This window comes from Gorilla gorilla, chromosome 1 (assembly GCF_029281585.2).
Source record: "Gorilla gorilla gorilla isolate KB3781 chromosome 1, NHGRI_mGorGor1-v2.1_pri, whole genome shotgun sequence".
NCBI classification, from domain to species: Eukaryota; Metazoa; Chordata; class Mammalia; order Primates; family Hominidae; genus Gorilla; species Gorilla gorilla.
The window spans coordinates 37,705,356-38,222,298 of record NC_073224.2 but is presented as its reverse complement, the minus strand read 5'-3'; the positions used below and the strand labels follow the sequence as shown (position 1 = coordinate 38,222,298).

The following is a 516,943-nucleotide window of genomic DNA, read 5'->3' as shown; positions in this document are numbered from 1 at the left end:
AAAAAAAAATAAATAAAATAAACAAAAAACACAAAACAAATAGGCTGGTTATTTTATGAATATCCCTTTCTTTTAGTACCTTATCTAATATAGCTAACAACAACCAACTCATAATTCTGAGCTTTCTACCTTGAAATCTCCTTTCCCAAACCCAGAATTTCATTAGGTACATTTTTTATGGTTTTACCATATGAACTGCATAACATAGATTGCCACATCAGCAGTATCCTGAAGCCAAAGCCACATATTTTAGGTTTTATTATGATGTCAGCTTACTCTTAGGGACTTATGTTTGTAGCAATCAGCTTTTGCTGCAGCAACTAACAATCCTCAAATTCCAATGGATTACAACAACAAACATTTCTCTCTTCCTTGTGTAGCATGAGGGCTGCAGGTTGGTTGTGGTTCCCCTTGGTGTCGTCGGGCTCAGCTGGGCTTGACCAGGGTAGGCTGGGCTCATTTTGGCAGCCATTTGGGATGTGGTCCATGCAAGGAAGGTCTTTGTCAGAGAAGTCCAATCTCGACCTGTGTTCTTTTTGGGCACTCACATCACTAGTTAAGAAGAACTTATACAAATGGATGCATGTATCGTCTCATACTGCCTCTCAGGCTAAAGGCGCAGCTAGTATTTGGGTATGATGTTCTTATAACAGAGAACAGACCCTCAATGGAAGCAGAGCCAAACCACACTAAATACATGGAAATATTTTGCTTAGACGTGGCATAAACTCTATTGGCCAAAGCAGGTCATACAGCCAAGCCCAAAGTCAATGCAGAAGGGAAGGATACTCCACCCATAGAGAAGCTTAGCGAGGGTGTAACCACAGAACCAGTTCCAACTGATTCAACTTTGTCAATAACAGAATAAGTTGTTTTTCAGTTGCAATGAACTCCTAGGCTGCAAGTCACATAACCTGAACATATGCACATGAACAAGGCATGCCTGATTAGTGACCCTGGAGGTGGCTGGAACAAAAAAGTTAACCACATAGAGAACCTAAGTACCTGGACTCCAGAGCACAGACCAAATTAAGGAGCAAGGGGAGCACTGTTTTGTTGCAGTCTGAACTTAAGAGCCAAGGGCCAGGCACTACCTCTCTGCAAAACCCAAACAAATCATGGCTTTTTGCATTTTCCTTTCTTCCTCATAGTTAATCCCTCCCTATAAAACCTTCCACAAGACCCCCGCTTGGGGAGACACATTTCAACATTGCCTCTTGTCTCCTTGCCAGTCAACCTTGCAATAAAGCTTTTTTTCCCCCAAGGCTGGTACCATAGTATTAGCTTCTATGTACATTAGACAGTAAACCCATTGCTCAGTGAAAAGGACTGAGAAAATAAGTAATTGTGAATAAATCATACAACCACTTTTAGGAACCTGGTATGAGGATATGGACAGCTGCATTGCTTGCATTAGGAAAAAAACTAGAAACAATCTAAATGTCCATCATAGGGAAATGAATAAATAAAATCTGGTAGAGTCATTCAATGATCTATTATAGAGCAGTTAAAAAGGAATGGACTGTATGTATATCTATCATTCTATGTCATGGATAGATCTCAAAAACATAATGTTGGCTAAAGAAATTAAGTTGCTAATTTAGCTGGTTACTGCAACATTTCAGTGACCTATAAATGGATAGGGAGTGGAGAGAGAGAGGGAGAGAAAGATTAGACCAAGTTCTCAATGTATTTTTAAAAAGACACAACAATGCAGCTGATATGCAGAGGTCCCACACAACAGAAGCAAAGGAAACCTGTCTTGATAACACTCCCCTGGGTCCCCAGAGTCCCTAACAGGTGTCTAGCTGTTTGTGCTGCAGCTCATGGAAGGAAGGTCTTACTAGGTCAGAGAAGCCTATCTCCAGCTATGTCTTTTCTTTCTTTCTTTTTCTTTCTTTTTTTTTTTTTTTGAGACGGAGTCTTACTCTGTTGCCCAGGCTGGAGTGCAGTGGTGCCATCTCGGCTCACTGCAAGCTCCGCTTCCCGGGTTCACGCCATTCTTCTGCTGCAGGCTCCCGAGTAGCTGGACTACAGGTGACCGCCACCACGCCTGGCTAATTTTTTGTATTTTTAGTAAAGACAGGATTTCACCATGTTTGCTAGGATGGTCTCGATCTCCTGACCTCGTGATCCGCCCGCCTCGGCCTCCCAAAGTGCTGGGATTACAGGTGTGAGCCACTGTACCTGGTGTTTTTTTTTTTTTTTTTTTTTTCAAACAGAGGGTTTACATCACTGGTTAAGAAGAACCTATACAAATGAATGCATTTCCACTGAAGGAAATTCTGGACTCTTCTGGTTCTTGAACCTAATTTAGCATTGACCAGGCCATATCCACATTCAGGGACAAGCAGAGCCAATCAACAAGCATCCTTGAACTGTGTGTCTCTCCTTTTCTTTGCAAGAAAGCTGAAGGACCATTTTTGCAGATATGCTTTGATAGCTGAGGTCCCCTGCACTATGTGATTAAGTATTCATTGTGTGGAAAGAATAGCAAGTTGAAGGAAAATAAGATCTATAGAATGGAACTAGAAGGAGTAAGTCATTAGCTGGGTCTTAAAAGATGACTCAGGTTTTAAAAGGCAAAAAAAAGCACTTTGGGGGGCCGAGGCAGGCAGATCATGAGGTCAGGAGATTGAGACCATCCTGGCTAACACAGTGAAACCCCGCCTACTAAAAATACAAAAAATTAGCTGGGTGTGGTGGTGGGTGCCTGTAGTCCCAGCTACTCGGGAGGCTGAGGCAGGAGAATGGCGTGAACCCGGGCGGCGGAGCTTACAGTGAGCCGAGATCATGCCACTGCACCACTGCACTCCAGCCTGGGCGACAAAGTGAGACTCTGTCTCAAAACAAAACAAAACAAAACCTTAATTATGGAATTACAGATGAAAGGGAACTGTTTGAGACATGCCTAATGAGTCATGCAACCCTTAAATCAAATTGCATTAAAAGTTGTGTCCAAGTAAGGGTTAATTTGGTTAAATGAGAATGACAGTAACTGCTCAGGCACTGTTCTGTGAGGGATGATATTGTAGTTATAAATGTCATGAGGGCCCACCTAATTCACTTATCTCCTAAGAATATCTGGACATTGTTCTCAAAGGCAACAAAAGTATGAATTGTGAAGAAATCAAAATTACTCTTTGGAAATGAGCCATACGCAGTTCTAAGAGTTAGTACAATATATTTGGCTAATGGACTGATGAAACCCTTAAAAAAGAGGCTAGAGCGGTGTTTCTCACCCATCTGGAGTCTCCTAGTTTGTTAACCAGCTCTCCAATCAGGGTCTTCTGTCTAGATCTCCATTTGGCTTCCAGGCTGATCCGCTGTGCTAACTTGTCTGTGACTTTTCCATGTCCTCTCCTTAAACAGATATTCTACTTCAGCTACTGAGTGTTCAGCAACTGCATTGCCATTGTCCTTGCTATTTTTATTTCTGTCCCAAATTGCTATTGAAAAAGTGACATGCTTGCACTGCAGGAGTTGTGAATTAAATTCCCATATCCTCTGAGCCACCGCAGCGATAGAAAAGGGTTTGAAGTTTTCTGCCACACAAAGTGAGATGTTGAATATATTCTGGTCTGAGTGTTACCTAGAAGACTCTCCCATGGTTAAAACTCTTTTCTTTCATGGTGATGTTGTAGTCTAGCAGAAGAATATGTTTAAAAGCAGGGAGAAAAAATACTAAATTTAAGTTCTGGCTCACGTCTATTAACAGTGTGACCATAAGAACCTCATTAACCTTTTTGATATTCCAGTTCATTAATCTAAAAATGGAGAGGATAATGTCCACCTCAAAGCCATAAGGATTAAATGAGGTAATACATCAAAGTGTCAAGTGTCCAGCTTCAAGAAGGCAAAGTTATTCCTCCCTCTTCTTCTCACTGCACCTGTCCTCACAGCAAAGGAACCACCCCCCATCCCCAGTGCAGCAGTCAGTAGGCTAACCAACAGGGACTTTACTAATTTAATTCCTCTTTGTTAGTATAAGTGTGATGGTTAATCCTGAGTGTCAACTTGATTGGATAGAAGGATGCAAAGTATTGTTCCTGGGTGCTGTGAGGGTGCTGCCAAAGGAGATTAACATTTGAGTCAGTGGGCTGGGAGAGGCAGACCCACCCTCCATCTGGGTGGGTACCATCTAATCAGCTGCCAGCACGGCCAGAATAAAAGCAGGCAAAATAATCTGGAAAGACTAGATTGGTTTAGTCTTCTGGCCTATATCTTTCTCCCATGCTGGATGCTTCCTGCCCTCAAACATCAGACTCCGAGTTCTTCAGCTTCAGGACTTAGACTGGCTTCTTTTCTCCTCAGCTTGCAGATAGCCTATTGTGGGACCACACCTTGTGATCATGTGAGTCAACACTCCTTAATAAATTCTGCTTTATATATACATCTATCCTATTACTTCTGTCCCTCTAGAGAACCCTAATATAATAAGATAAATTCATGCGGGGTGAAATGACAAAAAGAAACACAATTAAGAAGGAAAAAACCAACTTCATCTTAAATTCAATAGTACTTTCCACTCTGGGTTTGACTAATTTGTAACCACCCAGACCCCACCAAATCAATCACCATCATGGCAGGTGACCACAGCCTAAGCGGGAGATTGGCATGGGTCCCTTCATCAGGATAGAGTTTATCTTCCCACCCACATCCGCTACACACACCCACTGCACATTTACATAGCCCTTTCATGAGCTCTTAGGAGGAAAGCAAGTATCTCCTTCTGCAGTTACTCATGTACTATTGTCTGGGCACAGGGCATGTTAATAACATGCCCTACAAATTATTCATCAAACCCCCAACAAGTGTGGTCTTTGTCTTCCAAGAAATATTTTGTGGAACTAACACCTGTTATGCTAAAGAGCCTTCATTCTCAATGGTAAATATGAAAATAAACTTGCTGTTTTAATTGATTAGGGTGGGCATGTAGAGGGGAAGGAAATCAGTGATGAGGGTGGTGGATGTGAGACGATAGGGTGAGAAAAGAGTCGTGGGTAGTTTGCAGCTTACCTTGCCTCTCCTTCCGTTTCATCCTTCAGACTCAAGACATTATAGGAAATATCATTCAAAACTGGAATTTCCAGGGATGTTTACAACCTACTACAGTTCCTTGACAATTAGAAGGGCAGTTTTCTCCTGAGCGATGAAGATAAATTCAAATGAGGAAATAGTTTTAGAAACATGAACTCCACTTCCCTCCACCCCCAAGAAAATGAGCACATACTTTTCAGTAGTGATTTTGACAATGTTATTTATTACTCTACAGTTGAAGAAAATGAAGCATATGGTGTGCAAACACCTTTCAGGTCCATGGATGTGGATACAAGAAGTTTTTTGTGAAAAACATCTCAGTTCTATACTTAAATGCCTGCAAAACAGCTGCTGCCACTGTACAATATGCAATTCTTGGTGGCATTTGGTAGCTTGAAAAAAAAAGTTGGTACTGGATGTACTACTGATGTCATAGGAATAATTATACTACCAAACAGTTGCTGAAATCTATTTTTAACATAAATCTCAATAATAGATAAAAATGAAAGATTTTGTAAACCTGTTACAGAGAGAGAAAAAAAAAGACTCAGGTTTAAAGAATTAAAGTAAGCCAGGAAGATTCTCTACTAAAATTGTTTTCTTGAAGGTCACTAATGTCTACTCTCCAAATCCTGTCACCCATTATTGGTCCTCACCTTCCTTCTCTTCACCTCTCTCTTTCTTGTAACTCTTCTCCTCCTTTTCTTCTAAAATGTGCACTCTCCTGGTTCTCCTCCTTATTTCTCTGAGTGTGTTCCTATCTTTCTCCCATCTCTTGCCTTTGAACAAGTTGAGAGAAGTGGTTACAAAAGTGAGGTTGGAGCCAACACACTTGGGTTTCAATCTCAGTCTGATCACTCTTTGAGTAACCTGGGGAAATAATATCTGTAAATCTCAATGTTCTCATCTATCTAGTCAAGATTATAAGTGCTCACACCTGTAATCTCAGCACTTTGGGAAGCCGAGGTGGGCAGATCATGAGGTTAGAAGTTCAAGACCAGCCTGGCCAACATAGTGAAACCCCATCTCTACTAAAAATACAAAAAATTAGCCAAGCATGGTGGCAGACACCTGTAATCCCAGCCACTCGGGAGGCTGAGGCAGGAGAATCGCTTGAACCTAGGAGGCGGAGGTTGCAGTGAGCCGAGATTGTGCCATTGCACTCCAGCCTGGGCAACAGTGCGAGATTCTGTCTCAAAAAATAAATAAATAAATAAATACGTGTACTACTATAAGGAAAGCTCCCCTCAGGACCACTCTTTGCATAACTTCAGAGGCCATCATTGCATTCTAGGATAATGCTCCCTATCTCCAGAGTTTGAATAATGCAGCAAGAGCCCTGCCTTCCTCACAAGTGTAAGGTCTGTGAAAGCAGACACTGTTTTGTTCAGCAAGTGCCTAGAACACTACTTGGAAAACAGTAAATACCCCCCAAAATATGTACAGAATGGCAGCTCTATCATCATTAGATACTCAGCTTCATCTTTCTGCTCCACCATCCTGAGTAACGTTTCTATCCTCACAGTTACATCATGGTCCAAGATGGCTGCTGGTGCACCAGCCATAACATCCATACTCTAAGCTTTTTATAAAAGAGGAAGAGCACAAAAGTGTACTTCCCTGCTAATCCCTCTTTAATGAGCCCTCCCACAAAACCCTTTCACTTATGACTGTTTGTCCTGAACTTAGATATGTGGCCACACCTAGCAATAAGGCACTGGTTTTTGGCCAGGCACATTGATGCCCCATATAAAATGAGGATTTTGTACTGAAGGGCAGAATGTACACTGGGTTGGTGACTTACAGTCTCCCTTTTGGTACAGCTCAAAGACCTCTCCAGACTCTCTCTTATGATGGCCATCCCCCAGGCTCAGCACTAAGGAGGGCACTTCTCTGTGAATCAGCTTTTCACATTTTTGGAGCAACAAATGTCTAAAAGCTTTTGTTTTGGTTTGGTTTTGGCTCTGGTGATTGTTTTCCTATGGCTTTTACCAATTTGTACTTGTTCTGTTCCATGAAACCATACTGAAAAAAAATCTACATTTTTCCTTCAGTGTGACAGTGGATTTTTTTATTGGGCAATTGAATAACAGCCCTTCAAATATTTTAAGACAGCTGTTTGGTGATAGTGAAGTTCTGCCTTTTTCAAGCTAAATTTCTCCAGCTCTTTAAATCTTTCCCCATAAAACCCTGCAACATTCTTTTTGCACTCCCCAGAATGTTGATCAGGTTGTCACTGGGTCCAGATCTGACCCAGCCAGTGGAGAACTTGGGGGAACTAACTCTGTCTCTCTTATTTCCATCACCAGAGGCTGAGTTAGCTTTTTTGTCAACCACATAATATTATTGGTTCATATGGAACTTGGGTCTACTAAACTTTCAGATATTTTTCATAAGAATTGCTATTAAGATAAGTTCTTGTATTAGTCCATTTTCATGCTGCTTTGAAGACATAACTGAGACTGAATAATTTATAAAGAAAAGAAGTTTAATTGACTCACAGTCGTGCTTGGCTAGGGAGGCCTCAGGAAACTTACAGTCATGGCGGAAGACAAAACAGGCACATCTCACATGGTAGCAGACAAGAGAAGTGAGAGCCAAGTGAAGGGGGAAGCCCCTTATAAAACCATCAGATCCTGTGAGAACTCACTCACTATCATGAGAATAATATGGGTGAATTGCCCCCATGATTCAATTATCTCCACCTGGTCCCATTCTTGACACGTAGGGATTATTACAATTCAAGGTAAGATTTGGGTGGGCACACAGAGCCAAATCATATCACCCTTTTTGTACTTTATAATGTTTTTAACCCAAATTAATTTACATTTGATCTTGTGATATTTTCTCTTTAATGTATGGGCCCAGCATTTTAAAAAGATCTTATTGAGCTCTTTTAGTATTTTGACTTGGTCCTCCAGGGGTTTCTCCATTCACACTGTCCTAGCTTCATATCCCCTACAGGTCTGAGCAGCTTGCCTTCCAAATCTTTATCCAAGCTGAATCACTTAGCAGAGCACTGTGATGGACAAAGCCCGTGGTAGGCTGTAAGAAACTGCCTCTCCAGTTAAAACTAACCCACTTTCATCTGAGGCAGATTCCTTCAGAGTCATGTACTAAGGCTTGGTTGAATTTCACAACATAACATAGACTGGGGAAGAAATGGACTTTACTAGAAAATGAAGCAAACGTACAAAATGAGAGTTAACAAGGGAAGGCAGGGCTCCCTCTCTCCCACTATCCTCATGAGAGGTGGGTGGTGCCAGGGCATTACAGCTGACTTCACCATGGAGGTTGTTCCAGGGGAGGGACCTGGCCCCCAGCTGCTTTCTATTCTTTTGGGGCAAGTCTGAGAACAAACTTATTGGGCACTGGGCAGTCTGGATTTGGGTGCCAGCTGTTCTCAGGAGCTTCCTGGGGAAAGCAAGATGCCAGTGCCTGGAGACCCTAAGGCCCATGGGATGTTGCAGTCCCATCTGCTCCAGGGAGGATGCCATGGGGACACCCTACTAGAGAAAGGGATGCCCCAAATCCCAGCTGGCTTGTTGTTCAAACAACTTAGGGTAAGTTCCCAGGATCATTTTTGCTTAATTCTGTCCTTGCGTCACACCTATTAATTAAAGATTATTTGGGTTTAGTCTTTCCTTCAGCTACAAATTTGCCTGAGAAAATGGACACCCAATGCTAATTATTCACCTTTTTTTTTTTTTTGGAGACGGAATCTTTCTCTGTCGCCCAGGCTGGAGTGCAGTGGTGCAATCTCAGCTCACTGCAACCTCCGCCTCCTGGGTTCAAGTGATTCTCCTGCCTCAGCCTTCCAAGTAGCTGGGACTATAGGTGCCTGCCACCACGCCCAGCTAACTTTTTGTATTTTTAGTAGAGACAGGGTTTCACCATGTTAGCCATGATGGTCTTGATCTCCTGACCTCGTGATCCGCCCGCCTTGGCCTCCCAAAGTGCCAATTATCCACTTTGTCTACAAAGAAATCAGTAAAGCCTTGGTAAATAAATAGCCTACATCAAAAAATGACAGCACAAGTTATACATATACACATTTCATCTACCTTTCCCCAGAATGTAAACTCTTTGAACAGAGAGACTGTGCATTATTCTGTAACCCATAGGGCTTAACCCTCTGCCCTATACAGTAATAGCAGCCACATTTATTCACTGACTAGGTTAGGCACTGTACTCGTGTTAGCCACCATTCTGGGTCTCTGACATGCATTATTTCATCAAATCCTTGCAACTCTTCAAGGGTAACCCGTGGATAATACCCATTGCATAGGTGATGAAACCGAGGGCACATAAGTACACAGGAAGTAATGGGACTGGATTTGAGCTGAGCTCTATATGCCCCAAAGCCCTTCTTCTGTTGTATTAATTGTCTGATTACAGTGCAGATTAACAATAAATATCAATGAATAATCAAGTCTACTTCATCTTTGTGTTTCCAGGCAGGATTATGCAACAATCCCTGAGACATGAAGATTTATGTTATTATAATAGAGGCATGTCAACATAGTCCTCCCAGGATAAAAGCCAACTCCTAAACTTACAGCAAAGCTAACAATGATGGGATAAATACACCTGTTACCAGTTTACTAAATAAGTTGGACTCTGAGGCTACATTAACCCTTAAACCCACCCCTCCTGAAGAATTCATTATCCCTACCACTCCACCCTTGGATAGAACCTTGGATTTGTATCATAGCTTTTCTAATTACTCTTTAGTAATAACAGTTCCTCTGACTACTTACAGTTAATAAAATGTAATCTAATAAAATTAGATTTCCAGCGATTATTATCAAAACCCTAGACTCCCATTCAATCTAAATTTTCCCTCCTGCTCCAGCGTGGACCTCCCTCGTGGGTTAGACTCCTCTTTTTCTCACTCTCTACCTCCCTGGGGGCCTTTCCAGCATGGTTCAGGGGTTTGGAGGGGAGGCATGGGACAGAAAAGGCCTTCTGGGTGTGGCTGAGAGCTTTGATGTGTTTCGGAGAATGCTCTTCCTGGGGACCCCCTTCCCTGGTGTAGTTGGTCCTCCAGCTGACCATGTACAAGCTTCTCATCCCCCACCCCAACCCAGCCACTGCTTCCAACAGTGTCCCCAGCTTCTTTCTGCTGTAGACGCCTGAGCCTGGCAGAAAGGCTTTTGGGGGCAGAGTTCTTTCAGTTCTTTTCAGGCTGATCCCTCAAATGCCAGAGAGCCCATGTCAATGTCTCCAGGTGAGTTTTCTCTTGGTGGTTTCTTTCTCTTAAGCTGACAGAGAAGGAAAAGGCCCTCCCTCCTCAGCCCCCATGGGTGGGGCAGCAGGTGGTGCACTGCATCCTGGCAGCCCTCTCCTGGCCTCTTGAACCCCTTGATGAAACCTTTGCCTTTTCTTACATATGTGCCAGGTGGCTGATGGGACAGGGGTCAAAGCTGGTTTCATAATTTTTGCATTTATAGTGCAGCACCTGTTGTTCTTGGCCCCCAGTGCTTTTGCTAAAGCCTTAAGAGGATACAAAAAGTTGTGTTTAACATCCTGTTTCACAAACATGACACAAAAGAGACCTTTATAAAAATAAGCAACTCAAAGGAAGGGGAAAATGAAGTGATCCATGAGAGGAAAGAAAAGGCATTCATAATGCTGTTTATTGGGCTATACTTTGTGTCAGGCTGTACACTAGGTTCCATGCTCAGACCACATCACTTAATCCTCACATCAACCTGCATCCTCCTGCAGTTTTACAGATGAGAAAAATGAAGTTAACACTTTTCTTAAGAACACAAGGTGACTTTCTGAGTCCAAAACCCATGCACTTAACGGAAGTTGAGAGGGAGGGTAACAGCTCTATAAAAGCCATTAAGAAGAGAGCCTTAGACCCATAGAGAAGGGCATGGGCCACACTGCTTTTGAGAGTGTGATTTGGAACCCTACTGATATGTTGCTGATTCTGTAACAGACCAACTTGGCATCTTAGAAAACTGTCACATCAAGTCTAAACTCTTCTGCCCAGTTATACCATTCTTGTCATTCCCAACTAACCAACATGGCCCCTCCACTGTCACCCAAACAGTTGCTTTTTTGGCCAAGAATGCCAAACTCCCCTTCTTCTCAATGCAGAGCTTTAGTGCATGACTTACCTCCAACCAGGAAAGTTCACAATGCTTCTTTGGCAATCTATGTTTGCTATTTTATTTCAAGACCCAACTCAGAACTCACATCTTGAGTTGGTTTTACCTGATTCGTCCCATTCTCAGCAATCATTCATTCATATCTGTCCCACTTTTCCTAAGGACCAGGAATGCAGATGGGAAAAGGGGACTTACGGCCTTGCAATTTTCTTTTACTACCACTAGATGGGGACCTTATAAGATGAAATGCTGACTCAGTTGTCCAAGAAAAATCAGGAAGCATAAATCAGGCTGACGCTTGGTTTCTAAACCAGTCAAGTAAGGCAGCAGGCAGTAACATACGTACATATATACATATGTACATATGTACATATATATATTCAGAACTGAATAATTGAGTAGGGGAAATGCAACTTTGCAAGAAGCTGGGACTGCCTAGATTAGGTTTGTATTATATGATCTCATGTTCAGGATCCTAGCATGATTACTATATGTAGCATATGATTACTGAATCATATACTACATCATTTTCCTCATGAAGAAACCAAGACCCAAAGATGTGAAGCGATTTATCAAAGGGTAAAAACTAAAATATTAATGTCATCTTGAAACTGTTCTATTCCATTTCACGATATCTATGGTGTATTGCAGGTAGCTGTAGGTAACAGTAGGCTGGAATTTGAATTTTTGGATTCATTTGAATCTCCCACATCTCTGCAATGTTCCTAGGAACAGCCATATCAGCAGCCATGACAACCGATTTTGAGCCCTTACTATGTGTTAAGCATCATTTTAGGTGACACATTACATAACTAAATTCACGTAGTCCTCAGAAAAGGACTGTATTATCATCATTTCTATTTTTAGATGAGAAAACAGAGGCTCAGAGATGTTAACAGGCATGGAGCTGGCAAGTGAAAGCACAAGGATTCAAACCCAGATGCAGTGGAGACCAAGGTGTGCTACTGTTGACTAGCCCCACTGTCTGTCCGTACCATGCTGGACAACCAGGGCACTCCAGAAAGCCTTCTTCATGGGCTTCTGGGCTCCCAGGGATGAGCTGGGGGTGGGTTGCCTTTTGTGCCCCTCACTGAATTGAGAGAACCCCCCTCTGCTCCTTTGCCTTCGGTGCCCTAGGCTGGACCCTTTCCTGTTTAAGCAACAGAGCAGTGGGAGCGGCCCTGTTGGGCGAGCCTCTCGAGCACAGTCTGCATTCAGTCATTTGTCATGGAAACAGTGTGGGAACGGAACAGGTGATGAGCCCTTCCATCAAAGGTGTATTCAGTACCTACTGTGGCCTCCAGATGCAGAAAGTCAAAGTAGTGCCTGCCTTCGGATCCCCCAGCCCCGTGGAGGAAACATAGAACACCTCATGGCAGTGAGCTGAGAGGACTCAGGAGGAGTGAGGGGCTGAAAGGCCAGGGCAGGGACGGGCTGAGCTGCTGCTTAGAGGGTGTCCCCGTGTCGCTACTGCCCTCCTAGCTCCTCTCCACTCCTTTGCTTTGGTCCCCAGCTAAGGGCCAGAGTGCACTTCTATCAACTTAGAATATAACAATAATCATTAAACACCATGTGGTGGCCTGAGAAGGAGTCTCAAAGTGTCTTGACCTGCCTTTTTTCCCGGGCTTGCCGAGCATGGATCCACATCACCAGCAGAGGGCACTATGCCAGAGCTGGCTCTGTTGAGGGCATCAGAAGAAAGTCCTCCAAGCTGGCACCTTGTGTTTATGCCCATTATAAAACACTGGACTTTAAGGCTCTTGTCCATAGCTCGCTTTGGGACAGTTAAACTAACAGTGCTTTACAGAGTTAGGCTGGCCTACCTCGGGAAGCACAGTCCCCACCCCCTTGTTTATTGGCAGCTGTCACTGACCAGCATAGGTCAGTACCGAGCACTGTGAGCAAGTTACCTTTTCTCATGCTCTCAGCCACCCTGGAGCAGGTGGGTCTGACTGTGGACACCTTGGAACGACTCCCATTCCAAGCCTGCACTGGATGGGCAGTGCTTAGGGCCTCACTTCTGTAACTACTGAAGGCTCAAACATTCCTTTTGGTCACCAACCCTTGTAGTGTGGTCGGGAAGAGAGATGCTGCGACCATCCCAGAGGAGCGGCCAAGGTCTGAGCTCTGAGACGCACTCCATGTCTCTACGCGCCGCTCCTCCAACAGCCACCTCAGGAGAGCATATCTTGGCAGGACAACCACAGTGACCTCTACCCTTGGTGCTAGGACCCAAGAGCTTCCCTTGCAGGAGCTGACATTACACAGCATGAGGATGGTGCTTTCAGCCAACTTCTCAGCACACACTCCTCCAAACACTGGGCTGCATGCTGGGGTGCAGAGGTGAAATGGCCTAGTCCCCATTCTGGAGCTCAGTCTGAGGAAGAAAAGGGTGACAACTCAATGAATTGAACATTTATTTGTGTGAATATTTGCTCACCAATCTAAAAACCACAAACACTGACTATTTATTGTGCTCTGCCCCAGATTTGCTCTCAGCTTAATGCAGTGTCTGCATGTAGATACCTCTCAATACATGGTCCCTGAACAAATAAATATCAAAACAAGGCAAAGGAGGTAGCACCCTCTGCTTATGTTCATACCACAGATTCATAACCAAAGAAAATGTGTTTTCTCTACCTTTAAGGCACTCGGGGCATTTAGAAGCAGAGTGTGAGGGTGTCTGTGTGTGGTCTGATGGTCCGATGATGATGAAAGCTCCTGGCTCATTTCTCTTCACACCAATGGGATGCCTGTGGTTAGGGGGGCATCTTCCCCACTGGGAAAACCTACTACCCTCATGGCCAGATTATTGTTTCCAGTTCACCAAAGTGATCCAAATACAATATGGAAACTCTGTGTGTGCGTTTGAGCTTCAATGATACAGTAGGCAAAGACCCTTGCTACCTGGGCCCTATCTCAACCGTGTGTGTGGGTGCAATAACATGGTGACCCCTCAGTCGTCAGATACAGATTTCAAAAAGGCAGCCATCAGGTAAGATCTGCAGGTAAATGCTTCAGAGGAGAGCACCTTCAATCTAGCACCAGACGATAAGTGTAAAGATGGTATCATTCATTTTGGAAAATGACCATGTCAACAAGGAAGATGCTTTTTTTTTTTTTTTTTTTTTTTTTTTTTTGAGACGGAGTCTTGCTCTGTCACCCAGGCTGGAGTGTAGTGGCGCGATCTCGGCTCAATGTAACCTCTGCCTGCCTGGTTCAAATGATTCTCCTGCCTCAGCCTCCTGAGTAGCTGGGATTACAGGTGCGCACCACCACGCCCGCTAATTTTTGTATTTTTAGCAGAGACGGGGCTTCACCATGTTGGTCAGGCTGGTCTCGAACTCCTGACCTCATGATCTGCCCACTTTTTAATTATGATCTCTGACTCATTCTCCCATTCTCTTCTCTTTTAAAAATTTTTTAAATTGACAAGTAAAAATTGTATGTATTTATGGTGTACAACTGTTACCAGAAAGGAGTCCTAATCCGGATCCCGAGAGAGGGTTCTTGGATCTCGTGAAAGAAGGAATTTGAGGTGAATCCGTAAAGTGAAAGCAAGTTTATTAACAAAGTAAAGGAATAAAGAATGGCTACTCCATAGGCAGAGCAGCACCAAGGGCTGCTGGTTGGCCATTTTTATGGTTGTTTCTTGATTATATGCTGAACAAGAGGTGGATTATTCATAAGTTTTCCAGGAAAACGGTGGGCAATTCCCAGAATTCAGGGTTCCTCCTCTTTTTAGACCATATAGGGTAACTTCCTGACGTTGCCATTGCACTTGTAAACTGTCATGGTGCCAGTGGGTGTGTCTTTTAGCATGCTAATGCATTATAATTAGTGTATAATGAGCGGTGAGGGCGACCAGACGGTCACTTTTGTCACCGTCTTGATTTTGGTGGGTTTTGGCTGGTTTCTTCACCACAAACTGTTTTATCAGCAAGGTCTTTATGACCTGTATCTTGTGCTGACCTCCTATCTTCTTCCATGACATAGAATGCCTAACCACCTGTAAATGCAGCCCAGTAGGTCTCAGCCTTATTTTACCCCGCCCCTATTCAAGATGGAATAGCTCTGATTCAAAGCCTCTGACACAACATGATGTTCTGATATATGTATACAATGTGGAGTGGCTAAATCAAGAATTTAACATATGTATCACCTCACATACTTATTTTTTGTGGTGAGAACACTTGAAATCTACTCTCTTAGCAATTTTCAAGTATATATTATTATTGAGACAGGATCTCCCTCTGTAGCCCAGGCTGGAGTGCAGTGGCATGACCACAACTCACTGCAGCCTCAATCTCACCAAGCTCAGCTGATCCTGTTACCTCAGCCTCTTGGGTAGCTAGGTCTACAAGTGCATACTACCATGCCCGGCTAATTTTTGTATTTTTTTGTAGAGACAGGGTTTCACCATGTTGCTCAGGCTGGTCTTGAACTCCTAGGCTCAAGCGATCCTCTTGGCTCAGCCTCCTAAATCCCAAAGTGCTGGGATTACAGGCATGAGCCACCACATCTGACCCAATATATTATTCTTAACTGTGGTCACCATGACATATGATTGATCTTTTGAACTTACTCCCCCTAACTGAAACTTTGTACCTTTTGATCCGTTATCTCCCCTTTCTCTATCCCTGCCAATCCCTGCTTCATCCCCTAGTAATCAACATTCTACTCTCTGCTTCTATGAGTTCAACTTTTTTAGATTCCACATAAAAATGAGATCATGTAGTATTTGTCTTTCTGTGCCTCGTTTATTTCACTTAACACGATGTCCTTCGGGTTCAACTATGTTGTCATAACTGACAAGATGTCCTTCTTTTTTAAGACTGAATTTTCTTTACCCATTCATCTGTTGATGGACACTTAGGTAGATCCCATATCTTGGCTATTGTGAATAGTGCTGCAATAAACATGAGAGTGCAAATGTCTCTTTGACATACTGACTTCATTTTCTTTGGATATATATACCCAGCAGTGGGACTGCTGGATCACAGGGTACTTCTATTTTTAGCTTTTGGGGGAAACTCCATACTGTTTTCCATAACAGCTGTACTAATTTACACACTCTTGTTTTTGAAACCCCATTTGCAAGACAATTAAGCAGATTGTGACAAAACCCTACATGTGCAAAGGTCTCACCTAAGATAAAAGTCTCTGTGCTAGTTCTCCCTCTGAAACCATCTTCAGAACTAGAACCATGGCATTAAGCAACATTATCATAACGTGACATCTGTGTGAAGGTTAAAGGAAATTCCACTCTCACGTAAAATTAATTATGCCATCTAATCAGTCACTGGGCACCATTTAAGGGTCTTGCATGACACTCAATTCAGATATGAAGAAAGGACCAACTCATATTTTGAAAACTCAGCCACACTGAAGCATGAATGAGCCTGGACGAATGCTTTCTCCAGTTTCCTGGCCCCTAGGCCCCCAGCTGTCCAACCCGCACAAAGAGGAGGCCCATCAACATCATCCCAGGTGAGCACTCAAGGAGAAAACTGATTACAATGTGTGCTGAAAGACACTGAGGAATGCTATACAGAGAAAGATGCAACCATGGTCACATGATCCTTAAAAATTTGGCACCATCATGAGAACTACATAAAAAATTAAGTTTTGTGGCCAGGCATGGTGGCTCATGCCTGCAATCCCAGCACTTTGGGAGGATGAGGTGGGCAGATCACCTGAGGTCAGAAGTTTGAGACCAGCCTAACCAACATGGAGAAACTGTCTCTACTAAAAATACAAAATTAGCCAGGTGTGGTGGCACATGCCTGTAATCCCAGCTACTTGGGAGGCTGAGGCAGGAGAATCACTTGAACCCAGGAGGCAGAGGTTGCAGTGAGCTGAGATTGTGCCATTGCACTCCAACCTAGGCAACAAGAGCAAAAACTCTGTCTCAAAAAAAAAAATTAAGTTTTGTAATAACAAATTCTGTTGGTAAAATAATTATGTATGTGGTTATCCAAATACTAATTATCAATTAATGATTAATTAGCAACTGAATGCTATAGATAAAAAGTCCTTAGATGTTAGCAAACAGAGTCACTATAAATCGGACTAGCTGGCTTGGCCTCACAGCCCTCAAGGGTGCACAGGCTTGGGAACTGAATAGCATCACATCCTTTATCCTATATATTAACAAAAAACTCAAACTCTGCAAAATATTTGAAGAGGCTTATTGTGAGCCAATATGAGTGACCACAGCCTGTGTTACAGCCTCAAGAGGTCCTGAGAAAATGTGCCTGAGGCAGTCAGGTTACAGTTTGGTTTTATACATTTTAGGGAGACAAAAGTTACAGGCAAAGACATAAATCAATATATGTAAGAGATACAATGGTTTACAAGAAAGGCAGGACATCTCAAAGGTGGTGGGTAAGCAGGGGTTTGGGGGAGGAAGTAGATAGGTCATTGGTGGATTCAAAGATTTTCTGATTGGCAATTGTTTGAAAAAGTTAAGCTTTGTCTAAAGACTTAAGAAATCGGTAGCAAGGAATATTTGAGCTAAGATAACAGGGTGGTGGAAGCCAAGGCCCTTGTTGTGTAGATGAAGTCTCTTAGCTAGCAGCCCTCAGACAGCATGTGATGCTATACTAGAGTCAGGTTGGAATTTGGTATCTTATTGACACAAAGAGCCTGTTTTGTCAGTCTTCTGTCTCTATTTTAATGTTAATGCTAGTCATTTGTGCCTAAACTCCAAGAGGGAGAGGCATGTCCAACTTCCCTTCCATCAGTGACCTGGAATTTAGTGTTTCAGATTTCTCTGGGGTATCTTGGGCAGGAGGGGGAGGGTCTATTCCGGTGGTTGGGGGAGCTTAGGATTTTATTTTTGGTTTGTGATATTTATTCACAAAGACTGATTTTTTTGATACTTGGAGTATGACACCCTGACACATCTGGTACTGCTTGCATTGTGACCGTGGCCAATTTCCAAGGAGAGAACAGCTAAGCTCCATCTGACAATAATTTATTTACTGGATTCATTAGTGGCCCCAGCAATTTCAGCAGGGCTGTCCTGAACTAAGCATCACACAGGGCTCTGGCCAGTTGAGCCTTTACTCTGCTGGCTGTCCCCTAAGGGCCTGGCTCCTACTGCAGTGTCTCAGCCAGGGATCTTCTGCCAAAGAACACCCAGAGCTATTCCAAGTCTCTCCAAGACAGTCCTGGGCAGCAAGTATGTGGGCTGGCATGGGGGCTACAGAGATGACTGACATAGCCTTGGTAGCCTGGAGGGGCATATAATGTCAGGCCTCTGAGCTCAAGCTAAGCCATCATATCCTCTGTGACCTGCATGTATACATCCAGATGGCCTGAAGTAACTGAAGAATCACAAAAGAAGTGAAAATGGCCTGTTCCTGCCTTAACTGATGACATTAACTTGTGAAATTCCTTCTCCTGGCTCATCCTGGCTCAAAAGCTCCCCCGCTGAGCACCTTGTGACCCCCACTCCTGCCAGCCAGAGAACAACCCCCTTTGACTGTAATTTTCCTTTACCTACCCAAATCCTATAAAACAGTCCCACACCTATCTCCCTTCACTGACTCTCTTTTCGGACTCAGCCCACCTGCACCCAGGTAAAATAAATGGCCTTGCTGCTCACACAAAGCCTGTTTGGTGGTCTCTTCACACGGACACAAGTGAAATTTGGTGCCCTGACTCGGATCAGGGGACCTCCCTTGGGAGATCAATCCCCTGTCCTCCTGCCCTTTGCTCCGTGAGAAAGATCCATCTACAACCTCGGGTCCTCAGACCAACCAGCCCAAGGAACATCTCACCAATTTTAAATCGGGTAAGCGGCCTCTTCTTACTCTCTTCTCTAACCTCTCTCACTATCCCTCAACCTCTTTCTCCTTTCAATCTTGGCGCCATCTTTCAATCTCTGCCTTCTCTTAATTTCAGTTCCTTTCCTTTTCTGGTAGAGACAGGAGACGCATTTTATCCATGAACCCAAAACTCCGGCACCACTCATGGACTCAGGAAGACAGTCTTCCCTTGGTGTTTAATCACGCAGGGATGCCTGCCTGATTATTCACCCACATTTCAGAGGTGTCTGACCACATGGGGATGCCTGCCTTGGTCCTTCACCCTTAGCAGCAAGCACCTCTTTTCTGGGGGGCAAGCACCCCCCAACCCCTTCTCTCTGTGTCTCTACCCTCTCTTTTCTGCCTTGGTCCTTCACCCTTAGTGGCAAGCACCACTTTTCTGGAGGGCAAGCACCCCCCTACTCCTTCTCTCCATGTCTCTACCCCTTTTCCACTTTCCTGGGGGGCAAGCACCCCCACCCCTTCTTTCCATGTCTCTAGCCTCTCTTTTCTCTGGGCTTGCCTCCTTCACTATGGACAACCTTCCACCCTCCGTTCCTCCCTCTTCTCCCTTAGCCTGTGTTCTCAAAAACTTAAAACCTCTTCAACTCACACCTGACCTAAAACCTAAATGCCTTATTTTCTTCTGCAACACTACTTGGCCCCAATACAAACTTGACAATGTCTCTAAATGGCCAGAAAATGGCACTTTCAATTTTTCCATCCTACAAGATCTAGATAATTCTTGTCATAAAATGGGCAAACGGTCTGAGGTGCCTGATGTCCAGGCATTCTTTTACACATTGGTCCCTCCCTAGTCTCTGTTCCCAATGCAACTCATCACAAATCTTCCTTCTTTCCCTCCGCCTGTCCCCTCAGTCCCAATCCCAAGTGTTGCTGAGTCTTTCCAATCTTCCTTTTTTTTTTTTTTTTTTTTTTTACAGACCCATCTGACCTCTCCCCTCCTCCCCAGGCTGCTCCTCACCAGGCCGAGCCAGGTTCCAATTCTTCCTCAGCCTCCGCTTCTCCACCCTATGATCCTTTTATCAACTCCCCTCCTCACACCTGGTCCCACTTACAGTTTCATTCCATGGCTAGCCCTCCCCAACCTGCCCAGCAATTTCCTCTTAAAAAGGTGGCTGGAGCTGAAGGCATAGTCAAGGTTAATGCTCCTTTTTCTTTACCTGACCTCTCCCAAATCAGTTAGCATTTAGGCTCTTTTTCATCAAATATGAAAAACCCAGCCCAGTTCTTGGCCCGTTTAGCAGCAACCCTTAGACTCTTTACAGCCCTAGACTCGGAAGGGTCAGAAGTCCATCTCATTCTAAATATGCATTTTATCACCCAGTCAGCTCCTGACATTAAATAAAACTCCAAAAATTAAATAAATTCCAGCCCTCAAACCCCACAACAGGACTTAATTAACCTCACTTTCAAGGTGTACAATAATACAGTAGAGGCAGCCAAGTAGCAATGTATTTCTGAGTTGCAATTCCTTACCTCCACTGTGAGACAAACCCCAGCCACATCTCTAGCACACAGGAACTCCAAACGCCTGAACCGCAGCTTCCAGGGGTTCCTCCAGAACCTCCTCCCCCAGGAGCTTGCTTCAAGTGCCAGAAATCTGGCCACTGGGCCAAGGAATGCCCGCAGCCTGGGATTCCTCCTAAGCTGTGTCCCATCTGTATGGGACCCCACTGGATATCAGACTCTCCAACTTGCCCAGCAGCCACTCCCAGAGCCCCTGGAACTCTGGCCCAAGGCTCTCTGACTGACTCCTTCCCAGATCTGCTTGGCTTAGCGGCTGAAGACTGATGCAGCCCAGTCACCTCGGAAGCCCCCTGGACCATCACGGACGCCGAGCTTTGGGTAACTCTTACAGTGGAAGGTAAGTCCATCCCCTTCTTAATCAATACGGAGGCTACACACTCCACATTACCTTTTCAAGGGCCTGTTTCCCTTGTCTCCATAACTGTTGTGGGTATTGACAACCAGGCTTCTAAACCTCTTAAAACTCCCCAACTCTGGTGCCAACTTGGATAACATTCTTTAATGCACTGCTTTTTAGTTATCCCCACCTGCCCAGCTCCCTTATTAGGTCTAGGCATTTTAACTAAATTATCTGCTTCCCTGACTATTCCTGGGCTACAGCCACACCTCATTGCCGCCTTTTCCCCCAGTTCAAAGCTTCCTTCACATCCTCCCCTTGTATCTCCCCACCTTAAACCACAAGTATAGGACACCTCTACTCCCTCTTTGGCGACCAATCATGCACCCCTTACCATCCCATTAAAACCTAATCACCCTTACCCCACTCAATGCCAATATCCCATCCCACAGCCCGCTTTAAAAGGATTAAAGCCTGTTATCACTCGCCTGCTACAGCATGGGCTTCTAAAACCTGTATACTCTCCATACAATTCCCCTATTTTACATGTCCAAAAACCAGACAAGTCTTACAAGTTAGTTCAGGATCTGCGCCTTATCAATCAAATTGTTTTGCCTATCCACCACGTGGTGCCAAACCTGTGTACTCTCCTATCCTCAGTACCTCCCTCCACAACCCATTATTCTGTTCTGGATCTCAAACATGCTTTCTTTACTATTGCTTTGCACCCTTCATCCCAGCCTCTCTTTGCTTTCACTTGGACTGACCCTGACACCCATTAGGCTCAGCAAATTACCTGGGCTGTACTGCCACAAGGCTTCACAGACAGGCTCAGTCAAGCCCAAATTTCTTCCTCATCTGTTACCTATCTTGGCATAATTCTCATAAAAACACACGTGCTCTCCCTGCTGATCATGTCTGACTAATCTCCCAAACCCCAATCCCTTCTACAAAACAACAACTCCTTTCCTTCCTAGGCATGGTTAGTGCAGTCAGAATTCTTACACGAGAGCCAGGACTGTGCCCTGTAGCCTTTTTATCCAAACAACTTGACCTTACTGTTTTAGCCTAGTCCTCATGTCTGTGCGTGGCAGCTGCCACTGCCTTAATACTTTTAGAGGCCCTCAAAATCACAAACTATGTTCAACTCACTCTCTAAAGTTCTCATAACTTCCAAAATCTATTTTCTTCCTCCCACATGATGCATATACTTTCTGCTCCCCAGCTCCTTCAGCTATACTTACTCATTGTTGAATCTCCCACAGTTACCATTGTTCCTGGCCCAGACTTCAATCCAGCCTCCCACATTATTCCTGATAGCACACCTGACCCCCATGACTGTATCTCTCTGATCCACCTGACATTCGCTCCATTTCCCCATATTTCCTTCTTTCCTGTTCACTATTGGTTTATTGATAAACCCTGAACACTATTGGTTTATTGATGGCAGCTCCACCAGGCCTAATCGCCACTTACCAGCAAAGGCAGGCTATGCTGTAGTATCTTCCATACCTATCATTGAGGCTACCTTTCGGCCCCCCTCCACTACCTCTCAAAAAGCCAAACTCATTGCCTTAACTCAAGCCCTTGCTCTTACAAAAGGACTATGCATCAATATTTATACTGACTCTAAATATGCCTTCCATATCCTGCACTACCATGCTGTTATATGGGCAGAAAGAAATTTCCACACTATGCAAGGGTCCTCCATCATTAATGCCTCTTTAATAAAAACTCTTCTCAAAGCTGCTTTACTTCCAAAGGAAGCTGGAGTCACTCACTGCAAGGGCCATCAAAAGTCATCAGATTCCATCACTCAGGACAATGCTTATGCTGATAAGGTAGCTAAAAAAGCAGCTAGCTTTCCAACTTCTATCCCTCATGGCAGTTTTTCTCCTTCTCATCTGGCCACTCCCACCTGCTCTCCCACTGAAACTTCCACCTATCAATCTCTTCCTACACAAGGAAAATGGTTCTTGGACCAAGGAAAATATCTCCTTCCAGCCTCACAGGCCCATTCTATTCTGTCATCATTTCATAACCTCTTCCATGGAGGTTACAAGCTGCTAGTCCACCTCTTAGAACCTCTCATTTCCTTTCAATCATGGAAATCTAACCTTAAGGAAATCACTTCTCAGTGTTCCATCTGCTATTCTACTACTCCTCAGGGATTGTTCAGGCCCCCCCACTTCCCTACACATCAAGCTCGGGGATTTGCCCCCACCCAGGACTGGCAAATTGACTTTACTCACATGCCTCAGTCAGGAAACTAAAATACCTCTTGGTCTGAGTAGGCACTTTCACTGGGTGGGTAGAGGCCTTTCCCACAGGGTCTGAGAAGGCCACTGCAGTCATTTCTTCCCTTCTGTCAGACATAATTCCTCAGTTGGACTTCCCACCTCTATACAGTCTGATAACAGACCAGCCTTTATTAGTCAAATCACTCAAGCAGTTTTTCAGGCTGTTGGTATTCAGTGAAACCTTTATATCCCTTACCATCCTCAATCTTCAGGAAAGGTAGAACAGACTAATGGTCTTTAAAAAACACACCTCATCAAGCTCAGCCACCAACTTAAAAAGGACCGGACAATACTTTTACCACTTGCCCTTATCAGAATTCAGGCCTGTCCTCAGAATACTACAGGGTACAGCCCATTTGAGCTCCTGTATAGATGCTCCTTTTTATTAAGCCCCAGTCTCATTCCAGACACCAGACCAACTTGGACTGCACCCCAAAAAACTTGTCATCCCTACTATCTTCTGTCTGGTCATACTCCTATTCACCGTTCTCAACTACTCATACAAGCCGTGCTCTTGTTTACACTGCCAGTTTACACTGTTTCTCCAAGCCATCACAGCTGATATCTCCTGGTACTATCCCCAAACTGCCACTCTTAACTCCCTCTTAAAGTAAATAAATAATCTTTGTTGGCAGGGCTATGCTGAACCTCCTTGGGCACTCTCTAATTGGATGTCCTGGGTCCTCCCAATTCTTAGTCCTTTAATACCTGTTTTTCTCCTCTTATTCTGTTTAGTTTTTCAATTCATACAAAACCGTATCCAGGCCATCACCAATAATTCTATATGACAAATGTTTCTTCTAACAACCCCACAGTATCACCCCTTACCACAAAATCTTCCTTCAGCTTAATCTCTCCCACTCTAGGTCCCCACACTGCCCCTAATCCCACTCGAAGCAGCCCTGAGAAACATCGCCCATTATCTCTCCAGATCACCCCGAAAAATTTTCACCACCCCAACACTTCAACACTATTTTGTTTTATTTTTCTTATTAATATAAGAAGACAGGAATGTCAGGCCTCTGAGCCCAGGCTAAGCCAACATATCCTCTGTGACCTGAATGTATACATCCAGATGGCCTGAAGTAGCTAAGAATCACAAAAGAAGTGAAAATGGTCTGCTCCTGCCTTAACTGATGACATTACCTTGTGAAATTCCTTCTCCTGGCTCATCCTGGCTCAATAGCTCCCCCGCTGAGCACCTTGTGACCCCCCCTCCCCTGCCAGCCAGAGAACAACCCCCTTTGACTGTAATCTTCCTTTACCTACCCAAATCCTATAAAACAGCCCCGCCCCTATCTACCTTCGCTCTCTTCTGATTCAGCCCACCTGCACCCAGGTGAAATAAACAGCCTTGTTGCTCACACAAAGCCTGTTTAGTGGTCTCTTCACACGGACGTGAGCGGAAAACATAAGTCTTTATATAAATTCAGTTTAATGTGCTGAGTACTGCAGTAGAGGCAAACAAAGGGAGCTAAGGGAACAGGGAGGGAGTTAGAAAAGGCTTCCCAGGAGACCTGGTAGAGGAAATACACTTTGAAAAGGTATCCAAGCCAAGGGAAAAAGCTGATGAGAAGGGCATTGGGAGAAGAGAGAACCCAATAAACCAAGACAAGGAAGCCAGAAACCTTGGGACAGTGCAGTGGCAACTGGTGCTGGCTCTCAGTTTTTGTTTTTTGAAGGGCTCATTTACTAGTACACTATATGCAAGGAACCAAAGCAATTTCTTAATTTTAGAGGTAACAAGACTCTTGGTTAGAAGTGACAGAAGGTTATACTGAGGATACTAGGCTTTTTTTTTTTTTTTTTTTTTCTGAGATGGAGTCTCGCTTCGTCGCCCAGGCTGGAGTGCAGTGGCACAATCTCAGCTCACTGCAAGCTCTGCCTCCCGGGTTCACACCATTCTCCTGCCTCAGCCTCCCGAGTAGCTGGGACTACAGGTGCCCACCACCACACCGGACTAATTTTTTTGTATTTTTATTAGAGATGGGGTTTCTCTGTGTTAGTCAAGATGGTCTCGATCTCCTGACCTCGTGATCCGCCTGCCTCAGCCTCCCAAAGTACTGGGATTACAGGCGTGAGCCACTGCGCCCAGCCAGCATACTGGGCTTTCTTGTGGACTCCAAGGAAGTCACAGGCCTTCAGAAAGGGATATAATGAAGAACTTGAACACTGTCAGGCCCTTTCGACCTTCAGCTCGGCTTTCTTCTGATATCTCTCTTTCTCTCTTTCCTTTCTAACCTCTCTTTCTCCTAATGATGTCTCTGTTCCAGACATCAGGACACATGGCTGCCAAAGTTCTTAAAGTTTTAACACAATAGCTTTAACTTCTGAAAAAGACTTATTTCTCCTTCTCTATTCTAGTTCCAAAACGTCCTGGAGAAGCATTGTAATTCGCTCACTTCAGCTGAGTTCTGACTTCTGGACCAACCAACTGTAGTAGGGGAGGTGTGACGTGGAGAAGGTACTGTAATTGGTCCCTATTTGGTCAAGTGCCCATCCCAGAACCAACCAACTGTGGCCAAAGGTTACACAGACACCACAGCTCGAATGGTAACCATGTGGATGTGTGGGGGGTAGCAATTCCCAGAAGAAAGGAGGTCCTGGCAACAGGTTCCAAGATGGAGGAGAGTGGCGAAAGGCAAGCCTTCAAGGTAGGGAGGCTTGTGTGGCAGAGTTGGGCTTTGCCCAGTGGATGACTTAGCATACAAGGTGGGGGCACAGGGGGAGTCAGGTCATGATCACAGGTTGCCATGGTCTTGTGTGGAGGTTAAGTATGTGACAGGTTAGACTTGTGGCAGGGAGAGCAATTAGAAGGTAATTGCTCTCATCCACATGAGAACTTTTTATTTAATCTTACCTTATACTTACAATGTTGTGTTCCTTTTTTTTTTTTTTTTTTTTTGGCTTCATCCTATTACTATTCATGCGTTTCTTCCCCTGGTTAACTTGCAAGTGCTTGCTGTATTAGTCAGGGTCCTCCAGAGACAGAACCAATAGCATATATAGACAGAACTTGAGTGGGGATTTATTAGGGGATTTGGCTCACGTGATTATGTAAGTGGAGAAGTTCTACAACAGGCTGTCTGCAAGCTGGAGAGCTTGGGATGTTCGTGTCGTGGCTCAGCCTAAGTCTGAAAGCCTGAGAACTAGGGAAGCCAATGATGTAATTCTCAGTCCAAGGCCAGAGGCCTGAGAACCCGGTCCAGGGCACTACTGGTGTTAAGTCCTAGAATCCAAAGCCCAGAGAGCCTAGAGTGCTCATGTCCAAGCTCCAGGAGAGAGAGAGTTAGGCGTGGAGGGAGTTGCCTTTTCTCTGCCTTTTTGGTTCTATTGGGATGCCCAGCTGATTGGATGATGCTTGCTCACATTGAGGGAGGACTTCCCCACTCAGTCCACTGTCTCTCACGCCAATCTCCCTTGGAAACCCTGAAAGACACACCCAGAAGGAATGCTTTGCCAGTGCTCTAGGTGTTTTTTTTCTTTTTATTTTTTTGAGACAGAGTCTCGCTCTGTCACCCAGGCTGGAGTGCAGTGGCGGGATCTCAGCTCACTACAAGCTCCGCCTCCCGGGTTCACGCCATTCTCCTGCCTCAGCCTCCCGAGTAGCTGGGACTACAGGTACCTGCCACCACCCCCAGCTAATTTTTTTTTTTTTTTTTTGTATTTTTAGTAGAGACGGGGTTTCACCATGTTAGCCAGGATGGTCTTGATCTCCTGACCTCGTGATCCGCCCACCTTGGCCTCCCAAAGTGCTGGGATTACAGGCGTGAGCCACCGTGCCCGGCCGCTAGCACTCTAGGTGTTTCTTAATCCAGTCCTTGAGTTCTAAGCTAAACTTAACCATCATACTTATTATTCTAGCAGTTGACTTCCTTCACCCAAAGTTCATAAACAAACTCTTCTCTTTTGTATATCAAACAAGATGCAAACTATCTCGGCACAGTAAGGCCTTTTAATCCCCCATGGTTACCTCCCTGGATGAGACCTCTAAAATGTCTTTCCTTGCTAACTTGTCCCTTAGACTTTCAGAATGCTCTACTCCAGAGGTTTATTGTAATGGTTTTGTATACCTCATTTTAATAAAGAAGCAGCATAGAGAAGTGTGAAGAATATGAAATAGAGAGAGAATGCATTGAAACAGGCAGGACTGGAAAATCAGGAGAGAGGCAGAGGAGCAGCTGTGAGGGCCATGGGGCTTAGAACTCAAGGATGGGCCAGGGAGGAAAGAGGAGATCGGGCTTAAGTGAACAGGAGACTCCAGAGCAGAGCAGTGAGAGAGGAAAAGGGAGAGGACAGGAGAGGAAAGACCAGAATTGCATTTTAATTATTTTTAGTTGTTTACCTTTACTTCTTGGTGGGACTATGTTTGTACCAAGATCGATCCATCCTGGGTCCCAGATGAACATATGTTATAATTTGCTAAGTCTCTTTGTGAAAGACACCACTTAAAGGTCCACCCAGTGAAGTCTTCTGGTTTTTAATTGGAATATAGATACAGAAAAGGACACTGAAGCGAACAGTTCCAATGAATTTTCACAAACTGAATACACTTGACTAACCAGCACCCGAATCCAGAAACAAAATGTTATCTGCATGTAGGAAGCCCCTGTTGTGCTCTTTTGGTCACTGCTGACCTGCAAGGATAAGCACAACCCTTGCTTCTAACAGGAGAGATTCGGTTCGGTTCACCCGTTTTTGTTTTCCATGTCTATCGACAGACTCCCATGGTGGATTCTCTTTGGGGCCCAGCTCCTTCAGTTCAACATTGTGTATGTGACATTCACCCATATTGTAGCAAGAAGTTGTAGATAATTTGTTCTTACTGGAACATAACATTCCATTGGATGAATATGCTAGAATTTATCTATTCTTCTCTTGATGAATATTTGGGTCATTTCCAGTTTCGAGTTACTGTGAATAGTGCTGCTATGACACATCCAGTTAGCTGTTAATATGAAAACTAGTGTTCTACGTTTCTTATTTCCTAAACTATTAATTTATCTGGCATCAAGGAATAGGTCAAAGTTTTTTTTTTTGTTTCTTTTTTTGTTTGTTTGTTTGTTTTTGAGACAGAGTCTCACACTGTCGCCCCAGGCTGGAATGCAATGGCACAATCTTGGCTCACTGCAACCTCCGCCTCCCAGATTCATGCAATTCTCCTGCCTCAGCCTCCTGAGTAGCTGGGATTACAGGTGCACACCACCACACCCGGCTAATTTTTTGTATTTTTAGTAGAGACGGGTTTTCACTATGTTGGTCAGACTGGTCTTGAACTCCTGACCTTGTGATCTGCCCACCTTGGCCTCCCAAAGTGGTGGGATTACAGGTGTGAGCCACCACACCTGGCCTAGGTCAAAGTTTTTTAACCAGGCCTGAATTTAGCCAATCTAATCTTAAACACAAAGGGCTGGGCCAGACACGGTGGCTCATGCCTGTAATCTCAGCACTTTGGGAGGCCAAGGCAGGCAGATCACGAGGTCAAGAGATCATGACCATCCTGGCCGGCGTGGTGAAACCCGTCTCTACTAGAAATACAGAAATTGGCTGGGTGTAGTGGCATGCACCTCTAGTCCCAGTTATTCAGAGGCTGAGGCAGGAGAATCACTTGAACCCAGGAGGGGAGGTTGCAGTGAGCTGAGATCATGCCACTGCACTCCAGCCTGGGTGACGGAGCTAGACTTTGTCTCAAAAAAAAAAAAAAAGCACTCACACACAGAGGGCTGTGATGGGCTATGGAGAGAGTGAGAGAGAAAGGAACAATAATAATAAAACCCGAATTAAATTTTTTCTTAGTCCAAATGGAACTCAAGGGCAAGGTAGGATCACAAAACTATAGTGTACCTTCATCTCCCGGAACACTCTGCTTCCATAAGCTGGTCCTCTTCTCTCACACCTAGCTTCACGTAGTAATAATAGAATGATATAATGTTTCATTTCATCCATCATTAATATGCCATGGCCACACTTCCCTCAATGTCTGCCCGTATTACCATTTTTGATAGAAGACAAATCTGAAATTTAATTATTCATTTTGCTGAGAGAGATACTGTTGGGTTTTAAATTGCTTCTCTCTCTCACCCCTTTTATTCTTTATATCTCCATATGCATTTGCCTTTGAGATTGGAATCGAGCCTCTTCATTATGCAAGAACAAAATAAAAATGATCTCTAAATAAGGCAATGCACAGTGGGTCCTCAGAGTTTGTAGTCAGAAACACGCACACACTGAGTTTTCCGCTGTAAGAATTTTCTACCTTATTAGAGTTGACATTTAGCCCGTCATCTAAATTGTAGAAAATGACTCTTCTAAAATACACTGGCAGAGCCCTGATGACCTTGCCATCACATGAATTATTTTAACTTTGGAGTCTAATGAAAGATGTAGTAACAAATGTTGCATTCCCATCTCCTGGCTTTACCCAATAAGAATATTTTCAGTTTCCTACATGAAACAAAAGGAGAGGGGTGGGGAAACAGGGGGAGAAGAGCTGGATAGGAGCAGGCCTCACATAGGTCGGTAATTGAATCATGACAGTGGTGTCTTGTAGATTTCACAGGTGCACTTAGGAAGCAGGTGGAAACATTTGTTGTTTGCAGGAAATACTGTCAGCCTGGCAACTGACTATAAACACTGTGTTTAGGATGAGAATTTGGGAGGAAAGTTCTGCCAATGAGCTTAAGCAATTTCTCTATATCGTTGATTGGTTCTTCCTTTGGAAAGGAAAATGTTTGATTTGAATAGTTTTGTATTTTAAAGTAGCTTTGAGCCCAAAGACATGGATGCCAGTCCTGTCTTTGCCATGTATGAGCTCTGTGACGCTGGGCAAGTCACAATGATAAGTCTCACTGATGAGTCTCAAATAAGGTAATCAATGTGAAAGTGCTCTCTGTAAATGGTAGAATGTTGCAATTATTAGTGCTTGTTACAGCCCTGCTCCCTGCTGATGAGATAAACTGGAGACAAGGCGTTTCCCTTATGAAAATGAGTCTGACAGAAATCATGGGCCAGCTAATAATAGAAATATTTGCACTCTATCCTTCTGTTAATTTTTCTATTCTGCCTGTGGATTCAGAACCTATGTGGAAGGGATAGGTGAGCCATCTGGACACTAGAAGCAGTGTTGGGTTTGTCCCCACCTTGGTCATGGTTTTCTTGCTCTATAACTAGAGTGTGTACGTGGGTGTGTTGTCCAGGGGCACAGGAGGAGGAAGGAGGGAGGCCTGAGCTTCCAAATTATCAATAGACAGTGTTTTACTCTAAAGATAAATTGGAAGAGAAAGAAAAGTGAAGTTAATGTCTTTTCTCATAGTAGGCTATGATCCTCTGGGGGGCATACCTTCCATGCTGTCTCAGCAGGGAAGGCCACTGCAGTAGAATTTGAAGGAAGACTCCCTACCCCCTGCCACCAGCTCTAAAAGATCCTGCAGTCATTAAGTACCCAAAGTTCCAACCTCAGGCCTTTTTGATCAAATGGAACCCAATGGGATGAGGACTTGTAACATGCAGATAAGATAGGTAGGTAGGCATCAAATGATTTTTCCTGCATCATGGATGGCCTTAGGTAGCATAACAGGCCTGAGGATCGGGATGGGGGTGGTGCAAATGGAGAGAACAGAAAAGGTGTCAGGTTTGCAGAAAGCCAGCCCAGCACAGGGTTCTAGGGATAAAAGATCCAGTCTCTGTCCTCGAGGGAGTCAGTCTAGTGATGGCCCAAAACCATAAGAGATAATAATGGAAGGCTGAAAGTGGAAAGATATGGAAACCCATAAATCACAAGCTCAATATTCTCATTTCATAGGTAAGCAAACTGAGGCACAGAGGGAAAGTGAGTTGTCCAAGATCCCAGGCTGGTGACAAAGTCACATTGAAGATCCAGGCCTCCCACCTTAGAGACAATTCCTCCTTTCATCAACCTCCTTCCCAGCACTCCTGCTTCTCCCCTCTCCCCAGGAGGCTGAGACTTATTTAGCATCTGGAATGTCCCAGGACTGGGCCAAGTGTCTACATGGATATTCTGCATTTAATCCTCCAAATATATGTCATGGATAAGGCATTATTACTTATAATTTTATAATCTCCTCACATTCAATGTGAGGAGATCACTTTCAATTTACTCCCTTGTAAAATTATAATAATTTATAGGCAGATAATAATTTATAAAGAGGAGGTCACATCTATCCTTCCCTCCTTCCATAATTATAGAACTATGGCCAGGCATAGAAAGCTAGACTACATTTTCCAGCATCCCCTGCAGCTAGGCACATAACTAAATTTTCTCCTGCAGAATAGAGGTGATGGATGCCACTTCCTGAGCAGAGCTTTTAAGAGAGGGTGCATCCTCAACCCTCTGTTTCTTCTTCCACTGACTAGATGCATGTAATGTAAGACCCTTAGGGAGAGTAGAGACCCAAGAGAAAAGAAACCAGTTCCCTGAGTCACAGCATGGAAGAAAACCTCCAGCCTATCCAAACAGCTGCTTAGACTGTTAACTGAGCACAATGTAAGCCTCTATAGTTTTTCAGTCATTATGTAATGGCATCTATTTGTACAGTGCTTAGTTATCCTATTATAATGAGATGTAACCTAGAATGGTTAAGTAACATACACAAAACCATACAGAAATGTGGTGTCCTGATCATGATTATTACTAAGGTCTAAGTCTAAAATCTAAACTCTTAATCCATTAGTCTCCAAAGTGGGACACAAGATAACTCAACATTGAGGAAGACATTGTTAACTAAAAAATTCTATTCATATTTGTATCTTTATTTTGTGTATATTTTTAAATGTACATACCATATCAGTAGAGTTGTATATGAATATAATTTACAAATAAAATACATATATTGGTGGTATGTGTTTGAAATCTTTTTACTGATGGGGTAAACTATCTAAACTTGCCTAAGCTGTCCTGGCAGTGAAATGGAGGTGAGCACGAAGTGATGGTTTTGTCCCACCATTTGTCACCTATTACATTCATATTTCACACCAGAGGAGCCTTTGTGGATGTCATGTTTTCATTGATTACTGATTAATCTTTCCCATCAAGTCTCTATCCTTTGCAATTTAGACAGAGAACAGAAAAAAACTTCTTTTGCTTTTCCTACTTTGTTTATCCTCCCTGGAGCCTTTAGGTAATGTTCTTTTCAAGATCTATGACTAGGTCCTCTTGAAAAATGGATATTTGTCACCAGGTGCCTCTATCCTCTCAGGCATTTGTGACCCTTGCAGCCCTGCATTCTCTTTTGCTCATGCACATGCTTCGGTTAGGAGGTTTCACCTGAAGCCACAAGTATGCCTTTCTCGCCAGACTATAGGTTTCTTGTGGCCTGGAATGCTACATATCCTCTCTGTAACTATTCTAAGTTTCTCACCTGCTGCCGGGCCTCTTTATGATCAAGAATTTCAGCCTAGCACATACCACTTACTGGCACCCTTTCAGCATGCTCTTCCTCTTAGGCATTAAAGGACTTTTCCAGTTCCTATTTCTATATAACAAATTACCCCAAAACTCAGCTTCTTAAAATACCAACATTTATTTTGCTCATGAATCTGCAATTTTGGCAGGGCTGGGTGGAGAAGGCTTGCCTCTGTTCCACTTGGCTTCAGCTGGGATGATTTGAGGCTGGGAACTGGAATCGGCTGCAGGCTAACTTACTCATGTGTCTGGTGGTTGAGGCTGGCTGTCAATTTGTCTAATGCTGTTGGCTAAAACTACCACCCGTGGCTTCCCCGTGCAGCCTTGGCTTCTTCACAACATGGTGGCTGGGTCTCAAAGGTGAGTGTCATGAGAGAGAGAGAGAGAGAGAGAGAGAGAGCCAAATGGAAGTCATAAAACCTTTTAGGACCTAGCTTTAGAAGTCCCACAGTGTCGCATCCACTACATTCTACTGATTGAGGCAATTGCAATGTTCCCCTAGCCCCAGTTTCAAGAAGAGGAAAAATAGATTCCATCTCTTCATGGGGGACTGGCAATTTCTGGGAGCACATGTGGAAGCAGAAATATTGCTGTTCAATTTAGGGAAAATACTGTCAGCCATAGGGATTCTTGTGATGATGTTGTATGCTCTCCTGATCAAGATATTTTACTTATTTACATTTTATATTATCATAAGGGTACTTAGGTCAACCTCAAATTGCAAACTTCAAATGTCCTGCTCTTTGACTTACATGTTCAAAATTAAAACAAAAATTATCAATAATTTATAGGAAAACCAACACACATTTATATGCTTTCTTAAAAAAACAGTTTGTCAGGAATAAAATAAGATTCTTATTTTTTATGCCAGCACAGAGCATGATCTTACACTGATGCTTGTTCTGACATTGTAGGTGACATGATTTTTCAAGAGCTTTCAAAACAAATTTTTCTCTTGCTGTCTGCACACAAATTTCCATCTGTTCATGCTTGACATGGGCAGTGCTCCAATTCTCTTCAAGGTCATTTGCAGCAAACTTTTGTTATATCACAGTAAACACTTGATAAAACTACTTGCAGAATTACTAATCGAATGCATGTCAGTGCACTTCAACCAACGGTGCTCTTGGATCTGTCTAAAGCTTCCCACTGAGAATGAAGCAGTGATTCAGCATAGTCCATGGCTATGTTTGTAAAAATGAAAACTTTGGAAAGCAAGGAAACCTAAACTAATTAACCTACAAGACATACTCAAGATTGGCCAACCCCAGTGAATTTGCCTCAAAAGTAAAGCCAAAGTTCTGCTGTGTGCTTCAAAGGCACACCATGAAATTGGAAGTGGGCTGTTTATCTCATGCAGATATACTCTGGCTTGCTAACTCATCTTATTGAACACACCTGCTCATTAATCTTCCTGAAATAGATCCTGTTCCCAATTTCTACTGTCTCCATCCTGCTAGAGGCCTTATTATCTCATGCCTCATGCAATCACCTGACTGGGCTTTCGGTGTCCCCTCTCCAGTCCATGCTCTGACAGGGATGGTTCCCGGTTCAAGAGTCTTCAGTAGCTACAAATTAAAACTTACATTCATTCATCCAGCAGTAGAGGCCCTTGACATCTGGCCCCAAACTGTGTTCCAACTTCATCTCCTGTTGTTTCTTTTCATGCACACTCCTCCAAAATGAACCACTGAGATCTCCTAACAGAGCCCACTTAAAAAAAATCATTATACCTTGGTTCCTGATGTTCTCTCAGCCTAGAAGCACTATTCTCTTGACCTGTTCAAATCCTACCTATAAAATGCTTCCAGGCAGCCTTCCCAAATCCCTGCAGCTGAAGGATCCCTCCCTTCCCTCTCCCTCCCTCCTGTGAAATCTTTATCATCTGTACCTGTCTAGTTACTCACAATTAGCTTTTCTACCTTGTGTTATAGTAATTTAAGAACAGGTATTAATTTTCTTATTAGACTAGGAGTTTCTTCCAGATAGAGTATATGTCTGTGTTTCAGCTTTGAAATTGCCAAAGCATCCAGCAAAGCATTTGACACGAGGCTTCAATTCAACATTTACCACTCCAAACTCATCTGCTTCCCCTCCAAATCTGTCCCTTCTTCTGACTTCTCTATTTTGCTAATGATGCCGTCTGTTTTCAACACTGATAGTACCACTTCCCCCACCAAATCAAACCCCTTTCCGTTGATTTTTATTTTGTAAGCCCCACGCATCTGTTTTTCATTGCATTCCCCTCGACTGCTATTTCCATACTCTACTTTCTTATGACCTGAGCATTTTTAATAACCTAATAAGGTGTTCTGGCCTTCTCTCTACCCTCAAATTTATCTGATTAAAAAGCCACCAGCTTAGTGTTCCAACAGTACTGTTCCACGTGCATACCTCTCTTTCTCAGCTTTAGGCGATTCCCGATTGCCTGCCACATAAGTCCCAAGACCTTAATCTGGCATTTAAGAGTCTTCCCTAGTCTCGCCCTGAACTTTCTAGGTTTATCTCCCAGTTTTCCTACACCAGACCCTTTCCCCTAACAAACTGAAGACTCCTTCACCACTTAACCTCATTCCCATCACTTGGGCTGTTGCAGTCTGGATTCCACCCTTGCCTCTTAGAATCCTAACCATCCTAGATCCTGGGCCAAATTCCACGTCCTTCATGAGACCTTCTCAGATCCTCTCATCTAAAAGTTCTGTCTGGATATACCAGATTGCCCCATTCTGGTGATTCTTATCACATTACATCTCTCAGAGCCCATCTTCGCCTTTGTTCAGGTCTTATACAAAAACTTATAAAAGTTTTTGTAGGGATTACCCTGCAAGCCAGCCCTGTACACCTTGTATGACAATCTGTGACTAACAAGTTAAACTTTTACAAGTAGAATTATTAAAATAGGTCATTTTAATATGGAATTTCTAAATATTTTAGATCCATATTCTTAAATCTTATTTCACTCAACACAGCATATTTGCTAGATTAGCCATCCTGTGGTTAGCAGATCCTGAACATTTCTTTGGGCATCTACCATTTGGGGGAACTCCTGCCAACTTCCAAGTACAGACATGTGCATCTTTCTGCCTGAAGGCTTCCTCTGTGGCCCAAGAGACCTGGGGAAGGAGCGGTCCACTTCCCTGGAGCAGCTCTCAATCAACAACCAACAGGAGCTGGTGTATACATACCCCAAGTCCCTCACCCCTTAGGTGGGATAATCTGAGGAATATGTCTTACGTAATTATCCAATGTTCTCTTGCAATTAAGTTCCAGGCACCCACAAAGGTAGCTGGTCTGATAATGTACTATCTCTGGGCTGTCTTCTCTTCCCTGCGCCATCACCCACTCTTTCCTCCTGGTGCCTCCTGCCCCTCTTAAATAAACCATTTGCCTTGGAGTCCTTGTCTCTGGGTCTACTTCTGAGGTAACCCAAACCAGGACACCATGTAACAGAGCTAACAGCTACCTTATGAGAAAGCTAATGCACTTCCCATCAGATTTCTGTGAGGGCATTATATTCAGAGTTCTGGCTTAATGTGAAGTTGGTTCCTTCTCTCTTCTCCTCCTCCCTGTAGACAACTATAATGAGTGTCCATTTCAGATTGAGTGGTTTTCATTTCTGGCCTCCTCTGGTACTACGATGTATCTATCACTCACATTTAGGCACGTAATCCAGGCAAATAGGATTTTTCATGCCCACCCCTCAGATCTGTCTTCCATTCTGTGGACAGAGAGACCTTTATAAAACTCCCCTGCTTCAGCTCTTTCCCCTGCAGGGTTCAGCCCAAGCTCCTCACATGGCATTCAAGGCCCTTTCATATCTATCCAACAGTCATGCCTGCCTTTCTGGACTCATCCCCTGTTTCTCTTCCACCATCCCTGGGCCCTACTTGTGGCCAACCTTGTGGGGCACATGGTTGCTTTCCCTCCCTTCCACACTTTTATGCAGTTTTCTTCTCCTGGGAGGTCCTTCTCCCATTGCCTTACTCTCTTATGAGGCAAACACCTCATCTGAAGATGATGAGCTCAGTTGTCTGTTCTGGGAAGCTTTTACTATAGACAATCCTTGACTAACGATGGTTTGACTTGCAATTTTTCAATTATATGATGGTGCAAAAGCAATACACATTTGGTAGAAACCATACTTCCAGTGCCCATATAATCATTCTGTTTTTCACTTTCAGTATAGTATTCAATAAATTACACTAGATATTCAATGCTTTATTATAAAACAGGCTTTGTTTTAGATGATTTTGCCCATCTATATGCTAATAAAAGTGTTCTGATCACATCTAAGGTAGGCTAGGCTAAACTATGATGTTCAGTAGGCTAGGTATACTAAATACATGTTTTACTTATAGTATTTTTAACTTATAATGGGTTATCAGACTGTAAGTCAAGAAATGTAAGCTCCATCATAAGTCGAGGAGCATTTGTAGTTTCTCTAGGGCAGAGACATGAGCTCCTTTGTGAATATAATTCTGTCACAGCAGGGCTATAATTATTTATCTTTCATATCTTGTTTATGACACTATAGACCTTTGAGGTTTGCAATCTAGAAAAGACCATTTCCCACCAGAGAAAGTATGCACTGCAGCAGTTAAGATCTTGTATGACTTCCGAGCTAGATTGGTTGTGTGCAAGTCCCAGCTCTAACACTAAGCAACTACGTAACCTGGGACAAGTTACTTAAAGTTTTCTGTTTCCTCTTCTGAAAAACTTGTATAGTAGTGCCTAACTTAAGGGTTGTAGTGAGATTTAAGTGGGTAGGAGATACAACACAATTAAACAGTGTCTGGCACCCAAAAATCACTTAATAAATTTTAAATATTATTAGAAGTAGAAAAGTTAGTAGTATTAATATTAGTATTATTTATCTTTATATGCCAGAGCAGAGATTTTCTACTGGGGAGCATGCATTTGTGAAGCTTTTGAAAAATAGAACTTCCTAGGACTCACCACAAACCTATTAAATAAGAATGTCTTAGGACACATGTATTAGTCCATTCTCAGCCACTATGAAGAAATACCCAAGACTGGGTAATTTATAAAGAAAAGAGGTTTAATTGATTCACAGTTGTGCAGGACTATGGAGCCCTCAGGAAACTTACAATCATGGCGGCATGCACCTCTTCACAGGGCAGCAGAAGAGAGAATGAGTGCCAAGCTAAGGGGGAAGCCCCTTATAAAACCATCAGATCTGTGAGAACTCACTCACTGTCAAGAGAACAGTGTGGGGGAAACTGCCCCCATCATTCAGTTATCTCCACCTGGTCCCATCATTCCTTAATATGGGGGTTATTACAATTCAAGGTAAGATTTGAGTGGGGACACAGAGCCAAACCATATCAACACCGATTAGAGGAAACCAAGAAGACATTATAATTTAATGCATTATAAGTTCTTAGACCAAAAAAAAAAAAAAAAAAAAGAGGACATTTATGGGCTAACTTGCAAAAATTTAAATAAAGCCTATATATTAATAGTATTATGTCAATGTTAATCTCCCCATTTCAATAAATGTGCAATAAACAGAATAAACAGAATTAAAAACAAAAACCATATGATCATCTCGATAGATGCAGAAAAAGCATTTGATAAAATCCAGCAATGCTTTGTGATAAAAGCCTTCAACAAAATAGGCATAGAAGGAACTTATCTCAAAGTAATAACAGCCATCTATGACAAACCCACAGCCAACATAATACTGAATGGGGAAAAGTTAAAAGCATTCCCCCTGATAACTGGAATAAGACAAGGATGCCCACTTTCACCACTTCTATTCAACATAGTACCAAAAGTCCTAGCCAGAGCAATCAGGCAAGAGAAAGAAATAAAGGGCATCCAAGTTGGAAAAGAGCAAGTCAAACTTTGCTGTTTGCCAATGATATGATCATACACCTAGAAAGCTCTAAACACTCATCCAAAAGTCTTCCAGATGTGATAAGTGAATTCAGTAAAGTCTCAAGTTACAAAATCAATGCACACAAATAGTTGCACAGCTATACATCAACAATGACCAAGCTGAGAATCAAATCAAGAACTTCATCCCTTTTATGATAGCTGCATAAATAAATAAATAAATAAATAAATAAATAAATAAATAAAATACCTAGGAATATACTAACCAAGGAGGTGAAAGTTATCTACAAGGAAAACTACAAACCACTGCTGAAAGAAATCATAGATGACACAAACAAATGGAAAAACAAACATATCATGCTCATGGATAGGAAGAACAAATATTGTGAAACTGACCATACTGCCCAAAGCAATCTACAGATATAATGCAATTCCCATAAAAATACCATCATCATTTTTCACAGTACTAGAAAAAACAATCTGAAAAGTCATATGGACCAAAAAGAACCTGCATAGCCAAAGCAATACTAAGCAAAAAGAACAAATCTGGAGGCATCCCATTATCTGACTTCAAACTGTACAATGAGGCTATAATTACTAAAACAGCACAGTACTGGTATCAAAATAGGCACTTAGACCAATGGAACAGAATAGAGAACCCAGAAATAAAGCCAAATGCAGCCAACTGATCTTCAACAAAGCATACAAAAACACAAATTGGGGAACAGACCCTCTATTCAATAAATAGTGCTGGGAAAACTGGCAGGACACATGTAGAAGAATGAAACTGGATCCACCTCTCTCACTTATACAAAAATCAACTCAACATAGATCAAAGACTTAAATCTGAGCCTTGTAAACATAAAAATTCTAGAAGATAATGTCAGAAAAACTTCCGGACACCCGGCTTCGGCAAGGAATTCATGACGAAGACCCCAAAAGCAAATGCAACAAAACCAAAAGTAAATAAATGGGACCTAATTAAACTAAAAAGCTTCTGCACAGCAAAAGAAATAATCAGCAGAGTAAATAGACAATCCAGAGATTGGGAGAAAATATTCACAAACTATGTATCCAACAAAGGACTAGTATCCAGAATCTATAAGGAACTCAGACAAGTCAGCAAGAAAAAACAAATAATCCCATCAAAAAGTGGGCAAAGGACATGAATAGACATTTCTCAAAAGAAGATACACAAACAGCCAACAAACATATGAAAAAATGCTCAACATCACCAATCATCAGGGAAATGCAAATTAAAACCACAATGAAATACTACCTTGCTCCTGCAAGAAAGGCCATAATTAAAAAGTCAAAAAATATATGTTGTTGTGGATACGGTAAAAGGGGAACATTTTTACACTGCTGCTGGGAATGTAAATTAGTACAACCAGTATGGAAAATAGCGTGGAGATTCCTTAAAGAACTAAAGGTAGATCTACCATTCAATCCAGCAATCCCACTACTGGGTATCTACCCAAAGGAAAAGAGTCATTATATGAAAAAGACACATGCACATGCATGTTTATAGCAGGACAATTCACAGTTGCAAGGATATGGAACCAACCAAAGTGCCCATTGAGCCAAATGAGTGGATAAAGAAAATGTATGTATACACTATGGAATACTACTCAGCCATAAAAAGGAATGAAATAATGTCTTTTGCAGCAACTTGGATGGAACCAGAGGTCATTATTCTCAGTAACTCAGGAATGAAAAACCAAATACCATATGTTCTCATGTATAAGTGGGAGCTAAGCTATGAGGATGCAAAAACATAGAGTGATGTCATGGACTGTGGCAACTTGGTTGGGGGAGGTTGGGAAAGAGATGATGGATAAAAGACAATATATTGGATCCAGTGCACACTGCTCCAGTGAAAAGTGCACCAAACTCTCAGAATTCACTACTAAAGAACTCATCCATGTAACCAAAAACCACTCATACCCCCAAATCTATTGAAATAAAAAATATATATAAGTGTGCAATGGGATCTTATTTGGGGAAAGCTGAGTGAGCAATATGCAGAAACTCTATATGTTATGTTTGCAATCTTTTTAAAGTCTAAAATTAATTTAAAATAAGAAGTTTTTAAAATCTTCTAAGGTTGAGCATGTGTATTATCAAAGGCTCCACTGGTGAGTGATGTCGATATGCACCCTTAACTACTGCCCAGAGCACTGCTAGGTACCTGCTTCAGTCAGGTGGGTTAAATGACTCATTCAAGGTGCCTTGGATGATCATTTAATGCTGTGTGTTCCCTTGGTGAGCTCTCCAATAAAACTATGAGCACCCAATAGACAGGGCCATTTAATTTTTTTGTTGCCCTCACAAGGCCTAGTATAATACACTATAGATTTAGACAATAGACAGCACTTGTTTAATTGAGTTTAATCAGCACTTTCATGCATTCCTAAGAGAGTTTTTAGATTTCTTAGGAATACTCTCCTCTATCCCATGTAAAGATATAAGTTTCTTTAAATTCATTATTGTACCTCAGAATACAGATGAATAGTTTTGAACTTATCTCTTTCCAAACTTACATGTCTTACCTGGAGAGAGTTTAGAAGAAAACAGAAAAGTAGAGTTTTCAATTTAGCCATTCTGTTAAGTCCTGCAAGTCATTGTAATCATAATTTAATAAGGAAAAGCCCTTTTAGAAAAACTACTCCTTTAATATCCTAGGAGGCAAGAAAATCCTGAAATCAACACCACCTATCAATCAGAGAGGCTAAGTCAAAAGCCCTAGGTGAACAACATATAATAAAGGCACACGGACAAAGCATCCCTAAGAAGTGATTTGCCCCCTAAAAGAAAGCTCTGTGGTACTGAAGGAGAAATAGCGATTTCAACAGTGTCATATTTCGACAATGTCATTCAAAGTATGTTAGATAGGGGCCAGGCGCAGTGGCTCACACCTGTTATCCCAGCACTTTGGAAGGCTGAGGTGGGCAGATCACTTGAGGCCAGGAGATCGATACCAGCCTGGCCTACATGGCAAAACCCTATCTCTACTAAAAATATAAAAATTATCCAGTCATGGTGGTGCATGCCTGTAATCCCAGCTACTCAGGAGGCTGAGGGACAAGAATCACTTGAACCTGGGAGGCGGAGGCTGGGTGAGTGAAATCGCACCACTGCACTCCAGCCTGGGCAACAGAGTGAGACTCTGTATCAAAAAAAAAAAAGTACATTAGATAGGAATAAGTGATACAGATTTTATCCTAAAAATATAATAGTGGCTCAAATTATTATTTAGTTAGCAACTGTGGATCAGGGTCAAAACTAAAGCAGCTCACTCACTGACCTTGCTGCATTCAACCACACACCTGGTTCATCTGTATCAGGGGAGCTGTGTTTCAAATGGAAGACCTTTCATGGGCCTTCCCTCCTGACCAAGACTTCAACCTCTTTCTAGGTTTCCATTTAATGCTCTGCTCCTCCTTGGCACTTTTAGTAAGGGAGTCAGTGTCTACTTTTGCTCATGCCTGTTCCAGGAATCCTACTCGTGTGGCCAGAGATTGATGTGGAATGAACTAGGGCCTATTATTTTTGGCTTGAAGGAGTAGAATAAATGTTGTGGGAAGTCAGGGACCCTGAACACAGGGACCAGCTGAAGCCATGGTGGAAGAATATAAATTGTGAAGATTTCATGAACATTTATTAGTTCCCCAAATCAATACTTTTATAATTTCTCATGCCTGTCTTTACTGCAATCTCTGAACATAAATTGTGAAGATTTTGTGGACACTTATCACTTCCCCAATCAATACTCTTGTGATTTCCTATGCGTGTCTTTACTTTAATCTCTTAATCCTGTCATCTTCGTAAGCTGAGGATGAATGTCACCTCAGGATCCTGTGATGATTGTGTTAACTGCACAAATTGTTTAAACAATATGAAATCTGGGCACCTTGAAAAAAGAACAGGATAACAGTGATGTTCAGGGAACAAGGGAGATAATCATTAGGTCTGGCTGCCTGAGAGCCGGGCAGAACAGAGCCATATTTCTCTTCTTTCAAAAGCAAATAGGAGAAATATTGCTGAATTCTTTTTCTCAGCAAGGAACATCCCTGAGAAAGAGAATGTGTTCCCAATGGGAGGTCTCTAAAATGGCCGCTTTGGGAACGTCTGTCTTTTATGGGTGTAGATAAGGGATGAAATAAGCCCTGGTCTCCAGTAGCACTCCTAGGCTTATTAGGACGAGGAAATTCCCGCCTAATAAATTTTGGTGAGACCGGTTGTCTGCTCTCAAACCCTGTCTCCTGATAAGATGTTATCAATGACAATGTGTGCCTGAAACTTCATTAGCAATTTTAATTTCGCCCCAGTCCTGTGATCTCACCCTGCCTCCGTTTGCCTTGTGATATTTTATTACCTTGTGAAGTATGTGATCTCTGTGACCCACACCCTATTCGTACACTCCCTGCCCTTTTGAAAATCACTAATAAAAACTTGCTGGTTTTGCAGCTTATGGGGCATCACAGAACCTACCAACATGTGATGTCTGCCCCGGAAACCCAGCTTTATTTCTCTCTTTTGTACTCTTTCCCTTTATTTCTCAGACTGGCCGACACTTAGGGAAAATAGAAAAGTACCCACGTTGAAATATCAAGGGCTGAATTTCCCCCAGTAACTAAAGAATTCCTTGCTTGGCTTTCTTTTGGAATTAGGAGCTACAGAAGGAAAGTAATAAACTGCCTCCATCTGCGTAGTTTTTAAACATTACTGAGTGTCTTGTATAGAACCCCACGCCTGGATTCTGAGAAGCCAGATGAGCAATACGGTCCTAAAGCAGGCTGAGCCAAGTCCCTTGAGATCAGGCCACCAGGAGATAACTAGCCACAAACCACCTGCTGGCGCCTCCATCCTTGGCTCTCAGTGTAACATTACAACCATGCACCTAACAGGTGTTTCCAAAGCTCTCTCCAGCCCTGTGTTTACAAGCTCACTTATTTGTGCAGTAGTTTTGAATGCTTTGGGATACTTTTCACTTAAGGAAAAAAGCAACAAAACCTAATTGCCCGTGATGGAAAATAACCCACTTCACAGACACAGAAATGTGCTAAAAGGCAAGTTGTGTTTCTTTCTTGTATCTAAGGAAACGGTCCCACTGAGGCCCAAGACTTGACAGTGGAAGTCTTGCCAATTTAAAGTCTAATGAAGATTGTGAATTATTGACTGGTAAGATTGATTTTTATGGCTCATGTATGAGACTGTTAAAATTGTAAATTCATGTTTAGGGGTTTAATCCAGAAACATCATTGAAATGCCAAGAGACTGTGGTCCCATTATCTGGCCATTACACACCTGCCACATCCATGGAAGTTTCAAAACGTGTCTGCAAGTTCTTTGGCCATCTTGTCATGAAGCTGTGGAGTCTATGTGCCCTTCCCTTGAGTCTGGGTAGAACCTGTGTCTGCCTCGACAAATAGAATGTAGCAGAGTGATGCTGTCATCTCCAATGCTAGCTCAGGAAAGGCCCTGCAGCTTCAGCTGATCTTCTGAGACATTGCTCTGGGAATCTTCAGTCCAATTGGCATGTGAGAAGGTTCAACTACCCCGAAGCCACCATGTGGGGAGACCAGAGAGACAGAGATCCTGAGGAGCCCCAGACACATGAATGCAGACACCACCATCTGTCTGCAAAATCTGCATAGCTGAGCCCAGTCAAACCCCAGACACATGAACAAAAATAAATATTAATTATTATTTTAAACCACTGTTCTGTGGTGGTCTGTTAAGCAGATAACCAGAGCACCAACTCTCTCAAAAGGTGTTTGGTTGATGTAAAATATTGCAAGGGCTGAATCATAATGCTATCTCTAGTGCTACCACTGCTTCTACCCCCAAGTAAATAGAATTATATTGGCTGCCATTTGTTGCATGCTTTCTAAGGAGGCAGACCCTGGTCTGAGCACTTTCTATACATTATCAGCCTGCATCCTCACAATGCTCCTATGTGGTAGATAATATTATCATCCCCATCTTACAAGTAAGATAACATAATTGAGGTTGCAAGACATTAAATAACTTTTCCATTGTTGTTATCTGCAGATGCTCATGGAAGGCCTCCTTGTGCTCCACCTTGGGTTAGGAACTGAAAACAATGAGGCTATGGAGACGTGTCCTCAGTCTCTTGGAACTTGCCAGCTAACCAGGCAGGCAGATATTCACTGAATTTTACATTAACGCTGTGATAAGAACAAAAAGAGGCACATGGTACTGCGAGGGCATATACCAGAGAGATGGTTTGGAAATCAAGGAAAGCTTCCCCAAGAGGGAGTGCTGCGCTAAGAGGATAAAGGCTTGTGGGGAGAAGGCACAAGAGCGCACTCAAGGAGCTGAAGGAAAGTCTGGGGGAGAGGGCACCCAGGATGAGATGGCCAGGGAGAAAGAGGCAGGGGCCAGATACGCAGAGCCTGGTAGGTCACTTTAAAGGTTTGAGTCTTTATCTTAAGGCCCCAGGAAGTGATTGAAGAGTTTTAGGCACTGAAAGGACACAATTAGAATGGTACTTTTGAGAAGATAATTTTGGTCTGTGAGGGCAGTACACGCATTCAGGGAGAAAAAATCAACTTTCTATTTCCCCTGCCATGGAACCACCTGTCTCCACCCCCTTCCACCCCCACAACTATGGTAAACTAGGCTGCTAGGAAGAAGTTCTGATTATGTGCCATTTCCTTCCTTCTGGCTATATCCAACCCCTTCCACAAGGTACAAAAGGCAAAGGAATACAATAAGCTGGTTAGGCATTTGGGTTTTGAGAGGTTAAGCTCCATGTATTCTGAAGTGGAGCTCATACAGAAATGCTAAGATGGTGCTTCCCTTTACTGCCTATTTCTCATGCCAATGACTTTCTGTCTCTCTAGGCACAAGTAGAGCTTCCTGCACTCAACGATGGACAACTGAAGGCCTGTGCTAGCACTCTGTTTGGTACTTAGGAGAGGTAGGTGCCTCGCTGTGCTTGTAAACTCCTTAGGGAGACAACTGGGACATGTATGCAATGCCCAGCTAAATGAGGATCCTGGCTTAGTCTGCACTGTGCCTGCACCTGGGGTCCAGACCTTTCTGGGCATATCTGTGGAGTATAGAGTGGGGGAATCTGTAGGCATCTATTTGCCTGAGTGATCTAGCAAGGGAGGAAGAAGCTTGTGTGGCCCATGATTGTGGACAGGGCTTGGAAAAGAGAAAGGGATGGAAAGAGGCTGGGTCTCATGGACTCCACAGTCATGGAGAGTTGCTGCATGGAGAAGCTGAGGGTGCAGTTTCAGGGGGCGTCTGTACAATACAGGAGAACACACACTGACCAGAACGTGGAAAGGACATGTCCTTTCTGCTTGGGACTTGGGTAACCAGCCCAGGGAAGACTGCAGGGAAGCAGAGATGCTGCTCTTCATGGGCAGTGTGTCCTCCCTGAGGGTGGGTCCTTCCTGGAGTGGCAGCTGTGAGCCTCATGGGCTAACAACGGGTGCATGACATGACTTTTGAGGGTTCTCATGAGAGAACCCCTAGGAACCTCAAGGAACCACTGGCAAGATTTTATATTAGAGCTGAGGATCCTTCCTTGTGCTGCTTGGTACACAAATCAGGAGAATGTTATTATTCCTGTTAATTTCCTTCATGGGGGATGAGGTCTGGGGAATATTGGGCTACTTAGGGAACAGCTGAGAGTTTAACAATGTTTTTCTGACTACATGTACAAAAGACAGAAAACACAAGAACCCTCCCAGTTCCCCTAATGGGGGAGAAGACTACAGCAGTGGCAACACACTCGTCCTTTGTTTTAGGCAGAGTTCTCCAGAGAAACAGAACCAATAGGATGTGTGTGCATATATATAGAAAGACAGAAAGAGACTTATTATAAAAAATTGGCTCACACAATTGTGGAGGTTGCAAGTCCAAAATCTGATGGAGGAGTCTGGCAGACTGGAGACTCAGGAAGGAGTTGCAGTTTGAGTTATAGGCAGTCTGCTATAGAACCAGGAAGAGCTAATGTCATAGATGAAACCCGAAGGCTGTCTGCTAGAGAGTTTCCTCTTGCTCAGGGGAGGTGTTTTGTTCCATTTAAGCTTTCAACTGATTAAGGAGGCCCACCAACATTAGGGAAGGCAATCCTCTTTACTTAAAGTCTGTTAATTTTAATGTTAATCTCATCCAAAAACATCCTCACGGAAACTTATAATGTTTGTTCAAAATAATGTTTGAATTGGCCCAGGCAATTACACATAAATTAATCATCACATCCCTGTTCTCAAGAATCCCAAGTCACCCATCACCCCAAGAGGCTCAGCTGATGAAAGCTTACCTGATAGCACCTGCACGTGGTGTCCGATGGGCAGGAGAGTGCAAGGGAAGGGAGCTGGATGGGGGCCCTCAGCTAACGGAATTCAAGGACAAACTTTACATGCAATGTAGGGATTCAATATTGGGGGAAATTTAAAGACACACTGTTAGTTCTGCATATTCATACTGTTTCAAAGCAATGCAAATCACAAGTACTGAGTGGAAGAGCATTTGGTTTCAATTTTTGAATAAATTACCATGACTTAGTCCATCCTTCCAGGGAGTCATATCTAAATAAAAATCATGGATATGAAAACGAAGGCAACCACTCCTAACCTCAATTTCAAGGGTTGGAATGAAATACATTTTGTCCTTCTTTGAGTTCAGACACTTGCCAGTTTCCAGGAACTCCAAATGGCTACTGAGGTGACTCTGGTAATGAGACCATTCTGTAGAAGGATCTTGGGGAAGGGCTTTTCTCTAGGAGAAAATTGAGTGTGTCACCCAAGAGAGCAGCTGAGGTTGGAATGAGAGGAAAGGGGGAATGCCACTTGTGGACAGGCTACTCAGGAAGTCCATCTTGACATCCCTTGAGATATCAAAGACCATAGTCTCCCAGGCAAGGAGCCAGAGAGTCATGGGGGAAAGACAGCCTCTCAGGAGCAGAGGGGTGGGCCTGTAGTTGGAGCCTGAGTCCTGGTCTTGGTTCTTCTATTAACTATTAATGTGACTCTGAGCAATTGCTACACGGGATTCTCTGGATTTCTGCTCCACGATTTTTTAAATGAGAAGATCACAAATTTGAGTGCTGTTATCACCATGCAGAGGCAGCGAAACATGGTGAAGTGGCACTGAGCACCAGGCTGATCTGTATACCCGCCCACTGCTTAGCCTTCCACATCTTGCCTTCCCATTAATATTAACAACTTGGTAATACACATGAAGCACAAAGCTGTTCCTGCCACAGAGTAAGGAGCCCAGTAGATTTTAAGTGCATAAACATAAAACTCAACTGGGGGAAACTTATTAAATGTGCATGTTCCCTGGCTCACCTCACAGACTCTAAGCAGGCAGACCCTGGAATCTGCATTTTTAACAGACGGCCTGTTGTGGGAACTCACCTCGTGATTGTATGAGTCAATATTCCTTAATAAACTCCCCTTTATATATATATATAAAGCTTTCCTTAATGCAATTTTGAAGTGAATAATCCAGAGAACAGTTTGAGAAATAATGAAATAGAATCAGTGATTTTCAAACTTTTCTCAGGATGATCTCAATAAGAAACCAATTTTATATCATGATCCAATGATCCAATATATAAAAGATATTCACATATACACAATCAAAACAGATATATTAAAAGCAATATACAAGGCTCGTCTTATATGAAGCATTCAATTTATTTTGTACTTTATTGTGGTAAAAAACACATAACATTAGCTGTGCCATCTTAACCATTTTAAGTGTATAGTTCAGTGGTGTTAGGTATATCCACATTGTTGTGTAACAGATCTCCAGAGCTTTTTCATCTTGCAAAACTGAAACTCTATACCTGTTAAACACTAACTTCTCCTCCTCTCCCCACAGCCCTTGGAAACCACCTGCTCTTGTTTGAATGTGTTCCCTCCAAAATTCAGATGTTGAAACTTAATGGCCAATGTGATAGTATTAAGAGGTGGGGCCTTTAAAGGGTGATTAGACCATAAAAGCTCCTCCCTCATGAGTGAGATTAAGGCCCCTATAAAGGAAGCTTCTTGCAGCATTCAGGCATCTTGCCCTTCTGCCTCCCACCAAGTGAAGACAGAGCATCCCTCCCGTCTGGATGACACAGAGCAAGGTACCGTCTTGGAAGCAGAGAGCAGCCCTCACAAGACACCAAACCTGCCAGTGCCTTGATCTTAGACTTCCCAGCCCCCAGAACCGTGAGTAATAAATTTCTGTTGTTTAAGCCACCAGTCTATGGTATTCTGTTATAGCAGCCTGAATTGACTAAGACAACACCATTCTAGTTTCTGTTTCTGAGTTTGACTACTTTAGATAATTCATGAGTAAAATCATATAGTATTCGTCCTTGAGACTGGCTTATTTCATTTAGCATAATATCCTCAAGATTCATCCATGTTGTAACATGTGACAGGGTTTTCTTTTTTAAGGCTGCATAATATTTCATTGTATGTATTTATGTACCACATTTTATTTATCCATTCATCTGTTGACGGGTATTTGGGTTGCTCTACATGTTGGTTATTGTGAATAATGCCATGATGAACATTGCCATGCAGAAATCTCTTTGGTGTCCTCCTTTGAGTTCTTTTGAATATATGCCCAGAAGTGGAATTGCTGGATCAATTGGTAGTTCCAGTTTTAGTTTTCCAAAAAAAAAAACCCATATTGTTTTCCATAATGGCTGCACCATTTCACATTCCCAGCAGTGCACAAGGGTTCTAATTTCTTCACATCCTTGTTAACACTTGCTATTTTCTGTTCTTTCGATAGTGGCCATTCTTATGGGTAAGAAGTAGTATCTCACTGTGGTTTTGATTTGCACATTCCTAATAATTAGTGATACTGAGCATCTTTGCATGTACTTATTGGCCATTCAGATACTTTCTTTAAAGAACTATCTATTCAAATCCTTTGCCCATTTCTTAATCAGCTTGTTTGGTTTTTGTTGAGTTGAAGTTCCCTATATATTCTAGATATCAGATATATGATGCGCAGTTATTCTCTCCCATTCCATAGGTTGCCTTGTCACTGTTTCTTTTGATGTGCAGGAGTTTTTAAGCTTGATATAGTCCTATTTGTGTATTTTTGTTCTGTGGTCTGTGCTTTTGGTGTCATATCCAAGAAATTGCCAAATCCAATGCCCTGAAGATTTCCCCTATGTCTTCTCCTAGAAGTTTAATAGTTTTGGGCCTTAGATTTAGGTTTTTAATCCATTTTGAGTTAATTTGTGTATATGATATAAAGTAAGGATCCAACTTCATTCTTTTGTATGTGGATATTCAGTTTTCCCAGTACCATTTGTTGAAGGGACTGTCTTTTTCCAATTGTGTAGTTTTGCTACTCTTGTCAAAAATCATTTGACCTATATGCAAGGGTTTATTTCTGGATTCTCTATTCTGTTTCATTCATCTATATCTATCTTAATACCACTACCACATCATCTTAATTATTTTTGCTTTGTACTGTGTTTTAAAGCCAGAGAATGTGAAGCCTCAAACTTTGTTCTTTTTCAAAATTGTTTTGACTATTCAGGGTCCCTTGATGTTCCATACAAATTTTAGGATTTTATTCTCTAAAAAATGTTATTAGAGTGATTATTTAAAAGTCAAGAAACATCAGATGCTGGTGAGGCTGTGGAGAAAACAGGAATGCTTTTACACTGTTGGGGGGAATGTAAATTAGGTCAGCCATTGTGGAAGACAGTGTGGTGATTCCTCAAAGGCCTAGAACCAGAAATACCATTTGACCTAGCAATCCCATTACTGGGTATATACCCAAAGGAATATAAATCATTCTATTATAAAGATACATGTACATGTATGTTCACTGCAGCACTATTCACAATAGCAAAGACATGGAGTCAACCCAAATGCCCATCAATGATAGTCTGGATAACAAAAATGTGGTACATATACACCATGGAATACTATGCAGCCATAAAAGGAATGAGATTATGTCCTTTGCAGGGACATGGATGAAGCTGGAAGCCATTATTCTCAGCAAACTAACTCAAGAACAGAAAACCAAACACTGCATGTTCTTGCTTATAAGTAGGAGCTGAACAATGAGAACACATGGACACAGGGAGGGGAACAACACACACTGGGACCTGTCGGTAGGGGTGGGGGGAGGGAGAGCATCAGGATAAATAGCTAATGTATGCAGGGCTTAATACTTAGGTGATGGGTTGATAGGTACAGCAAACCACCATGGCACACGTTTACCTATGTAACAAACCTGCCCATCCTGCACATGTATCCCAGAACTTAAAACAAAATAATTTTTAATGCCATTAGAATTTTATAGGGGTTGCATTGAATCTGTAGATTGCTTTTGCATAGTAGGGACATTTTAACATTATTAAGTCTTCCAATCCATTAGCACAGCATGTCTTTCCATTTAGTTGTATCTTCTTTGATTTCTTCTAGCAATGTTTTATAGTTTTCAGCGTCTTAGTCTGTTTGAGATGTTATAACAAAACCCCATAAACTGGGTAGCTTATAAATAACAGAAACCTATTTCTCACAGTTCTGGAGGCCAGAAAGCCCAGGATCAAGGTGCTAGTAGATATGGTATCTGGGGGAGGGGCAGCTTTCTCATTTGCTGTGTCCTCACATGGTGGAAGAGAAAACAAGCTCCCTCAGTCCTCTTTTACAAGGGCACAGATCGCATTTCTGAGGGCTCCACCATGATGACCTAATCACCTCCCTGAAGGCCCACCTCCTAATATCATCACATTGATAATTAGGTTTTGACAAATGAATTTGGGGGTGGGAAGGGAACAAACATTCAGAACATAGCACAGTGTTATTTTGTATTGTTTTTATTCCATTTTACTTCACTTCTTAAAATGCTGTCTTTGACCCACTAGTTGCTTTTGCAAACCACAAATTGAAAAAAATGTAGAAACAAATGATTTCTACTTTCTTCTCAACAATTTGTAATAAAATCAGTGAGCCATCTTGACACAGGATTGCTACAAACCCTCTGTATTTGAACTTGAAATACATAGTGAATAACTCCCTCAATTAGGTTTTGTTTCTGCCGTGTGATATTTGATTTGACCTTGAGGAACAAATGGCCCCTCACATTGAACAAAGCCAAACAGACAAGCTTCAACAAAGCTCAGAGCAGTTGATATCTGTAGAGAGAAACAGCCTCATGTACTTAGGAAGGAAAATCTTGACAAATAAGCTCTGAGCAGGGGCAGAGGCTCTGAACAGCATTGATAGTGGTGATGCCCAGATGCTGAGAAGACGGGGAATCTACCCTACAGTGTGGAGTATAGATCCTCCCTCCTCCATGGGAGGCCATGAAGGAGGGATGTGTGTGCTCTGGGGCACCTCATCCTGGGCCCTGGAATCTTAATGAAAGTAAATGCACTCACCCTGTTCTTGAAGTGAGTGGCTTTTTTTGTACCAGGAAAGGATCCAGGTTTATATCTGTTTTGATGAAGGGCAAAGCCAACCTGGAACAGAATGCCAGGGCAGAGTCAGGGTTGCAGGACAGGGATGCTGCTGCAACCTGTTGGTTACTTTTTTTTCCCTTTTTTGGAGAGAGCCTTGCTCTGTCACCCAGGCTGGAGTGCAGTGGTGCGATCTCCACTCACCGCAACCTTTACCACCCAAGTTCAAGCGATTCTCCTGCCTCAGCCTCTTGAGTAGCTGGGATTACACGTGTGCACCACTATGCCCAGCTAATTTTTGTATTTTTAGTAGAGACAGGATTTCACCACGTTGGCCAGGCTGGTTTTGAATGCCTGACCTCAAGTGATCTGCCTGTCTCAGCCTCCCAAAGTGCTGGGATTACAAGCATGAGCCACCGCACCTGGTTGGGTTATTTTCTATTTCTCAGTTAACCTGAATAAACTCCCATTTTACAGGTAGAAAGTCAGGCCACCTTATAATTTAGAAGCTAAATTTGGAGAGAACAGAGACATTCAAATCTTCCTGATGTGTTGGGACGAACAGCCCAGGGTGGAAAAAGAGCCATCTACTGCGGTGCAAGGGAGCCAAGGGCCCAGCCTGGGCCTCTCCTGCCTGCTTTTTGTTCCTCTTTCATCAAGGCTGAGTTTCCCTGGGTGAGAGGAGCTGTGTGAGGCATCAGAACTGACCCCCCTGCTTCATGCAAGGTTGGGTTTTGTATCTCCTGACCAGGAAGACATCACACTTCTTTCAAGGAGCACATGTGACAATGGCGGCTCACTCTTGCCTCCATGTGAAGTCACAGAAAGTTTTTCTCCGGCTACCATGTGTCTGAAAAATCACCATCCTGTCATTCAGGTTGACCCAGGAGAAACCCACAAGATGGATTGCTGGAGTCCCTGTGTAGGCCGGACCAAGCCAGCTACCACATCCTCCCTAGTCAGGCATGAGGGCAAGAGGGCAAATAGATGGACCCCCCTCCAGGCTTGTGTCTCATTTCAGGTTCGCTTTCTCACACAAACACACTGAAATCAAAGAGGCAGCAGTCAACCAAAGGACATGGAAGGCGATGGCATCAAACCACGTGAAGTCACATTTATAATTACCTCTCCCTCTCCACCACCCAGCAGTGCTAATTGAAACCTGAAAACGTCCCCCTGTATATACCTGATGTGGTTATTTTGGTTCTTTGCAGCAAATAATTACTTATTCTTCAGGCTACATTTTCTGTTGTCAAGTCCTGTTGTGTTCAGGACTGCATGTTTCAGTAACAAACTGTTGGAGTAAATGCAAGTGACTTGAAAAAAAATAAATAATTCTTCTATTTATAATCTAAAATGAATCCAGTGGAGTGTTCTCACATTCCACTTGTCACAGGTACAACAGAAGGCAATAACAACTTCAGCACAGATAGCTTCAGGCAGCCAAAGACAGGGGATGGGGAGAGGAAAGAATGGGGAGAGAGAGGGAGAGATAGACTGACCCCTGTGCCCAGGCTGTGGCAAGCACACAGGAGGGAGGAAAAGAGCTAAACTTCACCTGCTGTGTAGAAGAGCACTCAGGACTTGGCCCACTTTACTTCATTTTATCTTCTGAACAATTATATGAGGGAAATTGTATTAGTCCATTTCCACGCTGCTGAATAAAGACATACCCGAGACTGGGTATGTCTTTAGTCATGAAAAAGATGTTTAATAATCTCATAGTTCCACGTGGCTGGGGAGGCCTCACAATCATAGTGGGAGGCAAGGAGGAACAAGTCGTGTCTTACATGGATGGCAGCAGGCAAAGGGAGAGGACTTGTGCAGGGAAACTCTTTATAAAACCATCAGATCTCGTGAGACTTAATTCACTGTCATGAGAACAGCAGAGGAAAGACCCACCCCCATGATACAATTACCTCCCACTTGGTCCCTCCCACGACACTTGGGAATTGTGGGAGCTACAATTCAAAATGAGATTTGGGTGAGAACACAGCCAAACCATATCATTATTATTATCTGTTTACAGATTAAAAATCTTCCAAAAGCTAATAGCAAGTAAGAGTAACTGGATGTACATTTCAATATATGGTCAATATATACTCAAAACACATGCTGGGGCCACACTGCCACCAGGGTAACCTGTTCTACCCTCCCACATGCACTCCTGGCCTGGGGCCTGAGGCTGCTGGCAACACCATAGGGGATGGGAATGAAGAGTTCTGCCAGGGGAGGGGAAGTTTCCTCTCCTCTTTGGCTCTCCTGGTCCCTGTGTGGCTCTGATGGACACTGTCCTCAGATTCCTGTTTTTAAAGACCCAAGAGGTAGTGACCCTCACTGGTTAAGGCCAAAGAACACTGCACGCAGAACGGGGAACTTTCTAGTCCCCACTCTGCCACTGCAGGGCCACGCTATGACTTTCAGAGACTCTAGGCACTTCTGTGCCTTTGCAATTCTCTTCCTCCATTCAAAAGTATTAATGATTATATTTTACAACTGTGTTAGTATAGAGATGAATATAATCCAGGCTGAATTCATTATCACATATTCATTATGATTGGAATTATATTCTTTTCTTCCTTTTGATTTTAAAAGAAATGAAAATAAAAACGTTTTCACAGACCTCTGTCACGGGTCTTAGTCACTGCACCTACTGTTCCTAATATGGAGGAGTTGATCCTGTGTCACAAAGTAGCTGGGTGACCTTGAGCAAGTCAGATGACCTTTACAAGTTCCCATCCTCTTATCTGCAAAGTTGGCTTGCCTGTTCCACAGAGAGTGGTACTGATCATGGAAGGGAACTGCACTGCTCAGAATTCAGCCAAGCAGAGCCTAGTGCTTACGGCCTCACCTGGGAGACAGCGAATGGAAATAGGCCAGCTCTCTGGGGTGGGACAGAAGCCAGCAAGGTACTTCTTGTTCCAAAAGGGGCTCAGCCTGGCCAAGCTGGTGTGCACAGACACACGACATAGTCACGGTCACCAGGAGCCAGTGGACTGCAGGGTCTCTATAGTTACACCAAGCACAGCTGTGGGTATCTGGTACAGTTTAGATGCTTCTGGCCCAGAGAATCTCATAATATAGTTCTTGATCAAAACTTCAACACCCAGACTCATTTCTCCCTGACTCATTTCAACTGGTACTTGTTTCTCTGGTTTCTGATCCTTTTTACCTTCCAGTTTGGCCACCCGCTTTTTCACCTCTCCCAACTCTCAACCCTCCTCCTTTAGGTCCTGTTTATGTTTTGCACTTCACACTCTCGGCCAGGTGCTTTGTCAAGCCAGTGAACCCTGCCACTGCCACTCCTGGACTCACTCAAAGTCAAGGGGTGCCCACAGGCAGCTCTGGTGGAGCATAGCCTTGGAGGGCTGGACCAGACAGTGAGGGCTCCACAGAAGGTGACACTCAAGGGTAGACAGCAGGCAGGCTAGGAGTTCTGGCAGCGAGCAGCGGGTTCTAGGTGGCAGAGCAGCAACCACCTAAATGCCCATATGGTGGAGAATTGTTGAATGAGCAGAAGTGCAATGGAGTAGCCTGCAGCTGTACAAACTGAAGTGAAGCACTTCCCAGGACACCGTGCTAAGTGAGAAAAGCAAAGCACAAAAAAGTATCCATAGTACGCTGTCTTTTGTGTAAGAAAGCAGGGACTGGAAATTATACGTGATCTGCTAATTTGGCAAAAGAGAATCACAGGGAGGATAACCAGAAAAAAATGAGATTGGTTACCTGCTGGAGAGAGGAAAGGGTGGGAGGATTGGAATGGGATAGAAAAGATTGGGGGGGAGGGGGTAAACACGTTTCTCAGTATTTTTTATAGTTCTTTTAGTTAATTTAATTAATTAATTTTGGAGACAGGGTCTCACTCTGTTGTCCAGACTGGAGTGCAGTGGCACAATCTCAGCTCACTGCAAACTCCGCCTCCCAGGATTCAAGCAATTTTCATGCTTCAGCCTCCTGAGTAGCTGGGATGACAAGAGCATGCCACCACATCCGGCTAATTTTTGTATTTTTAGTAGAGATGAGATTTTGCCATGTTGGCCCAGCTGGTCTCAAACTCCTGGCCAAAAGTGCCTGGCCATCTGCCTTGGCCTCCCAAAGTGCTGGGATGACAGGTGTGAGCCACCACACCTGGCCTAGTTCTGACTTTTAGAATATTTTGTATACTCAAAAAAAATAAGCAAAATCATCAAGGACTGGGGCAAGGTGGGGGAATTCAAAATGTAATACAAACAGAAACAAATGACCCCAGCTATATTCCAAATGAGTAAAATAACTACACTTAGAAACGGAATCTGAGGGTACAGAACAAATATAAGGAACACATTTTGAAGCACTGTAATGTACTCAAGTTAGATTTGTTTTCAGAGTGGTATACATTACCAATTCCAAAACTTCCCTAAGTGTATTGTAAGACTGAGCAAATAATTAAATATAGTGCAGATAATGAGAGAACCAGCTTTCTCATGTTGGCAAAGAGTTACAAATAAATAAAGTGAGGAAGCTAGAATGAACCCTATGGTTTTGGATGGGGAATTAGGGAGATATCAGTATGACCTTAGGCTCACAGTGCTCATTCTCTCTCTCTCACCCCAAACACAGACACACATGCACAAATGTAGAAATGAATATGTGTGTGTACATTGATAAATACATATAAACATAGAAATATTTTTCTAGCTCTGATTGCTTAGGGGGCCTAGAAACAATGACACCAAGGAAAGGGAAAACCAATTGGCATACCTAGTGCCTAGAACTTGATTTTTCTTCTTTTTCTTTTCTTTTTTTTTTTGAGACAGTCTTGCTCTGTTGGTGGCGTGATCTCAGCTCACTGCAACCTCCGCCTCCTGGGTTCAAGCAGTTCTCATGCCTCAGCCTCCCCAGTAGCTGAGATTAAAGGTGTGGGCCACAATGCCCAACTAATTTTTGTATTTTTAGTAGAGACAGGGTTTTACTGTGTTGGCCAGGCTGGTCTCAAACTCCTGGCCTCAAGTGATCCACCTGTGTCAGCCTTCCAAAATGCTGGGATTATAGGCATGAGCCACTGCACCCTAGCCTAGAACTTGATTTCTTAAGACCATTTTCCATTCAGAAGAACCAGGGCTTCTTTGAGAAATGGCTAATTCCAGGGGTGGGGCATTGAAAATACAAAATAAGCCTGGAACATCTTGTGATGTCAGAAGCTAAGGAAAGCTTAAAACAGGATGAGGGCTTGTCAAAACAACAGGGGAGGAGCTTGAAGAGGTTCCCACTGGCCCAATATGGGGCATTTTGAACACCACCACCACGAACACAACAATGGACTATATCCAATAAAACAAAAGAATTCATTAATCTACACTGATATAAGTGTGTAAATAGATAGAGAGAAGGATCAGCTCTTGCAGAAATAATAGAATTAGAAAATCATCGTTGGAAGCCGCCACAGTAATAATTGCTTCAGGCTAGACTCATTCATAAATAAGTGTAGTGGGAGAAAGCATGAGAAACAGGATTTTAATAGTTTCAAAGTATTTACCCCTAAACTACTTATTAATTGGAAAGGGAAAAACATTAACTTACAATTTAGAAATCTGGCTGACAGCACCTTAATCATATGGTCAAAGTCAACATCACTTATAATCAAAATAATTGACAGGCTATGACTCCTGATATGCACTGAGAAAAACAAAGCATCACTTCTTTGGTATTCTTGCCAAAAGTGCATAACCTGAATCTAAGCCTAAAGAAACATCAGACAAATCCAACCTGAAGGCTATGTTGTAGATAACTATTGGCCAGTACTGTTTCAAAATTTCAAGGTCAGGAAGGACAAAGAAAGACCAAGGAGTTCTTCTGTATTAAGACTAAGAAGACAAGACAAGTCAATCCAGCATGTGATCAGGGACCAAGGAAAGGATGTTAGTAGGACAGATGGCAAACCTTAAGGTCTTCCATTAGAATTGTGACAATGTTAATTCTGTGATTTTGATAATTGCACTGTGGTTAGGTGAGAGAATGTCCATGTTTTTAGGGAAGTACTGACTTCTATACACTCAAGTATATAGAGGTCAATGCTTACTCTCAAACATCTTAGAAAAATAATTGTGTGTGTGTGTTTCTGTGGACAGAGAACAAATGATTGAGCAATTGTGGTAAAATATCAATTTGGGAGAAATCCAAGTGAAGGGTATATGGGAATTCTTTGTGCTGTGTTTTTTAAGCCTGAAATTATTTCAAAATAAAGTTAAAAAATATAATACAGATGCTAGTGGCTCACATTACCAAAAAAATGCATCTTTTTAAGGTATTTCAATTCAAATTGATTAGAATGTAACTTTTAAACTGACAACAGCACATAAAATGGTTTTAAAGCTGAGGTGTAATGTAGTTCCTCCCCAACACTTATCATTTGATATATTTTTAATAAAAAAACCATAACATGTTCCTGTCAAGAAATCAAAGAAACAAACTCATTGCTGAAAGGGATGCAGAAGAACAATTAGTCCAACTTCTCATTTTAACGAGGAAACAGAAGTTCAAAGAAGGAAAGTCCTTTGCCCAAGATCATAACAGAACTGAAAGATCACTGTCATCATCCTAATTTAACAGTGAAAGAAGCAGACCCATAGATGCTGACCCAAGCCCATGCAGAAGAAATGCATGCTAGAGACTAGAACCCAACTGACAGCCGGATCCCCTAAGTGAAAATGGAGAACCAGCTCAGCCGCTGAGATCTCTGCCCTGGGGCCTGTGGCATGACCTGTGCTTTACTACAATGATGCAAAATTAGCTACTTAAGCCACTAAATCTGGGTTCTGAGCCTGTCCTACCCCTAAATCTCATGGACTAGCTGCCAGCTAGGCCCACACACCACATTTCTCTGTTAATTTACAGGTGTACTCATATCAGTTAGCTATTGCTACATAACAAACTAGCCCCAGATTTAGTGGCTTAAGTGATTAATTTTTCACAATTCTGTGAATTGACTGGGTGGTTCTTCTGCCAGTCTTGCCTGGACTCACTCAGGCTGCCGCATAAAGCCAATGGGATGGCATGGGTCTGGGCTGAATTGGGTGGCTGCACCATGTGGTCTTTAATTCCAGTCCTCTTCACAGTTTGACAATTTCAGAATGGCAACATTACAAGTGAATAAGAACAGAAACTGCAAAGCCTCTCAAGGCTAAGGCTTGTACATTATAGTATGCCACATCTGACACACTCTATTGGTCAAAACAAGTTACGAAGTCAAACCAGGCTCAAAGGAATAGAGAAATAAGACTCCCCCTTTGGATGGGGATTGTTGCAAAGAATGTGTAGCCATATTTAACGTAATGAGCTTTGTAGGTTGTCACTAGAGATGCTAACGAAATAGAAGTCATACATTGGATTCCCATGTCATTCAGAGAGCACACCGTTTCCTGATGGAAGGTCAGCAGCCATCTCCCCACGGCAAGTCTCTCACTCCCCAAAACCATCTTCCTAGCAGTGAATAGCTGGATGTGAAGAATCCCATGACTGCCTCCAGACCAGCATCAGTGTGGCCACCTGAGACCAAGCTCCTTAGCCCCAACTCACCTACAATGGATGGCAGTGGTTGGCTTGGGGTATGTGTGGCTCTCCTGCGGGTCCGTCTTCTTCACATGTATCCTCCCACAAAACAGAGTAGAACCCCTTTGGGCCCCTCAGTAGTTCATCCCCTGGAGAAGAGCTTTAAATACATAGAACTCCTACATGTGTGGGGCTGGGTGGGATTTGATTAAGAAAGGCAAAGATGAAGTCAGTTTTCCAGGCTCACAGGCAGGGCTGGAGAAGCATCTGAGGCAGGAAGAAGCAATTCCCAAGGGTGGGACAGGTACTGGTGTGGAGGTGGGAGTTTAGTTCATTAGGAGAGAGTGTGAGGCAAGCAGAGTAGCACAGGGCAGGAGGATACAAGGACGTCGAAAGCAGATATATCCAGAGTGGCATTATACATAGAGCATTATTCTGGGAAAAAGTACAAGCTGATTATACCCACTTTGTGTCACCAAAAATAAAATTGTTCACTGTACTCTCTTTGCATCTCCCTTACCTCTGTCACCCTCCAAGAGTTCCTGGAAGGGGTTGTTATCCTCCCTTTATTGATGAAGAAATTGGACCTCAAAATGGTTTCCGTGACTTGCCAAGGATCACAGAGTTCACGAAGTAGAGAAATCAGAGCTTAAACCCATTGTTGTTTTGTTCTCTTTTCAGTGTGGCTCAATTTTTCCACTTTCTTTAAGATGTGAAACTTCAGTCAACCTCTTTGTGCCAGATTCCCTCCATCTTGAAAACAATTTCTGCCGCCTCCTACCTTCTCTGCTACAGGATGACTAATGTCCGTGCAGAACTGCAGGACTTCTGAAAGAACCACATGCTTTTGGGGCCAGAGGAAGCCAACCACCTGGCCGTGTGTTCCCCTTCTTTCATCTCCTACTGCTAAGGGCCTTGGCCCCTGAAGGGCAGCAACAAGAGCACCAGCTAACTTTCTTGAAAATTCACTCTGCCAGAAGCCCTGCTGAGAGCTCTACACACCTTCGTCTATTTAATCATCCCAAAGACACTGTTGGGAGGTATAGTTACCAGCCCCATTTAGCAGGTTGGGAGACTCCGAGATTGTCACCTGCCAAAGGCCACAGACCTAGAAAGTGTTAGAACTGGGACAAACCCACATCAGAATGATTCCAAAGCCCTTACTCTTAGCAGTAAGACCTCGATGTCTCCCTGGCATTGTTAGGAGTCCTCAAATCCATTGTCTATGGACTGAGTACAAAATACATACATATTCTATAGAGAATAATACCATATAAATTCATCATTAATATATTCCTTGGAGCTTTCTTATTATATTCTCAGTCAATTGTGTACAAAAATTGCATCAACTCAAAAATGCTGGCATTCTCTGTCCTCCAGTCATTATCCCTGTGTCCTCTGTGTACAGTACTGATTAGCTTGTCTGGTGCCATTACTCATCTCCCAGTGTTTGTGTCACTTCTTCAACAAGGTAAACTCCTAGTAAGTGGGACTACAGAAAATAGGGTTTCTTTTGAGTCCTGCCTGGTCCTACTCCAAGGTCTTACACTTGATAGATACAGATTTAGCTAACTGGTTGATTACAACAACCTCTGTAATACTCCTCCTCATATTGGCCCACAGAATGATACATCTCAAGTCTCCTGCCCTATATCCCACTGGAGATGCCCTAATGTGGCCTGCATGCTTCCAACAGCCCGGACTGTAATGAAACAGCTACCATGTATTGAGCACGTTCTGTTCACCAGGCTCTATACTCGGTGCAGGGGATACTGTTGTGAAAAAAACAAAGCGCAGAGCTCAGCTATTGTATTAATGCAATGTGGGATGGCATTTCATTAACATAACCACCTAGAGGAGGGTATCATCTTCTCCCTTTTACTGATGGAAAAGTTGTAGAGGAGCAGAACTTGAACTAGGGTTTATCTCAATATGTTTTGATTTGTGGGTCACTACCCATTGTTGGATTAATGGGTGCTAAATGTATTTAGTGGGTCATAACTAACATTTATTTTAATGGATTGGTTTGGGATGGAAGGACCAGAGTACATAGCATGTAATAAAAGTATTATTTGCTGAAACTTTTGTTTCATTTACATACACAGACATATAGAGAGTCGCAATATATTTCTTACTGTGAGTCATGTCAGAAAACATATGAAAGCCACTGGTTTGTTCAAATCCCAATCTGTTCTTCTATTTTCTATACTGTCTCCTCAAAAAAATAAATTTCCCAAATTATTTCAAGATTCTTTGGAAATTTCCTTGAACATGTTTGGCCCTGATTCTGCTTTAGAATATGCTGCCAGGCTCAGGCAGTGTGGCTATGCCCCATGCTCCCTCCCACTGGAAAGCATCATTTCGTAGGCTGCTGAAGAGCTCTTTCCCATGTTGGCAATTGCAGGCAGCTCCCCCTCGCCCAACTACTGTCTCAGTTGGTTTTACCAGCCTAAAGAGATGCACAGTTGAGTTCCATGGCAACCACCAAGATAGGCTGGAGATCACTTAATTTTTGATATCGCTTAATAATAATAAAAGGGCAGCAAATGGCACAAGAAAAAGGACAGGTAATGACACCTAATCTCTTGAGGGCCAGAACCATGGTGATATACTCACTATGTTTCCCTCAAGCTTTTTAGCATGGAGCCACTAAGACAGGAGACTGAAGATACAAAATGACGTCTGAAGGGTTGTATTAGTCTGTTTTGTGTTGCTATAAAGGAACACTTCAGGTTGGGTAATTTATAAAGAAAAAAAGTTAATTTGGCTCATGGTTCTGTAGGCTGTATAAGCATGCACCAACATCTGCTTCTGGTCAGGACCTTTTACTCATGGTGGAAGGTGAAGAGGCAGCAGGTGTGTCACATGGCAAGGGAGGGGGCAAGTAGCAGGGGAAGTCCCAGTTTCTTTTTAACAATGAGATCTTGCACGAACATATTATCATGGGAAGGGCAACAAGGCATTCATGAGGGTCTGACCCCATGACTCAAACACCTCCCACCAGGAACTACCTCCAACACTGGGGATCACATTTCAACATGAGATTTGGAGAGGATAACAATCCAACCTATATCAAGTGTCCAAGGCTTTATGTGGCCCTTTCATCTGAAACTACACTCCTCATCTTGTATTTGTGATCCACCTCTGAGGAACACTAGACATTCAGCAGCTCCTCCCATGGCTGTAGGAGATGATGGGACAAAGAAGCAGTGGGTGGTTGTATGGAAACAGCACTACACTCCCAGTGAGCAGACTGGGTCTAGTCCCACCTCTCTCTCAATACACATGGACTTGAGCAAGTCATTTGGTTTCTGTAAGCACCAGTTTCTTCTTCTCAAAATGGGAACAAAAAGGATTTACCTTATTTATGGAATGATGAAGATGAGTTAAGATCATACAAGAAAGCTTTTTATAAATATAAGGCACATTTCCTTATCTTTATATAAGGAAATAAAGAATACATAAAATAAGTAAAAAATAATAAAACATAAATAAATAAATGTGCCTTATAAATATAAGGTACATTTCCAAATTGAGATAGTAGTAGTAGTAAGAAGAAGAATACTAGCAGCAATAGCAGTAGAAAAAATAGTAGCAATAGTAATAGCCAATGCTTCCTACAATCTCAAAGTTCTATTGCACTCAGGAACTTGGTAAAGCACACTTATAATTACAGTATGTTCCTAATGACAAGAGACAAAATACAATACAAAATATCCTAAACTATGCACAGTAAAATCTGTTAGAAGGAAATATATCTAAATGTCAGTAGTGATTGATTTAGGATAATGGGATGGTGGCTTTTCTTCCTATTCCCCCGTTTTTCAAATTTTGTATGATGAACATATAACTATTTTCAAATAAAATAAGTAGTTATTAAAGTTAGTAGATAAAAGACAACATTAATTTTAAAATAAGGAAAGAAGATAAGTGATTTTTGACAGAAATGAGTTGAAAAGTTCTTGGGAGGAGCCAGAGATTCCAGGAGTGTCTATTTGCACTCCCATTGCCCAAAAGGAGGCAATATGAATAACTGAGTCACTAGAAAGTTATTGTTATAATAAAAATGGCATTCATCAAAGTTTACCAGAACATCACTATAATGTTCTCCTTCTTAGCTATGTAACTTGAGAAGGTTTTTAACCATTCTGAGGCTCCATTTCCTCAGTTGTAAAATGGCAGGAAGATTAAATGAGAAAGGGTGCAGGAAAGCCCCCACTTGCTCCCCTTTGTCTTCCAGCAAGGATTTTGTCATGTCTTTTTACTGTAACTCCTTGTTTCATTAGGGACTCTTTTACTTGCAAATGGCATAACCAAATCCACCCCCAACCTCTCAAAAAAAAGAATCAAATGGTACTGGAAAGGCACAGGAGCAACTCACAGACGGCAAAACAGGGGCAGAGTCAGACTTCAGGGCATCGCGTGGCACCTGAACCAAGAGCTGGCAAGCTGTCTCAACTCAGAGAGCAGCTCTCACCATCTGTCTCCGGGGCCACACGTCCTTATGTCTTCACTCTGTGACATCCGTTCTGCCTTTCTCCCCGGCAGATGGGCAGTGTCGTGTCTGCTTTCCCCCATCACAATAGCTCACAGCCCATGTCTACTCTCCTCAGTTCCAGCCTCTCAGAAACTGACAGGAAATTGCTCACTCTCAAGTCTTTTTTTTTTCTTTCTTTTTTTTATTATTATACTTTAAGTTTTAGGGTACATGTGCACAATGTGCAGGTTAGTTACATATGTATACATGTACCATGCTGGTGTGCTGCACCCATTAACTCGTCATTTAGCATTAGGTATATCTCCTAATGCTATCCCTCACCCCTCCCCACATCAGTCCCCAGAGTGTGATGTTCCCCTTCCTGTGTCCATGTGTTCTCATTGTTCAATTCCCATCTATGAGTGAGAATATGCGGTGTTTGGTTTTTTGTCCTTGCAATAGTTTACTGAGAATGATGATTTCCAATTTCATCCATGTCCCTACAAAGGACATGAACTCATCATTTTTTATGGCTGCATAGTATTCCATGGTGTATATGTGCCACATTTTCTTAATCCAGTCTATCATTGTTGGACATTTGGGTTGGTTCCAAGTCTTTGCTATCGTGAATAGTGCCGCAATAAACATACGTCTGCATGTGTCTTTATAGCAGCATGATTTATAGTCCTTTGGGTATATACCCAGTAATGGGATGGCTGGGTCAAATGGTATTTCTAGTTCTAGATCCTTGAGGAATCGCCACACTGATTTCCACAATGGTTGAACTAGTTTACAGTCCCACCAACAGTGTAAAAGTGTTCCTATTTCTCCACATCCTCTCCAGCACCTATTGTTTCCTGACTTTTTAATGATTGCCATTCTAACTGGTGTGAGATGGTATCTCATTGTGGTTTTGATTTGCATTTCTCTGATGGCCAGTGATGGTGAGCATTTTTTCATGTGTCTTTTGGCTGCATAAATGTCTTCTTTTGAGAAGTGTCTGTTCATATCCTTTGCCCACTTTTTGATGGGGTTGTTTGTTTTTTCTTGTAAATTTGTTTGAGTTCATTGTAAATTCTGGATATTAGCCCTCAAGTCTTAATGCACAAGAGGCAGCGGCTAATTGGCCATTGTGGTCAGGTGTTCATCCCAGGTCCAAGCAACTGTCTTTTGTTCTACCTTTTGGAGAATTGGGCCCTCTCAGAAAAATGCACATATGTGCAATTTTCACATCTACTTTTAAGGGGTTCATAGAGCCTCTAAAGCATAAACATAAGCCATGAACCCCAGATGAAGCATCCCTGGTCAAGAGAGTTTTATTGTTACAATGCACCTCCTCTACCTCTCCCATATGTGACAGATGCAGGAAAGTGAGTCATGAATATAATTTGCACAAAGTAAACGTTCAAATTGCAGAGGGACTTCTTACAACCCGATCATAAAAGAAGGCTCCTTGGATACAGACACAGCAACAGCAATTCTATATTGCCTCTAATTTCTAATTGACAATGCCAACCACGTGTCTTTACAAACCATTCCCATACACCCCTTTAGCACTGTGCCCACCTGAAGCACCAGCCAATAACATTGCCATGTGATTGTTTAGCTGTATCACTCGCTTCTGCCTCTGCATTTATACACACCCACACTATCCTCTTCAGATGCATAAGAATTCTAATCCCCCTTCCTTTCGTATTTTCTACCTAGATGCTGTGAGATAGGAAATCCGGGATGAACAACTTCCTGTTTCATGTGACCCTCTCACCACACCACTGCTAGTTGTATGCTTTGGTCAGGATTCTGAATAGCAAAAATACACAAACAAAACAGAAATATAAAAATCAGTTATAGGGCAGGTGCGGCGGCTCATGCCTGTAATCCCAGCACTTTGGGAGGCCCAGGCGGGCGGATCACGAAGTCAGGAGATCGAGACCGTCCTGGCTAACACAGTGAAACCCCGTCTCTACTAAAAATACAAAAAATTAGCTGGGCGTGGTGGCAGGTGCCTGTAGTCCCAGCTACTCGGGAGGCTGAGGCAGGAGAATGGTGTGAACCCAGGAAGTGGAGCTTGCAGTGAGCCGAAATCACACCACTGCACTCCAGCCTGGGCTACAGAGCAAGACTCTGCCTCAAAAAAAAAAAAAAATCAGTTATAAAGTATTAGCTTATATAACTGAAAAGTCCAAAGTTAGGTATAACTGCATACAGGGGCTCAAAAAAGTCATTCAGACCATGCCCGTCTCTCTCTTCTCAGCTCTCAGTTGGCTTCATCTTAGTCAGGACCTGTCCAGAGTGACCCCCGGCCAGCTCTGGGTTTAGTCTCCTTTTAGTTAGCATCTCCAGTAGAAGGAGAATAGTTCCAACAAAGCCTCAAAACTGAATCTCAGTGGAGAAACTTGAGTCATGTGCACAACACTGAGGCAATCAATGTGGCTATGGAGGTGGAAGACGCTCATTGGCCAGGCTGAAGTCACATGGTTGCCCCTGGAACTAGTCCACCTCCAACTATCTGCTTACCAGGAAATCTGCCCCACCAAAACTATATGGGGTGAACAGTGTTTCTTCAAAGAAAATTAGAGTTATTGTCAGAAGAAGGAATGAAAAATAGGCACAAAAAAAGCACAAAAATCCATTACCTTATTTAATTCCCATTTTCTTTTTTCTCAATTCTCTCTTTGGAATCTTGATTTTATAGCATCTTCCCACAACTCAGAGCAAAGACAGCTATATTAAAGTTCAGCACTGGGCCAGGTCCAGTGGCTCACACCTCTAATCCCAGCACTTTGGCAGGCCAAGGAGGGCAGATCATTTGAGGTCAGGAGTTCAAGACCAGCCTGGCCAACATGGTGTCTCTTCCAATAATACAAAATACAGCCTGTCTCTACTAAAAATACAGCCTGTCTCTACTAAAAATACAAAAATTAGCCAGGCATGGTGGCATGCACCTGTAATTCTAGCTACTCAGGAGGCTGAGGCAGGAGAATCACTTGAACCCAGGTGGCAGAGGTTGCAGTGAGCCGAGATTGTGTCTTTGTACTCCACCCTGCCTGGGTGACACAGTGAGACTCCGTCTCAAAAAATAAGTAAATAAAAAAAGTTCAGCATCAATCCCAAGGATCTCTCCATTGTAATAGTAGCTTTCTTTGGAGTCAAGTAGGACATAACATGTGGTCCACACAACTCTCCTGTGTCCAGAGGGATGAATGAAGAAATGGGAGTATAACAGTGTTCTCCATAGCTCACACCCCAGATAAGAACACAGTTTTTTTTTTTTTAAAGTCTTGGACCATTACTACTGGTTTTATAATCTCTATGTATGTGCCTAGGCTTCACAGATCGTGACTCAGGAAGCAGGGCCATATGTTCATAATTAAAGATAATTAGAAGGAATATAGACATGACTTAGACTTTTTTTCAATAATCCCACAAAAGGGAATCTGATCAAGCATATAGTGTTCCCAGTTTTTTCTCATTGTACAATAACCAATATAAGTTGGGCTATATCACATTTCTTCTCTAAAAGCTTAAGAGGGAGTGATTGAATTTGTTTTATGTCCTATTTAATACTAACACTTGCCTTGCCTACTTCACAGTAGGCTCCAAAAAGCAAATGAGATAGTGTGTGTGAATGTACTTTGAAAATTATAAAGTGCAATTAGAAAGCAAGCTATTATTAAATAACAAGGAAAGTCATTTATTAAATCATTCAATAATTATTTACTAAGTGCTGTTTTTCAAGTATTATAGCATTTACTAGGGCTATAAAAATGAATAAGATGGTCTCAGAGGTAGCACACTTCTAGCAGAAAGCAGACACATGAACAGTGACAGCACAGTGAGATTAGAGGTGGGTACAGATATTGCAGCAGCTCCCAAGTCACCTTATGAGGATTCTCCAGAAAAGAGGCCATTTGAGAGGAGGTGGGGCAGGAGGTCTGAATAGAACCCTCCATCAATTGCCCTGTCCACAGGAACACCAAATTTGATGACTGTCTGCACAAAGAAGTACCTTCATAAGACCCCAAAATAAGGTGAGTGATCACAGTACCTGGTTTTAACTTCATATCACTGAAAGATGCACTGAAGAGGGTAGGAAAGACAGTCTTGAATTGCCAACACCACCCCTCCCTTACCCCTCAGGCAGTGGCAATATGACATGGAGGGAGAATTTGTGCAGTTGGCGAAGGGATAGCATGGCAACTGTGGGTCTTTGCATTGGAACTCAGTGCTGCCGACACTGGACAGAACTCCGCTGATGCCAATGGAGGGAGCATTTGGATTCTGCCCTAGCCAGAGGGGAATCAACCATTCCAGCAGTCAGAATTTGAGTTTTGCCAAGCCTCACTCCCACGGGCTAAAGTGCTCTGAGGTTCTAAACAAACTTGAAAGGCAGTCTAGGTGACAAGGACTGCAACTCTTAGGCAAATCCTAGTACTGTACTGGGCTTGAAGACAGTAGACGTGGGGGGCATAAAACCTAGTGAGACACCAGCTGGAGTGGCTAAGGGAGTGCTGGTACCAACTTCCCCTAACCCCAGGCAGTGCAGCTTGCAGCTCTGAAAGGGACTCCTCCTTCCACTCAAGAGGAGAGGGAAGAGTAAAGAGGACTTTGTCTTGCAACTTGAATACCAGCTCAGCCACAGTAGGATAGGGCACCAAGCAGAGTCATGAGGCCCCCATTCCAGGCCCTAGCTCCCAGACAACATTTCTTGACACAACCTTGGCCAAAGGGAATCTACTGCCTTGAAAGGAAGGACCCATTTCTGACAGGATATATCACCTCCTGATTAAATAGCACTTGGGCCCTGAATAATCAGCAGTGGTACCCAGGTAGTACTTGCCATGGGCCTTGGGTGAGACAGACATGCTGGCTTCAGGTGTGACCCAGCATATTCACAGCTGTGGTGGCTAAGAGGAGAAACTCCTTCTGCTTAAGAAAAGCAGAGGGAACAGTAAAGGGGACTTTGTCTTGCAGCTTAGGTACCAACTTGGCCACAGTGGGGAAGTGCACCTAGCAGGATCTTGGGGTCCCCGATTTCAGGCCTTGGCCAATGGCATCTCTGGACCTAACATGGGCCAGAGGGGAGTCCACTGCCCTGAAAGGTGAGTCCCAGGCCTGGCAGCATTTGCCACAAGCTGACAAAGAGCCCTTGAGACTTAAGTGAACATTGATGGTACTCTTGCAGTATTCCCCATGGGCCTGTGGTGGTGGTGGACATGGGGAGAGACTCCTCTGCCTAAGGAAAGGGCAGAGAAGGGTGGGAAGAATTTTCCTTGTGGTTTTGGTGCCAGCTCAGCTGCAGTGGTATAGAGCACCAGGTAGATTCCTAAGTTTTCTAATGCCCCACCCTGGCTCCAGGTAGCATCTCTGGACCTGCCCAGGGCATGGAGGAACTTGTGGTCCTTAACAGGAGGACACAACTTGGCTGGCTTCACCACCTGCTGCTTAAGGAGCCCTAGGGCCTTGAGCAAACATAGATAGTAGCCAGACAGTCGTTACAGCAGGCCTTGGACAAGACCCAGCGCTTTGCTGGCGTCAAGTCATCCAGCGCAGTCCCAGTGATGGTGGCCACAGAGGTGCTTGTGTCACCCTTCTTTCCGAACTCCAGGCAGCTCAGCATAGAAAGAGAGAGAGATCCATTTGTTTGGGAAAATGTAAGGGAAGAAAACAATTCTCTGCCTGGTAATCCAGATAATTCTTCATTTTGTGTGTGTGTGTGTGTGTGTGTGTGTGATGAAATCTCACTCTGTAGCCCAGGCTGGAGTACAGTGCAATGATCTTGTCTCACCGCAACCTCCACCTCCCAGGTTCAAACAATTATCTTGCCTTGGCCTCCCAAGTAGCTAGGATTACAGGTTCGTGCCACTGCACCCAGCTAATTTTTTGTATTTTTAGTAGAGACGGGGTTTCACCATATTGGCCAGGCTGGTCTTGAACTCCCAACCCCAGGTGACCCGCCCCCCTCGGCCTCCCAAAGTACTGGGATTACATGTGTGAGCCACCACACCCAGACTTCTTCCTGATCTTATCCAAGACCACCAAGGCAGTGCCTCTGAGTCTGCAAGAACGACAGTGTAACTGGGCTTGGAGTTCCCCTTAATGCAGATATGGCTGCACTAACCAAAAACATAGATCACAACACCCAAATCCCTTTGAATACTTGGAAAGCCTTCCCAAGAAGGACAGGTACAAACAAGCCCTACTTATTATAGTCTGCAAAGTGCATAATAAATGCACTGATATTTATTATAGTCTGCAAAGACTATAATAAATACCTAACTCTTCAATGCCCAGACACCAACAAACATCCATAAGCATCAAAACCATCCAGGAAAACAAGACCTCACCGAACAAACTAAATAAGGTAGCAGGGACCCATCCCAGAGAAGCAGAGATATGTGACCTTTCAGACAGAAAATTCAAAATCATTTTTTGAGGAAACTCAAAGAAAATTAAGGTAACATAGAAAGGGAATTCAGAACCCTATCAGATAAATTTAACAAAGAAATTGATGTACAAAGAATCAAGCAGAAATTCTGGAGTTGAGAGAACATTTGAAATAGGCCTCTAAGAATGCATGTCATCCTGCCAGCTGGAGCAAGGCAAGAAAGGTGCCCTGGACCAAAGACACAGTGAGAGCAAAGACAGAGAAAGTGGAAAAGCCCATCCAGACAGATTAGTCCCAGTTTGCTGGTGGTTTGAGGGCTTATCTCTACTTATATCCATCAGTCTCAATTTCCTGGTCTTTATTGGATTTGTTGTCATTTTAAATAATACCATGGCTAAATATTCTTTGTCATCCAACATTTGCTGTCATCCATGTTTCATTCTTTTTTCCTTCCTTTGCTTTTAAAAACTTGCCTTCCTCTTTCCTCAGATAGTATCTATGACATTTTGTCTAGTTGGCCTTAGGGAAAGACTCAACATTTCTAACTGGCTACAGAACTAAAAAGTATTTTTTCCAAAAACTATTGTCTTTGTGTTTGGGACTTTATTATTAACAACCAAAGGCAGCTAGAACTTTCCTGACTGTGCTTTTTTAATAAAATAAATTTCATGCAGATACTTTCCTCCAAGAACAAGATTCCACACAAGCAGGTATATTAGTTATTTTCCCCTAAATAGATGGAAATTCACAGTGTTCATCACTGAACATGGTTTCTAAGTTGCACAATCTCAGCCATCAGCAGGGCTCCATGGTTTCATTCTAACTATGTTGTTCCAGAGGAAATTCTCTGTGCTTCTTCCCAATGCAGATGTGAATTCTCTGCCTCTGTCTCTTCAATCCACAAAACTGGCTTCTCTTCAATCCACAAAACTGGCTGGCCTAGCCCTTGCTCGACTGTGAGAGTCCAGAATAAAAATTTGTTTGGATTCCTATTGTCTTTTATGACCAATTTGTCAATTCCAGGTAAGAAAGTCCCTTCTACTCTTTAAAAAAAAAAATCAAATTTTGATCTATGTGGATAGCATGGACCATAAAACATCTTCACTGCAGTCATGGAGCCAAGCTATATTATTTTTATTAACTAGACAAATGTAGCCAACAGTGCTGGTCAGACCAGGTGATGTTGGGGTCACATCTCTGGCATATTGAAGGAGGGAAGTATTCAGATTCTCATTCTGCACCATGTTTATTCTACTGGGGGAGGAAAAGTGAATGAATGAAAATTGAGAGTTTCAATCAGGAAACAGAAACATTGTCAAGCTACAATTTGGAGATAAACTAATCTATCCCCTTTACAACAATCCACACTCAATTAGAAGAGAGGCAAATCACTAAAGGCCATTAAATTGCTAGGCCTTTATTTAATCAGTTACTAGTGAATTACTAGTGAAGAAGAAAAAAAAACATAGAAAGTGTCCTCTTACCTCCATTACTCATCACTCTCAATGTAATTTCATCAATTTCAACACCTAGTGCCCACTGCTTCTAATGACATTTTAATGACTCTTTGTTCAGACTGTTTTGTTTGAAATAGTGGGAGTCAATCAAGATTTGGGCAGTAAAGAGGTGAGATTCTACTCAGGCTCAGGAAGAATTGAGAAACTGGGCATCCCTCAGCAGTGCCCAACCCAGCAAAGCATTCAGGCATCCTTGGGGTCCTCTTATCAATTAACTCATTAGTACTGTTTGCCCTGACATTTCATATGGAAAATGAAGACATCCTAACTTGATACTTGCTTCTGGGGAGACAAGAAGAATCAGGGGGCTGGTGATGACAACAGAAAGGTAGGATCTAGAGCATGTCTTAGATACAACATGTTCAAAGCGAGATGAAGGGCCCAATAGCAACCTTTAAGGGACTGCAGTCTTCATCACACATTGATGGTTTTCACTAACTCATGCACTCTTTCTTCAAGTAGTTATTGAGTAGTTATTAGAAGATGTTCTATGTCAAGATAGGGGAATGATCCAAGAAATAGGAGACATTGATTGCCTCCAGGGGATAGGTGATCCAGTACAAGAGGCAAAGGGAATATCCCAATTGGTAATGAAGAATTCTAGGATGAGGCTATGCAGCTGAACAAGACATCAACCAATTCAAATTGGAGAAGGTAAGAAGGGGGTAGGACTTCTTGAAGAAGATAAAATTGATAGGATACCTAATGTGCTTTGAATATATTAGGAGATTTATACAACTAGGAGAGAGTTTGGGGCCAAGTTAGTGATCAATACCTTTAAAACTATGCAAAGCAAGATAATTATTGACCCTAAAAAAAAAAAAAACCAAAAAGTTATGCCACAAAGGAAATGTAAATGGCTCAGCTATGAATAGGACATACGTGGTCATAATAATGTAAACCCTGCATATTGAACAGATTAAAATTACCATCTAACTATATTGGGAAGTTGTGGAGAAGGGAAGTAAGCTTGAGGAGGGGGTGGCACAAGTTTAAATTCTCATCTCCCATAGAAGGAAGTCAAGATGTTGCAATACAAGCATGGCATTTAGAGAAATGGAGCTAAACCTCCATTGCCAGAAAAAAAAAAAAAAATCAGTTAGGGGAGCTGAAAAGGTTGTTTTGGACTGTGGGGAATGAAGGAAGGGAATAATGGAGGAAGCGGGGTTTTACAGCAAGCCATATGGAACTATGACTTCCTGAACTTTGCATATACATAGCATGGATAATAAAATGTTAAACAAAATAAAAGCAGCCTCATGAGCCTCAGTGTTCTTTTAATCACAAGTCAGGTTGCTAGATAAAATACAGAAACCCCAGTTAAATTTGAATTTCAGATAAACATCAAATAATTTTTGGTATCAATTATGTCCTAAGTATTACATAGGATAAACTTATAATAAAATGTCATTTATTGCCTATCTGAAATTCAAATTTAACTGCTGTCTTGTATCTTTATTTGCTAAATCTGGCAAACCTAATCATGAGAATACTATATCACTAGATATCTTGTTCACTGTTCTACAGAGGCCACTTTGTAAAGAGCCGTAGAATAAATTCCTTTAAGGTCTCAGATCCAGAAAGAGTAATGTTATCTTCTGAGCAGCTAATGCACTTTTTTTTTTTTTTTGAAGTGGAGTCTTGCTCTGTTGCCCAGGCTGGAGGGCAGTGGCATGATCTCTGCTCACTGCAACCTCCACCTCCCAGGTTCAAGCCATTCTCCTGCTTCACCCTTCTGAGTAGCTGGGATTACAGGCGTCAGCCACCACGCCCAGCTAATTTTTGTATTTTTAGTAGAGATAGGGCTTCACTGTGTTGGCCAGGCTGGTCTCAAACTCCTGACCTCAAGTGACCCACCTGCCTTAGCCTCCCAAAGTGCTGGGATTACAGGTGTGAGCCACCGTGCCCGGCCAACTAATGCACTTTTTTTTTCCTTATGAACACTAGGAACCATGTAGAGGAATCAACCTGGACAAGAGAATTTTTATCAAAAAGTTGTTACTCTGATGAAGTCTACCTATTGGTTTGAATCTGATAGAGTCACCACTCTATCAGATGGTTGTACTGACTGGCTATAGACAATGAGGAAAATGGCTACATAAACCAAACAGACAAATTCTGTTATCAAACTTAAAAAAAAAAAAAAGGAAGCAAAAAAACAAAAACTCTCTTGTTTTCCCAGTCAATCCTTTTTCAATGGTTTCAGAGAAGAATTCAGGGCTGGCTGGACTAGAGACCTCTTCAGCTATCTTACTGAGCAGTTGGGTCTCTGCTCCTGGTGGTCCCAGGACCCACCCCTTGGGCCTCAGAAGCCAACATCTTTCAGACAGCATGGAAACGTATCTGGAAATAAAACCTTCCCTTCCCTTTTTGACACAATGAATATTAGTCAGGAAACCCTGGCTGACCACTCATTAGAATGCCAGATTTTACTCTTTCTCCCTGTAGAAAGAGTGTCTGTCATCAGGGAGGTGATGTCCTCAACTGCTGCAGAAGGGGAATAAATTATCCCTTTCTTGACATCCCCTGTTAGCTTGTTAGTATCACTAACAACTGCTCAAAAGCAGCAGAGCAAGAGAGGTGGAAATCTAAAGTGGGGGAAAAAAGTTGCCACTTTCAAGCTTACATTGGGCAGAGTCTTATTTAGAGCAATTAGCCAGCATCAGTTTTGCTCAAAAATCCCCTATATGGACTCCTATATGGCAATGCAGAATGAAGCCTGCCACTACCACAACACTCACAGACATGCAGTTCTTCTGCTGTGGCTGCACTGAATTGTCAACAGCATCAGGAAGTTTGTTGCCTGCCTCATGAGTTTTTGAGATGCCCCTTAGGATGCTGGAAGGTATAATGTAGGGATGAAGGGCTCTCTCTGGTGTCAGAGGCACCCAAGGCTTAAAATCTGACTATATCACTTATTCACTTGGAGCAAGTAGCTTCATTAAGCCTTTGTTTTCTCAACTGTAAAATGGGTATGGTGAGTTTGTCTTCTCCCCAGTATTATTATGAGAACTAAATAGAAAATGCTGAGTGATGCTTGGCGTAAAGGCTCATTGGATGTTTTTATTAACCTGAAAACTCAAACCTTTGAGCTGTGCAACCCTCTTCCTCCAGTCGCTTCATCATATTACCTTCTTAGCCCCATTGAGGGCAGCTAAGTGACCAATCCTTGCACTCTGGGCCAGAGAAAACAGGTGGACCAATGTCTGCCACAGAGGCAGTGTGAGTTCCAGATCTCAGGCCAGCTGGGTTGGCAGCTAGTGTCCTAGTGAGAAGAACCAGTGGTATAATTACCAACGGGGTTGCCAGTCAGTGCACCAGAGTAACACCTGTTGTCTGAATGCACCTGGCAGTGCACAGGTAAGACTTTCCTTTCTGAATCAGTAATTTGCTCATATGATACAGGTGAAACCAACAGGTAGAGATAGGCTTATCCTCAGGTCCCTGTAGTTGCCTGGCCCATACCTCTCATAGTCTCACCATAACATGATCACCTCAAACATGATCACCGCAGTAACATGATCACCTCAAACCTGTTTCCCTGTGGGTTGGACATTACATTTTGTTGCAAAAACTACAATTTGCCTACTCTACTATCCATTAACCCTTGTGCCTTAGTGATAGCATCCCTAATTTTCAGCTATGCAAATGAATGCCCAAAAACCAATTTCCCATTTTCCCTTGCCAGGTGGCTCAGTGCTGGCCAATTAGATGAAATCAGAAGTGCCAGGTGGCAAGTTCCAGGAAAATTCTTTACAGCTGGGTGCAGTGGTTCAATCCCAGCACTCTGGGAGGCTGAGGTGCAAGGATCACTTGAGGCCAGAAGTTCCAGACCAGCCTGGCAACAAAGCAAGACCACACACCTCCCTTGCCATGTCTACAAAAAAAAAAAAAAAAGATTTTTTTTTTTTAATTGACCAGGACTGCAGTCACAGCTACTTGGGAGGCTGAGGTAGGAGGATTTCTCAAGCCAAAGAGGTCGAGGTTGCAGTAAGCCATAATTACACCACTCACCACTGCACTCTAGCCTGAGTGTATTAGTCTGTTTTCATACTGCTATAAAGAACTGCCCAAGACTTGGTAATTCATAAAGAAAAGAGGTTTAGTTGACTCACACTTCGGCATGGCTAGGGAGGCCTCAGGAAACGCACAATCATAGTGGAAGGCGAAGAGGAAAGAAGGCACCTTCTTCGCAAGTCAGCTGGAAGGAGAAGTGCTCAGTGAAGGGGGAAGAGCCCCTTATAAAACCATCAGATCTCGTGAGAACTCACTATTGTGAGAACAGCATGGAAGAAACAACTGCCCCCATGATTCAATTACCTCCACCTGGTCTCTCCCTTGACATGTGGGGATTACAATCCAAGATGAGATTTGGGTGGGGACACAAAGCCTAACCATATCACTGTGTGACAGAGCAAGACCCTTTCTCAATAAAATAAAATAAAAATAAATATAGCTAACATATGCCCTTTGCCACTTTCTTTCTCTCGTTATTGTGGACTACAATGTGGACATGATGGTTGGATCTTAGGCCTTCTTGGGGTAGAAGTCACATTCTAATGGAAGAATAGTTGAATAAAAGGAGCCTGGGAGCCCGGGTTTTTGAGGCCGTGAATGGTCACAGTAGCCCTGGACTATCCCCCCAAACTTCTTTTATGAGAGAGAAAACTACACTATCTTGTTTAAGCCAGTTTTGCTTACCTGTTTATTTTCATCATACACATTTGAACCTAATCCTAACAGATACATCTTCTAACTCAGAAAGAATTATTACAGCCACCAAACACCACTAGAGAAGACTATCTGTATGGTTGGAGGACCAAACATTTTTATTCTGGATAATTGGGGGGAAAACATCTCTGTTTTTGCCACTTCAGAACATGAGATAAAATTTCTCTTGGTTCCACACCCCTTTTTTTTTCTATTTTATTTTTGAAAGGCTTGTATCTGCCTGGAGATAAACATTGTGATTTTGTTTTAATCCTTGTAATTGCCTCCACATGGAAGACTTCTCATAAGTTTGGATTTAAAGGCATTTCTAAACCTTTTCTCTCTGTGCTCTCCACTGATGGAATAGCATCCTGTAGAATGTCAACTTCTCTGCAGCTTCATCATCTCAGCAATCTACAACCAATCACAGAGTGCACAATGTTCACACAGCCGAGAAGTCTGCTTGTCTCAGTCATTCGAAGGCTTTGCTCAGTTTATTTTGGCTGGTTTTCACAGCTGTCATCTGCTAAAGCCAGTCCACAACAACTAAGTTAGCACAGTTATCTCACCTGTGTTATTGGTCCATGTCTTACATCTCAAATCCCCAAGAAATCCACGCAAGCCCATAGGAAATGAAACTTATCACATTTATGCTTCTCTATCTCCTTATGTTCAAAGTTTATAGGGATGGTGTGTTAGTCTGTTCTCACACTGCTATAAAGAGCTGCCAGAGACTGGGTAGTTTATAAAGAAAAGAGGTTTAATTGACTCACAGTTCCACATGGCTGGGGAGGCCTCAGGAAAGTTACAATCAGGGCAGAAGGGGAAGCAGACACATCTTACATGGTGGCAGGCGAGAGAGAAAGTGTGAGCCTGTGAGGGAGGAACTGTCAAAAACTTATAAAACCATCAGATCTTGAGAGAACTCATTCACTATCATGAGAACAGCATGGGGGAAACCACAATTACCTCGCACCAGGTCCCTCCCTTGACAAGTGGGGATTATAATTCAAGATGAGATTTGGATGGGGCCAGAGCCAAACCATATCAGACGGTGTCTTGGGAAGCCTGTTTGCTTCATGTCTCAAAAACAGGTCTACACTTTGGTCTCAGGATGAGTCACATTTGGAGCTGCAGGAGGAGGGGAGTGGTGACTACCAGTGTTTTTCAAGCTCCCCGATGACAAGAACCACCTATTACACCCCAAATTCCCTGAATCAGACTCTCCTGCAGAGGAACCTGGGAAGCTGTGCCTGCCACAATGGTCAGAGCAGTTAGGGCATTGCTAGACCTCTGTGAGCAAAGCTAAAACAGCTTAGGCAAGGAAGCTTGGGAGAGTGGCTTTGGGGTTAAACATATCTGACTACCTGTTGACTCAGGTGAGTAATTTAATCAATTTAATGTCTTAGAGCCTCAATTTCTTCCTCTCTAAAATGGGGATAACAAATCCAAACTTTCAGGCTGGGTGAAGTCTGGAAATAATAGCTGTGTAAAATACCTGGTGCATACCTTCCATGAGGTCAGCCAATGGTAGCTATCAGTACTGTAATCATGACAATGATGTTTATTAGGCCAAAGGGGTCTTAATTTGTATTCGGAATGAAGAGACTTGGATTTCACACAAGATATTGCATTTCCTTTAACTTCAACACTATTGGGAGCTGGCTTGGCAAAAAAAGAGCCCTGAGGTGGCAGAGGCCTTTCCTATCTCACAGAGTCAGGGTGGAGGGCATGGAAGTTTCACGACAGCCAAGTCCAAGAGGCCAGACTTTTTAGCCACATTAGTATCTAAGGTATTTGTTCACTTTCATCTGTGAAGTGCTTTTCAAGCATTAGGCTGGTAATTTCTCTGTGGGGGATAATTTGGGGTACGACCTTGCTCAGGCAGAAATCCTATATTTATTTTGGGTCTCTGGGATCTTAAACCTGGTCCACAAATTGAGAAGGAAGTTGTTTGTCCTAAATCATCTTAAATGCTCTGTTTGGGCTTTTCTGATACCAGGACACTAGTGCTTCTACAGACCTGGTCCCAAACCCTTCTTGACCGTGACCTCTTCCTCTCCAGGTTCACAATGAGGCCCTGAGTTGGAAATCCAGGCTTAGTAGGTTAAAGAACTCCCAGGGAGCTAGGCAGGTCTGATTTCTCATTCCTCCTTAGAATAACATGAAGATTCCAAATGGAGGTAAACATTATTCCCTCAGCCTCTCCCAGTTTTCTTGCTGGCACAGATCCAAACAATTGACAGTATGAGTGTTTAATAGCAAAGAGATGACCACGAGGACACCAGCTGAGTATAAAGCCCTCCATTGCATGCGCAAAGTACAACAAAGAACCAGGAGTAGGATGGGGAGGGGTGTGAGTAATATAAGTTGAGAATCTTCAAAATTCTAGACCCCGATGAATATTGTCTTTACAATTTTTACAACTGCCCTATGAAATGAGCATTATGCTGCCCATTTCACAGATGAGAAAACAGGGGTATAGCTCTCAATTAGGAAAGTTGCTCAAGGTCACACAAGCAGCACATGGAGAAAATAGCTTGCATATGTGTAACTGTTTAATCCCAAACCCATGCCCTTGACTCTCTACCATGCTGCTTTTAACGGTAGAAAAGGGAAGAAGACAGTTAAGAAATCCATAGACGAAAGTTAAAATAAAATTTGTAAAAAGCATTTCTGTACTTGGTTTAGATTTTATCTGATTTCTCTTGAAGTAAACAGTGGGACCTCACCTCAGGTTTATAGGCCAGATATGAAGGACCTTTAAACCTTGAGCCAGCGGTACATTGTTTGAGTTGTCCAACTTGTAGAACAAGGCTAACCTATTCCTTCTTGTAAGGCCTCATTTGGCCTCTAAAGCAGAAGTAGGCAAACTTTTCCTTAAAGGGCTGGAGAGTAAATATTTTAGGCTTTGTGGTCCATAAGGTCTCTGTGGCAAATCGACTCAAAGGAATGAGCTGGCTATGTTGCAGAAAAACTTTATTTACATCAATTGCCAGTAGTTTGCCAACCCCTTCTCTAGAGGAATAAGATTCTTTCCTACTTGTTTTCCAAGTTCTTCTCTAGAGCATCAAAATGTACATGTATTGATTGTGAATATATAATCATGTGAGCCAGATATTAGCTAAAGTACTGTGCCCTCTGAGATTAAAATGAAACCACATGTAGAGGCAAGCTGCATGCTTCTCAATCTCTCCAGGGGGAATGAAGTCACCCTTTCTGCTAAAGTGGTTTAGTTTATGAATCATCTTGCCTTCCTCTATTTTCCATCCCTACCCCACACCACATCATGCCAGACATAGATTCTAGCCCCCTCTTCCTCAATGCATGCATACAAAACACACACAACACAAGCACACACACACAGTTGATCATACACAAAGTCGTGTGCAACAGACTTTCCCCAGAAGGAAATGGATGTTGGATTGACACTGAAACAATTCAAACTACTTAACTTTAAATATGTTATCCTCCTTCTCAAAATTCCTTTGGCCACTTTCTCCTTAAGTTCTAGTCTCCTGCCATATGGCTTGGCCTACTGTCTTCCAGCAACTTTTCCCACTCTCTTAGGCAGAGCAATCGAGCCCTTATCTCAACCCATCCCCACACCTCCCTTTGCACGGCTCTGCTCTGAGATGCACCATCTTCCCTTTCTCACCCTCCCACCAGCCTCTGCAAGAGGAATGGGACAGCCTAGAAATATGTTACCATCATCTTGAAACCACCCTCCCCTTTAAACTCAAAAGCTGCTTTATAGTTTTAGTTTTAAATAGCATTTCTTTCTCCATGACGTAAATTAAAAATCTATCTGTTAAGATATTTTTGGGTTTGAGCAGCACAAGTAAACTCTAACATAAACAGGAAGAGGGAGTTATCCAAAGTATTATATAAAAAGGAAAAGCTAACAAATGGTTTCAGAAATACAGAAATGATGGCGACAGCACGGACAGCAGTGGGAGTTTGTGGTCTCTGTTTCTCTGAGGTATTGCCGTTGTATGTGGCACCAATGGGCTTTAGCCCTGTGTGTCTCTGTTCCAGATTAGATTCCAGAGAAAGTGACATTCTCTGCTTAGGCTAAATGCCAATTGCTGTGGTCAGGACCCTGGAATACTGACATTGTCAGCCTCATCAGAACTACATGGATTTGTGGAGGCAGTTTCCCTAAATAAGGGATGCTGTGCCTCCTCAAAAAGAAAAAAACAACAGTTAAAAACAAACAAAAACAAAAACAGACGTCCACTCTACTGTGTTTCCAACCAAAGGCTTCTCAGTGAAAAAGGACAGAATTCCTGGTTAAAATGCTCTAAACATGTGTAGATCATGTTTAGAGGCAAATATAAGGAGATTAAAGTTTTACCATGTGATGCCTCTCACTTTCCTAGTACTGGCTAAGGCAGTAAATGTTTTCAAAGGTATAGATATAATTGGTACCTGGCCCCCTCCTCCCCCAAAGTCTTGCTCTTTGACTTAGAGACTCTCATTTATTTATAATTGCTCTGCAAACTGTGAAACCAGCCCAATTTTCCAGCCAGCCAGAAGGCCATAGAACTGAAGCTTGAGAAACTTACTTTTGTACAATGAAACGCACATGCTGCCTGCTGACCACTTCCTCTTCCTTACCCCTCCCTAATTCCTGTTTTCCCACATGTGATTCCAATGAGACAGCAGAACCCTCATTTGACCACCCGCTGCCTGCTGACCAACTCCTCTTCCTTGCCCCTTCTGTTTTCCTTCCCAGGTAAATCAACCCACAATTTTAGATGGGAGGACAGATAGACTTGAGGCTTGTCTCCATCTCTTCAGTTGACATCACCCGAATAAAGCCTCCCTGGCAATAATCATCGTCTCAGTGATTAACTTTCTATGCAGCAAGCAACAGGACCTAGACTAAACCCTGGGCATTCGATAACAACTGGATAGACATTCATTATCATGTGCATTTCACAGACGCAGACACTGTGACTTCACTCCGTGATGTGTCACCAGCACACCTTATTTGTGTTGGAGGTGGGCTGTGAAATCAGTGTTTGCATCTTCAAGCCCACACTCTGATGGGATTGCTACAAGAGATCTATTCATTGTATAGGTCACCTGAGTATCCCGGACCTCATCTGTCCTAATGCACACGGCCCTTAGCCCACCCACCTGCACAGAAACAAGCCCTTTGAGAGCTCCCTTGGTTCTCTCTGGACCTCCCTGGGAGAGTGTCTCGCGTGTAATCAGAAACAAGTCTGCCCATGTCCCCTCCTCCGGTTTCTTCATCAAACCTCCCGACCCCTCCACTGCTGGTGGCCTCCAGGAAGATATGAAGACACTCTCCCTCCAAGACTCAGGTCTCTTTCCCTGCTGAACCCAGAGTCCTCAGGGTACCAGAGGTACCATGGCCATAGCCAAGTGGGCTCGGGGAGCAGAGTAGAGGGACAGTCCCCTCTCCAGCTATGGGTGATACTATGTTTCTTAGCCTCAAATTGATGCAGATGGTTCCTAGACACTGACAAAGTCTGTCAGCAACACTTATCTTTCAGCTGCTGGCCCTAACCTCCTCCTGCTCACTACTTCCCAATTCAGAGTCCTTGCAGGGGTTGCCTGATTGCCCAGGCCTTGGTCACTTGCCACACTCAGGCTGCAGGAGGGCTGGGAGAGCTGTTGTCTGGACTTCTCTTGAGGTCACAAAAGTGATCTCGGCTCACACAGTGGAAGTCCCAAATATACAAAGAAGATTCAGGAGTTGGGTGGTCAAAAAAAAAGCAATGGCAAATGCCCACCAGGATGCCATGTGGCCCACCCATTATCACTCTCCCCCCAGCTCTTTCGCTGGATCCTCTCTTTTTAGCAAAAACAAGCAAACAAATAAATACTAAGCTTCTTTTTGCATATGAAGTTGTGCAATTCAATACTTGAAGGCAGGTAGAATTCACCATACTAAACGGCTCAAAGTTCCAGTTTTAGTTATACCAGGAAATGCTGCCATTTTGAGGACACAGGAAACTCAGTGCTAATTCATTAATGATTGCAGCAAGAGGTATGGAAGGGGGCAGGGAATTAGGGGCAGAGGATGAGAAACTCAGAGTAAACACTTTCTGCAGTTGGGTTCCAAGTACTTGTAAAAGAGAGAGTTCATGTTTTAAAGTCAATAGACTCAAGGTTCAAGTTTTGGTTTCACTACTATGTGATCTTATACAAGTTTTACTTGATATGTCTGAGCCTCTGTTTCTTCATTTGCAAAATAATAACAAAGAATATTCCTGAAAGTTTTAAGTAACATAATGCATGTAAAGTGGCTGGAAAATTGCTGCTTAACAAATATTCCCCTTTCTCTTCCCTCTGGGAAAATAAGATAAATAAGATTCCTATTTGTACAATAAGGAATATTTCTGTATATTTCTGTATACTTTTACATATTTATAACTGCTTTATGAAAGTATTTTTGATATTGCTGTGAAAAAAAACTGTAATTGCTTTTAATAAGAATTTGATAAAAAATGTAATACAATTATTTTATTTTAAATGGAAATTATGGATTAAAAGTTATCAAAGAGTATTCTACAGTAGCAAATTAAGTAAATTGTAATCTATGATTTCTGGGCTTATAGGAAAGAAGGTAAATTAGCTTTTGTAGGGTGCTGTACTAATGTGTGCACGCCATTGTGCTGGGCACTTTATAGTTAATCTTTACAACAAACTCATAAGAAAGTCATTTTACAGGTGTAGAAACTGAGGCTAAGAAATGTTAAGTCATTTCCCCAACATCACATAGTAGAAGTTCATCTACATATGAGGCCCATACAAAAGCTAATTCCATAGCTCACTTGGATCATGATACCAAGCAAAAACACGGTAGGTATGTCCCATGGTCAGGTAGGCACTGAGCAGCAGAACAATGGGAACTGATAGGCTGCCTGATCACAGCTCCATAGTCTCTGCCAGTAAGGACACAATGAGCCCACGTAGATGGAGTTAGATACTTCACAGCAATGGTAGAAGCTTCCTGTTTGTATCAGTTCTCTTTACGCCCCAGATCTCACAAGGGTGATGCAAAGGTTGGCACAGGTGAATACCATGCATGGAGTGCAGGGGCGCGTCACAGCTGGGGAATCCCGAGCTTAGGAACCCCCCCTGCGTTACAATGGGGCTTCTGGAAAACTGCCCATCCTCCCCTCCAGGGAGAGATGTTATCTTACTACCCTGCAATGTAAACAAATCTTTCTCAAGAAGAGGAGAGAGGTCTTTATCCTTATTATCCTAGACCATCTCCAGGGAGGGGGACATTCTCACTATCTTTAACATTCTGGAAAGTAAATAAATCTGAGGAAAGTTGGTGTTGATGCCTAGATGTGAAGAAATGTGAGAGATTCATAGAGACTTGCCTCCCATTCCAAAAAAGTAATAGGATATTAATAGACCACCCTTTTTTTCTGTTTTTTCTTCCTTTGTTAAACAAATATCTACTCTTTTATTCGCTCCAAGTCAATTCACATATATATGATTAAGTGACCCCTCTGTGTGTAGGTAGACGTGCTGGTTGCGGTGCATAAAGCCGTAAGTTAGGCAAATGCAGTCCTTACCTTGGTGGAGCTAACATTGTGATTTTAGCTCAAGATAGTCTGCAGCTGTCTTTCTCAGCGGCCTGCAATGGGGCTGACTCCAGACAATCCAGTTGTTTCTGTGCATCCTCTAAAAGCCGGAATGGAGAATTTAACAATTCACAAAATCTCCTCAGGGAGTCGCTTAACTATTAAAGGAGCCTATACTTAGGCTGTGAACCCAAAAGTATCTGAGACAGGTCTCAATCAATTTAGAAAGTTTATTTTGCCAAGGTTAAGGACACACCCATGACACAGACTCAGGAGGTCCGGACGACGTGTACCCAAGGTGGTTGGGGCACAGATTGCTTTTGTACATTTTAGGGAGACATAATACATCAACCAATACATGAGAGATTTACATTGGTTTGATCTGGAAGGGTGACACAACTCGAGGAGGGGAACTTCCAGATCGTTGGTAGATTTAAACATTTTCTGATTGGCAATGGGTTGAAACAGTTATTAGCAGTAGAAAGTTACCATCAGTAGAAAGGAACATCTGGAGTTGTGGAGACCAAGGTTTTATCATGCAGATAAAGCCTCCAAGTAGCAGGCTTCAGAGACAATAGATTGTAAATGTTTCTTAACAGACTTAAGGTCTGTATTGATGTTAATGTTTCATAGGAATGATGAGCCATGTTCAATCTCCTCTTCATCCAGCCTGAACTACTTTTTCAGATTAATTCTGGAATGCCCTTGGCCCAGAGGAAGGGTCCATTCAGATGGTAATACGGTTTGACTCTGAGCCCTATCCAAATCTCAGATTGAATTGTAATCCCCAGTGTTGGGAGTGGGGCCTGGTGGGAGGTGATTGGATCATGTGGGTGGTTTCTAGTGGCTTAGCACCATCCCCCTAGTGCTGTTTTGTGATGGAGTTCTCATGAAATCTGGTTGTTTAAAAGTGTGTGGCACCTCCCCCACCCTCTCTCTCCTGCTCCTGCCATGTAAGACATGCTTGCTTCCCCTTCATCTTCCACTATGATTGTAAGTTTCTTGAGGCCACCCCAGAAGCAGAGGCCTGTACATCTCTCAGAGCCGTGAACCAATTAAACGTCTTTTCTTTAGAAATTACCCAGTCTCAGGTAGTTCTTTACGGCAGCTCAAGAATGGACTAATGCAGATGGTTAGGAGGCCTTCCAATTTTATTGTTGATTACAAATCTCATCAATAAGTCATGGTATTGAAAGTTAAATCCTCAGGAGGCTCCACCACACATTCATGAAGTCCAATGAGTGAGTTGACGGTGTTATTGTTAATGCTGAGGATATCCAGGTGCAGAAAGGACTGAAAAGACAAGGAGATGGACAATGGTTTTCTCCTTAGAGTATAAATCATCTTAGAAACGAATATTCTTCCATTTCAAAGATAATTACTATCTTTGTTTCTTTGTTAGATAATAGCTTTTTGGTGCATGTGAAAATAATGTATCTTACTGTAAGAAGAATTTTTGAAAGCATGTGAAAAATATAAAGAAATTAATAATCTCTCATCCTGATGCCACCTAGACAGAACTATTGTTAACTTTCTGGGGTATTCCTTCTGGTCAACTCATATTCACATAGGCACACATCTATGGTGATTTTGTGTGTTTTTCTTTCATTTAGTTGGAGTCCTATTGTATATGGAATTTAGTTTACTGCATTTCCCATTTAACATATAAAATAATATAAAAACCAATTTAATGGCTACACACTGGTTCATCAAATACATGAACATTAATTTATTTAACCAATGCTTCCCCCAGCAATGTTGGCCCTTATCTTGTGTTTTGCTTTCTGCTATGATAAACAGCTTGATTAACAGCACCTTTTTTTATACCTTTTCCCCTACGCCTCTCTGTTTATTTCACTGGGATTGATTGATAGCAGTGAAATTATTAAATTAAAGGATGTAGGCCAGGTGCGGTGGCTCACGCCTGTAATCCCAGCACTTTGCGAGGCTGAGGCAGGCGGATCACAAGGTCAGGAGATGGAGACCATCCTGGCTAACACGGTAAAACCCCGTCTCTACTAAAAACACAAAAAATTAGCCAGGCATGGTAGCGGTCACCTGTAGTACCAGCTACTTGGGAGGCTGAGGCAGGAGAATGGCGTGAACCCAGGAGGCGGAGCTTGCAGTGAGCTGAGATCGCACCACTGCACTCCAGCCTGGGCGAGCGAGACTCCCTCTCAAAAAAAAAAACAAAAAAAGGATGTAGGGGCTGGGCACAATGGATCACACCTATGATCTTAACACTTTAGGAAGATCTCTTGAGTCCAGGTGTTCAAGACCAGCCTGGGCAACACAGTGAGACCCCATCTCTACAATAACTATAAATAGATAAATTAAAATTTAAAAATTAAAGGGTAAAAATATATATTGCTGAGCTGCCCTCTGGAAATTCTGTACTATTTTACATTCTCCCCTAGGCTATGTAGGGGTGGAGGATGATAGAGAGAGGGGTGGGAAGAAGGTGAGAAAAAGGAAGCAGGGAAAAGACAGAATTGCAATGCAGACAGCACTATTGAGTTACTCTTTATGAATCCTGGAAGCTTGTCCCTCCCCAAGTACACTTGAAAGATGCCAATCAATTTTCCTGAATTTGGTTCCTAGAAAATAAGCTCCTACTGACCAGTGCTTCTGATCCTTCCGAATTCCCCAGGAATTCAAATTCCCATCTGAATTCTCAGAGATTCTAATGATGTATGAAGTCACTTACAAGTCTTCAGTTTTAAAACTTAAGAGGTTTTTTTCTCCCTTTTCAGAACATTTCAGATGGTGAGAGGTGTCATATTGAGCCTCAGTGATACTGCTCAAGACTGACTCTTTAAATAATATCCAGATTACAAAAGCAATTTTTTTCAGTGTCTTTGTTTTTCCTTCTCTAAATGTATATATTTTTATTTCAAAAATACGCCATACTCAGTCTTTAAGCTGGAAATGCAGAAAATACTATTAGAAATAAACCATCCATAGTCTTCACAAACACAGTCATTGTTAACATTTTATTATGTTTCCTTCAGGCTTTTATATATACATATGTATATATTACAACATTGTAAACATACTACAAATGCAGTTTCTTACTCAGCTTTTTCCCACTAAACGGCCATAAGCATTTTCCCGTGATATTACATAACCCTCATAAACATTCATTTTTATGGCTGGATGATATTCCAGTGAGAAGATGAATCTTAATTTATGTGGCTGTTCCCCTTAGGAAAACATTTAGGATATTTCCTACTATAAATAATTCATGTCAATTCTTTTTGCATAAAGCTAATTTCATAGTTACCTTTGTTCTAAAATAGAGTTTTAGATACAAAATAGTCATATAGCTAATGATAATGATCACTTTTTGAGCATTTACTATAGGAATTTTACTTGCATTACCCCTACTCACAACTTTTCAAAGTAAATAATTATATCCCCATCTTGTAGATGAGGAAACTGAGACTCAGATATTAATTTGCTTTAAGATGCAAAGCTAAGCAATAATTAAACCCAGATCTTTATTGTTCCAAGAGCCCTTCCCTTTGGTCCAGATGATACAGGTACTTTACTGTATCAGAGGATGTAAATATTTTTTAAGGATCTTGACACACATTGTGTTCTAGTATTTTTGCCATCTTTTCCTCCATTTGGAGATTTTTAATTTGGGGCATTTGTTTATGTCTGTGTGCAGGATTGTTGGACCTAGAAAAGTTTTTAAAGTTTATATTGTCAAATGTCAGTATTTTCCCTCTATTCTAAGCTTGGAGGGTTGGTGAATATCCACTACTTTTTTTCTATAGTTTGAGTTTGTTAATATTTAACTTTTTATTCCATGAGGAATTCAGTCTACCATGTGAAGGTATGGAATTTAGTATGTGGAATGAGAATAAACTAATTTATCTCTTGATTTTCTAACCATAGAACCTAAATCCATTTATTACAGATATTCTCTTTCCCATTGACAAATATTAGATTCTTATATGTAGTAGAATATGTTTCTTTGCTTTCTTCTATGTATCCACTCACCCAGTTAGTAAACATTTATTCAGTGCCTACACATGCCAGACAGTGGTCTAAGTGTCTCGATATAGTGGAGGATGATAGCAGACTTATTAAACAAATAATTAAATCAATAATTACTTAATTATAGTATTTCTAACAGCTTTGAAGAAAATATATGAAGAATGCCACGGTGGCTCATAGCAAGAGTACCTGATTTACTCTTGCACAAATATCACACTTTCAATTTCTGAAGTTTTCTGAATTTTAATATCTAATAATTTAATATTCCCTTCCTAACCCATTGCTGTTCTTGCCTGCTTATTCTGTCAGGTGAAAGTAGGAATGATTTTTTTCAACTTACGAAAATATCACATTGCACTACTGAATTAAATACATATTAAATACAGCAATTAAATTGTAAAGAATTGACATATCTCACATATTCCAAAATTCTACCCGTTTTCTTTTATAATTCTCAATAACATTTTGTAATTTTATAGTTCTCTCCAAATACATCATTCAATTTTATCATTAAGGTTGCTTGTAGGCATTTTGTACTTTTTCTGCTATTATAATCAGGATCCCAGTTTTTATTATATTTTATAACTTGTTTTTAATACTGTAGAAGCAAGCTATTGATTTTATGTATTTGTTACACAATCAGCCACCTTACTGAGCTCGTTAATTCTCATATTTTTTTCTCAGTTTTACTCCTTTGGATTTTCAATAGATGCATTTCTACCTTCAATTAATAATAGCTTCTTCTCCTCCTTAACAATATTTAGGCCTCTTTCTTTTTTATTCTATTTATATCAAATTGGCCAGAACACCCAAAAAAAAACAGTGGTGGTTATGAACATCCTTATTTTGTGCCTAGTTCTTCATTATTTCTCTGTTTCATATGATGCTGGCTGATGATAAAATGTTATCCTTTTTAATTAGTTGAAGAAAGTAGCCATCTATTCTTAATTTTTAAGAGGTTTTATGAGTAACAGATGTTCAATTTTATTATATCCATTTTGATGTCTTTTCTTAATGATCTCTTATGTAAGATAATTATTTCTTCAGATTATTAGCTACTGCATCAGTCACAATTGGTTGAGATATTTGGTGATTTTCTTTCTAAATAATGCTGCAACATTCTTGAGTACCATGGCAGCACCCTGGAGCCTTGGAAGAGGCTTGGGCCTAGACTCAGCCCACATTGAAAGTGCAGAAACAGCCCTGTGAATTCAAGTAGAAGATGCCCAAGGCTCCTGAAGAAGAGATCCAAGGCCCCACAGGGCATAAATATTCTATAATTTGAAGGTGGGGGGGATCTCTATTCCTCTAAGAGAATAATGAATTGATTTGATAATGGTAGGAGTGTTTCAGTGTTGTTGAGTGTAAGAAAATTTTGGACATGTCTTGCTCCTGGGATGCTGTGGGTGCCAGAGCTTTCCATGCATACCTGGACCTTTGTATAGTTTGGTCTGGTAAGCTTGGTTGAAGGACATCGCCAAACAAAATTTGAGATGTGAAATAAACCTTGGCCGTAAGTTTTGGGTCTGGTATTTAGTCAACTTGGAGTAGAGCTTATTTGAAATAATTTCCTGATCACCTTCAGAGTCTTCTAACAGCTACATCCAAGAGCCTTGATTTGCTGAGTTGCTCATCTCATTGGCCATTGATTCAATGAACATGTATTGAGCACCACTTATGTGTCCGGTACTGGGCTGGGGTGTTGCAAAATGCAAGCTTTATTATTATATGGGCATGGTGAGTTTGTTATGATTTGGGATCAGGAGTTGACTGCCACTGAAAAGATAGTATGTCACCCACAGTTCCCCAGAGGAGGGTGCATGCCATGCCACACAGGGCCACATGGGGAAGCACCAGGGTCAGTCAGCAGGCAGAGAGAGGGAGGAAGTGTGGAAGGGCCTTTACTATGGTGTCTGTAGGAAGGAAAAGGAAGGGCAGGATAAGTGGACTTAGGGTTGGTTAGTGTGAATAAGTCTGGCAGGCTGTGAGGTTTAGGAGCGGTCCGGAGTTGCCTGGGACCTGGTCCTGGGATGGTTAGGACAGGGGAATACCAGCCCAGAGTGTGACAGCCCTGTGAGCGTCTGATAAAGGTGGTGGTTGGAGAATATGGGCTTGGGGTTGGTTAGCGGTCAGATGAGGAGTACACTTGCAGACCCATCCTTTTCTATCTCTAAGAACTAGTTAGCCCTGGGAGTAAACATCTCCTTGGGATCAGCAAAGCCATTGATATCAAAACATCAGAAAATACAGAAGATTAAAATGTATGATTAATACATAGAGCTTTCAATGAGAAAGGTGATACTGCAAGCCATGAGAAGGGTCAGAGGAAGAGTTTCATGAAAATACTGGGAAAAAATTTCCTGCTATTCCATTGATATCTCTTAACCGGGGCATCAACAGTCCAGGCTATTAAGAAGTCCTTGAATCAACAGAAGAAAAAAATATAGGGAGAAAAGTTGACTAACCTCAGGAGAAGTGAGGCTTTTGCTCCCCTGATTTTACTCTTCCCTGAAATGGGTCAAAACCAGAGACAACTTCAAGGACAGAGCTGAGGGGCTGTGGCTGGAGGAGGAGTCTCTAGTGGAAGCAGGTGAACAGGGCTGGATGGGACAGGCACTCTCTTGACAAATGGCCCTTCTTCAAGTGGCTTCGGGACCCCTCCAGCCCTTCTTTCCCATGCAGCTTGGGGTGGGAATGGTGCTGGAAATCTACTGCTCAGGATGACTTCTTCACCTCCCCAGGATGTACGGAGAGGTCAGCTCAGTCCCATTCTCTCCCAGGTTTACGAAAATTGTTATTTCTCTGAGCCCATCAGTTGATCACAGAGGCCAGTCTCTGCTCAGCATTATATTCTAGGAAACATGGTTCAGCAAACACAAGTGTCTGCTAACAAAGGATGAGACCCAGACACCCAAACATTTTGTTCAAAATAAGAAACCTACAAAGTCTTAGGTTTTACCTATCTTTATGTCCATTCGTGTGGAAGAAGAAAGTATCAATGAAAACTTACAACACGGACACCATTCAGAAAACTGAGATATCGACTTAAACATTATTCCCTTACCAGGACAACTAATTATTAAGTAAGACAACCATTAAGAATTGCAAAAACATTTTTTATAAGTCTTTTATTTTTAAAGGTACCACCCGCAATGAATTTTATGATGCAGAATAGTTTCAGGAAAATGGAGAAATTTTCATCTTGCTGAGGTTGTTTTCATCAGCAGTTGAAAGGTTGCACAGTTTCAAGGCTAAGCAATGTAATTTCATTTTTTAGCACCTAAGAAAACAGAACAGACTGACAATCTGAGGACTTACAATTTGGAAAAGAGAAGGGTAGCACAGGAGGTTAACAAATGAGTTACAGGGCATAAGATGTTTTTCATCTATATACTTACAAGCAATTCCAATGTTTACCGATGTTCTCAAAGAATATCACAGAAGATACAGTTCCAATCCATGACAACGTGGCTTAAAACCCTCTTTTCCTTTCTTTCCTTTCAATCTTGCTCACAGACCTTGTGGATCAAAGAGTCTCTCTCCATTTCATTTCCAGCTTGCTGCCAACACTTCTCCAGTAAACCATGCAGGTGGCTCTCAACTTCTTTGGTGCCCCAGCCCCCACTCTTGGAACTACTTTTTTCTCTCACTAGATATTTGCCTCCTCTTTGATGGAAATGTTCTGGCCTCTCCCAGTAGATGTTCCTGCCCAGGCATTGAGCTAACAAATTCAAAGTTTCCCTTGGAAAGAAAGGGAGGAGGGAGGTTCAAGGATTCTCTTTCTTTCACAGTCAGGAGGATAGGAACGATGCTGAAAATCGCATAATTCAATAATTTGTTTCTTGATCATTCTTTTCGTCGAAGTGACAATATCTTAAAGGCCAACCTTTGGGGGTAGGTCTAGAAAAATGGCCCACAAAACCCACTGGGCATGGTTTTAGTCCGGATCACTGGTCTTTGGGTATGATGAGGGGTGGGGCTGGAAGGGGGAAAAAGAAAGTGCTCAGTCTCTTAGGGGCACTTTTTCAAATTCTACTGCCTCTTTACAGAAACTCAAAGTCTCCTCTCCACTGAGACTCACATTGACTTCTCGTTCTCTCAAACCCAATCGAATACCTTGTTTGTTGGTAAATCTCATTGACTTCACTTCAGATCATGTCCAAAATCCAACCACTTCCTGGCACTTTCTCTGCCACCACTCCCATCCAAGCCGCTGCCAACTCCCACTTGGGTTATTGCAGTAGCCAACCTGTGTTAGTAGCCTATTTCCACTGCAACAAACTCCTCAAACTGAGCAACTTAAAGCAACACAGATTTATGTTCTCACAGTTCTGGAGGTCAGAAGTCTGAAGTGGATCTCACTGGGCTAAAATCAAGGTGTCAGCAGGACTGCTTTCCATCTGGAAACTCCGGGCAGAAGTCATCTTCTTGCCTTATTGAGCTTCTATAGATGCCTTGCATTGTATGGCTCATGGTCCCTTCCATCTCAAAGCCAACAATGGCTGGGCGAGTCTTTCCCACACTGCATCACCCTGCCTCCCTCTCTCCTGCCTTCCTCTCACTTATAAGGACCGTTGTGACTTCCTTATGCACCTGGATAATCCAAGATTGTCTCCCCACCTCACGGTCAGCTGATTAGCAACCATAGTTCCATCTGTAACTTTAATTGCCCCTTCTCATGTAAAATAACATATTCACAGGTTCTGAGGATTTGGATGTGGACATCTTTGTGGGCCGTTACTCTGCTCACCACACCTCTTAACTCACTTCCAGTTTCTTGCCTCCCTTAAATCACTTCTTCACACAGCAGCCAAAGTAGTCCGCTTAACCACATATCACATCACCTCACTGTGCTCAAGACCTTGTGAGGGCTCCCACTTTGTAGTCCCAACAGCCTTCAACACCACTAAGGTCCTTCTTATGAGCTCTATGAATGTATTTGCTGAATTTGAATACTCCTATCATTCCTGGCATCCACCCCACTGCATTACAGGAAATAAGATTGCATTCTATTTGCTAATGTTTTATTGAGAATGTCTTCGTCTATATTCAGAAGTGAAGCTGGTTGTTTGCTTTCTGTGTTGTCTTTTGTTTTGCTTTGTAGAACAGATTGGGGGCTTTGCGTCTTCTATAAATTAAATTAGCATGGAAGTCTTTGTTTCTTAAAAGCTTGAAAAAATTCCATGCCTTAAAACATTTTTTAAAACTTCACTGAGCCTTAAATTGACTAAGCATAACAAACAATAGGTAACAATGTGAAGAAGTCTCCCAAGATTTTTAAAAACGCATGTTATTAGTTGCCATCCATTCTCCAGAATCTTTTCTGTTCGATTCCATTCACTTACTCTAACCCAAATTGAATACAAAAATTTTGACTAAGGTACTCCCTTCTAACCCATTCCCAGTCCTACCTTAGAATCTAACTCCTGAGGTGCTCACACTACTGGGGTTTCAAATTAGCTTGCTGTCCAGATGTCTGACCCTATTAACCAGAGGGCTGGCCCAGTGCACAGGTGGCCTGTCATGCTGGTTAGACTGAATGAATGAGCTGAAGAAAAGATCTGTGATCTTTTTCTAGGACTCTAGATTAATTAGGAGACCCATTGTAGGGGAATTCCATCCCTGGATCCCCCTACATGTAGTCTCTGATGTGATAGAATAAAATGAAAATAGAATCAGCTATGATTGTTTCCATACATGTTAAGACTGGTAGTCCCCAGCCAGAAAAAAGTTATTTCTACTTTAGTCTAACAGAGGAATCAAATGTTGCCCCATAGCACAATTTTTAAAATTTTAATTAAAACCTACTAACTTGAAATTTATGTACAGTCATTCTCCTTAATGTCACCTTAGCCAATTTTATAAACTATCTCTACTTGAAAGCCCTTCAGATATCACTCTCAGAAACAGCCCAAATCCATTACAAGGGTGAGTCACATGTCAAATATGTAAACACAAAATTAGAGTGGAGACTGGACATTCACTCTGTGTCTTAGGACAAGGCTTTGCTGCCCTGAGAGTTGATGGGAGCAACTCCGGAACTTTGACTACCAAATAATCTGAGGGTCTTTGCCTATCAGCTAAACCACACAATTGCTATCAATATCGGGCTTTCTTCATGTTTCAGACGTCCCAAGATGAAGAGTGATGTAGTTATAGATGTCACTTCTATGCATGCTGTCAGTGTTTACTGCAGAGGGTAGTGGATCCCTAATAGAGGGTGAAGGGAATTATTCCCGTCCACCTTGCAACCAGCCCTGTGTTCAGCACAGCAGCCTCAGCGGTGTATCCACTACACAAGAAGACAGGAAGTCAACAGCATGCTCCCAGCTGGTGGGAGTAGCATGAACATTCACAGCAATTTCCAGTGGCAAATGACTGTCCTGTTACATAGCTTCATATTTTCCTCTCTCTTTTAACTTCTCAAGTCAATCAGAGAAGTACTACATATTATAAAGTGAGGGGACCGACTAAACGACACACAAGACACTCCATTATATTACAGCGGCAATCTGTGTATTACATAACCCTTGGCCTCAGGTGACTTACAGTAAAGTTGGGCAAACAAGAAAACAGAACGGGAAGTTATCCGTGTAACTATTTAGCATACCATATGCCTGGCACATGGTATGGATTCAAATAGCTTTAGCTATCAGTATTATTATGATTGTTATTGGGAATATAAGATTACTGTCAGAAACATGAGAACAATGTTGAGAAACACACCAGTATCCTCACTGTTTGCATTGTCACCATCCATCTTCCTTTCAGCCCTTGTAGGGGCAAAGGAGGCATGGCAACTGAGCCAGTGCTGGAGGGTTGCTCCAGGGACAGCAGCTTGGGATAAGAATCCATTCTTTTTTTTTTTTTTTTTTTTTGAGACGGAGTTTCCCTCTTGTTGCCCAGGCTGGAGTGCAATGGTGTGATCTCTGCTCACCGCAACCTCCGCCTCCTGGGTTCAAGTGATTCTCCTGTCTCAGCCTCCCAAGTAGCTGGGATTAGAGGCACGCACCACCACGCCCAGCTAATTTTGTATTTTTCACAGAGACTGAGTTTCTCCATGTTGTTCAGGCTGGTCTCAATCTCCCGACCTCAGGTGATCTGCCCACCTTGGCCTCCCAAAATGCTGGGATTACAGGCATGAGTCACAGCGCCCGGCCAAGAATCCATTCTTAGCCATCCAGGAGCAGAGTCAGAGGGGAAAGAACAAGCCAACACCTGAAGAAGTGCTGAGAGAGTCTAAGCCAGGGAAGCCAAGCCAAAAGCCAAATGCTGCTGGTCAGCGGGAAAGGATGCCATGGGTCAGGAGCCAGGTAGAACCCAGAGGAGAAAAGAAGCCAATTTGGAGCAACTCAGGGAGGATCCAAAGTGGTGCTGGAACCGTAGCCATAGTTCACCTTTGCAGGCCACTGGGCATGGCCACGTTTAACCATCAGAAAGCTGACGGGCCAGGGTCCATATACAATACTATAGGACAGTGGTTCTCAAAGAGAGTTCCTTAGGTCCAACAGCATCACCACAACCCTGGAACTTGTTAGAAATGCAGATCCTCAGGCCCGCCCTAAACCTACTAAATATCAACGTCTAAGGGTGAGCCCAGCCTCTGCAATAAGGAACTGCAGTCATGTAAACTCTATAAGTCAGCATTTCTCTACTTTAGCTATATAAAAACCATCTGGGCAGATTAACAGATACCCATGCTCGCAACCTACCCTACATCAATCCAATCAAAATCTTTGAGGAGTGGAGCTGTGGGGGCATTTGGCTTTTTTTTTTTTTTGTCTCTGGGTGATTCTAATGGTGGAAACCACTAGCTCTAAACATCTTCCTAAGGAGAAATCCCTTTATAATTTAAGGTATTACTAGGGCATCATTGTTACCCATGCTGGACACAGTGGAAAGACCGTATGTTCCAAATTTATCAGCCCTTTTCTTCAGGTTTCATGTAGCTTTAAATGAGACAGCTTATTGGAAGGACTTTTAACAACATTGTCTGATTGTAGTCAGCAAGGTTTTCTCTTCGCGCTGCTGAACGGATTATTCTTCGAGTGTCAAAGAGTAGAAACTATAATCCTTTGAAGTGACTAAGGACAAGCTTTCCAGAAACCTGGGATCAACACAACCCAAATGAAGGCAACTGTGTGTGTCGTCTCTGGATAGCTGGTAAAGAACAAGTGCTTCTTCAACTGAGATGAAAATTAATTCAGAGGTCAATACAGGTTCATTGTGTTCATTGTGATGGAAGATCCACTCACTAATTTCATTTGGGGATTAAATCTTTATTGTCTACTCTGCATTTCCATCTGTTTTCACAGTTTCTTTGCTTCTGTACTGAATTTCAATCAGCAGAGGAAAGGACATTGTTATGCCCTCTCTGTTTCTTCATTTTTCTCTCTTGCATCCTTGTTCAATTCCTCCTGCTCTTCCCCTCCTCCTTCCCCCAGCTCCACTGGGTCTGAAATGCCCTGTCTATTTGATGTGAATTACACATCCTTGAGACTGGGACTTGCTTGTATTAAGACCACTTGCAGCTACCTCCAGCCATAATTGCAATTATAATTGGATGCAATTATTTGCTAAGTGTGCTTACAAATTTACCAGAGAGGCTAGATTAATTGTGGTTCATAATATTGTAAAGCCTCCCATCATGTTAAGATGCCACTTAATTCCTTCATTCTTCTAAACTAATTAATCCACCAGCAACATGCACTTAATAGTCTCTGAATAATTACCAAGCTGGTCCAGTCTTTGCTAAGGTCAGCCCAAGCGGGCAGTCTTGTGGGGTCCTTCAGGCCTACAGTGCATGTAGAGCTGCCTTCTCTAGTGTCTTCCTCTGACTGCCTCATTGTCAGCAGGTGAACCAAGCCCCTCTCCTCAAAATAACGTTTCTGGAAGTTTCTCTATTCTTTTTTTAATGATAAGAGACATGGTAGCAGAAATAACTTCTGCTCCTGCAAAATCACCCTTTTAATGCCTAAACTCAACTTCTCCATCAGCTGCAGGGGTGATGGAAGGAGGGGCTGGAGGCAGGGAACTGTCATGCAGGTTGCATTAAATCCCATTCTGTGTGCAATTAGACAGCCGTGTACAGATTTCTGGAAAGGCCACCTGCCCCTTCCTTGCACAGCCTGCTTTAGCTCTGCAGATTACTCTGCTTCCGCAGCTCTCCTCCCACCAGCACCCTCTTGCCTCCCCCGGCCTTGCACTTCACAGCCGTTGCCAGCCAGCATCCCCGCACTGTAAGAAAAGCATGCATTTTGGTTCACAAAACAGCTTTCCATCTCATTTTTACCTGGGAACAAGTCGGTGACTTGATATCATAGGAGGTGTCTTCTCCATTTTACGAATAGCAGAAATGAGGCTCTGGGAGTTGTAGTGACTTGCCCCAGGCAGAACCCAGACTCAAGCTTCCTGACTGCACACACGCAGGCACTTGGTGGACCACTCAGCCTCTTGGGGCACTTGAAAGTCTTCTGGGAAAACCTCCTGAGATCTGGTGCACCCTGACCCACCAGCCCCATTGTTGAAAATTCCAGATTAGAGATCTTTCATTTGGTTGGGGCGCTGGGTCTGAGTTAAAATGCACTGCCCTTGGAAGAGGTGGCACGTTAGGCTTCCATTGGATACTGAGAATATATTGATTAGCCTCCATGCTCAGAATGCCCCTCACAAAGTGGAGATGGGGGGCCTAGGAAAAGAAGTCAGTTTTCTTGAGGATCAGGAAAGGAAAGGTGGAGTGGGGCAGGAAACCCCAGAACTGGGGCATTGAGAACACCATGGCATCTGGGATGGGTGAATGACATGAAAGTGATCAGAGAAGGAGAGGCAGGCAACATCAACTCCAGACCTCATTAACTACCTATTCCATAGACTGTACAGGCGCCACCTGACTTGAAATTCCCTCTGCTTAGGTCTAAAAGGCCAGGGACACAACCCGCTGCCAAAGAGGGGCAGGTGAGACGATCAAGCAGGAGCCCCCAGTTTGTCTTGCCCTCAGATCCTGCCTCTGCTTTTGCATAACACTGACTGCACGGTGGGGAAGCTGACACCTTTCCCCATGCATTGACCTAACACAGCCGAAACCTTCCATCTGTGTGGTCAAGGCGAGGAGTGAAGTCACAAGCAATCTCATTGTCATTAAGCTCATGCAGAAGAACTTGGAATCCCAGAAGATTAGAATCCAGTCTTAGTGTCTACATCCTACTATGTCTTATTCCCCCTATTCAAGCATTAACTTGCTTGGAGAAAAGACTGTTTCTCTTTTCATCCTTTTCTTACCACCTCCCTACCCAGCACAGATTCCCCTCAAAGCTAACAAAGTCTGCCTTATGTGCTTAGAAAATAAAACTAAAAAAAAAGCTTAGTTAAATATATGAAAGAAATGAACACATTGAAGCTGTCTTCCCTAACTCTACACTTTGGTAGTGTCTTATGGAGAGTGGGAACACAGTCTTAGTCCTCTCTGCATCGTAAGTACTGGCTCGATGCCTGACGCGCAATACATGCTTGTTGAACATCCACTGGATGCTGCTGCTCCATTGTCCCTTCTTTGGTCTTCATGGTTTCTCAGGCTGTCTGTGGATGTTTCTTGTTCTTCTGGGGCTAAGGCTCATGCTTTCCACAATGAGGAGGCTGACACCCCCGTGCTACTGTGCACCTGCTTACTGCCAGCATGATCTCATGTGTCTCTGCTTCTACTTCTTCCCATATCACATCTGTTCTTACAGCTCCCCACGTCTAACCTTCTTCCCTTAGACATATTCTCCAAGTAGCTCCTCCTTGACCTTCTCCCATGTGCTGTATCCCCTTCACCAGCCCAGCCCGCCTACTAACTCCTTCGCTGACCACTCAGGTCCCACTAAAGTGGCGGCTCCGTTTTCTAAATTCTTAGTGTGTTTCCAGTCTGAGCCACATGGTTTAGCCCTCTGCCAACGGTGTGCTGCATTATCTTTGGTGGTCTGTGCTCCATAAGCAAGTTGAGCCTGCCTATCCTCACACTGTGCTCCTCCAACCCATCTGCCCCTCCTTCCAGCAGTGGAAACAGAAAAGATGCCCAATTATTGGGTAGCATTTATTCATTTTCATGCCCTGGGCTTACACATGAGAAGAAAGTATAGTATCATGAAGTATTTCTCAAAGGATGGAAGTCATGTCACTTAAATCATATTATCCTGGCAGAGGGGTAAAGAGGAACCTGTTAAAAATTCAGATTCCTGGAGAAATAGGAATGCTTTTACACTGTTGGTGGGAATGTAAATTAGGCCAACCATTGTGGAAGACAGTGTGGTGATTCCTCAAAGACCTAGAACCAGAAATACCATTTGACCCAGCAATCCCATTACTGGGTATATACCCAAAGGAATATAAATCATTCTATTATAAAGATGCATGCATTCATATGTTCACTGCAGCACTGTTCATGATAGCAAAGACATGGAATCAACCCAAATGCCCACCAATGATAGACTGGATAATGAAAATGTGGTACATATACACCATGGAATACTATGCAGCCATAAAAAGGAACAAGATCATGTCCTTTGCAGGGACATGAATGAAGCTGGAAGCCATTATCCTCAGCAAACTAACACAGGAACAGAAAACCAAACACTGCATGTTCTCACTTATAAGTGGGAGCTGAACAATGAGAACACATGGACACAGGCAGGGAAACAACACACACTGGGGCCTGTCATGGGGGGTGCAGGGAAAGGGAGAGCATCAAGATAAATAACTAATTCATGCAGGACTTAATACCTAGGTGATAGGTTGATAGGTGCAACAAACTACCATGGCACATGTTTACCTATGTAACAAACCTGCACATCCTGCACATGTATTCCAGAACTTAACATTAAATTAAATTGAATTTTTAAAAAAATTCAGATTTCTGGGCCTTGCCTCAAGCCTATCAGAATCTTTGAAAGTGGGTCCAGGATCTGAGTTGTCACAAACTACCCCAGATGATTCCTAAGCAAACTGGCCAAAGAGCTACTAAATTAGTGGTTCGGAGCCTGGGTTAACCATTGTTGACCCAGGCCTGGGGGCCTGACTGGGGGCTTGAATGGGTTAGACTCTCAGCCAATTTATTTACTTCCCTGTACTTTACTTAATCATCAATAAACTGGAGGCAAAAATAGCCCCCACCTCAAAGGACTGTTGTGAAGATAAGAAAAATACTGAGCAGGGAGCTTGGCAAAGAGTTAAGTGCTCAATAAACAACACTTTGGAGCTTTTGAAGAAAGAAAATTCTTCACAATTCTTGCTGTTTCCTTCCAAGTGGAGGGAGCCCCATTAGCACAACACTGTCAGCATCTCTCTACCACTGCACTCACTCTGCCACAGGGAAAGTCATGTGATACCTCATCGATTAACTTGGGAAGAGCAAATTGGAAATGCTTGGCTCAGTTGCTCCCTTTTCCTCTTAAGAATAAAGCTGTCAGCTGGCACAGTGGCTTATGCCTGTAATCCCAGCACTTTGAGAGGCCAAGGCAGGAGGATTACCTGAGGTCGGGAGATCGAGACCAGCTTGACCAACGTGGAGAAACCCCGTCTCTACTAAAAATACAAAATTAGCTGAGCATGGTGGCACACGCCTGTAATCCCAGCTACTGAGGAGGCTGAGGCAGGAGAATCGCTTGAACCCGGGAGGTGGAGGCTGCAGTGAGCTGAGATTGTGCCATTGCACTCCAGCCTGGGCAACAAGAGCAAAATTCCGTCTCAAAAAAAAAAAAAAAAGGAACTGTCCCCAAAGAGTACACATCCTCCATTGTTCTTCCAGGAGCGAACTCTATCCTTGTATGAGAACGAAGTCAGGGGTAATGGAGGAGGAGGAAGCTGATGTAACTCTGATCCACCCTGCTTCACTTTTCCCAGGCCCAGCTGGGCTGTGATTGGGTGAGTTACCAAACCTAATTCCAGGATTCAGTAGTAGGAAACTATAGTGGCATGGCCCCATTTACTATCACTGCTTGTAACCCGCTGGGGACTTTGTGCTTCCTATCCCTTCTATTCTGGGCTTTTCAGGTTTAGAGGTCCAGGTTCCAGAGGGGGAACCTTCCTACCAAAGGATGTAGCACATGCTGCCAGGACACTTGGGGCCTGTGCCAAGGAACCTCACAAGAAGTGGAGTTACCATCTTGGCAGAGGAAATTGGCCCTGACCAGCAGGAGGAAAGACAGCTGCTGTGCCCAGTAGGGACACAAAGAAATCTCACACCCAGATGATCCACTGTGCACCTCCTGGCACTTCCTCTGACCAGTTTTGATGATCAATGGGCAAGTTCATCAACCAGAGCCTGAGGAAGGCATAATGTCCAGGGACTGGAGTCATTAGAGATGAGGGTCTAGGTCACACCAACTGGCAAGAAGTGTGACTCAACCAGCAGAGGTGTTTCCTGAGGATGAGAGAGACAATGAATATCAGTTGCGATGGAAGCTGTAGTTTGTCCCACTAATCTTTATTTTACCCTGCCAGGGAACAAGGCTGTGGGAATGCTGGAGATGCTGCTTCCAGAAATGTATGAAATATAGGTCCATGCAGTGAATGCTGTCATGAGCCTCCAAGATCCATCTTGGGGACTGAAGGTCTTCTCTCCCTGCATGGTGAGTGCTGCTGGCTGACAGCCCTCAGCGAATAGCCCTCTTTGGGAATTGCCTTTGACCAAAGATTGCTGCCTCCCCAGGTCACACCTCCTTTTCAGAAGCATCCTGAACCCAATGACCAGCCCATATAGAAGTATAAAGATTCAAGAGAACAATTGTACAACATGGTGACTTTCATTAATAACAATCTATTGGAGTCTTGAAAATCGCTAAGAGAGTAGATTTTAAGTGTTCTTACCACAAGAAATGGTAAGTACGTGAGGTAATGCGTATGTTAAATAGCTCGATTTAGCCCCTCCACAATGTATACATATTTCAAAATATCATGTTGTACACAAGAAATGTATACAATTTTTATTTGTGAATGAAAAAAGTAATAAATACAACTGTGAGTGCTGCAAATAAAGAAGACGATATAACTAATTTAGGAGGGTGTCAGAGAGTCATCTTCCAAAGTAAAATATGAACAGATACTATTTCAAACTAAAATATTCACATATAGCAGTATTAGCATTTTTTTTAGTTAATAATTTTTTTAAAGCCAGAAGGGTTGTAAGTCATTGCCTCATAGTAGCTGGCAATTGGTGCAGTGGTCATAGCCAGGATCTGTTGTTTGTAGTAACCCTAGGATAACAATTGAGAGTTTTTCATCATGGTAACTTCAGTAAAAATGAAGACTAGATTAAAACAACAAAAAAAAAGTATAAATACCCAACATGCTCCACAGAATCGGTTGAGACCTTTGATAAGACTGCAGCACTGCTTGACTTTTCCCTCTGCCAATCCTGCTTCCATTCCTTCCCCTCCTGTTGGTATAGATCCCAAAAGGACTCCCAATAAACCTCTGCAAGCCAACCTTCATCTTGGATTTTGTTTCCTACTCCCCTGAAACAGAAATTCATTTTGCTCCTGCAGTAAACTACATTCTCCAATCTAGCACTTATTTATAACTAGATGAGATTTGGCCTAAAGCTTCCTTACTCTCTGCCTTATTTCTGATTCAGAATATGGACAGGGAATGCGGGCACTATTTATCGGACTGCTTCAAAATCCCAATGGCCATTCTCATTAGGAAATCCAGGAAAGATCAGTGCATAGAGGCAGGCAGGGTACAATAGTGTCATTACCACGTGGGTCATCATTTAGGGTACAGGAGCCCTGCCAACGGGCTGAGATCCAGGGAAGCCAGGGATGGACATGACCATGGCAAGAGGGAATTTAATTTCAAGCTTTATTCTCTATAGAAGCAGCCTCACTGCAGAACACCTTTCAGCCAAGGATCAGACCAAGAGTCATTTGACAATAATAAGAAACCAGGTCTCTAAATGCACCTGATAACCTCACCATCCTGGCCAATCCCTAGCAGTGAGGTCCAGTGAGAAGAACACTGGGCTTTGTCCCAACAAGAGTGACCAATATTTGATTGCCAATTTCACTATCACTATCTGCATGAACCTGAGCAAGCTTAACCTAACTTCGCTGAGCCTACTTTCCTCATCTGTAAAATAGAATAAGAAGAACCTTGCAGAGTTGGTGGGAGGATTCAGTAAGATAATGTATGTAAAGCTCCTAGCACACAGCCTGGCTTTCAGCAACTCACAGCATTAGTATTTTTCACATAAAGAGTTTTTAAGCTTCTCAACGTGATGAGTTATGACTGGTTGCTCCTAGCCAATTCATTTACCTCCCACTGTGCCATTTCTAAATAGGGAGACTATTTACACTTGGGCAGAACAAGACGTAGGTTTTTGAGCAGCTATATAGGGCAGGGAGCCATCTAATGAGCATGGCTTATTTTTATCCACCACTTTTGCATCTTAGACATGGCTATTTGGATACAGGTCAGCCCTTCCAGTAAAATATTGTTCCTGCTCACCTGCAATGGGTGATTTATATAACTCCACTTGGCCTCAAAGGACAGAAAAGCAATCAACTCCAAGTGGAGAGAGGTGTTACGGCACAACTTAAGGCTGTATGAGAATGAAAGACCAGAAGGTCAGGACTGGGAACTGACAGAGATAGTGACATGGGCAGGACCAGGATCTTCACTGGGACAGTGCCACCCCAGAAATGAGGTCTTCTTGGTTCAGTTGCAATTTGCGAGTCACTGGCCAATACCCTAGAGTCCACTGCAGGAAAGCAATACCAGTGATTCAGGGAAATCTTTTACCCCAACAGGGGGAAATACTGGAAGAAAATGTCAAAGAAATTAGATAAATCAATGCCCAAGGCTGCCATCAGGAAAAACCCACACCCCTGCCCAGCCCTTTGGTATCACATCCTTCAGGCTTCTGTTGGCAACAGAATCTTTGGCTGAAGGAGCCACTGTCTGACCAGTCTGTCCCCACATCCCTGGACTCCAGCTTTGGAAAAATGAGGAAATGGGCCTGGCCAAGGGGAGCAAGGTAAGCAAGGGAGCATCCCAAGGAGCCCAGACTCCCAGCCCCCACTGAGCTGGCCACTTGCTCAGGCTGCAGGATCCTAGGATGAGACCTGACTGGCAGCCAGGAGCACAAGTCCACCCAAGCCATCCAGGGAGTGACCCTGCCAGTTCCCCCGTCTGTTTTCCTCCCACGCACACTACCACCAAGCATATACCTGGACAAATCCAGGGGAATTTTGATTCTGTGTCCCCCAACTTTCTTTCTCCTCATTCTTTTCCTGTCTTTCCACCTTCCACCATGACCCACGTGGTAGTGACACCATTTGTGCAGAAACTGCTTTGAGGAAAAAAAAAGCCTGGAGCAGATTTATCCTCTGAAATTGTGTTCTCCTGGATGGCTTCCTGGTTAATGCTCATGGGATTACAAAATGGAAGGCTTTGTCTTGTGTCAATAGCATTCTAACAACAACAGAGGATAAAGGAGGGGCTTAGGGGCTCCAGAGGGATCTGGTGACCCTGACTCTTCTGAAATTACAGCCCTGGCTGCCCACACAGGAGACTGAGCTCCTGCCCAGCAGCCATCACATGGTGAAACCATCCCTATAAACTTTATAAAGTTAATCATGGAAGAAGAGGGGGAGAGAAATGAAAATAAATCCAGCTTGCAGCACACTCAGCATTCATCATGAGGCCAGCCTGCTCTCTAGCCCACTTCCTCAGAGCTGTTTGATGCCTACTGCCTCAGAATCACATGGAGCCTAGATTAGAGTTCCCCATAACTGCTCTGTAGATAACAACTTGAACATTATGAAATGTTAATTTTTCTATTTGAGATATTCTTTCAGGTCCTGCACACCATGTGACACTACTGACATCAGCTGGTCTGAAGGACCCCATGAGAAACTGACTTCCCAAAGAATGCAGTTTCTACATCCTAATAATTTCATCCTCCTTACCCCAACCAATCCACAACCCCAGTTTTCCAGCCCCTTGCCCTCCACAATTATCTTGTACACCTCAGCTCAAAACTCCTCCAGAAGATGAATGTGATGGTCTACTCCCATCTCCTTTCTTGGCTGCCTTGCAATCATTAAACTCTTTCTCTGCTGCAAACACTGCTGTCTCAGTGTATTGGTATATTACTGCACAGGGAGCACATGAACCTGTTGGTCCTATAACAATGGGACTCTTAGACAAACATATAACAACAATAACATTGCCATCAACTGAGCACTTCTTGTGAAGCTAAGAGCTTCACGTACATTATTTGATTCATCACAATATCACCAAAAAAGTTGGTATTATCATCTTCCTATAAGATCAGAAAACTGAGACTTGGAGAGGACAAGTAGCTCACCTAAGTCACATAGCTAATAACTGGCAGAGCCAAGATTCAGCCTCAGTTCCAGCTGACTTCAGAGCCCAAGCTCTTCACTACTCTTAACTCTGGGTAGCTGCAGATGCTCCATGATGGGCCAAGTGCATATTTCAGCTCAGGCCCCCTTCCTCCAGAATACTCTCCCTAATCCCAAGCCTTCTCACCCCTGAGCTGGTTTAGGAGGCCCTCCCATCTGCTCCCCTAGGGCCAGGACAAATCTTAGTCACAGCTGCATTGTTTCATTTGTTTATGTGCATGCTCCCCTCAGAGGAAACAAGTTCTTGTATGGTTTTTGGAAGCAGGGACTATGTCTTACTTGGCTTTACATCCTTGTCCCCTGTGTAGGATCTGACACATAGTCATGCCGAGTCTTAAAACTTTAGGCTTTCCCAGAGACTAGACTGTTTTAGACAATCCAGTTAAGTTTTATCGCTGGCATGTAATCTGGGGTGCTTGGTTTGGCTCAAACCACTGAAAATTTTTCAAACCAAAGGCCTGCACCGGCCGAGTTCCTTCTCCTGCATCCTGTCTGGGAACTTGAAGTCTAAGCATGGAGGATGTAGCTGTGAGTTTCCTGAAGTGAGCACTCAGGTCCCAAATCACTCTCTCATCTCCTCTGACAGCCTAAGCTTGGTTCCTTTCAATTATATGCATGAAAAATATCATTTAAACTAGTAAACTCTCATCCCCAGTGTAATCTTAAATTGTTCAAAATCACAGTAATGATCCTTTAAATAGAATCATAGCTTTGCCTCTCTTTGCCACCATGTCCTTGCCTTTAAAAATGAGAATCAACAGCCAGGCACGGTGGCTCATGCCTGTAATCCCAGCACTTTGGGAGGCCGAAGCAGGAGGATCACTTGAGGTCAGGAGTTCAAGACCAGCATGGCCAACATGGTGAAACCTTGTCTCTACCAAAAAAAAAAAAAAAATTTAGGCGGGCATGGCGGTGCACGCCTGTAGTCCTAGCTACTCAGGAGGCTGAGGCATGAGAATTGCTTGAACCCAGGAGGCAGAGGTTGCAGTGAGCCGAGATTGCGCCACTGCACTCCAGCCTGGGCAACAGAGTGAGACTCTGCCTTGGGGCAAAAAAAAAAAAAAAAATGAGAATCAACATGATCACCAACAGAGACTATTTTTAGGATTGTTGATAGTTTCTAATAAAATTAGCTAAATATAATTGTTATTGGTTATTAATTTGATTGCTGAAGCCAACTATAAATAGAGGGTATCTCTTGGACATCAAAGTAAAATCCAGAATCTCTAAAACTCATTTCAGCTGACAGGTTAACCCAGGCCCATGGCACAGTTCAAAACTTGGGCTCTGGAGCCAGACTCACTGGCTGATTCCCAGCTTGCTGGCCTTGTGATCTCTTCCCTGACCTGAGTTTCTTCACCTGCAAATACAGGGAAAATATTGGCACTTTACCTATAGGATTATTGTGAGAGTTTAGTAAAATAATTCAAATGAAGTACTCAGCATGTTGCCAAGCATTTAGAAACGCTTAAGTGTAATTAAAATTACTCAATTAAAATAAAATCAGGCCGGGCGCAGTGGCTCACTCCTGTAATCCCAGCACTTTGGGAGGCCAAGGTGGATAGATCACTTGAGGTCAGGAGTTCGAGACCAGCCTGGCCAACATGGTGAAACCCCATCTCAACTGAAAATATGAAAATTAGCCAGACATGGTCTCAGGTGCTTATAATCCCAGCTACCTCTGAGGCTGAGGCAGGAGAAACGTTTGAACCCTAGGAGGCGGAGGTTGCAGTGAGCTGAGATCGCACCACTGCGCTCCAGCCCGGATGACAGAGTGAGGCTCTGTCTAAAAATAAGTAAGTAAATAAATAAAATTTTAAAAATTTAAAAACTTATTTCTGTTTAAGATGAAATTAAAACTATTCCAAAGAAATTTGGTCCCTTAAAAAGTAAGTTCAGTCAGCAGAAAGTCAGTCTTGTTAACTGTCAGAAACTGTGCCTGACAAGTCTCGCAGGAGCCACGAGATTCGTGACTAAGTTCACTCGTGTGAGAATGAGAAAGATGGAGTCTGCGGATCTGCTCATTTTGTCAGCGGCTGTTTTCCTGCCCTGGGGTAATTGGGCACAAGAATAGATTCATTTTCGGCCGGGTGTGTGGCTCACACCTGTAATCCCAGCACTTTGGGAGGCCAAGGTGGGCGGATCACAAGGTCAGGAGATCGAGACCATACTGGCCAACATGGGGAAACCCCATCTCTACTAAAAATACGAAAATTAGCCGGGTGTGGTGGTGCGTGCCTGTAATCCCAGGTACTCGGGAGGCGGAGGCAGGAGAATCCCTTGAACCAGGGAGTTGGAGGCTGCAGTGAGCTGAGATCACGCCACAGCACTCTAGCCTGGTGACAGAGCGAGATTCTGTCTCAAAACAAACAAACAATAAAAGAATAGATTCATTTTCTGCAGTGTCATCTTCCTTGTGCCCAACACCCCTGGCATCAGACTTTGCTCACTATTCCAGTTTTATTCTCTTGGTGCCCTCCAGAGTGGGCTGCAAGGCACAGTGGTTCCAGCTATGACCAGGAATCTGTCCTGATCCATCGGATCATGTGCTCTTGGGCAAATTCCCTCTCAGTTCAATTTGGGACTACCCTCTTCCATCTGGAGAGGTCACAATTCCCTTATTTGGGCAGTGCTAGAGGGGACCACACCTGAGCCAGGGCCAGAAGGAGCAGCAGAACTGAGAAGGTAAGTATACGAGAGGTGTTCTTGGTCCCTGGTTTGCCCAGGACCATCCCAGTTTTAGCACTGAAAGTCCTGGGCAAACTGGGATGGTTGGCCACCCTAGGAAAATCCTAAAGGTCCCCTCGTAGGTGGATTGTGCCAAGGTGTCAGGTCATGTCAAAAGGTTGGGGGTAAGCCCAACAGTGCTAACCCCAAACTTTCTGACTGTTTTATAATGGCCCTTTTGATTTATTCAAATGCCTTCAGAGAAAACAGCACAATTCACCAGCCTCTCACTGTATAAGAGCTTTGATGTAATTAAGAATCATTTTTATTTCATCTTCCTGTGTTCTCCAGATTGAATAATACCAGTCTCTTCCAGCTGTGCTGTCATGCCATATTCCCTGGTTACTCTCCTCTGACCCCACCCCATCCTGGCCCCTGGCCCCTCAGTTAGAACCAGAGAAAGACCAAAGGCTCCAGGGAATTGTCCCAAACTCTGGGTGGAATTCTCATCTTTGGAGTCCAGTCGGGAGTGTGGGCTGCAGGGTCAGGGCTCACAAGGTTCTAACCTGGCCTAGTCTGAACTTGAGTGTTCATCACAAGCACCCAGTTTCGCTCTGGACTTTCGGAGGGGAATGGGAAGGGGAGATGTACACAGGAAAATGTCTGACTCAGGGTGAAACCAAGTCAGAGTGGTGGGACATTCTCCAGAGTGTCCCTTTTCTTACTTATGACCCCATCTCTCTCTCCTGGCTCTTTGAAGCAGCCCCCTATGAGAACAGCAGCATGGTCTGCATGTTATCAGAACCCCACTGCAGTGACACCTCCACCAAGAAGTCTCCCCAGCTCTCCTAGCTTTCTCATCAGCCTCCTCTAAAAATTCCTGGTGCTCCCAGAGATTGTACCATAAAAATTTGCACTTAATGACTACTTTGTTTCATTCCTCAATTGGTTCATGTTGATTCTCTTTTCCCAATGGTATTTCAAGATATTTTTGGAACAAGAAGCTTGTCTCACTTAACTTACTCACTTTTTTTTTTCCTAAACCTTCACAGCACCTATCAGGGTGTCAGGGAGCTAAAAAGTACTCAGTAAATACTATCAAAAGATGGTGAATGAATTCTGAACACACCATCCCCCAGCACGACACCTTGCACACTAAAGCTCAACACGTGTTTGTTGAATGAATGAATGAATGAATGAATGAATGAATGAATGAATAAACACTCCTGTCTCCTACTTATCCACATTCCTGATATTCGCCACCCTGGTTTTCGGAAAAACAAAAAAATATATATATATAAAGACGGAATGAGACAAAAATATGATAGAGTTGGATGAAGTGCTTGGTATTTAAGTGTTTTTTTACTTCTTATGGGGATATCCTGGCTTCTTATCTGCTCTATTGGTGGGGGAGCTAGAGGTATATTTGAAAAACACACCCACCATAGACCCATCCTCTAGAATTTTTGCTTGTATCTCATTTCAAAAACCCCGTGCTTCTTCAGTAGCTGTAAAGCAAGCCACAGGATGGCAAAAAATTAACATGAAAAAAAGCATACATTTAAGCTGCTGATATTCTGAGAGAAAATCTTTCAGAGTACTTTTAATGCTTTTAGCTGCTATCTACACACTCTGCAAGCAGATTTCTATTTACTAATGGCGGCAATTAAGGCAAGGTCTTAGGCTTAACAAAGTGATTTTTTACTGTAGCAGATATGCTAATCAACTTTCCTGCCATGCTCAATTTTTTCATCTAGCTTAGTATTTGTGCCCACAGCCTCAGAACTGGGAAGCCTCTGCTATGACATGCATCTTTCTGGCCACATATGGAAACCTGAGTGGCAATGGCCAGTGAGATTCTACGTAAAGAAACTTGAAATGAATGGCACAGAATTTTAGCACTGTAACCTTTCACATATCACTTATTCTCAGTTTCCTCATTTGCAAAATAGGCATATGATTTTGGAATTAAATGTAATCACTTCAGCAATGTAGTTAACATACTGCATAGACAAACCACTGCTCAAGAAATGTTAGCCATTGCAAAAATAAAAATTGTAAAATACATTAGTGAGGCCGGGCACAATGGCTCATGCCTCCTGAGTAGCTGGGACTACAGGCATTTGCCACCATGCCTGAGGTGGGAGGATTACTCGAGCCCAGGAGATTGAGGCTACAGTGAGTCAAGATTGCAACACTGCACTGGGTGACGGAGTGAGACCCTGTCTCAAAAAAAAATTATAGTAAAACACACTGTTATTATCGTTGGTGCTAATGCTGAACTGAAAAGCATATGAAGTTGGATCCTGAAGTGGTCATATTAAGCTATGAGCACTAGGAGAAGAAAAGGAACTAAAAAGAAGCAGGGATGGAAGAGACCACAAGTTCCTGTCTTCCCAGTCCACCTATAAAACTGATTTTGGGCTCCCAGATGTTCATAAAATTGACTCTGATGCCCATAAGTAAATGCCTTGTGGTAGCCAGCATCCAAGACGGCCCTTGATCCTCACCTCCTAGCTACCATGCCCATGTGCAGTGTCCTCCCAAGCTAGGTCATAAAACACATTGACTTCTCCCTCTCTCTCTAATCACTCTGGTAGAAGCCATGTACCATGTTGTGAAAAGGGGCCAACATTATGAGGAACTGAGGCCTCCTGCTAACAGCCCTATGAGGGAGCCCTTCAGAAGCAAATCCTCCACCCTGATCAAGGCTTCAGATGGCTGCAGTCCTGGCCAACATCTGGACTCCAACCTCAAGAAGGCTCCTGAGCCAGAACCACCAGCAACGCATCTCCCAGTTTCCTGGTCCTCAGAAACTATGAGATAATGAATGCTTGTTGTTTTATGCAACAAGATTTTGTAGTAATTTATTACACAGAAGTAGATAACTGATACATGCTCTTTTGTTTAAACAGAATTGAGTGCATTTCTGTACCTTGCTGTCTATGTTTTCAGGCCAAGATACTTACTTTAAAAACATTAGTTTAATAAGAAATGCGAACGGAACTATAATTGTTAAAGTTTTTCATTTTCATTTTCTTTTTCTGAGAAAAAGAAAAGTTTTTCATTTTCTTTTTCTGAGATATACAGAAGCTGACACTAGTCTCAAAGCTTACTGCTTATTCACCTGCCTGTCAACCACCTATTTTCCTTCACATTCACTCATCTATCCATGCTATGTCTTAAGACTGGGGTTTTAAGATAGAAGTACATGGATAAATAATATACGGTACTGGGGGCAAGAAATTTTCTTTTCTAGAAATCCTTTTGGGGAAAAGTTTTCCAGAAAATGGTTTTTTGACCAACTGACTTGGGGTAAAAGTTGAGCCTCCAGGGCATGATTTACTTTGGTATAAGATTGTAGGATATAGACCTGGTGTGGTGGCTAATGCCTCGGATCACGAGGTCAGGAGTTCGAGACCAGCCTGACCAACATGGTGAAAACCCGTCTCTACTAAAAATACAAAAGTTAGCCAGGTGTGGTGGTGCATGCGTGTAATCCCAGCTACTCAGGAGGCTGAGGCAGGAGAATTTCTCAAACCTGGGATGCAGAAGTTGCAGTGAGCTGAGATTGTGCCACTGCACTCCAGCCTGGGCAACAGAGCGAGACTCTGTCTCAGAAAAAAAAAAGAGTATAGGATATACGGAGGGAGGGAGTTTGGAAGTCACATTTATTTGTGCATCTGAAGAAGAAACACAAGAATGAGATAAAGGGAGAAGGGGTGAAGAGCAAAGGCTCTATGATACGACTCTTCCCTTTGCCCCTCCCTATCATCTTGAGTAAAATTATTAAATTCACAAAATAGTTGAGACACAATTGGAGAGGTGGAAACTAGTGAAGGCGCAAGCCTTTGTGTCCTTGCTGATGTACTGGAATAAAGACTGCCAGGAAGCCCTAAAGCACAGAGGCAGAGAGCAGGAAAAGGAGTAAGCCTCAGGGACACAGAGAAACCATAAGGAGGACTTTGAAGTTTCACAGAGCTATGATAGTGAGGATTTGAAGTTTGGTTAAACCTCTAAGGGCCCTGAGGTCCCAGTGGGCATATGGATGGATGAATGGATGGATGGAGACAGAGGCAGAGAAATGGACAGGTGTGAACTCCTGGAGGACTGAGAGAAGAAGCCTCATCTTAGCCATCTTTATGCATTTTATGTTGTACATGGCAGAGGTTTTATAAACTTGTATGGCATAAATGAATGAATGAGTGGATAAATAATATACGAATGAATAAACAGATGAAAAACTTGCAGGTACTAATTATCTAATATATGCACTCTATCCAATACCCGTATAGTCAACTTGAAACTTAAACTTACATAAACTGTGTTTTTTTCATACGGTTACACATATTTCAGGTTGCAGAAGATATTCTATCTGCTTAAGTATCCTTACCATAAAGCAATACTTTATTGCTTACAAAAGCCCATCTTTCCTCTGGTTCATCAGACAAATATTTATGTTGTCTTCACTTTCTGCTAGGGGAGCAACGGAGAGGGGAGAGATTGCAGAATGAATGTAACCAACTAAGGCATCAATATGTCTCCAGCCTGAGCAAAGTGGGAGCTACTACAAATGAGCTTGCTAGTACAATAAATGTATTCCGATTCCCTTTCTAAGGCTGCTCCAAGATTCTGGAAGTGAACATGCCATTCTTCTCTGCATATCTGAACTGCTCTTGTCATCAGTAAAATGTGAGAGTCTTCTATGTATGACGTTCTAAATCAGCCACAAAGACTCTGCCATCTCCACACACATCAGCTCTGCTGGTCTGCACTGAAGAAATTCAGGTCTGCTGGCTGCTTCAGATTAACTGAATTTAACTGTCTTTTTTCCTAATCGAGGATTTCAATAAAAAGGAGATCATTCCAATACCAGCTGTCAGTCCTAGTGCAGTCCTGGTAATTATCACCTTGTCAGACTTTGAAATCCTCCTTCATTCTATGCCAGAGTTCTGAGTTCATCTGAATTTATGAATTATTTGCAGAAATAACAAAACCTATCAGATTACCTTTCAACTTCATTCAAAATGAAATTAACTGGCAAGAAGACATAATGGCTTATGGGAAGACTTTCATACCCTTAAAATAGCAAACTGATTTCCTCTCTCTTTTACCAACTCTGCCTTTCCCTCACAGTTCTCTCCAATTAGCCTGCTACTTCTTTTTTCCTCTCACTGGAGGCTTAAAAGAGCAGGAAACTGGAAGGGCCAAATCATTTTTCAAAGTGCATGCCGGTGTGTGTGTGTGTGTGTGTGTGTGTGTGTGTGTGTGTGGTGTGTGTATAAATGCTGCTCATTCTGAAATGGTTTCAACATCTTCCTACTCAATCCCCACCGCCCATCCCCCAACACCAACTACTGCTGGTGAGGTTCTGGAAAGCAATCTTTGAACATGAAAATTAAACAAAAAGGACATTAGGAACAGAATTATTCTTTTTCCTTTTCTTTCCTTTTTCTCCTTTCATCACCTAGAAGGTGATTTATAAGTGTACAGCTCCAGCTCAAAACTCTTTCCTCAGACCCTTCCATTCTACAATCTTCTAAACATCTTATCTCAATGACCAACTGACATTTAAACTCAACATATCCATGGTGGGGACAGCTACATGCTCACCAAAACCCACCTAGACTACATTTCCCAATCTGCTGTGTGGGATGAAGGTTGTACCAACTTCTGACCCAAAATTTGGTTTGGACGTTGAGAACCGACTAATGCCACACATGCACCAAGAGAGGATGAACAGACTCATCACTCACATAATGAGGCTTTCAGGGAGAGCACGGCAGGCTCCCAAGCATGTCCAAAAATGGCTTGAGAGAGCAAGGAGGGGTGACTGGCTCTGGCTTTTGCTGTTGCTAGGGGTTGGGTCCAAGGTGAGGGTTCCCAATGTAGGCCAGGTTTTGAACTTCCTTGGTGTCAAGGGAGGGAGCATAAAACTTTCCTATTGGTTTGCTCACATGGGAGACAGAAGGAAGAGGGGGAGCTATGGGGCTTGAAAGGTGTCAGTAGTCAAACATCAAAAACAGAGTAAGGCTCTTTAGTATGCTATAGCTAGAATTCTCCTATTCAGCTTCAAAACCTAACACATTATCTTTCCCCTAAACAACTTCCCTTTCTCAAGGAATAGCCCTACCACCTACCACATACAAAGCCAGAAACGTACCCTTTTCACCAAGCCCCAAAATTTCCATTTTCTCATAGCATTTCTCAAAAACCTCCTCCTTGCCACCCTTTTCTTTCTCGGATGAGAAAACCACTGGAGGGGTCAAGGGCTCAGTCCCTGAAGTCCTTCTACCCAGGTTTGAATTCTAGATCCACACCTACCTCCTTGCTAGTTTGTAATCTTGGACATGTACTGAATCTTTCTGTACTTCAGTTTCTTCATTTGTAAAATGGAAATAGTTATAATACTTGCCTCCTCAGATTTGTCATCAGGATAGAATGAGTTAAAATTTACAAAATGCTTAAACTAATGCTTGTCACACAGTAAGTGCTACACAAATGTTTGCAATTTTTCTCTCACCTGGGTTTCTGCAGTAATTTCTAACCATCTCCCAATGATTTTTGTTTTCTCCAATTCATTCTCCACTTGAAAGCTAGAACAGACTTTCTAAAGCCAAATCCGACCATGTTTCTCATCTTATTTTAAAGCTCCAATCAAATTTGGACATTCCAACCCTCCCTTACATTGACTCTGACCTCTTCGCTTTCTCTACTGGAAAGGGCACAACAGAACTGCATTATTGGCCAAAGACACAGCCAATCCCAGCCAAAGGAGCCATCAAGAAATGTCCGAAGACAACTGCTAATAACAGTAACACACATGAGTTAAGAAGTAAAAATGAAATAGCATTCCTGAATCCAATGATATTTCTGGTAGAAATAATCAAAATAAAATAAATTTGACAATGTTTAAAGTAGCCCATGATGAAATGTGTGACAGATGAATGTACTGAAGAACTGCTTCTGACTGATAACAATGGAAACTGCACAATTTGATATGGAGAGAGAATGGAATTAGTAAAACGCTCAAATAAGAGTTCCAGCGGCTAAAACATCCCATAATAAAACGTGTTCATGACTAGGCATTGATAAAAGAATGTGGTGTTGCAAAATTTAACTTTGGGGATTTGAATTTGGTAAATTGGTGGTTTCATAGAAAACTCACAATGGCAGAAGCTATAACTTTCAAAAACTAATAAATTTAATCTTTGTCGTAAAATTTACACAGAAAATAATCGATCCCAGGGAAATAATTTTAGAAAAATGAAAATGGAAAAATTTGGAAATAGTTTATTAATTCTATATTAAAAATTATCCAAGGAATTAAACTGGCCCAACGGAGTTCACTCTAGCAATATCTTTCTCAGTGAAAAGCTATCAAGATTGCTAAGGTTCTCATTTTAAAATTTGTATTTTTAGACACAGAGTAAAAAATTGACTTGGGGGGTTCAAAACTGTAATGTCAAAGATGCCTTGTACTCCAACTAGACAACAACCTTTACAGAGGTCTAGGACCCTCTAACAAGCCAAGGACAGCTTCTGAAAAAAAAAAAACAAAAAAAAAAACCAAAACAAGAGCTGGGCAGCAATTTCTTTCCCTCTTGTCCCAAAGCCAATTTCTAAAGCACTTTCATCCAATATTCTTAGATACAGCCATATTTTAAGCATACTCTTAAAGCAGAAGAAAAGTCAACTCCTTCTGTGACTATAATAGTAACAACCCCTCATATCGGTATTGCATTTTCTATACTGCAAATTGATTTCATGTAAATAAGCTTATTTAGTATTCACATCATCCTCACAAAATTATGCATTAGTGCTCCCATACTGTAGTTGAGTAAACTGGGACTCAGAAAGGTTGAGAAATTTGACTAACATCACCCAACTGACAAGAAGTAGAGTCAGAATTCCAGTTTAGGTCCTTCTCATTCCAAGACCAGAGCTCATTCCATGAGGTAAGAGTTCACTGATCACCTGATTAACATCACAGCCCCAGTTGGAACTCCAGGCTCAGGAAGGCAGCAGATTATGAACCCCAGAGTTCCCAATCATTCCCAAATAGCCTTGGACCCTTGAGTCAACTGTATACCCCTGGGATCACCCATCATTCAGCACCACCACTCCCATTCCCAGGCTTCTGGCCTCTTCCAGGTACAGGAGGAGGAGGGCACGTAGTGCCTTGACTGAGCCCAGGCCAGATGACATTACCCAACCAGCTCAATCCTGCCTTCTCCCCTGCTTCCCTTGGGACCAGGCCGACCAACCCTCAGAAATGTTGTATATGAAAAAAGGGAAACCTTGTAGAGGTGATTAGTTTAAAGTCATTCTTGCTGTCCTTATGCTCTGCTCTCATCCCCTCCCTCCCCTTTCACAGCCCTAGCTTGGAGAACTTCCAAGGGTTTGTGGGCAGAACAAGAGCCTCTGAGCCATTTCTGCCAGAAACATTGGACAAGAGCTGAGCCAATGAAGGACTTCAGACCACCTCTTAGACACCCGGGGCACTGTGGGCGGGTTTCCTGTGTGTCACTCCCCAACTGCTGCTCCCCTGGCCATAAGCCAGACTCTCTCATGCCAATAAACGACATGCAAACGCCTGGCCTTTTTGTTTGTTTGGGTTTTTGTTTTCGTTTTTGTTTTTGGTTAATGTTTTCTAAATTGTTACATGTACAAAAAGTGATGGAGTTTAACAATAATCACTCTGCGACTCCGGAGAGCCAGTTGTCCTTGTTCCTTTAGGCCTAGGAGTCATATGTTTTAGTGATTCAGAGAAGAAAGAGAAGAATTCAGAAGAAGAAACCACTCCACCTTAGTCTGGAGTGATCTCTGCAGTGGTAAAGGACAATCTGCTGATGCCCTTCGCATGCCCTTTCCTGTTTTACTGCTACTGAACCCGACAGGATATTGCCAGGACACAGCCTGCATGGGCCTGCCACGTTGCCTTAACATTCCTCCTGGGATACTGATTCCTATTTACTATGAGGTTATCTCTGCCTTCTGCTGGTTCTAATCATCGAAAATTCAATTTAATTCAACATATATTTACTGTGGGCCTAGTAAGGACAAAGCCAGCTCTGAAGCTATCTAAATAAATACCTATCCTCAAAGGGCTTATAATTAATGGTATCCTGAATTCAGCCCTTTCTATTTTTTCTGCATTTCAATTATGTGGTTTGTCATTGTGTTTTGCTCAATTTGGGGCAAGTCCTATTTCTTTACAGTACTTCTGATAGTTGGTTCCATATTTGGAACCATTCCATCCCATGGTACACACTCATCCCTCAGTCTTCCATCAAACCCAGAAAGCTCTGCCTCATGCCTCTCTCTGCTGAGTCTCCACTGCTGCCTTTCACAGAAAAGTGCTTTGCAAACAGTGCCCCTCCTGGTGCTTCTGACCAAAGGTCCCGCTGAGACAGATTTGAAAAGGACTGCTTGTGTTTAGCCCAGCAGCTCCACACACATTTGACCACAGAACGGTCCTTTCGCCTAACACTTCTCCAGAACCCTCATTGGGAAGCAACTGCTTCAACCAACACCATCTGAAGAGCAAGGGGTGGGGTGGGGGTGCTGTTTTCACCCAAGTCCCGGTTTTTACCCTCTTGGAGCCTTCATGTCTTTGAAGACAGTCTTTTAGACTTCTCTCCCCAGTCCTGTGAAATTGACTCTGGATGCCCTGCTATGGCCAGGCTCAGATTTCTCAATGTCCCTCCTAAAGCACATGGTTGCCTTCACCCCTTCTATATTTTGCTGCTGACTTTTTTGAGCCCAATCTTAAGACCTTTCATGTATGCCTATTGTATTTCCTCTAGTGAGTCTGAGCTTATGATATTTTTTTTAAAATCTCTTCCCGTCCTGATTGAATCCTTTTCAGTTTTGTGTTAGCCCAGAATTGATCAATTGCTTTCATCTGAAAGTCACTGATAATAAGCAGTGAAGAGGACAGCGTCAACTGCAAAGCCCCAAGGTACTCATTCAGGATGGCCTTCCACCTCCCGTGAACCAGCGCTGTTGGGTTACCACTACTTAGCTCCCTAGAAAGTATCATTATCCAACTGGGGCTGAACGTCTGCACCTGGCATGGGCTGGGCTTCCTCAAACTGTGAAGCTGAAACCTATGTTGGGGTTTCCCAGTAATGCAGACCTGCGGGGCGTGTGTCTCAAATGTAAAATGTGATCTGGCCTCATTTTCTTATTTTCACCTAGAAGTGGTTATGCTAGAGCTGCCGTTGGGTCCTTATGACTAATTTTTCCACTGGTACCTGTAACACCATTAGATATGCGCTACATCTCAGGGCATAGGTGTTTTGAATGCAAGCATAAAATATTACTGAAGAACATAGAACTGCTGATTTTAAAGACTGGTCCACTATGGTGCAGGGTTCCTAACCATCCTTTGGGGATCTGGCTCATCTGCTGGGCATCTCCATTTCACTGACAGGGCTTATAGAGGCTGGGAACTGACCTCGACATCACACTTATTTTCAACTTAGCTCTGGGAAAATAAGAATAGCATCGCAAGATGTCCTAGGAAGCCACTTACAAAACTTCCCCCAAAGCCTCTTGTGCTGCCCTGCTGTTTTGATTGCAGCAATCAAAACAGACTGTCCCAGGCATGGGGGCCTGATTGATGGGTTTCATTATAATTTGATGTGGGGACTGGTATTTAGTGGGGCTCTCATTTTCCCTACTTCCTCTGCTCTAGAAGATCAGAAATATAAAACCGCCAGAAAGGTGATGTTGTTTTTCTGATGTGTCAAGCATTTTTGAAAAGGACAAGGTTTACTGCTCAGACTCCTGTTTGATGTTTGAACAGAAACACTGTGGTGGCATTTAAGTCTCTCTGCTGGCTGTCAGGCAGGCAAACTCTGGGACATAAAACCACCTTTTCACACTGTTGCTTCTTTAAGCCAAAAGGTATGTATCTGCCCCTTGAGGTACTCTGGGGTCCAGTGAGGAGACTGGCCTGCCTAGAGGAGGCCGTGTATGTAGAGGAATTGCCTTAAGAATGGTGAGGGAGGGGGACATCCACAGAGAGTAAATACTCTCACCATGGCCAATTTCAAGCAATCAATGGGTCATCACTGAATGCAAAGCTGGGAAGAGATACACAGCAGCATACCGTCACATAGCATTTCTGCCACAGATACAATAGACATACCCTCAAGTAAAATGTAGTAAAATAATCGGGAAGTGGTGAGTTTGACTAGGTATTACCTTTGTTTTTAAAATTATTTAATTGTAAGTTTACATAACTTCAGTTTTAATAATGGCTCTGTTTAACAACTATTTAGTAAAATCCCTAAAAAACTAAACAGTTGGCTCTCATAAGCCTGTACAAGTCACTTTTAGCACCCCACTGGCTGGGAAGAAGTGTGGGCATCATGTGGTAGCTAAGAGGTCAAGTTCATAGCACCCTTGGCGTATCCAAAACTATCTAGGCAGAATTTAACAGGGGCAGAAATGACCACAGAGTGGGTGGGTGGGAGCAAAGCCTGGAAAATGCTATTTTGTTGTGGCTGTTTTGACCCTGTTTCTATTTCTATTCCTGGATCATGGGCAGCAACTGAAACCCAATCCGACGTGTGGGCACTGAGGTCTCCCTCTGCAAATGCAGCTGTGTGAAATGCTTCCATCATGTGCCGCTCCCCACAAGGAAAGCCTGCTCCCTGCTAAACTGGACAGAGCTAAAACTTGGCCGGGCATGGTGGCTCATGCCTGTAATCCCAGCACTTTTGGAGGCTGAGGCGGGTGGATCACCTGAGGTCAGGAGATCAAGACCAGCCTGGCCAACATGGTGAAACCCCATCTCTACTAAACATACAAAAATTAGCTGGACATGGGGGCGGGCACCTGTAATCCCAGCTACTCAGGAGGCTGAGGCAGGAGAATCACTTGAAACCAGGAGGCGGAGGTTGCAGTGAGCTGAGATCGTGCCCCTGCACTCCAGCCTGGGCAACAGAGTGAGACTCGGTCTAAAAAAAAAAAAAAAAAAAAAAAAAAAGCTATAATTTGCCCCCACCTTTCCCTAGAATGTGTGGTTGTGTCCTGAAGGCTTACTCCTTTGGTCAGCTCCTCCTCTCCTTTGCCTGGGATGAGCCAAGTCACAGGGCATGTCCCAGGATGCCCCCTCAAACGCCCACAGTGAGTAGTGCCTTCTGCCTGAGCCTCAGGAACAGAGGCAGCCCCAACATGTCCAGCTTGGGCCGGCAGCTCCGAGGCCTGGAGAAGGCTCTGCCCAAACAGTCATTTGCCAGAGCACAGATGAAAACAGAACAGCCCAAGTCCAGGAAGAGAAAGGGTTATGGAAATGGATCTGTGTAACGACACAGCGTGAGTGCAATTAATTGTTGTCAAAGCATTTTGCTGGCTGCATTCATCTCTTATGTAGGAGAACAAAACTGTCATAACGATGACAACTTTATTCAACATTGGTGCAATTACCAAACCTAAAAATAGGATGCAAAAGGAGGATTTTCTTGAGAGGGCTGAGCTCTGCTACCCATGTTGCATGCCTGGAACAGTCCACCCCGAAGATGGAGAGGGGAAAGGAGGGAGCTAAGATTCATTGACTGTTGTCATGTGTTACCAGAAGAAGCATTTTACCCGTTTTTATCTACATAATCCTCCCTTCCCCTCTTTGAAGGGAAGTGCCGTCGGGTGGAGCACTGAGGACCGAGATTTGTTGAGCACCAATTTTGAGACAGGCTCAACAAGCATTCTGTACATAATTTACTTAAATTATCACAAGAATACTGAAAGGGAGGTATTATTAGCCTCATTTTACAGATAAGAAAGTTGAGTCTCTAAAGGTTAAGAAGTTTGCACAAGATCCTGTAGCCAAAATCCTTCCGATTATAAAGTCATTCACATAGAATTGCTTGCTGTGAAACATGTGAGCTCAGCAGAGCCACACTGCTGTCCCATCGTCATCCCCTTTTCTCTTCTATCTCACATCCCACTGTCCTCCTGGACTCCATCACCCCTTCAGGAATGAGAAAATGGTCAAAGCCTTGGCGTCAAAAGGACTTGGGTGGAAGTCTAGGCTCCATGACTTATTAGCAATTGTGACCTTGGCTCAATTGCTAGACCTCTATAAGCTTTAATATTTTCAACTATGCATTGAAGGCAGCAATTATTCCCATTCCATAATATTGATGTGGGGATTAAATGAGACTACATATGTCAAGTGCTTTGCAGAGCATCCAGCACATGGCAAGTACTCGACGGCAGCGGTTATCATTATTAGCAGAGAACATGACACTGAAAAGAGGGGTCGGGTCCCAGCCTGACCTCCATTCAGGATACTATAGACAGGAATGGGGCCTCGGGAGCGCGGCAGCATCCAGGAATCTTCACTCCTGTTCCACGTGGCCAGTTGGCTTCATGGTCCTCCCAAAGGGAGGGACCTTGCCCTGGAACGGGCACAGGGCAGAGTAAGGATGTGATACAGTTTGGATGTTTGTCCCCTCCAAATCTCATATTGAAATGTGGTTGCCAATGTTGGAGGTGGGGCCTGGTAGGAGGCGACTGGATCGTGGGGGCAGATCCCTCATGAATGGCTTAACGCCACCCCCTTGGGGATGAGTGCACTCTCGCTCAGTTCACATGAGATCTGGTTGTTTAAGCATCTGAAACCTCTCCCTTCTCTCTTGCTCTTCACCATGTGACACGCCTGCTATCCCTTTGTCCTCCACCATGATTAGAAGCTTCCTGGGGCCCTCAGCAGAGGCAGGAGCCATGCTCGTACAGCCTGCAGAACTGTGAGCCAAGTAAATCTCTTTTCTTCATAAATGACCTAGGCTCGGGTATTCCTTTATAGCAGCACAACAATGGATTGGCCCAGATGGCAGGGAAGACTCGCTCTCTACAGTGAGTGTGCTGACCACACGCAGGGTACTGTTCTAAGTTATTTGCAGGTATGAACTCATCTAATCTTTATAGAAAGACAGTGTGGTAGGTGCCATTATTCTTCCACCTTAGCAAAGCGAAAAGTGAGCTTTAAGTGACTCTTCCAGGTTCCCCTCTGACCCTTTGGGCACAGCCACACCAGGCCTATAGCTCTACCTCTCTAAAGAATGGGAACCAGTTCACCAACACCATCTTCAGGAGATGACTCTGCCCCACTGGGAAGCTCTCTCCTTGATGCATGCTTGGAAAGGTGAGCTTTTTGTCTCTCAAGGAAAATAATTCACTTTGTATTTTGGAAAACAGAGGAGTTTCTCCTGCTTTTCCTCTCTTCTTCCCTTTGGTCACTTCTGTGGGATACACAATAAGAGACTGGGCAATAAGAACAAAATTATGTGAGAAGAGGCAGACTCGGGTTTAAATCCCAGCTACAGCTAGACATACCCGTTGCTAGCTGTGGCTCTCTGCAAGTGACTCCTCTTCTCAGTTTCCTCATCTATAAAAGAGAGATCATATCCACCTTGTGGTACTGTCATGAGGATCAGGGAAAAGCATATGAAGCATCTAGATCACTGCCAGGTGCCTTGGTTTATAACTGTCATTATTTGGCCACTTCTTCATAGCATCAAGCCCTTGTTCTGCGCTACTTCACCTAGGGAAGACTCACCTTCCCTGAGGCTCCCTAGTTCTCTCATGGGTGACGTGGGGACGAGAACAGCTAACCTGCTGTGCATGATCACTGTGAGGGGTGGGTGAGGTCACCGTGTGAGCATTTAACACAGTGCCTGGCGCACAGCACGTGCCCCATCAACTGTGCCCTTTACTCTTATCTTTATCATCATGATTAGGTTCTCCCAGGAACTGAAAATTCACTGAAACTCCCAACAGATCACGAGAATTATTTCCCAATCACAACTTGTGGGAGGGAAATATCTGGATGTTTCTCTTTCATAAACATAAGAGCTGTCAGGCCAGTGGCAGTGGCTTAGCCTATAATCCCAGCACTTCGGGAGGTGAAGGTGAGCAGATTGCTTGAGTCCAAGAGTTTGAGACCAGCCTGGGCAACATGGCAAAACCCAATCTCTACAAAAAATACAAAAATTAGCCAGGCATGGTGGTATGCACCTGTAGTCTACTCGGGAGGCTGAGGTGGGAGCAACACCTGAGCCCAGGAGGGTCAAAGCTGCAGAGAGCCATGACTGCACTACTGCACTCCAGCCTGGGCAACAGAGTGAGACCCTGCCTCAAAAAAAAAAAAAAGACATTTCTACTTCCATTTTAATGGTCTTTGTGTACTTGTGTCTCCTATTATGAGCCACTTCAAATCTTTCTGAAAGGAGACAGAGTATAGAAACAAAACAGCTCCATGGTGAGAAGTAACATGGACCATTCACCTTCTACATCCAGTTGCATTTGCAGGACGGCTGTGCGGTTAGATTAGCGTCTGCAGCCTGCCATCCAAGGCTTGCCTCTCTGGATGAGGGTCACTAGTCTTCTCAGGAATGAAGCCAAAGCCAGGCCCAAGCAGCCGAAAGGTAACTCTATCCCTAACAACAGTTACCTGGTCAGTAAAAAGGGCATTGGCCAAGAGGAAGCCTTCTCCCAAAATCATCACCTCAAATTCTCCAGTTTTATACCATAAACCTCAGAGTAAAAGTCTGCATTTTGTTTTCCACAGAATTTTTAGCAGCATGATGCCTTTTTGAAAATTTGCCTTTTCTTCCTATCAGTTTTCCAACCATATGTAGACAAATTCAGCTGTAATGGTTGAAATGAGAGAGCCAGTTAAGTGAGACACTCAAGTTGTCGCTGCATTTTAATAAACATAGCACACAATGTGTTGCTACACAAACACCATTCATAAACCTGAGTCACAGGTTTCAGATGGGAGCTGGGGACGTGTATAAATAGCCTGTGTATGTTAAACAGTAGAAAAGAAAAGAAGTTTGGGGAATAAGGTCAAAATCATTGTGCCCAATTTAAACATCATAAAAATCTCAGCCTTGTCATTATTTACAACCCCCAGCGTAACTCCCACCCAAAAGAGAATGCCAAACGGAAAATTCTAAATAAGATGATGTCCTCATGTCGACCTAAACAGTACAAATGATGCAGCATCATAAAACGAAGTTATAATTATGTTGTCTCACTTCCTGGCTGCCGGATGCCCACGGTACAGAGCAGCCACTCCACAGGATTTTCTGAGCTCTGAGCTGTCTGGGGTTTTTGTAAGAACATAGCTTTGACTAGCATTGACCAATTGATTTGCATTTAATGACTCTGTGATGGTTTGAGGTGGCAAAAGAAGAATACAACTTGTGTGGTGGAGAACTAACACCTCGATCATGTTGCAAACGTTTCAAAAATGCATTTTTCCTATATTCACCCCTCCTCAGCTGAAAATAGCCCAGCAGGCTCAAGGCTGGTTGCAGCTGAAGACAAATCCCACACACCCTCCAGCCCCTCCCATTTGAGAAAAAGGGCATGGCCATGGCTTGGAAGAAAGGCAACAAGAGTCTTGGGCAGCCAAGACATTCTCGAGGCTTTCAACAGGTCCCTGCAGACTTGGCCTTGACTCTGGGTCATTCTGTTCCTTAGCAAGCACCTTGCGGCCTTCCAGCCTCCGCTCCCAGGAACTCATTTGAACTTGCAAGGTGCTGTTCAATGAAGTGGATTCAGGAAGCAGCAATTCTCTCTCAGGAGAGGTCTAGTGTTTCGTCACCTACTCCCCCACACCACTGATGCTCAGAAGGGCTCTAGGACCCCATGTGTGGAATTCGAATGCCAAAGATTGACAAACAGGGTGACACAGACACGCAGGGTTAATTCGGCTCCCAGCTGCTGCATGATCCCAGCTCCCATTCAGTCTGACTGCCTGCCGGGTCTATTTCTCACGTATCCTCATTCTGGTCCCTCCTCCAGTCACCAGCAGAAATGCACCTCTTCGTCTCAGGCCTCTCCCATCTCAGTCTCTGATGATGTGCATGGTCTTTGCGTTAAGAGCTCACTAAAGTGTAGATCATGCTGAATGCAAAAAAAAAAAAAAAAAAAAAAAAAGGAGAGGAAGGTGTTAGTAGAAGCCCACAGAGGACTCAGGCTGCCCCTCAGGAGAGGGACCTTCCAGAGGCCAGACCCCTTGGCTTCTCCCTCATTCCTGTCACTACAGCATCTCGCCAACTCCACTACTGTGCCCCTTCTACTTCCCACAACACTGGAATAAAAATTTTTGGGGAAAGCATATTGTATCCCTTGGATAAAAGATGTGAAAGCTCTAAGTACCTATTATCATTCTCATCAGGATGATGACTATGGTTGCTTCCTTTTTGTGCAATTGCAGGGCAGGTCTGGGGGTGGAGGTGGGGGTGCAGTGGATTCTTTATGCCACCAGCTGCCATGTGCTTGCATGATGGCTGTGTCCAGGGGCTCCCAGATGATGCTGGATAATACGTTAGTGCTGGGGGAAAGATCATCATCGCTACTGCAAAGGCCAGCGTGGAAACATAAGCCCTCTGGGCACCAGAACTCAATGAATTCTTGATTGGGTAACTCCCTGGCCCTCCTATTTTTAATGGACTCCAGGAATTAAACATGCATTAAAAGTGTGTGACCTAAAGTATTGCCCCACTACTACTAAGAGTGGGGTGAAGGGGACATGTATCCCTGTGCTCTTAGTAAGGGCTTCAGGGTAATTTTGCAAGGCTGAGGAATGATCTGCACCAAAATATACCTCTTTGTCTATTTCACAGAAAAAGAAACCAACTATCTTTTCACATTATAGTGAGAAAAAAAGATTCATCTAAGAAGTAAAACCAAAGGAAAGAAATGAAAAGGTTTGACTTCTAACCCTTTGCAGCTGTGGATGCCCAATGAGCTCCTCTGAGTAGCTGAAGTTCCATCTTCAGGAACCTCACACACCTCATGTACACAGAGAACCACTGGTCAGACCTGGAGCAAGAGGGACTTACTCTACTTGCGGAAGCTGAGGGCCAGATGAGGAGTGACAGCAGGGGGAGAAGCCACATTCTAACTCCAAAGCCAGTGCTTTTTGCGTAACAGTACTAAGCCTCAAGTGGATACCTTTGTTTACTCACTTTCATTCATTATGCCAGACACTATTCTCAGTGCTGGGGAAAACGGTGAGTGTGCAGCCCCAATTCCTGCCTTGAGGAAGCATACAGCTAAGCTGTAACAACAAACCACGAGGGTTCAGTGAGTGCCAGGCACGGGCCAGGACACTGCAGACGCAGAGGTGAATGAAACCGACGTGGTCTCCAGTGTCAAGGAACAAGTAAACCATAAATAACATAGATGGAGAGAAATAAACCTGAGGAGGAACAGGCATGATCCAGGATAACCACGCAGGAGGGTGGTCCTACTACTTCAGGTTTGAAAAAAAATCTTTCTACAGAGCAGACACTGTTCACACTGGGCTCACTAGCTAGTATTAGTATCTGCATTAGCTAGTCCCCTTCTAGCACAACCCTCAAATATCACCTGGTCCACAAGGCAACCTGAGAAGTGGGGTGATGGGTGCCATGCGGTTCAAACAGGACAGAAGAAAGAGCACAGGCTCTGAAGCCAGATGTTGCTAACTATTAGCAGGGACCTGAGACACATTTCTTAACCTCTCCAAAGTCCTCAGGAGCCCCTCAGGAAGCTCAAACTATAAACTATCAACCCCGTCTTCCCCGCTGTTGTGTGGGTCTCTAGCCCTGAGCTCAGTTCAGACATGGCTCTGCATACACGAGTCCCCTTCCCTCCCTCCCACGGTGGCCTGCGCTGACGCTGCTGTGCTCTCCACCAGCTCCGGATCTGAGGGGCTGGCAGCTCCTAAGGCAGGAGAAACAGAGTCTTTTAAGCAGCCCCAAAGAGCACCAAGGGGCCAGATTCAACAAAGAATGTGGGTGCCCGTGGCGGCCACCCAGGGTCCCAGTGAGGCTGCAGGAACTGTTTCCAATTTTGTTTTAGAAACAAAGTGATTACCACATGTATCATGAAGGCAGGGCCAAGCTGAAGTAATGAATTAGAGGACAAACAATCAAACAGACTGTCTGGAACACACTCGGTTACAGAACAATCACACCCATCTAACCGAGAGGAGCTGCCAAGACCTCCCTACCCCACCCCCTCCCACCCCCGCAGCGGAGCACGCACAGCCGCTTCCCTCCCTGTGAACTCATATGGCTTCTTCCCCGCGACGCCTCGGCTCCAGCAGTTACTGCAACAAAACTGAAATGCGGGAAAGTCTCGCCTCTGTCTTCATCCACACTGAGGTGGATCCCAGGCTAAAGGGACAGGAGCTAATGAAAACAATGGTCTCATTCTGTTGGCTTAGAGGAGAGACAGTGCTGTCTCTGGGGACAGGCCACTCAGCCCATGACTCTGCAGAAGGGGAAGCCTGTGGCTCCACAAAGAAAGCAGGGTTGAGCACACTGCAGGGAAGAAACCTAACCTCCAAGGTGTCAAGTCCCTAAGCCCACGATGGCTTTGTCCACATTCTGTAGGTCTCCCAAGACAGAAACCCATCTGACAAGCCTTTGGTTGTTAAATGGTTCAGACTTGGAGTCAGAAGGACTTAGGTGAACCCACTGGGCACCGTAGAAATCTCCGGAGGCTTCAAAGACCGTCAGGCTCCCTGCAGGCTGGAGCAGTAAACATCTCAGAGCACCCCACAGAGTCTGCGGACACTGGGGGTGTAAAGGGGAGGGAAGGCAGAACCAAGTAGAATGCTCCAGAGCCACCAAGGTGTGCATCAAGATTGTCCAGAGAGCTTGTTTAAAACGCAGAGCCCAGCCCTGGAAAGTTTGAATAGGTAGCTATAAGACCAGGAATCTGCATTTTTAAAAAGCACACCTTCCTCCCTTCCTTACCCCACACTTTGATAAAGACTTTTCTAGAGGTTTTCTAAGATAGCCAGCAGTTAAGAGCTACTGGGCACGGTGGCTCACGCCTGTAATCCCGGCACTTTGGGAGGCTGAGGCAGGTAGATCACATGAGCCCAGGAGTTCAAGACCAGCCTGAGCAACATGGCAAAACCCTGTCTCTACAGAAAAATACAAAAATTAGCCGAGCATGGTGGTACATGCCTATAATTCCAGCTACTCAGGAGGCTAAGGCAGGAGGATCCCTTGAGCCTGGAGTTCAAGGCTGCAGCAAGCTATGATCCTGCTATTGTAGTCCAGCCTGGGAGACAGAGTGATACCCTCAAAAAAAGAAAAAGGAAAAAGGAGTTCAGTCTTTGAAATCGGACTCAAGATGTACTACTTACAGCTGTCACACTATTAGCTGGAATTCAGGAAAATTATCTAACTTCTCAGATTCAGTTCATTTTTCATATGTGAGTGAGGATAGTATTTATCTTATGAATTGAGCAATAGGTACAAAGCTCTGAGCACAAAGCCTGGCTCATTTTTATATGTCAGAACTTTGGGAGGCTGAGGCAGAAGGGTCACTTGGGCCTAAGAGTTCGAGACCTGCCTGGGCAACACAGTGAAACCCCATCTCTACAAAAAATTTTAAAATTAAAAAAAAAAAAATTAGCCAGGCATGGTGACACACACCTGCAGTCCCAGCTACTCAGCTTAAGGTGGGAGAATCGCTTGAGCCAAGTTCAAGGCTGCAGTGAGCAGTGATGGCACCACTGCACTCCAGCCTGGGCAAAACAGTGAGACCCCATCTTTAAATAAAAATTAAAAAATAAATAAAAATTAAAAAATGCTGGACAAATGTAGCCACATTCTGGCCTGCCACAGCCCAATCCAAACCTAGGGGTGGCGTGCAGTCCAACATCCTGACCCCTCCTCCTCTTCACCTGGCTGCTGTCAACCATGCCCTTTTGGAGACATCACCGGGAGGTTTGGAGATCACCATGGCCCTGCCACAGGTAATGATGGAATCGCAAGTGACAGGTGAGAGTCCCCAGAGATGAGCCAAAGAGGAGCAGGAAGGAGGAGGAGACATTTGCGGAAAAGGCACTCTCTGGGTGTCAAACCACAAGACAGTCTGTTTATAGCTATCTGCTTAGTTAGGATGTTCTGAGCAGAGAGGTGAAAAGAGGGGAGACTCCTGAAACGGGACTGCAAAGTCAGCAGGTTTTTCTTAATTGGAACGGTGTTATGTAATATTGGGAAAATTGTAAATGAAGCATTTAGCGACCCAAAATGCCACTTTATGAACCGTGACAGCCACTGTGGGGCTGGGGCGGGGAGTTTGGGGCCTCTGTTATGGTTCCCAAGAATCCTTGCAAACAGGCCACAGGGCAAGGGACAGTGAGGATGAGCCTGAGCCCCTGTGGCCACAGGCAACCTGCTGGGCTGAGCTGCAGAGTTGTGAGAGGCAGGAAGCCCTATAGGGAAGAAGGAGTAGCCAACTGCACTTCACCAGTTATCTCCAAAGGGATGTTGAGAGGGTGTTTTCACTGCGTGGCCCTAAGGATGTGCCGATCAGCAGGCAAGGCCTCCTGCAGGATCTCCTGCCCCCTTACTTGTTTATACAGAAGCCCTTGCTCCTGAGCCAGAGTCAGACAGCTGGGACCACACCTGAATGGCCATGACTCCCACTCTCGCACGCCATCTCCCAAAGGCCGCCTCCCAGAGGCCAGCCTGAAATTCTCTTCCTTTTGCTGCAGGAGTCAAAACCACCAGGAGGGGCAGATACTCACCAGTAAAGGTAGTAGAAGAAGGAGAGGAGATAGAAGGCCAGCTTACACCAGGCCTCCTTCTGACAGTAACTCAAAGTGTCGGCATTCATGACCGCCGGTGGGTCGTAGGCTAGTTCTGAGCTATCTGCTGGACAGTGGAAATACCTGCAGGGAGAGAGAACATCACTGTCTCTGAGGTCCTGGTACTTCTGGCATCACCTGGGCAAGCCCTTCCGATGCAGGGCTTCTGTCGAGCAATCCCTGCCAAGCAATTGCCTGCCTTCTGCCCAAATCACAGTTGAAGCACCGCTGAAGAGTGGCTCAGCCACTATCTTCCAGCAGGTAGTAAATCCCCAAATACTCCAATCCACTGACATCATGGCAATTTCACCCATATACAAAGCTGCTCCAACAGAAGGGGAAATGTGTCACCTGGCGTTGCCTAGGAGTCTGAGGAAGAGCCGCCTCTCAGGACAAGTGCAGGCAGAGGTAAAGGGCTATACCACCACTGCTGGGATGCCACCATACCTCCATTCTACCCTAAAACTACTTTACACAGACCCTTATTGAAAATCCTGAATACTTCGGGACATCCTATTCTCACTTGAGCGTAGAGCAGTTTACAGGTGCTTTCCTTCTTGACAGTGGGACCTAGAACTCAAAAAGAACATCAGCCATCTGTCGGGAGAGAGCGGGCCCCGGACGGCAGCTGGGTGAGTGAAAGAACGTAGGTGGGAAAGAGGAGGAGGGGGAGCAGCTAATGCGAACTGTGTGTACTTCAAAATACTACGTTCCCAAGGCTCACCTGGCCACAGCCCCTGAGGAGGGGAGCCGTCAGGCTTGGTGAGACCTGGGGCAGGAGTCTGAGCCTCCTGAGTCCCTTGGGAAGTGGTCGCTGCCCCCAGGACACTGCCCCCAGGGACCTGGCCACAGCCTCCTGCCGAGCCCAAGAACAAATTACAGCTGGAATCTCTCAGTGAGTTCCTTTTTCAGCCATTCTGGTAAAGCCACCCAGAGGCCAGGAGTGCAAATAAATGGCTTCCCTGGGCTCTGGGACAGACAGTGGTTCTCAATGGTGGTAAAGGGCCCAGGGAGAGGGCTCCGACCGGGAGATTAATCACACTGGCTTTGAAGAACATCCTGCAATGTAGCAACTCGCAGATCCGGAATCTCAGCTACCTCCTCCTTCCCCTTCAGAGAATTGCACTGACGTTATCTGTCACTGACACTGTGCTGAAAAGAAATCACAAGCCAGTTTCGATGACAACTGCCAGCTCACAGCCCTCCAGGCCACTCATCTCTCCTCTTCCTGGGAGCCGATCTCAAAAGCTATTTGCTGTCACTGTGGTTTTATTCCCAGGTGACCTCATTAAGTGGAGGCAGAAGGGCAGGGTGGCCATGTGGCTCCGTGGAAAGAGCAAAGGCCCTGCCAGTCACCGGTCACCACATTGACTTTCCTTGGGTCAGTCATTAACCCATCTGAGCCTCAACTTTCTCATCAGTGAAATGGGGATGGAATTGCCCACTGCAAAGGGCTGTTGTGACCATTACGTGAGGCGATGTATGCAAATAACCTGGGAAGAACAGGTACTGAGTCAACAGCAGACAGTTCTATTTCCTTTAAGCAAACTAAGAGCCAGAGCAGGAGGGGACTTTCTCTTATGTGAAATGTCACTGGTCTGGACCTGTTGGGAAGGAGGGGGAGTAAAAAGGGGGATAAAGGGTGTACAAGGGCTCTGATTTTTAAAGGACTCCTCCCCTCCTCATTCTTTTTTTTCTTTCATGTTCTGAGAACTTACTAATTGCCAGGAACTAGACTAGATCCTGTCAGGGATTCAAAAAAAAGGTAAGACAAAGTCCCTATTGGCAAGGAGATTACAGCCCCTCCCTTCCTCCATAGAGATCAACTTTCCAAGTCTACGGACACTGGCTGCCTCTCCTTTTCCTCCCTTTTAGACAAGCGCTAGCCCCACGAAGCAGTGCCCTGATCGATGTTTTGTCCATTAATCACATTTCTGATACCCTGCCTTGACAGCCCCCTACTTGAAGGACCTTGGGACGAACTCCTTTTCTGGGGGAGAAGAGCCAGCCCCTGGGGCAGTGTGTCAGGTGGCAGGGACTCAGACTGGAATTCGTACAGAGGTGGGGCGTAACCTCAGCCCTGCCACGTCCGAGCTGAGCAACACAGGTTAAGTTGACTTAACCTTTGTGAGTCTCTGTGTCCCCATGTATCAAACACAGAAAATGAAACCCAGCTCACTTGGTTGTTGTGAATCCTGGATCTTCTATTTGACTTCTCTCTAATTCAGATGAGAGCAGATTGCCTTTACTTAAAGTGAGGCTTCTTGATGTAACCGAATCTTTTTCCTTCGTCCCTAAATCTGAGATTTCTTCTATCCTGCTGGCCCTGGTCAATGGCACCATCGACCTCCCGGCCACCCAGCCTAGACGCTTTCTCTCCCTCACCTGCACCCAATTATGGGCCAAGGCTTATCCAGTTCACCTCCACAGGTTCTCTTGTTCTCTCACCATTCTGACTCCCACCACCTGGGTCAAGGCTCTCTCACCTCTCTACCTGGAGTTCCCACCATAACCCCCTCGTTGGATTTCATCCTCAGTATTTCACCCTCTAACCCATCCTTTACACTGCTTCCCAGGCCACCTTCCTAAAAATCAGATCAGGTAATGCCACTGTCTTCTTCTAAAGCTTCTGATCATTTTTCATTACCTAGAGAATAAATTAATTCCACCTTCCCCATCAAATCATTTCAGGCCCTCCATACCATACTCTGAGCTGCCTGCCAACCCTGTCTCTTCTTATTTCCCTCCAAGAACCCTACATCCAACCTCACTGAGCAACTACTGTTTCCCAAACACAACAAGTGCTCTCTTAACTCTGGGCCTTTGCACATGCTGGGCCCTCGCCCTGGAATGTGCTTTTCCAATGTCACTCTTGAGTCTAATTTAAGTGCTTCTTTCTCTATGCTCCTACGAGTATTCCTCATATATCTGTTAAGAACATATTTCCCTCCACCACTAGGATGTACATTCCTTAAGGGTAAAGGTTTTGCTTTACACTAAACGTGAAATCCCTCACAATGCCTGGCGTGTAGTATGTATCCCGTACGTTTTCTAAATGAAGGAGTGCATGTCTTAGGTGTGGCTAAATTCAAGCCAGATTTTATGGTACAATAAAAATGATAAAACACTTTAGGGTCCAATGCTCTGGCAGCAAAGGGTCAAGGGCAGGCAACTTATCTGCACAAATACTTCTCTACTATTTAGATATTCCCCCACCTCTGCCTCCTGTGTCCATATGGTGACTCTATTTTACAAAAAGCCAAAAATCACACGATCTGACACATGGTCTTAGCAGGGAATAGAATCTATGAAATTATAACTGTCCCAGAAAATCCAGCCCATCTGGTAGGTGCTTTTTTTTTTTATTAAGATATAATTTACATACCATAAAAGTCACCCTTTTAAAGTGTACGACTGTACAATTCAGTGGTTTTTAGTATATTCATAGAGTTGTGCAACCATCATGACTATCTAATTTCAGAACATTTTCATCACCCTAAAAAGAAAACCTTTGACCCATTAGCAGTCATTCCCTATTCTCATTCCCTCCCAGCCCCTGGCGGCCATGAATTTACTTTCTGTCTATAGATTTGCCTATCCTGGACATTTCCTATAAATAGAATCATGAAATATGTGGCCTTTTGTGTCTGGCTTTTTTCACTGATACTTTCTTTAGGGCTTCATGTTGTAGCATGTATCAGTACTTCATTTCTTTTTATTGACAAATAATATTCCATTGTATGGATATACCATATTTTGTTTCTCCATTTATCAGCTGATGGGCATTTGGGTTGGTTCCACTCTTTGGCTGTTGTGAATGCAACTATAGATGCTTTTAACACTGACCTACAAGGGATGGGGTTGTGGTTAATGAAACCAACAAAAAGGGCCTTTCCTTATTGGACCTGCTGCCTAAGAGCAGTTTGGGAACAGGCTTTAAAGAGAGAGACCCAGAAAGGAAGGGATGATTGGAAGGCACTAGAAGCTGTCTATTTGGGTGACATCATCACTGGAGAGCAGGCTGCCCTGGCAGAAAAGACAAAGGATAGACCAGTCCCAGTCTGACTTACCTCCAGAAGTGATAGAAAAGTAGAGGGACATTCAGCCCCAGCGTGAGCCACTCTTGCGCACACAGGAACATAATGCAGAAGAGGCTATGGATGGAGTATTCTGGCAGCACCAGCTGAAGAGGGAGCAGAGACACAGCCCTGAGTTAGAGGAGGAAAACGCCACTCCTGCTTCTATGGCAGCTGACTTCTGCCTGGACACTGCCTCTCACAGGCGGTTGACACAAAGGCCCTCCCTGCAGCAACATAGAGCCACTGCCCCAACACAGGTCCATTTCTGGTAAGTTCTTCTTTTTATGGCACTCCTCTTTTTACTATACCCAAACCCAAATGACACAAGCCCTCAGTGCACTACTTACTATTAATAGAATACCACGCTTCCTCCTAGGGGTCACCCATGGATGGCCACTGGGAAGACTGGAAGAGCTGGTCCAGCCCATGTGTCATCTGACCCAAGGCAGGACCACTAGGAGAAATACTGCAAGGGTTTCTAATGAATCCATAACTGCCCTGCTCTTGTTTTTCTGGCCCCTGTGTATCCTCCTATAGTAACTCACAAACCTAAAGTGAATATGTACATTTATCACAAATATAGGAGGGTCAGGAAAAAATGGCCAGCCTCAGAAGGCAGTGGCATTTTGCCTGATGGTGGATGGAGCAAGAGGAACGCAAGAAAAACAATTAGCAATGATGAAGAGGGATGGTGTAGCCTCTGGGGGAAGAGGGAAGAAACTGATCCTGACCAAGAAAGGCCTGATGGTGGGAAGTGTGACCAGCAGGAAGACTAAGCTCTCCCACCTCCAATCCAGCCACACAGGTATAAATGGGTAAAAGGAGCTTAAAATCATTGAAAAGCTGCTCCCAAGGGTACTTTCATTTTATCAGAAATCAAAGTTGTAAGCTAAAGGGTAACTGTAAGGAAGAAATTTGGCACCTAGACCAGCAGTAGGGAAGGCTACAGATATAAATGCACCATTTTACCCAGTTATATAGGGAGATATAGATACATATTACTAAATATATTTATTTATATAATATATAAATATACTTTGTATTGTTTAGGCTATCTTGAATACTTTGTTCTTCCCATCAAAATCTTTTGAAACATCCTTCAAGGCCCATCTCAAATGCCACTTACCGTTTTTTTTTTTTTTTTTTTTTTGGAGACATAGTCTTACTCTGTCACCCAGGCTGGAGTACAGTGGCGTGATCTTGGCTCACTCTAACCTCTGCCTCCTGGGTTCAAGCAATTCTCCTGCCTCAGCCTCCCAAGTAGCTGGCATTACAGGCGCCTGCTACCACGCCCAGCTAATTTTCATATTTTTCAGTAGAAAGGGGGTTTCACCATGTTGGCTAGATTGGTCTTGAATTCCTGACCTGAGGTGATCTGCCCACCTCGGCCTCCCAAAGTGCTGGGATTACAGGTACGAGCCACCATCCCCAGCTTCAAATGACACTTTCTATTGGGAGCTCTGCCCACTGTCCCTTGTTCCTCCAACCTCCCCTGTACCTCTGGGCCCCAAAGCATGTTTTCTGACCCCCTCCCAGGGGTACTTTCCATAATCTATCCATTGTGGAGTCATCATCCTCTTCCCACCTTCCAATACAGATAGATTCCTCTGTCCAGCATTCTGCAAGCCATTTTAGCCAACGTCTATTCTTTTCTCATTTCCATTTGCAAAGCGCCTTTGTACAATGCATGGCAGTTAGGAGAGACTTAACAAATACATGGTAAAGTGCATTGAACTGACCAAGTGCATATGTTTACAACATGGCCTGCTGGCATTAGATATGCAGCCTGTGGTTACAAACTAAGATTTCTTTGGGTGGAGAACAAACTCCCTCAAACCATCCCATTTGGGTATGGACCATGACTTTGGTCTCTCAATTTAGTTAGATGAGCTAACTACCCCAGATGGCAGACACAGAGGGAGAAACACATACGCACACATTAAAAATAAAGACATGCACAGCACACGTGTAAGACATTTTGTAACTATGGGGCACCTTCTTTATTCTCAAAGTCCAGTGTAGATGAATTGCATTAACCCTCACCTTAGACTTCTCAGGCAGTCACCTGAGGAATCAGAGCAAAGGAGCCATCATTCCAGAGGTGGTGACCCTTGGTGGGTGAAGCGGGTACCACCAGCCCCTGTGAATCTCAACCACCTGGCAGGAGGGGGCACACCATGGCCCTGTTGTATCTCCTTATAGGACCTCAGAGCTGTGATAACCAATCCTATCTACCCCCAGCCAAGGCATCACCCTACCCCCTCCCATTCAAAGAGAAAGCCCACTTTCTCAGAGCTGGGTGCGCCAGCCCCGGGAGGCAGTGGCTGTGAGTTCTGCTATGCACATCTCTACATTTTCTAATCATCAGTTTCAGCCACTTAAGCTGAGGCAATTAACATGTTTAGAGACAGCCACCGTGGGCCTGAATCATCCATTATTTCTCCATCTCCATCTCCAATTCCAATGACAAATCTCTGACTGATTACAGTTTGGATTTCAGGTCCCACTCTTAATCACCACTGCTTCTTCTCTCTTTGGGGCTTGATTTATTGTGGAGGCTGCAACCTTCCAAGCAGGGAGGATTCATCACTGTCTCCATGTAGAGGAAAACTGCTTAATGCAGGCCAGCTAGTCGCGGAGGTCTCCAGCCTTTTGGAGGTTGGGAAAAAAGCTGAAGAATTTATTCTGCCATTTCAGGTGGCTTCTCTAGATGACCTCTTACTGCCTAGAACACTGAACAGGATCCTTACAAGTAGAAGAGGCTCCTCCAATTAATCCAGAGACTTTTAGGAGTGACAGTGACCTTTTGATACACACACTGATCCTTGCCTACTTCCCCAGCTGCTTCTTGTCACAATGATGTGGAAGAGGTAAGGAACCTCCTCCTTCTAGACCAAATGGAAATCAGCCAGGCCATTTGCATGAGGCCTGCACCATAGCCATTATGGCTGCCTCCACTCACACCCAGCACTCAGCCTTCTGGAAGGTGGTAAGGTCTCATTTTCCAGCTCTCAGGGGTTGGGGCTGCTGATGGGCTGTGGGCAGAAGTGATGTGGAGAGAAGGCCAGACCACTTAACGGCTGATACAAAATTCTCCAGAGTCTCTTTTCCTTTTCCTCTGACAAAGCAAAAAGCATTTAGGATGGTGGGTACTCCATCATCCTGAAGCCACAAGTAAGGAAAGAGGCCCCCAGGCAACTCATGATAGACTAGAGTGTGAGCAGTAAAGAAACTTGTGTTGTTTTAAGCTGCCAAGAGTTGAGTGATGTTGTTGTTGTTGTTGTTTTGCCATAGCATGATTTAACCTATCTCATATGATACCGTCAGCAAGCCCCAGACTGAGTAATCAATGGGAAAAGCAAAGTTGTGCTCTTCACTGTTTATCCTCCCCCAACCATCCACTCAGCCCTTCCTTAACAAGCCATCGAGGCCGGCAGGACACAGCTCCCTGTCACTGGACATGCTCAGGCAGGGGCTGAATAGCCACCAGGCAGGCATAATGCTCATTCATTTGTGTGGGCAGTCAGACCAGGCGTTCCCTCCCAACTCTGAGAGTGTCTGTTATATAAAGACCACCCCTAAAGCTTCCAAGCAAAATACAGAGATGCTGATGCAAGTGCTCACCACAGCCCCATGACCCTGAGTCATCCCTTAGCTTTGGAAAACACTTTTTTTTTTAATAAGAGAAGCTGTTGAATGGTGCCAATCTCATTCTTTCAACAAATGGAGAAACTGTTTCATGCAAGCCACAGCCTATTGAATTGCCATGTATTATTACCCTGCTTTCTAGAGTCATAAATCCTAAATCTCAATATAAGTATTGTGGGATTACTGAAAGACTGCAATTCATTCCAACCAGGGGGAATCATGGAAGGTTTGTGATCAAAGGGAAGTTGGAAAGGGCGAGTAAAACCTAATCACGTAGGGGAACCGGAGGTCGGCATCCTAGAAGTGGAACAGTGAAAGCAAAAGCATAGAGAGATGGAAGTCACTGGTCTGGGGTGGCTCCTTAAGGCCACCTCAAAGGGCCCCTATTAAAGGACATTAATGATAACTGGTAAGGACTGTGTAAACGCTAACTGTATTCCACCTGTCCTGACTTCCTACCCAGACGCTAATAGTCAATTTTCATTTGCTGGCAAACATTTCCACCTGGATATCCCACAACCACTTTGTGCTGAAATTCACATTCCTATCAGTACCTGCAAACTTTATCTCCTAAATTTCCAACTTCTACTAACCATACCATCTCTGACTCCTTCTTCTCATCAGTCTCCATGTAAGTCTGTTTCCAAATCTTGCTTCTTCACAGCCACTTGCATTTGTTCCTTCCTTTTTATTTATCCTGCCCCTGGACCTCCTCTCCAGGCTGGTGCAAGAACCTTCTAGCAGGTTTCCATCCCTGTACACATGTGCCCTCCACCCAACAGAGCAGTATATGCCATGCTCAGCTCAGCTGTAAGCCGTTGTCCACAATCTTGTTTTTCCAGGAATTTTACTTGTCTGCATTCTAAATATTTTATTTCTAGTTATGTATCCTCTCATTCATTCATGTATCCATTTGTTTGCTGTTTTATCCCATCAATGACCTGCAGCTGATTGGTACCCTTTATAGATTATGAAAACAATAGAATCGTGTGCCAAGTCCTGTCTTATTTTTACTACTGTGGTGGAGAGGGGCATCAGGGGTTGTGGGAGAGATTCTTCTTACCCCTAAAGGAAAAGAAGTAGAAAGGGGATGCTTGGAGTTGAAGCAAGGGAATAATGCTCCTGGTGGAGAAAAGGGATTCCTTAAGACCAGGGGAAGGGAGAAGATGAGGGAGATGGAGAGGCAGCAAGTGCCCCTGTTGTTGGAGATCTGTCTGCTCCTGGCTCTCATCATGCATTCCAAGGGCATAGGATTTCTGAGGGGCTGGTGTCAGCATGCCTGGGACCAAACACTTTAAAAGTCACAGCTATGGAAGCCACAGGGAAGCTCCTGGCACTGAGTTTATCTTGAAGACAGTAGAAGCTGTGAGACTCAGAGTCTCTACCCATCTCTGAATGCCCCTGTCGACTCAGACAAGCTTTACAGCTGTAATCCCATAAATCTCAATATATTAGCCCAGTGTCTCAAAGCATTATATAAATTCCTACAGTTACATAATACTCAACTGTGTGCTATTTAGAAAAGCAGCTACCCATGCTGAGTCTTATTTTACCCATCTGTAAAATGCCATACCTACCAGCCAGGGACACAGGATGTACTATGAACGACAGTGCTCTCAAAAGTGAAGAAGCCTCCAGCAAAAGAAGACACCACTATTGTTATCATGTTGTGATCATTATTATCATTATTATTTTTTCTGAGATAGAGTCTTGCTCTGTCACCCAAGCTGGAGTACAGTAGCACGATCTTGGCTCACTGCAACCTCCACTTCCCAGGTTCAAGTGATTCTCCTGCCTCAGCCTCCCAAGTAGCTGGTACTGCAGGCATGTGCCACCATGCCCGGCTAATTTTTGTATTTTTAGTAGAGATGGGGGTTTCACTATGTTGACCAGGCTGATCTTGAACTCCTGACCTCGTGATCCACCCGCTTTGGCCTCCCAAAGTGCTGGGATTACAGGCATGAGCCACCATGCCTGGCCGGTCATTATTATTTTTAATAATCATATACTAGATGATGACCATTCTCAGGTAGATAACTTGTTGCTCTTACCGTGAAAGTCAATGAAATGACCCAGAACCAGAGTTGGTTTCCTGATTTTTCGATTCAGTCTCCTGACTCCCTCTGATTGAACCAAGCTCCAGCTTCCTCAAGTGGGAAGAGAAACCAAGGGCTGTTTCAACAGCCTGCCTCTCAAATCATAAAAAACCTCAATCCTTGCCTGTTTTCAACAGCAATAATCCAGTTCTGTATGTCTGCCCTAAGGTTTATTTGCCCCAGGAGCCAATGAGTGTGGAGAAAAAGATAATATATCTTTTATTTGATTCCTCAGCCCATACTAAACTGGCCCTAAAACAGAGGATCCCTCTGGGATGCCCCAGATGAAGTCAGTATTCCCAGCATGGAGATCATTCTCCATTTGTTCCCAAATGAATAATCATGCACGTGAGCATCTCCAAGCAACGTCAGGAAACTACATTCTGGGCCCCTTTGCTCTCAGGAGGCCACATGCTCTTTAATCACTCTGGATGAAGGTCGTCTTTGGAAAGCCTGCACCAGCCTGGGCATCCAGGAGGGCTGCCCAGCCCCATAGGCCTTGCTGTGTCAGGGACTAGCACCCAACCTCAAATGGCACGATACAGTAGGAACACTCCGCCAGCTGGGACTTGGGTTGGGTCGACTTGAGTGGTCCCTATTTGTTGGTGCTGGCATATTAAATGTTTTGACCTCCTGGAATTTGCATCAAAGTTTATTAAATAGTTTTAAGCCATAAGACAAAGGCTCTGCTACATAAGCAACTTAACACAGGATCACCTAGTCTAGAATTATAATCTTGTTTAAAATTTTTTTTAATTTTTTGTTAAGAGATGGGTTCTATGTTTCCCAGGCTAGTCTTCAACTCCTGGGCTTAAGTGACCCTCCTACCTCAGCCTCCCAAACTGTGGGGATTAGAGGCGTGAACCATCATGTCTGGTCCTAGAATAATTTAAAAAGTCACCATAAAATTAATATGATACCTACTGATTTTATGTACACCAGGAACTGTGGATGTGACTCAGAACCCTTTGCTGTTAGGAGCTCTCCTAAATGCCTGGACCAAGTATTGCTTTGATCTTGGCCTTCCATGGCCAGAATTGGACCCTCATGGCTGACCACTGGGGCCTGGGCCACTATTCAAGGGAAACCAGTAGCAGATTATTTTCCCCATAGGCCTGCACCAGGAACACGAAGGAAAATAAGCTAGAGAAAGCAAGAGACAGTTGTCTGCCTGAGTGACCCAGGACCTGAAGACAGAAGAATTTTCCTCCTGGCCTGGGGAGGCCCAGTGGTCAGTGATGGCATGAAAGGCAGAGGAGTGACGGGCTGCTTCCAGCCCCAGAGGGGCTTTCTCTCCAGGCCTCCCACTTTTCCATCCCATGGGGCCTCTGGTTTCTCCCTATGTTTTCTTCACTTACCCTCCCTGAGCACATTTAATCCACACTGTGGATGTTCCTGTTGCTTCTTGGCACCCACTTGCACTCATTTCCACCTCTGCGCTGAGAGAAGGCAGCACAGGGAGGAAAAGGCACAGAGAAAGAAGGGGGGTCAAAACCAGCACCCCTGCTGCCCATTGCTCCTGATCACCCAGGGTGTGATGGCCCAGAGGCCCCTGTTGGGACTTAGCTGTGCCTGACACATCAGCAACCAGCCACACATGCTCCAGACACTGCCTTCGTGGACTGCTCCGGGCTCTGCTCTTGCCCTGCCCAGCACCCTGGGAGCTGCCTGACCCTTCCTGTCCTCACTGCTTGTTGGGGACCAGCTTCCAGCCTGACACTGACCAGCTCAGGCACCTCTAGCCCCACTGTCATTTCCCTTGGGGCCCTCACCGCCAGCTGTACCCTGTGCAGGGGATGCAGCCCAACCATCCTGCATAAATTACAGATCCCAGCCAGTCGACTGGGGAAATTCTCCTGCTTTGATCCAAGAGGAAAAGCACGTATGCACAACACCATGAGGAAGAAGGCTTCTTCCATCGGAATTCACGGGTCTCAGCTTGTTTCTGGAGGAGAAGGAACCAAGGCAGGAGGTGACTGACTGGGCCTGGTGCCCTGCTCTACAGCCTGGCTGTTCCCACCCTGCCTCCCACCCATTTCTTTAAGCTTCCTCATCTTTTAGCAGTGGTTCTCAAACTTCATGGTACTTTAGAATCCCCTGGAGCTTTTGCTAAAACCCAGATTGCTGACTGCACTCCCCCCAAGTTTCAGACGCAGTAGATCTGAGTGGGGCCTAAGAGTCCCCCTTTCTAACAAGGTCCCACGTAAGCCACTGAGAACCCTGCTCAGTGTGGTCCCTGTGCCAGCATCCAGTTTCTCCTGGGATCTTGTTAGAAATGCAGAATTTTGGCCCCATCCCAGAGCTACTGAATCAAAGCCTGCAGTGTAACAAAATCCCCAGTGACTTACACGCACATTAAAGTTTGAGAAGTGGCTGCCCAGCACTGATTCCCAAAATAGAGTCCCCCAGCCACCTGCATCCAAATTGCCTAGGGCACTTGTTACAAATGCAGATTTCCAGGTTCCACTCTAGACTCTTTAGATTCTCTGGGTCAAGAATCTGCATTTTTCAGAGCATTCCAGGTGATTTTGTTAAACACTTGAGCTGAGATTCACAGACCCAAGGTATGAAGAGCGTACAAGGGTCACCGGGCCATAACACCTGGAATATGCCCAATCCCATCTGAAGAGCACACAAGGCAGATGCTTCTTTTTAAAAACCCCTGGTGTGAGGCCTCCTCCCACCCAACCCTCCCAGAGGCTGTGGGTCTTCTCCCACATCATGAGGGTCCTGTGCACACACAGCCCTGCTCACTAACTACTGCTTCAGGGGCTCAAGTCTGGGCAACCGGCATTTGCAGTCAAAGGCAGTTGTCTCTGGCTCCTGGCTTTCCCACGCACCACCCCGTGGGAGAGCACCCCTGAGGCTCCCTGGGGTCCTGCAGCCCTGCAGCTGGTGGTCTCTAGTCTTGGAGGGTTGGCTTTGGCATATTCCTGGGATGGAGGTGAGCTCTCCAGCATCCTTCCACCTCCGGAATCCCCCCTCCAGTTCTGGCCGGATTCTTTCCACCCTCCACAGGCCACCTCTTCATTCAGCTTCACAAGCCCCTTCCACAAGACAAGCTCCTTCCACCTGTCTCTGGCCCTCCTGGTGTCTCAATGGACACTTTATAGATCTGTAAGGGGACAGCTTCCTTTTAGGACCAAACCTTTGGATTCCAGCCTTGCTCTGCCCACTCCTCCCAGCCTTCCTTTTATAATTGTTTTCATACAGCATCAAGACACACTTGAATTTCAAAAGCCTCTGCCAGTTTCTTCATACGCTCGTTAAATTACTGAACTACCTAAGATTTCACTCAGGGAGGGGATGAGAATAAAAGCGCTCTCTCAAATAATACCACATATTTTAAGGGACAAAATTCTCCTACAACTTGCTGGCAATTCAGAGCTTCTTAACACTTGTAGCTTCCCACTCCTTTTCTTCTTTACTTTGAGCCAGAGATGAAGGGAGTAGAAATCATGCCCAGACTATAGGGAGTGATCAGGCAAAGACTCAGATGGTTTGAGAGGAGAGGCACTCACCTCTCCTCTCAGAATAAGGAGGGCAGTGGGGTTAAGGGTTCAACAAGCCTCGTTCTGGTGCTGGAGAGCCCCATTTTCACACTCATTCAGCAAATATTTATTAGAAGCACTTACTAGGTGGTGAATGCAAAGCCATCCAGCTGGGGAGACTCAATGTAAATGACCAGGTGTAGCACAGGCTCTATGAACAACAAACACGGAAGCCAGAGGACAAACTGAGGCAGCACAGGAGCACTCGACGCAGGAGGAAAGGAGAGAAGAAACCATTGTTCTGAGTGAGGAAATGAAGGAGGGCCCCTTGGAGGTGACGGCCTCTCAAGTGGAGATTTAAAGGATGAGTTATACTAGGGAAGGCAGAACGTGGTGGCCAAAGTTGCTCCCAAGGGACACTCAGAGCCATCCTTTCATTCAGAGGCTTGAGACAATCACTTTTTCCTTTATGTCCTGGGAAGAAAATCTCCATTCCATCACGTGGGCTATCCCTTATACATCTTCCAGGGAAACGACATGGCGACTGGAAATCCTTTCTGGCAGTCTCTTTTTAAACGTGGGAGACTTCCAGGGAATAGTCACAGTGATTTTACCTGACAAGGAAGAGCATGGTGACAGGAAGGGGAACTAGGGCAGAAACAGGTCATCTTCTGCCTTTAGTTACTCAGCACGGGGCAGATGATAATGAGCCTCGACATCAGCCCCACCTGCCTAGAGCTCCATGGGAATTTAGCACAGCTGAGAGCTCCGCCCTCCTCTCCAACCTGTCCCACCCACGGTGCCCACCCAGCCCAGAGCAAAGGGAAGGAAGCCCAACTCTGCTTAGAGAAGAGGGTTCTAAGTCCCCAGGGCCACACCTCCCCACTTCCACTGCCTGCTACAGCCGCATTTCCCAGGTGAGGCTCTGCTGCCAGGTCTCTTATGTAACAAGAACCTGATGTTTCCAGAGGAGGGAGTTGACCTCATGCACCACTATGCTCCTTAACAGAGTGAACCTGGTGTAAGCCTGAGTCTTCAGCAGCACCATTAACTTCTAAAGAACCTTTTCCAAGGAAAAAAAAAAAAAAGATGACTTCCTACTTAACACTTATTAAGTGGTGTTAATTACCTGTTACACTCAGCAGGTTGGAAAAATTTTGCCCTAACAAACAAAAGAGGGTGAATTGAATGAGAATGGGAAGTTCTGGCATTCGCAAAAGAAACACAAGCTGTCATCATCATCATCATCAATTAATATTTATTGAGTGCACATACAGGGGAATGGGCAATTTGCTGAACGTCCTGATCCAGAGCCCTAACTGAAAGAACAAGACGAATGGACACAGCCCTCCCTCCCCGTGGCCCAGGCAGAGGGGGTTGTCTGAATTCGAGCACATGCATATGTGTTTGTCCAAAGTCTGGCAACAATTCCTATCAGCTGGACTGTGCCAAGCTTTACCACAAGTCTGATTTAGCAAATTAATATTTTGAAGAAAAGACAAAATAATATTGTAACTTGCTTCCAGCAAGGGATTGAGTGCCAGTGTCTTAGTGAAAATAGTAGTAGATTAAGGAACAAGAAACTTGGGCTGTAGCTTGGACTATTAAGAAACTACAGAAACTTCGGTAAACCATTTAACCTCAATAGGCTCAGTTTGTTCATCTACAAAATGAAAATGATAATAATAATAGTATCTAATTCATAGGACTGTTATGAGTATTAAATGAGTTAATATCTGTGAAGCTCTTAAAATAGTTTCTGGCACAGAGTAACACTTTAGACATAATAACTATTACCTGTAAGAAGAGACATTTGACCTTACAATCTCTACAGTCCTTCTCAGTTCAAATACTCCACATAGTTTTAAAAAGCAGCAATTAAACTCCCTTGAAAATTAAACCAATAGATCTTCCTTTTCACTCTCTAGTACTTGCAAATTTTAAAAATCCTCTTCCTCCAATAATTTTTATCCCCAGAAACACCATGTGTTCTGGGGAGTCTGACCATTTTGTGTGTCAGCAATTACCACTCCTAAGTAATAAAAGCTCCCCATGCTCCTGAAGAAGGATTTTTCTCACCTCTCAAGTCAGTGCTGTGCAGGTGTAGGTGTCTGTGCCATTGGTTTGTCTGTGTGTGTCTTTGTGGGTCTCTCTCCATAAAATTGTTCCATCAGCACAGGGGCCGGCACATAGTAGGTGCTCAGCAAACTCTGCATTTATTCACTTAACAGATACGCATGAAGAGCCTACTATGAGGTGTCAAACACCGCGGCAGGCATTGGAGGTGCCAGGATGAGTTCAATGAGCCTGGTGACAATGTTCCAGGCACCCCCAGGCTGATGGGAGAGACCGACAGCTGAACACTGGACCATGCTGCAGCCAGCACTCACACACTGGTGAGTAGGCAAAGGGGTCAAAAGCCACAGCCTATGAGCTACAGGTAGTGGGGAAACCAGAGGCAGACACGCGACCTGGCAGGCACACATGGAGAGGGATCCCGCTGCAGAATGGTGGAAACACCTGGGGCCATCTCTGAGTCTTGAGAATCACTATGACAAACTGCCACGAGTCCCAGGAAAACCCTCTGCTCCCACATCAAAGAACAGGCTTCACACAGGAGGAAGGAACTGCCCCTTTCTCCTGAAGTGTCACCTCTTCCTCCTCCTCTCATCCCCCGTCCCTGCCTCCTCCCACCAGAGCCACCCGTCTCCTCCTAACTGGTCCCCTCACTTTCACTCCACCCTAAGCTATTTTTCACCAGTAGGCAAAGTGATCTTTTTGAAACATAAATTAGATCATGTCACTTTTTGGCTTAACCCTCCAATGTCTTCCCACTCCTCCTAGAACGAAATCCAAACTCCTTACGATGGTCTCTAAGGCCCCACATGATCTGGCCTCTGTGCCCCTGGGCCCTACAACCCACCACTCACTCCCCTGCTCACTCCACTCCAGCCACACTTGATCCTTCGTTGTTCCTCAAACCCAGCATGTCTGTTCCTACCTCAGAGGCTTAGCGCATGCTGTAGGCCCTGACTGGGGAGCTCCTCCTCAGATATTCGCATGGCAGTGCCTTCATCATTCAAGAACCTACTCAAGGTCACCTCCTCAGATGAGCCCTCCCTGCCGATCCAGTATCGTCTCTCTCCTTATTTACCTTAATTTTTCCATGGCTCTCAGCATCATTATCTGAAAATGTACCTATTGTGCACTTGTTTACTTGCTTATTGTCTATTTCCCACACTTGAATGTTCCATAGGGCAGCTTGTCTTTTTCATGACTTTACCCCCAATTCCTAGAACAGTGGCTGGCACACGGTGCAATTTTGTTGTTGTTGAGTGAGAAAACAAATTGGTCCTTTGGTCGTTCCCCACACAAGGTTTCTGAATATGAAAAACCATAACAGCCATCCCAGTAACTAAGAAATGGTGTTGACTCGACACTAATTTAGCAGGCCCCAGGTTCAGTAGGTCTGGCCTCAGTGTATCTCTCTGTTGTACATCCACAGACTGAAGCTCTAGCACTGGCTGGTCCCTTACAGGTGAGTACAGTTGGTCACAAAGGGTGTGGACAAAGAAGAATCCATGGAAATTCAAACTCAACTCAACTCTCCAAGCTTTGAGCACCCAATGCCCTGGATTAAATATGGCAGGAGGCCCAGCAAAGACCTTACAATAGATCGGGAGAGATAAACCGAAAACCTAAGTGACTATATAATCCAAGGCTGAATATAGGGAGAAGCAAAATAGAAGGATAAGCATAATAGGGTCAAAGGAGGAGGGAGGCAGATCAGCCAACACTGGCCCTTGCTGGGATACACACTGCTATGGACTGAATGTTTGTGTCCTCCCCTAAATTCATATATTGAAGTCCTAATCCCCATTGTGATGGCATTAGGAGGTGGTGTCTTTGGGAGGTAATTGGGTCATCAGAGTGGAGCCCTCATGAATGGGATTAGTGCCCTCATAAGGAAAGACACTAAGGAGCAAGCTTCTCTTCTCTGCCATGTGAGGATACAGTGAGAAGGTGGCCATCTGCAGATCAGGAAGAGGGCCCTCATCAGAACCCAGTCATGCTGGCACCCTGATCTTGAGGTTTTAACCTCCAGAACTGTGAGAATAAATTTCTGTTAAGCCACCAATCTATGGTCTTTTCATTGCAGCAGCCCAAGCATGCGTGTGCATGCACACACCCAGACACACACACCAAATGCCTCACTGGAGCTTCCTCCTACTGCTCCCCACTGTCGTGGTGCAAGGGGTGAAGGAAGAGCTGCAGGAAAAGGCTGGCCAGTGTTATGAGAAGGGAAGGAAAGGTCACCTGTCCCTAGGTATTGCAAAGAACCCTCTGCAGCTCCTGATGTCCCCACTCCAGAACCCTATCAGGGCTCCCCTTTCTCCAGTGGCAGAAGTGGGTGTTCTGAAGGGGCCTGATGAGGAGCTTTACGGCATCACTGCCAGGAGACAGCACTTCCCGTCCTTTCTTATTTCCATTTCTCATTACACCCACTCCCTAGGTGACCACAGCAATAGCAGAGAAGGGCAAGAGAGGGAGGGGAAGGCAGACTCTACTTGGGAACTTTCCTCCTCACCCCACACTTCCCTCTTCTCCATCACAGTGCCTCCCAGTTCCCTCCTGGGTGCCTCAAAATTCCCTAAGTTATCAGCCTGCTTTCCAAACCCCCATGGTCCCCATACTGTACCCCATTCCTTCCCCAAATTTCCATTCCTGCTGCTAATCCCAAGAATCTTGTCCTCCATGCATCTCCCTCAGCCCCCAAAACCCCCATTCTTGGAGCAAGTGACACAGCAAGTAACAGATAATTTCTGTGATTCCCAAGCAAAATGCAGGACATGTGTTTATTCACTCATTCAGCATTTATTATATACTGGGTCCTATGTGGTAGTGGTGGTGGGGTATACAGAAGTAAGACACCATCCTTGCCTGCGTGAAGTTATAGGCTTATAGGCTAGTGTAGAAAACACATGTTTTTATGAAGGAGAATGTTGATGTTATGCATGAAGAAACATATGGTCAGAGTTTGGAGTCTGGGATTCTAGGAAGACTGCCCTGAAGAATAATAATCAAAGCTGAAGTAGAAGAGTAATCCTTTGGCCCTACCTTTCTTTGTAGTGTTCCAGGCAAGAGATGGTGATGGTCAGGACAGGTAGTTAGGGGCAGAATGTGATGGAGTCATATTGATGGATTTGAAAAATACTTAGGAGGTACCATCTACAGAACTTAGTAATTGATTGGATGAGAGGGTGAGTATGAGCATAACTCTGAGAAATCTTGAACATTAGTGTGAATGATTTACTGGAATGAGCAGCAGCATTGGGAGGAGAAATATTTTTAGGGGTGAAAGAAAAGAACTCAGCACGGGCCACTGTGTGAAGTGTGCTGTAGTTAGGTTTGACCTCTCCAAATCTCATGTTGAACTTTGATCCTCAATGTGGTGGTACTGGGAAGTGGGGCCTAATGGGAGGCGTTTGGGTCATGGGAGCGGATCCCGCATGAATGGCTTGATGCTGTCTTTGCAGGAATGAGTGAATTCTCCACTCTATTAGTTCCCATGAGAGCTGGTTATTATGAAGAGCCTGGCACCTCCCCAACCCCCTCATTTCCTCTCCTGCCGTGTGATCTCTGCACACACCTGCTTCCATTTGCCTTCTGCCACGAGTGGAAGCAGCCTGAGGCTTTCACCAGGTGCCCAACCTTTCGGCCAGATGAACCATGAGCCAAATAAACCTTTTTTCTTTATAAATTGTCCAACTTCAGGTATTCCTTGATAGTAACACAAAACAGACTAAGACAAAGTCCCTGTAGAACATCCAAGGCAGTTGGATGTTGAGGACTGGTTCTCAGAAGAGGAATTTGAAGGTTCTGGAAACATCAATGGTAAATGAAACCCTGGGCTGGTGGGAGAGTGGAGAATGAGACAAGATGGAGGACACAGTCCTTGCGGTCACCAACCTTCAAGGAATGAGTAGCGAAAGCAGCACAGAAAAAGGAGGCTGAAGACCAGCAAAGACACAGGACAGGGGAAAACCAGAGGGTGCGGAGTCAGGAAAGCCAGGAGGACTGAACGTTTAAAGATGGAGACATGGCTGCCAGACACACTGCTAAGGAAGATGAATATCACGCAGAATGAAAAATGCCCCCTGGATTTGGTGACGCTGAGTCACTGCCACTTCACACACCATTTAGAAAAGTGTGGCCGTGGAAAGCAGGCAGGAAGAGGGCAGGAACTAGGGAGACGCGTGTGAACAAGGGGTTTTTTGTTGGTTGGTTGTTTTCAAGAAGGCATTATTAGATGAGCACAATTTTATGTGGAGAGAGGACAGCTGCAGAAATATTGATCCTGTTCCTTACTACGTAAGGTGAAATCTGGATTAGTCTGAAGACTGAACATTAGGTTTTCATTTGAAATGATCAACCTACAGGTAAAGTTCTGGAAAGCAAACAACCATTTATAAGCTGGGGACAGTCCGTGCTTCTCCTGGAGCCCCAACAGCTCTCTGGGATGTGGCTGTCATGGGTCCTAGCGTAGGTGTTCAATAATGACTTAATCAACTGGTGGATGAATGGAGTGACCCTGAGGTCTGATTAATCACTTCTCCCTGGAATTTCAATCATGGGCAGCTCATTCCATCCATCCACACTCAACAGACATTATTCAGGGCCTAACAGTACCAGAGCCCTGAGCCTGGCAGAATTTATATCACCTCAAACCACGGCACAGGGAATGTGTGCAAGGCACACAATGGGACATGTCCTCTGTACACACTGGGAAGTGTAAAGGAAGCTGCTCCCAACACTCCATGACAAGCGAGGCTCCATGTGCATATTTGCTCCCTTGAAGAGAGCAAAGGAAACAGCCAGCACACATCTCGTCTCTGCTCCCACTACTGGCGACTCCCCATTATCTTTCATATTTTCCCTTGGTGGCACCTGAGAAGTTGGTCCCAACAAGCTGATTCTCAGTGAGTTTAAGGAGTGGTGGGGGTGGGGTCTTACAAAGTAATATGTTTTTGTGACACTGTTCTGAAACAAAACTTGGAAAAATAGGAGCTAACAGTGTCATCTTGTCTGGGACCTTCCAGCTAAAGGCTGCTTTAATTTCAGGGAGCGCAGGCCTTGTAGAGGCTGCTTAAAAGATAGCCAACATTAATGCTATACACCAATTAAAAGTTGCAGTGAGGCCGGGCACAGTGGCTCACGCCTGTAATCCCAGCACTTTGGGAAGCCAAGTGGGGTGGATCACTTGAGCCCAGGAGTTCAAAACCAGCCTGGACAACATGGTGAAATCCCATCTCTACAAAAAATACAAAAGTGAGCCGGGTGTGGTGGTGCATGCCTGTAGTCCCAGCTACTCGGGAGGCTGAGGTGGGAGGATCACTTGTGCCCAAAAGGTTGAGGCTGCAGTGTGCTGTGATTATGACACTGCATTCCAGCCTAAGTGGCAGAATGAGACCTTGTCTCAAAAAATAAAAATTTAAATTTAAGTTTTAAAAAAGCTGCATTGAAACCAGAGGAGCAAAACTCAGTGAGGCTAAAGTATTAATACTAAAATAAACAGATTTCATCTTGGTAGAAAAGAGCTTATGCTTTTCTCTTTTCTTCCAATAAACTGGGCTATATGTATATAAGCTGCTTGGTAATAATAGTGGCTAATGTTTATTCAGCCCCAACCACTGTGGTGTTTTATTACATTATCACATGTATTCCTTGCAACAACCTATGAAGTAGGTGCTTTTATAATCCCTACTTTACAGGTAGGAAAGTGAAGCTCAGAGAACTCAGAGTAACTTTCCTGAAGTCATATTGCCTTTTAGTGACTCAAACAGGACTGCAGCCCTGACCTCTGGTACCAACAGCACATGTGGACTTACAGAAATAAACCCCTGAACCTGCACACATCATGTGCACACTGAATCATCAAAGCAAGGTGAGAGCTGAGGTGTCAATAACAATACCTGGAACTGTGCAAAGACTTCGCCATGATAATCAAAATCACATACACATCTCAGCAGATAAATGTTTTTTCTCTGGTTGGCTTTTCAGTAAAACTAAGACACTTTCTGGAAGCTACAGGTGCATTGATTGTGATTTCAATAAACTATCGGACTGCAGCGGGTCTCCTGGGCAGTGTGTGTTTGATACCTGGTTGACCAGCTGCTGAAGATTCAGAGCTCAATAACAGTACAGTCAAGAAAGGAACATTCAACAACAAGGATGTTAAGTATGCTTGGCTTTTTTGAAAGGATTTTAGGAGATTGAGCTCATTAATTGAGATTATTTAATGTTAACCTTTTTGTCAGGGCACTACTGAAAAATGGTGTGGCGGCCAGAAAATCTGAGAAGTTTGGCAACTTAGGATAATGCTCTCTGGAGTTTTTAAGGTGGTTGCCAGAGCAACCTCAGGGACTAGATCCTGGAAGAGCTGAAACATTCTATTTTAAAAACACCCAGTTGATCATCAGAGAGCCAGAATGAAACAACCAAATAATAAGGCAGATATTGGAAATTCTTAAAATGATGAGCGTCTTCCCAAACTGGAAATAATTTAATTGATGAGGAATATTTTAAACCCTGGAAGCAAAGAGATTTCAAAGTGAGTCCCCAGGGGTCTGATTATCACCTGCATCTTGCACAAAATATTGATACTAGGCACTCTTCTTTCGCTTGAATTTCCTCCTCTCAACTCCTGGCTACATTACAAGTTCCTGCTACCCTTCAAGTCTCACCTCTTCAAAGGAGTCTCTCATGCATGTATTCATTCATTCATTGAATAAATACTTGTTGAGTAATTTATCCTATTACTGAGAGCCAGATATCCTGCCAGGTGATCCAAATGCAATCCTGCTTTTAGGAAGAGTACAATCCAGAAGGAGAGATCAAAAAGATACGTAAATACCCACAACACACAGCAGGACAAGACCTTCAGCTTGTAGGGTCCCAAGAGTCACTGGCTCCCAAAACTGTTGCACATCAGAATCCCTTCGTAGATATTAATAAAAATGCAAATTCCCAAGTTCTACTTCAGAATTTCCAGAGGGTGGGGCCCAGGGATTTGTATTTTAAATGCTGTGCATATGCAACCAGGTTTGGGAACAACTGCTAAAGGTGAGAGAAGAACCTATTCCCAGCTGAAATGGTCATTAACAATGTCGTGAAAGTGAGTGGACTTTAGACAAGCCTTTATCATCTAGGGAAGATATGGCACCTGAATGGAGGGGAGGTTCCTGGCTGGCCCGGGCTTGAAGCTAGTGAGAACCAGGGCAATAGCCTGGGGAAAGGGCCTTTGGGGACAGCCATGAAGGTCAGGCTAAGGAGTTGGGACCTGATGCAGCAGGCAGTGAGGAACCATCAAAGGCCCCTAAGCACGAGAGTGGCATGCACAGCAGTGTTAGCAGAAATAATTATTGGAGTTGTGATAAATGGATTGGCAAAAGTTGGCAACAGGCTTTAGAGAAGCCAACAAAACTTCCTGGTTCTTTTTTTTTTTTTTTTTTTTTTGAGACAGGGTCTGGCTCTGTCACCCAAGCTGGAGTGCAGTGGCATGATCAAGGCTCACTGCAGCCTTGATCTCCCGTGCTCAAGCAATCCTCCCACCTCAGCCTCCTGAGTAGGTGGGACTACAGGCGGGTACCATCATACCTGGCTAATTTTTGTATTTTTTGTAGAGGCAGGGTTTTGCCATGTTGCCCAGGCTGGTCTCAAACTACTAGATGAAAGCAATCCACCCACCTCAGCCTCCCAAAGTGCTGAGATTACAGATGTGAGCCACTGTGCCCACCCTCTGGTTCTTAAAAGTAAAATGATTAGAGCTAGGCATGGTGGCTCACGCCTATAATCCTAGGTACTCAGGAGGCTGAAGTGGGAGGATCACTTGAGCCCAGTAGCTCAAGACTGCAGTAAGCTAAAATCACATGACTACACTCCAGCTTGGGCGACAGAGCAAAAACCCTGTCTCCAAAAAAAAAAAAAAAAAGAGAGAGAGAGAAAGATTAAAAACTTAAGTTGGTTGCAGTAGGAATGAAAAGGAAGAGATGAAGAAACATTATTTAAATATGTTAAATACCATTTTGTTTCCGAAAGATAGTAGATGGCTCACAAATGTGTTATTAATTAATTATGACATATTCATCTCTGTACAGCTATATTTAGTAATACCTAGGATCATGTTTAATTTATTTGTGTGTGAAAACATTTTTCTCTGGGTTTGTTTCATTTTCTGCTTCAGAGGAGATGCAATTTTAAAGACACTCATCTATGGAGTGCCCCAAATGCACTAGGACTGCACAGGCTGTGTGGGGAACTCAAGGTTGAAAAAGATATATCCTCGGCCCTCAGGAAGACTACAGCCAGGTAAGGGAGATAAAACATGTACACAAGATATCATTATGCAGGAAGAAGATGCTTTTAAAAATCCAGTAAAATAGAGAGGGCAGAGATCATTTCTTTAGTGGAATAGAAAAGGCTTCATAGAAAAGATGACACTTGAGTTGAAATGTAAAGATAACATTTTAGCCAACAGAGAGGAACATTCCAAGTGATAAAGTGGTGTCAGTAATGGCATGAGGATCTCAAATCACAGGGCAGTAACTGTAACTTATGCACCTCTCTTCCCAGCACTTGGCACCCTCCTTGGCACATAGCAAATACTTGATAAATGCTGGCTGAGAAAATGGGTGTTTGAAAAAAAGCAGATTGCAATAAGGTTAAAAGATATGTTAGGGGAAGTCACAGAGTACCTTAGGAGCCATGCCAAGTCCTTTAGTGGTCACTTATTCTCCAAAACTGGGATCCAGAGATTTCTGGGTATGGAAATTACATATGATCAAGGTTTGCTTAGATCATTCCAACAATGTGATGGGTGAATGGAGGAGGAGGCCTAAGGACTTGAACGAAGACCAAGAAAAACAAAAAGCAAACAAACTAGGAAGCCTCTGTAATAGTCCAGGCAAAGAAATGAGAGTCTGAGCTCTTTGAGCAGTGGCCTGGAGGAGGAGGGCTGTAATTCACGAAGCACTTGGGAAATAGAATCCACAGAAAGACAAGAGATGTGGTGTAAATCCCAAGTAACATGGAAGACAGTGTCTCAATTAACTAAAATGGGTGAACGAACATGCTGTAAAGCAATTCAGCAATACCCCTTATCTTTAGTCTCACTTTCTACTATTTAAATTACCTGTGATCAACCACATCTGAAAATAAGTAAGTACAGTACAATAAGACATTTTGAGAGAGACCGTATTTATATAACTTTTATCACAGTATGTTGTTACAATTTTTCTATTTTATTAGTTATTAATAATAAAGATAAATTAATAAAATTAATCACTTACTATACCTAATTTATAAGTAAAACTTTATCATAGATATGTATGGATAGGAAAAACATAGGATATACCACAGCTTGGTACTATCTGCAGCTTCAGGAATCTCCACCAGAGATCTCAGAACATATGCCCCATGGATAAGGGGGTACTACTGTAATGAGTAGATGGCAGGTTGAAGGAAGAGAGAACCCTGAACCCTTCTCTTCCTCTTTCTGTATTCCTGCTTCAACCCATAAAATAGGAATTTCCACCAACTTTTCCACATCTTGGGGAAGTATTAGGGAGGAAGCCTGTGGCCTGGCTTCTCTTGCTCCTGGACTTGCCTGCCCTTAAACTGCAGGCATCCTCTTTCTCTACTCCTGCAAGCATGTGGTAGGTTTATGTGGTCAGGTCCAGAGACTGCCTCCTTGGCAACACAAGCCTGGAGCCAGCCCACCCCTCTTCAATACTCTCTCTCTCCTACACTTGAAGGTGCTGGAGTCCTGCCATGCCCTTCCATGCAGCTGGCTGGACACCACATGGTTCTTCGGCTCTCATCTAGACTCTTATGTCTGTTCTCAATTGATTCAAAACTCAGAGAGGTGGGTAAGTGTGATTCATAAGCACTCCTAACCCCAAGACTGAGTTTGAGGTACAATGAGTAAAACCAGGTAAAGATGCCCAAGATGGTTAGAAGCACATTCCTGGAATTCAACAGAGAGAGAGAGCTGGAGAAGATGCATAGATTTGGAGCCGCTAGAAGATGAACGACGATAGATGCTTCAGCATTGGAGGAGATGAGCCCTGGGGAGGGCCCACACTTAGGGGAGGGCCCACACTTAGGAGCACAAGTGGCTCACACTCAAAACCATGTGGTGCTAGACAGACGCGCGTGGTGGTCACGGAAGTGATCTGAGGGCAGACACCCCATCTAAAGGGTTAATCAGCTACCCACTCCAGCTGATTGTTGTCCTGAAGCATACGAATCCACTATTTCCAGGTCCTGTGTTCTGTTTTGTTTTGTTTTTTTCAAAAGCAGCTTGAAACCCAGATTTTTGTGTGGGGTTTTCAGGTTCCTAAAATATTAAATGAGTCAAATGAAAACAAATTTGCAGGACATCTCTGATCCACAGGCTGCCAACAGCAACTCTTAGTACAGAGCAAGAGGAAAACAAGGGCAAAAGGCGCATGAACACCTGTATTTGGGGTGTGAGAAAGGAGGAGAGAAAAAGGAGAGACATGAGTGTGCACAAGACAGGAGGAAAACTGAGATGGTCTCATGCCAGGAAGCCAAAGAGGAGCAGGAGACTAGTCATGTCATACTACAGAGAGGTCAAAGGGGAACAGGACAAACAAGTCAGTCTATTGGGTTTGGCAATTGGGACGTCATTGGTGACCTTCAATCAGCAGTTTCAATAGAAGAAGAGGCATATCTGCCGGACTGCAAGGGATTCTGAGATGCGTAGGAGTCAGGAAGCGCAGGCGGGGAGCGCAAGGGACTCTTTCCAGAATTGGGCAACATATGAAAAAAGAAATGTGTGGGTTGGTAGTGTGAAGGGTTACTAAGGCCAATGCAATTTTTTAGAACAAGGAAGACGAAATGTGTTTTAAGACAGGGGAAAAAAGGAGCTGGATAACAATGAGAGAGAGAAGGTACTCAAAAGAGGGAGCTGGTCTGGATATGCTCCAGAGTGAGTCAGAGGGGGACTGAATCATGAGGCAGCATTAAAATGGGGCCCTGAGAGGAGAGGGGCCCTGAGATGGGAGAGGAGGATTGGAGAGGTGAGGACAGGAAGTGGAGGGGGAAATAGGGAACTCAGCATCAACAACCTCCACTTACTCAAGAGCATCCATGGCTGAGAGAGAAGGGGTTGAGGGATGGCAGGATTGCTGGGGAACTTAAGGAAGGTAGAGAAAACCAGAGCTGCCCATGGAGGCAGCGTGACCAGAGACAGGGAGCAGGATGGGGTGAGTCAGAGTTGCATGGCAGGAGGACCCTGCAACAGTGAGATGGTGGGAATTCTAGTGGACAGAGAGGGTTTCAGCAGCACCAGGGGCACACCCAGAGGAGTGAAACTGATGAGGTGGGAAAGGTATGTCAATAACAACAAGATAACAATGAGGGCAGGATGTTGATTTCTTTGGTGCCATCTAAAAAGGCCACACAAGGTGGATGCCCAGTAAGTGCTGAAAAGCGGGTACAGCCTGCCAGCTCTGAACTTGACAGCCGGGGTTCTCGGCCATGTTGCTCAAAATAATGTGCATACAAGGATCTTGTTAAAATGCAGATTATGATCCCACAGATCTGGGTGGGGCATGAGATTCTGCCTTTATAACAAGCTCCCAGGCGATGCCAAAGCTGCTGGTTCACTATGCTATTCAAGTCATGGACCACTTGAATAGCAATATTCTCGGACCGTCCCAGGACCCACATTGCTCATTGGCCAAGCCCACAATGGAGCAGAGAGAGAAAAAAAGCTGCTTCTGTGAACTTTGTGGTTAACTCTCAATCATCCACACCAACTGAGGGCGGGGCGGGGCGGGGCGGGGCTGGGGGTGTCTCTCCATGCTGTTTCAAAGCAGTACAGAATTCCTTATTTGAGGTTGAGGGTGGTTGAAGTGTGTTTTGGGCTTGTTGCTTTTCATCCAATAGATTTGCTCTCCTGATTACATTGTGCTTAAACTTTGATTAAAATGAACTTTTCTTTCCTGTGGTCAGAAAGGAAAGGCAGCAGTGGCTGACACTTGTAATCCCAGCACTTTGGGAGGCTGAGGTGGGCAGATCACTTGAGGTCAGGAGTTCGAGATCAGCCTGGACAACATGGTGAAACCCCATGTCTACTAAAAATACAAAAATTAGCCGGGTGCGGTGGCACACACCTGTGGTCCCAGCTACTCAGGAGGCTGAGATGGGAGGATTGCTTGAACTCGCGAGGTAGAGGTTGCAGTGAGCAAAGATCATGCCACTGCACTCCAGACTGGGTGACAGAGCAAGACTCTGTCTCAAAAAAAAAAAAAAAAAAAAAAGGAAAGGAAAGGAGAGGCAGCCAATTAGAGGTTGGATTTTTAAAGTACATAATAATATGAAAAATTATCCACATGTGAATAATGAAAAGTCAATAGGATTTGGACATATGAAATCAATAAACAGTCTAATGAAATAAAGGTGAATGGTATCATAGGGGAAAAACCCTGGTTTCAGGGAAACAGGAGACAGGCTTAGTCCTGACTAACTCTACCACTTTGTGGCATTAAGGCAGGTCTCTCTCTCTGCACTTTTGTTTACCTTCAATGAAAGAGCGAGGCCAGAATTCACTAAGAGCCTTTCTAGCTTTTCCGTTAAAGAGACATACATGCAAACCTCCCAAATGCTGAAGGAGCTGAGACACCAAAGAAGGGGGCAGACAAATCCAGTTTGTTGGTATTGGGTCATTGATTGAGGGAATGTACAGACAAAAGTGTGGTCTTGGGCAGCCACAAGACAGGTAGATCTCCGCACTGTTACTCCTCAGACCCAAGGCTTATAGACCACAGGGAGAGGGTACACGTGCTCTAGCAAGACAATCAAAGGCGGCCCTCCGGAACAGGCAAGGATGCTATGTGCGTCATTGCCTGTAATTTGTCTGATGACATCAAGGTTGACATGTTCTTACTGTGGAGACAGTAAGTAAAGTGGGAATCAAGAGCCACTCCTGGGACTAGGGCTAATCAGAAGTGAACACGGCGGATCAGCATCCAAGATGAAGTCACTTTTGTCCCCACCCTAGCCCTGATATTCTATTATTGCAACCTGGAGAACTGTGAAGGTAGAATTCTCAGAACTGAACACACCTCTTTTGCTTTCATTCACCAAACATTTACTGGACACCTACAATGTGCGGGCACTGGTGTTGGACTCATAACAGACTCAGTCCCTGTCCTCTGGCAGCTCCTGGTCTAGCTGCGGAAAGAAAAATGCAGTGCTGCCTAGTAAGTGCTAGGGTAGTCATCAGCCTGGGGTGCTAGGGGAGCCCCCAGAAGCCCACAGACTCCAACTGAGGAAGGAAGCAAAAGGCTTCCCCGAAGTGATGATGTGAGCTGAGTCTTCAAGAATGGGTAGGTTCAGCTCAAAAAAAAAAAAAAAAAAGAAAAAAAAAAGAAAAGAAAGAGAGAAAAGAAAAGAAAAAGAGAAAGAGAAAAAAAAGTGAAGGAAGAAGGAAGCTGAAGGGCAGGTGAATGGTGCTTAATTCAGTGTGGCTGGAGCAGGGTACTGTGGCAGCCTGGGAGAGACATCCCTCTCTGCAGAACATTCACAACAACCCCTCACTGCTGCTGCTACAGAGAGAACAGACACCACCATGTCCCCTCCCTTCACGGTCCTCTGTGATGTTGCTCAAGCAATTCCTATCACAGGCTCAATACCTTGAACATCCAGCACAAAAATCACAGAATGGGAGCAGGGGATCCCAGGAGGGAGGGGGAAAAGAAGAGGTGAAGGTGCTGAGCCACCAGAAAAGGTATTGATCAGAGTGGCTTGTGACTCTGCATAACTAAAACTAAACACCACTGTGGAAAGGGGCCAGGGCTGTGCATGGAAGGCACATGCGGCTCTCCCCAAGAATGAAGGGGGCTCCAGGGCAGCGCCCGGCTTCCTGTTCATTTGCCCACATATTTATATGGGGAAAGCAAAGCATGCAGCCTTTGATTGCAGTGCTTCCTAATCCTGCTGCTCATTAGAAATACATGGGGAACTTTTAAAAACTACCTGCATTCGGCACTCTTCAGAAGAGGTCAGTGTCACGAAAAAAGTGGAGAATGGTTCTAGATTAAAGGAAACTATGGAAAACACAACAACTAGATGCAATGTGTGATTTATTTTTATTTTTATTTTTTTGAGAGGGAGTCTCGCTCTTGTCCAGGCTGGAGTGCAGTGGTGTGATCTTGGCTCACTGCAACCTTCGTCTCCCAGGTTCAAGCAATTCTCCTGTCTTGGCCTCCTGAGTAGCTGGGACTACAGCCTACTGTAGTCTGCCACCATGCCCAGCTAATTTTTGTATTTTTTACTAGAGACGGGTTTCATCACATTGGTCAGGCTGGTCTTGAACACTTGACCTCAGGTGATCCACCCACCTCAGTCTCCCAAAGTGCTGGGATTACAGGCATGAGCCACTGTGCCTGGTGCAATGTGTGATTTTTGATTGGATCCTGAATTTAAAAAGCAACAACAACAACTATAAAGAACACTATAGGGAAACTAGGGGAAATGTGACTATGACTAGGTGACAATATTATAGCCATGTTCTTTGGTGTGACAATGGTATTGTGGTTATGTTGGAGGATGTATTTGGGGATGCAGATCCATGATGTATACAATTAAATGGTCCAGCAAAAAAAAAGTATGTGCTGTACATACACAGGGGATGGGGAAGAGCTGAGAAGGCAAATATGGCAAACTGAATAAGCGGCGGATCTTGGTGAAGGCTACGTAGGTGTTCATTGTGCTGCTCTTCCAACATCCCCTTATATTTGACATTTTTCAAAATAAAATGTTAAATGAGACTCAGGGGATGGCGCCCTGCCTCTGGATCCCTGGGTTTTAAAAGCTCCCCGGGGGATTCGAATGTGCGTAATCCTGCATCATATCATCTGCTGCTGACTTTAGCTTTTGCAGAAAGCCCCTGCTGGCTTTCAGAGCTGTTAGGACCCTGCGGGGCCACACTGCCCTGGAGAGAGCCTTCTCATTGTTCCCGTGCCGCTGCTTCTAGGAGAGAAGGGGCTGTGTCTCCACTCCTCTTTGATGACCTGAGACTCATGGAGGTCCTGCTCTGTAGGTGATGCAGCCTGCTCACACCAGGCAGGACACACACCATCCTTCCACCTGCCACCCTGCACCTTACTACCTGCAGTGTGCACTGGTGTGGTCCATGCCCCTACCTCCTAAACACTGGTGTGACCCACGCACCTACCTCCTCACTACCTGCAGTGTGCACTGATGTGACCCATGCCCCTACCTCCTGAACAGCAGTTCATGTTCTCACTCCACCAAAGGCGCACCTCTGAGAGAGGTATTACAGAATCCAATCCAATGAAACTCTGGCCTCATTCATCGCATGATTGGTGCACCGTTGCTCCCTTTGAGTTGGAATACGTCGTAGGCTGAGGTGGGAGGCCTGCAGAGCAGCAGCGACTCAGGTGTGCTGCAGGGAGAATATGCAGGTGCTCATCTTGTTCTGCCTAAATACCTGCTGCGTGCTGAATGAGCTGGCAGTGGGTGATGGGGCTAACAGAGTCAACAGAATCCTGCAGAACCAGGAAATGTTCACATGTATAAAAATACTAGGAATATTCTTGCCTCATGAAAAAAGATGAACTTCTATCTTTTAGGAAACAAATTGCTTTGGAAACTCTATTCTTAGCTCAAGAACTGGGTAGGGAGGCTTGAAAGAGGCAACCAGGCAGGTAAAGGCAGCAATGCTAATAGGAAAGCAGTAGCTCCCCATCAGCACAGCCAGGCTGATGAAACTCAGCACCCTAACCATGATAACTAACATTGCAAAATGCTCCCTAGGGCACTGATTTTTCCAACTTAGCTGCACAGTGGAGTCACTTGGGGAGTTTTGTAAAATACTGATGCTGAGTCTCACCCCAGAGATTATGACTTAATTGGTTTGGGATGAATTCTGGGCATCAGGATTTTTAAAAATTTCCCCCAGGTGATTCTAATGTGCGGCAAAGTTTGAGCCCCTCTGCTAAGCAGGCTTCATGTTCATTAACACATTCAAGCTGCCCATCGTGGCTCAGCTGGTCTGGTGGTCACGTCTACCTTGGCCAGCCCTCTGCCCTCATGAGTGCAGGCCCATGTGGGATGCACAGACACTAGGTCACTGGCTCCTCAAAATCTGGCCCCTCCAACAGGTAGAAAAAAGGTTTTGACCAGCCAGGTCAGATGGACCTTGAGAGGTCAGAAGTGTTTCCTGCTCTGGAAAAAAACAGGGCAATGGTTTGCCCCTGCCTGCACACTGGAGCTATCTTGGCAGCATTTATAAAATGCTGAGGCCCTAACCTCACCTCCTGAGTTTCCAATTCAATGATGAGGTTCGGACATGGAAATTAAAAGCTAGCCCTTACAACCAATGTGTTTCTGCAGGCCCAGGACAGTAAAGGTAGAGGATGCAATCTCAGCGAAGTCTCCCCCGACCAGCAAGGACAGGGCCCGAGGAGTGGGGAAGAAATGAGGGGGAAGGGAAGAGAGGGGAAAGAGAAGTTAGGATCTTGGTGTCTGCAAGGTCTCTAGTAGAAGTCTCCACCTTGGCAGGCCATCAGAATCCTCTGAGAGCTTTTGAAAACACCACTGTCTGTGCCCCCTTGACCAATCAGGTGAGACTCTCTGGGGGTGGGGTCCTGCATCTGGATCCTTGGGTTTTAAACGTCCCCCCGTGGGTTGAAATGTGCTGCTGAGATTGAGAAAGCTGGTCTCTGAGAAGAAGTTCCTGACTGCTCAATTCTGCATCTACCTTGGGCTGCGCCTGGGGCTGAGGACAGAAGGCCGCCTCTGCGACAGGCCAGCCTGCACCCTGGAGCATCCAGTCATGGAGACGCTGGTATGGGGAAACAGACACTCTCTTATACTGCTGGTGGGAATACATCTGCTTTGACCTTTCTGAGAAAGTAATCTGACACTTTTAAGAAAAGTATAAATTTATATACCCTTTTGCCTGACGATCCCACTCCTAGGATATAAGCCCACAAAGGTATTTACTGCAGGGTTGGGGCCAAAACAAACATAACTGAAAACATACATAAGGTCTATAAATATGAAAATGACTAAATAAATTGCGTGTACTATGGAATATTATGAAAGCTTGTGTAATTATTTTTAAGAGAAACCTATAGCTATTGACCTACAAGGGTATCGGTGATGTAATGGTATGTGGGGAAAAAACTCGTTATAGGAAAACAACTTTTCCATTATTAGGAAAGAGAAACAAAAAAAACTGAGCTGGAGTGTATATCTGTGCATACATGTATTTGTCTATCTAAATGTGCGTGGAGATACAGCATGATGGGAGGATACAAAAACCCAGCTTTTATGTCAGAGAGTTAGGAAGGACAAGGGTGGGGCAGCTTATTAATATTTTCTTCATATCAACTTTGCATCATTTTACTAGTGAAAATATGAACATATTATTTTTATAATTGAAACAATTAATAACGAAAAATGAAATAGCATGCTCCAAGGAAAGACTGCCTGCATTCAAACCCCGGCTTTGCATGTACTAGCTTATGTTACTTAACTTCTCTGTCCCTCAATTTCCTCCTCAGTGTAAAGGGGACCATAATGATGTCTACATCCCACGGCTGTCGCGAGTGAGATCATCCAACCAAGCACTTTGTACAATGTCTGGCATATTATACCACATATAATACCTTAATAAATGTTGTTATAGAAAAAAACACTTAAGCCTCTGTTGCGAGCTGAATGTTCATCTCCCCACAAAATTCACATGTTGAAACGCTACCCCCTAATGTGATGGTGTTAGGAAGTGGGGTCTCTGGGAGTTGATTAGGATTAGATGACAACATGAGGGTGGAGCCCTCGTGAATGGGATTAGTGTCCTGATAAAGGGTGCAGAGAGAGCTTGCCCCTCCACCATGTAAGGCTGCAGCAAGAAGACAGCTGTCCATGAACCAGGAAGTGGCCCTCTACAGATGCTGAATTGTCTGGCACCTTAATCTTGGACTTCCCAGCCTCCAGAGCTGTGAGAGATACATTTGTGTTGTTAAGCCACTGAGTCTAGGGTATTTTGTTATAGCAGCACAAAGATAGCCACTGAGAACCAATCTTCCATGTCTAGCTAACCTCGCCTCCTCCAGCAAAAAAAAAAAAAAAGAACCCGAGCCCCCCTTCCACTCTCCGCATAGCAGTGTGACACCCCCTAGTGGCCTCTCCAGAAGCTTATGCATGCCATGGCTTCCGGGCAGCCAGCATAGCACCATGGGTGGTCAGGGCCCTTCATCACTTCCTTCAGCCCCAGCATGGGTCAATGCTGTCCTGCTCTCAAGTGACAACTTCTGGGCAATGAAGTACCTGGGATCTCCTGGGAAGGGACATCCCATAAACAAAAATAATTACAATAATTACATGACTTTGGCCCTACTCAGCAATTGGCACCTCTGCAGAAGTTCACATGGCAGATGTGGATTTTGTCCTGACTCTGTGCCTGCTGGGGAGACAGGCACTGGAGCTAATAAGAATGACAAATGACCCATGCCCTGTCCAACATGTGTTGAGCCAACCATCTAGGTCCAGGGGACGGGCTCTGCATTCTGCTCCCTGCAAGAGGTGTGGTAGCATGGAGAGGCGGGACCCAGTCCCTTCTGTTTGGGCCCTTTCTCCAGGAGAATCATGGGAGAAAGTCTTCACAGACTTTACTGAGGATAACTTTGCTTTTGATCTTGAAAAACACAATAAAACTCAATAAAAGAGGATCCAAGTCTTGCCCTTTCTTTCTCTAAAGCACATCTGGGATAATGAGAAAGTGCTAGGAAAATTAAAACCCAGAAATTCACTATTCACTCTATTTGCCATTCACCAAAGAACAGAATTCAAGGGCAGGTAAATCATTTTTCCTAGCCAATGGGATGTTGTTTCCATGAAAACTCTTCTCTGGTGCAGAGATCCTGTTGCAGACTGAAACATGTCCTCCCAAATTTTATATGTGGAAGCCCTAACCCCCAGTACCTCAGAACGGGACAGTAAGTATTTGGAGACAGAGTCTTCAAAGAGGCAATTAGGTTAAATGTGGTCACTAGGGTAGGCCCTATTATGCCAAAACCCTATTAACCTCAGTAGGGAGGGTACCAGATTCAAGAGTCTGAAGAAGAGACCCAGAGCTAGCAAACAAGACGTGGGGTTTTATTAGGGGCCTCCATACGGGGGAGAGAGTCCAGTGGTGGCAAGCTGGACAGGAGAACTGCCTTATATACAGAAATGGTCCAGCGATGATGGGCTGGACAAAATATCCGCCTTCTTACAGTGCAGTGGCAGTGGGCTGGACAACACATCCACCTTCCTACAGTCCAGTAGGTGGTGGGCCAGACAAGATAACCACAGGGCCCAGTGGCAGCAGGGTAGGCAGGAAAACCACAACCTCCTGCAAACATCATGCAGCTTATAAGACATTTTCACTTAACACTCTCCCCTAATGACCCCCACATGGCAACCTTCATTCAACCCAACGCTCAGGGCCTCAATCCCCTGTGCAGTGCATGTCCCTGACAAGTGGGACAGGTAGGGGGTGAGGTGCTCAGATTTTTATCATAGATAAGGTATGAATCTCCAGGTTGACCACACACAGGTTCCCCAGCTTGGAACACACATTCGGATGCATCTGCCATATAGGGCCATTCTAAAGGTATGCTTAAATTATTGCTGTCAGATGGATTTACCCTATAGACCCTAACCTGGTATGACTAGTGTCCTTAAAGAAGAGGAAATCAGGACACGGACACACAGAGGAATGATCACGTGGAGACAGTGAGAAGGTGGCCATCCACAAGCCAAGCGGAGAACCCTCAGAAGGAACCAACCCTGCCGACACCTTGATCTAGTACTTCTAGCCTCCAGACCTGTGAGAAGATGAATGCCTGTGGCTAAAGCCACCCAGCTGCTGTGTTATGGCACCCCTGGCTGACATCCAGCTGCCGAAGGGCCAGGAGAAGGGGCTACAGTGTCCTCTGAAGGTTCTTTCTCTCAAGACATCAGTTTCAACAGTCTCTTGAGGTTGAAACAATGCCTTTGGTCAAAACTTCTTAGCCCATTTTTGACTTGGAGGGTGAGAATCAGTGGAGAAGAGATGGTAGTCAGACTAGAGAAGAGAACAGGGCCCATCTGCATGAGGCTAACGGTGGATCCTGGGAATGGATATGCCCGGGAATGTCCAGGGATGGTGCCAAGCTTGCTCTGAGAAACTCAAAGATGTGGAAGTATTCTGGGAAAAGTAGGGAAACGTGTCTTTAATCCCTAGAGCATGGAACATAAGGACTATCAGAAAGGGCGGGGATTTGGGTGTGAATCCAGACCCTGCACTTACTAAGTGACCTCATAGCCCTCCGAGTCTCAGCTCCCCATCTCCACATCACAGCAGTGTGGTAAGAACAAGTGAAACACTTGTAAAGCACGTAGCACATGTAAAGCATGTAGCAGTCACCATGGAGTTTGTTCCACTCATTCATTCATTCATTCATTCCATCAGCAAAGCATTACTGGCTATGTGCTGCACTGGCTGTAGGCACAGTTCCGCAAGTGAACAAGATTCACAATTAGTGCCCTTACTCATCTTCTAGTCTGCTAAGGAAAGCATGCTTTTTACAAATTATTATACCTTCTGAATTCCGCCTATACCTACCTTCCTTTTAAAGCCCAGAATATGTGTGCTTGAAATACATTATCAATAACTCAGAACAACCCAACATTGGCAATTGGTACCACCACTGTCAAAAAACGTGAAGTACCCAATGGCATGTATTAAAGTCTAGCTCATACAGAGACTTCTACAGTTTCTCTCAGAAGACATATAGTTTGTCATTTATCAGTACACCCTACCTAAGTGGTTCCTTTATTTGGTTCCCACCAGGACACCAGTGGCACTGGTGCTACCTTATGCTGGTGCGCTGAGTGGTAACAGCAGTGATGTCACCACTAAAAGGCCACAATAGCAGAGCTGTTCTTGCTGCGTGTTCCCCGCCTACCTCCTTGCGCTATAATCGGTGATCATTGTCCTCCAGAATCTCATCATTGCTTTGACCATTTGGCTGATACAGAAAGGAAACAGGATGGCTTTTCTGTCCCTTTATAATAATGGCACTTTGCATTTGTATAGCACATTTAACTTATTCAGTGCATTTTTCTTGTCTACTGCCGGGTCTTATCCTAATGAAACAAAACTCCATGAGTTGTGTAATTGTCTGTGCCACAGAGACAGCTTAGAAATCAGAGCCAGTGAAACTCAGTTCTGGAGGAGGACCAATGCCCCAAATTGCTTAAGGAATAACAAGTCCCATAGAAGTTACAAATGGAGCCAGCATGATAACTCGGCAATGCAGCTTTTCCGTGGGGAGAAGATATGTCTGGAGCATGCGAATTAATTCAGCACAAGCTGGGAGCTCAGAGGAATTCTCTCTTATTGTCCCCACCTAGATACAGGCTGGCATGGTTTTACCTTTAGAGAGGGGCAGTAGGAGTTGGAAAGAGTGAGAGGCAGAGACTGGATAATGCTACCAAGAATAAGAGGTTATTAGGGTTTGTAAGATTGGCCCATTTTGTGGCCCAGAAACAGGACCCAGAAATGTTTCCTGCTTCTTCAGCAATTTGGAAAAGGGCAAGAATGAGTGCCTGGAAGGGTGAGCATTCTGGGGGTTGAAAAACAGAATCTTTACTTCTCATCACATTCTGGAAAATGAAGCATCTGGAAGCAGAGTTCCCACCATGAAAAGCACATGGCTCATGGATGACTTGCAATGAGTCATCCCACTGGGCTGACCATCTCCCTGGAATTTAGCAAGTAACTCCTTCAGTCCACTTGGACACCTGTTGGCAAATTATTGCTTTTACTCTGCTACCATTTTGAAAATTATGGCTCTCTAAATCATACCCTGGAGAACAGAGAAAATGAAAATGCCTCCCCACCTGCACTATTCTCCCACTCAGTGATCCTCAGCTTGGCTACACATTAGAATCATCTGGAGAGCTGTTAAAAACACAAGTGCCAAGCTGCACTTCAGAAATTCCGGGGGGTGGGACAAAGGCAACAGGATTTTTTAACCTCCGCAAGCAATTTCAGCGTACAGCCAAGGTTGAAAACTAGCGCTCTAACTATGCCCACTACAATGCTCCCCCACTGGGCACTGAGGGTGCTCTGATGTGACAAGCACGTCACACCTGTCATGGCCTTTCTCTGGTCTTCTCCACATGCCTTTATCCCATGCTCAGCAGTGGGAATTCCTGCTCACGCATTATGAAAATCATAGCCCATGGTATTTGTGGTTGCCAGTCTCATGTTGACTAATCTTTGCAGCTAGCTAACATGCATCTGACACTATGCTAAGCAATGTAGCAGTTGCAGAAACCAGAAGGACAGTATCCTTGTCTTCAAGAATACAACTGTGTAAAATACATGTACAGGCAACTATCATATAAGGTGCTAGGTGATCAGCGCTTTGAGGGACTCTCAGGCAGGAATGCAGAGAAAAAGCAAGATTTCTTTTAGCTGTACTGAGCATGTCTTCACAACTGACACACCACATACACACACACACACACACACACACACACACACACAAATTTATCCCCTTCAGCACATAACAACCAACTATGTACATGGTAGGTGCTAAATGAATTCCAGTTGAAAGAATGAATAAATTCAGATTGGTACCTATTGGGTTGTTCCATCAAAGCCAACAGCCAGCACTTCTCAGCTCCCCACGATCCATACAATGCCCAGCCTCCTCCAGGTCCCATTTAATATCATTCAACCTGTGACACCTCGTCTTGCTCCTCTCCCACCTCACATTCCTGCCCTTAGTTTTCCAGAGTGCACATCAGCGGCTGTGTGCCCTGCACAGGCTGCGCTGCTGACCGACTTCCTCCATGAGACAGAGATCTGCAGCTGTCCTCCTATGTCCTCACTCCCATTTCTCTGGAATAAAGTCCCTGATGTTGAGCTGAGCACACAGCCCCATAGAATCAAGACTAGATTCTGCCATTTGCCTAAGATCTGGCCAAACAGTTAAAGAGAAGTGGTGTGCGTGACTTCTGGGTCACTTCCTTTAAAGAAATGGCCCTTTTCCTCTTGCCTCCTCCATCCTGCTACTTGAAAGGAGGTCATGATGTGACGTCCTCATGGTCCACATGGACAAGGAAATTCCCTGAAAATGACAGAGCTCCAAAGATGGGAGGAGCCTGGGTCTCTAGACAGCTTTGTGAGGCCGAGTCCCACCCACCCCATTCCAGCCTAGACAGGCCTCCCAAGGCAGAGTGAGCCCCATCATGTTTCAGTCACGGTTATAGTGGGTCTCTGTTACTCACAGACCCAAACCCATATCCCAATACGCTTTCCTGCCTCTCACACATCCTACGATCCCAGAGTTCCTTGTTACATTAATGAGAAGAGAAGGATATTATGAAAACCCAAATTGTTTCTGTCAGAACAATCAATGATTTGGTGACTTCTCATAGCAAAACTCCCAAGAGTCCATAAATCTTTATTGCTGAGAAGGTCAGGCTGTGACAATCTGCTCTGCCTCTGCCGATGAATGCAGTAAGGGGACCAGCCTACCTTCATCTGGTCCAGACTACAGGGGAGCCTGAGCGATCATCATTCTTTTCGCTGGCCCCGCAGAGATTGGCCCCTAGGGCAGTGGTAAGAAGCTCTGTAAAGTTATGGAAAGTAACGGACTCCTATGAATGTGAGGAATTGGAAGCAGCAAGGGTTGAGGACTGTGAACATGGACTCTGGGACCAGACCTATGAGCTGGGTGACCTTGAACAAGGTACTGACCATCTGGTGAGCAGATAATTTCACCCAACTCACAGGGTTGCTGTGAAGGCTCGGTTCACAGCAGTTCCAGGCCTCTCTGTAAACCTGCTGAACCTGAACTTACCAGAATTGAGGGGACTGCATTAGTTAGGGCTCTCCAGGAAAACAGAACCAACAGGGGTGTGTGTGTGTGTGTGTGTGTGTGTGTGTGTGTGTGTTTAGAAAGAGAGAGATTTTAAGGAATAGGCTCATGCAACTGTAGAGATTTGGTAAGTTCAAAATCTGCAGAGTGGGCTGGCAGGCCAGAGACCCACAGAAGAGTCAAGTTGTGGTTGAAGTCTGAAAGCCGACTGCTGGCCAAATCCACTCTTGCTCAGGAGAGCTCAGTCCTTCTGCTCCAGTAAGGCCTTCAACTGATTGAGTGAGGCCCACCCACAGAAGGGAAGATAATGTGCTTTACTCAAAGTCCAATTTATTTTTTAAATTTTATTTCAATAGTTTTTGGGGAGCAGGTGGTGTTTGGTTACATGGATAAGTTCTTTAGTGGTGATTTCTGAGATTTTGGTGCACCCATCACCTAAGCAGTGTACACTGTACCCCATGTGTAGTCTTTTATCCCTCACCCCCTCCCACCCTTCCCCCTAAATCCCCAAAGCCCATTATATCATTTTTATGCCTTTGCATCCTCATAGCTTAGCTCCCACTTATAAGTGAGAATATATGATATTTGGATTTCCATTCCTGAGTTTCTTCACTTAGAATAATGGCCTCCAGTTCCATCCAAGTTGCTGCAAAGGCCTTTATTTCATTATTTCATTCCATTTCATGGCTAAGTAGTATTCCATGGTGTATACATGCCACATTTTCTTTCCACTCGTTGGCTGATGGGCATTTAGGTTGGTTCCATAATTTTGCAATTACAAATTATACTACTATAAACATGTGTGTGCATGTGTCTTTTTCATATAATGAAAGTCCGATTTAAATGTTAACCTCATCCAAAAAATACACCCTCACAGAAACAACCAGAACAATGTTTGATCACATATCTGGGCACCGTGACCTAGCCAAGGTGACAGATAAAATTAACTATCCTGGGTGGATAGGAATCTACCTTTCGGAGTCGTATGTTCAATCATCAATCCAGATTCAACGTGAGGCACAGCCAGGTTTAGGGACCCTCTCAATGATACAACCTAAAGTCCCTGACAGTTTTAGGGTTTCTTCTCCTGCTGCCATGAGGGCTGCTGGACTTCTTTACTTTTTGAAACTGGTTGTGACGGCCCCACATTCATCTCAAAACCAACCTTCTGTTGTGTCTCAGGTGAGGAAGGTGTTCTCTCCACACACAGCCAGGACATAGCAAGTTGTGGAAATGCTCCCCAAGTCCAGGGCTCAGCTCATCCTGGGCTGGCTGCAAAGGAGCTGGCAGCTGGCAACATCTGTCTGCTGTCAACTTCTCTGGGTGGAAGCTCTTGTCCCTCTCCTCTCCTCCTCCACAGATCCAGTTCTCCAGACCCTGGGGAGCCATCCTGGCACTGCTTAGGAATCACCAGAACATCTACCAAACACTCAAGTCACCAAATATTTCCCAGAGTGTTTCTCTACCATGGCCCCCCATGGGGCATTTTCAAAATACAGATGACTAGACCCTCGCAAGAACTACTGGAGCAGATCTTCTGGAAGTGATTCTTAAGCAGATATATGTTGAAACATCTCCAGAGGTGGTCTTGATATGCAAAAAAATTAGAAACCACCAGTTCCACTAATGACGAATACTGGAGACCAGCAGACTCTAACATTTGCTACTTCCTGATACGATCCTAGCATAGGAATTTTCACAATCAAGGCAGCAAGGTCTGACTGAAGAATATCCACACCCTTTGCCCCTAACTTTGTAGTCCCCCCATGCTGACCAAAGCTTGAAAAGGTGCTTGCGCATTTCCACTTCTTCTCTTGCTTCTCTATTACACCAGGAGAACAAGCCTCAGGTGGTCGCTGGAGGATGCGATGTGTCTGAGGCTGACTGAGATGAGCTAATGGCCTGCTGCCCACCAGATACAAGAATGAGCTCCGGCCAAGACCAGAAGAACATCCTCCCTGCCCAAGTGCAGCCAAGGTCAACAGAACTGACCACATGACCCATGGACTCATGAGAAATAAATGATGGTTGCTGTAAGCTGGTTTGATACCTTATTATCAGGGCAATAGAGAACTAACAAGGATAGGGTCAACCAGCTACCCAGATCCCCAGTGAAAAGCCAGTGCCCATGTGTTAGGGATTTGTTTGTAAAGTCCTTCAGTTCGCCTGCATGGGCCCTAGGGAAGGAGTGAAGTGAGGACAAGTCCCCTCCAACTTCTGGTTCAGCAACCTCATGACAGCACCACAGTTTACGCATCAAGGAAAATGTTCCCTCTTTCCCTCTGACTAACAAGGAGTTTGCCACGGAAAGCGTCTGAAAATAAATTATACATGAGACATGGTTTCTGAACTAGTTACAACTTTTGTTCCAGGATATTTTTACCTCTCTTCAAATATTCCCTCCAGGGGTGAACTACCCTACCAAGAAGTTAAATGAAATTAGAAAAAGAGCCTTAAAAGAATCCACTCGGACTCATCAACAGTGAGCCAAGCATCTTACAGCCTCCCTGAGGCCCTATGTGGTTTCGGTATCCGTAGCTTCCCTTTAAAACAGCTGAGCCATGTTACTGCAGCGGTGGTCCTTAAGGAGCATGTTTTGAAAAGCAGCAGCAATCTCCCTTATAATGTGGTGATCAGAAATGTGGACTCTGGTCACATGGGCTTGCCTTCAAATCCCAGCTCTACCACTTAAGAAATAGGAGACTCTCGGATATATACTTAACCTCTCTAAGCCTCAATTTCCTTTTCTGTTAAGTGTGGCTTTTAATAATGACTACTTCACAGGGTTGTTGTGAGATTAAAGGAGTTAATACTTTTAAAGGCATACAGTAGTCAGCATCACTATTTCCATGCTTTAGAAATCCTCCCAAGAAACAGAGAGTTCTGATCTAGAAAACTTCGGCGTCAAGGATGGTCTCTCTAAGGCACTCCACACAACTGCCTTTGAGTTTACGTATCCCTTTTCACTGTATCATGTCCCTCAATTAAAATATGCCATTCCCTCCAGAGCCCTGTAGGAAGAACCATATTAACAGCTAAAAAGAACTGAAATCAAGTCAATCCCTTGTGGCGAGGAGTGCCAGTAATTAGAGAAAAAAGGCACCACCTTCTCCATTCCTCCCAGTTGTTTTTAGAGACTGGGTCTTACACTGTCCCAGGATGCAGTGCAGTGGCATGACCTTGGCTCACCGCAGCCTGAACCTCCTGGACTCAAGTGATCCTCCCACCTCACCCTCCCTCCTGAGTAGCTGGGACTACAGACGTGCACCACCGTGCCTGGCTAATTTTATTTTACTAACTTTTTGTAGATATGGGGGTCGCACTATGTTACCCACACTGATCTCAACCTCCTGGGCTCAAGCAATCCTCCTGCCTCCCAAAGTGCTGGGATTACAGGCACAAGCCACTGCGCCCTGCCCTTTCCAGTTGTTAGCACATGACAAATACTGTGCACCAAAGCAACATGGATCTTTCTCTAAGTTCTGGTTTATAAATGTACTTAGTAGCCCCCACTTAGGTCAAAGAAATTTGGACAAAGCTTGAAACCATCTATTTGTAAATTTGTAGAGTCAAAGAATGGCTGGACTCTGGCAAAGAATAAGATCACTTTAAGAAAAAAGTTTTCCCCTTTTAGAAGTGCCACATGCTTATGGTATCAATGAGATACCAGGAGCTAAGATACTCTGCCCAATGAGAGAATGAAAATAATCCATCCACTGCAGCTTTTTACATCTACGCATGTCAGGAATGTTGCCATAAGAATGTTATGTAACAAACCATTCCAAAATACAGTGCCTTAAAACAATAACCATTTATACTTGCTCCTACATCTAAAGGATGGTTGGCAGTCACTGGCTCTAGCAGGCTTGGCCTTGAGATACAGGTGGGCTCAGGTAGGTTCCCCATGCCTCTCATCCTCCTTGAACCAGTGCATTGGTCTTGCCAATGACAGAATTTCAGAAAGGAACACAGGAATATCCAATGACTCTCACAGCCTTGACACACACTCCCGCGCCTGCCCACTTTGCAGTGGGCAAGTCCTGTCACCTGGCAGAGCCAAGTATCAGTGGGGAGAGGAAATATACTCTGCTTATAGGAGGAGGAACTGCAAAATCATAGTGCAAAGGTCACGGAGACCAGGCTGAGTTGCTTCAGGGGCCTGTGACCTGTGCAGCTGCACAAGGCCCTGAGCTGGGAAGGGCCCCATCTTTGGTTGAATGTTTGGCATCAGTTTCTGACACGGAGCCTCACATTGACATTTTTCACCAGGCCTTGCCAATTATGTAGACAGTCCTGGAGAGAGGGGAGGGTAAGGAAGCATTAATAATAATGCAATCTCCTCATTTAACAAGACTGACTTTTCACTGCGAAAGTGTCATATACACTTCCCATCTCTTCCAACCCCTGCTTTCAGAACCACATCATGGAATTTGTGCAGTGGGTTCAGGCTGCTACTGGCAGCCTCACTTCACATCATAACTCCTCCGTAAGACAGAGCTGTGGCTCTGGGAAGCTTTAACAAGAAACAGACACAGGTGCCCATTAGTGGGAGCACCGGAGGTCATATCACCACTGCATTTCCGGTACTATACCTGGAGCACCTGCCCCTTCCCACCAGGCTCTCCAATGAACTCAACGGCCCACTCACCCTCAAACCCTACCCACACACCCTTCTCCTCCATGTGGTGATGAGAATGCCCAATGAAGAATGAAAATAATCCACCCACTACAGCTTTTTATATTCACAAATGTCAGGGAAAACCTGCAGTGGGACTGGACAAATCCTTGGGGAAACTGGGACATGAATTGGAGAATCACAGAATTGTCAAGCCAGAAGGGACATCCCAAACTATGCAACTAAATGTCCCCAACATTGGGCAGCCTCAGTCTAACTCAAAATCATCTCAGACATGAACTTGTCTAATGTGATCTAAGGGGCCGGGTGCCTGTAATCACGCTTGTAATCCCAGCACTTTGGGAGGCTGAGGAGACTGGATCACCTGAGGTCAGGGGTTCGAGACCAGCCTGGCCAACATGGCATAACCTCATCTCTACTAAAAATACAAAAATTAGCCAGGCATGGTGGTGCATGCCTGTAGTCCCAGGTACTCAGGAGGCTGAGGCAGGAGAATCACTTGAACCTGGGAGGCAGAGGTTGCAGTGAGCCGAGATCATGCCACGGCACTTTAGCCGGGACAACAAAGTGAGACTCTGTCTCAAAAAATAAAAATGAAAATAACTAACTTGGTCTAAGGGATGTGAACATTTCACAACCAGTCCCAAAGTTTGATGACTACCACTGATGAAGCACATTTCTCCTTATTCTCATACCAATCATTTGGGCTCACATTTAAGTTAATTTCCTCGAACCACTCGCTAAACTTGCAGATGCAACAGGAGTCAGCCTCCTCCCCACGAGAACCCTTTATATGCCCAAAAGCAGCAGTCACACCAACCTCTGCCTTCCAGGATGCTTCCTGCTCCCAAACCTGCACTTTGTAGGGGCCCCACAGAGCTTATGATGTGCTCTGGTGGGGAGAGCTGTTCAAGAGGCAAGTGGCTCTTGCCACAAAAAAATGAATCATGAGCACAAGTCAACACAAGAATCCTGCAGTTCAGACAATTACCCAAAGAACACATTTTCTGATAATTACAGAGCTAAAAACGGATCCAGTTTGAAAATCCCTTCCTTTCTCCCAAGAAAGCTGAGGAGGTGGTTTAACAACAATCAGCTGCTGAGATGCATCACATTCTAGGGTGTTTAGGAGGCTCGTTCCAAGAAATTCTTGGAAGGTGCAGTTCCCAGAAGATGGTGCTGCTAACTAGACCCATTAACCCTCCCCGCCATCCCCAACATGTGCTCACAGCTTGGGAATCCGAACTCAGAAGCCCATTCAAAACGAGAGAGACAGGAGGGAGGAGGCCCAGGCCGGCCCGCCGCGTGATGCTGCTCAAACACTAAACGGCACTAACCTAAGAAAATGGGAGGGGATGCTAAGAGGGGGTGCAACCAGCCGAGGATTATCTCGGCTGGCCAAGTGTGTGCTTAGCGATGTCATAAACGGTTTTAGGTAGAACCTAAGGGTCAGGATGATAATAATAACATTTAATATGCATTGCACACTTATGAGCCAGATGTACCATATTACCTCACTTAATTCTCACACACCTCTATGAGCACGGTCCTGTTATTTTTACCCCTAGTTTACAGTCACATGGAGGCACACACTGTGGGTTACATGGATAATAAGGGCAGAGGCAGGATCGGAAGCAGTAGATGTTTGCACACTTCACCAAAACCTTCCAAATATAAAAGTCCCAGAAGTGGCTGAGAGCAGATATTAGGATGGTTGAAATACAGACTACAAGGGGGCAGAGGGTATAAGCATTATGGAAGAAAATCGGACAGAAGAAACTGTAGGTTTCTGTGTCAATAATGAATACAATATTGAGTTAAATTCAATTTTTAAATACAAATCTTTCTTTTTTTTTTTGAGACAGATCTTTGCTGTTGTTGCCCAGGCTGGAGTGCAACGGCGCGATCTCGGCTCACTGCAACCTCCACCTCCTGGGTTCAAGCAATTCTCCTGCCTTAGCCTCCCAAGTAGCTGGGATTACAGGCGCCCACCACCACGCCCGACTAATTTGTGGGGGTTTCACCATGTTGGCCAGGCTGGTCACCGACCTCAGGTGATCTGCCCACCTCGGCCTCCCAAAGTGCTGGGATTACAGGTGTGAGCCACCGCGCCTGGCCTATATAAGGAGTAAATGTAGTAAAATATGTAAATTTTGTAGTATGTCACAGACAGTACTGAAATGAAGAAATGGAAAGATTATTGACTAAGCCAGTGTTCCCAAGAAGAAGGATTTAGATGACAGAAGTCCCAGAAAGTTGGCACTCATTCACTCACTTACTTAGTAAATACTCACTGAGCACCTTCAGTGGGCTATGCGTTCCTCTACATTCTACGTCACAGCCCATGACGGTGAATGAAACAAAACTGCTGACCATCCAGAACTGGCATTCTAGTGAGAGGAGACAGACCTGCATGCCCAGGACCTAAATGCCTTTGGGAGAACAGTGTTACCAACTTAAGCTAAATAACATGTGAGCTACAGCCAGACCTCAAGGGCCGGACAGACAGAAGCACCTATAATTTGAAATTACATTCAGAAAGAAATTATGTTGAAATCACCCCCATAAAGTTAAGAAAACAAAATTGTTTGACTTTTAACAAAAGCATAAGCTTTAAACAGAAGCATAACTAAGCATCAACCAGCTTGCCCTATAGCCCATCGCCTTACAGCCGCTACTGCTTAGTCCCATCGCCTCTGTCACAAGGTCCTAACATCTGTAAGTAACATCCTTAACATTAAAAACCTCAAGTTTCCCATTTGAGATATTTTCTAGATCCTGATTCCATCAGGCCCACTGACACCAGCCAGTCTGCAGACTCCCTCCAAGGAACAGACTTAGTACAAGAATGAAGTTTCTACATCCTTATGATTTCATCTCCCATGTCCTAACCAATCTGCAACCCCCAGTTCTTCAGCCAAAATTCCCTCTAAAATCCCAGGCCAAAACTTCTCAAGGAGGTGGATTTGAGATTCCCTCGTGCCTTGTTTGGCTGCCATACAATTATTAAGCTCTTTCTCTGCTGCAACTCCCACCGTCTCAGTGTATTGGTCTGTTACTGTGCAAGGGTGCAAAGCTGGTGGTCCTGGTACGAAGCTGGTGGTCCTGTAACAATGATGACATCACTGAAAACAATCTCAGGTATCCAGGACACACAGAAGAACTAACAACCAATTGTTAAAAGTAGATGTGCTTAGGGCAAGAGGACTGGAGGAGGAGGGAGATTCCACAAAGAAAGCAAGCAAGCTGGGCTGGGCATGGTGGCTCATCCTTGTAATTCCAGCATTTTGAGAGGCCAAGGTGGGAGGATCACTTGAAGCCAGGAGTTTGAGACCAGCCTGGACAACAAAGCAAGAACCCATCTCTACAAAAAATAAAAAAGTCGGCCAGGCATGGTGGTGCATGCCTGCAGCTCCAGCTACTCAGGAGGCTAAGGTGGGAAAATCACTTGAGCCCAAGGAGTTCAAGGCTGCAGTGAGTTATGATTGCACCCCTGCACTCCAGCCTAGGTGGCAGAGAAGACCCTATCTCAAATAAATAAATAAAGTTGTAGGTACATGGCTTATTTCTGCCTTGAGTTAGTGAAGAGGTGCTGGCCACTCCAGTGCTGCTCCCCGTGGGAGCTAGAAAACTGTCAGGCTGCAGAAGGTGTGATCATGCAGCCACAACACCTAAAGTCTTGAAGTCACTGTCTCATGTCCTCTGATGTCTACCTTTTCTCCCCGGTATTCTCCATGACCATGAGTAGCGACTGCATTTGACCTCCCAGAAGCTGCAGCAGAGGCAGTGGCATGGGAAAAAGGAGCATGTACAAATGAAAGGGGCAAAAGGCAGGAAGAGGTAGAGTACAGTGTTCCTTAGAGTAAAATGCCTCAGTTTATTGTTTATAGAAACTTATGCAAACAATATGCAAATTTGCAAAAAGTAATGCTAATTCTTGCATAGTGTGCTTACTTTCATACCCTTAGCTCTGGGATGCAAGTCTGTGGGCCACAGGACCTTGGCCATTGCCTGCTGCCTGGCCGGAGTCACTGGTCAAGCAGCATAAAAGAATAAGCAAGGATAAAAGGTGATGGATATGGAACATTGTTCTGCCAGAGAATACAGGATGGTATATCCAGGATGGGAGAAAAAAGGGCAACTTGGAGTCTGAAAGGCAAAACTTTGGTTTTGTCTTGATCCATTCGATGTCACTTAGGCATCAAGTCTTAAAGAACAAACCCAGAGCCTATAGAAGTACTGGCTGGACATCCCATTACTGGGCATATACCCAAAGGATTATAAATCATGCTGCTATAAAGACACATGCACACGTATGTTTATTGCGGCACTATTCACAATAGCAAAGACTTGGAACCAATGCAAATGCCCATAAATGATAGACTGGATTAAGAAAATGTGGCACATATACACCATGGAATACTGTGCAGCCATAAAAAAGGATGAATTCATGTCCTTTGTAGGGACATGGATGAAGCTGGAAATCATCATTCTCAGCAAACCATCGCAAGGACAGAAAACCAAACACTGCATGTTCTCACTCATAGGTGGGAACTGAACAATGAGAACACTTAGTCACAGGAAGGGGAACATCACACACCGGGGCCTGTCGTGGGGTGGGGGGAGGGGGGAGGGATAGCATTAGGAGATATACCTAATGTAAATGACGAGTCAATGGGTGCAGCACACCAACATGGCACATGTATACATATGTAACAAACCTGCACGTTGTGTACATGTACCCTAGAACTTAAAGTATTAAAAAAAAAAGTAGTACTGGCTGGAGCAGGTTATGGGTCTCCAAGACATTATCTGGAAAAATAATTTATAAATTTGTGAATTCATATTATGTTATTTTCCTAATCATTCTTTATTCCTTGGATCACAAATATTTTCATACATAGGCTTTATCCAAGCATATTTCCCTGCTGTGTCATACAAGATATGGGATTCTAACACACTGGCTCTCTTAGAAGATATTAAAAGACAAGTAATTAGCTAGAAAAATAACCGGCTGCTTGATTAAGCTCTCTCTCAATGAAAGGTATCATTACTGAAATACAGAAAAAACTTTAAAAGCTTGCAAAGTATTTTCCCCTTCTATCAATGTTGGCATAACATTTTATTTCTGTCCTATTCATGTAAGGCTCAAAAACTCCTTTTGGGCTGACAGGTGGCTTTCATATGGCCTGTAGTTCATCCACTCTGTACAGAGGTTAGGGATGTCCTTTGGTTATTTTACCAGCAAGTTGCCGTTCTCCATATTTTGCTGCAAAAAGCACATACATTTTTGGGAAAGAGACACAGGGGCCCCCAGCTATGGCACAGAGCTATGCTAAATACCAAGTTTGAACTGTGTGTGCCCACATGCGCTTCCTGAATGAGTCTGGGGAAGCTGTAACGTACTACCCATCCATTCAGAGCAACTCTCTGAATGACGTGACTCTGCCTTTAGTAACACTGCCTCATCCCACCCATCCAGCACTCCCAGTGATGCTGACAATCAAATTGCAAAGCTGCGTGACAGGCTGCAACCTCAAAGGAAACCCAGCATCTAGTTAAAAACTTCCCAAGGTCGGTGGGGAGTGTTCCTGAGCCCAGCCCCAGACAGAACAAAGGCTCTGTGGCAATAGCAGCTGGAAATGCCATCCATCATCATGCAAAGATAAAGAGCTTATAACTCCAACCAGAGGGTACTTGCAAATATCCAGTGCTGTCCTGACACTTTGATTGATGGCCACCTCCTTTAATTAGCTCCTCTTGTCTCTGGAGGTTTCCAAAGAACTGATCACTTGCTCCCACCTCCCCCTTTCCCTGCCACCATTTGCCTCCCTGGTGGACAGGACTGGAGCAGGCACTGAGTCTCACCAGCCTCTTTCACTGTGTGCCCACCCACCACCATGCGATCCTCCATCCTCGGCATGAAGCTGCCACACTGACCTTTCGCAGAAGGAAGCAGATGCGCTCGATGTTCCTCAGCCGTTCCCTCTATCAGGATGCACAAGAAAGAAACGAGAGGGGAGGTTAGGGGTTCTGCTAAAACAGCATGAGAAGGCCCCACAATCAGCCCCAATAGTGGAGGCAGAAGCCACCAGAGAGCCCTCCTGGGCACATGGCCAGCATGCTCCCACCCAGTGGCTTTTTCTAACAGAGTTTCTGACTTTCTTCCCTGTACCTTGTCATGGTCATTTGCTCTTAGCAGAACTCTCCCAGCAAACAGCACGGGCTCACCTGCCCTCTCAGTCCAGCATGGATTTCTGTTCTTTTTTCTACAGTCAAAGTCTCTCTCAGCCTCCAGGTACATATAACGTGGTCAAACTGCTGAATGGTACCTCGTGTTCATGGAGCATCCTAAAGCCTGCAGCCGGCCCTCCCAGGAGGCCTTCCCACTTAGTTCTCGAAGAGCATATGTGCCCTCATTAGTATCTAAGGTAGACAAGTTCTCTGCCTGCTGGTTTTATTTTTCTAAAGTGAGTCTACTTGGAGGAAGTAATCTCCCTACTAAATTAGACAACAATGATGCCCCCAGGCTAAGGCTTTTTAAGAAGTTTGAGTCTATCAAGGCCTGGCTCACTGCCAAGGGAAGATGAGATGATGGCCCGTGGCTGGGCAGGTGATGATGCCCGCATCGTGCACTAAATGCCGTTGCCTCCCTTTTCCTTCAGTGACTTTAACGATTTCCAAAGCCACACTGAACACAGCTGTGGCATCTCCCGGTGCTTCATTACTGAGGCAATTTGGTTGCTGTAGATGGAATGGTAATGAGATTCCTCATGGCTCTGGAAAGGACAGGTGGCTGGGACACTTCATTTGCCTAATTAAATCATAAATATAGTGATTCCTGTGCATCCTGTAAGCCCAGAGGAAGAAGCCCACATCAGGACAAATTAGTGTCCACATGGCTGGAAAGACACACTGCATCCTCCTCACGTGTGCACACGCAAACACACATACTTATGTGCACACACGCACGAAAGGGACTGCTACAAGACACGCACTAGCTCCTTCTCCAGCAAGCCAGAGCCCCTGAAGGACAACATCTACCATTACTTTAAAGTAATACTGAATGCCCAGCTGGTAAAAGGAAGGAAAAACATGAGAAACGCGGAGTAAAACCGAGTATTCCTCCTCCTTTCCATCCCAGAGGGTCCAACAATATTGAGAGCTTCAGGGCATCTTAAATCCAAATGGGCCTCATGCCCTCATTGAGAGACGCATCATATGGATCAGCAATTATTTGTGACACACAAGTCCTTCCAGGGCTGGAGTCACCAATCAGTGAAGTAGCTTTTTTAAGCCACCTGAGTCTGAAATGCTGCTTTGGGGGCTCTATAGAGGTCTAAGAGCTCGCAGAAGAGTTAAATGAGGCATCTGAAGCATTTAACTTCCTGCCAGGGAGTAACAGCATAAGAACTGGGAAAATGTGTCTAGCAGTCTTCCATTTAGGGTTTTTATTTGTTTTTGTTTTTGTTTTTGTTTTTGTTTTTAATCTGAGACAAGAGTCTTTTCCCCATGGGGCACCTAGAGTCTTTATTCTGTCCATGAGCTTCATAGGGCCCAGGCTCCTTAATTAATCAGTTTACTAATTAGAAGTATGCCTCTAATAACAGGAGTAAAAAAAAGTGAATCGAGATTTAACTTCTATGCTACCACTTCAATATTCACCCATTGTTTAATCGACAAATAGCCATGGAGCACCTACTATGTGCAAATTCTATTCCTGCACTGGCCTTTCACAGAAGCTCCCGGAGAGCATATACTAGTCCTGATTTTCTTTATTCTGTCTAAATTTCCTTATTCTTTGCCATGGTGAGATGGAAAGGGTTCCACAAAAATATTTCGTGGTTTCACCAATCACCTGCAACCCAGCATGGAATTTGCATGATAGAATTGAGCAGTAGGACAAATTCCTTCCCTAGCATTTGCCCTGGAATCAGACAAGAAAGCTCTGGGTGTTCTAAGTGAGCTGCCTATTAATTTGAGCCCAAACAATTAGAAGGAAGGAAAGTAGGTTCTTGTCTTCCCTGGCATTCCTAAATGAAGGTGTCTCTCAGACTAGAGCCGTTCACTGCACCTGGTAGATATTGACAGGCCAGGCGTGTAATGTTGGTGCCAAACACAAAAACATCCAGAAAGACATGAGACCCAGAGTGAAATCTTTCAGGCCTGACAGATCCAAATTATCCCAGGTGCATGGTAAGGCTGGCAGATGGAAACAAAATGGATTTTAATAGTTATAAGTTCATGAAATACAGCAAGTTTTCAAGTGGATCTTGCAGGTTCTTTAAACTTGCACTAAAATTTGCTTTGAAAGAGTTCGTCTCTATTTCATGGAATCAAAAAATATGACGCCAAAGCGGGCCTCAGATATTATAAAATCAGGTCTCTTAAAGAGGCAACACAGGGTAGATGGCAGGATGAGAGACTTTGGAGACAGGCAAGCCTGGGTTCAAGTCCTAGCTGCAGCACTCATGAGCTATAAATCCTCGTACAAACCAGTCCATTTTGTGGTTTATAAATGGGGTTAATGATGCTTGTCTCATAGCATTATTGTAAGGATTACAGATTATGTATATAAAGTTCCTAGCACATAATAAAAACTCAAAAAAATGACAACTCCAGTAATAACTCTATAGAAAGGGACACTGAATCCTGGTTCTTCCATATGGTCTTTTGGTACCTGCCTAAAAGCATATCCTTCTTCATAGGGCCTGCAGCTAAGGAGAAGAGACCCCTTTGTCCCTGCTGAATGACACCATAAACATTCCAAGCTAAGACGGTATCATGCTAGCAGAGCCTGTTGTTCTCTCTACAACTTCTGGCTGAAAAGGTCAACAAAGCTACTCAAAGAGGCAAAAAGTTGCCTTAGCGCTGGAAACCATGGCCTGGAAGGAACTTCAACTAAACACAGAACCAGTGAATTCGGATTGAGAAACACACTTGAATGAACTGTGTGTGCACCACCCTTTGAACTCAGAAGTGTAGGTAGGAAGTTTGGAAAAGGCTCTGTCCACATACAGGGTTGGTCTCTGGCTCCGGGACATGGACTACACTGACCAGGGAAACAAACAGCCAAAACACCTGTCCCCACCCAGCATCCATTCAGAAGCTCCCAGTCGGAGACACAGCCAGGGCACAGGGGAAGGGCAGCATGTAGGGCCTGCCAAGCCAGACAAGCAGGAAGATGCCAGGCGCCATGCATGCTGGGGCAGGTGACCTTTCACGACCCGAACCCAGACCAGGACAATCAGACTGCACCAAATCCTCCAGGCAGAGGTTAGCTGATCTCAGGCCCACAGAACCACCTGAGATGAATGCTTTCTGGGTGATGGACGGCGCCAGGGACTTTGTGCATTAACCCACCCTCCACGTCTCCACTTGGTGCCCAGGTGGAGAGTGCAGCACGGACATCCACTCATGGTGCTCACGTGCCTGCAAACATGCTGGCCAACATGGAGCCTCTTTCCTTGTTTAAGGATGAGTAACCAAAACACACGAGCACCAGGCTTTGAGGACTCAAGGGCCACAGCACAGTAGACTATTCCCCTGGGTTACTGGGACAGTCACATCTGATTTGCAACATATCTCAAGACCTCAGCACACTTCAAGAATGAGAAGGCTCCTCCACAACCTTGAGCCAGGTAGAGAGGCACAGTGAGGGCGAGCATGTTCTTTACGCATTCAAATCATTCACATTCTCGCCCTCCTTCCCACGCCCTGGGTAGCCTGGGGTGACAGCACCTTCCCCTCACCAGTACCCGCTACTTACCGCATGAACAGGGTTGCATTGGTCTATGGGACTCTTAAAATCCGTCCTTAACTCATCAAAGGCAATTATCTGAAACAGAATACAGATATTTGAGGTGTTAGTGCACACACGAGTCAACACACCATGTCCAAAGCTTCTGTGGATTTGCTTCCAAATAACACAAGAGAAAGGAAGAGGCTGTAGATGGCATGAGATTGGCCAGCAGCTGGTCACTGTCGAAGCTGGCAATAAGCACATGGGGTTGATTATATTCTTCTGTCTACTGTGTACGCTTAAAATTGTCCCCAGTAAGTTTTTTTAAGTATCTGTGCTCTACAAAGATGTAAAGAAAGTCTACTGTGCTGAGGGCAGGTTGGGATTTAGATAAAAGCACAAAAATTTTAAAACTTCAAACCACTACTTTTAGCCCCTTTCCTTCCAGGAAGAGCTATTTATTTTTTATTTGTGTGTATTTGGGCAGAAAAGGCGATTGGAAGTGAAACAGACAGAAGTCAGGTGAGAAGGAAAAGAGAAAAACAAGGCAGTAGAGCTGACAGTAATAGAAATAACCAAATGTCTAGATGTCCACAAGCCTGGGCGGTCAGCTCCTGGGCAGTCAGCACTTCAAAGCACAGTCCTTTGGACTTCAGTCCTACAGTTCATTTTGGATGAAGACTCAGAACTCCCCAGAAAACAACAGTTTCCCAATATCCCTGGAGGAAAGAATGCTGGAGAGGACCTTTTCCAGTCACAGAATGAGGCATGGCCCTCCACAGAAGGACCTAACTGACAGGTGAAGGTTCACAAGCCCACATCCTCACCACAGCTACCTTGTCTGCTACAGAAGGAATAAATAATAGAACAAGGTGGGATTTGGCCAGGGGAGTGTCCTTTCTTAGGGTGTGGAAGCCTTCGGTGCTCCCAGTAAAGTCTCTCCTTTTGAAAATAAACAGACATGACCGCCTGTAATCCCAGCACTTTCAGAGGCCGAGGCGGTTGGATCACCTGAAATCAGGAATTATAGACCAGCCTGGCCAACATGGTGAAATCCCGTCTCTACTAAAAATACAAAAATTAGCTGGGTGTAGTGGCATGCACCTGCAATCTCAGCTATCTGGGAGGCTGAGGCAGGAGAAAAAAAGGAAAATAAAATAAACAGACATAACCGACTCCCCAGGAAGGCACATCCCAGGGGTCCCTGAACATTTGGTAGAATTGCTGAAGCAAGGAAGCCAGCTTCCCACCCCCAAATGTCCCCAATCCAGCAACATGGGGCTGAGAGTAAGCATTAAGTGAGAGAAAACAACTTCCCTCTACAAAGCAAGTAGAATTTTAAAGCAGTCATATGTCATCCTGATTTCAATCCTCCTACAGAATTTGAAGAAAATTCCAGTATAACTTGTATTAAACCAACGCATTTCTATATCATCCCTTGCCAGATAATTATCCAGCCTGTACTTAAACGCTTCAGTAACAAGAAACTCACCACTTACTGAAGATGCTCATTCCACTTCTGGCTACCTCTAATTAATCATTGCTTTCCTTATTAAACTAATATATGACTCCCTGAAGCTTCCACCCACAGCCTAAGCCAGGGTCAGCAAACTACAGCCTGAAGGCAAAATCCAGCCTGCTACCCATTTTTGTTCAACCTGTGAGCTAAGAATGTTTTGGTTTGTTTTTTAGTTTTTGTTTTTGTTTTTGTTTTGAGACAGAGTCTCACTCTGTCAGCCAGGCTGGAATGCAGTGGTGAGATCTTGGCTCACTGCAACCTCCATCTCCCGGGCTCAAGCAATTCTCCTGCCTCAGCTTCTCGAGTAGCTAGGATCACAGGCGTGTGCCACCATGTACAAAAAAAAATACAAATACAAAAAAAAATTTTTTATATTTTTAGTGGAGATGGGGTTTCATGTTTTTAACATTTTTTTAAAATAATTGAAATAAACCAAAAAGGAGAATATTTTGTGGCATGTGAAGCTTATATTAAAATTCAAATTTCAGTATCCATAAAGGTTTATTGGAATATAGTAGCATTCATTCTTTTATTGATACTGCTTTTGCACAACGGCAGGGTTGAGTAGTAGTTATAGGCTGTAAGGCTCACAAAACCCAAAATATTTACTATTTTGCCTTTTATAGAAAAAAATCTGCTGACCCCAGCCTATTCTTTCATTTGCCCTCTAGAGCTATCCTCTCCACTACGGTAGCCTCTAGCCACATGCAGCTATTAAAGCTTAAACTTTTAATTAATTAAAATTAAATTAAAAATTCAGTTCATAGACACATTTAAGTTGTTCAACAACCTTATCTATCTAGTAGCTATTACACAGCACAGATATAAAACATCCCCATCACCACAGAAAGTGCTATCAGACAGCACTGCATTAGAGGCACATAGCATGGGTCAAATCACTCCTCCACAAAGAACCCCTTTAAGTACTGTCAGCTCCAGGGACCCCAGCAAATCCTTCCTCTTCAAGCTAAATCTCTCCAACCATTGTTTACATAAACTGGTGCTAAGCTGCCTCATCATCCTGATTGTCCACCACGGATGTTTCAGGTTGTAAATGTCCATTCTAAAGTGTGACTGTCAGTAGTAAACACTAGATTCAAGGTGAGGGTGGCTGGCACAGACAGTAGAGATGTCGCTCACCTCGTCTGTTCTATAGTCTATGCTTCTTTTAATCCAATCTGATTGCATTAGCTTTTTTGTGGCCATATCGCATTCCCGGCTTTATACTGAATTCGAATTAACTAAAAGCCCTAGGTCTTTTCATGTGCTTCAGTTAAACTCAGTCCACCTCATTCTGCACAAGCATTGTTGGATTTGGAGGCCTAAGAGCAGGAACTAATATTTATCCTGGTTAATTCCTCCCTATTCAATATGGGCTACTGGTCCAATCTTTTGAGACATGACCTATCTCCCAACTATTATATAAATCCTAATAAACACAGTATCGTCAATACCCACATCCACATTTACCCTGACATAAATGTAGACCAAGCAGGACCAAGGCCAGAGCTCTGAGCTCACCATTCCTAGCTCCTGTAAGGCTGACATCGGTTTTCCTGGCACCTATTATCTATCCAGTTATAAAGACGGTTTACTATATTTTGATCCAGTCACTGAAAGCAAGTATCTGGACAGCTGCAGAACTCCACAACTGTTAGTGCTCCACATATAGGCCCCCCACAAAGAGACTGGGCACCTATGGAGGAAAGGGAGCCAAGCCCCCACATTGTGGACAATCCCCAACCCCAGTCCTGCTCTAGGGCCTGTGTCTCTGTCTGAGTGCAGGGAGGTGGGTCTAGACTGAATAGAGCAAAAGTAGCTGGAGCTTGAAGCAGCAGAGAGGAGCCAAAGGGGATATGGGGCTGTTCAGCCAGGCTGAGAGCCAGCGACCCCTACCTGGGCCCACCTCAGCGCCTCACCTAGAGGATGGTGCAGAGGAAGGAGGCCTGAAGTGTGGCTTATGCCTTTGAGCTCCAGGAGATAAGAGGTCCTTCATGGGTGCTTTCTGATGATGTGATGCCAGTGCACCCATGAGGACAAAGGCTTTCAGCGTCCCTACACCCAGTGGCTACTCGCTAATGTATCCATCCATTCACCTAACATTCAGCCAGCATCCTTTATACACAGGCAATGGGCTAACCACTGGAGACACAAAAATCAACAAGATCGGTGCCTGTCCTCACCAACTTCCTAGTCTAGAGGGGAAGACCCCCATGTAGACAGGCCACTGTGCTACAGTGTGATGAGGGATATCAAGATGATTGTAGTAACAGCTCTCATGTATTGCCTGCTCACCATGTCAGCTGCCGGGCTACATGCTGCATTATCATTTAATCCTCTGACCACCCAAAGGATTAAATGGAACCAATAATAGTACCTACCTCACTATTACTGGTCCCATTTCAGAAAAGAAGAAACTGAGGCCCAAAGTAGTTAAGTTACTTGCCCACGATTACTCTTTGGTGCCAGGATCCAAACCAAGGCCTGCCTAACACTAAAACCTGAGTGTTACCATTACGTTATTCTGCCTCCAAGTACATACAGAGAAAAGTAAATAAGGAGTCGGAAGACATTCAGAAGAATGAACAGCTGTCCCCATGGAAACAAAGCAAAGCTTCCCCGAGGACACAGGGGTTAGGCTACCCCCCACTTAGCACTAATTCATAAATAGATTCCCAGTCTCAGCCTCCTGACCCGTCTGAGGATAGAAGCCACGGGCCCCACAGTGTAGTATCATCCTTTGCATGTGGCAGACTTCTATCTAGAGCTAAGCCTTAGCATCAGCAATGGACCGCGAGTGTGATAAACACAATGATGTAAGGATGGGCAGATGAATGGCCAGCATAGTTTAATTCAGCTGAATGCACAGACCAGCCTCTGTGTGTGTCCTACAATGCTCCATTGCACCTTTCAGCCCTGCAACTGACAGTACAGGTTTAACTGCTGAACTTTAGGTGAACTTTAACTGCTAAACAAACGATAAGATCATTTCATATCTCACCCGTTTTGAAAATCATTTTTACATTTAATGCAGTAAAACTCACTCTTTTTAGTGAAAAGTTCTGTGAATTTTGACAAATGCAGTCATGTGATCACCTCCAAAATCAAGACACAGAACAGTTCTATCACCCCAAAATTCCCTCCTACAACACACCCCCCGCCATGTCTCACCCCATCCCCTGCCCAGCAACCACTAATCTGTTCTCCATCCCTCTAGTTTTGCCTTCTACAGAAAGTCACATAAATGGAATCATGCAGTATGTAGGCTTCTGAGCCTGCTTTCTTTTATAAGCATATGTAAATACACGATGTGTTTAAGTTTAAGCCACACTGTTGCCTATATCAATGGTCTGTTCCTTTTTACTGCCAAGTAGTATTCCATTGTACAAATGAACTACGGTTTATTTATCTACCTGTTAAAGGATATTTGGGTTGTTTCCAGATTTTGACAATTATGAATAAAGCTGCTATAAACATCTACACAAGGCCTTTTATCTAAACATAAGTTTTCAATTTCCTTGGAGAAATAGGAGGGGGACTGCTGGTCCATGTGGTAAGTGTAGATTTAATTTATAAGAAACTGACAAAACTGTTTTCCAAAGTGGCTGCACTATTTTGCATTCCCACAAGCAACATGAGTGTTCCCATGACTCCACACCCTAGCCAGAACTAAGTCCTGTCAGTTTAGTTTTGGGGGTTTTTTTGCCTAGTTTTGGTTTTTTAGTCATTTCAGTAGGTGTGTCGAGGTATCATTACAGCTGTAATTTGCATTCCTCCAGTGACTAACGATGCTGAGCACTTTTCATGGGCTTAGCTGTCATCTGTACATCTTTTTTGACGAAATGTGTGTCCAAATCATTTTCTCTTTTAAAACAAAATTAGCTGGTTTTTTGTTACTGATGATCTTTGAGAGTTCTTTACAAATTTTGGATACAAGTCCCTTGTCAAATATGTAATTTGCAAATATTGTCTTCTATGCTGTGGCTTGTCATTTCACTTTTGACAGTATGCTTCTCAGAGCAAAAATTTTTCATTTTAACTAGTTTATCCCATTTATCAGTTTTTCTTTTATGGATCATATTTTGGTATTCAACCTATGAACTCTCTTGAATCTAAGAACTTCTAAGATCACAGAGGTTTTCACTTACATATTTTTCTAAAACTTGAGTTTTCTCTTTAGGAAGGTTTAAACTACAAATTCAATTTATTTAATAGATTTAGGACTATTCCAGTTATCTATTTCCTATGACATGAGCTTTGGCAGTTTGTGATTTCAAGGAATTGGCCCATTTCATCGAAGTTGTCAAATCTGCAGATTTATATTCGGAGCCACCCCTATTTTTGTATTTCACCCTCCCTCATCAGGCATCTCCCCTGCTTTTTTTTCTCACCAGACTTTTGAGATGGAGGTTTAAGTGATCACAGAAAATGTAAGAAAAGTTGGCAGCAAAGCAGTGGAAACAAAGCAAGAGCTATTGTTCTTCCCCAAGCTGCATAACTGAGGTCCTTGAAAGCCAGATTGCCTCTACGCTGCCTGGGGCCCGGCCCTGCCTGAAAAAGTGGGGCAAGGGTGAGGCTCTGGGGTAGAAAATTGGAGGTCTTGCAGGAGATGCAGCACCAGAGGGAGAGAGAAGGATCAAGTTATATCAGTAAGATAATGCAATATACATGGGCAAACATCAGAACTTAGTGGATGGAGTACTAGCCTGGATGGAGGCTTCAGGAGAGGCAGAGCCAGAGGAAGCCACGGAGAAGTCCAGAAAGGAGGGCAGCTACAAACAGAGAACACGCTAGAAGTGAAGCTGTTTCTATGAACACTGAACCCTATCCCTACCACCACTAGGTTTAGGCAAGTTCAGCCCAAAAGGTGCTGCCCCAACCCTCTAGCCTATTGCCCCTCCCTGTTCCCCCAACCACAGGACCATGAAGCAACTATCCATGGAAGCTCACTGTGCGGAGCCTCACCAAGAACTACAGCAAGGTCAGTCCTGCTGGGGCCTGCCCTAAGTCTAGACTGCCTGGATTCCATCCAGCCTCAACACCAGCAGGGAAGCAGGGTGGACCCACCTCAAGAGGTGGGAAACTATAGAAACACTCTATAAAACATCTCATGCTTCTGTCTTTGGGTCCACAGAATTTATAATTAGGAGATTAAAAGTTATCTCACTTGTCTGAAATCATTATTTTGCTAAAAATAACCATGCTGTACTATGGCAAAAAAAAAAAAAAAAAAAAAAAAAAAAAACCTTCCTGGAAGATGAAGAAACGATTGAAATGTCAATGTGCATTAGCTAATGAGTCCCCAGGGCTGCCCCATCAGAGAGCTTAGCATTAGGAGAGGCTGGTTTTCTCTGGGACTTTCTCTTCCCTGCATTTGCTCCTCTTATTTCTGAAGGCTCTTAAATGGTTGAGACCTCACTACCTTGCATGTGTACTGCACTATCTTATTGACATAACTTGATCTGCATAAGGACTCTTGTGAACTGGATCGGAATCTCCCCCTAGCATACAGTTCAGGAGACCAAGACCCAGTCACAGTGTTTGAATGATGTACTTTACCTTGCATGATGAATGAGGGACAACCCACACTGGACCCAGGTCTCTGAGTCTTTGACAGGTTAGTGTTCCATCCAGCACGCTGTGCTGCCCCCTCTGTGACTTGAACGGGTAAAAAGAAAATGTTGGGTTACTGAAGAGGCCAAAAAAAAATACTGACTAGATACCCACGATGTACCTGGCACCATTTTTGGTTCTCTAGGACAGGAGTGAGAAAGAAGAGAAGGTCCCTGTCATCACAGAAGTTATAATCAAGGGTAAGGGCAGAAGAGATAATTAACAGATAAGAAAAGCATCAGAAAATGGCAGACTGTGTGAAGAAAATAAAACAGCTGATAGGAAGAAACAGAACTGGGAGTAGAGAGGGAAGTGATTGAGGAAGGCTCTCTGACGAGGTATCTTTTAAGCTGAGAGGACTGAATGTCCAGGAGCCAGACATGGAAAGGTCTGGGAAGAAATTTCCGGAAACAGAAATTATGCTGCAGATGCCAGAAGCAGGAAATAAGCTTGGCAGGTGTGAGGCATGGAAAGGCCTGCACAGGGGAAGCCAGAGAGTGAGACAGACAGCAGGGGGAGGGGAGGTCGAGGCTCAGGGCTGGCCAGGATCCCAACTGTGCAGGATTAATCCAACTGCAGCTCCCCAAAATAGACGGTGTGGCATGAAGCCATTTAGCCCATCTATTCCATTGGTGATGCGGCCCTTATGCGACTTGCAGGACTGTGTTTGCTGCTTGTGGTCTCTCACTCTAACAAAAGGAGTTGCATGGACATGACCGAGGGGGCCACTGCTGATACAGGTTGATCAGTGTGAAACCAGTGTCAGTTGTGCAGACTGAGGAACAGGTGCTGGGCTGACAGTTTTCAAGCCCGTTCTGAGCAGTAGCAAATTCACCCAAATGAAAACTCAATGTTCAGGGGCAATATTTAAAGAGATCATGAATCCTAGCAAGTCATACCCAGGGACTCAGAGGACAGATTTGGGTTAACCCCTCTCAGAGAGCATTTGGGCATTGGGAAAAGCTGCGCAGTTTTCTAATGAGTGGGCACATGCCCCAAACCTCCTAGAAACTCTGACTACAGGTCCAATTTTGAATAGGGACAGCTCCCTCACCCAGTTCTGTGCTCATACTCCTATTTGCATTAGGGCCACTTTGAACGGACCTTTCTCTCTTGATTTCTCCATGTTGTGTGTTGAATAGTGACCCCCAAAATTCACATCTACCTGGAACCTCAGAATGTGACCTTATTTAGAAATAGCGTCTTTGCAGGTGTAATTAGAAAAGATGGGGTCATCTTTGTGAGATAGAAAAAAAGCCACACAGTGAAGGCCATGTGAAGACAGAGGCTGCAATTGGAGGGACACAGCTATCAGCCGAGGAACATCAAGGGCTGCCAGGAGCCACCATTAGCTGGGAAGAGGCGAGGAAGGATTCTTCCTTAGAGCATTTGGAGGGAACATGGCCCATCTGTCTTCAGACTTCTAGCCTTCAGAACTTTGAGAGAATAAATTCCTATTGTTTTAAGCCACCCACCTGGTGGTAATTTGTTAAGGCTGCCCTAAGGAACAAATACACTCCATTTGCAAAATACCTGAAACTACTGCTGCTGTCATCTAAGATCTGGAAGGAATGGCTTTTGGTGCTACCTGAGAATGTTAGCATGAAAGATGCAAACAAGAGCATTTCTGACCCAAAATATACACCTCCCCAGGGAAGCAGGCTTTTATACTCACCCCAAACCTTCCTGTAAGTCGCCCAAACCCACGCTCAGAATACAATTCTAATTTAGAGAGAATTCTGCTTTTTACTTCCTCTGTCTTGTCCCCAAAAGAGCAATGTCTTCAAACCACAGCCCAAGTTTTAGGGACCCTTTCTAAGGTCCTGTTAAAGCACAAAGAGCTCCACTGGAGAGGAAAAAAATGAGAGATAAGAGTGATTTTATTGGTTATAACATACATCTTATATCTAGTCCTAGTTTTATGCCTGAAACTAGTACAGCCTTGAGTCCTAAAGTCTCTCTGTACACTGATTCTAAACTGCTACATGCAAGTGTTTGCTTAGTCATCTCTGAGCCTCCAAGAAGCAAGTGGCACTGGCTCCAAACTCAAAAGCCTCTTGGGGACTCTACATGGGTACCACCCACCTGTTCAAGTCCTTGCTCAGCTCCCATCACCAAGTGGTCTAGAAAAAGACTCAGGGTCTCTCAACCCACTCCCTTTTCTAAAAAGTGCAATGCCAGACGTCATGGAGTAGTTGAAGCTTTCCAAAGTGTTTTCACATGTTTTATTTGATTTTGTGTTCATTGTATATAATATCCCAAATGATGTGACACCCACTTTGCAAATGAAGAATCAAGAAGAATGAGAGGTCGTTAGCAATGTCCAGGGCTACCTGGTTGAAGAGGGCAGTGCTGGGGCCAGTCCTCACCTTCCCCATTTCTATTCCTTGTGCTTCCTCCATTGGGCCATGCAGTCTCACCCTCTTCTGTAAGGGGGAGTGAGGAACCTTTATTAATGCATCCATCCACACAGGGTGCCATGCAGGGCAGGACACAGCAGGCTTAGCACCAGAGTCCTGCCTTTTAAGGGCTCCCAATCAAATGAATGGTCTGCTTATGCCCATATGACCAAGAGTCTAGGAGAGGAAGTTGAACTTCCAACCAGCACAGAGCCTCTGGTTGGAGAGGCTCAGAGTCTTGCCCTAACTCCACCCCATTTCATCTCTGTATTGGTCAGGGTTCCCTAGAGAAACAGAACCAACAGTATGTGTGTAGATATATGCACAGAAAAAGATCTGTTTTAAGGAATTGGCTTATGCAATGAGGGAGGCTGAGAAGTCCCAATTCTGCAGAGTCAGCCAGCAGGCTGGAAACCTAGGAAGGAGCCAGTGCCGTGGTTCAAGTCCAAAGGCCGTCTGCTGACAGAATTCCCTCTTGCTCGGAGGAAGTTGGTCTTTTGTTCTATCTGGACCTTCAGCTGATTGGATGAGGCCCACCTATGTTAGGGAGGGCAATCTGCTTTACCAATTTAAATATTAATCTCATCCAAAAACACCCTCACAGAAACATCCAGAATAACGTTTGGCCACATATCTAGACATCATAGCCAAGTCACATTGACATGCAAAGTTAACCACCACAAACCCCCAATACTAGGGACTGTCACAGGCTCCAGGCTGGGCCCTGGCCAGTGGGGCTTGGTGGGAAAATGGCAGAGTGATGACCAATGGGTCCTTTTCACGTGTGAGAAGCCATCATGAGTCATGGCATTCCACATCTTGGCACACACTCAGTAATTGGCTTTCTGTGCAGCAAGCAACAGGACTAGACCAAACCCCTGGCATTTCAGTAACAGATTTTGGTTCCTTGACCAGAAGGCCCTGTTCATGGCTCTGCAGCCATGGGCCAGGAGAGTTTCAGAAGCCCTCCTAAGCAGCTGCCTGGCTCTTTTTTGGCTGGAGGTGAATTTTGGTCTCTCTCTTTGACTCTGTCACTGTGGGCCCTACTGCATTTCTGATTTCCTATGAAGAACAGCCTTTGAAATTTGACATCTGCATCTGGATAAGTGAGTGTCTTTTGTGGGTACCAGACGAGGGGAATGGCTCAATTTTGGGAATTCCAAAGAAATTTCCATTTGCAGGTTGAACAAGTGTAACCAACAGAGAGGCAAGCCCTCCAACTATTTGTTTGGACACTCTTGGGGCTTGTTAGTGATTGTTTGTGTGTATACACATCTGTGTCTGGACAAGTATGTTTTGTGGGTCCAAACAGTGACAACTGCTCCTCTCAATTTTGGGAATTCTGAAGAAATTTCCATTTGCAGGTTGAACAAGCCCAACCAAGAGAGGAAAGCACCCCGACTATTTCAGTTTGGACACTCTTGGGGCATGGTGGCTACTGCTGCAGTTGGATTGTGTATTGGTGATTGTGCGTACGTCGACATAGCTGTGGGAGGTCGAGGTTCAATCCCACAGCGCGGCCTGCTTGGATGCATTCTTTAGGTTGGTATGAATGTAGTTGTGGGCCAAGAGAGCAAGGGAAAGTCTACGGCCATACCCATACCACCCCGAACGGCCTGATCTCATCTCATCTTGGAAGGTCTTTGAATCACAGGACTGTCTTACAATTGGATTCATTTTACTGTTAAATGGGAAACTGGGTCAGAGTTCCTTGTATCCAGGCTTGTATGCTGCTCATCTAAAAAGTGTCAGGACTGATTAGTATTAAGTTGGTGCAAAAGTAATTGCGGTTTTTGCCATTGCTTTCAGATGGCAAAAACCACAATTATTTTTGCGCCAACCTCATACATGATGTTCTTCTGTGGTGCTGTCTGGCCCTAGTGTTCTTTGGAGTCTGGGGCGGTTTGGCCTTCAAAAATCAAACTGCCTTGGAAACTGCTTAACCCAAAATTTTGGTTCACAGGCTTCACTGGATTACCTACCAGGGCAAAATTTAGCCACATGAACATGTCCATAAACTGGTGAGTTTGCACTACTATCTCATGGCTAGAATTCCAAGGTAAAAGCTATTGGGTCTTTGTTTATATGTGTACATATGTGTCTGGATATCATGTGTTATATTTACATGGTACCAAATTGGCTTATAAATAAAAAGGAACCCATAAATTAAGTAAATAAGTCCAAGCCTTTTTCAAGTTCATGTGACTTAAGTAAATCCTAAACAAGCGGGCTTTAAAATTATTGGTAAGATTAAAATAAAAATGTTTTCAGCATTGTCAACATATTTTTTCTGGGTTTTATATTTGTCTCTGTTAGATATTTTAAAGTGTCAGAGTTTGGCACAGAAGGTTATAAAACTATAAACCCAGCCAAAACAAAATGATCTTTGTGTGATTTTTTTTATAAGTAAGACTAATATCATTAGTTTAATAGAGCTGAATCTTCTGAGTTATTGGTGAAAATACCCATATATTTAAGGTTCTTGAGTGAGCACTTAATATGCACAGGTTATAAAAATAATTAACAAGGAAATAATGACTAGCTCTGTCTAATATCTCAGCTCTCATACGTAATCTAGACTGCTAAAAATGAGTGAAATGTAAATGGTATAATTGCTATAAGTGAACTTTGTATGTAATTTAAAATCTTGAAATTATTTTGCTCACTAGATGTCTGAGTCATTTCCAATTAAGAAAGGGTTATAATATAGGCAAAACATGTTTTTGTAAAAAAATTATGGAATGTTCTTACCTATAAAATGCTAACATCTGATAGACAGTTCAGAATTACTTGCTTCCTAGATCGTCACTCAAATTTAAGGTTACTAAGAATAGGAATTCTAGCAAATATATAATTTTGGGCCACAATCACCAACACAGCCATGCTGCCACCCCACCTCCCCTGCTTCCCACCAGTTGCCCACATCCTCCAACCTGTTCCAACAATCTGATAAAATGTGGTGGATTACTATGAAGTTCTAGGCATGCAGACATGCCTTACCGGAGGATATTAAAATGACATATCAGAAACTGGCACTGAAGTGGCACCGAGATAAAAATCCTGAGAATAAAGCAGCAGAGAGAAAATTCAAACAAGTAGCCGAGACATGTGAGGTGCTGTCAGATGCTAGAAAATAAGACAGCTTAATTTATATTAAACCAGAAGGAGGATTAAATGGTAGAGGACGTGGCAGAAGTCATTTTGACAATCATTTGAGTTTGTCATCACATTTCATAACGTAGATGATGTCTTCAGGGAATTTTTTGGTGGAAGAGACCCACTTCCATTTAACTACTTTGAAAATCTATTTGAGGACATCTTTGGGAATCAAAGGGGTCCCCGAGGGAGCAGAAGCTGAGGGATGGGTTGTTTTTCTCAGCATTCAGTAGATTTCTATACCTTGGAAGTGGATTTTCTTCTTTTGAGACAGGATTTACTTCATTCTGGTCACTAGGTCACAGGGGACTCATTCTCTTCCACATCATTTGGTGGTAGTGGGATGGGCAACTTCAAATGTGTATCAACTTCTACTGAAATGGTTAATGGCAAAAAAAAATTACTAAAAAAAGAAGGATTGTCAAGAATGGTCAAGAAAGAGCAGAAGTTGAAGAAGAGGGCCAGTTAAAGTCCTTAACGATACTTGGTGAGGAGCAGCAGCTGCGCTTGGATAACCAGGAATTCAATGCACACACTTAACAGAAATGTTAAACTATAACAAGCACCATCTGAGGATTAACAAAAACAGTTTTTGAAGATATCCAGTGAACTCGACTTTCAGTATAATTGTACCTAAAGTATTTATAAACAGCTTCTCAGAGCTCCTATTTGTCATAGACTTTTGAGTTTATTGTTGGGACCACAAAATAGGACTTTTTGTTTTAAAAATTGATGTAAATCTCTGTATGCACTTTGATTTTATTTAAACATACTCCAAGGTGAGCCTTGACTCTTCAGTGGTAGGACAAGATTGTACACTAACACCAGCATGGATCTGCTTTTCCATCACGTCTGGAAATGTGAGCCAAGCAGTGTCAGCCTGTTATGACGTTAATATTGCCAGGACAAGCCTTCTATAGAAACAATTTCATTTTTTTTCAGTGTTTAGTAGTGAAAGATATTAATGCGTTAATGGTAATATACTTCTGGCTTAATATAAATTAAGGATGTTTTCTACTTGTGCATAAATGCTGGCAATTTAGTAGGTCTTGACAATTGTTTAAACATGCAACGTTAAGCTTGGGTTTTAAAAAAGTAAAGCTGGTAAGCTGGATCTTTGTCATTTGCTTTAAAACAAAGAAACGCAAATGTGTTCAGTGCATTCTTTCCTGAAAAAAAAATTGTATATAAAATGTGCCAAAGAAGATGTGTTCTTATTGAGAAAAATAATAATTTTTTTTAATTCAGAAGTTATCTGATACGGTTTGGCTGTGTCCCCAACCAAATCTCATCTTGAATTATGCTCCCATAATTCCCATGTGTTGTGGGAGGGACCCAGTGGGAGATCATTGAATTATGGGGGTGATTTCCACCACACTGTTCTCATGGTAGTAAGTCTCATGAGATCTGACCTCTCTCTGCCTGCTGTCATCTATGTAAGATGTGACTGACTCCTTGTCTTCCACCGTGATTGTAAGGCTTCCCCAGCCACGTGGAACTGTAAGTCCAAATAAAACTCTTTCTTTTGTAAATTGCCTGGTCTCAGGTATGTCTTTATCAGCAGCATGAAAATGGACTAATACATTATCTAAAGGTTAAATTATGGACTTGGAAAGGTTATTTATGAAACAAGGTAGAAAGGAACCAGTGGTAGGGGAGAGAGATGTGAAAAAGTTAAGATTGGTCTCCTGTGTTAGAAAAAATTTCCCTTAAAATATCGATTTGCTCTTAATAAAATCACAACAGGTTTTGATTTTGATACTATACTGTTTCTTTTTGAAAACTTCTCATATTCATGTCTCAGAATGTGTCCTGCTGCTTTCAGCATTTTTCTCCCCATGAAAAGGCCTGAGATGCTAACTCTCTCTTTCAACCTTTTTGCTAGCTCTTTTAACTTTTTTTCCTCCAGTTCTAACTACTGCAGTGGCCTGATGCTGAAATGTTTATCTGTAAGGTCTAGAAAAGCGATGTTTTCTTCCAGTATAACTTGATTCCGCACTCTTGGCTTTTCTTGATTATGTCTAAATTGTTCCATGTAACTGGCAAACTTCTCATGCTGTTCCCCTGCTCAAAGTACTAGTTTCCCGGTCTCTTCTTTCCTTTATAAGGTTCACTCATGACCCTGGACACACTCTTCCTGTATCTGATTAATTCAAGTACTCTTTTCCCATCAGGTTTGGCTTTTAGGTTATCTAAATGAGCTTCCCATAAGGAGAAGCAATCACACTGCAAATCATCTTTGCCTTTTGGTAACTGGCCTAAGAAGCAGATTTACATTTTACTAAGAGAATTTCTATCTCATCATTATTAAGTTTTTGATTAATTAGGAAAACCAAAATTTAAAAGAATTAAGGTTTTTACATCCGTGTAACTTTCTGTATTGCTTTTAAAGTCCTTGTGCTATTAAGTTACGGGGCATTGACTCCCGGGTCTGAAAAAGGCACCTACTCCTGCTACATCCTAAACACTGACACCAGTCAGTCTCGTCTTCAGACCCAGGAGAGGGTGACAAAACAAACTGCTTTCATGAGACACAGGGCCAGAAATTAAAACTATTCAATCCCTCCTGGCCCAGGGACTATAGCAGAAGAGGTGGGCATGTGAGATTGCAAGGCCAATTTTGAGGAGTAAAATTAGTTCAGTCTTTCTAAAAACTAAACATTAATATCAAAAGCACACTGACGCAAGGCCAGCATCTGGGCCTCTGTGTCAGAATAACAAGATTTTCTTGAAGCATTGATCTGCTCTGATAGAAAATTATAAAAGGTTATGAAAGGTTTATGTAAATGTCAAATTGATTAAAATTAGATAAAATTGTTTATAAGGTTTTTATTGAACTTAGCTTTAACATTAATAATACACTATACAGAGGTAAATTCGATTTTCTCTTTTGAACAAAATGTGTAATATTAATAAGAGATAATAGGAGATTTCTGTTTACCTTTTGAGTTAGCTGCAGGAAAAAAAAAGAGGGGAGAGAGAGACAAGTTTAGTTGGCCCCATGCTGTCTTTGCTGTCTTATTAACTGGGAAAGTGGATTTCCTATCAAAAAGTAAAGGTCGGGATTTGTTGGTTTTTTTTTAATATTTGAATTATCATTCTGGCTAAATGAATAACTATTCCATAGTGACTGTGACCCTATTTTGTGAAATCAGGTGTATTAAACCTTTGATATTTGACAAATTTTCCAAAAGCAAAATTTCAAGTTTTAAATTCAGTCTTTCTGGCCAGGCACAGGGGCTCTCGCCTGTAATTCCAGCACTTTGGGAGGCAGAGGCAGGCTGATTGCTTGAGCCCAGTTCAAGACCAGCTGGGCAACATGGCAAAACCTCACCTCTACAAAAAAAAAATATAAAAATTAGCTGGGCATGGTGACACACACCTGTAGTCCCAGCTACTTGAGAGGCTAAGGTTGTAGGACTGCTTGAGCCAGGGAGGTTGAGGTTGCAGTGAGCCATGATTGTGCCACTGCACACCAGCCTGGGCAACAGGGCAAGACCTGATCTCAAAAATAAACAAATAAATAAATACATTCAGTCTTTTTGACCACAAACTAATTTTTTAGCTATTAGGGTCCCTTGAATTCCAAGAGAGACATATTAGGCTTATCTGGTATGTTAAAATTATATACAAAGCATTGTCATATAGTAAATGTTTAACTTTCTTTGGGTTATATTGATATAAACGTGTTATTAATGTATATTCAAAAATCATGCGAAATTCCTAAATTTCTGATCTTAGTATATGTTATCAGTAATAATTATGATTATGTTAAATTGTTGCATGCCACAGAAATAACCAATCTTCCTTGTCAATTGTGTCTTCAACCCTGACTGTCTTAAGACTTTTGTCATCCACAATTGTTTTACTTTGATTCTTCTCAAAAAGCAGTTTATAATCAGCTACAGTCAAAAACTTGCTTCTTTAGGGGCGTTCATGAAAAGGACTCTTAAATGCAGATTTCTGACAACTTTGGAGATTGTGCCACTGGATTAGAGAGGAAACGTCCAGGACTCTCGTTGGAGGGCTGATGTGTTCATGAGGATTGCTGGCCCAATATCAAGCAGAACAGGACTAATTGCATGGACTGAACTAGTAGAGGACTGAAATAATTTTTTATTATGTCTTTTATTTGAAATATTGCCAATTGTTTTTGTTTTTGTTTTCAAAGTCAAGAACACTTTTTCTTTTGGGCTATTTATAGCCTTTAACAATTGAGTAAAATAAACCCTTAACAATAAAATGTGAAGCATATTTTTCTCTCTCTCTCTCTCTCTCTCTCTCTCTCTCTCTCCCCTATTTCTCCAGAATTTGAAAACTATTTGTGGTGTTCTTACTTTATGGCTTAATATATGCTTTGTATGCAAACCATAGGGGACTGGCTTTATGATGACAAGCATATTAACCTTATTTTTTGGCTTCAGGGTTTTGGCTCTTATGTTGATTTAAGGGTTAAGGACTGTGTGCTCACCTCCATTCCTGTCTGGCCTAGAATGTTTAATTGGCTATAAGAGTTGGCTATAGGTATCCTACTGAAGGACAGGATGGACCCAGGGCAGGTAGCCATACCACCCTGGCAATGATATGGGACAAAATAAAAGCTTGGCCATCAGTGTTGCCTCTGGCATATCAAGACCGAAAGAGACCAGAATGAAAACAAAGTCCTAAGCCTCCCATCAACTGAATGGATCCACTTGTAGCCAAGGGGACTCCAGTTGCCAAGAGACAAATCTTGTCTAGGAAAAGGTCTTGCCTCTTGCCCTGCTGAAGATACAAGTAGCTCCCAGAAGTGGGTTGGCTCTTAGCCCCTTCGAAATGTATGGAAGACCATTTCTCCAACTCCTAACTCTAGATCACATACAAAATAATTAAGAAATATATTAACTACTGTCTCTGAGCTTGCTTCCAACAAGCTCCAGTTCCCTACAGATGTGCCTCTCCACTCTTTGAAACAGGAGGATCCAGTCTGGTTGAAGACCTGGAAATCCCAACAGGCTGAAGACCAGCCACAAGCACAATAAGTCAGCCCTTTTGAAATGCTGCTGACCACCCACTCATCTGTCAAGTTAGCCAGCAGAGATTGGGTAAAACCAGTCAGTCCCTCTGGGATCCCTCTGGAGTAAAGAGTCATGGTCTTGTGAACACCGCCCCCCAACCACCGCCCCCCCGCCGCCCACCGCCCTTATACCCAGCCAAAGATCCTAGATAAGAAATCATAAAGGGAACATGCACTTTTCCGGTCATTGTTCTCCCCTAGACCCTAGCTTTTCGCGTGTGGGATGTAATGAATCAGGAAGACGTTTTTGGTAGGCTTAGGATTGTCCTCTTGGATTCCCCAGTGGATTCACTCCATATTCCGGTATTTTAAAATTTGGTTTATCGATGCTGTTAATCACTTTAGTTCAATGTGGCCTCAAATGTTGTTCAAAAAGCAAAATAAAAGTACACAGATCATGGTTTTCCAGTGCGCCAGATGCCAACCAGGTACTTTGAGTATTTCCCATTATAAGTGGAATGCTTTCATTCCTTCTCATTATCCCACAACGACCTTCCTCAGCACGAAGCATCCAGGATTGATGGTCAGATTCCCCATGATTGAGGAACTGATCAATAGAAAGGGGAGGGACTGAAACTGCCCCAACTGTTCAACAGAACTGATGCTTCTGGTTTTTTTAATAAACATGGAAATTGACACTCCCGGGTCTTAACATGTGAAATTTACATTTGTCTCATCTGAGTTCCTTCCTCAGGAAACTGACCATCGGACAAGAAGCTGAAACTCACACAATCACCACATCCAGTGAGACGCCAGTCCCACAACCTTCATGTTTGCTTCCATACTGCCCCTCCCTAATTCCTGCTTTCCCATGCATAGTTACACTCCTTCCCCATTATACAAACCTCCAATTTTAGTCCGTCGAGAGAGATGGGTTTGGGACTGATCTCTCATCTTTCTGACTGATGTCACCCTAATAAAAAGGCTTCTTCCCTGGCAATACTTGTTATCCCAGTAATTGGCTTTCCATGCAGTGAGCAACGGATCCCTGGGTGTTTTGCTAACACTAGGTGTCTGGAAAGTTGGAGAACAAACAAGTGGAAGTGAGGTTCTCCAGGAAAGGCCTAGTGTTCCATGTTGCTCATTAGGAGTGGCTCCCTATAGCTTGAAGGCCCACTACACTGACAGTGACGTCGACGATGACTTGTGAAAACCGAGGAGTCTAACTAGGATTCTCCCTCCTGCTTGCATGTCCATTTTCCTTCAGCCCAAAAGTTAACTGTGCTCAAAAGCCTCCATTTACCCTTCCAGATCCCTCTTCACCCTCCTCCACCCTGCCCACGGCCCTGGCAGGCTCTGAAGAATGCACCATCTGGCCTTCCTTGCCCTCTTGCTTCCCATTATATTAGGCCAACAGGAGGCATCAACTGAAGACACAAGGATCTTATTAGGGTACTTACTGCCCAGTTCCCTTCCTGCTACTGTGGCTTCACAGTGTCTCTACCTCTCCACATGAGGCCCTAGCTCCTTCAGAAGACAGCCCCACCCACTATAGCTCCCATGAAGTTCTAGTAACAGCCTCCTCCCCTTACCCCTTCACACCCAGGGGTGGTAACAGCTTCATGGGTTGCTAGATCCTGGTGCCACATCATCCCTGTCGGTTTCTTAACCCTATACCTCCTCTGTAAATAGTCCCTTCATTAAACTTTCCTCAATTACCCCCTTTGCATGTGCGATCTGTTTTCTAATGGGACCCTAAAAGATACACGCGCCAAAGAGAGACCTGAAGGTTAGGTCAAGTTGCATTTCCTAAATACTCTGGATATATTCCAGCATGTAAAGGGACGGCCGATCAAAGTTTTCAACATTCTACACCATAGGGATTGGAATTAGTTTGGCCTAGAAAAGTTTCAAAGCAGGTACTACTTGTTACTAGTTATTAAGCAGAGGTATTTTTTATTAAAAATCTTGGTAATGCTCCTGTAGACTATCTGGCTTTGGGCAATACAGCTTCTTAATGAATTCTCCAGAGTGAATTATTTGCAAAGTGTGTCCCTAAGTAACTAAAGGAAGTGACCTGCTGTATGGAGTTATTGTGTATAGCCAATTAAATCCTGCAAGGCATTTGCTGATTCAGTTTTTAGAAATAGGCATCAACAGTGGCTAAAATCAGTGTCTACTGAGGTCACACCTAGTTTATGACCAAAGAAAGGAAGAAAAAGCTGTATATCAGCATATAGAATATCTTCTTTATTAAACAAACAAAACCCAACTCTACAGCAAGGAGGCATGCATCTGGGCTATTCAAAAGCAACTTAAAATCTTTTTTTCGTTGTTGTTGAGATGGAGTCTTGCTCTGTTGCCTAGGCTGGAGTGCAGTGGTGTGACCTTGGCTCACTGCAACCTCCACCCCCAGGTTCAAGTGATCCTCCTGCCTCAGCCTCCCAAGTAGCTGGGATTACAGGTGTGCGCCACCACAACTGGCTCATTTTTGTATTTTTAGTAGAGACAGGGGTTTCGTCACATTGGGCAGGCTGGTCTCGAACTCCTGACCTCAGGTGATCCGCCCGCCTTGGCCTCCCAAAGTGTTGGGATTACAGACATGAGCCACCGCATCCAGCCAAATCTTTTTTTTTTTTTTTTTTTTTGAGATAGGGTCTCACTCTGTTGTCCAGGCTAGAGCACAGTGGCACAATCACAGCTCACTGCAACCTCGACCTCTCAGGCTCATGTGATCCTCTCGCCTCAGCCTCCCAAGTAGCTGGGTGTGGTAGTGCCTGCCTGCAGTCCCAGCTAATTTTTTCATTTTTTAATAGAGACAGGGTTTCACCATATTGCCCAGGCTGGTCTCAAACTCCTGGCTCAAGCAGTCAGCCTGCCTCGGCCTACCGAGGTGCTGGGATTACAGGTGTGTGCCACTATGCCCGGCCTCAAACTCTTTACAGGAAGAGAGGCTAAGGCCCAGCTGCCTTCCTTTGTTCAAAACAGATATAGGCCACACTGACTCTTGAGGTAGTATTAAAAAGAAACAGTAACTGAGAATTTACATTGAGTTTGTACAGCTTCACCAGTTCACAGAGTGAATACTAAAGAGAGACTGCAAAGTCTTGTATTTTCCTTAATAGATTTCTTCACAGGAGAAGTATGTAAAAAGTGATCCATAAAAATACAGAAATGCCCAAAACCCCATTGCTCCTCATCTAAAACACCAGACTGAGAAACACAGATTCCAAAATTCAAGGAAGAAAAACATAAAATTTAGATGAAATGTCTAATAAACTACAGTCACTTTTTTTTTTTTTTTTGAGATGGAATTTCACTCTTGTTGCCCAGGCTGGAGTGCAATGGCACGATCTTGGCTCACTGCAACCTCTGCCTCCTGGGTTCAAGTGATTCTCCTACCTCAGCCTCCCAAGTAGCTGGGATTATAGGCGTGTGCCACCACGCCAGGCTAATTTTGTATTTTTAGTAGAGATGGGGTTTCACCATGTTGGTCAGGCTGGTCTCAAACTCCTGACCTCAAGTGATCCGCCTGCCTCAGCCTCCCAAAGTGCTGGGATTACAGGCATGAGCCACTACAGTCTTTTAATGATGAGGTCCTCCCAGTTTGAAAAATGAGAGCCAAAAAATGGTTGACAAGGAAGATGTAGAATAATTAATAATTTATTTTAGTTGTCAAACCTAGGCTAGTGACTCACCAGGGCTGGCACAAAATGTGCCCCCTTCCTCCAGCTGGCCTTCCGGTGGCCTTCCTCCAGCTGGGAATTTCCAGTGAGTTGTGCTCCTGCAGTGTTCCCAATACCTTCACCCTCTGAACACCTGTGCAGCTAGAGCTGCTGAGACCCTCACATGTGGGCTTAGGCAGAGAGAAGAAGCCCACGTGTGCTGCGCCAACCCTCACCAGGGACAGAAACCCATTAGCAGCCTCAGCTCCACCAATTCGTGCAACCTGGATTTAGTTTTGCTTCCATGGGCTTGGTTTCTGGAAGTCCAGAAATGAGCCCTGGGCATCTGTGGAGCCCCCTTGCTGTCCTTCCTGCTCTTTCTACGTTGATGTGGTGTGTGCAGCCAGGCTACATCCCCAGCCACCCACCCAGTAGAGGACTGGCTCGCCATACCTGGAACACCCGTCAGGGGCCCGACGCTCCACTTAGCTCTTGCCTACCCCTCTCCTAGGGGGCCTTAAGTCCCTTCTTCTTCCCTCACTTCCTTTCTTCCTACACTAATCAACTGGCTAGAGTCCAGCTGACGGCAAGCTGACTCACTGCTTGGAACGGACACTTCTGCCAACCAAACTTTCAATAGCACTTCCCTACCGCTAGGTCTGAGTCCTGCCTGCTCAACTCATCAAACCTGTTAGCTCTTGTGCACAGACCACTCCATAGCCTGTTTGGAATGCAGCCAGGTTATACTCCCCCACCTTATGTCCAGTCCCAGTCCAGGAATGTTAAAGTTACCCCAGTCCGCCATATAGATCTGCTTGCTCCCATCTGGTCATGCCTCTGGCCAGAGGCAGCACACAGGAAAGAAGGGTCTGGGTGAAGTCACAAGGCCCATTACCTGTCATCCCTCAAAACCCAGAAATCCCAGGTCGAAATCCCAGGCCAATATTCCTGCTTTGCAAGAATATCCAACAGGTCAATAATGTTATGAAAGTTTCTCACCCTCACTGGTTGGCTAAGGAGTGCGACAAGGGTGACAAGGAGGTATCATTTTACACCTAATGGATTGAAAAAAATTTTGTGATAAGTTACTGTTGAGGAAGCAGGGAAAAAGGAGCCCCCACCCATGGCTGGTGAAAATGTGAACTGATAAAGCCTTTGGAAAGCAATCTAATAATATCTATTATTAATGAAAATACACATATCCTTCACTTAGCAATTCCCTGAGGATTTATCCCATTGAAATAGACACCACTAGGTAAGAATATATGCCCAGGTACTGTCTGAGATCACAAAAAACTAGTAACACATAAAGTCCAATCAATAAAAGCATGATTGAATAAACAGTGACACATCTAAATCTGGAATATTATGCAGTTCTGAGTTAGACCTTTACCGATTACTCAGAGGGACTCCATGAGCCATTATTCAGTGAGAAAAGCAAGATGCAGAGATGCAAAACCAAAACCAAGACACACTCTAAAAAGCATTAGTGTTTACGTAAGATGACATGAACACGAAGAAACAAATGAAGGATATACACCAGGCTGCTAACACCAGCAACCCTGAGGATGGAGGGGACAGTGGCTGGAGGAAAGGGTTAAGCAATGACAGCAACAAAAACTACAACTTTTTTAAAGTGATGGTAAAGAAAACCAGAATGTGTGACGTAATCCCTTATCAATTATGTAAAATTATGTGTGTGCCCGTAAAAAGACACATGAAACTACAGTCACCAGAACGCTAACAGAGGTGACCACTACGTAGTTTCCTTATTCCTGCACTGCACAAGTGATGTTTTTTCCCATAATCAGGAAAATACTTCCCATACTATTTTACCATTGTTTTCTTTTTTATTTCCCTGCTTTTCTAACTCTATGGTCACTACAAACTCACTACTTCCCACTAAATTAACTACATCATAGAAACAGCCGCCCACTGCACTGGGCTCGATGTTCACTGGGGCTCGGGTGTGTGTGTGTGTGCGTGTGTGTGTGTGTGTGTGTGTGTGTGTCCGTGTCCCTCTTTCTGTTTCTCACTTTCACTTCAGCCCACCATCTACTGGAAAACTGAGCCTCCCCATGTGAACAACCACACAGAAAACTGAGGACTTGCTCCAAAAGACCCCATCAAGCCAGTGTCTACACTGAACACCTGGCCTCTGTACTTACCTCATTTTCCCTTGCCCAGGGAATCCAGATCTTTACCTCGTGAGGATCTTTGCCTGAATTCCAGCAGCAACAACAGGGGGCTCCACCAGAGAGCCAAGGAGTCTTCTCCCCTGTCATCCTCTCAGGAGCTGGGTTCTGATGAATCTTTCCTGACTTTTACTCCCAAAAAGAGAGTTTATAAAGCCTCTAAATCCTTGAGCACATAGAAAGCCATTTATGAACAGCATGCCAATTTGCTAAAACAACTTTTGTTGTTGCGGGTGTTTAAATTGGAGCAGTCCTTCCCTCCACTGCCCACCCCTCCACCCCCACCAAGTTTTGCCAACACAACAGCCCCAAAGTCCCAGAGCCAAGAACAGAACTAAACACAAGGTCAGCCAGGTCAGGGGCTGCTATCCTGTGTGAGGGAACAGAGCCAGGCACTTGGCTCTGGTGTTCATTTGCACATTATTTTACATAAATTTGCATGTTGGCCTCCAGAAGCCTTACTCCAAGTATTAATATTTAAAATCAAATTGGTTAGTTTGTGCAACCTCCAGGAAGTATGTACTCAGCCTCCCTGCTTGATCGAGTCCAGAGAAACTTGTATCCCGTGGAAAAATGCTACTTAGGCAGAGAGCGCCCTGGCCCCATACTCCTCAGTCTTCACAGTGGAGGTTCCATCCTTAGCCTGGAATAGGTTATCCAGTCTCCCAAGCCACCCCTGAAGATGCTCCCCAGCCTCAAAAGCTAGTTAAGAGTGTGGTCACTAGTTAAGAGAATTAGTCACTTTTAGGACACTTAGGTGGTGTATAATGCAGAACTTCAGCTCTTGCACTTGACACACAACACTTCGTGCCTGAGGAAGAGCATTTTTGTAGATAATTGTGCATAACACCTACCATCCTCGAAAGCAGAAACCACAGCTTGCTATTTCTAAGTTCCTGCTATTTCAAAGACCTCTAAGATTTCTGCCACTTCAGAGACCTCTAAGATTCTGTTAAGAACAACAATTTAGTGCAGTTGTCTTTCTGCCTGGCTGTTTAAGCTTGCACACATTCTCCTCGATTTGGATTTACAACAGAGAGATTGATTATACAAGCAGTGAAGAGCAAGCTAGATGCAAAGCAATAAAGCCATTCTCACAGGTGTAAATACTGCCCAGGCAGACCCTGCATTTGGTGGACCGGGCTGGAAAATGGATCATTTTGCAATTTACAGAGGAGGAACCGCTGGGATTTCTTTCCTTGGGCAAAGTTTTCCCCAAGTTTCTAACTATCCAAACGAAGCCAAGTAGATTTCAAAAACCACTGTAGAGAGCCCTACTTGGGGGTTAGAGTTAAATATGGAATTCATAATTCATCCAATAAATTAAACTGAGCACCTATTGTGTAACAGGCTCTGTGCTGGAAATTAGGTATACATTATAGTATTAGTTCCTACTGCTGCTATAATAAATTACCACAAATTTAGTAATTTAAAGCAACACAGTTTATTATCCTACAGTTCTAGAGGTCAGAAGTCCAAAATGGGTCTTGGAGGGCTAAAATCAAGGTGTCAGCAGGGCTTACTTCCTTCTGGAAGCCCTAGGGCAGAAGCCATTTCCTTGCCTTTTCCAGCTCTCGGAGACCACCGGCATTTCCTGACCTCTGCTTCCGATGTCACATCTCTTCCTCTGTCTCTCCTGCCTCCCTCTGCCACCTGTAAAGACCTCTGTGATTACAATGGCTATACCCAGATAATCCAGGATAATCTCCCCATCTCGAGACCCTTGACTTAATCACCTTATATGGCAGAAGGGACTTTCCAGATGTAACAGTCTCAGGTTCCAAGGATTAGGACATGAACATCTTTGGGGGTCCCTCAGTCTGCCTAGTGCCACTGGTGAGCCCCATAAATAAGGAAGGAGCCATCACTGATGGGCTGGCTGAAGAAGCCAGGGATTCAGAAAGGAAGAAATTCTAGGAACAAAGGGTGGTAGATTCTTCACAACTCAGGATAAATCATACCTTCTGGGTCTTCCATTTCCCTCTCTGCTAAGGGGGATTTTGTAGTGGTAGTTGGAGCTCATGCTTGTAGCAGGGCTGAGAACCTCCTTTTGCTCTTGTCCTACCAGGAAGGAATAGTTACTAATCTGACTGCAGACTAGATCTTGCTTACTGATGGGCAGGGTCACTGTGCACCAAGATATTCATAAGGCCTTACAGGTTGTTCCTTATGTCTACACCATCTTCAGAAGCATCATGGGGGGAAGTAATTGGGCCAAGGCAAAATCGGTATTCCAATATCCTTCTCTAACCTCGCCTCAATACGCAAACTCCCCAAGCCCAAACAGTGTACTTTGCTCCTAAATGACTCTGAAGAATGAAGAATGCCTATTACAGTACCTGGTACGAAACAGACATTTAATGTATGAGTAAATGAGCAGAAAATATTCTCCCTTTGTGCTCTTTTCTTTGGTAAACTCATCCCTTCCCACAGGTCTCATTACCATTTTCTTTTTTTTTTTTTCCTGAGACAGAGTCTGGCTCTGTCACCCAGGCTGGAGTGCAGTGGCATGACCTCGGCTCACTGCAACCTCTGCCTCCTGGGTTTGAGCGATTCTCCTGCCTCAGCCTCCCTAGTAGCTGGGATTACAGGTACCCGCCACCACACCCAGCTAATTTTTGTATTTTAATAGAGACAGGGTTTCACCATGTTGGCCAGGCTGGTCTCAAACTCCTGACCTCAGGTGATCCACCCGCCTCGGGGTCTTGGTAAGAATCCCAAAGTGTTGGGATTACAGGTGTGAGCCACTGCGCCCAGCCGCCCACTACCATTTCTAGCCTGCTTCACTCCCTCCTGGACATGGCTGGTTCTTCACTCTCTCCCCAGCTCCAGATCCAGTTTCCATCCCAGGTTCCTCTAGAACCTCAACATGCCTGAAACAGAATTCATCAGTATATGTCTCCAAAAATTCCTGCCCGTTCCCGTAACCAGTACCCTAAGATAGAACGGTTCCAAAGCCTGGCTGAGTTTTAACTCTGTTCTTACCGACCTGCCACTATCTGTCCAGCCGCCTGGCCCACTCAGCCCCTGTGCCTGCAGGCTCCTTACACCAGGGCCCCTGTGCCTGCAGGCTCCTTATGCTGATCTGGGAACCACAGCTGCTGTCCTTCCCTCCCCTCTGCCCTGCTGGCTCCAAGCCCACCTTCTCTTCCCCCTGTGCCACCCAGCCACACATCCTTGGCTCTATCCCAGCCTCTGTCCTCTCCAGAAGTGGGGTTAACACACATTCTCCCAAGTTTCCAGGCTTCACTTTCTCCACAGGGCCCTAACCCAATTCACTGCTTTGGTTCTCATCATGAACATTTGGTCTCAGGTAATAATTTCCCGCCACAGCCTTGGCCACACAGAACCCAGTCCCTGGCAGTAAGTGATGTCCCAGCTTCTGCCCATCCCCAGTCTCCACCCCGACACCCAGGCCCAGGCAGGGGGGTGGTCAGACACTCCTGTTCCACCTCCATGGACAAGCAAGCCAGACTACTTCAGGGTTTTCCACAAGACACCCTCACTATTTGGTCTGAAGAATAAACTTTTTATCGGAGGAATTGAAGCCCCCTTCAATTATCAAGCCCAGAGAGGCACTGAAATGTGACTGTAGGACAGGCACAGTGGCTCACGCCTATAATTACGGCACTTTGGGATGCCGAAGCAAGCGGATCACTTGAGGCCAGGAGTTCAAGACCAGCCTGGCCAACATGGTAAAACCCCGTCTCTACTAAAAATACAGAAGTGAGCTGGGTGTGGCGGCGGGTGCCTGTAACCCCAGCCACTCAGGAGGCTGAAGCAGGAGAATCGCTTGGACCCAGGAGGTGGAGGTTGCAGTGAGCCGAGATTGCACCACTGCGCCCTGGCTTGCATGACAGAGCAAGACTCTGTCTCAAAAAAATAAAAATAAAAAAGTGACAGGGCCATGTGTGACAGCAGTCATGTCTCATTCCCCTCTTGAGCTAAATCATTTCCTCTTGAGGCCATATGCTATATGGGCTCTAGGCTAACTGACACCAGATTGTCATAAAATGTCACACACTGGACACCAGCACTCATACTCTATAGTTCACCAGTGTAGGGCCAATCACTAACAAATGTTATTTCTGTCAACCGGTGAGAACTCCTGTCAAACAACTTTGTATCGGCTCAGCCTTGTCCCCTTTTGCCTTTAAAAACCTGCTTGTAATAGACTGGACATGGTGGCTCATGCCTGTAATCCCAGTACTTTAGGATGCCGAAGCAGGAGGGTTGCTTGAGTCCAGGAATTGGAGACCAGCTTGGGTAACAGAGCAAGACCCTGTCTCTACAAAAAATACAAAAATTAGCTGGGCGTGGAGGCACACCTCTGTAGTCCCAGCTACTCGGGAGGTTAAGGTAGGAGGATTGCTAAAGCCCAGGAGGTCGAGGCTGCAGTGAGCCACGACTGTGCCACTGCACTCCAGCCTGGAAGACAGAGTGAGACACTGTCTCAAAACAAAAACAAAAACAAACAAACAACATGCTTGTAACAAAGGCCAAAGGGAGCACTCCCCAAGGCAACTTGGAATTGTGTCCCGGGCAGCTGTCCTCAACCTTGGCTCAGATAAACTGTCTGTATTAACGTTGCCTCAGTTCTTTCTTTAGGTTGGCAGAACTAATCCCTCTGTCTTTCTCTTCATCTGTCAAAATGCTGTTAGGCCCATATAACTGCCACCTCTCTGTGATGTCTCCAATCAAACGTGACCTTGAATTGAACCTCCACTGAAAACCTCTGCTGTCTTACGTTAGAGTTACTATCTTAGACCGTGAGACCGAGGACTGGGCCTTTATCTAACTCTTTATAACGCATATAATTATGTGCTTGCTGTGACTGATCAATGGGTGCTCAATAAATATGAATATAATTAAACACAACTGGATTCCCTAAAGGGCTACCCAGCACAATGCCCAAAATAGCCTGCATACTGCCAAGGGGAAGAGATGATCTGATCTATAAATTAAACAGGGGCCATGCTTCTCCACTGCATCTCCCCACTGCTTCCTGCCCTTTGGCCATTTGGTCCTTATTAATTCCCTTGGAGCGAGATGGCCAGAGAAAGAAAATGTACTGCAACATAAATTCCTCCATGTTGTGGGGTGGGGAATGGCAGTAGGGAGTGGTGGAAATGACTGGAGCTTGGATGTGCTTTTCTTTAGGTTTCTAGGCTCCAACAGATGTGAATATCCGCTGGCCACAGTGAGTGCTGCACCTGCTGCCATAGCACAGCCTTCCGGGCTGAGCCTGCTCCACATGTTACCCTGAATTGGAACAGGGCCTAAACCTCATCACCCACCATATTTTAGAAATAAGCACATCAGGAGCACAGAGGGAGCGTCACCATGTGATGGGGAGCTGCGCAGCCCTGCCTTCAGAGGGCTGGAAACGCTCGGCACCACTGGCTCAGCATCTTCCACAGCACACTCTGTAACACGCGTGCAATCCAGTATAACGCTGAACAGAGGCGCAGGGGAAAGGAGGCCAAGCCAGGTCTCTCTCGTGCTTCTTTGGGGATTGCCCTTCGAGAGGTGAGTGTACCGCCTCTTGGGGGCTGAGTCTCCTCTGCAGCACCAAGTAATGGCCAGACACCAAACAGGGCAAGACCCAAGAAAGTAACATAGGAGAGAGGGGGCAGAGCAGGGCAGTGGGGAGGTGGTGGGAGGAGAGAGAGAGAACTGATCAAACACGGTAGGGAGAGGCATAAGGTAAGCATACAGTTTTTCCTTGGTAGAGACCTCACTCCCTCTTGTGTATTTCTGCATCTTTAAAACTGAAATAAAAGATGCCCAGCACTCAAAGAGAAGGCCAGCAGAGATTCACACTGTTCGCCGCTCCCAGTGGTGAGGCAGCCTCTATTGCCTCCCATAACCATGCTCACCCAGGGTGTGAAATGCTTCCACAGTCCTTAGTTGGCCACACAGAGATCTCAGCCACTACCTGCATGGGGTCTGTTAGCAGTACAGAAGCCACTGTCCTTCTCCAGTGCCCCCAGCTCAGTGGAGGTGCATGCACTTGGCTGCTTACGCTTAAGCAAGTTTCCAGCACTGGCATTTGCCTGAGCCTCTCTGGGTATCTCAGAAGACCTTTGAACTTGGAGGCGTCTTCAGCACCAACACTGTGCAAAACCTCAGCCCTCTAGTGGCAACGGTTGAGCATTACAGCTTGGTGGAAGAAAAAAATTGTTTGGCATACAGCAGTCAGGTATCTGTGGGATAAAGGACAGTCATCTGCTTGCGGCAGCCAGGAGAAATTTAAGAACGGATGAAAACAAAGCTAAAGGTATAAGGGTCATAGGGATGCTTTTTTTCTCCCTTGATTTGTAGAATTTGTTTAATTCAACAAATACATCCTGCTGCATGCCAGGCAGAATATTAGAGCCAGACATCGCCTTGGACATCACCTGGTCCAACCCCACACTCCCCGATATCCCGTAATCTAGCTCCATAGCTGCCACCTTGGATGGGGAATCATCCACTAGAGATCTACAAAAAATACAAAAATTAGCTGGGCGTGGAGGCACACCCCTGTAGTCCCAGCTATTTGGGAGGTTAAGGTAGGAGGATTGCTAAAGCCCAGGAGGTCGAGGCTGCAGGGAGCCATGACTGTGCCACTGCACTCTAGCCTGGAAGACAGAGTGAGACACTGTCTCAAAACAAAAACAAAAACAAACAACATGCTTGTAACAAAGGCCGAAGGGAGCACTCCCCAAGGCATTCAACACATTCGGTCACCAAGCATGCGTTGAATGTGCAGGCCCTGCTGAGGTGCTGGAGCAATGGCAATGAACAAGCCACACTCGGGCCCTGACTTCATGAAGCTTTCAGTCTAAGAGGTCCCCAAGGTCGCTTGGCCTCTACTACAATTCTAATACCCCACTAGATCCACCAGGGTTGCTGCCAACCCCCAACTTCCAGTCTCAGAAACGCCAGGATGGCCTCAACTGGTCTGAGCCACAGCAGTGAGACAGCCAGGTAGGAAGGGGTCCCCAGAGAAACTCCAGCCAACCTGCGAACTGGGAGGAATGCACCCTGGGGTGGAGCCTCAGAAGTTCCTGTCATTTGCAGCAGGAAGGAGTCCGGCCCTTCCTCTTCCTGGGTAGAACCTGGGATTTCATCCATGAGGCGGGAAGCCTATACTAGAAGGGCTCTCGTTCTGCTGAGTCCCTGTTCCCCACTTTTTTTCCTTTTTGCCCAATAAATCCCATTATTCTCACCCTTCAAACTGTCTGTGAGTGTAATCTTTTGTGGCTGTGTGACGAGGATCCCATCTTTAGCTGAACTAAGGAAAAGTCCCACAACGGAAGGGAGGCTGCCCGGCCTCCACGAAGGCAGGCTCTCTCCTCACACACCAGACCCACCACGTCAGGCCTTGCCTTTATGACCCAGTCACTGTCCCGCCAGGGTCTCTCCAGCCAAGCCGACTGGGCTGCGGGGCCAAAGCAGGCCAGTGTGGTTACACTAACACCTCGCTGCATTTTCCCTAGTTTCCTTAAATCTAGATGAGCCTCATGTAGATGTGACTGGAACCGATGTCCAAAAGATGCTGCAAATAAAATGCACTGTAGACACAGAAACCACCGTACTGGAGTGTAATTTCTCATTCTACATTTGTTTTATCTAGTCGACTACCATCTCCTTCAGAGCAGGCCTTGTTTTGTTTTTCCCCCTATTCCCAGGGCCCAGGATCCTTGGCAGGTATTTGATAGTTGTGAAATAAGCAGGTGCATTTGAGGACAGGAATACAAAGTGAATACCAAAGTGCATACACTCCAAACACACGCCTCGACCATCAACAAGGCCACAGAAGGGCCGCAGATGTGTCCACATTGCCAGATCTTAGCTGGTTGACACAGGCAGAAATGGAGGACCCTTTAGGAATCTCAGAGGAGAACCACACCTTGGCCTGCATGTTCAGATACAATGCGCTCTCCTTTAGAGCTCTCTCCAGAGAGTTTACAGCTCAGAGCACCAACAGTTCAGTGTCCCAACTGTTCCCCCTGCCTAGCTCTCTCGCATCTTACTTCATAAGGCCATGCTTTCGATGCAGAGATGCAAGACCCAGATATGTTTGGGTTTTCTTTCATAACAGCCTCTCTGATATATGTGCAGTTCTAAGACAATGAGAAATCAGAAACGCAAAGCATTCTCTTAAATAAAATAAAATAAAATCTCTACCTACAGAGCACAGAGAGCTTGAGTCACCCAGAATATACAGCAGAAAGGTAGAGGAGCACAGTGGTAAGGAGCCATGCTCTGGGGTGAGACTGCCTGGAATCAGTCCGGGCTCAGCCATTTACTACCTGTGCCTCCGCTTCCCAATCTGAAAAACAGACACCATCATAGTAGCTATAGCCAGGTACAGCGGCTCACACCGACAATCCCAGCACTTTGAGAGGCCAAGGCAGGTGGACTGTTAGAGGCCAGGAGTTCGAGAACAGCCTGGGTAACATAGGGAGATTCCTGTCTTTACGAAAAATAAAAAATTAGCTAGATATGGTGGCATATGCCTGTAGTCCCAGCTTTCAGGAGGCTGAGGCAGAAGAATCACTTGAGCCCAGGGCTTTGAGGCTGCAGTGAGCCATAATCGCACCACTGTACTCCAGCCTGGGAGACAGAGCAAGACCCTACCCTCAAGGAAAAAAAAACAGTATCTGCATAATAGAACACTGGGAAAATTAAATGAGTTGTTACAGTAAGAACAGTGCCTGATACAGCAAATATTCAATCAATATCAGCTGTTACTATGGTGGTACCCACCATCCTTCACATCCTTGAACAAAATAGCAAATAAGTAAAATACCATGTAACAAATCTTGTTATGTCCAACCTGAGCATAACCAGCCCTCCCAAACCAGAATCCTAAGGGCAGGAATTACAGTCTGAATTTTGGAGATGTTTTCTGGTGATTCACATGCACATGCTGAAGTGTGCAAACTTCTGTTCAAGGAATACCCTGAATGCATGAGGAACAAACCAATGGTTTTCACTAGTTTCACAAATACAACTCGAGTTTCCAAGGTGGGGGCCTGGGAGCATCAGGAAAATTTTTGACATGGTTGCAAGCCATTATCCCGGTCCTAGATCCTATGACACAGATGCTAAGGAATCAGAACATGACAAAGAAAAAAGGAAGTGTGTTGTGGGTAGAGGCCGCATCCTCTGAGAGTTGGCCGATCTTCCTTTGAGAAGTGCACCAGTGCCCAAAACAGACCCTGGAGTCCAGCTAGAGCTGCCTAGGCAGAGGCCACACCTGCAGCATTTGTGCTCTTAGCAACGTCGTCCACTCAGACACCAGGATGTTGATTTGTCCCAGGGCTGGAAGTTCCTGGCTTTCTTCAGGGTCTGGGCTGGGCTGGTGACTGGAATGGGAAGCAATAGCTGGAAGGTACAAACCAGACCCCGATTCTCCAGAAGAAGAGTTCTCTGGAGATGACCCCAGGGCATTGCACCTGGGTGCCTGGGATGAAGAGGGCATCCGTGAATAAAAGTGGGGAATCCAAAGAGTCCAGGTGGGGAAGGATGGAGGGGAGGGTTCCCAGCCCAGTCATACATGTCAAGCTTAGGCACTGTTCCCCGGGAATTGACTGGTGGGCAAGGAGGAGCATTCCCTCAGAAGGGAAACTTCTCTTCCCCTCCCCGGCAGGTGGGGCTAAACCTCTTGCTGTACAGCAGGTGCTGCAGCTCAGGGCAGCAGCAGGGTAGTGCCGATGTATGCCGAGGAGGCTTAGCCCAGGCATCTCCCCTGGGTCCCTCTGCTACCATGCCGAAGACTCCAATCACAGCGTCTTCACATCCTAATTATACTGAAAATGAACCTCAGAGCCCCTGAGGAATTGCACTTGCCTGATCACAGAAGCAAATATAGCACATGCAAAGTAAAAGAATACCGTATAATCTTTGCTGAATGTCAACTCTTTCCCAGAAACATATCACCTCCACACTTGCTCACGATCAAGTGCTCCTTCTTCCCTCACCTTTAGATCTGCTGCTCAGAACACAACAAGCAGCTGGCTTGCAGCCTGCCCCAAACAGCCCCTGCCCCTTAACGACCACTCAGCCATGTCTCAGGGGTGACACACACAAGGGGAATCTTGGCAGATGGTGGCAGAGATCCCTTGTTATCTCCCAAACATCTCATCTCTGGGTTTGGCTCTGCCATGACCCCCCACCAATTCACAACACAGCAGCCAGAGAGCCGGTGAAGGGCTTTTCACTTCACTTGCTCCTCCAGCCCCTGCCCGCACAGACACTGGGCACAGACACTAATGAGCAGAGAATAGCTAGAAGAGAAAGTGGTGATGCTGAGGAGTAAATAAATTATTCAGATCACAGAAAAGGAGAGACACAAAAAGGTCTGAGAGTCTGCTAAGCTCTGAATCACCCAAGATCGCATGTGCCTTCTCCAAACTTGACACCAACCTCCTTTGCAAAGAAAGGGCTTTTCTAAGCATCTTGCTTCAAATTGCCTCTCAGGGCAACTGTTGTTGAAGGGCTGGGAGCAGTGAGGAATGAAGAGGGAGTCACAGCGTCTCTACAGCACAAGAGCTGAAAGGGGCTGTTCTGTTACCTGCCCAGCCACCCAGATGAGAAAAGTGCCGCTCAGAGAGGTGGCGGAGGCTGGTGAAAGAGCATACACTCACTGTCACAGAGCAGAGTGTCCTGTCATGTTTGCACACACACACACATGAATAGCGAGAGGAAATGGAAAGGTGTTACTGAACTGGAATCCACTCACCCAGCACAGTAAAACCTCACATCCACACCGAGGTTTTGCAGTGGGAGAAAGGAGGGCATTTATTTGCAAGGCACCAAGCAAGGAAAACTGGGCAACTCACGCTCAAGACCTGGCCTTATCTACAGTTTACAGGCAAGAGTTTTTAAAGGCAGGGGTACATGTCAGCAAAACAGAAGTTACAGGCAAAATCATAACTCAATACATGGAGGTGATACATCGTTACAGCCTCAAAAGGTGGGATATCTTGGAGTCTTATGGGTCATCAGTGGATTTAAAGGTTCTCTGATCTGCAGTCGGGTTAAGGAAGCCAGGCTTTGTCTATAATCTTGGGGTCAGCAGAAAGGGTATAATCTTGGCGGTCAGCAGAAAGGAATGTTAAGCTCTGGCCTGTGGCATGACTTCCCTCCAGGCCCTCAGGAAGAAATTTAGAACAAAGAATGACAGACAGAGTTCAGTCCTCAGTTCCCCCTTATCTGAGGTCTACCTGCCAGCGATGGCATTTTCCATTTTCCATCTGGTAGGGGTCCAGGTTTCTGAAAAACAACTCAGGGACATATGTTAAGATGTTATCTTTAGTTTCTACAGGGAACCAAACATGTTCTGGCTCTAATTTCCTTGGCTATTGTTTTAAGCTATTATCACCTTCTTGCTTATCACGCTGTTCCTTTAGTTTTCAAGGCTAGCTAGGTACTTGGAATTTTCCTTGAAGGAACTCAAGACTTTCCATTATTTTCAAGCTTGCGAGGGTGGGGCCCGCAGGCCCTTAAGAGGGCTCACAAGACAGACACCAGGTCTTTCTCCTTTTCAGCCAATCTCCTTCAAGGCCTGAAGTACGAGGGGGACATGAGGACCCCATCCAGGTCTGAATCACATCATCATCAGGTAATGGGGCTTCTTGTATTTGAAAATCCACTTGAAGAGAATGCTAGGCAGTGTCTGCCAATTTCCTATGGAAGAGAGAGCTCAAAGGTCAATAGTATGTACTGAGCCTCCCATGACCCTGGGGTCCTTGCTGGGAGGGGAGAAGGCTACTCGGGAATTTACCTTCCTATCGGGGAAAGAGAATTTGCAGACCAAACAACCATAAGAATACATTTCCTGAGCAAAACAGTAAGGCTCACTTTCCACAGCAAGAGATACATATCACCTTAAGGATGTACAGGAGACTCCAGTCAAAAGGGAAACTGGCAGGTAAGAAGCAAATCATGAGAAACTTCCTGGAGGAGGAAGGAAATTGGAAATATGGATTGGTAAAAAGTAGAACTGCAAATAAAATAAATAATGGCATGTTACAGGTACAGAGGTGACACCAAGTATAAAGTATTGACAAGGTGATGAACTTCATTTAATGCGAGGTCCTAGAGCAGGATCATGAGAAGATAAGACGGAGTATCATGGAATGTTGGAGAGATCCCGTGGCCAGTGCTTCCTGAAGCTTCCTAATGCTACCTGCATGTTCTAATCACTTGGGAGCTAAAAATTCAGAGTCCTGAACCCACGTAAGCCTTCCTGAGAGATAATATCTAGGGATGTGCCAGCTATGGGAAACACTAACCCTGCCACCCCTCCTTTTACAGAGCAGGAAACTGGGGCCCAGAATGTTACGGCACCGCTGGTAAAGTCAGGAAAGGCAAGCCAGAGAAGAGTTCTAGAGCCCAAATTCAGAAGCTCAGGTCTCACATGGCATGGGGAAGAATGAACTACAAGAGAATCCACCTGTCAGGATGCAAATCCTGGTGGGAGGGACTCGGGGGTATCCACAGAGCCTTCCGGAGGCCCCTGAAAAAGGCTGATCCTGGAGGCAGGCGCTGGGCCAAAACCCTGTCAACATCCTTGTCCCTTGGGAATCTCCCCATGGTGTTCAACTCTTCACCTGAATCCTCTGCTGACACTGCCCGGCCTCTCCCTGGGTGCGCAGGCTGTAAAGCCATCCAAGGGCCGGGTCAGCCACCAAGGAACCTGGAGCGGAAGGTGCAGGCTAGCCCTGCCCAGTCTCTAGGATGTTGGCACCTGCTCACAGGCACAGCCGCAAGGCGTTCTTCCATCTCGCTGCATGAGCCTTTTCTTTCTTTTATTGTTAGGGCAGGAAATATTTCAGTTACACTCAAAAGCAGGCTTTCTATATTGGAGACATTATAAACAGGAAATGCCCATTTGCTTCATTTTACTTTTCTTATTCATCAATTTTAAAAGCATTGAAGCCACAGCAAATCTGTCTTCCACAAGGCAAGGGTCACAGGTGCCACTGGCAGAGAGGGAGTGCCAGACAGGGGGACTGGGGGTGTGGGGTGCAGACAGATGATGTTGACTGGCCAAGGGATCACTGAGAGGATAGAAAGGGCCTCAAGAGGCCACCCAAGAAGACAGCACCACAGAGCTCTGCCTCCGCCCAGCTGAGCGGCTGGTGACATTCATAACATGCTAACTATGTGAGCAACAAGACCGCAACTGGCCACTTGGTAATAAGCCAGCCATTACCTTGTTCATGATCCGTTCCTGTGAGACTGTACTGAGCCAGACAACACTATGACAAAGGGAGAAAGAGTGTGGTTTTGTTGGTGGTTAACAAAGATCTTCTGAAGGCAAGTCAAGGGGCCAGTGCTAAACAGCTCCTGAAAATACACGATCTTCATCTTGCTATGCTGAGGCAGGAGAGGGTGACCCCGCCAACTCAGAACATCAGGAGGCTGAAGCAACTGTTTTGCCCCTTGTTTGACAGTTAGAGAATGCAACCCAGAGACAGGAGAACTAACTTGTGGGGTGGGGGGGGAGGGGGGTGGGTTGGAGACTGGCATCCAGGTGCAGCACATTGCCTGTCTCACAACTCTGAATTAGGGCTGCATGTGTGTGCGGAGACCTCGCAGATGGAAATATCTGCTCACAAGTAAAGAATGCATCTCTCGCTGGGCGTGGTGGTTCATGCCTGTAATCCCAGCACTTTGGGAGGCTGAGGTGGGTGGATCAGGAGGTCAGGAGTTCAAGACCAGCCTGGCCAACATAGTGAAACCCCGTCTCTACTAAAAATACAAAAAAAATTAGCCAGGCGTGGTAGCACGCACCTGTAATCCCAGCTAGTCGGGAGGCTGAGGCAGGAGAATCGCTTGAACCTGGGAGGCAGAGGTTGCAGTGAGCCAAGATCACGCCACTGCACTCCAGCCCAGGTGACCATGCGAGACTCCGTCTCAAAAAAAAAAAAAAAAAAAGAATGCATCTCTCAAAAACAGATAGATGATAGACAGATAATAGATTAGATACTGTAGATAGATAGATGACAGATAAATAAAAATCTTAAAGCAACCTTCTAATTCACATCTTCCTCAGGGCTAAGCAATATCTTAAATATGGAGATTGGCTGAATATTATATGTGTACCTCTTTTTTTAATTCAATCAACGTCTTTCTCCTTCAGCCCATCCAGAAAACAACCAATGCCACAAAATCCCATTAAGAGTTGTGGAGGAAGTAGGAATACTAAGTACACACAGCTGTAAAGATCAAGTAACTACACCAAACTTTACTTGACTCCTTTAACAACTTTGCCACATCAAACTTTATTTGGCTCCTTAAAGGAACTCATTTTAACAGAGGTGCCGGCACACAGCATAGCTCAAAAAGATCAAGTTTTTGTTCTTTATTGATGTTGCTATAAAGCACACTAGCTTGTCTGATGTAAGCTCCTGGGACTGGACACTGGTCTGGTAATTAGGAAGCAGAATTCCCCTCTGGGCTTCATCCTGAATAGGCCGTGATCTCAACCAAGTCACTTTACCTCTCTGGGTTAAAGTATCCTCATTTCCAAATGAGATGACAGAACCAGGTGATCTTAGGTCCCTATAGGTGTCAGGATTCCAGGACTATGTGATTACATGACTCTATCCTCTTTCATCAATGTAGTCAAATTAAAAGAAAACAAATATGCAAATGGTAAACCGAACTCACCCAACCCAACCCCATTACCAGAAGGATAGTGCCATCAGCTAAGACCTGGTGCACCAACACAGAGCAACCAACGCTTCTAAAAACGGGGTGCCACAGCTGCTCCTGGTTAAGCCCTTGACCCCAGACGTTTTACTGTCTTGGGTTTTGGCTTGTTGCATTGTTGATTTTTGTTTTCTTAAACGACACATTCCACTTGGTATTTTGATATAAAAAAGAGGGTTCACGCAGTAATCCCAGTGCTTTGGGAGGCCAAGGCAGGAGGATCACTTGAAGCCAGGAGTTCAAGAGCAACCTGGGCAATGGGGTGAGACCCCCCCCCATTTCTAGAAAGAAAAAGAAATTAGCCAGGTGTGGTGGCACGCACCTGTAATCCCAGCCACTCAGGAGGCTGAGGCAGGAGGAATGCTTGAGCCCAGTTGAGCCCAGGAGTTCAAGGTGACAGTGAGCTATGATTACACCACTGCTCTCTAGCCCAGGCAACAAAGCGAGACCCTGTCTCTATCAAAGGAAGGAAGGGAGGAAAAAGTGAAGAAATATATGGACTAAGCTAAGAAGTAGGTCTCAGAAACAACCAAACTTTTGCATGCTGTGGGCTGACTGCTCATGTCCAAGGCCAAGGCCGGCTCGGCTGTGCTGTGAGGTCTGAGTCAGCATCCCTGTCCTAGCACAGCCCCCGGCACTTTATTTTCCTCCCTGTTGCTCAGCAGGACTCACTTCTTGAAAATGCTTGCTGTTCCTACAGTCATTTCTCTGTTGATTTTAATAATCTTGCCACACCAAACTTTATTTGGCTTCTTTAAGAAACTCATTTTAACAGAGGTGCCAGCACACAGCATAGCTTTGAGCCATAATATCACCTCTCCCCTTGATAGGGTTTGGCTGTGTGTCCCCACCCAAATCTCATCTCGAATAGTAATCCCCACGTGTTGTGGGAGGGGCCTGGTGGGAGGTGACTGGATCATGGGCACAGATTCCCCCATGCTGTTCTCACGATAGTGAGTGAGATCTCACAAGATCTGATGGTTTAAAAGTGTTTAGGGCAGTTCCCCCCCACCCCCGCCATTCTCTGTCCTACCACCATGTAAGATGTCCCTTGCTTCCCCTTACCTTCTGCCATGATTATAAGTTTCCTGAGGCCTCTCCAGCCATGCAGAACTGTGAGTCAATTAAACCTGTTCTTTATAAATTACCCAGTCTCAGGTAGTTCTTTATAGCAGTGTGAAAATGAACTAACACACCCCTTGTGAGACAACGGATGCTGCCTCCCATTTATGGAGCAAAACAACTTATACTCCGAACAGTGCTGGAAACTGCCAACTTTGCTAATTATGAGCTAGCAGCTCCTGGTGGGGATGCAGCGGGGCATATTAAGTGATGCAGGTAGGGCCGAGGCTTGGTGTGAATCGGGGACGTGAAATTGAACACCTCTGCTCAACACAGACTAGATGCAGGGTAACTGGGCAGGGGGGCATTTCTTAGGAAGAGGAGTGAGTTGTGAGGCAGGGGCTTATGCTCCATGGGGGACAGTAAGAAGAAAAGGAAAGGAAGAGCTAGGTTTCACTTTACCATTTATCCTCTAGAATTTGGGCCTGCACTGACTGGGAGACATCAAGCTAGCAAAAAACCTTTTTTTTTCTTCTTCTTTTGAGACAGAGTCTCAATCTGTTGCCCAGGCTGGAGTGCTGTGGCACAATCTCGGCTCACTGCAACCTCCATCCACCTCCCAGTTTCAAGCAATTCTCCTGCCTCAGCCTCCTGAGTAGCTGAGACTACAGGCGCGTGCCACCATGCCCAGCTAATTTTTGTATTTTTAGTAGAGATGGGGTTTCACTACGTTGGCCAGGCTGGTCTCGAACACCTGACCTCATGATCCACCCGCCTCAGCCTCCCAAAGTGCGTGAGCCACCACGCCCGGCCTCTTTTTTCTTATTCTTAATTCACACAACTGCTGTTCCTTCCAAGTGAGCACATGCTCTGCTAAAGTCCTGCAAAGCCCTCATCCAAGCAGATTCTGTGAAAGCTGCAGGCTCAGAAGGACAAACACGTGCCACGGAAGCATGCTGCACTGCCTCCACGGCCAGGGGATGTTTTCATGAGAAGTGGAGATTTTCCTAAGGGGTGGTGGGTAGTCATCCCCTTGCAGGCAAAAATGTTCAGGGCCACAAGTCCAGTAAATCCATCCTCCCCACCAGACCACAGCTGCTCCTCATCAAGCTGAGAAGGAAGAGAAATAAGATGTTTTTCTGCAGCTCACATGGATAACACATCAAAGAGTCTGTGGCACCAAGAAGTTAATCTTGACTTTAGAGAAAATCTTGCTTTCCCTGAATACAGGCGAGGTGACAAGCTAAAAAATTAAACCAAAGAGCCGAAGCAGTGATTATCTGGCATTTTTTGGTCACCCACATTTATGCCACACTTCCACACCAGTCTGATTTCCTCTGGAGAATTCTCCCACTGAGTGCAGTCCTGGTGGGGGGATAATCCAGGGGCCCGCCCTTCCACTGGAGAGATTAAAAGGATGCCTGGAGACCCTGCCATACTTCTAGTTCCCACTGTGTACAGCCAACGGGCAGCACTCACCCAAGCTCAGCCTTAGACGTTCAGAGTGATTCAAGGACAGAGATCGAAATCTGGCTATTCTATTGTTTCAAGCCTTGTTTTCTGGACTTTCCATCCATTTTATGAGTACTCCAATTCCCTTCCCATAAATTCCTTTTTTGGTTACGATGACCAGAAGTGATTTCTAAGAATCTTAACTGCCAGGCCTGGTGGCTCATGCCTGTAAGCCCAGCACTTTGGTAGGCCGAGGCGGGCGGATCACTTGAGCCCAGGAATTCAAGATCAGCCTGGGCAATGTGGCAAAACCCCATCTCTACAAAAAATACAAAACTTTGCTGGGCGTGGTGGTGGGTGCCTGTGGTCCCAGCTACTTGGCGGGCTGAGATGGGAGAATCGCTTGAACCTGGGAGGCAGAAGTTGCAGTGAACAGAGATCGCGCCACTGCATTCCAGCCTGGTGGACAGAGCAAGAACGTGTCTCAAAAAAAAGAAAAAAAAATCTTAACTGATACATTCCTTACTGGGAAACCTGACACCTCATACCCAGGAAGCCTATCAAGAGACAAACCACAACAGGAGAAAGACAAAAGAATAAGGGGCAGGAAGCAAGCAATAGAGGACCACAGCATTTGGGGACTGGTAGGATCTTAGATGTCACTTTGTTGAGCTCCTTCATTTCACCCACAAGGAAACAAAAGGTCCAGGGGGATGCAGGGAGGTTTGCTAAGACAGAGAGGTTTGCTAAGGAGTGCCCCTCAGCAGCACCACCAGCCCCATTCGCTGCCAGCCCCTTTCTAGGGCATGACTTTTGGTACTAAAACTGCCAACCAATAAGAGGAAAGGATGTCAAAACTGAACACATTTTCCTCCAGTCAGCACATATGCTTGGCTGGCCTCGGCTCAATTCTCTTATCACTCTCCGGAACCTGTAAGAAAAATTATTCCAGGATAAGTCATGATCTCATAATGACCAAGTGGCTTGAAATCCCACAGCATCTGGGCCAGTTCCCAGCTCCAGATGATTTCACATGATCTGGGAGACCACCTCTCCTCACCACCCCACCCTGCTCTCACATATTGCGTCCCAGTGGCTCTTCCAAATCCCTTCCCAGACCTGCCCCCTACCCAATCCTCTTGTGACATGACCACTGCAATTAGAACCCCATTGGACAAGGACTTTCAAGCTACACCCAAAGGCGTGCTGATGACATAAGACAATAACAATGAGATTCTGCTAGATATGGGATTCACTGTAGCAGAATGTGGCCTGAACCATCTCCCAATGACCACAGAGAAAGGAAGCAGGATAACCTAGGTGTCTGTTCAGTGTAGAATTTAGAAGCTATTGACACAATGTGTTCTCTTCCACCCTGGTCTGCCTATACCTGCTCTAAAGGCTTCCAGTTTGCAGTAGCCATAGGGAGACACAGAAGCCCGGATATGTAGCTCCTCATCCACATCCACATGCACATGTGTTCAAACGGGACCTCTCTCCCTGCGCCCCATTCGAGAGTGGGTTATCTCAGACTTATGGACAACGCAGGGCAGTGCCCTCGCAATGTGTCTCCCCTTATTTCCTGGCCCTGGACCTCCCAAGTCCTATCTCCTACTCTTTGCATGCCGGGGAACTACCTAATCATTTGGCTATTTCCATAGCCACAACTCTGGAATGCAGTTACTAATTCCTTTTTCTTAAAAACGTTCACAGAACACAGTTAAATTTTTTTTAATCCAAGATACAAATGTCTCTATTATATAGGGGACCATCTGGGCTGCTACAGCTAGCTGGCTATGTTGCTATCAACTCTTTTTTTAGAGTTCATGAATCAGTTGCCAATAAGAAAAAAAAGAAGTAGTTAGTGCCAAGACTCTGCTTTCCTCCCCTGCATTTTTCCCCAGCAGGAGAGATACATCCCGGAGTCAAAATGGACCATGCGAACACAAAACCAGAAAATATACCTAAGACTGATGCTCTGGAAATGTCAGCCCACGGTTCGAGACGCTGTGGAGGTGGGAGGTGGTGTCAGCTTACTTCCCAGGCACAGGGCCCACCAGCTAAGCTAAGTAATATTGTGTAGCCTCCACAGATCTAAGATGTATGCACAAGAAAACGAATAAAAGGAGGGCAAAAGAGAAAGAAGGAGAAAGAAGGGAAGATGAACAAGAGGGAAAAAGAAATGAGAGAAAAGAAAGAATGAATACCCAAGGGCTGGGAAATCCCTAATGCCAGGGACTCACCAACAACCACAGACTTCTGAACCAGCCAGACTGCCCAGAGAAGCCACTGATTAGTGGTGGGAGCTGAGTTCAAATTGGAAACCAAAACCTTGAAAGAATATGAATGGGAAAGCTGATGAATGGAGAGGAACGCTAGGTGGATTCATGGTGGCATGGCCTGCCATTCCTCCCTTGCTAGGATGAAAGGGATCCAGTGAAAAGGGAATCAGTGGGTCATTCTGTCATCCCCATGTCCTGAGCATGCACCTTTGGTTTTGTTGTTGTTGTTGTTTGAGGTGGAGTCTCACTCTGTCACCTAGGATAGAGTGCAGTGACACAATCTCAGCTCACTGCAACCAACCTCCATCTCCTGGGTTCAAGTGATTCTCCTGCCTCAGCCTCCCGAGTAGCTGGGATGACAGGCACGCGCCACCACGCCCGGCTAATTTTTGTATTTTTAGTGCAGACGGGGCCTCACCATATTGGCCAGGCTGGTCTCAATCTCTTGACCTCATGATCCGCCCGCCTCAGCCTCCCAAAGCGCTGGGATTCGGTTTTTAGAGACACTGCAAAGGATCAGAAATTACAGCTCCATTCTGGCCAGACAGCATACCCCAAAGGCAGAAACCACCCACCTCACTTACCTGAAGGCAGTTTCAGGTGTTAATTACACTCACAAGCACCCACAAAAACAGAGTTGGGAGCCCTTGGCCAGAAGCCTCTGGATGGTAAGAAGCAAATGATGGTTGAATAAATGTGTGATTAATTGTTCCCACTAAGGCATTCAGCCCAAAGATGGGCCCATAAGCATTCTCCACCTCCCACCCTTACCCCAGGAGGAAGAAGAAAAGCAAATTCTATCCTCCACAAAATATATGGCCAGGTAAGTGTGGGATGTGCATTGCCATGGAATTTTTTGTTGTGGTGGTAATTGTGTACATGTGTGAGAGAGAAACTACCTTTTTACAAATCTGGTTGTTTTTTAAATCACATTTGTGACTCAAGGCAGCTGAAAAACATTAAAAAATAAATCATCCCCCAAATTGTCTCCCAGTGAGCTAACAACCTACTTCATTTCCATGCCCCCAACAACCCCCAGCTTAGGGGCAAATATGGAAGTGTAAGACTTCAGCTCCTCTGCAGCACAGGTAAGGCCTCCTGGTCCACACTCTCTTCTCCTCGACCATGGATGTGCTAACCCTTTGCACTGATCTGAGAGCAGAAATGCAAATAAGGTTTTAATGAACAATAACAAAATTCTTGGCAAGATGCCCTTTGTGCTTAATGGCAGGTACATTCCTCAGTTCTCGCAAAGCCAAAAACATTCACAGCCTTAAAATCATGGGAAACACTGCTACTCTCTTCCTGGTGAAATCCTCTGGAAGAAACAACTGTAATCATGAGGCAAACTCCCTGGCAAAGCCCAAGAGTTGTCTTCAATAAAATATCTGTTTAAGGACCATTTATAACTTCTCACAACTAGACCTTAATGCAAAAACTTGAATAAAGATTTTATAACTATTTTGTTCACTTATAAGACATGAAGTTTCTAAGAAATGTAGTAAAACAGACCAGATACTTAAGCAAATGCATGAAGTGGGTCCTGCTGTTGCTCCAGCCGAGAGAGGACAGCAGAGAGACAGCAACCATCAGGGGCCAGAGGGTCAAGAAAGAGCAGAGAGTCTGAGCAGCAAAGACTGAGGACCAAGAGTTTCTGCCTGTAATATCACGGGAGCCACAAAAAATTAAACATTAAACACTTGATCCAGCAATTCCACCTCTGAATACATACACAAGAGAACTAGAGGCAGGGACTCAAGCCCTGGATACTCGTACACCCACATTCACAGCAGCATTATCCACTGTAGCCAAAAGGTGGAAGCAACCCAGTGTTCGTCAACAAAGGGGTGAACAAAATGCAATCTATCCATACAATGGAACTGTCGACAGAAAGAGTCAAACTCTGTAAAATATTTGAAGAGATTTATTCTGAGCCAAATATGAGTGCCATGGCCCATGACACAGCCCTCAGGAGATCCTGAGAACATGCGCCCAAGGTGGTCAGGGTGCAACTTCGTTTTACATATTTTAGGGAGACATGAGGTTATCAATCAAATACATTTAAGATATACACTGCAGCCGGGCATGGTGGCACACGCCTGTAATCCCAGCACTTTGGGAGGCTGAGGTGGGCAGATCATGGGTTCAGGAGTTCAAGACCACCCTGGCCAACATGGTGAAACCCCGTCTCTATTAAAAATACAAAAAAATTAGCCAGGCATGGTGGCATGTACCTGTAATCCCAGCTACTCAGGAGGCTGAGGCATGAGAATTGCTTGAACCCGGGAGGCAGAGGTTGCAGTGAGCCGAGATCACGCCACTGCACTCCAGCCTGGGTGACAGAGCAAGATTCTGTCTCGGTGGGGGGGAAAAGAAAAAAAACAGATATACATTGCTTCAGTCCAGAAAGGCAGGACAACTCAAAGTGGGGGTGGCAGGTGGTTGGGGGGAGTTCCAGGTCCTGGGTAGATTTAAATTTTTTCTGATTGACAGGTAGCAGGCTTCAGAGAGAACAGACTGTAAATATTGCTTATCAGACTTAAGGTCTGTGTTGATGTTAAATGCTAGTTGGTGTTTCCTGAATTCCAAAAGGGAGGAGGGCATAATGACACATGTCCCACCTCCCTTCCCCTCGTGGCCTAAACCAGCCTTATAGGTTAACTTTCGAGTGCCCTGGCCAGGGACGGAGCCCATTCAGACGGTTGGGCAGGGGGTCTTTGAGTTTTATTTTTGGTTTACAGACTATTACTCAACCTTAAAAAGGAGAGAAACGCTGACACAGGCTACAATATGATGAACCTGGAAGACATTATGCTGAGTAAAAAAAGCCAATCACAGCAGGACAAATACTGTATGATTCCACTTATATGTGGTGTCTAGAAGTAGATCAGTTTAGAGGGACAAGGTAGAATGGTGGTGGCCAGGGGCTTGGGGAAGAGAGAATGGGGAGCTACTGTTTAATGGGCACAGAGTTTCTGTTTGGGAAGGGGAAAAAGTTCTGGAGATGGATGGTGGTGATGGTTATACAACAATGTGAATGTACTTAGTGCCACTAAGCTGTACACTTAAAAACGGTTTAAAAGAAGTAAATGTCATATATGTATTTTACAACAAATTTTTTTAAGTTAAGGGAGCCAGACTGAGCCCCAAGTAGAAACTGCAGGGTAGGGTGAGATCCCTTTTGCTCTCAGGTAGCCGGCGAATACAGAGACAGTTGAGCGAAGCGTAGAAGCAGGATAGAACTAGAGAAAATGGATAACTTGACAGGGTGGGCTAAGTCTAGATCGGGGCTAGACTATTAAACAACAGAATCTGAACAGAAATACCCAGTCTGATTCAAACTCAGTTAGTGCCTATACATATTCCAGAGGCAGAGGTAAAAGAGACAGCCCCTGTCCTCCATTTGCTGACCAGCAACAGGGCCTGTATCAATCCTTCGGCTGCAGTAATCTAATCTTTCTTTCAAGACAATGGCCTCTGAGACTCAGGTGGTGATGAAAGGTTCTGTTCTCAGAGCCCGTGTCCCAAGCAGGAGTGCCAAGGCCCATGGTGGCAGTGGCAGAAAGCAGGCAGCCCCTGGAGAGAGAAGCCATTCCCTCTGACAATAGCACCCCGGGCCCCTGAGCCTCATTATCAGACTGACTCGTGGGTCCGAGATGGCACCGCATTGACTCCCCTTCCAGAGTCACAGAGCAGACTGCAGGAGCGGGCCTCAGTCCCCACGGGTCTGCTAGTGTACACAGGACACACTGCACACTGCCAGACATACCATCCTGGCCAGACGTGGCTCCTGCAGCCAGCCACCACTGTCCCCAAAGTCACAGGCTCCCTCTTTTCTTCAAAAGAATGAGACCCACAGGCCAGGTGCAGTGGCTCACGCCTGTAATCCCAGCACTTTGGGAGACCAAGGCGGGAGGATCATGAGGTCAGAAGTTCGAGACCAGCCTGAACAACATGGTGAAACCCCGTCTCTACTAAAAATACAAAAATTAGCCGGGTGTGGTGGCACGTGCCTGTAATCCCAGCTATTCAGGAGGCTGAGGCAGGAGAATTGCTTGAACCCGGGGGCAGAGGTTGCAGTGAGCCAAGATCGCACCACTGCACTCCAGCCTGGGTGACAAAGCCAGACCTTGTCTCAAAAAAAAAAAAAAAAGAATGAGACCCACAAGCTTCTGGGTTCATAAGCCAGAATGAGGCTACCAAAGAGGTGACTTTTTTCTGCTTTCATGGTCAGTCTGAGAGCCACCATCAGTCATGCGCTCAACACGTGTCCACCATGTCCTCCTAAGTCCCGTGAACACATATATTGGACACCAAGGGCCCTGTTCTCCACCCACCCCTGCTTCACTTAGAAAGTCCAGGCACAGGCACACAGAAGTGTGTAAGAACACAGGTTTGTACCTGGAGAAGAACAAACAACCCACACAAGTTTGCCAGGTTGTAGGAGCCTGTGGTAGGTTGGAGTGAGCAGAGTTGCTGATGATGAGACCCAGGCTCGTCAGTGACAGCACATAGAAAACTTAAATCCAAGAGGCAAGAAGGCTCTGCTTGCAGAAAGAATAAATAGACATATCTACGGTGCAATAAAGTCTACGTGTGGGGTTGGGGCTGTGAGATGGGGAGTTGTGGGAGACCGGCTGGAGAGGTAGGTCAATGCTACGTTGTAATAGGCTTCCAACCCCAAATTGAGCGGTTTGGACGTTATCCTACAGGCAGTTTATGTCGATCCCATGAGACCTCAAGATTAGTCTTCAATCCCCATGCCCTAGAGCAGGGATCATCTTAACCAAGATTCTCAAGTCTTTTAATGCCTAGGACACTGTGCACACAGAAATGGTGGTGGCCCCATTACAGTCTATCAGCCTAATCTTTAGATATATTTTTTAGTTTTTTGTTTGGGCTTTATTTTAGCATATGCAAGAATGTCCCTATTTACTTCTCTTTCTATGCCAAATTAAAAATATTTGCGAGTCTGATCATTATGCCCTGGATTTGTATTCAGAAACCAGTTCAGGATCTAGCTGTGCATTTAGAGTTTTCAGTGACCAGTTTGTGGGAGTTAAGCAGATTCCAAGTGTCACTAAGAAATGCAGGCAACCCTCAGCTAACCCTGTTAAGATGCAGACACTCCGGCTATGAATGATCCCAAACAGCAACCACTTCCAACCCTGCAGATCTGAGTTGGTTACTCATGCAAATGACCTCACTATTTGTAGCAGAGCTCATTTAATGCTTCTTCTCTAGATTAAAACAGTTCAGCTTACTTTTCTAAAGACCCTCCAGGTCCTAGAAGAAGAAGCAACTCAGAAGCAATGTGAATGGCAAGGATTTCAGCCTGGAATTTAATATCTGCCTTATCTAACCCACAAGGGGACTATCTTCACCTAGTTGTCAAAGGATGGAAGAAAGGTGTATTTCACAATCTATGATTTAAAAAAAAATGGGTACCACAAGATAGCAGTGGGATCACTATCTTGAAGCACAAAATCAACATATGTGATGTTGGAGAGACTAGCGTGCAGCCCCCTGCATCAGCCTCGACATCATCCTCTGCTTTTGGGCATACACATGGGTTGCTGGGCTACAGTCACCATCTGACAGCCCTTTCCTGTCACAGCTCGTCTTCTTTGGTGTCTGTTGTTCACAGCCTCTCCCCAGCAGTGCCCTCCTCCACACCTTCAACCACCCTGATCTATCCCATCCACCATCTCCCCTCCTCTTAATTCTGGATTGAAGCTCAGTTAGCCTCCCTTACACAGAGAGAGCCACCAAGTCTAAGATTCCATGGGCCTCCAGCAGAGCCCAAAAATGTGCTTTTTTTCTTTTTTCTTTCTTTTGAGACGGAGTCTCGCTCTGTCGCCCAGGCTGGAGTGCAGTGGCGCCATCTCAGCTCACTGCCAGCTCTGCCTCCTGGGTTCACACCATTCTCCTGCCTCAGCATCCCGAGTAGCTGGGACTACAGGTGCCCACCACCATGCCTGGCTAATTTTTTTTTTATTTTATTTTTAGGAGAGATGGGGTTTCACCATGTTAGCCAGGATGATCTCCATCTCCTGACCTCATGATCCGCCCGCCTCAGCCTCCCAAAGTGCTGGGATTACAGGTGTGAGCCACCACGCCCGGACAAAAATGTGCATTTTTAGTAAGCATCCAGATGATTGTCATAACCAGGTAAGTCTGGGAAAGTATTCATTGAGGAGGAGTCTATCAAGCTTAAGCTGGCTGTAATAAATTATCCAGATCCTTATTTATCAGCAATCACTGAGTTCCCACCATACTGCCCCATGCTGGACACTGAGGCCACAAGTGAGGGCAACAGTTTCTGCCCTCCAGAAGCTTATAGTCCAAGCACAGAGACAAATACAACAGTGGGACTCAGACCTGGGGACAGGTGCAGAGGACAAGTGGACTCAGATCGCCAGGGAGAATGGGGCTTCCTAGAGGACAAAGGCTGCAGCAGAGCCAGTCGGGTGAAGAATGAAGTGGGGAACAGCATTCCAGGGAGACAGAACAGCCCATTTGGGAATTGCAAGAAGGTGAGGATATCTGGAACACAGAAAATGCAGAATGTGGCTAAACAGTTAACCGGGACCTGGTCCTCCCAGCCCTCTAAACTTCGAAAGCGAGAGAAACCAGAAAAAGCTTTAGTCTGGGAACAACATGAAAGGATCCTTTCAGGTATTAGATCACTCTTGGTAGCCATGAGTGGGGTGGATTAGTCCAGGGGAGATGATAACCAAGGAGGCCAGCTTGGAAGGGACCACGATGCTCTGAGAAACAGCAAATGGGGGCCTGAACCAAGGCAGGGATGGGAAGCATGGAAGGGAGGGGACAGACATGGCTGGTGACTACAGAAGGAGCAGATGGGGTAGAGAGGGTCTCTGGGTGAAGACTAAACCCACTGGGGCTGTGAGGAGTGAGGAGGGCATGAAGACAAGCTCGGCTGGGATCCAACTGCAGGGCATGGGGCAGGTGGCCCCATGGACACACAGGTCAGTGTCAGGGGACAGGTCTGGGAGGCCAGCGAACTACTAACATGGAGAGGAAGGTACAGAAAGAAGAACCCACGGGGGAGATGGAGGAGAAACAGGGCCCCAGAAAAACAACATTTGAAAGCAGTTGCAAAGAAGACGCGGACAGCAGTCTCAAAGCCACGGAGAGGCCAAGATAAGCACTAAATGGTGCCCAGAGATTGCCACAGGAGACCACTGATGTCCTCATCAAGTGCTGAGCTGAGAAGGGGTGGGGGCACAAGCCAGGTGGCCAGAAAGGAAACGAGTGTCTTTGGAAAAGAGATAAGATACACAAATAGCAAAATGCTGACACTTGCCAATTCTGAGTGGTGGATGCAGAGGGCTTTGTTTTATTAGTCTCCGTGGTTTCTGAGTGTCTGATGTAAGAATCCAAAGAGGTGACGGCAGGCAGGATGTGGTGAGACAAAACCACTCTGCAAGGGAAGAGAGGTTGAGCAGCATTTAGAGGGCCTGGGGACCAAAGGCTTGTCTGCAGCTCAGAGGCACCACAGCCTTTGAATCTGCCAGGGGGTGGGGACAGGTGGACCTGCGAAGGGCAGTAGCTGAAGACACAGACAGGTGGGGAAAAGTGATGGAGCAATGTCCACAGATAACTAGGAGGGGAGGAAGTGGCCTCAGATGAGGGAGAGACTCTGCTGCTTCTGAATCTGAGAAGGAAAGATAAATCATTAATCAGAAGTCTGGGGAGGGGCAGGATCCTGAGGCATCCCTGTCTGATCATCTCTATCTTCTCCAGGAGCTGGAATTAAAGTCATCTGCTCAGAGGCGATCAGGGGTGGGGGACGGTTTTGGGAGCTTCAGGGGGCTCTGAGAAAATGACAACAACCTAGAACAGTGTTGTGGAAGTTGAAGGAACTGACTCACATCCAGCTGATGAGTTAGAAGGCAATACTGAGGCCAGCTAAGGTCAAACCGTGCATCTGCCTGGGACACAGCAGCTCCCGGGTACCTGGGGTGAAAGAAGAGAGGGAAGAGAGTGCACTGATTCCTGGGAGACTGAGGCATCCACTACAGGAGTGACAGGAAACAGAGGATGCAGCAGTGGAGAGCAGCAGCAGGAGCTAAGTGGTGGATGATGAGGAGTAATGACACAGAGGAGGAAGTAAATCCTAGAGGAGCGATGCATTGAGAGAAGAAGGAAAAGCCACAGTCAAAGGAGGGCCAAGAGCCCCTGGGGCAGCAGAGTGCAGGAGTAGAGAACAGGGAGCTCACTGCAGAGGCATGTCCAGGGCAGGTCAGGGGGCTCAGGGACCACAAAGATGGAAGTGGTCACTAGACGGGAGGTCAGATAACCAACAGCACCCAGCACCTTGCAGGACAGCAAGGACAGGACAGTGACCAGGAGCCAAGTCCTCAGTGGTGCCCAGTGGAGGGGCCCATGGGAGTGAGTCAGATGATGGTGGCAAGGGCACCATCCAGATAGCACAGCTACTGAAGAATGAGGCCCCAGAGGAACCTGTTTGCAGACTTACTGGGAGAGAGGTCCACAGCAGAAAACAAGTCCAGAGGGCAAAGCGCAGAGCCATGTGGATATACAGAAGGGAAAAGCACCAGGTAGCCAGAGGGGCTAGAGTGAGGCAAGGGCCCGGGCACAGCTTCAGGGCCAGTATAGGCGAGAGCTCCAATTGCCTGGCAAGAGCCTCACAACATTCACTGCCTTTAATGTTTGTTCAGTAACTCAAAAGTCAAAGACAAGTTACTTTAGTGTCTCTAATATCCAACCCCAGTGAGGCCTTGAAACCTCACCAAACAGTTGGGATTGGGGCTGGTTCCTGATTGTTTTAGGTGACCTGTGAATTCTGCACACTTCTCTCCTCTCCTCTCTAACATGACTGCAGTGGAAATACAATGATGACGTAAGCTTTCTTTTTCAGGGGGAGTTATTGCAATGCAAACAAGGATAAAGCGGCAAGCAATGCAAACAATGATAAGGTCCCATGCATCAATCCAGACATTACATTTTCCAGAAGGTGTTCTCTCCAGGGATAGCCAGTGCTTCTCCCCAATCTGCTCCTCTGAAAGAGAACCAGCTCCACTATCATCAAGAAGGGCCCTATACCCCATGGCAATGGCCAGTCTTCTTTGCAATAATTAGCTTCCAAAATTTCAAAGTGCCAAGGCATGGGGGAAAATGCATATTGTCCAAACTACCCAGAAAGTAGTCCTTAAGAAGCAGCCAGAAGCCAAATCAGAAACGAGTTACCATTAGTCTGTTCTCCCACTGCTAATAAGACATACTCGAGACTGGGTAATTTACAAAGAAAAGAAGTTTAATGGACTCACAGTTCAGCATGGCTGTGAGGAGGCCTCACAATCATGGCAGAAGGTGAAGGAGGAGCAAAGGCATGTCTTACATGGCGGCAAGCAAGAGAGCATGTGCAGGAGAACTGCCCTTTATAAAACCATCAGATCTCATGAGACTTATTCACTATCATGAGAACAGCTCCAAAAAAAACCCATCCCCCATGATTCAATTACCTCCCACCAGATCCTTCCCACAACACGTGGAGATTATGAGAGCTACAATTCAAGATGAGATTTGGGTGTGAACATCGCCAAAACATATCGCTATGTCAACTGGAAATGCGTCAAGCCAGAAGGAAACAAGAATTTGTCCTACGAGTATTTATACCAAACACTCTCTATGTGTCAGGCACTGTTCTGGGCTCTGGAGAAACAATGGTAAAGTAGAAAACGTCCCTGCTCTCTTGGAGCTTCCTTCCACTTCAGCTGTGGGGCAATGGACAGTGACGGAGGGAGGAGATAAAAGGGGGATGGAGCAGGCTGGAGCTGCAGACATCCCACCTGAAAGTGAGATGCCAGACGGACAGGGGCATCACAAGTAGAACAGAAAGTGGAGACCAAGTAAGACCTGGCAGTGAGTGCAGTACCCTCATCTGAGTAGGCCAAGGCAGGGTCATAAAAAAACAGGCTATTTATTGTCAACCCCAAGCATCCTACCATTTCACATAAACCCATTTTTGTTTCCAGGTGGGTACTGTGAGAAACTGAGATGTTTACTAGATTTCCAGAGGCTGAGCCTGTGACAAGGTGGAACTGGCAAAACGCTCCACCATGAAGACATCTTCTCTAACAAAACTGCCTCTCGGCACATATGTATGTCATCCCTGTCCAGGGCCATTTAAACCCTCAAACAGCAAATGCTGCTGTGAATCCAAAGAAATTTCAAGGTGAGATGGTGCATCAGATCTTTCTAGGGAATTTTACTGGGAATTAATTTTATTTGTAAATTGTCAAAACTCACAGTGACTCCAAATATAAAAACTTCAAAAGCTAAAAACCTGAAATTCAGTACTGAATCTTTGATCTTTTCAAAGAATAGCTTCATCTGTGTTTATATAAATGAGACACGTTGCAAACAGGCTTAACAGAGCCGGAGCAGAGAAGGCTCTTGTGAGTAAACACCATTCATTTTATACTGGCTGGAAATACACATCACTTCACATCAAAAACCCTTTAGAACACTTTTTTTTCCTTCTAAACGTCCACATGCAATTTTTTTTCTTAGAAATGGGGTCTCACTATGTTGCCTAGGCTGGTCTCAAACTCCTAGGCTCAAGTGATCCTCCTGCCTCAACCTCCCAAAGTGCTGGGATTATGAGCATGAGCCACTGAGCCCAGCCATATGCAATTTTTTAAAATACACAAGAGATAATCTTTTCTGGATAAGATTACTGATGATTTTATTTAATTACAAATCATTGTATTTTCAAAATTTTGGACAAGGAACCTGTATCATTTTATAAGCAGAAGTCTAATTTAAATAAATAGAATTTTCCTCTTTTAAAAAAGGATATATAGCATGTCTTGAGTCTGGTTGCTGTTGCTATTGCAACCCCAATCAGAAATTCCAACTACAAAATTTCATTTATACAGAGAAAGGTAATCCTTTGGATATAAATTATTATCTAAGTTATGAATCCAAAAATAGTGACTACAGTTAGAGAAAGGGCTTAGACTTAAGAGTCTCTCAGACCTAGCTCAAGTCCATGCATACCAGCTCCAATACATATCAGCTGTGCAACCTTAGGCAACCTTGTAATCTCTCTGATCCAGTTTCCTCATCTGGGAAATGTCCGTTATGAGGACTAAAGGGCTGCCTGGGCAGTAAGAGGCCAGGTGCCTGAGGGTATGCAAAGCCACAGAAAAAACCTAGTTTTCTTCTGCTTCTTCCAAATGTGATAAATGTACTCAGAGATAGTAGCTGATATAAAATAAATGGGTAACTTGAAATATTTTCAACTGTAAACAAATGCAGATAAATTTTCAAAGTAAAAAACAAGACTTGAAAGAAAGGCTGGCCACATCCATCCTTGCTCCCAGACATCCAGTGGGAAAAAACGGGAGGAAAACGATTGGACTGAGAGATCCTCTGTAAAGTACTTAAAACTTGTCCTACAGCAGACACCCAATACATAGTAGCTACCATCATTACCCCTAAGTAGGTACATACAATTCAATAAGAAAAGCATGCCGTCTTCATATCTTACAGCCTAGGCATGGCAGTGCGGCAGGCATTTTAACTGCTATATGTTGTTAAGCGCCCAATTCATTTTTTGGGGTACTGATATATATCACACAATCAATATGCCTTGTCCGATCAAGAAGTACATAAGTAACATAAGAAGCTGGAAAGAAGGCAAACAGTCTAACATAAAACCAAATCTCCTCAATTTTGGTTGAAATAATTACTACCATGTAACTAACACCCAGACATACAAACCGTGCCCTGAAATCAGGGTGTCTCTGGTTTCCCAGTTCAATGTTCAGGAACCAAATCAGTGTGATGGGGTTTGGGTTGTTTGATTTGGAGAGAGGGAAAGGGATAGAGAAGGAAAAGACTAGGAAAGGAGGGACTGAGACTATGAAATTATTACCGTAATTTGAAATCAAAACGCACAAATTCTTTTCATTATTAGAAACAAGAATCTTGCTACTTCCACGAGGAATCTGGATAAAACCTGAGTTGGGATTTGACTGCATTTCAGCCACCCCTCGATAAGGGGGTGAGCACTGAGAAGCTGGAGGACAGAGCCAGTGCTGGATGAGGGAACACCTGATTTTCATTCAAATGTCAACCAGCTGCACAAACCACTCAATTAAGCTGTTCTTGAATTATTAATCATCTTCCCCTGAATGAGAGAAAATGATTCTTTCTGGTTACTTGCTCTGCTTCAGGGACCAATTCAGAGAACTCCAAGCCAGACTCGAGTTTGAGGGAGCTCTCTGGTACCTGACACCCTCTGGCCAAGGCAAAAACAGAAAACAGCAAATGAAGTATTGCAGAAGAAAAGGGAGTAGTTGGCCTTCTAGAATCCAAGTAACTCCCCATATCCAAAGAAGCTGAGAAAGTTCCTTTAAAGCACATTAGCAGAGGTTTGCTGCACTGCTTGAGCATGATCTAATCTGTATTCCTTTCTATTCTAAATCAGGTAAGTTTCCTTTTCCCTTAAGAACTGTCAACAACTTCAAGCCTCAATTTTCTACCATAGATTAGACCCAGCCTTGCAGAGCAGAGAAGGGAGGGTTTAAAATCCCATTACTTCTAAATAGCGGAATTGTTTTAATCATCCCCCAAATATCTATGTTTGGATTCCCTGTCACCCCCAGATTCCTAAGTCTACTGATGCACGGATTTACACAATCTGAGAAATGGGGGAAAGCTTAGCGATTATCCAGGTCAATTTTCTCACTTTAGAGATGTGGAAGGAAGCCAGCAAGGGTCTTTCCTAAGGTTACATGATCGGAAGCCACCTTCCTCCCCGAGTTTCCCCTCTCCTCTCTGTCAGAGCCCTGTAGCAGGAGCTGCTCTAGCTGCTTAGTTCTATTTTAAGACAAACTCTCACTCTGCAAACCACTTATAGAAAACAAGGGCATCTCACCCACCCTGCAATTTTCTCCACGTCTTCATTTTGGGTCATCCCCACTGTATGAGTCTGTGATGCTCACCAAAACCATGCCTCCAGGAATTCGTCTCAGGGTCCTTCTCTGTCACCTAGACGCTGGGCAGGGCAAGGCTGTTAAAGGTGGGAAATTATGCACTGGGGTGCTCCTTCTAAACATTTGGCCTTGGCCATTCTTCCCACCAGCCCTCTGAGGGTGAGGATAGGGGGCTTAAACAACCTCAGAGAAGGAAGCCTTGAGAGTTGCATGCACTCGCTAAATGTTGCACAGTCTTTGAGAGGACCGGCGTACGCACTCCTGCGCTCTCTCTCAGTACTTCTCTTCCCCTATTCAGAAGCTTGCGCTCCTCTATTTCCACCCACACCTAAAGAACTGGGATCCACGGCTGCCCTCCACCTGGCGTAGCCCCGGGAAGGGTGACAGGAAGGTTGTGCGGGCTGGGGACGCTGGGGGCCTAGCGGAGGTTCGCCACCTGCAGGGGGTCTTCAGGAGTCGGACTTCAGACGCCAAGAGGGCAGATGGAGGACACCGTCGTCGCTCTCCACGTCTCTCTTCGTGACTTTCCTCCATGGCCTTAATGATGCCTGCGCTTCCCAGTCTCCCTCGCCTCCTTGCTCTTCTCCTCCTCGCCTTTCCCCCACCGCCTTCCACTTCGACCCCCATCGCCTGGTCTCCTTCCTCTCCGTGGGCTCGGCTTCTCCCTACCTCTTACAAGGCGCTCCCGTCGTGTTTCCACTTTGTCTCCAATTATGTCTAAATGCAACCCACCACAGATGCTGACATTTTAAATGTTTAGTTATTATAGCTACTTAACTAATTGCCGGGACCGACGGCGGCGCTTCTCCTTCGCCTCCAGCCGGCAGGAGAGGAGGGGGCGGGAGAGGAAAGGGTTAGTTGTGGTTGTAGCCGCCACTCCCCGGCGCCCGGGACCCGGGACGCCCAGTCGGGCCCTGCAGAGGGTGTCCTACCTGGGCACCAGCGGCCCCTCGCCTCCAGCCAGGGCACCGAAGGCGCGCCCGGCGGGATGCAGCGAACTGCCTCCTGCCCCAGGACAGTGGAGCGGCAGAAGGTCCAACCTTCCGGTCCGCCCACGCCCGCAAGGTGGAAAAAGTGGGGTGAAATCGGGGAAATTTAGCTAAATTGGGGCGAAAGAAGAGAGACCAAAGCGTGTTACTCACGTGCCAGATGGCGAAGAAGATGAGCGCAGCGCACAGCACCAGAGACAGCATGTAGCAGAACGCAGCGAAAGTGAAGGCCATGGCCGGCGGACCCCAATCCCGCCACACACGCCAAGAAGCCCCTAGGAGCCCGATGCCTCCCTAGAGGACCGCACTCCCTCAAAGGAGCCGCGTCTGCACGCTCCTCTCCAGGCTAGTGCCCAGGAGGGCGCACAGCTAGCGGAGCGACTCGAGGGTCAGCGAATAAGCGCTGGATTCCCGCAGGCTCCGGCGACGCCAGACCCGGCCCTCCGGCGAAGACAGGAAAACGTGTGTCGAGAGTCGCTGGCGGGAACCGTCCGCAAATCGAAGAAGAAACCAAATCAGCAGCGAACACCTGCAAATTAGTGCCAAGCTGTGAGCCCCTCGAGACCAACACGACAAACGATGCGACGACTCCACGGAGGACCGAGGGAGGAGGTCCCGTTCGCCCCAGGAAGAGCTCTCTGCTTTTCTCCACTAAACCGCTGAGGAGAGACGAGCGCTCCGCTCCGGGGCGCAAACGGATAGTGTCCAGCGAGGTGCCCGAGCGGCCTCCGAGCTCCTCCCAAATCCCAGAGCCGGCAGCGCTCTTTCCCGAGAGAAGGAGTCTTTAGGTAGCCGGGAGGAGGTAGGTCCCGTTGGTCCTGCGCCCCAGACGCGGCTTCCAGCGCAGCCGTGCGCTCCGAGGCGCGCCCGTCCCCAACCGTGACTCCGGCCAGCCGGCCTCCGCAACCCAAGTGTCCCGGAAACCGGGGGTCGGACCGGGGCGAGCACTGGCTCCACCCAACGGGCCAACTCCAGCCCGGGTGGGTGCAGCAGTTGGTTGCAGGCCAAACGCTGTAGCTCGCTCCACCTGCTGCTGCCGCTGCCGCCGCCGCCGCCTTTGCCACTGCGAGAATTGTAGCGGTGCGACCCGGGATTCCCTCCTCTCGGCGCCCCACCCTCGACTCCTGTTCCGCTGAGCGCGCCCTCCCCGGCGGGCGGAGACTGCAGCGCCGGCGGCTGAGGAAAGGTGGGTGGCGAAGCGCCGCCGGGCGCTTGGTGGCCGCTGCCGCCGCCACTGCAGCTGTGCACGCCCGCCTCTCGGAGGAAACTTGAAGCCAGCAGTACAGGCAGGGCTGGAGGCCGAGCGGAGGTGGGGCGGGACCGGTTGGAGCAGGGACTCTTTAAACACGTGCGTCTGGAGGAGGTGGGAAGCTGCGGAAGGGTATGGTATGTGCCTCGCGCCTAAACGCGGCAGCCGCCCCTCCCGGTTCTTGCAGTTTCGCCTATCGGAGTGGGAAGTGTGGGGACTTGGGGCGTTGCCTAGTGTTGGTTGGGGATACAGTGCAAGCCTTGGATCCCAAAGCTGCTTGGATGGATTTTACCAAACTGTAGCATACTCAAGTGCATAGGGCTGCGTTTACTGCTCTGCTCCCAGACCCTGCAAAATTCTCCATTAACGTCCTTCCATTGCATCCTCTACCCTCCCCAGCCATCCGACCTTGGGACTAGGGAAACGTGGACTTGGTGGGCTATTCTGCGCTGAAGAGGCAGCAACGAGGGCTCGGTGGTATTGGTGTTGGTCCTAGTGGAATTGTCAAGAGGATGCTTTTGGAGGTAGACCGTTTTCTAGCTGCAAGTTACCTAACCTCTTTAATCCTTAGTTTCCTTATCAGAAAAACTTAAATAAGAGTAGAGTCAAGCCATTTCAAAGGATTAAAAGGGAACATAAGTAAAAAACCTAGCACTTGGTATACATTCAATAAGTGGTAGGGATTATTAATTGCACCCTTTCCCCCAGTGGCCCAGCATCTTGGAAGTTCACCATGCTTGCTTTGCAAGAGATTCCTGACGCTGCAGTGAAAGAGGTCCAGTCATTCCAGATAGAACTTCAGTTTCAGACAAGTCATCAAATCCAGAAAGCAAGGAAAAATACCCTGAAAGACGACTGGCAAATCTCGGTGAAAGAGTAGACGCACCTCATGGATTGGAGTGAATCTTAGAGCACCTGGTACCTTGCACAGGGTGGGAACTAGATAAATAACTATTGCTTGATTCTGACTCTGGTGTGCTAGTTTTCCTGTTCACAGATGTGATTCCGATGCCTTGAGAGCTGGAAGGTATGAATTCCAGCAAGATAGAGATACAGCTTTCTAGTGACAGAACTGGAATCCTGTCTGCGGACTCCTAATCCTGGGCTCTTTCTACTATGCCCCAACATTCCTGCAGCTATTTGGCCACATCTTTTATTTATTTATTTATTTATTTATTTATTTATTTATTTATTTATTTGACAGAGTCTCACTTTGTCGCCAGGCTGGAGTGCAGTGGCGTGATCTCGGCTCACTGCAACCTCCGCCTCCCTGGTTCAAGTGATTCTCCTGCCTTAGCCTCCCGAGTAGCTGGGACTACAGGCGCGCACCACCACGCCCGGCTAATCTTTGTATTTTTAGTAAAGACAGGGTTTCACCATGTTAGCCAAGATGGTCTCAATCTCTTGACCTCGTGATCTACCCACCTCGGCCTCCCAAAGTGCTGGGATTACAGGCGTGAGCCACCGCTCCAGGCCCTTCAATTTATTTTATTTTATTTTTTTGAAGACAGTCTTGCTGTGTTGCCCAGGCTGGAGTGCAGTGGTGCTATCATAGCTCACTGCAGCCTCAAACTCCTTGCTAGGACTACAGGCATGCACCACCACACCCAGATAATTTTTGTTTTGTTTTGTTTGCAGACATAGGTCTCAATATATGGCAAGGCTGGTCCCAAACTCCTGGCCTCAAGCAGTCTTCCAGCCTTGGCCTCCCAAAGCGCTGGGATTATAGGTGTGCACCACAGTGCCTGGCCTCATATCTCCCTCCAGTTTAGAAACTAGATGCCTTTCAGTGAGAAGTGGAGAAACTAGAGCAAATCCAGAGGCTGATGACCAGAGCAATGAACCGATCTACATTTTATTGCCTCTGGGTCAGGACTAGCTACATACTTTGGAGGGCCAAGTGCAAAATGAAAATGTGGGACTTTGTATTAGGCCGTTCTTGCATTGCTGTAAAGAAATACCTGGCCAGGCATGGTGGTTTATGCCTGTAATCCCAGTACTTGGGGAGGTCGAGGTGGGCAGATCACCTGAGCTTAGGTATTTGAGACCAGCCTGGACAACATGGCAGAAACCCCATCTCTACAAAAAATACAAAAATTAGCCGGGTGTGGTGGCATGCACCTGTAGTCCCAGCTTCTTGCAGGGCTAAGGTGAGAGTGTTGCTTGAGCCCAGGAGGTCAAGGGTGCAGTGAGCTGTGTTCATACCACTGCACTCCAGCCTAGGCAATAGAGCCAGACCCTGTCTCAAAAAAAAAAAAAAAAAAAAAAACCTGACGCTGGGTACTTTATAAAGAAAACAGGTTCAATTGGCTCACTGTTCTGCAGGCTGTACAAGCATGGCACCAGCATTTGCTGGGCTTCGGGGGAGGACTCAGGGTTGCTTTTATTCATGGTAGAAGGTGAAGCAGGAGCAGGCATGTCACATGGCAAAAGCAAGAGCAAGAGAGGGTTGTGGAGAAGTGCCACACGTGTAAATAACCAGATCTTGCAAGAACACTCTCTTTATTGCGAGGACAGCACCAAGCCATGAGGGATCCACCCCCATGACCCAGACACCTCCCACCAGGCCCCACCTCCAACACTGGGGATGACATTTCAACATGAGATTTGGGCAGGGACAAATAACCCAAACTATATCAAGCTTCTTGATTAAAAATTAATAATTTCAAGACAGCAACAGCAGAACATTAAGCCAAGCAGGAGGCCCTTCTGAGCACAAGACCGTGGACAGCTGTAGAAGTTGAATGCCTATGAATCTAGCCCTGCTCTGGGTTATACCCTATGTTGCTTTCTCTTTTACATAAGTATTTCTTCCAGTATAAATTGTCATTAAAGAAAATTTGGAGGTCAGGCACTGTGGCTCATGCCTGTAATCTCAGCACTTTGGGAGGCTGAGGCGGGTGGATCACTTGAGGTCAGGAGTTCGCGATCATCTTGGGCAACATAATTAAGACCCGGTCTCTACAAAAATGAAAATAAAATTAGCCAGGCATGGTGGTGCGCACCTGTAGTCTCAGCAACTCAGGAGGCTGAGGCCAAAGGATTGCTTGAGCCCAAGAGGTCAAGGCACAGTGAGCTGTGATCATGCCACTGCACCCCACCTCAGGTGACAAAGTGAGATCCTGTCTCAAAAATATAAAATAATTTGGAAAATATAAAAATGAAAAAGATAAACACCACAGTTTGCTGCTCTCAGATACCACCAACACAATCCTGGTGTATTTCCTTCTAGCTGTTTTTTTGCTTTTTATTTTATATAGATCATTTCTTTTCATTGTAGTAATTGTACTGTATAAAATTTCGTGACACCAAAATTCTGAGTCCCTTTGGGACCTCTCTGATCTTTTGTTTCTGCTGGTTCTTGTTTACGGAGTCCTCGCTTCTTATCCATCTAGTAGATTTTTACTGTGCCAAACTTGTTTTGAAAAGTTTTCTTACAGTCATTTGAGGCCTAAAATTATGTTATCTTTCTCCAGGGAGGATTTTCAACTTCTTTTGCCAGGTGTCTAGGGGAACCTAGTGCTCCAGGATTACCTTAATCCAAATTCAGCATTTGAGATTTTCCAGGATGACCAAGATAACTGTGGTCTGTGTGAGGGCTGCTTTATTTCTGGTTCAGCCTTACTCACATGGAGCTGTCCTTCTGGATCCCAAGTCAAAACACAGGGTTTATCAAGTCCCAACCCTTGATGGTCCTTGGACTCTGACTTTTGCCCCTAGCGCCACAGAGTACCAAAGGCATAGCTCAGTCTCCTCCTCAAGATTAAGAAATGCCCCTAGAAAAAAAAAAAACTGGCCCCAAGAGCTAAACCAACCCCTCTAGATTCTGAATCACTCTCAGCGTTTGACCCCAGTAATTCCGTACTCTCTTATTAGGTCTTTGATGCTTTCAAGAAGATGTTACTGTATTTCATTCAGCTTTATAAGTTGTGCTCAGTGGGAGAACTGGTCTGAATTCACTAGCACAACATCACCAGAACCAAGAGTCTCTACATCAAAATAAAATTTCAAATTTAAAAATGGAATCCATTATCCTACCACTGTGACTTTCAAGTCTCCATCCAGCCACTGTTTTTCTTGCCATTTACCTGGTCCTGCTTTGCCTTGTTTTATTAGTTACAGAACAATATCTCGGCAAAGGTTACTGCAAAACTTCAGAAAATAAGAACCCCAGGCAGTTACTGCTCGTTCTTTCAAAATATTTTAGTGTCCATAGTTCTGGGCGCTGTCAGGGATCCACAAGGTTTCTAGTCTAATTGGTGAGGCGGTAATTCCTTCACAAGGCAGTGTTTAAAAAAATCAAAAAGTACTAGTGACACAGTAGAGGAAGGCAAGGGAGAAGGCGATTGGGAATGGATGTTGAGTGGAGTGACCAACCTACATTGTTTTCTCTACTGTAGACATTGAAAAGCCAATTACTTGATTTTTCTCCCCACCCACCATGCAGCCAGGAGAGGCCATATGACACAGTTTGAACTCTTTAGATAATATTTCTTTTTGCCTGAAATGCAGACCTGATGCCTGGAGGTACAGCAGCCATCTTGTGACCATAAGGAGGAAACCAATGCATTAAGAAGGGAAGAGCTAAGAAGATACAGAGTGCAGGGACCACTGACAACATGATCAAGCCACTCTACCAGGCCTTAACTTCCTATTCCCTGACTTCTTATTGAAAGAGACAATAAAACTTCTCATTTGTTTTAACCCATAGAAGTAAGGCATTCTGTTACTTATGGGTGAACACAATTCTTAACTGATGCCATGGTTTAACGGGAGTAGGGATCCTGGTATGACAGGAAATTGAGATAATCAGTTTATGGCTAGTGTAGCAGCTCCAAGACACGATTAATGTCCCAAGCTCTTTTGCCCTCCTGACTTGCTAGCCTCAGTATGTGGATTTTGTTCTCCCAGTCTGAAGGCATAACTTTTGGGGAAGAGTAAAAGAAGCCCTCTCCAGAGATCTGCTACATCTCATTGGCCAGAACTCTAACATTTGGCCGCCACTACCTAGTTGCAAGTGAATCTGAGAAGGTGAGTGTTTTTTCATTTCAGCCTTTATGAAATAGAAAGGCAAAGGAAGGGGGGTTTGAGCAGCCTTTGAACAGCCAGTTCACGTTTTTGCTATACTGCTCTAGTCAGGTTTTCTATTACCAGCAGCCTAATACAATTTCCAGGTGCCCCAAGTTGTGCTGACAACTTGGTGTATAAGAGAGACAGTGCTTTGGGGTTAGTATGATCAGGGAAAGTTCACAGACAAAGTGGCAACCTAAGGCAAATTACATCACACTTTTTCTCTGCTTGTAAGTAAGTCTGAATGTTCCATGTTTTCCTGACCTATTCTTAACCGATTCCTGCTCCTCCTGAGTTGTTATACATAAATTAGTTTTGGTTTTCTGCCTTCTTCTAATATATAGCAATACCTCTGTTTATTGAAGGTGAAGGCAAATACAGTTTGCATTAGTCTGTTTTCACACTGCTATAAAGATACTACCTGAGACTGGGTAATTTATAAAGGAAAGAGGTTTCATTGACTCACAGTTCAGCATGGCTGGGGAGGCCTCAGGAAACTTACAATCACAGCAGAAGGCAACGGGGAAGCAAGGCACATCTTACATGGCAGCAGGAGAGAGAAAGAGAGAGAGAGTGAAAGGGAATTGCCAAACACTTTTAAACCATCAGATCTTGTGAGAACTCACTATCAGGAGAATAGCAGGGAGAAACCACCCCCGTGATCCAGTCATCTCCTACCAGATTCCTCCCTCGACACATGGAAATTACAATTCAAGATGAGATCTGGGTGGGAACACAGAACCAAACCATATCACAGATGCTCCTTATGATAGGGTTACATCCCAATAAACCCTTTGTAAATTGAAAATAGTGTACATCAAAATGCATTTAATACATCGAACCTATCACACATTATAACTTAGCCTAACCTACCTTAAATGTGCTTAGAATACTTACATTAGCCTACAGTTGGGCAAAATCATCTAACACAAAGCCTATTTTATAATAAAGTATTGAATATCTCATGTCATTTATTAAATGCTGTACCAAAAGTGAAAAAACAGAATGGTTTTATGGGTACTTGAAATGTAATATCTATTGAATGTGTATCGCTTTGGCACTATTGTGAAGTTGAAAAATCTTAAGATGAACAGTCATAAGTCGGGGACTGTCTGTAAAGTGTACCCACACAACTGAAGACTTGGTTTATCATGAAGCTTTTTCCAACCTTATCTCCTATCTGCTCTCCCCTTACATTCCTGTCTCCACCCTACCCTCAAGCATCCATCAGAGAAATGGTCAAAGCGTAAAGGGGAATGCCTTTGGATTCATGGGAAGCTCAGTTAAGTGGGCTGTGAGCCTCCTCCTGCCCCATCACTCATCCTGTTCTGCCCACAGGAAAATCTGACCATATGTTTCATTTAACACAAAATTCGAGAGTATCTCCTAAACAGTATTTTCCCCCATAAATGAACTCTGTAAACTTTTCAGTGCCATAAATAACTGGTATGATATATCAAGTTACTCTCTTGCTTCCCAGCCAAGCCCTGTTGAAATCCCAGAAAGCTTTCCCCATCCTCCAGCTTAAATCCAGCTCACCAAGTTCTCACTCCCACCTCTCAACACCCCCATCCAAACACTCCCTCCAGTCCCCACCACAAAGATACTCTGCCCTGGCTAAGCAACCACCCCTAATACTGTTTCTCTCTTGGTGGGGTTTGGATGTTTGGAATGTCCTGAGAATTGGGGTTCTTTGAGTGTTTATTATAAAATTTTAAAAGATGTAGAAGAATAGAGAGTTTAGTGAACATTCATCTACCTATCTGGATTCAGCAACTGTTAGCATTTTTGTGCTTTGAGTTGTTTCAAAATTGTATTTTACAGCTGGTTTGTTCAAACCAGGATCTAAAGATTTTCTCACCCCTCAGTGTTACAGTAGCTAGGCAGGCAGAGATGAGCAGGGCAGGAGAGGACCTCCCTCCAACAACAGGCATGCCAGGCAACCATCAGGTCATGGTCAGGTGATTGTTAACTGTCTCTCTAAAATAATAATTGGTTGTGGCCCCGTGCCAGAGAGAGGCAGTCTCCCAACAGATAGAAACACCTGAAACTGGTAATCAGCAGCTTCCCAATAAGATTTCAGGAGCTGGGCGAGTGGGCTCAAACATGTGCACTAAGAGGCAAAATGGCAGAGTTTAAAGGGTATATGAACACTGGGTAAAGGAAGAATTCCTCAAGTGAGCATGTGTACAACTTCAGTAAACACACTGTGCATGTGGCCCCTCCCAACTGCTGGCAGGCCACTGTGCATGTGGACAGCCCACCCCAAGGGAAGCATCAGGGTAAGGGAGGAGACCACCCCTCATATTGTCTTATGCCCAATTTCTGCCTCCAAAGAAAGAAGAAGTAAAAACTAAAAGGCAGAAATGAAATTCACAGGCAGACAGCCCGGCGCCACGCCCTGGGCCTGGTTAAAGATCGACCCCTGACCTAACCAGTTATGTTAGCTATAGATTCCAGATATTGTATGGAAGAGCACTGTAAAAATCCCTGTCCTGTTCTGTTCCGTTCTGATTACCAGTGCATGCATCCCCCAGTCACGCACCCCCTGCTTGCTCAATCAATTACGACCCTCTCACGTGGACCCCCTTAGAGTTGTAAGCCCTTAAAAGGGACAGGAATTGCTCACTTGGGGAGCTCGGTTTTTGAGACGTGAGTCTTGCCGACGCTCCCGGCCGAATAAAGCCCTTCCTTCTTTAACTTGGTGTCTGAGAGGTTTTGTCTGCGGCTAGTCCTGCTACAAGGGGAGAAGGGATGCAACTCCCAAGAAATATGCCCTCATATAAAACCCCAAGTCAAAGGTCAAACTGTGCCCTTGACTGGCTCAAGTCGTTAGCTTGGCCCTCTTTCAAATGTACTTTATTTCCTTTTGTTTCTGCTCTAAAGCTTTTTAATAAACGTTCTCTCCTGCTCTGAAGCCTGCCTCAGTATCTCCTTCTGCCTTGTGCCCCTTGGTTGAATTATTTCTTCTTAAGACGCAAGAATTGAGGTTGCTGCAGACCCATACTTTGGTGCCGCCTGACTTGGATACATTCCCTAACTGCTAACACCAGGACATGTTAACCCTTTTCTTGCATGTAATCTATTGCACAATAACTTTTTAAAAATTCTGAGTGCTGTAAAAGGAAAATAAAATCTCAGGACCAGAAACTCACTAAGCTGAAGGGCTCAGTGGGAACTGGGTCACACAAAGGGTGAAGGGCAAGCTGGGAACTGGGTCACACACACCAACTTCCCATTTTCTTCCTGAATAGATAGCTACATACCTCCCTCACCTTTTGCTCAGGAGGAAACTCCTTGTAGGCCCCGAGACTTTTACCCTAAAGCAGTTCTGTTGAATTTCACCCTGACAATGCAAATTAACCACTTACTTTTACAGGTAAGGGACCATGAAGAGACCTAAAAGTCATCCCTTCACTCACCTGAGACAAATGCATATCTGATTGCTTCCTATACTCTGTGATTATTTCATCTTATGTAAAAATGCAGATTCCAACTGAGGACCAGAGGAATGCATAATTGACTCTTTCCCCACCACTCCTTTCAAATGAAAAATGTGGATTCAGTAAAGCTAATCAAAAGACTCAAAGGAATGCAACCGCTTGCCTCTTTTATCTGCCCTCCCTTTTTTCTTCTTCTTCTTTCCCCTGCTGCCTGCTCTTTTCCCTTTAAATATTGAAGCTCCCAGACCCTCTGGGAAAGGCAAGGACCACAGATGTTGCAGTGGTTATGTGTCCCTTTTTCCTGGGTGTGTCCTTAACCTTGGCAAAATCAACTTCTAAAAACAATTGAGACTTGCCTCCCACCATCTTCTTTTATTTACAGCGCTTACCATTGGAAAGGTCCAAGGGCCAGTCCAGCTGTGTGGAAGCACAGGGACTTAATTCACTGCCAACCAATGTCTGTTGCTCTGCATGCCCCTGTATACCTAAGATGGCACTGTCTGGCTTAGGACTCTGTTTACTTAACTTGCTTAGCACACATTCACATGTGTGGGAAGCTATGAACTGCAGATTTATGTGTGCTGGCTAAATCACCTTTTTCTTTAAAATAACTTAAATCTAACTTTGAGCCCCCTTCCTGCTTGACTGGCAGGAAATTCAGTATCAGCCTTCACTGGGGCTCCCCACAAAGTTGGGAAAAGCTTCTGGGAGGCTTTCATAGCACCAAAGCACCTGGCAGCACCTCCCTCCACCATTGGTCCTGGGGCCACACTGGTTCCTCCTGAGACATCCCAGTGTAACTGCCCAACAGGTTCCTCCTGCCCCCTGCACAAACAAAATCAACTCACCAAGACCATGGCAATATGGATAGGAGGAAGGGAAATACTGGGTAGAAGATGGCGGTCCCCGGCAAGGGCCACACCCTCAAGCCAGGACCTGTAGCCCAAAGTGAAAACATGCACTTTTGTTTTCCCGCCTGAATGTTGCCTTTTCCAAAACCACCCTGGCCCACCCTCCCTGCATCCTGTATTTATAAAAACTCCAGGCTCCACTGGCGGAGGTGCAGCAGAGAAGGAGAGAAGAGAAGTGACTGAACGTCAAGAGGAGAAGATGCAGCTGGACATTGGAGACTATGGTTGGAGAGGAGTTCGACTGGGAACAGCCAAACTCCAGAGGAAGACCATCTTCCCACTCCATCCCCTTTCCAGCTCCCCATCCCACTAAGAGCCACTTCCACCACTCAGTAAAATCCTCCACATTCGCCACCCTTCAGTTCATTCACACAACCTGATTCTTCCTGGATGCCAGACAAGAACTCAGGTACCAAGAGGGCAGGTACAAATGCTGTCACCCTGACCCTCCACTGAGCTGTTAAACACTTAAGCCATTCACGGATGGCAAAACTAAAAGAGCACACTGTAACACATGCTCTCTGGGGATCTGGGGGGTCGCAAGTACCCACCCCCAGACACTGCCACGAGACCACACAGTGTTTACTCCTGCCGGCACCCAGAAGCACTCATCCCGGCCCCGGCACCCACTCACCTACGTGTTCCCCTTCCCGAGAGGCGTTGAGAGCTGTGAGCTGAGTAAACGAGTCACCCCCTTTGTGAGTCCCACAGAGTGGTCAAGGGAACTATCCTGTCTCATTGGCATTGCAGTAGAGAAAGCGTTTAATTGACACAAGGCTGGCCAGCCGCAGAGGAGACAGAGGTATTACTCAAATCAATCTCCCTGAAGGCTTGGAGGTTAGGGGTTTTTCAAAGACAGTTTGGTGGGCAGGGGGCTACGGTAAGGAAAATGCTGATTAGTAGGGGAGGCGATCATAGGGATGTGGAAAACAGTCCTCATGCACTGAGTCCCCTTCTGGGTGGGGGCCGCAGGACAGGTTGAGTCACGGGTCCGGGTGGGGCCATCTGGTTGTCAAAAATGCAAAAACCTGAAAAGAAATCTCAAAAGGCCATCTTAGGTTCTGTAGTAGTGCTGTTATCTGCAAGATTAATTGGGGAAGTTGCAAATCTTATGACCTCTGGAATAATGGCTGGGAATTATGTAGAATTCAGGCCTCTCTCATCCTCCTAACTTGGTGGCCTTTCATTGGTTTTACAAGGACAGTTTAGTTTTGGGGAAGGGCTATTATTTAAAGTATAAACTACATTTCTCCCAAAGTTAGCTTGGCCCACCCCAGGAATGAGCAAAGACAGCCAGCCTGTGGGGCTAGAAGCAAGATGGAGTCAGACATGTCAGATTTCTCTTACTGTCATACTTTTGCAAAGGCAGTTTTGATAGCAACAGGAGGCAGCCAAATGCCGAGGCAGATAGGGGTGGGTCCCTGGTGAAACCCCACCTCCAAGCCAAAGACAATTTAAAGCCTGAAAGCCAAGCTACAAGTTAAATTCTCAGACAGGATTGAGAACTTGTCTTCCTGTTTGCTGTACTTTCCTCTGATTGATCCCCACCCTTCACCTATTTTACATATACCTACCCTTTCCTAATTGGTTTTCTACACTGTCATGCCCACCTTTGAGTGGTGTCTTTGCTTTAGCCTTTTTTGCCAACTCACAAGCCAGTCACACACATTCCCCATTCTGAACCCATAAAAGGCCCTGGACCCAACCACACAGGGAACTTTCCTGCTTTCAGGTAGCAGGACCAACCCCATGTCCCCTCTCCTCTGAAAGCCATTTTCATCACTCAGTAAAACTCTTCTCTGCCCTCCTCACTGTTCAATGTCCAGTGTATCCTCATTCTTCCTGGGCACAGTACGGGAGCTCAGGAACCACCAAACGTGGGTATAAGCTATAACACAGGCGAGCTGGGGCATGCCAGCATGGCCAAGTGACGCCTGGGCCAGGTGTCACCGGCAAGGGTCCCTGGCTTGCAAAGTGACCGAGAAGAAAATTCCTACATCAGTTTCACCAGCTGGACTGGTCCTTGTTCCTTTCACCTCTGGCCTTTGCTCTCCTCTAGCTAAACAGTCTGGGAGCCCCATCCCTGGCTCCAGCCTCCCTGATGCCACATAAACACATCTCTGAGGACTTGTCTCTTCCACAAGTCACTGGCACAAAGCGGCGTAGGGGTCCCCTCTTCTTCAGAGGCTCCACCTCAGCCTCTGTCCAGTCCACAGGAAGCTGCTTCTCACTTCCCTCTGACTGTTGGCAAAGGCATTCTCTCTCCTCTCCCACCCCTCCCCGTCAGAGACAGAATCTCTTCAAAAAGCTAAACCTTTCGCCAAACCAGAAAGAATATTTGTTTTTAAAGCTCTGCTTTCCACGTTAAAATTTATTCAGCCAATATTCATTAATATAACTGCAGCGATTCCTATACTATTGAAAGATTTCTGTTCTGATTGGCAAATCATATAACAGCTATTGCAGTAATCAGTAGAATTTATTAATAAATTCAAAATTAAACTCATTAATTCAGGCTAATTGTCATAGGATGTCACAAGGACCACTGACAAATGGGCCTCCCGTGTGCTTATTAATCACAAAGCACTGTGTATATACATCACATTTTTATCACTCTACTGAAATCATGTGTTTGCCACTGGTTCTACATAGTTGTTACTTTATTTGTATTGTCTGTGCATTGTAATTCTTGTGTAAGTTGCAAAGGCAGCGTTTCAATATTTATACATTTAAGAATTTATGAATAAAATATTAAAAATGAACTCTTAGAATAAAGAGACAACCAACTGTGGATACACGTATTAATGTTCCATTAAAGATCATACACCTCAATCTTCTGATTGTACAGAGTACAAATAGTGATAGTAAGAAGGAACCACAGCCTAGAGTATCATCCAAACCACCTCAGACATCCTTTACACCGTGCAAGCGTCAGTACAAAATAACACAATGCTTTTTATTTCTTCAATACAAAATAATTTTATTATTTTAACAAAAATACAAGTGTCTCTTGCACGCTGACAAAAACCATAAAAAAAATGTGTCTCACCAGTGCTACTGATGTAAATATTAGATGCAAATGGCACTCAGAGTTCATTGTTAAAAGCTTTGTGGGAGACCAACATATGCCACCCCAAAATAGGGATTGCCGAGCTGAAGGTGATCAAGAAGAAGCAGATCCAGGTAAAGCTCTCTGCCCTCCCTCTATTTGCCTAAAAGCAGGACAAAGATCTACAAAGACAAAAGGTATCCTGGCCCATCTTCTACCAGGAAGAACAAAGGTTAATCACTGAAGATAGCATTGAACCTGTGAAAGAGAACTAAAATTTTGGGTCCCCAGTTTACTATGCCAAAGGGAAAAATTAAGCAGAAGCTGACTGAGTCATGCAAGAAACTGCCTTTCCTTGTTCCTAAGCAGATAAACTGCAGATAAAAGGCCAGGTATCTCCACAGGAGCTAGTCTATGTTCATCCCATGTAAAGTGTTGATTTACTGAATGCAAGACAAATACATAATGGACTATTCCTCTGCCTGCCTCCTTCTTTTCTTTTGCAACATGTGGATTCAGTAATGGGATTACACCCTCCCTCTTTCCTGTCCAGCCTGCTTTTCCCCTTTAAATACTGAAGCCCTCAAAATCATCTTTGGAAAAAAGCATAGCTCACAGATTGTTTCTGTGGTTTTGTGTTGCTTTTTTTCCCCACAGACATGTCCTTAACCTTGGCTAAATAAACTCTAAATTTATTGAGACCTGTCTCAGATACTTTTTGGTTTGTAGACCTTTACGGGCCCAAGATGGTACCCAAGGAAGCTACATTAACAAGCTTTACTAACCAGCCTTTATCTGCCATTAATTTGCCTTTCCCGAAGTTGCCACCTCTAGAGATTCAAAGTCCTTTTCCTTTTTCTTGTTACTTCTCTAAAAATATACTGGTTTTTGTTGAAGACTCTATAAAGCCACCTCTTTGAGAACTATTCATTCCCTCAGTGTCTCCCATGTACATATGGAATATACATGTTAATACACTTCTATTTGGTTTTCTCTTATAAATCTGTCTTTTGTTACAGGGGTCACTTCCAAGTAAGGACTGATGAGGGTTGAAGGAAAAATTATTCTTCTTCCCAGACAACTTACATATTCTTCAGAATGGCAATCATGTTCTATCAAAGCTCACAGTTTAATTTTTAAAACTGTAAATATCATGACAAAAACAATCAAAAGATCAATTTCAGAAAACAATGCATTTGAAAGAAAAAATGTAAATTGGACAAAATATTGATAAAACAATTTAAAATATTATAGAAGTAACCTTTGAAATGTTGCTATACAGCATGTACTTAAACATAAGCATTTTCAAACATGAAATATTCAATAGCCATTAAAAAATAATATCCATGCAAGCACACATTGCATTTTAGATTTATGGTCCCACTTGTTGGAAAACATTACTGAAATGAGAAAGCAACTTACTTAAGATGTTATAAATCAAGACAGTAAAATGTCATTCATTTTCTGTGAAATGGTTTCACACAAAAGCATTTAATAATGTATTTTAAATGAGACATTTAAAACTTTGTTGATCTTATGAAGGTGGAAGGAATAATATCCAAAATAATATACAAACTATATTGTCAATGTTGGAAAAGAATGGTACCAGCAAGAAATATTTCATGGAAGCATATTGTTCAGATAGTGCTAGTGCTTGTATGCTACACAGAAAGTTTGGCATTTCAGCCAAAGTTTTAGAAACATTTCTGCATATTTTTAATTTGGCACTAAGTCACTGTATTCAATCACCACTGGATGATACAATGAAAGACGTTAATCCAATAAATCACTTTAATTGTTTCTTCATAAGCATTCTATTCACTACTATATTATTTTGCTCACACTGCCATTACAAAGCTCAACAGACTGGGTGGCTTAAACAACAGAAATGTATTTTCTCATGGTTCTAGAGGCTGGAAATCCACTATCTAGGTACTGTGAAATTAAGTCTTTCATGAGGGCTCTCATCCTAGTGTTACAGTAGGTAGTCAGGCGGACATGACCCCCCTACACTAGGAATGTCCGATGACCATCAGGTGATGGTCGGGCAGTTGTCACACTCTCTCTCTAAAATAATAACCGGTCACAGCCAGCGCCAGGGAAAGCCAGTCTCCCAATAGATAGAAAAGACCTGAAACTGGTGCAATCAACAGCTTCCCGATAAGATCTCAGGAGCTGGGTGAATGGGCTCAAGCATGTGCACTAAGAGGCAAAATGGCGGCATTCACTAGTATACAGTGTTCCTCCCTCTGGGAACTCTGGAGTGGTAAGGGAAAAACACCTCTAGTAAGCATGTGTACAACTCCAGTAAACACACTCTGCATGCAGCACCTTCCAAGTGCTGGCAGGCCACTGAGCATGCGGACAGCCCAACCCAACGGAAGCCTCAGGGGAGAAGGGACGCAACCCCCCAGAAGCATGCCAGCGTATAGAACCCCAAGTCAAAGGTCAAACAGCGCACTTGAATCTCTCAAGTTGTCCGCTTGGGCCTCTTCCAAGTGTACTTTACTTTCATTCCTGTCCTAAAACTTTCTTAATAAATTTTCACTCCTGCTCTAAAACTTGCCTCCATCTCTCACTCTGCTTTATGCCTCTCAGTCAAATTATCTCTTCTGAGGAGGCAAGAATTGAAGTTGCTGCAGACCTGTTTGGATTCGCTGCCTGTAACACTAGCAGGTGGACGGCCACCTTCCCTCTGTGCCTTCACATAACCTTTCTTCTGTGCACACACGGGGAGAAAGAGAGATCTCTGGTATATTTTCTTATAAGGACAGGAGTTCTATCAGATTAAGGTTGCACCCTTATGACCCCGTTTAACCTTTATTACCTCGTTATAGGGACTTTCTCCAAATACAGTTACAGCGGTGGTTGGGTATTCAACATATGAATTTTGGGAGAACACAGTTCAGCCCATAAAAACTTCCATAAATGGGGCTGGGCACAGAGGGGCAGGTGCCTGTAGTCCCAGCTATTCAGGAAGCTGAGGTGGGGGGATCGCTTGAGGCCAGGAGTTCCAGGCTGCAGTGCACTATGATTGTGCCTGTGAATAGCCACTGCACTGCACTCCAGCCTGGACGACAGAGCGAGACCCCATCTCTTTTAAAAAATACCACAGATGGCCGGGCACGATGGCTCACACCTGTAATCCCAGCACTTTGGGAGGCCAAGGCAGGCAGGTCACCTGAGGTTGGGAGTTGGAGACCAGCCTGATCAACAAGGAGAAACACCGTCTCTACTAAAAATACAAAAAAATTAGCCAGGCATGGTGGTGCATGCCTATAATCACAGCTACTCAGGAGGCTGAGGCAGGAGAATCACTTAAACCTGGGAGGTGGAGGTTGCGGTGAGCCGAGATCACGCCATTGCATTCCAGCCTGGGCAACAAGAGTGAAACTATGTCTCAAAAAAAAAAAAAAACCGTAGATGAGAAAAGCAGAGAACTAAATAACATATCTGATAATCTTGGAATTGAAATTAAAAATTGAGAGAGTAGCATTTTCAAACATGAAATATTCAATAGGCATTAAGAAATAATACCTATATAAGCATACATTGCATTCTAGATTTATGGACCCACTTGTTGGAAAACATTACTAAAATGAGAAAGTAACTTATTTGAGAAGTTATGAACCAATGCAGTAAAATGTCATTCATTAATTTTCTATGAAGCCCCAATAGAAAACCTGTAATGCTGTAATGCAAAGAGAGTTTAGAAATTTTATATTCATTTTAACATAACTTGCGAAATGGGAGTAAACATTTGGAAAATTAAACCATATTTTAGAGAATTAGCCTTAGTAAACAATATTCCAATAGTGATATCTATACTTTCTCTGTCTTTACAAGAAATGTTTCTGTTAAATCAATCATTTAATTCAACAATCAATAAAAGTTATTAAGCATATAAGGATAAATTTTAAAACTATAGAAGCAAAGATATGTAATATGTCACTTGAAACAAAGCAATTATAAATTCTAAGAAAATTATTAGAATATCTAATAAATTATGTAAAATGATTGTGATCAAATAAATTATGAACTTATTTATATAAATCTATATAATATAAATATAATTTAAATGACAAATTATTAAATTGTCCAGTAAATTATATAAAAGGCATAATGAGTTTTTAAGTTGTTTCTATTTATTAAATGCTTCAACTTTGCCAAAAGCTGTTAGCAAACCTCCATGGATTGAAGGTAATAAAAAATTAATAAAAGCTAATTCATTAAATATGATATTCCATAAGGAACAAGAGGCCCATCCAGCCTCTAGCTGTCCCAGTCTTGCTTCCAAGATGCCACATATTTGTGGAAGGCCATCTTGGCTCAGTAAGCCTGCCAACTGATTACAAACCCATAGGTAAGTGCAGCTAACACCACTTGGAGCAGAGACAAGTGCCCAGCTGAGCCCATTTCATATTGCAGAATTATAAGCAAATAAAGGGTGGTGGTTTTTTTAAACAACTAAAATTGGAGCAACTAAAATAATTTTTGCAGTTATCTATTGCTGCATGGTAACCAATAAAATAATAATGTCTATATTAAGCATACATTGCAGTCCAGATTTATGGTCCCACTTGTTAATAATAAATATTATTATGCAGCAATAGATAACTGCAAAAGTTCTTTATTCCCCAAGTGACCTTTTATCTGATACCTGTATTGTTTATACAGGTACACCTAGGAGATACTGTGAGATTGGTTGCAGACCACCACAATAAAGTGGAGTCACATGAATTTTTTGGTTTCCCAGGGCATATGTTTATACTATACTGTGGTCCATTCAATGTGCAATAGTATTCAGTCTAAAATAATAATGTACAAACCTTAATTTGAAAATACTTTATTGCTAAAAAATGCTAACAGTCATCTGAGCCTTCAGCAAGTCTTAATCTTTTTGCTGGTGGAGGGTCTTGCCTCCATGTTGATGGCTGCTGACTGATCAACGTGGTGGTTGCTGAAGGTTGGGGTGGCTGTGTCAATTTCCTAGAATAAGACAACAATGAAGTTTGCCACCTCAGTTGACTCTTCCTTTCGTGAAAGATCTCTCTGTAGCATGCAATGCTGTTTGATAGCATTTTGCCTATAGTAGAACTTCTTTTAAAATTGGAGTCAATTCTTTCATACCCTGCCACTACTTTATTAACCAAGTTTATGTAATATTGTAAATCTTTTGTTGTCAGTTCAACGATATTCATAGCATCTTCACCAGGAGTAGATTTCATCTCAAGAAACCACTTTCTTTGCTCTTCCATAAGAAGCAACTCCTCAAACATGCACATTTGATCATGAGATTGCAGCAATTGTCTCCCATCTTCAGGCTCCGCTTCTGATTCTAGTTCTCTTGCTATTTCCACCACATCTGCAGTCAATTCCTCCACTGAAGTCTTGAACCCCTCAAAGTCATCCATGAGGGATGCAATCAACTTCTTCCAAATTTCTGTTAATGTGGATATTTCGGCCTCCTCACATGAATTACACATGTTCTTAATGGCATGTTAGAATGGTGAATCCTTTCCAGGAAGTTTCTGCATGGCAAAAACAAACTATTTTTCCTTCTGCTCTCACAACACAATGTTGGGGGTGGGGGTTTCCCACACACCAAGCTAGCAATCAGTTCTGCCGTGGACTCTCACTGGGTGTCCTTCAATTCAATTCTGACACTGTGTACCTGGATATAGCATCAGATCCCACAGGTTGAGGGCTCAGTCCCCGCCCCCTACTTCTGATGCCAATTACCAACCCCAGGTCATTTTACCTGTGTTTCTGACTGACCAGCTAAAAATCAGGGCTCCTATGACTCCCTTCCTTGGGGTAGATTAATTTGCTAGAGCAGCTCACAGAACTCATGGAAACTCTTATTTATATTTACCAGTTTATTATAAAGGATATGACAAATGATACAGATGAAGAGATGAACAGGGAAGGTATGGGGGAAGCGATGGGGAGCTTCCATGCCCTCCATGGACACTTCACCCTCTAGGACCCTCCACAAGTCTGTTTGGAAGATGAGCTGTCTGGAAGCTTTCTGTACCCTCCAACCCCATACTCTTGGGCCTTTTATAAATACTTCTTTGGGTAGGCATGACTGAAGCATGGACAACCATGTAGAAATGTGATTGGACCAAAAGAGGATGATTTCATATTAATAGACTGAGCAGGGAAACCTAGCGAGGCCTGTCTGTTAAGATTCTTCTTGGTCTCTCTGAGCAACATTCCTTCCTCCAGGGTCTGGGACCCCTTCTGAAATGGAGGTCTCATAATCCACAGTCAGACAAGGTAGATCAGATAATTTCTTTATGGCCAGCTCCAAGACAGAAAGGTCGGGGAGATCCCTCCTTTGAAGTAAAAAAGGAGCAGGTGAAAGGAGAGCAGAAGGTCAGTTAGAGATTCTGTTTTGTTTGGTTTGGTTTGGTTTTTGTTTTGTTTGTTTGTTTTTGAGACAGAGCTTCACTCTTTTTCCCCAGGTTGGAGTGCAATGGTGCGATCTCGGCTCACTGCAACCTGCACCTCTCGGGTTCAAGAAATTCTCCTGCCTCAGCATCCGAAGTAGCTGGGATTACAGGCATGCACAACCACGCCCGGCTAATTTTGTATTTTTAGTAGAGACGGGGTTTCACCATGTTGGCCAGGCTGATCTTGAACTCCTGACCTCAGGTGTTCCACCTGCCTTGGTCTCCCAAAGTGCTGGGATTACAGGTGTGAGCCACCACACCCGGCCAAGATTCTGTTTTTTGATGCCTGCTTCTGTGGCCTAAAGTGCCCCAACATTATAACAAAAGACTGTCTCTCACCTTTATCACTCTGAGCTGTTCCAAAGCTGCTTTGGGAATGGACAAAAGCCCAAATACTTTAATAAAATATATTCTTCTTGTTTTAGTCATTTGGGAAATAACAAGGGTTCTGGGAGTTATGAGCCAGGAACCATAGACAAAAACATATACAAAATAGTTTTCAATTTACATTGCCCAGATCCATCAGAGAAATCACTATCTATGGCAGCCATTACCTTATAAAATGTATGTAATACATAATAAGACTGGAAAGCTGAAAATACTCCTCAATCCATGGACTACAGAATGGAGTTGTGCAAGCAGGCATGAAAACAATATTCATATCCTTGTACATCTCCATCAGAACTCTTGGATAACTAAGTACATTGTCAATAAGCAGTAATATTTTGAAAGGAATCTTTTTTCCTGAGCAGTAGGTCTCAACAGTGGGCTTAACATACTCACTAAACCATGCTATGAACAAATGTCTGTCACACAGGCTTTGTTGTTCCACTTAGAGAGCACAGGCAGAGTATATTTAGCATAATTATAAAGGGTTCTAGGATTTTTTGGAATGGTAAATGAGCATTGGCTTCAACTTAAAGTCAACAATTGCATTAGCCCCTAATGAGAGAGTGAGCTTGACTTTGAAGCCAGGCATTGACTTCTCCTCTCTAACTATGAAAGATGCCTAGATGGCATCTCCCAAGAGAAGACTGTTTCATCTACATTGAAAATCTGTTGTTTAGTGTAGCCACCTTTATCAATGATCTTAGCTAGACCTTCTGGGTAACTTGCTGCAGCTTCTCCATCAGCACTTGCGGCTTCACCTTGCATGTGTATGTTATGAAGATGGCATCTTTCCTTAAACCTTGTAAACCAGCCGCTGCTAGCTTCAAACTTTTCTATTGCAGCTTCCTCACCTCTCTCAGCCCTCATAGAATTGAAGAGAGTTAGGGCCTTGCTCTGGGTTAGGCTTTGGCTTAAGGGAATGTGGTGGCTGGTTTGATCTTCCATCTAATATTCTCCACATCAGCAATAAGGTTGTTTCGCTTTCTTATCATTTGTGTGTTCACTGGAGTAGTGCTTTCATTTTCCTTCAAGAACTTCACCTTTGCATTCACAACTTGGCTAACTGACAAGAGGCCTAGCTTTTGGCCCATCTCGACTTTTGATATGCCTTCCTCACTAAGCTAAATCATTTCCAGCTTTTGATTTAACATGGGGGACATGCAACTCTTCTTTCACTTGACCACTCAGGGGCTATTGTAGGGTTATTAATTTGCCTAAATTGAATATTATTGTGTTTCAGGGAAAAGAAAGGTCCAAGGAGAAGGAGACAGATAGGGGAATGGCTAGTTGATGGAGCAGTGAGAACACACACAACATTTATTGATCAACTTTGCCATCTTAGGCCTAAAACGATTATGATAGTGACATCAAAGATCGCTGATCGCAGACTGGGCATGGTGGCTCATACCTGTAATCCCAGCACCCTGGGAGGCTGAGGTGGGAGGATCACTTGAGCCCATGAGTTTGAGACCAGCCTGGGTGACATAGTGAGACTCTGACTCTACAAAAATTTTAAAATTAGCCAGGTATGGTGGTGCACAACTGTAGTCCCAGCTAATTGCAAGGTTGAGGTAGGAGGATCATTTGAGTCCAGGAGTTCAAGGCTGCAGTGAGCTGTGATCACTTCCCTGCACTCCAGCCTGACAACAGGGCAAATTTGAAATATTGTGAGAATTACCAAAATGTGACACAGAGACATGAGGCAAGCACATGATGTTGGAGAAATGGTGCTGACAGACTTGCTCAACACAAGGTTGTCATGAACCTTCAATTTGTAAAAAATACAATATCTGCAAGGCACAATAAAGCAAAGTGCAGTAAAACAATGTGTGCTTATATTTTTATTTTCAGTATATTTTGATGTTTATCTTATAACTCTTTCTGGATAGAGAGAGACTGCCCCTGCAGGGGCTGGCCTATCTAGTCACATCTCTTCTATGGGACCTGTACACTACAAGAAGCAATATTCCTCTGCCTTAGTCTTCCCAGAGCCAGGTACCAGGCAACTAGAGACCATCCCTACAGAGCCCAAAGCCTGCCATTTATAATGCAAATTGGCCAATCCAAAACTGTTTACGCTGCTCCGCCTGACCCTTCCTGTGCAAACCCCAGTAAAGGCCGTGGCCTAGATTTTCCCTCGCTCTGGCCCTTTCTGCCTCCTGACCTACACTGGTGCTTTCCCTTGTGGCCCTGTGTGCCACACCTCCTGCTTCCAGGACCTGTGAGTGTAATAAACTTCCTTTTCCAGAGCCTGCCCCATGTGGCTGCACTGGACCAACCATCACATAAAATAACATAGAACAGTACCCACTATAGACAGAACTCGTGGCTTCTGGAAAGGGGATGTGTATAGTGAAGCTCTTATAGCTTAGATAAGATCTGCTCCAAATCCTAAACCTCCATTTGCTCCAGTTCCCACACCTGCTCCAGCCCCTTCCAGACAAGCCGGGGTGCAAGGGCTCTGGAGACTGGGTCAGCGTGCAGTGTCCAGGCCACCTGGGCCAGGCTTGGGCTCTAGGGGTCACTTGTCCTCAGGCTGTGGAGCACTTTTCTGTTTTGTTTTATTGTGGCAAAATAAATATAACATAAAATTTACCTTTTTAAATGTTCAGTTCTGTGGCATTAATTACACTTACATTGTTGTGCAACCATCACCACTATCCATCTCCAGAACTTTTTCAACTTCTCAAACTAAAACTCTGTACCCATTAAACAATAATTCCTATTTCCCCCTTCTCCCAGCCGTTGGTAACCTGGTTAGCAGGGGCAGTGCCTACCTTTCACTTGTTTACTTTAGAGCACTTATTACTCGGCAGGCACAATAAACTGAAGACAATCCCTGCCTATAAGGAGCTTGAAATCTAACAGAGATGCACAGAAGCCATCTATTATCTTGATAAGAACAGCAACAGAGGGGAGCAAATGTCTATGGATGCACCCAGCACAAGGCTCTGGATAGAGTGTGTGTTCAATGGAAGTACTTTTTTCCTAAATTTGCTCACATCCTGTAATGACATTGTTTCATTTTTATTTTTAAAATTTTTAAAATTGACAATAATTTTACCTATTTGTGGGGTCCATATGATGTTTTGATACATATAATGTACAGTGATCAGATCAGGTAATTAGTATAAACATTATCTCAAATATTTATCATTTATTTGTGTTAAGAACATTCAATGTCAACAGAGGTATTTTTCGCTGAATTGAATCAGATGACAAGCTAGTTGGGAAGCTTTGAGCTTCCCACTTTCAAGCTGTGTGACTTTAGGCAAGCCACTTAATTTCTCTTTGCCCCGCAGATGTGTAGTAGTTATGACCTGAAAAACAGGTATGGACCAGCTTGGCCTGTGCGGACCAGATGCAGCAAATCAGCAAGCCATGTTTTTGCCTAAGAAGTAACAGAGTGGATAGCTGGGCATGGTGCCACATACCTGTGGTACCAGCTATTTGGGAGGCTGAGTTGGAGGATAGCTTGAGCCTGGGAGATGGAGGTTGCAGTGAGCTGAGATCATGCCACTGTGCTCCAGCCTGGGAAACAGAGTGAGACCCTGTCTCAAAAAAAAAAAAAAAAAGTTAAAAAAAAAAGAAGAGGAAGTAACATAGCCAACCTGGGGATGAGAACTGGAGAGAACCTCTAGCCACAGAACTGACCATTTCAGAGAGTCCTCAGGCCAGGGAGACAGAGTAATGGGATGTAGCTTCCTGCTTGCATTTCCTGCTCATCTAAATGTCATCTTCCCACCAATGAAAATTAAGTGATTTTCCTATTATTAGCACCACTAAACAGGCACTGTAAACAGATCACAATGAGCCTTTGTTAGAAACTCCCCATTTAGCTCTGGGCCCCGGCTCCTTCCACACCTGGAGATGTATCATCTATTTTCACAGTACTGCTTAAGAAGCAGGTGTCTGTCAGGGGAATCGTCCTACTCAGAACCTGTGGAGCTTGAGTAGGGGAGCTTCCTGGTGCATGCCAAATGCCCACATCCTCCCAACTTCAGCTGTCAAAACTAGATCCCCAGTTCTGCCCTCTGCCCTTCTAAAGCATAGGTAGTCAATAGACAGGGCTGGGCATGATAACTCTGTGATGCCATTTTTTTCTGATTTGCTAATTCCAGTAGGAAAGTTAAAGTCCTGAGCTTTCCCGTCAGATGTGAAATATATTCCTGCTCTTCCATCAGCCACGAGCGGGTGTGCCATTTTTCATTACTGTTTCAGGCATCCTGCTGAAAATCTGAGGCTACTAAGTTTAACCCTACAGCTAACAAGTCCACAACTCACAAGACTGATGTCAAATCTAATATTACAGTCTGAATATTACTGCCGTGATTTCCCTTCCTTTTTCTACCTCTTAGGCACTGACTTCAATATGTCCTGAGAGTGCCCTCTCTGCTCACTGAGTTCTGCTCTCTTGTCTTTTACTCCTCTGAGCTCGACCAGAATCTCAGCTTTTAAAAGCTGTGAGGTGCTTAATTATTCCATTTTTCTCAGTTCATGTAAAGGACGCCTGAAACAGTTATAAAGATCTGTCTGTGCACATATATGTATGCACACACACACACACACACACATACCATACACACACACATATATACACACACACATACACACATACAGACACATGGAATGAAGAAGCTTTCACAATGGGACAAAAAAAAAAGTCCTGCCTGTGTCATCTGAATGAGCATCAGATGTCATTATGACCCAACCACAACAACAGCCACTCTTTATGTTCCACAAAAGCGGTTTATAATTAGTGGCTATTAATAATCTATGTTGATTGCTTCCTGGTATCAGACCTTATGCAAGCACTTGCCTTGCACTCTTTTTTAATTCTCACACTCTGCAACGTGGGTATTATCATCCCTATTTTACCAATGAGAAAATGATAGGCAGATCAGGCACCAAGGTCATATAGTAAATAGCAGAGTCAGCTAGCAGTCATGCCCAAATCCATCTGACTCTAAAGCTTGAGTTCTAAACCTCCCTCCCTGTACCCCAGAGGTGGAGGCCTAGGGATGCTGGCTTCCTGGAGAGAGGTAAAAGGAACCTGACAGCTTAAGCCTCTGAGAATAAAAATGGGCTGTTTTACGGCATAGTATCTGAAACCTATAAAACCACAAGTCCTCCAGTTGGAACCATTCTCCAACTTTTTTGTCTTGGTGTTCAGGGAAGGAGCAGTTGCCAAGATAGCTGGGCCTGATCAGTCTGTGGTCTCTCTTTATCATGTAAATGGGCCTCCAAGAAACTCATCTCTTCAGTAAGACCAAGCTCTTCTCAGCTGCCAATTGTAAGACCCAGAGGTACATAGAGAAGTTGAGTAACTTTGCCAAGGACACACAGCTAGTAAACAGTGGGGTTAGGATTCAAACCCAGGGAGTCCCACTGAAGAGCTGGTTCTCAAACGTTGCACTTCACAAAGGAGCCAGTGCAGAATATAAATGACTTCCCAGTACTGAGAGAACAGTGGCTGGAATAGAGGAGAAACTTTACAGAGGACCTAACCATTCAACCACAGCTAGAAGAACAGGTAGAATTCAGATATGTGAAGCAGTGCAGGGTGTCAATGTGCATGTTGTTTTCATTGATCACTGAACAGACCTGCTTAGCTAGAGTGAATAATAAGTGAAACTGGAAATATAATTAGAAAGGTAAGATCAGGTAGCCTTGAATGCTAACCTGGATTAAATAAAAACAAGTTCAAGAGAAGCTTAGATCTACCTTTTCCAATTGCCTCCCACATTATGTTTCTATATATGTAACTTTAGGGGTGGGAGCTGTTTCTGAGGCAAGAACCCTATAAGTCTTACAGGAAAAAGGAATGTACAAATGAAGCCCCAGAAGTCCGACCGGGCTCTGGACACAGAGGCCAGAAATATAACCAGGATCTATCTCTTGGGTGGGTTGGGGGGGCAGGGCGGTGGGGAAGAAGGGCCAAAAGCACAAAGGCATTAGCTATGATTTGAATGTGTCCCCCAAAAAGCACGTTAGGAACTTAATCCCAAATGCAATAGTGTTGGAAGATGAGACCTAAGGGGGGGTGTTTAGGTGACGAGGGCTCCACCCTCATGAATAGATTAATGCCAATTATAAAAAGGGCTTGAGACTGCAAGTTTGGTCAGTTGCTTTCTCTTGACCTTCCACCTTCTGCCATGTGATGATACAGCAAGAAGACCCTCACCAGATGCTGGTGCTATGCTCTGGAACTTCCCAGCCCCAGAACTGTGAGATAATAAACTTCTGTTCTTTATAAATTACCCAGTCTCAGGTATTCTGATATAGCAGCACAAACAAACTAAGATAACGTGGAAAAAGGAGACTGTTTGGCACACATACACATCCATGCTCAGGTTAAGCTGGACAGCAGTTACACAAAAAAGGGAGGAAGTTATAGAGGCAAAACAACCCAAAGGAACCAATAAGCCAAAAATCTCTCATACAGCCATATAGTGGAATTTGGGCTTTAATCATTCATTCACTTATTCAACAAACATTTATTCATGGTCTACTTTATGCCAAGTACAGCACTGGCATTTAAAAGTGGATATCAGCTGGTGTGATGGCTCACGCCTGTAATCCTACCACTTTGGGAGGCCGAGGTGGGTGGATCATGAGGTCAGGAGTTTGAGACCAGCCTGGCCAACATAGTGAAACCCCGTATCTACTAAAATTACAAAAATTAGCCAGGCCTGGTGGCTCATGCCTGTAATCCCATCTACAGGGGAGGCTGAGGCAGGAGAATCACTTGAACCCCAGAGGCAGAGGTTGCAGTGAGCTGAGATTGTGCCACTGCACTCCAGCCTGGGTGACAGAGCGAGACTCCATCTCAAAAAAAAAAAAAAAAAAAGTGGATATCCTGATGAACTGGTAACTCTCAAACTTCCAAGCAAAACAGTAAGGTCCCACTGGTAAGCAACCTCTTTTGAGGAGCTGGAAAACCCCCTGCCTGCCCTGGGCTCCACTTTTCCTTTCTCAATCCCATGCTGCAAGTGGGCTGCAGAGCGACCCAAAGAGCACTCAAAGAAGTGCTCTCACTAAGTCAAAGAAGTCCTTTCCCTGGGGCTGGGGAGTTGTGTGCATATTTTGGATTAAAAATCTTTTCTTCTCATCAAAAGTTGAGTTTGGACAGAAATATCACATTAAGCTGTAGAGCAGCATCAGAGATAAAGGTATTTGAATGTCAACAATTCATGCAAAAAGCAGCCCTGGCCAAACCCCCTAGGAGTCAGCTTTGAAAAGAGGCTGCAGGCTGCAGCTCACTCAGAACAAAATCAGTTTTGCCTGCACATAGAAAAGTACGTGACTTACCCTCATTTAGCCCCAGATATTCCCTCTCATCTGAGAAGACTACACCATTATTTTGATTCAGAATGTAGACTTATTATAAAAATGATGCTGTGTGTTTCTATAATGTGTTAAATCTTCAAAGTGCCTCATAGGCACAGTGAGGACAGGAAGTGAGCATGGAGACATTGGGAATTCAACAGTCTTTTGTGGCAGGGTCTGGGAATAGCAACATGGTGCATTTCTGTGCCTGTGAATCACTCAGCTGCCTTACTATCCAGGCAGAGGTCAGACAAAAGCAGATCCGAACTTAGAAAGTTTCAACTCGTGCATTGCAGGTTTTCTTAACAGCAATAACGGTGCTCGCTTAGCCACTTTGATCTCTAGAGCTCAGACTCCTCAATCCATTTTCGCAGGGATCTGGGAAGTTGATAGATGTCATGATTCTCAGTAAAATGGCTCCAAAAAAAAAAAAAAAAAAAAAAACAGGGGGTCAGGAAGAAGGTAGTGGCTTGGCCCATGGCTTAATGCTAATCACCTCCAGACTTAAGAACAGAAACTTTGAAGGCCAGCCTTTACTCCCACAGCAGGTTCCAAAGCCTGAGAAGCTGGCCCTTATTATCCAAAGTCTTTTTTTTTAACTCCTAGAATCAGCACCATCAAGTGGAGCTAAGAAATAAGTAAGTGTTGCCTAGTGCTGCCAGCAAAAAGAAAAAAGTGCAAAAATCCAGCTAATTACTCAGGACATGTTGGCAGACACCTCTGCTTGTCAGATTCCTGGTTGTCTGAATGGTTATTTACATCTGAATTAATTTACACTATGGGAGTTTAAATGCTTGTTTTTTTTTTTTTTTAAGTAGTGGCAAAGATCCTACCAGAAACTGCGCTGGTTCCAAAAACATCTTCTTCGTCCTTGATTTAGTTGTGGGCATAGGACACTCTGCCATTAGGCCATGACTCTTGTGCTTGGAAAGATCTTAAATGGGAATTCTTACGCAGATATCATCATTGGAGCCCCTGCCATCCTCCTTGCTCCATGACCTGAGCCCACTCCATAGATCTCACACTCCTGCCGTATGCATGTCTGAGGCAAAGGCCCTAAGAAAATCCAGACAGCCTTTAAAATATACAAGAAAGCTATTGAGGAAAAATTTTAAAAATTATTCATACATTCTGAATTTTTTCATTCATTCAACAAATATTCAGTGAGATGACACCGTGTGTTAGAATTGTCCTATTAGGTCTTGCAGGCACAGATATCCAAATATATGTCGAAAGATAGTTGATGTCATCTCTACCCACAAGAGGCTGACAGCTCAAGGGAGGGAACGAACATGGGGGTGGGGGGGAAACACAATAGAATACAGCAAACATCTAGGAATGGGGTGAGATGGGAGTTGACATTTAGATACTGTAACTAAAATAGGCAAAAACTAGAAATGTATTTCCATAACTGGTCTCATCTTGTAATTAATTATTTGTTAGTTTTTAGGTTTTGTTTTGTTTTGTTTTGTTTTTTTAATGGAAACAGGGTCTCACTCTGTCACCCAGGCTGAAGTACAATGGTGCGATCACAGCTCACTAAGGCCTTGACCTCCTGGCTCAAGCAATCCTCCCGCCTTGGCCTCCTGAGTAGCTGGGACTACTGGCACACACCACCATGCCCTGCTATTTTTTTAAAACTTTTGTGTAGAGATGGGGTCTCCCTATGTTACCCAGGCTGGTCTCAAACTCCTGGGCTCAAGGGATCCTCCCACCTTGGCCTCCCAAAGTGCTGGGATGACAGGTGTAAGCCACTATGCCCAGCCTGTGATCAATCCTTAATGAAAACATACACATATACGCACACCACACAGATCTTGAATTTTGCAATAAAAAGTAGCCCAGGCTCTTCTAGGTTAGAAATACCTCTTTCAGGAAAACATGCACTCATTTTCCAAGGTCAAATTCTCTATCAGGTGTGCCTTTCCTTCCCAAAGGAGCTCTGGCCAGACACCCGCTTCCTTCCCAAGAGGGTACCTCGGTGCAGGCAGCAACTTCCTACCTTGATGGCATCAAGCACGAATTCTGTGGTCCACACACTGTCCCCTGGCTTCTACTGGGTTGCTTCTGGTCTCATCTGGACACCGATATCCTACTGCAGGGTCCTAGCTGATCTGTCTTGGTGTCTTGATGTTCTGGGATGTTGTGTTGACCCCAAAAGCTGCAGTTCTGAAGTCTGGGGTCTCTGGTTCCCCTCCCGAACCCTGACTCTTCACTATTGCCTGCTCCTTCAGCGCACCTGCATTCTCACTCAGGCCTGTGTAAATTGTCAATCCCACAGGCAGAGTGCGTGGGTATAGGCAACCAGGCACATGACACAAAGCTCCAGCACTGCCCTGCTGCTTCCACACAATTTTCACTTTCTAGGGCTGTTGCAACAAACTACCACTAACTGGGTGGCTCCAAACAACAGAACTTTATTCTCCTTCCCACTGTTCTGAAGGATGGAAGTCTAAAATCAAGGTGTCAGCAGGGCCATGCTCCCCTGCCAGTCTTTAGAAGAGAATCTTTCCTCAACTCTTCCAATGTCTAGCAGCTCTTCAGTTTCCTCGGCCTGTGGCAGCATCACTCCAATCTCTGCCTCCATCTGCCCACGGCCTTCTTTTCTGTGTCTCTGAGTGTCCTCTCCTCTTCTTATAAGGACACCAGTCATTGGATTTAGGGCCTACCCTGAATCCAGGATGATTTTATCTCAAGATTCTTAACTAATTACATCTGCAAAGACCCTATTTCCAAATAAGGTTACATTCTGAGGTTCTGGGTAAACACAAACTTGGGGGACACTGTTCAACCCGCTATACACATCATGCTGAGACAACGGTCCTGCCAAATCCAGACTTTCTCTAAGGCTCGAAGTTTCCCAGGGAAGCAAAGTACTGGCCTGATATGGTTTGGCTGTGTCCCCACCCAAATCTCATCTTGAATTCCCACATGTTGTGGGAGGGACCCAGTAGGAGATAATTGAATCATGGGGGCAGGTCTTTCCCATGCTGTTCTCATGATAGTGAATAAGTCTCATGTGATCTGATGGTTTTAAAAAGGGGAGTTTCTCTTGACAAGCTTTCTTCTCTTGTCTGCCACCACGTGAGACATGCCTTTCACCTTCTACCATGACTGTGAAGCCTCCCCAGCCACATGGAACTGTAAGTCTATTAAAACTCTTTCTTTTGTAAATTGCCCAGTCTCTGGTATCTCTTTAACAGCAGCATGAAAACGGGCTAATACATGGCCCTAAAGTTCCCAAAGTCCCCAGATCATCTGGTTGTTACCAGGTCCCTTTTCAAGGTTCAGATCCCATGGGGAGAACCAGATCATTCACATGAAAACTTCCCTCTCAGTCCCATTCATTTCTGCAGTACTAGGGGAAGGAAGTCTTTCCTTTTTCCTCCATGATGTCCTGAGTTCTCTCTTCATTCATGGCTCTTGCCATGTAGGGGAAAATGTGTGTCTCTAGAAAGCCCTTTTCTCTTTCAACAAAATATGGCTTTCAAGACTAATGCTTGTTACGGATTTTTAAAAATCTAATCTAGTTTGGAGTTTAAAGCTAAACCATGACCCCTGTGCTATCTACATCCTCCTTTGAGCCATTGATTCATGTGTATGTGCAGGAACTGGAGACTTTTAAGAATGAATGGGCTAGGTGCGGTGGCTCATTTAGGTTTGTAATCTCAGCACTTTGAAAGGCCAAAGTGGGAGGATCACTTGAGCCCAGGAGTTCAAAACCAGCCTGGGCAACATAGTGGGACCCCCATCTCTAAAAAAAAAAAAGTTTTAAAATTATCCAGGTGTGGTGATGTAACTGTAGTCCTAGCTACTTGGGAGGTTGAGGCAGGAGGACCGCTTGAGCCCAAGAGTTCAAGACTGCAGTGACCCATGATTGCATCACTGCAATCCAGCCTGGGCAATGGAGCAGGGCCCTGTCTCAAAAATAAAAATAAATAAAAATAAAAGAACTGTGCTTTGGTTTAATATCACCAGTATATTACTCAGCACGTGTAGGATATGGCTCTGGAAGCACACATGTGGTCCCTTGAAGAGACTATGTCCTATGCATCTTTAGTCACAACACCAGCACAGTGCCTGGCATATGGCAGATGCTCATTACGTGTGTTGAGTGACTGGGGGGTCTGGAAGGCTTTGCGGTAGAGGAGACGTTAAGACAGGCCTGGAAAAATAAGCGAGTAGGATTTGATCTAGGGAAACAGGCAAGGAAGGCAGTATGAACAAACGGCAAGTGCAAAGGCGTGGAGGCATGAACAAGAATGACATCTCAGGAATGGTAAGGAAAAGTAAGTTGCAGCAAACCCTGAAGGACTTGAGTGATGTGCTACAGAGCTGGGGTTTCAATGGAGGGAAATGGAGAGAGGTGATGCAGGCTGAAAACTGAATGCTTTTCAAGAGTTTTTCACATGAATTCATGCTTTATTGGTCTCTAACAGATTATTGAGTAAGTCAGCACGTTTGAGGGGTTCTTTAGAAGCTGATGTCAGCAGATGTAGCTGTGTCGTTCCCATTCCTAAAGATGTCCCTTGGTCCTATCCTCATAGACTTAATGCTGGGCCAACCTATTATGACATTGCTGAGATTTTCATTTTCTTATCTTACACTAAGTCTGGGGAAAACACTACATAGTCAACTAGGCCACAAACTGGAATATTCCAAAGAAACAAATTATTTCACAACCAAGAAATGCTTCATTTTTCCAAAATGGTCAATGCAAATCAAAATGCTGAATCATGCAACCAGAAAAAATATATCAAATGATAAATGCATTTCTGCATCAAATTCAAGTTTTGCCATCCTGATGACTGCAAATGTGAATATTTTTACCAGTCTTTGTTCCATGACAAAAAGAATCAGCTTCCCAAAAAGGAAGGATTTACATCAGCACTTTTTCTCTGTCTTTTAATGAAATATTGTCTACTCTGGCATAAAGGGTTTGTGATAGAACTGGTTATTTATTTTTCTAGCCCCCAAACAAAACTTAAATCCTGTTTGTCCAAAATCAAGAAGTGCCTTGCTATCCTAAATACTGCCAGGCATAATATTGTCTTTAAGTCTCCCATTATTCTAAGGATGTTCAAGGACAAATTAGACCTGGAATGTTTATGGGGACTGTATACTTCTCTATGCAATAGAAACTTGAAAATTTCTTTTTTCTAATGCCTTTGTTCTGTGTATTGTAACTTTTAAAGAGCAGAATTGAACAAAACTCAAGCTGAGATTTATAATAAAATAGCTTTTAAAACATGAATAATAATAGTGTCAGCAATAATGATGTGCAAAAATATCCTTTTTAAAAGTTGTCCACCAAGTTCTCAAAGAACTATGCTGTCAGTGAAATTATTTCCAAAGAAAGGGTTATAAGTGAGGCTAATGCAGTAGTGAGTGAGTTGCAGAACTTAGCTATGCTAATGTGGAAGATACGACAGGAAGTGGGGTATGGTCCAGAACATCACATATATTGGAGCAGCGACTGGTCTAATATCAATTCATGTCTTGCTTATTCTTGTATTACAAAGTGTTTCAAACTCAACCCTTCTTATCCATTTCCATTGCCACCACCTGAAATCCAAGTTCCATTACATTAAAAGTAGGCCATTACAATCACCTTCTATTTCACGGATTTTTAGCCAGGGAATATAACAAAATTGGCTGAAGAACTCTTCCACATACAGACTCCATAGGCTCTACAACAGACCTACTGAATCGGAGTCTCCAATGGTAGGAGCCCCAGCATTGTTAGTTTAAAATGTTCTGCAGGTAAGTCTGAAGTGCATCTCTGATTAGGAATCACTAAACCATACAACTTGGTATCTAAACTCACCCTCCACCATAGCTTACCATTCTCTTGTTATCTTCCCTAAACTATCTATTTGATGATGTCCAAAATCATCAGAAATTTCTAATAATGAACGGGAGAGTTGATGGGTGTCTCTTACCTGCTGATCCCCATATGCAGTTCAGATTTTATCCCTCACTCTCACATAGTAAACTGGTCCACTCTGGTTGACATTTCCACCATTGAGCTGGGATTCATGACATTCCCTCACCCGGCATGGCCCCCTCCCAAACACACATTCACCAATTGCTTCCTAATACACACCCCCAGTCCTTTGAAACTCACCTCAAGTCCTGCCTCCAGAAAGCCTTCTGTGGTCACTCACGACTCTGTCCACTGCCACAGATGTTCTCTCCATCCTGTGAAATCTTACAGCACTTTGCATGTGCCTGGGGACAGTAAGTACATACTATGAAAGAGGAGGAAATATCTAAGAGCACAGACTCAAGTGGACCCAGAATAACTTCTTTAAAATGTAATGTTTTTACAAACAGAGATAAATGTTGCATCTCCATAATCCACTTATGGAGTTCACTAATGCCCCAGGAAGATGGTCCATGTATATTCTGAAGCTTCTATAAACTCCCAGCACATGCTGTGTGCCCCAGCAACACATCCACTCAGGCAACGTGGCCGAGTACCATGCAGAGAAAGGACTCAACAAAGATGTCTGAAATAATGAATAGATAAGTGAATCAACAAAGGCAAATTCTTTTTCCCCTCTATTATTAAGAGCAATTTAGATACATGGCAGCTCCAAGCCTCCAAACTTATAGACCTGACCATCTTAGTATTCAGAAAAACAAAGTCCTCCATATGGCAGGTCTCAGCCTCTTTAGAAGGCATTTGGAACACCTTCTGATTCCTGAATATGCCACTTGGAGTCCCCCATCCTGATTTTAACAGGTTTCTCAAAATATTTCTTCCAAACTCATACTCCTTCTCTCCAAGAAGAATTTGGGTGAATAAAGTGTTTTCCATTTCATTACATGTACATGTAAGAAGGAAGTTCTGCGGTGATTGATCCAGGTGTATTGCACACAGGCTACCGTCCCAGGCACTTCAAAATCCATCACCATTATTTTAGATTAAAAATTAACTGGTAGCTACATTAGGGAGGAAAAAAAAAAACCGTGTTCTGTTCTTTTCTATATTTATGTAACATACTTGTCACGGACAAACCCTACAAAAGAAAAGCCCAGCTACATCTGTCTCTGCACATAATAAGAAAATGTTTACCTCTAAAATTCTGTTCACACACCAACACACTTTAAGAACCGGCCATCTGTGGCTACCTATGGACTATAAATAGCAGTTAAAAGAAATAAATAAACCCAGGAACAGCTGGAGGAGGCACAAAGAAAGGATGAAGGGAACCCCAGGCCCTCAGCACGTCAAAGCCAAACAGCTGAATTGTATGTAAATATTATGAAAGAAAATGCGAAGGTTGTCAGGAAGAGGAACCAGCTTCCACAGCCCTCCCCACACCCCCTCTGTCCAATTTTTGTTATCATGATTCTTTCCCTGTTTTGTGCATGTCCACCCCCATCACCTGTACAGATAAATGTTTAATGTTACAACCTCGCGCACACTCATTCTGATTCCAGAGATGTGAAAAGGCATCCAGGATATGCAGCTGCAGCTACCTGCTCTCCAGGCTGCCCACAGTCCTCCTTATCCCCCTGTAATTTAGGTATGAAGAGTCTGTCTCTCAAAGTCTAGGTTTATAAGTGACTTAAGTGTTATCCCCAAAGATCCTTGGCAAAGGAGATGAGCTAAATATGACCTTAAATCATCTTCCGAGAAAAGAAAAATGATTCCTGTCACCTTTAAAAAGCCAACCAATCAATAACAAAATAATGGGCTCATAAGAATGACAATTCTTTTTTTCTCTCATGATGCCAACTATATGCAATAGCACTGTTTTCAAAAGAAGCACAATTTACTTCTCTTAAAGGGAGCCAATGAGGAGGTATCCAACACGCTTTGGGCTCTTATTGTATTCTCAAGAGCAAGGAGAAATTTGTCATGTGTCTGATTATTATTTGTACCACTCAATTAGTCAATACACACAATCAGATTAATCAAGACATAGTAGAAACCTGTGAAAAATAAACAGGAAAGGAAAAGGTTTTCAAAAGGGTAGAAGAAAGTAAGAGAACTGATTAGGAATCACTAAGCAATGATTTCCGGTCTTTTCCCTGTAATGATGCCTTTTTTACTTCAAGAAATGTTAGGGTTCTGGTTAAAGATGGAAGACTAAACACACTCAGCCTCCAATCTCTCCAAAAAAACCATCAAAACCGCAAAAAGACTTGGGTAAAGCCTAAATCCCCAGAACAAAGTGAAAAGGACAAAGACAAAAGCAACATGGTGTGAAAGGAAAATAAAATTTCAGGACCCCAAATTCACTATGCCAAAGGGAAAAATTAAGCTTGGAAGCCAAGTCACAAAAAAACAAACAAAGAAAACAATTGCATTTTCTTTTGTTCCTAAACTGATAGCCACAGATAGAGGCCATATGTCTCCACCAGGGGCCTCCCTCACCCTGACAATGTAAATTAACAGCCTATCCTCATGGTATGGGAAAAGAGGAGACTAGAATTGTCCTCATCTACCCCAAGATGAATGCATATTTGACTGCTTTTTCTACTCTATGTTTATCTTATGTAAAGTGCAGATTCATTAAGCACAAGGTGAATACATAATTAACTGTTCCCTCTACCCCTCCTTTTCTTTCTTTTTTTTTTTTTTTTGAGAGAGAGTCTCGCTCTGTCATCAGGCTGTGGCCACTGCAACCTCCGACTCCCTGGTTCAAGCGATTCTCCTGCCTCAGTCTCCCAAGTAGCTGGGATTATAGGCATGCGCCACCATGCCTGGCTAATTTTTGTATTTTTAGTAGAGACAGGGTTTCACCATGTTAGCCAGGATGGTCTCAATCTCCTGACCTCATGATCCACCCACCTTGGGCTCCCAAAAGTGCTGGGATTACTGGCCTACCCCTCCTTTTCATGTGTAACATGTGGATTCAGAAGAATGCAACCTCGTTTTTTTGCTTTGCCCTTTCCCCTTTTGCCCACTTTTCCGCTTTAAATATTGAAGCCCTCGAAATCCTCTTCAGAAAAAGTACACGCTACAGATCCTACTGTGGTTTATGTCTCCTTTTCCCAGGCATGTCTTCAACCTTGGCAAAATAAACCTCTATATTGGTGGAGGCCTGTGTCAGATACTTTTTGGTTTACAATGGTAACGGAAACTGGAAAGCAGATGGATGAGTGGCTGATCACTGACTTAGCAGGCTGAATCCTAAACCAGCCCAGGTACCTTTGGGAGTAGGGATGAAAGTGGGGGCCAAATATAAGGGGTCTGACTCAAAGTCTATTTAAGATATAGTTAGATACTCCACAGCCCATCACTCCCTCAGCACTTGGCTGAAGACTAGATGTTTACTCTCTTATTGGGGTAAAATGTCAGGATTCTAGGCACAGCTGAGGGTAGGGATAACATATTAAAAACATGAGCAAGGAATCTGTTGAAGATTTACAGACCGATTTCGAGACACTCCCCACCAACATCCACTCCAGGCTTATGTTCACTCTGTCTTTGTCCGTTTGTGTTGCTAGAAAGGAATACCTAAGGCTGGGTATAAAGAAAAGAAAAGGCTTATTTAACACACAATTCTGCTGACTGGAACACTGGGCATCTGGTGAGAGCCTCAGGCTGACTCCAATCATGGCAAATGGCAAACGGGAGCTGGTCTGTGCAAAGTTCATGTGGCCAGAGAGGAAGGAAGAGAGAGGGGGGAAAGGTCCCAGGCTCTTTTTAACAACCAGCTCTCTCAGGAACTAACAGAGCAAGAACTCACTCATTACCATGAGGACGACACCAATCCCTTCCTGAGGAATCCACCCTCATGACCCAAACATCTCCCATTAGACTCCACCTCCAGCACTGGTGATCAAATTTCAGCATGAGGTTTGCAGGGGTCAAATATCTAAACCATAGTACACTCAGTCCCTAGACATTGTCAGCCAGACTTTTACCCTCTAGGTGGAACACTGGAGGAGCCTTCCTTGCAGAATCAGATCCCAATACAAATGACCTAGAGATACTGACATAAAGAGATTTGTCAAAGAAGTTCTTCAGCCAGACCAGCCTAGTAAAATCCACATTTGACAAGTCACACCCAACACGCTCAGAGTTTCCAATGGACTCTGTGGAGACACCACTCAAATACAATGGGCTGAGACTCATTGGGGCATTTGAGGAAAACCTTTACAATGAAAGACAGAGGCCAAAATAAATAAACAGAAAACAGCAACTTGGAGGAAACAGAGCTTACGAAAAGACAAAAAGGAACCTCAAAAATGGCATTCTTAGAAATTAAAAAAGATGACAAGATGAATATCTCAAGGGCAAGAAGTTAAAATGGAAGAAATCACTCAGAAATAGAGCCAAAGGCAGAGAGAGAAAACAGAAAGAAAACAAAAAGAATAAAAAAACATGATCAGTTCAGGAGGTCCAACATCTGAACAAAAAATTTCAATAGAGTTGTTCTTTACTCTCTACATGAAAAAGAAGACATCGACAAAGAAATAATTGAGATATCCCTGGATGGAAAACATGAGTTTCCAGATTGAAAGGGCCCTCTGAACTGTCAGCACAACAGATGAAAACACAAAAATACTCTGTGAAACTTTAGACAACCAAAGAGAAAATCCTACAAGCTTTCGGAAAGAGGAGAAAGAAGGAGAAGGGAGTTTCAACAAAAGTATAAAGAATCAGAAAGACATTAAATTAGCAGCAACACTGGAAATTAGAAGATAATGAGGCAGAGAAAGTGTTTTCTAATCCAAAATTTTGTAGAGTCAAACTGTAATTGAGTGTGTAGGCAGAATAAAGACATTTTTAGGTATGTAAGATCTCAAAACACTTCTCATGCAACCTTTATCAGGGAGATACTAGGTACTAGTACCTACACCAAATAATAGTACCAGTCACCAAAATGAGAGACTCACTAAGAAAGAGAAAGACAATGGATACGGAACACAGGGAATCAAAAACAAGAAAGGCAAACGGAATTTCTAGGATAATGGTGAAGGAAACCCTTAAGATGGCAGCTGTGCAGTAGGCATAGAGCATAAGTAGCCCAGCCTGGAGCAAGTCAGAAGGTTCTGGAATCATCAAGAAGATGAAATTGTTGGAAATACCTAATGTGTTTAAGTACTGAAGGCAGATTTATATCTTGGGAGCAAGTTAGGGAAATAAATTAGTAGTAAGTACAAAGAAAGCTAACTACCAAACAGAAAAGGCGAATGTTTAACTTTATTTTACCAGTTGGAATAGCTTTTTGTTATCGTCATTGTTGTTGTTTTTATTTTTTAAATTTTTATTTCAATAGTTTTGGGGGAAGAGGTGGTGTCTGGGTGCATGGAAAAGTTCTTTAGTAGTGATTTCTGAGATTTAGGTCCCCCCTTCATCCGAGCAGTGTACACTGTACCCAGTATGCAGTTTTTTATCCTTCGCCTCCCTCCCACCCTTCCCTGCAAGCTCCTGCTTATAAGTGAGAACATAGGATGTTTGGTTTTCCATTCCTGAGTTACTTCACTTAGAATAATGGTCTCCAACTCCATCTAGATTGTTTTGAATGCCATTATTTTGTTCCTTTTTATGGCTAAATAGTATTTCATGGTATACGTATACACCACATTTTCTTTATCCATTTGTTGGTTGATGGGCATTTAGGCTAGTTCCATATTTTTACAATTGTGAATTATGCTGCTATAAACCTGCACGTGCAAGTGTCTTTTTCATATAATGACTTATTTTCCTCTGGGTAGATACCCAGTAGTGGGATTGCTGGATCAAACAATAGTTCTACAATACTTTTAGTTCTTTAAAAAATCTCTACACTGTTTTCCATAGTGGTTGTACTAGTTTAAATTCCCACTAGCAGTATAAAAGTGTTCTCCTTTCACCACATCCATGCCAGTATCTGTTATTTTTTTTATTTTTAAATCATGGCCATTCAAATGCAGCAGTAAGGTGGTGTCACATTGTGATTTTGATTTGCATTTCCCTGATAATTACAGTTGTTGAGCATTTTTTCATGTTGGGCATTAGTAGACCTATATTTTTTGAGAATTGTCTATTCATGTTCTTTGCCCACTTTTTGATGGGATTATTTGTTTTTTTTCTTGCTGATTTGTTTGAGTTCCTTGTAGATCCTGGATATTAGTCCTTTCTCAGATGCACAGTTTGTGAATATTTTCTCCCACTCTCTGAGTTGTCTGTTTACTCTGTTGATTATTTCTTTTGCTGTGCAGTAGCTTTCTAGTTTAATTAGGTCCCATCTATCTTTGTTTTCATTGCATTTGCTTTTGGGTTCATGAAGTCCTTGCCTAAGCCAATGTCTAGAAGAGTTTTTCCAATATTGTCATATAGAATTTTTGTGACTTCAGGTATTAGATTTAAGTCTTTATCCATCTTAAGTTGATTTTTATATAAGGTAAGAGATGAGGATCCAGCTTCATTCTTCTACATGTGGCTTGCCAGTTATCCCAGCACCGTTTGTTGAATAGGGTGTCCTTTGTCCCACTTTATGTTTTTGTTTGCTTTGCTGAAGATCAGTTGGCCGTATTTGGCTTTATTTCTGGGTTCTCTTTTCTGTTCCATTGGTCTACATGCCCATTTTTATACCAGTACCATGTTGTTTCAGTAACAATAGTTTTGTAGTATAGTTTGAAGTCAGGTAATGTGTGATGTCTCTAGATTTGTTTTTGAGTTTTGTGGGTTTGTTTGTTTGCTTGCTTACTTACTCTTGCTTTCACCATGTGGGCTCTAGAAAAGGCAAATATTACCTTCAGAAAAAACAAAAGGCTTTACAGGAAAGAAATAATAATCATAGTATACTACACGGCTCAGTTGTGAATAGCATTTACATAGGTCATAAGAATGCAAACACTGAATGTTAACTAACCACATGTGAAAGTGAAATGTATAAAGAAAACTGAATCCCTCTCTTCCTTAGTGGTAAATAAGTAGATTATTCCTACTACCAAAAAAGTCAAGAAAGAGCAAGACAAGCATGTTATTTAGAGATACATAGGTAAATTCCAAAAAATTATAAGTATTTCTGAAGGGCAGGAAATAGAAGGCAAAGTTGGGAATGGAAGGGGGACTCCCATCAAGCTCTTCACTTTTACTATTTGACTCTTTAAACTATGTACACATATAACTTTTTTTAAAAGGAACTATTTTTAAAGTAAAAAGTTTATGGATACTCCCATGTATATTGACTGTCTCTTGGCTGAGAAAGAACATGATAAAAGCCACACTTTAAAATATATTTGAACTTCTCTACTCAGAGTAGCATTTACATACATTAGAAAAATAGTAGATTCATGTAAGTACAAAACACATAATTGATTCATTCCTAAGTAGTGCTCAGTACATGTATGGATTTCCTCTCCCATAAGGTTTAGTAGTTAAGAGACTTAACTTACCTAAGTCTCAGTTTCCCATAAATGTTACCAAGAATGGATGCAGTTGTTCATCTGCTCTTTGGATGCTGTAAGATCCATATCCTTTTAATAAAGTTCCCTTTTATATGTACTAGCTTGAGTAAGTATCTAATTGTTGCACCCAAACATGACCTGAGAAAAACAGTGAAGATATATACACTACTCAAAGTTGCCCAGTTGGTAAGTGATAGAGACATGATTTGAAATTAGTACAAAGGCTATTCTACTTTGCTACACATTTATAGATCTTCGTAATTTTTCTTCAGTGAGTTTTTTTTTTTTTCCACAAAAAGCACTTTTTATTTGAGGTAAAGAGAAGTCTTGCTGAAAGGATGACATTTCCAAGCAGCCAAAACTCAACTGTTAGTGGCACTATTTTGACCTGGTAGATTTTGCTTCTCTTTGGTCAGAAAAGGGTATTCAGGTTGTACTTTCCCCAGCTGGGCAAAAAGAAGGCCAAAGCAAAGCTACTCTATTGACAGGGCTCTTCAGATCCAACATCAAGCTAGACACACCCTCGCTGGCCACTCTACAGGTTGCTGTCCCACTGCTGAGTGACACAGGCCATACTACCTTTGCAAGGAAAAAAAAATGAGACAGAAAACACGGTATAGGTCACTTGGGGACAAGCAGGCATCCACAGCTTCAAAACTCTTCATGGAAGGGGTAATCCTTGTGGGAGGCACAGCTCACCAAGGCACAGACCCTCCAGTTTCTGTTGTAACTGAATAAGGTGGTCATATCCTGGCTGTTCAGTTCAAAGTTGAAGACCTTAAAGTTCTCAGCAATGCATTCTGGTGTCACAGACTTGGGGATCACCACCAAGTTCCTCTGCACGGGGAACCAGATCAGAACCTGAGCTGTAGTTTTATCGTGTTTGGCTGTGATTGCCTTGATCCTGGGATCTTCCAGGAGGGAAGGGTCCTCAGGCTTGGCCCAGGGCCTGTCGGGGGAGCTGAAGGGGCTGTAGGCAGTCACCATGATGCCTTTGGACTGGCAGTACTGGATTAACTTCTCCTGAGTGAGGTACGGGTGGCACTCAATCTGATTAACCGCCTACTTATACTTTAAGTCAGGTTTGTTTAAGATCCTCTCAACCTGGAGATGGTTGAAGTTGGAGATGCCAATAGCTTTCACCAGCCCTTCATCCACCAGCTCTTCCATGCCCGCCCATGTGTCCAGAATGTTGGTGTTACTGGGAACCACATTACCATTACCCGGCTCATCCAATGGGAAAAATTCCTTCCCAGGCTTGAAGCTGGTTGGCCAGCGAATAAGGTAGAGGTCCAGGTAGTCCAGCTTCAGGTCAATGAGCATCTTCTGGCAGGCTCCTTTCACCAGGCCCTTCTCATGGTATGCTCACCACAGCTTGCTGGCGATGAAGAGCTCCTCACACTTCACCACCTGCTCCCTGAGCTTCTCCTGAATGGCCACCCCCACCTCATTCTTATTCTGGTACACGTGGGCACAGTCGATGTGGCAGTACCCAACGTTAATGGCCACCTTCACAGCCTCAGTTACCTGGCCTGGAGGGGAATTCCAGGTGCCTAGCCCCAGGATGGGCATCTTGGTGCCATTGTTGAGCACAATGTGGCTGGCCATGGCTGCTGCTCTCTCCAGACCCCCACCCAGAACAATGTACCTCAGTGACCCTTTAAGCAACTTAATAATATTAAAATAGTTATGTCTTTAAGAATGCCTGCTCTAATCAACAATGAAATACTTACTGTGACAGTGGAGCCACTTAATAGATTTGGATTTGCAAAGCCGGTAAGTGGGAGGTTGCTTATTTTCTAGTAGGTACCTGACGTGAAGCAGTGGGTCCTTTTATTATGGCCACAGGGACCCACCTGATTTTCCCAACTATGGATAGGTAGAGAGACTGAAGTAGCATATAGTCTAGTCTACATGCATTTTATATATAAATATACTATTAAAATGTCAAAAATAAACTATATATTTTCTAATTAGAACATATAAAAAATGGACTCATATGTGTAATCCCAACACCTTGGGAGGCTGAGGTGGGAGGATCCTTGAGCCTAGGAGTTCAAGACTAGCCTGGGCAACACTGTGAGACCCTTTCTCTATAAATATATAATGCTTTTTTTAAAAGAACATATGAAAAAGGGAAATGCCATTTACAAAAAAAGATGGAAGGAACTACAAAGCATCTACATGCAAGTGAATTACCTTCCTAGTTAATAAGAACTCACTTGTAGCTACCTCTCCTTTACCTTTTTATCACACATTTCCTACCCTGGGAAAAGGTAGGGAGACTACTCCCTTCACAAAGGAAACATGGAAAAAAGCTCCCCAAGAATTAGTTTCTCATGCTTGAGTTCTGATATGGGGTGTTATATTTTCACACAAAAAGCCCTGCTGAATTCCTGACTCTGGGTTAAGTTGCTGAACTACTATTACCTAGTTCCACTTAATCTCATTCTAGTTTTCTTATTCTGCCTTAGAAAAGGACTTTTCTTGGACTCCCTCCTATTGATAAGCTAAGTGTCAATAACTTCCAGCCTTATGAAGATCTCCGAGTAGCACACTGCCTAAATTCCAGCTTAGAGTTCCACAGCAAAGGCAGCGGCTGAGCTCGGCTTTTCCTCTATGCCTAGTCAGACCCATTTTCATCCATCTCCAAAAAAAGGCTGTACCTTGCACCTTGTGTTTTAAGCCCCACTTCCTACATACTCTCTTCCTGAAGAAGTAGTAACTAAGAGAAAAGGAAGATTGAATGAAAATAATGAAAATAGAGAACAGAAAAACAATAAAGAAAATCAACAAAACCACAAGTTGGTTCTTTGAAAAGATCAACAAAATTAACAAATCTTTGATGAGACTGACTAAAAATTCGAGAGAAAAGACTCAAGTTACTAAAATACAAAACGATGCTGGGAACATTACTAGTGATATTACAGAAACAAAGAGGATTATAAGGCAGTATTATGAATAATTGTATGTCAACAATTTTGATTATTGATTCAATCTACTTAATAGTTATAGGTCTAGTAAAATTTTCCATTTCTGTATTAGTCAGTTTTGGTAGATTATGTGTTTCTAGGAATTTTTAATTTCATCTAGGTTATTCAATGTGTTGCACTCCAGTCTAGGCAACAGAGCAAGACCCTGTCTCAACAACAACAACAACAACAAGAAACCAACTTAGAAATAAATTTAACCAAGGAAGCAAAAGACTTGCACACTGAAAACTATGAAACATTGCTGGAAGATATAAATAAATGAAGAGACATCCTTTTTTCATGGATTGGCAGACTTAACATTGTTAAGATGACAAGACTACCCAAAGTAATCTACAGCTTGAATACAATCGCTATTAAAATCCCAACAGCATTTTTTGGGGCAGAAATATTAAAAAAAAAAAAAAACCCCTATCCTAAAATTCATCAAGGGATCATTCTCCAATAATCCTCCAACAGGATTGCTGTAGTAAAGTTTCAATTAGATCAGGGGTGTAGTGAATTCTTTTTTTTTTTTTTTTTTAAGATGGAGTTTCACTTTGTCACCCAGGCTGAAGTGCAGTAGCATGATCTCAGCTCACTGAAACCTCCACCTCCCAAATTCAAGCGATTCTCATCCCTCAACCTCCCAAATAGCTGGGACTACAGGCATGCGCCACCTTGCCCAGCTAAGTTTTGTATTTTTAGTAGAGACAGGGTTTCACCATGTTGACTAGTCTGGTCTCAAACTCCTGACCTCAGGTGATTCACCCTCCTCAGCATCCCAAAGTGCTGGGATTACAGACATGAGCCACCACACTGGGCTGTGAATTCTTATAATTCTATGTTGCCTTGGCGTCCATTTTAAATATAAGTTGGACTTCCTCATACCAGAAGTAGAGTTTAGTTGCCTTTGACACAATTTCTAGTTCTCCACCTCCTCCTAGTTCTGCAGTGTGGTTAATCCAGATATCTTCCTTATACAACCACCTCCTGGCGACCACCTCCCTATAAGACAACTAGAGGTAACCTACTTGACTTGCCCCACTAACCCCCACGTCTTACATTGTCTGTGCAAATATGCTGCAGTGACCACCTCTCAGTCACAGCATGACCCCATGGAACTCATGCCTGCTTGCTTTAAACCCACCAGTTAGAACTCCCTGTGGAAAACCTGCTTGGGCAATGCCCTGGACACCAAAAAAGGCTTTGGCCCTCAGGTCCCTCCCTCACCCTCTCTCTTTTGCTTTCCACCCTCTGGTTGCCCCTGCAGGTCCCAGTCAGCGCCCCTCTTCTTGTTGGACTTGCTTGGGGTTTTTTTCTTTGTTTGTTTGTTTTTGAGATGGAGTCTCACTCTGTCGCCAAGGCTGGAATGCAATGGTGCGATCTCGCCTCACCGCAACCTCCGCCTCCTAGGTTCAAGCGATTCTCATGCCTCAGCCTCCCGAGTAGCTGGGATTACAGGCGCCCAGCACCATGCCCAGTTAATTTTTGTATTTTTAGTAGACACGGGGTTTCATCATGTTGGCCAGGCTGGTCTTGAACTCCTGACCTCAAGTGATCCATCCACCTCAGCCTCCCAAAGTGCTGGGATTACAGGCATGAGCCACCGCGCCTGGCCCCTGCTGGTTTTATGATGCCCTCTTCTCTCTGTGATCTTTAAGTAATTAAAAACTGCTTCTGTTATTTCATATGTTTTGCTGTGCCACCTCCTCCGTGTCTCACCTGGCTGACATACCTGATCCTAGCTCTCCTCAGGGCAGGCCTCTCCTAAAGAGTGACAATCTTGCATTAGGGCCACTCTCAAAAGAGAGACCTCAAAACCCAATGAGAAGAAAACACAACAAGGGGTTTGGGGGAAATTTGATGGATTAACCCAAAGTTTACAGAGAAGTGCAAGGGACCAAGAATAGCCAAGACACACTCAAAGGAGAATAAGACAAGAGGCCTTGCCCTATCAAGTATCAAGAATTATTAAAAAGCTCTAGGAATTAAGATACTGGAGGCACAGAGGTATACTGAACAATGAAATAGAATAGGTTCCAGAAACAGACCCATATGTATATGTACATTTATGACAAAGCTGCCATTGCTCACAGTGTGGAAATTCACGGTGCTGAGAGTACTGAGTATTCACACAGGAAAAAAAAAAAAAGAAATATGATCCTATTTCTATTGGATCTATCCTATTGAACACAAACATCAGTTTCACATAGACTGTAGGCCTAAACATGAAAGGCTAAACTATAAAACTTTTAGAAGACAATATAGGCAATGTGATTATAACATTCAGTAAGAAAGATTGCATACAAAGTTGTTGTATAAATAGTTTATACAAAAATATAAACTATAAAGGAAATGTTTGATAAGTTTGGCTAAGCTAAAATTGGAACATATGTTCACCAAAAGAAACTGTTAGAGAATTTAAAAAACAATTAAAAATGGAGAAGCTATTTGTTGCAACATACAAATGAGGTAGTATTAAAATACATAAAGAAGTCATATAAGTCTATAAGAAAAAGACATCTTAATAGAAAAAGATAGGTGCAGCCATAAAAAAGAACAAAATCATGTCCTTTGTGGCAACATGGATGCAGCTGGAGGCCATTATCCTAAGCAAATTAATGCAGAAACAGAAAACCAAATATCACATGTTCTCACTTATAAGTGGGAGCTAAACATTGGGTACATGTGGACACAAAGGTGGCAACAACAGACACTGGAGACTACTAGAGGTGGGAGGGGGAGGGAAGGATTGAAAAACTAACTATTGGGTACTATGCTCACTACATAGGTGACAGGATCGATTGTACTACAAACTGCAGCAGCACATTAATATACCCATGGAACAAACCTGCACATGTACCCCTTGAATCTAAAATAGAAATTGAAATTATTTTAAAAATCATTAATATTGGCAAGACTTTATCTCTTTAGAGTAGAAGAAACATAAGTATCCATATCCATATGAAAATATGCTTGGCCGGGTGCAGTGGCTCAAGCCTGTAATCCCAGCACTTTGTGAGGCTGAGGCAGGTGGATCACCTGAGGTTGGGAGTTCAAGACCAGCCTGGCCAACATGGTGAAATCCCATGTCTACTAAAACTACAAAAATTAGCCCAGCATGTTGGTAGGTGCCTGTAATCCCAGCTACTCTGGAGGCTGAGGCAAGAGAATCGCTTGAACCCGGGAGGTTGAGGTTGCAGTGAGCTGAGATCGCACCATTGCACTCCAGCCTGGGCAACAGAGCAAGACTCTGTCCAAAAAAAAAGAAAGAAAATATTCTCAACCTCATTCATAATCAGATAAAAAGAACAAACCACAATAAGATACTATTTCATACCTACCAGACTGGCAAAAGTTTGAAAGTCTGACAAAATCAGGCGTTGGCTATGATTGAAAAACCAGAACACTCACACTGCTGGTGAGAGTGTCAACTGGTACAACCACTTGAAAAATAATTAGAAATAATCTAGCAAGAATGAAGATGCATGTGTCCTGTAATCCAGCAGGTCCACATGCAGGATTATACCCTAGAGCTCCTGTACATGTGCACAAAGGGACTCATACAAGAATGATCGAAAAAGTCTTGTCTAGATCATGTTTTAAAAATGGAAACAATGCAAACATTCATCCATATCTGAATGAATAAACCACACTGTGGTGTATTTATATGCTCTAGCACCATATAATTCTTATTATAGGAATTAATTACAGTGACACACAACTACACGGATGAAACTCAAGATCAAATGTCTGAGTAAAACACACAAGTTGCAGAAAATTCATACAGTATGATTCCATTTGTTTAAAGTCCAGCAACATTCAAAACTAAACAACATGTCGTTTTGGAATATAGCAAAATGTAAAAAAGCATTTTAGAAAAAAAGTGAACAAGGCCAGGTGCAGAGGCTCACGCCTGTAATCCCACCACTTTGGGAGGCCGAGACGGGCAGATCACCTGAGGTTGGGAGTTCGAGACCAGCCTGACCAACATGGAGAAACCCCGTTTCTACTAAAAATACAAAGCCAGGCATGGTGGCACATGCCTGTAATCCCAGCTACTCAGGAAGCTGAGGCAGGAGAATTGCTTGAGCCTGGGAGGCAGAGGTTGCAGTGAGCCGAGATCGCTCCATTGTACTTCAGCCTGGGCAACAAGAGTAAAACTCTGTCTAAAAAAAAAAAAAAGTGAACAATAAACTTCAGGAGAATAGCTACATCTGAGAAGGGAAGAAGACAGATTCTACAGGGCATCCAAAGGTAATGCTGGACACAGGCGTTCACTCTTTTGTAATTCTTTTTATATTTTAGAGACAGGGTCTTGCTCTGTCACCCAGGCTGGAATGCAATGACGTGATCAAGGTTCACTGCAGCCCCAAGCCCCTGGGCTCAAGCAATCCTCCCACCTCAGCCTCCTGAGTAGCTGGGACTGCAGGCGTGCACCACACCTGACTAATTTATTTATTTTTTGTAGAGATGAGGTCTCACTATGTTGCTCAGGCTGGTCTTGAAATCCTGGCCTCAAGCAATCCTCCTGCCTTGGCCTTCAGAAGCTCTGGGATTACAGGTATGAACCACCATACCTGGCCAATATTGTAATTCCTTACACATCACATATATATTATATGAATATTCTCAATATCTAATCAAAACAATTAAATGAGGTGATTGACTAAGTAAAACACACAGCTCAGTAGCTGGCATCTATTAGGTGCCCATTCTTCTTCTAAGTCTTGTTTCATTATAAATTTTTTTTGTTTGTTTGCTTGTTTGTTTGAGACAGAGTTTTGCTCTGTCACCAGGCTGGAGTGCAGTGACGTGATCTCGGCTCACTGCAACCTCCGACTCCCTGGTTCAAGCAATTCTCCTCCCTCAGCCTCCAGAGTAGCTGGGATAACAGGCACGTGCCACCATGCCCAGCTAATTTTTGTATTTTTAGTAAAGACGGGGTTTTACCATGTTGGCCAGGATGGTCTTGATCTCCTGACCTCGTGATCCACCCGCCTTGTCCTCCCAAAGTGCTGGGATTACAGGCGTGAGCCACCGTGCCTGGCCTCATTATAAATATTTTAAAACAAATGTGAGTAAAACTAAGTGGTTTTCTTTCAACTCCAATAATTGCTCTTAGGTGGAAGAATGCCACAGGATCAGATTCTAGGTCTGTTCAGAGTCAAAGACTAACAAGGCTCCCCTACTCCGGGTTCTCGATCTTACAACATCCCAGTGGGGTCATTTATGCCAACTGAACTAAAAATAAACATCTACAACTGTTTCATCCTTTCCCCCCACCTTGATTTCTACCTGTGTGGTTATCTTTTTGACTAGAAAATAATCCTTTTGTGAAACTATGATGAGAGAAGCCACACCCCTAAGCTGGAAGAAATAAAAATAGAGGCACAGTGGATGCCTGCACAATCACACACTCTCTCGTTTGGGTGCTCTGCATCATCACATGTTATATTTAGGTTGGTGCAAAAGTAATTTTAATGGCAAAAAAATGCAATTGCTTTTGCACCAACCTAATACAAAAGGCAGACTAGGAGTAAAGATAGTGATCTGCTCACTGCCTGCTCTTGGGGTATCTTCTGGTCCAAATGCTGTAAATCTCAGGACACAGGCATGGGCAAAGACTTCATGTCTAAAATACAGAAAGCAATGGCAACAAAAGCCAAAATTGACAAATGGGATCTAATTAAACTAAAGCGCTTCTGCACAGTAAAAGAAATTATCATCAGAGTGAACAGGCAACCTACAGAATGGGAGAAAATTTTTGCAATCTATCCATCTGACAAAGGGCTAATGTCCAGAATCCACAAAGAACTTAAACAAATTTACAAGAAAAAAACAAACAACCCCATCAAAAAGTGGGTAAAGGATATGAACAGGCACTTCTCAAAAGAAGACATTTATGCAGCCAACAAACGTGTGAAAAAATGCTCATCATCACTGGTCATTAGAGAAATGCAAATCAAAACCACAATGAGATACCATCTCATGCCAGTTAGAATGGCGATCATTAAAAAGTCAGGAAACAACTGATGCTGGAGAGGATGTGGAGAAATAGGAACGCTTTTACACTGTTGGTGGGAGTGTAATTAGTTCAATCATTGTAGAAGACAGTGTGGCGATTCCTCAAGGATCTAGAACTAGAAATACCATTTGACCCAGCCATCCCATTACTGGGTATATACCCAAAGAATTATATATCATTCTACTGTAAAGACAGATGCACATGTGTGTTTGTTGTGGCACTATTCACAATAGCAAAGACTTGGAATCAACCCAAATATCCATCAATGATAGACTAGATAGAGAAAATGTGGCACATATGCACCATGGAATACTATGCAGCCATAAAAAAGGATGAGTTCATGTCCTTTGCATGGGCATGGATGAAGCTGGAAACCATCATTCTCAGCGAACTATCACAGGAACAGAAAACCAAACACCACATGTTCTCACTCATAAGTGGGAGCTGAGGAAGAAGAGCACAGACACAGGGAGGGGAATATCACACACCAGGGTCTGTCGGGGGATGGGGGATAGGGGAGGGATAGCATTAGGAGAAATACCTAGTGTAGGTGACGGGTTGATGGGTGCAGCAAACCACCATGGCACGTGTATACCTATGTAACAAAACTGCATGTTCTGCACATGTACCCCAGAACTTAAAGTATAATTTAAAAAAAAAAGAAGAAATTAAACTCATGCTTAATCCTGAAAAAAAAAAAAAGGAAAGAAAACATCTGTGACACAAAAGAGCCCCAAACCAAAGAGAGTTGCAAGTAATGCTGACCTTTTAGTAATAAAGGCTCTGGCACTGGTCTTCTCTCCAGTTTGGCTTTGCTTTATAACCAGGAGGCAGCTGGAAAACAAACAAAACATACAAGGTTTTATCACTTCATTCAAACAGACTTCGGAGAAGTGGCATCCAGGTACTATAGAGATAATCAAATTCTATTGTTTGTCTAAGAGTCCACTGAATTTCTAAGTTAGTTAAAGCAATGGGGAGAGAACAAAAAAAAAAAAAACAGAAGGCCAGGCAAGGACTGTGTTTTCACTGGTGCTCCAGAAGAGTCAGCAAGAAACAAGGGAGAGGAGAAAGGGAAACGAGCTGGCCAGACCTTCTCAGTGTGAGGGAAGCAAAGAATCACCGAGATGGTCCATTCATCTGCTCAACCACTGAGCACCCAGTGTGCACCAAGCTCTGTGCTGGAAAAATAAACACATAATTCCTTACCTCATGGAGAATGTAGCTCAGTAGGGGAAAGTCAGAAGCAAGTTGGCAATATGTGGTGTACAGGAGAAGCAGGGGCTGCCACGGGAGCACACAGCACCAGGCTTGGGGGCTCAGAAAAGCCTCCCCACAGGAAGCAACAGCGAACCTCAGACTCTCCTGTGGAGTAAGACCAGTTGGCCTGACATAGTGCATAGTGGGCTGAGGGAGAGGAGTATGAAGCAAGAGGAGAAAGCCTCAATCTGGAGAACAGCAAGTGTAGGGCTCAGGGAGCAAGCATGGGGTACAGGAAAAGGACAACTAGGTCAGAAGGCCTGGAGCAAAGAATGCAAGCAGGGTGGTGCCAGGTTTGCCACCTCTAAATATTATGCTCTCCATGGCTTCAGGCCCACTGGACAAACCCAGGCAATGAACAGCCTCAGACCTGGAGAGCAGAACTCCTGACTCATACAGCTCATCTATCTTTGCACAGTGCCTTGTGTTCTTGCAGTCACACTCTTGGTTGCAGATACAATGCCAGCCGGAAATATGGCTGTGACAGGACAGTGACTCAGAGTATACAGTTGGGCAATGAGAACTTAAACCATAACTATAAGACTTTTTGCAAGAAAAACCTATTAGACAGAGACATACACACACTCAGATCAGCTACCCTAGCAACTCCTCCATTATATATTAAGAGGAGACCTCAAGCATTGCAAAATCTATTTGGGGGAATGGGGACCAGTTTTATTGCCTGCCTGTTCTTGAGAAAACTTGTGATAAATGGAATCAACTGAACCTTTTTTATTTTCAAATCTGCTCACACATAGCCTTAGGGTCATTTGTGATGTGAGACTGAAGGGGACTGGGATGCAGTGGATGACAGCTGCCCACCATCTGTCTGGTCCTAAACCATCCACCTTCCCACTGTAACTGCTCAGGCCCTCCTAGCCAGAGGCCTGTCAGGAGCCAATTGAGCTGTATCTATCCAGGTATCGTTACACATTTGTTTCAGTTGTGATTATTCTTTCTGGCAGACAAAGCCATCCTTGTGGAAGGCAGAGCAGGACAATCCCACCCAGGCACATGGACCAGACAGCTGGCAGAGTGCATTGAGGTGGCTCTGCCATCTGCTGCTCAGAAGGAAGGGCCTGAGGCTCACACATGCCTCCAAAGCATGTAAACCCCAGACTTCACCAAACCAAGTGGTAACGCCTCCATCCAAGTATCGTCAGCCCTTCTGGTCACATGGATGCACTGTGTGATTTCTTATCCTCTTCAAGTTTTAACCCTTGTCATTCACTTTGACCTGATAAAAATGCTGGGTTGCCAGTGGGAGGGGTTGAGAATAGGAAGCAAAGAGACTTCATAGTACGATTTGTCTTGCACTGGAGACAAATCAAGCCCTGGGATGGCCTTAGCCTCTTCTGTCCAGAGACGGTCCTGCTGAAAATAATAGATTTTATTCCTCAAAAAATTCATGTCATGGTTAGAGCTAAATCATTCTCCATTTTTGTCTTTTAGAAAACCAGAGATATAGTTCAAACTGGTAGTGACACCTTCTTCTACCACTCTGTGCCACCAGTGCCTAGCACACAAGCAGGTATTTATAAACAGTTATTGATACTATGTGATGAATTACTAGCACACAAGCCTGCTTATTTAGAAAAGAAAATTCTACAAAATCAAAGATCTAGAAGCACAGGTATGGACTATCCAGTATAGAGTACACTTCAACATGTGACTGCTCAAGAAGCCACTTATCAAATCAAACATAAGTGTGACTCTCATCACATGGGTCCTTTCAAAGTGGGGACCTATTCCTCTCCAGGATCTCACCTGTTAGAAAAATGTATATTCACCCTATAGATTTTGTTTAAGATTCTGTCCTCTCTGTGGGGAGATATTTGGAGTTGTCACTCAGCAGCAGAGATCTGGAGGGACCAGATGGCTGGTAAAACAGGAGGCTATTCTCAATCCAGGGCCAACAGGAAAGCTGGAAGGCAGAGCCCAAATTTAGTTTGAAACCTGATGCCCAACAGTATAAAATTAGAAACTCCTTTGAACCATCTGGTTCTTTTAAATAAATACCTGTCTGTCCAATCCTAGAATGGAAGGAGCTTCAAAGTCTAGCTCCCTTCCCTAAGACACAACATCTGTCCCATCAGTAGTGAACAGCAGCCACGGGAGATACTTAATACTGGCTAGCTGACAGAGCCTAGGCTAATGGATGCCAATCTTAAGTACTCTAAAGTTCTTCAGAATCTTTCTGATTCCAATATCTCTTTCACTCTTCTCTTCCAACCACCAAATCCCCTCTTCTTACTCTCCCTGAAGCTAGAATACACACACACACACACACACACACACATACACACACCCCATCTAAAATATTTCAATGTAGTATTGTCCTTCTTCTGCCAACCCACCCATAACGATCATTCCTTCTCTACATTGCTCTACTTTCTATTGTCCTTCTCTCCCCTTCTCTGACAGTGATACAATTTATCCATGACCCCCCAAAAATCAACACTTCACACCCTTGTGGGGTGACTATCTTAGTTCATTTTGTGTTGCTATAAAGGAATACCTGAGACTGGGTAATTTATAAAAAGAAGAGGTTTATTTGGCTTATGGTTCTGCAGCCTGTACAAGAAGCATGACCACATTTTACTGCTGGACATTTGCTTCATATTAATAATAGTGAGTAATGATGCTATGAACATTCTTGGGCATGGCTTTTCATGTGTATATCCTATATTATGTAAAACCACTTCTGGACACTTCCATACCTAGGAGTGGAATTTCCCGGTCACAGGATGAGCAATATTGAGTAGCAGATTTTGCAAACAGTTTTCCAAAGTGCTGGAATCATTTTACACACTCTTCAGTAGCACATAGGAACTTCTATTGCTCCTCACTCTTTTCAGCACTTTGTGTTATCTTTTAATCAGGACTCTCCAACCCCTGGTATCAGTCTGTGGCCTGTTAGGAACTGCGCCAGCATCTGCTCCTGGTGGGGACCTCAGGAAGCTTCCAGTTGCAGTGGAAGAGGAAGGAGAGCAGTGTGTCATATGGTGAGGGACGGGACAAGAGAGAGAGAGCGAGGGGAGGGGTGTCATGCTCTTTTAAACAACCACTCTCATGTGAACTAGTAGAGTGAGCACTCACTCATTATGATGGGAAGGGCACCAAGCTATTCATGAGGGATCTGCCCACCTGATCCAAACACCTCCCATTACGCCCCATCTTCCAACACTGGGGATCAAATTTCAACATGAGATTTGGGGGGACAAATATCCAAACTATATCAGTCACCATCCCTAAATATTATAAAATAATCTGTCCCCAGCCAAATCAATGTATATCCCAGACCCTTCTCCCTTAAACCCACATTTTTCATCCTTCACATGGCCTAAGATCTCTTCCACCACACATCATCTCACCACATGCTAACACCACCCCGACCTTTTATCTTGACTGGAGATGGCCTAACCTGAGTGATTTAGTGATTTCATCCCTTGGAAACAGAAGTGAAGAAGAGTCTGGAGTGGAAGGGTCAGCAGTGAAGACCCCAGGAAAGGAGAGTCAAATAGGACCTCCCTAAGTGCTTCCATTTTCTCTTGTATTCCAAAGGCCGGTTAAAGAGTAAATGAGATGATGTATAAATTCATCTAGTAAACTGTTGAAGCCCAATACAAAAGTAACAACATTGTTATTAAATTATTTCCACAAAAATCCCTTAATTAGCATAGAAATAGTGTCATTATATTTCCCTCAAATGAGTTCCTTTTCAGTGACATGGTGATCAAGTCTCAATGTTGGAGTTGTCTTCAACTCCACCCCCTCCCTTGCCCTCTACATTGTTAGGCACAAGTTTCCATGCACTCTTCTTCGAGAAAGTCCTTCAATCCATTCTCCATATCCATTCTCTTTTGCCCTGAACTTAGCCCAGCCCTTTGTCCCTTTGACACTGAAGCATGACTCTCTTATTCTAGGGTCTACTCACCCTATGTGAGCTCAGGTCCTCCAATAAGCTGATGTTAACATGAACCAGACATGCAAGATACTTGTTGGGGGAGATACTTGGGCAGGATAGAGAGGGAGAGAGCATGCATAGGCAGAGGGAGCCTTCAGACCACACTTGTCTGACACCGTTGACAAGAGGGAAAGAAGACTGGTAGGAAGATCCTCAGACCACACTGCAGTTCTAAGAAAGTCTCGTTTGGCTGATGGGTAGTATCCAAGCCCAGGTTCCCATTAGAAGAGTCCACATCGAGCAGAATTGGCCCAGCTTTAGTACCTTCAACATGTCAATGAGGGACAGACACAGCTCCGGGAAAGTGTGGCCCCAGCATAAAGATCAGAGTAATGAGGAAAAGATAGCTTCTCAAGTACTAAGTGAAATGGATAGACAAAGGCAAAAACTGAAACTTGACTCCCTCTCATGCCATTCACAAAAATCAGCTCTGGGTGGATTGTAGATCTAAGTTTGAAATGATAAAACTTTTAGAAAATTATATATAGGAAAATTCATGACTGAGAAAGGAAATCTGTAAACCATAAAGGAAAAGAGAGATGCACTAGAATACATTAAAGTTAAGAATTTTTATTTACCAAAATTAAGAGCTTCTGTTTTGATAAGTAGAAGAGTGAAAAGACAAACAAAAGTGGGAAAGTGTCATTTTAATACATATAACTAAGAGGCTCATAACCAGACTATATTAAAAACTGGTAAAAGTTAATCAAAAGCAAAATAACAGAGAACCCAGTAGAACAAAGGGTCAGAAACTCAAACTGGTATTCCACAAAAGAGGCCATGCAAATGGCCAGTAAACATATATAGGTGCTGAATATCATTAATCACGAGGGAAATGCAAATTGAAATCACAACGAGATACATTCAACACACACCTGAATGGTTAAAATCTAAAACAGTGGTCTCCAAACTTTTTGGCACCAGGGACAGTTTCATGGAAGACAATTTTCCCACAGACCCAGGGGAATGGTTTCAGGATGATTCAAGTGCATTACACTTATTGTGCACTTTATTTCTATTATTACATTGTAATATATGATGAAACAATTATTCAACTCACCATAATGTAGAATCCGTGGGAGCCCTGAGCTTCTTTTCCTGCAACTAGATGGTCCCATCTGGGGATGATGGGAGACAGTGACAGATCATCAGGCATTAGATTTTCATAAGGAGCATGTAACCTAGATCTCTTGCATGCACAGTTCACAATAGGGTTCACGCTCCTATGAGAATCTAATGCCACCACTGATCTGAAAGGAGGCGGAGCTTAGGTGGTAATGCAAGCAATGGGGAGCAGCTCTAAATGCAGATGAAACTGCGCTTGCTCACCCACTGCTCGCCTCCTGCTGTGGGGCCCGGTTCCTAACAGGCCACAGAGTGGTACCAGGGGTTGGAGGGTCCTGATTAAAAGATAACACAAAGTGCTGAAAAGAATGAGGAGCAATAGAAGTTCCTATGTGCTACTGAAGAGTGTGTAAAATGATTCCACCACTTTGGAAAACTGTTTGCAAAATCTACTACTCAATATTGCTCATCCTGTGACCCAGAAATTCCACTCCTAGGTATGGAAGTGCCTAGAAGTGGTTTTACATAATATAGGATATACACATGAAAAGCCATGCCCAAGAATGTTCCTAGCAGTGTTACTCACTATTATTAATATGAAGCAAATGTCCAGCAGTAAAACTGTGGTCATATTCATTCCATGGCGTACCATAGTGAAAAGTAATGCATCAAAACTACACCCAACAATATAGATAAATTTCACAAATACAATGCTGAGTGACACATATTCTATGATTATATAAAGTTATAAACATATAAAGTTCAAAAATAGTTGAAACTAAAATATCATATTTAGGGATTCATACTTAGGTGGTAAAACTATTGGAAAAAATGCAAAGACATGATAACCATGAAGGCCAGGATAGTGGTTACCTTTAGGGAGAGGGAAAGAGTATAACTGGGGAGGGGTATGCAGGGCCTACTGGAATGCTAGCAGTAGACTATTTTTGCCCTGAGTGTTTGCTTTATAATAATTCAAAAAACTTTACTAACATACTTTATGCATTTATCTTAATTGTGTTATATTTCTCAATGTTTTTTAAAAGGAATTCTTTTTTAAAAAAAATTACAGATGTAGTGGCTCATGCCTATAATCCCAGCACATTGGGAGGCCAATGTGGGAGTATTGCTTGAGGTCAGGAGTTGGAGATCAGCCTGGGCAACACAGTGACACCCCATCTCTACAAAAATTTTAAAAATAAAAAAACTAGCCAGTCATGGTGGCACGTGCCTATAGTTCTAACTACTTGGAAGGCTGAGGCAGGAGGATCCCTTGAGCCCATGACTACAAGGTTACAATGAGCTATGATAGGGCCACCACAGTCCAGCCTGGGTGATGGAGCAAGACCTAAAAGCTTAGTGTAACAGAGAATAAGTGAAAATCCCAGCAAAACATAGAAGACTAATCACAAATGAGTTAGTTTCATCACACGATAAAGCATGTTTATCATTTTTTAAAAACAAAAGAAGTGGGAAACAGAAGGTATTATTAATAGAAACATCCTCTGAAGCAAAACTGTCTGCCTAGAGCCCAAACAGTATAGAAAAGGTAGAAATTACTCTGCCTCTTCCTAGCAGGCAAAGATTCCCTTCCCTTCACCTGGCTGGCAGTTTGAATTGCAAGGAAAGATGAAACACTGTGACTCATGTTGGCAAAAGATGATTGAGGACTAATTTTACCAATGTACTTTAGGTACCAGTTTGCAAAGCGTGCTTTTAAGTACTCTGATAATTAATGGGTAAGCTGGCAGGCACTTTTTCACTCAAATACATTTATTTCTTAATTAAAACGACATGCAGATGTTAACATTTATTAATTATTTTACTAGTTCACAGCAATATAATTAACTGACTTTAAAAAGCTGAAAATGATACTGCCATCCTTCAGAAGTTGCGGCATTTGGTCTAAATGAAAATGTGAAGTAGGAAAAGGTGTCCTCATTTCACAGTCTCTCTCCCCACATCTCTCCCCTGTCACTGCTTACAAAATGGGCTGTAATAATTCTTCCCAACCCAGTGCATGTGCCCCTTTGCAATGTGACTTTGTCACCACTCCCATCAAGGGGTGGGGACTTTTTCCCCACTAGGGACTGACTAAGGAGGAGGAGTGGTGGGAGCAGTTTACTCCAGTGGGGAAGAGAATTTTATTGCATTGTTTAGAATTGCTAGCACACAGTGATAATAAAATAAAAAGCAACCAACTTTTCATTAGTTTTATTATTGCTTTTCAATTCTCTACAGAAAATGCACCCCCTTACTGTCTGCACCCAGGAGTTGTTCTCCCACTGCCAATCATTTCCCTGCTTGGTATTCCATCGTTCCCCACCTCTTGAATCTGAGCAGGCCTGGGACTTGCTTTGACCAATAGTATGTGGTGAAAATGACACTTTGGGACTTCCAAGCCAAGACCTCAAGACATTTGCAAATTTTGCTCTAGTCCTCTTGGAACCCTGAGACCTCCATGTGGGGAAGCTGAGCATGGCCTCCTTGAAGATAGAAGAACACATGAAAAGAGAGGTCCGGCTGATAGCCAGCACCAGTTATCATCAGGCATGTGAGTGGGGCCATCTTATATCGTTGACCCCAATCCAGCCATCAGATGGCTACAGCCACATGAGTGACTCCAGGCAAGACTGGCAGAAGAACTCTCCAGCTGGGCCCAGGCCAAATGGTGTACCCACATATTTCTGAGCAGTTCAAATGGTTGTTTGAAGTCACTAAATTGGGTTCTCATCCTAGCTCTTCCTCTTAGTGGTGAGACCACAAACAAGTCAATTAACTCTTCTAAGCCTTTTCCTTTATCTGTAAAATGGGGATAATGATATAGAACTTTCTACAGATGACTGTGGTGAGGACTGAATAGGATTATGTGTACGTGCCAGGGTGGAGGCACTAAGATGTGAAAGGTGCTAGATACCAAAATGAGTATGAACATATCCCACTGAAGGAATTCTAAAAGTAGACAGTTAAGAACTGGTTGAGGGCCAAGCGTGATGGCTCGCACCTGTAATCCCAGCACTTTGGGAGGCCGAGGCAGGTGGATCATTTGAGGTCAGGAGTTCAAGATGAGCCTGGCCAACATGGCAAAACCCCCTCTCTACTAAAAATACAAAAATTAGCTGGGCATGGTGGCACGTGCCTGTAGTCCCAGCGACTCTGGAGGCTGAGGCAGGAGAATCACCTGAACCGGGGAGGTGGAGGTTGCAGTGAGCTGAGATCGTGCCGCTGTACTCCAGCCTGAGCAACAGAGCGAGACTCTGTCTAAAATAAAAAGAACTGGTTGAGGACTCTTGAACCCCTCAGTTCCACCTCAAGGGAGTAAAGACAGAGAGAGGATTTTGTGAGGGGGTTTTCTTTGAAGAAAGCACTGTTGTAAGACTCCTTCTAAGAGGGGAAAGTGGGCTGGGTGCAGTGGCTCACACCTGTAATCCTAGCACTTTGAAAGGCTGAGGTGGGAGTATTGTTTGAGCCCAGGAGTTTGAGACCAGCCTGAGCAACACAGCAACACCCTGTCTCTACAAAAAACTAAAATAAAAATAATTAGCCAGGCATGGTGATGCATGCCTGTGGTCCCAGCTACTAGGAGTCTGAGGTGGGAGGATCGCTTGAGCCTGAGAGTTGGAGGCTGCAGTGAGCTGTGATCGCACCACTACACTCCAGACCGGGTGACAGAGTGAGACCCTCTCTCAAAAATACAAAAGAGGGGAGGCTGCAGAGTGCTTCCCTCTCTCTTCAAGCCTGTTTGAGAATGGGTCCTTCACCAAGGCTGTTCAGAGAGCCTGAAATGTGCTCCTTGTAGTCCAGGAGCTCCTCAGATTCATGCCCGAGAAAGTGAAACAGCAAAGGGGAGGGCTGTCTTTGGGACACAAGGTCTAGAGAGCAATTTTATACCAGGGAGCTGCTGCCTAGACCAGGGATCCCCAACCCGCAGGCCACTGACTGGTACCGGTCCGTGGCGTGTTAGGAACCAGGCCACACATCAGGAGGTGAGCAGTGGGTGAGAGAGCACTACTGCCTGAGCTCTGCCTCCTGTCAGATCAGTGGCAGCATTACATACTCACAGGAGCATGAATCCTTTTGTGAACTGCACATGCAAGGGATCTGGGTTGTACATTCCTCGTGAGAATCTAACGCCTGATGATCTGAAGTGGAACAGTTTCATCCTGAAACCATACACTCTGCCCCATCCATGGAAAGATTGTCTTCCATGAAACCAGTCGCTAGTACCAAAAAGGTTGGGAATTGCTGGCCTAGAGGGTCCAGCAAAAGTGTTTGAGGGAATCTATGGAAGAAAGTAAGGTTTAAACAGCTGCCAGCTCCAAAGAACACAAAGCCAGCCAGTTTGGAATAGAATCTATGAAGCGGGTACTATTACTATCATTTTACTAACCAGAAATGGAGGCTTAGAGAGGTTAAGTGGTTTGCCTAAGGTCATACAGTAAGTACCACAGACAGGATGAGAATCCAAGCTGATTCTTAACTATGCTATTCCAGATTACCTAGTAAACCACACGTGAAATAGACAGACACCATCACCAAGCAAGAACAAGTGATTAAAAAAAAAAAAGATAGGAAAACCAAGCTATAGGCATGGCAGGTTCTCTGTTATCCCAGGAAACAAACTGGATGTCCTATGCCTGCAGGCAAAGAATTGAAACAAGTAAATGAGAGCACTTTCAGACAACATCAATATACCATGCCAGCTGTAATGTACGACCCTTCCTCAGCAGTCTTCGCTCAGCTCCGCCTGTAAAAAACCCCAGCAGCCAGTGAGTAAAGCTGGCTGGGGCAGGAAGATCTTTACAACCAACTAACTAGTGGGAGTCAATATTCTGCCAGCTGTAGGAAACAAGGAACCACGGAGGATGACTGGGAGCATGGCCATTTCATTCATTGGGTCCCACAGCCACAGTGCGGGACCTACAAAGTCAGTTAAGGGCAAGGGAAAGGTTTGAGACCGAGGGAAAAAAAGGATTAGCTCAAAACTCTAAAAGGAACATTGCTAATTCATAATCGATAACTTTTAATGAAATCTCTACCAAAAGTAACGTTATGCCAACCTCGTTTGTTAAATTAATATTCATAAGTATTTCATTACATTTGTAAACAATCTGTAGGTTAGGCTTCCTTACTTCACAAGAATTCCAAGTGTGGGTGAGAAATCACAGGAATTGAAAATTAAAGAAGTTGTTCCTAGCCTGATCATTTCAAAGGCAAAATTGTTATTTGTTAAAAGTCTTCCAAAATACTTACAGAAGAAAAAGTTACATTTAATATAGCATTTTATTTTTTTAATTGTGCAGGTTAGGGGCCTCTAAAAGGATGAGTTCCTAGAATCTTTAAACAGTGTCATCCTGAACAAGGAAACAAGGGCCATTAAAGCCATCAATGAATTCAAGTTTCTCACACAATGTCTGAGATGTGGGTGGTTCTTCACTAAATCTTCATTACATTTACAGGCGACACTTTCTGTGACAGCACAGGATCTGAAGTCTGACTGCCCCAATTCAAATCCCCACTCCACACTTAGCTGTGTGTCCTGGGGCAAGTGGCTCAATCTTTTTGAGCCTCATTTTCCTTATATGTGAAGGATGGAGATTAATGAACCCACTTCAAAAGGTTGGGGGAACTGAGCTAACACAATCATCCCACAGTATCCATGGGGGATTGATTCCAGGACACTACCACCTCCCCTACTACCCCCAACAAATACCAAAACCCACGGATGCTCAAGTCCCTGATATAAAATTGTGCCATATATTTGCATGTAACCTATTCACATCCTCCTGTATACTTTAAATCATCTCTAGATTACTTACAATACCTAATAAAATGCTATGTAAATAGTTGTTATACTGGACCAAGCACAGTGACTCATGCCAGTAATCCCAGCACTTTGGGAGGTCGAGGCAGAAGGATCACTTGAGCCCAGGGGTTAAAGACCAGCTTAGGCAACATAGTGAGACCCCATCTCTACAAAAACAATAATAATTATTATCTGGTCATGGTGGCATGCAACTGTAGTTCCACCTACTCAAGAGGCTGAGGTGGGAGGATTACTTAAGCCTGGGAAGTCAAGGCTTCACTAAGCCGTGATCACACCACTGCACTCCAGTCTGGGTGACAGAACAAGACCCTGACTCGAAACAACAACAGCAACAAAAAAAAAAACCTACAAAAATTGCTGTTATTATACTATAATACTATATTGTTTAGGGAATAATGACAAGAAAAAACGTCTGCGTGTGTTCAGTACAGATGCAACCACCCATTTTTTTAAAAAATCTTTTCAACCCTCAGTGGGTTGAATCTGTAGATGTGAAACCCATGATACAGAGGGGTGACTGTACATGTAAAGCACTGTACAGTCCTGGCACACAGTAAATGTTGAATAAACGTTAGTTGTTCACAGAAACTTGGATCTGCCAAGAGAACCCCACCCCACGGCCTTACTGTGTAATCATTTTTATGTCTTTCCAAGGTGAGTGTGTGCAAAGGTGGAGATGCTTCTTCAACAAGTTTCCTCCTGCACAAAGTCAGGGCCTGTCTGCCAGACAGAAGCCAAGCAGGAGTTCAGGGTCAGGCGCCAGACAGGAGTTGAGCAGACAGAGCTATTAATAGAAATCTAGGGCCCAGGCATTATGTTCAGAATGGTGCCCCTTACTCCATGTTGGTTCTAAAAATCATTTTCCAGCACCCCTGTGGTGGGTTATTTATGTCTATGGTAATAAAAAGGAGAATTTTTACAAGGCTGTGTAATGAATGAATCCTCAACAAACTGAGTGGTTGATCTGCAGCAAATGGATTTGTTCTCCAGAGGTACGAAGTATTTGAGTGCAAATTCGCTGTTTTATACACCCATAGAGGATCAAGATAACTGTCCATAAATATCTATTTGGCTGAGGGTAGTGGGAGAAAGAGGGAGGGATGGAGGGAGGCAGGGAGACATAAAGCCAAAGAATTTGTAGTATAAACTCACTTGTATTAAAAAAAAAAAAAAGAAAGAAAAACCCAAATTCCACTCTTGTTTATACTACATGTGGAAACGCACAGAAGACTGGAGGGTGCATGTCAAACTGTTTGCAGTGCTAATTCTCACTGGGGAGCAGAGCAGACTTTCCACAGTGGGCTGTAGAAGGAGCACAACAGGAAGCAGAGGGCACTAACAGCCTGAAGAGATGCCCACAATCTAAAGGGAATGAAATTTGGTGAACCAGCTGGGTCCCAGAACCTTGAGCTGAAATCACAATATGGCCACATCGCACCAGAGGTCTCCCAGTGAGATTGGGTTGTGAGAGTGAGCACTGAGGAATTCTTGCCAGGGAAGAAGAAACCCCATCTGCATCTTTCAAGCGAAGTAGCATCACCAGGCAAGGACGGCAGAAAACAACCTGGATGTTATAGATATACCTAAGGGAGACACATTACTCTTAATATCACAGGGGGTGTACACCCTGTGATATTATTTGTAATATCTAAGGGAGATATGTTACTCCTAATATCTAAGGGAGATATATTGCTCCTAATATCACAGGGGGTATACCCCCTGTGATATTATTCATGATATCTAAGGGAGATGATATATTACTTGTAATATCACAGGGAGTGTACACCCTGTGATATTATTCATACTATCTAAAAGAGATATATTACTCCTAATATCACAGTGGGTGTACACCCTGTGTATACACCCTATGATATTAATCATAATATCTAAGGGAGATGTATTGCTCCTAATATCACAGGAGGTGTACACCTTGTGTGTACACCCTGTGATATCATTCGTAATATCTAAGAGAGATGATATATTACTCCTAATATAACAGGAAGTGTATATCCTGTGATATTATTCATAATATCTAAGGGAGATGATATATTACTACTAATATCACAGGGAGCGTACACCCAATGTCTACCCTCTGTGATATTATTTGTAGTATCTAACAGAGATATATTACTCCTAATATCACAGGGAGTGTACATCCTGTGATGTTATTCATAATATCTAAGATATATATATAATATCTAAGCGAGATACATTACTCCTAAAATCACAGTCCACCCTGTGATGTTATTCATAAAATTTAAGGGAGATATATTATTCCTAAGATCACAGTTGGTGTACACCCTGTGATATTATTCATAATATCTAAGAGAGAGATATATAACTCCTAAGAGTACAGTGGATGTGCATCTTGTGATATTATTCCTAATATCTAAGGGAGATATTACTGCTAATATCACAGTGGATGTACACCCTGTGATATTATTTGTAATATCTAAGGGATATATTACTCCTAATATCACAGTGGATGGATGCCCTTTGATATTATTCATAATATCTAAGGGAGATGATATATTACTTCTAATATCACAGGGAATGTACACCCTGTGATATTAGGATTAATATATAAGGGAGAGGACATATTTCTCCTAATATCACAGAGGGTGTATGGCCTGTGATATTATTCATAATATCTAAAGGAGATGACACATTACTCCTAATATCAGAGTGGGTGTTAACCCTGTGATATTATTGGTAATATCTCAGGGAGATAGATTACTCCTAATATCACAGAGGGTATACACCCTGTGATATTATTTGTAATATCTAAGGGAGATACATGACTTCTAATACCACCGAGGGTGTTCTCCATGTGTGTTCACCCCCTGTGATATTATTCATAATATCTAAGGGAGATATATTACTCTTAATATCACACAGGGAGTACACAGAGGGAGTACAACCCGTGTGATATTAGTAGTATAACTCCCTTAGACATTACAAATAATACAACAGTGGGTGTACACAGAGGGAGTACACCCCCTGTGTAATCCCTGTGATTTTATTCGTAATATTTATGGGAGATGTATGACTCCTAATATCACAGTGGGTGTACTCCCTCTGTGTACACCCACTGTTGTATTATTCGTAATATCTAAGGGCGATATACTACTCCTAATATCAAATTCCTAAAATATCCAGGGTGTACACACGGTGATATTAATGAAATAACATAGCTGTGATATTTCTATAATATCTAGTGTTTACACACTGTGATATTAATGAAATAATGTCGCTTTGATATTTCTCTATAATCCAGGTGTTACACCCAATGTTAATACACTGTGATATTAATGAAATATCATCCCTCTGATATTTCTATAATATTCGGTGATTACATACAATGTTTGTCCACTGTGATATTAACGAAATATCATCGCTCTGCTTCATCCATGTCCCTACAAAGGACATGAACTCATCATTTTTTATGGCTGCATAGTATTTCATGGTGTATATGTGCCACATTTTCTTAATCTAGTCTATCATTGTTGGACATTTGGCTTGGTTCCAAGTCTCTGCTATTGTGAATCATGCTGCAATAAACATACGTGTGCATGTGTCTTTATAGCAGCATGATTTATAATCCTTTGGGTATATACCCAGTAATGGGACTGCTGGGTCAAATGGTATTTCTAGTTCTAGATCCCTGAGGAATCGCCACACTGACTTCCACAATGGTTGAACTAGTTTACAGTCCCACCAACAGTGTAAAAGTGTTCCTATTTCTCCACATCCTCTCCAGCACCTGTTGTTTCCTGACTTTTTAATGATCGCCATTCTAACTGGTGTGAGATGGTATCTCATTGTGGTTTTGATTCGCATTTCTCTGATTCTCAGCAAACTATCGCAAGGACAAAAAACCAAACACCACATGTTCTCACTCATAGGTGGGAATTGAACAATGAGAACACATGGACACAGGAAGGTGAACATCACACACCGGGGCCTGTTGTGGGGTGGGGGGAGGGGGAGGGATAGCATTAGGAGATATAACCTAATGTTAAATGACGAGTTAATGGGTGCAGCACACCAACATGGCACATGTATACATATGCAACTAACCTGCACATTGTGCACATGTACCCTAAAACTTAAAGTATAATAAAAAAAAGAAAAGAAATATCATCGCTCTGATATTTCTATTATATCCAGTGTTTACACACTTTGATAATATTTATGAAATATCACTTTGATAGTTCTATAACGTTCAGTGTTTACACACAGTGTTTGCCCACTGTGTGACATTAAAGAAACACCATCACTCTGTTATTTCTATAATATCCTGTGTTTACACACTGTGATATTACTGAAATAACATCGCTCTGATATTTCTATAATATCCAGTGCTTACACAGTTTACACACTGTGATATTAATGAAATATCATTGCTCTGATATTTATTTAACATTTAGTGTTTATACAGTGATATTAATGTAATATCTTCACTCTGATATTTCTATAATATCCAGTGTTTACGCAGTTTTTACACACTGTGATAATAATGAAATAACATTGCTCTGATATTTCCATACTATTCAGTGTTTACACAGTGATACTAATGAAATATCATCGCACCTATTTTCTATAAAATCTAGTGGTTACACACACTGTTTCCCCACTGTGATATTAACGTAATATCATTGCTCTGATATTTCTATAATATCCTGTGTTTACACACAGTACATGTACATTGTGATATTAATAAAATATCATCACTGATATTTCTATAATATCTACATTTGTCACACTGTGACATTAACAACTATAGATATTATAGAAATATCATTCCTCTGATATTCTATGATATCCTGTGTTTACACACTGTGATATTAATGACATACAATCGCTCTGATATTTTTATATTATCCAGTGGTTACACACAGTGTTTACACACTGTGAAATTAATGAAATATTATCGCTCTGATATTTCTTTAATAACCAGTGTTTACATGCTGTCATATTAATAAAATATCATGGCTCTGATATTTCTATAATATCCAGTATTTGTAATTGTAAATGTAAGCACTGTGATAATAATGAAACATCATCACTCTCATATTTCCATAGTATTCAGTGTTTACACACCATGATATTAATGAAATATCATTGCTCTCATAGTTTTATAATATCCAGTGTTTACACCCTGTGGTATTAGTGAAATATCATCGCTCTGGTATTTCTATAATATTCAGTATTACATACTCTATTTCTGATATCTCTATAATATTCCATATTTACAGCCTCTGATATTAATGAAATGTCATCGCTCTGATTTGTCTGTAACATTTAGTGTGTGCATACAGTCTGTGATATTAAGAAAATATCATCACTCTCATTTGTCTGTAAAAACCAGTGTGTGTGTACACACTGTGATATTAAGGAAACATCATCACTCTGATATTTCCATTATATCCAGTGTGTACACACTGTGATATTAATGAAATATCGTGTTAATGAAATAGAATCGGTCTGCTATTTCTATAATATCTAGTGTGTTTGTACACACTGTGTTATTAAGGAAACATCATCACTCTGATACATCTATTCATCCAGTGTGTGAGTACACACTGTGATATTAAGGAAATATCATTGCTCTGATATTTCCATAACATCCAGTGTGTGTGTACACACTATGATATTAATGAAGCATCATTGCTCTGATATTTTTATAACATCCCCTCTGTGTGTACACACTGTGATGTAAATGAAATATCATCGCTCTGATATTTGTAATAATTATTTGTAATAATGTGTACACAAAGTGTACACCGCTGTGATATTACGAGTAGTATCACCATGGGATACTATGAATAATGTCCCAGGGTGTACACACAGGTTGTACACACACTGTGATGCTATGAAAAGTATCTCCCTTGAATACTATGAACAATGTCCTAGAATGTACAAACAGGGTGTATACCCACTGTGATATTACAAGTAGTATCTCCCCGGGATACTACGAATAACGTCCCAGGGTATACACACAGGGTGTACACCCCCTGTTATATTATGAGTAGTGTCACCTTGAAATGCTACAATGTGCCAGGGTGTACACACAGGGTGTACACCCCCTGTGATATTAAGAGTAGTATCTCCCTTAGATATTACTAATAATATCACAGGTTGTACACACAGGGTGTACTGCCATCATGATATTGGCAGTAATATCTCCCTTAAATATTACAAATAATATTACAGGATATACACACAGAGTGTACTCCCACTATGATATTAGGAACAACATCTTTTTAGAAATAACGAATAATATCACAGGATGTACACTGACAGTGATATTAAATGTAATATATTTTATCGATATTATGAATAATATCAGAGGGTGTATACCCACTGTTATATTAGGAGTGACATCTCCCCTATATATTACAAATAATATCACAGGGTGTACATACAGGGTGAATGCTTACTGTGATATTAGGAGAAATATTCCCCTTAAATATTACTAATCATATCACAGGGTGTACACCCACTGTGATATTGAAAGTAATGTCTCCCTTTGATATTGTGAGTAATATCACAAGGTGGACACACAGGGTGTACATTAACTGTGATGTTAGGAGTAATATCTCCCTAAGATATTGCCTATAATATCACAGGGTGTACACCCATTGTGATATTAGGAGTAATGTATCCCTTAGATATTACAAAAAATATCCGAGGGTATGCACCCACTGTGATATTAGGAATAATATCTCCCTTAGACGTTATAAATAACATCACGGGGTGTACACCCACTGTGATATTAGGAGTAGTATCTCCCTGAGATGTTATGAATAATATCATGTGGTGTACACTTACTGTGATATTAGGAGTAATATCTCCCTTAGATCTTACAAATAATATCACCAGGTGTCTACCCACTGTGATATTGGAGTAGTATCTCTCTTAGATACTATAAACAATATCATGCGGTGTACACACAGGGTATACTCCCACTTTGATATTAGGAATAATATCTTCTTTAGATATTACAAATAATGTCACAGGATGTACACCACTGTGATATTGGAAGTAATATCTCATTCGGTATTACGAATAATATCACGAGGTATACACCTATGTGATATTAAAAGTGATATCTCCCTTAGTAGATATATGAATAATATCATGAGGTGTACACCCACTGTAATATTAGGAGTAATACCTCGCTTAGATATTACAAATAATATCATGGGGTGTACACGCACTGTGATATTAGGAGTAACATCTCCCTTATATATTATGAAGAATATCACAGGGGGTGTACACACAGGGTGTTTCACCCCCCTTAATTATTACTAATGCTATCACAGGGTGTACACCCACTGTGATATTAAGAATAATAGCTCCCTTAGATATTATGAATACGATCACAGTGTGTACACCCACTGTAATATTGGGGTAATATCTTTTTTCAGATATTATGAATAATATCACAGGGTATATAGCCACTGTGATATTAGGGGTAAGATCTCCTTTCAGATATTACGAATACTGTCACAGGGTGTACACCCACTGTGATATTTGGAGTAATATCTCCTTTCGGATATTATGAATGATATTACAGGGTGTACACCCACTGTGGTATTAGGAGGAATTTCTGGCATTATTTCCAGATTAATTGAGAATTACAGGGCCCTCTTTATTCTTCCCCAGTCATCTGCCAAATTGCCAGAGAAGCTGGAACATCTCCAATTAAGAAATCTTGGCCGGGCGCGGGGGCTCACGCCTGTAATCCCAGCACTTTGGGAGGCCGAGGCGGGCGGATCACGAGGTCAGGAGATCGAGACCATCCTGGCTAACACAGTGAAACCCCGTCTCTACTAAAAAATACAAAAAATTAGCCGGGCGTGGTGGCGGGCGCCTGTAGTCCCAGCTACGCGGGAGGCTGAGGCAGGAGAATGGCGTGAACCCGGGAGGCGGAGCTTGCGGTGAGCCGAGATTGCACCACTGCACTCCAGCCTGGGCGACAGAGCGAGACTCCGTCTCAAAAAAAAAAAAAAAAAAAAAAAGAAATCTTGCAGTTTTGGAGATAATATTCTTTTGTTCATTCAGCCTCCAGCATGGAGACAACCTTGCGTGTATGAACACAGGTGGGCCCATGAGGCACTCACCCATCTTACCACTACCAATTACTACTTCAAAAGTCCTAATTCAGTGGTTCAGTGTCTTCTTTCTGGCTTACGATAGTCACAGTCTTTGTCACTAAAAATATGTGCTTCTTCCAGCACCTGCTGTGTCCCATGTCAAATGGCCCCATCATCATCTCTTCAGGAAAGGTGTTCCATGAGGATCACTGGAGGACAATGAGGGAGATACAGACTTGAATGGTTTTATTTGTCAAAGCTGAGGCTCTGCTGACCTTAGAGTTTCATTAAAGTTGGAAGATACATTTTGACAACTCACAGAAGGCATGAAAAATAGGTGCTTCCTGGAGCAGTGGGTTGGATAAGGGTATTTTACATAAATTTTCTCTGGGACCCATGATTATAAATTTGCTAAACCAAGTGACACACACTGGGTCACAATGGAACTCCTCCCTTTTCTTTGTTGTCCACTTCTCACCAAGGCATGAGACTCCAGCTCCACCACACCTCTGTGACCTCTCCTCCTAATTTCCCCTGATGCTGCTCAGCATTCATTACCCCCTCCAGGTTGACTACAACGTGCTGGGCCGTCTAACCTCGTGTCTCTCCTAATTCATGCTAACTGATGGCACCACAGTGCAGTTTGGAGGCTGGGTGTCTTGGGAGAGCGGGAAGTGCAGCATCTTACTGTGTTCTATTGTCATTTTTGTTTGCAAACCATTTCAGTTCTCCCTGTAAGCCTTCTGGAAATTAACAGCATGGGAGATATAAATTCATATATTGGGATTTCCGTTTGAGAAAAACTTCCATAAAAGATGTATCCAAACATACAAGAATGAAACAAAGCTTGCTGCTTTGGTGTTAGGGACTGAATTGTGCTCCCTTAAAATTCATGTGTTGGAAGTCCTAATCCGAAGTAACTCAGAATGTATCTGCATTTGGAGATAAGGTATTTAAAGAGGTAATTAAGTTAAAATGAGGTCATTAGGGTGGGCTCTAACCCAGTATGACTGGTGTCCTTATAAGAAGAGGAGCTTAGGACACAAACACACAGAGAAACCCTGGGAAGCCACCTGCAAACCAAGGAGAGGGGCCTCAGGAGAAACCAAAGCTGCCAGCACCTGATGTTGGACTTCCCAGCCTCCAGAACAGGAGAAAATCCATTTCTACAGTGAAGCCACCCAGTCCGTGGTATTGTGTTACAGCAGCCCTAGCACACTAAGCCACATAGTAATTTTTAATGTTGCAAAAGCCAAATAGTGACTAGAAGCCTGATGTTCAAGCTGATTCAGGGGAAATTATCCTCTTCATCACACTTTGTTCAAGGCCACAAGGCCCTGACCCAGACTCTTTATTCACATAAATCCCCTCCTCTGTGCCCCTTCTTCCTCTGCCAAGAACTTAATGATGTTTGTTCTTACAGCCACTGCCTTTATATCCTTCCTATGGCACCTAGTCTTCCAACCTGACACCTAAGCTTAATGTGACCTGAAAAGAGGAGGGACACACAGACTTGCACGTTCATCCTGAGGGGCAGGAATTCTGAAAGGACTAGAATGCCTGGGAATTTGGGTAGCCTAACTGATACTGTTGTGAAATATGTATTTTTAAGATGATGAGAACTCATCTAAAAGCTCATTTCTCACTCCAAGTCTCACAGTTCATTGTAGAATCTGAATGTTATAATAGAAAGGGACTGAATTAAGATGAGAGAAGAGACAAGGGTGAAGGATGGGCAGAAAGGTAGAGCTGTTTGAAGCCATTCATTGGTTCAACACACATTTGAGTCCCCACCATGTGTAGGAGCTACAGGTATGGTGGAGAGCAAAAGCAACACAGTCATTGCCTTTGGGGAGCTTCTGCACACATAGGAGATACACACATACGTTTGTACATATACATTGCAATATGCAATCACAAACTGTAGGAACTTCTATGAGGAGAAAGTGCCAATGGCTTTGAGAGTGAGCTCAGCGTGATCTGCTCTGGTATCGGGGGCAAGGAAGGCTTATCTGAGCAGGACCTCTGAGTTTGTGCCACATGGAATCCATGGTCTCTTAGCTAACACTCGCCCCACTCTACTTCCTCCTTCAGGCCAGAAGCCTGAAGACTACATTTTCCAGACTCATCTGCCAGCTGATTATGCTCATAGGAGGCACTGGCAGGATACTGGAAAGTAGGAGGCAGGGAGAAGCCATGTGTTTTCTTGATTCTAGCAGTGACAGCAGCAATAGCAACAGCGATAGTGACAGCAGTGACAAAAGCAATAATGGTGGTGGTGGTAGTAGTGCCAAGAGTAACTGAGAGCTCTTGAGTTCCTCCTTGGGCAGTCAAGTTCCAGCAGCAGCAGCCTCAGCAGCACAGCGGTCATGGGCTCTGGTGACATGGTGTTCGCTTCTGTGCACTCAGCCCTAGAGGTGGAGTGGCGTCCTAAAATTACCAATCTTTGAGTCATTTTGCCTTCCTCTTTGTTCTCCCACCATTCCAAAACCTCTGTTACCAATTTCCTGAATTGAACTCCCTATTTTAAAAAGATAGAGCAGTTTTGCTTCCCTGAATAAACAAAATATTCCTAAAATAGCTCCAGGAAACTGATTCAAAGATAGGATCTGGGATTGATTATCTGAGTTGGCGTGCATGAGATGATGACCTCAATGCCAGTGGAAAATAAGATACTGGTAGTCCATGGGATGCTGTAGCAAACTGTTAGTTAAATTATCACTGCTGACTGCTTGAGATGAAGTGCATATGGAAGGTAAGGCTCCCTTCTCCCTGTGGAGACCAAGTGGTGATTGCAACTATTTTGGAGGGAGCAATAAATACAAAGACTCTAAATGAACTGACTGTTTCTGAATGCACTGGTGAGTTCACAGAAAGAAAACTAGAAACTTAGGGTTTAAATATCTCAGCTAATGCCATGGTCCAAGAACCAAAAAGCTTTGATAACAGCACAGAAAGAACCTCTTATCTCTTAACAGCCAAAGAGCCAATTTAGCTAAAAAGACAGACCTAGAATCTGATCCTGTAGGTTGCAGAATTATAATGAACAGACCCACCCAGATCTCTTATGTGACCTATGAGTGTATAATCAATCAACCAACCCAGTTACTGTTGTAGGTCTTGGGTATAAAAGTGAACCAGACCAACAGTACTTCTACCCTCAAAGAAGTCCACACAAAGATCTGGAAGAAAGGTATTCCAAGCAGATGAAAGAGCAAGTGCAAAGCACTGAAATGGAGTCAGCTTGGTGTGTGCAAGGGACAGAAGAAATGTCATCCTGGAATGCAGTGCATATGGAGGAGAGTAGAGGGAGGTAAGGCCAGGGAGACAGGCAGGAAGCAGGTCTGGCAAGGTCATTGCAGGCCATTGTGAAGAGTTGTTTTTTTCTGGTCTAATAAAAACCATTTGGAAGTGCTAAGCAGGTGGTGTAATGCAATACAATTCTGACACTAACCACCCAGAGTCAGCACTGACTCCACAAGCCAAAAGGCATGGTCTCCAACGGCACTGTCCCTATTTAGGCACCAGCTGCAAGTTTGAGGGTCTTCAGACCACCCACACTTCTGACCAACTAGCTACAAATTCTAAGATTTTCATGGCCCCCTCAGGTTTGTTAATTGTTAGAATGACTCACAGAACTCCTGTGAACTAAAGTACACAGGAGAGTACTGGTAATTACAGTTTTATGATAAAGGATACAAATCCGAAGCAGGCAAACAAACAGACACACAGGGCAAGATCCAGAAGGATCCCACACATAGAGCTCCTGTGCCCTCTTTCCCCATAGAATCAGGACGTGTCACCCTCCCAGCACCAACCAGGAAGCTCCACTAAAATTCTGTGTCGAGTTTCTATTAGAATTTCGTTACCCAGGCATGTTTCAATGAATTATTGGCCCACATGATTAGACTCAATCTCCAGCTTCCCTCCCCTCTCCAGAGATCCGGCTGATATCACATAGCTCAAAGCTCCAACCTTCTAATCTTATGGTTGGTCTTTCTGACTCAGCCTACCCACATCCTGAATCTTCTCATTCGCAGAAGCTGTCTAGAGGCCTAGCATGAGTCACCTCATTAGCATAAGCAATCAGGACCCACCATGGATAACAAAGACATTCTTATCACTTGGAAAATTCCAATGGTATTAGAGTCTCCATGCCAGGAACTAGGACAAAGACCAGAGAAATTATTATACAATAGCAGGAGAATATAATAATCTGAGTTAAATTTTAGAAAGATCACTGCAGCTACTATATGGAGGGGTTGACGAGAAGAGGCAAGAGTGGAGCTTACAGTGGCATTCTAACTGGACTGTTCGTAGGAAGACACCTTGGCTGTCTTTGGGCTGCCTAGTCTCTCTTGGTCCATTCTCCAAACCTGGTTCCTAGCCTTCTCATTGATCCTATGAGCTACATCATATCCTTAGAGTAAATATTTTCTGCTAAGTTAACTAGAATTTGTTTCTGCTGTTTTCTACCAAGTACTCTATTACATATTCTCTTTCTCTTTCTACCATGAGGCTGCCATAGTTTCTCTTCCACAAAATAGAATGTGGCTATTCTATTTCGTGTTCCTAAGTCACATGTCCCATCTTCAGACACCCACACTGGTTTTCAGTTCCATTTCCAAATTCCTAGGGAAGAGAGTTTGATCATTCCATTTTAGGTCATAGGTACTCTGTTAGTCCAATCAAGTGTGGCTAAGAAAGCAGGGTCATGTAGTACAAAATCGTTGCTAGGGCTTCACTGCCCAAAATTATTGTTATGTAGAATAAACACCCCAAATGTTGCTTCCTACAAATAGATGGAATTTAGGTAGCCAAGGAGGAAAAAGAATGAATTTTAAGAAGGAAAACATGAATTGATGATGCATAGAAGCTGGAATGGTTGTGGCATTTTCAAACAATAGGAAAGATTCTGGCCAAACCAGAGCAGAGGCATCTGATAGGAAGTGGAGGAGGTGTGGGCTTGACTGGGAAGTGTGAAGCCATTCTATGGAGGCCCTGAACATCCGGCAGAAAAGTTTCAACGTGTGAAGAAAATTGGAAGCCACTGGACTTGTCTTGGCTGGGGAAGATTCTGAAAGGTATTATCTAAACAGCAGTAGCAAGTTGAATTGGAGGGGCCATGAGTTTTGGAGTTCATTGGAGGTGATGCTTACAAAGAGTGAGAGACATTAAGATTTTTTAAAAATAAGATAAGATACAGTTGTTTTCCATGTATGGAAAATGAAAGAGAAATAAATCATAGTTATGCTCACAAAATTAATGACAGAGTACCATGAATTGCAAAGCTATAAACACCCAATTTGTGAATCTCCTCTAAAAAAGAATAGCCAGTTGCATACAGAGCTCTTTCTGTGCTTGTTCCTCTGGTAGCCTCTACCCTTTGAGAAGCAATAGCATGGCTTGGGACTGCAAAGAACTCTCAAATCTAATGAATAGCTTCTTTCTTCTTTAGGAAATCATGCATTTTTGCTGACTCAGCTCAGGGTAACCACTATAGGAAATTTATTTTTAATATGCATGCACATCCTTTTTAAGGGCCTTTTCTCCCTCTTTCCTCTTATCTAACTTTTGCTCAATTATCTCAGAAGAAAATGTCCCATTTTGTCCCCTTTTTCTTCCATTTGTAAGCCAAAGAAAAATGACCCTAATCATGTATGATAAGCCTAAAGTAGTGCCAGTGATACAACCATATGAGGAAAAAGGAAAGCCATAAATTTGGAAGTAACACTTAATGTCATAAAGAGCCAGTAGCATCAAATTAGAAAGTCCTGGAAAGGTCCCAAATTTCCCTTCAGAATCTCCACCACGGTACTCATCTATATTTTCAGCCCTTAATTAAATCTGCTTTCCGCTGTGCTTTTCATTCACCATTTAGTAAAAATGAAAACCTTTCTTAATAAATTTCAGAGATGGGAGATTAAATTACTTACATACATGCCAATACGGCAATGGAATTTTTTACTTAATTTTTTCTTGTAAATACATCATATGGCATCAATATAAATGAGTATGAATGACTTTAGTGGGCTAATCTGGGTACCCACCTGCATTTATAATACCATTTTTATAAGAAAATGCGTTCTATCTTCAAGCAAACAGACTTGCAGGCTGATTTCTGGAAATCTAGTTTTCGAAAGTTGAACACTGTTTAATTCTATAAAAATATTCTAATGAGAAATGCAAAATTGTATAATTACTTTAAGTATGAAATTGTATAATTATTTTAAGTCCAATAATGGAGAATTCCAACATGCAAGTTTAATGCATGTGACTTCCTTTTCTCACCACTTAATTGGTTTTGGTAAGCAGCCAGTTCTTTATTTGTTGTTCTTAAGCTGTCATTACGAATTCTGCTAGCTTACAGAGTAAAAAAAGATGAGCTGGAGGTAGGGGTTTGGCTGCATGAGTTTTCTAAATATATTTATTAATGCTTCTTAAATTATCTTCAAAGCTGGGTATCTCCCTCAGTTTGCAGCATCTTGTCACTTGGTTTAGAACCACGATCTCACTTTAATGTCCATATAGCCAGATGCAGCCGCATTTATTTACATTTTTTAAATGAATGAAACTCTTAACTTGTTGACATATTGGAGAGTCTAAAAATGTCCCATTTAAACTCATCCTCACGACTACATCCGCATGGGTGGCGATTGAATTAGCCCCACTTTGTAGCAGAGCTGAGTTTCAAGAGAAATGTTTGAGTAAAATTGAAGGGTTTAGAAAGCCTTATTATTGGGTGACACAGAAGAAACTACTTTGGTTGCATTTCAAGTTTCCAACTGAAATTTCAAGTCAGGGCCATGAGACAAAACCACAGGAGCAAAATGAAACGAGAGTGCAGCTGCATTTCCATGTAAGTTGGCCCGTAGGATACTTCCCCAGGAACTAGATGATTTTCTTTTGAACTTTTAGCTACGGTGAAGAAAGATCAGAAATTTTGAAGCTATGAGACATACTTCAAGGCCAGCCTCCCAATTACCCACGTTGTGTGCTGTGAATAGTACCCATTCACTCATTGATATTTATTGAGAGGCTTACTATGTGTAAAGCTCTGTGTGATCAATGTTACACGAATACAGAAAGGAATAAAATTCAGTGCACCCTCAAGGAGCTTACAATCTGGAGGGAAGGCAATTAACTATAATATAAAGCATATAGTACTTCTCAGAAGAAGTACTAGAATAGAAAATAAGCAAAATATAGAAACAGAATACAGAAAGACAAAGTTCAAAATACAGAAAGACAAAGTAGGGAATGATTAGTTCTAACTAGGTGGCACAGGGAAAGGTAGAGAGGTGGGTCTACCTCTCACAGATAGCATAAGCAAAAACATGGAGGTATGAATGGCATATTTAGTGAAGGGCAAGTAGTGCAGTATGGCCAGTATGGGGCAGTGACCAGCATGGTGCATAAGGAAGGCATAGGGTAGGTTGGGACTGAATCCTAGAGCGTTGTAAAGTCCCAGCCTGGAACTGAACCACGTATCTTGGAGAGCAAGGAGCCACTGATGATTCTGAGGAGGTAAAACTATCTGACCTGGATCAGAGAGAAAGATAACTCATGCAACAATGAAGAAAAGTCGAAGTTGGAAATTTGATATGTCATGAAGCTACTGAAATAATCCATAAGAGTCAAAAAGTACTTAAATTATAGCAGAATCAAGGTATTGGACTGGGAAGAAAGTTCAAAGGAAGAAAGGACAGAACTTGGCAATTGATGATTTGGATGTCAAGAGACCCTGGAGTTTAAAGAGAATGGAGAACAAGAAATGGAAGACGACTGAGGCTTCTGGCCCAAATGAAAGCAAGGGTAGAAGTCCCAATAGCCATGATAAGTAAATACGGCAAGAGGAGCAGTATGCAGGACGACATGTTAAATTAAATGTGCTAAGTTTTAGTTACGGAAGAGAAATGCATGGGAAAATATCCAGGAGACCACTGGAAATCTGTGTTAGCCACAAGAAATTTAGAGGTGAATATAGGTGAGCCCCCTCAGACAGAGAATCTGAGCAGGAAAACATGGGAAGATAAAACTTGAGGAAAGGTACATTTAAACAGTAAGTAGAGGCCGGGCATAATAGGCTTATGCCTGTAATCGCAGCACTTTGGGAGACTGAGGCAGGAGAATCACTTGAGACCAGGAGTTCGAGACCAGCCTGAGCAACGTGAAACACCATCTCTACAAAAAAAAAAAAAAAAAATGTAATTAGCTGGGCTAGGTGGCCATTCCTGTAGTCCCAGCTACTCAGGAGGCTGAGGTGGGAGGATCACATAAGCCCAGGAGTTAGAGGTTATGGTGAGCTCTGATTGCACCACTACATTCCGGGCTGGGCAACACGCAAGACCCTGTCTCTTAAAAAAAAAAAAAAAGAGAGAGAGAGAGAAGAAGGAGGAGGCAGGGAGAATCATAGAGAAGGCATTGTTCAAGATGTAGTAAAGAGGCCGATGTTCTTCCTCGTAGCTAAAGGATGGGGTACTGGGAGGCATGGGGTTTGAAAACTCCACCAAATAAAAGCTCTTCAAGATTGCTACCTGTATATATAGCAATCTCATTCGGTGCTACGACCTCATCAAAGGACTTAAACAGGGTCTCTCCTTAGGAACAGAATTCTGTCCCCAAGCTCTCCTCCACACTCCTAAGAGACTCATCTTGGTCAGACAGTTATGGTGCAAAAAACTACCACATTCCTGAGACTCTTATGGGATGAATTAAGCAGAGAACGAATCTAGAACTTGGTAAAGCTGAAGGTACAAACTTTTCCACTTTAATTAACATGTCTGGGCCAGGCGCAGTGGCTCACTCCTGTAATCCTAGCACTTTGGGAGGCTGATGCGGATGGATCACTTGAGGTCAGGAGTTCAAAACCAGCCTGGCCAATATGGTGAAACTCCATCTCTACTAAAAATACAAAAAAATTAGCCAGGCACGGTGGCGCCTGTAATCCCAACTACTCGGGAGGCTGAGGCAGGAGAATTGCTGGAACCTGGGAGGTAGAGGTTGCAGTGAGCCAAGATCGTGCCATTACACTCCAGCCTGGGTGACAGAGTGAGACTCTGTCTCAAAAAAAAAAAATAATAATGTGTCTGATTTCTACTCTACTCCACTTCATATCCTGGGTCCTCTACCTTTAGTTGAGAAAATAAAGTTCCTTTTGCTTATTATGGATGGTACTGACAATAAATAGTCACACACTATCTATCAGTTAAGCTGAAATTCATCCAGCATCTCCCTGTATCCCAAACTAAATGGCTGTTATTGTTCTTATAATTGCTGCTGCTACTGTTATACATTATATATGCATATAGTGCTTTATACGTGTGAACCAAAAGTATCTGAGACAGGTCTCGATCAATTTAGAAAGTTTATTTTGCCAAGGTTAAGGACACACCCATGACACAGCCTCAGGAGGGCCTGACAATGTGTGCCCTGGTGGTTGGGGCATAGCTTGATTTTATGCATTTAGAGAGACATGAGACATCAATCAATATGTGTAAGAGGTACATTGGTTTGGTCTGAAAAGGCAGGACAACTCAAAGCACGGGGGCAGGGGCTTCCAGATCACAGGTAGGTAAGAGACAAATGGTTGCAGTCTTTCGAGTCTTTTATCAGCCTTTCACTGAATACACGATTTACATGTGAGGGGTGGGTAGAGGAATGATCACTTAGCCTCAGTGCATCTGCAGTTTTGCATAAACAGTAAGGCAGAGAAAGCAATCAGATATGCATTTGTCTCAGGTGAGCAGAGGGATGACTTTGAGTTCTGTCCTTTGTCCCGCAGTTGTGAAGATCAGCTATCAACTTACATTTCCAAAGTGAAATTCAACAGAACCGTTTTAGGGTAAAGATCTTGAGGCCCACAAAAATTTCCTTGTGGGCAAATTGTGATGAGATATGTAGTGTTTTTTCCTTTTTAAAAAATCTTTGTAGCTATCTTATTTAGCAATTAAATGGGAGGCAGGTTTGCCTGATGCAGTTCCCAGCTTGACTTTTCTCTTTGGTGTAGGATTTTGGGGTCCCGAGATTGAATTTCCTTTCACAGATGCGACCATCCCTTGCCCATGCGTTGATTCATTTGCTCCTCACCACAATCCTGTAAGGAAGACACTGTTTTGCCCTCTCCAATTCTCACATTCAGAAATTCCTTACACTAATCTCTTCCCTCAGGATTGAGTCCAGTCATCTTCCCAAGTCTTTCTCCAGCACTTTCTCTCCACTAACTGGAATCCCCCTCACCTCTTTTCCTTTAATATGATTCTTTCTTTCTAACTTTGTCCCTAGTCAGTGTCTTTCTTCAGACAATCATTGCCTCTGAGCTAACAAGACCACTATTGTCTATCCCATTTTGTTTCATCTGTCCCATCTCTGCCCCGTCACCTTGGAGCATTAAAGGGCTCTACATTATGACTTAGCATTTCCCACAATTAAAACAATTATGGGCCAGGCACAGTGGCTCATGCCTGTAATCCCAGCACTTTGGGAAGCCAAGGTGGGCAGATCACCTGAGGTCGGGAGTTCGAGACCAGCCCGACCAACATGGAGAAACCCCATCTCTACTAAAAATACAAAATTAGCCAGGCATGGTGGCACATGCCTGTAATCCCAGCTACTCAGGAGGCTGAGGCAGGAGAATCGCTTGAACGCAGGAGGCAGAGGTTACGGTGAGCTGAGATCACGCCATTGTACTCCAGCCTGGGCGACAAGAGTACAACTCTGTCTCAAAAAAAAAAAAAAAAAAAAAGACAACAATTATGACAGCTTTTTCCCACAATTAAAAAAAGGGGATGCCACCAAAATGCAAATAGGCTTGAAAGGGAGACTTTTTCTACTAGGCATATCCTTGGAAAGTCAAATCAAAGGTGGGGCGGGGTAGGCTGCTGACAGATGGATCCTTGCCCCATCTGACATTGTCAGGACACATTTCCCATCCTCATCCTTGCTGGGGACCCCAATTTTGTCCACTCTTCTTTGCACCCCAGGGAGGCCGACTTTTACAACTACATCCACAGGTTCCTTTACCCTCCAGCTTCTGGTTAAGGGATGTTAACAAAAGAGCCAGAGGGCGAGAGAAAGAGCAGGTGTTTATCTTCTAGCTCCCTCCCTGCCTTGCTGCAGGTGACAGCGGTCCATGCCTCTACAGAAGGCCACAGATCCCACTAGGCAGCCATATCCTGCGGCCACACTACCGCTGTCCCCAGCTCTGGGAATAGGCCCTTTACCTGCCTCCTTCATGCCTACAGGTGGATTTAATGGCACCCACTGTTACCAGCCCCAGTGGCAGCAGCCCTCCCTTGCATCCTTGGTGCTTCCCTTACCCCTGTTCACATCTTTGTAGTGTCCCTTCATTCCACTCTCCTCGGTTACTACATTTGACAGTGACCTGCCAGACAAGGTCCCTGCTAGAGACCACGCAGTTCCCCACACCCCTGTTATGCCATCAGCCGCTGTAAATCCTTTCACAGTAATTAATTTGCTAAGTCAATTCAGTTGAGTACAGTAACATTAGAAAATGAAACTTCAGACACGTTAACCTTGAGGAAAGGGACAGTCCGTTTGTTTCTCAGTGATGCTGTAACAAACTACTATATGTTGGATGGTTTGAAACAACATAAGCTTATTCTCTTGCAGTCTGAAGTCTGAAGTCAAGGTGTCAGCAGGGTCATGCTTCCTCTAAAACCTGCAGGGGAGGAGGCTTCCTCACTTCTTCTAGCTCCTGGTGTTTGCTGGCACCCTTGGCTGCAGCTGCAGCCCTCCTCTGTCATGGCATGGAGTTCTCCCTGCGTGTCTCTGTCTTCTCTTGATGCTCTCCTTGCCGCGTCTACGTCCAGATTCCCCTCTTCTTATGAGGACATCAGTCCTATTGGATTAGGGCCTGCCCTAATGACCTCACCTTAACTTCACTTAATCTGCGAAGTGCTTATTTTCAAATAACATCCCATCTGAGTTGCTGGGGGTTAGGACTTCAACATATCTTTTTTGGGGGAAGACACAATTCAGCCCAGAACAGACAGATGTGGAAGTATAGGCCGGTAGGTGTCTATGAGTACCTGGTGTTTCTGAAGAGGCTGAATCTGCAAGGCACACTGCCTACAGCTGATGAGTACCTGCCAGGGTGGCACCTGCACCTGCCACTGGGGGATTGGCAAGAGGTACTTAGGAAAAACAGACCAACCTCCGGGACTTGTTCATTGTGGATCAGCCCCTGTAATGCGGCTGTGAAAAGGTGAGGAAAGTAATGTGTCAAGTTTGTAAAAAACTTGAGGGGGTGCAGGTGGAAGACACTGTCTGTGGTGATATATGATCATAGCAGCTATGTTTAGACTCTCCTGTTATAGAAAAGGACTCCATGTTCATGCTAGTCTCACCACTGATTTTTTCCATGTTTTCTCTGCTGAGTCCGTTACTGCTTCTTCCAAAGACTTTAACTCAAGAAAAATAATCTCTGTTCTAAGACCACAGACTTGCTGCTTGGGTGTTCCAAGCTGGCAACTGGTATTTTTAACAGTCATTTTTTATAGAATCGAGAGATAAAAATCTGGGGACATCTATAGACAGATTGAAGATCTAAAAGTCTTAAATCCCAAATTACAAACCATAATCCTCCATTTCCTCACCCTATAAAGTCAACTCCCAGCATTTTGATGAACAAATTTTACCATCCTGGGTAAAGCATTTTCCAGACTCCACCAGACATTTCAGACTCTCAGTAGTCTCAAACATTTACACTCTTCATATCCAATCACATGTCATCCATTTCATACATTCATTCAACACACAGTAATTTGCTTAGCAGATGTTATAGTTGAATTGTGTTCCCCAAGAAGATATGTTCAAGGGTTTTTTGTTGTTTTGTTTTATTTGAGACATGGTCTCGCTCTGTCACCCAGGCTAGAGTGCAGTGGCATGATCATGGCTCACTGAAGCCTCAACCTCCGGGGCTCAAGCAATCATCCCACCTCAGCCTCTGGAGTAGCTGGGACCACAGGCATGTGCCACCATGCCCACCTAATTTTTGTAGTTTGTGTAAAGACGGGGTTTCAGCATGTTGCCCAGGCTAGTCTCAAACTCCTGGGCTCAAGCGATCCACCTGCCTCAGCCTCCCAAAATGCTGGGATTACAGGCGCAAGCCACTGCTCCCAGCCTATGTGCTCCCAGCCTATGTTCAAGTTTTAACCCTCAGTACCTGTGAAAGTGACCTTATTTGGAAACGGGAACTTGCCAATGTAATCAAGTTGAGATGCGGTTAGACTGAATTGGGGCAAGCCTTGATGCAGTATGACAGGTGTCATTATAAAAAGAGGAGAGGAAACACAGGGACAGACATGCAGGGAGAGCTCCACATGATAACAAGGCAGAAACTGGATGAGGCAAGAAAGGCCACGGATTACTAGCAGCACCAAAAGCTAAGAGAAGGGCACACAACAGATTCTCCCCTCGAGGCTTCAGAGAGAACATGGCCCTGCTAACACCTCGATGGCAGACTTCCAGCCCCCAGAACTATGAGATAATACGTTTCTGTTGTTTTAAGCCACCCAATTTGTGGTGATTTGTTACAAAAGTACTAGAAAAGTGATACAGCAGATAGACTCTTAAATTCAGCCAGACTGTCCTCTCTCTGATTTTTTTTTTTTTTTTTTTTGAGACGGGGTCTCACTCTTCAGAGCTCATTGTAATCTTGAACTCCTAGGCTCAAGCGATCCTCCCACCTCAGCCTCCCAAGTAGCTAGGAATATAAGGGCGCACCACTACTCTCAGCCAATTTTATTTTATTTGTTTTTGTAGAGACATGGTCTTGCTCTGTTTCCTATGCTGGTGTCTCTGATACTTTAATCTGTAACCCAACTCTATGACTTTGCCAGAGCATTTTCCTCTATTTGGAATTCTCCTCTCCACCTTTACAAATCAACAAAGTCTAACCTTTTCTCACAGCCTGACTCAGGTTTCTCTGTTCCTTGAAGCTTCCTGAATGATGCCAGCCCACATAAATTTCTCCTGAATAGACTCACATAATATTTATTATATAAATGATGCTATTTAGTCCTTCATTATACCCTTTGTTTTATTGTCTTTGCCACCACTTCTCTACTGAATCTTCCTGAGCCTCAATGTCCTCATCTGTACAATAGGAATAATCTAAACTCACAAGGTGGTTGCAATGGTTAACTTAGATAATATTAAGTTGAACCACATAAAGCTGCGAAACAGTCAACCTGATATATATAAAGTCTTTACTACAGCATTTAGCATTAGTAGATACAAATTGGTGATGGTATTATTCCTGCAGTTATTCTTGACTCCACTTAGTTTTATCTCCTAGATCATTTAAAAGGTCTTGAAAACAAAAATATTTCTATTATCTGACATTGTGACTATGTTAGGTAGACTCTATTCCACTTAATTTAGCAAATGTTAATAAATACCTGTTGGTTGTCCTATGGGCTCCAAGCTAGATCTCAGGCCCAGAATCCAACCACTTCTGCCCACTTCCAGTACCACCACCCAGATGGGAGCCGCCATCACCTCTCACCTGGATAACTGCAAGAGCCTCTGCTGGTGCTGCTTCCACTTTGCCCTCGACAAGGTCTGTTCCTAACGCAGTTATGAGAGCGGTCCTCTTACTTGTCACATCATCCCACCCTTCTTCTTCAAACCTTCCACAGGCTCCCCCATCTCAGACTAAAACCCAAAGCCCACAAGGCCCTCTGTGCCCAGACCTCCTGTTTTCTGTCTGACCTCATCTCCTGGCTCCAGACACTGGGTCTCTGTGCTGTTCCTCACACTCTCTAGAGCCTTTGCACGGGAAATGGTCGTTTGTGGCTCTCTCCTTTACCTTCATGGAAAAACCTACCTTGATCGCTCTATTTAAAATTGCAATCCACCCATATCCCGAGTTCCCACTCCCCTTACCCTCCTCTATTTTGTCTTTCTGCACCATACCTTATAAGTACATCTTTATTACTATAGATCTATTACTTATTGTCTGACTTCCCTCCCACCCCACCGTCTACCTTTCCTTACTAGAATACAGGCCCCACAATGGAGGAATCTTTGTCTTTTTTATTCTTCAACCCAAGTACCTAGAACACCAGCAGTCAGGAGCAATAAATGTTTATAGAGTGAATGAATGCCTTCTCTCGCCTCTCTACCATCTCCCCAAATAGACTTCCTCCACTTCGTTTGTTTTATTTGTGCCAATTGTCTCTCATCTGCCTCTGTGCTGCAGACCCTCTCCTGAGCTCCAGCTGCCCACCTCAGTCACTTGGATGCCTCACAGATGGGTCCAGAACTCACACACATATTCTCCGCAGTGCAGTTAAATTCATACTTTGAAATTCAAATCCAATCATGTCACACACCCCTGCTAAAAATCCTTCTATTGCTTCCCGTTACTCTTAGGATAAAGACTAAAATTCTTTCATTCTCTGCATAACCTGGTTCCAACACATCTCCATTGATCTACAATCCTCCCTTGACTCATTCCAGTTGTCTTGGCCTTTCAACTCTTCAAAAGTACCACATTCCCTATGACCTAGAGCTTCACTTCGCTAATTCCACACTCAGCTTTAACACTGCTCTCCCTAGAAAGCCTTTCCAGACACCGTAGGTGGGGTCTTCCTATCTTAGACCCCTGTATTATATAAAGGTACACAGTGCACCTCTTCATAACATTCAGTAGAGTGACTAATGACTCACTGAGTCCCTGTTTTCCCCATAGAGTTCCAGGCTTCATGAGGGCAGGGTTCATGCCTGTCATCTTCCCCACTGTACCCCCAGTGCCTAGGGCAGTATTTGGCATACAGCAGGTATTTATTAATGGTTACTAAATAAATGAAGAGACTGATGTGACTACAGCTGGAATACACTATTCTCTTTCTCCACTCTCACATTCCTGAATCTTTCTCCTTGATGTCTCCAAATCAACATGATAGGAAGAGGAAATTGGAAGACGAAGAGAGGCCCTACACCCTGAACCCCCAATTCCATGCCTAGGAAGTCTGCCCTATTCAGCTAGCCCAGGAAAAGTTTTATTTTATCCTAGGGGGCAAAAAAGGAGAGTCATGGAATGATGTGATGGAAATAATGCTGGGTTTACAGTAAGAAATGTAGGGTTTAGGCCACACAGTGGCTCACGCCTGTAATCCTAGCACTTTGGGAGGCCGAGGCAGGTGGATCACAAGGTCAGGAGATCGCGACCATCCTGGCCAACATGGTGAAACCCCATCTCTACTAAAAATACAAAAATTAGCCGCACATGGTGGCAGGTGCCTGTAATCCCAACTACTTGGGAGGCTGAGGCAGGAGAACCGTTTGAACCCAGGAGGCAGAGGTTGCAGTGAGCCAAGATCATGCCACTGCACTCCAGTCTGGCGACAGAGCAAGACTCCATCTAAAAAAAAAAGAAAAAAAGAAAAAAAAAAAGAAATGTAGGGTTTAAAATTCCAGCTCAGCATCTTGAGAGCTGTGTAGTTTTGGATGTGTCTCAGCCTCACTCCTTTCATCTGTAAAGTGTGGATACTAATCCCCACTTCACAGCCTTGCTGTATTAAATGTAATACTGTGCATGAAAGTGGTTCCTAAGCTCTAAAGCCTAGAACACACAAATTTTAGTTAATATTGATAATGATAACCTAGGAGTAATTACAATGGAACAGCCAAATGCAATTTGAGACTTGACTAATGGGACTTAATTTACTCTGTACATAATAAATAATTGAGAAATAATTCCTGAATGGAGGCACATGGAAACTGCACAAACAAAATATAATACTACATGATGATTTACACAAACAAGATGTTACAGCATATTCTCTAGTCCCCTCCAGCATTCCTCCTGGAAACGACCTTACCTTGGGACCCAGGGAACTGCAGAGCATGCGTTTGGTGAAGCTTTGCCCAGGTTCCAGACTTCCCAGAAGTGCAGCCCTCCCTGCCCCAGAAGGCAGACTGTTTTCCATGCCTCCACAGCATGATGTAAGGGCAGCAAACAGCAGGTGCTCAGCAATGCCAGTACATAGCAAGCGCTCAGCAATACCAAGCTGGTTCCCCTCCATGGATCTTCGGGTCCATGTTGGCCAAAAAGTCTTGGTTCCCATGCCTACATCAGCATGTAAAAATTCAGGACAAAGTCTGTAACCCCTCGTTATGTCCATTACACCTACAAGGGCATGAAGGTACAGCCCATTATCAGAAACAAAGTCTGACTTTTAGCAGGTTAGGCCTAACTAGAGTTCAGAGGAATATACAAAGCGTTTCTTCATTTTCCCCATGGAGTCCCTTATCAGTTCCCACTCACATGAGCACTGGAAAATAACCTTCCCTCTCTGCCTCCCCACCTCGTATGTCCTATCCTACCAACTGCCCCCATTAGCATTTGAGTTTCACCTGGAAGGCGCAGCATAAGTTCACTAGGGTTGTGTGTGAATCTAGAGGAGGCTATAGGTCCTTCTGGTCATTCGGAGCAGTACATGTCCAAAACAGCCCTCTCTTTTTGCTAATATTGACTACTTTGATAGCATCCTTGTGTCACATCAAAACCCCCGGCCTGGTAAGATGGAATAATATAATTATGCATCCCTCCACTGCTCATACCTGAATATTTCTTCTCTTGTACTTTATTTTGAATTCATCCTCTCTTGCAAAGATGCTGATAAATATCCTGCAGGAGCTGGATTTTATGCAAAAAAAAAAAAAAATTTAAGATGCTGCTAAATAAATTAACTGCCAGGCTGACACAGATTGTATCAAAGTGGAAACTGTGTCTCTGTGCCAATGGATGACTGGATACCAGTGTAACACAAACAAAGTAAGAACAAAGCCGAACAGCTGCTCTGAACTTACAAACTTAAACAAGCTGGAAACCAAGATGCAGGAGGCCACCTGACCTATGACTCACCCTGCTTTCCCATTTCTGGTGGGAGCAGGGAGAGCTGCCTGGGGGAGGCTGCCCCGGCCGACTCGCCCTCGCAGTGTCCATCTCCTCTTCCCCCAAATGGTACACAGGCCATGAAATAGTGATGCCAGCAGTCTGCCTACCATAGGCACGTGGGCAAGGTCTCTCAGGAAGACAGCAAAGAACCTCAACATTCTCCAAATTCAATTCTTAATCCCACCATTAGCTTCCTAAATGACCACGCGCAAGTTGGGTAGTCTCTAAAATGTAGGATATTTGTGATATGCTCCACATGGGACATTGTCAAATACATTATTATTGTTCATAGGTTTCAGGTAATTCTTTTTAAAAATGAATTTGTGTTTATATTGTGACCATAAAATATAATCATGTAGAAAAACAACACATAATCATTATAGAAAATTTGAAAATACAAAGGAAGAAAACCCAAATTGCCTGTAACTCTATGACCTAAATGTAACTACTATTAGCACCAGGCATTGGCCAGCTGCCGTGGCTCATGCCTGTAATCCCAGCACTCCAGGAGGCTGAGGTGGGAGGATCACTTGAAGCCAGGAGTTCAAGACCAGCATGGGCAACAAAGCGAGACCCCCAACTCTCTAAAAAATTTTTTTTAATTTTCTAGGTGTGGTGATGCCCACCATGGTACCAGCTACTCAGGTGGCTAAGGGAGGAGGATCCTTTGAGCTCAGGAGGTTAAGGCTACAGTGAGCCATGATCACACCACTGCACTCCAACCTGTACAATATAATAAGATCTTGTCTCTTAAAAATACATAAATAAATAAGTAAATAAAATTTCAAAAAAATAGGCATTTTGTTAATTTTCTTTTATTGTTTTAGAGACAGAGCCTTGCACTGTCACCCAGGCTGGAGTGCAGTGACATGATCATAGCATACTGCAGCCTTGACCTCCCAGGCTCAATCAATCCTTACACCTCAGCTTCCCAAGTAGCTCAAACTACAGGCATGTGCCACCAGACCTGGCTAATTTTTTGTATTTTTTATAGAGATGGGGGTCCTGCCATGTTGCCCACTCTGGTCTTAAACTCCTGGCCTCAAGCAATCCTCTTACCTCAGCTTCGCAAAGTGCTGGAATTACAGGCATGAGCCACTGCACCCAGCCCAGGATTTTCCTTTAACTCTTATGTGTGTGTACATATACAGATACAGATCCAGCTATTCAGATATACTTTAAAAGAAGTATTATTATTGTATAGATATAGATATATGTATATGCATATACATATATAATTTTGATACTTTTATATTTGTAATTGACACAATTATATATTTATTGGGTACATACCATTGTTTTGATGCATCTAATGTACAGTGATTAGATCAGGGTAATTAGGATATCCATCATCTCAAATATATTTTTTTTTACAAACTCTATATATGTGTCTTGTTTTTATTGCCTAACATTGTATCCAAGCCAATTTTCCATGACTTTAAAAGTCTTTTTAGAAACTACTTTGCATAAAATTCTGCATAAGATTCCATCGTAGGGTTTTAGTAAAATCATGTTGTGCTATAAATACAGAGTGGAGCAACTGGTAGCAAAGTGTTCATCAAACAGCCTGATATGAGCACATGCCAGCCCCTGTTTTAGGATCTGCTGCCTTAGTGACACCCATCAGGCAAAGTTCACAATTTTATTCAACAGCCGTTTCACTGGTGCTTTTGTGAAGTGAAGAAAATAAAGTTTCCTGCAGTAAGAAACAGTATTTTCTCTCTTTCTGGAATTAAAAAATTACCTTAGTGGCTCACACAATTCCTTGAACAGATGGGTGATAAATGCAGTTATTTACAATGTCAGTAGGGCACAGGATTGACAGCAGGCTAGAGCCCCTGTGATGCCTCCCTCAGCAGTACAAGCCCCTGGTATGCAAGATCCGTGCAGGGTTCATCTTCATGTCCCCCCAAGCACCTGTCCCCCACACACTTTGCATATACACACAGTGAGCACTCACGCTCATCAAGTTTTTTCAGCCCTGTCTTAGTCTGTTTCGGCTGTGACACTGTCGGATATTTGTACCCGCCAAATCTCAGGTTGAAATATAATCCCCGATGTTGGAGGCGGGCCTGATGGGAGGTGAGTGGGTCATGGGGCTGGAGCCCTCATGAATGGCTTAGTGCTTCCTCGTGATAGTGAGTGAGTTCTCATGAGACCTGGTCGTTTAGAAGTGTGTGGCCCCCTCTCCGCTTCTCTCTTGCTCCTTCTTTCACCATGTTATGTGTAGGCTCACACTTTGCCTTCCACCATAATTGGAAGCTTCTAGAGGCCTCCCCGGAAGCAGAAGCCATCGCTATGCCTCCTGTACAGCCTGCAGAACCATGGGCCAGTTAAACCTGTTATAAATTACCCAGTCTCAGGTGTTTCTTTGTAGCAATGAAAGAATGACCGAATACAGGCTGCCATAACAAAATGCCTTAGACTAGGTAGCTTATAAACAACAAAAATTTATTTCTCAATGGAGATAATTTGTAATACTGAGACCTAAAGCCCTCCAAATACATGCTGCATTGCAAAAAATAAATAAATAAATAAAGTGAATCTGCTCTCCCACCCCCAAAAAAGAAATCTATTTCTCACCATTCCAGAGGCATGAAGTCCAAGATCAGGCACGAGCAGCTCTGGTGTCTGGTGGGAGCTCTCTGCTTCACAGATGGTAATTTGTTGCTGTGTCCTCACATGGCACAAAGGGGGAAAAAGGCTCCCTTCAGTCTTTTACGAGGGCACTAATCCCATTCATGGTTCATTAGTTTGCCCTCGTGGCTTAATCACTTCCCAAAAGACCCAACTTCTTAATACGATCACATTGGGGATTCAGTTTCAAATATGAATTTGGGGGGACACCAACATTCAGACCCTAGAAAGCACCTACTTTTGGCCTGGTTAGCCAGATGGGGAGGAGGAGTTTTGACTTGAAGTGTTGTAGGAGGATAAAATTCATACATTTGTAACAGAAAAACCAGCAAATGTAACTGTAGTTAAGTGAATCTGCTGTGCTCCCATTCTGGTCTCTGATCTAGAGCACATACATGTGACACAGTGCCCAGCTGAAGCAGAGGATGAGAGAGAACCCCGCAGAGCTCACCAGGCATGGTGATACCTTAGTGGTAGCACATAGCTCAGGCAAACCCTTCAACATACCCTCAAGCAGCACAAACTCCGTTCTCCAGTGTATGGCGGGCCTGTCCAGTGCCTCCTTAGAGCATCTCTGTCTCCTGGCTCCTCTGCCTGGCCAGTTTGTAACTTTTATTCTGTATTTCCTGGATCTTATTCTGATACCCCCATCTCCTCAGCTTTTGGCTCCTTCCGTTCGTACTCCCAGGATTCCATCCTTCCCTAATCTCACTGTTTCACCTCCTTGTGACTCAGACTGAATCTAATACACATCCCTGACCCTTGAACACCACAGATCTTGCTATATTCCATGCTATCCTAGGCCCAAGGGTGATGGCCCACAAAGCTACTGCCTCCACCCCCCATTTCCTGGGTAGAACACACTGCTGTTACATGTGCATGTAGAGCAGAAAATACTGCCATCATTGTGGCATCCATGCATCAGTGAGCTGGCTCAGCTGGAAATCCACAAGGACACACCCTGACTGTGGAAGGTCTGATGCTCTTCACTTGGGAGGAGGGGAAAACAAGCTATGTGGACCTGAGCAATGAATTCCTGATATGGACTGCTCCCAAGCCTTGGATGCCAAAGCAAGGAAATGAAAGAATATACTCAACTAGGTCTTCCCCTACTGGGTTAATGCCTGCAACTTAGGCATTTCAGTAAAAGCCACTCTCCTTTCATTTAGTTAAAAGTTGCATGACACCAAATATATGCAAAACACACGGAAGCGTTTGTGCATTTCCCATAGCTGGTCGCAATTACAAGATTCTCAGTTGAAAGTTTCAGAAACCCAACTCATGTGATCTCAAGCAAAATATGAGATCTGTGGGGTCCATGCAACTAAAACATACAGGAGGGTAATTGCCATGAGAGCTTAGATTAGAACATCAAACTTGGTCTCTCTTTTTTTTTCCTGCCTTGTTTTCATCTTGAATGGCTACATTTAGGCGGATACTTCCTATGTAATGGCAAGCGAGGACCCAACAGCTACAGATTTATATCCTATAGTCTAACAGCATCAGTGCAAAGGGAACTCTTCTCTCCCAGGAGATTCTCAAACGTTCTGGAATCCGATCTCATCGCTTGGGCTCCTGGTCTGAGTCACTTGCCTATCTCTGAATCAACCACTGTGATCAAGTGAAAGGGATAAACCACACAATCTCGGTTGGGAAGACATTGTTTCTCCAAAAGAAAATCAGGGAGCTATTATCATAAGAGGAAGAAATTGATACTTGAAGGCAAAAATAACAAATACACCCAACAACCCACCCCTTGGCTTCTCATTTTCTATACACATCCTTCTTTGCATTTGTTCAATTTCAGTAATATCCCTACCTAACACAATGCAACTATACTACATACTTTCAAAAACTAAGTCATTCCCTCTACAGTCATAGACAACCCAAAATTATGCCCCTGTTTTTGCACCCAGCTCCAAGACCAAGATCTCAAGGTCATACAGATATCTATCAATGTGATCTGTACATAGCAATTCATAGTTTGATACCCTAGAGGCTAAATGATAAATGTAAACCACCCCATCACACTCAGTATATAAGACAGAAGAGAAAATAGCAGAATATAACAGAATTTCCCATTTGGAAATGAGAAGGGGAAACAGCCTACTGTGATCACCAGTCCTTTATGTACATCATGGTCTGTTGGACAAGAACAGCAAGGACTCACACTAGCAGGGGACTGAGGTCCTTGACCAGCCGATCTGACAACCCTGGTTCTGCCCTCTGAGAGGGTCCCCTTTGCCAGTCATCCTCCATTTCCACATCTGAGGTGGGACCCTGGGAGGATCCTTTAGTGACCCATTTCCAGATGGTGCAGATTTGGGAGCAGGGGTTTACCTTGGGCTGACCAGATGCCCTTTTTAATCATGCTGGGAGTTTTCTGGCAAAGCAATTCCCTAAGAAGTTTATAACTTAGTACTTTTTCAGTCCATTTGCATCTGGTCATTTCATGGGACATTAGGCAAAGCAAGAGACAGTGTCCTCATCTAGACTCTGGCCTGGGAGTTTTGTTTCTTAGCAGCAGCCTCAGGGCTCCATCCTCCTTCTCAGCTTAATGGCCTCCACTTTAACCTCTGCATCAGTGAAATTCAAACTACAGCCTGGAATGGGGAGGCCCTACTAATGTGCCTCTTGCCCTGCAGCTCAGGGATAATTATTATTTTAATGAATCACTGATTTGTACTCTCACAGCCATCTCTTCCTCCATAGTCTATGATTAGGAGACTTTTTAACATTTTTATTGACATGTAACACACGTATAGAGAAGTGCAGAGATCACACATCTTACAGCCCACACACATCATCATCACAAAGTAAGCACCTCTGTGTAACCATCGCCAGGTCGAGAAATAGAACAAAACCAGGACCTCAGAAGCCCCTCTTTTCCCTTTCCTATCACCAACCCTTTCCCCTGTCCTCAAAGGTCTCCATGCACTTGAGTTCTAACACCATATATTCATTTTGCCTGGTCTTGAATCTTACATAAATGAGACTCTATGGTATTTCATCATATCAAGCTTCTTTCACTCAAAATTATATCTGCAAGATTCTTTCATGTTGTTGCACGTAGCAATAGTTTGTTCTGTGTATTTACAAAGTGTTCATTGCAAAACTACACCACAACGTATTTACCCACTCTGCTGTTGATGGGTATTCAGGTTTTCTCAATTTGGGACTATTACAAACAATGTTGCTAAGAACTTTTTTTTTTTTTGAGACAGGGTCCCTGTCTGTCACCCAGGCTGGAGTGCAGTGGCCCAATCATAGCTCACTATAATCTTGAACTCCTGCACTCCAGCGATCATTCTGCCTCAGCCTCCCAAGTAGCTAAGACTACAAGTACACAGTACCATGCTCATCTAATTTTATTTTTTATTTTTTGTAGAGATGGAGTCTTCCTATGTTGCCCAGGCTGGTCTCAAATTCCTGGTCTCAAACAATACTCCTGCCTCAGGTTCCCAAAACACTGGGCTTAAGGGCTTGAGCCATGGCGCCAAGCCAGCACATTTTTTGTGTTTTTTCTTACACATACGCACACATAGACCTAGGAGTGGAATTGCTTTGTAGTAAGATATGCATACATTTGCCTTTAATAGATAATGCCACACTGTTTTCCAAAGTATGTGGGCCTCTTTATACTCCCACCAGCAGAGGATGAGGGTTCCAACAGTTCCACATATTCATTAACACTGATATGATCAGTTGTTTTTTTAGGTTTTAGCTGTTCTCCTAGAATGTGTAGTGGCATCTGCTTGCTGTTTCCAGGCATGTCCCTGATGACAGGTGAGGCTGAGCACTTTTCCTGTTCATTGTCATCTGTTGTGAAATGCCCTGTCAATCTCTTCCTCTCACTATTCTATTGAACTGACTGTCCTGTTCTGATTTACTGATTTATTTGCTGGAGTTGTTTGTGTATTCCAGATAGGAGCACTTTACCAGTTAGACACGCTGCGATACCTTCTCCCACCTGTGGCTTGGGCTTTCACTCTGCAGTGACAACTTTTGATAACCCCGAGGATGGTTGTCATCTGTCCTGGAGGAGTCAAAATCGGACTCCAGCTCCTTCCCAATTTTATTAGTGTCTTCTATTCTGTATCCAGTGTCTCTGTCTTTGCTGGAATGAGCTTCATCATGTAACAGAGAACTCATTTTTTCCAACCCTGCAAAGTACAGTGTTGTCTGGCTCTCAGTTACCAAAAGAGAAAGGACTTCTTTTATCAAAGACACATTTTTCTTCTTTTTTAACTTTCAGATGATAGAAGCTTGTCTTTTTCTCATAGGAACTCACTAAGAACTTCAGGAAGTAGCCTACACACTCCACAGCCTGACAAGTTCTATCAAGTACTTTAACGATCCAATCTCCAATGGCACATGCTGTGAGTCCTAAGGGAGAACAGGCAACAATTTAATATGCTTTATCAGAGCATAACAAAGACTGCCAACTTTTTAGCCAGGGATAGGAGACCTTTATTGCCTTCCATTCTACCTGCAATTTGCCAATCCACATTTTAGGGTCTATTACTTGTAACACTCCATTGCTAGGTACCATTCCTGTCAGTAATCTTTTGCAACTCAAACTAACTTACATACAAAAGAAAAAAATAAGGTGGGGGATGAGGGAAAGATTTATTATGTCATGTAACTGAATCATCTGTCACAGCTGCATACTGGTCTCAAGCAATTTCATTTGGACCAAGTTTCTCACCATCTCTCTGTTCTCCTCTCCTCATTCCTCTACCACCCCTTTGTGTCAGCTCAATTCAGTCATCCATTCATTCATTCAGGTAGGTAGGCAGGTAAAATAGCCCCCAACAATTCCAGGCTAGCATGTTATCTTTTCAGACACCCCAGGTCAGGGAGAACTTGTCTTTCCCAAGAGTTCCAACCAAAGTCCTGAAATTAAACCTCACTGACCTGGCTCAGATCATGTGCTCACACTGGAATGATGGACACAGAGGCCCCTTCACACCCAAAGAAAACCCAGTGTGTGTTTCTGAAGGAGGCACAATGGAGACTGGGCAGGTGAAAACAAAAGGTAATCTCGACAGTTATTTACTAATTGAAAGCATCTTAAAACTTGTGACAACCCCTATCATGTGCCTACCCAATATTCATCTTCCTTACCCCTTCTTCCTGGCTGATAGAATCTCAATTTCGCTTGCTTGGCAATATGTCCAATTTCAGGGCATGAATCATAACCAGTCTAAACCAAGGACAACATGCACACTCCCCTTGTCCAGATTATTTAATGGGTGAATTTATAACGCTCTCTGATCAATAAGATGGACAGAAAATCGACTTGGGTGGTGATTTTCCTTCCCAAGTGGAGGGGAGGTTTATACAGACAGCCCACTTGCTGTCCTGGCCACCTCCAAGCCTATTCCCAGTTCCTGCCTCTGGATGGATTTGCATGTGGACGTGATGCCTGGAGCCACAGCAGCCATCTTGTGGACTGTAGGGGGAAGGTGGAGAGAATAGCAGAGATGCCAAGTTAGTGCCCTGACGACATGGAATTACTGATCCAGATCCAGAAATACCACCTCCAGGATGCTTCTTCAGAATGCAGTATGTATAAAGCCATTGGTTTTCAGGCTTTCTGGTTCTTACAGCTGTGTATACTCTAACTCTCCCATAACTGTTCTCATAAACACACATGAGCCTCTCTTCATGCAGCTGTGGCAGGCAAGGAATAAGCAGGAGTTCAGTCAACCATCCTTCCTTAAGGTGAAACCACCTGGATTATCCCCATCTCACAGTACACAAATCCGGGACTGAAAAAGGAACACAAGCTATGCATGCACTTCCTGTCCCAGAACCTCTATCACTGTTCTCACTTCACTTTGTATTAGCCTGAACCTTATGAAACTGACAATATTCAATTCAATGCTTTTTCTGATCTACAAAAAAGGCAATTCCATGTGGTTCAGACTAACTCTTACATATCTCTATGTGAACTAGTTGTCCACCTAAAATAATAAAAAGGTCAGAATCTATTTTAAAGAGAGTTTGTTCAAGAGCAAATGTTGAGGATGAGCCTGCTTGGGAAGCACAGATTCCAAAGAATGGAAGTCAGTGTTCTTAAGTGTAGAGGTGTGGGAACGCTTATATCGACAAAGCTTAGGAAAGCTTAACAGAATTTCAACATCTTTCTATGTAAGGCTTAATGTGTTGTGCTCAAGCCTTTCTGTGTAAGGCTTAAGAGATGTTGTGCTGCATAATAAATTTAGGGTGTCCTAAAATTTTATGTACTTTCACAAAGTGTAGAAGCAGAGAAATTGTTTCCTTCATTTCCAAGCCATGGTGAATCCTTGAGCAACAGAGAACAAAATAATAATAGTAAATGGTGCTAGGGGAGATGTGGCAAAGATGCAGCTGTTGTTGAGTCACCCTGGGAGAAAGGTTTGCTGTTTATCAACTGGATACACAGCCTTGGCCTCTGGGTACTCTAAACTAGCACTAGTCAATAGAACTTTCTACAGTGATGGAAATATTCTGTTCTGCACTGTCCAACAGAGTAGTCACTATCCACATTGGCTAGTAAGCACTTGAAATGTGGCCTACTGTGACTGAGAAAATCAATTTTAATTATATTTAATTTTAATTCATTTCCATTTCAATAGCCACATGTGGCTAGTAGCTACCATGTTAGCCAAAGTTCTCCCAAGAAACAGAACCAACAGGAGATACATATTAAATAATATATATAATATAAACTATACATGTCACATATTATATATTTTTATGTGTGTACATATATATTGTATACATATACATATTGCCTGCCACTTCTGCATGAAGAGTACACACACATAAAATGTATAATATGTGATGTGTATATTATATATATTATTTAATATATTACATATATAACATGTATATATGTACACGCACACATAAAATATATAGTATGTGATATGTATCTTTCACACACACAAGCATACACATACATGCATACAGAGAAAGAGAAATTTTGAGAACTCCCGCAATCATAGAGGCTAAGAGGTCCCATGATCTACCGTCTGCAAGCTGGAGACCCAGGAAGGCTGGTGGTGTAGTTCTGTCCTAGTCTGAAGGCCTGAGAACCAGGGGAGCCAATAGTGTAAGTCTCAGTCCACAAACAGAAGTAGATTGATGCCCCAGCTCAAGCAGTCAGGCAGAAAAAGAGGCAAGTTCTCCTTTCCTCTGCCTTCTGTTCTATTCAGGCCCTTCTGCCATGACTGTGAGGCCTCCCCAGCCATGCGGTGCTGTGAGTCAATTAAACCTCTTTCCTTTATAAATTGCCCAGTTTCAGGTATGTGTTTATTAGCAGCATTAGAACAGACGAATACAATAACCATAGTAGTAACTGCCATTTATTAAGTGCTTTATATATGCCAAGTGCTATGCTAACAGTCTTACAAACTTCATCTCATTTCATCTTCAGAACAACCCAGTGGGGTAGGTATTATTATTAATTCCTTTTATGGATGATGAAACTTAGGCTAAAAAGGTAATTTCCCAAGATCACATGCTCATAATTGGTACCACTAAGAGATTCAACCCATTGCACCAAGCCTGGATCTTAAGAAAACCTGTTTCTAACCACTATTCCTCCATATGAAGCAAAAGGAGGACTAAACTCGAAATCCAAAGGCTGGCTTCTAGTTCTCCTTCTTCCTCTTGTCCTTTGGAGCTGTATGGGTTGTGGCCTATCTCTGAATCTCAGCTTCCTCAGCATAAAATGAGGCTAGTCCTCCCACCCTGCATGTGTCACAAGGTTGTCACAGTGACTGAATGAGTAAGAGGGGGTCTAGAAGAGACCTCAAGGGACTGAAAAGCAAACAAAAAAGCCTCAATGCCATGGCTCACACCAGTAATCCCAGTGCTTTGGGAGGCCAAGGTGGGAGATCGCTTGAGGCCAGAGTTCAAGACCAGCTTGGGAAGCATAGCAAGACCCTGTCTCTTAAAAAAAAAACAAAAAGGTTTCAAAAATTAGGCAGGTGTGTTGGTGCATGCCTGTAGTCCCAGGAAGGCTGAAGCAGGAGGATACCTTGGAACCCAAGAGTCCGAGGCTACAGTGAGCTATGATTGCACCACTGCACTCCAACTGGGTGACAGAGACCTTGTCTCTAAAAAAACTAAATAAATAAAAATAAAAAATAAGACAAGGTCTGAAGGCAGGCACCAAGTCTGCCTGGCATCCCCAGTATTTTGCACTCAATTAATGTTTATTGAAGTAATAATGCATCTGAAAGTGCTTAGAAAGCTGTAGAGCATCATAAAGTATGAGGTTCATGAATCGCTGCAGTCTGTGGCCACCTCGGGTGACGGCCAGCTCTGCTGCTAAAGCCTCCCCAGGGTATCTAGAGAATTCATCTCTAAGGTACATAAACCTTAGACCTCTAAGCACTAGAAATGAACAGCACTCCATTATCCAGTCTACAAATTTCAGTAGCGAACCATAAGCATGCTGACCTGCCACTTGCTAAAGGATCTCTCTGTTTACCAAGCTTTATGATGAAAGGGTCTGTTCTGCATTCCTTACCCTCCTCAAGGCACCCCCATCATTCCCAAGGCCCAGCACACAGCATTAACACCTCCACTGGGTTGGCAGTAATAACATCCTAGTGTTTCTCCTCAGCAAAGATTTGCTCAGAAATAAAAAAGACAAGAATATATTTCCCTAATGGCAAATGCAGCAACCCGGATCGAGACTGTTATTCTAAGTGAAGTATCTCAGGAATGGAAAACCAAACATCGTATGTTCTCACTCATAGGTGGGAGTTAAGCTATAAGGACGCAAAGGCATAAGAATGATATAATAGACTATGGGGATTTAGGGGGAAGGGTGGGAGGGGGTGAGGGATAAAAGACTACACACTAGATACAGTGTACACTGTTTAGGTGATGGGTGCATCAAAATCTCAGAAATCACCACTAAAGAACTTACCCATGTAACCAAACACCACCTGCTCCCCCAAAACTACTGAAATAATAATAATAATAAACTACAAAAAAAGGAATATCTTTCCCCTCAGAGAGAAACATCCTGGAAGGCGAGGCATCAAACGCCACTCCACGGGGGTGAGTAAACCCTGTGGGGTTGAGATCAGCCCCACCGCAGCCTACAAAAATGCTGTGTGTAATCAGAGTTTCAGCATCCCGATTTATGAAATGGCTCCATTAAATAGGCTCCCAGCTGGCATTTCTGCACACACTATGGGGTGTGCAGAACAGGCTCCTGCTCCAAGGTGTGCTCAGCACTGCCCCGTGGGAGTATGGAGGTCATCCCACCGCCGCCGCCAACCTCCATCAGGTCAAGAGAGCAGAGAGATAGGGGAAAATGCAAGAAACTGAGATAAACACACTTGCCAAAAAACTAACAAACAAACAAACAAAAAACACCATATCCCACAGCCAGAACATCCATACCTGGACATCACAGTATGCAAGATGCCCCATCTCCAGGATCCAGGTGAAATCTTCCCCTACCCCCTAAAAACGGTTCTTAATTTCCCTGTCACTGAAACAGAAGCAGAGCTGGGGAAGTGGGTGGAGCCATCTGGCTTTATACCTATAGCTCCTTAAAAAAAAAAAAAAAAACAAGAGTGGGGCCAGGAAGGGCTCACAAGGAAAGAGTGTGTCCTTAGCACTGCGTAGAGACAGATTTTCTGGCAGGGATGATGCAATGATGGCAGAGGGTAAGAAAACGTGCTGCAAAGTTTACAATCTGCCCCATCTGTTCAGCGCTGTTCCGTCCATGGCAGGCGCCGAATGGCTTATCTGCTCTTGCAGTGCAGACCCATGCAGGGGCCAGGCTGTCTGGGGAGGCCTACAGAGACATGGAGGGCCAGCATCACTGCCTGGGGCATGCAGAGGGTTTGCAGAGGCCCAACACCAAAGGCAGAAAGCCCATGACTCTTCATGGCAGCCCTTTTGCTTTGAGATCTAGGAACTTTTCATCTCTAGCATTGAGCTAGGCTTTGAAAACACAAGGATGAATAAGATGCCATACCTGCCCTCTAAGGTTCATAGTCTCGTGGGAAGCCCATAGATGTGGCCCAGTGGTAGCACCTGGAGTTGACTATGAAGTCAGCAAGGTAAGTTGAGCTGTGAAGGGCTTTATGTGCCAAGCCGAAGTGCATGGATTTTTTTTTTTTTTTTTGAGACAGAGTCTTGCTTTGTCGCCAGGCCGGAATGCAGTGGCACAATCTCAGCTCACTGCAACCTCCGCCTCCTGGTTTGATCGATTCTCCTGCCTCAGCCTCTCAAGTAGCTGGGACTACAGGCATGTGCCACCATGCCCAGCTAATTTTTGTATTTTTAGTAGAGACAGGGTTTCACCATGTTGGCTAGAATGGTCTCTATCTCTTGACCTCGTGATCTGCCCACCTCGGCCTCCCAAAGTGCTGGGATTACAGGGGTAAGCCACTGCACCCGGGCAGTTCATGGATTTTTTCCTCTACATTTGTGGGTCATAAAACACAATCCAGAGGGTACAAGAAGAAAATACTAAAATGTTCATGCATTTATTTTTATACAATTAAACACATAATAAGCTAAGCTTTATTAATATTCACTCTAAGCAACGACTTTCGTACCTTCACTTGGTCCACTCATCAGTGACCACAAGTCACAGGGTCTTGAGTGATCCTGGGGGAACAGTGGGCATCCCACAACGTTGACGGCTTGACACTGGCGATTCTACTTCTCGGCTCTTGTTCGGCATGACGTGGCCTATTATAGACAAGCCTGGGTAAGTGGAATTACAGAGAGGATCCCATGTTTAACTATCCCCAAAGTGGGCAAGAGGCTTAAGCTTTTTTCAAAAAAGAAACTGTGGATTGAAGTAATAATGCAAAACAAGATGAACAGCAAGAAAGAGGCAGACCTGACAAGTTGTTAGCCATATTTCAAGGGCAAACAAGACAATATAATCAGATCTCACAAGCCAGCCAAAAAGTTTTCAAATTACCAAAAGACTCTTTGAAACATGGCTTGGCGCATGCTGTTGCTAATGAGGAATCTAACCCTAAGTGTAATTGTGCTCAAGATATTAGCTGACAACAGTAATGAAACCATTGCAGTTAACAAGACATTTTAAAATACTGCTTTCATTTTCTTTACCATTTTTTGAGTTAATATTTGTGTATACTTTACAATGAGCATAATATATTGGTACAGTCATGCATGTACAAAAGTACACATAAATAAGCATACATCTGCTGGGAGTGCATACTCAACACTTTTCACTGCTAAAGAGTGGTAATCAAATCAATGCCACTGTAAATAGCCTAGACCCTCGCCCAGACCCTCCTGTTCTTGGCTTTCACCTTCCAGAAGCAGTAGGAAAAACACTAAAAACATTAAAAGTGGGCACTGCCTACTAAAACTTTGTCAAAGATCATTCCAAAGAGTAAGACCTGCTGGTTTAACCAAACTCTTCCTTCCTAGTCATGGCCACGTGCCAGAGAGGAACAGGTACCCAGCTAAATCTCAGCTCCGCAACTCACCAAGATGTGGGGCAATTCAAGTCACTTCTCTGGCCTAGGCTCCACACAGGCAAAATAAAGGAGTGTGAGGTAGTATGGGAGGCAGAGAAGGGGCTTCTGTTTTAATGGGGGTTTTGTTTTTGTTGTTTGTTTTTTGAGACAGGGTCTCACTCTCGCCAATGCTGGAATGCGGTGGCATGATCACGGCTCACTGCAGCCTCAACCTCCCTGGGCTCAGGTGATCCTGCCACCACACCCTCCCAAGTGGCTGGGACTACAGGCTCGCACCACCACATCCAGTTAATTTTTGTATTTTTCGTAGAGACAGGATTTTGCTATACTGCTCAGGCTGTTCTTGAACTCCTGGCTTCAAGTGATCCGCCCACCTCAGCCTCCCAAAGTGCTGGGATTACAGGCGTGAGCCATTATGCCCAGCTTATTTTAATGTTAATTCTTTATCTTAATATGTATTTGAAAAATAGCAATTTTCCGTTTATGATGGTGGTCTTTTTAAAATCAACTTATGTAAGTTTTACAGGAGTAGATATTAAAATACTAAACAAATAATATAGCTAGTGTGCAGATTTAGATGTCAAAAACTGGGGGCTGGAGTGTAACTGTGGACTCAGAAACCCTGGCTAGATGATATTTATCTAGTGCCCAGGTCTGAAACTCTATGATTATTCTCAACCTGCATGCGTATAAACTAAAATATCGTAAGGCCCTTATAGCAAACAATAGGACTTAGACAAGTATGTTCCAGTTCAGTTCAGGTAGATCATTTTATCCCTCTTGGTCTCTGGTCCCTGATTTAAGATGAACAAATGCAAATCAAAAGAAGATGAATGAAGTGGCTTTTTGTGATGACAGTTTCTGCTGCTGTTGGAGATGAGGTTTGAAGGAGAGGGGTGTTTGTTTGTTGCTTTAATAAAGAAAGCTCTCTGCCTTGCCGCTGTGGGAGTCTAAAACTACTGTAAAAGAAATGTCCAAATATCAGCAAAGGGAGGGAAGGAACGTGAGCCTCAGGCCCTGTCGCTCACCCAGACGCCCTCTCCCGGCAGAAACGTGCGGGTTTGGTGCCCCCTGCTGGCCCTTTTCTGACAAAGACGGACACCCAGCCACGGAGGGCCTGGGAGGGCCACTGCAAAGTGAGCCTCTCAATGGTCGTGTGAGTGCGCGGTCTTGCAAAAACGCACCTGAAACAACAGCAATGCATAATGCATGATTGTTAAGAAAACAGATCCCATGAAGTAGCTCTGTGTCTCCTCCTTCATGCCACTATATTGAATTAATGTGTAACTTGAATAGACAACAGCAGAACCCGGGGGAAAATTCGAAGGGCCTCTTCTCATCACTGCTTCTGTCCTCAGCCAAATGGTTCCCCGTGTTCTCCAGGTGCACTGAGAACACAGTTAGCTTTTGCAACAGCCCTTACGTGCATCTGAACTGAGGCTGGGAAGTGGGGCTCGGGCATTGCAATCATTTCCTCAAGAAACAAGCTGGCCAGGCCCAGGGGCTCACAGCTGTAATCCCAGCACTTTGGGAAGCTGAGGCAGGAGGATCAGTTGAGTCCAGGAATTCGAGACCAGCCTGAGCAACATAGAGAGACCCCCCCCCACCCCCAACTCTACAAAAATTAAAAAAAAAAAAATTAACCAGGTGTGGTGGTGTGTGCCTATAGTCCCAGCTACTCAGTGGGATGATTGCTTGAATCCGGAAGGTTTAGGCTGCAGTGAGCTGTGATCACACCACTGCACTCCAGCCTGAGTGACAGAGCAAGATCCACTGTTTAAAAAAAAAGCTAGGTAGCACAAATTGTAAATTATACAAAGGGATACAGGCTGCGGGCAGGGTCTCTGCTCTCAAAGGGCTTTCCATCTAGAAAAAGAGATAAAAACAGAAATGGTTAATAATGTCAGTTACCATTTATTAAGCCAGCCACTTTACCATTATCTCCAGTGTTAACAGCAATGCTGTAAGCTAATAATTGCCACGTTGCAGATGAGTAAACAGGTTCAAAGAGGCCAAGGGACAGAGGCCAAAAGCGGGAGAGCCAGGTCTCCAACCCTGGTCAGCTTGACTCTGAACTCCATTCTGTGTTCACTCACATCATTTTTAGCTTAGTTCCCCTATACACGTGGGAAGATAAACTACACCCACCCACACATGGGCCCACACATGAACAGGGAGGGCACGTACCCATGACAATAGCCACCTCAGGGGCTGGAGGAAGGTAAATGGGCTGGAGGGGTGGCAGGGTGGGTGGGATGAAGGAAATACAAATGTGTTCTTTCTTTTATTTTAAAAACAAACAAGGTTTAAAGCCCACATATACCTCATGGTATGTTGTTAGATAAAAATACTTTTAAATGCAAATAAAAATTGTTAAATGTAAAAAATGTCAACATTTGTTCATTTTGGTTGATGGGTACCTAGCTATTCATTATTGTATTTTCTGTATAGCTCCATTTTTTCTTTTTTGTTTTTGAAACAAGGTCTCACTCTGTTGCCTCAGCTGAAGTGCAGAGGCACCATCATAGTTCACTGTAACCTCAAACACCTGGGCTCAACTGATTTCCCCCTCAGCCTCCCAAGTAGCTAGAACTACAGGCGTGCACCACCACGCCTCACTAATTTTTTAATTTTCTGTAGAGATGGGGTCTCACTTTGTTGCCCAGGCTAGCCTCAAACTCCTGACCTCAAGCGATCCTCTGCCTTGGCCTCTCAAAGTGCTAGGATCACAGGCATGAGCCACCATGCCCATTCTTAGCTCCAAACTTTTTTTTTTTTTTTGAGACGGAGTTTCACTCTTGTTGCCCGGGCTGGAGTGCAATGGCGCGATCTCGGCTCACTGCAACCTCCACCTCCAGGGCTCAAGCGATTCTCCTGCCTCAGCCTCCCTAGTAGCTAGGATTACAGGCATGCACCACCACGCCCAGCAAATTTTGTATTTTTAGTAGAGATGGGGTTTCTCCATGTTGGTCAGGCTGGTCTCGAACTCCTGACCTCAGGTGATCCACCCGCCTCGGCCTCCCAAAGTGCTGGGATTACAGGCATGACCCACCGTGCCTGGCCAGCTCCAAACTTTTAAAAATTTTCTTAAATTTGTTTTGTTTGAGATAGGGTTTGTCCTGTCACCCAGGTTGGAGTGCAGTGGCATGATCATAACTCACTGCAGCCTCGCCCTCCTAAACTCAAAGGATCCTCCTACTTCAGCCTCCTGAATAACTGGGACTACAGGTGTATGCCACCACACCCAGGTAATCTCTTAATTTTTTATAGGCAAGGAGTCTCGCTATGTTGCCCAGTCTGGTTGCAAACCAGCCTCAAATGATCTTCCCACCTCAGCCTCCCAACATGCTAGGATTACAGGCATGAGCCACCACACCTGGCCTAGTAAATAATATTTTTATTTAGGAAGAAAGAAGGAAAGAAACTGAAAGGAAATAAGTATCCTCCAAGGATCTGAATATGAAATCATGAAAACCAGTCTACCCACTTTGTAATCACATGCAAGTCTGACTATGAACCCACAGGTTCAATCCAAGTGGAGAATACTCAGCTATTTACATAGTGGCTTTTTTCTGGGGACCTCAAAGCACTTCACAAACACAAATTAATTCCACCTCTTGTCACCTCCTAAAAGATAGAGGAGTATTTTACAGATTATTAAATAGGGTCTGGGGAAAATGAAGTGTCTTATCTAACATCACACCATGAGTTACAGACTGAATTGGGAATAGAGCCTTGGAAATGACAAGCAGCCCTCTGGCCTAACCACAACTGTGATGGCATCACTGATAAAGAAGAAACCTATAGCATCTGCCACTCCCATTCTTCTCGTGATATATTGTAATGCACTGTGCCTTTAAGAAGCAGGCCTTTCAGAGAGGTCATCCTCCCTTTCCTCACATTAAGCCTCATCTGAAAATATCCTACCATGCATAAACAGAGATCTTTTTCAGGGACAACCCAAACCACATCCTCTGGCTTTCATTTTGCATCTCCAGCCAGGCTGTGTTCAGTGCTGGCCTGTGGTGGAATGAAACAACTCTCCTCCTTTCCCCCTTGCCCCTTCTCCCAGAGGACAAAGCCAGGGAGGAAGGGGACAACCTGTTACCATCAGACCTCAGTGCCAGGGAGGCCTGGTGTGTGCTGAGCCAGGACAGACAGTATGTGCTCCAGAACCCCCTTTGGAGTATCAGTCAGTAAACTCTGGTTGTGCCATCCTGGAACCCGGCTCCTCTGTGTTTCCTCTTACCTGCCTACCTGAGCCCCACGGCATCAAGATCAATGACTGCATTGACTGGCCAGGACATTAATATGGTTCTAGTTCTTTCTTTTTTTGTTGGGTTTTTTTTTTTTTTTTTTTGAGACAGGGTCTTGTTCTGTTGCCCAGGCTGGAGTGCAGTGGCATGATCATGGCTCACTACAGCCTCAAACTCCTGCCCTCAAATAAGCCACCTGCCTCAGCTCTCAGCTTCCCAAAGTGCTGGGATTACAGCTATAAGCCATGTGCCCAGCCTTGTTTCTGGTTCTTGCTGTCACCCACCTCAATTCTGAGTCTCCCAACTGGCCTCCCTGGCTCCCGACTGCTGATAGTGATCGTTTTAAAACACAACGCTGACCACAGGGCGCCCCTACTGACACTCCATGCCTGCCCATCAGCTGAGGATGAAGTTTAAGCTCCTTTGCATGGGGAATGGGGCAAACTGGCTCCCGCTGACCCCTCCAGCTTCTTCTACCTCTGCTCCCCCTTCCCAGTAACAGAGCCTCTCACGGGGGCAGTTCCAAGGGGAACATCCATAGACTTCCCTCAGTGAGTCAAGAGGGAGGAGTCCAGAGTTCAGTTATCAAGTTTAAACAAGGCAGGATGAGAAGTGCAGGCCAGCGGTAGAGCCTCGAGGTCCACACTGCTAGGAGCCCACGGGAAGCAGACTAAGAAAAGGAAGGCCTGAAGCCCAGAAACCAGCAGCCAAAGGAGCTTCCTCTATGGTTCGTGCATCGAGGGCCGGAAAGCATTGAGGAGGAGACACCACCACTTTCTGGGGCCCTTTTTCTAGGTGGACAGCTGGGGCTCGCCCCTGGGAGACACTGACACTGTCGCCTGCAGCTCTGAGGAGGGAAGGAGGTTGCAGGACTGCTCCTCAGGCCTGGACACCACCCCAGCATGCACTCAGACTTCAGGCGAGGGGGGCACAGAGGTGCCAGAGACTGAGCATGGGTCTCATCGTCACCAGCCTGGCACCTCACACTTCTTTTTGTTTGGATTAATCTTGTAGCCAAGAAGGAGCTGTGGAGGATCTCACCTGGGGAGTAACATGATCAGATTGAGGTTTGCAGAAAAACCGCTCTGGCAGCTATTTGGGGCAGGGAGGGTACTTGGGAGATGACAAGAGTCCAGAGGACAGGACAGCAAGAGCCTGACCTGTGGCAAGGAGGGTGGGCCAGGGAGAAGGGGCTGCATGGATTGGGCACTGGGTCTCTGGTGAGGGTAGATTATATGTGAGCTGGAGGAAAGCATGGAGCCAGAAGAGACAGGAGAAGCTGAGAGGAAGACTCACAGCCCATAAACACACCACCACCCAGGCTTTCTTTTCTTCTTTCCTTTCTTCTTTCCCTTCTTCTTTCCTTTCGTCTTTCTATCTTCAGGGTTTCACTCTCTCACCCAGGCTGGAGTGCAATGGCATGATCTCAGCTCACTGCAAACCTCCACTTCCCAGGTTCAAGCAATTCTTGTGCCTCAGCCTCCCGAGTAGCTGGGATTACAGATGTGTACCACCACACCAGGCTAATTTTTGTATTTTTAGTATAGATGGGGTTTCACCATGTTGGCCAGGCTGGTCTTGAACTCCTGACCTCAAGTGATCCACCCACCTTGGCCTCCCAAAGTGTTGGGATTACAAGCGTGAGCCACCATGCCCAGCCAGGGCTTTTTTTTTACCATGAGGTTTGCCCAGGAGTAGACAATACAGGCAACTTCTCTCTTTTAGTATCTAATAACACATTTTACCTCTAGCTTTTACTCAAATGCCTAGTTCTACTACTAAACCCTAAACTACTTTAGAATAAAAATCGTAGTTATCTTTGAACCCCCCAGGGTCTAATACTGTACCTCACATATATCACGTGTTTAATAAACAAAGTCTCATTGGCTAGAATACAGGAATACATATATACATACATTTATATCCATATGATTATGACAAACCATATATGATTAGTGGGAGAAGCTGGAAGTTAGAGTTGTACTATATTTTGAAGAATGTTGAATTAAAGATACATTTGATACTCTAAGTAATGGGATATCATTGAAGTTTCATGAGGAGAGTAATTTTATCAGAGCTATGCTTAGGAAACTAAACTGGGCAAAATGTTTTATGGAATAAAGCAGGAAGGAACTGGAAGTAAGATTAACAGAAAGTTACAGCAATATTTTATCATAAAGAGTTCCTGCACAGGGTATAACTAATGGTCCATGGCCCCATTCTACAGACTGCAACCTAAGTCATTGACCATCAAGTTAAAAATCACATTTTAGGAATTCCAATTAAGACACAGACAAATACAGTATAAAATCCAACTGTGTTAGTCCGAATATTTCTGTCTTTACTGGGAAAGCCTGCCCCTTCAAATGCCAGAAGCATTTACAACTCTCCCAGATCTGAGCCTGTGCCATGTTGTGAGTTTGAAAAGGCCCACATCTGGCTTTAATGATCATTGTCTAAAAAGAAACATATCTGAAGGATTGGAGAGAAAGGAAAACTTTGGGGGGAAAAGAAGAGAAGGACATGTTTTATCTCAAGCCACCTAGCTTCTATTTTATAAATTTATGTATTGCCAAATACATTTCAGGAGTAGATTCTCACAAAACATACATATACCAGAAAATAGCAGTCTCAAATGGAAATACCTCTCATTCACTACTCTGGCATGGCAGATGGCCCTCTCCTGATATTCAGGGAAATGGACTTTGCTTTCAGAGAGAAAAGCCTATAAAACAATGAGGAGTTGTCTAGCGTATGCAGAAATGCTTAACCCCTTGCCCTCAGGTATCAAACCTGTATATGGAATACAAACAGCATTCCTGAGCAGGGACTAAGTCTTATTCATCTTCATATCACCACAGTGCATTGCACATAGTAAATATCTCTAAATGTGAACATACATAGTTTAATAAGAAGCCTGAACTCTTGAGGTATAAAGATAAATTGGCCTCCCACACTGGTAAGTCTATGGGGTTTCCGCAGTTCAGCAAGAATCCAACTACAGGACAAGACACCAGGTACCCCTTGCTTGCAGACACCCTTGATAACAGAGCAGAGATGAAGGTGAGTTTTGGGGCTTAGACTGTGTTATATTCAAAAGCATTTTGATTTAACTATGGGCCCTCAGGCTGCAGCATCTAACATCATGGGGATACATATACACCAGAGAAAGCTCACATACACATATATATTTGGCAAACATTAAATAGAATTTATGATGTGCTAGGCACTATTTTAATCACCTTAAAAATATTAACCCATTTAATGTAATTCTCAGAACAAACTCCAGAACATAGGCACTATTATTATCCTCATTTACAAATGAGAAAACTGAGGCACAGAGAGGACACTTGCCCAGGGTCACATTGCTATTAAGTGACAGAGTCAAGATTTGAACCCGATCTGTCTGGCTCCAAGTCTGTGTCTTAACAACACCTGGCCTTGTGCACAGCTCTTTTCTGGGTTGCTACAATTCTCTATTTGGTTTGTTGGATCTGGAGGGATACATACATGTTGATACGTTTATAAGAATTGGTGGCTGGGCACGGTGGCTCATGCCGGTAATCCCAGCACTGTGAGAAGCTGAGGCCAGCAGGTCACTCAAGCCCAGGAATTTGAGACCAGCCTGGGCAACACGGCGAAACCCCGTCTCTACAAAAAAATACAAAAATTAGCCAGGTGTGGTGGCTCACACCTGTGGTCCCAGCTACTCAGAAGGCTGAGGTAGGAGGATCACCTGAGCCCCAAGAAGTTGAGGCTGCAGTGAGCTGTGATCACACCGCTACACTCCAGCCTGGGAGACAGAGACCCTGTCTCAAAAAAAAAAAAAAAAAAAAAGAATTGGTGCTTCCTTGTTTTATGAGTATGAATACCTCTCATCAACGTGTAGATACTGAGCTTGTTGATAATTAAAATGTGATCACTTTCTCTCTAGTCCAGTTCTGGGCATGGTCTAATTGCTTAACATATGTGAAATTCTAGTATGGAGAAGGGTCTAATGGAAAAGCAAGCAACTCCATTTCCCAAGGGTGGCTGCTAGACACGTGGCTTGTTGGCTGCCCTTCTGATCTCACATTGTTACCCTAAAAGGGCTGTATCAGGTTTAACTTCAGGGAAGCCCTTAGAACAGGGACGATGCAATCTCAGCTCTCACTCATCCTCCCCTCCTTGCACACGCCCTACAGAGTAACATGCAGACTAAAACTCCACTGAGCAGCGGGGACTGCCAGCAGATCCTCTGCCGCTGGGGCCAGGAGGGTGGCACCGAGCAGGGCCCTGGGGCCTGGCAGAGCAGAAGCCAAGGCTGAAGGACGAAGGAGGGAAGACAGTAAAAACGGAATGTGCTAGCTTCATCACTGTGCCTGAAGTCTTTTACATCCCACAGTTCTGGGACAAAGAGGAGTGACCGTGTGTGTGTGTGTGTGTGTGCACACGCGCGCGTGTGCGTGCATATGAGTGTAAGGAATGGGAACGTGGCCCCAGGCCTGGTGACACACCAACAGCACTTCACTGCTGATTTTTTGGTTTATTTAATACTCAGCTGCCTTTGTTACAAAGGAATTTTATTCCTCAGAGATTCACTATTTTCAAAAGATTCATTCTCGAAAGATCATTATTGTTCACTATTCTATAAACCAAGATTCCTTAAAATAAAAAGGCCTGGGTCTTGGGAGCAATCTTTCCAACTGGGAGCAGGGGAGGGAGTATACTTCCAAAGTGGCAAACAAGATGAAGCCTTTAAGCCAATCATTTCAAGAGAAATAACCAAACTTTTAGTGCAATAGGTCACAGGGATCAATGTACTATTTTCGGTTAAAGCTTTGGCTTGTTCAAAGGACTTTGCACCTCCAGATTTTTTTGGTAATCAATTGGCAGTTTACCAATTTTATTGAACGCCAACGGTTCATATGGTGTTGGTATAAACAGTAAATAAAATTAAAGTTTAGAATCTGCTCTACAAAGACGGTGTTACTGAAAGGCACAAACAATCTAAATAAAATGAAACAGGATCTTAGAGTCAAACAGACCTGAGTCTGAATTCCAGCTCTGGCAGCTATGTAATCCTAGTCAAGTTACTCAATCTTTTTGAGCCCTAGTTTTCTTGTGGGTAAAATGGGGATAATTACACCTACCCTAGGCGTTTGATTTTCCTGTGAAAGTTAAAGGAGATAATATGTAAAAGTTTTCAGCATGATGCAAAAATAAGTGTTTACTAAATATTAGTTCTCTCCCCTGTGAAAATAAAGAAAAGTAATATGTCATCATTGTGAAGTAACGTCACTCTGCAAATTTACAGACAACCTAACCAAAATGAAGGGGAAAGTGTATTCAAGGTATCTACCGAGTACCCACTACGTGTATACCACAATTCATGATATGGCAAAAAAGACTTTTTTTTTTTTTTCCTTTTTGAGACAAGGTCTTGCTTTGTCACCCTGGCTAGAGTGCAGTGGCATGAACACAGCTCATTGAAGCCTTGACTTCCCGGGCTCAAACAATCCTCCCACCTCAGCCTCCTGGACTACGGGCGCGCACTACCATACCTGGCTAATTTTTGTATTTTTTGTAGAGACAGAGTTTGGCCATGTTGCCTAGGCTCATAATCCACTTTTTAAAAGCTTACACTTGACCTGTCTCTCACGAGAAAGGAAGGAAGGAAGGAAGGAAGGGAGGGAGGGAGGGAGGGAGGGAGGGAGGGAAAGGGAAAATAATAAAGAGCTTACACTCAAGTCAGGGAATAAAAACGTTCATATTAAACACTCAGTGGCATAAAAGCCATGCTTGCCCTCCATTGAGCACTTACAATGTGTCAGGCATCATGCTGACCACCTCAGGAACAGGGTCTCATCTGATCCTCTAAACAGCCTGATGAGATAGTTATTGCAATGTCCCATTTCCCAGATAAGAAAACTGAGGCCTAGCAAGGTTAAATTACTTACCCCAACGTCACAGAGTTAAGATGTGGGCTTTGAACTCAAGCAGTGTGAATCTATAAGCAGTGGCATGCAAAGACCAGTTACAACTACGTCACAGAAGAACCCAGAAAAAGATTAAGGTGGGGTTGGACTAGTGACACACGACTCCTTGGAGGAATTCAGCTGGGATCTAGAGGAAACATGGAAGGCAGGCGGGTACAGGAGGGGAGGGGAGGGGGTCATGGGAGCAGCCTCCTGCTGGAGCCTCCGGAAGACCGCAGGAGGAAAGGGGAACTTTCTTAGGGGGAGAGGAAATTGGAAGAGGAATCCCTTTACCAAATGTCGCTTGGAGCCCAGAATTTCAGCCAGTCTGCATAAGAATAATGTCCTACATTTTTAAAGAACACACCATAGTTTACAAAATGCTTGCACAAAACTGTCCCATTTGATGATGACAATGGGTAACATTTACTGAGAAATTTATAATAAACCAGGCACTACACTAGCTCATTCCAGCCTTAACAGGGTGCTAGGAAGTAGGTTGTAGTCTTGTCCCTCCCAGGTGAGAAAACAGAGACCAAGGTCAGCTAACATGTGGCAACAGTAGGGTTTCAGGTTTGAACCTAGGTCTAACTCGGAAAGGCATCATCCATACAGTCCTCAAAACAGCCTGTTTAAGTAAGTAGGGCAAGTATTGTATCCATTTTTCAGATGAAGAAACTGAGACTTAAAGGGAGCAAGGAAATGAATAATTTAACTCCGCTAATAACTAAACCAGGTTTTATCACCCACTCCTCAAGTCCCCTCCATCCCACCTCCAAGTTTGCCTTCCCAGGCCTGAGGGCATCTCCGTCCCGGCACCCCTCCCTCCTGGAGCGGCCAGAGGCCTCAGAGCCTGTGGTTGCTGTGGCCTACAGCACAGCGTGCCCGAGCCTGCAGGGCTGGGCCTGTTATTCCACAGTAGTTGGCACTCCCACGGCAATCCCTGCCAGAGGGCTGGGTCGGGTTTCCTGTCTATCTCCCTTGCCACAGCTGTGTTTTCAATAGGGAAGTCGCCTGCTGCCTCTCCTGGGGGAGGACCACACTCCACCTCCCCTTGCTAAACACCAGGCAGCCCTGTGCGGTTGCCAGGGTTGTGTGAGGATAAGATTAGGAGGGGACCCGCCCCTGTGCAGGCCTGAGCAGCTGGACAACCGCCCATGAGACACGGGCTTCCCCGAGGCCCAGGCTGTCACCTCGGCTCTGGGAGGCCCTGTGGGGTTGCAGACAGCAGCGACAGCCCTCCTCCTGCAGGGGAGCCACCTGGCTGTTTCAGAGTGAGAGTCCAGGCTGCCTGTGGGGTCAAAACAGGAGGAAGAAGGAAATAAGAGGGGGGAGGGTGACAGAGACAAGAGGAACGAAGACAGAAGCAAGGGAGGAAAAGACAGAGAGGAATTAGGGCCAAAAGACCAACAAGGGAAGGAGATGTGGAACACTCTGCGGTCCTGGCTTTCAGCAAGTGCAGCACCCGTGCCTCAGGCTCTCCCTAGCTGATAGGAATTTTAATTACACACAATTAAATTGTATATGACATTTAGTACATTGTGTTCTAAATAGTGTATTGGATTTGAATACAAAGTAAAGGCCATCTTCTTTCACATCCTCCTCCCAAAAGGGTGGTGACTTCATCCTTGCAGAAGTCTCCCAGGTTTCCTCCGCCCCTGCCCCCACCTCCCTCCCTCCCTCCCCGGGAGAGCTCTTTGCCTTCCTCCTGCCCTTCTGGGGTTGGCACCCAGCTGTTTCTTCCCTCTTCCTCCTCCCTCACCCTCCAAAGCTCCGATCCCATCACCTTAGCCTGTGTTCTACCCCCTGTCAACTCACAGGCTTTCAACATCTCACCCTTCCCTCCACCTTTTATGTCTCTGGGCTCTGTTCCCCACCATTCATATGGTGTTTAAATCCACGGCTTCCTTTCAGTGGTTAGAGAAGGGATAAAAGCTTCCCTTTATGTTTGCCAGTGTTTAAATTGCTTCTGAAAACACCCAGTGGTGAAAACTATGAAAAGGGGACAGTCTTTTCAGCTGATTGTTTATGTAGAACTCGGCAGGGAATGTAAGCAGGGGGGTTGCTCAGTAATTACTGGACTCCATTCCCCTGGCACGGGCCCCGCCCTCCCTAACTCTAGAGGTGGAATGGCAGTCCACCTCCCCACGCTGCAGGTTAGGCTGGTGCAAGAGTGCCTAGACCAGGAGGAAGGCTGTTCGTTCTGCTCATGCAAGCCAGGAGGCTCTGGAAACAGGCAAAGTGGGTTTAGCGATAAAGAAATAGGCCAGCCTCCAAATAAAAGGCTTTCGGCTCTTGCTCCATGGCTGTGCCTTTCAGGAGAGCTGGGCTTTCTGCTCCAAAGGCTGCCCTTCTCCTCTATGCTGTCCACATGGAGTCTCTACCACGAGATACTTCTGCTGACCAGCTACGTTCACAGAGATCATTTCTGGCTGCAATCTCACTCACACCACTTATTTTATCCCAGTAGATGTTTGTTTCAGCCCCTAATTTCCATTCCCTTGGGCCAGTAGAGTGACTTGATTCCCTCTGTTTCTGAGGACCCCAAGAAAACAAGGGCTTCACTCTCTGGGAGCCGTATCCGCAGCACTCCTGGGTTCTGCCCACAAGTGGTATCCTCAGGGAAGACCCCTCTGGGCAAACCATTCTGAACAAGGCCCAGAGCATCCTCTGCTCACCTGCCCTCCCCACATTCTTCAGCACCTCCCTCCAGTTGCTCATGAAGCCTCCAGGTCCTCTGCCCCTCCACCCTACCTTCCTCCAGCCTCCTCAACACAGAATCATCTCCAACAGGGACCCCTCTTCCAGGAAAGTAGCTGGTCACAAACAAATTTCTGTATAAAGGCCAGGAGCAGTGGCTCACGCCTGTAATCCTAGCACTTTGGGAGGCAGAGGCAGGTGGATTGCCTGAGCTCAGGAGTTCGAGACCAGCCTGGGCAACACAGTAAAACCCCGTCTCTACTAAAATACAAAAAATTAGCTGGGCATGGTGGCACGCACCTGTAATCCCAGCTACTCCAGAGGCTGAGACAGGAAAATCACTTGAACCTGGGAAACAGAGGTTGCAGTGAGCCGAGATCGCGCCACTGCACTCCAGCCTGGGCGACAGAGCGAGAGTCCATCTCCAAAAAAAAAAAAAAAATCTGTATAAAACATTATCATGATTAAGAACATGAACTCTGGGGTAAAAAAATAAAATATATATATATATATATATAGGTTCAAGCCTATGCTGCTGTCTGCTGAGCATGTAACCTTGGGCAATTCGCTTGTATCACTCTAAACTCCAGGACCCTCATCTGTAAACTGGATACAATAATAATAGTATCTGCCTCATGGTGCTGTTGTCAAGATTAAATGAGATTAAATAAAATTATGAGAAGAATTCTTTACAAAGTGCCTTTCACCCAGTAAGCTCTCAATAATGATAGTATTATTGCCCATGACCATTTATTCAACACTCTTAAACCCCTACAATGAACAAAGTATGACTCCGCCTACCTCAAGGGTCTTTCTGTTCAATATAGGAGTCAAATATACAAACAAGTGGACATAAAAGAAAGCAGAATTAGTAAATGCACATGAGATAGAAACATGATATGCTTTAGAGAGTAGAGAGATGAAAAAAAAGATTACTGGTTCCAGAAGAACAGAAGAGGCACAACAGTAGAGGTGGCCCACGAGCAAGGCTTTGAAGCATGAGCAGGGCTCTGATCAGTGGAAGCAGATGGTAGGTTCCAGGAAGCGGCAGAAGGGGAGGCATGGAGATGTGACGGTGCAGGGTGTGTGGAATGCACAGATGCCGGCTGCTTCCTCGGGTTCCAGCCCCCCTTCTTCCATCCTAGCAGCCGCATTGTCCACTTAGGCATCCACTGCATTGTGGGGAGTCTTGAGGTCAAGGGAAATCGTGCAGCAGGTAGCCACTCAGCACGTCCCAGCCCACTGGTGACTGGGGTTGGTGCAGGGGCAGATGTACGTCAGAAACAAGTCTACTCAGATTAAAGATCAGTCAGGAATGCTGGGGAAAAGTCATTCTTTTTTTTTTTCCTTTGTTTTTTTGTCTCACTCTGTCGCCCAGCAGGTTGGAGTGCAGTGGCACAATCTTGCCTCACTGCAACCTCCGCCCCCTGAGTTCCAGCCATCCTCCCTCCTCAGCCTCCCAAGCAGCTGGGACCACAGATGCATGCCACCAAGCCTGACTAAGTTTTTGTATTTTTGGTAGAGATGGAGTTTCATCATGTTGGCCAGGCTGGTTTCCAACTCCTGAGTTCAAGCAATCTGCCTGCCTTGGCCTCCCAAAGTGCTGGGATTACAGGCATGAGCTGTTGCACCGGCCAAGTCATTCTTTCTTTAGAGACATGAGATGAAGGGCTGCTGGCAACCATTTTGGGACCATGAGAATTAGGAAGAAATTGTGGCCAGGCACAGTGGCTCAGTTTGTAATCACAGCACTTTGGGAGGCTGAGGTGGGAGGACCACTTGAGACCAGGAGTTCAAGAGACCAGTCTGAGCAACATAAGGAGACACTATCTCTACAAAAAAAAAAAAAAAAATTGTTTTAATTAGTCAGGCTTGATGGTGTGGGCCTGTAGTCCCAGCTACTAAGGAGGCTGAGGTGGGAGGATCACTTGAGCCCAGGAGGTCAAGGCTACAGTGAGCCATGATTGTGCCACTACATTCAAGCCTAGGAGACACAGTAAGATCCTGTCTCAAAAAGAAAAAAGAAAAAAGAAAGAAAGGAATTAGATCCTTGGGGAATTGTTGAGCCTTACCCAAAGCCCCACTCTGACACTAGATTTCTTTTTCTTTTCTTTTTTCTTTTGGTAGAGATAGGATGTCGCTATGTTGCCCAGGCTGGTCTTGAACTCCTGACCTCAAGCGATCCTCCTGCCTCGGCTTCCCAAAGTGCTGGGATTACAGGCGTGAGCCACAGTGCCCAGTCAGCTGACTCTAGACTTCTTTTGTCCCAGAAGCAAATAACGGCGTGTATTGTATAAGGCAGTTGAGCTATGCTTTTCAGTTTCTTGATGTTCAAAAAATGACCCGAAATAGAGAGTTATAAAAAAATTGAAACTAGAAAGGTATTAGAGGGTTAAATCATGAAAGGCTTTCCTTGCCCCATTCTAAGGCATTAGACTTTATGCAGGCAGTAGGAAATCCCATTGAAAACTGTTGAGGAGGGAGGTGGCACATCAAATCTGTTTTAGGAAATTGATGGCAGGATGAACGATAGACTGGAAGGGAGAGGGATTAGAAGCAAACCAACAAAAACAATGAGTCATGAGTCTCAGCTGGTAAAGGACATTTTATCAAATATCTCCAGATGTCCACATGGCCTGGAGTGGGGAAGAGTAAGAAAGCAGAGATACCTATGGCAACCTCTCTTCTTATCAGAACCAATGGCCTGCCCTTCACCCTTAAGAGCTTAGTGTATACAGCAGAGAGTCCAAATCCTAATACTGTATTACAATACCTCAGAAGGCTACCCAGTTGTCATAGAAGCTTCAAACAACAGGAAATTTTTAACTTTAAAACAAAGTCCATTTTAATTTAAATTTTTAACTAACATTTTTAAAAGGCGGGGGGCAGGATACAACCCCAAAACAATAAGCTTTAACGGAGTGTCTTCACTACCAAAAGTTTGTGAATCACTGATCTAAATCATGGCACTCCCAGCACCCCTTCCCGGAGGGGGTGCCAGTCCTGGCATGGGTTCCCAGCCCTCTGGGGAGCTACTGGTGTGCTAAAGCTTTGCAGTGCCTGCAGACAGGAACAGGCTCCAGAGCTCCCAGAGCTCCCATCCTCAGATCCACAAAAAAATGCGAATCTCTCCTGGAGCAATGTAAGTGTCTTGATTCCTCTTCCTGTCGCCTTTCCCCGCTGCCCTTTCTGCTGCACTGTTGCAGCACTGGGCTGATGACGCCAGGGCAGTGAAGGTTCCTTGCCCCCCGCATCTTCCCCTGTGCTGAAGCAGCGCATGGTAACCTGGCTGCCCGCGTTCTGATGCATTCTCCAGTCTTTCCCACAGGCACACTCCCACCTGCATTCCAAACTGACTGTTTCATTTACATAATTCCAATAGCTTTCACTGCCAGCTTCCTGTTTTTGTAAACTCGTGTACAATTTTTTAGTTTCATAAGAAACAAGGGCCCCAGCTCACAATCACCCTCTACCAACATAGTGTATCTGCATCAAAGAAGACAGGGAAGCTTCTGTCCATTGGTTTCCCTTCTTATTTTAGAAATAGAAGCTTAAAAAACACCCCAGTGGTTTCCAATCCAGAGAGTTGCATATAAGCTTTTGACTTCACTGGTTACTGGCTTCCTGTTAACCGAAAGAAGTTTCAAGCTGAGTCAGAGAAGAGAACCGGGCCCAGCAGTGATTCATTAGTGTTGCTAATGACACCCCTACCGCCACCACCATCACTGCTGCTTCTGCTGGGGCTGCTGGGGCCTCCATGTTAGCCTAATCCTAAGAGAGCAAGAAACTGAAGCCATTGTCCTGATTTTCTCTTCCAGATGGCATTGCAGTGGCAGCAGTGAGCACAGGCCAAGCAAGACTGGCCTTGAGATGAGGAGGCCAGATGGGCCCTGAATCAGGGTGGTTTCAGGATGCCCAGGAAGGCACTGCTGCTGCAGAATAACTTCCCCCTCTCCCTGCCCTCCCTTTGCACAGTGCCGGAAGATTCTTCCTCCTTCTGAGCTTTTCTGGTCTTCCTGTAAGATACAAATACAGCTTAAAAGGGCTGCTCATACCCTAATATGATTAATGTGATGAGCTCACTTTGGAAAATACTAATCATTTGAGACATGCAGATGGAAGAGATGCTGAATTATAACCCAAAAGACTACCAGGCCAGAAAAGACAGTCAGGAAAGAGATGCAAGTGTCAACTACTTCTCAGTTTTGCCCAGATCCAGGCTTCACTGCAGGGTCATAGTCAGGAGCATCTGACCACTGTACAGCCAGCAGTGCAGGAAGTGTTCAGCACTCTTCAGCCATGACTCTAGTTTAGGGATTTCTCTCAGTGCCAAGATCCTCCTGGAGGGCTCCAACAAACAGCAACACATAAAAAAAGTTGCTTTAGAAATGCATCTATAACAACAAAGGGTTCCCAACCCATATTCTTGCAGCTAAGTCTGTCATATGCATTATCTTATCTAATCTTCACAGCAACCTAGGAAACATCACTTCTCCTGATTCTACAGATGAACAGTGAAGATGATGCCACAAGTAAATTTCTGACTTAAAATATCATATTCCATCACAGTATAATTGATTAATTCCTAGACTTTAAAAATCAACATATCATTCACATAACATAAAATGTATCATTTTTTAAAGTAAACATAAAATCTATCATTTGTTAAAGTATACAGTTCAGTGGTTTTTAGTATATTCACTATGTTGTGCAAACATCACCACTAGCTAATTCTAGAACATTTTCATCACCCCAGGAAGAAATCTTGTACCTATTAGCAGTCACTCCCAATTCCTCCCTATGCCCCTCTCCCTGACAACCACTCATCTACTTTCTGTCTCTATAGATTTGCCTATTTGAACATTTCATATTAATGGAATCATAAAATGTAGTTTTTTTGTGACTGGCTTCTTTCACTGCATGTTTTCAAGAGTCATCCATGTTGTAGCATATAATAGTACTTCATTCCTTTTTATGGCTGCATAATATTCCATTGTATGGATATACCACATTTTGTTTATCCATTCATCCATCAAAGAACACTTGAGTTGCTTCCCCCTTTCAGCTATTGTGAATAACGCTGCTATGAACATTATTGTACAAGTTTTTGTGTGGACATATGTTTTCAATTACCTTGGGAATTCCTAGAGTTTTTATAAATCTGAAAACATAGGTAAGTCTAAAAGAAATGAGTATCAGCTATGGTATTGCATTCATTACAAGGTATTTATAATATGCCTGTTTTCAATAAGGATTTGCAGTATTCCCACCATGATATCCTATGCCACCTGTAGTATTGCACCCATCACACTGAGTCTGTTTCCACAACTGCATGGAGTGCTCTTTGAGGGAAGGGACCCATCCTGTTCACTGTAAACAATTTCTTAAGTATAAGTCGCTACCTGTCTGTGAAGCAGCAGCACCTTCCTGGGCATGCTGAAACCACCCTGATTCAGGGACCATCTGGCCTCCTCATCTCAAGGCCAGCCTTGCTTGGCCTGTGCTCATACTGCTATACCACCTGGAAGAGAAAATCAGGATGATGGCTTCAGTTTCTTACTCTCCTAGTATCAGGCTAACATGGAGGCCCCAGCAGCAGCAGGAGTGATGGTGGTAGCAGAAGGGGTGTCATCAGCAACACTAGTTAGGTGGGCCAGAGCTGAATGGACTGGAGTTGACATCTGCCCACGGGACAGCCAGCAGCACAGAAAGTGCTCAGACATGGAAGTTCTCCCCACAGTCTCCTCAGGGAGGAATGGATCAATTAGACCCTCCTCAAGTGGATGGTGGTTGGTATAAGCCAAGAGACACAAGAGAGGAGGCAGCAAGCAGCAGCCCTGAGGAAGCAGAAGTTCTAGGGTATTGAGAACGATATGTAGTTGTTCAGTAACTGCTGGGCTGGCAGAGAGGCTGAGACAACAGACTTGTGCAGCTGGGAGGACAAGGGGCTGAGTCTCTGCCACTACATGAGATCTCGAATAATTTTTCACTTCCCAGATTATGTTTCACTCCACATGAAAAGAGCATATCTTACTGCTTAGTTGCGCTCTCTCTGCCCACGGATAGCTCACAGATGTCTTTTTCATTGTTGTGTTTTGCAGAGATGGGGTCTCACTGTGTTCACAGGCTGATCTCAAACTCTTGGCCTCAAGGGTTCCTCTTGCCTCAGTCTCCCAAAGTGATGGGATTACAGGAGTGAGCCATGATGCCCACACTCAGCCCGCTCCTCTTGCCCAGAGAGTTTGCACATGGACTGCTGTTCCCCGACCCCCTCCTCCAGCCACTTCTCTCCAATAGCAAATGCCCTTCCCCTGGTGAATGCCCATTCCTCCTGGGATCTCAGCTCAGCATCACTTCCTCCAGGAGGACCCCTTGGAGCAGTAAAATCCTCTCCTCTAAGCCCTCACAGCTGCATCAGCATCTTTGTGACACCACTGCTGTAAGACTGCATCTATGGAGTGATTCATTCATATTGATGCCCAGCTACACTAACACTCCATTAAAGTAGAGACTATTTTGGCTCAGCTTTGTATCCCCAGCACCTAGACTGACACCTAGCAGGGCAATAAATATTTGATGAACAAATGAATTCATTGTTTTTTTCCAGGAAGGAAACAAGTCCAATTTTTAAGTAGTTAAGGATACAAGACCTTCCCATTGATCTTGTAGTAAAAAATCATAGTGGATTGACAAAACTCAAGGTATATACAAGGCATGTCCTGGGACCCTCTCCTTCTGCCATAGGAAGGACAATACCTTGGCATGGGAGAGAAGGGGGTTGGGATCAGGACTGGGCTCATTGTGTGAGGTAGTCTCAAGTCCTTACATGAGGAGGCTCATTGAACAGCCAAAAAATTGATGAGTCTCAGGTAGGGGTCTCAGGAAGGTCTCCCCTGCCTACCACGGGAACTACTCTCACTACGGGGCAGTTCTAATAGGCCTCTAAGGCATGAACTGGTAGAGAGTGTGTGTGTGCGCATGTGTGCATGCGTGTATGTGTACATGTGTGTGTGTTTGTCCTGTACTCCAGATTCAGGTAAGGAGCAGCTTGGGGGGCTCAGGCGCAGCTCCTGAATAGGGGAAAGTGGAGGTAGGCAGAGAGGGCGGAAGAAAGCAAGCCACTTTCAAAACAACCCTCCAAAAACATCTGAGAGAGTTTAGTGTAATAATCTGATTTTGTGAGACAAAGATCCAGAGGGCATTGGGCATGAGTCCAGTTCAGAATCAATCTGGTGGGCACCTCAGGGCTCAAAAATACTCTCTTTACCAGGCCCTGACCTGGGCCACCTGTTATTGGAGCTGTGGAAGTTGGAATTCAGTTTTGATTAGGGCAGAATCCCAAAGAGGTCTTTAAGATAAAGTGGCTGCAAAAGGAACCCCGAAAGAACCATAGAAGTTAAACTACAGAAACCAGTATTTAGTACCATCAAGCTGGTTATCACACGGCTTCAGCCACAAGCAAAGGTTTGGCAGGAATGTGAATTCAAAAATCAGGACTGTCAGGCAGCAGGCTTGATAAATCAGTTACTTCTTCTGGTCTCCTCTATCATCCTCCCCTCCCTGCTTCCAAGATGTAGGCTGAGGGGGAACCCAAGATGTAGCACTGGTTTCTGCCTGACATACATTCTCTGGGCCTACTGGTCTGAGAGCATTAGAAGGACACAGGGATAAATCAAGAGGACCCAGCATGCTGAGAAAGATGTGAGCAGAATTAGTTAATTCTACTCCCTTGGACTAGATAGCACGTTGAGAGGCTCTGTGATTTCTGAAATCCTGTATGAAAATGATACGAGATCTAATGTTTCAAGGTTCCTTTAGTCAATTTTATCAATAAGGGATGTGAAATACCAACACTGCTGATAAAATATTCAGAAATTATATTACCACAGCTTTTGACCTGACATCTGTGATAAGACATATTTAAAAATCGACCCTGGTGGCTTTTAAGGCTAAAAGACTGAAAGACATGATTACTGATTTTGCAGTTAATTTGAAGAACCACATCTGATCTTACATTGTCCTTTCTCATCGGATCAATACCTTCAAGTGTATTGTCTGTTAAAATGCTGCAGTACTGCAGCAAATTTACATACCCGATTGGTTCTGTGGCAGTGATAAGCACAAAGTGGTGTTAATGACGGGACTCTGGCCTGTCCTTTGCAGACTGGAGAGGAAATTATTGAGTCTCCTCCAGGTGCGTGAGAGGAGAAAGGAATCGCACTCTCTCCCCTGCCATTCTTCTCACCTCCAACCTACACAAACAGCTTGATTCCTGCCTTTGTTTGTTTCTCCCATGTGCTTTTGGGAGTACCACTGAATGAGAGTGACCTGAATTATCTACAAGATATGGTAAAAGCAAATCATCCCCAAATTCCAATATTTTTTACTGTAACTGAAACAAGTCACTTTGATAAACCCTGCAACTCACTGGGACATCTCAACTTTGTGCTTTGTTCTGTACTGGAAACCACCTGCTCCCCTCTCTGCCACTCCCAGGTGTTTACTTTTCATAATTTTTGCTAACAGCAATCACACCCCTTCCTTGAGCCCTAGGGGTAGGTTGAAACTACATTTAAAGAAGCACACTAGGTCTCCCTACCCCACTCCCAAAACATCATAAACACAACTATTAACACACACACACAAATGTTCAGCGCCCCAGGTAGGTTTCCCTGACCTTTTGGTTTGCTAAGGACAACTTTAAAAGCCAAAAAATGACTTGCAAACTTCCTTTATGTTCTGCAAATTTAAAATTTCCGCATATATGTTACACGAATCAGTCACCTACCCTACTTACCCACCGTATCAAGTTTATATACAAAGACTAGCCAAATAACTTCCAACAAATGGATTTCTTTAAAAACCAAAAATAAAAAGAAGGAAAATTTTGTTTCTAGGCTTAAAGTACTTTTGTCAACTGGTGACAAATAAAACAAGATTTCAAGGGATGATTAAAGACCCTGGGTCAATGCCCTCACTCTCCAGGGAAATCGTTGACTCAATCCTTATAAATGGATTCCATGGCTCACTGTCCTCCATTCTGATATTGTTGGTGATTATAATAAAATAGCCAAAGTCATTCAGTCTTACTGTCAACAGATGGTGCCTGCTTTTCTCTCATACTTGCCTAAAAGCCTCTGTTACAAACTCAGAAATAAACTGGGAACTTTTTGAAGAAACGTCAAAAAAATATGCAATAAAAACTGTAACAGGTAGACTCGGAGCACAGGCTTTTGAGCAGGAGCTGATGTTATTACCACAGACACCTGTGACTCTATACTGGGGACTCAGGACTTCCAGGATGTCTAGCACAAAAAGAGATGACTTCAAGAAAGCAGACTGTCTACTCCAAGATCAGCAAAATAAAATCTTCTTATTAAAATTCTTTGTATATATGTTAAACTAGAAAATTGAAAGGAAAAACTTCAAACAATAATGATTCTGTAGAATATATTAATAGATTTTATCTATAAACTACCCAAAACCATGGCAACAATGGTTAAATATTATTCAAAGTGCTTTTATTCAGTTCCTTTACCTTTACGTCATGTAGGTTATTTACTTAGGCTCAATAAAAATCCACCCTCTTTCCTGTAAGATTAAACTGAATAAATCAAATTTGCAACAATAACCAAGACCCAAATCTCATTTAATTAGATATGACAAGCCACTTTTAAGGAACAAGAACTATGCTTTACAGGTTGGGGAGGAATGCCTACACACAGTAATGTGTTGGTAAGTGTTTAACACCCAGCTCTGCAAAGGAAAAAAACACACTGTGTTGTTGCATTTGCCAATTTCTGTGGCATAAATATTCCTGTCATGGCCAATGTTAACATGACATCACTGAATGTGGAGTTGAGAAGACATGAAATGGCACACCATTATAAAGTATTTCCACCATAAAGATGCAATATTCAAGTTGAATGATGAAGAATCATTAAATAAATAAATGCAATAGATGCAGAGAGGCCAGGCACAGCAGCTCATGACCACAGTCCCAGCACTTTGAGAGGCCAAGATAAGAGGATCATTTGAGGCCAGGAGTTCAAGAACAGTCTCTGGGCAATATAGCAAGACCTTGTCTCTACAAAAATAAAAATAAAGTAAATAAATGGGCCAGGTGCAGTGGCTCATGCCTATAATCCCAGTACTCTGGGAGGCCGAGGTGGGAGGGTCACTTGAGGTCAGGAGTTCGAGACCAGTCTGGGCAACATAGTGAAACCCCATCTCTACTAAAAAATACAAAAATTAGCCAGGCATGATGGTTGTCACCTGTAGTTCCCTGCTACTTGGGAGGCTGAGGCAGGAGAATTGCTTGAACCCGGGAGGCAGAGGTTGCAGTGAGCTGAGATTGTGCCACTGCACTCCAGCCTGGGTGACAAAGTGAGACTCTGTCTCAAAAAAAAAAATAAATAAATAAATAATAAAGTAAATAAATGAATTTATTTAATAGATGCAAATAAGCTTAAGAGCATAGATAAAAATAAACTGCCATACAATAATTAGTAAGAGATAAGTTTTGAGTATTTATTGCCATTGTTTTAAACATAATTTATTTAATTGTATATCATAAAGTTTAGTTTCTCATAATGGCCATGTTTAACAAGCAGCTTACAAAATTCCTACAAATTTAACAATCAGTTCTTGCAAGCCAGTATGAGCCGGTTCCAGCACACCATTCCCAGAAAACTGCCCTGGAACTTATTCTATGGTTTATGGAATATCAGCTTTACAGATAGTAAAGAATTGCCTAGCAAGTTAGGAAAATGACTAATTTGGAGGGGTCTGAGACAAACGAAACCTCATAGAAGCAAACTGGATGGTTTTTGTTCCTCAGCTCAGTAAATACACTAATAAGGGCCTGTTAAAGCAAACTAAATATGGCCTGAGAAGGACTCCGTATTTCTACATTTGAGTACTTGTGGACAAACTGTAACCTTGTAATAGCCAGACAAGATTGAGAACCTAACTTAGGAGTATGCGCCTGTAACAATAGCTGAGTCTTGGCCAATCCCAGTGGCCATACTTCAACCACTCATAGACTGCTAAGTGTTTAAACTGTGTTCAAATAAGGCAAATGCCAACCCATAGCCAATCCAGCTGTTTCTGTACTTCACTGCCAATTTCTGTATGTCATTTCCCTTTTTTTTGTCTTAAATTTGTTCTGACCATGAGGCATCCCTGGAGTCTCTCTGAACCTGCTGTGATTTTGGGAGCTGCCCGATTCGCAAATCATTCATTGCTCAGTTAAACTCCTTTAAATTTAATTCCGCTGAAGTTTCTCTTTTAACAGGCCATAAAATAATGTGACACATAAAAGTACATTACAGATATGGAGGATTTACAAGTTAAGTCTCAAACCAGAAGGCTCTGGTTTTTGAAGTCTGTAACAAGGATGTATTGGTGTATTAACATCTCTTATACATGATGTAAATAAAACAAAATTTCAAATGAGTTATATGGAATCAGAAAAATCTCAAAACAATTTAGGAGGTCAAATCTGCATGCGAGAAAAGAACTTGACCATAAAGAAAAACTGTGAAAACACGACTAAACTAATACCCTCCTGGGCCGCATCCCATGGGGGAGTAGAGGGAGAAAACCACTTTGCACCCAGAGACGAAACAAAACACAAAAACCAGGATTACTCTCTATAATTCTAGTCCCCAAAATATGAAACCCTGAACCATTCCTGTAGTGACTCCCTAACAAAAACATCTCTATCCCTAACTTTTGCAATGCTAATGCCTGAAGATATGTCTCAACCTTTGTAAATATTAATATCACACAAGAAAAACACCGGTTTTCCACCATAAACAGTAAACTCAGTGATTTGGTAATTTTTTCCTTTAAATACTTGTTGCATTTTTTATCGGATGAGCCTGTCTTTCTAAAGCCTGGATTCCCTTGCAACACTCATTACAAATAAAGTTGCTTTCTCTTCTAAATGCTTTTGTCTGAGTCTTTGATAGTAACTTGCTTACTTGTCCCTATTTTTTTGGTCCTACATACCTATTGCTATGATCTGAATGTTTGTGTCCCACTGAAATACATATGTTGAAAACTTAATCCCTAGTGTGATGATTAGGCAATTAGGTCATGAGGGTGGGGTCCTCATCAATGGGATTAGTGCCAAGAACTGCCTTGCCCCCTTTCAACATGTGAGGACCCAGCAAGAAGACACCATCTATAAGAAATCAGGCTCTCACAAGACACCAAAGCTGCTGGCATATTGACTTTGGACTTCCCAGCCTCCAGCACTGAAAAATCAATGTTTGTTGTTTACAAGCCGCCCAGTCTATGGTGTTTTGTTACAGCAGCCCAAATGGACTAAGACACCTGCTCCCAGTCATGGCCATGTATTAATAGCTCCTATCAGACCAATCTTCTCACAGATAACAACAGTGAGCTCTGGACAGAAAATAAAAACATCTTTCTAAAGTCACAAAAGAGCAACCGAAAGTAGGTAGATGCTGGAGGGGAGTGGACATTTGAAAGAGGGGAAAAGCACTAAGGGAGCATCCCATTTTTTATGGCTTTTATCCTGAGGGAAAGCCCCCAAATGGCACTATGCAGGGCAGCTAAAAGTCAGAAAAAAAAACCAAAGTCTTACTGGCGTGAACCAAAGGATGGGATTTGAGGGAAATATAGATGCTGGAAAGCAAAGTGGGGGAAATCCTGAAAGGGAGAGGGCCAGAAAGGGTGAGCCCCAAATTGTGTGTATAAATTCTGACCAACTGTCCAGCTGATGCTGGAACCACATGTGTGTGAGTCAGACTTGAAGAATAAAAGACCTGAGCAGAAATGTGAGCTACCACTCACAGCAGGGAAGATAAAGTTTAGCATTTGAATTCAGCCAAGTTAACTGCCTACCATTAAAAAAAAAAGAAAAATACTCTTCTGAGAAACATAGCAGAACTCAGAATCTCTGCAATGTATTGACAATGTTCAGGACACAGTTCAAAATTATTCAATATTCAAAGAAACAGGAAGACACTACTCATATCAAGAAAAAGAATAAAATCAATGAAGATCAACCCTGAAATGATTCATACATTGGAATTAGTAGACAGGGTTATATGAAACAATTATTACAACTAAGCTCAAGGACTTAAACGAAAATGCTCTTGGGAAATACACTTGTTAATAAATGAAAAAATAGGAATTGTCAGCAGGTAAATAGAAACTCTAAAAAATAACTAAATAGAAATTATAGAACTGAAAAACACACATCTAAAATTTAAAAATTACTAGATAGGGGCCAGGCATGATGGCTCATGCCTATAATCCAAGCATTTTGGAAAGACGGGGCAGGAGGATTGCTTGAAGCCAGGAGTTTGAGACTAGTCTGGGTGACATAGAGAAACCTAGTCTCTACAACAAATTTTGAAAAATTAGCTGGGCATGGTGCCACTAAGACATGGTGCCATGTCTGTAGTTCTTGCAGTCCTACTCAGGAGGCTGGGGCAGTAGCATTCCTTGAGCCCAGGAGCTCGAGACTATAATGAGCTATGATTGTGCCACTGCACTCCAGCATGCATGACAAAGCAAGACTCTGTCCCCCCCCCCACCCCCCCAAAAAAAATTACTGAATGGGCTTAACAGCAGAATAAAGATATAGAAGAAAGCGTCAGTGAACTTGAAGATTGATTAACAGATAGATAAATTATCTAATTTAAAGATCAGAGCGAAAAAAGATGGGAAAAAAAATTGACAGAGCTTCAGGAACCTGTGGGCCCTTATCAAAAGATTTAACATAAATACAATTGGAGTACCAAAAGGAGTGAAATAGAATGGGGTAGCCAAAACACTCAAGGAAATAATAGCCAAACTCTTCTCAAAATTGCTATGGCCCCACTTAGAGTGCAAGCTTAATAAAAGCCAGGATTTTTGACTTATACCTCTTTAGTAGCTCATATCATATCATACCTAACAAGGTTAGGTCACATACTAGATTCTCAACTAGTATCAACTTATATATTCAGCATCAAAAATAATTATTTACTGAGTGCCTGCTATGTGTAAAGCACCAGGAATGGTGTAGAGACACAAACATGCCCTGTGCTTAATGAAAGAATAGGGTTTTCAAAAAGATTAAGAGAAAGAAGATTTATTGTTTCTTTTTAAAGAAACAATAAAGAAGGAAAGGGTTTTTAAAGAAGGAAAGGGTTTCCAATGGCCTCTGTTTTTTACTCTTTCCTAGGTAATTTATCATGATTTGATCTGACTTGCTTATGGCGATCCCTGCTAAAAGGAGAATGTAACATTGTGATCCAGAGTGAGAAGGGATGTCATATCAGTAGGCCATGGTTACAGGTAGATCCTTCCAGAACCGCTTCAAATAGTGCTTTTCTCACCTAACTGTTTAGAACAGAAAGGGAAGCTTCTTCTATACAATTTTCACTGTTTTTGCTTGAAGTTGCCTTTACCTTTTAGGCAGAACTTACATCCTTTAAATAGCTGCAGATGATAGCTGTAACTATGACGTATTTTTATCAGTCAGTAAAATATGGGGGGAAACAGCTGAGAAAAACCATTTCTCCACTTTGGGGAGAAAATACAGAAGTGTGTATACCTCTCCAGAACCTAGAGGGTAAAAGATCAAAAGGAATATGTGTGTGTGAGAGAGGAACAGAAAGACAGAAGGAGGAAGGGCTCCTAACATTCCTTTCTCTGTGTGAATTCTTGAAGCACTTCCCTCCATCTGTTTACAAACTGTCCACTAATAGTCTACGATTCTGAGAACCAACCTGTCTACAAATAAACTCAGTAAAAATATCACAGCTGGTGTTTTGGTTGTACTGGTCTGATAGGCTCACCTCAAATATAATTGTAAATGTAAGGACATGGTTTCAGGCACAAAGCCTGAAACTATATGCCTGGAATCATAAATTTAGTAAATCCCCTTGAAATGAGCTGCTGAGAATGTCTTATTTCTGTTAGAAAATAGAATTCACCCATAAAGATATAAGCAGAAATTAGATTTTGGTATGTTTACAGGAGACTCTGAGTCTAGGAAGTGACATTTATGAGTTTGGTTATAGATCTGTCACTGGCTCTTTATGTGACTTTCGTCAGTGTTTTAGTCTCTCCGGAGCCTGTTTAGTCAGCCGACCTGGGGATAATACTCTTTGCTATCCTTTTCACAGCAATGCTGCATCTGTCATAATCATAATAGATATCACTTATTGCGTTAGTACTGTGCATCAGGCACTGTGATAAGCACTCTACTTGCATTATTTCTAATCCGAACAATCACCTTGAAGGTAGTGTTATTCAATTTGCAGATGACAATACTGAATCTCATAGAGTTTTAGCAACTTTTAAAAAGCTGCACCAACTAGTGAGGTGTGATGCCAGGATTCTATCAGGTGCCTCTTACTACATGATGCTAGTTTGCTTTTATTCACTTGAAATAGTTGATATAGAAAGAGCATTCTAGGTATGTATACGTATATATTCATGTATATATAGGCATATAAGTGTATGTGTGTATACAGAAAAAAAAACTTAGTGATTACATTCAAGGAATATAAACCTAGATGAAAGATGAAATATGGCCCAAATCATCTAGAGAGTATAAACAAAACACAGTGAAAGCTACAGGCTGCACTTAAGGACTATGCATAAAACACAAAGCGGCTCATGCCTGTAATCCCAGCACTTTGGGAGGTGGAGGCAGGAGGACTGCTTGAGCCCAGGAGTTTGAGAACAGCCTGGGCAACATGGCAAGGCCCTATCTCCACAAAAAAAAACCCCACAAAAATTAGCTGGGCATGGTGGCATGCCCCTATAGTCCCAGCTTCTGGGGAGGCTGAGGTGGGAAGATCATTTGAGCAGAGGAGTTGGAGGCTGCAGTAAGCCGTGATCACACCATTGCATTTCAGCCTGGGCAACAGAGCCAGACCCTGTCTCAAAACACAAAAAATACAAAGTAAGAGAATATTTGAGATGCCTGTGGTAACCCCTGGAAATCACTGGAGACTGATAGTTTTCATATCGTATGCATCCTCACCTGGATAATAAACCACCTCAAAGGGAAAGCATCCCTTCCATACGACTGACAAGATAAAAAAAGTTGTGCATTCCCTACTGCATGATTTCTAATGTAACTTGAAAACAAGTTCCCAGTGTTCCCAAATCAGAAGCATTAGAAAACTGAAGTTTTACAAGTTGATGATTGTGGATGGATACATGGGAATTCATTGTATCAGTCTATCTTTCTTTGCACGCTTAAAATTTTCCATAATTAAAGTTTTAAAAGAAAGAAGAGGGCTGGGCATCCTGGCTCATGCTAGTAATCCTAGCACTTTGGGAGCTGGAGACAGGACAAGCCTGCACAACATAGTGAGATTCTATCTCTACAAAATTTGTTTTAAATTAGCCAGGCATTGTGGCACCATCTGTGGTCCCAGCTACTTGGGAGGCTGAGGCAACAGGATTGCTTGGGCCCAGGAGTTCAAGGCTGTGGTGAACAATGATCACGCCACTGCACTCCAGCCTGGGTGACAGAATCAGACCCTGTCTCTACAAAAAAAAGGGGGGTGGGGGGGTGGGGTGGGGTGAGGGGAAGGAAAGAAGGTGGGGGAAAAGAAAGAGAAAGAAACATAGCAGTCTACCTGGAATGGAAGAAGGCTGATGCCTAGAAACAAAAGAGAAATTCTGAAAGAATAAATGACCTACAAAGGAGCTTCTCTTCTATTGGTCAGTAGTTGTAGTGTTTTAGGAGGAGAAAGCTCAGTGAAGAAAAGGAAAGACCTTCCTGTTAAAACCTGAGTTCTTACCTGTAAGGGATTCTGAATAACCAAGAAAAGCTACCATCTTGGAAGGTGCACCCAGTGGCCCAATATGGAGAAGCAGAGAGTGACTATATAAGTTTATAAATGAAGGGCAGGTATGTAACAGAGGGCTGTTTCCAATAAACTCAACTACATCCCAAAATAAAGCTCAAAAATATTAGTAGGAATGTAAAAATGCCCAGCACTCAATATGCTGAAATTGACAATGTCTGGCATACAATCAAAGATAGATACCAAGAAACAGGAAAACTGACCCTTGGTGAGGAGAAAGATCAGTCAAGATAAACTGACCCAGAACTGATCCATCTGTTAGAATTCACAGTCAATGACATAAAAAATAATCATTACAACTATATTATATATGTTCAAAAGTTAAGTAAATACATGAAAGATATTTTTTGAAGACTCTTATCAAACTTCTAGAGATTAAAACTATAAAATCTGAGATAAAAATACATTGCTGGGATTAACAGCAAAGTAGATACTGCAGAAGAAAAGATGAGTGAACTTGAAGACATCAACACAAACTATCCAAGATGAAACACAGAGAAGAGCATCCATGAGTTGTAAGCAGCCTAATATACATGCAACTGGAGTTCCCAAAAGGTAGGAGAGACGGGGACATAAAAATATTTGAAGAAATAATGGCTAAAATTTGGGTAAATTTTATAAAATTTATAAATTTGATAAAACTACAAAGTCACAGATACAAGAAGCTTCATGAATCCCAACATGAAGAAAATGACACCAACACATATCATAGTCAATGTGCTCAAAACTGGTGATAAAGAGAAAAATCTTTTTTTTTTTAAACGGAGTCTCACTCTGTTGCCCAGGCTGGAGTGCAGTGGCGCGATCTCGGCTCACTGCAAGCTCCGCCTCCCAGGTTCACGCCATTCTCCTGCCTCAGCCGCCCCAGTAGCTGGGACTACAGGCACCCACTACCGCACCTGGCTAATTTTTTGTATTTTTAGTATAGACAGGGTTTCACCGTGTTAGCCAGGATGGTTTCGATCTCCTGACCTCGTGATCTGCCCGCCTCGGCCTCCCAATTTTTTTTTTTTTGAGACAGAGTTTTGCTCTTGTTGCCCAGGCTAGAGTGCAATGGTGCGATCTCCGCTCACTGCAACCTCCACTTCTTGGGTTCAATCAATTCTCCTGCCTCAGCCTCCAGAGTAGCTGGGATTACAGGCACGTGCCACCACACCCGGCTAATTTTTGCATTTTTAGTAGAGACGGGGTTTCACCATGTTGGTCAGGCTAGTCTCGAACTCCTGACCTCAGGGGATCCACCCATCTTGGCCTCCCAAAGTGCTGGGATTACAGGCGTGAGCCAACGCACCCAGCCAAGGGAAAAATCTTAAAAGTAGTTAGAAAAAAACTACATACATGCAAATTTCTTATCAGAAAAAATGCAAGCAGGGGAGGAGCCAGACCAAGGCTGCAGAATAGAAGTGTTTACTGATTGTCATCCCCCACAGGAACACCAAATTTAACAACTATTTACACAAAAAAGCACCTTCATAAGAACCAAAAATCAGCCGGGTGTGGTGGCTCACACCTGTAATCCCAGAACTTTGGGAGGCCAAGGTGGGCGGATCACTTGAGGTCAGGAGTTTTGAGACCAGCCTGGCCAACATAGTGAGACCCCGTCTCTACTAAACAAAAAAAATACAAAAATTAGCCGGGTGTGGTGGCATGTGCCTATAAATCCCAGCTACTCAGGAGGCCGAGGCATGAGAATCACTTGAACTGGGGAGGCAGAGGTTGCGGTGAGCCAAGATTACGCCACTGCATTCCAGCGTGGACAACAGAGCAAGACTCTGTCTAAAAAAAAAAAAAAAAAAAAAAAAAAAAAATCAGGTGAGCAATCACACTACCTGTTTTATGTTTTTGTTTTGAGACAGAGTCTTACTCTGTCACCCAGACTGGAGTGCAGTGTGCAATCTCAGCTCACTGCAACCTTCACCTGCCAAGTTCAAACAATTCTTGTGCCTCAGCCTCCTGAGTAGCTAGGATTACAGGTACCGACCATTACGCCCAACTAATTTCACAGTACCTGGTTTTAACTTCATATCACTCAAAGAGGCACTGGAGAGGGTAGGAAAAACAGTTTTGAATTGCTAACACCATCCCTCCCCATTCCCCTGCCAGTGGTCAGCTGTGTGGCACAGAGAGAGAATCTGTGTGCTTAAGGAAGGGAGAGTGCATTGATTGTGAGATTTTGCACTGGAATGCAGTGCTGCCAACACTGGGCAGAACTCAGCCGGGGCCCAAGGAGGGATGATTTAGATCAACCCTAGCCAGAGGGGAATCCCCCACTCCACTGGTCAGAACTTGAATTTCAGCAAGCCTTGTCACCGCAGGCTAACGTGCTCTGAGCCCTAAATTAACTTGAAAGACTGTCTAGGCCATAAAGAGTACAACTCCTAGATGAGTTCTAGTGCTGTGCTGGGCTCAGAGCCAAAGGACCTGAGGAGCACACGACCTAATGAGACACCAGCTGAGGTGGCTAAGGGAGTGCTTGCATCACCTCTCCCCCAACACTAGGCAGTACAGCTCACAGCTCCAAAAGTGACCCCTTCCTTCTGCTTGAGAAGAGGAGAGGAAAGAGTAAAGAAGACTTTGTTTTGCTACTTGGATATGAGCACAGCTACAGAAAGATAGGGCACTGGGCAGAGTCATGAGGCCCCCATTCTAGGGCCTAGCTCCTAAACAACATTTCTAGACACACCCTAGGCCAGAAGGGAGCCCACTACCGTGAAGGGAAGGTCCTATTCCTGATAGGATTTATCATCTGCTGACTAAAGAGCCGTTGAGCCCTGAATAATCAGCAGTGGTAATCAGGTAGTACATACTGAGGGCCTTGGGTTAGACTCGGACATGCTGGCTTCAGTTGTGACCCCGCAGATTCACAGCTGTGGTCGCTACGAGGAGAGAACCCTTCTGCTTGAGAAAAGCAGAGGAAAGAATAAAGAGGACTTTGTCTGGAGCTTAGGTACCAGCTTGGCTACAGTGGGGAAGAGCACCAACCAGGCTCTTGGGGTCCCTGATTCCAAACTTCAGTTCTTGAACAGCATCTCTAGACCTATCCTGGGCCAGAGGAGAACCCACTGCCCTGAAGGGTGAGTCCCAGGCCTGAGAGCATTCAACACAAGCTGACTGAACAGCCTTGGGCCTTAAATGAACATCCGCAGTATCCTAGCACTGCTCCCCATGGGCCTGTAGTGGTGCATGAGGAGAGACTCCTCTGCCTGCTGGGGAAAGGAGAGGGAAGAGTGGAAAAGACTCGTTCCAGTGGGTTTGGTGCCAGCTCAGCCACAGTAGAATAGAGCACCAGGTAGATTTCTAAGGCTCTGAACCCTGGACAGCATCTTTGGACCCATCCAAGGCCCAAGGGAACTCACTGCTCTTAAGGGGAGTATACAAGTTTGACTGGCTTCACCACCTGCTGAATGCAGAGCCCTAGGGCCTTCAGCAAACATAGGCAGTAGCCAGGTAGTGGTTACAGCAGGCCTAGGGCAAGACCCAGTGGTGTGCTGGCTTCAAGTTTGACCCAGTGCAATCCCAGTGGTGGTGGCCACAGGGATACTTGTGTCACCCCTTCCCCAGCTCCAGGTATCTCAGCACAGAGAGAGAAACTCTTTGTCTGGGAGAATTTAAGGGAAGAGAAGAAGAGTCTCTACCTGGTAATCTAGAGATTCTTCTAGATTTTATCCAAGACCACAAGGTTATACCTCTATGAGTCTGCAAGAGCCACAGTGTTACTGGGCTTGAGGTACCCCCTAATGCAGCTATGGCTACGCTGACCAAAAACTTAGATCACAACACTCAAGTCCCTTCAAATACCTGGAAAGCCTTTCCAAGAAGGATGGGTACAAACAAGCCCAGACTGCAAAGATTACAATAAATACCTAACTCTTCAATGCCTAGACACTGATTGATATGGTTTGGCTGTGTTCCCACCTAAATCTCATCTTGAATTCCCACATGTTGTAGGAGGGACCTGGTGGAAGGTAACTGAATCATAGGGGCAGGTCTTTCCCGTACTGTTCTCGTGATAGTGAGTAAGTCTCATGAGATCTGATGGTTATGATAAGGAGGAGTTTTCCCCCACAAGCTCTTTTCTTTGCCTGCCACCATCCATGTAAGATGTGACTTGCTGCTCCTCGCCTTCTGCGATGATTGTCACCCCTCCCCAGGCACGTGGAACTGTAAGTCCAATAAACCTCTTTCTTTTGTAAATTGCCCAGTCTCATGTATGTCTTTATCAGCAGCATGAAAATAAACTAATACAGTAAATTGGTACCAGTAGAGTAAGGCATTGCTGAAAAGATACCAAAAAAAATATGGAAGCAACTTTGGACCTAACAGGCAGAGGTTGGAACAGTTTGAAGGTCTCAGAAGACAGGAAAATGTGGGAAAGTTTGGAACTTCCTCGGAGACTTGTTGAATGGCTTTGACCAAAAGCCTAATAGTGATATGGACAATAAGGTCCAGGCTGAGGTGGTCTCAGATGGAGATGGGGAACTTGTTGGGAACTGGGGCAAAAATGACTCTTGCTATGTTTTAGCAGAGACTGGCAGCATTTCGCCCCTGCCCTAGAGATTTTTGGAACTTTGAATTTGAGAGAGATGATTTAGGGTATCTGGCAGAAGAAATTTCTAAGCAGCAAAGCATTCAAGAGGTGATTTGGGTGCTGTTAAAGGCACTCAGTTTTATAAGGGAAGCAGAGCATAAAAGTTCAGAAAATTTGCAGCCTGGCAATGTGATAGAAAAGAAAAACCCATTTTCTGAGGACAGATTGAAGCTGGCTGCAGAAATTTGCACAAGTGAGGAGAAGCCTAATGTTAATCCCCAAGACAATGGGGAAAATGCCTCCAGGGTATGTCAGAGGTCTTCACAGCAGCCCCTCCCATCACAGGCCCAGAGGCCTAGGAGAAAATGGTTTCAGGGGCCAGGCCCAGAGTCCCGTGCTGTGTGCGGTCTAGGGACTTGGTGCTGTGTGTCCCAGCCACTTCAGCCATGACTAAAAGGGGCCAAGGTACAGCTCAGGCTGTTGCTTCAGAGGGTGGAAGCCCTAAGCCTTGGCAGCTTCCACATGGTGTTGAGCCTACAGGTGCGCAGAAGTCAAAGAACTGAGATTTGGGAACCTCCACCTAGATTTCAGAAGATGTATGGAAAGACCTGGATACCCAGACAGAAGTTTGCAGCAGGGACAGGGCCCTCATAGAGAACCACTGTTAGGGCAGTGCAGAAGGGAAATGTGGGGTCGAAGCCCACACACAGAGTCTCTACTGGGGCAGCACCTAGTGAAGTTGTGAGAATAGGGCCACTGTCCTCCAGACCCCCAAATGGTAGATCCACTGACAGCTTGCAGCATGTGCCTGGAAAAGCCACAGACACTTAATGCCAGCCCATGAAAGCAGCCAGGAGGGAGGCTGAACCCTGCAAAGCCACAGGGTTGGAGCTGCCCAAGACCATAGGAACCCACCTCTTGCATCAGTGTGACCTGCATGTGAGACATGGAGTTAAAGGAGATCATTTTGGAGATTTAAGATTTGACTGCCCTGCTGGATTTCAGACTTGCATGGGGCCTGTAGCCCCTTTGTTTTGGCAAATGTCTCCTCTTTGGAATGGCTATATTTATCCAATGCCTGTAACCCCATTGTAATTAGGAACTAACTTGCTTTTGATTTTACAAGCGCATAGGTGGAAGGGACTTGCCTTGTCTTAGAAGAGACTTGGGACTGTGGACTTTTGAGTTAATGCTGAAATGAGTTAAGACTTTGGGGGACTGCCAGGCACAGTGGCTCACGCCTGTAATCCCAGCACTTTGGGAGGCCAAGGCGGGCAGATCACTTGAGGTCAGGAGTTTGAGACCAGCCTGACAAACGTGGAGAAACTCTGTCTCTACCAAAAAATATAAAATTAGCCGGGCGTGGTGACGCATGCCTCTAATCCCAGCTACTTGGGAGGCTGAGGCAGGAGAATCACTTGAACCTGGGAGGCAGAGGTTGCAGTGATTGCAGAGATTGCAGAGATTGCGCCATTGCACTCCAGCTTGGGCAACAAGTGTGAAACTCTGTCTCAAAAAAAAAAAAAAAAAAAAAAAGACTTTGGGGGACTGCTGGGAAGGCATGATTGGTTTGGGAATGTGAAAACATCAGATTTAGGAGGGGCCAGGGATGGAATGATAACAGTTTGGCTGTGTCCCCACCAAAATCTCAACTTGAATTCCCACATGTTGTAGGAGGGATCCAGTGGGAGGTAATTGAATCATGCGGGCAGGTCTTTCCCATGCCGTTCTTGTGATAGTAAGTCTCACCAGATCTGATGGTTATTATAAGGGGGAGTTTTTCTGCACAAGCTCTTTTTCGCCTGCCGCCATCCACATAAGATGTGACTTGCTGCTGCTCCTTGCCTTCTGCCATGATTGTGAACCCTCCCCAGCCATGTGGAACTTTAAGTCCAATAAAACTCTTTCTTTTGTAAATTGCCCAGTCTTAGGTATGTCTTTATCAGCAGCATGAAAACAGAATAATACACTGATGAACATCCACAAACATCAAGACTATCCAGGACCTCAGCAAACGAACTAAATAAGGTACCAGGAACCAATCCCAGAGAGACAGAGATATGTGACCTTTCAGACAGAATTCAAAATATCTGTTTAGAGAAAACTCAAAGAAATTCAAGATAATACAGAAAATGTATTCAGAATCCTATCACATAAATTTAACAAAAATTGAAATAATTAAAAATAAGCAGAAATTATGGAGTTAAAAAACGCAATGATCTACTGAAGAATGCATCAGAATCTCTTAATAGCAGAACTGATCAAGCAGAAAAAAGAATCAGTAAGCTTGAGAAGAAGCTATTTGAAAATACACGGAGAAGACAAAATAAAAAAGAATGAAGCATGCCTACAAGATCTAGAAAATAACCTCAAAAGGGCAAATCTAAGAGTTATTGGCCTTAAAGAGAAGGTAGAAAAAGAGATGGGGGTAGAAAGTTTATTCAAGATGATAATAACAGAGAACTTCCACAACCTAGAGAAAGATAACAATATTCAAGTACAAAAAGGTTGTAGAAAACCAAGCATATTTAACCCAAAGAAGACTACATCAAGGCATTCAATAATCAAACTCCCAAAGGTCAAGGAAAAAGAAAGGATTCTAAAAGCAGCCAGAGAAAAGAAACAAATAACATACAATGGCAATATGTCTGGCAGCAGACTTTTCAGTGGAAACATTACAGGCCAGGAGAGAGTGGTATGACATATTTAAAGTGCTAAAGGGAAAAACTTTTACTCTAAAATAGTATATCTGGAAAAAAAAAAATCCTTCAAACATAAAGGAGAAATAAAGACTTTCCCAGACAAACAAAAACTAAGGGATTTCATCAATACCAGACCCTTCCTACAAGAAATGCTAAAGGGAGTTCTGCAGTCTGAAAGGAAAAGACATTAATGAGCAATAAGAAATTATCTGAAGGTACAAAACTCTCTGGTAACAGTAAGCACACAGAAAAACACAGAATGTCATTAACACTGTAATTGTGGTATGTAAACTACTCATATCTTAAGTAGAAAGATGAAAAGATGAACTGATCAACAAAAATAACTAAAACAACTTTCATGACATAGACAGTATAATAAAATATAAACAAACAACAATAAGTTAAAATGCAGGAAGACAAAGTTAAAGTGTAGAGTTTTTATTAATTTGGGGGGTTTTGTTCATTTGTTTTTTGCTTATTTGTTTGTTTATGCAGGCAGCGTTGTCATCAGTCTAAAATAATGGGTTTGTGGGCATTTCAGTTACTCCATCTAAACTATAGGACTGGATTTGGGGTTCTCCAATATAAGCAGGCAGAAGAATCTCCTAAAGAATTTGTTTGAAATTCAGAAATCGACTTAGGAGATTAAGATGGTGGATACGAGGAAAGACTAGCTTGCGCGTCCCACTCAGATGGACAGAACAGCACGTGGAGACTCACATCGTGAACTTTTGCTCCAAGAACTACCATAGGAACATACCAAGAAAGCCGAAAGAATCCACACACCCTTTGAAGGAACTTCATCACCCCTGCAGACTCCCTGAGACGCCAAAAAACTGTGAGTCCGCTTGCTTTCTCAATGGGGAGGCTCATGGGGAGGCTGCTTGCTTTCTCAATGGGGAGGCTCATGGGGAGGCTGCTTGCTTTCTCAATGGGGCAAGTTCTCAGCCCTGGTCACCAGCTGCCTAGAAATAAACTTGGTGCTGTTGCAGGGGCATGGTGGGAGTAAGATCAGCTTTAGGACTGTGGGCTGCTTGGGAGCAGGGTGAGGCCTGTAACTGCCGGCTTTCCCCCAGTTCCCTAGCAACCTGTACCTCACATCTCAAAACTAACATTGAATGTAAATGTCCTAAACACTCCACTTAAAAGACACAGAATGTTCTTTTTGCTTAGGATAGCTTTGGCTATTCCAGGTCTTTTGTGGTTTCATATAAATTTTAGGATTTTTTTTTATATTTCTGTGAAGAATATCATTGGTATTTTGATAGGGATTACATTGACTCTGTAGATTGCTTTGGGTGGTATGGACATTTTAATAATATTGATTCTTCCAGTCCATGAACATGGACTATCTTACCAGTTTTTGGTGTCTTCTTCAGTTTCTTGCATCAGTGTTTTATAGTTTTCATTGTAGAAATCTTTCACTTATTTGGTTAAATCCTAAGTATTTAACCCATTTCCTATTTAGACAAAAAAAGTGCAGCTCGCTGCCAGTGCTCATTTCTCAGGGCAAATGGGTAATGGGTCAAATTTATTTGTAGCTATTGTAAATGGTATTACTTTCTTGATTTCTTTTTCAGATTGTTCACTGTTGGCATATAGAAATGCTACTGATTTTTGTATGATGATTTTGTATCCTGAAACTTTACTAAATTTGTTTACCAGTTCTGATAGTTTTCTTAGTGGAGTCTTTAGGTTTTTCTGAATATAAGATGTATTATCGCAAACAAGGCTAATTTGACTTCCTCCTTCAATTCTGATGTCCTTTATTTCTTTCTCTTGTCTGTTTGCTCCAGTTAGGACTTGAATAACAGTGGTGAAAGTGGGCATCCTTGTCTTGTTCCAGATATTTGAGGAAATGCTTTCAGTTTTCTACTTTAAGTATGATATTAGCTGTGGGTCTGTCCTAGATGGCTTTTATTGTATTGAGGTATGTTCCTTTAATACCCACTTTTTTGGAAGATTTTTATCATGAAGGGATGTTGAATTTTTTCGAATGCTTTTTCAGCATCAACTTAAATGATCGTATAGTTTTTGTCCTTCATTCTGTTGATATGATGTATCACACTGACTGATTTGCATATGTTGAAACATCCTTGCATCCCTGGGATAAACCCCACTTGGTAATGATGAATGCTTTTTTTAATGTGTTGTTGAATTTGGTTTTCTACTATTTTGTTGAGGATTTTTGCATCAATGTTCATGAGGAATATTGGCCTGTAGTTTTCTTTTATTGGTGAGGCTTTGTCTAGTTTACTGGTAATACTGGCCTCATAGTGCATAGTTTACAAGTACTAGGTTTACAAGTATTCCCTCTTCCTCTATTTTTTGGAATCATTTGGGCAGGGTTGGTATTATCAATTTTAAAATATTTGGTAAAATTCAGCAGTGAAGCCATCAGGTTCCAGGCTTTTCTTTGCTGATGAAATTTTTATTATGGCTTCAATCTCATCACTTGTTATTTGCCTGTTCAGGTTTTGGATTTCTTCATGGTTCAGTCTTGGTAGGTTGTATGTGTCTAGGAATTTATGTTTCTTCTAGACTTTCCAATTTATTAGCATATAATTGCTCATAGCCACTAACCATCCTTTGAATTTGGCAGTATCCGTTGTAATGTCTCCCTTGTCATCTCTGATTTTCTTTTTTTTTTTTTTTGAGATGGAGTCTCGCTCTGTCGCCCAGGCTGGACTGCAGTGGCGCAATCTCGGTTCACTGCAAGCTCCGCCTCCTGGGTTCATGCCCTTCTCCTGCCTCAGCCTCCCGAGTATCTGGGACTACAGGCGCATGCAGCTACGACCACCTAATTTTCTGTAGTTTTAGTAAAGACGGGGTTTCACCATGTTAGCTAGGATGGTCTTGATCTCCTGACCGTGATCCGCCCGCCTCTGCCTTCCAAAGTGCTGGGATTACAGGCTGAGCCACCGCGCCCAGCCTCTGATTTTCTTTTTTTTTTCTTTTTTCTTTTTTTTTTTTTTTTTGAGATGGGGTCTCCTTCTGTCGCCCAGGCTGGAGTGCAGTGGCGCGATCTCGACTCACTGCAAGCTCCGCCTCCCGGGTTCACGCCATTCTCCTGCCTCAGCCTCCCAAGTAGCTGGGACTACAGGCGCCCGCTGCCACGACCGGCTTTTTTTTATTTTTATTGTTTTGTATTTTTTAGTAGAGACGGGGTTTCATCGTGTTAGTCAGGATGGTCTCGATCTCCTGACCTCGTGATCCGCCCGCCTTGGCCTCCCAAAGTGCTGGGATTACAGGCGTGAGCCACCGGCCCGGGCTCTGATTTTCCTTATTTGGGCCTTCTTTCTTTTTTTCTTAGTCTGGATAAAGGTTTGTCAATTTTATCTTTTCAGAAAACCAACTTTTTGTTTCATTGATCTTTTGTATTGTTTTCTTCATTTCAATCTCACTTATTTCTGCTCCGATCTTTATTATTTCTTTTCTTCTACTTATTTTGGGTTTGGTTTGCTCTTTCTTTTCTAATTCTTCAAGATACATCATTATATCGTTTATTTGAAGTTTTTCTTCTTTTTTGATGTAGGCACTGATACCCATAAACTTCCCTTTTTTGATGTATGTCATAGTTTTTGGTATGTTGTGTTTCCCCTATCATTTGTTTCAAGAAAACTTTTTCTTGAAAAACGTTTTTTTTTTTTTGAGGCGAAGTTTTGCTCTTGCTGCCCAGGCTGTAATGCAATGGCACAATCTCGGCTCACCGCAACCTCTGCCTCCTGGGTGCAAGTGATTCTTCTGCCTCAGCCTCCCAAGTAGCTGGGACTACAGGCATGCGCCACCATGCCCAGCTAATTTTGTATTTTTAGTAGAGACGGGGTTTCTCCACGTTGGTCAGGCTGGTCTTGAACTCCTGACCTCACATGATCCGCCCACCTCGGCCTCCCAAAGTTCTGGGATTACAGGCATGAGCCACCATGCCTGGCCAAAACTTTCATTTTTTTATCTCTTCATTGACCCACTGGTCATTCAGGAGCATACTGTGTAATTTCCCTTTGTTTGTATAATTTCCAGAATTCCTCCTGTTATTGGTTTTTAGTTTTATTTTATTGTGGTCAGAGAAGATATTTGATATTATTTCCATTTTTTGAATGTTTTAAGACTTGTTCTGTACCCTAACATAGGGTCTTTCCTTGTGAATGATCCATGTGCTAAGGAAAAGAATGTGTGTTCTGCAGCCATTGGATGAAATGTTCTGTAAATATCTATTAGGTCCATTTGGTCTATAGTGCAGATTAAATCCAATGTTTCTTTGTTGATTTTCTGTCTAGGAGATGTGCCCAACGCTGGAAGTGGGGTGTTGAAGTTTCCAGCTATTGTTGTCTCTCTCTCTCTCTCTTTAGCTCTAGTAATATTTCCTTTACATACCTGTGTGCTCTTATGTTGGATGCATATATATTGATAATTGTTATATCCTCTTGCTGAACTGACCTCTTTATCATTATATAATGACCTTTTTGTCGCTTTTTATAGTTTTTGTATTGAAACCTATTTTGTGTGATATAAGTATAGCTACTCTTGCTCTTTTTAGGTTCCCATTTGCATAGAAGTGGTGAAGTGTATTTCTTTTAGGCATCAGATCACTGGGTCTTATTTTGTTTTGTTTTGTTTTTAATCCATTCAGCCACTCTATGCCTTTTGATTGTTGAGTGTAGTCCATTACCAATTACTTATTATTATTGATAAGTAAGGACTTATTCCTGTCATTTTGTTGTTTCCTGGTTGTTTTATGGTCTTCTCTTATTTCCTTCCTTCCTGTCTTCCTTTTAGTGAAGGTGATGATTTTCTTGTGGTATGTTTTAATTTTTTGCTTTTTAATTTTTGTGTATCCATTGTACGTTTTTAAATTTGAGGTTACCATGAGGCTTGCAAATAATATCTTGCAAACCCATTATTTTATTTATTTTTTTAAATACAAACTAAGGCTTTTTCTTCAATTATCTCTATCATCCACAGTAAAAGGAAATAAGTCACCTGCAACTGATGCCGAACCCTCCTGCCAATGAGAGATAAGCAGCTCTGGGTAATTTCACATAGCCCAGCAAAGACAGTTTCCTTGAATTCTTATGAAAAATTGGCCCTAAAATCTATCAGGATGACTTATTCATGAGAATCATCTGAGATACCCATTACAAATATAGTTGTCCACAATCTTAGGTGGTTGTGGGAGAGGAAAGCTCCTGTAATTCTGAATTTTGTGGTTTTTTATTTTTAATTTTTTTATTTCAATAGGATTTTTGGGGAACAGGTGGTGTCTGGTTACATGAATAAGTTCTTTAGTGGTGATTTCTGAGATTTTGGTACACAGCAGTGTACACTGTGCCCAACGTGTAGTCTTTTATCCCTCACCATCCTCAATCCTTTTCCCCAGGTCCCCAAAGTCCAATGTATCATTCTTATGCCTTTGTGTCCTGATAGCTTAGCTCCCACATATTAGTAAGAACATGTAATGTTTGGTTTTCCATTCCTGAGTTACTTCACTTAGAATAATAATTTCCAATTCCATCCAGGTTGCTGTGAATGTCATTATTTCTCTCCTTTTTATGGCTGAGTAGTATTCCATGATGTATACATATATACCATGTTTTCTTCATCCACTCATTGATTGATGGACATTTGGGCTGGTTCCATATTTTTGAAATTGTGAATTGTGCTGCTATAAACATGCATGTGCAAGTATCTTTTTTATATAATGACTTCTATTATCATATAGAAAATGTGATATCACTTCATTTTAAATGGTTTTTATGCAAAAGACAGGCAATAACAAATGCTGGTGAGGATGTAGAGAAAAGGGAATCCTTATACACTGCTGGTGGGAATGTAAATTAGTACAACCACTATGAAGAACAATTTGGAGGTTCCTCAAAAAAACAAAAATAGAGCTATCATATGATCCAGACATCCCATTGCTAGGGAAATACCCCCCCCTCCCAAAAAAAGGAAATCAGTATATTGAAGAGATACCTGCACTTCCATGTTTACTGCAGCACTATTGACAATAGCCAAGATTTGGAAGCAACCTAAGTGTCTATGAACAAATGAATGGTTAAAGAAAATGTGGGACATATACACAATGGAGTACTATTCAGCTATAAAAAAAAGAATGAGAGGCCGGGCACGGTGGCTCACGCCTGTAATCCCAGCACTTTGGGAGGCCGAGGCCGGTGGATCACGAGGTAAGGAGTTCAAGACCAGCCTGGCCAAGATGGTGAAAGCCCGTCTCTACTAAAAATACAAAAAAATTAGCCAGGCATGGTGGCAGGTACCCGTAGTCCCAGCTACTTAGGAGGCTGCGGCAGAGAACTGCTTGAACCTAGGAGGCGTAGGTTGCGGTGAGCCGAGATCACGCCACTGCACTCCAGCCTGGGTGACAGAGCGAGACTCCATCTCAAAAAAAAAAAAAAAGAGAGAATGAGATTCTGTCATTTGCAACAACATGAACGGAACTGGAGGTAGTTATGTTAAGGAAATAAGCTAGGCACTGAAAGACAAACTTTGCGTATTCTTACTTATTTGTAGGAGCTAAAAATTAAAACAACTGAACTCATGGAGATAGAGCGTACAATGGTGGTTACCAGAAGCTGGGAAGGGTAGTGGAGTGGGGAGGAAGAGGGGATGGTTAATGGGTACAAAAAAATAGAATGAATGAATAAGAGCTAGTATTTCTGCCAGGCACTGTGGTTCACGCCTGGAATCCCAGCACCTTGGGAGGCCAAGGCGGGCAGATCACATGAGGTCACGAGTTCTGGTCTCGAACTCCTGACCCTGTCTCTACTAAAAATATAAAACATGAGCTGGATGTGGTGGCGTGTGCCTATAGTCCCAGCTACCCGGGAGGCTGAGGCAGGAGAATCACTCGAACCCAGCTTGCAGTGAGCTGAGATTGTGCCACTGCACTCCAGCCTGGGCAACAGAACGAGACCCCATCTAAAACAAACAAACAAACAAACAAAAAACCAAGTATTTGCTAGCACAACGAGGTGACTATAGTAAAAAATAATTTAATTGTACACTTTTAAATAATTAAAAGAGTACAACTAGATTGTTTGTAACACAAACGATAAATTCTTGAGGTTATGGATATCTCATTTATCCTGATGTGATTATTACATATTGTATGTCTGTATCAAAATAGCTCGTGTACACCATAAATATACATACCTACTATGTACCCCCAAAAAAGAAACAATGCAAGCAAGAAGACAATGGAACAACATCTTTAAAGAACTGAAAGAGATGGCCAGGCATGGTGGCTTGTGCCTGTAATCCCAGTGCTTTGGGAGACCGAAGTGGGAGGATCACTTGAGCCCAAGAGTTCAAAACATAGGCAGATCCCATTTTTACAAATAAACAAAAAACAATAACAACTGAAACAGGGCTGGGTGTGGTGGCTCACACCTGTAATCCCAACACTTTGAAAGGCCGAGGCAGAAGGGTCACTTGAGGCCAGGAGCTGAAGACCAGCCTGGGCCAGACAAGGAGACCCTTGTCTCTACAAAAAAAGTTTTACAAAATTAGCTGGGCCTGGTGGCACACACCTGTAGCCCTAAGTACTTGAGAGGATGAGGGAGGAGAACCACTTGAGTCCAAGAAGGCTGCAGTGAGCTACGATCGTGCCACTGCACTCCATCCTGGGTGACAGAGTGAGACACTACCTCTTAAAAAAAAAAAAAAAAAAAAAAAAAGGCCGGGCACAGTGGCTCATGCCTGTAATCCCAACACTTCAGGAGGCCAAGGCAGGTAGATCACAAGGTCAGGAGATCGAGACTATCCTGGCTAACACGGTGAAACCCCGTCTCTACTAAAAATACAAAAAATTAGCCGGGCATGGTGGCGGGTGCCTGTAATCCCAGCTACTCAGGAGGCTGAGGCAGGAAAATGGCATGAACCCGGGAAGCGGAGCTTGCAGTGAGCCGAGATCGCGCCACTGAACTCCATCCTGGGCAACAAAGCGAGACTCTGTCTCCAAAAAAAAAAAAAAAGAAGAAGAAGAAGAACTGAAAGAAAGAACTGCCAAGTTTAAATTATACACCCAGTTTTTTAAAAACCATATTTCAAAAATGAAAATAAAGATGTTTTCAGATTTTTTTAAAATCTGGCAGAATTCATCACTACCAGACTTTAAAAAATATTAAAGGAAGGCCTGAAAGTAGAAGGAAAATGATACCACATGGAAATATTGATCTAACCAAAGGAATGAAGAGTGTCAGAAATGGTTACCACACAGGTAAAATATGTAAGATGTTTTTCCTATTATTTATGTCTCTTTAAGAGATAATTGAGTCCTCAACAAAATATTAATAAATTAAATTCAGCAATATCAAAAAAGAATTAGCCAGGAACAATGGCACATGCCTGTGGTCCCAGCTACTTGGGAGGCTGAGGCGGAGGGATTGCTTGAGCCTGAAGTTTGAGATTACAATTAGCTATGATTTGCACCACTGCGCTCCAGCCTGGGTGACAGAGCAAGACTCTGTCGCTATAAAATAAATAAATAATAAAAAATTCTTTAAAATTACACATCATAACCAAGTTGGACTTATTACAGGTATGCAAGGCCAGTTCAATATTTGAAAATCAATCAATATAACCCATCATATCAACAGGCTAAAGAAGAAAAATCAGGCTGGGCAGAGTGGCTTACACCTGTAATCCCAGCAGTTTGGGAGGCCAAGATGGAAGGATCATTTGAGTCCAGGAGTTCAAGACCAGCCTGGGCAATATAGCAAAACCCTGTCTCTACAAAAAAAATTAAAAATTAGCTGGGCATGGTGACATGCACCTGAAGCTCCAGCTTCTCAAGAGGCTGAGGTGGGAGGATCACTTGAGGCCAGGAAGTAAAGGCTGCAGTGAGCCATGATTGCACCACTAAACTCCAGCCTGAGTGACAGAGCAAGACCCTGTCTAAAAAATAAAATAAAATAAAAAAGAAGAAAAGTCATATGACCGTATTGATATAGAAAAAGCATTTTACAAAATCCAGGCCCCATTCACATGCACAAAAAAAAGAAGTTTCACAAACTAGGATTAGAGAGGAACTGACTCAACTTGATAGAGAGCATCTACCAAAAAACTACAGGTAACAGCATAATTAGTGGTGAAAGACTGAAAGACTGAATGCTTTCCCCCTAATATCAGGAACATGGCATCACCATTCTTTCTTTTTTTTTTTTTTTGAGACAGGGTCTCACTCTGTCACCCAGGCTGGAGTGCAGTGGCAGTGGCATGATCATAGTTCACTGCAGCCTTTAACTCCTGGCCTCAAGTGATGCTCCCACCTTCTCCTCCCACAGACGTACTCTCATCATTCTTATTCAACACAGTACTGAAAGTTCTAGCCTATGCAATAAAGCAAGAAAAACAATAAATGCAGACAGATTGGAAAGAAAGAAATAAAATTGTCCCTATATGCAGATGACAATTATCTACACAGAAAATCCTAATAAATCTATTTTAACTGCAATTTTAAAAATTAATAAGGAAGGTCACTGGACACAAAATCAACACACAAAAATCAACAAACATGTAGAAACCAAAGCTGAAAACACAATACCATTTACAATTGCTACAAAGCAAATGAAATACTTAGTTATAAATCTAACAAAACATGTATAAGAGCTGTATGCTGAAAATTACAAAATGTTGATGAAAGAAATCACAGAAGACCTAAATAAATAGAGAGAAATACTGTGTTTATGACTTAGAAAACTCAACACTAAAAACATCAATTTTTCCCAAATTGATTTACATAATTCCTATCCAAATTCCAGCAAGGCTTTTTATAGATATAAATAACTTATTCTAAAATTTATATGGAAAGGTAAAGGACCTAAAATAGTTAAGACAATTTTGAAAAAGAAGAATATGATAAGAAGAATCATTCTACCCAATGTTAAGGCTTACTAAATAACTTCAGCAATCAAGACAGTAGGGTACTGGTGGAAGAATAAATATGTAGATCAATGAAATATAATAGAGGAAACAGAATAGAATCACAAAAGAATGTACAACTGATTTTTTTAAAGAAAAAAGGTACAAACATGATTTAATAGAGGAAGGATGGCCCTTTCAACAATTGATGAAGAAAAAAAAAAGTCTGTAGGCCAAGAAAAAAAAAAAGAAGAGCCTCATACCTTTTACAAAAATTAACTTAAAATGAATCATTGATTTAAACATATCATGTAAAACTATGAAACTTTTGGAAAAAAAAAAAAAAACAGGAGGAAATCTTCAAAACCTACGGCTGGGAGAACAGTACTTCAACTTGATATCAAAACTATGATCCCAGACAGGCGCAGTGGCTCATGCCTGTAATCCCAGCAATATGGGAGGCCAAAGTGAGTGGATCACCTGAGGTCAGGAGTTCGAGACCAGCTGGCCAATATGGTGAAACCCTGTCTCTACTAAAAACACAAAAAGTAGCCGGGCGTGGTGGCACCTGCCTGTAATGCCAGCTACTCAGGAGGCTGAGGCAGGAGAATTGCTTGAACCCAGGAGGCAGAAGTTGCAGTGAGCTGAGATCGCACTATTGCACTCCAGCCTAGGCAATGAGAGCAAAACAAAAACAAACAAACAAACAAAAACTATGATCCAGGAAAACTTGATAAATTAGACCTCTTAAGAATTAGAAAATTTTGCTCTGTGAAAGCTCCTGTTAAGAGAATGAAAAGGGCCAGGCATAGTAGCTCACGCCTGTATTCACAGCACTTTGGGAGGCAGAGGTGGGCAGATGGCTTGAGTCTAGCAGTTCAAGATCAGCCTCGGCAACATTTCCAGCAGTTCAAGAAATGTCTCTACAAAAAACAGAAAAAATTAGCTGGGTATGGTGGCACACACCTGTAGTCCCAGCCACATGAGAGGCTGGGGTGGGATGATCACTTGAGCCCAGGAGGTCAAGGCTGCAATGGGCCATGATCACACCACTGCACTCCAGCATGGGTAACAGAGTGAAACCCTGTCTCAAGAGAATGAAAAGATAAATTACAGACTGGGAGAAAATATTTGCAAGCCAAATATCCAACAAAGGATTTAGTATCTAAAATATAAAGAATTTCCAAAACTCAACAGTAGAAAAGCAAACAATATAATTAGCAAGCATACTAAAAACATTTCACTGAGGAGTAGATACAGGTAACAAGCTAATAAAAAGATGTTCAACCTCAGTGATTAGGGCAATCTAAATTAAAACCACAATGCAGTAACACTACATGCCTATCAGAGTGATAAAATAAAAAATGTCAAATTCTGGCAAGGATATGGGAAAAACTGGATCACTCTTACATGGCTGGCAGGAATGTAGAATGGGATAGCTACTCTGGAAAATATTTTGGCATTTTCTTTTAAAACTAAAAGTGCACTTACCATACAACCCAGCAATTGCACCCTTGGGCATTTATCCCAGGCAAATGAAAACCTATATGCGCTCTGCAATCTATACATGAATGTTGATAACAACTCTATTTGTAATAGCCAAGAACTAGATACCACCCAAATGTCCTTCAATGTATAAATGGTTGAAGAAACTGTAGTACATCCATACCACAGATACTACTCTGCAACATAAAGGAAAAAACTACTGATAGAATTAGGCCTTGGCTGGTTCTCAAGGGAATTACGCTGATTGATTTTTTTAAAAAGCTACACACTGTATGACACTACATAAGTGATTCCATTTACGTAATGTATTTGAATAACAATATTAAAAGATGGAGAACAGAAGAGTGGCTGCTGGGGTTATGGACTGGGGAGAAAGAAGGTAGATGTGACTATAAAAGCATCAGGGAGGCTTATGGTGATGAAATGGGTCTGTATCTTGATTGTGGTGGCAATTACACAAAGCTACACGTATGATAAAACTGCATAGAACTACATACACACACAAATGAGTGCATGTGTAACTGGTAAAATCTGACTAAACCCTGTGGATTGTACTAATGCCAATTTCCGGGTTTTTGTTTTTCGTTTTTTGTGTTTTTTTGAGAAGGAGTTTCATTCTCATCACCCAGGCTGGAGTGCAATGGCGAGATCTCGGCTCACTACAACCTCCGCCTCCCAGGCTCAAGCGATTCTCTTGCCTCAGCCTCCCGAGTAGCTGAGATTACAGGCGCCCGCCACCATGCCCGGCTCATTTTTGTATTTTTAGTGGAGATGGGGTTTCACTATGTTGGCCAGGCTGGTCTCAAACTCCTGACATCAGGTGATCTGCCCGCCTCAGCCTCCCAAAGTGCTGTGGTTACAGGCGTGAGCCACAGCACCCGCCCAATTTCCTGGTTTTGATATGGTATGTAGTTATGCAAAATGTCAACATTGAGGGAAGAGGGGTGAAGGATGCACAGGACCTTTCTATACATTTATTTGCAACATCTTGTTTATAATTATTTCAAAATAAAACATCTAAAAAAGAAAACTGGCTGTTCAAGCAAAAATAATACTATAGACTGTGGTTTATAACAAATGTGTAAGTAAAACGTATGACAACAACAGCATAAAAGCTACAAGGAGGGAAACAAAGGTAGACTCCTGTAAACTTATGTTATGTGTGAAGTGATACAATATAACTTGAAGGTAGACTGTGATGAGTTAAAGATAATTCTAACCAGCCAGGCATGGTGGGTCACACCTGTAATCCTAGCACTTTGGGAGGCCAAGGTGGGCAGATGACCTGAGGTCGGGAGTTCGAGACCAGCCTGACCAACACGGAGAAACCCCGTCTCTACTAAAAATACAAAATCAGTCAGGTGTGGTGGCGCATGCCTGTAATCCCAGCTACTTGGGAGGCTGAGGCAGGAGAATCGCTTGAATCCAGGAGGTGGAGGTTGCGGTGAGCCAAGATTGTGCCATTGCACTCCAGCCTGGGCAACAAGAGCGAAACTCCATCTCAAAAAAAAAAAAAAAAAAAAAAAAAAAAAAGATAATTCTAACCATCTTGGCTGGGTGCCTCAGCTTACGTCTCTAATCTCAGCACTTTAGGTGGCTAAAGTGGGAGGGTCGCTCAAGTCCAGAAGTTTCAGACCAGCCTGGGCAACATGGTGAGACTGTTTCTACAAAAAATCAAAAAATTAACTGGGCCTAGTGGTACACACCTGTGGGCCCAGCTACACGGGAGGCTGAGGTGAGAGTATCACTTGAGCCAAAGAATTAATGACTGCAGTGAGCTGTGATCACACCACTGCACTTCAGCCTGGGCAATAGAGCAAGACCCTGTCTCTAAATAAAATAAAATGAAATAAAATAAAATCTTTAAAAAAAAGAAGAATACAGCTGGAAGACTTATGCTACCTGACTTCAAGATTTATTTAAAAGCTACAGGAATCAAAACAGTGTGGTTTGGTATAAATAAGGAAAATAGATAAATGGAACAGAATATGGAAATCAGAAATAGATCCATACATAAATGGAGAACTAATTTTTTACAAAGGTGCCAAGGCAATCCAATGGAGAAAGGATAGTTTTTTCAAGAAATAGTTCTGGAACAATTGGATATCCACATGCAAAAAAGAAAGAAATGAACTTTGATCCATAACTCACACCATACATAAAAATTAGCTTAAAGCCAGGCACGGAAAAGTATTACCTATTCAAAAATTAAACTAACTAGCTGGGTGCAGTAGCACATGCCTGTAGTCCCAGCTACCTGGGAGGCTGAGGCAGGAGGCTCCCTTGAGCCTAGGAATCTAAGAACAGCCTGGGCAACATATAGAGACCCCATCTCAAAAAAAAAAATCAATTCAAAATAGAGCATTGACCTAAATGAATAACCTAAAACTATAAAACTTCTAGAAGAAAACACTGGAGAAAAATTTTGTGGCCTTGGGGCAAAGATTGCTTAGACATGACACCAAGAGCATAACCCATAAAAAATAAATATAAAGTGAACTCCATCAAAATTTAAAGGTTAAGCTATTCAAAAGATACTCCAAAAAGAATGAAGACAATCCAGGTCGGGCACGGTGGCTCACACCTGTAATCCCAGCACTTTGGGAGGCTGAGGTGGGCGGATCACAAGATCGGGAGTTCGAGACAAGCCTGGCCAATACGGTGAAACCCCGTCTCTACTAAAAACACAAAAATTAGCCAGGTGTGGTGGCACGTGCCTGTAGTCCCAGCTACTCGGGAGGCTGAGGCAGGAGAATGGCTTGAACCCAGGAGGCAGAAGTTGCAGTAAACCGAGATCGTGCCACTGCACTCCAGCCTGGGCGACAGAGCGAGACTCCCTCTCAAAAAAAAAAAAAAAAAAAAAAGAATGAGGACAATTCATAAGCTGGGAGAAAAATCATCACGAAGCACATATCTGATAAAAGACTTGTATCAGGCCGGGCACGGTGGCTCACACCTATAATCCCAGCACTTTGGGAGGCTGAGGCAGGCGGATCATCTGAGGTTGGGAGTTCGAGACCAGCCTAACCAACATGGAGAAACCTCGTTTCTATTAAAAAATACAAAATTAGCCGGGCATGGTGGCACATGCCTAACCCCAGCTACTCGGGAGGCTGAGGCAAAAGCATCGCTTGAACCTGGGAGGCAGAGGTTGCTGTGAGCAGAGACCGTGCCATTGCACTCCAGCCTGGGCAACAAGAGTGAAGCTCCACCCCAAAAAAAAAAAAAAGACTTGTATTCATGCTAATAACTCTAAAAATTAATAACGAGAAAACAACACAATTTTTTAAATGGCCAAAGGATTTTTAACAAAACATTTTAACAAAAGACTGACCATCCCAAGAGTCAGCAAGGATATGAAGAAACCGGACTCTCACACATCATTGAGAATGGAAAACGGTACAAGCACTTCGTAAAACATTTTGGTAGCTTCTTAAAAAGTTAAACAGGCCAGGCACAGTGCCTCACGCCTGTAATCCCAACACTTTGGGAGGCCGAGGCCGGTGGATCACGAGGTCAAGAGATCGAGACCATCCTGGCCAACATGATGAAACCCCATCTCTACTAAAAATACAAAAATTAGCTGGGTGTGGTGGCACATGCCTGTAGTCCCAGCTACTCGGGAGGCTGAGGCAGAATTGCTTGAACCCAGGAGGTGCAGGTTGCAGTGAGCCGAGATTGCGCCACTGCACTCCAGCCTGGTGACAGAGCAAGACTGTCTCAAAAAAAAAAAAAAAAAAAAAAAGTTAAACATATTTTGGGAAACCAAGGCAGGAATATCACTTGAGCCTAGGTGTTTTGAGACCAGCCCATGTCTACAATAAAAATACAAAAAATTAGCCAGGTGTGGTGGTGCGTGCCTGCAGACCCAGCTACTCGGGAGGCTGAGGTGGGAGGATCACCTGAGCCTGGGCGGTCGAGGCTCTGGTGAGCCGTGATCACACCACCACCCTTCAGCCAGGTGACAGAATGAGACCCTATCTCAAAAAAAAAAAAAAAAAATTGGGTCCAGACCCAGTGGTTCACACCTGTAATCCCAGCATTTTGGGAGGCCAAGGCGGGCAGATTGCTTGAGGCCAGGATTTCGAGACCAGCCTGGCCAACATGGCAAAACCCCATCTCTACTAAAAATACAAAAATTAGCCAGGCGTGGTGGTGGGTGCCTGTAATCCCAGCTACTCAGGAGGCTGAGACAGGAGAGTCGCTTGAGCATGGGAGGCAGAGGTTGCGGTGACCCAAGATGGGGCCACTGCACTCCAACCTGGGTGACGGGGCAAGACTGTTTCAAAAAACAAAAAAAATTTAAACATAACAGGATTTTTAGGGCAGTGAAACTACTCTGTACAACACTATGATGGTGGATACATGTCATCATTAAAGGTTTGTCCAAACCCATAGAATGTACAACACCATATGAACCCTACATTAGGGTAAGAGTGAACCAACCCTACTGTAAACTATGGACTGAGTGATAGTGATGTCAATGTAGGTTCATTGATGGTAACAAATACACCAACGGTGCGGATGGTGATAACGGGGGAGGGTTTACATGGAGCAGGGCAGGGTGTATATGAGAACACCCTGTACTTTCAGCTCAATTTTGCTGTGAACCTACAACAGCTCTAAAAAGTAAAGTCTTTTTTTTTAAAAAAAGGAAAGAAGTACTGATAAATGCTACAACGTGGATGAACATTGAAAACACCGTGCTAAGTGAAAGAAGCCAGTCACAAAAAACTATATACTGTATGACTCCATTTATATATGTCCAGAATAAGTAAATATATAGAAAAAGAAAGTACATGATTAGTGGCCTACAACTGAGGCATATGGAGGAGAGAATGGGAAATGACTAATTGATATGGGTTTTCTTTTGGGGTGAAGTATTCTAAACTTAGATTGTGGTGTTGGTTGCACAACTTTGTTAATCTACTAAAAACCAATGAATTGTGTACATTTTAAATGGGTGAATTTTGTAGTATGTTAAAATCTTAATAAAGATGTTTTAAAACTGTTTAAATCACTATGGTAACTGAAAAAAAGAAATCATTTATGTAAGGTATACGCATGTGAGGAAGAGAGATGTACTCAGAAGTAAATACATATGTCCATAGATTCAATAAATTCCTTTTAGTTATGATCTTAAATCAGAGGTAAGCAAAGGGAAGCAAGTGTGCCTTGTGTGCTGATACTATTCTATAGAATACTGGTGTGCTTATCTCCCCTTAAAGAAAGGGGAGTAAAAGCCATACTGGCTATAAACTCATATTGTTTAAAATGTATAATGAATCAAAAATAAGTCTGTATTAAACATCCTTTGTTTAAAATATACAATGGAGGCCGGGCACAGTGGCTCATGCCTGTAATCCAAGCACTTTGGGAGGCAAAGGTGGGTGGGTCACTTGACGTCACGTGTTCGAGACCAGCTTGGCCAACATGGAAAAACCCCGTCTCTACTAAAAATACAAAAATTAGCTGGGTGTGGTGGCGGGCGCCTGTAGTCCCAGCTACTCGGGAAGCCAACGCACAAGAATTTCTTGAACCCAGGAGGTGGAGGTTGCAGTGAGCTGAGCTCGCCCCACTGCACTCCAGCCTGGGTGACAGAGTGAGACTCCATCTCAAAAAAAAAAAAAAGAAAAAATTAAATTTAAATAAAATATACAATGAATTTAGGGTAAAGTCGTAATAAAAACAACTGGCTGGATGCAGTGGCTCTCGCCTGTAATCCCGGCTACTCACAGCTACTCAGGAGGCTGAGGTGGGAGGATTGTTTGTGCCCAGGAGTTTAAGGCCATAGTGAGCCATAGTCACGCAATTGCACTCCTGCCTGGGTGACCAAATGAGACCACATATCTAAAAAAAAAAAACCCAAAAAACCTACCACATGATCTAGTATTCTACTGCTGGATATATACCCAAGAATAACACAAAGGCACATACACAAATGTTCGGAGTAGCTTTATTTTAACAGCCAAATATTGGAAGTGATCCAAATGTCCATCAACAGGTGAATGGATTAAACAAACTGTACAGATGTGGTATATCCATACAATGGAATGTTATTCATCAATAAAAAGAAAATAATTGACACACACAAGACACAAGAATCTAAAAAATAATTATGCTGCGTGAAAGAAGACAGACAAAAGAAGAGCACGTACTCTATGATTCCATTTATATAAAACTTAAGAAAATGCAAACGAATCTGCAGGGACAGAAAGCAGTTCAGTGGCTGCCAGAGGGAGGGTTTTCTCAGGGGGAAGAGGCCTGAGAAAACTTTTGTGGGTGATGGATATGATCCCCCTGTTGATTGTGGTGACAGTTTCACAGATGTAAACATATGGCAAAACTTATCAAATTATCCACTTTAAATATAAGCAGTGTATTGTATATCAATTATACCTCATTGTGGCTGTTTTAAAAAGATGACTCCAAGCTTAAGAAAGATAAACCAGGAGGGGTGGATCATGCCTGTAATCCTAGCACCCTGGGAGGCCGATGTGGGTGGATCACTTGAGCAACCTGGTCTTAAGCTCAGGAGTTCGAGAGCAGCCTGGGCGATATGACAAAACCCTGTCTCTACAAAAAGTACAAAAGTTAGCCAGGTGTAGTGGCATGGGGCTGTAGCTCCAGCAACTCCGGGGACTGAGGCAGGAAGATCGCTTGAGCCCAGGAAGTTGAGGCTGCAGTGAGCTGTGTACATACCTCTGCACTCCGGCTGGGTGACCAAGCGAGACCCGGTCAAAAAAAAAAAAAAAATAGGGGTTCCATGACTCTAACAACCCCTCCCCGCCCAGGGTGTGCAGGGGAACTGAACCAAGAGCCTCAATCCTGTCCTTGCTTTTTCTGAGCTCAGGCCCAGGGCTTTGCACAAGCTCAAATGTGCATTTTACAAAGGCAATCAGAGCAGCCTGTCTCTCTCTGATACTTCTGGGTCCTCCACATCGCTACCCCCATATTTAAACGGAAGCTAAGAGACACTATTATGTGCTTATGAAACCCCAGCTTCACTCCACCCCCACCCTGGGAAAGACTTCAAATTCAATAATTCTAAGGAGAAAGATAAGCACAAACAGATCTATTTTATTCTGTGTACAAAGTTCTACCAGAAGAAATGCCTCGCCCAAGATACAAGTTGTTATTTCTTTCTTTACTGAGAGGTATTTGCCCCTTTGCCATAGTATAGATGAGAACAGGAAAATACTTGGATATCGCTGAGGGTCACGTTATCTGTTATAATGAGGTTTGGCTCCATGGAATAGAAAAGTTGTTTTCATACTGCAAGGATTTCTTTTCATCACTTTGTTAAAGACCCGGAGTAAACAGTCAGGAACTGTTTTGGCAGCTCTGTGAAGTCATCAGGGTTTCGGCCTTCTGTTTCCTCCAGCATGTGACATCCATCCTCAAGGTCACATGATGTCTGCTGAAGACTTGATCTAAGCAGTAGGAGGAAGAAAGAGGGGAAGGCAAAGAGAGGGGCCCTGGATGTCCTAGAAGATAAAAGCCAGGCTACCAGAGAGGAAGTCAGGTGTTTGGCCATTTGGAGTCAAACAGATAAGACACTGGAACCAATCCTGGGATGGCATTTAGGCACCTTGGAGGGTGTGCCCTAAGAGAGCTGATCACTGGAGCTGAACAGGGCCTCTGGGTACAAGGACCACATAACAGTATGGTGCTTAAATTTTCCCCTTTTCTTGAAAAGTTGCTGCAAAGCGCTCCCCTCCTAAGTTCTGACCCCGTCTTTCCGGGACTGTATTAGAAGTGCAAGCAGGGCCTCTCCTAACTGTGGACCAAACAGGCACTGGGAGACCCCACTGACACTTTCCCTGAATACCTCGCATCTTCCTCTGAGCACTCAGCTACCCAGTGTGTCTGATACCCATGGTGAGTTGGGTACGTGGGTGGATCCAAGCAAGACAAAAGTTTGCTGTTCCTGAACACACACTTGAAAAGTGGTAAGGTCTCAACAAATTCATGAAAGTGAGTTCAGTATGTTATCATTAGGGGGAGTAGTAGGAAAGTGGTAGGAGGTCTGTTCAACAGTGGAAGGTTGGAATCAGACAGTAACAGCCACAGAGAAGGTAGTCAAAGGGTGGTTGCTGTCATCAGACCAGGCTCTCCTGCCCACCAACCGCAGGCCACAATCCCAGCCCTTCTCTCTGATGTCAGGAGCTGGGGAGCATCTGCCTTGCCAAGCCTTGTGCGATCGGCTCCTGGCAGCCTCACACCTGGTAGGATGAGGGACTGGGAGTGAGCCAGAGGCCCTCCGCTAAGCATAACTTTGGTAAGTGGGCAGCCTGCCCCTGAAGAATCAATACTGACAGAGCACTGCTGCCTTCCCTGCTGACCACACAGGGACTACGGGACCTTTCTCGGCTTTGGCACCCTAGCCACACGATGCCCCAGAACCAGTTTCTACTCAGCTCTGGGCTCTCCCACCACTGTCAGTGAATGAGATCAGAGTGAATCCAGCCATACGTCACTCCTTAATACATTCAAAAGCACAGAGGACGTCCCTGGACGCAAAACCAGGAGAGGGCAGGAGCCCTGGAAGGGAATATCCTGCCCAAGTGCAGTACTTCACTATAATTATTACAGTAATACACTATTTCTGTTTAAGACCATTTCAGAGGGCACTAACTGGCATAAAGTAAAATAAGTCTGCTTCCTCCCCACACCTAGCTGCACTCCCTAGGGACCACCATGTATAGCTTCTGGTATACCTTTCAGAAATTTTCTATCCTAGTGTATTCTGTTGAATGCATGTGCAAGGATTTTACTTATAGATCATTCAACTAACAATAATCACTAATTTATAAAATGCATATTATTGACACTGACATTGGAGGTGGAAAAACAACTAAAAATGATAAAAGTGAACGTTTAATTCTTCCAGAGTGCAGTTTTTGAAATGACCACCAGGTGTCAGAGTTATCAACAGTAATCCCCAAATTACGACTGGAAAGTTACAAGAACAGAAAAGTGCCTGGCTGGAAATGAGACCGCGAGATTCCTCCCTTAACAGGATTCCTTGGCCCTTTGGCCCAATATTTCGTCTATTTAGTGTTGCAGGGGAGGGAGGAAGGGAAGCTACAGACAAAAAAAAAAAAAAAAAAAAAAATCCCCAGACCACAGATTCCCATTCAGTTGGGTACCCTTTGATCTTTAGAGAAGCTCTGTGAAAGCACTGTTAAATTTTACATGGGAAATGTAAAGGCTAGGCAGAGTCAGTCCTCCTACAGCTGCAAGGCTACTTTTGGAAGCCAGAGCTATCTCCTTTCTTCAGTAGGGGTGGAGAACAGAAGAGGACACGGACACACACACACACACACACACACACACACACACACACACACACACGAGGAGGGCTCAGCTACGGCCATCCTTGTTTTAAAAGGGAAAATCCAATTCTGTTTGTAGGAGCACCTCCTAGTTTACCACCACCATCTCTTACTCACTTCCCATTGACTCCTCACATGCACTTCCTCCACCAGGCCTGACCTGCCTGCTGTCCTGAGCTGCTGACCTAGAAACATTCGACCTCCATGCTTGAGAGCAGGGTGTGGACCGTCTCCCCTCGCCACATCCAGGCTGTCGTCCAGGGGCAGTTACACCACCCTTCCTCCAGGGCAGAGGCCTGAGCGGGGTGGCCTTGCTGCTCCCACGCCCTGGCACCACATGCCCAGCTCTTGTAGAGCCAACATACCATGGAGGGCTCCAGGCGACTCCCACACAAGCCTCTTCCTGTATCTTCTTGGATCACTGATATCTGCACTGGCAGACCAGGAGAGTGAAGCAGTTACGACAAGGCCTTGTGCAAGGAGGGCACGAGAATGGCACAAGTGGCTGCAGAGTGAGCTAATGTCTTCCCTGGGAGGGCACAGCTGAAGAGTGCCAAAAAGACAGGGGAATCTTTGGCCGGGCACAGTGGCTCATGCCTGTAATCCCGGCACTTTCGGAGGCCGAGGTGGGAGGATCTCATGAGGCCAGGGGTTTGAGACCAGCCTGAGCAACACGGTACAATCCTATCTCTACAAAAAATACAAAAATTAGCTGGGTGTGGTGGCACGCACTTATAGTCCCAACTGCTTGGGAAGCTGAGGTGGGAGGATGGCTCAAGCCCGGGAGGTCCAGGCTACTGTGAGCCGTGACTGCACCACCGCACTCCAGCCCAGGCAACAAAGTGAGACCCTGTCTCCAAAAAACACTTAAAGAAAGAAAAGAAAGGGGAATCTTTACATGTCCCATTGCCACTTGTCTAGGCTGCTCCCTGGACCACATCTCATGTCTGAGCTATGGGGCTAGGGAAGGGATCAGACAGGATTCAGACCCCCTACACACTGGAGCTTTTTGTGGATGGAACGTTGCTATGCAGAACAATGTAGAGCTTGTGAAAAGAAGCAGGAGGTGGTGTGAGGAGAGGGGAGCGGGGAAGAAAAGAGTGCCCTCTTCATGGACCATATTATGCATGTTTCAATCCTACTTGAGATGTGACTTCCACGATTTCTGACAGATTAAGGTGACCTTTTTATGTGAGTTGAGTAACCACATCTGCTAAACTGGCACATCCCATATTCACCACATGAAGCAACAGTAATTACTTGAGTCACTATACACTTTAAATGCTATATATAGAGAATTTAAAATGATACACCTGTGGTGCCACAAATATAATGTCAGTTATTATTAAAACACTGGTAGTATTCATATTCAATATGACAATACACTATGTTTGATGTTTCAAACATAAGATTCAAGCCAAATGCTTCATATAAAAATATCAAGGGGTAAAACAATGTTTATATCTGGACCACCATTCATTTACCATGACTGATATAGTAACTGTTGCTTTAATGTGGCTGACACAGGTTTGGCAACTGAGATTTTCCTCCATTATCTTATAACACATAAGGGGTACAGAACAGAAAGAATCTCTCATAATGCTATTCCTATTATATCCCCTTCCTGAGTAGGGTCAGACTAAGCCATGGGCAGGGACTACCCAGCATCACCCTCATCTACACTGGGTGTGTCTACCTCAAGGAAGGGTTAATAATGGGCCTCCCCTCTGGGCACTGAACTCACTGTTTGGTGACATTTGGATAATCCTGGGTCTACTAGATTCCTGGTAAGTCAAAGAACATTCCAAACCTCTCCAAAGTCTTCCTATCAGTCACAAGTTCTACTTCATTAGGCCATTCAGATGGTAAGGGTTTCACAAGGCCAAGACAGACTTCACTGGTCTATGTGTATCTTGAGGATGGGGTGGTGAGGGGAGGAGGAGGGTGGATTCAGGCCCCCACCTCACTCATTCAAATACAGATGGTCCCGGACCTATGATGGTTCAGCTTACAATTTTTCAATTTTATGATGGTGTGAAAGCAATACACATTCAGTAGAAACCATACTTTGAGTACCCATACAACCATTCTGTTTTTTTACTTTCTGTACAGTATTCAATTACATAATATTCGACATTATTATATAATAGGCTTTGTGTTAGATGATTTTGCCCAACTGTAAGCTACTGTAGTGTTCTGAGCACGTTTAAGGTAGGCTAGGCTAAGCTATGAAGTTCTGTAGGTTAGGTGGATTAAATGCATTTTCGACTTACAATATTTTCTACTTACAATGGGTTTATTGAGATACAAACCCACTGAAAGTCAAGGAGCATCTCTGTACCTGCTTGCCACCACCCCCTCCAGGTTATTCATGCTTTAAGTAGGTGAGTCAGAGGAGGTGGGTGGTTATATTTGGTTTTGCCATGTGTATGGTATCCTAATGACAGTGACTCCTCCCTCTAGTTAATCCTTCCACAAGCGACTCCACCTCCAAGCCCTGCACTCAGCCAGGTAAAATGCCTAACTGAAAATCTCTGGTCTCTTCACCAGTACCAGAGGCCGATTCTCTTCTAGAAAGCAAGGAAGGAAATCATTGATGTGAACACAGAAGCAGAAGACTTTCTGAGCCAGTCACGAGCTTGGGTGCAGAGTGAGGCCAAGCTCAGACAGGTCACTGACCGTAATTATCCCTCCCATAAGGGCAGCCTTCCTCACCTGCAGCCACGCAGCTTCTGAGGCAGTGACAAATAGCTGTGCCTGTCGAAACTACAGAGGAAACATTCCTCACCAGGTCTCTCAGTCCAAGCTTCAGGGACGGGACCAGAAATGTAAACAGACTACACCAATAGAAACAAGAGAGAACTGGTTCTCCTGCTCTCTGGATGGTTTATGACATTTCAATTATGTTCAACACAATATAGTTGAATTATTTTTAACCTTACCAAGCCTCCTAGCTTTGCAAAAGAAATATTAGTTGATAGAGTGGAAGGACGGCTAGAAGCAGAGATCTGAAAAAAAAAAAAAAAAAAAAACAACTTACTAGTAGAAATGAGCCTGTAAATGATACTACTCACAATATTGGGTAGACAAAGCACAGCACCTTTTACTCAAGGAACCATGAGTGAGGGACATTTTGGGTGTTGCTTATTTGTAATTTACTTCTTAGAATAATATAGTGCATTTTCTTCAAGCAGTTTTGCTGTTATTTTAGCAAACGGAAGAGAGGAAACCTCAGTTCTAATTTCCCCAGTAGCTGTGCTGTCATGATTACCATCCTACTAGAACAGTTCAAGATAATTCTGCCTAAAGTTAAGACAGAGATTCTTAATGTGCAATCTTTTGGACAATATGACTCAGTGTCTAAACAAACTGATCTCGGGTTTTAATAGTTCTGTCGAGGGGAGGGAGGATAAAGAAGGGTCCCATTTCTTCTCTTTGTTTCACTTTTCTTCTCCCCTCAATGCTATGAAAATCTTTCAAAACTTGTCAAAGGTAGCAGGGCACCTGTAGTCCCAGCCATGAAGGAGGCTGAGGCAGAAGGATGGCTTGAGCCCACAATTTTGAGGCTGTAGTACACTTTGATCATGCCTATGAATAGCCTGCACTCTGCACTCCAGTCTGGGCAATATAACAAGAACCCATCTCTAAAAATTAAAAAAAAAAAAAAAATCCCACCTTGTCAAAGGCATGCAACAACCTCACAGTGAAATATCCAAAGTTCTTCTGATTATGGTGTTAGAACTTAGCATAAGAGTTGCAACTTCCAGTGACTACAGGTACCAAATAGATTTGTTTCATAGTATCATGAAGTCAGGTAGAGTGGCTCACGTCTGTAACCCCAACACTTTGGGAGGCCAAAGTGGGAGGATCACTTGAGCCTAGGAGTTCAAGACCAGCCTGGGCAACACTGTGAGAAACCGTTTCTACAAAAAAAAAAAAAAAAGAAAGAAAAAATGGCCAGGCATGGTGGCTCATGTCTGTGGACCCAGCTACTCAGGAGGGCTAAGCTGGAAGGACTGGAAGATGGGTTGAGCCCAGGAAGTCGAGGCTGCAGTGAGCCATGATCACACCACTGCACTCCAGCCTGGATGACAGAGACAGACTGTCTCTCTAAAATAAAAATATATATACACACAATATATATATTATATGTGTATATAATACATATAATTTTTTTTTGAGACGGAGTCTCTTTCTGTTGCCCAGGCTGGAGTACAATGGCGTGATCTCAGCTCACTGCAACCTCTGCCTCCTGGGTTCAAGTGATTCTCCTGCCTCAGCCTTCCCGAGTAGCTGGGATTACAGGCATGCGCCACCAAAACCGGCTAATTTTGTATTTTTAGTAGAGACGGGGTTTCTCCATATTGGTCAGGCTGGTCTTGAACTCCTGACCTCAGACCATCTGCCTGCCTCAGCCTCCCAAAGTGCTGGGATTACAGGCACGAGCCACCGCACCCGGCCATAATCTTAAGCTATATTCTTTTGGCCCTGAAACAATTTTTTTTTTTTTTTTTTGAGACAGAGTTTCGCTCTGTTGCCCAGGCTGGAGTGCAGTGGCGCGATCTCGGCTCACTGCAAGCTCTGCCTCCCGGGTTCATGCCATTCTCCTGCCTCAGCCTCCCGAGTAGCTGGGACTACAGGTGCCCATCACCACACCTGGCTAATGTTTTTGTATTTTTAGTAGAGACGGGGTTTCACCGTGTTAGCCAGGATGGTCTCAATGTCCTGACCTTGTGATCCGCCCACCTTGGCCTCCCAAAGTGCTGGGATTACAGGTGTGAGCCACCATGCCCTGCCAACACTTTACTTTTTAAAATATCCATTTCTTCTTGAAATACAGCCCACTTTGCTGGGCACAGTGGCTCACACCTATAATCCCAGCAATTTGTAAGGCTGAAGTGGGTGGATCACTTGAGGTCAAGAGTTTGAGACCAGCCTGCCCAACATGGTGAAACCCTGTCCCTACTAAAAATACAAAAATTTGCCGGGCATGGTGGTACGCGCCTATAATCCCAGCTACTTGGGAGGCTGAGGCAGGAGAATCGCTTGAACCCGGGAGGTGGAGGTTGCAGTGAACCGAGATCGCGCCACCGCACACCAGCCTAGGCAACAGAGTGAGACTCCATCTTAAAAAAAAAAAAAAAGACATTGGTAAAGGAAATAGTTAACTTTCGTCTTAATTCTACTATTAGAAAAATAATAGTGCAACATGGAGGAATTTCAAAAGTAAAAATAAATACAAGAGGCAGCTGACAGCCAACCTCAGTATCTGGGAGGCAATAGGGAAGCGTGGCGACTCTGGTAATTTGAAAAGCACATAACCTGTATAGAAGCAGAAGCCACTATGAACGCCAACCATCTGTTTTTCAGAAGTGTGGATCCAACTCTTTGAAGAGAAACCAGAAGTCCAGATTCCTATGTGTAATCTGTCAATTTTTAAATATGGACTATTAGCTTAAAAGAAGTCATCGGGTCACCACTTTGCTACCCCCCTTTACGAACCAGAAGCAATCTGACTGGGGATAGAACTGTTCTGGAAGTCAGGGAGCCAAGACTGTTAAAGCCAGCTGACACCAACCTATTTTCTTCCCCTGGGCCAAAGATCTAATCATTCTGGGCCTCAGTTGCCTTGTCTGAAAAGTTTAGAGGTCCAAAATTCCTTTCAATCCTAAAATATGGCATATGGGTGAATAAGTTTTCTAGATAGCCAATACTCACAAGAATAACCAGGAACATAATTAAATGAAAAACAAAACTAGATCATTGTGCCATAGCAGGCTCTATTACATTGTCTAGACACAGCCTTGGTGTGACCAAGCTATTCGGTTAACATAACCACAAGAATGGGAACACTTTTATCAGAACAGATCCAGTTTCCAATATCTACCCACCCACCGGGGAGAGAAAAAAAGTATGGATCTCTAGTACATCATGACTCTGGCAGGAGCACCCCTCTATGAAACAGAACTCTTGGGTCTTTTGAACCCAAACCCAGCGTTTCAAGGGAATAATTCTGAGTCAGAACAAAGCTGACCAAGAGGCTGCCCCGAGCCACGGCTCTTGCTTGGCAAGTTCATGCTCAGCCTACCTGCGATGAGCTTTGTAGTTGCCACATCATGGTCTCCTGCAGGAGCCAACTGCACTAGGAACAGCTCTTGTTACATAACCCTCGGCCATACCCCATGACTGTGCACGAGGACATGGCTTTGCCCTGCACAAAGGCACACAGGATTTTAGACATGGCATCTTGTTTTTCAGGGAGCACAGAAAGGAAATAGAAAATATGAGGCTGGAAAATAATCAGGAATAGATAAATTAAGGGCCTTTCCCACTGTAAAGGTTAAAAGCATATTTCAGAACAAATAAAAGTGTTCACATTCCTGTGGTTATATTAACTGTGTGCCTTGGGCAAAGTGAAGGCCCAAAGAATAATGGAAACCCACATGAACTATAACTGGTGGCTCTTCACACAGGCCATCTTGACACAGACCGCATGGCTCCAAGTGAAATGTGGAGGGGATGTCTGCTCCCTACATTCCTAAGTACTTTTGTGCATCAGTTGTGAACAACAGGACCTTTTTTATTTTGCTATTAGCAGCTGCCAGTAAGTATCTAGTACATCTTAAAGAATAATTTACCTTTGGCTCCACAACCAGCTATGATCTCCCTTCAGTTCTATCTCCCTTAGAGGCATTTTCTTCATTGTGTCCTTTTAATGCCCTGGCTTTAGCTAACCAGGGTGTTTATTCTAAAAGTCAGTTCGTTCTTACCCTAAGTCCTTTGTATTATCTGTTCCCTCTACCTGGAATGCTCTTTACCCTGATCTTCACGAGAGTAGTTCATTCAGATCTCAGCCTCAAGGGTACCCCTGAGAGAGGCCCTCCCTGGCCATTCAGTAGACAGGGTCTTCCCACGCACTATGTCATGTGGTCCTTCTTTAATTCTCTGCCTAGCACGTCATACCATCATACCGTCACACCACCTGATACATTTCCTGTTTCTTTCTTTTTGATGCATTTCCTGTTTATTTCTTTCTTTTTGCTGGTCTTCCCTAGAAGACACAATACAAGACTAGAATATAAGTTTGTGTAAGCTTATAAGAATATAAGCTCCATGGAAATAAAGATTTTGTGTCTTGTTCACTACATATTTCTAGCACCTTGAAGTGTCTTGCATATAGCAAGTGCTCAAAAAATATTTGTTGAGGGAGTCTCTGAACCTATTCTGGCTCAGGGGGCTTCCCAATAATATATACATATATGTATGTGTGTGTGTGTGTGTGTGTGTATAATGTGTGTATAATGTGTGTAGGTGTGTATATACGTGTGTATGTGTGTTGAAAGAATGAATGGATGGTTTGGATGAATGGAAGAATCCATTCAGCAAATATCCACAACTGAAAGCAGGCCACAGGTTCCGGGAGCCCCAAGAGGTCTGGTGTGACTGGAGCCACAGGTGAGGGACTTGAGGGAGACTGGGCCTCCAAAGACAGGCATTGGCCAGTTCTTAAGAAGCCATGCAGACCAGTACCTGGACATTAGATTTTATCATGTAAGCAGTGAGGGCCACTGAAATCATTTTACATAGTTTTAAGTAGGGAAGTGACATAATGGTTTCATGCTTTATAAAGAAAATTTTGTAGCCGGGGGTGGTGGTGCGTGCCTGTAGTCCCAGCTCAGGAGGCTGAGGTGGGAGGATCACTTGAGCCTGGGAATTCAAGCCAGCAGTGAGCTATGATTGCCCCACTGCACTCCAGCCTGGGTGACACGGCAAGACCCCCTCTCTTGGAAAAAAATAATAATTTTGGTAGCAGTGACGGCAACAAATTAGAGAAAGGAACAAAACATTTAGGAGGCTACTGTCTAATCCAGGTAGAATAAAAAGATGTAAACCCAAACTATTAGTGGCAATGGAGATGGAAGAGAGGAGACAGATTAAGAGCTATGAAAAGGGTAGGATCAATAGAGTTGAGTGACACAGGAGATGTGGGAGGTGAAAGAATGGATGGGGTTAAAGAGAATCCCAGTTTCTGGCCAGGTGCGGTGGCTCACACCTGTAATCCCAGGACTTTGGGAGGCCGAGGCAGGCGGATCACGAGGTCAAGAGATCGAGACCATCCTGGCCAATATGGTGAAACTCCATCTCTACTAAAAATACAAAAAATTAGCCGGTCATGGTGGCAGGCACCTGTAATCCCAGCTACTTGGAAGGCTGAGGCAGGAGAATCACTTGAACCTGAGAGGCAGAGGTTGCAAGTGAGCCAAGATCATGCCATTGCACTCCAGCCTGGGCAAAAAGAACGAAACTCCATCTCAAAAAAAAAAAAAAAAAAAAAAAGAATCCCAGCTTCTGATTCGTGTCAGTGGGAGAAATTGTGACATTCTTCATGGAAATGAATAGCTCTCAGGCAGGCACGAGGCCTCTGGAGCTCTAAATTCACTCTGCCTGTGAGGTGACTGAATCCGAGTTGGCTTGCTTGCATGAGCTCATGGATACTTGCCCAAGTGGCTATCTATGGTCCTAGCATAAATATGAGTTTATCTGCTGAATAAGTAAATGCGTACAGAAGTCTCTGGTGTGGGTACATCAAATGTGCAGTGCTGGTGATTTATCTGTTCATAACGATACACGTGGGATTGCACTGCACGGCCATTTTGGGAGGCACACACTGATCCATCACCATGGACGCATGACTATTGGTCTAAATATAGATGTGCCTGTCACCTCAGAGAAAGAACAGATCAGAAGTCATGATCCCACTTACTCCAAGAAAACTTTAAGGTGACAGACTTGAAAACATCAATGAATGTAATGTTTCTTAAGTCTGAATCTGATCTAAAGATCAAATTATAATTACCTCCCCTGTTTCATTTTTCTTGACTTTAATTGCTAATTTAACCCCAGCCTCTTCCAAAGTAGCCCCACTTCCATTCCAAGATAATTCTGACAGTCCTCAAGGGACATCTCACAGGTACTCAAAAGCAAGTACAGTCAGCTATCTATCAAAATGCTCTGTGAGGATCTCCAGTTTATTTCTGATGTTTTTTTGTGTGTTTTTTGGGAGACAGGATCTTGCTCTGTCATCCAGGCTGGAGTACAGTGGCACAATCACAGCTCATTGCAGCCTCAACCTCCTGGGCTCAAGCAATCCTCCCACTTCAGCCTCCCAAGCAGCTGGGACTGCAGGCATCCGCCACCATGCTGGCTGAGTTTATCAGTTTTCTCCTCCTCCAGCCCCCATCTGCTGCTGCCACTTGAAAGACTATATAATGTTAACAGCATGGGCTCTAGTGACTGCCAGCTTAGGTTGGAATCCTGGCTTTGCCCTTGACGAGCTGTGTGACCCTGGGCAAATTATGTAGCCCCTCTGTGCCTTAGTTTCCACCCTTGTAAAAATAATAATAATGTTATTATTTTCATTAACTAACCTCTAGCCTACCTTGTGGAGGTGCTTGTGATGATTAAATGGGTTAATATTTATAAAGTACTTAGAATAGTGCCTAAAGCAGAGGAGGCACTGAATAAATGCCAGCTATTATCTCTACTACCTTCACTCCTACTGGCCATGGGGACACCTCTGGTGGTCCTGCCATAAGTTGCCAAAGCCATGGGGGTTTATTACAAGGTAAGGGACAATGCCCTCTTTGTAATATGACATCAAAGGCAGGTACAGCTTATGTCCAGTGTTTTCTGAAATTACCACTGTGATGGTTAATTTTAGGTGCCAACTTGACTGGATTAAGGAATAGAGAACTGGTGAAGCACTGTTTCTGGGTGTGTCTGCCAGGGTTTCCACAGGAGACTGGTGTGTGAGTCAGTGGACTGAGTGGGGAAGACCCACCCTCAATGTGGGCGGGCACCATCCAACTGGCTGGGGGCCCAGATAGAACAAAAAAAGGAGAGAAAAGGATTTCCTCTCTCCTGGAGCTGGGACACTCTCCTACTCCTGCCCTCAGTCATCAGAACTCCAGGCTCTCTGGCCTTGGGACTCCAGGACTTACACCAGCAGCCCCCTAGGTTCTTGGGCCTTTGACTTCAGATTGAGAAGTACACCATCAGCTTCCCTAGTTCTAGGGCTTTCAGACTTGGACTGAGCCACACTACCAGCATCCCAGGGGCTCCCGCTTGCAGATGCACCCTATTGAGGGGCTTCTCAGCCTCCAGAATCCAGTGAGCCAATTCCCTAATAAACCCCCTCTCATATATCTATAGATCTAGATCTATCCTATTGGTTCTGTCTCTTGGGGGAACCCTAATACAATTCCTAAAAGTTCTTTACATTTTTACTTGCAGCCCTCCCTTCTTATACCATCCTCCAAAGGACTGAGATGAGCTATGAGTCCATGGGCACCCAGGCTAGAAGGCAAGTGAGTGACTGACACCATCTACCCTCCCTCCCTCAGGGTTTTGTTACGGGCTCAGCTGGGTCCAGTCTGGCTCCAGCTCCCTTAGGATGAGTTCTGCCCAGGAGACTCTTTCCTTCCTCACCTAGATAGACTTCTTTGAATCCCCCTCTTCCCAGTGCTTCCAAAGGGGGAATTTAAATCTGATTCTTTAAAAATAATGAAACACCAGCTGTATCATTAAATTATTTCTAAGTGGAATTCAGACTTAATTTGAGTCTTTTAACAGTAGACTTTTAAATGAAGCTCCTTAACTCAAGACTAAAGAATACTACTGATGTGGGCGTTCACCTTTGATGGTGAAGTCCCTGTTGATAGTCTTAACATTAGGACAGGAAGAGAAAAATGAAATTTTAAACATACCATTTACGTTAGCATCAGAAAACATCCGATACCTAGGAAAAAGATGTACAAGACTTCTACACAGAAAACCATGAAACATTACTAAGAAAAATTAAAGACTTAAAGAACGATGTAAGTAGAGAAACATGCCATATTCCTAGACACAAAGATTCAATGTTATAAAGATGTCTGTTCTCCCCAAATTGACCCAAATATTTAATGCAGTTCCAAACAAAATTTGACAAATTGTTTTGTGGAAATTGATGAGTCTATACTTTATATGAAATGCAAAGGGCCCAGAATAGCCAAGACAATACTGACAAAAAAAAAAAAAACAAAGTTGAAATAATTATACTACCAAATGGCAAACTTATTATAAAATTACAGCAGCAAGTAAGTCAGTATGGTATTAGCACAAACTTTTGCCAGTTAAAACATAAAGATATGTGAATATAGCAATTGAGCAGAGAGTTTAGAAACACACCCACACATATACAGTGCTCTAATTTATAACAACACCACTGCAAGATAGAGGGGAAAGGATTTTCTTTACCCTGTGGTGTGGGTCAACTGGACATTCACAAGGAAAAACAATGAACCGTGGCCCCTACCTCACACCAGTCAGAAAACTAAACTACAGAATGGTTGTAGACATAAACATGAAAGGCGAAACACTGAAACTTCCAGAGGATATAACACAGAAAAATATATTTATGCCCTTGAGGACAAGAAATGACTTCTAAAGTAAAACACAAAAAGCACAAACCATAAAGAGAACTGATGAACTGGATTTCATTAAGAACTTCTGTTCATCAAGACAACATTAAGAGAGCAAAAGCAAACCACACAGAGGGAAAATAAATTTGCAGTACATACATCCAACAAAGGACTCACATCCAGAATATACACAGAATTCCACAAATCAATAATAGAAAGGCAACACAATCTTGTTTTTGTTTTTTTTTAAGCAGAGTCCCACTCTGTCACCCAAGCTGGAATGCAGTGGCATGATCTCAGCTCATTGCAACCTCCACCTCCCAGGTTCAAGCGACTCTCCTGCCTCAGACTCCCAAGTAGCTGGGATTACAGGCATGCGCCACCACGCCCGGCTAATTTTCGTATTTTTAGTAGAGACAGGGTTTCACCATGTTGGCCAGGCTGATTTCGAACTCCTGACCCCAGGTGACCCACCCACCTTGGCCTCCCAAAGTGCTGAGATTATAGGTGTGAGCCACCACACCCGGCCAAAAGGCAACACAATCTTAAAAGAGGAGGAACAAGCAAAAGATTTGAAAAGGCACTTCACAAAAGAAAACATCCAAATAGCAAAAAATGTATATAGACATACATATATGTAGGACTATACATACACTTACTTATGTATTTATATACACACACCATTAGTCATCAGAGAAATGCAAATTAAAACTACAATAAGATACTATTGGGGTCCTGGTAATGTTCTATTTCATGACCTGGGTGATGGTTTCACGGGTACGTTCACTAGAAAAAACTGAGTTGTACAATTAAGGATGTATATACTCCTTTCTACATATTATACTTTAATAAAGATGTTTACTAAAAAAAAAAAAAAAAAAGGCCGGGCGTGGTGGCTTATGCCTGTAATCCCAGCACTTTGGGAGGCTGAGGTGGGCGGATCACGAGGTCAGGAGTTTGAGACCAGCCTGACCAACATGGTGAAACCTCATCTATACTAAAAATACAAAAATTAGCTGGGCGTGGTGACGCACGCCTGTAATCCCATCCATTCAAAAGGCTGAGGCAGGAGAATTGCTTGAACCCGGGAGTCGAAGGTTGCAGTGAGCCGAGATCACGCTACTGCACTCCAGCCTGGGTGACAGAGCAAGATTTCGTCTAAAAAAAAAAAGAAACCAGCCGGGCACGGTGGCTCATGCCTGTAATCTCGGCACTTTGGAAGGCCAAGGAGGGTGGATCACACGGTCAGGAGTTTGAGACCAGCCTGGCCAATATGGTGAAACCCCGCCTCTACTGAAAATGCAAAAATTAGCTGGGCATGGTGGCACAGGCCAGCTGCTCGGGAGGCTGAGGCAGGAGAATCACTTGAACCCAGGAGGCAGAGGTTGCAGTGAGCCACTGCACTCCAGCCTAGGCAACAGAGCGAGACTCTGTCTCAAAAATAAAAATAAAAATAAAAAAAACCAAATGCCACATGTGGGCCTTTTTTAGATCCTGCTTCATACAAGCCAACTGTTAAAAGAAATTGTGAGACAGTTGGAAAATTTTGAGATTAATTGCATATCTGATGACAATATTAATTTTTTAGGTGTGATGATGGTATTAAGGCAATATTTTCAAAAGGAGGTTTTATCTTTTAGAGCTATATACTGAAGTATAGGTAAATATACTATAAATAAATAATATCCTGGATTTACTTCAAAATAATCAAGGAGAGGACAGATAACACAAGCATAGATGATAGCTATCATAGCTGGATGGTGGGGACATGGGAATTGCTACACCATTTCTTTACCTTTATGTATGTTTAAAACACTGCATAATAAAACATTTTAAAAATCTAGAACAAATCCAAGGTTTTACACTGTTTGCCTATTTATGACTCTCGTCTTCTGCCCCTACCTGGGCTAATCAAATAAGATTATGCAGTAGCAATGCAGCTTCCATAAACACTGAATCCTTAGGCTATAGGGACCTCAAGAAATCATCTTGGCTATCCCCTCACTATCAGGCAGTCTCTGAAACAGAAGACATCCCAAACCACATCTGCACACTGACCAGCACAGGCGACAGTGTCTCTACTCTCAGAGAAGCAGCCTAAAAAAAAAAAAAATTATATATATATACATATATATATAAAATTGGGCAGAGCAATCATTTACCTATATTCTTTGGGGTGTATGCCAAGGTAAGGTCTCTAGGTGCCCGGTTGCTTTGTCTAAAACAGAAGACTCTTAAAAGAAGCTCCTGTATTCTCCCTGAGCTGACCTTTCCTGTCTTGTCCCTCGATATTAAGCTTATGCTATCGAGCCTCATCTCAGTTAGATATCTGTGGCTTCCTTTGCCAGCTGACCTAGCTGGAGCTGCTAATGGAGTAATCAAGTATGAATTCCTGTATAAATCAAGTCTGGCTCTTATTCCAGGGATCTAGACTACTACAGGCCTACACAGTTTAGAAACCCTCATTAGATAGATGCAAGTAGTTGTAAATATAAACCTAGCTAGGGCCTTCTGACTTAATGTGTCTCCCAGGAAGCCCTCCAGGTTTGGAAGCCTTCTCAGTTCACAGGGAAAGAAAATTCATTTCCTCCTTCTCACCTTCCTTTGCCATTTCAAGATGAAGTGTCCTAAATTGATAAATCTCCAAGTTAACACCTAGCTTAGTGTGCTATCCCTACTGGACATAATGTCTGTTTCAACAAGGATTTCTTGGAGAAATGAACTCTACCTTTGGTACAAAGCATTCAGGTACCCCCTGTGATAGCTTCTGGAGGAAAAAAAATCTTTTAGTGTCCCTAATGGGCTTACTTACCTACTACTAATTAGGTTAATGAAATGATACAGGCTTCAAAGGTGAGGAGCCGAGGTTTCATATACCCAAAAAGGGAAAAGTTCAAAAATGAACATATAGGACTTGCTCCATTTTTTCTTTTAACCCCTAAGGAATTTAAACAGTGGCTACTTTTCGGACTAACACAAGCCGTCTCCAAAAAGTCATGTAATGAAGGGGTTGAGAACACAGCTCTGGAGCCACGCACCAGCTATATGACCTCAAGTTTTCTGTGCTTCAGTTTCTCATCTGTAAAATGTGGCTAATGAAAATACAGCCTTCATAAGGTCGATGGAAAGATTAAAAGAGTACAATATATGTAAAGCACTTACAACCTTGTCTTCCTAGTGTTAGCTCTATTATTTCATTATCACAGAAGCCCTGCTGTGGACATGCACCATCACAGGGAAAAAAAAGGCTAAGAATGGAACAACTGGGCACTAGGAAACAAAATGAAAAGAACAGTGTTGTTGACACTCTGGTTAAATCTTAAAAACACATCTACTTCTATGCCACAGTATTTGTCAATAATTTGGGGACAGAGAAAAAGACATTCTGAAATAAGGGGTCAGAGCTGTAGCAGAAAACGTACATCCTTATTTTTCAGGAATTTATAGAGAAAGGCTACTGTTATGTGTGATGATACAAACCCCAGTAAGAGAGGCCAGGCTCTTGCCTATAATCCCAGCACTTTGGGAAGCTGAGGCAGGAGAATTATTTGAGCCCAGGAGTTCAAGACCAGCCTGGGCAACATGGGGAGACCCTGCCTCTACAAAAAGTTAGCCAGGTGTGGTAGTGCATGCCTGTGGTCCCAGCTACTCGGGAGGCTGAGGTGGGAGGAGCTGAGGTGCTTGAGCCCACCTCAAGGTGGGTGCAGTGAGCCATGATCGTGCCACTGCACTCCTGCCTGAGCAGGAGTTGCCTGAGCAACGAAGGAAGACCCTGTCTCAAAAAAAAAAAAAAAAAAAAAAAATTAAGGGAATCAACAAATCTCCCAAACTCTGTTAGTCCTGAGTTGGCTAAGCACCCCTCCACTAGCCACAAGAAGCTAAGAGTTATTGTTTTGCTTTTTGTTGTTAATGACTGACATTCATGGTCTTTCATTCAATAGATTTCTTAAAATTTAGGCTATTATAATATTTCATGTTTGCCTATACATTTAGTATTATTTAGTAAAGAGCATAATTTTAAAAAATAATAATTAACTGAAGAAGCCTCGAGATCCCTTCAACAATTTTTTAAACTTTATGAATAATCTACTACAGTCTTTAAAATTTTTCTGTTTTAAATGCCTAGTTATTGGTCCATTACATCTACAGGGGATGCATACACATATTCAGAAACATTTTCTTATGATAATTAGAATTTGTTGTTAACAGTCATAATTGTGTTTTACCATTGATTATTGTGATTATTATAATGTCAGAGGGATGAACAACACATTCGAAACTGAGAAGAAGGAAGACTGCCCAAAGGGCCTGTTGTTAGAGTCTATGCAGGGACTCCTGGGGCTATTAATTATTTATCTACTTTTCAAAGTTAATAAATAGGAATGCCTTTTTGCCCTTTATTCCCCAGAAGAACTTAACCAGATGAGAGATGGGGTGGGTGTGTGCAGAGATGGCAGTCTGAGAATATAAGAGGTATGGGTAATGAGAAGGAGATTTTAGAAAAACAAATACTTACTGTCAAATATACTTAATAACATTGCCTTATCTGGCATGTTTTTATTATGAACATTTTGATGTTTTTTGAGTGTTCTTTTAAAAACGTGTGCTTTAGAAGCATAACATTAATAAAAAAGAAAGAAAAATTATATACAATCTCACAACCCAAATAACCCCTTGGCACTTTTTAAAAATACTTCATGCTGGCCGGGCACGGTGGCTTACGCCTGTAATCCTAACACTTTGGGAGGCCGAGGTGGGCGGATCATGAGGTCAGGAGATTGAGACCATCCTGGCTAACACGGTGAAACCCTGTCTCTACTAAAAATACAAAAAATTAGCCGGGCATGGTGGCAGACGCCTGTAGTCCCAGCTATTCGGGAGGCTGAGGCAGGAGAATGGTGTGAACCCGGGAGGCAGAGCTTGCAGTGAGCTGAGATCGTGCCACTGCACTCCAGCCTGGGCGACAGAGCGAGACTCCGTCTCAAAAAAAAAAAAAAAAAACTTAATACTGTATACAGCTGTAAAATTCAAACACCAAGGAGTAGTATTAAATGGAAAAATAAGAACTTCTCCCCTCACTACCCCACTCCATCCATCAAAGAGAAACCCTGTTTATGCTTTTCTTTCCTACCAGAGAAAACAATATGTGCATATATACATAAATTTGCATCATATTATGCACACTGTTTTGTAACATGCATTATTCACTTAATAACATATCTTGGTACTATATCCATATCAGTACATGGTGATTACCACTTTCTTTTTGCTCTTAATGCTTCAGGCCAGAAGCGGTTGCTCATGTCTGTAATCCCAGAACTTTGGGAGGCAAAGGCAGGAGGATTGCTTGAGCCCAGGAGTTCAAGATCAGCCTTGGCAACATAGGGTAACCCTGCCTCTAGACAAAAAATAAAAAATTAGCCAGGTGTGGTGGTGTGCACCTGTAGTTCCAGCTACTCAAGAGGCTGGGGCAGAAAGACCACTTGAACTTTGGAGTTTGAGGCTGCAGTGAGCTATGACTGCACCACTGTACTCCAGCCTGGACAACAGAGCAAGACCCTAACTCAAAATAAAATAATAATAATAATAATGCAGCCGGGCGTGGTGGCCCATGCCTGTAATCCCAGCACTTTGGGAGGCCGAAGCAGGCGGACCATGAGGTCAAGAGATCGAGACCATCCTGGTCAACATGGTGAAACCCCATCTCTACTAAAAATACCAAAATTGGCTGGGCGCAGTGGCTCACGCCTGTAATCCCAGCACTTTGGGAGGCCGAGGCGGGCAGATCACGAGGTCAGGAGATCGAGACCATCCTGGTTAACACAGTGAAACCCCGCCTCTACTAAAAATACAAAAAATTAGCCGAGTGTGGTGGTGGGTGCTTGTAGTCCCAGCTACTCTGGAGGGTGAGGCAGGAGAATGGCATGAACCCAGGAGGCGGAGCTTGCAGTGAGCCGAGATTGCGCCGTTGCACTCCAGCCTGGGCAACAGAGCAAGACCCCATCTCAAAAAACAAAACAAAACAAAAACCAAAATTACCTGGGGATGGTGGTGCACGCCTGTAGTCCCAGCTACTCGGGTGGCTGAGGTAGGAGAATCACTTGAACCTGGGAGGCTGAGGTTGCAGTGAGCCGAGATTGCGCCACTGCACTCCAGCCTGGCGACAGAGCGAGACTCCATCTCAAAAATAAATATATAAATAAAAGTAAATAATAATGTTTCAGTGACTATCTTTGTACCCATAGCTGAGTGTTAAATGTTTTTTTTTTTTTAATACGACCCATACTGCAAAAGTGCTGCAAGTACAAACTAAGCAGTCTAATCCCAGCTGTGTGGTAGGAAAAGAACGATCTCATTTCTATGGTTCATTTCAGTTCCTTCAGGAAATTTCCTGCAACATTGTTATTTATATCAAATGGGTCTCAAGAACATGAGAGGGCTACTGAGAAGAGGACTGTTTTCCACCGAGAGGAAGGTGAATATGTCTAACTGTTCACTGCTGGCTGTAAAGGCGCCTGTGGCAAAGCAGTCGTCCTGTCTTTGCGCTTAAATCCACCTGGTGTGCCACCCCTACCCTTGCTTACAGGACTGTACTGAATGCCCATGGCATGAACGGAATGTTTGCAGAAGGGGAAAATAAGCAAGCGCTGGAGAGACATGCATAGAACAGCAGGTAAAACTGCCAGATGACTATGCCCTTCACCCACTCATGGAAGGCCAATATGAAGCCATGTTCAGAGTCGTCTGCCCAGAGCTACAGAGGAATACAGCTGAGTGGCAGGGCTGAGTAAGAAAGTGACTACAGAGTCACAGCTCAGAAACAATCCTAACCAAAAAACCATCTTACACCTCTGCATTTAGCTGCCTCAAATCCTTTCTAAATGAAGAGGGATTTAAATTTTATTTTAAAATATTTCAACATAGTACTTTCCCAAATATTTGTTATATTCGTTATCTCATGACCCACACATTAACTCTAGAAAGCAGGTATGCCAATGTCATTATCCCCACTTAAACATGACATGCCTGAGGGGCTGCGAAAGTTAAATGACTTGCCTAGAGTCAATCAGCTGACCAACTGTTCTGGCCCAAGAACTGTGTTCTCCTGAATTCTCCCAATCCCACCCAGGCCCAACAAGTCCAGCTGGACAATTTTAGCGTTCCAAAGAAAAGCTAGGAATGAAGCTGGAGATATAAATATAAAAATATTCCATCCCAAAGACACCTGAGATCTGAAAACTACCTCTTCCTAACAAAAATTTAACAAATTAAATATCAATGTTGCTAAGTGCCAAGTTGATATACCACACTTATATCTGGACAGAACAACTACAGTCTCTACTAGTTACAAAGACTTGTGAGAAATGTTGGTCTTATGTTTTATTATAAATATTTATACTATCTCAGCTTTTTAAAATATGGTAGAGTTTAATTTTTACAGTTAAGATATTGTCTTGGGGTCAGGAGTGGTAGCTCACACCTGTAATCCTAACACTTTGGGAGGCCAAGACGGGAGGATTGCTCCAGCTCAAGAGTTTGAGACCAGCCTGGGCAACATAATGAGACTGTGTCTGTATTTAAAAAAAAAAAAAAAGGCCAGCATGGTGGCTCACACCTGTAATCCCAGCATTTTGGGAGGCTGAGGTGGGCAGATCACGAGGTCAGGAGATCGAGACCATCTTGGCTAACACGGTGAAACCCCGTCTCTGCTAAAAATAATAATAATAATACAAAAAATTAGCCGGGTGTGGTGGTGGTTGCCTGTAGTCCCAGCTACTCGGGAGGCTGAAGCAGGAGAATGGCGTGAACCCAGGAGGCGGAGCTTGCAGTGAGCCAAGATCGCGCCACTGCACTCCAGCCTGGGCGACAGAGCGAAACTCTGTCTCAAAAAAAAAAAAAAATAGTTGCCGTGGGCAGTACTAGTGATTTGTTAATTATATATCCAACACCTATTTCTTGAGTTGCCTTCTAGTCTAGTCTGGACTGGCTTATAGGAACGTTTTTCAAACTTTTTTGACAATGGCCTACAGAAGAAATATATTTTACTTTGTAAAGCATAGACATGTGTCTGTCATTGAAACAAAAATTTCACAAAAAAATAATCACCCCTCTTTTGAGTGATTCACTTGGATATCTTCTATGCTTTTATACTTTGCCACCTTATTTTTTAAAATACAAATTATGGCCCACTAAATGGATTTCATGACTTACAAATGGGTCACAACCCAAAAGCTGAAAAATACTGGCTTATATGAACAATACACAGATCGTGCCCTCAAGGAATTTATACATTAGTTGGGAGTCTCATACAGTTCACAGACCTCTTACAGTTGGAAAGGCCTGAAGGTCAATTAGTTCGACTACCTACTCTATATTTGATTCTACAGCATCCCTGAAAAAAGGTGACAAATGTGAAAAAGGCTTGTTTGCTATTTCAAGGACAAGAAGTTACCTCTTATTTGGAACCTAACACAGGATGGGTCAAATAGAGACCTGTTTTTAACAGGTCTCTATTTAAAACAGTACAGAAACAAATACAAATGAATCAAGTATCAAAATACACACTTGATTTCTTTTTTCTAAAAGATAACTTGGACTTTTGTTCCTAAACCCATCTTAGTCCTTTTTAGGAGGAGGGTGAAAAGGGGAAGGTAAATCAGGGGGACAGAGGTCTAGAAAGCCTTCTCTCTGACGACCTGAAGAAGGGGTCTTAGCAAGTTACATCACAAGCAGCCTTCGTGATTGAGGAGCCTCATAAATGACACTCACGATAACGGCTAGGAGAGTGGAAGTCAGGAAAGGCTCCCCTGAGGAGGTTTGAAATGAGCTGAGTCTTGAAAGACTGACTGGAATCAGACAGATGAAGAAAAGATGGGAGAGTGTAGTCAAAGACTCTCAAGGAGAAATGAGCCAGTACATTTGGCGGACAGTAGACAGGTCCCTGAAGAGGAGCAATAAGAGATGAAGCCAAAAAGAAAGACTGAAACCAACCTGTGGTGAGCAAGACAGAATTTGGATTTTATTCTGTAGGTAATGTGGTGTTACTGAAGGTTCCTCAGTGTGTAGAGTGGTATTTCAGAATTGTTCATCTGCACATAGACCTGAAACTTGGCTCTAGAAAGACCTAAAGACCCAGAGTTCAGATAACAGATTCTCAAGCTGTGTTTTAGTACTGAGAAAAATGTTCTGTAAGGGACTTTATAAATTCAGAATTCTAACACGAGCAGTGTTGGTTACCTAAAAATTAGAAAAACTGGAATATAGAGTTTAGATAGCAATGGAATCCAATTTATTTTTCATCATTTTACTTTTGTTAATGAAGTGTGAGCTTTGTCTGTAGCTGCCACGAAGTGACTGATTTCCTTTATAAAACCTACAGTCTTTAATCAGAAGCAAGTCTTCAATGTTGCTATGGGCCTAATAAATTATTATAAACCATTTTGCAAAAATTAAATTTTGCCTAAACAACACTTTTAATAATAAGGTTGTCTAAAGTTAATATACAAACAGGGCTCTCTGAGGGTGTTAACTACCTAGTAATTCAGGCTCTGCTGGATACAGTGACAGAGCTCTATGAACCTCAACTAGAACTCAGGTCGGCCTCAGGTGAATATAAACACTGTATGTGAGTCACCTTGCAATTACAGCTGCCACCTGGAAGCAAATTTAAGCAGTAAGAACTACAAAACCAAATCCCTGTAAGATCCTGCATTGACCTTCCTCTTACTTCTTCCTGTCTGAGGATCCATAAACCTCAGGATTCTTTACTAATTTCTCATCAGCATCATTTTTTATTGTATTTCCAAATTTAAAAACGACTGTCTCCAAAGGCCTCAAAATTACTTTCAGTTATTACTATAATAAATATCAGCGATGTATGATGTATTAATTAGAAACTAAGGTGTTTTTTTCCCCTCCCCACAGGAAAACTACTTCAGAGAAAGACTTTAAATTTCTGAGAAAATCTTTGTACATATTGAGTATAGATGCTATCAACCACATACATGAAAATAATTGTTTGGGGATAATGCACACCATTTGCCAATGATTAAGATTCAGCCCAGTCTTTGTCGCTGCATTTCTACATTCACATAAATTGGTAAGTCATGATGACACAAAAGGCTCACATGCCACGTAAAAATTTCAAGCCTGGATCTGAATCGGTGCCTGAATCCTTCTCAGAATGCATATTTTGGAGGCAACTGTTTGGTTTATGTTACTGCTCCCTAAACTGGGCAGTGACTCAAGAGGCAGCTGGAAGAGAGAAGGAGGTGCTGGGCAAGTGCTAAAAAAGAGTGAAGCCTCAACAGCAGAGTCCCTCCCCTTCTCTACACACCACACAGCCTTTTTGTGACTTCTTGTCCCCATCAGATATGCTCCTCTAGACTAACTCACCTTCCCAGGGTGGAGCAGTCTCACCGGCTCATTATCTCACAGCTCCCGGGATGGCCCCGGGTACAGCAACTGTGTGGCACTTGGCTGTGGAAATTCAAGTTTTTCCACCCTAAAACAAGTAGGTTGTGAAACCCGATTTCGGTCCTGGTTACCATTAAGAGAGGGGCCTACCACAGCCCTGTGCCTGGAAGTTCCTGCCTGTCGAAGCTCCTAGCCCCCTGCCCCACCCTCACCTTCTGCACCTGATGGAGAAGGTGCAGTCCCTCCGCGCACCTTACATGCCCAGGCCACACTGGTGGACTCACGCACGCACGCCAACTCTGCCATCCCATGCACGCCCGGCTTCGGAGGGCGGCTACGAACTTACTGCTCGTCGAGCCAGCCGAGCTAGGGCGCAAGGGGAAAGGCCCGAGAGGGGCCGGGGATAGGATCGGATAGGAGTCGGGGTCGTGGTTGGGGTCGGGGCGGACCCCGCCGGCCCGCTGGCCTCCCTCCCCTGACCCCCGGGACAGCCCCCGACGCACGTGCTGGGTGACAGGCCCCCTATAGGTTCCATACCTGCCACCGGAAGTGAGTGAGGAGGGCAGTATAGGCATTTCCTGTGACGCGAGCGCCTGGACTCCATTAGGCAGCAGCTGGGGGAAGAATCAACACACCAGGGAGCAGAGCGGTGCGGATCCGAGGACAGAGGCGGCAGCTGCCTCCGCTGCCGCCCGCCGCCGCCGCCGCCGCCGCAGCCACTGCCGGGGCTCAGCCCAGCGGCGGGCCCCGCGCCCCCGCAGCCGCCCCGCGGCGCCCCCCGGCGCGACCCCCGGGCCGCGCACCCCGAGCTGCCTCCGGGAGGGGGGGGGGAAAGGGCCCGGATCCTCCTTCTCCCCCTCCTCCTCCCCCTCCTCTCACCCTCACCCTCACCCTCCTACCCTGACCCCCTCCCCGCCTCCCCGGCCCCCCTCACCCCGACCCTCTCCCCGGCCCCCGCCTCCCCTCCCCCGCCTCGCCCCACCGGCTTCCCACCACGGCCTCTCTCGGCGAGGAAACTCTGGCCTCCGCTTCCTCCTCCTCCGACTCGGACACCGGCGGAGCCTCCCCGCCCCCGCGGAAGAAACCCCGAGCCTCGGCGGCGGAGGGAGTAGGAGAGCCCGGGGCTTCGGCAGGCAGAGCAGGCCTCTCCCCTCCGTCCTCGTCGTCCTCGTCCTCCTCCTCCTCCTCCTCCTCCGTGGTGGTAGTGGTGGGACTTCCCCCGGCTGCTGCCCCTCCCGCCGCCGCTGCTGTCCCCCACCGAAGTAGCGGCCACAGCCTGGTCAGCGGCAGCATCATGCAGGCCAATGGGGCAGGAGGAGGAGGAGGAGGTGGCGGCGGCGGCGGTGGAGGAGGAGGGGGCGGCGGGGGCCAGGGACAGACCCCGGAACTCGCCTGCTTGTCGGCCCAGAACGGGGAGTCGTCCCCCTCGTCGTCGTCGTCCGCGGGGGACCTGGCCCACGCCAATGGGCTCCTGCCTTCCGCCCCCTCCGCCGCCAGCAACAATAGCAACAGCCTGAATGTCAATAACGGGGTTCCCGGCGGGGCGGCCGCCGCATCCTCAGCCACCGTCGCAGCTGCCTCCGCCACCACCGCCGCCTCCTCTTCCTTGGCCACCCCAGAACTGGGCAGCAGCCTCAAGAAGAAGAAGCGGCTCTCCCAGTCAGATGAGGATGTCATTAGGCTAATAGGACAGCACTTGAATGGCTTAGGGCTCAAGTAAGTATCCCTTACCGGCAGCTGGTGATGGACAGACCGAGGGACGGAGGCTCCAGAGGGGTAGGGGAAGGGGCGGAGGGGGGAGGGGGGCTTGAAAGAGCTCGGTCAAAGAGAATGAGTGCTGGGCACGCAGGACCCAGTGCACAGGAGGACGCGGCTCAGGGCGACCGGGGAGGAGGAGCGGACCTGAAAGGAAATAGGGGAAAATCAATCAGTCTGACAAATTGTGAGACGAGACAGGCGTTGAGGGGTTAGGAAGGGTTAGGAGAAACCCAAAGAATGACTTCTCCCCACGCACCTTCAGAGCTTAATTGTCTGTCAATAAAGACAGATGCGGGAGTGTGTTTCTGTATGTGTTGGGGGAGGGGTGGATTAGAGCTGGTGGAAATAATGAACCTTGGAGGATTTGTTTTTCAAGTGTATCTTGGAGGCATCTTTGTGGGACACCTCCCCACCCCCAACCGTGGCAGACAACAACCCAAGCAAACTACCAATCAGGAAAGACAATCACCTACAAGTGTTTATGGGAACGGAGGGGCTGGGATCATTTGGAAAGAGGTTGTTGAATAAATCTGATGGGAATAATGAAGATACAGTGTTGATGTCGTTTAAAGGCCCTTGTGTGTGTGTACAAGAGGCCTAACCCTAACTGGTCTGAAATCTCAGTTTAATACCAAGAAGATGATCGCCTCTGAAAAGGGGACATCTGATCTGGTGAACCATTTGTTTTCAAATACAATTTAGGTGGCCTTGTATACCTAACATAGGGTGAAGGTAGACAGCGACCTTGGACAAAAACCACCGTTTTGTATACACACAAAGAAAAACTAAGGGGGGGTGGAAGGTAGGATTGGTGGGAGTGCCTGATGGAGGAGGTGCAAGAGACAGAGTCAGAATGAAATGAAGGGGGGAGGACGTGCAGCAGCAGTCAGTTTCCTACATTCAGAGTGTAGATTAAGCTCTCAGGCTAGCCGATGTGTACTTTTGCATTTATGGATTTCTTGGGTAGTGGGGAGGAGAACAGAACTTTTTAAAAGTGGCACAAGTATTTCGGTTTTCAGGCAGATCATTGCACTGTTTAGCTAAAAATTAAGTTTTAAAGCTGAATAAGAAAGCATTGAAACATAAGCACAAAAAATAGACTGATAAATGAAGGTTCTTAGGAAGAAAATACAGTTGATGAATCTTTTAAGTGCTCAAAGACAAATATGTGGTAGGAAGAATTCACTTTATTCCCTAGGGAAAAGGATTAGTATGAAAACAGATTTTGTAAATGCTAACAGAACATATTACTGAGACAAGAAGCAAGCTGACAGCAGCAGGAGGAAATAACTCGTGACTGTTTGGAACCTACACCATAGTAAATTTGCTATTTTTAGTATAGAGAGAAAGGGAATGATTTTTGATGCTGGATTTATTTTAATTTTAAAGATTGACCTAGTAGAATTTCTATGCAATATAATACCTGGATATATAAGCTCTTAACTGATACGGGTCATCTCTGTTAACCTTGTGTGAAGCTAATAATTTTTATCTTTCAAAATGTAATGTAGTATGTTGATTCTGGTTTTTCATTTATTTGACTAGTTGGTTACAGCACATTTTTAGAAATTTTATACTTTCTGCATTAAATTGAGGCATTAACTGGCAAACTAGGAAGAACTTACATTGATTCTGGTTTCAAGAAAGGTTTTTAACTTGACTAGGAAAAAATGTAGGTGTCAGTTTTAAATAAAGTTTGTTCAACCAGGCACATGAAAGCTATTTTTTTCTTCATCATGAGGCTAGCTTAAAAACTTTGCATCTGTTTTCATGGACATTAGTTTATTTGAAGGATTAAAACCCTAAAATTGGTCAGGTCTGTTTTACACTGTATCTTTCCTGCAGCCAGACTGTTGATCTCCTCATGCAAGAGTCAGGATGTCGTTTAGAACATCCTTCTGCTACCAAATTCCGAAATCATGTCATGGAAGGAGACTGGGATAAGGTAAAGTAGGGCATATAGAGCTGTGTGACTGCTGCTAAAATTACAGATTTGATGTGCATTTTGTGACATTTCTGTTTTTCTTTTATACCAATTTTTACAGGCAGAAAATGACCTGAATGAACTAAAGCCTTTAGTGCATTCTCCTCATGCTATTGTGGTAAGAGGCGCACTTGAAATCTCTCAAACGTTGTTGGGAATAATTGTGGTAAATACACTTTTGTTCTTAGTTTCACATTTATGCTTATTTTAATAGGTTATTGATAACTCTAGGTTTCTACCTCTTATAAAAAAATAAGGCCTAAAAGTAGTTAAATTTCATATAATTTGTAAACTAGGATGAGTATAATGTTTTAAAGTATGAGTTTTATATCTTTAAAATCATACTTAGTAAATGTGTCATTTGAACTTTATAAATTAAGCTCTACAAAAATATATTGAAAGCTCTTCATGCTTTCAGTGCTACTAATAGAGGTTTTATATTTATAGAGTTAAAGATAAATTATACTTTTATTATGTTACTTAAAATACTGAATGTGCTGGTTAAAGAGAAAATGTGTTTGGGTGTGTGTATATCCATACAGCCTTAAGAAGCTGATACATTTTCTTTTTTTTAATCTTTGGGAATTACAGTTAATTCAAGCCAACTCCATTGGTGTGCTGGCCATTTTCCATTCTTGCATTCCAGTTGTGTGAATTGACAGTGTCAAAGTTTGTATAATAACGTATCACTCTGGTGGAGGGTTTGTGTGCAGATTTGACCATTTGGCCCTGCTTACTGGCCTTATTTCCCTGACAAGATCAATTTAGTAGTTTAACCTGTTAGCCTCTTTCATAAATCTTAATGAATCTTTTAGACTTATGGGCTTTAATTCTTCAGTAGATGGTGGTGAGGGAGAGAGGAAATAAGTTTTTTCTAAATGCTGGAGTTTGGAAACCGTGAAGAATCAGCTGCTAGCTGCTGGCTTTTTAACTTCTAGCTGATTCATTTGTTGTCAAAAGCAGTTTCCTGTCTGGGGGTGGGGAGAGAAAGAAGGCAAATAGGAAGTGAAGTAGAGAAACCAGCTGTTTGTTAAATATTAGTAAATGACTTATTACATTTTGATTTTTTTAAAATTGAGTCAAACATTAATCTTTTCTGCCTCTTTCTATAAAAATAAGGCCTTGTGTTTTTTTCTTTTGAAATCTTATTACAAAAGAGTTTTCAAACTCAGTATAATTCTACACAATAATATAATCCTAGAGAAATGGGCTTCAGGTGAATTAAAGGTGCAAACAAGCAAGAACAAATGCAAATTCATTTAAATTGATGATGTTGTGTATTATTTTTATTCTTTCATTAAATACTTAAAATATTAAAAATTTTAAACTACTGTTGACTAAGATGATTGGTAATAAGTTAACTTATAAAATAATTCTGTAGTAAAATTGAAAAATAAAAACAGAAGTTAAAATAGTTAAACATCTATATTCAAAGGGATTGGAAATTTTTCGTTAACTAAAGTTTCCTCAGTTGGTGTGTTTGGGGTTTAAAAAAAAAATACCCAAGTACATTTTATTGAGCAGTTCTGCATAAATTTTTGCTTCTGACTGAATGAGCTAAAATAAAAACAGTTAGATGGCCAAAAGAAGAATTAAGGTTGCTTTCCCATTGGGCAAGTTAGCACTACTTGTGTGTTGACAATAAAGAACTTGCCTGTGGACTGGTTTAAAATGTGTGTGATTTCTTGGAGGTTGTTTAAGCTTCGCCCAAATTATATCTGTAATTTAGTAGTAAAAAATTTAATAGGCTTACTTCCTATTTTTTTCTTATTTGTTTATAGTAATTTGAGAGTTCTGTATTGGATTTCGATTATGACTATCTCATTAGAAACCTTCATTAGAGGCAGCATGTAAACTGAAGAAAGGTAGTTATAGATAATAAGGAGGAATCCTTTCTTTTTACAGCCTGTTCAGTCTGTAGAACATTCTAGGATCTAATAAAAGATGAAGATTAAATCTCTGGCTGAGCCTCATGCCATCAAACTGTTTAGGTATTTATAAAAAGAAAAGGGTTCCAACTTTTATCTCACTTTAAGCATTGATGAATCAATTGCTTTTAAAGATTAATTTCAGCATTTTTTGAAGTTGTTCTTCACCTCTCTAATTGTGTTTAAATTTACTTTTCTCATCCATCCCATCTCCAGAAGAAAAGAATCTAATATAAGCTTAAATTTGTAATAATATCTTAGAAGACAACTATTAGGGTTTCTTTAAACATAATTATTTTAATTGTATACCCAGACACAGTTGATGGCTTAGTCTAGACTAAAATTGTACTTTATTTTTTAAGCCTGAATGTTTTCATTGACCCAATCCACTCTCTCTACAGCCTACTCCCTTTGTGTTTTTTTGTTTGTTTGTTTGTTTTGTTTTTTTTTTTTTTGAGATGGAGTCTCGCTCTGTCGCCCAGGCTGGAGTGCAGTGGCGCGATCTCGGCTCACTGCAACCTCGCCTCCCAGGTTCAAGCGATTCTACTGCCTCAGCCTCCGAAGTAGCTGGGACTACAGGCACATGCCACCATGCCCGGCTAATTTTTGTATTTTTAGTACAGATGGGGTTTCACCATATTGGCCAAGCTGGTCCCGAACTCCTGACCTTGTGATCTGGCCGCCTCAGCCTTCCAAAGTGCTGGGATTACAGGTGTGAACCACCGCACCAGCTGTTTAAATGGTTTCCGATTAAATGGTACTAGGAATGGCAGAAGTTGCTTTCATGAATCAGCATTTTTTTTTTTTTTTTTTTGAGATGGAGTTTCTCTTATTGCCCAGACTGGAGTGCAATGGCGCAATCTCGGCTCACTGCAACCTCTGCCTCCGGGGTTCAAGAGATTCTCCTGCCTCAGCCTCCCAAGTAGTTGGAATTACAGGTGTCCATCACCAAGCCTGGCTAATTTTTTTTTTTGTATTTTTAGTAGAGTTGGGGTTTCACCATGTTGGTCAGGCTGGTCTCAAACTCCTGACCTCAGGTGATCCACCCGCCTCAGCCTCGCAGAGTGCTGGGATTATAGGCGTGAGCCACCGTGCCGGGCCAAATTAGCATTTTTTAGTTTGGGTTCAAATATACTTCGCCATTTCTGGGCAATTTGGATGGGTATACGAGACCAATAATAGAAAACTTTTTTTATGTCTAGAAATATTTGGTTATTTTTTAATATAATGGAAATATGCTTAACAAAAATTGGCGTCTATAATTAACTAGTATATTTTAAAGTCAAATAGGAGTTTTGAGCACCAAGTTTAGATATAATTTATTTCCCCTTTTCTCTGAGAAATCATGATTTAATTGATAAGATTTGGTTATGACCTTACTCCAGAGTTAGAACCACTACTGAATTAGCTAGGAGGCCGCCCTTGAGAACCAAACTTTCTAAGTATCGTAATTTCTGGGTTTTTCTTTCATGTTGAGTTCAGTTTAATAATATGGGAGCAAAGGAAGGAATAAAGCAATTCAGTATTGGGTGGACTAGGGGAGCAACAGCAGAATTTACAACGTGAAACTATCATTCAAGCTATCCTAGTCACTTAACAATTTCAAATTTATTAGATATTAAAATGGAGAAGGAGATCTTGCTGGGCCCAGAGATGGTAAAAAATCATTAGAGACCAGAAATAATCTCTTAAGAGGTCTAGTTGGGAGTTGGGGAAAGACATAAAGGAGAGTTTATTTTCCTAATCTTTTTTTGTCTTTATTTCTTCAAGATTTTTTAAAAAATATAAACATTAGTAGAGCCCTGTCCCCATCTCAGCAAGCTTTAATTTTGTCTGATTTTTACAATGTTTTCAGTAAATATTTAACATTATTTGTTAATTAAAGGGTCTTTGCTTTCTTGAGGTTATATTACATTTTTGTGCTTTAAATTTTGGGAGGTAAAATACAGTTTTACTCCCCACCCTTATCATATGTGTCAAATACTTCAACTGATTTTTTGGAGAATAAACATTTTCTTTCAAACAAATCTCTAGCTGTGCTTGGCCAGCAGCATGTTAGTTGCCATGCACAATACCAGGATTTGATATCTGTTTGAGAATATTCTTGGTCTTGATCTGGATAAAATGACTCATAGAGAAATGCTCTTGTGCTACTTTTATAGCATTCCCTGTATATACAGAAATATGTGTTTATACTGGCTTCTCTCAGAGTTTTAGTCAGCCTTTCTCTGCTCTCCTGCCCCACCTCTGCCCCATAGAAAGAGAGTAACATGTTCTATCAAGATCTTGGTGGGAAAATAAGGGAGAAATAGCGCTTTGGGCACTGTCCCTGCACACATTGGAATGGGGGAGGGGTGGGCATAGGAGCCTAATGATTGATACCAAAAAAATATAAATATTAAGTAAATAAAAAACTTGCCCTGAAATTTTTTTTTAAGCCCCTCAATTCCCAATTACTAAGAAAATTTAGTGAAGAAATTACATCTCATGCTCTGGCCAGTTCCATGTGACATTTAAATGAAAAAGTTCTGCAACTGAATAAGATTTTCAAGTTTGAATTTAAAAAATACCACAAAATGGAATGAAACTTTTTTTTTTTTTTTTTTTTTTGAGACAGAGTTTTGCTCTCGTTGCCCAGGCTAGAGTGCAGTGGCACAATCTCGGCTCACTGCAACCTCCGCCTTCCAGTTTCAATCGATTCTCCTGCCTCAGCCTCCGAAGTAGCTGGGATTACAGGCACCCGCCGCCACACCCAGCTAATTTTTTTGTATTTTTTTTTTTAGTAGAGACGGGGTTTCACCATGTTTGTCAGGCTGGTCTCGAACTGCTGACCTCGTGATCCACCCGCCTCCGCCTCCCAAAGTGCTGGGATTACAGGTGTGAGCCACCACGCCAGGTGGAATGAAACTTTTAACATTATATCGATAAATGAAAATATATGAGGTCTTCATTTCATAGTTGCATTTTTTCAGAAGCTAAAATGGTGCGAATATCCAGAATAACTTCAAATATAAAATTCTTTTATTTTTAGATTTTTTTTTTTTTTGCATTGTTTAGTTTTTGGTTTCTGTGACCTGATGAATGACAAAGTTTTTTCATTTAACATAGAAAGGTTAACTTCAGGCTGTATGTACAGTAATGTACTTTTCAGAGCATCTTGGTAATTAATGTATTTCTGAAACATTCATTAGTCATTCTAAATTTATATGTAAAATTTGATAAGTGTAATTTTCCCAGAGTTACAGGAGTGTCTCAGTTTGAATTTTTTTCTGTTCCTTAGCCATATATTTAAGATGAGATTTGTATCAAGCAAAAGCAATGTATCTTATAAATTTAAATACATACCTAACTTATATGAGAGGGTTTATTATTGCTTACTTTCTCTAGAAACCACTTTTATAAGCTTACAGTTTATATCTCTCTTCTAAATACTCCTTGATAGAAAATCTTGTAGAGCAGTTTATTACACTGTTAATTCTGCAAATAAATGGTAATTTCTCCACAGCATTTCGTGACAGCAGTGTATTTTTTTATGGTTTTAAAGTAAGCATTTTGGGCCGGGTGCGGTGTCTCATGCCTGTAATCCCAGCACTTTGGGAGGCCAAGGTGGGCAGATCACTTGAGGTCAGGAGTTCAAGACCAGCCTGGCCGACATGGCAAAACCCTGTCTCTACTAAAAATACAAAAATTAGCTGGGTGTGGTGGCAGGTGCCTGTAATCCCAGCTACTTAGGAGGCTGAGGCAAGAGAATCGCGTGAACCCAGGAGGCAGAGGTTGTAGTAAGCCAAGATCACGCCACTGCACTCTAGCCTGGGCCACAGTGAGACTCTGTCTCAAAAAAAAAAGAAGAAAAGCATCTTACGAAGAAGAAAAATTGTACTTTAAGTTTTAATTTTAAGTGGACTTGAGATCTTTACCACTGTATTCCTTGGAGTCTCTAAATATGACTAACATTTCCTACCTACTGACGTCTCTGTTTACATCAATTGGCTTGCTCAAGCTCCACGAGTAGCAACTATGATGAAAAGGTCCCTCCAAGCTGTGGTCCTTAATTAGGTTTAAGGTTTAAAAGAAGTTTCAAAATGATATTTATAAACATCCCTTTTCTCTTGTAAAAAACTGCTAAGATTGTGACCATGTGGTTTCAAGTTAAAAGTAAAATAATAAAGTAGCATTTAAAAGTATTAAAGTCAAAAACACAGTTCAGGAAAAAACTAAATGTGAAAGTGTCTCACAGCTGGAAAGTGGTTTATTGGTTTAGGGGAGAAAAGAGCGAATAATAATTTCCTGTGCTTCACTTTTAAATGCATCAGTGATCAGATTGTCAGAAATACACAAGTACAAATATTGAATCTTTTTAAAAACCTTTAAGTTCAACCATCTAACGTAGACATCCCTTAATAGCCGCCTAGAAGAGAGTAAGTGCATCAAGCTTATGCTTGTCCACGTTAGTTGTAGGAAATTCAATACTTTGCACACCAACTTGTAGTACATTTGTTGGACAGCTCTTAACTTTTGATAAGCCAAAATATGATACTTTTCTCCTCCTGAGTGTGTCTAGTTCTGATTTCTGGTCTACTTATTCCCTCTTTCACATTGTGACTTAAATAGTTCATTTGCTGTTTTTTTCTCTAATCTTTTCAAAACTTGTTGCATAAAACCCCCCAGTGCCCTAGTTATAAAGTCATACTTTTTAAAAAGCAAATTTCAAGTACTTGGAATAGTTCTAAATTTTTATACAAGAACTACAATTGTAGGAGATTGCTTTGAGAGGAGAATTCATTTTTTCCAAGGCTGATGCCTCAGTCACTAATGATCTAGTCTGATTTGAGATTATTTGTTCAAAGCAGAGTTTTAGTAAGATGTGGAATTGAGCAGTCACATTTAATCTACTGTGGCTCTACTAAACTAAAATATTTTGAGTCATCTTGAAGCTTTATAAAAAGTTATTTCAAAGGGCATAGTAGAATGGTTTCTACTGTTCTGTTTAGGCACAAACATTTTCTGAAACTTCCATCAACTTTTTTCCCCTGACTGCTGCTTTCTGTCATGTCAGAGGATGAAGTTTTTGCTGCTGCAGCAGAAGTACCTAGAATACCTGGAGGATGGCAAGGTCCTGGAGGCACTTCAAGTTCTACGCTGTGAATTGACGCCGCTGAAATACAATACAGAGCGCATTCATGTTCTTAGTGGGTAAGGAAACTTGAGTTCTTGAACTCAGGTTAATGGAGGGCCAAAGTTATATTTCTTTAACATTTTTCCAAAATATAAAATCTTGATTATTGCTAAATTCTTAGATATTTGTCTAGGTAAACTCACTCCTGTGTGGATCAACTATTTTGGTCATCCTAGGAAACTGTTCAGATTAGGATAGAGATATATTTAAGTGGGTGAAAGGGAGAAGAAAATATGTATTGCCTGTGAAATGCTATTTTAGAATGTTCTATGAAAACCCTATTACATTCCAAGGACAGCTTTTGTAGTTAAAAACAAAATAAAAATCATATGATATGGATCACAGTAAACAATGACATTTCCAGTATTGGTGCACACTAACTTTTTTAAGTGAATACTTGTCATGTGCCAGGCCCTTGCTAAGCTTTTCACATAAACAGCCTCATTTAATCCTCACATCAACATCAGTCCTTTTTTGGGGGGTGAAGGGTAGAGACAGGGTCTTACTGTGTTGTCCAGTGTGATCTCAAACTCCTGTGATCTTCCCAGAGTGCTGGGATTACAGGCATGAGTCACTGTACCTCGCCACATTAATCCTTAAAATGTTAAGGTACCCAAAGGTTTGATCCTGGGCCTCTTTATTCTCTATCTACATGCTCTTTTTAGGTAATCTCATTCTATACCATGCCTTCACATACTATCTGTATACCAGTGGCTCTTAAATTTAGCTTCTCATCTGAACTCCCAATATGTATATCTACTGGCATACCTGACATTCTCCACTTGGATGTTTAATAGATGTCTCAGTTATATGAGGCTGGTGTGCAGTGGCACAATCATAGATCACTGCCACCTCTAGTTTCTGGGCTCAAGCCATCCTCCTGCCTCACCCTCCTAAGTAGGTAGGATTTCAGGCATGTACCACCACATGTGGCTAATTTTTTCATTTTTTGTAGAGACAGGTCTCGCTATGTTGCCCAGGCTGGCCTTGAACTCCTCCTAACCTTAAGCAATCCACCTGCTTCGGCCTCCCAAGGTGCTGGGTTAATAGGCATGAGCCACTGCACCCAGCCTCAAAACAAAATTCTGGATTCACCCCTTCATGATAAATACACTCAACAAACTAGGAATAGAAAGGAACTTCCTTGACCGAATAAAGGGCATTAATGAAAACTCACAGGGCTGGCAGTGAAAGACTGAAACCTCTCTTCTTGTGATCAAGAATAGGACAATGATGTCTACTCTTGCTACGTCTGTTCAACATTGTATTGGAGGTTCTAGCCAAGGAAATTAGGCAAGAAAAAGGAATAAAAGATTGAAAAGGAAAAACTATCTCCGTTCAAAGATGTCATGATTTTATATAAAGAAAATTTAAGGAATCCACTAAAAAACTCTTAGAACTAATAGGCAAGTTCAGCAAGGTTGTAGGATACAAGGTCAATACACAAGAATAATGGTATTTCTATAATCTAGCAATAAATAATTCAGAAAATGGAATTAAGAAAACAGTTTTATTTACACTAGTATAAAAAAGAATAATTTAGGAATAAATTTAACCTCTGCAGACCTGTGCCACTTCCAGTATATCGCAAGATCTTCAACCCAGTTGCTTAAGGGAAGAACTTAAGCCTCATATTGCTTTTTCTTTATCTTTTAACTTTGACATGTATGGCCTAATTCTAAAAAATCTAAAATTTTCATTTCTCTGAATCTCCACAGTTTCTAGCCTAGTTAAGTCATGGACATCTCTCCTAGAATATTATAGTAGCTTCCCACCTAGTTACATTGAATTCACTCTTAATTTCTTTCTTTTTTTTTTTTTTTTTTTTTTTTTGAGACAGAGTTTCACTTTTGTCACCCAGGCTGGGGTGCAATGGTGCAATCTCAGCTCACTGCAGCCTTCGCCTCCCGGGTTCAAGTGATGCTTCAGCCTTGCCTCCTGAGTAGCTGGGATTATAGGCATGCGCCACCACACCCGGCTAATTTTGTATTTTTAGTAGAGATGGGGTCTCACCACATTGGCCAGGCTGGTCTCGAACTTCTGACCTCAGGTGATCCACCTGCCTCAGCCTTCCAAAGTGCTGGGATTATAGGCGTGAGCCACTGTACCAGGCTTCACTCTTAATTTCTTAACAATGCATATTTCACACAGCAGCCAGACAAGTAAGCAAAACCATAAATGAAGTCTTTACTCCCTTGCCACTGGCTCTCCAGCAGTCTTAAAACCCAAAATCTCTGTGCAAGGCCACAAAATCCCTGATCCTTTTCTGCCATCTTTTTCTTTATTCATTACTCTAGTGACACTCATGCTCTTTCTGTTCCTTAACTTGCCACCCCTTAAGGCATTTGCACTGCTTGTCCCCTCCATCTGAAATGTATGTCCCCCAGTCTTTGCGTAGCTGGGTACTCCTTGCTCAGCTCCCAGCCCAAGCATCATCATCTCCCAAGATTACCCACTGGGTATTCTCGTGACATCACTCTGTTTTTATGTTTTTTCTTTATAGCATTTTTCATTATATGATATGGCTCCAGCATCGAGAACAAATATGTGACACACGAGTTTGTAAATACAAAATGATGGACAAAAGAATGGGCCCAAGATAAGGGCCCATTCCTTGCAGATAAGGAAACTGAGCCTCAAAGAAGTTAAGTAGCCAGCACAATATAAAGCTAATAATTCAGAAAGCAGTACTCAAAGCCTGGTTTGACTGATTCCAAAGTCATTGGTCTTACCCACTACCACATCTTGAAACAATAAATTCTACAGGTTTTTTTCTTGTTGTTTGAGATGGAGTCTGGCTATGTTGCTTAGACTGGTCTTGAACTCCTATGCTCAAGCAGTCCTCCCACCTTGGCTTCCCAAAGTGCTAGGTTTACAGGCACAAGCCACCACACCTGGCCTGCTAGATGTTTTGATATGGTAGCTGACAAATTTCTTGTTCCGATTACCTTTTTTTTTGAGACAGAGTCTCTCTCCATTATCCATGCTGCAGTGCAGTGGTGCAATCTCGGCTCACTGCAACCTCCACCTCCTGGGTTCAAGCAATTCTCCTGCCTCAGCCTCCCAAGTGGCTGGGATTACAGGCATGCGCCACCACGCCCAGTTAATTTTTTTCTGTATTTTTAGTAGAGACGGGGTTTCGCCATGTTGGCCAGGCTAGTCTCGGACTCCTGACCTCAGGTGATCCTCCTGCCTCATCTCCCAAAGTGCTGGGATTACAGGCGTGCTGATTACCTTTTTAATGCGGTATCTGATTTCTTTGTCATCGGAATATCATTCACATGATGATTTTTTTCCTGCTCTTGTGTCAGAACATATAATTAGTCATATGGGTTTTATTCTGAAGCACACCATGAGTTTTTCACCTAAGGAAATGGCCCAAAGGTGGTGAGATGTGGAACTGGGATCAGAACCCAGGGTTTCTCCTTCTCAGTCCAATGTCCTTTTAGTTGTACCATGTGACTTTCTGTAAACAGAAATTCATTTAAAACTTTAAGATTTAATATGTATTTTCACAAGGACATAGAAGCAATTCTAAGTCACTTTTGTAAAATTTTAAAAATGAACATTTTAAAATATAATTATTGATAATAAACTTTGCCCAAAAAAGGTTGCTTTAGAAACAAAATATTCACAATGGCCAACTTCTGGCCGGGCACGGTAGCACACGCCTGTAATCTCAGCACTTTGGGAGGCCGAGGCAGGCGGATCACGAGGTCAGGAGATCGAGACCATCCTGGCTAACGTGGTGAAACCCTGTCTCTACTAAAAATACAAAAAAACACAATAGCTAATTTCCTATAGCATATTTTGAGTATAATTACTTACATTATTAAATAAGTTTTTTTGATCAGTTAAAGCACTATTTATGTACTAAAAATCAAGAGGAAAAGTAGTTCTGCTATTTGGGAAGAGACTATTAAATCATTTAGATTCTAAACGAAATATGCTTTATGCAGTTAAGAAAGGGAGGGAGTGATACTCATGTTAACTGAGAGGTATAGCAGGTCGTAGACTAAGTACTTAAAATGCTTCATCTTCAAGAATCCTCATTACCCTATTTAATATTCTTTTTACAAGTGAGAGAAACAGATTTGTCTGGCAGAGCATGAGACAAAATAGCAGGAGAGTTACTTGCCAGGTCTAATCTCCATGTTTGAATAATACCTTCACTTCTTTTACTTTCAAAGCCCATTCTTCTGAGAAGAACCAAAACCAGGTCAGGGTCACACTCCCAGCAGGGGCCCCTCATGTATTCTCCAGAATCTGTGAACTTTAGCATTTATCCCACCTTCTGTACATACAGTGAGCAATAAAACAGTTCCCCGATTTTGTGCTCTGGGATCTCAATATCTTTCACAAGATGACACAAGGATGATTATCCAGTTATACTATTTTTTGAATGATGTTTATTATAAAGTCTTGAAGATATGTTCTTTGAGTTTTATTTTACTATTCAGAAGTAGTTAAGTTAGCCTAGTGGTTAAGAGCAAGTTCTACAGCTGGAATGCCTGAGTTTATATACCTACTTAGCCTCTTAACCCTAGGCCAGTTACTTAAGCTTTCTGTGCCTTGGTTTCCTCATTTATAAAAGTAGAATAATAATAGTGCTTACAGGGTTGTTATAAACATTAAAGGAAGTAATATGTGTTGAGTGCTATAACAGAACCTGCACAATAAGAGCCATATATATAATATACAACAACATAAGAATTTGTTCTGTTAATAGGTAATATATATTTAGGTATTGTTACTTTACATTTTAGTAATTATATGCAGGTGCTATATTATATTAATGAATTGAGTCCACTGTAGAAATTTCTTGACGTGTGTTAGTAAGAAGCAGATAGCCAGATGGTCAGTACTTTTCAATTACATTTATTACAAAGAAATGGGTTTAATATTGGTTGCTTTCTCTGTTGTATTTTTAGGTATCTGATGTGTAGCCATGCAGAAGACCTACGTGCAAAAGCAGAATGGGAAGGCAAAGGGACAGCTTCCCGATCTAAACTGTTGGATAAACTTCAGAGTAAGAGTCTTAATTTTTTATGTTGCTATGTTTTCTCTTAGATTACAAATGGATACAGTAATCAATTAGGAAGACAGATGGGGAATATCTGGACATACTTTTATTGAGTGCTTAGAAGAGGGAGAATCCATTTTTTCAGACTCTGTCATGGAGTCTAAGAAGCTAACCTCAGGAGTCAGTGAAAGGGCACTGGTTCCAGATCAGCCCTTCTTTCATTTGTATTATGTGATGATGCTCCCCCTTAAGATTTTGTTTGGGGGAAAAGTACTGTGTTTAGAGAAAAAAATATGTAAACCACAGTTTTAAGTCACAAGTGCTTTAAAGATTTTGTTGATTTCAATAGTAAGGTCCAGGTTTCTTTAGATAAATTGTTTTATTCTTCCCCAACCATGTTACGTTTACTCTAGATTGTAATGCGGGTTTCATTTTTGCTGTATTTTTATGTAAAAGATGTTCTCTCTGAAAATTATATGATTCTGTCATTTTGATGTTGAGATGACAGTGACGATCCTAAGAATCGCAAAGCCATCCAGTTGGGGAGGTATAAGGGATTCAAGGATTGCAGTAGGTTGGTATGGGTATCAAAACACCAGTTACTCCCTGAATTCACACAGTATCTTTGGCATTTGGAGCAATTTGTACTTGATCTTAGCTAAAAGGCCAAGAGGCGATTTTTAGAGCAGTTTGATGGGAACTAGAACTTAACCTATTGCAACATTTGCCAAAATTTTGCTATTTGTTAAGTGGAGATTTTACTTACACCTGGTCTCCTTCTGGTACACAATAATTATCTAATATTCTTTTCATTGTTGTCTTCTTTTTCTTCATTTTGTTGTTGTTATTCCTCACTTATCCTCCCTGCCCCTAGAAAATCCACATATAAAGTAAACCCCTCCCACCAAATATATCCAATTTTATGAGCAACATAGCTATTGCTGCTGACAAATATTCGTAAAGCTCACGTATCGCATAACCCAGAACTTCTTTATTTAAGGAATAGATACTATTGGGGTAGGAACAAGTATAGCAGAAGATGAGCAAATGTCTTAAATAAAAGTTTACAGTTTATTATTGTTTCTCTTTTTTAAAATATCTTCTATTAAAGCCTATTTACCACCATCAGTGATGCTTCCCCCACGGCGTTTACAGACTCTCCTGCGGCAGGCGGTGGAACTACAAAGGGATCGGTGCCTATATCACAATACCAAACTTGATAATAATCTAGATTCTGTGTCTCTGCTTATAGACCATGTTTGTAGTAGGTAAGAGGAAAACTTCCTATATTCTGAAACAGGCTAACATTTTACAAAATTTTAGTTTTCTTTTTTAGAGTCTTATCGTGTAGCTATTTCATGTCTGATTTAGCATTTGTTCACGAGTAAAGCTGGAACTATGAAAATTGAAAATTATGAGAAATTTCTGTATGTTTACTTAGTAACGATACCTTGAGAACTGAAGTTGGGAAGCCAGTTTTTCGTTATCTATAGGTTTGGTTACTTGTTTTCTGTGTCTGACAATTTAACTGTGTCCCAAATTATTTACTGCACATAAAGATCATGGTAATACTTTTTTCTTAATGAAAGTTCTGCTTTTTAGTAGAAGACAGGCTCTAAAAATGGCTAGAACAACAGCTATTAACTTATGGTTTGGGTTTTTTTTACCATGTGTACCCATGTCCATAATTTAACTTGTAAGAATTCAGGCTTCTCTTTCAACATTAGGAGTATTTTGAGTAAAAATATACCTACTATTTTAATGGTCTCTAAAATTAAAGTATAGCTTTATTTTGTTCTTGATGTTTTTGTTGGTTTCTTTTTTAGACACAGCCTCTCTGTTGCCCAGGATAGAGTGCAGTGGCATGATCATAGGCTACTATATAGCCTTAGGCTCAAGTGATCCACTCACCTCAGCCTTCTGAGTAGCTAGGACTATATAGGCATGCGCTACCATGCCTGGCTAATTCTTAAGTTTTTTTGTAGAGATGGGGTCTCTTGCCCCAGCTGGTCTTGAACTTCTGGTCTCAAGCAATCGATACTTCTGCCTTGGCCTCCCAAAGCACTGGGATTACAGGCGTGAGCCTCCATGCTGGGCCTAAAGCATAGCTTTAATTTTAAGATATCGAATAACAAATTGTGAAATATTTCAGACTTCAAGAATGAAATAATTTGAATCTGGTGAACCAAACAAAAAGGAGAATAGAGAATAGCTGCAATGCATGTGCTCAGTTGCTTTTACCAGTGATATCAAAGAACTAATGAAAGTAACATAAATAAGGACAAAAACATATTAAGTATGAGGGCTTTGGAATAACGAGGAACTTCTGAATAACCATAAAAATTGTCTATATATGCATATCTCTACTGTGATATAAAATAATTTTTTACATGTGTATAAACCACTTTTGTATCTATTGAGTTTTTAACCTCACTCTCCCTACTTGAAGTACAAAAATAATAATTGTTTGAGATATTGGCCTTACATTACTTAAAAGGGTTATTTTATCTTAAAATATTAGATTATTACTTGGTACATATCTTAAATATTCTACAAGGAAGTGATTAGAATTTTTTTCCCCTATCCCTTTTAAACTCTTTAATAATGGTCATTGACCTGCTTCTGAGGATTTAAAAATCTTTTTGTATAAAATTGAATAGCGATAGGAAGAGATAATAGATTAAAAGACTATATAGTTTCATGGTTCGTAGCTCCATTCGCGGATTTGAGAACAGTGTTAAAATTAAGACGCTTGTGAACCCAAATCTTTTTTTGGTTCATAAATTTAAATATTTTGAAAGGTGGTGACTAGACATAATGGTTTAAGAGGTATCAGTACGTTAAGAGCTTGCCCTCCTGTTTGGAAACTGGAATCTATGGGAACATGACCAAAGTGTTTTAACATCTACATCAGTACCTATGAAACTAAGTGATGAAAAATACTTAATCTAACTTTTTCCAACCCTCAGGTCAGGGACCAAGCTCTCATAAGCCTGTGTAGAAAAGCAGTCCAGGCTGGGTGTGGTGGCTCACGCCTGTAATCCCAGCACTTTGGGAGGACGAGGCGGGCGGATCACGAGGTCAGGAGATTGAGACCATCCTGGCTAACACGGTGAAACCCTGTCTCTTCTAAAAATACAAAAATTAGCCGGGCGTGGTGGCAGGCGCCTGTAGTCCCAGCTACTCGGGAGGCTGAGGCAGGAGAATGGTGTGAACCCAGGAGGCGGAGCTTGCAATGAGCTGAGATCACACCACCGCACTCTAGCCTGGGCGACAGAGTGAGACTCCATCTCAGAAAAAAAAAAAAAAAGAAAGAAAAAAGCAGTTCAGAGTTTTACAGAGGAATGAAAGCATCCTTTTTCTTCTGAAATAACCACTGATTAGAAGGTCTTCTCTGTAATCTTAAAACAAAACCTTCACTCTATGCTCCTACTTACCTCTCTTTCTCTCTCCCCCTCCACTTTAGAGCTGACTTCTTGAAATCATTGCCTACTACACATTCCCAATGTCTTTGTCCTTACTTTTTGTTCACTCTTCATATTTCTTTAGTATTAGGACCTGTGTAGCTAACATAATACCAGAATTGTTGATGTTGGTGAGAATACCTCTTTTACATTCAGTGGATATTTTCTAGCCTATATCTTCACCTTACTATAGCACTGTACTACTCTACTTTGAAACTTTTCCTTTGACTTCTAAAACATTCTAGATTCTTAGTTTAACTCCTGGCTACTCCTTAGGCTCTTCTTTACCTGTCCCTTTAAGAAATACATGTTCCAGGCCGGGTGCAGTGGCTCACGCCTGTAATCCCAGTATTTGGGAGGCCTAGGCGAGTGGATCACGAGGTCAGGAGATCAAGACCATCCTGGCTAACATGGTGTAACCCTGTCTCTACTAAAAATACAAAAAAAATAGCCGGGCATGGCGGCACATGCCCAGCTACTCAGGAGGCTGAGGCAGGAGAATCACTTGAACCTGGGAGGCAGAGGTTGCAGTGAGCGGAGATCACGCCGCTGCACTCCAGCTTGGGCGACAGAGCAAGACTCCGTCTCAAAAAAAAAAAAAAAAAGAAAAAGAAATACGTGTTCCAGAATTGTTTCTTCCCTCATCCTTAGTTATACTTTCATGGTTCTAATGACAACTAGATACAGGCCAGAGCTACAGAATTTATCTCCTGAGCCTTAGACCTTAATACCACAATTTGGGTTCTCAAGTACATTAAACACAGCATGTCCGAAACAGAACTTCCTTTCCCTCTCACCTATTTTTGCAAAATCTGCTTTTTCTTAAGTTCCCTACCTCAGTGAAAAGCAACCATCTACCCAGTTTTCCAAAACCAGAAAACTTGGAGTCAGCCTTAGCTTTTTACTGTAGAGATTTTAAAGTCACTAAGAGAATAATGTCAGACATTACATTATATACACAGTCTTGAGAGTGAGTTATGCCCTTTATTGCTACACTGCAAAAATAGAACCTGAATTTACTTAGTTATTTTTTAATTACAAAAATGTTTTTATTCAACACATGATCTTGCCCTGTAGCCCAAGTTGGAGTGCAGTGGTGCAATTATAGTTCACAGCAGCCTTGAACTCCCGTCTCAGCCTGAGCAGCTGGGGCTTCAGGTGTGGACCACCACACAGCTAATTTCAAAAAAAACTTTTTTGCTTTGTTTTTGTGTTTTCGTTGTTGTTTTGTGGTTTCTTTTTTTTGGAGATGGGGTTGCTCACTGTGTTGCCCAGGCCAATCTCAAACTCCTGGCCTCAGGTGATCCTCCCACCTTGTCCTTCCAAAGTGCTAGGGTTACAGGTATGAGCCACCATGCTGGGTCTGAACCTAAATTTAATTCCTATTATTTATCTAAAAGTCTTCAAAAGAAAAGTTGCTAATTTTTATTACCTTCTTTACTCTTTTAGAAACTAGATTTTAGCATTGGAACTAGAAAACTATTTTCAGAAATTAAATCTTAGCTTTGAAATTAAATACCAGCTTTTTTCTGGAGAATAAAGAATTATGAATAAATGAATTATTCTGATTAAAATTATTCTGATTAAAATGGATTATTCTGAATAAAAAATCCTGATGTACATTGAAAAGGTTTATTAGATTGTATACAATTTCTGGGCAGGGCATGGTGGCTCACACCTGTAATCCCAGCACTTTGGAAGGCCGAGGTGGGGAGATCACTTGAGCCCAGGAGTTTGACACCAGCCTGGGCAACATGGCAAGACCCTGCCTCTACTAAAAATACAAAAAGTAGCCTGGTGTGGTGGTGGGTGCCTGTAATCCCAGCTGCTCAGGAGGCTGAGGCAGGAGAATTGCTTGAACCCGGGAGGTAGAGATTGCAGTGAGCCGAGATCGTGCCACTGCATTCCAGCCTGGGCAACAAGCGAAACTCAGTCTCAAAAAAAAAAACAGGCCGGGCGTGGTGGCTTACACCTGTAATCCCAGCACTTTGAGAGGCCAAAGTGGCTGGATCACGTGAGGTCAGAAGTTCGAGACCAGCCTGGCCAACTTGATGAAACCCTGTCTCTACTAAAAATACAAAAAAATTAGCCAGGTGTAGTGGTGCGCACCTGTAATCCCAGCTGCTGGGGAGGCTGAGGCAGGAGAATCACTTGAACCCAGGAGGTGGAGGTTGCAGTGAGCAGAGATCGCACCACTGCACTCCATCCTGAGCAACAGAGCGAGACTCCATCTCAAAAAAACAAACAAAGATAAACATTAGAGGAGGAAAAAACTATTTCTGATACTGAAATTGCTTATTTGATTGGAATTTTGTCCAGCAGTGCCTTGAAAAATATGATTTTAAAATAGTATTTGGAAAGAAAACTGGTCTTGGAGTCAACCATAGGTCTAAATCTTAGTACAATTACTTATCAGTTTTATAACATCTAGTAAATTATTTGTCCTCTTTGAGCCTCATGAAAATGGGGATAATAGTACTTCCATGAGCAATATTATATGTGAAGTGTCTAAAGCAGCATTTGGCACCTAGTAATTGCTTAATAAATGTCAGCTAGTATTGATTATTTTATCTAAAATCACACATGTATAGTAGTAATATTAAAGCAATTTAATTTAAAAATCTGAAAGTTTAAAACAGCCTGCAAATACCCATCTGCTAAGGTAGATTGCCATGTGTACCAAATAAAGAATGTTAATTTATTTTTAAATGTATATTTTGTTTCAGACTGGTGAATTGACAAAATGTAATTCTAAATTATTGATTGGGAAAAGAAGCAAGGAAGACCGTGTTTCAAGATACACTTTAAAGGTGTATCCGTTAATGTTTAAATAACGTGGTTTTTTTTGGGTTTTTTTGTTGTTGTTGTTGTTTGAGACTGTCTCACTCTGTCACCCAGGCTGGAGTGGAGTGGCATGATGTTGCCTCACTGCAACCTCCACCTCCCGCATTCAAGCGATTCTCCTGCCTCAGCTTCTTGAGTAGCTCAGAGTACAGGCATGTGCCACCACACCCGACTAATTTTTGTGTTTTTAGTAGAGATGAGGGTTCACCATGTTGGCCAGGCCAGTCTTGAACTCCTGACCTCAGGTGATCCGTCTGCCTTGGCCTCCCAAAGTGCTGGGATTACACGTGTGAGCCACCATGCCCAGCCTACTCAAATAACGTTTTTTATAATACAGAGAATTTATAAGGTAGAGCTGTTCTGTCTAAACAGTAGCCACTAACTACATGTGTCCATTTAAATTCAAATGTAAAATAATTCAAATTAAATCAAGTTCCTCCAGCTTACTGGCCACATTTCAAGTGTTCAATAGCCACTTGTAGTGAGGGCTACCATATTAGATAACACAGGTATATAGCATTTCCACTGTCACAGAAAGTTCTGTTGGACAGTTGATATAGAGGTTGGAAAAGAATGATTTTTTTTTAAATGAGTGCTTAATGAAAATAGTCATTTAAGTTGGTAAACCGGATCATAAATCACAAAATTCTTTGCCCTTGATATTTAATATTAGCTGCCATTTATGAGGTACTAGCTAAGTGTCAGATTCAGTCTAAATGGTTTATAGTCATTTTCTCTTCCTCTTATTTCATCCTTGGGTAAGGAATTCTGTAAGGCAGATACCTTAATCTTTGTTTGATAGTTGGAAAAAATTGAGATTTAGAGAGGTTAATTTAATATCTCAGAATCATAGCTAAGTGACTGAGCCAAGATTTAAATCTAAGTCTGTCAGACTACTGCTCCCATTCTTAAGGCTTTGCTCTTAACTACTGCACTCCTTGCCATATATTGCACTTCTCCTGTGCATCCCCTCAAATATTATTAATCACATTTGAGTATCTCTTACATTCCAGAAATTTTAAATGTATTTCTAATTCTTAATGAGAATTTTAAGAACCCTGTTAGGTAGATACTAATCTCCTTTTGTAGATGTGGGAACTCAGGCTAAGAGTTGTTAAATAACTTGCCAAAGACATTAAAGCTTGTGAGTGAGAAGGACCTAAACTCATTATCTGGAGCCTATTCTGATTTTGGTTTTGGTTTGTTTTTGAAATGATCTCACTCCATCACCCAGGCTGGAGTGCAGTGGTGCAGTCATAACTCACTGCAGCCTCTTAACTCCCAGGCTCAAGCAATACTTGCCCCTCAGCCTCCCCAGTAGCAAGTAAAAAAAAATGTAGCTGGGCCTGGTGTCACAGGTCTGTGGTCCCAGCTACTCAGGAAGCTGAGGTGGGAGAGAGTCTCTTGACCCCAGGCGGTCAGGGCTACAGTGATCTATGATTGTGCTACTGTACAACAGCACAGAGCCTGGGCAACAGAGAGACCCTGTCTCAAAAAAAAAAAAAAAAAAAAAGATTTACAAATGCATTCTTTTCTTATTTTTAAAGTTAGTGATGTGATCTTCAAAGAAGTTTTGTCAGTTATTTAACCGTTTTTATTATTATTACTCTAATCTGTTTCGAAAGAATAATTTGTGGACCTCTTTGTTTTAGGAGGCAGTTCCCATGTTATACGCAGCAGATACTTACGGAGCATTGTAATGAAGTGTGGTTCTGTAAATTCTCTAATGATGGCACTAAACTAGCAACAGGATCAAAAGATACAACAGTTATCATATGGCAAGTTGATCCGGTATGTACCCCAATATGAGTGTTTATATTACAAAAGGGGATAATTTTGAATCTAATTCATTGATTACATATTTTTAAGTATATATATATCAATAGTATTCTTTTCCAAGAGCTTTTTTTAATCATTTTTGTTACATCTTCATGTGTTGTATAGATAATATATGTAAGTTAATATTATCAACATTGTTGAGTGTTTATGTGCTAAGGATAATGTTAAATCTGTGTATGCATTATCTAATATTCTGAAAAACTCTGTGAGGTGCTAACATCTCCTGCAGTCAGATGAGGAAACTGAGGTAGAAGTTAAATGCTTTGACTCTCACAGCTAGTACGTGACAAAGTTTGACTCAAATCCCGGAATACCTTGACTCCAAACCCACTGCTATTAACATATCTGCCAATTTATATCTTTGTTAATACTTGGTTGAAAGATTAGGCCAGGCACGGTGGCTCATGCCTGTAATCCCAGCACTTTGGGAAGCCGAGGCAGGAGGATCACTTGAGCTCAGGAGTTCAAGAGCAGCCTGGACAACATAGAGGAGAGTCTGTCACTACAAAAAATTAGCCAGGCATGGTGGTACACACCAGTCATCCCAGCTATTCGAGAGGATGAAGTGGGAGGATCACTTGAGCCCAGGAGGTGGAGGCTACAGTGAGCAGTGACCTTGATACTGCACACTCAAGCCTGGGCAACAGAGTGAGACCCTGTCTCAAAAAAAAAAAAAAAAAAAGAAAAAGAAAGATTAATACAATGTCCATTCTGTCCCAACCACAAGTTAGAAAAGACTCGTTACTCTTTTGCCTTCTGAAGCCCATCATTATCTTGTATTATTTGTGGACCTTGTTGTGTAATCCTTTCCCCCTTTGTTTTCCCATTGATATATATGAAAAGTATTTTATTCTGGATTTAAAATTCTAAGTTCCCTCTAAAATCAGATAAGTGTTCGTTTATAACCAGATGACCTATGGATTTGTTGTGGGTAATAAATATTTTCATTTATTTCAACTAATTGAACATTTATCAAGTGATCAAAGGAGCACATGACTCCGGATAGGTTAAGGAACTATATTTGGTTTAGGAGTCATTCACCTAAAATAAACTTCTTTTCTTTTTTTTTTTTTTTTTTGAGACGGAGTCTCGCTCTGTCGGCCAGGCTGGAGCGCAGTGGCGCGATCTCGGCTCACTGCAAGTTCCGCCTCCCGGGTTCACGCCATTCTCCTGCCTCAGCCGAGTAGCTGGGACTACAGGCGCCCACCACCGCGTCCGGCTAATTTTTGCATTTTTAGTAGAGACGGGGTTTCACCGTGTTAGCCAGGATGGTCTCGATCTCCTGACCTCGTGATCCGCCCGCCTCGGCCTCCCAAAGTGCTGGGATTACAGGCGTGAGCCACCGCGCCCGGCCTTCTTTTCTTTTCTTTTCCTCTTTTTTTTTTTTTTTTTTTTTTTTGAGACAAAGTCTCGCTCTTGTCCCCCAGGCTGGAGTGCAATGGTGCAATCTTGGCTCACTGCAACCTCCACCTCCTGGGTTCAAGGGATTCTCCTGCCTCAGCCTCCCGAGTAGCTGGGATTACAAGCGCTTGCCACCACGCCTGGCTAATTTTTGTATTTTTAGTAGAGATGGGGTTTCACCATGTTGGCCAGACTGGTCTCAAACTCCTGACCTCAGGTGATCTGCCCGCCTCGGCCTCCCAAAGTGCTGGGATTACAGGCGTGAGCCACTACGTCCGGCCAAATAAACTTATTTTGAAGTTTAGAATTAAAATATACTATTAGCTCAGGATAAAGTTTTGGGCTCCCGTGTTGAGAAAAATAGAAAAAGGGAGCCACAGATGGAAATAATTTTTTTTTCTTTTCTTTTTTTTTCTCTGAGACAGTATCTCACTATGTTCCCCAGGGTGTAGTGCAGTGGGGCAATCTCGGCTCGCTGCAACCTCTACCTCCCAGGTTCAAGAGATTCTTATGCCTCAGCCTCCCAACTAGCTGGGACTACAGGCAGGCGCCACAACGCCCAGCTAATTTTTTCATTTTTGAAGTAGAGACGGGGTTTCACCATGTTGGCCAGGCTGGTATCATATTCCTGACCTCAGCTGATCGCCCACCTCGACCTCCCAAAGTGCTGGGATTACTGGCGTGAGTCACCATTCCCAGCCTAACAGTTGTTTTTAGAAGAGAATTGAATTTGAGAGCATACACCAATTCTTGCATACCTACGTATGCTACAAACAATGAAAGGTAAATAAGATACATTCTTTACCATAAAGCAGTGGTTCTTTACCTTTTTTTGGTACCACGTACCTCTTTGGCAGTTTGGCAAACCTATGGACTCTTTCTCAGAATATGTTTAAATGCATAAATCAAAGCACATAGCAAGGTCAAATATATGTTATGTATTCATTACTAAGGAAAGCCAGCTATATTGATATATAGTTAACATAGTACAAAAACTTTTTATTTTTATTTAATGCTTTATTAATGCCTTAAATAATAAATTCTAGCAGCAGATATAAGTACCAGAATTTTGAAGTAGTGATGAGCGTAAATATTTCAAAGTATCTGCAACAACTATAATATGATATGAAAAGATGTAAGATTTCTGTTAATGGAGTCACCTAATACTACCTAATTTAGTATACTAGCTAGTATACTACCCACCACTACTTAATATACTACCCTGTGTAATTACTAATATACCCAGTACTGCCTAATACTACGTTGTTAATTGCCTGCATTTGAGAGTGAAGGAAACACCAAATTTCAGGCTGTGTTTAATAAAAATAGAGTTGTGTCTTTTTCTCATTTAAATTCATAGACCCCTGATTCTATCCCTGGACCCATTCTTGTAGATCTCAGGTTTAAAATTCCTGTGAAAAAAATGTACCGTTTAAATGAAAACAAAATTCAATGAAATAAGCATGATACATAATAGATAATACATAAAGTATTATGAAAGCGCAGGGAAGCTTTACAAGTCGAAATACCTCTTGAGAGTCTTATTGTGCATCACACAGGTGGACAACAGGAAAGTGGCATTCTAGGAAGACAGGAAAACCTCTTGCCCTCCTGTCCTCCTCCAAAAAAAAAAAAAAAAAAAAAAAGAATGGGATGAGTAATGGCAGAGTGGGAGATTAGACTAGAAAAAGAGTTTGGGATCAAATCATAGCCTTTGCATACTATTCTGAGTTCTGTTTTCATTCACCAGTCATTTATTTGCATGATATATGAAAAAGAAGGTAGTAATACCAAAACTGTGCTTTATTAGTTTTTCCTAGTTAGCAGTGTATAAGAATCCCCTTCATTTAGCCAGTATTTATTAAACACCTGTTGTGTGCCAGGTCTTTTGCTGTAGACAGACTAAGCACATGATAATACACCGTAATTTATAGTGGGTGCTACAGGAGCTCATCAAAGAGAGCCTACTGGAACAGCAAAGCTAGGGAAAGTAAGAAAAGTAAATATTAGGTGAAGAAGAGGTAAAGAACTATTTAGGCAAAACTAGTTAGGATAGGCCCTTGGGCAAAAGAAAACGTAACATGGCATTTAGGTGGTTTGGGGGAAGAGTTTTAGGTAGACTAGAGTTGAGGTTAATTAAATAGCAGCCAGATCAAGGAGGAGCTTTTGTATTCTTTGCTAAGAAGTTTGGACTCTTATGCCAGTGTTTCCCAGAGTGTTTTTGCAGGAATAATGGGTATGCAGAATTAATAGGTGTTAACATGTAAAGGGCTTTTGTTGCCAGATTAGCTTGGGAAATGCAGAGTTAATGCTTACATTCCAATATGAAACAGAGAGACTTTTAGAGACTGTAATTTTTAGATAGCTGTATTATAGTGAGTCGTCTGGGACTGTTTGATTCTTTTGGTATGATGGTATTTTTGTTATGTCAAATACTGTCTGAAAAAATTATAAGAAAATATGTGTTCTTTTTGGCCGGGTGCGGTGGCTTACCCCTGTAATCTCAGCACTTTGGAAGGCCGAGGCAGGTGAGTCACCTGAGGTCAGAAGTTCAAGCCAACCTGGCCAACATGGTGAAACCCCATCTCTAGTAAAAATAAAAAAAATTAGTCTGGCATGGTAGTGCGTGCCTGTAGTCCCAGCTACTTTGGAGGCTGAGGCAGGAGAATTGCTTGAACCTGGGAAGCGGAGGGTGCAATGAATTGAGATTGCGCCACTGCACTCCAGCCTAGGCGACAGAGCAAGGCTCCATCTCAAAAAAAAAAAAAAAAAGAAAAAAAATTTATATATATATACGTATATACGTATATACGTATATATACGTATATATATATGCCCTTTTTGAACGTGTGTGTGTGTTTTAATGGAGAGAAAAAAGTACATTTAAGAGAGCCTTAAAATTTGAGTTGATGTGATTCCAATGCCTACTTTCCTTTAACAGTTTTTCTTTGCCTAAAAAAGATGAATTTTACCCATTCCCCGCAGAATCCAAGCAAAGTCATATAGGCTCCACAAACATGTTATTTCCACTTTGAATAAATTAGTATAAAGGCACTGTGCTAATGAAGATATAGTATTGTTTTTGTTTTCAACTTTATCTTTTATAGGATTATATTTTTTTCATTCATGTACATAAAACAGTTTTTGAGATAAAAAAAAAAATTTTTTTTTTTTTTTTTTTTAAAGACAGCATCTCGCTCTGTTGCCCAGGCTGGAGTGCAGTGGCACAATCTTGGCTCACTGTAACTTTCACCTCCTGGGTTCAGGCAATTCTCCTGCCTCAGCCTCCTGAGTAGCTGGGATTACAGGCATGTGCCACCATGCCTGGCTAATTTTTGTATTTTTAGTAGAGACAGGGTTTCACCACATTGGCCAGGCTGGTCTGAAACTCCTGACCTCAAGCTGTTCGCCTGCCTCAACCTCCCAAAGTACTGGGATTACAGGCATGAGCCACCACACCTGGCTGAGTTAAATATTTCTAAAGGAGTTTGTCTTCAGTTTAAAAGCAAATCTTTGTGTTGATCTGGGGCAGTACTGTGAATGAAAATTTGTTCCTGGAAGATCTTGAGCTAGTCAGGAAGACTTGACTTGCTTAGTAAATTATTTAAACCATTTTGACCTAATGATATTGCTGATCTAATACAAATACCTCTTACCCACTTCCCAAAGAAGAATCAGAAGTAGTCGCATTGTTAACTATTCAATTTTATCAAAACAATGGTGATTTGGACTAGATAATTGTATGAATTGATAAACTTAGGGTTCAGTGAAGAAACAATAGTGTAAACATAATCCATTTTGCAGTGACATTTCTTAGGAGGGGAGGAATCTCCAACCTAATTTTATCAGACTAATTCCCAACTTTTTTCCACTGCTGGTGGGTCATTCCATTGGAATTTCCCCCCCATCCCCCCAGGCTCAAAGCTAAACTCAATAAATCTTAAGACTAAAGTCTAAAACTTATTGTTTTTTCCCACCTTTAGTCAAATTCTTACTTCCTCTATTTCTTGTAAACATCCATCCCTATCCCCTAGACCAGAAATCTGGAGGTTGTCTTTGAAGATTTTTTGTTATTTTCTGTCATGTCATTTTTATCTCCACAATATCTTTTTTTCTTTTTATAACAGGGATCTCACTATGTTGTCCAGGTCAGTCTTGAACTCCTGGACTCAAGCAGTCCTTCAGCCTCAGCCTCTCAAAGTATGGGCATGAGCCATAGTGTCCAGCCCAAAATATCTTTTGATTCTGACCTCTTTTAGTCCTTAACATCTTACGTTAGGGCCTCATTTTTTGGGAACTGACTGTGAACTATGTATGGCTCATTATGGTTCCATTGTCCCTTTATGGTTTCCTTATCCTGTGTCTTTCTGATTCATCTTCCTCATTGTTATCCTAATTCTCTTCCTAATATCACAAATATCACACTGTATATTCCCTAGCTTACAAATTTTAAGTGGCTTTTCACACACAGGGAAAATGTAACCCCTTAGCCTACAACAAACATGTCAACTCTTGCAGCCTTGTCACTTGCCACGTCTACATTTGCACTTCACAGTTCAGCTTGCATAGCTTACAATATGGGCTTTTAAGCAAGGCAGCCCAGATTCAAATCCCCATTGCACTACAAACAGGCATGTTTCTAACCTTTCTAAACTTTCGTTTCTTTCCCTATAATATGAGAGGGGGTAATATTCTAGATTTGTGAGAATTAAATGAAGTATTGTTTGTGAATAGTGGTAGTAGTGGTTAGCATTAATAAGTGGTAGCTTAGCTGGTAGGATTGTAAAATGGTGCAACCACTTGGAAAACAGTTTGGCAGTTTCTCAAAATGTTAAACAGAGTTAGCATACGACCCAGAAATTCCACTCCTATGTATATACCCAAGAGAAATGGAAACATATGTCTACACAAAAACTCATACATATTCATAACAGCATTATTCATAATAGCCAAAAAGTAGAGAAACAGTCCAAATGTTCATCACCTCATGAATGGATAAACAAAATAATTATACTGTCAAATATTATTCAGCAATAAAAAGAGATTAAATCCTAATACATTCTATAACACGGATGAACCCTGAAAACATGCTAAGTGAAAGAAGCCAATTAAAAGAGACCACATCATGTATAAGTCTATTTATGTGAAACGTCCAGAATAGGCAAATCTATAGAGACAGAGACAGAAAGTAGTGGTTACCAGGGGCTGCAGGGAGGGGTATGGCAGCTGCTGATGGGTAGGAGGTTTCTTTGGGAAATGATGAGAATGTTCTAAAAATTAGATGGTGTGATGGTTGCACAACTCTGAACATACTAAAATATACTGAGTTGTATACTTTAAAAGGATGAATTTTATGGTAAGTTATATCTCAAGTTGTTTAAAAATATGTAAGAGATAGCTCTTATTATACCCATCTGTTTTCAGTTGCCTTGAAAGCTTTCTAAGGTCTAATTCAATATATCTTTATACATATATTAAAAATGTTAATATATCTTTATATTTTCATCAAGTACACAATGACTTGTATATAGTAGATGCCTAATAGTGTAGTAGATGCTTAATAGATGTTGCAAGTGAATGAGTCTTTATGAAGCAAGCTGTTAAAGGGAAAATTGGTCTGAAAATTTCCTCAGATTAAATTATCAAAGTACATCTTTGTAGCTATTTAAGTTCTTACATTGGGAAACAATGACTTCAGTGATAGGGGTTAACTGAATTGTTTATTTTCCCTCCCAGGATACACACCTGCTAAAACTGCTTAAAACATTAGAAGGACATGCTTATGGCGTTTCTTATATTGCATGGAGTCCAGATGACAACTATCTTGTTGCTTGTGGCCCAGATGACTGCTCTGAGCTTTGGCTTTGGAATGTACAAGTGAGCGAGTTCCATCTTTGGTTGAGCTTTTAAGTACAGCATAGTCATAATGTACATATTCATTATAACTTTATTGATTTATATAATATAACAGTTCAACCTAAATTACTATACTGTATCTCTTAGTTATTCAAGTGGAACCCAAGTTTCCAGATTTATCAATTTAAGTATTATGCTCAGTAATATATTTTTGGAAGAATGATCAGTAAGTGTTTTCAGGATGTTTGGCTTTGTCCTATGGAATTTATGCTATTTACTGTGGTTCTTCAGAAAGAATTTTATAATGGTTTCATAGTTTCACAATTGTACATTAAACCTACCTTTGAAATGTTAAAGGTCAGCATTAAACCAAATTTTCAATTCTGATGGCAGTTGCCCCGTCTCTTTACCTATATTTAATATACTAAGCTAGTTTAGTGAAGCTAACTGATGTTTTCAGTACTTATTACTAAGGGCTTTATTGCTTGGTTTGTTCGTTTGTTTGTTTGTTTTTGAGACAGAGTCTTGCTCTGTTGCCCAGGCTGGAGTGCGGTGGCGCAATCTCGGCTCACTGCAGCCTCCACCTCCTGGGTTCAAGCAATTCTCCTGCCTCAGCCTCCAGAGTAGCTGGGATTACAGGCACCCGCCACAACGCCTGGCTAATTTTTGTATTTTCAGCAGAGAAGAGGTTTCATGATGTTGGCCAGGCTAGTCTCGAACTCTTCACCTAAAGTGATCCGCCTGCCTCGGCCTCCCAAAGTGTTAGGATTACAGGCGTGAGCCACTGTGCCCGGTCCATTGCTGTTTATATATGAAAATTTGAATTTTATGCAGGGTCCCATTTTAGGAAAAGTCGGCATTAGGTTCAGTTTGTTATTTACAGTTCATGTTTTAGAAACCCTGTAGTTACAATAGTAAGACTGCCTTGCTGGTCAGTCATTTCCTTGTTTCAACTCCAGCTTTTTATTAAGAAAATTTTCAAATATTAAGAAAAGTCAAAATAGGACAGTGATGATCTATGTGCCCACCACTGTAGATTCAACAGTTGTTAACATTTTGTGATATTTTGTTTGTACATACATGCATAGAAACATGCATTTGTGGCCGGGCGCGGTGGTTCATGCCTATAATCCCAGCACCTGGGGAGGCCGAGGTGGGTAAATCACGAGGTCAGGAGTTCAAGACCAGCCTGGCCAAGATGGTGAAACCGCGTCTCTACTAAAACTACAAAAATTAGCAGGTGCAGTGGCAGGCGCCTGTAATCCCAGCTACTCGGGAGGCTGAGGCAGGAGAATCGCTTGAACCCAGGAGGTAGGCTGGGATCGTGCCACTACACTCCCGCCTGGGCAACAGAGTGAGACTCCATCTCAAAAAAAAAGAAATGTGCATTTGTACTTACATATATATACATATCTAAAATATTTGAAAGTAAATTAGATATCTTACCCTAAATACTTAAGCATGTATCTTTTAAAAAATAACATTCTACATATTCAAACATTATGATATCTAAGAACATTAACTATAATTCTCTAATATCTAGTACTCATGATCAAAATCCAGAATTGTTCCCAAAATGTGTTTTATGCCATTTTTGTCAAATCAGCATTTAATCAATGCTGTATTTGTGGTTGGGTTCAGGGAGGTGGCAAAACATAGAGTAGAATATTAAAATTGCTTTCTCTCAGTAAAACAGAGCTTGCAGTGAGTCTGACCTAGAAGATCAAAGAAAACTTTTTTCCATTAAAGCTTTCTTTCCACCTTCCAAAGGAGAAAGTATGTTGTCTTAATCCTGTAACAGAAATTTAATGTAGAGTGCCTTTGTAGTCTTCCTTTGACCAATTAAACTGTGTTCTAACATAACTTTCATTGTGTAGTACTTTATATACGTCTTCTAAAAGGGTGATCTAATCAGTTTTCAGATTTCTTTAATCATTTCTTAAATTAGAAAAATCCTTTCTAATCTAATAACCTCATGTACTCACTATTTAGAGCATAATAAGAGAAGACAAACCATTTCTGCCTTCAGAATTTAGTGTGTTAATGTATTTGTCAATGGAAAATGCCAAGAATTTAGCTATTGCTTGTGTATTTGTGCTCTAAACTTTCAACTGTTTATATCAGTCAACCCAAAAGAGTAAATAGGGGAGAGTAGTTAACAATTTGGGGGAAGGATTTATATTGCTGAACCCTTTTTTTCCAGTGTAAGGGAAACCTGGTTTTCTGTTTTTGTGCCCTCTTTTAGTACTTGGCCCCATTTCCTAATCATACCCTTTGTTTTCACTCTTTTATTTCTACTTTTGATTACCCATTTCTCACAGGAAAACTATCCCCATGTACCTTTTATTATTATACCAAGGGCAGCTATTATCTCTCAGATCCTGTTTCTAATCCATGAACAAAATGGAATCAAGACTAGATTAAATGGTATGTGTATACCTTCTAAGTTGAGTAATTCAGAAAATGTAACAGGAGGATACCTGAGGGTTGTAACCACTAAATATTCTTACTTAGAAATGCCATGGAATGGCTATGTTAAACAGTACACAGGTTCCTCTTTCTAGTACTTTTCATTGAAATAAGGTTGTGTATCAGAAAAATGTTTTTTTCTCTCTTTCTACCTTCCCTACTATATTGTGAGCATTTGAATATGAAATTTAACATAATTTATGTAGACTGCCCTTTGCCTACTTTATGGGCATAGTTTTTCTCTTTTTTTTCTTTTTCTTTTTTTTTTTTTTTGAGACAGTCTCACTCTGTCACCCAGGTTGGAGTGCAGTGGCATGATCTCAGCTCACTGCAACCTCCACCGCCTGGGTTCAAGTGATTCTCGTGCCTAAGCCTCTTGAATAGCTGGGATTATAGGCATGCACCACCACGTATGGGTACAGTTTTTTACTCATTAATCATGTTCTTGAGGAATTGCTAATTGCATTAACTGCAGTTTTAGAATAAAATTTATAAAGAACTTTGGACTGAGAAGTGGAAGCTCAGAAGGAATAGGTATGTAGTCTTGGGCTTTTCATTATCTTGCTTGGGAAAAATTACATGTTTTAGTTTATGCATATAATTGATTTGCGATGAGAGATTTATTGAAGTTTATCTCATCATATCTACTCTTTGGGTTACCTGTGCCAGACATTGTTCAACTCCTGGGTTTTTCTTCAAGTTCTTAATTTCTCTTCTGAGTGCTGTTGTCTCTTTTTTGTAGGGTCACTTAATTCATTGCTCTACTTAGAATGAACTGGGAAACCAGCCAGACATCCCAGTTATTTTTTTTTCTCATATATTTCCTTTAGAGGAGTATCTTGAAGGTCTCATTTACAGTTTTATTTCCTTATAGACAGGAGAACTAAGGACAAAAATGAGCCAGTCTCATGAAGACAGTTTGACAAGTGTGGCTTGGAATCCAGATGGGAAGCGCTTTGTGACTGGAGGTCAGCGTGGGCAGTTCTATCAGTGTGTAAGTATTCAATGCCCCCTTCCCAGTGTCTGTTGGTTTAAAAGCAAATGTACTTTTGTTTAAACAATTTCCTTGACTCAGTATCTTATAAAGTATACTCTGTGGGCCAGGCATGGTGGCTCACACCTGTAATCCCAGCACTTTGGGAGGCTGAGGCAGGTGGATCACCTGAGATCAGGAGTTCAAGACCAGTCTGGCCAACATGGTGAAACCCTGTCTCTACTAAAAATACAAAAATTAGCTGGGCATGGTGGTGGGCACCTGTAATCCCAGCTACTTGGGAGGCTGAGGCAGGAGAATTGCTTGAACTCAGGAGGCAGAGATTGCAGTGGGCCAAGATCGCACCATTGCACTCCAGCCTGGGCAACAAGAGTGAAACTCTGTCTCAAAAAAATACATAAATAAAACAAAATATACTCTATGAACACCTACTTTGCCGTCGTCGTAGACAAGCGCTGTCCAGTAGAATTTTCTGGGTCATTTTTTCCTTTCTTTTAAACATTTCAAATGTTTGTACAAAGTATAGACTTTGGTTTTAGTAGAACAAAAAAATGTGTTTTGCTAAACATTTTTGTTTTTATGAGCAAGTTTCTAATTTATAAGAATTGAAAAGATTTTTTAAATTTCTTTTGAGATTTTTGTAAACAAAAAAAAAAATACTGAATTTTATGAGTAGACTCCCTTTAATATTTGAATAATAAAAGTGGTGACAGGTGCTACCAGAGTACTTTTCAATCTTTGTGTCAGCTTCTAATAAGTAGCTGCCCTAATTATTTTGAATTGTTGGAATGATAAAAATAAGTTTTATGGCAAGGTAAACTTTATATCATAAGTATCATTTATATCATAAATCATAGTTTACCTTGCCATAAAACTTTCTCTGTTACTTGCAGTGTAGTCTAGATTCTGTGTCTCATATTACAGACTCACATGGTTCCAGTATGCACGTCCAGATTTTTTTTGTTTCTTTTTAAGAGACAGGGTCTTACTCTCTGCCGCCCATGCTAGAGTACAGTGGTGTGATCATGGCTCACTGCAGCCTCAAACTTCTGGGCTCAAATGATCCTCCCGCCTTGGCCTCCCAATGTGCTGGGATTATAGGCATGAGCTACCACACCCGACCCCAGATCAATTTTTTAAACTAAAACAAGATAATAAATCATTTAATTTGGCTAAAACAGGTTATCAGTTTCTTTTATTAAGCTCGTTTGGAACACATGGATTTTGGTGTTGTATTATCTCAATATGGTTATGAATTGTTCTTAATTCCCTGCGTGCAAGAGGATCATGTATGTTTCTGCTGAGTTTGCTGTCCTATACTGTGTTAAGGCATCAAGATACAGGATTATCTAACTTATAAAATGGGAAGGGTTGGTCCTCTCAGAACTTTGGATATTCAATGAGATAATGACTATAAGAGCTTTGATCTGTAGAGCACATTACAAATTTGGTAAATTTTTGAAAAATGTCATTAACAGATTCCTCCAGTCTGTATGAAGCTATAAAATGTTTTAGAATCTTTTTCCATTTCACAACTCCTAAATATTAGGACAAATTCCAGTATAGTGAATTTTAAAGGAACGTTTAAATTGTTTTTGAATAAAAGTAAGACCTTACTTGGAACTTAGGGACTGTTTCTTTCTTTGTGTTATTTATGCATGGTGAGTTATTGAAGGGAAGATAGAGCTACAAAGTGTCTCTCTGCTTTCCCTTAAGTATGGTTGTAATGAAAGTTGAACTATATTCAAATTTTCATGGTTAAAAACACTTCTAGAACAATTAGGTTGAGATCAGTCTCAGGAAAAAAAAAAAACCTGTTACTAAAAGATATTGTGAAGGGAGTCTTTTGGTTCTTTATTTGCTTTCTGAGTGCTGTTGAGTAATGAAGTTAATAGTAGTTTTTTCTTACTCAGGACTTAGATGGTAATCTCCTTGACTCCTGGGAAGGGGTAAGAGTGCAATGCCTTTGGTGCTTGAGTGATGGGAAGACTGTTCTGGCATCAGATACACACCAGCGAATTCGGGGCTATAACTTCGAGGACCTTACAGATAGGAACATGTAACTATTTTTTGTTTCCATTAAACAACAATTACCTGATTTATATTCAAATGTGTAGTGGAACTTGCCTTTTCACAGTTTTTATGTTTTTCGTTTTGGTTTGCGTGGTAATTTGGATTGAAGGTCACTTGGTACTTAGTAATCAGTAACTCAGATTCTTCTCAATTGAAGTATAGTATGTAATAGTGATTGCAGGCAAAATTGTCATACTTAAGCTAGCACATCTTATGTATTGATAATTTGAATGTCTTGACTGTTAATATGTTGTTTTTGACAAATTATTTTCTGGTTCCAGAGTACAAGAAGATCATCCTATTATGTCTTTTACTATTTCAAAAAATGGCCGATTAGCTTTGTTAAATGTAGCAACTCAGGTATGTTTATTAGTATAATTTTCTGAAAAATTTGGCTTAGTACAAGTTTTATTTTAACTGTTATTTTCAGTGTATTTATATTAACAAAATTTTCTACTTACCCTTAAATTTGATTGCATGTGATTGATCCTTAAATGTGTATAATCAACCGTAAATTTGTCAGAATGTTGGTATTTTGCAAAATAGAAAATGAAGATATTTCATCAGGCAAAGGGATATTTACAGATACTTTTTAAAATTTGTTTGAGTTGAGGCAGAGTAAATATCTGTATTCTCCTTTGCCTGCAGGGAGTTCATTTATGGGACTTGCAAGACAGAGTTTTAGTAAGAAAGTATCAAGGTGTTACACAAGGGTTTTATACAATTCATTCATGTTTTGGAGGCCATAATGAAGACTTCATCGCTAGTGGCAGTGAAGGTAAATTGTGTCCTTATCAGTTTACATATGTTGATATTGAAGTCTGTAAATCTCAATTTATGAAGGCAGTCATGTCTCCAAGAAAATTCAGGGTAGTAAGTTAAAATTCTTTCATTTATCCAATACACGGTTAATTTCTCTCTGTAATGACCTAAGCCCCTGTATTATCACAGATTGTCACATGCTGTCATGTATTACTTTCTCCTTTTCTGTAATGACCTAAGCCCTCCATATTGTCATATATTGTCACGGATCAGCAGTGCTTATTTTGACCATGTAGCAGTGTGTTTGGTGCATGTGTCGAATCAAGATTTAGTTAAATTATTATACTTTCATATGTTGACTTGTATTTTCATGGGACTGATGGTTTTTAAGTGTTGGTAGTATCTGAAAAATCAAGGTTAATTATGATGCTCTACCTGAACTTGGACAGATTTGACTATAGTCAGTTCTTCAGTATTTCTTCAGCGGTCACCAGAGTTATAATTGAGTTTGATAATTCTTAAGATTTTAGGAAAGCTGAAATTATTCTTCCTACTACTACCCTTTTGAATAAACTTGTTCTGTAATCTAAAAGTGTCAGTATTCCAGACAGGAATATGCCTAAAGTCACTCTAATTTAAAGTGTGAATTGTTTAGAAGATGCAAGCACAAATAAGTGAGGCAGTAATAAAATTTAGTGTACTTTTTAAGGCGATAGGAACTTAACTAGTGGCAAATTATTGCAAGTTTTTATTCAACACATTTTTCTTCAATACCCACTGTACATTTCTAGGTACTATAAAAGCAAATTATTTAAGTCACTTTTTTTGGCCGGGCATGATGGCTTACACCTGTAATCTCAACACTCTGGGAGGCCTAGATGGGAGTACTGCTTGAGGCCACGAGTTCCAGACTAACCTGGGCAACATGGCTAGACACTGTCTCTACAAAAAGTAAAAAATATATACTGAATCTGGTTTTATAAGGTAGACCAAGGAATTAGATTATGTTATGTTCCATTTATTGTATAAGATGTTTACTATCCCTATCTTGACAAAAAACTGATCTTGGTAGATAAGAGGATCATAAACTGCACATGAGGTTTGCCTTTAAGAATAAGGCATATTTAAGGACTGGGACAAAGAGAGACATTTAGAGATTTAGATTTTAACATCAAGCATATAAATTCATCTATTCCTTTTCTTTTCTTTTCTTTTCTTTTCTTTTCTTTTGAGTGCAATGGCACGATCTTGATGCAACCTCCACCTCCTGGGCTCAAGCAGTCTTTCCCTCCTCAGCCACTCAAGTAGCCCCAACAAATTTTTGTAGAGATGGGGTTTCACCGCGTTACCCAGGCTGGTCTTGAATTCCTGAGCTCAAGCAGTCTACCTGCCTCAGCCTCCTGAAGTGCTGGGATTACAGGCATGAGCCACCGCGCCCAGCCTGAATTCATCAATTCTTTCTTTCTACCGAAAATCAGCGTCAGATGAGATTGGGAGGAAAGAAGAGTGGTTAGGTAGCAATTGGGAATTTACTTTTTTCCAGGCAGGAAATTTAGTTTTTTCCACTACTTCTAGATTCTCTATTGGCTTTTTGTTTTGTTTTGTCTGTCTGTTTTTAATATATCGTGGGAGATCATAGACATTAGTTTCTAATTAAATTTTCCTGTGGTCTAAATATGTTAAGCCTTCTTGCTTTTAAATTCCTCCTGTTTATAAGATGTCTTCTTCCATGGTCTATTCAATCCTGCTTCTGGCAGGTTTTCTTTCTCTTAATTATGCCTGAGAATCCCTTACAGCTCTTTCTATGTACCCTAGAGGTACTTAAAATTATGTATGGCTACCATTATCCCTAGAAAAGCCAAACTTTTTTTAAGCCCAAACTAACTAAGAAACAACGATGAATACTATAATTAAACCACATTATCTTCTGGTTTAGGGCTACAAATTAGACCACTGTCAAGTACAGAGATTAGTCTTCTCATGACTCAAGTGATTTAGAATGGTTTTGAAAATGTTTTGAACATCAATCAGATATAGCGAGTATATTATCTCCCAGGATGACCACAGTAATACATTTGCCATTTATTTGTAAGGAATATATTTCAATGGCCCTCCAAATCCCCAAATATATAAGTGCCAGTATAAAATAGAGCGATTAAGAAACCGTTTCCCAAATAAGTTATACCACTACTCAAGCCTTTTCATTGTGCTGGCAATATGTAGAAAAACTGGACTTTTTTACCTTTGCATAAACAATAGATTTCTCAGATTGATACAGCAAACAGAGCTTGATGATAAAGCCTGTCGTTTTGACCTTGATTACTTCAAACCCGATTTTTCCTGCCTTTCACCAAATGTGCTCCTTGAATATATATTCACAAAAACATTTTCCACCAAATAGAGAAATATTCAATTGCATTCACACTTTAACCCTGTGATCCTTCTCCTTGTGGACCTCTTCAGTTTAGGAAGGAAATGCAGCTAACCTGTCTTTACTTTTTTTTTTTTTTTTTTCCTAATTTCATTTCATGTAATAAAAATTATTTTCAAAAATTATTGAGCAGCAGATACTTCTAAGAAGATAAATTCAGTCTTTTAATTGGTGCCTTTTAGCTTTTGCTTCACACATACACACACAAAAAGTTCAGATACAGTTCCAGCTTTTTGTCTTCATGTCAGAAATTTTGAAGCTAAGGCACATCCTCTAAGGTTTCCTCAACTGGCAGTACACCCACTGACAGTTTGCACATTGGCCACATACTTAACTGATATATCATTAAGTTATACACCTTTCTAATTTGCCCTGGGATTCTGCCCTCTGTTCAAGAACCATCACCTGTACTTAATCTCGTCACAGTAGTAAATGGTGTTTATTCCAAACACCTTTCCACATACAAATATATTTAATCCTTATAACAACATGATATGAGGTTAGTATCCCCATTTACAGGTGAAGGGTTGTAAAGAGTAATTTGCCCAAAGTTGCTCAGCTAGTCAGTGTTGGAGGAAGGATACAATGTTGAGTAGTCTGATTCCAGAGCCCATACTCTCAACCAATACTCTCTATACTATGTGGCTAGTTTTTTGAAGATACATTTATACAAAAAAAGCTGTAGCGGATTTTGATTGTTGTGGTCACTTCATGAGATTATAGTCTACAAAGCCATATCATGATGCAGATAAGGGACCATTGTCTACTCTCACTAGTAAGCTCTTGAGCAGGGCTGCCTGGATTTGAATCCCAACTTTACCATTTACTAGCTGTTAACCATAAGCAGACCACTTAACCATAACCTATGTTTCAATCACCATTAAGAGGATAAGCAGGCGGGGCGCAGTAGCTCATGCCTGTAATCCCAGCACTTTGGGAGGCTGAGGTGGGCGGATCACGAGGTCGGGAGATGGAGACCATCGTGGCTAAACCCCATCTCTACTAAAAATACAAAAAATTAGCCGGGCATGGTCGCACGCGCCTGTAATCCCAGCTACTCGGGAGGCTGAGGCAGGAGAATCGCTTGAACCCGGGAGGTGGAGGTTGCAGTCAGCCGAGATCTTGCCACTGCGCTCCAGCCTGGGCAACAGAGTGAGACTCCGTCTCAAAAAAAAAAAAAAAAAAAAAGGATAAGCAGAATACCCATTTTATGGGGTAGTGGTGAAGATTAAATAATATGCATTAAGTACTTGATACCTAGTACTTTGTAAGCACCCAATAAATGTTTAACTGTCATCTTCATTTTTGCTTCAGTATTCAATTTGGATACATTGCTTTTCTGTCACTTCCCATTTCCATAGAATTTATCACTATCTCTATCCTGGATTTGTTTATGTTCAAAGGCCTTGATTTATAATTCTTCATTACTCATGTATTGACAGAATATTGCAGATAGTTTTTTTGTGTGTGACTTGATGAGAGCTGATCACCTTTAACAGGAAAAAAGTGTATATTTGATTTAAACGTTTTTTCATAAGGTAACATGTTAAACTATTCATGGTATATTTATTTTCCCTTTAAGTTCTAGTGAAGAGTCCTGTGTGTAGTGAATGATAAATTTAAGATCAGTTAGTTGGTTTTATTAATGTAAAACTTTTTTCTGAATTACTGTATATTCAGATCACAAGGTTTACATCTGGCACAAACGTAGTGAACTGCCAATTGCGGAGCTGACAGGGCACACACGTACAGTAAACTGTGTGAGCTGGAACCCACAGATTCCATCCATGATGGCCAGCGCCTCAGATGATGGCACTGTTAGAATATGGGGACCAGCACCTTTTATAGACCACCAGAATATTGAAGGTAATACCTTTGTATAATGTCACTATGTTTTGTCCAAATGAAACATCGCTCGGCTTATTATGAACTTAAAGCAGTTTTAAGCAAGTTTATTTAAAGTGTGGTATATGATTTCTCTCTTTTACATATTGTACCCTATCTCAGGCCACAGAATGAGTTTAAGTAGTTTAAGAGCCAATAATGTAGTGGTTGTTTTGCGGGGCACAGTGAAAAGAATAAGCTGGAATATGATACCTCATTGACATCCAGTTAGCTATTTAGTAGTTTCACTTTAAAAATGTTACTGAAAATCTTGTTTCGTCATGCTACCTAAATGTAATATTGTAGGAAGAATTTTATACACATGAAACTAACCATACACAATATTAACAACTTTAGATATTAAATATCTTGATTATAGATTTTACTCTTTAAAAAAAAGTAAACGTCTGTTTGCACCATGCATCATACTAACATGAGTTGTGTTTAATGGATAGGGAAAGAGAAGAGAGAACTAAAATTGATCATGTACCTGTGTGCCAAGCAGCATGCTAATCCCTTTACATATACTGTCTTGCATAAAGTCTTCATAGTCCTATAAGGGAAGTATTTTTATCTTTATTTTTAGAGGTAAGGAAACTGCAGCATGGCAAAACTAATTCACTTGTTGAGTGCCATCAGGTCTTCAAGTCTAAGTCTGAAAGGTTTTTTCCACCACTTTGAGATACTTGGGGATGAAGAAAGGCCAAAATAGAAGGCTAACAGTTAAAGCCAAAAACTTAATCGAACATGATATATCAGTACTACAGCAAAGAGATAATGAGAAACTTCATGTAAATGACTCTCTCTTAAATAGAGCACGTAAAATGTTTGGTTTGCTTAGAAGGAAGCAGTTTATATATAAGCAGATTTTTTGTTAAGCATGTCCCACCTAAATTTTTTTTTTTTTTTAAGTGAGAAAGATGACTAATTGCTCTCAGTTAAGTGATTCTCTGTGGAGGAGGGTTATCGGAGTAGCATGTATGGTTTGAAAAAGTATATTCCCTACACTTTTATCTTTGTGGTACAGACTATAGAAGGCTTGGCCACATCTTACTGGCGGGTAAGGATATGCAGTCAGAGATCAGAATACAAAACACGAAGAGCACACTAGTCAAAAAGTTTGAGAACTACTGTTCATTTGCCCAGAACCTTGAAGGGTCTTTTTGTATTTATAGATCACTACCTGACATTCTAACATTCCTCTAGGAAATCAACTAAGACCAGAAATCTTTACCTTCTTGTGTTGTCCTGTTTGGGTTTCAACCAAAGGCCTACAAACCCAGTCTTTATAGATCTGCAACTGTGATTCAATCTGTGCTTTTCTCATTTTATTAGTCATTTGGGAGTTATTTCTTCAAATAAACATACTTCGTTTAAAGAAGTAGGAAAATACTAGGTATGTAGTAACAGATTTACCCCAGAAGAGGATATGTTTTCTTTTCTTTTTTTTTTTTGAGACGGAGTCTCATGCTCTCTCCCAGTGTACAGTGGTGCGATCTCGGCTCACTGCAAGTTCCGCCTCCTGGGTTCACGCCATTCTCCTGCCTCAGCCTCCCGAGTAGCTGGGACTACAGGCACCCACCACCACGCCCAGCTAATTTTTTGTATTTTTAGTAGAGACGGGGTTTCACTGTGTTAGCCAGGATGGTCTCGATCTCCTGACCTCGTGATCCACCCGCCTCGGCCTCCCAAAGTGCTGGGATTACAGGCGTGAGCCACCGTGACCAGCCAGAAGAGGATATATTTTATGCCTCCATAGCAATGGAATAAGAGTGTGCTGCTATTTGGTGAATCTGACTAATGTAGATCCTCAGTTTGGTGAGTGAGCCAAATTTTGGCTAATTTGTAGGATCTGGGTCCAGTTCAGCAACTCTCCATTGTGCTTTGGCAACATGGGTATAGCCCTAAAATGATTTTCATTTTCACCTGAAATAGAAAAAACAGTACTTGTATAACCAGATGTTTGGCTATAATGTCCTTTTCACAAGTTATTTTCTGGAGTATTCCCCCTCCACCCCCAAAAACACTTTTTCTAATTAAAGTAATACCTATTTAGAATAGAACTTATGAAAAATATAGATGAGGCTAAAGAAATCAATATTAAAAAATCAAAATACAGCCAGGCATGATGGCTTGCGCCTGTAATCCTAGCTACTTGGAAGGCTGAGGCAGGAGGATCCCTTGAGTCCAGGAGTTTGAGGCTTCAGTGAGCTAACGATCATGCCACTGCACTCCAGCCTAGGTGACAGAATGAGACCCTGTCTCTGAAGGAAACAAAAAAGGAAAAATGTAGCACAGTAAAATACTATTAAGTCATTTAAATAAAAATATTTCACTCAACTCCATTTCAAAAGGGAAAAATTTTAACAGTAGAATTATGGACTGTAAATAAAATAAAATTTTAACAGTAGAATTAAGGTTTTTGTTTTTTTTTTTTTTTTTTTTTTTGGAGACGGAGTTTTGCTCTTGTTGCCCAGGCTGGAGTGCAATGGCGCAATCTTGGCTCACCACAACCTCCGCCTCCTGGGTTCAAGCAATTCTCCTGCCTCAGCCTCCTGAGTAGCTGGGATTACAGGCATGCATCACCATGCCAGGCTAATTTTGTATTTTTAGTTAAGATGGGGTTTTTCCATGTTGGTCAGGCTGGTCTCGAACTCCCGACTTCAGGTGAAGTCGGCCTGTCTTGGCCTCCCAAAGTCCTGGGATTACAGGCATGATATTTTTTTTTGAAGGATGCATAAAATGGAATAGAACGAAGTACCGATGCATGCTACAGTATGAATGGACCTTGAAAACAATATGCTAAGTGAAAGAAGCAGGACACAAGACCACATATTGTGATTCCATTTATATGAAATGGTCTAGAATAGACAGATCTATAGACAACATAGATAACAGTGATTACTTAGGGCTTGGGGAGGTGTTTGACTGCTAATGAATGTTGAAAATGTTCTAAAATTGATTGTTAATGATTGCATAATTCTGTGGGTACACTAAAAACCATTGATTTTACACTTTTCTTTTGTTTTTTTTGTTTTTGTGTTTGTTTCTGTTTTGAGATGGAGTCTCACTCTGTCGCCCAGGCTGAAGTGCAGTGGTGCAATCTCAGCTCACTGCAACCTCCGCCTCCTGGGTTCAAAGTGTACACTTTAAATGGTTGCATTGTATAGAATATGAATTATATCTCAAAGCTGTTATACACCCCCCCAAAAAAATGGAGGATGATACTGTAGAATTTCAAACTGAGCAACCAAAAGGAAAATTAACAACTCCATAGTTATAACACGTTATTCTACCTTAGACTGCCAGATCTTTCTTTCCTCTTTACTATTGTAGCTATCATAAAAATTTATCTATTCTGCTAACTATTTCAAGGTTAATTTTAAAAGTATGAGATTCTGAGGCTAGGCACGGTGGCCAGTGCCTATAATCCCAACATTTTGGGAGGCCAAGGCAGGCGGATTGCTTGAGCTCTGGAGTTCAAGACCAGCCTGGGCAACATGGCGAAACCCTGTCTCAACAAAAAATACAAAAAGTAGCCAGGCATGGTGGCATGTGCCTGTAATCCTGGCTACTCAGGAGGCAGAGGTGGAAAGATCACTTGAGCCAAGGAGGCAGAGGTTGCAGTGAGCCCAAATTACATCACCAGCCTGAGCAGCAGAGTGGGATCCTGTCTCAAAAAAATAAAAGCATGAGATTCTAACATGATTATTCACTTGGGTTTCTTCAGTATTCAAAATCATGAATTAAGATCATAATATATGGTCTAAGACATGATACAGACATTGTTTTAATGAGTATGATGAAAGTATCAAGAATTTGCTTTGATTTTTTAATGTTAGTATAATTTTGTAATGTCATAATGCTAATTTTGAAACTTTCTAACTGGTAATTTTTTTCTCTCCTTCCCCTCTTCCTCCCCCCGCCCCCCCCCCCCCCCATCCCCCATACATTTCATCTTGTCTTCATTCAGAGGAATGCAGTAGCATGGATAGTTGATGGTGAATTTGGAGCAGACGACTTCTGTTTAACTTAAAATTAGTCGTATTTTAATGGCTTGGGATTTGGTGCAAACAAACATGATTGATAGCTGGACAGACATGCTCGTCATGAAAAAAGAACCATTTCTGAAGCCCGATTGGGGCCAAACATTTACACCTTGCTTCATAGTAACCAGTTGAGATGAAGCACGTCGTTAGAACGTTGTTGGACACCATGTTGAATTATCCCCCCATCGGTTGTGAAGAACTGTGCTACATTCAGGCTTACCCATTGAACTCAGTATATATATTTTTTTCCTTCCTGTCTTTTGTCTGGCAGGATACCATTCTTGTTGCTCTTCTGTGTAATGAAGTTTAAATGCTTGTTTGGAAAACTTTATTTAACAGTTTAGAAGGCTTGATAGAAAGAGTGCATTAGTCTGAAGAGTATACATTGGATAGGAAAGAATTTCCTTCTTTTGTTTCTCCAAATCTTTCCGCCTTATTTAGCTTGAGATCTTTGCAGCTTGGTTCATGGATTCTAGCCTTGCCCGTTGCGCAGTATATATACTGATCCAGATGATAAACCAGTGAACTATGTCAAAAGCACTCTCAATATTACATTTGACAAAAAGTTTTGTACTTTTCACATAGCTTGTTGCCCCGTAAAAGGGTTAACAGCACAATTTTTTAAAAATAAATTAAGAAGTATTTATAGGATTAAAGTGACTTCATTTGTATACATTTGGAATCTAAACCAGCTTAAAAACAGTTTCCTCAATGACTTAGATACACAGTATAACTGATGCTCTTCTGGAATACCACATGAGACATGGTCAGAAACAGTGCTTGGAAGGACATTACACAGGAAATTCAGAGTAATGCTTTGAAGATTTCCCCCCTTTTGTTTTATTCCTGAAGGAACATCAGTACCCGATCTTGAAGAAATTCAAGATTCAAAAAGAATTTTAAATACACCAACATGAGACATCAGTAGTCAGTTGGTTTTCAGTAAAGCTTGTTCCAAGTTGTTCTCAACTTAGGAAGTAATTTTGGTGTGATCTAGCAAAAGAGTAGAAATCAGTGATACAACCACTTTGGAAGTTTATAGTATAATTGAAATTATTAGAAGAATTCAGCAGGTTACAGACATACTTAAACTGGGATTAAAACCTCATAGTCATTCTTCTTAATTGCCCTTAATATTTTGACATATAGGGATACGTAAATTTAAAGAATATTTTTTCTCAGTTTTTTCAGATATTGCCATACTGAACCTCATTCTAAACTGGTGCTGTGGATAGTCTTTCCCTCTCCCCTCCTGTTTTAGTTTAAGGAAAGGTTTCCTTCATGGAAAAGCACTTTTAATTTTGAGAATTTCACATTTAAAATAAGCCAAAAGCCTGATGTTCACATTGTGCTTTTAAACTCCGTAACAGCTGAATACAACATAACATAGTCTCCCTTGAAATACCCTCCCTTTTTCAGTAGAGGATAAATAGGGTGACTCCAGCTGTTGGAATGAGAATGGGGATACCCCCAAAATAAGATTCTGGTGAAGAAAAAGTCTCGTACTAAGTTCCCCTTTAGGCGTAGCCAAGTCTATAATATAATTATGATCATGAATAGACTCCAGAATCCACAAAGAGAAGAGGGCTTGGATGTCAAAAATTCTTCCATTGTGGGGTAGGTGGTTGGGGATGGGAGAAAGGGAAAAGTCAGGGAAGGGGAGAAGAAAGAAAAACACATTTGGCCTTAAAATAGCATGCATTCTCCCAGAAGCCCATAGTAAAGAAAATGACAGATCGTGGTCAGCAGACTCTTATCAAATTGGTATGTAAAAGATTTCTTCAAGCTCCATTTTGCAGAGACCACCACTTAGAGAATCAAAAAATTCCTGTTTTGATACTTCTAAGTTAAAATATATGTTACAGTTTATCTGGTACTTCATTTTTCTTAACTAAAATTACTTTTTACTTTAAGCTTGAATAAAAATCTTCATTGGTAACTGTATGTAATTAAGTGGCAACTTCTCTTTACCTCAGTATAGTTAAAAACCATTCATATTTTAAGTGATTCATGTATACCCTGAAGCCGTTAATACACCCCAGTCTCTATGGTAACATCACTAAATGTGGGCATAGAAACTCCACAGCTGTTTACAAATTTGGTTACAGTGTGCTATGGTGCATTTGTAACACTCAGATTTGTGCCCATTCAGGGGCAATTTGGCACTCAGATTCTACTCTACTTCACCTAACCACCCCTAGATCTGAGTTTTCAGAGTGCTTCTGAAGTACAGTTTAAAAACACTTTTTAAAAAGTGGAGTAAAAGTGAGGCACATTTTACAAGAACATAACTCCTATTAAAACGGAGTAACAACTATGCAAAGGTTTCTATAGCAGCTAGGTGAGTTTGTTTTCCGGGTCTGTCTTAACTGGCAGCTTCCTGTACATACTGGTACTTTGCTGTGCCAATTTGCTGTAAACGTCTGTTTCATACATTTGCCATGCAGTGACTGTGCTAGAAAGGTGAAATAAATGGTAAAGAAGCCTAGGATTTTATGGTATAAGAAACTGATCGCAGGATTTTCTGATCCATAGCTATTAATTGAAAACTTCTGATAGTGCTGTACGCTCTATAGTAGGCTTAAGAGTGAGTCTTATACTATGAAGCCAGCCACAAGATACTAACAAATGTATAAATTGAAAAGTACCAATACTTTTTGCACATAGATCAAAATAGACTGGAGAATTTGGGCTCCAAAAATCAGGTTAGTAGGCTCATTTCCATGTGCTTAAAAATGTTTTTGTTGTTATGCATTGATTAAGGGCTAGAGCAAATATAAAATTAAATGTCTTTTTCCTCCAAATAATTGGTTATTAATGGTAAAATGTTGGACTTGGGGATTACTGAGATTAGTATGTGGGTAGTAAAGAATTGGAGTGGGAGTTAGTGGGGAGGGATGACAAAGCTTCAGCTTTGGTTTTTGTATTTTTTTAGTCTTCATAACAGCTACATTTCTGTTGCTCTTATTGGCCAGATAAATGTGTTATATTAAACCAGGTAAGTATTTTAAACAGAGAACATTTTATTTGCATATATCCCTACAAATTGGCCCATTTTATTGGGTGGGGGGATAAAAAAGGGATTCCCTAACTTTAAATAATCAGAATATCCTGCAATTGAAAGGAGAAAAAAATCCAATTTTGTCAGTATTTTCTTAGTCTGAAAAAAACAGCAGTAGTAATGTGGTGAATGTTATTATTAGGAGTGTTCTGCCTCTAGAGTGGCATATTCCATGACATTAATAGAAAATCCTTCTTTCCCACCCCTCCCCATCTTGACATTTTCTTTTTTAGGATGTTGGTTCCTGCAAACAAGAACTGACCCTATCACCTCTGCCTCACAGTGGGTAAATATATCATACATCTCTTGAAAGGGAAAATATCCATGTCAGTTTCTTTCACAGTAGAAGAATGGCTGCTTTTGAATGGGGAGGAAAGAAGATATTTTTCTTAGTATCCTTTTTGTCCCATCTCTAAAATGTATAAATATTTTGATTTGGTTTTACTTTAATTTCTCATTCATAATTTAGCAACTGTCCTTTTGGGTTGCCCTCCAACACATTACTTCCATTTCAGAAACCATATCTGATTTAATATAAACTGCTAACTTAAGAAGAGGTGAATTTGCATTTACACTTAGACACTTTCTAAAAACAGGGTGAACTTAATTGAAATTTTTCAGTGTTGTTAAGCTATTGTTATAGTAGCTGCCCTATAGTTACAAAAATAAAAACTATAAAAACCCATCCCCTATCTACTTAATCCAGATAGCCTGGATTTAACAAAACTAATAGTATAAAAATGTGTGTGTGTGTTGTGTGTGTGTGAGAGAGAGAGAGTACTTGATTCATTAAAAAGTCCTGGAAACAGCTGTTCTAGGATCTTGTCATTTTTACTAAAAGTCTCGTGCACATGTGAAGTGCCCTCTGAGTTTAAGGTTTGGTTAATACTGGTATATTTTTATAAGATTGAAATTGTGTCCCCATCTTTAACTTAAACATTTTCATTATCAGGGTCAATGTGCTAGAACTGAATTGTAACATTTTTAGGCACAGATGGAAAAAAATGTTATTGGCTCCTTGAAAATGTGTGTGTGTGGCGAGGGGAATAGATCCACAAAAGCATGTATGTACTTACAAACCAAGCTGTAGAGATCAAGAAAAGAACTTAAGTGTTGATCTCAAGATTTCTAAATTGTCAAGATTTACATGGCATTGTGGTGGAACTAGTTAACACTTAGAGCTTTTGGTATGTAATAACTATTTGCTATGGACTGATTAAATGTTTCAAAAGATTGTGTTCTTCAATTTTGGTGGGTTTTGATTTTTGTTTTTTTAACTGCCTCTCAGATTATATTTACTTAGTTTAAATTTCTTTGCTTTATTCATTAAAGTATAAAAACTTCAGGTCTCTGATATTTATTTTCACTTGTTTACTAATTATTTACAAAACACCCTTTGTTGACTTTTATTTTATAAATGTGTAATGTATTAAACGTCTTTAAATTTTTGTTCAACTGAAACTACATTAACTTTGATTTGCTTTACTGGGATTTTTTTTAAAGACACTTTTTCCATGTCAGTGCGCAGCACTTAACCAGTCGTTTGTATTCCCTTTCTTTCAATCCAATAAACAGAATGAATACCTAAATAATTCTTGGTGTGTTACATCTCCTAATATCCATTAATCTGAATGTGTAAGTAGTACTCTTTTTGCCTAAAACATTTGCTGATTTTTTATGTATTTTAGAGAGAGTCTCACTGTGTTGTCCAGACTGGACTTGAACTGCTGGGCTCAAACTATCCTCCTGACTCAGCCTCTCAAAAGTGCTGAAATAACAGACACAAACCATCATGCCTGGCTATGATTTGCTGAATTTGCCTTCCATATATGTACCTAGAGTTTGTGAGTGATAGCTAAAGAAGCAGTGGTTAGTCTGTTGGGATCATCTTTTATTTATTTATTTATTTATTTTTGAGACGGAGTCTTGCCCTGTCGCCCAGGCTGGAGTGCAGTCGTGCGATCTCGGCTCACTGCAACCTCTGCCTCCCGGGTTCAAGTGATTCTTCTGCCTCAGCTTCCCGAGTAGCTGGGACTACAGGCGCCCGCCACCACGCCCAGCTAATTGTTGTATTTTTAGTAGAGATGGGGTTTCACCATATTGGCCAGGCTGGTCTCGAATTCCTGACCTCGTGATCCACCTGCCTCGGCCTCCCAAAGTCCTGGGATTACAGACGTGAGCCACCGCGCCTGGCCTGGGATCGTCTTTTTAAGGGCCATTGTGCATTCATGGATAAACTTAGAAAAATTTTAGGAGTATTTGCATTTCAAAGGAATTGCATGCCCTATTTTGTTCAAAAATAAAGTTCAAATGTGAAAAATAAGTATTTGGCAGCCAACTAATGGTGAGTGTAGCTGTGAGAGGTATTGCTTCCATAGCTCACTGCTTAGAAAATCATGGTTTGCAGCTTCCTCTGATTAACAGGAAAGAGAAGGAAGAAGTTTTTCTACTTGTTTTCTTTAAATACAGCTATACCTTAACAGCAGATTTAGCTAATTTAGTCAGTTTATTCATCTACATTTAGAGTTTCATGCCAATTCCCAGGACCAGGTATAGAAATTTTCTCAGTCTTAACAAATCTAAGAGTACAGATTTTTATTTAAAATACAATCTGGCCGGGCACAGTGGCTCACGCCTGTAATCCCAACACTTTGGGAGGCTGAGGCAGACAGATCACCTGAGGTCAGGAGTTCAAGACCAGCCTGACCAACATGGCAAAACCCCGTCTCCACTAAAAATACAAAAATGAGCTGGGTGTGGTGGCCGGCGCCTGTAGTCTCAGCTACTCAAGAGGCTGAGGCAAGAGAATCGCTTGGACCTGGAAGGCGGAGGTTGCAGTGAGCCAAGCTCGCGCCATTGCACTCCAGCCTGAGCGACAGTGCAAGACTCCATCTCAAAAATAATAATAAATAAAATGCAATCTAATTCTCTTCCACTTAAGCAAAGGAAAAACTGGTATTTTATTACATCATTTAATGACTTCTCTTTTCCAAAAAAATCTAAAACTTAAGATTCAACAAACAGAAGTATTCCCCTCATCATATCACATCGTTCAAGAATCTTTGTTGTTGGTTTTGTGGCAGTAGGCTCTTCTCCCTCAAACTTGATTAGCCTACTTAAATGAGCTTGCTATATATGAAACATTCTAGTCATGTACTTAAAGTTATTAAATCAGCATGTAATTATAGCTAATGTGGGAATCAAAAGGACAAATAGCAAATTTTCAATCAAGTTTATTTTGTTGTGTTTTGTTTCTTGTTCTCAGATGAGACAAGTTTTAACTTCCCTTTCTGATGTAAGGAGTAGTGGCTTCCTTGGTCATGATATTAAAGTTGGTGCAACTTGATGTACATTCGTCCTTCCTATATGATTTAAGACTTTAGAATTCTTTCATACGCTCAGGAAAGACATTTAAGACAATTAGCCATGGTGATAGAACAGATCTGGAATAAAAGTGATTTCACTGCAACTTTAGCTTATTTTTAAAACCATAAGAAAATGCCTGTGTGGCTTTTTTCCCTACTGTTTTGAATATAAGAAATAGAGCTACACATTGGATTGGAAATTGTATTCCAGGTAGTTTCCAAATGTTGAATAATTTTCCCTCATCCCCCATAGCTGAAGAATATCAGTTTGTGTCCTAAGCATTCAGAAAAGGGATCCCTGGTTTTATTAACATCAACAAAACTTTTTAAAAATCTTTTTTAAAGAACAGGCAGATGCACTTCTGATAGGAAACAAAATATATTTTGGATCTATATGCTATATTCTGCAAAAGAAAATAAACTTTAGATGAACATGCCTGAACCTTTCACAGGTAAGTATGTTTAAGTGGGCTTTTTTGTCCCATTAATGGATTTGCATGAAAAGACCTTTTCAGTAAGTTTCTGTTAACTTGTACACAAACTAAACAACTAACTTGGTTTTCCTTTTTCTTTCTGTTCTTCCTCTTAGTAAAAGTAGACAATTGGAGTGCCTGTTAGATGCCAGGCACTAAGCTAAGCATTTCACATACATTATTTAACTGTCTACTGTAAACAAGTAGTACTGCCCACTGTTTTCCAGGTGATAAGCTTGAAGATATAACCTGTTATTCCAAAGCCTGCAATTTTAACCTCTAAATCCAAATGCATGTGAGAGTCAGTTGGGGGCTTTTCTAAGTTTCAGATTGAGGCACCTTTCAGATCTCAAATCAAAAGGGAGATCTGGAATTTGTGTGTGTGTGTGAACACTCCAGGTAATTTTAAGTTTTTTTATGTAGAGACGGGGGGGGGGGGGGGGGCGTCTCACTTTGTTGCCAAGGCTGGTCTCGAACTCCTGGCCTTATGCAGTCCTCCCACCTTGGCCTCCCAAAGTGCTGGGATTATAGGTGTGAGTCACTGCTCAAGACAAGGTAATTTTATGCTGTCAGCCTGGTACCAATTCATTTGTTGGTGTTTGAAAACCACAAGACCATAATGCTATGTTACATCAGTGAAAAGAACAAAAAGCAGGAGCAAGAAGGGCATTCGGAGGAACTAACCACATTAATTTTACACATACACCTATTTGGTTATTGAGCAACAAGTATTCATTTGGGTGCTTACTGTAGGCCAGTCACTATGAGTGTGAGCCATTCATATGTATTCTCATTTAAATATCAAAGTAGCTTTGTGGGGCAGATATGCTAATTCTCATTTTACAAATGAGGGAAATAGGCTTTAAAAGGTATATGTATGAAGGAGCTGGGACTCAAACCTAGGTGCCTCTGAGCTCATGTTTTTAGTCACTACACCATATAGTATTTCTTTGGTGTCTATAGATGGCCACTTACCTTGGAAAAATTGACTGTTAAAACTTGTCAAAGATAGATGAAAAGTTTAAGGCCCCACTTTGATTCTAGTGAACTGCTTAACTGACAGAAGGAAATGACACTTGAAATTCAGGAGACTCCTTCATATTGATTGCTTCGGGGTTTTTTGGTTTTTTTTGTTTTTTAAGTCTCGATCTGTCACCCAGGCTGGAGTGCAGTGGTGGATCTCAGCTCACTGCAACCTCTGCCTCCCAGGTTCAAGCGATTATATCACGTCTCAGCCTCCAAGTAGCTGGGACTAGACACGCACCACCATGTCCGGCTAATTTTTGTTTATTTTTTTTTTATTTTTTTGAGATGGAGTCTCTCTGTGTTGCCCAGGCTGGCCAGATCCAGGTGCGATCTCGGCTCACTGCAACCTCTGCCTCCCAGGTTCAAACAATTCTCCTGCCTCAGCCTCCCAAGTAGCTGGGATTACAGGCACCTGCCATCACGCCTGGCTAATTTTTGTATTTTTAGTAGAGACGGGGTTTCACCATGTTGGTCAGGCTGGTCTGGAACTCCTAACCTTGTGATCCACCCGCCTCGGCCTCCCAAAGTGCTGGGATTACAGGCGCGAGCCACCGTGCCCCATTTTTGTATTTTTAGTAGAGATGAAGTTTCGCCATGTTGGCCAGGGTGGTCTTGAACCCCTGCCCTCAAGTGATCTGCCTGCCTTGGCCTCCTAAAGTGCTGGGATTACAGGCATGAGCCACCGCACCCGGCCTGATTGCTCTAATTGTAAAACAGACTCAAGTTTTATAGAGGGAAACCTCCACAACAAATTTTAATCTTTTTTCAAGAGACAGGGTCTTGCTCTGTTACCCAGGCTAGAGTACAGAGAGGTGATCATAGCTCTCTCTAACCTTGAACTCCTGGGCTCAAGCCATCCCTCCACGTCAGCCTCCCAAGTAGCTAGGACTGTATAGGTGCCTATATCGGCTAATTTTTTTTAAGAGATGGGGTCTCACTATTTTGCCTAGGGGTGTCTCGACCTCCTGGCCTCAAGTGATCCTCCCACCTTGGCTTTCCAAAGTGCTGGGATTACAGGCATGAGCCACTGTGCCTGGCCTAGATACTTAATTCTAAGGAATTGCCAGTTTGTGTGACACTGCTCCTCTAGTCGCATGTGTTTTAAGAACCCTTATCTTACAGAGAAACATACTAAAATATGACAGATGTAACGAGGTCTGGGATTTGCTTCAAAATGGAGGGCAGTGGAGGGCAAAGAAGGTGGTAGGTAATGGATAAAAGAAGAATGACTGTAAGTTTATTTTTTTTCTCTGCTGTTTGAATCAGCAAGTATGACCGTAAGTTGATTATTGTACCTGGTAAAATAGAAAATTACCAACTAACACGGGTAAATCCTATTACTCTGTCCCAGAAAGTTGGCAAATTTATATAAAGCTACCCCAGAGGATTCAACCTGCTCCACAGGTCTCTTTCTGATAGATACCAGTGGCAGTCAAATGTGTTACTTTTAATTAAGCAACACGAGAGGTTCAATTCTCACCCAGTTTGCATCCAACCTGTGAAATAAGATCTAGAAAACAGGAATTAAAGTGTATGTTCAAATAACTCACATTCTAACTAGGTGCTAACGTTTAATGGGAACTGATATAGATGAAACCAAGATTGCTCCATAACGGATGTAGCAAACCAAATATACAGCAGAGGAAGCCACAGGCAAACCACTGAGTTCTCTCTCAGCCTGCTGATTCCGACCACCCACCCACTCGCTCTTCTCCACCCAGCTTCGGAGGGAAGCAATTAAAAATAAAAGCAGCCTTTACCCAAGAACTTATTAAAGAGCACCTGAGCTCAGAACCAAGTTAGCTCAGTGAACAGTCCCTTCAGCATGTCCAGACCATGATTATTGTGATTACTGTAGTGAAGAATGATAACCCGAAAGCTTTGAATGACCTTCAGTCATTAGACTGTATTTAACTGAAGCAAAAAAAAGTTACTACCTTTTCAAAAATTCATGAAAAATATGGCTTAGATCCAAAAGGCTTCATTTACCAAGAATATTTCAATCTTTGCTATACTACATAGTAAAATAGTATATTTGGTTTAAAGTACATAAACTCAGGTGACAAAGATCCAGATATTGTAGAATTTCAAACTTACCTTCTCTATCTTGCTGCCCTTTTCCATATATTAGAACAAGTTTATTTAGATTTTGGGGACAACTAATTATACCTAGTATATAATATTTCTCACTACTTGACAAAGTATTACCTGTTAGCAAAGCTGATTTCTCCAGTCTCAAGTGAACCAATTATAGCCATTTCCTAGCCTAGCATGTCAGAATATTTCATAATGTGACTGTCTTGAAAACAAAGATGGTCAACTTTGATTATGTTGCTCCATTGCTGCTTCTCTGACATAAAGGCCATCAGTTTGACTTCTTGCTGAAAAAGCAATAGAACACCACAATCAGGTTTACTTATTCACTCAACAATCATTTATTGTTTGTGTGCAAGGCACTGTGTTAGGTGCCAAGAGCGGAAGGAAGAAGATACAAATATGAATGGGCATACTCTGCCCTCCAGGAACATACAATCTAAGAGTGATTAATTGCATACAAATAACTGTAATACCAGATAGAATGTGGTAAGTGCCACAGGAGATACTACTATAGGAAGCTTTCTTAGCTCTTAACTTCAAAGACCAGGTCAGGTTTTGTTCTACTGTAGTCTGTGGCAGGCATGAAAAGGCAGCTGAGGGGACCTGCTAGGCTTTGATGAACTGAGCTGCATCTTGGATTTCGCTTCCTCTGCTTTCTTAGCTGAGGTTACGGTGATTAGCAAGGGCAGTTGCTACCACTGAAAGGATAGAAGGAAAAAGGCAAGGGAAAATGATACGTACTAAGAAAATGCACATAGGAGCACTCGATAGTAGTCTATGGACTGGGCCCTGGGTACTGCCATTATAGAGGGATGGGGAAGAGGAGTGGTAAGGGAGAAAGAACACTGGACTAAGCATCAGCATTCAGATGTTCATAGTTACAACACCTTGAACAATCTCTAGGCCTCAGTTTATCTTTGGGATGAGGGAGTTAGACAAAATGATCTCTAAGGTCCTCTACAACTCTCCAATCAATGAAAAGGGAAGAACATTTATAGCATCTTAAACATGGCTTTTTAAAGTCAGTGCTTTTATCCCCCTTTCATGATTTGTAGAAGTGCCCCTAAAAAAATTGTTTTTGAGCTGGGCATGGTGGCTCACACCAGTAATCCCAACATCTGGGAGGCCGAGGCAGGAGAATCGCTTGAGGCCAGTAATTTGATACCAGCCTAGGCAACATAGCAAGACCTCTGTCTCTACAAAAAACATTTTAAAAATTCGCTGGGCATGGTGGTGTGCACCTACTCCCAACTACTTGGGAAGCTGAGGCAGGAGGATTGCTTGAGTCCAGGAGTTCAAGGCTGCAGTGTGCCACGATTGCGCCAGTGCACTCCAGCTTGGGCGACAGGGCAAGACCCTGTCTCTAATTTAAAAAAAAAAAATTAACTACAGTGATCCCCCACTTTCCTGGCTTTGATAGACAAGCAATACAAGAAGGAAGAGTTTTTGTTTTTAACCACAGCTAATGTTTCAGAAGTAAGGAGCTTCGACCTTTGTTATAAACATGGCACCTTTCTGATTTGCTTAGCCTCAGCAAGCCTGATGTACTGTAAACTGACAGCCCAAAGGCTCTCTCAACTGCATGACTCACTATTTTGGTTACTAAGAATATCTGAATGAGAAGGTGAAACATTTTGGTCAAAAGTCCTCTACATGGCCAGGCGCAGTGGCTCACACCTATAATCCCAGCACTTTGGGAGACCAAGGCAGGCAGATCGTTTGAGATCAGGAGTTTGAGACCAGCCTGGCCAACATGGTGAAACCCCATCTCTACTAAAAATACAAAAATTAGCCAGGAGTAGCTAGCTGTAATCCCAGCTACTTGGGAGGCTGAGGCAGGAGAATCGCTTGAACCAAGAAAGCAGAGGTTGCAGTGAGCTGAGATCACACCACTGCACTCCAGCCTGGGCGACACAGCAAGACCCCATCTCAAAAAAAAAAAAAAAAGATCTCTACCACCTTTAAGTAGCTTATCTCTCAGCTGCAAGGATTTAAGTTCTCCAACAGCTTCGTTGCTTTAAAAAGCTTGAGCAGAACATGAAGAGGCACAGGAAGTTAGGAGGAAAGGCAGAGTGAAGGGACTGTTTTCTAAGCAAAAGCTGCCTCAGAGGGAAAAGGTATGAAAAAGAGATGCAAGCAAAGTAATGTCTGTTACACAGCTTCTTGGCCCTGTGCCTGACAGAAATATAAGATTACCACAAGGAGCAATTTCTGTGACCCCAAAGAGGCCAACAGAGCCAAGTTCACTTTGCCTACCATTTCACCGTTCCTTTTGTGTGTTGCCAGGGCACTACTTCCAGCCTTGAAACATGGTCTGTCTGCACAGGGAGTTTGGCTTAGTGGCTCCCTTGCTTCTGCCAAGGCTAGACCTAGTCCAGGACTAAAAGGACATGTAACATTTAATCTTTTGGGTACCACACACCCTGTTTAGCCACCCAATTCTATCTCAACTAGAGTGAATAATGCCTTTGGATTCTCCCATAGAACACAGTCATGTTTTGCCCAAATGCCAGTGCTTAAGATAGCAACATTAAACCACAAACTAGGACTGAGGATAAATTGCCAGGTTTACTTTACCCTGTAAGAGCTGGCAAACAGAGCTAAGGAGGTGAACTGCTCTCCCAACTGCAAGAGTTTACAATATAACTCCAAGGAACAGAGTTTGGTTGTATATTGCTATGTCCATGAAATGGCTTGTATTTGGTCTCCCAGTTCACAACGTGGTCAGTGCAGAGGGATAGAAGTGTTAATCTGGCACCACGTGGCGCACCAAAAGGCTCAATTTCACAGACAGCAAATAACTATTCCTGCTTCTAATCTGATTAGCATCTTCTACCCAAACCCGTTAAAATACATTATCAGGGAGATCAAATACAATTGGAATAACTGCAATACGAAAACCAGACTGGCAAGAGCCAGTGGGGATTTTCTGGGTTTGGGGGTGATTGTGGAGGTAGTAGCTTTTAAATGAAAGCTCTTGACAAAATATTTCCTTTCTATCAGCAGGAACTACATTGTACCTGGGGAAAATGGCTTATAAGGTTTCACAAATTGTGCAAAGAAATATATATATTTTGAGATGCCATTCTCTGTTGACATTCTTGTGAAAAGACTTTTAGCTGACAGTCTCATAAATCTTTAAACCATATTAAATGAAGTTGTCACAACACAAGCAAAAAGGGTAATTTTTCTTCTTTTGTCCAGATCAACAGTGTTGTTTTGTACTCTAACTTTTCAGTAGACCTGAAGGGCACCTTTGCTCGCTCATCTCTTCAGTTTGCCCTTTAAAGTGTGTTCTTTATTTCTTTGGCAGGCAAAGCTGGGATGGCAGTCCTGTTCCTACATACAAATAACCACCTTCAACATACAGAGGATGAAAAACACCTTCAAGTGTTGGCGTTCAGGCTAAAGTTGAGAACTAGAAATCTACAGAAACTCAATTCATGTTTTTTAAATACTTTATATGGTAAAAATACAGCAAAAATAGTTTTTTGTTCCAAGAGGAAAATATATACTGCTATGGTCACGGTTCTAAGGATGATTTAAGAAGTCTCTGGCTCCTCAACTGTGCACTGTAGTGTAGGCTGACTTCAACCACGGCTTCTCCAGCTTCAGTCATTTATCAAAGCTAAGATCATACTGTAGAAAGAAGAAATTAATGTTACTAATGTTTTCTCAGGAATGTTCCTACAGAGCCTGGTTTGTCCAGACTTGCGTCCCTAAGGTTCACAAAGGAACAATCATTTGAGTAAAAGACAATCATTCATACCCAAAGGAAAGAATATATTAGGATCTTTCATGTCCAAACTTTTTCACTAAAAAAGAGTGACTGGGGGTGGGGAGTTGGGGGAAGTACAACTTAAAACCTATGTTAGGCTATAGTTAAAAAAATAAAAACAAAACAAAACAAAAAAAAACCTAGCTCAGTTAAAAAAAAACAACAAAACAAAAAACACCTATGTCCAGAAAAAAAACCTTTAAATTCTCTAGCCAGATACATACTGTTCTATGCCTGGAACCTCTTCTCCCCATCCCACCACTCCATCAAAGCAGTAACTTCTTACTCAGGTTTTGTGATTGGCTCTAGGGCACCTCGTTGGGGAAGCTGGCCTCTCAGCCCAGGGCAGTTGCACAGCCTCCTTCCACAGCTCTTCTTCCTGCTGCTGTGGCTTACATGTTGTCTCTACCACTGGACTATGAGCAACTCTTGAGATGAAAGCAGGGCCCAAGCATTACCACTTTCATGTTCTACTAGCACCCGAGCCTGCAATTACCAAGTTCCAAGCTTTTACCGTAGGGGTTCTGTGCTGCTCCTCTGTGTCACTTGCAATGTTGTACACAATGTCTGACACACGGCAGTCACCCAATAAATGCTACGCCACTAAAATTGACACAGTTAACAATAACAAAACCATCCTTTCCTTTGAAATACTGGGATCAGCCTTGCTCTGCTGAAATGAAATGCCTAAAATACACAAAAATATCCTTACATCACTTATGGTATAAATAATTGTCCAAATTCAACCATACTAAATGTACTCAATGCACAGTAAAAATTAATGATAGCAGCTAATATTTTTTAAAGATTTTTGAGAGTTTACTATGGGTCAGCATAAACAAGTGTCTTACATGTATTATCTCAGTCCACATTAAAATGTGATGAGGTAGGTACTATTAATATCATTAATATCCCCTTTTGAGATCAGAAACTGAGGCTCAGACAGGTTAAGAAACTTGCCCCAGACCGGGTGTGGTGGCTCACGCCTGTAATCCCAGCACTTTGGGAGGCCGAGGTGGGTGGATCACCTGACCAACATGGTGAAACCCCGACTCTACTAAAGATACAAAAATTAGCCGGACATGGTGGCGTGCGCCTATAATCCCAGCTACACGGGAGGCTGAAGCAAGAGAATCCCTGGAACCTGGGAGGCGGAGGCTGCAGTGAGCTGAGATCATGCCACTGCACTCCAGCCTGGGGGACAGAGTGTGAGACTCCATCTCAAAAGAAAAAAAAAAAAGAAAAGAAACTTGCCCCAGGCCACAGTGTAAGTGGTAGAGCCCACATTCCACTAGGCTAGCACCCAATCAAAAAACCAAAAGCATAGATTCCCCCATTCTCTAAAGAAGATGAGCATTTTTTCAAAACTTTAACTCCACTCAACAAGTCCTGAAATGTCAACTAGGTCCAAGGTATTAGGCAAGGTGTGGCAGATGTTAGATACAAAGACAAGTAGCATAAAATCTCTGCAATCAAAAGCTAATGACTTGGTAGTAATAGCAAAACCACTGTTTAAAAACAGCAACCAAAAACCAAGAGAAACGTGCTACAAGGACATCTTCTGACCCTCTGAACTATATGTAACACCAAAGGGTAACGTAATAGCAATGTGGCTGAAAATGACAGGCTGATAGGGAAGGGAAAGGAAGGGAAGAGAGAAAAGAAAACGGTACAGCCAGTGAAGTACACAGCTGCCCAGGCAAACCAGTTACATGAGTTGCCTATCTTTTATTTAGTTATAAAGAACAATATCTTAAACCTGCCCCAAAATTACATCTTAATTCCTCCAGTCCAACTCCCCACCACTTTATTTTTTCTTTTTTTTTGAGACGGAGTCTTACTCTGTCACCCAGGCTGCAGTGCAGTGGCACGATATCAGCTCACCACAACCTCCACCTCCCAGGTTCAAGCGATTCTCCTGCCTCAGCCTCCCGAGTAGCTGGGATTACAGGCGCCCGCCACCACACCTGGCTAATTTTTGTATATTTAGTAGAGATGGGGTTTCACCATTTGGGCCAGGCTGGTCTTGAACTCCTGACCTTGTGATCCACCCACCTCGGCCTCCCAAAGTGCTGGGATTACAGGCATGAGCCACCGAGCCCAGCCACTCTCCACCACTTTAAATTCAACGACTAAGAGTTCAGAAACTCATGTACATTTTTAAATCCTAAGACTTTGAGTCTACTAAGCAAGATACCTCCAAGCCTAAATTTACTCCGCAAAGCATGACTACGTGGGCTGTACCTACAGCACCGCCCCCAGGAGATGCCTGCTCTAGTTTACTTTCCAACAGCATGAAACCGCAGGGGTGGGGAGGATGAAGAAAGGATAACCTTAGCTAAGCTTGTTTTTTGTCTCTTCAGAAACAAATATAAGGGAACATATATGACAGTAAAGATACAAAAGTATTAAAAACAAGAATAGGTGCATCATTATGTTCTCATCATTAACTTTTTTTGCTCCTTATTCATCATCTTTGATACTTGGATTAAAAACTAAGCATATTAGTAATGAGGTAGGGTATGAGAATCAGAAACTGATACCAGTGTGCTTTTTCTGATCTAGTTTTTAAGATACAGAAAAGCAAATAAGATGAATGGTGAAAAGAAAACTATCTAAACTCCAATTTTAATCTAATCCACTAATGCGTGGATTTAGCACAGTGAAGGGATTTTAGGAAGCCTGCTTTGTCAGGAAGAGGCTAAAATGGTTCTGACTTCTAAACTATTTCAAAAAAATAGCAATTTTTAAAAACTGCTATCTTGGCCGGGCGCGGTGGCTCATGCCTGTAATCACAGCACTTTGGGAGGCCGAGGTGGGCGGATCATGAGGTCAGGAGACTGAGAACATCCTGAAACCCCATCTCTATTAAAAATAGAAAAAAAAAAAATTAGGCGTGGTGGCACGTACCTGTAGTCCCAGCTACTTGGGAGGCTGAGGCAGGAGAATCGCTTGAACCTGGGAGGCGGAGGTTGCAGTGAGCCGAGACTGTGCCACTGTACTCCACCCTGGGTGACAGAGCGAGACTCTGTCTCGAAAAACAAAAGAAAACAAACAAAAAAAAACCCCTGCTATCTCTATACAGTTTCTAATCAAGAATTTTCTGAGTGGTGGAAGTTTACTTCAACATAAGTTTTTCCTAATAGTCCTCATGCCTATGTGAAAAATTAAACTCCACCTAGGGGAAAAAATAAAAGTGATCTAATTAAAGCTTTGACACAAAGGTTAAGCCTGACTTCTAGCTTTTCAAAGGTTTAATCAAATTGTATACACAGGAATTTTTTTTTCTCCTTTGCTCTATTCTATGCATCTATGATGGATAAAGGAAAAGGTGGCATGTTCACCTCTAAAACACACAGGAATAATTTAAAACAGGACTATTTAAGGCTTCCAGTGTCTGACAGCCAATCTATCATATTAATTCTTACTTCCAGTGTGTTATAACTAGAAGACTGATATAACTTTACCATAATAGACATTTAGCATGCTGGAGAATGAGCATCACACCTAAATTATTTATTGCCAAGAAAGATCAGCACAATTTGGATAAAAGTTGCTGAGAGCTGCTGCTAGTGGTGTGATCCCCCAAAGACCATGAGTGGGATGGTCGCTGAGGCACATATATTAATGCTTATAACAGGCAGTGGAACTCCACAGCTGTATACTACTAGGGAAGGAAAAAAATATCAAAGACAGTTTTTTTTTTTTTGAGACAGAGTTTCACTCTTGTTGTCCAGGCTGGAGTGCAATGGCGCGATCTTGGCTCACCACAACCTCTGCTTCCCAGGTTCAAGTGATTCTCCTGCCTCAGCCTCCCAAGTAGCTGGGATTACAGGCATGTGCCACCACGCCCAGCTAATTTTGTATTTTTAGTAGAGACGGTGTTTCTCCATGTTGGTCAGGCTGGTCTCAAACTCCCGACCTCAGGTGATCTGCCCGCCTTGGCCTCCCAAAGTGCTGGGATTACAGGCGTTAAGTCACTGTGCCCTGTTTTAAGCATGTTGATAGCCTCAAAGCTAAGGCATAACTAAGATGCAACAGGGTAGATCTACTGTAGTTCAGACAGAAAGCTGATTTAATGACATACATAAATAATCTACACAGCCACAAGGAATTTACATAATCCCCGAAAGTTCCACAATGTCAATGCAAAATCCTATAGTATAGTAATATCTCACCCTTCAAAAACAAATATGGCATCTAGGAAAATACCAGGACTTTAAACTCACCTATAAAGATACATGAAGAAGCAGAGCAAGTGGAAACCAAGCTTGATCATGGCTTCTTTCATGTGTGACTTCAGCTGCCCTCGATTGTGTATTTCTGTTGGATCAAACACTCCCATGTTACCACTCGGCACCATAATGTATCTGATAAATTAAAGGATACATACATTAGAAGGATAATCAAATCATAGGCATAAGTATTCAAATATAATTAGCCAATAATAATCGACTTTTAAAAGTGAACCAATCAGGCCCGGTACTGTGGCTCATGCTGGTAATCCCAGCACTTTGGCAGGCCAAGGCAGGTGGATCACCTGAGGTCAGGAGTTCAAGACCAGCTTGACCAACATGGTGAAACCCTGTCTCTACTAAAAATACAAAAATTAGCTGGGCATGGTGGCAGGCAACTGGAATCCCAGCTACTCGAGAAGCTGAGGCAGGATAATCACCTGAACCCGGAAGGCAGAGGTTGCAGTGAACCAAGATCGTGCCATTGAGCCCCAGCCTGGGTGACAGAGCAAAACTCCATCTCAAAAAAAAAAAAAAAAAAAAGTGAGCCAATCATAGCAGCCTTAAATTCATACCACATATGGACAGAGTAGTATGATAATGTCATGGGCTGCCACTTAGTTTCCTTTTGAAAGTTATAATACTGTTAATCTTCTGCCCTGTAAAATAAATACAGTAACATTCCAGAAAAGGATATTTTATGCACTGAAACCCTTTTACTCATCTGTAGAAAACTACCATACCAGTCATATCTACAGCCCTTTTCCATTAGACAAAGGTTAAAGAAGGCTTCAAACCCAAACCAATTTTATTAAGTTCTTAGAAACTTCATTATGGAAACAGGGAAATTAAGTAAGTTAGGTTACTTTGAAAGGATCAATGAATTTAAGTGTCTGGGCTTCAACATCCAGACTGTGTCATCTGTGTAACATATATGTCCTAACCTAGCACTGTCCATGAATTCTTCCTGCTCTCACGTCTAAGCTTCTTCTAGTACAACCTTAGTTGTCACAGAGCTTCTCAATTATCACTTCTTGGAAATGCAAAGGACTCTCTGAGTTCCACAAATCTGAAATTCTCCCTTAAAACCCCAGTAGCCCAACTATAGCTGAATAGAGGGTATTTTCATTTGAATATCCAGATAACATCTCATCCTTGTCTAATTTCTAGGTTATCTAATAAGAGTGTCACCATTTTCTTGGTGGTCCTTAAAAACTTCCTCTTACCCAGCGGGGACTTCTCTCTTCCTCATCTTTCATAGCCAGTCCACCAAACCCTTGTCCAGTCTTTCTTCCTACCACCACTTACTTAGCTGTCCTTTTTTTCCTTTTTGTATTTTTGTTTTATTTTTAATTTTTGTGGGTACATAGTAGGTACATATATTTATGGGTTACATGAGAGATTTTGATACAGGCATGCAATGTGTACTAATCCCATCAGGGTAAGGCTGGGCACAGTGGCTCACACCTGTAATCCCAGCACTCCAGGAGGCCGAGGCGGGAGGATTGCCTGAGGTTGAGTTCAAGACCAACCTGACCAACATGGAGAAATCCCATTGCTACTAAAAATACAAAATTAGCCAGGCGTGGTGGCACATGCCTGTAATCCCACCTACTCAGGAGGCTGAGGCAGGAGAATCGCTTGGACCCGGGAGGCGGAGGTTGCAATGAGCCAAGATTGCGGCATCGCACTCCAGCCTGGGCAACAAGAGCAAAACTCCGTCTCAAAAAAAAAAAAAAAAAAATCACATCAGGGTAAACGGGGTATCCATTACCTCAAGCATTTATCCTTTGTGTTACAAACGATCCAATTATACTTTTTTAGTTTATTATTATTATTATTTTTAGACGTAATCTCGCTCTGTTGCCCAGGCTGGAGTGTAGTGGCAAGATCTCGGCTCAGCGCAACCTCCTCCTCCTGGATTCAAGCAATTCTCCTGCCTCAGGCTGCCGAGTAGCTGGGATTACAGGTGCCCAACACCACCATGCCGAGCTAATTTTTGTATTTTTAGTAGAGATGGGGTCTCCCCGTGTTGGCCAAGATGGTCCTGAACTCCTGACCTCAGGTGATCCTCCCACCTCGGCCTCCCAAAGTGCTGGGATTACAGGAGTGAGCCACTGCGGTCATCTCTAAAACACACAGGAATAATTTAAAACAGGACTATTTAAGGCTTCCAGTGTCTGACAGCCAATCTTTCATATTAATTCTTACTTCCAGTGTGTTATAACTAGAAGACTGATACAACTTTACCATAATAGACCATTCAGCATGCTGGAGAATGAGCATCACACCTAAATTACTTATTGCCAAGAAAGATCAGCACAATTTGGATAAAAGTTGCTGAGAGCTGTGGTATGATCCCCCAAAGACCATGAGTGGGATGGTCGCTGAGGCACATATATTAATGCTTGTAACAGGCAGTGGAACTCCACAGCTGTATACTACTAGGGCAGGAAAAAAATATCAAAGACAGTTTTTGGTATTTTTTTGATATCAAAAAAAAAAAAAGACACACACAGTAAAAAGTGTTGGCAAGGATGTAGAGAAAATGGAACCCCCAATACACAGTTGATGGGAATGTCAAATAGTGCAGCTGTGGCTGAGCACACTGGCTCACACCTGTAATCCCAACACTTTGGGTGGCTGAGGTGGGAGGATCGCTTGAGCCCAGGAGGTCAAGGCTGTAGTAAGCCAACATCATGCCACTGCACTCCAACCTAGGCAACAGAGTGAGACTCTATCTCGAAAAAAAAAAAAAAGTGCAGCTGCTTCTGAAAACATTCAGGCAGTCCCTCAAAAGGTTAAATATAGAGTTACTATATGACTCAGTGATTCCACTCCTAGGTATTTTGCCTCTTTGTCCTGTGGACTACTGTACTTCATCTCCAACAGCATAAAGTATAGTGGTCTGAAAATAGCAAATAATCTATCTGTTGATTTTTTAAACCTTTTTAAATAGAAGGTAAACTTGTGACCAGCAGACAGCCAACCTGTCACTGTAGTTACCAGGGCAATAAATATACATGATCTTTGTCTTTATTTTACAATTATATTTAAAAAAGAATCTCCGGTGTTTCTGTTTGTTTTTTTGAGGCTGGGTCTCGCTCTGTTTCCCAGGCTGGAGTGCAGTGGTGCAATCTCGGCTCTCTGCAACCTCTGCCTCCCAGGTTCAAGTGATTCTCCTGCCTCAGCCTCCCAAGTAGCTGGGACTACAAGCGCATGCCACCACGCCCAGCTAATTTTTGTATTTTTAGTAGAGATGCAGTTTCTCCACGTTAGCCAGGGCTGGTCTCGAACTCCTGACCTCAGGTAATCCACCCACCTCAGCCTCTTAAAGTGCTGGGATTATAGGCATGGGCCACCATGCCCGGCCTAAAAAAAGAATCTTTGGACTTGACTTCACAGAACCTTTTACCACTATCTACAAAGAAGTCATGCCAAAGCTGGCTCTTCTAGCAGGTTTTCATTTCTAGTAGAGATGACTGACAGTATGGTCTGGTATAACATTAAGATCCTCATTCTCAAAGATTCGAGTCCCCATTCTCACTCCCAAAGTTGGGTTTCACTTAAGTGAAACTACAGGTAGACTTAGCTGTGCTAAAAGTCTGCCTGGGACTAGCCCACAGCAGAAGTGCAAGTAATCTGTGTTCCCAGCTCAGAGCTCACTTTAGGGCGTTGGTCTATGGAACTGATCATGGGAGAGTACTACTAAGCTTCAAAGAGGCCAGGTGCGGTGGTGTGCACCTGCAGTCCCAACTGCCCAGGAGGCTGAGGTGGGAAGATCGCTTCAGCCCAGGAGTTCAAGGCTGTAGTGCACTATATCAGGCCTGTGAATAGCCATTGCATTCCAGCCTGAGCAACACAGCAAGACTTCATCTCTTAAAAAAAAAAAAAAAAAAATTCAGAACCCATGTTCAGTATATTAAAAAATGAAAAAGAAAACAAAAAATTCTACCCCAGGGTACCCACCTTCTAGAAAAGAGACACAGATATTTTAAAGCTTTTCCCTCACTCAGATTCTAGTTTCATGACCTTTATAAAATCATTCCCCCATATCCACTCCTTCCCTCATCTCTACTGCTGCCATTATCTTTTCATGTGCATCCCAACTTCCTCCAAACCCTACTTTATTTTTTTCTGTTCTTTTTATTCTAACTGCACTTTACAACATCATACTTAAAAAACAGCCAATGAATGGTCCTGTCCCAAAAAACTAGACATAAATAAAAATGAAATAAAACCTAAAAATGTAGTAGAGCAGCAACCCACTAATATAACAATTACAGGCTTGTCAAGATTATCCCAGCGGTCTTCACAAGAAAGTATGCTATGTCTAATAACCCAACTATAAAATTATATACGTCAGGGTTTCCATTGAGCTCATTTTGAACAAACTTCCTGAATTTATTAAATAAAAAATTTTGATTAGTTACCTAATTTGCAGCTTTTTTTTTTTTTTTCTTGAGACGGAGTCTCGCTCTGTCGCCCAGGCTGGTTGCAGTGGCGTGACCTCACTTCACTTCAAGCTCCGCCTCCCGGCTTCATGCCATTCTCCCGCCTCAGCCTCCCAAGTAGCTGGGGCTACAGGTGCACGCCACCATGCCCGGCTAATTTTTTTTTGTATTTTTAGTAGAGATGGGGTTTCACCATGTTAGCCAGGATGGTCTCGATCTCCTGACCTCATGATCCACCCACCTCAGCCTCCCAAAGTGCTGGGATTACAGGCGTGAGCCACTGTACCCAGCCCTAATTTGCAGCTTTTAAATGTACTTCCAGCCCGGCGCTGTGGCTCACACCTGTAATCCCAGCAATTTGAGAGGCCAAGGTGGGCGGATCACTTGAGGTCAGGAGTTTGAGACCAGCCTGACCAACATGGTGAAACCCTGTCTACTAAAAATACAAAAATTAGCCAGGCACTGTGGCAGGCACCTGAATCCTAGCTACTCAGGAGGCTGAGGCAGGAGAATGGCTTGAACCCAGGAGGCGGAGGTTGCAGTGGGCTGAGATCAAGCCACTGTACTCTAGCCTGGGTGACAGAGTGAGACTCCATCTCCAAAAAAAAAAAAAAAAAGCTCTTAAACACCTTTTTTGGCTCACACCTATAAATAATCCCAGCCCTTTGGGAGGCCGAGACCAGCAGATCACCTGAGGTCAGGAGTTCAAGACCAGCCGGGCCAACATGGTGAAACCCTGTCTCTAGTAAAAATACAAAAATTAGCCAGGCGTGGTGGTGCACACCTGTAGTCCCAGCTACTTGGGAGGCTGAAGTGGGAGAATCGCTTAAACTGAGGAGGCAGAAATTGCAGTGAGCTGAGATCACACCACTGCACTCCAGCCTCGGTAACAGAGTAAGATCCTGTCTTGAAAAAAACACATCTTTTTAAAATTTTTTTTAACTACCTTGACACCAAAGTAAACAAACTATACTCACCGATATATATTCCAAGTGGCAACAGGTAAGTTGAGAAGGAAGATGAACCAGTGCAATGAAATGAGCAGTAATACAGTGACAATGGTATGGCCAATCAATTCTGGAATTACCCACTGCAATGGAAGAACACAGTATTACATCTCACTGCTATGTCCTTCCTGACTGTACATGTTATTTGAAACTAAATCAATGAACATACAGAGAATTTACAAGCTACTGTTTCAAGATTATTTTTAGACTCCCATGTCCCAGATTTGCATACTGCTATAACTTTGTATCCCATGCAAATACATCAGGGCACAGCTTAAAAATAAAGCACTTAAATTTCAATTACTTTTTATCCTAAGCAAAGGCTTAGGTTCATTCATTAAGCAGATTTGAATGAGAACTAGAGAAAAAAAGAGTATTGTTTAGTTCCTATTCTAGTATCTAGGCCAAAGCCCCTAGCTCTAATTTGGGATGTCTGATATCCACACACATGTTGCCTTTCAAGTCAGAATAGCAACGTTAAACATTTTCCAATCTCCAGAATCCCAAGGAAACCATTTCATATTCAGAGAAAAAGAAAAAATAATAAGAATGTAAAAGCTTACAATAATAGCTCAAAGTTGACCAAATATGATAATGAAGCAGAATGCCAGAATCCTGGCCTATCGGCTTTACAGAGCTCCATGCCCTTCCCTATGCTCTTTGTTGACTGTGTAATGTTCTAGTTCTCGTGCATCAACAGCTTTTGTGGCAGGGTTCTCAATTCACCAACAGCTTTCCTTTCCTATGAGTACAGATTTTTAATTAAAGTTAACTTCTTTTAGTGGAAGTTAATATTTAATGAAAGAAACTGGCATGCCTCACTTTCAGAAATGAGGAAAACAAAACTCAGAGTGGTTAGGTAAATTGCCTAAGGTTACACAGCTAAATAATGGCAGAGCAATATAGTGTAAGCCTAGGCACAATGACCTCAGACCTCTTGCATTTAGATTTTGGATAATTTTTTGGTAAATAAAGAAGTAGAGATTTTTCTGGGCCATAAACCTAATTTGCAATCAACTTGGTTATACTTTTTTTTTTTTCGCTCTGTCGCCAGGCTGGAGTGCAGTGGCATGAGTTTGGCTCACTGAAACCTCCGCCTCCCGGGTTCAACCAATTCTCCTGCCTCAACCTCCCGAGTAGCTGGGACTACAGGCGCCCACCACCACGCCAGCTAATTTTTGTATTTTTTAGTAGAGACGGGGTTTCACCATGTTGGCCAGGATGGTCTCAATCTCTCAACCTTGTGATCCACCCGCCTCAGCCTCCCAAAGTGCTGGGATTACAGGCGTGAGCCACCGTGCCCTGCCGGCTACACTTTTTAAAATGCTATTACATGTTGGAAAGTTCTAGTTGATTGCATAATTCTTACAAGTATGAGCTACAAAGTCAAACAAACCTGGAATGGAACTCATGCTATGTACTATTTATTAGCTGTGCAATCTTGGGAAAAGTTACCCTCTCTAAGCCACAATGTTTTCATCTGTAAAATACACATAATACCTACCTCACGAAGTTGTTGTAGAGAATTAGATGAAATAACATGTAAGCCACATGCAAAGCAGGCACTCAATAAAATGTCAGCTGATGTTATACTAATACTCTCCGATCCATATCAGATCCCTAAAGCTATAGCCTTCAGTCTCTGGATTTCTTACTGTAGGCTGCAATCATCTTTGTATTACACAGACACAGACCTGAAACATGTTTCTTTTTTTTTTTCCTCTTGTTTTATTTTTGTAGAGAGGAAGTCTCCCTATGTTACCAGAGCTGGTCTCGAACCCCTGGGCTCAAGTGATTCTCCCTCCTCGGCCTCCCAAAGTACTGGGGACAGGTGTCAGCCACTGCAACTGGCCTGAAATATGTTTCAGGAAGTAAGACTTCACCTTATTATGCTTGGTTTACTGACTTTCAACCAAGTCCTCTGTTTTTTGTCTCTTCCCTCCTTAACGATATGCCCTTCCCCGAATTTGTTCTCAGCACACTGGCACTAGACTCATATCCTCCATGAAGGAGCTTGGAAGATTTTTCTCTAAAGTAAATGACTCGAAAAAACACCTACCAAAACACCGCCATTTCAGGTACCCCAACAAAAGTCCAGGTAGATAACAATTACCCTACAGGGAAGTCTACCAGTCAACAAATCTAGACCATCCAAAGAGCTTTCAATGAGCATTTTAGTGCTTTACCCTTAAATATGAATAGGCAGTCATATATCAGAAATTTGAAGAAAGCCTCCAAAATCAAAGACAGACGGGGTGAAAAAAAGAAAGGAAAAGAACTGGATGGAAACAGATATAATATTAGAAGCAGAAGAAAATTTCAAAAATACTATAATCAGCCAGGCATGGTGGTGCACATCTGCAGTCCCAGCTACTTGGGACACTAAGGTGGGAGGATTGCTTGAGCCTAGAAATTCAAGGCTGCAATGAAATATGATTGTGCCACTGTACTTCAGCCTGGATGAGAGAAAAAGACCCTATCTTTAATATAAAATAGAAAAATACTATAATCAGTATTCTCAGAGAACTAGGAGTCAAACATGAACCAAGAGAATAAAAACCTCTTAAAAATTATCATTTTAGCATAAATGCTACATTTGTTAGAAAATTCAAAAGAAGGCTGGGTGCAGTGGCTCATGCCTGTAATCCCAGCACTTTGGGAGGCCGAGGAGAGCGGATCACCTGAGGTCAGGAGTCGGAGACCAGCCTGGCCAACGTGGTGAGACTTCATCTCTATTAAAAATACAAAAATTAGCCAGCATGGTGGCACACCCCTGTAATCCCAGCTACTCGGGAGGCTGAGGCACAAGAATTGTTTGAACCCAGGAGTTGGAGGTGTCAGTGAGCCGAGATAGCACCACTGCACTCCAGCCTAGACAACAAGTGCAAAACTCCATCTCAAAAAGAAAGAAAAAAGAAAAAAAGAAAATTCAGAAGAAAAAGCAAGGGAAATAATAAAAACAGCAGAAAAAAAATCAAAGAGATAAAACTAAGAAAAAGGAAAAATTGGCAGATCAATCCAGCAGATCAATTGTCTAGTTAGTGGATGTTGTAGGAAGAGAAGGAGGGAAAAAAGATGGGGAAGAAACATCAAAGAAAGAATACAAGAAAATTTCCCATATTGAAAGAGCCTATCAGATGTCCAAAACAAACGAGAAAGGCCTTTTAAAAAGTACACAGAGGGCCAGGCACAGTGGCTCATGCCTGTAATCCCAGCACTTTGGGCAGATTACGAGGTCAGGAGATCAAGACCATCCTGGCTAACATGGTGAAACCCTGTCTCTATTAAAAATACAAAAACAAAATTAGCCAGGCATGGTGGCAGGCGCCTGTAGTCCCAGCTACTCGGGAGGCTGAAGCGGGAGAATGGCGTGAACCGGGGAGGCAGAGCTTGCAGTGAGCTGAGATCACGCCACTGCAATCTAGTCTGGGCCACAGAGCAAGACTCCGTCTCAAAAAAAAAAAAAAAAAAAAGTACACAGCGATACAGCACTGTAAAATTTCAAAACACCAAGGATAAAGATTCTAAAACTTTCCCATAGAGGACAGGAAAAGAGAGAAAGAGAGAGAGAGAGAGAGAATGAGAATGAGAATCATATAGAATAGATGAGAAATTCTTTGGGAGGCTGAGGCGGGCGGATCATGAGGTCAGGAGATTGAGACCATCCTGGCTAACACGGTGAAACCCCGTCTCCACTAAAAAATACAAAAAAATTAGCCGGGCGTGGTGGTGGGCGCCTGTAGTCCCAGCTACTTGGGAGGCTGAGGCAGGAGAATAGCGTGAACCCAGGAGGCAGAGCTTGCAGTGAGCCAAGATCGCACCACTGCACTCCAGCTTGGGCAACAGAGTGAGACTCCGTCTCAAAAAAAAAAAAAAAAAAACGGCATGGTACTTCCCAACTTGAACCACTGGAAGTCAGAAGACCACCAAGGGGTGTCTTTAAAATTCTGAAAGAAAAATCTTTTCCAGCCTAGAACCCTGTACTCTGACAACTATGAATCAAGTGCAAAGATAAGACATTTTCAAACATGGAAGGCCTCAAAATTTAATTGGCAGTTACCTTATCTCAAGAAGCTACATGAGGCTGGGCGCAGTGGCTCACAACTGTAATCCTAACACTTTGGGAGGCCAAACAGGGCAGATTGCTTGAGCCTAGGAATTTCAGACCAGCCTGGGCAAGACAGTGAAACCCTGTCTCTACAAAAAAAATTTTAAAAATCAGCCAGGTATGGTGACACACACCTGTAGTCCCAACTACATGGGAGGCTGAGGTGGAAGGATCGCTTGAGCCTAGGAGGTCAAGGCTGCAGTGAGCCATGATCGCATCACTGCACTCCAGCCTGGGCAACAGAGTGAGACTCTGCCTCAAACAATCAAACAAAATTTATGAAAATTTTTAAAATATGGAGCTTAGGCCAGGCATGGTGGCTGACACCTGTAATCCCAGCACTTTGCCAAGACAGCAGGATTGCTTAAGGCCAGGAGTTCAAAGCCAGTCTAGGTCACATAGCAAGACCCAGTCTACAAAAAAATTTAAAAATTAGCCAGGTGGCTGGGCACGGTGGCTCACGCCTATAATCCTAACACTTTGGGAGGCTGAGGCAGGCGAATCACTTGAGGTCAGGAGTTTGAAACCAGCCTGGCCAACATGGTGAAACCCCATCTCTATGAAAAATACAAAAAAAATTAGCCAGGTGTGGTGGCAGTGCCTGTAATCCCAGCTACTTGGGAGGCTGAGGCAGGAGAAACGCTTGAACCTGGGAGGCAGAGGCTGCAGTGAGTCCAGATCACACCACTGCACTCTGGCCTGGGTGACAGAGTGAGACTCCATCTCAAAAAAAAAAAAAAAAATTAGCCAGGCATGGCGGCATGCGCCTGTAGTCCCAGCTACTCAGAAGGCCGAGGCAGATCACTTGAGCCTAGGAATTCAAGAATAGCCTGATCACCACTGCAAGAAACCCTCTCTCTCAATAAATAAATAAATAAATAAATAAAGAGTCATACATTAAAAAAAAATTATTTTCTCGGTAAACTACACAAGAAAGGTCTTCTTTCATTCAACCAAAGACAGACTTGAGCTTTTTTCCGTGAGTGGGAGGAGGGAGTTCCAACGCAGAAGACAAAAACAATTACCCTCATAATGAACATTTCCCTACCCTGAGTAAAGATGCTATCCACTGTAAACAAGAGACAAGCAACATGTAAAGAAGCAAAATTTCAAGTCAGATCTTCTAGCATAATTTCATGATCTAAAATATTGTAAAACACAGCAGTTCCATCAAATTTCCAATGAATAAGAGACAACATGTACTCTAAAATCAAAAATACATCTGTTATCTATAATAATCTTAAGTATGGAAAATGACCTGGCTTCAATGCCAGAGAATGAGCAAAGAAATGTCTTACCTTGTTTAATTTTGAGCAACATGATCTAGCATTAATGTAATCACATTCTAAATCAGACAATGTAATTATCTGATGATCAAGATAAGGAATTATTATATTTCTTTTATAATAACTAAGTATTTAAGTTTCAGAAAGCAATCCCAGTTACAAGGCAGAATTAGATTTGACTTGAAAAAAATGAGTTGTTTCCTAAAGTTTGCTCATTAGACAACCCAATTTTCCCATTCATGTTCCTTCAACAAATTATTTTACAAAATAATCCTATTTTGCTCAAATCTAATCTGACCCAACCAGAACATTTAGTTTGAGTTCTTCAAATGTAAAACAATGGCTATTAAAAAAAAAAAAAATGGGAAATATCCCAGCACTTTGGGAAGCTGAGGCAGGAGGATCGCCTGAAGCAGGAGTTCAAGATCAGCGTAGGCAACATAGCAAGCCTCCATCTCTGTCACCCAGGCTGTAGTGCAGTGGCGCAATTCCAACGCACTGCTACCCCTGCCTCCTGGGTTCAAGCAATTCTGTGCCTCAGCCTTCCAAGTAGCTGGAATTATAGGTGTGCGCCACCACCACACCCAGCTAATTTTTTGTATTTTTAGTAGAGACGGGGTTTCACTATGTTAGCCAGGCTGGTCTCAAACTCCTGGCTTCAAGTGATTCACTCACCTCACCCCCATCTCTACAAATTTTTTCTTTTTTTTTAATTGGCCGGGCATGAGCACCTGTAATGCTAGCTATTAGCAGCAGTAGTGCTAAGGTGAGGCAGCAAAATGCCTAGAGCCCAGGATTCACGTTACACTGAGCTATAATCACACCAGTGCGCTCCAGTCTGAGCAGCAGATTTGGTAGGCACTTGTAGTCTCAGTTACTCGAGAGGCTGAGGCAGGAGAACCGCTTGAACCCATGAGGTGGAGGTAGCAGTAAGCCAAGATTGTACCACTGCACTCCAGCCTGGGTGACACAGTGAGACTGTCTCAAAAATAAACATGAAAATAAAATAGAATCAAACTCATCACTTTCTCCACAAATTGGTCTTCCTCCAATTTGTTTTATTTCTGTTACTGACACAAGTATCATTTGCCCAGGATCAAAATATGGAAAGCTATCTCTGCCTTCTGTTTCATACATCATAATCACTCATTTGTAGGTCCTAGCAATCATTTCTTCCAAATACTACTCACATATTCCCTCCTTTCACCTGCCCACAACCAGCACTCTATTTGAAATCCAGACGACCCTATCCAGTTGGTTTATCTTCCAATCTTTCTTGTTTCCAACCCACTCGGCAGATTCATCTTCCTAATAAACTACCGAAAATAAAAATTTTCAATGGCTCTCTATTGCCTGCAGGATACAAGTGAAAGACTTCCCTCCCACCCTTAACATTCAAGCCCTCCAAAATCTGATGTAATCCTGCCTTTCCAACTTAGCCTTCTACTGACGCCAAAATCAACCATGTGCTCCAGATGGTCTATTCGTTAACCATAGCCCAGAAATCCACGAACATACCTGTCTCTGCACCTTCGCTCTTCCAGTGTCTGATCTGGAATATTCACCTCTTCCCCTTCCTGTAGATTTTGTCCACAGTTCAAAGTCCAAGAAAACTCTTATATCCTACATGAAGTCTACCGTGACCATTTTCCACCTCCTATCCCTAAGTTAGTGCAACTATTCTAAAATACTGAATATGCTGAATTTCATCAAAACACCCCCGAATGTATTTTAATGTAATGTCTAAGTCAAACATTCCACCTACCATTTCTCTAAATGCATAAATTGGTGTAAACCAGGGCTATTTAAAATTATCAAGCCTGGTTTTCCAAACTGCAAAAAGAAAAAACCCAGCTACATTTCTGAGCGTAAGCTCTAGTTCAGGGGTGTCCAATCTTTTGGCTTCCCTGGGCCACATTGGAAGAAGAATTGCCTTGGGCCACACATAAAATACACTAACACTAATGATAGCTGATGAGCTTAAAAAAAAAATCACCAAAAAAGAATCATAATGTTTTAAGAAAGTTTACAAATTTGTGTTGGGCCACATTCAAAGCTGTCCTGGACCACATGCAGCCCGTGGGCCGTGGGTTGGACAAGCTTGCTCTAGTTCCTTATATCACAAGAGGGGCATAGAGGTCATCAAAACTTAGGCAAGTGATGCTGCCCTTTCAATCAGCTCCCCAAACCTACTAAAACTCAGAAATCTTGTCGTTAGATATCATCAAAGTAAAAACTGCTGCTCAGTTGGGGAGGGTGGGGACACGAAGGCAGAGCAATATTTACTGAACATTAGCTATGGGGCAGGCACTGTGCTAGGGTGCTCAGCACCATTCTCAATGTGCATATCTAGGAAATAAACATTTCCTATTTTAAAGATCAGAAAACTGAGGCTTAGGGAAATAATGTGCAAGCAAAGAGCTAGCTGAGCAGGAAACCTGATTCCAAATTTTGTCCCTTTCCACTACAACAGGATGCCAGTCCACAATGAAGAATGAAGCTGCACTGAACACATACTCTGTACGACTATCCTAAAGCCCGCATGCTCTAGCAAACAAATGGTTAATCCGATCAGAAACAGGTACATGTGATTTCCAAGAAACGAAGCTGAAATGCGGAGTTCCTCATACGTTTTTTCTTATATTTAATTACTTAAACCTGGATGGTGCAATACAACATTGGGCAACAACTAAGCCTAGATGCTTTGTCAAGAGCTGGGAAGAGTTGTAGCCGACATGGCTACTGCAGTGCTAAATTCAACCACCATTTATTGCTCTGGAAAACAGTTTGAATACTGCAACTTAAGTTTTAACATGGATCGATAGAAAAATTTAAAAGCTGAGAAAGGATTGGGAACTACAGCAGGTGTAGTTATTGAATTTACAGATCTGCAACCACCGGGGACAACCAAAATAATCACTTTGTAGATAGTTGTTAAAACAACTCCTTTCCAACACTCACTACAAAACGGCACAGTGAAGGAAGCAACTTAGCTCCTTTGGCGAATGAGTCAACTCCTGGATGTGAAAGGTCCCTGCAAGTACTAACACCCACCAGAACAAAGGGGCGGGTGCCGGGGGTGTTGCGTGGGGGAACAGGAGGAGGCAAATGGCCCGCACTTATCCCGGCACCCGACTGTCGCAAGCGACCGCCCTTGGGACCCCCAATATCCGACGAAGAGCACGGCGCAGGGCCTCTCCCAGAAAAACGGCGACGCTTCTCTCCCGAGGGCGGCCGTGGCTCAGGCACGGCTGGTCCGGGCGCCGCGGGGACGAGCGGAGAGCAGGCGGGCAGGCCGAGACGGGGCGCGCCGGGAGAGGCCCACTCGGACCCGAGTGAGGGGCGGCCGGCAGCCCAGGCAGGGCAAGTGCGTGCAGGGCAGCAGGGCCCGTCGGGTAGGGCAGACAGCCTCTCCTACCCGCTCCAGGGCCCGCGCCACCGCCCCGGCCAGGCCAGCTCCCAGGGAGCCCACGCCCGCCGCCGGGCGCCTCCCTAGTCCCACACACCTGCCCGGGTGCCCAACTGGCCCACCCTCAGCCGTGTCCCCCGGCAAGGCGTCCGCCTGCCTCAGGCAAGGATACGAAGTAGACCGAGAGGAAGATGAGCGCGCAACAATCGAGGAGAGAGAAGACGAACACCACCGCCTCCATCCTCCTCCTCCTCCGTCGCCGCCGCTCCGTCCGCCAACCCGCTCGGATGCCCCGACCCACCCCTGATAGGCCCTTGCCGGGGCTGGCTGAGGTGTGTGGTCCTCGAATCCGGGTGCGGCATGCCGGGAGTTGTAGTCCATATTTTAAAACACTCTACGGCCCTAATTCTGACACATGCTGGGAATTGTAGTTCATTAGTACAAGTCCATATCAAAGAGGGCCTCTTTCATAAATCCGATTATTTCCAGAAATGGAATTAATCAACAAGTATTTACTCAACGCTTTTCTTTTAAAGAGCTGGGGTCTTGCTCTGTCGTCCAGGCTGGAGTGCAGTGGCGTGATAGAGCTCACTATGACCTCGAATTCCTGGGCTCAAGCAATCCTTCCACCTCAGCCTCCCGACATGCCCAGCTAATTTTATTTTATTATTTCTTATTTTATTTTATTTTTTGAGACAGGGTCTCACTCTGTCGCCCAGGCTGGAGTGCAGTGGCGTGGTCACAGCTCACTGCAGCCTCTACCTCCTGGCCTCAGGTGATCCTCCCACCTCCGCCTCCTGAGTACCTGGGATTACAGGAATGTACCACCACGCCTGGCTAATTTTTTGTATTTTTAATAGAGATGGGGTTTTTGCCATGTTGCCCAGGCTGGTCTCGAATTCCTGGGCTCAAGCGATCTGCCTGCCTCAGTCTCCCATAGTGCTGGAATTACAGGCCTGAGCCACTGCACCAGTCCCTACTGAACGCTTTTAATCTGGATATCCAGTAGGATGTATTTCCCATGTGTGAAATTTTCTTTAGAGTTGCCTCTAGAACCACTGCATTCCCTGACTTAGGATTTGTAAGGGGTTTTCATCTCAAAGCACAAATCTAACTTAATGCTCCTGGCTTGACTTTTGCAATTTGCCCTTCCCTTCCTGATTTCAATTTCTCCAGAGATTTCACAGTCCTTTGTTTATCCTCTCCTACAGCAATGTTTCTCTCCTCTCTAGATTTTAAGATCTTTAAGAAGTGAATACGATGTCTTACTCATCCATTCATTCATTTAACAAATACAGTAGTATTTGCAGGGGCTACTTTCCAAGACCCCCAAGTGGATGCCTGACACGATGGATAGTACCAAACCTTATGTGTACTATGTTTTTTCCTATATATACATACCTATGATAAAGCTTAATTTATAGATCAGGCACAGTAGGAGATTAACAAGTAATAATAAGACAGAACAATTATACTGTAATAAAAGTTATGTAAATGTGGTCTTTCTCTCTCTGTCTCAAAATATCTTATTGTACTGACCCTTCTTTTTGAGATGATGTATGATGATAAAATGCCTATGTGATAAGATGAAGAGACAGATGCAGCCTCTCCAGTGATTTTTATATTTTTCAGTCCAAATCTATTCTTACATTCATGTAACTATCCATTACTTGCAGTAAGTGGCTTGGTATCACTCATTTTAGGGAATCCCTCACTGAAGTCTTTGTATAGGCTCAATACTTTCTGGCTCAACACGTTGCCATCAATTGGCACACGTTTTCTGTTCATGTCTTCCACCCACAAATGTAATGCCTCTTCCATCTTTTTTGTGGTTGTTGTTTTAGTTTTTCTGAGATGAAGTTCACTCTGTCACCCAGGCTGGAGTGCAGTGGCGCCATCTCAGCTCTCTGCAACCTCCACCTCCCAAGTTCAAGCGATTCTCCTGCCTCAGCCTCCGGAGTAGCTGAGATTACAGGTGCATGCCACCACACCCAGATAATTTTTTGTATTTTTAGTAGAGTTGGGGTTTCGCCATGTTGGCCAGGCTGGTCTCAAACTCCTGGCCTCAAGTGATCCACCTACCTTGACCTCCCAAAGTGCTGGGATTACAGGCATGAGCCACTGTGCTCTGCCGCCTTTTCCATCTTAACTAAGCACTTATCAGGCACTGTGGCCATAACTTTTGTAGTCTGAGTTGCAACAGCAAAACTAGCACAAATTCCTTTTTCCTTTTTCAGAAATTGACAGATAAAAGACTGGTTCTTACCATAGATCTTAGCAGTCTCATAGGGTTTTTTTTTCTTTCCTTAAGTCAAGAACTTTGACCATTTCACTTAAAGGGAGCACTTCATGGCTTCTCTTTGGCATATCTGAATTGCCAGTATTCACTGCTCTTGAACTTTGGGCCATTGTTAAGTACAATAATGGGTACTTGAACATAAGCACTGCAATACTGCTGCAGTCAATCTGATAACTGATAAGATGGCTACTACGTGACTAACAGGTAGGTGGCGTAGACAGCACGGATATGCTGGACAAGGGGATAGATAATTCATGTCCCAGGCAGGATGAAGTGAGCAGCGGGAGATTTCATTACACTCCTAAGAGTGGCACACAATTTAAAATTCATGAATTGTATATTTCTGAAATTTTCCATTTAACATTTTAGGACTGTGATTGACCTCAGGTAAATGAAACCAGTGAAAGCAAAACTGTGGATGAGACTGCTGTATTTACTGACAACACCCCTGCTATAGGCCAAGAACTGCTCTAGACTCCAGAGATATAAAAATAAACAAGGCAAACAAGTTGCTGCTCTAGTAGGGTGAGTGGGAGGAACAGGCAATAAAGTATAAAGTACAGGAAAAAGATAACTTCAAGCAGTGATAAGCTCTATGGGCGGTTGTGTCAAAGTTATTTATTCATTCAACCAATATTTTCTGAGCAGCCAGAATAAATGAGCTACTGTTCCAAACCTTGGGAAAAGTCCCCACAAGCCTGTGGTTTACATTACAGTGAGAAAGACAGACGACAAAATAAATATACTAATGACAGGCAGTCATAAGTACTTGGAAGGGGATGGGGAAAGACTTGGAGACGGAGTGATCAGAGAAAGCCAAGCTGAGGAAATGGCACTTAAGTAGAAATTTGAACAATAGCTATGTGAAGGTCTGCGGGCAGAATGTTTCAGAAAGTAGGAACAATAATTTCAGAGGCCCAGTTGTATATAGAGGCTTGATGTGTTAAAGGAATAGAAAAAAAGACTACTGTGGTCTTGTGGCTAAAGCACAGGGGAAAAGGGTGAGAGAGTGCTGAGAGGAAGAGAAGGAGGCAGGGTAAGGTTATATGGGCCCTGTAGACCCTTGGCAAGGATTTTTATCCTAATATGATGAGAAACCACTGGAGAGTTCTAAGCAAAAAAGTAGCTTAATCTGATTTACATTTTTAAAATCTCATTCTGGCTATTTAGCGCACTGAATGTGTGAAAGGGAAACAAGTTTGTCAGCAGGGAGATCACATGGAGAGTAGAACAGGAGAATTTGTATGAAGGCAAAACCAACTGGGCCGGGCGCAGTGACTCATGCCTGTAATCCTAGCACTTTGGGAGGCCGAGGCGGGCGGATCACCTGAGGTCGGGAGTTCGAGACCAGCCTGACCAACACAGAGAAACCCCGTCCCTACTAAAAATACAAAATTAGCCAGGGGTGGTGGTGCATGCCTGTAACCCCAGCTACTTGGGAGGCTGAGGCAGGAGAATCACTTGAACCCAGGAGGTGGAGGTTGCAGTGAGCTGAGATTGCTCCATTGCACTCCAGCCTGGGCAACAAAAGTGAAACTCCGTCTCAAAAAAATAAGCAAACAACAACAACAAAAAACACAAAAACCCAACTGGATTTGCCTGATGCAGTACAGGTTCATAGATTCATAAAGGGTTCACAGGTTAATGCTAGACATACAATTAACAGATTATCTAATTAATTAAACCAGCTATTACCAAACTCCCATTGTACCTTGTACATATCTCTATCAGAATATTCATTACATACTCAGTTATCTTGGGGTGAAAAAAATACTCATCAACTGTCTTCCTTACGTGCTTAGCCAGTCACACTGAGGGGTGACAGCGTGCTGGCAGTCGTCACAGCCCTCACTCGCTCTCGGCGCCTCCTCTGCCTGGGCTCCCACTTTGGCGCCACTTGAGGAGTCCTTCAGCCCGCCGCTGCACTGTGGGAGCCCCTTTCTGGGCTGGCCAAGGCCGGAGCCGGCTCCCTCAGCTTGCGGGGAGGTGTGGAGGCAGAGGCGCGGGCGGGAACCGGGGCTGCGTGCGGTGCTTGTGGGCCAGCGCGAGTTCCGGGTGGGCGTAGGCTCGGCGGGCCCTGCACTGGGAGCTGCCAGCCGCCCCGCCGGCCCCGGGCAGTGAGGGGCTTAGCACCTGGGCCAGCAGCTGCTGTGCTCAATTTCTCACTGGGCCTTAGTTGCCTTCCCGCCGGGCAGGGCTCGGGACCTGCGGCCCGCCATGCCTGAGCCTCCCCCACCTCCGTGGGCTCCTGTACGGTCAGAGCCTCCCCGACGAGCGCCGCTCCCTGCTCCACGGAGCCCAGTTCCATCCACCACCCAAGGGCTGAGGAGTGCTGGCGCACGGCGCCGGACTGGCAGGCAGCTCCACCTGCAGCCCTGGTGCAGGATCCACTGGGTGAAGCCAGCTGGGCTCCTGAGTCTGGTGGGGACGTGGAGAACCTTTATGTCTAGCTAAGGGATTGTAAATACACCAATTGGCACTCTGTATCTAGCTCAAGGTTTGTAAACACACCAATCAGCACCCTGTGTCTAGCTCAGGGTTTGTGAATGCACCAATCCACAATCTGTATCTAGCTACTCTGGTGGGGAGGTGGAGAACCTTTGTGTCTAGCTCAGGGATTGTAAACGCACCAATCAGCGCCCTGTCAAAACAGACCACTGGGCTCTACCAATCAGCAGGATGTGGGTGGGGCCAGATAAGAGAATAAAAGCAGGCTGCCCCAGCGAGCAGTGGCAACCCGCTCGGGTCCACTTCCACAGTGTGGCAGCTTTGTTCTTTTGCTCTTTGCAATAAATCCTGCTGTTTGTCACTCTTTGGGTCCACACTGCCTTTATGAGCTGTGACATCGCGAAGGTCTGCAGCTTCACTCCTGAGCCAGCAAGACCACGAACCCACCAGAAGGAGGAAACTCCGAACACATCTGCACATCAGAAGGAACAAATTCCAGATGCGCCACCTTAAGAGCTGTAACACCGCGAGGGTCCGTGGCTTCATTCTTAAAGTCAGTGAGACCAAAAACCCACCAATTCTGGACAGAACACCTTGGATGAAGCTTGTCCAGCCCATTGCCCATAGGCCACATATGGTCCAGAACAGCTTTGAATGCAATCTACCATAAATTTATAAACTTTATTAAAACGTTATGAAACTGTTTTTGCAATTTTTTTTATTTCATCTCATCAGCTATCATTAGTGTTAGTGTGTTTTATATGTGGCCCAGGACAATTCTTCTTCCAGTGTGGCCCAGGGAAGCCAAAAGATTAGACACCCCTGCTTTAGATTATGATAAAAGTAACAGATTTTATTTTTATATCCCAATACTTTCTATTCTATAAATAGCTGGTGGTTAATAAATGGTTCCTGAATGAATGATCCACACTATCATGACAGATTTTATTTATATTAGTCCAGATTTTATCAAAATCATAAACCTCATCTCACATGTATTCCCCCTGAGATGGAGTAGGAAATACAAGCTATTTCGCATTTTTTTTTTTTTTTTTTTTTGAGACAGAGTCCCACTCTGTTGCCCAGGCTGGAGTGCAGTAATGCCATCTCAGCTCGCTGCAACCTCCGCCTCCCCAGTTCAAGTGGCTGGGACTACAGGCACATGCCACCATGCAACAATAGTAGCATTTTTTGCAGAAATCTTAACCATATTCCAAAATTTATATGAAAAGACAAAGCTAATTTTTGTGTTTTCAGTAGAGACGAGGTTTCGCCATGTTGGCCAGGCTGGTCTCAAACTCCTGGCCTCAGGTGACCCACCCACCTTGGCCTCCCAAAGTGCTGGGATTACAAGCGTGAGCCACTGTGCTGGACCATATTTCACATTCTTTATCTGCTATTTTATCCTGGGAAAATTTTAAAAGCTGGTACCATAATCAGTGGTAATGATTGAATTACCATAAAATTAAGATAGCCTCTGTCTCTTAGCCTACTTAAAAAATGGGCTCTCCCTCTCCCTTTCCCTCTCCCTATCCCTATCCCGTCTCCCTCTCCCGTCTCCCTCTCCCTCTCCCGTCTCCCACTTTCCATGGTCTCCCTCTGATGCTGAGCCGAGGCTGGACTGTACTGCCGCCATCTCCGCTCACTGCAACCTCCCTGCCTGATTCTCCTGCCTCAGCCTGCCGAGTGCCTGGGATTGCAGGCGCGTGCCGCCACACCTGACTGGTTTTTGTATTTTTTGGTGGAGACGGGGGTTTCGCCGTGTTGGCCGGGCTGGTCTCCAGCTCCTGACTGTGAGTGATCTGCCTGCCTGGGCCTCCCGAGGTGCCGGGATTGCAGACGGAGTCTCGCTCACTCAGTGCTCAATCTTGCCCAGGCTGGAGTGCAGTGGCGTGATCTCGGCTCGCTACAACCTCCACCTCCCAGCCACCTGCCTTGGCCTCCCAAAGTGCGGAGATTGCAGCCTCTGCCCGGCCGCCACCCTGTCTGGGAAGTGAGGAGCGTCTCTGCCTGGCCGCCCATTATCTGGGATGTGAGGAGCCCCTCTGCCCAGCCACCCAGTCTGGGAAGTGAGGAGCGCCTCTTCCCAGCTGCCATCCCATCTAGGAAGTGAGGAGCGTCTCTGCCCAGCCGCCCATCCTCTGAGATGTGGGGAGCGCCTCTGCCCCGATGCCCCGTCTGGGATGTGAGGATTGCCTCTGCCCGGCCGTGACCCCGTCTGGGATCTGAGGAGTGTCTCTGCCCGACCACCACCCCGTCTGGGAGGTGAAGAGCGTCTCTGCCCAGCCGCCCCCATCTGGGAAGTGAGGAGCCCCTCCGCCCGGCAGCCGCCCCATCCAGGAGGTGGGGGACAGCCCCCGCCCGGCCAGCCGCCCCGTTAGGGAGGTGGGGAGCACCTCTGCCCGGCTGCCACCCCATCTGGGAGGTGTACCCAACAGCTCATTGAGAATGGGCCATGATGATGATGGCGGTTTTGTCAAATAGAAAAGGGGAAAATGGGAAAAGAAAGAGAGACCAGATTGTTACTGTGTCTGTGTAGAAAGAAGTAGACATAGGAGACTCCATTTTGTTCTGTACTAAGAAAAATTCTTCTGCCTTGGGATGCTGTTAATCTATAACCTTACTCCCAACCCAGTGCTCTCTGAAACATGTGCTGTGTCCACTCAGGGTTAAATGGATTAAGGGCGGTGCAAGATGTGCTTTGTTAAACAGATGCTTGAAGGCAGCATGCTCCTCAAGAGTCATCACCACTCCCTAATCTCAAATACCCAGGGACACAAACACTGCGGAAGGCCGCAGGGTCCTCTGCCTAGGAAAACCAGAGACCCTTGTTCACATGTTTATCTGCTGACCTTCCCTCCACTATTGTCCTATGACCCTGCCAAATCCCCCTCTCCAAGAAACACCCAAGAATGATCAATAAATACTAAAAAAAAAAAAAAAAAAAAAAAAAGATTGAGCTGAAACAACCAGAAAAAACTATGAAAACATGAGTCTCAATCTCTACCTCACATCATACACAAAAATTAATTAGCAATATGCGATAAACCTAAATGTGTAAGTTAAAACTGTAACTCTTCCAGAAGAAAATTTAGAACATCTTTACAACCTTAGGCAAAAGTTTTAAGCAGATGTGTGAATGGTCAATAAGCACATGTAAAGGTGCTCAGCAGAGAAATGCTTTAAAACTGCAATTAGATACTACTTCACACGTAGGAGAATAGCTTTAAAAAAAAAAAAACCCTGACAACACCAAATGTTCACAGAGAAATGAAGCAACATATATTAAACAATGCTGGTGAAAGTAAAAAAAAAAAAAAAAATGGTTGCAATGTCTCAGCTACAAGGAATACAAAATTTGGGAGAAAGAAATGATCAGGATAAAAAACAATAAATGGTGTTTGTGTGTTAATATAATTTTTGTTTTAAAATACATGTTCTATTAGCGAGGCATGGTGTAACATGTCTATAGTCCAAGTGACTCAAGAGGCTGAGATGGGAGGATCACTTGAGACCAGGAGGTCGAGGCTGCAGTTAGCCATGATCATGCCACTGCACTTCATCCTGGGGAACAGAGCGAGACCTTGCCTCAAAAAAATATAATATAATAAAATACATAAGTAAAATAAAATATGTGTTATATTTTAAAAATATAAACTGAACTGTTAGGGTTTCTGGTTTAGCACGTACAGACCTAAAAGTAGCAACTCTGTTCTTACAAGTAAAAACCCAAACAAACTGAAAAATCAAAAACTCTTCTTAGATCCATCAAAGAAGTGAAGTCATAGAGCAAACCCTCAATCTTCCTGTTTTCATTGTTGCACCTTGTTTTTGTTCTGTTATGTCTAGTCAGCACAATAAGGCAAGAAAAAAATATTTATAGGCTGCAAATGAAGTAATCAATTTTGTCTACATAGACTGTATTATTAGCAAAGAGAGGACACAAGGTTAACACACAAAAATTAATTGCATTTCCATATAGTAGCAATTGCCAGTTAAAAATCAAAACAGTAGGCTAGGCACGGTGGTTCATGCCTGTAATCTCAGCACTTTGGGAGGCCAAGGCAGGCAGATCACCTGAGGTCAGGAGTTCGAGACCAGCCTGGCCAACATGGTGAAAACCCATCTCTACTAAAAATATAAAAATTAGCCAGGCATGGTGGGGGGCACCTGTCATCCCAGCTACTGGGGAGGTTGAGGCAGGAGAATAGCTTGAATCCGGGAGGTGGAGGTTTGCAGTGAGACCAGATCGCACGGCTGCACTCCAGCCTGGGTGACAGAGACCCTGTCTCAAAAAAAAAAAAATCCAAACAGTACCACTTATAATATCATAAAAAATCATGAAATACTTAGGAATAAATCTATTAAGATATCTCCGGGATCTGTATGTGATAAATACAAGACACTGGTGAAATAAAAGAAAACCTAAATAGGTCAGATGCAGTGGCTCATGCCTGTAATCCCAGCACTTTGGGAAGCCAAGGTGGGTAGATCACTTGAGCCCAGAGGTTGGAGACCAGCCTAGGCAATATGGTGAAACCCCATCTCTACAAAAAATGCAAAAATTAGCCAGCCGTGTGATGTGTCCATAGTCTCCGCTACTTGGGAGGCTGAGTTGGGTGGATGACTTGACCCTAGCAGGTTGAGCTACAGTGAGCAATGATCACACCAGTGCACTCCAGCCTGGGTGAGACAGCAAGACCCAGAAGAAAAAAAAAAAAGAAAGAAAGAAAGAAAAAGAAAGAAAGAAAGATAGAAAGAAAGAAAGAGAGAAAGAGAAAACCTAAATAAAATCTAAAAACCTAAAAAAAAAAAATCATGTTCATGGATTAGAAGACTCAATATTGTTAAAATGTCGGTTCTTCCAAAACAGATCTATAGGTTCAATGCAATCCAATTAAAACAATATTAGCATTTTTGTAGAAATCTTAACCATATTCTAAAATTTATATGGAAAGACAAAGGAATTTCAACAGCCGAGACAATTTTGAAAAAGAGCAAAGTTGAAGGGCTCACACTACCTGATTTCGAGATGTACTAAGGGCTACCACAATCAAAAAACTGTGATATTCATGAAAGGAGAGATAGATGCATAGATATTTTGGAACAAAATTAAGAATATAGAAATAGACCCACAAATATATGGTCAATTAATTTTTTTGATAAACGTACAAAGACGATTTAACAGAGAAGCTATATTCTTTTCCAGAACAAACTGTTCTGGAACCACTAAACAGCCATATACAACAACAACAAAAACTTTGGCTCATACCTCTCACCTTATTCACAAATTTAAAAATAGAATCATAGTATAAAGGAAAAAAATGTGATCTTGGTACAATCTTGGCAACCCTATATGCAGTAAAGCAGGAAAGCAATATCTTCAATCTTCTTGCACAGAAATTCAGTCAATATTGATTGAATGTCTGTGTCAATAAACCTAATTGACACAGAATTTATCTTCCTTCCATCCAGTGCCAAACACAAATAAATGCCACATAAAAAGCAACATTAAAAAATAAACACTAGGTCAGGCATGGTGGCTCACACGTTACCCCAGTACTTTGGGAGGCCAGGGCAGCAGGATCTTGAACTCACTTGAAGCCAAGAGTTCAAGACTAGCCTGGGTAAAACCCTCTCTCTATGAAAATAAAATTTTAAAAAAACAGCTGAGTGTTGTAGTACATGCGTGTATTCCCAGTAACTTGGGAGGCTGAGTCAGGAGGATCACTTGAGCCCAGGAGTTTGAGGTTACAGTGAGCTGTGATCCCACCAATCTACACCAGCCTGAGTGACATGAGCAAGATCCCAACTCAAAAACAAAAATAAAAATAATTTTAAAAATAAACAGTAAACTTATTCATTAAAAGGTGGGATTACCCTAGTTTCATAAACCCAAATTAGAGGAATCAGTGAAGCAGAGCTGAAAAACCCTTGATGGAATTGTAAGTACTCATGGATCGAACAATTGCCAACTGGGACTTTATTGTCCAAGTAGGGAACAGAGTCAAAGACTGAAACCTCATAAGCAAGGAAAATATGGCATTGATTACAGGAATCCTATGGATCAGTCCCATGTATAAGCAGGGTTTATGATTAATAAAGAGATATAAAAAGCAAATGAACATTTCAAAAAAGCTTCATTTTGGGTAAAAAAACAAAATTCCCCAAAAGAGGCCAGGCACAGTGGCTCAAGCCTGTAATCCCAGCACTTTGGGAGGCTGAAGCGGGCAGATCACCTGAGGTCAAGAGTTTGAGATCAGCCTGGCCACAGGCTGAAACCCCATCTCTGCTAAAAATACCAAAAAAGAAAAATTAGACAGGTGTGGTGGTGGGCGCCTGTAATCCCATCTACTCGAGAGGCTGAGGCAGGAGAATCGCTTGACCCTGGGAGGGGGAGGTTGCAGTGAGCTGAGGTAATGACACTGCACTCCAGCCTGCGTGACACGATCAAGACGCCATCTCAAAAAAAAAAAAAAAAAAGGGAGAGAGAGGCTGGGCACGGTGGCTCACACCTGTAATCCCAGCACTTTGGGAAGCCGAGGTGGGTGGATCACCTGAGGTTGGGAGTTCGAGACCAGCCTGACCAACATGCAGAAACCCCATCTCTACTAAAAATACAAAATTAGCAAGGGGTGGTGGTGCATGCCTGTAATCCCAGCTACTCAAGAGGCTAAGGCAGGAGAATCACTTGAACCAGGGAGGCAGAGGTTGTTGTGAGCCAAGATCACACCATTGCACTCCAGGCTGGGCAACAAGAGGGAAACTCCATCTCAAAAAAAAAAGAAATTTCCCAAAAGAAATCAGAGGTTCAGGTCAGGACCATGGTTACAAATATGATTTGAATTCACATTTACACTGCACACATGGGATTGCTGTCTAAAGTATAAAATTAACAACAAAAATATTCTTGAAAAAGAGAAACATCACTGAATGCAAATTACCAATTGTGCATAAAGAAAAACAATTCAGATATATAAGGTAATATGAATAAATATGCACTTAAAAATACTACAGAGTTGTGCACAGTCGTGTGTACCTGTAGTCCCAGCTACTTGGGAAGCTGAGACAGGAGAATCACGTAAGCCCAGGAGTTCGAGGCTGTAGTACACTATAATTGTGTTTGTGAATAGCCACTATACTCTAACCTGGGCAACATAGTGAGACCCCATCTCTAAAAAAAAAGAAAATGTAGGAAAAAAACCTGGAAATTACCCGACAATTATGAATAGGCAAATAGATAAACAAATTGTGGCATAATCATAAAATAGAATAATACTCAGTAATATAAACAATGAACTACTGATATACACAAAACATGGATATCTCAAAGGTAATATATTGATCAGCAGAAGTCAAAAACAGACTGAGGGCCTGGGATCATGCCTGTAATTCCAGTACTTTGGGAGTCCAAGGCAGGAGGATCACTTGAGGCCAGCAGTTCAAGAGCAGCCTGGCCAACATGGTGAAATCCCATCTCTACTAAAAACACAAAAATTAGCCAGACATGGTGGCAGGCACCTGTAATCCCAGCTACTTGGGAGGCTAATGCAGAAGAATCTCTTGAACCTGGGAGGTGGAGGTTGCAGAGAGCTGAGATTGTGTCCCTGCACTCCAGCCTGGGCAACAGAGGGAGACTCCATCCCCCTACCCACCCTCAAAAAAGAAACAGACCAAGGCTGTGGCTCAAGCCCATAATCCCAGCACTTTGGGAGGCTGAAGTGGGCAGATCACATGAGCCAGGAGTTCAAAACCAGCCTGGGCAAGGCAAAATCCCATCTCTATAAAAAATCCAGAAAAACAAAACAGAGAAAAATTGTCCAGGCATGGTAGTGCGCACCTGTAGTCCCAGCTACTTGGAAGGCTGAGGTGGGAGAACGCTGAGCCTGTCAGGTCGAGGCTGCAGTGAGCTGTGATCACACCCCTGCACTACAGCCTGGGTGACAGAGCAAGACCCCATCTCAAAAACAAAACACAACCCTAAAATGTCCAGTTTTCAACAACAGAAAAATAGGTGTGCAAAGAAACAAGAACATTTCTACACAACCAAGGACCTCAACAAATCCCAAGTAGGATAAGCTCAAAGAGAGTCCTTCTGAGACAAATCATAATCAAACTTTTTTTGAGACAAGGTCTCATTCTGTCACCCAGCCTGGAGTGTGGTTGCATGAACATAGCTCATTGTAACCTCAAAATCCTAGGCTCAAGCAATCCTCCTGCCTTGGCCTCCCAAAGGGCTGGGATTACAAGCATAAGCCATCACGCAGGCCATATTCAAACCATTGAAAGCCAAAGAAGGAATTCAGAAGGTAACAAGAGAGAAGCAATTAATTATATACCAGTGATGCTCAATAAGATTAACAGCTGATTTCTCATCAGAAACCATGGAGGCTAGGTGGCACTGGAATAACATAAAGTGTAGAAAGAAGGGAAAAAACTCTCCAAACAAAGAATTTTATGTCCAGCAAAATGATTCTTAAAAAGTGAAAGGAGGGCCGGTCATGGTGGGTCATGCCTGTAATCCCAGCACTTTGGGAGGCCAAGGCAGGCAGATCACTTGAGGTCAGGAGTTTGAGACCAGACTAGCCAACATGGTGAAACCCCATCTCTACTAAAAATGCAAAAAATTAGTTGGGCGTGGTGGTGGGCACTTGTAATCCCAGCTACTCAGGAGGCTGAGGCAGGAGAATTGCTTGAACCCAGGAAGCGGAGGTTGCAGTGAGCCAAGATCATGCCATTGCACTCCAGTCTGCACAACAAGAGTGAAACCCTGTCTCAAAATAAAATAAAATAAAATAAAATAAAAAAAAGAAAAAGTGAAAGGAAAACATAAGACCTAAAACTATAAAACTCCTACATGAAAAACATAGGGGAAAATCTTTATGATATTGGATTTGGCAATAATTTCTTACATACAACACCAAAAGCATGTGCAACAAAAAGAAAAAAATAGACAAATGGGACTACATCAGACTTAAAACTTTCGTGCATCAAAGGACATAACCAATAATGTGAAAAGGCAAGCTATAGAATGGGAGAAAATATTTGCAAGTCATATATCTGATGAGATTAATATTCAAAATATAGAGAGAACTTCTCAGCCTGGGCAACAAAATGAAAACCCGTATCTACAGCAAAAAAAAAATTAGCTGGGCATACTGGCACACACCTGTAGCCCCAGATTCTTAGAAGGCTGAAGCAGGAAAATTGCTTGAGCCCAGGAGTTCAAGGCTGCAGTGAGCTATGATGGTGCCACTGCACTGAAGTCTAGGTGATAGAGTGGGACCCTAGCTCTTAAAAAAGAAAAAGAAAAAAAACTATAATAAAACAAATAACCTGGCTGGGTGCAGTGGCTCACACTTGTAACACTTTGGGAGGTGGAGGCGGGAGGATAACTTGAGGCCAGGAGTTCGAGACCAGCCTGAGTAACATAGCAAGACCTCATCTCCCAAAACATATGCACACACTCTAAACTTGATTTTAAAATGGTCAAAGACATGAAAACATTTTTCCAAAGAAGATACAAATGGCCCACAGATATATGAAAAGATCCTCAATATCACTAATTATCAAAGAAAAAACACAATGAGATATCGCCTTGCTAAAAAAGCAAGGCCTTGGGAAGCCAAGGCAGACGGATCAGGAGGTCAAAAGATCGAGACCATCCTGGCCAACATGGTGAAACCCCGTCTGTACTAAAAATACAAAAGAAGTAGCTGGGTGTGGTGGTGCGCACCTGTAGTCCCAGCTACTCAGGAGGCTGAGGCAGGAGAATTCCTTGAACCTGGGAGGTGGAAGTTGCAGTGAGCCAAGATCGCACCATTGCACTCCAGCCTGGTGACAAAGCAAGACTCTGTCTCAACAAAAAAAAAAAAAGAAAGAAAGAAAAAAAAAAAGAAAAGCGTCTATCTGTGGACAATGTCCATAGATAGATGAATGGGTAAAGAAAATGTGCCACACACAACTCATGAAATATTATACAGCCTTTAAAAAGAAAAAACTCCTCTGTCATGCCATATCATAGATGAACCTTGAGGACATTATGCTAATTGAAATAAGCCAATCACAAAAGGACAAATGTTGTATGATTCCACTCATATGAATTATGTAAAGTACTCAAATTTATAGAAGCAGAAAGTACAATGGTGGTTGCCAGAGTCCAGGGCAAGCAGGAAATAGGGAGTTATTGATCTATAGGTATAGAGTTTCAGTTTTGCAAGATAAAAAAGTTCTATAGATATGTTACTTACACAACAAAGTGAATATAATTAACAGTACTGAACTGCACACTTAAAATGGTTAACATAATAAATTTTATGTTGTGTTTTTAACTATAATTTAAAATTTCTTTTTAAACAAAGGAAAAATAAAGATATTCCCAGATAAATAAAAACTGAGAGTTCTTCACTAGTAGTCCTGCTCTACACTAAAAGGTTTAGAGTCAGTATGTCAGGCTGAAATGAAAGGATACAGCCACTGCCACTGCGCGAGCTGCAGCAGGAAGGTGCAAGCAGTAGCAGCAGGAGCGGCTGCAGGAGCAGCAGTGGCGGCGGTGGGTCACCTGTGCTCTGCATCCCAAAGGCAGCTAACTGCACGACCCCCACCCTTGCGCAGCCGGGCAGGACCCGCTCCCAGGCCTCGTGGGGAGGGCACGGGGAGGAGGTGGAGCTGGGTCCAAGGCGGTGCCGCGCTCCACGGAGACGGCAGGAGCCAGGGACAAGCGGGAACCCCCCAACCAAAGCCTGCCGCCCTGGGGGTCTCTGCGATGGTGCCAGGCGGGGATGCCCGTCGGTGGGGGAGAAGCCGGTTGGGTGCAGAGGGTTGGGCAGAGAGGTGCCCAGCGAGGACCTGGAGCCCCCACTCCAGGCTCTGAGGAGGTGCAGCCAGGGCTGCCAGCACGCTCCGGGGAACCGGTGGGAGCCCCACCCTTCCGGGCACAGGACCTGGGCGTCTCTGCAGTCTGCACCACGGAGAACCAGGGAAGGCCCCTTTCTCCCCACAGGTTCGGGGGTGTCTGTTCCCACTGCCTGGCCTCTCCCCACTCCTGGGACTCCCTCCTATCTCAGAGTGAAATTGGGGCTGGGCCCGGGTGCTGTCACAGCCTGACCTGGTGTGCACATGCTCGGGCAGCCCTGACATGCCAGGCCCGTGTCACCTCAGCACCCTCTGGACTGTGGGTGCCCATGAGCGTCAGGGGGAAGCCAAGGGGGAGCTGAGGGCAGCTCAGCACTGGCCTGCAGGTGCCCCTTGGTGCAAGCAGCCTGGGTGCCATGGATGGCATCAGGAGGCAGACAGGCTCCTTGGGCAGAAGAGGGCGGGTAACTGGTGAGGCCCCACCTTCAGGCCAGGGAGGTCCTGAAGGCTGGGGG

The 516,943-nt window shown here is 43.2% G+C and overlaps 4 protein-coding genes, 4 long non-coding RNA genes and 2 pseudogenes across 37 annotated transcripts; 5 read left to right on the top strand and 5 right to left on the bottom strand.

Annotated features, from left to right (window-relative positions):
• The first annotated feature begins 18,726 nt into the window (after window positions 1–18,726).
• LOC129528929 (uncharacterized) lies at window positions 18,727–25,604 on the top strand. 3 transcript variants are annotated; one of them, XR_008674213.2, is made up of 3 exons: window positions 18,727–18,963; window positions 19,921–20,864; window positions 25,529–25,604. It is a non-coding gene; the product is annotated as an uncharacterized lncRNA (long non-coding RNA). The 3 variants fall into 3 exon arrangements; XR_008674214.1 differs by lacking the exon at window positions 25,529–25,604 and adding an exon at window positions 24,170–24,522; XR_008674212.1 differs by lacking the exon at window positions 25,529–25,604 and adding an exon at window positions 24,167–24,522.
• A 59,586-nt stretch (window positions 25,605–85,190) lies between these two features.
• LOC129528930 (uncharacterized) lies at window positions 85,191–98,151 on the bottom strand. Its single transcript, XR_008674215.2, has 2 exons — window positions 97,355–98,151; window positions 85,191–85,350 (listed from the first exon to the last, which is right to left on the bottom strand). It is a non-coding gene; the product is annotated as an uncharacterized lncRNA (long non-coding RNA).
• Window positions 98,152–123,834: 25,683 nt separating this feature from the next.
• CNIH3 (cornichon family AMPA receptor auxiliary protein 3) lies at window positions 123,835–241,988 on the bottom strand. The gene is made up of 6 exons (XM_004028459.5): window positions 240,619–241,988; window positions 183,455–183,523; window positions 179,626–179,673; window positions 133,827–133,939; window positions 129,697–129,840; window positions 123,835–125,060 (listed from the first exon to the last, which is right to left on the bottom strand). Exons 1-6 carry the CDS (start codon window positions 240,697–240,699, stop codon window positions 125,033–125,035), a joined length of 483 nt encoding a protein of 160 aa, XP_004028508.3. The 5' UTR covers window positions 240,700–241,988; the 3' UTR covers window positions 123,835–125,032.
• On the top strand, window positions 133,809–147,207 carry LOC134758893 (uncharacterized). The gene is made up of 3 exons (XR_010134603.1): window positions 133,809–134,103; window positions 145,302–145,466; window positions 146,576–147,207. It is a non-coding gene; the product is annotated as an uncharacterized lncRNA (long non-coding RNA).
• LOC109027761 (uncharacterized) lies at window positions 151,553–162,826 on the top strand. Its single transcript, XR_002006820.4, has 3 exons — window positions 151,553–151,681; window positions 153,314–153,438; window positions 162,693–162,826. It is a non-coding gene; the product is annotated as an uncharacterized lncRNA (long non-coding RNA).
• Window positions 195,912–196,654, top strand: LOC134758562 (dnaJ homolog subfamily B member 6-like; annotated as a pseudogene).
• A 16,310-nt stretch (window positions 241,989–258,298) lies between the features above and the next one.
• Window positions 258,299–423,269, bottom strand: LOC129528932 (cyclin-J-like protein). Of its 23 annotated transcripts, XR_010134591.1 has the most exons (10): window positions 423,131–423,269; window positions 422,846–422,959; window positions 406,038–406,141; window positions 403,658–403,723; window positions 344,025–344,180; window positions 342,094–342,229; window positions 291,489–291,557; window positions 274,492–274,595; window positions 264,470–264,586; window positions 258,299–259,718 (listed from the first exon to the last, which is right to left on the bottom strand). XR_010134591.1 is itself a non-coding variant. In XM_055372160.2 (6 exons), the coding sequence occupies exons 1-6, from the start codon at window positions 423,166–423,168 to the stop codon at window positions 398,672–398,674; spliced, it is 660 nt and encodes a 219-aa protein (XP_055228135.1). In that variant the 5' UTR covers window positions 423,169–423,269; the 3' UTR covers window positions 397,318–398,671. The 23 variants fall into 23 exon arrangements, 5 of the variants coding, with proteins under 5 accessions (XP_055228135.1, XP_063564431.1, XP_055228139.1 ...); XR_010134592.1 differs by lacking the exon at window positions 344,025–344,180; XR_010134595.1 differs by lacking the exons at window positions 344,025–344,180; window positions 406,038–406,141.
• Window positions 282,373–283,331, bottom strand: LOC101152700 (aldo-keto reductase family 1 member B1-like; annotated as a pseudogene).
• A 247-nt stretch (window positions 423,270–423,516) lies between the features above and the next one.
• WDR26 (WD repeat domain 26) lies at window positions 423,517–473,181 on the top strand. 4 transcript variants are annotated; one of them, XM_019030990.4, is made up of 14 exons: window positions 423,517–424,309; window positions 426,197–426,296; window positions 426,397–426,453; window positions 433,320–433,456; window positions 438,371–438,468; window positions 439,574–439,730; window positions 446,423–446,561; window positions 453,747–453,887; window positions 457,210–457,329; window positions 459,243–459,388; window positions 459,684–459,762; window positions 460,051–460,180; window positions 464,276–464,461; window positions 468,453–473,181. In XM_019030990.4, exons 1-14 carry the CDS (start codon window positions 423,888–423,890, stop codon window positions 468,476–468,478), a joined length of 1,938 nt encoding a protein of 645 aa, XP_018886535.1. In that variant the 5' UTR covers window positions 423,517–423,887; the 3' UTR covers window positions 468,479–473,181. The 4 variants fall into 4 exon arrangements, with proteins under 4 accessions (XP_018886535.1, XP_018886521.1, XP_063564422.1 ...); XM_019030976.4 differs by having other exon boundaries at window positions 426,397–426,501; XM_063708352.1 differs by having other exon boundaries at window positions 423,753–424,309; window positions 446,426–446,561.
• A 5,683-nt stretch (window positions 473,182–478,864) lies between these two features.
• On the bottom strand, window positions 478,865–501,208 carry CNIH4 (cornichon family member 4). Of its 3 annotated transcripts, XM_004028461.4 has the most exons (5): window positions 501,000–501,208; window positions 497,431–497,499; window positions 491,995–492,107; window positions 486,558–486,698; window positions 478,865–482,189 (listed from the first exon to the last, which is right to left on the bottom strand). In XM_004028461.4, exons 1-5 carry the CDS (start codon window positions 501,066–501,068, stop codon window positions 482,162–482,164), a joined length of 420 nt encoding a protein of 139 aa, XP_004028510.1. In that variant the 5' UTR covers window positions 501,069–501,208; the 3' UTR covers window positions 478,865–482,161. The 3 variants fall into 3 exon arrangements, with proteins under 3 accessions (XP_004028510.1, XP_018886503.1, XP_018886510.1); XM_019030958.4 differs by lacking the exon at window positions 486,558–486,698 and having other exon boundaries at window positions 501,000–501,184; XM_019030965.4 differs by lacking the exon at window positions 478,865–482,189 and having other exon boundaries at window positions 486,558–486,651; window positions 501,000–501,167.
• Window positions 501,209–516,943: the final 15,735 nt, after the last annotated feature.

What these genes read in the sequence shown, in the direction of transcription:
- CNIH3 (XM_004028459.5), bottom strand. Translation starts at nt 240,699, where the DNA reads ATGGCCTTCACTTTCGCTGCGTTCTGCTACATGCTGTCTCTGGTGCTG. An exon ending in TCTTCTTCGCCATCTGGCAC is followed by an intron (nt 183,524 to 240,618) that starts GTGAGTAACACG and finishes ATTCTGTTTCAG; the next exon opens with ATAATTGCCTTTGATGAGTT. An exon ending in TCTGCTTCCTTCTGCGAAAG is followed by an intron (nt 133,940 to 179,625) that starts GTCAGTGTGGCA and finishes CTCCCTCTTCAG; the next exon opens with CTGGTGCTGCCAGAATACTC.
- WDR26 (XM_019030976.4), top strand. Translation starts at nt 423,888, where the DNA reads ATGCAGGCCAATGGGGCAGGAGGAGGAGGAGGAGGTGGCGGCGGCGGC. An exon ending in TTGAATGGCTTAGGGCTCAA is followed by an intron (nt 424,310 to 426,196) that starts GTAAGTATCCCT and finishes TCTTTCCTGCAG; the next exon opens with CCAGACTGTTGATCTCCTCA. An exon ending in ACTGTTGGATAAACTTCAGA is followed by an intron (nt 438,469 to 439,573) that starts GTAAGAGTCTTA and finishes CTTCTATTAAAG; the next exon opens with CCTATTTACCACCATCAGTG.
- CNIH4 (XM_004028461.4), bottom strand. Translation starts at nt 501,068, where the DNA reads ATGGAGGCGGTGGTGTTCGTCTTCTCTCTCCTCGATTGTTGCGCGCTC. An exon ending in TCTTCCTCTCGGTCTACTTC is followed by an intron (nt 497,500 to 500,999) that starts GTATCCTTGCCT and finishes CTTGATCATCAG; the next exon opens with ATAATTACATTGTCTGATTT. An exon ending in GCCACTTGGAATATATATCG is followed by an intron (nt 486,699 to 491,994) that starts GTGAGTATAGTT and finishes TTAATTTATCAG; the next exon opens with ATACATTATGGTGCCGAGTG.
- LOC129528932 (XM_055372160.2), bottom strand. Translation starts at nt 423,168, where the DNA reads ATGCCTATACTGCCCTCCTCACTCACTTCCGGTGGCAG. An exon ending in TCACTCACTTCCGGTGGCAG is followed by an intron (nt 422,960 to 423,130) that starts GTATGGAACCTA and finishes CTTGCGCCCTAG; the next exon opens with CTCGGCTGGCTCGACGAGCA. An exon ending in TTGCAAAGCTAGGAGGCTTG is followed by an intron (nt 403,553 to 403,657) that starts GTAAGGTTAAAA and finishes CTATTGGTGTAG; the next exon opens with TCTGTTTACATTTCTGGTCC.